Here is a 576,716-nt window from a genome sequence, read left to right on the forward strand (position 1 = left end):
AAGGTATAAGTAACCTGGGTAGATAGACAGTAGTGCTAACAATTTACATTCACTTCCCAGTGTTCCTTCTCTGGGTGTAGCTGCCTCTGTCCATCATTCATCAACTGGAAGTGAGTTGGATCTTTTTTTTTTTTTTTTTTTTTTTTTTTTATTTATTTATTTATTTATTTATTTATTTAATTATATATATATATATTTTTTATAATATTATCCCTTGTATTCATTTTTCCAAATTACCCCCCCTCCCTCTATTCCCTCCCCCCGACGACAGGCAATACCATACATTTTACATGTGTTACAATATAGTCTAGGTACAATACATGTGTGCGAATATCATTTTCTTGTTGCACAATAAACAATAGAATCCGAAGGTACATGTAACCTGGGCAGACAGATATTAGTGCTAACAATTTTGATTCCCCTCCCAGTGTTTCTTCTCTGGGTGCAGCTACCCCTGTCCATCATTGATCAACTGGAAGTGAGTTGGATCTTCTTTATGTTGAAGATTTCCACTTCCATCAGAATACATCCCCATACAGTATTGTTGTTGAAGTGTACAGAGATCTTCTGGTTCTGCTCATTTCACTCAGCATCAGTTGATTTAAGTCTCTCCAGGCCTCTCTATATTCCTCCTGCTGGTCATTTCTTACCGAGCAATAATATTCCATAAACTTCATATACCACAATTTACCCAACCATTCTCCAACTGATGGACATCCATTCATCTTCCAGTTTCTAGCTACAACAAAAAGAGCTGCCACAAACATTTTGGCACATATATGTCTCTTTCCGCTCTTTAGTATTTCTTTGGGATATAATCCCAGTAGTAGCGCTGCTGGGTCAAAGGGTATGCACAGTTTGATAACTTTTGGGGCATAATTCCAGATTGCTCTCCAGAATGGCTGGATTCTTTCACAACTCCACCAGCAATGTATTAGTGTCCCAATTTCCCCACATCCCCTCCAACATTTGTCATTATTTGTTCCTGTCATCTTAGCCAATCTGACAGGTGTGTAGTGGTATCTCAGAGTGGTCTTAATTTGCATTTCTCTGATCAGTAGTGATTTGGAACACTCTTTCATGTGAGTGGATATAGTTTCAATTTCTTCCTCTGAGAATTGTCTGTTCATATCCTTTGACCATTTATCAATTGGAGAATGGTTTGGTTTCTTATAAATTATGGTCAGTTCTCTATATATTTTGGAAATGAGACCTTTGTCAGAACCTTTGTTTTTAAAAATATTTTCCCAATTTGTTACTTCCCTTCTAATCTTGTTTGCATTAGTATTATTTGTACAGAAACTTTTTAGTTTGATGTAATCAAAATCTTCTATTTTGTGATCAATAATGATCTCTAGTTCTCCTCTGGTCATAAATTCCTTCCTCCTCCACAAGTCTGAGAGGTAGATTATCCTCTGTTCCTCTAATCTATTTATTATCTCCCTCTTTATGCCTAAATCATGGACCCATTTTGATCTTATCTTGGTATATGGTGTTAAGTGTGGATCCATATCTAATTTCTGCCATACTAATTTCCAGTTTTCCCAACAGTTTTTTCCGAATAATGAATTTTTATCCCTAATGTTGGAATCTTTGGGTTTGTCAAAGATTAGATTGCTATACATGTACCCTTTTTTGTCCTTTGTATCTAATCTGTTCCACTGATCTACCGGTCTATTTCGTAGCCAATACCAAATGGTTTTGGTGACTGCTGCTATATAATATAGCTTCAGATCAGGTACACTTAGACCACCTTCCTCTTAGTTTTTTTTCATTAGTTCCCTTGCAATTCTTGACCTTTTATTCTTCCATATGAATTTTGTTGTTATTTTTTCTAGGTCATTAAAATAGTTTCTTGGGAGTCTGATTGGTATAGCACTAAATAAATAGATTAGTTTGGGGAGTATTGTCATCTTTATTATATTCGCTCGGCCTATCCAAGAGCACTGAATGTCTTTCCAATTATTTAAATCTGATTTTATTTTTGTGGCAAGTGTTTTGTAATTTTTCTCATATAATTCCTGACTTTTCTTTGGTAGATGGATTCCCAAATATTTTATACTCTCAACATTTGTTTGGAATGGAATTTCTCTTTGTATCTCTTGCTGTTGCATTTTGTTAGTGATATATAAAAATGCCGAGGATTTATGTGGATTTATTTTGTATCCTGCCACGTTGCTGAAATTTTGAATTATTTCTAGTAGCTTTTTAGCAGAGTCTTTGGGGTTCTCTAAGTATACCATCATGTCATCTGCAAAAAGTGATAGTTTAATTTCCTCATTTCCTACTCTAATTCCTTGAATCTCTTTCTCGGCTCTTATTGCCGAGGCTAGCGTTTCTAGTACTATATTGAATAGTAATGGTGATAGTGGGGCAACCTTGTTTCACTCCTGATCTTACTGGGAATGGTTGCAGTTTATTTCTATTGCATATTATGCTTACTGACGGTATTAAATATATGTTCCTGATTATTCTAAGGAATAATCCATTTATTCCTATACTCTCAAGAGTTTTTAGTAGGAATGGATGTTGGATTTTGTCAAATGCTTTTTCTGCATCTATTGAGATGATCATATGGTTCTTATTAATTTGATTATTAATATGGTCAATTATATTAATAGTTTTCCTAATATTAAACCAGCCCTGCATTCCTGGAATAAATCCTACTTGATCATAGTGTATTATCTTGGAGATGATTTTCTGAAGTCTTTTTGCTAATATCTTATTTAAGATTTTAGCATCAATATTCATTAAGGAGATTGGTCTATAATTTTCTTTCTCAGTTTTCGATCTACCAGGTTTAGGTATCAGTACCATGTCTGTGTCATAAAAGGAGTTTGGTAGGACTCCTTCATCCCCTATTTTTTCAAATAATTTATATAACATTGGGGCTAATTGTTCTTTAAATGTTTGGTAGAATTCACATGTGAATCCATCTGGCCCTGGGGATTTTTTCCTGGGGAGTTGATTAATAGCTTGTTCTATTTCTTTTTCTGAAATGGGACTATTTAAGCAATTTATCTCCTCCTCTGTTAATCTAGGGAGCCTATATTTTTGGAGAAAGTCATCCATTTCACTTAAGTTATCAAATTTATTGGCATAAAGTTGGGCAAAGTAACTCCTTATTATTTCTCTAATTTCCTCTTCATTGGTGGAAAGATCCCCCTTTTCATTTGTAAGACTATCAATTTGATTTTCCTCTTTCTTTTTTTTTGATCAAATTTACCAAAGGTTTATCTATTTTATTGGCTTTTTCATAAAACCAACTCTTGGTTTTATTTATTAATTCAATAGTTTTTTTACTTTCAATTTTATTGATTTCTCCTTTTAATTTTTGTATTTCGAGTTTAATTTTTGGTTGGGGGTTTATAATTTGGTCTTTTTCTAGCCTTTTAAGTTGTAAGCCCAATTCGTTGATCTTCTCTTTCTCAATTTTCTTCAAATAAGCCTCTAAAGATATAAAATTTCCCCTTATTACTGCTTTAGCTGCATCCCAAAGATTTTGATATGATGTCTCATCATTATCATTATCTTGGGTGAAATTGTTAATTGTTTCTATAATTTGCTCTTTCACCCAGTCATTCTTTAAGATGAGATTATTCAGTTTCCAATTACTTTTTGGTCTATTTACCCCCTAACTTTTTACTGAATGTAGCTTTTATTGCATTGTGATCTGAGAAGAAGGCATTTATTATTTCTGCCTTCCTACATTTAATTTTGAGATCTTTATGTCCTAATATATGGTCAATTTTTGTATAGGATCCATGAACTGCTGAGAAGAAAGTATATTCCTTCCTATTGCCATTCAGTTTTCTGCAAAGGTCTATCATACCTAGTTTTTCTAATGTTCTATTTACTTTTTTAATTTCTTTCTTGTTTGTTTTGTGGTTTGATTTGTCTAAATCTGAGAGTGCAAGGTTGAGATCTCCCACTATTATAGTTTTACTGTCTATTTCTTCTTGCAGTTCTCTTAACTTTTCCTTTAGAAAGTTAGATGCTATACCACTTGGTGCATATATGTTTAGTATTGATATGGCTTCATTATTTATGCTACCTTTCAGCAGGATATAGTTTCCTTCCTTATCTTTTTTAACGAGATCTACTTCTGCTTTTGCTTGATCTGAGATAAGGATAACTACCCCTGCTTTTTTGGCTTTACCTGAAGCATAATAGGCTCTGTTCCAACCTTTTACCTTTACTCTGTATGTATCTCCCTGCTTTAAGTGTGTTTCCTGTAGACAACATATTGTAGGGTTCTGCTTTTTGATCCAATCTACTATCCGTCTCCGTTTGATGGGATCATTCATCCCATTTACATTTACAGTTAAAATTACTAATTCTGTGTTTCCTGCCATCGTATTATCCCCAGATTATACTTTTTTCCATTGACCCCCCTGATCCCCCTCCCCAATATTTAATTTACAGACCCCCCTTGTGACGCGCAACCCTCCCTCTTTTTTTTTTTTTTTTAGGATCCCTCCCCCCTCCCTCCCAGTCCCTTCACTTATTCTCCTTTTCCTTTCCCCTTTTCCTCTCCCCCCTTTTAATGAGGTGAGAGAAAATTCTCTGAAAAACAAATATGTTAATTATTTACTCTTTGAGCCTCTTCTGATGAGAGTAAGATTCACACAATGATTCTCCCCCTCACTAAGTTCCCTCAGATATGGTGTATTTTCTATGTCTCTTCCTGGGATGTAGTTTCCCTCTTTTTATCACTCCTTCCCCTTTTTCTGAACCGACCTCCTTCCCTTTACCACACCCCCCTTTTTTTCTTTTATATAAGTAAAATCAAATTATCCTTGAGTACTTTTTATATACCCACAACAGAGTTACAGTTCTCAAGGGTTCTGTGTACCTTTTTCTGTTTCTCTTCAGTCTTGTGGATGTAGATCAAATTTTTTGTTTAAGTCTGGTTTTTTTCTTAGAAACATATAGAATTCCTCTGTTTCATTGAATGACCATCTTCTTCCATGGAAAAAGATGCTAAACTTAGCTGGGTAGTTCATTCGTGGTTGGAGTCCTTGATCTTTTGCCTTTCGGAATATCAGGTTCCAGGCCCTTCTATCTTTTAATGTGGAGGCAGCCAGATCTTGGGTGACCCTTATTGTGGCACCTTGGTATTTAAATTGTTTTTTTCTAGCTGCTTGCAGGATTTTCTCCTTTGTGTGGTAATTCTGCAACTTAGCCACAATATTCCGTGGTGTTCTTTTTTTAGGGTCTATTTCAGAAGGAGTTCGATGAATTCTTTCCACATCTACTTTCCCTTCTGTTTCTATTATCTCTGGACAGTTCTCTTTGATAATTTCCTGTAAAATAGAATCTAGGCTCTTTTTTTGGTCATAGTTTTCTGGAAGTCCAATAATCCGCAGATTATCTCTCCTAGATCTATTTTCCAGGTCTATAGATTTTCCCAGTAAGTATTTGACGTTGTTCTCCAGCTTCTCATTTTTTTTGTTTTGTTTGACTGATTCTTGGGTTCTCAGTGAATCATTCATTTCTATTTGTTCCATCCTGACTTTTAAGGAGTTATTTTCTTCTTTCACAGTTTTTAGTTCTTTTTGTAAATGCCCAATTTCGTTTTTAAAAGAATTATTTTGCTCTATTGAATTTTTTTCCATTTCCCTAATTTTTTTTTTTTGAGAATTATTTTCTTTTTCCAATTCAGAAATTCTATTTTCTTGAGACTTTTTTATCTTTTCCAATTCAGAAATCCTACTTTCCTGTGTTTTTTTAACCTTTTCTAATTCACTAATTTTGTTTCCCTGCATCTCCTGTGAATTCTTTATTTTTTCCAACTCCAATTTCAGGACGTTGTTATTCTCTATCATAACTTCCCTTTCTTTTCCCCATTTTTCTTCGATCTCCCTCAATTTTTTAAGAGCTTCTTCTAGGAGAGAGTTATGTGATGGGGGGCAGGAATCGTTCCCCTTTAGGTTCTTATCTGATTCTCTGCTGTCAACTTCCTCGGGGTTGGATACCCGCTCTTTCTCTGTATAGAAGGAATCTACGGTTTTTCTAGCTTTCTTGCTCATACTTAAAAAAAATCTTTTGGGGTCTGTCCCTGGCGTAGGAAATTATTTACTTCTTTACCAGCTTCCTCCCAGACCAGATGGATGCAGCGGCTCCTGAGCCTGAGCTAAGAGAGAGCTCTGGGAGAGAGTTCCCCACCCCCTCCCTGGAAGTGCCTCAGAGGTGATTAGCACTACTGTGCTTCGAGGGCGTAGAATAGTGAAGACAGCAAGAAGCCCAGCCTATGTGTCCGGGTGGGGAGTGGATGTCTGCAGCAGGTGACGTGAGAAGCCCCTGCACTCAAACTGGAAGTGTCTGCCAGAAACCGCGGTCCCTAGTTCAAAGGTTCCGCTTCTCTGGGACTTCCTGGAGCTGAGTTCCACTCCCTCCAGCTAAGCTAGGCAGTGTGTGTTGCCTTGGGCCGTATCCACCCACTTGTTAATCTCTTAACTATTCTCAGGTGGTAGCTGAGGCCACACCCCCTGGTGCTGAGTCTGTTGAGTCACCCCCAGGGTCCGGGGAAAATCTAATCTGAGTTTTAAAATATTTTGGCTTTCTCTTCTGAACTGCTAAATAATTAGCAGAGAAGAGCTAACAGCCTGTGCCAGATTCCTTTACCTCATTGGCTTCTCTGATCCCAGAGCCCTTCCCAGCGCAATGGGCGCAGTGTGCCCCTACCCCACCGTCTGTGCTGGTCTTTCTTATTCCTCCCCTGAGAACTGACCTTTCCTGTTGAAACTCCAGATTCTCTTCAGCTGGTAAGTCGTGCTTCCAGTCCTTGTGGTATCTATCAGTCCTGAGCTAATTTTGAGACTTAATTTATCTAATTGGTTGTGAGGGAGTGAGGACGTTCACTGAGTCGTGTGTTTCTTCTCCGACATCTTGGCTCCGCCCCTTGGATCTTCTTTATGTTGAAGATTTCCACTTCCATCAGAATACATCCTCATACAGTATTGTTGTTGAAGTGTATAGTGATCTTCTGGTTCTACTCATTTCACTCAGCAACAGTTGATTTAAGTCACTCCAAGCCTCTCTGTATTCCTCCTGCTGGTCATTTCTTACAGAGCAATAATATCCCATAACCTTCATATACCCCAATTTACCCAACCATTCTCCAATTGATGGACATCCATTCAACTTCCAGTTTCTAGCTACAACAAAAAGAGCTACCACAAACATTTTGGCACATACAGGTCCCTTTCCACTCTTTAGTATTTCTTTGGGATATAATCCCAATAACAGCAAAGGGTATGCACAGTTTGACAAATTTTTGGGCATAGTTCCAAATTGCTCTCCAGAATGGCTGGATTCTTTCACAACTCCACCAACAATGTATCAGTGTCCCAGTTTTCCCACATCCCCTCCAACATTCATCATTATTTGTTCCTGTCATCTTAGCCAATCTGACAGGTGTGTAGTGGTATCTCAGAGTTGTCTTAATTTGCATTTCTCTGCTCAGTAGTGATTTAGAACACTCTTTCATATGAGTGGAAATAGTTTCAATTTCATCATCTGAGAATTGTCTGTTCAAATCCCTTGACCATTTATCAACTGGAGAATGGTTTGGTTTCCTATAAATCAGGGTCAGTTCTCTATATATTTTGGAAATGAGACCTTTGTCAGAACCTTTCCTTTTAAAAATATTTTTGTGGCAAGTGTTTTGTAATTTTTCTCATATAATTCCTGATTATTCTTTGGTAGATGGATTCCCAAATACTTTATACTCTCAACATTTGTTTGGAATGGAATTTCTCTTTGTATCTCTTGCTGTTGCATTTTGTTAGTGATATATAAAAATGCCGAGGATTTATGTGGATTTATTTTGTATCCTTCCAATTTGCTAAAATTCTGAATTATTTCTAATAGCTTTTTAGGAGAGTGTTTGGGGTTCTCTAAGTATACCATCATGTCATCAGCAAAGAGTGATAGTTTGATTTCCTCATTTCCTACTCTAATTCCTTGAATCTCTTTCTCGGCTCTTATTGCCGAGGCTAGTGTTTCTAGTACTATATTGAATAGTAATGGTGATAGTGGGCAAACTTGTTTCACTCCTGATCTTACTGGCAAAGGTTGCAGTTTATTTCTATTGCATATTATGGTTACTGACGGTATTAAATATATGTTCCTGATTATTCTAAGGAATAATCCATTTATTCCTATACTCTCAAGAGTTTTTAGTAGGAATGGATGTTGGATTTTGTCAAATGCTTTTTCTGCATCTATTGAGATGATCATATGGTTTTTATTAATTTTATTATTAATATGGTCAATTATACTAATAGTTTTCCTAATATTAAACCAGCCCTGCATTCCTGGTATGAATCCTACTTGATCATAGTGTATTATCCTGGGGATGATTTTCTGAAGTCTTTTTGCTAATATCTTATTTAAGATTTTAGCATCAATATTCATTAAGGAAATTGGTCTATAATTTTCTTTCTTAGTTTTTGATCGACCTGGTTTAGGTATCAGTACCAAGTCTGTGTCATAAAAGGAGTTTGGTAGGACTCCTTCATTCCCTATTTTTTCAAATAGTTTATATAACATTGGGGCTTATTGTTCTTTAAATGTTTGGTAGAATTCACATGTAAATCCATCTGGTCTAGGGGATTTTTTCCTGGGGAGTTGTTCTATTTCTTTTTCTGAAATGGGACTATTTAAGCAATTTATTTCCTCCTCTGTTAATCTAGGAAGCCTATATTTTTGGAGGAAGTCATCCTTTCCACTTAAGTTATCAAATTTATTGGCATAAAGTTGGGCAAATTAACTCCTTATTATTTCTCTAATTTCCTCTTCATTGATGGAAAGATCCCCCTTTTCATTTGTAAGACTAACAATTTGATTTTCCTCTTTCTTTTTTCTGATCAGATTTACCAAAGGTTTATCTATTTTATTGTTTTTTTTCATAAAACCAACTCTTGGTTTTATTTATTAATTCAATAGTTTTTTTAACTTTCAATATTATTGATTTCTCCTTTTAATTTTTGTATTTCAAGTTTAATTTTTGGTTGGGGGGTTATAATTTGGTCTTTTTCTAGCCTTTTAAGTTGTAAGCCCAATTCGTTAATCTTCTCTTTCTCAATTTTCTTCAAATAAGCCTCTAAAGATATAAAATTTCCCCTTATTACTGCTTCAGCTGCATGCCACAGATTTTGGTATGATGTCTCATCATTGTCATTATCTTGGGTGATATTATTAATTGTTTCTATAATTTGCTCTTTCACCAGTCATTCTTTAAGATGAGATTATTCAGTTTCCAATTACTTTTTGGTCTATTTATCCCTAACTTTTTACTGAATGTAGCTTTTATTGCATTGTAGTCTGAGAAAAAGGCATTTAATATTTCTGCCTTCCTACATTTAATTTTGAGATCTTTATGTCCTAATATATGGTCAGTTTTTTTACAGGATCCATGAACTGCTGAGAAGAAAGTATATTCCTTTCTATTGCCATTCAGTTTTCTCCAGAGGTTTTTCATACCTAGTTTTTCTAATATTCTATTTACATTTTTAATTTCTTTCTTGTTTGTTTTGTGGTTTGATTTGTCTAAATCTGAGAGTGCAAGATTGAGATCTCACACTATTATAGTTTTACTGTCTATTTCTTCTTGCAACTCTCTTAACTTTTCCTTTAGAAAGTTAGATGCTATACCACTTGGTGAATATATGTTTAGTATCGATATGGCTTCATTATTTATGTTACCTTTCAGCAGGATATAGTTTCCTTCCTTTTCTCTTTTAATTAGATCAACTACTGCTTTTGCTTGATTTGAGATAAGGATAGCTACCCCTGCTTTTTTGACTTTATCTGAAGCATAATAGATTCTGCTCCAACCTTTTACCTTTACTCTATATGTATCTCCCTGCCTTAAGTGTGTTTCCTGTAAACAACATATTGTAGGGTTCTGATTTTTGATCCAGTCTGCTATCCGTCTCCGTTTGATGGGAGTGTTCATCCCATTCACATTTACAGTTAAAATTAATAATTCTGTATTTCCTGCCATCATATTATCCCCCGATTATGCTTTTTCCCTTGACCCCCCTGAACCCCTTCCCCAATATTTAATTAATAGCCCCCTCTTGTGATGCGCAGCCCTCCATTTTTTTTTTTAGTATCCCTCCCCCCTACCTCCAAGTCCCTTCCCTTATTCTCCTTTTCCTTTCCCTTTTCCTCTCCCCCCTTTTAATGAAGTGAGAGAGAATTCTCTGAAAAATAAATATGACAATTATTTACTCTTTGAGCCTCTTCTGATGAGAGTAAGATTTAAACAATGACTCTCCCCCTCTCTAAATTCCCTCAGATATGGTGTATTGTCTATGCCTCTTCCTGGGATGTAGTTTTCCTCTTTTTATCACTCCCTCCCCTTTTTATGATACTACCCCCTGCCCTTTACTACACCCCCACCTTTTTTTTTTCTTTTATATCAGTAAAATCAAATTATCCATGAGTACTTTCTATATACCCACAACAGAGATATAGTTCTCAAGGGTTCTGTGTACCTTTTTCTGTTTCTCTTCAGTCTTGTGGATGTAGATCAAATTTTTTGTTGAAGTCTGGTTTTTTTCTTAGAAACATATGGAATTCCTCTATTTCATTGAATGACCATCTTCTTCCATGGAAAAAGATGCTAAACTTAGCTGGGTAGTTCATTCTTGGTTGCAGTCCTTGATCTTTTGCATTATGGAATATCAGGTTCCAGGCCCTTCTATCTTTTAATGTGGAGGCAGCCAGATCTTGGGTGACCCTTATTGTGGCACCTTGGTATTTAAATTGTTTTTTTTTAGCTCCTTGCAGGATTTTCTCCTTTGTGTGGTAATTCTGCAGCTTAGTCACAATTTTCCGTGATGTTCTTTTTTTAGGGTCTATTTCAGAAGGAGTTCGATGAATTCTTTCAACATCTACTTTCCCCTCTGTTTCTATTATCTCTGGACAATTCTCTTTGATAATTTCCTGTAAAATAGTATCTAGGTTCTTTTTTTGGCCATAGTGTTCGGGAAGTCCAATGATCCGCAGATTATCTCTCCTAGATCTATTTTCCAGGTCTATAGATTTTCCCAGTAAGTATTTGACGTTATTCTCCAGCTTTTCATTTTTTTTTTTTTTTGTTTTGTTTTGACTGATTCTTGGGTTCTCTGTGAATCATTCATTTCTATTTGTTCCATTCTGACTTTTAAGGAGTTATTTTCTTCATTCACAGTTTGTAGTTCTTTTTGTAAATGCCCAATTTCATTTTTAAATGAGTTATTTTGCTTTATTGAATTTTTTTCCATTTCCCTAATTTTTTTTTTTTTTTGAGAATTATTTTCTTTTTCCAATTCAGAAATTCTATTTTCTTGGGACTTTTTTATCTTCTCCAATTCAGAAATCCTATTTTCTTGAGACTTTTTTATCTTTTCCGATTCAGAAATCCTACTTTCCTGTGATTTTTTTTTTACCTTTTCTAATTCACTAATTTTGTTTCCCTGCATCTCCTGTGAATTCTTTATTTTTTCCAACTCCAATTTCATAGCTTCTCTTTCCTTTCCCCATTTTTCTTCAAACTCTCTTAACTTTTTAATAGGCTCTTCAAGGAGAGAGTTATGTGATGGGGGGCAGGAATCATTCCCCTTTAGGTTGTTATCTGCTGACTCTCTCCTGTTAACTTCCTAGGGGTTGGATACCCGCTCTTTCTCTGTGTAGAAGGAATCTATGGTTTTTTTTGGCTTTTAGCTCATACTTAAAAAATCTTTTGGGGTCTGTCCCTGGGGTAGGAAATTATTTATTTATTTCTTTACCAGATTCCTCCCAGACTGGATGGATGAAGTGGCCCCTGCGCCTGGGCTAAGAGACAGCTCTGGGAGAGAGTTCCCCACCCCCTCCCTGGAAGTGCCTCAGAGGTGACCAGCACTGCTGTGCCCTGAGGGCGCTGTGTTTTAGCGGCTTCCCTGAGGTTTGAGACTGAACAGTAAAGGCGACTCAAAGCCTAGCCTATGCGTCCCAGTGGGGCGTGGATGTCTGCAGCAGGTGATGTGAAAAGCCCCTGCACTCATACTGGGAAGTGTCTGCCAGAAACGGCGGTCCCTAGTTCAAAGGTTCTGCTTCTCTGGGAATTCCGTTCCACAGCCTCCAGCTGAGCCAGGCACTATGAGTTACCGCCCCGCCCACTCTTCAATCTCTTAACTACCCTGAGATGAAAGCCTGGATTGCCTATGTCGGCCACACCCACAGTGCTGAGATCTGCTGAGTCACCCCTGGGATCAGGGAAGATCCAATCTGGTTTTAAATTTTAAAGTGGCTTCGATTTCTCTTCTGAACTGCTGTTTTATAAGCAGAGAAGAGCTAACAGCCTGTGCCAGATTCTTTTATGTCAGTGGCTTCTCAGAACCCAGAGCCCTCCCCAGTGCGACCGGCGCAGTGTGCCACTACCCCACCGTCTGCACTGGCCTCTCTTCTTCCTCCCCTGGGAGCTGACCTTTCCTGTTGAAACTCCAGATTCTCTTCAGCTGGTAAGTCTTGCTTCCAGTCCTTGTGGATTTTATCAGTCCAGCGCTATTTCTGAGGCTGATTAAATCTAGTTGGTTGTGAGGGAAGAAAGGAGTTTACACAGTGGCGTGTATCTTCTCTGCCATCTCGGCTCCGCCCCTTGCAAAATTAATTTTTTAAGAGTAGAGTTTGTTTAGACTAAGTTTTTGAAGATATGTAGCCTCAACAAGTAATAGAAAAATATCTGTAGATGAAACTTCACACTACTTTAAAAGTAAGCTTGAAAATTTCACTCCCATTTTGTGTAAAAAATCTTAATTTGTATCTCATTTAATCAGCATTTAATCTTGTGTAATATTGATAAGAATTTATGACTAGATGACTTTAAGAATTTTTCAGAGTTTACAAAGAGGATTTTAGGATGTCTTTCTCGGTATACCTTTTTCCCCTTTTAGAATACTTATGTAATTTTTTTTATTAAAACAGTAAAAACAAATAACTTATAAATCTCATAATTTTAATAAATTATATAAATAATATTAGGTGAAACTTCCTCTTAAATGCAGAAAAAAACTTAGAAATTTGTAAGTTCTTAATTACATTACTTCTTAATAGTACATACAGAATGTGGTCAGCAGAACTGATAGAATGACCAGTTTCCCAACCCACTCATCATTATTTATTTATTTTTAAATAATAGTTTATTTTTTTTTTTCAAAATACATGCAGAGATAGTGTTCAACATTCACTCTTGCAAAACTTTGTATTCCAGTATTTTTCTATCTCCCTTCTCTCCAACTCTTCCCCTAGATAGCAAGTGATCCAATACATGTTAAATATGTACAATTTCTCTCTCTATATATATATATTTCCACAAATATCATGCTGCACAAGAAAGAAAAATCACATCAAAAAGAAAAAAAAATGATAAAGAAAACAAAAAGAAAGCAAACAACAACAAAAAAGATGACAAAACTTTGTCGTGATCCACATTTATTCCCTATGGTCCTCTCTCTGGATACAGATGGCTCTCTTCATCTCATTGGAATTGGCCTGAATCATCTAAATGTTGAAAAGAGCCAAATCCATTGTAATTGATTGTTGTATAATCTTGTTGCTGGGTACAATGTTCTTTTGCCTCTCCTGAATTCACATCGCATCAGTTCATATAAATCTCTCCAGGCTAATAATTTCTTATAGAAAAAAATATATTCCATTATATTGTCATAGTATAAGTTATTCAGCCATTTTCCAACTGATGGACATCCACTCAGTTTTAAGTTTCTTGCCACTACAAAAGGGATGCTACAAACATTTTTGTACTTGTGGGTCCTTTTCTCTTTTTTATGATCTCTTTGGGATGCAAGCCCAGTAGAGACACTGCTGGATCAAAGGATATGTGCACAGTTTGATAGCCCTTTGTACATAGGTCCAAATTGTTCTCTAAAATGGTTGGATCTGTTCACAACTCCACCAACAATATATTAGTATTAGTAGCAGTTTTCCCACATTGCCTATATTTCCTATCATTTTAGCCAATCTAAAAGGTGTATATTGATATTTCAGAGTTATCTCAATTTACATTTCTCTGATCAATAGTGATTTAGAGCATTTTTCCATACTACTAGAAATGATTTTAATTTCTTTATGTGAAAATTGTCTATTCATATCATTTGACCATTTATCAATTGGAGATCTATTGATTTTTTGAAACAGTATAAACCTTAATTTAACAACATCTCAGGATAGAGGCAAGATGGCAGAGAATAGACAGTACAATACCTGAGTTCTCTACAGTTTCCCTCTAAATCAAAATTAGATCAAACCTCTGAATGGATTTTGGAGTGACAGAACCCACAAGCATTCAGAGTGTAATAACTTTCCAAGTTAAGATATATTGGAAGGACTTTCTAAATATTTTATAAACAAAATATTTAGAAAACTGAGTCAGATTTTTAAGGATATTGATAAATGGTCAAAGGATATGAACATATACTTTTCAGATGAAGAAATTAAAGCCATTTGTAGTCATATGAAAAATGTTTTAAATTACTATTGATCAAAATGCAAATTAAGACAACTCTGAGGAACCATTTACCACCTCTCATATTGGCTAATATGGGAGTGGGAGGGGATATGGGAAAATTGGGACACTAGTGAATTGTTCATTGGGTTGTGAAATAATTCAACCACTCTGAAGAACAATTTGGAACTATACCTAAACGGCTATTTCATATACGTTTGTACATATCCTTTGATCCATCAGTGTTTCCACTGAGTCTGTGTCTCAAAAATACCATAAAAGAAAGCAAAGAAACCACATGTGTAAAAAAAATGTTTGTAGTACTCGTTTTTGTAGTAGCCCATCACTTGTGTTTTTATTCTATTTATCATATTTCTTGGTCTGCCCCCCCCCCACCTCTTCTCCTTATTTAATTTTATCCTAGCCTCCTTCTCTGTCAGGTAAGATAGATTCCTGTATACACCTAATTATGTAATATTATTTTCTCTTTGAAACAATACTGATTATATTCATCACCCATCTTGCCCTCCAGAGTAATAAAAATGCCCTCTTCACCTAATATAATTTATACAATTCTACATTTTCCTTCTTTCTACACCCAATATACTCCTCTTTTCCTTCCCTTTATTATGTTGACCCAATCTGCGGGTCTCGAACTAAGGGAGTCTGAAGCCGCGTGTCAACCTGTAAGCAAAGCTAGTAAGGCTACAACCTGGGAATGGGTGAAGAAAGTTGGCAGAGACAACTCTGTGCAAAGCAGAATAGCTCATTTATTGAAGGAAAGTACAAGGCTTATATATGTTTCCAGAGTATAGGTTTGAAAAAACAGTTCTGTGACTATGTGACTAGGGGAACGTTTGATGATTAAGGAACATCTGGTGTTAGATATGTGTGACCTTGTGATATTTTATGGCAGGATGCTCTCAGGCTAAGAAAGAATGCTTTATTGCTAACACCTGGGCTTAATGACCTTCAAGGCAGGATGTTCTCATGCTTCACTGTATTGCTTATCAGTTCTTTGGTATTTGGGGTGTGGGGCAAAGGCTCCAGCATGTCCCCCTTCTTCAATTAGAAAATAGGAGGGAAGGCATTTTGACTCAGAAGAATCACGTCTAGCCAATTTGAAATTTTAATTATTATAATCCTGTTGTTATGGTTTTTCTCAATTCTATGCATAGGGAGGAGAGCACTGAACAGAGTGGAGAATTAGCAGAGGCTTCTATCCCTAGGGTCAGATGGTCCACTGCGACCAACAGCTATGGGGAACACCAATTTTTGTTGAGTTTGTCTGTCTTTGTTAGGCCGTTGAGTCATAGGTGGTCCTGTCTATTCTATGGTAGGCAGAATTCCTAATGACCATAGGTATTGCAGGCCGATTTGAGACGGGTATCAAGCAGACAGTCCTGATGATCTTCCGGTGCTCGTGTGTTGCTGAGGTCAGTACCTTTCTGCCTTTCAGGGAACAGCCAGTGCATTATGAGTTTTACATCTCCATCTCCGTATTTCTCTCCCCTAGCAAGAGTATGAGAAAGCCTGGCCTTTTATAAAGGCTTATCAGCCAATTAGAGGTTAGAATTTGAGGGACTAATTCTTATGAATATCATTTTGCCTTCTCTCTTATCAAAGGTGGGAAAAAAGATTTTTGTGAGAGTAAAGGCCAATGCCTATTGATGTACAACAATTTGCATTACATCAGATAACTGTGAGATTTTATTTAACATTATCCGATCCAAACTTTCTTGATGACGCCAAGCAGCATTGTTTTTTTATCATAAATTGTGGTAGACTCGCAGCTAAAAAATCTACCTCCTGTTGTATTTTATATATTTGCATTTCCTCTATCACATTAAGAGCCAAATTAACCTATGATATAGCTGTATCAAAAGAACTGTCTCGTTTCATTCTAGTTAATTTTCTTATCATGTCTATAGACAAAGAAGGATTTTTACCAAAAAATTATATAAGGGTTTGGCACATACATCTGTGCAGGTGCGGGGTACGGAAGGGCTTCACTAGTTGACTCGTTCCGTATCGTCTGTATCTTGACAGTTCTTTATTAATTGTCTATGCCCAGGGAGGGAGCCACTCTTCTCTGGAGCACAAACATCTCTAGGAATGGCTAGTTCCTATCATCTAGTGTCAAAAATATACAGAGTTCATGGAACGGTCAAGTTCCCATAATTTGGAAGCTGAGGCCTGTTAGATTTGAGTGAGCTTATAATCCTAATATGAAATTTTAAATTTCTTAATCATTTGGCCTTAAGATCACAAAAATAATAAGAGGACTGAGCTAAGGGAGTAAAATTAGAATAAATTGTTTTCATCTTCCGATATATATAGCAATTACCTATACAGTATTACAAAAAGAACAACAAAAATAATATGGGTATGGCTAAACTATTAAAATAAATGGTAGCGCTACCTGATCTAAATAAGAAATCATACCAATGGTGGTTAGTATCCGATGTTACTAAATGTGAAGCCTCGATAAGTTGTCCTGCAGCTATAAGAGTCTGTATTTGATGTTCATTTAATGCGCGCTGATTAGACTCTAATAGTTTCTTTATAACTAAAGATCTGTTTAGGATATCCATATATATGAAGTAAAGCAAAGTAATTAGGTAAGACAAAAGGTAACACATGAAATTAACACATAACAGCCCATATCTTAACTTGACAATACACAATAGTTCCAGTACACCAAAAAAAAAAGTACACATAGCATTTTCAGGTCATTGTTTTTCCATGCTTCTGGTAAATTAAACATATAATCCCACATTGCAACAATCTCTGAGCATTTTCTTTTTGTATCTAGGTATACATATTTTGTAAAGAGCATTTGGTCCACTTAAATAATTTACTAATATTTCCAGTAAAACCCTAACTAGTAATAATACTATCATTAAAAAACTTGTAAGAATTGGCCTTGACATTTTAACGTATTTTGGTGGAGTAGGATCGTCGTGGGCAACTATTGAGCATTTACAGTCAAAGCTTGAGAAACATCTTGTCCAGCACTGCGCAGTCTGCTGGCCAAGTTCCCAAGGTCTATTGGATTAACTATATCCAAACCAGTTCCAGCACCACCAAATAAAGTGTCATACCAGGTTCTTTTCTTTCTAACACAATTCATCAGAGGAGGAAAAGTTACATTATTGGTACAAGTTTTAGGAACTCTTATGATTGATGGAGGATGTTTTGTAAGAAGGGGAGGTGTCAGTAATAGATATTTTATCTAATAGTGAGGTTTCAATACTGCCATCAAGATTTTACATGCACAGTTCATCAGTTGCTTTTCAATGTTGGTCTCAGTTTGTTCTCTGTATTCAGTTGGGAAGTCCACACTCTCGGAGTCCACCAGTCCTTTAATTCTGATGTGCTGAGTCCACTCTCTTTCCTGTGTAGCACTGCTGTATCTGATGTCAAGAGGATCTGGAACAGTCCTTTCCAGCTCAGGGTCAGCTTGTCCTCCTTCCATGTCCCAACCAGGACCCCGTCTTCAAGCTAGAACTCATGCACTGTTGAAATCCTAAGGGAGGAGTCTGAGCAATAAGCCTGTTTAGTTGTAAAGTTTTCAGATGTTACAGTAAAGACATAATATATTTCCTTAAAAACAAATCTTTGGTTTCAAATATTGGATACAAGGAAGAATTTTGAATCCCTTTTGGATAAGGGTGACCATACAACAATTCATAAGGTGACAATTCCACATCTTTTCAGGGGTTTTGTTTTAATTCTTAATAAGGCAAGGGGAAGGCACTTGGTCCAGGGCAATTGTGTCTCTAATGCCAATTCACTCAATTGTTGTTCAATTTCCTTATCCATCCTTTCCACTTTACATGATGAGGGAGGATGCTATGGGGCGTGTAAATCCCATCATATTTCCAGAGCTTGGGCCACAGATTGGAGGATCTTAGCTGTGAAACAGGTGCCTTGGCCTAAATCTACCTGCTCCACCGTCCCATACCCTGGAATGATATGCTCAAGAAGTACTTTTACAACTACTGAGTCTGTTGCCCAGGCCAGGGGAATGGCCTCCACCCATAAGGTCAGATGGTCCACTACGACCAACAACTATTTGAGACACCCCACTGACAGCAGCTCGGTAAAGTCCACCTGTATGCTTTGGAAAGGCCTGATACCAGGAGGCCTTCTTCCTTTTAGGCTTGTCATTGGGCCGTCCTATTCATCCTCTGACAAACAGGACACCCGCTGACCAGTTGCCTGCTAATGTGTACAAGCCAGTGCCACAGACCTAGTCAGCACCACATCATACAGGTCTCAGACACCCCAATGACTGCCCTGATGTAAATGGTGGGGTACATGTCTCATACCTGCTGTGGTCAGTACCTCTCTGCCATTAGGGAGGAGCCAGTGCCCCTCTTTTATCCTTCTGAGCACCAAGACTTTTAGATTTCCTGCTTCTCTTCTGGGGTAAGGGAAGGTGGAGGCACTGGAGGCAGAAATGCCAGAATTAGCACCATCATCTCCTCTGTACTTACAGATTCCTCTTTTCCAGGCCGCTTTGCCTCCTCATCTGCAAAGCAGTTTCTCCTTATCTCAAATGAATCTCCTCTTTTGTGCCCCTGCACATGAATCACTGCAGCATTCTTAGGTAACATAAGATTAGTCAAAATTTCAGTGACCAATGCCCTGTGTGCCAATCCCTTTCCTTTACTGTTTACCATTCCCCTTTCTTCCCATATTTCCCAAATATATGAACAATTCCCCAAGCATATTTTGAATCAGTCCTTCAAGCAATTTTAGGGCTTGATTTATTGCATATAATTCACAAATTTTGAGCTGACCACTCTTTTGGCAAGAATCCAGCTTGAACCAGAGTCAAATCTTCCCCATCAACAATAGCATAACCATTTTTTTTTTATTAACTATTTGTGAAGAACCATCTATGAACTATTCAGTGCCTTTTAACAAAGGGATTTCCTACAAATCTTCCCTAATCAATCACATTTGGACAATCATGTTCAAGGGACACATGTTCCCCAGGGGAAGCAGATAAGAATATGGCTGGATTAAAGTTATGGGTCTGGTGAGAGTGCCAAATCATCTCTTTCCAATAATATTGTTTCATATTTTAAAATCCTTGAATCAGTTAGCCACCTCCTGGCCTCTTTGATTCAGAATTGATTGAACCTGGTGCAGGACATTCACTATTAAACTATTCCCAAAGGTTAATTTCTGACTTTTCTTGTACCAAAAGTGCTGTGGCTGGCCTCGCTTTAATTGTGATAATACTCCTAAAGCCACATTGTTTACTGTATTTACATATTGAACTATATCAGGCTTCTCTTCCAACAAATGAGTTAATAAAGGCTTAGTTAATAATGCATATTCATCAATCCAGGTTCTACAATACTCCACCAATCCTAGAGATCTCTGCAGACTCTTTTTCGTTCTAGGCTTAGTAATTTGAAGAATCCCCTCCACCTATACAGGATCTAGTTTCTTTTTTTTTTTTTTAAGCTTATAAAATGGCCTAAATATTTTACCTCATGTTTCACAAATTGAAATTTGTCTTAAGAAATTCTCAGTCCCTGTGCTCCTAAATAATTTAACAAACTGATAGTGACTTGGACAAGGTCACTCTTTTTCTTCCTGTCACAAAAAGATCATCTACATTTTGTAAGACTTTTAACAATAAGAAATTTATCCCAGAATGTTCACACAATTCTTATATACCCAAGTAGATGTTTATAAGTTGAACATTATACCAATTATTTTGTTTTTAAAATACCCAATACACAGAAAAATCCCAAATTACATATTGCCATAACAAAAACATTTTCAAAAGGACTATTATACTTGGAGACCCTTTAAATAATTGGAATCAATACAATTAATTAAAACTTCTATTTTCACATAAAAGTATCTGAAAAGTTCTTAAAAATATCAATTAAAATTTTTTAATAACCCTTTCAAACTATATATCACATTTCTGATCATATTCTTTAAACACAAAAACAATTATATATCTAAGGAAACAAATGTTCAATAAATTAACATCTTGTAAGAACAGCTTGACCCCTTTATCAGTTTGCTTTCTTCAACCAAAAACAGCTGCAGCTTCCTACTGCTGTTCTCCCCCTGTAAAAACACATCCTGTCTCACAGTCATCTCTTCGTGACTCCCTTTTCCAACTAGTTCCTTCTTTTCCCCACTGATTTCTTCTTGAAATCTTTTGCTCCCACTAATCAATCCTTCTTAAATCACCTTCATTCTCCTGTCCCATCTCTCTGTCTTTCTCTTCCCAATGCTTACTTACTTAAACCTAACACTTCCAAACCAATAACTCTTCTGACTTCATTTAAACTATTAATTGCAAATCAATCTCCCTTGTCCCTTTTCTTTAATCACCTTTTTTTTAAAACTTTAAACTTTAAGATTCATAACTCATAATGATAACAAATTACCCAATGTTTCAGAAGCAAACCAAATAGTTTTTCTTTTTTTTTTTTTTTTTTTTTTTCTGCCTGAGTGCTTCAAGGCCACTAGTAAGAAGCTTCCCAGGCGGTATTAAGCAGATAAGATTGTAATGCCGTTACTCCCCTTTAGCAGGCTTTGAAAATCTGCTTTTCAGGGAAAACTTTCCCACCAGTTTAAAATAGTCAAGTTTTTTCTTTTGTTTTACTTACAAATTGGTACAACAGGTTAAAAAGTTTAAAATCACAAACAATTTTTATATTAAGTAACATTAAAATAATCAATTCCCAAATTTCTTAATCATTGTTTTTTTTTTTTTTTTTTTTTTAACTTAACAAAGCTCTTAAATCACTAAAACAAACTAGAGGCTTTTCCTAGGACTCCCGCTGCCAGAGAGAAGTTTGTTTCACCTTGAACATTCTTCCCTCCCAGAATTCAAACAGAGCTTCTCTAAACTTCCAAGCCCATTTTAATGCACTTCTCTGCCTTCACAGGGAATGCCTAGATATTCCATGATTTAAGACCACTCTGAAAGAATTACTATTCTGAATGAATTCCAATTTCCACAATTCAGCCTGTTATTTTTCTAAGCCTGTAACACAGAGGCTGAATTCTTATCTCTTATCAGCTTGCTAACTTTTAACACAGAACAAAAAATTCAAAGCAGACAAACATACACAGACAGACACAGAGCTCTATTTTTCTTAACTTTTAAGCCTCTTTCTCTAAAGCTTTCTTTTAAGATCTTTTATAAAAGCTTATTCTTTAGAGAGTTGGGAACCCATGAATGCGGCAGATGGCATACTCACCTTTCGCAGTCTTTTGATTGCTGAAGTAGGGGGGTCTGGCCAGACGGGTACGTTCCTTCTCCTCGCCGATCTGCCGGGCTGCCGCAAATTTTCAGGTCCCTCTTCGAGGGCACCAATTGACCCGACCTGCGGGTCTCGAACTAAGGGGGTCTGAAGCCGCGTGTCAACCTATAAGCAAAGCTAGTAAGGCTACAACCTGGGAATGGGTGAAGAAAGCAAGAGGCAGAGACAACTCTGTGCAAAGCAGAATAGCTCATTTATTGAAGGAAAGTACAAAGTTTATATATGTTTCCAGAGTATAGCTTTGAAAAAACAGTTCTGTGACTATGTGACTAGGGGAACGTTTGATGATTAAGGAACATCTGGTGTTAGATATGTGTAACCTTGTGATATTTTATGGCAGGATGCTCTCAGGCTAAGAAAGAATGCTTTATTGCTAACACCTGGGCTTAATGACCTTCAAGGCAGGATGTTCTCATGCTTCACTGTATTGCTTATCAGTTCTTTGGTATTTGGGGTGTGGGGCAGGGGCTCCGGCATTATGTATACATCAATCCATTGAAATCACCCAATTCTCATATCCTTCTAACTATATAATTAGTGACAGATTTTATTTTTTTTATATAAATACAAGTATGGGGGAGGATTCTGGGAAGACAGTGGAGGATGTTACTGAATTTCGAGGTTTGCAGATTTCCCCCATAAATTTTGCCTCAAAGTTTTACTAGTGAAAAATCAAAAAGATTTGAGACAGAACAGGGGTCCTCCTAATAAAACCCAAGAAAATCCGAAGAAAGGTCCCTGGCTGAGGATCAAGCCAAGTGAAGAACAAACACCTTTCATCTAGCTCCACAGAAACATCAAGTGGGGATCCTTTTAATAATATGGTTGTGGCTAGAGTCTTAGCAAAAACCACAGAGATTTTCACCTCCCATACTATTTGTAGAATTGGAGGTTGAGTTTGGGAGGACTGAGTGAATCAGGCACTGCTCTGTGACAGCAGAGGCCCTGGCTGAGAAGAAAACAATGAATGTAGAAGTAGTGGGAAAGTGATACCACTGTCTGTGGCCACTTACAGGTAGGGGAGCTATTGGTTTGGGGTTTCTGGTCAGAGTGGAGAGTTGAAAGACAACCTGAAGCACCATCCCCAAACCCATGATTAGAACTATTTACACTAATACCTCTTATTTAAAAAATGGACCTGCAAAGACAAAAGGTTCCCACCATTGAAACATATTATTGAAACAAGGAAGACTGAGATTCATTTTTAGAAGAGGATACCTCAGTAAAAGTAGCTTCTATCCTAAATAATTATGGGAAGTGGCTCCTGTCCAGAGAGAATTTATAGAAGAATTCAAAAAAAAAAGAATTTAAAAATCAAATGAAAGACTGAGGAAAAACTAAATAAAATAAAATAAAAAACTATCCAAGAAAAACAAAATGATTATTTTAAAAAAAGTTACAGTCTCAAAGATGAAAATAGAATTGGGCAAGGGGAAGCCAGTGAAACTATGAGAGACCAAGAAATAACAAAACATATTAAATAATGTGAAAAATAGAACAGAATGAGAAACATGTTATAAGAAAAATGACAGATAAGGTGAACAATAAAGAAGAGAAAATGTAAGAATAATTGGACTGTCAGAAAGTTATGACCAAAAAGATAACTTTGACACAATAATGCAGGAAATAATCCAATAAAATTGTCTTGAAGTGATAGATCATGACGGAAAATTAGAAATAGAAAAAAAAAAAAATCCACCAATCATGACCTCAAAGAGATCCTTTGTGGAGAAAACACAGAAATATTATTGCCAAATTTTGATACTCCCAGATCAAATCAAAGAGAAAATTTTGCAAGAAAAAAGAAAAAAAAATCAAGTACACTAGAGCCACAATTAAAATTGTACAAGACAAAGCAGTAGCTACAATAAAAATCTTGGAATCATTTCTACTGACAATCAAAATAACTAGGCCAAATATAACTATGGCCACAAATAACATATCTACCCAAATTAACTATAATTTGGAATGAGCAAAAATGGACATTTAACAAACTTGCAAATTTTCATGATTTTCTGTCAATCAAACCTGAATTTAACAGAAAATTTAATATATAAGAGCCCATCAGTTTTAAGAAACTCAACATGGACAAACTATTTAAAAACAGACAAATTGTCTATGCTTTTTTTCACATGGGAAATATATATTATATATTTAAGATTCACATCAATAACAGGGTATCTCAAAAGAAAGACTGTCAGTTAAGATACAAATAGAAATCATATTACACAAATGAAGTGAAGAGAAAGAATAGACACAGAGGTATTAGAGGGGGATGGAGGGCTTTATGATTCTCATGGAAAATATAGCACCCTCTAAAAGTTATAAGGAAATAAAGCGGAAAGAATGGATAAATGGGGAATCAAAAGGTGAGAGAAGACAAGGGAGGCATCCTTGGAAGGAGGGAGGTTAAGTAATAGCAAGACAAATTTTGGAGCAGAAATTAAACAGAGTCAACAGGAATAGGTAAGATGCATGTGAATGTGTGTGTGTGTATGTGTGTGTGTGTGTATATATATATATATATATATATATATATATATTTTTTTTTTTTTTTTTCTTAACTGTACCTTGCTTGGGGGTGGGGAATGAGAGGGGATATAATAATAAAGTAAATAAGGTGAACAGCAGAGAACTAAAGAGCAATTTACAAGGAAGTAAAGAAAAAAATGGAAATGCATGAATATAATTTCTTCTACATATATATATATGTGTGTGTATATATATATGTATATATGTATATATATACATATATATATTTATGTATGTACATATATTTTCTTGATATTGTAATTTGTTATATATTTTGAATCCTCCCTGATGTTCTGCTGGGTATATAATGATGTTCTCTTTTCTTTCATTTTATTTTGTTTTATACTCCTTTTCTGTTTTTCTTTTTTTCTTATTCTATTTTTCCAAATAAATAAGAAAAAAATAAAATAGACAAAAAATAAATAAATACAAGTATCATCTCCCCATGTATTCATGTAAACAATTCAGCACTATTGAATGCCTTATGTTTTCTTTTCCCTTCTATTTTTTTTTTTTACATGTTAATGTTTTTCTTGGGTCTTCATATTGAAGATCACATTTTTAATTTAATTCTGGTCTTCTTCATTTTAAAGCTTGAAATCTATTTCATTGAATTACTAATTTTCCTTTTATATGTTATTCTTAATTTTGCCAGGTAAGTGATTCGTGTTTGTAATCCTATCTTTCTTGCTTTCTAGAATATCATGTTCTATTATCTCCTATACTTTAATGTTGCAGCTAACAGGCTTTGAAATCCTGATTGTGACTCTTAGATATATTCTTAGATATTTGAATTTTTTTTCTGGCCATTTGAGTATGTTTTCCTTGAGATGGTAATTCTGAAATTTGTCTATAATATTTCTCTAAAGTTTTATTTTGGGATCTTTATTCTGAAATAATCAGTGGATTCTTTCAATGCCTATTATGCTCTCTGGTTGCAATACATTAGAACAGTTTTTCTTGATTATTTCTTAGAGGATGCTGTCCAAGTCCTCCTTTGATTATGGCTTTCAGGAAGTCCAATGGTTCTGATTTATTTCTCTCCTGGATGTATTTTTCAGGTCAGTTTTTATGAGGTATTTTATATCATCTTCCTTTTTTCATTCTTTTAAATTTATTTGATTGATTCTTGATGGCTTTAGAGTCATTGGCTTCTACTTGCCTAATTTTAACTTTTAAGTTGTTGCTTTCCTCAGTTAATTTTTGTTCTTCCTTTTCTATTTTGCCAGTTGTACTTTTAAAGGAGTTTTCTTCAGTGGATTTTTGTATCTCCTTTTTTATTAGTCAGTTTTACTTTATGAACAATTTTCAAAGCTGTTGACCCTTTGTGTTTTTGTAATACTTTTCAATTACTTTCTTTTCTTTTCACAATTTTTCTTCTACCTCTGTCATATGATTTTTAAGCTCCTTATTGAGCTCTACCATGAGTTCTTCTTGTTGAGACCATTTCCCATTTTTCTTTTGTGATTTATAGCTGTTTTGACATTTTTGTCCTCTTTAGAGTTTGTGACTTGACTTTTCCTGTCACCATAATAACTGTATGGTCAGATTCTTCTTTTGTTGTTCTTTACTCATGATTTTTAATAGCTTTTTTTTTCTTCCTTTTAAATTTGAGCTCTCTTCCCAGGGTGAAAGGAATACTACCTCAAGCTTCCTGTGCCACTGGCTATTTACCTGATGCCACAGTGATGTTGTTCTAAGGCCCATGAGGTACTGTAATGTATGCTGCTAAGCTGTGGATGTGATACAGTAGAGATGGCTGTCACTGATGGAGTCTGTAGGATTCTGGAAGCTTTCCTATTGCCAAGGTGACATCTTAGTAGTAGTGACTGGTATGTTTTGAGGTATAATGGAGGCTATACCAAGGAACATTAGGGGAGGACTAGTGTTGGCATTCAAACACTCCACCAAACTAGAATTTAGGACTCCTGTTGGTTTGCTATGATGAGACTTTCTGGCCAATCACTGAGAGGCTTCATATTCTGGGCAAGGTGATATGTCCCATTCCTGGGTTGCTAAGTTTCTTGGGCTAACAGGTTTTTACATCTTATCCGCTTACTGGCTCCATCTCTCCAAGACCTAACTAGTGGTGCTGTTTTATGTTTGGCCAAAAGTAAACACAAGAGAGTAATATATATTCACTATTTCCTTCACTATCTTGGCTCCTAGAAGTATATCCTTTAATGATTATTTAATTGGCATATTTATCTTTCAGCTAAATATTAATAAGCTATTTACATGTTTGAACTCTTGTTAAATTCTGTTTCACAAGAAAATTTAGGATGCTCATATATGCCAAAAGTATAACAAGAAATTAATAACGATGGCAATATTTAAAAACATCCTAGGTTTATATATAAGACCAACTAATCAAAGAGATTTTTAAAAAGAATCTTTTCAGAAGATGAGAAAAATAAATTCAGAGGAAAAACACATCCTCATATAGGAATATAATTAGAATTAGCAGTGTCTCCATGTCTGAGTATAGCAATTTGTAAAAGAAGTCAACTTTAAAGAATCTCAAAAAGAAATTGTTAAATTTTCCTTAATAGTTATTCCTTTTTCTTATTGTCAATATTTCATTTTAGATAGAAAACATATTTCATTTTTATTTTAATTGTAAGCACAGTACCATGTTTGGAAGTTTAGCCAAAAACAATCATGAAGATTCCTTAAGTTAGTAACATATATTATTTGATAGAAATTTAATTTTTATGCATTGTTTATGTTTCAGTTACTATATGAAATCTATTTATTCAGCTTTATGTGATTAAAATATGAAGTTAATGAGTGTGAAATCAATCACTAAAAGCAGATAAGAAAGAATGCTAATATCAGACAATGGAAGATAAATTTAAGTTATAAAAGCTGTAAAAGAGCTTTTATGCAACTGGAAGCTTCCCTCAAATAAAAATGCTTAATATATTAACATTATTGTTTTGTAATTATGGCTTGATTGCTTAAAGTTTTGAAAATTATGAGTTGAAGAATGCTGTAAGAGACAATAATGAATCTAATTTCAGTACCAAAAAAAAATCTGATTGGATTGACTTGAGAATTGAATAATGTTTTCCCATCTTTCTAACTTCTCAACTTCTTTCTTTCTAACTCCTTAACCTCTTTTTAATATGTGATAGAATGTTGTCATTCTCCTTTAAACAAATACTTCCTGGTAAACTGTTGTGTGGAAAGAATCAAGAAACTCTGTGTGCTTAAAAAATGAAAGAAAGAAAGGCAGAAAGCAAGAAGTCAGGAAAGTAGGAAGGAAGGAAAGTAGGAAGGAAGGAAAGAAGGAAGGAAGGAAGGAAGGAAGGAAGGAAGGAAGGAAGGAAGGAAGGAAGGAAGGAAGGAAGGAAGGAAGGAAGAAAGGAAGGAAGGAAGGAAGGAAAAAATTCCTTTTTAAGTAACACATAAATCATTTTAAGTATTTTTGACATGCTATTTTAACTAAATCATATCAGCTGAATTAAATGTTATATGTAAAAATGATTTTTCAAGAATTAAAATTAGTTATACAAATGTAAATTACTTTATAATCAGTTGAACATATATTTTTTAAATCTACTGAAATTACATGGGGCATATATTTCTCTTTTCTGCCAGTGATCTCTTTTTTAAATAGGAATGCATTTCTTCTGTGATCAAATGATGAGCATCTAATGAGCATCAAAAAAGATGTTTGACCTTAATTTTCCCACTTTCTTTCCAGAGTATTTTCTTACTCTGAATTATAGTTTTTGCCTCAGATCATCTCTCCTCCTAAAAATCTTTTTTTAACTTTTTTTTTAACATTTTCATTATTCAGATTATCCTTTATAAATGCAGTGAATTATTATTACATTTGAAGAAAAGCAAAATTTTGTTTACATAAAACTATTTTTTCTATTTTCTCATTTTGGGAGTATGGGTAAAGATTCTTCTATTTTGGGTCCTAAACTGAAATTTCCATACCATGCAAACCTCTGAGTTTTACTGAGTAGCACTGAGTTCCAACTTCTTTTTATATCAGAATACTAGGCTAAAAATAAAGGCAACATGAATGAGCAGAGACTGCAGCAGGAAGGAGATTCCTGAGAAAGTACTAAAGAATCAGCTTTCTGATTATTTCTGAAAATTATAAGATTCTAGCTCATGGTACTTACAACACTTGAAACAGAGAGATACACATTGAATTAAAATAAAAGTCTGAAGCTGAATCTGTTATAATTAAGCTGAAGAAAACAATAAGCAGGGGCAATAATAATGGTAAACCAAACAAAGGAAAAATGGACCTAATTAAAAAATATAAGCAGAGCAAAATCAAATCTTGGTAAAAAAGATCTATATACAATAAAGTAATATTAATACTAAACATATATGCACCATGTAGTATAGTATCCAACTTCTTAAAAGAAAAAAAAAAGCATTATAGACAGAAATAGATAGCAAAATATACTAGTTAGGGACCACAATTTTCTCACTTAGGAGATAGATAAATCTAGTTATAAAAAAGAAAGAATTCAATGCATTGGATAGAAGCTTATAGGAATTAGATATGATAGAATTCTGGGTAAAATTGAAAGAGATTAGAAAAGTGTATAGCTTTTTATTAGGAAAAAATGACAGTTTATCAAAATGGACCATGTGTTACATCATAAAAAACCCACAATCAAATGAAGAAAAGCAATAATGTTAAATAAAGCCTTTACATAAAATCACAATAAAATTAAACTTAATAAAGGGGTATGGAAGTTTAGATAAAATCAGTTGAAAACTATATAATTTAATCACAAACAGATGAGTAGATAAAAGAACAAGTCACAGAAAACAGTATTAATTTTATTAAAATGAATGACAATGAGACGTAATGCCAAATTTTGTGGGATGCAGCCAAAGCAGTGCTCAGGAAAAAATGTATATTACTACATGCATATTTAAATAAAAGCCAAAAAAAGAGCATATCAATGAATTAGTCATGGAACTTAAAAAAAACAACCCTAAAAATTGATTAAATTAAAAACCACCAAGTAAACACCAAAATGGAAAATTTAAAAACCAAATTAATAATAATTTGTGTGGAATTTTTAATGAAATTTATTTGAAATTAAATAATTAAAATTAAAATTAATTCATTAAAAATTTAATGAAATTTAAAAAGATAATGATTAGTATGAAAAACACTATAAAATAAAAATTGATAAATCTAATTTTAAAATTATAAATTATTAGTTTCAAAAATGAAATGTGAAAGCACCCAAAATGAGGATAAATTTAAAGCAAGTAATAGGAGTTATTATATTCTATAACATGCCAGTAAGTCTTACAATATAATTTAAATGAATCCATATTTATAAAAGTACAAAATTCTCAGAGAAACATAAAATTAAATAGAATTATTAAGTAATTCTATAAATTGAATAAGTCATCAATGAGCTCCGTAAGATAAAAATCACCATGACTTTCACAAGTCAATTCTACCAAACATTTAAGAAACAATTACAATGCTATTTGGGGGAAAAAATAGGTAAAAGAGAATTTCTATTATACCTATTATAACCTAAAAAAGGAAAAACAACAGAGAAAGAAAACTATAGAACAATATGAATACTGATGATACTGAACATCCTTAAATTATATTAATGCACAAATTTTAAATAAAATATGAGCAAAGAGACACAACAATATATTATAATAATCACACCACAGAATACATTGAGATTTATGCTATCACTGTAGAGCTAATTAATATTAGGAAAGCCATCAATATAACTGATCATATCAATAAAAAGCAAGAGAAATCTCAAGTCACATATAAATAGATGATATTAATAGATGCTGAATAATTCTTTCACAAAAAAGCAACACCCATTCCTATTAAAATCACTAGAAAGCACGAAATCAATAGAATCACTTTGAAAATAATAAATAATTATCTATCTAAAAGCTAATGCAAGTATTCTCTCTCATAGTGATAAAACTGTGAACTTCCCAATATGATCAGGAGTGAAGAAAAGATATTTATTATCCTCACTATTATTAAATGTACACTGTGGCAGCAAGATTATGTGATGACCAACTATGAAAGACTTTTCAGTGGCTCACTGATTCAAGACAATTCCAATAAACTTTGGATAGAATATGTCATCTGCATCCAGAAAAAGAACTATGGAGATTGAATGTAAATCAACATATTATGTGTTCACTTCTTTTTTCTGTGTTTTTGTCCCCCCTCCCATTGTTTTTCCCTCTTATTCTGATTTTTTTGCTCCCAATATGATTCATAAAGCAGTGTGAATTTTAAAAATTCAAATAATTAAATAAATAAAGAAATGGTTGTTTTAATAAGAAAATGAAATAATTTTCAGGAATAGGAAATGCATAATAGAAAGAAAATCCAAAGACATAAATTCCTACCTTCTCCAAAGATCTACTAGGTAAATTATCTCTTACTTGTCTAATTGTGTTATAGTATCACTTCTATGTCTAAATTATGGTCGCCTTTTGAACTTATGGTACAAATGAACATATAGTATATGACTTATAGTAGGTCTTTGTCCAGTTTTTGATATAATATTTTCCAGTGTTCCCAGCAATTTTTGTCAAAAAGTGAGTTTTTAATCCCAGAAACAGGAGTTTGGGGGTTTATCATTAAGTACATTACTATAATTGTTGATTATTGTGTCATGTATATCTAAATTATTTCACTTATTTATTTATTCACTTATTACTATTTCATAGTAACAGAAGATTTTGATACTACTGCTTTTTAAGAGAATTTAAAGTCTATTATTACAAGGCAACTGTTCTTTGTTTTTTTCATAAATTGCCTTGATATTCTAGATCTTTTCTTTCTTCAGATGAATTTTGTTATTTTTTCCAGCTCTACAAAACAATTTTGGCAGTTTTTTATGGAAATGTATAAATAGGCTGAAATATACTTTTTTTTTATTATATTAGCTTGGTTTATCTAACACTGGGAAATTGATATTTTTCCAGTTGTTTAGATCTTCTGTATTTGTGTGACAAGTATTTTGTAATTGTGTTCATATAATCCAGTCTTGTCTTGGCAGGAAAACACCCAAATATTTTATTTTTTCTAGTTTATTTTAATTGGATTTTTTTCTCATTGCTAAGCTTTGTTAGAAAAAATATGCTGATGATTTGTGTGACATATCTTGCAACTTCACTGAAGATGTTGTTTTCAATAGTTTTTTTCTTTGATTATCTAGGATTATCTAAGTATGCCATCATATCATCTGCAAAAAATGATACTTTTATTTGCTCATTGCCTGCTCTAATTTCTTCATTTTTTTTACTTATTGCTAGAGCCAACATTTCTAGTAAAACATTGAATGATAGTGGAGATAATGGACATCTATCTTTATTTCACCCTTGATTTATTGGGAATGCATCTAGTTTTCCTCATTATACATAATGCTTGCTGATGATTTTAGATAAATGTTACCTATTATTTTAAAGAAAACTCCATTGATTTCTATGTTCTCTAGTGTTTTTAATAGAAATGAGAGTTGCACTTTTCGCAAGTTTTATCCTATAACTTCTGTTCCCTTTGTTGTTGATATAATAAATTATACCAATAATTTTCCTTATACTAAACCAGCCCTCCATTCCTGGTATAAACACTGCTTAGTGATAATATATTATCCTTTAAGAATATTTTATTTAATTTTTTGTAGTAATATTCATTAAGGAACTTAGTCTATATTTTTTCTCTGTTTTGTCACTTTCTGGTTTATGTATCAGAACAATATTTGTATCATAGAATGACTTTTTGACTGTTTTTTCAAGTAGTTTACATATTAATGAAATTAATCATTTTTGAAATGTTTGAAAGAAATTAGCTTTCCTATTTAATTCTGGTCTTTTCAATAGGAATGATTAAGAGTCCTATACTTCCTCCCCTGAAAGGTGATGCTCAATCTCATCGGACTGTCTTGCATTCTTGGTTGTAATCCAAGGTCCTTTGGCTTCCACAATGTGGTATGCCAGTCCCTCCAAATCCTTTATCTGCAAATCTGGACTTCTGGCCAAGATGGCTGCATGGAGGCAGACAGCTGCTTGAGCTCCACGTTTTCTCTCAGGACTTACTTCATGACAAGCCTCGGAATTCATGCTTGACCAGAAAAAGAAACCCACAAATAATCACAACAGAAGACATCCTTGAAATTTGCCAGAGAAGGTGTGTTTTTGCTCGGGGGAGGGTCAAACAGACTGGGCACAGACTGAGGGCAGGCAGCCAGAGTGAGACACGCAGCTCACAAAGCTCAGACCGGAGGGGGGAGGTGTACAATCTCTTCCATTTCTGCAAAAAGACTTTTACCCCAGTGTGGATGTTCTATCTTGGCAGCAAGCCAGGACCAGGGGAGAGGGTGTAAACACCTGAGGTGAACAATACAATCTGGGAAAGCCAGCCGGGGGCCCAGCCACCCCCACCCCCACCCGGAGTGACTCAGCACATTCTCAGAGTCTCAGAGAGCAGACACAGCACAGCCATTGCTGTCCTGTTATTGCCTCACTGCTGTCTCCCCCATTCTGTAGAGTAAGCTTGGTAACAACAACCAGCCCCCCCCCCCCCAGAAACAGACCAATTGTTACTCTTGTCAATTTTTTTTTTTCTTTGAGTCTTTCTCTGACAAAATGTACAAAAAATTCAAAATGGGTCTAAGCATTGACAGCTTCTGTATGGAGAGAGAACAGACTTCAAATACTGAGGACACTAAATGCAGACTATCTACAGAGGAATCCACTAAGGGGATATGAGCTGCTCTTCAATACAAAAGAATCTCATAGAGGAAATCAAAAAGGCTCTCACAAGAGAGCTAGAAGAGAAATGGGAAAAGGAAAGGGAAGCTTGGCAAAAGAGCCTGGAGAAATCATTTCATGTATTTAAAGACAGAGTGGATAAAGAAAACAAATCAATGAGAAATAAAATTAGTGAGCTAGAAAAAGAAAACAGCTCTCTAAAAAATAAAATGGGTGAAATGGAAAAAAAAAAAGTCTATAGAGGAAAAAAAAATCTCACTTAAAAACTCAATTGAACAATTCCAAAAAGATTTTTTAAAAAGTGAGTGAAGAAAATACATCATTGAAAATTAGACTTGAACAAGTAGAAATGAATGACTCAAGGAGAAACCAAGAACTAGTCAAGCAAAACCAGAAAAACGAAACAATAGAAAAGAATGTCAAGTACCTTATTGGAAAGACAACAAACCAGGAAAACAGATCCAGGAGAGAAAATTAGAGAATAGTTGGACTCCCTGAAAAAATGTAAGAAAAAAAAGAGCCTGGACACTTTTTTCCAAAAAATTATCAAAGAGAACTGCCCAGGCGTTTTGGAAACAGAGGGTAAAATAGACATTGAAAAAATTCATTGATCACCTACTGAAAGGGACCCTAATATTAGCCAAGTTCAAGAACCATCAGATGAAGGAAAAAATACTGGAAGCTGCTTGAAAAAAAAAAAAAAAAACAATTCATATATGGAGGAGCCACAATAATGATAACCCAGGATCTAGCAGAATCCACATTAAAAGAACTTAGGGCCTGGAACGTGATACTCCGAAAAGCTAAGGAACTTGGTATGCAGCCAAGAATAACTTACCCAGCAAAAATGAGTATTATTTTCCAGGGAAGAAGATGGACATTTAATGAAATAAATGAATTCCTTCTATTCTTGATGAAAAAACCAGACCTACGCAAAATGTTTGATCTTCAAATACAGAAATCAAGAGATTTCTAAAAAAGTAAAAAGAAGTCTTGAGAACTATATTTCTGCCATAAAGATATGTAAAGAACCATGTATAATTTGTCCTAGAAACTAGAGGTGGAAAGGAAATTATATCATAAAAAAAGGGTAAAGTGGTGGTACTACATCTCATGAAGAGGCAAAGGTAACCTATTATATCTGAGAGAAAGAAAGGAGGTAGATGAATATAGTGTGTATCAATAGACATAATCGATTTATGGTAAAACTTCTTCCACTTCATTGAAAAGTGAGAGGGAAGGAGCAAGCTAAGGGGAAGGCAATACAGAAACTATGAGAAAAAGAGGTAAAATAGGAAGAGGAACTTTAAGGTGGGGGAGGAATACTAAAAAGGGAGGGCTATGAAAAGCATGTGGTGTTCACAAGTTTAATACTGGGTAGGGGGGTAAGAGGGAAGGAAAAGAGAAAAGCATAAGCAAAGGTTAACAGGATGGCAAGCAATATAGAATTAGTCATTCTAACCATAAATGTGAATGGGGTAAACTCCCTCATAAAGAGGAAGCAGTTAGCAGACTGGATTAAAAGTAAGAATCCAACAATATGTTGTTTACAGGAAACATCTGAAATTTGATGATACATTCAAATTAAAAGTAAAAGAGTGGAGCAGAATCTGCTATGCTTCAGGTGAAGCCAAATAAGCAGGGGTAGTAGCCATCTCTCATCTCAGATAAAGAAACAAAAATTGATCTAATTAAAAGAGATAAGGAAGGGCATTATATCCTGCTAAAGGGTAGCATCAGTAACGAAGCAGTATCAATATTAAACATATACCCACCAAGTGGTGCAGCACCTAAATTCTTAAAAAAGAAATTGGGAGAGCTGCAAAAAGAAATAGACAGCAAAACTATAATAGTGGGAGATCTCAACCTTGCACTCTCAGAATTAGATCAATCAAACCACAAAATAAATAAGAAAGAAGTCAAAGAGCTAAATAGTATACTAGAAAAGTTTGATATGATAGATCTTTGGCAAGAGCTAAATGGAGAGAGAAAAGAGTATACTATGTTCTCAGCAGTTCATGAAACCTATACAAAAATTAATCATATACTAGGACATAAAAACTTCAAAATCAAATGCAGTAAGGCAGAAATAGTAACTGCATCTTTTTCAGACCACAATGCAATTAAAATTACATTTAATAAAAAGCCAGGGGAAAATAGACCAAAAAATAATTGGAAACTAAATAATCTTATATAAAAGAATGATTGATTAAACAGCAAATCATAGACATAATTAATAACTTCACCCAAGAAAATGACAATAATGAGACATTATATCAAAATATGTGGGACACATCCAAAGCAGTTGTAAGGGGAAGTTTTATATCTCTAGAGGCCTACTTGCATAAAATAGAGAAAGCGAGGGTCAACACATTGGGCTTATGACTAAAATTTCTAGAAAAGGAACAAATTAAAAACCCCCAGACAAACACGAAACTTTAAAATTCTAAAAATAAAAGGTGAGATTAATAAAATTGAAAGTAAAAAAACTATTGAATTAATAAAACTAAGAATTGGTTCTATGAAAAAACCAACAAAATAGACAAACCCTAAGTAAACCTGATTAAAAAAAAGGAAAGAGAAAAAGCAAATTGTTAGTCTTGAAAATGAAAAGGGAGAACTCACCACTAATGAAGAGGAAATTAGAACAATAATTAGGAGCTACTTTGCTCAACTTTATGTCAATAAATAAAATAATAAGGAGCATATATTTAAAACCGTCAGTAAACATCATATATAATGGCGATAAAGTGGAACCTTTCCCTGTAAGATCAGGAGTGAAACAAGGTTGCCCACTATCAGCATTACTATTCAATATAGTACTAGAAACTCTAGGCTCGGCAATAAGAGCCAAGAAAGAAATTCAAGGAATTAGAGTAGGAAATGAGGAAATCAAACTATCACTCTTTGCAGATGACATGATGGTATACTTAGAGAACCCCAAAGACTCTCCTAAAAAGCTATTAGAAATAATTCAGAACTTTAGCAAAGTTGCAGGATACAAAATAAATCACATAAATCCTCAACATTCTTATACATTACCAACACAATCCAAGAGCAAGAGATACAAAGGGAAATTCCATTCAAAATAACCGTCGATAGTATAAAATATTTGGGAATATATCTACTAAAGGAAAGTCAAGAATTATATGAGCAAAATTATGAAATGCCACAAAAATAAAGTCAGATTTAAATAATTGGAAAGACATTGAGTGCTCTTGGATAGGCTAAGCAAATATAATTAAGGTCACAATACTCCCTCAGACTCCCAAGAAACTATTTTAATGACCTAGAAAAAATAACAACAGAATTCATATGGAACAACAAAAGGTTGAGAATTTCAAGGGAAGTAATGAAAAAAAAAATTAAATGAAGGTGGTCTAGCTGTACCTGATCTAAAACTATATAATAAAGCAACAGTAACTGAAACCATTTGTTATTGGCTAAGAAATAGACTAGTTGATCAGTGGAATAGGTTAGGTTTACAGGGCAAGATAGTGAATAAAAATAGCAATCTAGTGTTTGACAAACCCAAAGATTCCAACTTTTGGGATAAGAATTCATTATCTGACAAAAACTGCTGGGAAAACTGGAAATTAGTATGACAGAAACTAGGCATGGACCCACATTTAACACCACATACTAAGATAAGATCAAATTGGGTCCAAGATTTAGGCATAAAGAATGAGATCATAAATAAATTAGAGGAACATAGGATAGTTTACCTCTCAGACTTGTGGAGGAGGAAGGAATTTGTGTCCAAAGGAGAACTAGAGATCATTATTGATCACAAAATAGAAAATTTTGATTACATCAAATTAAAAAGTTTCTGCACAAACAACACTAATGCACACAAGATTAGAAGGGAAGTAACAAATTGGGAAAACATTTTTACAGTTAAAGGTTCTGATAAAGGTCTCATCTCCAAAATATACAGAGAATTGACTTTAATTTATGAGAAATCAAGCCATTATCCAATTGATCAATGGTCAAAGGATCAGAAAATTTTCAGATGATGAAATTAAAACTATTTCGACTCATATGAAAGAGTGTTCCAAATTACTATTGATCGGAGAAATGCAAATTAAGACAACTCTGACATTCCACTATACACCTGTCAGATTGGCTAAGATGACAGGAACAAATAATGATGAATGTTGGAGGGGCTTTGGGAAAACTGGGACACTGATGCATTGTTGGTGGAGTTGTGAAAGTATCCAACCATTCTGGAGAGCAATCTGGAATTATGCACCAAAAGTTATCAAAATGTGCATATCCTTTGACCCAGCAGTGCTACTACTGGGCTTATATCCCAAGGAAATACTAAGGAAGGGAAAGGGACCTGTATGTGCCAGAAAGTTTGTGGCAGCCCTTTTTGTAGTTGCTAGAAACTGGAAAATGAATGGATGTCCATCAATTGGAAAATGGGTAAATTATGGTATATGAATGTTATGCAATATTATTGTTTCTGTAAGAAATGACTCAACAGGATGAATACAGAGAGGCTTGAGAGAGACTTACATCAACTGATGCTAAGTGAAATGAGCAGAACTAGGAGATCATTATACACTGTCAACAATGATACTATATGAGGATATATTTCTGATGGAATTGGATATCTTCAACATAGAGAAGAGTTTATTTAATTCCAATTGATCAATGGTGGACAGAATAAGCTATACCCAGAAAAGGAACACTGGGAAATTAGTATAAAATGTGAGCATTTTTGTTGTTGTTGTTGTTTTGTTTTTCTTCCCAGATTATTTTTACCTTCCAAATACAATTCTTCCTTTGCAACAACAACAACAGCAAAATTCAGTTCTGCACATATATATTGTACCTAGTATATACACTATAATATATTAATATGTATGGTAATACTTGCCATTTAGAGGAGGGGGTGGAGGGAAGGAGGGGAAAAATCAGAACAGAGGGGAATACAGGGTATAATGTTGTAAAAAAATCAGTTACCTATGCATATGTACTGTAAAAAAAAACTGTTATAATTATAAAATTAATAATAAAAAAACCCCTGCAAATCTTGGGTAATCCTGACTGAGGTTGCTTGATAAATGAATTGTTTTTTGTTTTTGCTCTTGCTGTTTTTTGTTTGATTTTTTTTTTGTTTGTTTGTTTGCTTCCTTTTACAAGCTATTGACTTTCACCTGCATCTCTCATCTTTTCTTATATTTTCTTCTATCTTTCTTATTTCCCTTTTAAAGCCATTGATGGGAACTTCCAATAAGCCTTTTTGGGTTTGTGACCAATCACACTATTCTTTGAGATTTCCTCTGTGGACATTTTGCCATTGTCTGAGTTGGTATTTTGGTCTTCTGTCACCATGGCAGCTTTCTGTGGTCAAGGTTCTTTTCTGTTTCATGCTCATTCTCTTTCCTTTTCTTTTTGTATATCTTGTTTTTTAAATGTTCATACTCAAACTCTTCTCCTTGGATAAAATGGGAGTTTCCTTATGCTTTCTGGGTAGCTCTGAGACTTGTCTTTGAGCACAGGGGGTCCTTTGTGTTTTCAGGAAATAGCTTTATTTACTCTTTCCAGGAAACAGCATGGTTTTCCAGAATTTGCCTTCTGAGCTAGGACTGGATATTGACCAACTTGTGATGGGATTAAGACTTTCTCACTTGCTTTTGCTGAACATGCCAGAGCTTCTTTGAATACCATTTTTACTCCAGTGATCCTGATCTTTCTTGAAATTTTTCCTCTATCTTGAGCTGGAGAGTGCTTTCCTTTTGTCAGATTCTGTTCAGAGATTTGCTTTCATTTAAGCTTTTGAGGGAAACTGGAACAGCCTGAGCAACTTCCTGGCTCTCTCTCTCTCTCTCTCTCTCTCTCTCTCTCTCTCTCTCTCTCGCTCTCTCTCTCTCTCTCTCGCTCTCGCTCTCGCTCTCGCTCTCCCTCCCCCTTTTCCTTTCTATCTATTATCTATTCAATATTATATTAGACATAATAGCTATCTATTTACATGACTCTGAGTATATAGATATATTAAATAGTTATTCAAATAAAAATCTTATTGATTAAAAATCTTAATTTTGTGAACTCCATGAGATGCTATATAGGATTGTAACATACAATTTAAGAAGTTGGAGCATAATTTATGCAAATAATTAATCATGTATTTTTATTTTTCCAAAATATGTTTGTATATGACTAAGAACTAAGTTGGAGGAGCCAGAATTTCTTTATTAATTTCCTGAGTTTGTCATTCTATTCTTAATTTTGCTTTACTCACACAAGTTTCCCTAATTTTAAAATATATTCTATTTTAAAATGGATACATGATTTAAAAATAAAGGGTGATATTATAAGGAAATTAGGAAAACAAGTGATAGTTTACCTACTAGATCTTTGGTGAAGGGCGGAATATATAACCATACCAGAAAGAGAGTATATTATAAAATGCAAAATTGATCATTTTGATTAAATTAAATTTAAAAAGTTTTGCAAAAACAAAATCAATGGTCAAGACTAGACGGGAAGCAGAAAGCTCAGAAACAATTTTTACAACCTATGTTTCTCACAAAAACCTTATTTCTTAAATATATAGGAAAGTGACTCAAATTTATAAGAATATGTCATTCCCCAATTAATAAATGCTCAGAAGATATGAACAGACAATTTTCAAATGAAGAAATTCAAACTATCTCATCATATAAAATGTTCTATATCACTATTGATTAGAAAAATGCAAATTAAAACATTCTGAGGCACCACACCACCTCATACCTATGAGATTGGCTAAGATGGCAGAAAAATACAATGATAAATGTTGGAGAGGATGTGAAGAAACTGTGAAATTAATGCCTAAAACCTATGAACTGATCCAACCACTCTGAAGAACAATTTGGAAATGTGCTCAAAGGGCTATAAAAATGTGCCCTTTGATCAGATAGGGCCACTCTTGGGTCCTTATCCCAGAGATATAAAAGAGGGAAAGAATCATGGATGCAAAAATGTTTGTAGCAGGTTTTTTTTTTTGTTTGTTTGTTTTGTGGTAGCAAGGAATTAAAAAAACAAATGAATGCCCATTAATTGGTAAATGACTGAATGTTGTGGATTATGAATATAATGGAATATTCTTGTTCCCTAAGAAATGATGAACAGGCTGATTTTTAAAAAACTTAGAAATATTTACATGAACTAATGATAACTGAAGAATTCAAAATCAGTAAAGCATTACATGCAATAACAGCAAAACAACAATCAACCATGATAGACATAGTTCTTCCCAGCAGTACAGTATTCTTAGGTAATTGCAATAAATTTTGGATAGAAAATAACACCTGCATGCACAGAATAAACTATGGACACTGATCAAAGCATAGTATTTTTATTTTTTGTTTTGTTTTATTTTGTTTTTCTAGCTCATGGATTTTCCTTTTTTTTATGATTTTTCTTTCCTTACATGACTTATATGAAAATATGTTAAAAATGAATATACACATATAATCTATATGAGATTACTTACTAGTTTGGAAAGGGGTGAAGTAAGGAAGAAAAAAATTATAATGAAAATCTTACAAAAAGGATTGTTGAATACCATATTTACATACATTGGGAAAATAATATAGTATTAAAATTAAAGTAATAAAATTAATTACATTGTTTAAAATAAAGGATATATATTTAAGAAGAATAAGCCAATAAGGCAGAACTCAAATCAACAAGGCTTAACACTACTAGAAGAAAATTTCCCTGGATATATCCTTCTCTTACCTAGTGATAGGCCCATTATATATTCTCTGCTGTTGTCTGTTAGAATTTATCACATACTTGTATAATATGATATGAATCAAATACAATGTAAGTTATGCTGATTAATATAAATATCTCACTTTGATTTCAATAAGCAAATGAATGCATAGAATATTTGAAATTTTGTTCTAAATTGACTTGATTTTACATTCTCTTTTTGGAGATGTAGCCACAGTAGACATAATAGTTGGGATTGTGAGTTATAGGATGCCAAATAGAAGTAGAAAGTTGTTTGATAATAATGGAAAAGACCCATATTGAATTGTATAACTTCAGGATTCAGTCAAAGCATTAATTTGAAAATATTTTACCTGATAATGTCTTCAAGAGTTTTAGTTGCACCTGTCTTACACAGACAAATAAAAGACTCATCTCTGATAGTGATCTATTTGACATGAGCCAGATATAAAGGAAATTTCCCATAAATAATAGCTTTCCTAACCAAAATGTAGGAAATTCTTGAGATACTAAAAGGATTTTAGAATTATTATTTGATAAACTATGACTCATATTTCATTCATACTTTGAAAAGGCTAAAATGCAATCTCGGCAGAAAATGACATTATAATTTGAAATGTTCAAATTTTCATTTGAATTACCTTTTAGTATTTCATAGATTAGAAATGATGTCCTTTTAGTATCTCAAGAATTTCCTACAACAGTACATGAAAGACATCAATCTTTACTGTAGAGTACACAGAGAATTTCACAAAAGGCCAAAACGAGCTTCCTATGGTTACTGTCTTGAAACTCAGTAAGCTCTATTGTACAGAAAAAGAACAAATATACAAATTAATATTAAGATTACAGATTCCTATTAGATATTTCTACTTTAACAAACATTGAATGCATATTTACAGTGTTTGAAAGCAGTAAAAAAAAAAAAGCCCACAATAATTTATATTACTAGAAAACTTTACACGTTGAAAAGACACTCTTTGTAGTGAAAAGCTCTCTTTGTGGTGAGACAACAATAAGTTAAAAAGGAAGCATAAAACAGTATGATTGTTATAAAATACAATGATTTTGAGTCTTTCTGATTAATTTTGGAACCCACCTCCAAAATTATCAAAGAATATTAGAAAGCATAAAAAGGAAAATTATGTCATATGATATATAGATCACAATATTCAGTTAAAGGAGCTGTGATCAAAAGAAAAGTCAATCATTTTTAATTTCATGATAGCTAGCAGGGCATGAAAGTCTTTAACACATTTTTCCTCAATAGTTTCAGCAACAGATCATTTCCTTTAACTTTAAGAAACCTGAGGTGGGAAGGAATTTTGCTTTACAGAATAGATCCAGGGAAGTTAACTCTAGAGAGAACTTTTCTACATTGAATTAATTTTTCCCGTATTTTCAATTGCAAAATAATGTTTTAGATTCAATAAGTAAAATAATGAAATGAAGCAAATAAATTTAAAGTTCATATTCAAAAGAAAATTTCAGATTTAACAATACTGAAATCATTGAAAGCCAACTGAAATGTTTTCTGTTTTGTTTTGACTGGTTTCATAAAATTGATCATATATTTAATTGAAGTAAAAATCTCATGTCACCAGTCCCAAAAAACTCAAAGAATAAATAGTGAAAGACTTTGCAGACATGAGTTTTAATAATGATTGTTATATTTGAAGAACTTTAGAAAAGTGGAATAGTATCGCAGAACTGGGAATATGTTAATGTCCTTATTTTTATAAAATATTTTAGTAAAGAAAACATGTAATTATGGAAATTATAATCTCATCAACTTTATGTAAATTACTGAAAAAAATGCTGAAACAGAATATCAAATGGATGGATCATAGGTTTAGAGCCCAACGGGACCTTACTGATTATCATGTTCTACTTCCCCAGCTTCCTGATAAGGAAACTGACATTCAAAGCTAAAAAAAATGATTTGTCTAAGATGATACTTGTAGTAAGCAGTATACCTGAAATTTGAATCAAAGTCTAACCTCTCAAAATTCAGAACTTTTTGAATAAAACATACTGCTCTCTTGATGAATAGATTAATAGTCACTTAAAAAGGAAATTATATTTCAGAGGATTTTGAAGTGGAATGAAAGTTTGATTTAATCAATCTAAGCTACTTACTCTTATTTTGAGAAACCTAAAGGAAAGATAAGTTGTGCTATTCAGGGACATAACTCTAGATAGAAACATTGGTAGGACAAAAACAGAGTTCTCCTGATATGTAACTGAATATACTTTCTATAATACCATTTAAAGTTAAACTTAAGGTTAAGTTTAAGTTTCACAAGTAGAGTTGTCAGAACAACTTGGAATATAGAGGCACAATGTATAGAGCCCAAAAGTGCTAAGTTGAAATTGTTGAGGACTACATAGTGCCATGATGGTAATCTCACACTGGAAATTTTCCCAAATGCTGAAGCAATACCTTATTTGATTATGAAACATAGCCAGTACCACGTAGGTCAAACTTCTAAAGTTTCTGGTATAGAAATTACCTATTACTGTTACTTTCTTTAAAACACAACAATTATTGTGAATCTATAGTTTAATTGTCATTTGTGAATAATTTGTATGAAGATTGAACAATTCACTATTATTTTTTTGTATAGCAAAACCATTAGCTTTTGTAGATATAAATGTATATTTTGAACACACAAAGAAAGGAGTAAATTTTTAGTTTTTCCCTGGAAGACAAAGTGATTTAATTGTTACAAAAGAAAAACTTTAAAGATGCATTTCCTGAGAGAAATGGACATAACTTTTATCTTGTGAACAAATATAATGAAAAAAAAATTATTGAAAAATGACTTTAACTACCTTCTTAAGAGATTAATTACTGGAATTTAACCTGTGGAGCTGCAACTTATTATTAAAATTTATTTTTCTCAAATCTCATTATTTTTTAAAATTATTTGACACAATGTTATAGCCAATAACATTACCTTGATATTTATGCAGGGCAAGACATTAAGGTATGACAACATATATGTATATTTACATATGTAATAGCATATATGCATGTGTGTATATAGAGTAGATAATTATTTTCCTTTTATAGATATTATGATTCATAGATCACAATATTTAGCTCAGTGAGACTTCTCTTGACTTTAAAGAATAAACAAATTATATCATTTTTAATTTCATGGCAGATAGAAGGGAATGGGAGTCTTTAATTCATACTTTCTCTAAATGTTTCCAACAATGGATAATTTTCTTTCATTTAATTATGGGAAATTATTTTGCTTTAGAGAATAGAATTTTTTTTTAACTAAAGAGGAAGAAAGAAGACTCTGAGTCAGAGTAACAGATATAAATGAAATTTTATAAGACATTTTATCTGACATATTTCATAAATAATGCCTGACAAATGAGGATAAATTATAAATAAATTTGAGTAAGAAAAGTTAGATCTAACTATTGATTTTTAAGGAAATGTTAGCATATTCTTCTCAATTTACTTAAAAATGGATTGAGAATAAATAACATTTAATTAACTATCAGTATGAGTAGAGGATACTGTACTACAATCCTACAAACTGCACCTAGGTTATAGATCAGATACTCACCTCAAATTATTATGGTATTTTTAAAGTATTTTTTTCATGGCTATGGTTTAATTTTATATGCAAATACTTTTCTCATGTAAAAACTTCTCAATCCATAACTGCAATTCTTCTGCCAGATAGAGTCTTAGTTGTCTGGGTAATTTATGGTTCATGATTGTATGAATGTTATGCTATCAGAAGTAAGATTTGAATACAAATATTATTTTTAGGATAGAAGTCCAGCTACTATATCAGGCTACTTCTTAGACAATACAATTTGATAAATATAATATTTATAAATATATATCCTTTGGGTAATAAATACAAATAAAATCAAATTTCTGGTCATGGTCTATAATTTTCTCTGGTTCAGTTTTCTTGGAGTCTCTGAGTTCTTGGGAGCAGCCTTCATTTCAGTTCAGTAATCACCACAAAAACAGCCAGGGATTAAAGTCCAAATCCTTTATTATCTCTTTCAAAGTCTTGTCTCCTTTCCTGGGGCCCAGCTAACTTTCTTAGTTTCTCTTTTTTCTCCTTGGTTTTGAGAGCTTGAGCTCCCACCTGCCTTCTCGGGCCTCTGAATCTCTCCAAATCAATCCTGTCTGAGGCTCCTGACTTATATGCTCTACACTGAGTATAAACCAATCATTATATCACAAGGAAACCACTAATTGTTGTAAGATTAAATCAATCATACTGAATTTAGAGAACATCATGCTAAACTAGATAACCATTGTCTCATCAATTCCACTTAGTAACTTATTTCAGAGTTCTAGCCCATAGCAATGATCTTATACTAAGCTCAGCTAATTGACTTCAGATATTTCCTCAGATTTTCCCCACAAGATCTTTTCCATTTTATAAACAAAATTTTAATTACATAATTACAACCCTTAAAGCTGACTATTTTAGATTTTTGAAGTACATAATATTTCACAGGCATTAAAAAAAACATACAAATTATTTTAACTCTGTCTCTTCCTTTTGAAAAAAAAAAGTCACATTCTATACAGCTTACTTAAAAGACTTTATAATCCAGTTATTGGCTTTGCTTCTTTAAGTTATTTTAATTTCATACTTTGTACAAACTATTACTATTCTAGTTGCAAAACTCAGTAATTTTCAACTTGTCAGATCAACAAAAGTAATTTCACTTTCTTCAGATTTCCCAGCATCTGTTTTTCAATCAAATAAATTTGATGCTGCTGCTGCTGATTCATTTATAAGCTTATGCATAGTAAAAATCAAAAATATAATTGACAATATCTGATTATAAACTATTTTAAAATCACAACAAAAGACAAAATCCCATTCCTATTAAAAAGACTAGAGAGCATACTAATAAATGGAGTTTTCCTTAAAATCATCAGTAGCATCTATTTAAAACCATCAGTAGGTATCATATGTAATGGGGATAAACTAGAACCATGACCAATAAGATAAGGAGTGAAACAAATTTGCCCACTTGCATCATTACTATTCAATATTATATTAGACATAATAGCTTTAGCAATAAGGAAAGAAAAACATTAAAGAAATAAGAGTATGTAATAAGGAAACAAAATTATCACTCTTTGCAAATGATATGATGGTACACTTGAGAATCCTAGAGAATCTCAAAAAAACATCTACTATAAACACTTAACAACTTTAGCAAAGTTGCAGAATACAAAACAAATCCACATATATCTTTTACACATTTATATATTGCCAACAAAGTCCAGTAGCAAGAGATACAAAAGAAATTCAATTTAAAATAACTGAAGATAACATAAAATATTTGAGAGTATACCTGACAAGGGAAAGTCAGGGACTATATGTACACAATTACAAAAACACTTTTTCACACGAACACAGTCAAATCTAATCTTCTGTGAAAATATCAAGTGCTCATCAGTAGACTGATCTAATAAAATAAAAATGACAAAACTTCCTAATTTAATCTACTATTCAGGACCATACCAATGAAATTTCCAAGAAATTATTGCACAGAGCTAGAAAAAAATTTTTTTAAATTCATCTGGAGGAACAAATGGTCAAGTATTTCAAGGGAATTAGTGAGACAAAATGCAAATGGAGGTCATGTAGCTGTACTAGATCTAAAATTATTATAAATCAGAGGTGATCCAAACCATTTGATACTGGTTAAGAAATTAAGTGGATGATCAGTGGAATAGGTTAAGTTCACAAGACACAATACTCAATGATTATAGTAACCTATTGTTTGACATACTCAAAGACCTCAGCTTTTGGGATAAGAACTCATTATTTGACAAATTAAACAAAATTAAACAGAAAATTTAATATTCAAACAAATACACATCTTATTTAATAAAGGGCCAAGGAAAGATAATCTAAAAAGTAATTGCAAATTAAATAATCTAATTCTAAAAACTCAGTGAGTCAAAAAAAAATCTTTGCCTCCTGCCTTTCTTGGCTTTTTTAAATTTTCAGCTAAAATCTCTGCTTATTTGGGAAGTTTGTCTTAATTTCCCTTAATTTTTATGGCTTCCCTCTATTTATTGTTTCCAATTTATCTTACATATAAATTTATACATAATTATTTAAATTGTGGGATCTTCAAGAACAGGGGTTATTTTATACATTTCTTTGCATTATCTATACTAAACAAAATACCTACAGCATAGTATAACTTAATAAATTTTTATTTACTATTGACCAGTTGGAGTTAGTAACATGTACAAAAAATATGCTCAGTCTAACGCTTTTCCCAATAAACCCAATTATTATATTTGTGTGTATTTGGTCTTTTGTCACAAATCATGTGACTGTTTATTCATTTCCTTCTCAATCAAAAAGAAGTTTCTTCTATTCAAAATATTTAATCAATTAAAAATAGGTAAACTATTGATTTGAGTACTTGATTATTTACTTTTTTATTTACTTGATTTATTTACTTGAATCTGCTCAAACATACCTCTTTTTAAAATTTATTTGTAAAAATAAGAATATTGACTATTACACAAATGCTAATTTAATATGCAAAAGCAGATGAAATTACAGCTAATTTATTATAGTAAACTTCAAGCCCAGGCCTTGTATATGTTTCTGTTTCTGCTAATTTCAAAGCAGTATAGGTTTGCTATGAAGAGAAAAGATTTTTCTTCCCCTTTTTAAAAGCTTAGAAAAACTAAAAAACGTTTGGCTTCTCCTTATCAAGAAAATGCCACTGTGTTTCTCTGAATATATACCTTGCAGTTGCTTGTAATCATGCAACAACTCTTTCCTCATTTCATCAATTACATTGCACTCCAGGCTTTGCTGATTGCAGATCTTGCTGTCATCAGCCAAGTCACCTGTGGACAGAAGTAACACAAGCTTTCACCGGGTGCTTTTATTCATGAAAAGGCTGCAGAGCACTTCAGTTCTGGAGAAGCATTGTTTATAGACAAAATAATTCCACTTCTTCCTACCCTGACATTATCAGCTTTTAACAGGCAATGAATTTTCAACCCGATGTTTTTAGAGGTAATTAGCCAATTCAGTAATCTACCAGAAGCAGGAGAGATTTTAGAAGCTGAGTGTTAGTAGCCAGTACATTTTGGATCCTAAGCATTTCCATTTTCAAAATACAAAAATTTTATTGAATATGGGAATTTAAAATAGCAGCTGGCTAGTTCAATGGAAAGAGGTAAAATGACTCATGAATAAAAGAAAAAAATAGATTAACAGAGACTTAATCTTTGAATGAGTCCAATGCTATTTATATGATTCAAATAAACTATTTCATGGTATCCTAAATATAAAAAATATGATTACAGCTTCAAGCTTTTTTATGTACATATATATACATATTTATATAAAATCTATATATGTGTATATGTATATACTGTAAATTCTATAAGTCTAAAGTATACCATTTAGAGTCACATATAAGTGTAAATTTGTTAATATTTTAAGAATGAAAACAATATTTTGAATTTAATTAAATATAACTTATTCTTATTTATTTTTAATAAATTTTCAAATATTCATGTTTAATGAACTAACTTTTAGATTGAGGAAAATACTAAAAAAAAAAAAAAATAGGAAGGGATGGTGGCAAGTAATATAGCCATAAATACTTTTGGACTAATTTAAAATTGTCTCTGCCCAAAGTGTTCTCAATCAGTTTGCAAGGCAATTTATAAATTTTAATCTGATTCATTCCAGCTCAGAAAAGACCTTACGTTCTCAAAGGATATAGCAGTAGAACCTAAACTCTTATGTGTCCTCCCAAAAAAGAAAGATATCTTACTCGGATCAAAAATAAATTTGTGTGACTTTTGAGGATCGGCTTCAGTAAATGCAAATAGGCTCATTATCATAAAGTTGACAAATATTTTAAAATCAATTGTCTATGACTGTTTTTCTAAAAAAAAAAATAAAGAAACAAAACAAAATCTATTGTTGCCAGCATCAATGTAGGGGATTCCTACACTGATGGATCAGGTAGGCTTGAAAGAGAAACTATATGTACAATATAGAACCAGTGCTAGCATGGGGGTAACTGGGAATTTGACTCAGGTTAGAACATGAGATTATGTTTCCAATAAACAAAGTACCTGATAGTAATGAAGTAGGCAGGATTCTTTCCAACCTAGACTAAGATTCCATTTTAATGCCCAAAATAAGAACAAAATCTATAGCAAAGACTGAATTATTATCTGCTCATGGACCTACTACCTTACATATCTCAGACAATTATACATCAAAATTGTTTGATATACTTATCTATCAAAGAGCTCTTTGGGCATAATTCTAAATTCTGTTACAGAACAGCTGAATCACAAATTCACCAACAATGCATTAATATCTCTTTTTTCCCATATTCCTTCCAATAATTATTATTTTCCTTTCCTGTCCTATTAGCCAATCTGATAGTTATGAATTGGTACTCCTAATTGCCTTAATTTACATTTTTCTAATCAATAGTTGTTTAGAGCATTTTTTAAATTTGGCTTTAGATAGCTTTGATTTATTCTGAAAGTTCATTGTTATTTGACCATTTAGCAACTGAGGAATGACATCTATTCCTATAAATTTGTCTCAGTTTTCTTTGTGTTTGAGAAATAAGGCCTTCATCAGAGATATCCACTGTAAATCCCATTCTCCCCAGTTTTCTGCTTTTCTTCTAATTTTTTTTTTTGCCTTGTAATTGATAAGTGGTCAAGGAATATGAGCAATTATCAAAAAAGTAGCAAGTTTCACAATGACAGAATAGTTGCAAAATATTAATAATAAGAGAAATGAAGATGAATCAGCCACATTCTTCTTCTGTTATAATCAGCTGGGAGAACTGTTACTCACTCTTAGGTTCTATAAAAGCATTAATAAATCATTGCAACTGAAAATCTTGGAGCCTTTCTGTACTTGGCAAATTTCCATCTCAAGCAGAACAGTAGAAATCGAAGAACTAAGAACAGCCTTCCTTAGAAGATATTTCAAAATAACTCATTCATTTTAGGTATTTTTTCAAGAGATTAAATGCTAAAATGGGTTGATTATGATTCCCCTTTCAGTATCTCAATTTTGGAGTTTTAGCTTTGACTACGATGATTCCATCCTGACACTTTTAGCTAGATTTTATTTTAAGAATTTTGAATTTTTGTTGATATTTTTTGAGGTTGAGGCACAAAACTTCTGGCAAAAGGAAGTAAAAGGCATGTTTTAAGGAAATTTCCTTTGTTTACAGGATATATATTCTCATATGGAAACACTAATAATGATAAAATAAAAAAGTTATAAAATTTCTAGAAAGTGTTAAGAATCTCTTACTCCATGGTTAATTTACCTCAATAACTTGGAACTGTATGAGGATATATTCTGATGGAAGTGGATATCTTCAACACAGAGAAGATTTAATCCAGTTCCAATTGATCAATGATGGACAAAATCAGCTACACCCAGAGAAGGAACACTGGGAAACGAGTGTAAACTGTTTGCATTTTTTGTTTTTCTTCCCAGGTTATTTTTACCTTCTGAATCCAATTCTTCCTTTGCAACAACAATAACAACAACAACAACAACAACAACAACAACAACAACAACAACAACAACAACAACAACAACAAAATTCAGTTCTGCACATATATATATAGTATCTAGGATATACTATAACATACTTAATATGTATGGGAATGCCTGCCATCTAAGGGAGGAGGTGGAGAGAAGGAGGGGAAAATTCGGAACAGAAGGGAGTACATGGGATAATGTTGTAAAAAGAAAAGGCTTGGCAATTGTCAGTGCTGTAAAATTACCTATGCATATGACTTGTACAATAAAAAGCTACAAAAAAGAACTGGAAATTAAGTGGATGACATCAGTTGGGGAATGTTTAAAGAAGTTATGGTATATGAATGTAATGTAAGAAATGATTAGCAGGCTGAATTCAGAAAAGCCTGGAGAGACTGCTATGAATTGATGCTGAACCAAAAGAGCATTGTACACAGAAACAGTAAGATTATGTGATAGATTTGGCTCTTTTCAACAATAAGAGGATTCAGGTTACTTCCAATAGACTTGCGATGAAGAGAGCCATCTGCATCCAAAAGAGGACTATGGGGACAGTGTGCATCACAACATTGTATTTTCACCTTTTTTTATTGTTGCTTGCTTGCTTTTTTTCTTTCTCATTCTTTTCCTTTTTGATGTGATTTTTATTGTGTAGCATGACAAATATGGTAATGTTTAAAAAAATTGCGCACATTTAACTTATATTGGATTATTTGTTGTATAGGGGAGGGGAATAAGATGAAGGGAGAGAGAAAATTTTGGAATATAAAGTTTTGCAAGAATGAATGTTGAAAATTATCTTTGCGTGTATTTGGAAAATAAAAAGCTATTATTAAAAAAAATCCTCTTTCTATTTCAGGGATCATAATAAAATGCATAATTATTGTTAGTTAAAAAGAAAGGTAACCCTATTTTTCCATTCATCTATTCAATATCTTTGTAAATTTCCAAACAACTATTTCATTTGTTACCCTCTACCTATACAAATGACTACCAAACTACTCTTTGTATTTTCCTTAGAAGCAGCAAGGCAAACAATAGATTGAACACACTAGACTTGGAGTCAAAAAGACCTATTTTAAATCAATTTTAGCAACATTTCAGCTATGTGACACCAAGCAAGTCAATTAATCTCTGCCTTCTTTAATTTTCTCAACTGTAAATTGAGGATAATATCACTTTCATTACAGAGTTGTTAGTTATAAGGATCAATTGAGAAGTTTATTTATTTATTTTTTTCCCTGAGGCTGGGGTTAAGTGACTTGCCCAGGGTCACACAGCTAGGAAGTGTTAAGTGTCTGAGACCACATTTGAACTCCGGTCCTCCTGAATTCGGTTGGTGCTCTATCCATTGCGCCACCTAGCTGCCCCTATTGAGAAGTTTATTAAGCACCTATTATAGTACCTGGTACATAGTAGGTGTTTAATAAATGCTTCACACACACACACACACACACACACACACACACACACACACACACATACATACACACAAATTCTAAGTTACTTAAAGACAGGTTCTGTCTTCAATTTTATATTTATATTCCCAGTGCTTAGCACAAAATAATTACTTAATGTTTAAGTGAATAAAAAACTTAGGTGTTATTTCATCCATCCATCCATCAATTCATCCATCTGTCTATCTGTTCATCTAAAGCTTCTTTTTTAAAAGGCTCCCTTGTATTCTCTAGAAGAAATTATTTCTTTTCAACTATAAGATATTTCTTGAAGGTTGCTTAGGGCGAATTTTGTTTAGAGACTTTAAAGCTTCCTGGGACTTTTCAAATTTATTATCTTACCATGCAGTGAAAGTAACTGGATGGATAAAGTTTTAAGAAGTTTTAAAAGAATGGATTTTCTTGTTTATTTCTAAGTTATGTCAGGAGTTGGGTGATCTGTCCGTAAAAACATATCTTCAGTCAAGTAATAAAAAAAAAAAAAAAATGAAATGCAGAGATGGAAGAACAATCTCATTCTTTATATTTCCTTTTTGTTTCAGAAGTTCAAAAAGACTGTTGAGAATTACTGCTAGCAAAGAGAATATCTCTCTCTCTCTCTCTCTCTCTCTCTCTCTCTCTCTCTCTCTCTCTCTCTCTCTCTCTCTCTCTTTCGTTTAAATAATATGGATTATTCAACACATTCAATTCCCTCATTCACACAATAGATGAGGAGGAGGATAGGGTACCTATCTTAGAAAAAGTTTACATTTGCATTTCCAACATTTATTAGATAGGAAGTAGCAAATGAGCCTCTGGAATGGTTTTACTCTATAGAATATTTATTATGAGGACAAGTTGTAAGGTACATTGTCCCACAAAATCTGCTTGTATAGAGTTTTCTGGGACATTATTGGTTGGCCCAAAATTGTTTGCATAAGCTTTATACTATAGTTAGAAAATCTGAAGCCCTTCCTTTAGGCACAAATATGCAGCAGATCCCAGGGGACATGAACCACTTCTTTCCTTTATGCTTATGCTTTTCTTCACCCATGTCAGGGAAATTTGCAATTTTTAGTACAAAAGAGGAAACTGAACTCATCATTTCATTTAAAATGTAAGATTTTTTTACAGTTAGCAAATCTTGGATATACATCTGATAGGATGTAGTAAAAGTAACAAAAGTAATTTATTTGTTAGAAATGTTTTAAAGCAATAACACCATCCAACAAAATATTAAAATATTTAATAGTAATACTAGGGTAATTGTAAAAAAGATTAACATAAACATTTACAACTGGGAAATTGTAAAATAAATAATGACTCTCTAATTTAATAAGATTTCATAAAGACATTAAGGTAAACAAGTATGAAGACTGCATAGAAAGATGGAAAGTCCTAAATTAAATAATACAAATGGGAAAATACCTAATAGAATTAAGAACAATTTAATTAGCATCATGCAAAGAAAATGGAATGAGAATGAAAGGAAAAAGAATAATCTCATGAAACATTTATTAGACACTTACTTTGTGCCAAACAATGTGCTAAGTTTGGCAATAAAAGAATATAAGGAAAAAAGCAAAAACAAAAAACAAAAACAAAACAAAACAAAAGAAAAAAACTTGCCCCTACCCTCAAGGAGCTTATTTGAATACAGAAGAGAATTTATATATATCTATATATCTATCTACATAGATATATAGATATATATACACACACACACATATATATATACACACACACACACACACACATATATATATATATATATATATATTTGTGTGTATACATAAGTTATAATGTATACATATTAAAGAGCATACAGACACACACACTCATACAAATATCTACAATTTATACATTCTTGCACAGACATTTGTATGTTTATGCAAAACAGAGAGTGAATAAGTGGAAGAGAGAGAAAACTCTAGCAACTGGTGATGACTGGCAAAAGTCTTTTAGTAAAGATGGTAATAAGTCTCAGATATGAATGATGCTAGGGTTCTTAAGAGACAGAGATGAGGGAGAACATGATACTTTTAGAGAAAACTGGTGCACACTCAGTAAAAAAGGAGAGGGTGCCTGGACCTTTGAATTTTTGGAGAAAAGTAAAAATATTCAAAAAAACCCTAAAGATTAGATGTACCCAGTTTATAAAGAGCTTTAAAGGGCAAATGACTTTATATTTGATTTGAAAAGTAATTGGGAGCCATTTAAAAACTACTTACACAGAGACTTATAGAGAGGGATTGAAAAAATTAATTATTCATATGTAATGCTAAATTTCTTTTAAAAGTGATTTATTTAACATATTTGAAGAAGATGAAAATAATTAATTGATTACCCTAGGACAACAGCACTGAGGAATGCAATTTATCTAGACAGATAATGAACATCAGGGAAGTTTCTATAAGGAGGAGATTTGAATTCTAAAATTTTAATATAAAAATTGCATATAAAATCAAGATGAAATACCCATTCTTACATACTAAGAGAAATGAAAAATGAAGCAAGGCATTTCTGAAAGTAGTGTAAGGCTCGCATGTAGTGTCCTTCTAGAATCCCTACACTGGTCACCAAAACGTAGAGTACAGAATAGCTTTCTGGAGGACCTTGGGACCAGCTTTAATCTTCCTGGAGGAATGAAGGAGGCAAAAGAATCACCAGGATGGTAGGCAAAGATGGAGCCCCTCATTTCCAGTCCTCTCAGCCCTTAAATACCTCGCTATGATTACATCATTATAGCATGCTAAGTATGTGCAAAGTTGAGAACCATTATCTGATCAATAACACCGATTAAGTGATAACTATAAGTAACCTGCTGTATGTATTCCTTGCTTCAAGTAGAACACAGGTGGTCACACCCTCCCTGAATTCTGAGGAAGGGAGGTGCAAACACCAAAGGGAAATGGAGAGGCAAACCAGCTATTGTCAGCAGGTTTCTTCTGGACTAAAGGGTCTTATACCTTACCCAGAGTTCCCTCACTATCTGTGGCCCTCCATATCTGCACAAAGTTGAGTATATTCTTTTAATAGGTTTTATAAGGTAAAATATCTTTCATTGGTTAACTTAAAAGTATAATGGAAATGAAGATGTGTGCTTTCTTTCATAAAGTATTCAAGATAACTTCTGGAAATACTGAGATGAAAGAGGAAGGTCAGCATGTCTGAGGAAGTCAGAAAAAACAAACAACAACAACAACAACAACAACAAAAGAAAGACAAGAAAAAAGAATGAAAGTAGAATAGTTTGCTAGAAAAAATGTAGGCTCATCAAGCCTAAACAACTAGTCAAGAGTTTCAAAGGTTATGAGGTTATGAGGTCATTAAGTTCTGTCATAATGATAGTAATTAAAATGAAAAAAACAACACATGGAAATATTATATAGGAACAATATAATTTTAAAGATAATTCTACTTATTAATATAAATATTTCATAAAAGGGTTTGAATAAAATAAATAAATTCTTAAAAATTAAAAAGTGAATTAAATTATGTTAAATAAGACTTAATTTAATGATCTTTGCTTAATTAAAATTTTCTAAACTCTGTCTAGCTTATTTCAAGTAGCAGTGCTTTTCTTTTAAAAATATGATTTCCAAGAATTTAATTGGCAAAGGAATTTTACAAATGCAAATAGACTCAAAATCTATTGATTTAGAGGTATCATGATAGACATCAATCATCTCAAATGTGAAAATGATTGTTTGAAAATTCATCACCAGTGCAAATTTTTCTACTTAATAGAAATGTATCTAAAATTTTAAAGCTGATTTTAACTTCAATAGCTTTTTTTTTTTTTTTTTTTTAACTTGAAGGCTTACTTTTAACAGCATGATGATGGTCATGGTCATGTCTTTAATTCATCCTTTTTTTGTCAAAAAATGTTGTGTTCTTGACATGATTAATTAACTATATGATACAGTGAAATGCCTCAAAATATTAAATCACTAAATGAATGCTAAATTGCCACATGCTTCCATAATAAAAAAAAGAAGTGATGTCTGGAGGAAAAATGTATGCGGTCTCATGAAATATTCTATATTTCATCAAAATATCTTTTTTTCCCTATTAGATATCTCTTTAACTCCTGTAGGATTATCTGCACTATTCTTTTTAATTACAGTGTTCATGTGCATTACTGTGTTATTTTCCTTCTAATTAGGTTTATTTAAAAGAGCTAATTACATGCTACTTGTTTTCTTCTATTTACTATGCAATTACCACTGATCCTAAGCAAACTGGGAGGCAGAATACACTGGTTAATGAAGACAGCAGAAAATATATAGTTTATTCTTTGGCAACTACAAGTAGAAGGCATTATTCAGTAAATACATAGAATTTTACAGTATTCCACTGTTCTCAAAATCATAAAACAAAAACCACCTTAAAAATCCTATTTCTCCTGTGGTTCATAAAGTGAAGGCCAATGTATATTACCAATTTCTTTCCTATTAAACTCATCTTGTTACACTGTAGGAATAAGGCAATGAGACATGCTTAATGCTGTATAAGCAATGAAAAAGCATTAAGCATCTTCATAATAACAGGAAAACAATAATATATTAAGCTTCTATTTGCATATAATATCCTGTTGGGCACTTTCTAAATCAAGTTAAATAGATATGATATCTTTTCCCAAGAAGCTTATTACTAAACACAAACAACATGCCTTATAATTTGACAAACAAACATGAAAAGAAATTTGAGAAGTTTGACAACCCAAACACCAACTTAATCTTCCACAAATCTGAACACACTAAAAAGAAGAGTTAAATATTTTAGAATGCTTCTTTTTGGTGATCTTAAAAGAAAAAAAAATATTAATGTTATTCCCCAACTAATTCTACTAGTAACTCAGAAAAGGAATGAAATGAAAAACATTATGTTAGTATAATGGACATAAAGTTTTGTGTCTTTTGGGTCTTTTCATCAGATAAAATGTGATTCATAAAGAAACAAAAATAACCAAGAATCCTGCACCTAAGCAAAGCTTTTAACAATTTTCTTTTTTCTTTTTCCATTCAGTTCTAAAATGGAGAGAAGAAAAGCTACCCTCATATATGTGAGTGAGGAATAGGAGATTTGTTTAGCTTGTCAAATACTTCCAGAAAGTTTGCTCTTAGAAAGGTAAAAATTGAATCATTCATGCAAACCTGGAGTATCTTGATAAGTTGAAATGTTTGTTGACTAATGCAATTCCTGTGGGGAGATAAGTATATGAAACACATGTACTACTTTATAATTATGAACGTGAGACAAAACAAGATTTCTGGTGACATGATGGTGGAATAAGAAAAAAACTCTCTAATGTAGTCCCTATGGAAACAACTGAGAATGGTCTCACAATTGGTTAAGGAGCAGGAAAGTAGCTTATCAGCATAGAATGTCTGTGCCACTGGGAAGAGAGAGGAGTAAGATCCAAGTTCAACAGCAGTAGCAGTAGCAGCAGTCATTCTCACAATGGGAGGCCTCCAAGTCCAGGACAATATACCAGTGAGAGATTACCCTTCTGCATATGGATAACTCCTTAGGCAAGAGAGCAATTTGAGCAGCACAGCAAAATCCCACCGCAGAGAACTCATTCCCTGAGCAGGCCAGCAATAAAATCTTGACCCCATTGCTGACCAATAATTGAAGTTCTACCCTGGGTACCCAGCAGCAAGATCCCAACCATGGAGCAGGTCCACAGCTAACCCCCATACCCAGGGGAGCCCAACAGAAAGCCTCCATCTGCAACTAATAAATACCAGAAGGGAAGCCTACTCTCAAGAAAAAGCAAGCATTCAGGAGCCCAACAAAAGTGAGCATCAAAAACCATATTCCCAGAATAAAAAGCTTGGAACAATGAAGGACTAGAACCCAGCTGTCATATAAAAACACCAAATCACAAAAAAAAAAGGAAGAAAAAAATAAGCAAGAACCAACAACAACAAAAGAGCTTGCTTATTGAAAGTTACTATGGTTATAAGAAGATTCAAGGCATAAACTTAGAAGAGAACAAGCCTATCAAAATGACTACATAAGAAGACTCAAAGCAAAAAAAGATAATTTGATCTCAGATCCAAAAAGAATTCCTGGACAAGCTTATAAAGGTTCTTCAAAAGAAAATGACTAAAGTAGAAGAAAAATTGGTAAAAGAAATGAGAGTAATGCAAGAAACTCATGGGAAAAATGTCAATGGTATGGAAAACAATAAATACAATTTTACCATAAAAATGCAATTGGTCAAATACAAAAAGATATTAAAAAACTCACTTAAGAAAATAATTGTAGAGCAGAACCAGGAGATCACTATAAACTTCAACAATGATATTGTATGAAGATATATTCTAATTGAAGTGGATATCTTCAACATAGAGAAGATCCAATTCAGTTGCAGTTGATCAATGATGGACAGAAATAGCTGCACCTAGAGAAGGTACGTGGGAAAGGAGTGCAAAAATTTTGCACTATTGTCTTTTTACCCAGGTTACTTATAACTTTGGAATCCAATTCTTACCGTGCAACAAGAAATTTGGTTTAACACACATATATTGTATCTAGGATATACTGTAACACATTTAATATATATGGGACTGCCTGTCATCTAGGGGAGGGAATAGAGATAGGGAGGGGAAAATTTGGAAAAGTGAATACAAGGTATAATGTTGTAAAAAAAAAATACCCATGCATATGTACTGTCAAAAATTATAATTATAAAATTAATAAATTATATAAAAAAGAAAATAATTGTTTAAATTAGAATTAAACAATTAGAAACAAATGACTGTATAAAACATAAGATACATTAATACAAGAAGAAGTAAAAATGAAAATAGAAGAACATGTGAAATTTCTTGTTGGAAAAATAATTGATCTCAAAAATAAATACCGGAAACAATATAAAATTATTAGAAAGGAAAAATTCTGAGAATATGGTGGAATAGGTGGGTAAATTTCAAGTTATCCAGATTTCTTCCACAAACAGAAAAAAAATTACTTCAGGGTGAAAATAGACTGGTGAAAAATCAAGAAGACATGGTACAGAACAAGCGTCCTCCTATTAGAACCCAAGAAGATCTAAAGAAAGATCTAAAGAAAGACCTGAGTTTGGGGATTAATCAGTGTGAAGGGAAAACACCTCCAGCCTAATTGCAGAAACACCAAGTGGGAATCCCTAGGCTGAGCAGGGTTTGACAGTAGGTTCAGTAGAAAACATTGACTCTTTTACCTCCTGGACTTTATGTGGAGGGAGTCTTATTCCAGAAAGATTGAAGGAACTTCAGCTGATTAAGATTATCAAGCCAAGCTATGCTGCAGAGATGCAACCCTGGGTGAGAAGGAACCAGTACCCACAAAAGCAGTGGGGGCAGGAATGCTGGGGCCTGTGGGCACTTACAGGAAGGGGCAGCTCTTGGTTTGAAGTTACAGGTCAGAAAGAAGAGCTAAAGTGAAACCAGAGGCACCATGCCCCTACCTCACAATTAGAGGTGCTTACACTAAAACATCTCAATTAAAAAAAAAAAATGAGTTGGCAAAGAAGAAAAAAACTCATTCATAGAAATCTATTATGAGAACACAGAAGCCCAGGGGTGCTCTTGTAAAGAGGACACTGAAGTAAAAAAAAAAATACCTTCTACTTCATAGGATAATGATAAATAGCTCTCTACTCAGAGAGAATTTATAGAAAAAAACTCAAAAAAATTAAAAATCAAATGAGAAAGATTATGTAAAAACTAAAGAATTGAAAATTAAAGGAAAAAAACATTCAAGAAAAACAAGAAGTTTATGGAGAAAAAAAAAAGTTAACCAACTAGAAAAGAAGACATGGAGTCTCAAAGATGAAAATAACTCTGAAAATCACTTTGGGTAAGGGGAAGCCAGTGACATTTTAAGATTAAGAAATTACAAAACAAAATATAAAGAAGGAATAATTGAACAGAATCTGAAATATGTTATAAAAGAAAAAAAAAAACTACAGGTCTGGAAAATAAATCAAGAAAAGAAAATATAAGAATAATTAGATTACCTGAAAGCTGTGCCCAAAAAAAAGAATCTTGACACAATAATCTGAATAATAATCCAAGAAAATTTTCCTGGAGTGATAAAATATAAGGGGAAAGTAAAAACAGAAAAAAATTCCATCAATTACCACCTCAAAGAGAGCCTTTGTGGAAAACAATAAATAACTTGAATAGTGTTTTAAAAGTGCACAGCAAAGAACAACAACAACAAAGAACCTACAAAGAAGCAAAGAAAAGATGACTGCTCATGAAATCTATTTTCTTCTACCATTACATATCTTTTCTTGAACTGGTAATTTATTGTTATATATTTTGAATCTGCCTTGAGGTGTTAGGCAGATGACAATGTTCAGTTTAATTTTGTTTCTTCCCCCCCTTATCTTTCTTCTTATTTTTATTCTTTTTTAAATAAAATGCATTTTAAAATATTTGTTGAAGTACCTGATAGCCATAATCAGAAATTTTTTTAAAAGCCTGAACAATATCTCTCAATAAATTTTCAAAGATAATTGCCCTAATATATTAAAAACAGAGGAAAAAATAGAAATTGACAGAATTACCACCTATAAAGGTCTTCAAAATGAAAACTCCCAGGAACATCACAGCCAAATTCCAGAGTGTACAGATCAAAGATAACTAAGTAGGATGTTTTATATGATTTTAATGGAATATTATTGTGATATAAGAAATGACAAATAGGATGATTTCAAAAAGAAATGTTTTACATGAACTGATACATATTGAAGTGAAGAGGATCAGGAATGATTGTATACAATAAAGCAATAATATTTCATGAAGAACTGTGAATGATTAATGTAGTCCTACTAATAAAAAGAGCTAGAGAGTTCCAAATGACTAATGATAAAGCTTTGCCCACAGAGAAAGAACTGATATTGATTGAATACAAACTGATGCATGTTAACTTTCATTTTCTCCCCTTATTTTTCTATTTATTTAGGTCTTACAAAAAAACTAATTAAAATCTATATATAAAAATTTAATTGCTTACTGTCTCAGGGAAGGGTAAGATAGGACAGAAAATAGAATTTGGAACTCAAAACTTTAAAGATAAATGTTAAGAGAAAATATGAAAATGCATATTGGAAATAGGTTACAAAGTAAAATCAAGTTTATTATCTTTTCTGAAAAAGAATATGATGTATGCATTAGTTTAGAACAATTTTACATTAAATGTCTGCACATTTTATAGAATTCAAATTTTTAAGAAGTGAAATTCTAAAAGTTTGAAACAAACAGAATAAGAAAGGACATAGCAAATATCCTGCCAAGTTTATCAGAAGGCATGTTACCAACCTCTAGGAGAAAGAAATACCATTCATGGCATAAGAATTTAAATTGTTTCAAAGCACTATGTGTCACTTAAAAGTGACCTCTTTCTAGTTTACTGGACTAATGTTTTAGATTCATGCAGCTTTCTTAGGTGAACAATTTACTCACCTCAGTTACAGTACAAAGACTGTGATTTGATTTTCAACAGATTTGATTAAAGGCATAGCAAACAGAACAGCTGGAATACCCATTTGTCTACCAACATCAGAGATGTGTACTTTAAACTTTTAATTCATTAAAGACAAGATCTGAACCTTTTTATTTAACCTGATCTCATCCTATTACAGTAACATGATTTCAGATAAAATATGTTTCTTAAATGATCTTTATAGTAGGTCAATAGTAACACAGAATTACATGTACTTAAAGTGTTGATTAGAAGTGATTTTCTACTTTGATCATATTGTTTACAAAAGGATTGTAGTGAGCTTTTATCTTTTTTTTTTTCTTTCTTTTTCTGAGACTGGGATTAAGTGACTTGCCCAGGGCCACACAGCTAGGAAGTGTTAAGTGTCTGAGACCAAATTTGAACTCTGGTCCTCCTAAATTCAGGGCTGGTGCTCTATCCACTGCACCATCCAACTGTCCCTACCTTGTTTTAACCAATGAACAAGGGAAATTGAAATTTCTAGGAATTTGTATGATCATCACAAAGCATTTAAACATCAAAAAAAAAAAAAAAAGATATATTTATTGATTTGTTTTTTTTTAAAGCTTTGCTTTGATAAAAGAAATAGAATAAACTGAAGATGCAATCCATATATGTTGATATATGTGTGGAAAAAGATATTTGTTCTACCATTTGATAGTTCCTGTTTTTCTTTTTTACCATTTTGTTGAAGGTAGAGGAAACATTATTCAAAATTACCTGCTATTTCTAATATGGAATTCAAAATTTAACTTTAGCCAATAAATTAAAACTAAGTACAAGTTGAAAACTGGAGCTATTAAAATAATAGATAATGATATTTTTAATAATTTAGCTTTCTAAATATTCTAAACATATAAATATACTGAACTTTTACTTAATATTTATAGTTAGTTGGGAATAAAAAGGCTTTAAAAGTCACTAAGAAACATCTTATAATTAAATTATTTTAAGTTTCAGTTAAATATTTAAGATAATAGACTATGTAAAAGCAATTTCAATTATATTTTATTATTGTTATTTTTAAAATTTATTTTAAACATAAATAGAAAATAAGAATTTTTTTTAATTGCTATATGCACATGGGAGCGGTTTCAAAATATAAAGCAATACATTTCAAGAAAGCCTACATAATAAATACAGCACATTATGTTCTGAGTTGTCCATATTTTTTATTTGTTTGTTTGCTTTTGCTTCTTTTTAGGTTTTCTTATGTTCTGGATTTTAAATAATCTAAAATATTGATTAATATGAGTGACATTAATTTTCCCTCTTTTTCTATTTTGATTAAATGTTTTAGCTCTAATTTTGACTAAGATAATGATTACTACTTTTGCTATCTTTTAACATAATAAATTCTACTCCTGATCTTTATTTTATGTTTCTGTATGTCTCTTATTTTTTATTCTTTATAACTTCTTTAATTAATTTTTACCTGCTAACTTGTCCGCCTTTTACTTAACCTACACCCTTCCATACATCCTTAAGGATCCCTCCCTTATTCTCACATCTCACTCTTTCCCCTTGTTCTCTTGTTTCAATCTCAATTTAGCAGACATTCTTACCCTTTCAAATATATGTGATATTGCCTCTTTATCCTATTCCCATCAAATTATATATCCCTCCATACCTTATTCCTGCCTTGTGCTATTCCCTCATTCTCTTGTCTGTTCATAAATTTAGAAGACTTTTATGTCCTTTTATATGTTTATATTGATGTATCTTTAGCTCAGATCTAATATGAATAAATTGACATGAAAAAATTCCTTCCTTATTCTGTTTCCCCCCTCTATGCCTTTAAATTTTTATTGCTTTCTGAATTTAGAATATTTTATATCCATATGTATATATATATATATATATATATATATATATATATTATTCTCTCTAATCCATTCTTAATGAAAATACTATTCTAGAACTACCAATTCTTCCTCATTTAATTCCTTCCTCTGGATCAATTATTCCTCTTCTACCTCATTTGTATAAGATTAATCGTTTAACATTTTTCTTTATGGTTTTGTCTTTTTATAGTCATATCCTACTCAGCTTTACCCTGATCTTTCTTTCAAACTGCTGAATTACTAATGCCAATCTTAGACATACGTTTCCATGTGTTAAAAATAAAAGTGTGTCCTTATTGAGACTTGTAATTAGTCTTTGATGTTTACCTTATAATTTTCTTGGATCTTATATGTCAAATTTTCTGGTAAGTTTAGGTCTATTGCAGTAAAACACTGAGAATAGGACAATTCTCTCTCTTTCTCTCTCTCTCTCTCTCTCTCTGTATATATATATATATATATATATATATATATATATATATATATATATATATATATATGTGTGTGTGTGTGTGTGTGTGTGTGTATATATATATATATATATATATATATATGTGTGTGTGTGTGTGTGTGTGTGTGTATATATATATATATATATATATATATATATATATATATATATATATATATATATATATATATATATATATATATATATATATATACAGAGATATTATAAAATTCAGGATTATACTTAACTTTCCTGAGTATGATACTTTCAACCACAGTTCTGCTCTTTTGTTCTTCAATATTCAGTATTTCAAGATCTTTTAATGCCACTGATAAGTCTTGGATAACTCTAATTGTGGCTCCACTGAATTAATTTTTTTTATTGTTCATAATTTTCTTCTTGAATTGGGGGTTTTAGAATTTGATTATGATACTTCTGTAGGTTTTCCTCATAGGTTCTTTTTCAGATGGTGATTGATGGATTTCTTCTTTTTCTATTTGTACTTTCCCCTGATGTTCTGACACTTCAGGACAATTTTCTTTAATTATTTCTTGCATTTCTTAACTTTCATGTAGTGCAATTATTTTTATCTTCTCCCTTCTTGATCTGTTCTCCAGCTCAGTTGGTTTTATTATGTTTCATTCCTTTTCATTATTTTTTGTTTTATTATTCCTCTGTAACTTATAGCTTCAGTGGTTTCCCCTTGCCTAATTCTAATTTTCAATGAGTTATTTCATTCTTTAAGACTCTAGATCTCCATTTCCAATTGGTTGATTTTCTTTTCATAATATTGTTTTTTTTTCTTAAATTGTTCTTAATTTTAATTGTTTTCCTCCATCTCTCTCATTTCACTTTTAAAATCTTTTAAAAATTCTTCTCTGAATTCTTTTGGGGCAGCTGATCATGTGAAATTCATCTTTGGGATAAGAATTTTGCTCTTTTTCTTTTTGTTCATTATTTTTCTCTGAAAATAAATGGTATTTTTCTATTTTCCCACAGTAACTTTCTATGGTAGGGTTTTTCCTCCTTTATTTGCTCATTAAAAATCACTTTTGGCATATAATATGTAAAATATAGGCTTATAAATAATAGTGCTTGTGTAATTATTTCTAACACTGAGGTATGGGGAATGGTGCATCTAGCCTCAAGTTCTCCTTCAGTTTTCCCCTTTGGTCTGAAATGAAACTAAAACCTTTCCTATCCTGAAATGCCCATAGCCAACAGCATCCCTCCTCCACTGCTTCTGCACTCATGTAATGTTTGCTAGATTCTTCTAACCCAGGGCTAAATCTAGACAATACAAGTGTGACTATTAGCAGAGGTTCCTTCGATCTTTCCTGACTCAGATACCTAACTCCCCATACTGTCTGGGAGATGAAAATGTTTGTGCTAGGGACAATGGTTACTTTCCAACTCAGCCAGACCTAGGGTTCACTGCTTGCAATGTGGACATTTTTATCTCTCATACAAACTTCCATCCTGGTAATTTTCATTAAGTTTTCTTCAGTTGTCCTAGGAAACCTGCAAATCTACTCCAATCCTTGTTTATTTATTTCTTTATTTTTACAATTCTTTGTTTGCCTTAATGTGCTACTTTTTTTCTTGTTTTGGGGAGAAATTTGAAGAGCTTAGAATTTTCTCACATAGCCTCCATCTTCCCAGAATGGTCTCTTCAATTATGTTTTCCTTGGCCTTTCATCAGTTTATGCTAAAATTAATAGAGTTGTACTTATTTGTGTAAAATATTTTATGCTGAGAGCTAGTTTTGCATTTCATTCAAAGACAATACCTAATTTATTATTTAAATTTTATTCATTTGGTTTTCTGAATTAAAAACAACTTTTACCATAACCAAGAGTCTCAGGACTCTTGGATACTTAGTACATCACCTATATGTGGACAAATAACTTCTTTGTAATTTTGTGTGCTCAATTTATTTGAATATTAAGTCAGGAAAGAATGAACTATAAGACATTCAGTAAACAATATTATATTATTAAATTCATTTTCATTATAGTATTAAATTAATTTCACTCATTATATTATTAAATTCATAATTTAAAATTATTGCAGTTAATGAAATCTGCCTCATTCTATATCTTCTCAGAATTTGGGAAGAAGATACCTATTCTGTGGAAGAATTAGCCAGACAACATTCATAGTCAGAATGTGGTATTTAAAGCATTGGGGTAATTGCTATTGTTTAGAAAATGTTTTTAAGATCAAAGATCTAATGCTGTAAGAGTTTTCAGATTTATCTATTTCAGTCTTCTCATTACATAGATCAGGAAATTAAGGGACAGAGAAGTTTTGACTTGTCAAACATCTAAAAGCTAGAGATTTCCTAACATAGCAATGAACACAACCAGGTCTTTTATTGTACACAGGATTAGTCTATTTTAAAATAATTTTAACTTTAAAACATGAATAAATGTTTCAAAACACATAACAGAAAAAGAAGATTCTATTTGAAATCATTAATTTACATTTAACATCCCTTTTTAATATATATAATTTTAAATTTTATCTAAATTTCCATGTTAGAATCAAAACAGTCTCATTTATTTGTACTCTTTTATTAATTTATTTGAATTTGGTGAAAACTGGTAAGTTGGTAAAATTAGCATAAAATGTTAATCCATTTTTGCATCATTGTTGCTATTCCTGATACCACAGAAAATTAGCAAAAAAAAAAAAAAAAAAGAAAAAGAAAAGAAAAGAAAAGAAAATGGTGAAGGTGCAGAAAATGTAACAAATAAGCAAAGTCAACCAAAATATTTATCCATTGGCCATGTCAGAAATGCATTTTTTTCTTTCTGTACCTTTTTCTGGTACTTCTCTATCATGAATTGATAAACTTTTTTTTTTTTTTTTTTTTTTTTTTTTTAACCATAGATTCTTTGGAGTGACTGTTCACTGTTTTAACCAGAATTCTAATTTATAAAAGTTTTTTTATTTACTTATCTTAGTTCATTCGATTTTATTTTTGTTTTGACCTTATTTTGGTATGGAGTGTAATATGCCAGTGTATGCTCAGTTTCTGACATATTAATTTCCAGTTTTCCCAGCAATTTTTGTCAAATAGTGTAATGTGCTGTCGTCTCCAGAAGCTGCTGATCGCTCTCTGGGAGGAGATCTGCTGTGTCAACTCAAATCTCTCAGGACAGATTCTTCTTCCTGTAGAGAACCCTAGTCTCCAGACAGTTGCTGTTAACTCTTGTCCAGAGAAGTGACTTCCCTTCCTGCAGAGAGCCGTGTCAAGCCTGGTCTAAAGCAGAGACACTCTCTATCTCTGGAGTGCTGCCCTCTTTATCCTCCTAGAGAATGGGTGTGGGATAATGCAAGGGCTTCTGGGAAGAACCACTTCAAACAATGAGCTTGCTCCTCCCAAGCACGCTAGCTCTTCCCTAGGAATTCACAAGTCAAACTACCAGGAAAGGCCGGAACTAGAAAAATGTCAAGTACCGACTTAGCACTTAGTAAGAACCTAACAAAATAGTGACTTCTAATTCAAGAAGATAGATTTTGGGGTTTATCAAATAGTAGATTGCTAAAAACCTTGATTACTGTGTCATGTGTGTTTAAAGTATTCCACTGATCCACCACTCTAATTTTTAGCCACTACCAAATGGTTTTGATGAATGCTGCTTTATAATATAGTTTTAGGTGTGATAATGCTAAGCTACTATCCTTTGTAATTTTTTTCCCCATTAATTCCTTTGATATTATTGGTCGTTTGTTCTTCCAGATGAATTTTGTTAAATTTTTCTAGTTCTGTGAAATATTTTTTGTCATTTTTATTGGTATGACACTGACCAAGTAGATCAATTTGGGAAGAATTGTCATTTTTTATATTTGCTCAGCCTAGTGATGCAAAATTAATATTTTCCCAGTTGTTTAGCACTAACTTTATTTGTATGAGAAGTAGTTTTGTAATTGTGTTCATATAGTTCTTAAGTTTGTCTTGGCATGTAGACCTCCACATATTTTATTTTGTCTACAGTAATTTTAAGTGGAATTTATCTTTCTGTCTCTTGTTGATGGGCTTTGTCAGTAAAATATTAAAATGCTTATGATTTATGTGGATTTATTTTATATCCTGAAACTTTACTAAAACTGTGAATTTTTATTAGTGGATAATCTGATCATCATCATATCATCTGCAAAGATTGGTGGGTTTATTTCCTTATTGTCTATTCTAATTCCTTTAATTTATTTATTTTTCATATTATTAAAGCTAGCATTTCTAGTACAATTTTAAATAGTAGTGGTGATAATGGACATCCTTGTTTCAACTCTAATCCTATTGGGAATTCATCCAGTTTCTCTCCATTGCAAAATACAAGTAGAATTCAGATAGGTACTGCTTATTATTTTAAGGAATGCTTCCTTTATTCTTATACTCTCTAGTGTTTTTAATAGGAATGTGTCCTGTATATTGTCAAAAGCATATCCATCATTTGTTGGTTTTGTTGGCATAATTGATTATGGTAATAGTTTTCCTGATGCTGAACCAACCCTACAGATATCTGGCATAAATCCTATTTATTCACAGTGCGTTATCTTGCTGATAAGTTGCTATAATCTCTTTGCTAATATTTTATTTATTTATTTATTTTTGCATCAGCATTCATTAGGGAGATTGGTCTATAATTTTCCTTGTCTGTTTTGACTCATCTTGGTTTAGATATAAGTAATATATTTATGTTATATTTATGTTATACAAGGAATTTGACAGTACTCTTTACTTATTTTTCCAAATAATTTACATAGTATTGGAATAAATTGTTCTTTAAATGTTTGGTAGAATTCACTTGTGAATCCATATGGCCCCAGGGATTTTTTTCTTAGGGAGTTCATTAATGGCTTTTAATTTTTTTTCCCCCTTAAATGGGACTATTTAATTATTTTATTTCTGTAAATATTTATCAATTTCTGTTAGATTATCAGACTTATTGCCATAGAGTTGGGCAAAATAGCTTCTAATTATTGCTTTAATTTCTTTTTCATTAATGGTAAGTTTCATTTTTAATGGTGGTGATTTGTTTTGTTTTGTTTTGTTTCTTTCCTGTTTCTTATAAAATTAACCAAAGGTTTATCTATTTTGTGAGTTTTTTTTCCCATAAAACCAATTCTTAGTGTTATTTATTAGTTCAATAGTTTTAATAATTTCTACTTTATTAACTTCCCCATTCCCCATTGAGTTACAGATATTTCCAATGTGATATGTATTGGGAACTTTTAAATTTGTTCTTTTTCTACCTTTGTTAATTGTGTGCCCAATTCATTGATTTCCTTTTTCTCTATTTTATTCATCTAGCTATTTAGAGATATAAAATTTCCCAAGAATTGCTTTGTGTGCATTTCATAGGTCTTGGTATGTTGTCTCATTATTTTCTATCTCTTGCATGAAATTATTGTTTCTGTGATTTGTTGTCTGACCCACTCATCTTTTAGAATTAGATTATTTAATTTCCCATTATTTTTAGTGTCCTTTCCTTTGTCCATTATTGAATATAATTTTTATTGCATTGTGGTCTAAAAAATGAAGCATTTACTATTTCTGCCTTTTTTGCATTTAATTGTGAGGCTTTTATGTCCTAATATATGGTCATTTTTTATGTAGGTGCCATGTATTTCTGAGGAAAAGATGTATTCCTTTCTGTCCCTATTAAATTTTCTCCAGAGATTTATTATGTCTATTGTTTTCAGAATCATATTAACCTCCTTAGATTTTTTTTTGTTTATTTTGTGATTATATTTGTCTGATTCTGGGAGAGGAAGGTTGAGATTTCCCACTAGAATAGTTTTTTTTTGTCTACTTCTTCCTGTAACAGGGTTAAAATCTTCTGTAGGAATTTCTGTTCTACTACTTGCTACATACACATTTAGTATCATTACTACTCATATGGTACCTTTTATCAAGATGCTCTTTTAATAAGATCTATTTTTACTTTTGCTTTATCTCAGATTAAAATTTCTACCCCTGATTTTTTTTTACTTCAGCTGAAACATAATAAATTTGGTTCCAGCTTTTTACATTTACTCTATATGTGTCTCTCTATGTCAAATGTATTTCTGTAAATAACATATTGTAGGATTCTGTTTTTTAATCCACTCCGCTATTTCCTTCCATTTCATGGGAGAGTTCATCCCATTCATATGAACATTTATGATTTCTAGATCTGTATTTCCCTATTTTCTCTGCTTTACATATTTTTTTGTTCTTTCCTTCCATTCTGTCCTTAGTTGTGCACTTTTTTACCCAACCCACCCACTACCTTATCTTCTATCAACCCTTCCCTCCTTCTCTCCCACTTTTTCCCTAGTGTTCAAAAACTCTCTTTTCTATCTTTCCCCTCCCTTTTCTTTTCCTCTTTCTTCTCCTACTCTTTTATAGAATTAGATAACTTTCTATGTCCAACTGAATGATTAAATTATTCCCTCTTAGAGTCAAAACTGATGAGATCAAACTTCGGATAATGCTCTCCCTTCTACCTTCTTTCCCTAGTTTGTATCAAGTCTTTTTGCATCTCTTAATGTAAACTAATTGTCACATAATATTGTCCCTTCTCTTTTTTTTAGTATAGTACTTTTCCTACCCCTTATTGTCTTTATCTTTGATGTCATTGCATCAAAGTCCATTCAAAACCATACTCTCAGTACATGTGATGCCCCTTTTTATTTCCCTAGTGACAGACAGATACAGTTTTTCAGAGTTATATATATTGTTTTCCTATCTATGGATATAAACAGTTTAATCTTTAAATACATATTTTCCCCTCATTTACCTTTCTATGCTTCTCTAGTATCCAGTGTTTGTAGATTAAATTTTCAGTCTAGTTCTGTTTTTTTTTTTTTTTTCAATAGAAATAATTGAATGTCACTTACTTTATTGAATTTCCATCTCTTCCCCTGAAAGATCATGATCAGGCTCATTGGGTGGTAAATTCCTGGGTTTAACTTCAGATGCTTTGCCTTTTGGAATATGGTATTCCAGGCCTTCTGATTCTATATTATAGAAGCTGCCAGATTCTGAATAATCCTTACTGTTGCTCCTTGATATTTAAATCATTTTTGTCTAGCAGCATGTAGTATTTTTTTTCCCTTGAGATTGTAATTCTAGAGTTTCTTTCAAAGACTATTTCCCCTGTGTTTCTAGAATATTGAGGTAGTTTTCCTTACTGACCTCTTGTAGAATGCTATCCAGTATCTTTTACTTTTTTTTTTTTTTTTTTTTTTTTTTGCCAATGGGACATTTATTTCACATTTTCTTCCATTTTTAATTTTTTTTTAGGTTGTTTAACTAATTCTTCCTGTCTCACAAAGGCATTAGCTTTCATTTGTTGTGCTCTAGTTTTAATGTTTGATTTTCTTTATTTATCTTTTCTGTCTCTTTTTTTCCATTTGTTTTTTTTTCTTCTGTTTAAATAGTTGTTTTCTTCAGAGAATTTTTTCCTTCCTTTTCCAAACTGTTAAATTTCTCATGCATAGCTCTCATTTCTTTTCTCATTTTTTTTCTACATCTCTTTTTCCCTTTTGAAGTCTTTTATGCCCACTTCCAAGAAGATTTTTTGAGCTTGAGACCAATTTACCTCACTCTTTAAGATTTCTTCTTTGCTCATTCTGTCCTTGTCTGAGTTTTTGTTTTTACCATAGTAGCTTTCTATGGTCAAAGATCTTTTCTGTTTCTTGCTCATTTGATTTCCTTTTCTTTTGGTAGTTCCTCTTTTTTTTTTTTTTTTTTTTGCTTATAAAATGGAACTCTACTTCTAGAGAGGGTGCTACTCTAAGTTTCCTGGGCACCTCTGAACCTTAGCTTTGAGCACACAGGGCCCTTATGTCTGTAGGGGTAGCTTTGCCTGCTCTTTACAATAACAACTTGTTTTCCCAAAGTTTGCCTTCTGAGCTGGGACTTGAAGCTGCCCTACTGATCTGCTTCTCTACTGAGCCAGGACTGAGGGTCTTACTTGCTGATTTGCTATGATTAAGACCCTCTCATCAGCTTTCCCAGATTCTATCTGACCTAGGATGCACACCCTTTTCACCCCAGTGAGACTGACCTTTCTTAACCTTTTTTCAGTCTGTCTTAACCAGAAGGTTTGGCTTCATTTGGTTTTTGAGAAAAACTGGGAAAGTTTGCACAGCTTCTTGGCTTTACTCTTCCATCTTGGCTCCAACTCCCAGAACATTCTCTATATGATGGTCTTACTTAATCTTAAATTCCTTGTTCCTTAATGATTGAACTGCCTCTATCTGATTTATTATAGTATGTTGTTTTTTTTTTTTTTTTTAATTAGAAAATATGGTTTTTACCTGGTTCTCGATAATAGTAAGTATTCCATTCTATATGTGAATATGTGATTTTACAACTCAAAGTAACTATGATTATTTCTTTGAAGACATGTATATGTTAGAGTTTACTTTTATAATTTTCTTCTTGGCTATTTCATTTGTAAGTTATTTATTTTTCTCATAATTAGCTTTTGATGTTTTTTTTTCTTTTTATTCATAAAATCCTTATTTTAAAAATTTATCCTTTTTGAGTTTTACTTGCAAATGCTATTCAATTTTTCTTAGTTTGTTTTAGGATTGCATTAAGCTATTTTATTTATTTTTTTCCAGATTTAGTTCCTGAATTGGAACCTTTTGGTAGGATTAGGCTCCGCCCTGATTTGTACTTTTACACATGGTTGTAGGTACTATTTGGTCTCACATTTGTTCCTCTGTATTCTTGCTGTGACCTCTATCTCTGTTTCAGGTTTGACAGATATCTTGAAGTTCAGAATTTTAGGTTCCCCTGAATGCCTTGGTATAAGATTGTCAGATCTGAGTACTGCTGAGTCATTTTGGTCAAAATTCTACTGATAGTGTTGTCATATACTATCTGAGGCTTCCAAAGTTTCATCCCTTTTACTTTCAGCCACTTTTCTGCTTTCTCAGGTAAAACTTCTATACTTGCTACTTCTGGACACTGAGTCTTACAATCTGAAAGTATTCTCTTTCTCATCAAGTTAGTACTCAGTTTGAGGAACTTGCTTTTCTATTTTACATGATTTTTTAATCAAAATTTTAGGCCACTTTGGAGTGGTATGTACAACTTGCTATAGTTTTATCTTTGAATCTCTTGGTTCTTATTTAGTTGAGACACTAAATAAAGATAGATTTTATTGAAGGAAATATGAGGCACTTTGGTGGTTTATGTCACTTTTAAAAGGCAATCTTCTTTGCTGGAAATTCTTGAAAATTATACAAAAGCATGGCTTTATGGTTTTTAAGTTCATAATAAATCAGAACTCACCTATAATTTTCATATGAACCAAATAAGGCAAATACTGAGAAAAATATCCATATAAATAAAAATATTTGAACAACCTTTAGGATGTTATATATTCTATTGTTATATATGTTATTATACTATAAAATGTCTATTGGTGAAAGAAACCCATAATGACATCTAAATTAACATGATAAAGACAAGAAAAGTTCTCAGAAGATTAGGTTATGTTGCTTCTTGCAACTGCTGTTATTTGTAAAGGAGACAAACTCAATTGCAGAATGGCTAAATAAATTGTGGTTTTAACATTATAATTGAATATGAATACATCACAGGAAATAATGAAATTCTAAAGAAACCTGGAAATACTCAAATGAAGTAATAGAATATAAGAAAATATTTATAAAGTACCTATGATAATTTTTAAAAATAACTTTGAAGACTCAAGATTTTGGTAAATTCAGTGACCAATCATGATTGCAGAATATATATATATATATATATATATATATATATATATATATATATATATATATATATATATATATATATATATATATATATATATATATATATATATACATATATATATATAAAGATAGATATATATATATATATATTTATATAAATATATATATATATACACACACACACATATAAATATATATATATAAATATATATATATATATATATATGGGATAAGAAAACAGTGAAGAAGATCACGGAAACTTGAAATATTTCCTCCTATTAGTAGACTTTCAGGGTTTCATCTATAATATGTCTTTTTTTTCTTTTCATATTAAAGTACTTGTGTTTATATTTTTCATAATTTAAAAAAATGAAATTATTGGATTCTAGAGAAAGGAACATTGATCACATTATGAAGTGACATTTGGCAACCTGACAGTGGAAAAGAGAAACGATAACTATTAAAAACACTCTCAATAACTTTAAAAATTTGCTGAGATTACTTGTTACATGATTAAATGACTTTACAAATTTAAATATTCCCTGAGCATATAAGAGCAGCCTAAACAAACAAGAAAGTGGTAAATTTTCTTTAGTGTGGTCTTTTTAGAAGCATATATATATATATATATATATATATATATATATATATATATATATATATGTTTGAAAGATGTCTACATAAAATGCTTCAAATAAAACAAAAACCATTTTGCTGTTTAAAAGGGCAAATCATTTATTCATTGAAAAAACTCAGCTTTCTAGAATGGCTCAACCCTAAAGGTTTTAGGCTACTTCAGATTTCACTTTTTAGCTCTATACCATTTGAGATTAAGGCTTCACACTATCTTAATACATTCACTTTCCTGTAATGGTTAACAATATTTCTTTTTTTCCCTTATTTGCTGTTGAAAAATGAGTATTCAGCCATCCTTGGAAAAAATCATTTCTATTATAACATAAAATGCCTGCTGGGCAAAGAAACCCATAAAGAAAGATATCTAAGTTATCTTGATACAAACAAAAGAAAGCCTCAGAAGACTGGTTTGTATTATCATCAATTTCTGGAAGTCAAGTATCAAAAAAAAAAAAAAAAAAAAAAAAAAAAAAAAAAAAAAGGATGGGGATTCTTCAGCACAATACATATTAGGATCACAATTGTCTTCATTTTGAACATGTATGGAATTTTAGATTACAGCAGTCATGAGTAAGTTATTGATATGAAGGAATGCCAAAATTCAGGATATGACCAGAGCTGTTAGTCCATAGGACACATCAGGCAATATAAAATATTGCTAAATCAATAATTATTGATTACTGAGTAGATTGATTATTGAGTAGTTTTATTAGTAAAGAAAACTTGTCATCTGAGTGCCCTATTTTATGATATGATACATCTTAAAACAAAATAACAAAAACAAAAACAAAAAGAAAACAAGGTTATTAAACCAGTTAATATAATGAAATGATACAATTTGCAAATAAGAAGCCATTAAATGATTGTAAATGGAGTATAGAGAGGAATACTTATGCATAGTCACATGACATTGTATTTATATCCTTATAGCCCTTTAAAAAAAAAAACAGTCTTTTTCTCTTCCCTTTGACAAAGAATGCATATTGTTTCTAACTGATGGTGGTTTCTTCCTATCCTTTTATATCTCATAATTTAAAATATCTCTATTTATGGCTTCTTATTCTTTTTTCCTTTATGACTGAGTTTTTATTTTAATTTTTAATATTTTACATATTAAAATAAAGATAAATGAAATGAAAAATACAGAAAGCTATAAATGTAAAACTTTCCTTTACCCTGTATTGGCAAATTTGAACTTTTGTAATCCTTGGAGTTCTTCTTTATTTGATTTTTTAAATTTCTATCTTAATCACATTGTGAAAGAAAATACAAGGAAAAAACCAATAAAGAAAAAATCCACTATGTTTCAATCTACATTTAGATTTCATCCTTTTTTTTTTTATTTTGTTTTGTTTTGTTTTGCAGATGAATAGTATTTTTCATCAGAGGTACTTCAGAATTGTCCTGGATCTTTGTGATTTGGGTAATAGTAATCTATTTACAATTGATCATTTTACTATATTGTTGCTATTGTATTTGCTATTCTTCTCATTCTGCTCTTTCATTTTGCATTGTCAGGCAAATCTTTCCATGATTTTCTAAAAGCATCTTGCTTATGATTTCTTACAGTAAATTAATGTTCAATCACAATTATATAACGTCAACTTGTTCAGCTATTGCCCAATTGTTGGGGATCCCCATATTTTCAATTCTTAGCTACCACAAAAATTGGTGCCATAAATGTTTTTGTAAATATAAGGACTTTGTCTTTTTTTAAAAAAAAGAATCTTTTGGGGATACAGACTGAATAGTGATATTTCTGGGTCAAAGGATATGGACAGTTTGGTTGTCCTTTGGACATAGTTCCAAATTGCTTTCCAGAATGGTTGTATTGGTTCACAACTCTGCCAACAGAGAATTAGTGTCCTAATTTTTCCATATCTCCTCCAACAATTATAATTTTCCTTTTCTCTCACATATAGCCAATTAGAAAAATGTGAAGTTGTACCTCAAAGTTGTTTTAATTTGTGGTTCTTAAGTCAATAGTTAGAGTATTTTTTATTAATATAGATATCTTGATTTCTTTAACTAAAAATTGTGTGTTTATATCCTTTCATCACTTAGCAATTGGGGAATAATTCATATTCTTATAAATTTGAATCAGTACTCTATATATTCAATAGATAAAGCCTTTTTCAGAAAACCTGCAAATTCCCTTTCCCTCCCAGCTTTCTGTTTTCCTTCCAATCTTGGTTGCATTGTACAAAATCTTTTTTTAATTTCTAGAAACCAAAATTAACAATTTATATCCCACAATCCTTCCAGTGTCTTTCTTGGTAATATATTCTTATTCATAGTTTCAAATGGTAAGTGATTTCATACTCCCCTAATTTGCTTATGGCATCATCTTTAATATCTAATCTTGTTCTATTAATATGAGATTCATTTTCTGTTTTTATAAAAGAGAGAATGGAAAGAAGGAAGGGGAATGAATGAAAGGAGGAATGATAGAAGGAAGACAGATGGGAAGGTGTAAAAGAGAAAAGGAATAAAGGAAAGAAAAAAGAAAGATAGGGGAGGAAAAAAGTAAAAGAAAAGAAGAAAGCAGGGAGACAAAGGAAAAAGAAAGGAAAGGAGAAAAAAGAAGAAAGGAAAAATCAAGGTGGGAATGGGCAAAGGAAGAAAAAAAAAGAAAAGGATGAAGGAATGAAGAGAAAAAAAATGGTAAGGGAGAGAGAAATGGAGGAATGCAGGGAAAGAGAAGACAAAGATGGAAGGAGGGGAAAAATACTTCATTTTTTTAGGCCAGCAAAGTTTTTAATATGACATTAAAACACATGCATGACTTCTTCATATTATTTGCGACTTAAAATCATACATTTTATACAAATACATATAAACTTTACTTTGCTTCTATATGTATAGCCATATCGAATACTTTACCTGAAAGAAAAACTACTCGAATCTCAACATTTTTCAAAGGTGGACAGTGAAAATCAGAGAAGTATAAAAATTACTCAAGATTATATAAGCAAATAATGATAGTTATCATAACCTTTGATACTATATAAAATACTTTCTAAAAAGACTTATGCAGTAGATAGTACAGATAATATTATTTCCATTTTAAGAGAAAAATGATACTGTTATGTGTCTATTTTCATAGGTCTACTAGGAAGATAAGGTAAGTGCATAAACACAGGCTTTCTCCAGAACTCCATAGGAAGCTATATTACCCCATTTTTCCTAATTGTGTTTTCAACAGCAATTTTAAAGCTTTCCATCAAATATTTCCAAGTTTATAGTGAAGAATTTTATATAAAAATCTATTGTGCTAAATATACATTTCCACAAAGAAATGATCTATTGATTCAATAAATGATAATGGATAGCATCTAAAAATTAATCATATTCCATTAAGCCTTTCCTATTCTCCTTTCATAAATATCTTTCAAAATTTTGAAGTTAATGAAAGGTCACATTAATTTTTGAAGTCATTGTGCCTACCCATATTGCAAGAAGGCAACACAATGGGTGGTGGAAAAATATGTTGTGAAAACAGATTCAGGTTAAATTAGTTGTAATGTTTAGAAGAATGGTTTTGCTTTAATTTGATTGTGTGTGGAGTTTTTTGTCTTTTTTTTAAAGACTTAATACTTGTGCTGATTGCCTGCTTTTTCAGAGTAATTACAAAGTAATTTTCTTTGAAAAGTTTCTGTTTATATCACAAGTAGCAGCAGGTACTGTGTAATTCATACTTAACGTTTTTTCCCTCTCAGAGATGCCTCTGGAAAATGTTAACTAAATATTTTTTAAAAGAAAAAAGCCAACCAATCCATATAAAAACTTCACCAAAACCAAAATTTGAATATTAATAGATTGAATTATAATTCTTCCTATTCCTCCTCCCCCAATATTCCTTGTAAAAGTGAAGCACATTCATTAGACTTATCTGAAGAACTACTTTATTCCTACGATTATATTTTCAAAAAATGGATTAATATAAAATATTTCTTTTTTTTTTCTTACTTTTTCTTCCTGTCTTCTTTTTGAGAGGGAAAAAAACCTCTAAATCTCAAGAACAATTTCATATTAAGTATATGGATTATAGTAATATAGAACCTAATGTATAACTTTTATGATTTCATACCCTCTTACCCCACCTATTACTGTTGCACAAATTTCAAGAGAATATGGTTTGATTTGGCTATATTTGTGATTTAAAATTTTAGCCTTTTCCAATGCTTATCTCAAGCATTGCTTCCTACAAGAATCTTTGAGGATTCAATCAAGTGCTCTGGAAATATTTGTATCTACTTTGTATTTATTTGAATCTCCTTTTTTCACATATTTGCCACAAGAGAATATTTTATTTTAATTTTAATATTTTAAACAACATACCTAGCATATCAGATGATGGGAAAAATTAAGTAGTTTCTCAACCTAAACCTGATCAACAACAAATATTTTTTGCTGATAAAACAGCCTTTCACTGTATTTGTAGCTGGTTCTGTTCTTATTCTATCTCAGTAATTATCATATACACTAATGCAGTTCCTAAATAGCAACTGCTTGTCATTCCCAATACACTTATTCCTTAATAAATTCATACAACTTATATTCATATGTTGCATAATGTTTCAAGAGGATTTCAAGGTGATACTATATGTAATTTAATCCAACAAAGAATGTTATTTTAACCAATTACCCCACAAAGTTAGTGATAATTGAGCATATTTTTTGGTTATTATTTGCATGGTCAATATAACCTTGATTAACAAGGGAATTTGTCATTATGCATATTTGTAATCAGCATTTTAGAAAGAGAAGTTTCAGCAACAGTGGAACATCTAATAATTCTCTTTTTATGATACTTTATATTTTACAACTTACCTTTGTTTGGTTGGTTGATCTTTCTTCTCAAAGAAGACCAAAATTACATCTCTATGTTAGAATCAAGTTATAGTGTATCCCATTGTTCCTGATAAAAACCAAGAGGAATTCAGAATGATCTGCAACAGGTCCTCATAAAGATTTGGAAGGGATTCTCTAAATGTGTGCATCTCACATTTATTTTGAGCTGCCATAGTTCTATTTTACTCACAGAGCCCAGCACCCTTTGATGTGGGTACACAATGCTGGGTGTTCTTTTATCAGGGTCACCATGTCAATCAATCAATTCCAAGGTTCTTCAAAGAGATCTTGAAATGTTCTAATTTTACTCTTTTTGATTACCATGTGAACACCTTTCTTGCATGAACTGTTTGGAAAATAGTTTTTTAGGCAAGGTCACTTTTGGCACATAAATAATATGGCTAGTCAATCAGAGTTACACTCTGCAAAAATATCTCAAGAGGGATTCACGATGACATTACATATAACTGACTCCAAGAAGCAATGTAATCTTTCCTCCAAAGTTAGCAATAATTAAGCATATTTTTGGTTTTTATCTGTATGAGCATTATGAAAGTTTGAATTCTTGACAGTTTGACTTAAGAAATGACCTCAGTATATAGTACTTTATCTTGCTAGGTGATCTTCAGAATCTTCCTAAGACAATTCAGGTGGAAGCAATTCAGTTTTCTGCTGTGGCCTGTTATATTGCCCAGGGTTCACATGTATAAAACAATGAAATCAGCACAATAGTTCTGTTAGATCTTCAGTTTGGTAGGGTCAGAATCTTTCAGAGGCACCCAAATATTTGGCTGTCATTGGCAATACATCGTCAACATGTACATCCCTAGAAAGTGTGCTGCTAAAGTAAGTGAACTTATTCATAATATTCAAAATTTCTTCATTTGCTATAACCAAAGGATGGCATGATCCTGACTGGTGGAGCACTAGGTTTTCTTGATGTTAATTGTTAGACCAAAATTAGCACAAGCAGTAGAAAATTGATTCATATGGTGATACAAATTTTGTCAGATCCCTGTGTAGAGCTCACTGAATGAACAGATGAATATGAGGGTCTCTGACAATAACATAAAATTATTTAAATTGATATATCAGAGAATTTCTGTTGGGTTCTTACTAAGTGCTAAGTGGGTACTTAACAATTCTCTAGTTCACACCCTTGGTTCCAGCCTTTAAGGGGAGTTTACCCCTTTGAACTTCTGAGGAGTTTACATATGAAAAGGAGTTTACACAACCTTTAAAAGGAGCAAGTTCAGAGGCAGCTAGGTGGCACAGTGGATAGAGCACCAGTCTTGAATTCAGGAGGACCTGAGTTCAAATCTGATCTCAGACACTTAACACATCCTAGCTGTGTGACCCTGGGCAAGTCACTTAACCCCAGCCTCAGGGAAAAAAAAAAATAAATAAATAAAATAAAAGAAGCAAGTTCATTGATAGAAGTATTTTTCCCACAAGGCTCTGAGTTATCCCACGCCCATTTTCTGGGAGGATAAAAGAAGACAACATTGAGCCTGGTGAGTGAGTCTACTCTAGGTCAGAGTTGGGATGACTCTCTACAGGAAGAAAAATCTGGCTGGGAGATTGAGTTGAGATAGCAGATCTCCTCCCAGAGAGTAATTGGCAGTTTCTGGAGACAACAGAACATTACAATTTGGCACCCACAACGTGGGGCAAGGACTTTTGCTTATCCTGACCAGGACTTATTCTGAACCCTTCAGAGAAACTAGCCAGGACCTTCACATACAACAATAATCTTAATGTAATCTTAAAGGTTGAGATAATGGTGGCATATATGACAAAAGAGAACCTAATCTAACCTGACCATTATATAGACTAATAATGCAATGCCAATCTTTTTATTGGTGAGAAATAGACCGCCAATCTATGATGCAATCTAATCATACTGTATGAAGCTTTCATTTTACATGAATTGATAATGTGCTATAACTTACTAAGAGAATTCAGTATTAAGTGGATCCTTGTTTATATCATAAACAATGAAAGGTATCTTCTATAGTAATCTCAAGGCAGTCATTAATGTCAGAATTATAAAAATAAACAAAATAGAAAACTAAAGTGGAGTTGTTTAATTAATTCTCATTCACATAAATGAGAATTTATTTGATCTGTGGTATATCAAAATGTCTTAACAGTAAAAAAAAATCTCTTAAAATGATTTTATTATTCAAAAAATAGAGAAATAATTTATGGTTTGGAAAAACATTAATGAACCATTTCACCAATATTGTATTAAATTAATCCTTTTCTGGAACAGAATATTGTAATGTTCTTCTCTATAATATAATTTTCTCTGAGAGCAGGTTTCTTAGGGGTCTTCTGGAAGTAGCCTTCATTTCAGTTCAGTGTAAGCACCCTAAATACAGACAGGAGTTAAAGTCAAAATCCTTTATTGTCTCTTCCCAAGTCTTGTCTCCTTCCTTTGGCCCAGTTAACTTTCTTAGAGGACTTCTGTAATCTTGGTCCCAAGAGCTGCTGTTGCTAGTCCTTTGCCTCTGCCACTTTCTTCCGCTAGCTCCCTCTGAATGACCTTCTAGTGGGCTTCTGTGTCTGGCCCTGAGAACTTCTTGCTTACATGCTGTACACTGAGTACACACCAATCATTATATCACTAAGAAACCATTAATTTGTTTTTGTTTTTGTTTTTGTTTTTTTTAATTTTATTTATAAAATTTTTGACAGTATATATGCATGAGTAATTTGTTTTTATAACATTATCCCTTGTATTCATTTTTCCAAAATATTCCCTCCCTCCCTGTACTCCCTCCCCTTGATGACAGGCAATCCCATACATTTTACATGTGTTAGAATATAACCTAGATAAAATATATGTGTGTAAATACCATTTTCTTGTTGCACGTTAAGTATTAGATTCCAAAGGTATAAGTAACCTGGGTAGATAGACAGTAGTGCTAACAATTTACATTCACTTCCCAGTGTTCTTTCTCTGAGTGTAGATGTTTCTGCCCATCATTGATCAACTGGAAGTGAGTTGGATCTTCTTTATGTTGAAGATATCCACTTCCATCAGAATACATCCTCATACAGTATTGTTGTTGAAGTGTATAGTGATCTTCTGGTTCTGCTCATTTCACTCAGCAACAGTTGATTTAAGTCTCTCCAAGCCTCTCTGTATTCCTCCTGCTGGTCATTTCTTACAGAGCAATAATATTCCATAACATTCATATATGATAATTTACCCAACCATGCTCCAATTGATGGACATCCATTCATCTTCCAGTTTCTAGCCACTACGAAAAGAGTTGCCACAAACATTTTGGCACATACAGGTCCCTTTCCCCTCTTTATTATTTCTTTGGGATATAAGCCCAATAGAAGCAATGCTGGATCAAAGGGTATGCACAGTTTGATAACTTTTTGGGCATACTTGCAAATTGCTCTCCAGAATGGTTGGATTTTTTCACAACTCCACCAACAATGTATTAGTGTCTCAGTTTCCCCACATCCCCTCCAAAATTCATCATTATTTGTTCCTGTCATCTTAGACAATACAACAGGTGTGTAGTGGTATCTCAGAGTTGTCTTAATTTGCATTTCTCTGATCAGTAGTGATTTGGAACACTCTTTCATATGAGTGGATATAGTTTCAATTTCATCATCTGAGAATTATCTGTTCATATCCTTTGACCATTTATCAATTGGAGAATGGTTTGATTTCTTATAAATTAGGGTCAGTTCTCTATATATTTTGGAAATGAGACTTTATCAGAACCTTTAACTTTAAAAATATTTTCCCAATTTGTTACTTCCCTTCTAATCTTGTTTGCATTAGTATTATTTGTACATAAACTTTTTAGTTTGATGTAATCAAAATCTTCTATTTTGTGATCAATAATGACCTGTAGTTCTCCTCGGGTCATGAATTCCTTCCTCTTCCACAGGTCCTAGAGGTAGACTCTTCTCTGTTCCACTAATCTATGGTGTTAAGTATGGATCCATATCTAATTTCTGCCATACTAATTTCCAGTTTTCCCAACAGTTTTTTTTCCAAATAATGAATTTTATCCCTAATGTTGGTATCTTTGGGTTTGTCAAAGACTAGTTTGCTATAGATGTACCCTTTTTGTCCTTTGTATCTAATATGTTCCACTGATCAACTGGTCTATTTCTTAGCTAATACCAAATGGTTTTGGTGCCTGCTGCTATATAATATAGCTTTAGATCAGGTACACCTAGACCACCTTCATCTGACTTTTTTTTTTTTTTTCATTAGTTCCCTTGCAAATCTCGACCTTTAATTCTTCCATATGATTTTTGTTGTTATTTTTTTTTTTCTAGGTCATTGAAATAGTTTCTTGGGAGTCTGATTGGTATAGCACTAAATAAATAGATTAGTTTGGGGAGTATTGTCATCTTTATTATATTCGCTCGGCCTATCCAAGAGCACTGAATGTCTTTCCAATTATTTAAATCTGACTTTACTTTTGTGGCAAGTGTTTCATAATTTTTCTTATATAATTCCTGACTATTCTTTGGTAGATGGATTCCCAAATATTTTATACTCTCAACATTTGTTTGGAATGGGATTTCTCTTTGTATCTCTTGCTGTTGCATTTTGTTGGTGATATATAAGAATGCTGAGGATTTATGTGGATTTATTTTGTATCCTGCCACTTTGCTAAAATTCTGAATTATTTCTAATAGCTTTTTAGCAGAGTCTTTGGGATTCTCTAAGTATACCATCATGTCATCTGCAAAGAGTGATAGTTTGATTTCCTCATTTCCTACTCTAATTCCTTGAATCTCTTTCTCAGCTCTTATTGTCGAGGCTAGCGTTTCTAGTACTATATTGAATAATAATGGTGATAGTGTGCAATCTTGTTTCACTCCTGATCTTCCTGGGAAAGGTTCCAGTTTATCTCTATTGCATAGTATGCTTACTGATGGTCGTAAATATATGCGCCTGATCATTCTAAGGAATAGTCCATTTATTCCTATACTCTCAAGCGTTTTTAGTAGGAATGGATGTTGGATTTTATAAAATGCTTTTTCTGCATCTAATGAGATGATCATATGGTTTTTATTAATTTGATTATTAATATGGTCAATTATACTAATAGTTTCCCTAATATTAAACCAGCCCTGCATTCCTGGTATAAATCCTACTTGATCATAGTGTATTATCCCAGGGATGATTTTCTGAAATCTTTTCGCTAATATCTTATTTAAGATTTTAGCATCAATATTCATTAAGGAAATTGGTCTATAATTTTCTTTCTCAGTTTTTGATCTACATGGTTTAGGTATCAGTACCATGTCTGTATCATAAAATGAGTCTGGTAGGACTCCTTCATCCCTTATTTTTTCAAATAGTTTATATAACATTGGAGCTAATTGTTCTTTAAATGTTTGGTAGAATTCACAAGTAAATCCATCTGGTCCTGGGGATTTTTTTCTGGGGAGTTGATTAATAGCTTGTTCTATTTCTTTTTCTGAATTGGGATTATTTAAGCAATTTATCTCCTTCTCTGTTAATCTAGGAAACCTATATTTTTGGAGGAAGTCATCCCTTTCTCTTAAGTTATCAAATTTATTGGCATAAAGTTGGGCAAAGTAACTCCTTATTATTTCTCTAATTTCCTCTTCATTGGTGGAAAGATCCCCCTTTTCATTTGTAAGACTAGCAATTTGATTTTCCTCTTTCCTTTTTCTGATCAGATTTACCAAAGATTTATCTATTTTATTGGCTTTTTCATAAAACCAACTCTTGGTTTTATTTATTAATTTAATAGTTTTTTTTTCTTTTACTATTATTCATTTCGTCTTTTAATTTTTGTATTTCAAGTTTGATTTCTGGTTCGGGTTTTTAATTTGGTCTTTTTCTAGCTTTTTAAGTTGCAGGCCCAATTTGCTAATCTTCTCTTTCTCTATTTTGTTCAAATAAGCCTCTAAAGATATAAAATTTCCCCTTATTACCACTTTAGCTGCATCCCACAGTTTTTGCTATGATGTCTCATCATTGTTATCATCTTGGATGAAATTATTAATTGTTTCTATAATTTGCTGTTTCACCCAGTAATTCTTTAAGATGAGATTATTCATTTTCCAATTACTTTTTGGTCTATTCACCCCTAACTTCTTACTGAATGTAGTTTTTATTGCATTGTGATCGGAGAAGAAGGCATTTATTATTTCTGCCTTCCTACATTTAATTTTGATATCTTTATGTCCTAATATATGAACAAATTTTGTATAGGATCCATGAACCGCTGAGAAGAAAGTATATTCCTTTCTATCGCCATTCAGTTTTCTCCAAAGGTCTATCATACCTAATTTTTCTAATGTTTTATTTACTTTTTAAAATTTCTTTCTTATTTGTTTTGTGGTTTGATTTGTCTAAATCTGAGAGTGCAAGGTTGAGATGTCCCACTATTACAGTTTTACTGTCTATTTCTTCTTGCAACTCTCTTAACTTTTACTTTAGAAAGTTATATGCTATACCACTTGGTGCATATATGTTTAGTATTGATATGGCTTCATTTTTTATGCTACCTTTTAGCAGGATATATAGTTTCCTTCCTTATCTCTTTTAATTAGATCCACTTCTGCTTTTGCTTGATCTGAGATAAGGATGGCTACCCCTTCTTTTTTGGCTTTACCTAAAGCTTAATAGATTCTGCTCCAACCTTTTACCTTTATTCTGTATGTATCTCCCTGCTTTAAGTGTGTTTCTTGTAAACAACATATTGCAGGGTTCTGACTTTTGATCCAGTCTGCTATCTGTCTCCGTTTGATGGGAGCGTTCATCCCATTCACATTTACAGTTAAAATTAATAATTCTGTATTTCCTGCCATCATATTATCTCCAGATTATGCTTTTTCCCTTGACCCCCCTGAACCTCTTCCCCAATATTTAATTTATAGACCCCACTTGTGACACACAGCCCTCTCTTTTTTAGTATCCCTCCCCCCTCCTTCCAAGTCCCTTCCCTTATTCCCCTTTTCCTTGTCCCTTTCCCTCACCCCCCTTTTAATGAGGTGAGAGAGAATTCTCTGAAAAATAAATATGTCAATTATTTGCTCTTTGAGCCTCTTCTGATGAGAGTAAGATTCACACAATGTTTCTCCCCCTCTCTAAATTCCCTCAGATATGGTATATTTTCTATGCCTCTTCCTGGGATGTAGTTTCCCTCTTTTTAAAACTCCTTCTCCTTTTTCTGATACTACCCCTTCCCTTTACTACTTCCTCCTTTTTTTTTTTTTTTTAATATCAGTAAAATCTAATTATCCATGCGGACTTTCTATATATCCACAACAGAGATACAGTTCTCAAGAGTTCTGTTTACCTTTTTCTGTTTCTCTTCAGTCTTGTGGATATAGATCAAAATTTTTGTTTAAGTCTGGTTTTTTTCTTAGAAACAAATGGAATTCCTCTGTTTCATTGAATGGCCATCTTCTTCCATAGAAGAAAATGCTAAATTTAACTGAGTAGTTTATTCTTGGTTGCAATCCTTGATCTTTTGCCTTTTTGGAATATCAGGTTCCAGGCCCTCGATCTTTTAATGTGGAGGCAACCAGATCTTGAGTGACTATTATTGTGGCCCCTTGATATTTGAATTGCTTTTATTTAGCTGCTTGTAATATTCTTTCCTTTGTGTGGTAATTCTGCAGCTTAGCCACAATATTCCGTGGAGTTCTTTTTCTCAATGAATCATTCATTTCTATTTGTTCCATCCTGATTTTTAATGAGTTATTTTCTTCACTCACAGTTTTTAGTTCTTTTTGTATATGCCAAGTTGAGTTTTTAAATGAATTATTTTTCTCTATTGAATTTTTTCCATTTCCCTAATTTTTTTTGAGAATTATTTTCTTTTTCCAATTCAGAAATCCTACTTTCTTGAGACTTTTTTATCTTTTCCATTTCAGAAATCCTACTTTCCTGTGATTTTTTAACCTTTTCTAAATCACAAATTTTGTTTCTCTGAATCTCCTGTGAATTCTTTATTTTTTCCAACTCCAATTTCAGAATGTTGTTATTCTCTATAATAGCTTCTCTTTCCTTTCCCCATTTTCTTCAAACTCTCATAATTTTTTAATAGTCTCTTCTAGGAGAGAGTTATCTGATTGGGGGCAGGTATCGTTCCCCTTTAGGTTGTTCTCTTGCTGACTCTCTGCTATTAACTTCCTCGGGGTTGGATACCCACTCTTTCTCTGTGTAGAAGGAATCAATGGTTCTTTTAAGCTTTTTACTCATATTTAAAAAATCTTTTGGGGTCAGTTCTTGGAGTAAGAAAGTATTTATTTATTTCTTTACCAGCTTCCTCCCAGACCAGATGGATGCAGAGTCTCCTGTGCCTGAGCTAATAGAGAGCTCTGGGAGAGAGTTCCCCTCCCCTCCCTGGAAGTGCCTCAGAGGTGATTAATACAGCTGAGCTGTGAGGGTTGCCCAGTGAAGGACCCTGCTGTGTTTCCTAGATACTTCCCTGAGGTTTAAGACTAAACAGTAAAGGTGACACAAAGCCCAGCCAATTTGTCCCATGGGGCGTGGATGTCAGTAGCTGAAGTGAAAAGCCCCTGTGCTCAAACTGGAAGTGTCTGCTCAGAAACTTCCGTCCCTATTTCAAAGGTTCTTCTTCTCTTGGACTTCTGAGGCTGAGTTCCACAGCCTCCAGCTGAGCCAGGCACTATGTCAATTATATGTTGCTTTGGGCTGTGTCCCCGCTTTTCAAGCTCTTAACTACCCCAAGGTGAAGCCCTGAGCAGCAGAAGTTGGCTGCACAACCTTGCTGAGATCTGTTAGGTCACTTCCAGATTGGGGTGGTTCTAGTACCTGGCTTTATATTTTAAAGTGGCTTGATTTCTCTTCTGGACTGCTGTTTTATAAGCAGAGAAGACCTAACAGCCTGTGCCAGATTCTTCTATCTCAGTGGCTTCTCTGATCCCAGAGTTCTCTCAAGCTCGAGCAGCGCGGTGTGCTAGCACCTGACCCTGTCTGTGCTGGCCTTTTTTCTTCCTCCCCTGGGAACTGACCCTTTCTGTTGAAACTCCAGATTCTCTTCAACTGATAAGTCGTGCTTCCGGTCCTTGTGGTTTCTATCAGTCCAGTGTTATTTTTGAGGCTGATTTAACTAATTGGTATTGAGGGAAGAAGGGAGCTCACAAAATCGAGTGTATCTTCTCTGCCATCTTGGCTCCGCCCCAGAAACTATTAATTTGTTGTAGGACTAAAGTAATGCTAAACTAGACTTAACCATTGTCCCCTCAATTCCACTTACTTAGCACCTTCTAAGAATCCTAACAGAATATATCTAGTACAAAAGAAATAAAAAAGACAGTTACTGAAAAAATCAGCCAGTGTCTAAAATTATTGAATTTTATTAATTTTTAAAAATATTAGGCAGTGTTCACAGTCTGTATGTATTTGTATTTTAGGAACTAGAATTTCCATGAGAATATTGTTCATGTAATGACTTGATTTAAATTATTCTAAGTGTGTTATCAGAAATATTGTACCTAATAAAGTCATGACATAATTGATTTGATATGGTAGTGAATTGAGAAATCATATAATTGATGTTACTTAAGAATCATATAAAACATAAACCTGTAACCAAATGGTTTCCAACACTAACTCTTCTAGTTATCCAAAGGGTAGATATAAGTAGGCTGAAATAGGTTACTGATGACATGTTATGTGAGAAGTTCAAAGTACATCAACTACAGTTAGAAAAAGAGAAGGAAGTGACCAAGCCAAGAAGAAAAAATCAGAGATATCAAATATACTACACTTTGAGAGGTAGGTATATTGGGGTCCTCAAATAGCAAGCTGAAAAACTCTCTCAATTGAATCAATTACATAAAAAGAATTTGTTACACAGAAATGAAAATGCATATATTCTTTGTGTGTGTATATATATATATATATATATATATGTGTGTGTGTGTGTGTATTTGTTTATGGTTATATATATACATATATGTTTGTATACGTATATGTATACATACATACAAACATCCAGGTTTAACTAAAGTACTGAGTTCCACCCCTGACTTCTATTAAGAAGATATTATCTATCCTGATATATATTTCTAAACAACAATGTCAATTTAAGTTATAAAACTAATCAATCAACAAACATGATGTATAAACAGAATTGTTGACATCCTGATGGGCAAATATATTTGATTTGATTAAGTAAGGGGAAAAACATGATTGACTAAGCAATTATAGTAGTTATGTTTCTTATATTCTTATATTTTAATAAGTTCATCAATTTTCCAGAATGTCCACACCATTGGTGGAATATTTAATTTTGGCATAAAGGAATCAAGTTCTAGCCAAGTAATTGACAGAGAGAATTACTCTTTGGGGAGGAAGAAAATTAAGTCTATGTGTCTCTACCTGTCTTTCTATCTCTCTTTCTCTCCCTCTTTCTGTCCCCCTCCATCTGTCTCCCTGTTCCTCTGCTGTCTCTTTTTCTCTTTCTCCCCCCTCTGTTTTTCTCCCCCTCTCTGTCTCTGTCTCTCTTTGTTTCTCTCTGTCTCTGTCTTTCTCTGTGTCTCTTTCCCCATTCACCATTTTGCTATATTTGTTACTTCTCCCTCTCTCCACCTCTTTCTCTTTTCTTCCTGCTTTACTTACATTTTATTGAAGATATTGGAACAATAACAGGCACAATACTTAGGAACAGACAAAAACTATTCTGAGTACAAACATTGGTTCACATGTATCCTGATGATTAGGAAAGCTATCTGAGAGGATGACTGAATAAAGAAAGAATATTTGCATCTCCTGATTAGTCTGTCACTGTGTTATCCATGTTGGAGCCTGAAGGCAGGTGAGCTGGCCTAGTTGTAGCCACTGAAGGGTGGGCATATAGATCAGGCAGTGGGCTGGGACAAAGAACATAATGAACAAGAGCAACAGCAACACAACAAAGAAGGTTATCACATTGACAATTTCATATTATACTAGAAATATATAGATCAGGGATTGTGACAGAGAGTTCAGGTTATGTAGTTTAAAATAGTTATTATTTAAAACCATCAGAGCTAAAATTAAAGGTAACTTCATGAACACATACGGGCTTCTTGATTTCACTTGGGGAAGCAGGACAGTATTAAAGAAAGTGAGGCTGAAGAATGTAAAGGAGTATCATTGTTAAGATTTGCAATTTACTCTTGTGTTTTATGTGTTCACTACAATTGTGCTGTACAATTTTTGACTTAAAGATGTAGCTCAGTACTCCTAGAAACTTTATTTCTATAGAGGAAGTTGATTTGCTTGATTGAGGACTGGGATAAGGGGGAAGAGAGGAAGAGGATATAATTTTATACTGACAATTTTTACTATACTACCTTAGTAAATAATTTCACTAAAAACTAATTAATGTTACTGATTGTTAATGTTACTAGGAATGTTAAAATTACTAGAAACATAGCTCCTCCAGAAATACTCCTGATTAAGGGGAGCAATTAATTTTATCAATACAAATGGGATTTGAGGAAGTAGCTTCAGAAGGATGTTAAAAGAAACAATATATTTTCTTTTTGCAATTTCATAGGAGGAAGCCTTACTCAAATTTATTTTTGTTAATGAGCATGACCTTACTGGATTAACAGGACCTTATTAAAACAAAAAATGTAGTAAACCGAGTGTTAAAATTTGGATTTCTTCATAGGAACCTACTTATAGGATTATGGGCAAATCACACAACTATTTTAGCTTTAGTACCTCACATGTGGCCCCAGGAGGTAAAAAGGGGCTTTGCCTCTGAGGCAAGAAGTTGTTTCTGGTAGGAGTTAAAAAAAAAAATAAAAAATAAAAAACTGCTATAAGTTTTTTGAGATGTTAAGGGATGTGTTCTTTTGCTAGATCTCCTCTTCAGATGCAATGCTAACTCCAGAAATCTCCCTTCTGGGGCTCCACCTATGTATTTCTGAATGAACTGGGCACCAGGCAATCCCAGAAGAGAAGCACATAAATAGACAGCCTTGAGCAGAACTCACTCTTTTGTGCTCTTGCTTCCTGCTACTCCCATTGAGAGGATGACTGAATAAAGACAGAATGTTTGCACTTCCTGGTCAGTCTGTCTCTGTGTGATCTAGGTTGGAGCATGAAGGCTGGTGAGCTGGCCTAGTTGTGGCCACTGAAGGGTGGGCATATAGATCAGGCAGTGGGCTAGGACAAAGAACATCAAGAACAAGAACAACAGCAACAACAACACAGAAGGTTATCATAATGACAATTTAATATTATAGTAGAAATAGCAGTCACAGAATAAGAAGTAAGTTGGAGTCCCAATTCTGTCCCTAACCAGTTTTGTGCTATTAGCAAAATAATATGTGAAATTTAGCCCTAAACTTCTTCATCAGACTTTATCAAAATACATTACATTTTTTATGACAATGAATTTACTTTGCACTTTTGAAAGTTAAATATGGGTGATGTTTCATAAAAGTGTTTTGAGAAACAGATTTTATTATTATATAACTTTCCCAATATATATTCTGAAATATTTTTCTTAGCCAATCCCTAATGTATTAAATTTTTGGTTGCTACAAAACTGTAATTGATTTTCATCATTCCTCATAGTTCAATATAAATAATTTGTTATATGGAGTTTAAGACAATAAAATTGATGACTTCAATAGTGTTGTTCCCCCCAGTTTATAACATGTCAACTTTAATAACTGATATCACATACTTGATAACACATACATGTATGACATAGCCAACAACTGAAGATTAGTATAAGGGACCCCATGGGAGAAATAAGGCAAAATAAGAGATTCTTACTATTTTTGGATTGTCTAAAATATAATTTTGCTTGTTTGATTTTTGAATTTATATTTAGTTAGATCCACTATCATTTTCCCTCATGAAATTTGTTGTGATAGTATTCTAGGAAGCATTAGGGAAAATGTTCAAGAGTGACTTTTATTCACACATAAAGGGGAAACATGAAGCTGGAGCCACAGGCCAACATTCTTCCTTTCTGAGATAGGAATATGAGGCTAGAGTTATATTGTCTATTCTGTTAAATATTATTAGTCTAGGGAATATTATTGGGTTCAAGCCAACTTTTGTTGATGCAATTTGTGGGAAAGTAGGAATCCAAATTTTATATCCAGGATTTGATCCATTTCCCACCAATTAGTAAAGTTAAAATGAATACACATAACAAATAGAAAGTAAAATCCATTTACCCAAATTGGTAGTGTGAGGGATGTAGAAGACCCTTACCCAAAATGACTACTCAGAGATCACTCAAAATAGAAAGCAGAAAGGTTGTTTATTAATAAATAAGAATGAGAATGAGAAATTCCACTACAAGGAGGGAACGAGAGAAAGCTCGTGGTAAGGGCTAAAGAATTAGTAAAGATACACAGCTTTTATAGGTTATGTTACAAAGGATTATATCATAAGTTGGGGAGCATTGAGAAATAGATGCCCTCTCCCCTAATTGAATGTTAAACATTGGTGCCAAAGGCAGATTAGAACAGAATGGGAATGGTTTGTTTCTCTGGCTCCAGGAGGAGAATCATCAATCAGGCCTTCAAACTTCAGATTCCTGAGCTGACATCATTTAAACTAATAGTCTAAATATTGATAACATTGAATAATGATAAATGTCATCATTTCTGGTTAAGTAAATATATCTAAAGTTTTAAGTAAATATTGGCTTGCACACACAGCATTTATGCAGATCACAGAGGCATAGAAATAAAAAATAAAATACAAAAAAAAAAAAAATTAAACATTCCTGTAAGGTTTTCATCTTATCTCTCCATTCCACATAGTAGCAAAAGAGAAATCAAAGCAGATATGAGAAAATATAGCAGATAATATGAGTAAACCTTTCATATCTTCTCAGAGACTTTTCTTTTTCCTAGCAAAATGAAGTGGGTTGATCTCTTCCATGTTATTCGTCAAATTTAGAAGTCAGAAGCACCTAAAGCAGCCCACAGGTTGAAGAGCACTGAAGACACCTTGAAGCTTGAATAATTTCAAAGGAGCCTGAAGAAGACTTGGGAATCTTCTGTTCTCTTGCCAACTCAGCTCCACTCTTCATACCAAATGATTTTTTTTTTTTTTATCCTGAACTGTGAACTATGATTCTGTCACTCTAAAGCTTCCATTAAAGGGCTCCTGTAGAACACAAGCCCCAAGAATATTTCCCTGAACCAAAGAGAAATAGTGACTACTCGCACAAGTGAAATAGAACACAAGGCCTGTCCTAGAAGAGTCTCTGATTTGTTGCTTTTTGTGTTGGATTTTCATGTTTCATTAAACTTAGGAGAGCAGAATCAATAGCTTTAGTACCCATAATGCTCCATCTAAGCACAAAGAAGAGGTAGCAGTTCAGATCCACAGCAAATTTCTTCAAATATGTGTAGTATCAAAACTATCATATAGAGGGAATAATTCAGCCCTTAGCAGTAGCAGCCACAAAGTGAAGTAAATCCACTGTTAGGATATAAGGGACAGTGGGGACAAAGAAGTTCATTAATTCTGGAGTGAATGGAAGGATGAAATAACAGGAAATAAAGATTAGGCCTCCGTGATAGTAGGCAGTACTGGCCATGGATGCAGATGAAGGCTTCTTTAGCAGTAGAGAGTAAAATATCAGTCTTCCACTGGATGTGGAAGACAAATGACAGAAGAGTAGATATCAGTATGTGCAAAGCCAAAAGAAAAGCCTTTTATATCTTATTCCTTATAGTTGTGTAAAACCAGTTGGCCCTATCACACTGGAGCTAGTTTAGTACTTAGTAATTATTTATAATTCTACAAACATGTATTTTCAAAACCTTTTAGAGAAGGTTAGCAATTTTCCATAGAATTCTCATGATTTTGTACTGCTTCTTCTCTGGATCTTTAAGGGAAGGTATGATCCTGGCTAGTAAGTTTTTTCCAAGTTATTTTTTCAGTCATATTCTACTCTTTGTGACCTCATTTGGGCTTTCGTTGGCAAAGATATTGGAGTGGTGTGACATTTCCTTCTCCAGCTCATGAGGGGAACTGATGCAAACAGGGTTAAGTGACATTCCTAGCATCTTATAGAATTAATTTTATGCTAATTATCTTATACCAGATGTAAACTCAAGAAAACAAGTCTTCCTGATTCTAAGCCTGGTGCTGAGACTAGTCTCATGGACTAAGAAATAAGACCTGTGTAATTGTTCAGGGTAAATGTTCCAGACATGATTTCAGGAATTATTATCTTTAGTTGTGATGCTGCTTTTTACTGTTACCTTTTTAGATTGAAAAAGCTAATAAGAATAGAAAGATTTAACATCATCTACCAAATGAAACTATTTGGGTAGAAGTGGAAGACTAGAAAGACTTAACATCACCTACCAAATGAAAGTATTGGGGTAGATTCTTCCTGAGATTCCTTTAAGTTCAGACATGTCTTCAGGAAAATGCTCTATTTTTTTTTTTTTTTTTGTTTTGTTTTTGTTTTTGTTATTATTGATATTGTTACTTTTATTTTTATCTTTAGTGCAACCTGTATTAAGCCAAGGATGACCACTATTAAATCTGAAATAATTTAAGTGCTTAAGATTTCAGAGAATATCTTAAAGGCCATAAAAGTGAAGTTTAGTTAGGTTTATATAACCCATTTCCTGTTCAAGATAGGCTAATTTACTTTACTACTTAAAAGGTACTTAATATATCTTCCTTGGAATCTTGATAGGTAAAGTAATTAGGACTTTGCTTCCTGAGGGCAAAAGAGCCTATAGTATATCTTGATTGATGGAACAAGATACTCAAATTAGACTAGCAATGTATGTTTAGTGAGTTAACTCAAACTGTCCTAAATAAATATCCTAGTTGAATGACCTTCTTTTATTAGGGCTAAGTAGTACTTTGACTTACAAATGGCCCATTTTGTACTAGTATTGTACCTAAGCTTCAGAAAGGCAGGGCAGGGCAAGTAAGAAAAAGAAAAGGAAAGAATATAAAGGAAGAGGAATTTCTTTGTGTTTTCTTATCTAAAGAATATAGACCTATAGGAGTAACAACCATTGCACTTGTGAAACTGTGCTTCCTCCTTTTACTTTACATGTTGTGCTTATCCAGTACTTTTTAGATATTATATTTTCAGTGACACAGTTCTGCTTGTCTTCTTGCTTAAGGTTCATTTTAATGTTCTTCAGATGGATCAGCCTATGTTATTTTGGTCAACAATATTCTGACAAGTGATGTGTCAAACTCCTTATTTAAATTATGATATGTCATTTTGCCTCCCCCTGAAAAATTGTTTTCAGTTCAATCTTACTAAATGAGCATAGTGCAGATGGCAATATCTACCATACTTTGAAACTTGGAGAATGGTACCTAAGCAAGCAAAGATATTCCAATTAGATAGTGAAATATATTTCAAGGAAACTAACAGAAAGATCATAATTTTAAATCTAGCCTGGACAAAATACTAAAAGGAATATTGTAATGAGAGCATTGAATTGGCAAGAGAATGTGGTTGACAACTTAATAAGTCCTATCATCTCCAATTTAGCAATTCTGTACAGGAGACAACTTCATCTACAGAATAGGAAAAAAGATGAATAAATAAATAAATAAATAAATAATAGGCTAAGCCATGCTATGCACTTAGAAACCAGCCTGGAGGTAAGACTAATTCACAGATTTGGACTGTAAAAATACTAGAATAAGGAAAATATATTTGAAGATACTGCTTTTTTACGTTTTTATCCTTGAAACTTAATTTATTCTATCTATTTCAAGTATAATCTCCTCTTCTCCTATTCTGACATTTTCTTTTGTTTGGGACATTCAAAGTAGAGAAAAGAAGTCTAGTGGATAGAAGAGCCACTATTCCTTAGTAATTCAAGGTGTTACTCAACTGAGTATTGGGAAAAAATATATTAGCTCCTAAGTACAGTTAGCTGCCATAGTGTATAGAATTCTGGGTGGGGAGTCAAAAAGATTACTCTTCCTGAATTCAAATCTGGCCTCTGATATTACATGTGTGACACTAGCAAAGTCACTTAAGCCTGTTTGTTTCCAATTCCCCCATCTGTAAAATGAGCTAGAGAAGAAATGGCAAACCATTCCAGGATCTTTGCAAAGAAAACCTCAGGTGGGAACACAGAGTCTTATATAACTAAATAATAATAATAATAATAATAATAATAATAACAACAACAACAACAATAACAAATGACAAACAGCTTCCTGCTTCTTCTGCTAACCAGTACTTAGGGGAAGTTTGTAGAGAAGTGTATAGAAATTGTTTCGTGGGCAAGACAGATACATTTTGGAATTCTCTCAACTTTACTATTTTGTACAGCAGAGAAAGTTCCAAGAATAAGTTTTCTTATTCTATCCTTTCTTCACTCTTCACATAATGGCAGACATGCATAAATGGAAAACTTTTTCTATCTTTCAGACATTGATATGTATTTACTAATCTTTTGTCATATTTACTAATCTTTTGCCATATCATAGTAAATAGTATGAAGATGAATGTTAATAATAAAATAACTAGCATTGCTATAGTGCTTTAAGGTTTTCAAGGCACTTTACATATATTACATCATTTGATCTTCACACTAACTCTGTGGTTTAGATGCTGTTATCTTTATTTTACAGGTGAGAAAATTGTGACTGATAGAGGTTAAATAAATTGTCCAGGATCACACAGCTAATAAGTATCTGGGGCTGGATTTGACCTCTAATATTCCTAGGTCCAGATCTATTTTTTCACTCACTGTAATTCCTAAATGTTCATTTCTCTGCTATCTTAACTGTCTTTGGAATTGTGGAAAAGGAAAAATAAAAGTGGGAGTATCATATTTGTGGATGTTGGAGGGGGAATAATAAGATATAATATGCAAAATACTTTATAAGTACTAAAGAGAATCATATGAACCTGTGAACTATTAAGAGTAACTTCTCTGTCATTATGAAAGTACTGTTTTAATATAGCTAGGGAACACAAGTGACTATTATTAATAATAATCAAATAAGTGGTAACATTTTTGATGAGAGTAATACTTTAAAAGTATTTTTAAAACATTTTACAATTAACTAGTCATTTGACTCTGCACATTTGCTTGGAGAGATTTCTCATTGGGATATATTTCCAGGTTGTATTCCTGTCTAAGCAGAGAGTCTGCCATAGGAGCTGCTTATTATAGTTACATACTGATTTCAAATTCTATTTCAGTGCTTGCATTGCTTGACACTTGTTAAATGTGTAATCAATGGAGGAAAAAAAAATCTTAAGCTGGAATTAACATTGATTGTAGTGATGGTTATTTCTAAATAGAATCCTAGATTTTGAGATGGAAAACATCCTGTATCATAAATTAATTTGATATAAAAAAAAAAAAAAAGTAGCATGGAACCCAACAGATCTAGTATTTGAACTTTGGCCCTATTTGTTGAGAATTAATCTTTACTTTTTTTCTTAATCTTTCTCTCTGATATAAAATGAAAAGATTAAATGTTTAATTTAATAGGTTCAATTCAGTGGAATAGAAAAAAATGAAGATTTATTTTTCAAATATAATTTCCACATATATGTAGATTAAAATTATAAACCTAGAGGTGACTTGATAAGTAAGACTAACTTATTGAAGCAAGTTAAGAAAACCAAAGCAAACTCATTTTTCAAACCACCCCCCCAAGCAAGATAATTTTCTAATATGCTCTAATGTTTCTAATATCCAATTTCTTTATGCAACTCAAACGAGTACCTATGGGAAAAAGACAAACATCTCCATAAATAATTAGACAGGGCCTTTTACTTTAATTTAAGGAAATAAATCTTTTCCCCAAACAAACAAAGTGACAAAAATATTAACACATAAATTGTGCTGGATTTAAGCTACCTGATTAATGTGAAGATATTAAAGAGTGGATAGACTCCATGTCTTAGTAATCATGGGCAAAATAATACAAAGAGTATAAAGAATAATATGAAATGAAAAAAACTGAATTTTCAGAAGTTCATGATTAGCCTTCCTTCCTTCCTTCCTTCCTTCCTTCCTTCCTTCCTTCCTTCCTTCCTTCCTTCCTTCCTTCCTTCCTTCCTTCTTTTTTTATTTACTCATTCTCCACTTGAAAATTGTTTTATCATCCTGACTTCTTCCCTCAGATATTACAAAATTGTAAAATATATAGAAAATGTTGGAATGTTCATCAGAAGATTGATTCATTAAAAAAATGAACAATGGGAAATTTTATTTAATTTATATTCATGTCAGTCTGATGGCATGCAATTCTTAGAAGAAAACCTGTTGCCATGATAACTTGTATTAAAATGTTCTGCATTTTATTCAATAAGGGTTGGTGTATACAAATTAAAGATAAAACACAAATTAGATAAGTGATATTTCTCAGCTGAATGTTCATGTGTTCATTGAGAATAATTCACTGAATTGCATATTGATTAGAAGAATGATAATATTCTAAACTAGAGTTAACAAAAATTACAGTGATACCCCCCAAAATCTTTTAAATGATTAAAGCACCATTGTGCAAGAAAAAAAAAAAATGTCATTTTTTTTGGGTGGTAATGCAGGAGTGGAAAAGAAGAAACTGTTAATCTTTCATAAATTATGGTATCTAGAAACATCATAAAACTTAAATCGAAGATAATGTCTCCTTTTCTAAACTTCTAATAAACTATACTGATGAATAATCTGCATTATGAGACATGGACATGTCTATGTTTTCAATAATTTTAGAATTAAAAAAGGATGCACAAAACTCTATTATTAAAGGGGGGAAAGGTATGTTAAGTTTTTATATTTTGGTTATGTATATTGATTTCCTAAAATTACTATCCATGTATATACAAATGCAATAAAGTAGTTATAAAAGTTCTAGCCCATTTCTTTTAAAAGACAAAGAGAATTATATTATATGACTGGATTGTTAAACCCATTTCAATGGTCTATCAGCTCATTTGATTTTTTAGCATCTCTCTAAAATCCTGCTTTGAATGTTTACAAGTAGCTTTTCTAAAACTGGAATTAGTGAATTGTCACCCATACTTTGTATGTACATTTTAACATTACCCATATATTTTTTAGTCTCTGAAATACATGACTTATAGTGTGGAAAAAAAAAAAAAAAACAACATTAATTTATATGTCTGGCCATCAAGCATGCTATATTCCTAAGCAGGATTCTCAGTGAACTCTGGGTATTATTGAGAAATCCTGAAGCTGTTTTGAGATTCATTAGTGATAGAGTAATATGGTAGTATATCAACATATTTATTCATAGTAACAGGGTTACTAAAATACATTTATAAATATTTTAAGAAATTTATAAGCAATAGGAAGAGAAGAAAATTAGACATGCGATTCATGCAAAAGTATATTTGTTTCCACATAATCAATTTGAAGATGATAAAAATGTATAATTAGACAATTCAAGTTAAAGGCAACTTTTCAAAGTATAAGGTGATGAGTATTGAATAGAAATTTAGAAACACATGTAACAAAATAATAAAATGTATTTTTAAATTAGTCTTAACCTCTTTGCTTTAATAAGGATCATTTATTAAAATATCTACTTAAATAATACAGAATTGTATGCATCTGTATACATAAGCACACACACATATGAACATACATAGATTATATATGTGAGGGATGTAGAAAACCCTTACCCAAAATGACTTCTCAGAGATCATTCAGTAAAAAGCAGAAAGATTTTTTTTAAAAACTTCTGGAGGTTGAGCCATCCCATCAGATAAGAAAGAGAAAGCTTGTGGTAGGAGGGCTAAAGAAGTAGTACAGATACATAGCTTTTATACAAGAGATTACCTCACAAGTAAGAGAGCATTAGGAAAGGGGAGAGGGAGGCATCTAATGGGTTGTTGCTATTTGGAGAGACTGGAATGGAAGGTTTCTATTTCCCCCAAATCTCCTGATTTCTAGGAAACAGAAAAATCAGGCCTTCAGGCTTAATCAAGCAGATAGTGATCCAGCTAATAGACTAAATATCGATAAATGTCACCATCTCAGCTTAAGTAAATATGGTTATAGCTGGCCAAGCCTCAAGTAAATATGAGCCTGCACATATTATACAAGTCATAGGGGAAACACAGAAATAATGAAAATAAAATACAGAAAAATAATTTATACATTTCTGTAAGTTCTTCACCTTATCTCTCTCTATTCCACATATTTGTGTGTGTATATATGTAATGCTGAAGAAACCGAGCAAGACAGAGATTAGAGAGTATTTAATACAGAATTTATTAAATGGAGAGATTTACTGGAACCAGTGGATCCATGGTTGGTGCCAGGGCTGAATGAGACTATCATCTCAAAGAAGCCAGCACTGAATATAGGATACAGCATTCTTTTATGGGGTAACAAGAGCAATGACATAATGGGGGAGGTACCGGATAACATGATGGAGGGAGGTACTAGAGAGGCTCCTGATATTTTAATGATGTCTAAAATGGATAAAGACTTTTATCCCATCAAACATTAAGAGGGAATTATTATAGACTAAAGTCTAAGATATAAGATGTTTATACTAACATTAAGAGGGAATGGTTATAACCTGAGGCAGCATAACTGAATAGGACAATTAGGGAAACTGGATCAGGACATTAAAAGAGAACTGTGGCACAACATATACATACATACATATCTACATATCTATGTTGCATATATATATATATATATATATATATATATATATATATATATATGTGAATATATTTGTATAAAATCGAAGGAAACAAACAAAATACATAAGCTTAGCATATGAGGACACTTCAAAGTTCTTTGATTAAATTTTTTAACCTGACCCACATTCTCATGCTGCTTTCACATTAACATATTCAAATTTAAGTGTTAGGTAGTAATAAATAGAAAGCTATACTGGTTTTCAATAACTATGTAGTTGTCTTTCTGATATAGTATGTGTGTTCAAATAAATGGGAATTATTCGTTACTTATCTAAAGATTAAACTTAGGCTAAAGGCATTCATTAAAGTGCTAAGAAACAAATTCAAATCTTTCTAGACAAACATAAGTCAATTTGGAAGTCATACATTAGATTTCTACATTATACTTACAAATTTGAGTCAAAAGCACAATCCTTATTTGTAGTTAGAATTCTAAAATAAATGTTATACAAAATACTCATTCTTATACATTCAATAAATACTGCTTAAATTATTATGAAAGAAAATCTATTCTAGGTCTCTACAAATTTTTAAACACTTTGCAAGCATTATCTTATTAGATCCTCAAATTCTGTATTATCTACTACATTTATTTTATCCTTTTCATAAGAGACAATGATACTGAGAGGTTGTATTATAGCCAAGGCCATGTAGCTAGTCACTGCCTCAGGCAGCATGGAATCCAGATTTCTAAATTTAAATCTTTCATATTTTTTCTCTTCCCTTCCCACCCATGAAAGGTGGAATTTTGAACCCAGTCTTTTGACTGACTGTTCAGCAGGTTTGTACTATTCCACACTACCTTATCATGTTTATCATCAAGAATTTTAAAATTTAGAAGGGTAAGAAAGGCATGTACAAAAAAATACACATACTCATATATACATACATATATATATGTGTATATACCACATAATATACTCTTCATGTGTGTAAGTATATATATATATATATATATATATATATATATATATATACACACATATATATATATATATATATATATATATATATATATATATATATATATATATATATGTGTGTGTGTGTGTGTGTGTGTGTGTGTGTGTGTGTATATATTATTTAGTATATATCATAATGTCACAAGTGAATAAGGGCCATATAAAATAGGTGTAAACTGCCTTTCTACTGTTAGGTTATTCAGGAAATGTTTGAGGTTGCACTGGAATTGACTCAACACTGACAAAATAATAGGATTTTGATAAGAAGTTATGGGCATTGGAACAAATAAGAAATGTACATATTAAAAATAAAATTAACTTATGTAATGAAAGGAAAGGATTGCTAATGAACCACTAATCAGAGTGAAGATTAAATTTATAAGCATAGAGCAGAAAATTTTAAAAGTCATATTTGAGATAAAAAGCTCTTTAATGAGAACAAAGAAAAAAAAGTTTTAGGCATATGGTCTAATTCTACCATATGGTCATGAGGAAACTCAGTGAAATATAAGGACAACTAATAAGTACTATTCTTAAACCTCTTTTTTACTGAAGAAATAATCACATTATATTTATTTCAAACAGAGATAATTTCATTTTCCTGGAGAACTCCTATTGACTTCAAACAGAGCATCAAACATGAAGAGGGAGTAATGATATTACTTTTTTTTTTTTTAATTATTTTTTAATTTATTACTTATTTATTTATTTATTTATTTATTTATTTATTTATTTATTTATTTATTTATTTATTTATTTGTTTGCAGACACTGTGGAATAGGTAAGAGTGTTGATTTAGGATTTAGAAGTATCAGAATTTGACTCCCACCTCATATGCTTGCTATCTAAATAGGTAAATTTCTATCCTTAGCTTTTCTTAGCTTCAATTTTCTTATCTATAATGGGCATTAATAATACTCATAGTATAGACCTTATGGAGTTTTTCTGAAGGTGAAATGAAATAAATTATGTAAAATATTACCAATTAGTAAACATGTAATTTTCAAAGGTTATTAATATTATAGAGCACCTAAAATATGTCGTTGACACTAATCATGCAGACTATAGTATACATAAAAGTGAATATTTTATAATGGAATTCTCTAAAAGCACTCTTCTCAACTCTAAGGTGTAGCACACATTTGGAGCTATATGTAGGGTGTAATCACTAGGCAGGTAATTTTTTTCAGGGTAAGGAATGACCAAAAAACCAAACACACAAACAAACTGAAAGGACCTTTTCTAGAGGGCCAGAACTCTGAAAATGTGTACTTGAATCAAGCACAACTTATAGTTAAGCATCTACTCAGTGTGAGATAATGGTTCTCTGAACATACACTTAATGTGATATGGTGATGTAATGGTTACACTTGCTCAGTGTGTTGTAGTGATATAATCATACTGAAGTATTTAATGGAGTCTCAGATGAGAAGAAGGATCTCAGCCACAGATACAGAGAAAACTCAATACTTCAGTTTCCAGACTCCAAACTCCATCTTTGACCAGCCTCCCAGTAGCCCTCCTGCTTCCTTCACTCCTCCAGTAAGACCAAGGATTTGGGCTGATCCTAAAGTCCTCCAGAGAGCTAGTCCAGACATTACATTTGAGACACTGAAAGAAGCACATTATATTTTGAGGCTCTGGACTTAAGAACCTACACTGAGCAGTTTGATTGATGCAATCATTAACTCATTGGAGAAATCCCTGTGATCTGAAAATAGGGTGATTATAAAAATAGACAAGCAGGAAACTTTGGTAAAGGTTAAACTAGTCATTTTCATTTTTCAGATGAAATGGGGCAAATTCTAACAAAAGACCCTTCCCTACCCCAAGGGAAGGATTTAGAGTGCATAGTTAAATTAATAAAGAAGCAAGATTTGTTGGTAACTTGCAAGCAGATCACTGGACTCTTAAATATATTAGTTCACATTTCCTTGGCTAAGGAAGAAAAATAAGAGTCAGATATGTGGAGACTAGTAGGAGAACAACTAATTGAATATTATGAAGCTATGGGTCCTGATTCAATTCCTGAGGAAACATTCCTTATGAACAATATAATACAATTAGCTTTTAAAAATCCCACAAGTTGGAAAAAAAAAATTAAGGTGGACAGCCAGACAAGGAAATGTGAAGAGAAAGAGTAGGAGGGGGATGATGGTACTGACAACACAGCTGGAGGGCACAGCAAGTTAGACCAAATTGAGTGTCTTAAGTACCATGCTAATAAGCTTAAAGAGTGTGGTGATTCTCACTTTCACAGCTCAGGTTGGTGCTCTTAGGGTATTCCCCTATTCTGATCCTGCCCCCTTAATTTTGCCTTCTTGGGTGGAGGGAGGATAAAGAGGGGGAAGGGAGTGATACCATTACCACCCAGATGTAGCAGCTTTGCCCATCCCCTCTGACACTATGTACATACAGGAAAGGAATTAGAGGTGGAAGGTGATTGTACAAAGAAGGAAATCATATCCAACAAAGAGGCAAAAGAAACCTATTGTAACTGAGGGAAAGAAGGGAGGGAGATGAATATTGTGTGAACCTTATTCTCATCAGACTTGGCTCAAAGGGAAAATATTAGACATATTTGGTTTACAGAGAAACTTCTCTCACTTTATTGAAAAGTGGGAGGGGAAAAGGGAAAAGGAAAGGGGTAGGATAACTAGAAGAGAATACAGAAATAGCAGGGGAAAAGTATAAGAGGACTGCTTGAGGCAAGTGGTGCCATAAGTTAAATACTGGACAGGAAGGTAAAGGGAAAGAGAAGAGAAAAGTGTAATCTGGGGATAATAAAATGGCAGAAAATGCAGAATTAGTAGTTTTAACTGTAAATGTGAATGGGGTGAACTCTCCCATAAAATATAAGCAGATAGCAGACTGGATTAAAAGCCAGAATTCTACAATATGTTGTTTACAGGAAATACATTTAAAGCAGACTGATAACAAACAGAGAAAGGTAAAAGGCTGGACAGAATCTATTGTTTCAGTTGAATTGAAAAAAGCAGGAGTAGCCATCCTGATCTCAAATCAAGCAAAAGCAAAAATTGATCTAATTAAAAGAGATAAGCAACAAAACTATATCTTGCTAAAGGGTAGCATAGACAATGAAGCAATATCAATACTGAACATATATGTACAAAGTGGTATATCACCTAACTTCCTAAGGAGAAATTAAGAGAGCCATAAAAAGAAATAGACAGCAATATGATAATAGTGGGAGATCTCAAACTTGCACTTCCAAAATTAGATAAATCAAACCATAAAATAAATAAGAAAGAAGTAAAAGATGTAAACAGAATCCTAGAAAAGTTAGCTATGTTTGATCTTTGGAAAAAAACTGAATGGAGACAGAAAGGAGTACATTTTTTTTTCTCAGCAGTTCATAAAACCTATACAAAAATTGACCATATATTAGGACATAAAGACCTCAAAATAAATTAAAGGCAGAAATAGTACATGCCTTCTTTTCAGATAATGGGGCAATAAAAACTACATTCAACAAAAAGCCAGGGGAAATTGATTTAAAAAAAAGTTGAAAACTAAATAATCTCATTTTAAAGAATGAATGGGTGAAACAGCAAATTATAGGCACAATTTATAATTCCATCCAAGAGAATAACATAAATGAGACAACATATCAAAATTTGTTAGATGCAGGCAAAGCCATAATAAGGAGAAATTTTATATCTCTAGAGGTTTATGTGCATAAAATGGAGAAACCCAATAGAATTTAGCTTGCAACTAAAAAAGCTAGAAGAAGAGCAAATTAAAAATATCAAAACAATCAAATACTAAGCTTGAAATTCTAAAATTGATAAAATTGAAAGAAACAAAACAAAACTATTGAATTAATAAATAAAATTAAGAATTGGTTCTATGAAAAAAAAAAAAAAAAAAGTAAACCTTTGGTAAATTTGATTAATTCTACTTTATCTTCCTAATCTCACTTTTACCTTCCATAGAATTTATGGTCCAAATTAAAGTAGTAGTTCTCCCCAATTTCAACCTTCACTATCATATAGTTTACTCTAAGTTATCCATCTTGCCAGCAATATATATGTTTGCTAATTAATCAAATGTTTTCATTGCCCTTATCTGAAGCTCTCCTTTGACAAATCATTTTTATTTGTATGCATACCAAGTCTTTTTATCAGATTATCCAACCTTTGTGGGCATAAACTAAATAATAGTTTATCAGAATATCCATATTGTATAGGTTTAAGTGTAGCCTCTGACATATAATGAATTTGTGATTCTCTGCAGCTTAAAAACTTTCACTCCCTTTTCTCCAAACCTAACCCCTCTAAAATTATAATTTACAGATTCTTGCCATTTTGCACACTTGCTGAAGGAATTTCCACAGTGGTGTAAAGTGAAATGAGAATCAAAATCAAATTTATTATTTTTTTCAAATCAAGAGCCTAGCATAGTATCTCTACAAATTAGATGCATAGCAAATGTTGTCTTCTTAAGATTTTGAAAAAGGCTTCAAGGTCCAGGAATAGATTTGGTGCTTGTTAAATGGACCATGGCAAACATTCTAATGACAAGAATTTTTGGCAAAATAACATTAATTATATTGACCATAGAGACTCATGAAGATTTTTTATTATGATATTGAGGGATAACAATCTGTGTCAGTGGAGGGAATGAAAAATGGAATTACAAATTTCTGAATTACTAAAACACTAAAATAAATTCACTGGGCCTTGATTTGGTATAAAAATGCATAATGAAAGACAATTAGCTCTGTGGAATAGAATTTTAATCTTCGCAGTACCTTAAGCTAACAGAATGGGAAAAACTTAGAAATGCTGAAGGACATGTTTTGAAATAAGACAGAAATAGAGAAGTGATGATTAAATAGCAATGAATGCCTTTTGGCATAATTGCAAGAACAAAAAGGTGGATTACTTAATAAAGGGGGGGCAACCCCCAAACATTACAACTGATAAGCCTTCAGCAAAATGTACATCTGCAGGGGCAATGAAATTTAGAATTCAATATGTTATAATGCAAAAGCAATGACATTATTACTGGAGGAAAAATTAATTCACATTCACCAAAAATTACTGTAACTACCAATAGTACCTTAACTTAAGTAGATGTAAAATGAGTTTTAAAATAGTATATCTCAGAGCTACCAAAAGGAAGCAAATATTAAATCATTAATTTATTATATGAAGAACAATTGAGAAAATTGGGAATTGGCTTTTTAGAAGAAAGAACAGAAATCTATTTCACAGCTTTTAAGATTATTGTAGATGTTTTATGTATTTCACTCATTTTTTTGCTGACTTTTCATCTGTTTCATTCATCAAGACTGTAGAGCTTTCTCCCTTTTCTTTGTTTGTTTGATGCCTCATTGAAGCACTTAAAAACGTCAAGCAAAAAGGAAATAGGAAAGATATGGCATTGAAAGGCATCTGGGCTTCATTCTATCCTCACATTTTTTACCAGATGCAGTTGAAAAGCAAGTGATAATTTCCCATTTCATATCAGATTAAGTAGCCACTAGATATTTTTTAAAATCTCCCAGTCAAAAGGAATTAGGAAAAAAGGGGGTAAGGGTTGGGAGTTTTTAGCATTCTTCATCTGTATATTCCCTATTGTCCTTGATTGTTTTTATAAAGCATGATCTTAAGTTGAACAGATGTCTCCAAACTTCTCTAAATGTCAAGCACTTAATATAGTCCTATGCATCCTGCATAAGCACTTAGAGGTAAAAAAAAACTTCCTAATACTGAATACTATTTTGTAAGGATTACTTCATAGACATTTGCACTTTCTAAGGGTAAATCAATATCATGTAATCAAAATTTGTCTAATTTTCTGGCAGTTGCATAGTGAACAAAAACTCATTTTTGAAGCAGTGTGGAAATGAAGTCCCTAATTTCAAATTCTACTTTTCCTACTATCTATATTATATTGAACAAGTCAGTAACTATGCCTCAATCTCAGTGTTTTCATTTATAAATAAGGGAATTGCATTTAATGACATATGAAGTCCTTTCCAACCAAATTCCTTTATATTTTGACCTCAAAGGCATTTTAAAAACAGTTACTTCTATTTATCTTTATTACAAATACCCATGTAATGGAAAGTGAGAGGTTTTCACATTGCTAGGAACTTTAATTTTTATTTCTTAATTAATATTATAAATGTAAATGCAAATATGCATACCCAGATATATGCACAGTGAGGGGAAAATGATGACATTAGAAAAGATAGAGTAAAGAAGGATGTTTAAATTAACAAATGGGATAAAGTATGTAGATTAATGGGAATGGGATGAAAAGGGAAAGAAATAGTTGGGAAATAAAATGAGGGAGAAAGCCATGGGTAGCTGGAGGTTATGTAATAGAACGACAAGTTAAAGAGCATATTTAGATGAATTATTAGGAATAGGAAATGAGATTATCCACAAATACTATAATAAAGATCAGGAATACAATTTATTAATAAATAATTAGGGCTAGAAATCATTGATCTTAAAGTCAAAGATACAGTCAAGAAAGAATCTACCTTATGTGTGATCCATATTTTTGTGTAACTGGCATATAATGTAGATTTCTCTCTTGATTTTGTTAACTGTGAAAGTGAATGGGATGAACTCTCCATAAAACAGAATCAAATAACAGAACAGATTAAAAAATGAATCCTATGATATATTGTTGAAATTTTCATATTAGAAGTAGTGAGATACACAGAGGAAAGCTAAAAGACTGGAACTAAATATATTACATTTCATTTAAAGTTTCAAAAGAAAAAGCAGGAGTAGCAATTCATATCTCAGCCAAAGCAAAAACAAAAATTGATCTAATTAAAACAGATAAGGGAAGATACTATATTTTGCTACAGATACTATAGAAAATGAAGTAATATCAATATGAAATAAAATGAAATATATGCAACAAGTGATATAGCATTCAGATTCTTATTAGAAAAGTTCAGTGAGTTACAGGAAGGAATAGAAAGCAAAAAAATATGACTGGAGGACTTCAAAATCTTCTCAGAACTGAATAAATACAACCATGAAATAAGCAATAAAAATGTGAATAGAATTTTAGAAAAGTTATAAGTGATAAATATCTGGAGAAAACTGAATGGGGAGAAAATGAATGCCTTTTTTTCCCCTCAGTGTTACATGGTACCTACAAAAAAATGTATATGTATTATTAAAGCATAAAAACCACAATCAAATTAATAAAGGTAGAATATTAAGTTTTAAATACATCATTTTCAGGTTATAATGCAATAAAAATTACATGTAATAAAAGGTCATGGAAAGACTGACAAAAATTAATTGAAAACTAAATAATGTAATTCTTTCTTTAAAATGTATTTATTTTTAATACAAATTGCTTTATGAATCATGTTGGGAAAGAAAAATCAAAGCAAAAGGGAAAAAAAAAAAAACAGAAAAAAGAAGTATACATGTGTTGATTTACATTTAGTCTCCTTAGTTCTTCATCTGGATGCAAACAACATTTTCTGTCCAAAGGGATTGCTTTGGATCATTGAACTACTGAAAAGCAACAAGACTTTCATAGTTGATCAATGCATATTCTTTTCTTTTTATTAAAGTTTTTTTATTTATAAAACATATTCATGGATAATTTTTCAACACTGATCCTTGGAAAACCTTCTGTTTCAAATTCCCCTCTCCTTCCCCCCACCCTCTCTGCTAGGTTGCAGGTAGTTCAATGTATTTTAAATATGTTAAAATACATGTTAAATCACATATATATATATATGTATATATGTATATATATGCATATATATACATACATACATACATATTTATACACTTATCTTGTTGCACAAGAAAAATTAGATCAAGAAGAAAAAAAAAACTGAGAAAGAAAACAAAATGCAAGCAAACAAAAACAACAGAAAGAGTGAAAATGTTATGTTGTATTCCATATTCAGTTCCCACAGTCTTCTTTCTGGGTGTACATGTCTCTATTCATCACTGAACAATTGTAACTGAATTGAATTATTGTGGCAATCACATTAGCCCCCTGGTACCTTAGAATTAGTCAGAGTCAAGATAAGCAAAAGGCTTTATTTTAGATCTTTAGCGGTAGAATTGAAGAGAGTGGACGCATAGGATCTTTGTGACCTCACCACCTCTTCTCTCTCACAGAAGTAACCCTGGCTAGTTTCCCTGCACCTCCTAGTACCTCCCTCCATTCTCTGTATACATCAAATGATTGGGCCAGCACAGGATAGTGGGAAGAGCCATTTTCCAAGCATATTCTTAGAGTATTGTCCAATCAGTAATTAGCCTCAAGTGCCTGATTATCTGACCTCAGTGCATTGACTCAAGATTTTCAGCCCCTTACAAATAATCTCCTTGTTAAAGAGGGCCATGTCCAGTGGAAGTGTTCATTGTATAGTCTTATTGTTGCCATATATAATGATCTCCTGGTTCTGCTCATTTCACTTAGCATGAATTCATGTAAGTCTCTTCAGGCTTCTCTGAAATCATTCTGTTGGTTGTTTCTTCCAGAATAATAATATTCCATAACATTCATATACTACAATTTATTCAGCTATTCTCCAATTGATGGGCATCCATTCAGTTTCCAGTTTCTAGCCACTATAAAAAGGGCTGCCACAAACATTTTTGCACATGTGGGTTTCCTTTTCCCTTCTTTAAGATCTCTTCGGAATATAAGCCCAGTACAAACACTTTGGGTAAAAGAGCATATCACAGTTTGATAACTTTTTGAGCATATTTCCAAATTGTTCTCTAGAATGGTTGGATCTGTTCTCAGTTCCACGAACAATGTATCAGTTTTCCCTATTTCCTCCAACATGTGTCATTTTCTTTTCCTGTCATTTTAGCCAAACTGAGAGGTATGTAGTGGCATCTCAGAGAAGTCTTAATTTATATTTCTTTGATCAATAGTATTTTAGAGCACTTTTTATCTGACTAGAAATAGTTTCAATTTCTTTGTCTGAAAATTATCTGTGCATGTCCTTTGACCAATCAATTCACAATCTTGCTGTTATTGTATACATAATATTCCTGTTTCTGTATATTTTACCCAGCATCAGTCTGTGTACATATTTCCAGGATTTTCTAAAATCAGCTTTTTCTTCAATTTTTATAGAACAATAATATCCCATTATCTCTGTATATCACAGCTTATTTAGTCATTCTCCAATTGATGGGCATTTTCCAATATTTTGCTACCACCAAAAGAGTTTTACAAATATTTTTGCATATATGGATCATTTTCATTCCTTTATGATTTTCTTGGGATATAAAATCCAGTAATAGCAGTCCTGAGTGAAAGGGTATGGACAGTTTTATAGCCCTTTGGGCTATTCCCCAGTATTTTTGGGTCAATTCACAATTATATCAACAATGCATTAGTGTACCAGCTTTCCCACATTGCCTCCACCATTTGATATTAACTTTCCTATCATTTAGTAAATCTGAGCTAATATATCAGAGTTGTTTTAATTTGAATTTCTCTAATCGATAATGATTTAAGCATTTTTATATGCCTATAGATGGCTTTAATTTTGTAATCCGAAAATTATCTGTTCATATTCTCTGTCCATTTATCAATTGTGGAATGGATGTATTGTCATAAATTTGGCACAGTTGTTTATACATTTTAGAAATATGACCTTTATCAGAAACACTGGATATAAAGATTCTTTCCCAGCTTTGTACCTCCCTTTTAATCTTGGTTCTGTTGGTTTTATTTGTGCAAAAAACTATTTACTTTAATGTAATCAAATTTGTCTATTTTGCCTTTATAATGTACTCTAGTAGTTTGTTTATCATAATATCTGATAAAGTATCCCTTGATCTCCCAAATTTTTTTATGGTTTTATTTTTTATGCTTAAATCATGTATCAATTTTTATATTATTTTGGTATGGGATGTGAGATGTAGGTCTATGGTGAGTCTCTGGCATTATTTTACAGTTTTTAAAACAATTTGTGTTAGATACTGAAATTCTTATTCCAGAAGCTGGAGTTTGGAACTTAAGAAAAAAATAGATTATTATAAGCCTTGATTATTGGATTCTGAATATCATTTAAATTTTTAAATTAATTTTATAATTATAACATTTTTGACAGTACATATAAATAGGTAATTTTTTTTACAACATTATCCCTTGTACTCCCTTCTGTTCTGAATTTTCCCCTCCTTCCCTCCTCCCCCTCCCCTAGATGGCAGGCATTAACATACATATTAAATATGTTATAGTATATCCTAGATACAATATATATGTGCAGAAGCGAATTTTGTTGTTGTTGTTGTTGTTGCTGTTGTTTCTGATGCAAAGGAAGAATTGGATTCAGAAGGTAAAAATAACCAGGGGAGAAAAACAAAAAATGCAAACAGTTTACACTCATTTCCCAATGTTCCTTCTCTGGGTGTAGCTGATTCTGTCTATCATTGATCAATTGGAATTGGAATAGATCTTCTCTATGTGGAAGATATCCACTTCCATCAGAATACATCCTCATACAGTATTGTTGTTGAAGTGTATAATGATCTCCTAGTTCTATTCATTTCACTCAGCATCACTTGATGTAAATCTCCCTAAGCCTCTCTGTATTCGTCCTGCTGGTCATTTCTTACAGAACAATAATATTCCATAACCTTCATATACCATAATTTACCCAACCATTCTCCAATTGATGGGCATCCATTCATTTTCCAGTTTCTAGCCACTATGAAAATGGCTGCCACAAAAATTTGGCACATACAGGTCCCTTTCCCTTTTTTAGTATTTCCTTGGGATATAAGCCCAATAAAAAGGGTATGCACAGTTTGATAATTTTTGGGCATAATTCCAGATTGCTCTCCAGAATGGTTGGATTCTTTCACAATTCCACCAACAATGCATCAGTGTCCTAGTTTTCCCATATCCCTTCCAACCTTCATCATTATCTTTCCCTGTCATTCTAGCCAATCTGACAGGTGTGTAGTGGTATCTCAGAGTTGTCTTAATTTGCATTTCTCTGATCAATAGTGATTTGAAACACTCTTTCATATAAATGGAAATAGTTTCAATTTCATCAACTGAAAATTGTCTGTTGATATCCTTTGACCACTGATCAATTGGAAAATGGCTTGATTTCCTGTAAATTAGAGTTAGTTCTCTGTATATTTTGGAGATGAGGCCTTTATCAGAAACTTTAACTGTAAAACTGTTTTCCCAATTTGTTACTTCCCTTCTAATGTTTTTGTATTAGTTTTGTTTATACAATTTTCAGGGATTCTGTTTATTCTCATATTATCTCTCCTGGATCTGTTGTCCAGGTCTGTTGTCTTCCTAATAAGCTACTTGGCATTCTTTTCTATTGTTTTGTTTTTCTGGTTTTGCTTGATTACTTCTTGGTGTCTTTCAGTCATTCAATTCTATTTGTTTGATTCTGATTTTCAATGATGTATTTTCTTCACTCACTTTTTAAATATCTTTTTGTAATTGTCCAATTGAATTTTAAGTGAGTTTTTTTCTTCTATGCAATTTTTTTCCATTTCATCAATTTTATTTTTTAGTGAGCTGTTTTCTTTTTTCCAAATCACTAATTTTGTTTTTCAAGGATTTGGTTTCTTTATCCACTCTGTCTTTAAATTCTTGGGATGACTTCTCCAGACTCTCTTGTCAAGCTTCCCTTTCCCTTCCCATTTCTCTTCTAGCTCTCTTGTGAGAGCCTTTTTGATTTCCTCTATGAGAGTCTTGTGTATTGTGGAGCAGATCACATCCATCTTAGGGGATTCCTCTGGAGACAGTCTACTTTTAGTCTCCTCAGGGTTTGAAATGTGCTCTCTATGCTTACAGAAGCTGTCAATGGTTAGAGCCCTTTTAAATTTTTTGTTCATTTTGTCAGAACAGAATCAAATAAAACAGACTGACAAGACAAACAATTGGTCTGTTTCTGGAGGGGGGATCTGCCTGGATGGTGTTACTGGGCTTCCTCTACAGACTGCATGAGACAGCAGCGAGGCACTAACAGGAAAGCAAAGGCTGCACTGAGTCTGTGCTCTGAGGCTCTAAGAATGCACTGAATCACTCCTGGTGGGGTGGGTATAGCCAGGTCGGAGAGATGATTTCCAGGGTTTTATTCGTTACCTCCTGTGTTAACACCTTCTCTGCTGATCCTGGCTTGCTGCCAAGACAGAATATCCACACTGGAGTAAAGGTTGTTCCACCAAAACAGCAGAGATTGAGCCCCTCCCCACTCTGGTCTGAGCAGTGTGAGCTTCCTGCCTTGCTCTTGCTGCTTGCCCTCAGCCTGCACCCAGTCTGTTTCTCCCTCCCCCAGCAAAAGCAGATATTTTCTGGTGAATTTCAAGGATGTTTTCTGTTGGTAATTGTTTGTGGGTTTTTTTTTTTTTTTTTGGTCAAACATTAATTTTGAGGCTTGTCATGAAGTAAATACTAAGAGAAAATGCAGAGCTTAAGCAGATGTGTGAGTTCTCTCCGCTATTTTAGCCGGAAGCAAGTTCTGCATATCTAATATATTTCACTAATCAACCACTTTATTTCTTAGTCAGTACCAAATGTTTTTGGATGACTGCTGCTTTATAGTATATTTTTGATTTGGTTTGGTAATACTAAGACACCATCCTTTTTATTTGGTCATTAATTTTTTGATATTCTTGGCCTTTTCTTCTTCCATGTAAATGTGGTTATTTTTTCTAGTTCTATAAAATATTCTTAGCAGTTTGATTGGTAGGCACAGAACTGAACAAGTAGATCAATTTAGATAGATTTCTCATTCTGATTATATTAGCTCAGAATACCCATGAGCAATTCATATTTTTCTAGTTGTTTAGATATGAATTTTTGTGAGATGTTTTTAATAATTGTGTTCATATATTTCTCAAGTTTATCTTGATAGGTACACTCCCAAGTAGTTTATTTAATCTATAGTTATTTTAAATAGAATTTCTCTATTTCTCTTTGATGGGCTTTATCAAGAACATATATAAATGCTAATGATTTGTGTGGGTTTATTTTATAAATCTACAACTTTGCTAAATCTGTCACTTATTTCAAGTAGATTTTTGGATGATTTTCTAGGATTCTATAAGTATATTATCATATCATCTGGAAAATGTAGTGGTTTTTATTTCCTTATTGCCTATGTGAATTCCTTTAATTTCCTTTTCTTTTTTTATTACTATTGCCAACATTTCTAATACAATGTTGAATAATAGTATTTTAGCTTCTTTCACACCTGATCTTATTGGGAATTCTTCCATGTTCTATTAAAAACAATGCTTGTTAGTTTTAGGTAAATAATTTTTATTATTTTTAGGAAAACTTCCTTTATTTCTATGCTATCTAGCATTTTAAATAGGAATAGAGTCTGTATTTTGTTAAAAGCTTTTTCTACATCTATTAAAATTATTATATAATTTCTTTTGGTTTTGTTATTGATATAGTTCACTATGGTAATAGTTTTCCAGATATTGAACCCAGCCCTGAATTTCTGATATAAAATCCACTTGGTTATAGTGTAATTAGCTTGCTGGTGAGTTGCTGTCATACCTTTGCTAATATTTTATTTAAAATATTCACATAAATATTGATTAGAAAGATTAGCCTGTGATTTTCTTTCTCTGATTTGACTTTTTTTCTAATTTAGGTATCTGTACCATATTTGTGTTACAGAAGAAATTTGTCAGGACTTCTTTAGCTAATTTAAAAAATATTTCCATATTTATCATGCTGCACAAAAAAAAAAAAATCAGATAAAAAGAGGAAAACTTAAAAAGAAAGAAAAAAAAAGGTTTAGAAATAAAAAAGCAAGCAAACAACAAAAAGGTGAAAAATGTTATCTACATTCAGTCCTATCTCTGAATTTCAAATGCATTTCTTTTAAACAACATATTATAGGATTATATTTTTAAATCTATTCTGCTATTTGCTTCTGTTTTATGAGAGAATTCATCCATCCCTTCACATTCACAGTGATGATTACCACCTCTGTCTTTTCCTCCATCCTATTTTCTCTCCTGTGTATTCTTTTTTTTCCCTCCTTTACCATTCTGTCCTTAGTATTGTGTTTTTTTTTTTCACCCACCCTATCTACTATCTCATCTTCTTTCACCTCTCCCCACTTTTCTTACCATTTCCCCCCAGGATTTCATCCTTTTCCAAGTCTTCCATTTTCTTTCTTCTTTCTTCTTTTACTTCTATGAGAGTTAGATAAATTTCTATACTCAAATAAGTAATTAAATTATTCCCTAAAATATATAAGATCAAGCTGAAGACATTGCTCATCCCCCCTTTCTTCTTTTTCTGATCTTTTAATAGGTGTTTTATTCCTCTTCCTGTGATCTAATTTGTCCCATTAAAGCCCTGCTGTTTTCTCATCTTCCAGGAAAAACCTTTTCCAACATTAATATAGTTTCCTTTGAAATCATCACAGCGGAGTCTATTCACAACACCACCCTTAATGCATGTAATGCTTCCTTCTGTTTTGCCCTAGTAACAGATACTGTTCTCAAGAGTTGCAGATTTAATTTTCCTATCTAAAAATGTAAACAATTTAGACTTTAACTAATACATATATATATTTTTTTTCTCCCCTGTTTACCTTTCTATGCTTCTCTTGAGTGTTGTTTGTAGATCAAATTTTCTTTTTAGTTCTAGTTTTTTTTCAATAAAAATAATTGAAAGTTTTTTACTTCATTGATGCTCAGTCTGTTCCATTGAGAGATGATGATCAGTCTTCTTGTATAGTTAATTATTGATTGTAACCCTAGTTCTTTGTTTTCCAGAATATAGTATTCATGGTCCTCCAATGCTTTATTGTAGAAGATGCCACATCCTAGGTAATCCTGATTGTTGGTCCTTGATTTTTTAATTGCTTTTTTCTGGTAGCTTGAAGTTTGCAATTCTGGAGTTTTGCAATTCTGGAGTTTTGCAATCATGTTCCTTGGGGTTTTCCTTGTGGGATCTCTTTGTGAAGGTGATCAATGGATTCTTTCAATGAGTATTTTCCCCTCTGTTTCTAGAATATCAGGGCAGTTCCCTTTGATGATCTCTTGAAGAATACAGTTTAGGCAATTTATTTTTGTTTGATTTTTTACCTTCAGGTAGTCAATTAAATTTTAAATTGTCTCTTCTGGATGTATTTTCCAGCTTGACTATTTTTCCAATGAGGTATTTCACATTTTCTTTCTTCTTTTTTTTATTCATTTTGGTTTGTTTGAATTATTCTTTATGTCTTATAGAGTAATTAGCTTCCATTTTCCTCATTCTAGTATTTAACATATGATTTCTTCATTTACTTTTGTATCTATACATTTTTTTCATTTGGTTCATTTTATTTTCTGAAGATATTGCTTTTTTCAGTAGATTTTTTTTTTTATTTCTTTTTTTGCATTTGGCCAATTGTATTTTTTTAAGGAAGGCAATTCCTTCTCTTTGACTCTTGACTTTCTCCTGAATAACTCTCATTCATTTTCTCATTTTTTCCTCTACCTCTCTTTTCTGCCTTTTACATTTTTTATGGTCACTTCCAAGAAGCCTATATGGACTTGAGACCAATTCATATCCCTCTGAGATTTCCTCTATGGACATTTTATTCATGTCTGAGTTGGTGCTTTGGTCTTCAAGGCACCATAGTAGCTTTCTCTGATTAAGATTCTCTTCTGTTTCTTATTCATTTTCTTTTGGTATTTCCTATTTATTTATTTATTTATTTATTTATTTATTTATTTATTTTATTTTTTACTTTTATGGTGGAGCTTTACTCCTGAAGCAAAGGGGGCACTATCCCAAGTTTCTTCTATGTGTCTCAAGCTTCAGAGCTTGGCTTTGAGCACAGAAGCTCTTTGTTTTTTTTTTTTTTTTTTTTTTTTTTTTAATATATATATATATATATATATATATTTATAATATTATCCCTTGTATTCATTTTTACAAATTATCCCCCCCTCCCTCTACCCCCTCCCCCTGATGACAGGCAATCCCATACACTTTACATGTGTTACAATATAACCTAAATACAATACATGTGTGTAAATTCCATTTTCTTGTTGCACAATAAGCATTAGATTCCGAAGGTACATGTAACCTGGACAGACAGATATTAGTGCTAACAATTTACATTCACTTCCCAGTGTTTCTTCTCTGGGTGTAGCTACCTCTGTCCATCATTGATCAACTGGAAGTGAGTTGGATCTTCTTTATGTTGAAGATTTCCACTTCCATCAGAATACATCCTCATACAGTATTGTTGTTGCAGTCTATAGTGATCTTCTGGTTCTGCTCATTTCACTCAGCAACAGTTGATGTAAGTCTCTCCAAGCCTCTCTGTATTCCTCCTGCTGGTCATTTCTTACAGACCAATAATATTCCATAACCTTCATATACCATAATTTACCCAACCATTCTCCAACTGAAAGTGTCTGCCAGAAACCGCGGTCCCTAGTTCAAAGGTTCTGCTTCTCTGGGACTTCCAGGGCTGAGTTCCACAGCCTTCAGCTGAGCCAGTTAGTGTGTGTTGCCTTGGGCCGTATCTGCCCACTTCTCAATCTCTTAACTAGTCACAGGTGAGATCTAGGGGCCACACCCACAGTGCTGAGATCTGCTGAGTCAGCCCCAGGATCAGGGAAGATCTAATCTATCTTTGAATTTTTAAAGTAGTTTAGATTTCTCTTCTGAACTGCTGTATTATAAGCAGAGAAGAACTAACAGCCTGTGCCAGATTCCTTTATCTCAGTGGCTTCTCTGATCCCAGAACCCTTCCCAGTGCGATCAGCCCAGTGTGCTAGCACCCAACCGTCTGTTCTGGCCTCTCTTCTTCTTCCCCTGGGAACTGATCTTTCCTGTTGAAACTCCAGATTCTCTTCAGCTGGTAAGTCGTGCTTCCAGTCCTTGTGGTATCTATCAGTCCAGCGCTATTTTTGAGGCTGATTTATCTAATTGGTTGTGAGGGAGTAAAGACGTTCCCAGAGTCGTGTGTATCTTCTCCGCCATCTTGGCTAGCCCTTTGTGTTTTTAGGCAGTAACTTTGCCTGCTCTTTTTCAGTAAGCAACCTACTTTCCCAGAATTTTCCTTCTGAGTTGGGACTAGAGGCTGTCCCCAAAGAGATGGGCTTCTCTTAAGACTAAGGGTCTTAGTTAATGACTTGCTGTGATTAAGACTCTCTCACTGGCTTTCCCAGAGTCTATTTGAGCTTGTTTGAACAACTTTTTTACCTTAGTGATTCTGACCTTTCTTGAATTATTTTCAGCCTGTCTTGAACTGGAAAATGGTTTCATTCTATCAGACTCTATTCAGAGGCTTGGTTTCATGTGATTTTTATGAAAAATACAAATTTAAAACCAACATTTTCCATCATTTGCAATGGAAAAGTAAAGGTAATTGGAGAGTATGGACAGAGCAGCTTTGGGTTCAGTAGCAAGACTTCAAGTGGCTGAGAAATGTGTGGGTGATAAACTTGTAGAGGCAACAGCCAAAAAGCTGTTTTTTTTTTTATAGTATAATAGTGAAAAAGATAAATAATTTTCCAGATGGTAGCAAGATAAACATCAATTTTTGTATAAATTGGAAATTTCCTTATTGATATTTTTCTACTTTGGGGGCAGATAGGTGACATAGTGGATAGAGCTCTTGGATTCTCGTCAGAAGATTCAAATCTAGAAATTTGCTACCTGTGTGACATTGGGACAGTACTTAATCATGTTTATCTCAATTTCCTCACCTGTGAAAAGTTTTAGAGGAGGAAATGACAAAGCATTCTAGGATTTTTACTAAAAACAAAAAAAACAAAAAAACAAATGGGATCAAGAAGTGTTGGAATTGACTGAAACAAGTAAACAAATTCTTTTTTTTTTTTTTTTTTTTGAGGCTGGGGTTAAGTGACTTGCCCAGGGTCACACAGCTAGGAAGTGTTAAGTGTTTGAGACCAGATTTGAACTCAGGTCCTCTTGAATTCAGGGCTGATGCTCTATCCACTGCGCCATCTAGCTGCCCCCAACAAATTCTTCTTGACTTACCTTCTTTATAATTATAGTTCATGAACTACCAGGCACTTTTTTCTCTGATATTAAATACAACATTTTTCATATTTAAAGTACGCATACATCTGATATATGGCTCCTTACTTATTATGAACTGTCAGGTAACTTGGACACACTTAACAATTCTTCTGATTTCTACTTTACTCCTTCTTACTTGTGCCTCTCATAATTCTTATTGTTCCCTAATGGTCCAGCAGAACAAAAGCCTTTCTCATTTACACCAACTTTTGAAAAGTCACAAGACAAGTCAAGAATTAATTTACTTGGATGTTTTAAGAAACATTGTAAGTGAGGTTCATTCAGCTATTTAAGTCCTTCCTCAAAACTAAAGTCTTACTATGTATTTTTATTATTTTCATTTGAAAATTATCATCCAAGCAGAAGAAATTTTAATATTAGTAATAATAATAATTAATATAGATAAAATATTTAATGGACTTTAAGTATATAAAGTAATTTGCATATAATCTTATGTGATTCTCATGACAACCTCTAGAAGGCTGTCTTATTATTCACATTTAACAAACAAGAAAATTGAGATCTTATTATTAAGTAACTTTCCCTGTGACATATAAAACATGTCTGAGACAGAATTTTAAATGAATTGTTAATGACTCTATGTCCTATAACACCTGAATATGTAAGAATATAGAATTATGATCTCAGTCAAAAGACCAGGATTTTAGATATTCCACTTATTAGTTATGACAATTGAAGTCACTTCATTTCTCTCAGCTTGTTTCCTTGAAAAGTTGTAATAAAAGCATGTGCAATGCCAAACTTTCACATAGTTCTCACAGGAAAGAGCTTAGTGTATCTCAAAAGGAAAGAATGTGATTTAGTGCCTTTCTTTCTCACTCTTACACAAACTCCCAAAACAAGCACATCTTATCCAGTAAACTTTTGATTCTCTCTGTTTTTCTTCAGAGAAACAAAGAATCCTTTACATTTTCCCCCATATTTTCACAACTATCTCAGATAAACAATCAAATCTTTTTTGCTGCAACTTCCAAGTGCTTTAGCAGCTTGGTAAAGGACTTGGGTTGTACTCTAAGTCCTCTTGTTCCTGATTCTCAAAGAATACTATGTAATTTAAAGAAACTACATTTAAAGGACCACTAGTCCTTGAAGATGTCTGTCAAGAAAACTTTCGAAAAAGTTCATCTTATAACAATTCAAGGAAACAGTGTTAGAATTTTTAATTCTAATAGGTGATTTGCCTTGTCTCGATGAAAAAAGTATCTAAAGCAAGGGCAGTTTTGTTATGACAAATAGTGTGTTCTCCTTTCATCAATACTGGTCTCCTGACTGGTCTTTAGAAACATCTTTCTACTGTATACCAATCTTTGTCTCCTATCTTTGTGGTATGCAGAGAAAATAGCATTCCATTACACCTGGTTTCAAGCATACCCTCCTGTATCTTGTGACTTCAAAGAAAAAAAAAATATTCTACAATACGCTATTCTTCTGCCTTTGGTATAATGGAAATAATACTCATTCCATTATACCAGGTCTCCTTAAGTTCTCTGGTTCCTATGGGAAGAAGAAAAAGATCATTCCATTGAGGACCAGATCTCTTCTCTCTACAAAAGACAAAAAAAGCCATTCCATCACAGTTCATTATAGTCTCCTGCTTTAGGGGAAGAAGAATAAAACAATTTCTTCAGCTTTTAGAATTTGACCCTCACTTCAATGTCCTAACATGAGGAGAAAACTCCAACATGAGGTCAAATTCATATGGACAATGACAACCTACTACAATTATTAACAAAGTTTTACTTGGTTAAATAGCCTTTCTATTTCAATTATTCTGAATCCCAAATTTTCATCATTCAAACAATATTGTCCATCTTCCATGACAATCCTTTATTTCTACTTGCATCAACCCAACACTTTTCCTTCCCGATGTTCCACTCTAAAGTTGTCCATGTCTTCTTCTGTCCTCTCTTAAATACTTATAACACCACAGGTAACTTTTTGTTATCTTCTTTTTATTTATTTATTTATTTATTTATTTTTGCTTTCCTATTCCTTCCATCATATGAATTTCACTGAAATATGATTGATGACACAGACTCTCTGATCTTCCTTTCTATTTCTGGCTGAATTTTAATTTATTCCTACTCACCTAGAAAGGAAACAAAGAGAATTGGAATACTCCTCACTCCTCATTGCCATGCTTTATTCTCTCTCTATGACCTTAGCTCAATAATCTCTCTTCCTTTGAGATTCACTCAATTTATATCTACTGTCAAATCAAAATTCTGGAAGCCACTATCTATTGATTTACAGGAACTCCCCTACATTACTTAATGAGTTTAGTATCTGGCTTAGAGTCTTTTTTCCTTAACTCCTGCTCTCATTTTAAAGCCTTCAGCATAAAGATTAAATAGGGCAATTAGGCAGCACAGTACTTAAAGCACCAGGGTTAAGTCAGAGAGTCCTAAATTCAAATCAGAGAGTTACTAGCTGTGCAACTTGAAGCAAGTCACTTACCTTTGCTTGCCTAAGTTTCCTCTTCAATAAAAATGAACCAGAGAAAAAAATGGCAAATCATTTCAGTTTTTTCCAAGAAACCCCCAAATGTGGCCACAAAGAGTTAAACATGACTGAACAACAATACTATATTTATATTTGCTCAAATAGCCTATTCTTATATTCTTAACTCTACTCCTTTTACATGTGTGCCTCTACCCCATTTTACATAGGTGGCTATATTAATGATTTTTAATCTTATACAAATATGCTTCTTCCATATTCATGAATTCTGAAATTCCTTTATCAGATCTCCTCAAACAACTCATGTCCCCTCTAAGTTTACTTTCTCTTTTTATTGTAGTAAGTTTATTTAATTCTACTACACATTGCTTTATGAATCATTTTGAGAGAGAAAATTCAAAACAAAAGGGAAAAACCACAAGAAAGATAAAAAAACAAACAAACAAAAAACAACAACCAAAAACAAACAAACAAACAAACAAACAAACAAACAAAAAAAAAAAAACAGGAAAAAGAAGTAAACATAGCATGTGTTGGTTTACATTTAGTCCCTTACTTCTTTTTCTGGAGGCAGATGGCATTTCCTGTCCAAAGTCTATCGGCATTGCTTCGGATCACTGAATTACTGAGAAAAACCAATTCTTTTATAGTAGGTCATCATACATTCTTGCTGTTATTGTGTACAATGTATTCTTGGTTCTGTTTGTTTCAGCAATAGTTCATGTAAATCTTTTCAGGCCTTTCAGCTTGTTCATCATTTATGTCTCCTTTATGAATTCATTTGGATACAGATCAGTAATAGCACTGTGGGGTCAAAGATATACATAGTTTCATAGCTTTTGAGGCATAATTTCAGATTGCTCTCCAGAATGGTTGGATCATTTCACAATTCTACCAGTCAATTTTCCCACATTCCCTACAACATTTATCATTATCTTTTTTTTTTTTTTTTGGTCACCTTATTCAATTTGAGAGGAATGAGGTGGTACCTCAGAATTGTTTTAATTTACATTTCTCTAGTCAAAAGTGATTTAGAGCACTTTTTCATATAACTAAAAATGGATTTATTGATGAAAATTAATTTCATCAAACAAAAATTTTCTGTTCATATCTTTGTTCATATCCAAGTGCATTGCTCAGTTCTAGCCCTTTACATCTCCCGCTTTCTTTTGTTTTAGACCACAGGAGGTCGCGCCATCCCTGACTTTTCAGGGAGATGAGAACCCCAAAAAGGAGGTGATCACGCCCCCCCTGACTTCTCAGGAGGGGAGATGAAAGCACTAAAAAGGAGATTAATCACGCCCCCCCTGACATCTCAGGAAGGGAGATGAGAAGCACCAAAGAGAAGTGGGGATTTGCTAGCGGGTTTCTGGATTGAAGGGCCTTATTAGAGACAAGTATGCACAAACCCATCAGCATGGGAGTTATTACACAAGCACATAGCAATAACGCAGAGGCTATTAGTGGTGACTCTCCCCACAATCAGTGCAGACTCGATGTGGTGTAACAAACAGGAATTATACATGCAAATAGTGATATAACAAACAATATAAATTAACATGGTATTGTAAGAGATTTCCAGAAGTCCTAGAAGGAGGGTATGTAGACACCAGACACACATACCCCTTCAAATGGGAAATGACTTTTGTTTTTATAAAATTGACACAATTCTTTATATATTTTATAAATGAGAACTTTGTCAGAAATACTGTCTGTAAAGATCTTTTCCCAGCTTTGTACTTCCCTTTTAATCTTGTTTCTGCTGGTTGTGTTTATAAAAAGAATGTTTTAATTGAATGCAATCAAAGTGGTATATTTTGCCTTTCATAATGTTCTCTAGTTCTTCTTTAATTATAAAATCCTCTCTTCTTTAAAAATCTGATGATTAAATTATTCTTTGTCCTCCTAATTTGTTTATAGTATCATCCTTTATGTTCAAATCATTTACCAAATTTGATCTTATTTTTGTATGGTGTGTAAGATGTACTATTATGATGAGTTTCTGACATTATTTTCCAGTTTGCCCAGCAATTTTTGTCAAATAGTGAGTTCTAATCTTTGGGGGTCCTACCTTTATTTTGAGTTCTTGTCTTATATTTCACTAAAAATCTGTGAATCTTGACTTATATTTCACTTAAAAAAAAAGAAAAAAAAGAAAAAAAAAAAAAAAAAAGGTCATTTCCAGAGAGCTTCCTCTTCTTGCCTCCTTTTTATCAACTCATTATCCAGATAGCTTCTACCATGAATTTTTCCTTTGTTCTATGCCATTTGAAGACATCAGTTTTCTCTTTAACATTGAAAATTCCACTACTTTTTTTTTTCCTTTTAGGCAATTGGACTTAAATTGCTTTAGCTCACATGAGTAATAAGTGTCAACTCTGTAAAGCCAGATTTAAACTTAAATCCTTCTTACTCCAGGGCCTATGCTCTATCCACTGTACAACCTATGTGTCCCTAAATCCATCTACTTATAAAAATCATGCTATTCTACCCTAACTTTTCCTGGAAAACGTTCCCCCTTAACCTTCAATCTCTCCCCATGTATTGTTTGTTTGCTTCATTCCACAAACATACTGATGTCTCCCTCATCCTCAAAAAAAAATCATAATCACTATCATTAATTTCCTCAGGTTCTTATTGCATATCTTTTGGTCATTTTGTAACTAAACTTCTAGAAAAAAGACTTTTATAGTCATTATGTCACTTGTTTTTCTATTTGCTCTCTTTTAAATTACAGCATAGCTTCTAATTTCATTATTCAACCACAATATTTTCATTCTTCAGATTTACTAATTATCTTTTAATTTCTAAATGTAATGGTTTAAGAAAAAACAAACTTATCCTTCTTAATTTTTTTCTAACTTTTGACACTGTCAATTACTCTTTTCTTCCTGACATTCTCTTCTCCATAGGTTTCCTTAACATTGTCTATGCTATTGCTCTTACGATATGTTAGATTATCCCTTCTTGTTTTACTTTTGTTGTTATTGCTTACATCTTTTCTTATAATCTTCCTTCAGGTCATGCTAACTAAAAGTTGTCCACTCCAAATGTGATCTGGGCCCTCTTTTTTTATTTTTTTCCTCTCCACTTGGTGTAGATGTTGGTGGTTTCACAAACTCTCAGATATTGAACCGATATTTCTGTGTTATTTTCAGCTTGACTTCTTCAGTCCCGTCTGACTCTCAAGGTTTGAATCACCAACTATGAATTAGATGTCTAAGAGAGGATTTCCTGCAAAAAATCTTAGACTTAATATGTCCAAAAGTGAAACTTTGCTTAAGCCCTACACCCTGTCCCTTTCTGAATTTTCTTTATACCCTTGAGGGCATAATTATCCTCTTAACTTAATAAGTCTATAACTTGTCTCTATTCTTCACACCATATCCAATCTGGTGAAAAAACATCAATAAATTTTACCTTCTTACTATGTCTCTATACTTTCACCCTTTGCTTCTTTGGTCCTACTATAACCACAATATAGGCTCTTTTCAGTCCATACCTTAATAATAAAATCATCTGATCTGGTTGACATAAATCACTATTCTAGGCCATCCCTGCTTTGTTTTCAAAATTATCTCTTTAAAGTGTACATCTGTACTATTAACCCCTTAATCAAAAAATTAGTGGCTCTCCATCATCTCTATGTCCAAATATAAAATACTGTTTAGCATTCAGAGTCCTTCATAACTTAACACATTTCTCTCTTTCTTGGTGGTTTACAGAATATTTCATTTTCTTCCATCCCTACATTCTATGATCCAGAAATAGTGGCCTCCTTGCTATTCCTGACATAAAATACCCTATCTCAGATTGTTAATACTGTGATTGGCTTTCCTCCATTGTTAAAATACTCTTATTCCTCATTTCTGCCTCTTAGTTTCCTTATCTTACTTCAAGTCCCAGATAAAATTCTCTTTTACAAGAAACATTTCTTGATCCTTGCTTCTCTTCTAAATGCCAGGTCATCCATTCTAATTAATCTTGTATATATATTGTATAATCTTGTGTGTGTGTGTATATATATATATATATATTTTTTTTTTTTCTTATTGTTTCTCCTATTAGCTCCTTGTGATCTTTGTCATTCAAGTTACCTTTTGTATTTCTATGCATTGTGTTCTATGTGTTTCCATGCTTGTTATTCTCACATGTGCTTAGTCAATGCAAATGTTGGTACCGAATGCTGCTCTCTTGTTGCTGGTGTTTCAAAATATCGGATAGGCATGATGTTTTACTTCTAAAAAGAAAAGAAAATGCAAGATTTCAGTTACTAAATATGCCACGAATATATAGATAAAAATATACCTATCTATTGATGGAGAAAAAGCAAGAGAGAAACAGAGAGAAAGAGAGAGAGAGAGAGACAGAGAGAGAGAGAGAGGGGGGGGGGAAGAAAGGAAGTGAGAGAGGGGGAAAAAGGAAGAAGACAGGGAAGGAAAGAGGGAAGAAAAGAGGAAGAAAGGGAAGGAAGGAGAGAGGGAAGAAAGGAGAGAGAAAGGGACATAGTCAGAAAGAGATTCTTTTATTCACCATTCTTTTTTATTATTATAGCTTTTTATTTACCAAACATATGCATGGGCAATTTTTCAACATTGACCCATGCAAAACATTCTGTTCCAAATTTTCCCCTCCTTTCCTCCACTTACCCTAGATGGCACATAATCCAATACATGTTAAATATATAAAAGTACATGTTAAATCCAATGTATACATATTTATACAGTTATCTTGCTTCACAAGATCTGGAAAGAAAAAACATGCAAGCAAACTAACAAAAAGAGTGAAAATGTTGTGTTATGGTCCACACTCATTTCCCATAGTTCTCTCTATGGGTGTTGATGATTCTTTTCATTACTGAATAACTGGAACTGGTTTGGATCATCTCATTGTTGAAGAGAGCCATGAAAATGAGAACTGGCCTTTGTATATTCTAGTTGTTGCTATGTACAATGATCTGGTTCTGCTCATTTCACTCAGCATCAATTCATGTAAATCTTTCCAGGCCTCTCTAAAATCATCCTGTTGGTTATTTCTTAGAAAATAATGATATTCCATAATATTCATAAACAACAATTTATTCAGCCATTCACCAATTAATGGGTATACATTTAGTTTCCAGTTTCTAGCCACTCCAAAAAGGGCTGCCACAAACATTTTTGCACATGTGGGTCCCTTTCTCTTCTTTAAGATCATTTTGGGATATAAGCCTCATAGTAACATTACTGGGTCAAAAGATATGCACAGTTTGATAACTTTATGAGCATAGTTCCAAATTATTCTCCAGAATGGTTGGATAGTTCATGGTTCCACCAACAATGTATGAGTGGCCAAGTTTTCTCATGCCCTCCAACATTGGTCATTATGTTTTCCTGTTATTTTAGTCAATCTTCTAGGTGTGTAGTGCTATCTCAGAGTTGTCTTAATTTGCTTTTCTCTGATTAATACTGCTTTCAGAACCTTTTCATATGACTAGAAATAATTTCAGTTTTTTAATCTGAAAATTATTTTTTTTCATATACTTTGACCATTTATCATTGGAAAATGGTTTGATTTCTTATACATTTATAAAATTCTCTATATATTTTGGAAATGAGATTTTTTTTCAGAATCTTTCAATGTAAAAAACAAACAAAACAAAAACCAAGTTTATTGTTTCCCTTCTCATCTTGTCTGTATTAGTTTTGTTTGAACAAAAAACTTTTTAACTTAACATAATCAAAATTATCTATTTTGTTATTTATAATGATCTTTAGTTCTTCTTTGGTCACAAATTACTTTCTCTTCCACAGGTCTAAGGGGTAAACTGTTCTTTGTTCTTCTAATTTATTTATAATATCATTCTTTATCTCTAGATCATGAACCCATTTTGACTTTATCTTGGTATATAGTCTTAAGTGTAGGTAGGTCAATACCTAGTTTCTGCCACACTAATTCCCAAATTTTCCAGCAGTTTTTGTCAAATAGTGAATTAATATCCCAAAAATCGGGTCTTTGGTTTTGTCAGGTACTGGATTTCTATAGTTATTGACTATTTTGCCCTGTAAATCTTACCTATTCCACTGAACAATTACTCATTTTCTTAGACAATAAGAAATGATTTTAATGATTCCTGCTTTTTAATATAGTTTTTGATCTGGTACAGCTAGGCCACCTACATTTGATTTTTTTTTTTCATTAGTTCCCTTGAAATTTTTGACCTTTTGTTCTTCCAGATGAATTTTGTTGTTCTTGGTTCTATGTCAGTAAAATAGTTCCTTGGGATTTTGATTGGTATAGCACTAAATAAATATATTAGTTTAGATTGTATTATCATTACTATATTATCTCGACCTATCCAAGAGTACTTGATATTTTCCCAGTTGCTTAGATTTGACTTTATTTGTGGAAAGTGTTTTGTAGTTTTCCTCATATTAATCCTAACTTTGCCCTGGCAGATAGATTCCCAAATATTTTATATTATCAAGAGTTATTTTAAGTGGAATTTCTCTTTGTATCTCTTGCTTTTGGATTTTCTTAGTGCTGTATAAAAATGCAGATAATCTATGTGGATGTATTTTTGATCTCGCAACTTTACTAAAGTTGTGAATTAATTCTAATATCATTTTAGTTGATTCTCTGGTTTTCTCTACGTATACCATCATATCATCTGCAAAGAATGATAATTTGGTTTCCTCTTCACCTACTCCAGTTCCTTTAATTTCTTTTTCATCTCATTGCCAAAACTCTCATTTTTAATACATTATTGAATAGTAATGCTGATAGTGGACAACCTTGTTTCACTCCTGATCTTATTGGAAATGGTCCAGTTTATTCCCATTACATATGATGCTTACTGATGGTTTTATTTATTTTTTATTTTTTTTACTTTATTTTATTTTATTTGTTTTATTTTGTTATTTTATTAATTTTTATAATTATAACATTTTCTTTGACAGTACATATGCATAGGTATTTTTTTTTTTACAACATTATCCCTTGTACTCCCTTATGTTCCGATTTTTTCCCCTCCTTCCCTCCATCCCCTTCCCTAGATGGCAGGCATTCCCATACATATTAAATATCTTATAGTATATCCTAGGTACAACATATATGTGCAGAACCAAATTTTGTTGTTGTTGTTGTTGCAAAGGAAGAATTGTATTCAGAAGCTAAAAATAATCTGGGAAGAAAAACAAAACAAAACAAAATAGTGCTCACAGTTTATACTCATTTCCCAGCGTTCCTTTCCTGGATGTAGTTGATTCTGTCCATCATCAATCAATTGGAATTGGATTAGCTCTTCTCTATGTTGAAGATATCCACTTCCATCAGAATACATCCTCACACAGTATCATTGTTGAAGTGTATAATGATATACTGGTTCTGTTCGTTTCACTTAGCATCAGTTGATGCAAGTCTCTCCAAGCCTCTTTGTATTCCTCCTGTTGGTCATTTCTTACAGAACAATAATATTCCATAACATTCATATACCATAATTTATCCAACCATTCTCCAATTGATGGGCATCCATTCATTTTCCAGTTTCTAGCCATTATGAAAAGGGCTGCCACAAACATTTTGGCACATACAGGTCCCTTTCCCTTTAATATTTCCTTGGGATATAAGCCCAGGAGTAGCACTGCTGGGTCAAAGAGTATGCACATTTTGATAACTTTTTGGGCATAATTCCAGACTGCTCTCCAGAATGGTTGGATTCTTTCACAACTCCACCAACAATGCTTCAGTGTCCCAGTTTTCCCACATCCCCTCCAACATTCATTGATATTTGTTCTTTTCATCTTAGCCAATTTGACAGGTGTGTAATGATATCTCAGAGTTGTCTTAATTTGCATTTCTCTGATCAATAGTGATTTGGAACAGTCTTTCATATGAGTGGAAATAGTTTTAATTTCATCTTCTGAAAATTGTCTATTCATATCCTTTGACCGCTGCTGACTTTTTAAAGGAAAAGTCCATTTATTCCTATTTCCACTCTCTAGTGTTTTTAATAGGAATGGGTGTTGGATTTTAACAAATGCTTTTTATGCATCTATTTAGATGATCATATCAGTTTTGTTACATTCTCTTGGATGAAATTGTTAATTGTGTCTATGATTTGCTGTTTCACCCATTTATTCTTTAGGATGAGATGATTTAGTTCCCAATTACTTTTTGGTCTATTTCCCCCTGTGTTTTATTGAATGCAATTTTTATTGTCTCTTGATCTGGAAAAAAATATGCATTTATTATTTCTGCCTTTCTGCATTTGATTTTTGAGGTTTTTATGTTCTAATATAAGGTCAATTTTTGCATAGGTTCCACAAACTCTAGAGAAAAAAAGAGTACTCCTTTCAGTCTCCATTTAGTTTTCTTCAAAGATCTATCATACATAACTTTCTAGTATTCTATTTATCTCTTTAACTTATTTTTTATTTATTTTATGGTATGGTTTATGGTTTATTTTATGATTGATCTAGTTCTGAGAAAGCAAGATTGAAGTCTCCCACTATTATAATTGTTGCATCCATTTTCTTTCTTTTTTTTTTTTTTTTTTTTGCACCCCTCTTAACTTCTCATTTAGGCATTTCCATGCTATACCACTTGATGCATATATATTTAGTATTGATATTGCCTCATTATCTATGGTACCCTTTAGCAATATTTTCCTTCCTTATGTCTTTTAATTAGATTGATTTTTCCTTTTGCTTGTTCTGAGATTGGGATGGCTACCCCTACTTTTATTTCTCACTTGAAGCATAATAGATTTTCATCCACCCTGACACTTTGGAATACACATAAGTTTATGTGTATCACTCTGCTTTAATTGTGTTTCTTGTAAACAACATATTGTGATTTTCGCTTTTAATACAGTCTGCTATCTGATTACATTTTATGGGAGAGTTCACCCTATTCACATTTACAATTAAAACTAATACTTCTGTATTTCCTGCCATTTTATTATCCCCTAATTATACTTTTTCTTTACTTTTTTTCTCTTACCCCCTCTCCAGTATTTAACTTATGAGCACCACTTGCCTCAAGTAGCCCTACCCCATTATAATCCCTCCCCATTTAGATAACCTTCCCCTTTCTTATACCTTTCCTTTACTGTTTCTCTATCCCCTTCTATTTAGCCCACCCTTCCCCTTTTTGCTTTTCCCCTCCCACTTTCCAATAAGGTGAAAGAAGTTTCTCTGTAAACCAAATATGTCCAATATTTTCTCTCTGAGCCAAATCTGAGAGTAAGATTTACACAATGTCCATCCCCCTCCTTTTTTCCCCTCATACATAATAGTTTTCCTTTATCTCTTCATGAGATATAATTTCCCTCTTTTTAGCTCCAATTTTCCCTTTATCTGGTACAATCCCCTTTCCACCTCTAGTTCCTTTTTTATAACAATAAAATCAAATTATATATGTACTCTGTATTCATGCCAACAGAAATACAGTTCTCAAGAATTCTTTTTACCTGTTTATGCTTCTCTTGAGTCCTGTATTTGGAAGTCAAATTTTTTGTTCATCTCTCTTTTTTTTTCATCAAAAATGAATGGAATTCATCTGTTTCATTGTATGTCCATCTTTTTCCTTGGCAGAAAATGCTCATTTTAGCTGGGTAGTTTATTCTTGGCTACATTCCAAGTTCCTTTGACTTTCTAGGCCTTTTAATCCTTTAATGTGGAAGGTGCTAGATTCTAAGTAATCCTTATTGTGGCTCCTTGGTATTTGATTTTTTTTTTTTTTCTGGCTGCTTGTAATATTTTTTTCTTGGTGTGATTATTCTGAAATTTAGCCACAACATTCCTTGGAGTTTTAATTTTGGGGTCTCTTTCAGGAGGTGTTGGAGTAATTTTTTCAATTTCTATTTTTTCTTCTGATTCTATGACATTTGGGCAGTTCTCTTTGAAGATTTCCTAAAAAAGTAGGGTCTAGGCTCTTTTTTAAATTATTTTTTTTTTTTAAATCATGATTTTCAGGGAGTCCAATATTACTTAGAGTATTTTTCCTAGATCTGTTTTCCAGGTCTGTTGTTTTCCCAAGTAGGTATTTAACATTTTCCCTATTTTTTCTTTTCTTTTCTTTTCTTTTTAAATTTATTTTGCTTAACTGATTCTTGATGTCTCCTTGAGTCATTCATTTCCATTTATTTAGTTCTGATTTTTAATGACTTGTTTTCTTCATTTACTATTTTATTTCTTTTTGTCCAATTGAGTTTTTTAAATGAGTTGTTTTGTTCTGTGGATTTTTTTTTCCATTTCACAAATTATTTTTAAAGACTTTTTTCTTTTTATTTTCCTGGGAGTTCTTTACCTTTTTCCAATTCATAAATTTTGTTTTCCTTGGAGTTATTTACCTTTTCCATTTCACATTTCAAAGAGTTGTTTTCTTTTTATACGTTATCAAATTCTTTTTTAATGAGTTATATGACTTTTCTAAAACCTCTTATAGATTTTTCTTTTCCTTACCCCATTTTTCTTTTTGCTCTCTTTTAAGATCCCTTTTAATTTCTTCTAGGAGAGCCTTGTGTGGTGTGGACCAGGTTATATCACCCTTTGGGGATTCATGTGGAGACAATCTGCTTTTAGTCTCCTCAGGATTTGAAATCTGTTCAACAGCAACATCAGCTTCGCTGGGATCTTACTGAGTTACTCTGAGTGCTTAGTGGGTGTGGCCAGATCCTGTGATACCCTGACCGTTTGGGATATACTCTTTACTTTTTGCATTTGTGTTGGATGTTTTATAACTTCTCTATTGATGTACTGGCTTTCAATCAAGCAGAGTAACCTACACTGTTATAGAGTCCTTTTGATAACTCACCCATCCCATGATGACCCCACCCTGTCTGCTTAGCATGCACTGGCCTCCATGTTCTGCCTCTCAATATGCACTTGGCCTCCTTCAGTGCTCATGCCAAATCAAAACAGACCTTTTCTTGTGATCTTTGAAATTATCTTCTGTTACTAATTTATTGCACTCCCAATATTCATGGATTCTACCAGTCCAACACTATTTCAGAGGCTGAATTTTGAAATTAATATGAGGGTAGTGGGAGATCTCAGGGAAGTAGTGTGTCCTCACCACCATCTTGGCTCAGCCCTCTATAATATAGTTTTTGTTTTGTCACACCTAAGGCACCATTCTTTGTTTGTCTGTTTGTTTGTTTCATTGATTCTCTTGATATTCTTGACCTTTTGTTCTTTCAAATGAATTTTGTTATTATTTATTATTTTTAGTTTTATAAAATGGATATTTTCGCAGTTTGATTGACATGGCACTGAACAAATAGATCAATTTAGGCAGAATTGTCATTCTATTATATTTGCTAGGCCTATCCATGAGTAATTGATATTTTTCCAATTGTTTACCTCTGATTTTATTTGTGTGAGAAGTGTTTAGTAATTGTGTTCATATAATTCTTGGTTTTGTCTTGGCATGTAGACCTCTAAGTATTTTATTTTTTCTACAGTAATTTTTAATGGAATTTCTCTTTCTCCCCTTGATGTTGGGCTTTATCAGTAATATATAGAAATGTGGATGATTTGTGTGGGTTTATAATCCATTATTTCTTGATCTTTTAATTGGAGTTACACAGATCAAGTTTATTCCATTTTCAGCATAATAGATTTTGAAATATTTTAAAACAGCTATCATGCTTATGACAGGTTTTTTTTTTTCTATGCCAGTTTAAATATTTCCAGTTTTGTTGTTTTTTTTTTTTTTTTCAGTGAAATGATATGTCATTTAGACCCTTAAAGTTTTAGATTTACTTTTGAATACAATCAAGCTAGGGGGAAAACAGTAAGAATTTATTAAGTACTTAATAACAAATATCTAAAGCAATAAGGATACACATTTTCCAGTCATATTCTCAGGGGACTTTCATTCTGCTGAAGAAAACAATATTTATTTATCTATCTATCTACTTATCTGTCTATCTATCTATATCTGTCTGTCTGTCTATCTCTCCATCTACCTGTGTGTATAAACTAAATATACCAAATAAATATAACCTTTTTTGGGGGGAAAGCATTAGTGTGGAAATGGGTATTCAATCATAATCTTAAAGGAAATGAGGAATATAAAAGGTAAAGATAAAGAAGAAATGCATTTGAAATATATGGAAGTTATCATAAGGACTTGAAGAAAAGAAATATTTTGATGGACATAAGGAATAGAAAGAAGACTAGTTGGGCTGAAACATATAGTACAAAAAAGAAACATATATAGTCAGGAAAGTCAGGTCAGAACCAATTTATGAAAGCTTTAATGACAATTAAAAAGCTATTATTTTATTGTAGTGAGAAGTGGAAGCCTTGGAAATTCATAGATTAGACCAATTATATTGTAATAAAATCAATTTATCAGGTTTTAAAGATTGTATTGAAGGAGAGACTTGAGGAAGATAGACCAATTAGAAGGCTATTATAATAGGTTAAGTGAGAGGTGATAAGTACCTGAATGAGCATGGTGGTTCTGTGAATATAAATAGGAAATGATTTGAGGTAAAATTGACAAGAATAAATGATTGACTGGATATATGGCTTTAGGGAGAGTGAGAAATAAAGCATAATATTGAACTTTGAACTTAGGTGCCTGGAAATCTTACAGTCTACTTGACAGAAATAAGTAAGTTAGAAAGAGAGTTTGAGGGGAAATTTAATGAGATGAATTAAAGATATCTCTGGTATATCTAATTTGAAATGTCTAATACATAATTAGAGATGTAGAAATGAAATTCAGGAGGACTGGGACTAGAGATAAATATTTTTGTGTCATTTGAATGCAGTTGGAGAAGAAATCACAGATCTTTGAAGTATTTCAGTAAGTTAAATACACACACACACACACACATATATATGTTATATATAATCAACCTCCACTCCAATAAGCACCCATTATGTACCCCATCCTGCTAAAAACTAGAGATAAAAGACAATACATCTTTTCAATGAGTTTAAAATCTAATGGGAGAGAAAGAAGAAAGACAACTATGCATGATTGCATATATTTTGCGTGTATATGTAAAGGGCTAGAACTGAGCAATGCACTTGGATGATGAAGCACGTGAGACTAATTGCCAATTGGACGGTTCCCTATTAACTTGTTTAAGGTTGACCCTCCCCAGCTGTTATGTGCTGACTTGATTGGTGAGACAAAGAGAGGGAAGTGACTTGTGTGGGAGGAGCAAGAGAAACTTGGGTGGTGGAACTCATGCTCACTTGCACTCGTGACCTGGCGTTGGGGGCGACGGTAAAGATCTAGAATAAAGACGTTTAGTGATCCTGACTCCTGCTGATTTCTGGAAAGATAGAGTTCCAGCATTTGGCGTCCAACGTGTGGCTGGCACCCTACTTCCACCGAAGTCCTCCTGTGACCAGGAGATTAGGTGAGTATTCTAATAGAAATAAGGAACTTACCTTGTTAAGGACTAAATCAGCAATCTCTAGTAACTGAGATGGGGCAGATGTTAGGTAAATCCTGGGCCTCAGCTGACCCTGCTCCAACCCCAGCCCCTGCCTCATCTAGCAATGCTATAGAGGATATAATTAAGATAATTGATGAGAAAAGTTTACTTGTTCCCATCCCACAAATGAATAATCTCTTACACTCATTGATTCGCACGTCCCCTTGGTTCTTAAATGAAGAAAAACTACGTATAGATAAATGGAAGCTAGTGGGACTTGAAATGAAAGAATTTTACTCAAAAAATGGGAATTGACAAATTTTCCCAGAGGTATTTTATCTATACAACTTGATTCTATTAGACTTAAGCTATCAGGAAGAGTTTAGAAGAAGGAAGAGTTCTAAAAAGGCACAGAGAAGGAAGCCTGAGGAACAAAAGATAGAAGATAGGCAAACTCAGGACATTGCCAGAGGGCAAGGGGATTTGAATGAGGAATCTGAGGGTGTAGACTCTGATTGTCCTGAAGAAATTTCAACCCCACCTAGAGAGCAGATTATTGATCAGCCCACATCCACTCCACCTTCAGGGATGGAGGAAGGAGGAGTAGTGGGAGGGGCGGTGACCTCATCAGCGCCCCCCCCTCCTCCCACACAGAGCCCCCCCTCCCAACAACTGCCCACTCCTGTAACTAGATTAGAAAGAGGGCTTATTGAAGCAATTGAAAATGGAAAAGAAGTAGATAATGATTTCAAACTTCAAATTTTTCCTGTGATTCAACAACGTAATTCTGCAGGTCAAGAGAGTAGAAGATATGCTCCTTTTAATATGGATGTCCTTAAAAACCTGAAAAAATCTTGCACTGTCTTTGGGGCTACATCAGATTATGTTAAAATGTTAATACACAATTTGGCTTATGAAACCTTAACCCCTAGTGACTGGAAAGTCATTGCAAAAGTGTGCTTAGAACCTGGACAAAACTTGTTGTGGTTTTCTGAATTTACTGAGCTCTGTAGAATTCAAGCCCAACAAAATAGTCAAAGTGCAGCTAATACTTCCATCACCTATGACCTACTAATAGGTGTAGGTTCTTATGCAGACGCTTTGGTACAGATTAATTACTCCATAACAGCATTTGAACAAATTTCTGCTGCTGCTATCAAAGCATGGGCTTCTCTCCCCAGTAAAAACTACAAGGGTGAGACCTACACAAAAATTGTACAGGGACCAAATGAACCTTTTGCTGATTTTGTGGCACGTTTGCAGACAGCTGTCATACAGGCCAATGGTGAAAATGAAGTAACAGACACTTTGGTGAGGCAACTTGCTAGAGACAATGCCAATGAGGTTTGTAGAAGGATTATACTAGGACTACGTAAGGATGCTCCTTTAGAGGAGATCATAAGACGCTGTGCCACAATGGGCACAAATACCTTTTATAGCCAGGCTATGGTGCAGACTTCCCAAGATCCCAACATGGGGAGACAGGATCCCTTTTGGCAAGGGGTTTCCCGAGAGACTTGTCAATGCTTTCAATGCGGTGAAGTAGGCCATTTGAAAGCTCAATGTTGGCATAGAGACAGAGTGAGAAGACAGGCTGGGAGAACAAGACCCAAAACCCCATGTCCAAAATGCAACAGAGGACTCCATTGGGCCTCAGAGTGTAGACTGATTCAGGGAAACGGGATGAGGGGCCCAGCTCCAGGGCCCCAAGCAAAAAACACTTGGGGCATGATGGCAGCCAATGCCACACCCAGAGAGTGCCTCCAAGTCCAATACCCAGACATGACCAATCAGCCAGGAAGCAACATGATGGGAGAAAGGGACTACAATTAGGGAGGATAGAGTTGTATGCAGCTGGGACAATTGAGATACCCCCTGGAGAGGTGAAATCTGTTCCTCTCCAACCTATGGATCCCTTGCCTCCAGGCACAGTAGGCTTGACCATTTCACCTCCTGAGAGTACTTACAAGACAGTGTTCATTCATACACTGATGTGGGAAACTGGGGAATGTGTAGATAATATCCCAGTCACTAACACAGGGAGACAATGTGTGACTTATCAACCAGGGGAAGTAGTAGCATCAGGTTTATTGATACAGACTCCTAATAAGCAACCTGGTGACAGTCACCCATGTTCGGACTCCAAGTAGAAAAACCCAGGAATATACTGGACAGCAGCTGTGACAGCTGACCGACCTATGCTCACCATCTATATAAATGGCATAGCATTAGAAGGACTGGTGGACACAGGTGCAGATCGCACAGTCATTAGAGGTGCCAACTGGCCCAGTCACTGGCCAAAGACTAAGGCAGACACCTACATGTCTGGGGTAGGAGGATCAATAACAGCTGAAGTTAGCGCTACCCCTTTAAGATGGGTATTTGAAGGTGAAACAGCAGTTTTTACTCCTTTTATAATAAAAAAAATCCCCATCAATCTGTGGGGAAGAGACATTTTACAACAATTAGGGTTAAAAATGAGTACTTCGATTTTTTAGGCAGGGCTGCTGTTGAAGGCCTGCCAACACTTTCACTTGTTCCTATCCAGTGGAAAATTGATACACCAGTGTGCATAGAACAGTGGCCCTTAGATAACAATAAAATTCAGGCCTTACTAGATATAGTACAGGAACAACTTGATCAAGGACACTTACAACCTTCTCTAAGTCCTTGGAATTCCCCAGTATTTGTTGTAAAAAATAAATCTGGAAAATGGAGAATGTTGACTGATTTAAGAAAGGTAAATGAACAGATGGAAACTATGGGAACTCTTCAACCTGGACTTCCATCTCCTACTCAGTTGCCTAGAGAATGGCCTCTGTGGGTTATAGACATTAAGGATTGTTTCTATTCTATCCCTCTAGATAAGGAGGATATGAAAAGATTTGCCTTTTCAGTGCCCAGCGTTAACTTAGCTGAGCCTTATAAAAGATATGAATGGACAGTTTTGCCACAGGGAATGAAAAACAGCCCTACTATGTGTCAAATGTATGTTGCTGCTGCTCTTAGTCCAGTAAGAAAAGCATTTCCAAAAGTAATGTTATTACATTACATGGATGATATATTGGGATGTGCACCTGAGGAACAAATGTTAGAAGCATGTCTACAAAAAACCATAGAAACACTAAGGAATTATAAATTGCACATAGCTCCAGAAAAGATTCAAAGACATGCTCCTTTCCAATATTTAGGATATGAAGTATATCCTAAGGTGCTTACAGTACAAAAACTCTCCTTAAGAACAGAGAAGCTAAACACCTTAAATGACTTCCAGAAATTGATAGGAGATATCCAATGGATGCGTCCCGTGCTAGGCTTGACTACCTGTCAATTGCAACCATTATATGACATTTTAAGGGGAGACAGTGCTTTAAATTCACCACGCCAGCTTACAAAAGAAGCTCAAGAGGCTTTGAGACAAGTTGAACTGGCTTTATCCAATGTGGTTGAAAGAGTCACTCAAAAACCCTTGGAAATATCAGTTTTTGCTACACAAGAGGCCCCCACAGCAGTCCTTTATCAAGGAGACAGTGTGATAGAGTGGGTGAACCTCCCAGCACAACCAGAACAAAGCCTTATTCCTTACCCAGTGCTTGTGGCTAGAATTTTATTAAAGGCCATTAAACGAGCAGTACAATTATCTGGGACAAGACCTGACAAGATATATACCTTTTATACTAATGCACAAGTTAATGTGTGCTGCGAAACCATCCCAGAGTGGCAAATTTTATTAACCATGGCTCCAAATTTTGCACACGGGTCTCCATTAAAGATAACCAGACTGCTACATAATTGGCAATGGATTCTTGAAGAAAAGGTTTCTAAAGTTCCTCTTAAAGGACCAACTATCTTTACAAATGCATCCAAACATAATATGTGTGCTGTGTATTCTCGTGACTTAACTATAAGGAAAGTAATCAGAACTCCTTTTCAGTCCACTCAGCAGAATGAATTGTATGCAATCATTCTAGCTCTTGCTTATTATCCGGGAGACATAAATATAATATCTGATTCAGCCTATTCAGTAGGTGTGGTACAAAGAATTGCCACAGCCCAAATAAAATTTGTAGCCTCCAATATATATCAGCTCTTTAAAGAGCTTCAAGAGCAAGTGAGAAAGCATCCAGGTAAGATTTATATTTTGCATGTCCATTCCCATAGTGGACTTCCAGGTCCTATTTTTGATGGTAATTCAAAGGCAGATAGCCTTCTAACCATGTTGGCCAGTACTCCTTTATTTCAAGAAGCACAAGAATCTCATTCCAAATATCATCAGGCTGCCCGAGCTTTACGTTTGCAGTTTGGAATAACAAGAGAAGAAGCTAGGAGCATAGTAAAAGCCTGTACAGCTTGCCTTCCTTTCCATGCTCCTACACTCCCTCCAGGGAAGAACCCTCGTGGTTTGAGACCTAATGAAATTTGGCAAATGGATGTGACCCATTATAAATCTTTTGGTCGTCTATCTTTTATCCATGTCGTGGTAGACACCTTTTCAGGATTCACATTTGCAATGCCAGCAGCAAAAGAGACAGCCCGAGTGGTCACTGAATTCCTTATACAAGCATTTGCAATTATGGGTGTGCCACAAGCAATAAAAACAGACAATGGACCTGCATATACATCTAAACATTTTGCACACTTTTGTGCACAGTATAAGATTTTACACACCACGGGCATACCCTTTAATCCTCAAGGGCAGGCAATAGTAGAGAGAAGAAACAGAGATATTAAGACACTCATCCAAAAACAAAAGAAAGGGGGAGCCACGGGTAACCCTAGAGAACTTCTAAATTTAGTTCTCTATACCATTATTTTTTTAATTTTTGACAAAGATGCACTGGCTCCAGCAGACAGGTTTTATAACTCACCGGAAGGGCAGTGTCCAGTGCGAGCAGCTCCACTGTCTTTAGATAATCGCCAAGTGATGTGGAGAGACCCAGAAAGTGGTGAATTGAAGGGACCAGATAGGTTAACTGCTTGGGGGAGAGGGTTTGCTTGTATCTCTACAGATGGAGAAGGAATCAGATGGGTGCCAACAAGCCGTATTCGCCTTGTCCATCGGAGAGAGACAGAGCAGACCCTTGAAATGAAGGAGAAGGCCCAAGAAACATCGGGTGGTTCCGTTGCTGACTGTGCCCACCACTGAAAGAACCTGGCAGTTATGGCGTTTGACCCATGGACATCAAAAACTGTTGGACTTGAAAATCCTCAGAAATCATTGGATTCTCTGAGACATCATAAGACTATTGTAGGACTTGAAAGTCTCAGGAATCATTGGATTCTCTGAGACATCATAAGACTATTGTAGGACTGAAATCCTCAGGAATCATTGGATTCTCTGAGACATCATAAGACTATTGTAGGACTGAAAGTCCTCAGGAATCATTGGATTCTCTGAGGCATCATAAGACTGTTGCTGGACTTCAAAATCTTGTGGGGATCATTGGATTCCCTAACATATAAAAAGACTGATGTGGGATTTCAAAACCTTGTGGGGATCATTGGATTCCCTAACATATAAAAAGACCGATGTGGGATTTCAAAAACTTGTGGGGATCATTGGATTCCCTAACAGTGAAGCAATGGACAATAGATTGGTTTTGGACTATTTCTTGGTTGCTGAAGAAGGGGTATGTGTGTCTGGTGTTTACATACCCTCCTTCTAGGACTTCTGGAAATCTCTTACAATACCATGTTGATTTATATTGTTTGTTATGTCACTATTTGCATGTACAATTCCTGTTTGTTACACCACATTGAGTCTGCACTGATTGTGGGGAGAGTCACCACTAATAGCCTCTGCGTTATTGCTATGTGCTTGTGTAATAACTCCCATGCTGATGGGTTTGTGCATACTTGTCTCTAATAAGGCCCTTCAATCCAGAAACCCGCTAGCAAATCCCCACTTCTCTTTGGTGCTTCTCATCTCCCCTCCTGAGAAGTCAGGGGGGGCGTGATCACCTCCTTTTTGGGTTTCTCATCTCCCTGAAAAGTCAGGGGATGGCGCGACCTCCTGTGGTCTAAAACAAAAGAAAGCGGGAGATGTAAAGGGCTAGAACTGAGCAATGCACTTGGATGATGAAGCACGTGAGACTAATTGCCAATTGGACGGTTCCCTATTAACTTGTTTAAGGTTGACCCTCCCCAGCTGTTATGTGCTGACTTGATTGGTGAGACAAAGAGAGGGAAGTGACTTGTGTGGGAGGAGCAAGAGAAACTTGGGTGGTGGAACTCATGCTCACTTGCACTCGTGACCTGGCGTTGGGGGCGACGGTAAAGATCTAGAATAAAGACGTTTAGTGATCCTGACTCCTGCTGATTTCTGGAAAGATAGAGTTCCAGCATGTATATATATATATATATATATATATATATATATATATATATATATATATACACACACACATATATGTATATACATGATAAATTGAAAAATAATTTATGTGTCTAACTAATTAGATAAAAAACAATACAGAAAGTGTTGGATAAAGAGAAGGAATTAAACTAACACTTGAAAGAAGCCAGGAAAACCAGGAGGCAGAAATGAAGAGAGAGAGCAGTCTAGGCATGGAGAATACTTGTAACATATTCAGAGTGGGAAACAGAATATGCTGTATGAGGAAAAGTAAGGCCAGTGTCACTGGAGGACAAAGTATTTGGAGGAGAGTATGGTATAAGAAAATTGAGTACTATGGTCAGACCCAGAATAAAAGAAGATTGCTTTAGCAATTAAAATATGTATTGGATTATCCATATGAAGGGAATGAATTATACCTGCTTTGGCTATGTCCTATTATTTTCCCACTCTACATATATGTACTTAGGTTTCAAATGACACAGTTAAACCCCAAATCAGTGTAATTAAAGATATGTTTTGACTAAATTCATTTTAGGGCCAATTCTTTTTTGTAACCAACAAAGAAAGCCTATATAACTCTATGATTTAGTAGGCATTTTCACCATACTGCACAGTCAAGATGAATACTAACATACTGAATTTATTGCCTATAGGATTGTTTTGTAGGGAGTTCCACATTCATGAAGAAAGCAATAAAAAAATAAAACTTTTTTTGCAATGAAAAGTGCATGTTTATTCTGTGTCCTTATATCCAAGACAAAAAATATTTTTAAAGTTAAATCTTTAAATGAATATATTGCTCTTGCTGTTTATATCTTAACTACTGGGAATAAACTTTTGCTCACTTTGAGTTTGTTCTGCCCTAAAAAAAAAAAAAAAAAAAAAAAAAAAAAAAACCTGGATTTATTCTGTCATCTTCCATTCCAATAGTCTGAATAGAAACAATTGATATATGTCAGGACCTTAATTCCATAAGGCTGTAAGTGAAAGAAAAGTAGAATATGGTGTAGAAAAAATATGAAGAAACTTGAACTGAAAATTCTGTGTAGCTATTACTACTAAATCATTTAAATGATCTGGATATCAGCTTGTTTTTCTTTTTGTAATTTTTTTTCTAAATATTTGGAAGTTGTGTACTCTCTTTGATACCTTCTCTCCTATAATTACTTTATCATTTACTGAGGTAATTGGGTACCCCAATCAATTACTGGGATACAGAAGAAGCATTGGGGGAATCTCATAAAAATCATATAATTGAACAGCAATTTTCAATAATGTATATCTAAGTGATATAGTGGTTCAAGTGTTGGGTCTAGAGTGGAGAAGATCTTTTGAGTTAAAATTGGGCCCCAGACACTTATTAGCTATGTCACCCTAGGCAAGTCTCTTACTTAACCCAATTTGCTCCAGTTTCTTTGTCTGTCAAATGAACTGGAGAAGAGAATGGTATATCACTCCAGTATCTTTGTCAGAAAAATTCCAAACGGGATCACAGAAGAATTGGACATAACTGAAAAGTGACCCCCCAAAAAAAATATTTTGCAAAGATATTGACAAATTTCATCACATTGTAGCAGGCAGTTACTACATCTTACTTGAAGTAAATTGAATTGAACTGAGAAGGTTGAAAGAAAAATATATAATTTAAATTCCATAAATTCTTTATTCATTACAACAAGCTATCATCTTTGGCTTAAGTAACTACATTGTTTTTATATTTCACCAGATGCCAGTAATCTCCTGAAAGCAAGAATTTCCATGGTCTTCATCTATGAAAACTGAAAAGTCAATAACTACTGAAAATAATAAAATATATTAAAACTATTAGTAGAAGTGGGAAATGGAGGAATTTTAAACAATACAATCAACTCATTATAACTTTAGCATAGTTTCCTTTAAAATGAGACTCTATAGATAGATTTACCTGTTTTCCTTTACACAATGATTACTGAAACAATAGCTAGACCTTAAACATAGGCAAACTAGCCTTCTAAATTGCTTCAAAAGCTTCAGTGGCAAATTAACATTCTAAGTAGATAGTCTCCCTTCTGACAAGAACCCAGGTAATGACTAAATGGAAATTTATTTTTCAAGATATATATGAATGACTTTGATGGGGAAGGGGGGGAAATTAAAAAAAAAAAAGAAACCCCTTTGGTATATTTGACCTTTCACTTTCTGAAACTATTAAAAACAATTTTAATGAACTACTATAATGCTGTTGATTGGGATAGGCAGATAAGGAATAGCAAACTTTCTGGTTGACCAGTGCTTCTAATCTATATTGTAATTGTTGATAGTTAACTACAGTTATTCTGTATAACTATAATAGAATATATACTACATAATAAGACTAATAAGAACTACAGTTATTCTGTATAACTATAATATATAATAAGAATAGAATTTATAATATAGAATAACTATAGTTATTCTAACCCATATTGTATTCAGAAAATAGTAATTTTGTTTAAAAAATAAAACAAAACAGAACAGTGACAAACTAATATGGAACATTTTATTTGTTCATCATTTTCTATTATCCCTCCTGGTTAAATCTTAATTATTAAATTCAGATCAAATGAAATTCATGCTTGAGTATTGGTCCATAGGTTCCTTTGAAATGGTAACTAAAATCCATAATAATGATCATATGTCTTACATGTGGTCTAAGCTCTGTATTTTTAAAATTTACTTATGTTTTCCAATTTGTTAAATATATATATATACATATAGATATATCATTGAGTCCACATTGGGAGCTCCTATTGATCACTAATTTTGGCTTACCTATTATTTAAAGGATTTGGTAATAAATGAAAACATTTTTCTAAAGCATGCTAAAAAAATTTGTTTCCCTTATTTTTTGATAGATTTTAATTTCAAAATGTAAACACAATACATAAATGTATGACTTTTGGCATGCTTGATACACACATAAATATTCATATATACATTTATATGTATGTGTGTATTTATATATAATATATAGAATGTATGTATTCATGTATATGTATAAATATATGTGTGTGTGTGTATATATATATTATATGTGTGTGTGTGTGTGTGTGTGTGTGTGTGTGTGTGTGTGTGTGTTTGTGTCTCATTCCCATCTCAGTGCTCCAATCCTGGTAATAAAAAAGAGAGAGACACACACAGAGAGAAACAGACAGAGACAGACAGAGAAAGAGAGACAGACAGAAAGAGAATGAAATTTTAGAAATTTCATCAACATATGAAAATATTGGAAATGGTCCTCCTCATCTTCAAAATATCCCTTCTTTGATAATAATTTTGATCATTTTAATTTCAAAGCATTCTTTTTATTGTTTTGTTGATATCATTTCCAATTGCAATATTGTAGCCATATTTGATATTGTATTTGTTTTTTTGTTTGTTTGTTTGTTTTTGTTTTGTTTTTGTTTTTGTTTTTTGTTTTTTTTCCAATTTGGTTGTTTTCTTTTTTTGTAATTTATTTCACTTTCTATTAGTTCATATAAGAATGGTCAAGCTTTCTTGCATTTGTTGTATTCATCCTTTCTTATAGTCCAGGAATAATTCATTGCATTCTTGTACCAAGATTTCTCAAAGATTCCTAAATTATTGAACATATACCTAAAATTTTAGCATGCTTTAAAAAATAAGGCGACTATAAATATTTTGTTCCACATGAAGTTTTTTGTTTTGTTTTGTTTTGTTTTGTTTTGATGTTCATATGCTATGTGCTCAATTGTGGTATATTATTATTCTAAATATACTTTCCAAATGGCTGTACCCATCCATAGTTTTACTAATTTGCTAATTCACATTAGTATACTTATCTTTATATAAATCTGACATTTTCAGCTTTTGCTTTATCTAACAATTTGGTTTTCATAAGGTAAATTGTCAAAGGGTTTTTTAAAATTTTATTTTTCTTATTATCATAATTCCTTCATTCTATCACTTATATAGGTAACACAGAATTATACAAATCATTGTGGATAATATTTAGGATCTATATTATACCCACTTGTCACCTTTACTTTGTCTTTTGTGTCACTGAAATATTCATTGTTCTTAGTTATTAAAACCCTCTTTTTTTTTTTACTATATATCATTAAGAGAAACATTCATATTTTTAAACATGGGATTTTATGTAAATAGATAAATTGGAATAATTGAAAATACTACATAATGTTCTAGATGCAATCTAAAAGGATAGTCTACTGTAGTTGTTATTAAATCATGAGATAATCGTATTTTTTCAGTGAGAGTGTCTATCAAAACTATATATGTTAAATCAATAGGTTTCATTGATTTGAAATTTGTCATATGCATCAAATGTTTTATTATTTTGATGGATAAAATGGATTTTTATAATATCTATAGACATCATACATGACGCATTTTTATGTTTTGTGATTGGAAACAATTACTTCAAGAGTTTCTGTGAGTAAAAGAGTATCTTACCATTTCCTCAGAATTCTCTTTTGATTATGCATGCAAAATTGGCAAAAAAAATTCATAAGAAAAATCTGTTTCCTCTTTGTTAAAAATTTCTGATATCGCCCTTTAGTGGATCTTTGAATGAAAAAGGATAATAGTTTAGTTACTTTTGTAACTAAAATTGTATCAATGCAATATGTATAAAAGCTAAAGAAATACAGCATTTTCTTCATTTACAAAAGTAAAACTATCCTTTGTGAGACTAAGATATTTCCATTCCTTATGTGTTGGATTAAAAACTTTAAAAGTTTATAGGAGAAGAATGGCAGACTAAGTATGCACAGAGGTATATAATTAAGCTTCTTGAAGGCAAGGAATTTTTTTTTGTTTGTTTATAACTTTTTAAATCTTCAGAACAGCAGACTGCTGAGCACATAGTAGATTCTTAACAAATGTTTATTTATTGACTGATATGATTATGAGATAGTGAAGAACCAATTCCCTAGATATTAAAAAGAAGGCAAAATGTGGGTCAACGTTTTGGGGATAGCATGAGATGAGTTAAAGAAAAGGAATCACAATTCTCTTTTCCCCTGTACTTTGTAAACTTCTTTATCTCCTTCAAAATTCAGGTCAAATAATTACTGAACTCTATGTTTGGTAGTGCTGTCTTTGCCAAAATCACTTTATTTTTATTCTGTTTTAAAAGTGTAGACAGTGTCTCCTCCAATTCCATGTAAGCTTCATGAAGGCAGAAACAGATTCATTATCTTCAGTGCCTAGAACATATTAGGCATTTTATAGAAACTTATTGATTCATTGATTGATTGATGGTTATGTAAACCTCAGTAATTATATAATACAACAATATCAAAATAAGCAATGTTACAGATCACCACAAGACAAGAATAGTCTTCTGGTTATTAACACAAAGAGATAAACTATCATAAAAATAAATTATTGCAGAATTTATTGATGAAAACAAAATGTTAACACCATGAATAAGAGCACAGTATCATCAGTGGCAAGCTTCCTATTATACTAGTGCTCATAAAACATCTAGAAGTACAGATGTTTTCAAAGAATGGTCCCAGTGGACATTTTTCCATTAGTCCTAGTTTTATCACATAGATATATAAAGTTTTAAAAGTCTTATGTGATCCGAATTATCCAACTAGTTTTCTGTGATTACCTTTATTCTTTGTTTCATCAAAAACTGTTTCTGTTATTCATAGATTTGATAGGAAATTGGCCACCACATTTTTAAATTTTATAATAATGAGTAGCAATATGGAAGATATTGGATTTAGGTAAACACATCACACCTTATATGAATATAACCTCTAAATGGATATATGACCTAGATAAAAAAGGTACCAATCCCAATAATATTCTCTTTGATTTGTTTTGCCTTCATCCAAAATTTACCTTGAAAAGATTATATTTTGTTTGAAGTCTTTCCCAAAGGAATCCATTAGCATTTCTGCAAATATTCAAGCTACAAAAACAGTGGATCTAAGACAGATTTTATTTATCACAGCAAAAAATATGCACCATAGGCTTATACATAAAACCTTGGAAGTCAGGAAAAAAAATATTTCTATTAGGAGGAGACATTAGGGATGCATCTCCCTTCTAGCATATATTCCCCTGACTCTCTACTCAGTCCCCAATGCATGAATAAAGGAGTTATTCCTGAATACAAAAAAAAAAAAGAAAAGAAAAAAAAAAGTCCTTACTGTGGTGAGGTTTGTTATTGTTTTCTGCTAGAGAATGAGTGGCATACCTTACAAGTTTCTCTTCAAGCCCAGTCTTGGTATCTTATACTCATTTCTCCTTTCTCATCTATTTTTACATAGACAAGATATACCTTTACTATCTGATTCGTTAATTGATGAGTGGAATTATTCAATAAAGCAGGAATGCTCTGTTCTTTATATATCGCCAGAAAAAACTACAATGACACTGGAAAGTAGATCTGGAAGAGACAAACCAGGATCATTTCACTTCCTACAAACCATACTCAAGTATCAAGGGAGGACGTAGAAAGAATTTTTCAAGAAATTTTTCAAGAAATTAAGGAAAATTGTCCTTAAAACAGTCAAATAAGTATTGAAAAAATCCACCAAATAAGTATTGAAAAAATATGTTCAGTAAAAAGAGATCACATCATGAAAACTCCAAGGAACATTATAGCTAAATTTCAGGACTATCAGATAAGGGAAAATAATTCAAATTTCCTGAAAGGAACAATTCAAACACCAAAAAGTCATCATCAGGATTACACATAACTTGTCTGCTACAATATTAAAAGATCCAAAGTCATGGAATATGATATTCTTTTTTTAATTTTTTTTATTAATTTTTATAATTGTAACATTTTCTTTGACAGTACATATTCATAGGTAATTTTTTTTTTTTATAACATTATCCGTTGTACTCCCTTCTGTTCCAAATTTTTCCCCTCCTTCCCTCCATCCCCTCCCCTAGATGGCAGGCATTCCCATTCATATTAAATATCTTATAGTATGTCTTATATATGTGTGCATAACCGAATTTTGTTGTTGTTGTTGCAAAGGAAGAATTGTATTCGAAAGCTAAAAATAATCTGGGAAGAAAAACAAAACAAAACAGTGCTCACAGTTTATACTCATTTCCCAGTGTTCCTTTTCTGGATGTAGCTGATTCTGTCCATCATTGATCAATTGGAATTGGATTAGCTCTTCTCTATGTTGAAGATATCCAATTCCATCAGAATACATCCTCATACAGTATCATTGTTGAAGTGTATAATGATATCCTGGTTCTGCTTGTTTCACTTAGTATCAGTTGATGCAAGTCTCTCCAAGACTCTTTGTATTCCTCCTGTTGGCCATTTCTTACAGAACAATAATATTCCATAACATTCATATACCATAATTTATCCAACCATTCTCCAATTGATGGGCATCCATTCATTTTCCAGTTTCTAGCCAAAATGAAAAGGGCTGCCACAAACATTTTGGCACATACAAGTCCATTTCCCTTTTTTAGTATTTCCTTGGGATATTATAAGCCCAGGAGTAGCACTGCTGAGTCAAAGGGTATGCACATTTTGATAACTTTTTGGGCATAATTCCACATTGCTCTCCAAAATGGTTGGATTCTTTCACAACTCAACCAACAATACATCAGTGTCCCAGTTTTCCCACATCCCCTCCATTCATCATTATTTGTTCCTGTCATCTTAGCCAATCTGACAGGTGTGTAATGATATCTCAGAGTTGTCTTAATTTGCATTTCTCTGATCAATAGTGATTTAGAACACTCCTTCATATGAGTGGAAATAGTTTCAATTTCATCATCTGAAAATTGTCTGTTCATATCCTTTGACCATTTATCAATTGGAGAATGGCTTGATTTCTTATAAATTAAAGTCAATTCTCTGTATATTTTGGAGATGAGACCTTTATCAGAACCTTAAACTGTAAAAATGTTTTCCCAATTTGTTACTTCCCTTCTAATCTTGTTTGCATTAGTTTTGTTTGTGCAGAAACTTTTTTAATTTGATGTAATTAAAATGTTCTATTTTGTGATCAATAATGGTCTCTAGTTCTCCCTTGGACACAAACTCCTTCCTCCTCCACAAGTCCGAGAGGTATACCATGCCATGTTCCTACAATTTATTTATGATTTCCTTCTTTATGCCTAAATCTTGGACCAATTTTGATCTTATATTAGTATGTGTTGTTAAATGTGGGTCCATGCCTAGTTTCTGCCATACTAATTTACAATTTTCACAGCAGTTTTTGTCAAATAATGAATTCTTATCCCAAAATTTGGGATGTTTGGGTTTGTCAAACACTAGATTGCTATTTTAATTCACTATCTTGCTCTGTGAACCTAACCTATGCCACTGATCAACTAGTCTATTTCTTAGCCAATATCAAATGGTTTTGGTGACTGTTGCTTTATAATATAGTTCTAGATCAGGTACAGCTAGACCACCTTCATTTAATTTTTTTTTTTCATTACTTCCCTTGAAATTCTTGACCTTTTGTTGTTCCATGTGAATTCTGTTGTTATTTTTTCTAGGTCATTAAAATAGTTTCTTGGGAGTCTGATTGGTATAGCACTAAATAAATAGATTAGTTTAGGGAGTATTGTCATCTTAAATATATTCGCTCAGCCTATCCAAGAGCAATTAATGGCTTTCCAATTATTTAAATCTGACTTTATTTTTGTGGCAAGTGTTTTGTAGTTTTGCTAATATAATTCCTGAGTTCCCTTTGGTAGATATATTTTTAAATATTTTATACTATCAACCGTTATTTTGAATGGAATTTCTCTTTGTATCTATTGCTCTTGGATTGTGTTGGTAATGTATAAAAATGCTGAGGATTTATGTGGATTTATTTTGTATCCTGCAACTTTGCTAAAGTTATGAATTATTACTAATAGCTTTTTAGCAGAGTCTTTGGGGTTCTCTAAGTATACCATCATATCATATGCAAACAGTAATACTTTGATTTCCTCATTTCCTACTCTAATTCCTTGAATCTCTTTCTCGGCTCTTATTGCCGAGGCTAGTGTTTCTAATACTATGTTGAATAATAATGGTGATAGTGGGCAACCTTGTTTCACTCCTGATCTTACAGTGAAAGTTTCTAGTTTATCGCCATAACATATGATGTTTACTGAGGGTTTTAAATATATGCTCATTATTATTTTAAAGAATAGTCCATTTATTCCTATACTCTCAAGCGTTTTTAGTAGGAATGGATGTTGGATTTTATCAAATGCTTTTTCTGCATCTATTGAGATGATCATATGGTTTTTATTAATTTGATTATTAAGAGGGTCAATTGTACTAATAGTTTTCCTAATATTAAACCAGCCCTCTATTCCTGGTATAAATCCTACTTGATCATAGTGTATTATCCTGGGGATGATTTTCTGAAGTCTTTTTGTTAATATCTTATTTAAGATTTTAGCATCAATATTCATTAAGGAAATTGGTCTATAGTTTTCTTTCTCAATTTTCAATCTACCTGATTTAGTTATCAGTACCATGTCTGTGTCATAAAAGGAATTTGGTAGGATTCCTTCAATCCCTATTTTTTCAAATAGTTTATATGGCATTGGAGTTAGTTGTTCTTTAAATGTTTGATAGAATTCACATGTAAATCCATCTGGTCCAGGGGATTTTTTCTTAGGGAGTTGGTTAATAGCTTGTTCTATTTCTTTTTCTGAGATGGGACTATTTAGACTACTTACTTTTTCCTCTGTTAATCTGGGCAAGCTATATTTTTGAAGGTATTCTTCCATTTCATTTAAGTTATCAAATTTATTGGCATAGAGTTGAGCAAAGTAGCTCCTAAGTATTGTTCTAATTTCCTCTTCATTAGTGGTGAGTTCTCCCTTTTCATTTTCAAGACTAACAATTTGCTTTCTATCTTTCCTATTTTTAATCAGGTTTACTAAGGGTTTGTCTATTTTTTTTAATAGAACTAACTCTTAGTTTTATTAATTAATTCAATAGTTTTTTATTTTCAATTTGATTAATCTCACCTTTTAATTTTAGAATTTCAAGTTTTGCGTTTGTCTGGGGGCTTTTAATTTGTTCCTTTTCTAGCAATTTTAGTTGTAAGCCCAAATCATTGGCTCTCTCTTTCTCTATTTTATGGAAGTAGGCCTGTAGAGATATAAAGCTACCCCTTGTTGCTGCTTTGGCTGAATCCCACACATTTTGGTATGATGTCTCATTATTGTCATTTTCTTGGGTGAAGTTATTAATTATGTCTATGATTTGCTGTTTTACCCAATCATTCTTTAGTATAAGATTATTTAGTTTCTAATTATTTTTTGGTCTATTTTCACCTCGCTTTTTATTAAATGTAATTTTAATTGCATTGTGGTCTGAAAAGGATGCATTTAGTATTTCTGCCTTAGTCCATTTGATTTTGAGTTTTTTATGTCCTAGTGTATGGTCAATTTTTGGATAGGTTCCATGAACTGCTGAGAAGAAAATATACTCCTTTCTGTGTCTATTTAGCTTTTGCCAAAGATCTATCATATCAAACTTTTCTAGTATTCTATTTACCTCTTTGACTTCTTTCTTATTTATTTTGTGGTTTTATTTATCTAATTCTGAGAGTGCAAGGTTGAGCTCTCCCATTATTATAATTTTACTGTCTATTTCTTCTTGCAGCTCACTTAATTTCTCTTTTAAGTATTTAGATGCTGCACCACTTGGTGCCTATATGTTTAATATTGATACTGCTTCATTATTGATGCTACCCTTTAGCAGGATATAATGCCCTTCCTTATCTCTTTCAATTAGATCAGTTTTTGTTTTGCTTGATCTGAGATGAGGATGGCTACCCCTGCTTTTTTGGCTTTGCCTGAAGCATAGTAGATTCTGCTCCACCCTTTTACTTTTAGTTTGAATGTATCAACCTGTTTCAGGTGTTTCCTGTAAACAACATATAATAGGATTCTGACTTTTAATCCAGTCTGCTAACTGTTTCCTCTTTATGAGGCAGTTTACCCCATTCACATTTATGGTTACAATGACTAATTCTATATTGCTTGCCATCCTATTAATCCCTGCTTATGCTTTTCCCCTTTCTTTCCCTCTTACCCCTCTACCCAGTATTAAACTTGTGAACACCACTTGCTTTTCACAGCCCTCACTTTTTAGGATCTCTCCCCCACCTTAAAGTTCCTCCCCTTATTTTACCCCTTTTCCTCACAATTTCTGTATTCCCTTCCCCTTAGCTTACACCTTCCGTTTAACTTTTCAATGAAGTGGAAGAAGTTTCACCATAAATCGAATATGTCTAGGGATACACCCTATGTTCATCTCCCTCCTTTCTTTCTCTCAGATATAATAGGTTACCTTTGCTTCTTCATGAGATATAGTACCATCACTTTACCCTTTTTTATGATATAATTTCCTTTCCACCTCTAGGTTCCAGGATAAATTATATACATGTTCTTTACATATTTTTATAACAGAAGTATAGTTCTCAAAATTTCTTTTTACCTTTTTAGAAATCTCTTGAGTTCTGTATTTAAAGATCAAACATTTTATGTAGGTCTGTTTTTTTCATCAAGAATAGATGGAATTCATTTATTTCATTAAATGTCCATTTTCTTCCCTGGAAAATGATGCTCATTTTTGCTGGGTAAGTTATTCTTGGCTGCATACCAAGTTCTTAGCCTTTTGGAATATCATGTTCCAGGCCCTTCGTTCTTTTAATGTGGATGCTGCTAGATCCTGGGTTATCCTTATTGTGGCTCCTCCATATCTGAATTGCTTTTTTCTGGCAGCTTTCAGTATTTTATCCTTTGTCTGATGGTCCTTGAACTTGGCCACTATATTTCTTGGTGTTTTGATTTTAGGGTCCCTTTCAGTAGGTGATCAATGTATTTTTTCAATGTCTATTTTACCCTCTGTTTCCAAAACGTCTGGGCAGTTCTCTTTGATAATTTCCTTGAAAATAGTGTCCAATCTCTTTTTTTCCTTACATTTTTCAGGGAGTCAGATTATTCTCAAATTGTCTCTCCTGGATCTGTTTTCAAGATTTGTTGTCTTTCTAATAAGGTACTTGACATTCTTTTCAATTATTTCATTTCTCTGGTTTTGCTTGACTACCTCTTGTTTTCTCCTTGAGTCATTCATTTCTACTTGTTCGAGTCTAATTTTCAATGATTTATTTTCTTCACTCATTTTTTTAATAACTTTTTGTAATTGTCCAATTGAGTTTTTATCTTCTATGGAATTTTTTTTCTTTTCATCCCTTTTATTTTTTAGAGAGCTGTTTACTTTTTCCAGCTCACTAATCCTGTTTTCCTTGGAGTTGTTTACCTTTTCCAGCTCATTAATCCTGTTTTCCTTGGAGGTTTTTACCTTTTCCAATTCACTAATTTTGTTTCTCAATGATTTGATTTCTTTCTCCATTCTGACCTTAAATGCATGGGACGACTTCTCCAGGCTCTCTTGCCAACCTTCCCATTTCTCTTCTAGCTCTTGTGAGAGCCTTTTTGATTTCCTCTGTGAGATTCTTTTGTATTGAGAAGCAGCTCATATCCCCCTTAGAGGATTCCTCTGAGGACAGTCTGTTTTTAGTCTCCTCAGTGTTTGAAGTCTGCTCTCTCTCCATACAGAAGCTGTCAATGGTTAGAGCCCTTTTGAATTTTTTGTTAATTTTGTCAGAGCAAGACTCAAAGAAAAAAAATTGACAAGAGAAACAATTGGTCTCTTTTGGGGGGGATGGTGCTGGGTGGTATTAATGGGCTTCCTCTACAGACTGGGGGGAGGGCAGCAGTGAGGCACTAACAGGACAGAGATGGCTACCCTGAGTCTGCACTCTGAGGCTCTGAGAACATGCTGTGTCAGTCCAGGTGGGGGTTGGGGGTGGCTGGGTCCCAAGAGACACTAGCACTCCGGAGTTTTATTCTTCACCTCTGGTGTTTACACCCTCTCTACTACTACTGGCTTGCTGCTGAGATGGAGTATCCACACTGGGGTAAAAGCCTTTTCGCAGAAAGAGCAGAGATTGTACCCCTTCCCCTGAGGTCTGAGCTGAGTGAGCTGCCTGTCTCCCTCTGGCTTGCCTGCCCTCAGTCTGCGCCCAGTCTGATTGACCCTCCCCTGAGCAAACACAGACCTTTTCTGGTGAATTTCAAGGATGTAGTCTCTTGGTGATTATTTGTAGATTTCTTTCTTGGTCAAGCATTAACTCTGAGGCTTGTCAGGAAGTAAGTTCTGAGAGAAAACGCGGAGCTCAAGCAGCTGTCTGCCTCCACGCCGCCATCTTGGCTGGAAGTCCCCTGGAATATGATATTCTAAAAGTCAAGGGAGCTAAGAATACAACCATGAATCATAAACCTGGCAAAAATTAAACACAATCATCAAGGGAAAATAATAATTTAATGAAATAATTGGATTTAAGCTTCAAAAAAGATAGGACCAAAACTAAAAACAAATTTTTACCTCTAAGCCAATTTGGCAAAGTAAAAGCAGGAACTTGCCCAACCTCTCTCCCACACTGCTCCAAATTTCTTTAAATAATGACTCCAAACAAATTTTAGACGATCAAAACACCCCAAAAGATGGGATAGAACATTTTCTAGCCAAAGGCAACTTTGGAGCTCAGCAGAAAATATCTATGAAACCTGGGTGGGAGAGATTAGTTTTCAGTCCTAATATAGAGCACAGCTCCAGCTCTTGTTCAAATTCTTTTAATTTAATTTAATTTAATTTTTTTTTATTTTTACAAAAATTTTATGCATAGGTAATTTTCCAGGATTGACAATTGCAAAACCCTTTGTTCCAACATTTCCCCTCCTTTCCCCTACCCCTTTCCCCAGATGGCAGGTTAGCCAATACATGTTAAATATATGAAAGTATAAGTTAAATACAATATATATATATATATATATATATATATATATATATATATATATATATATATACATGTTCAGACAGTTATTTTGCTGTACAAAAAGAATCAGACTTTGAAAGTGTACAATTAGCTTGTAAAGGAAGTCAAAAATGTAGGCAGAAAAAAATATAGGGATTGGGCATTCTATGTAGTGGTTCATAGTCCACTCCCAGAGTTCTTTCACTGGATATAGCTGGTCCAGTTCATTACTGCTCTCTTGGAACAGATTAAGCTCATCTCATTGTTGGAGAGGGCCTCATAAAATAGGAATTGATCATCATATAGTATTGTTGTTGAAGTATATAATGATCTCCTGGTCCTGCTAATTTCACTCAGTTCATGTAAGACTCTCCAGGCCATTTTGAAATTATCCTTTTGGCCATTTCTTACAGAACAATAATATTCCATAATATTCATATACCACAATTTATTCAGCCATTCTCCAACTGATGGGCATCCACTCAGTTTCCAGTTTCTGGCCACTACAAATAGGGCTGCCACAAACCTTCTTACACATACAGGTCCCTTTCCCTTCTTTAAAATCTCTTTGTGATATAAGCTCAGTAGTAATACTGCTGGATCAAAGGGTATGCACACTTTTATAACTCTTTGACCAAATTGCTCTCCAGAATGGCTGGATATATTCACAATTCCATGAACAATGTATCAGTGTCCCAATTTTTCCACATCCCCTCCAATATTGCACCTTATCTTTCCTGTCATTCTAGCCAATCTGTAGTGGTATCTCAGAGTTGTTTTAAATTGCATTTCTCTGATTAATAATTACTTGGAGCATCTTTTCATATGGCTAAAAATAGTTTCAATTTCTTCATCTGAAAATTGCCAGTTCATATCCTTTGACCATTTACCAATTGGAGAATGGCTTGATTTCTTATTAATTAGAGTCAATTCTTTATATATTTTGGAAATGAGGCCTTTATTGGAACCTTTGACTGTAAAAATGTTTTCCCAGTTTATTTTTCCCTTCTAATTTTATCTGCATTAGTTTTGTTTGTACAATTTTTTTTCAATTTTATATAATCAAATTTTTCTATTTTATGATCAATAAGGACCTCTAGGTTTTTTTTTTGGTCATAAATTCCTTCCTTTTCCACAGGTCTGAGAGATGAACTATCCTATGCTCTTCTAATTTATTTATAATCTCATTCTTTATGCCTAGGTCATGAACCCATTTTGACCTGAGATTGGTGTATGGTGTTAAGTGTGGGTCAATGGCTAATTTCTGCCATACTAATTTCCAATTTTTCAAGCAATTTTATGAAACACTGAGTTCTTATCCCAAAATCTTGCGTCTTTGGGTTTGTCAACCACTAGATTATTGAAGTTATTGGCTATTTTTTTTTTCCCTTTGAACCTAACCTATTCCACTGAAAAGGCAAGTAGTCTATTTCTTAGCCAATATCAAATGGTTTTGGTAACCGCTGCTTTATAATATAATTTTAAATCTGTTACAGCTAGGCTACAATCATTTGATTTTTTTTTCATTAATTCTCTTGAAATTCTTGACCTTTTGTTTTTCCATAAGAACTATGTTGTTATTTTTTCTAGGTCATTAAAATAGTTTTTGGGAGTCTGATTGGTATAGCGCTAAATAAATAGATTAGTTTAGATAGTATTGTCATCTTTATTATATTTTCTCACCCAATCCAAGAGCATTTAATATTTTTCCAATTGGTTAGATCTGACTTTATTTGTGTGGAAAGGGTTTTGTAGTTTTGGTCACATAGTTTCTGATTTTCCCTTGGCAAATAGATTCCTAAATATTTTGTACTATCAGTAGTTACTTTAAATTGAATTTGTCTTTGTAGCTCTAATGGTTCGATTTTGTTAGTGATATAAGAGAACACTGATGATTTATGTGGGTTGATTTTGTTTACTGCAACTTTGCTAAGATGTGGATTATTTCTAAAAGCTTTTAAATAGAATCCCTGGGGTTCTCTAAGTATACCATCATATTATCTGCAAAGAGTGATAGTTTGGTTTCCTCATTACATATTCTAATTCTTTTAATTTCTTTCTCATCTCTTATTGCCAAAGCTAGCATTTCTAATACAATATTTAATAGTAATGGTGATAGTGGGCAACTTTGTTTCATTCCTGATCTTACTGGGAATGGTTCAAGTTTATCCCCATTACATATGATGCTTACTGATGGTTTTAAATAGATGTTACTAATTATTTTAAGGAAAAGTCCATTTATTCCTATACTCTCAAGTATTTTTAATAGGAATGGATGTTGGACTTTATCAAATGCTTTTTCTGCAACTATTGATATGATTTTGTTAATTTAGTTGTTAATATGGCCAATTATCTACCAATGAAGAGTAAATTAGAGCAATAATAAGGAGTTACTTTGCCCAACTTTATGCCAATAAATTTGATACCTAAGTGAAATGGATGACCTCTTCCAAAAATATTGGCTTCTCAGATTAACAGAAGAGGAAGTAAATTGCTTAACTTATCCCATTTCAGAAAAAGAAATAGAACTAGCTATTAATCATTCCCTAAGAAAAAAGTCCCCAGGACCAGATGGATTTACATATGAATTCTACCAAACATTTAAAGAACAATTAGCCTCAATTTTATATAAACTATTTGAAAATATAGGGAATGAATGAGTACTACCAAATTCCTTTTATGACACAGACATGGTCCTTATACCTAAAACTAGTAGTTTGAAAACTGAGGAAGAAACCTATAGATCAATCTCCTTAATGAATATTGATGCTAAAATCTTAAATAAGATATTAGCAAAAAGACTACAGAAAATCATTCCCAGGATAATACACCATGATCAAGTAAGATTTATACCAGGAATGGAGGGCTGGTTCAATGTTAGGAAAACTCTCAGTACTTCCTCCTTTTCATTTTTAAGACTAACAATTTGATTTTCCTATTTCCTTTTTCTGATCAGATTTACCAAAGGTTTATCTATTTTATTGGTTTTTTCATAAAACCAACTCTTAGTTTTATTCATTAATTCAATAGTTTTTACTTTCAATATTATTCATTTGTCCTTTTAATTTTAGAACTTCAAGTTTGGTATTTAATTGGGGTTTTTAATTTGCAAGCCCAATTATCTTCTCTTTCTCTATTTTATTCAAGTAAGCCTCTAAAGATATAAAATTTCCCCTTATTATTGCTTTGGCTGCATCCCACAGATTTTGGTATGATGTCTCATCTTTGTCATTATCTTCAGTAAAATTATTAATTGTGTCTATAATTTGCTGTTTCACTTAATCATTCTTTAAGATGAGATTATTTAGTTCCCTCACTTTTTGTTGAATATAGTTTTTATTGCATTGCATCGTGATCTGAAAAGAAAGCATTCACTATTTCTGCTTTCCTGCATTTAATTTTGAGGTTTTTATGTTTTAATGTATGGTCAATTTTTGTATAGGTTCCATGAACTTCTGAGAAGAAATTATACTCCTTTCTATCACCATTCAGTTTTCTCCAAAGATCTATCATACCTAGTTTTTCTAATATTCTATTTATCTCTTTAATTTATTTCTTGTTTTGTGTTTTGATTTATCTAATTCTTAGAGTGCAAGGTTGAGATCTCCCACTATAATAATTTTGCTATTTCTTCTTGCAACTCTCTTAACTTCTCTTTTAGGAAGTTAGATGCTATACCACTTGGTGCATATATGTTTAGTATTGATATGGCTTCCTTGTCTATGCTACCTTTTAGCAGGATATAGTTTCCTTCCTTATCTCTTTTAATTAGATCAATTTGCTTGATCTGAGATAAGGATGGCTACCACTGCTCATTTTTTTACTTCACCTGAAGCATAATAGATTCTGCTCCAGCCTTTTACCTTTATTCTGTATGTATCTCCCTGCTTGAAACATGTTTCCTGTAAACAACATATTCTATAGTTCTGACTTTTGATCTAGTCTGCTATCTCCCTCCACTTAATGGGAGAGTTCATCCCATTCACATTTACAGTTAAAAGTACTAATTCTGTATTTTCTGCCATCATATTATCCCCAGATTATGCTTTTTTTCCTTGACCCCCGAACCTGTTTCCCAGTATTAAACTCATGGGCCCCACATGTGTCACGCAGCCCTCCCTCTTTAGTATTCCTCCCTCCTCCCTTTAAATCCCTTTCCCTTTCTTGTACCCTTCCCTTATTACTCTTTTTCTTTTCATTTTTCTTCTCCCACTTTTTAATGAGGTGAGAGAAAATACTCTATGAAACAAAAATGTCAATTATTTTCTCTTTGAGCCAACTCTGATTAGAGTAAGATTCATACAATTTTCCTCCCCCTCTCTAAATTCGCTCAGATATGATAGGTTTTCTTTGTCTCTTTGTGGGATGTATTTTCCTTCTTTTTATGTTCCCTTTTCCCTTATTGTGACACTGTCCCCTTTCCATTTCTACTTCCCTTTTTTATATCAGCAAAATCAAATTATACATGTGGTATTTATGTATATCCACAACAGAAATACAATTCTTAAGAGTTCCTTTTACCGTTTTCTGCTTCTCTTGATTTCTATGGTTGGAGATCAATTTTTTTGTTTGGATCTGTTTTTTGTTTTCCTTAGAAATAAATGGAATTCATCTGTTTCATTAAATGTCCATCTTCTTCCATGGAAGAAAATGCTCAGATTAGCTATGTAGTTCATTCTTGTCTGCATTCCAAGTTATTTTGCCTTTTGGAATATCAGATTCCAGTCCCTTTGATCCTTTAATGTAGAAGCAACCAGATCTTGAGTGACCCTTATTGTGGCACCTCAGTATTTGAATTGTTTTTTCCTGGCTGCTTGTAATATTTTTTCCTTAGTCTGATAGTTCTGAAATTTGGCCACAATATTTCCTGGAGTTTTTTTTTTTTTTTTTTTTTTTGTTTTTTACTCATTTTTAAAAGCCTTTACAGTCAGCCTTCAGGGCCAGGGGATTACCAAAAATCCTCTGCAGAACAGGGATAGGTATATGGACTGCCTGCCAACTGGTTACAAAGAGTGGCCATGTACAGGAGTGCTCTGGGAAATAGTTCCCCAGTGAAAGTGACTCTGGCTTGCAAGGTGGAGGTGCAGGTGTTACCCACTGTGTGAATTAATGACTGCCAAGGCAAGAGGCTGAGCAGTGTAAGTTTTACTATCCCAAGCCAAAGCTGATTGTAGGGTTGTGGGTATTAGCAGTTGCCCAACAAATAGTCCCACAATGCACTGGAAGTGGCTCTGCCCAAGGAAGCACGGTTGTACTGGGGAAGTTCTATTGCCCTAGGCTGAGCCCTCTACTGTGCATATTAGAGGCTGCCCCAGGCTGTGCCTAGCTGCCATGCAGATTTGCACCTGCCCTGGCTGTGCTACAGAATGCAGCTGCACAGTTGGGTTGATCTATGCTGAATCATTTCCGGATTGAGGGAGGGTATAGGCATATCCCATTAGGTTCTGTTGTTTTTAGAGTTCCCTGTAGCTCTGGCCCTAATCTCTCTGCTTGTCTACTGTTTTACAATCAAGGCAAAGTAGTCAGCCTATGGCAAAGTCATTTCCACTATTTTTCTAGCCACAGAGGCTACCTAGGTCCCTGGTCCCCTCAGGATGCCAGTCTTTCTTCCTGCTGCTGGTTCCCACCCCTCAGGACAAACCTGCTCTGATGGTCCACCAGATTATCTTTAGCTGGTAAGTTGTTGTACCTTTAATCTTCATGAATTTTGCCAGTCAAGCGCTATTTTTGAGGGCTGAATTTAAATACTGGTGGTGTGGGCATGAGAGGAGCTTAAAAATCGTGTGTGCCTTCTCCACCATTTTGGTTCCGACTCAAATTATTTTTATAAAATGGTACTATTTAAGTTTTTTTTATTTCCCTTTCTGTTAACCTGGAAAATTTATAATTTTGTAAATGTTCTTAACATTTAGTTAGATTGTTATAGTTGATTGCCATAGTTGGGCAAATTAGCTCCTAATTGTTGCTTTTTTTTTTTTTTTTTTCATTTAAAAGTGTGGCTAGTTCACCCTTTTAATTTTTCATGCCGGTGATGTGTTTTTTCCTTTTTCTGATCAAATTCCAAAGGTTTGTCCATTTTGTTGTTGTTGTTGTTGTTGTTGTTGTTGTTTTCCCATAAAACTAGCTCTTAATTTTGTTTATTAATTCAATAGTTTTCTTACTTTCTATTTTATTAATCTCTCCTTTGAGTTTCAGATTTCTAATTTGGCATTTAATTGGAGTTTTAAATTTGTTATTTTTTTAGCTTTTTTAATTACATGCCTAATTCATTGATCTTTTCTTTTTCTAATTATCTATGTATCATTAGTGATATAAAATTTCTCCTAAAAACTGCTTTGGCTGCATCACATGGGTTTTGGTATGTTGTCTCATTATTGTCAATTTCTTGGATGAAATTATGTATTGTTTCTGTGATTCATTTTTTGATCCACTCATTCTTCAGAATTAGATTATTTAATTTCCAATTACTTTTTAGTTTATCTTTCTTTGTTCCTTTATTGAATATAATTTTATTGCATTGTGGTCTGAAAAGGAAGCATTTATTATTTCTCTCTTTTTACATTTGATTTTGAGGTTTTATGCCCTAAACTGTGGTCAATTTTTGTGTAGGTGTCATGTGCTGCCGTGAAAAAGGTACATTTCTTTCTGTCCTTATTCAATTTTGTTTCCTGAGGTCTACTATATTCAGATTTTCTGGGGTCCTATTAACCTCCATAGTTTATTTCTTGTTTATTTTGTTGTTATATTTTTTCTAATTCTGAAAGGGGAAGCTTGAGGTTCTTCCCTTGGCATCATTTTGCTGTCTATATCTTCCAGTAATTGTCTTACAATTTTCTCTAGGAATTTGTCTGCTCTACCACTACTTGGTGCATACAAATTTAGTGTCATCATTAGTTTATTATTTATGATACCTTTTATTAAGATATTCTTTCTCTCATTTCTTTTAACAGGATCTATTTTTTTTTTTCTTTTGTTTTACCTGAGATGAGAATTGTCATTCCTGCTTTTTTTTTTTTTTTACTTCAACTGAAGCATAATAAATTCTATTCAAATCTTTTACCTTTACTCAATATATGTCTCTCTGTGTCATGTGTTTGTAATTTCAAATATTGTTTTTGTTAATCCACTCCGCTATTTGCTTGCATTTTATGGGACAATTCATCCCATTCATATTAATTCTCTATTTTTCTCTATTATTCCCTCTATTCTATTTTCTTCCCTGTATGTACTTTTGTTATTTTTTTTTTAACCTTGTCATTACTAACATGTATTTTTACCCACATCACCCATTACCATATCTCCTATCACACTTAACCCTTCTTACTAGTGCTTGTGTTACATACCCCATCCACTACTTTATCTTCCATCTCCCCTTCCTTCCTACTTTTACGTTTTTTTCCTAGTGTTTCTGCCTTCCTTTCTACTCTGTTCCTCCCTTTTCTTTCCTCTTTTTCCTCTTATTTCTTTATAGGGTTAGATAATCTTTATACCCAACTGAATCATTAAATTATTCTGTCTTAAAGACAAAACTGATGAGATTAAGCTTCAGACAATGCTTATCCCACTCTCTTCTTTCCTGGATTGCAATAGTTTTTTTTGTTGTTTGTTTGTTTGTTTTTTTGTTTTGTTTTGTTTTGTTTAGCTTTGTTTTGTTTTGTTTTGTTTTGTTTGTTTTTGCACTTCTTCATATGAAATAATTGTCTTGTTATATCTCCTCTTTCCTCTTTTTCTAGTATAAACCCTTTCCCACCTATTAATGTCATTTTCATTGATGTTGTCATATCATATCTAATTAGATAGATACATATAGATATTCTTCCCCTGTCCATCTATATATGGTTCTTTTGTCTTCTATGTTTGTAGATTAAATTTTGTGTTTAGTTCTGTCTTTTGCAGTACAAATGACTGATAGTCTCTTACTTCATGGAAACTCCATCTCCTTTCCTGAAAGATAATGCTGAGTCTTACTGGCAATTAATTCTCGGTTGTGAGCCCAGGTCTTTTGCCTTCCAAAGTATAGTGTCTCAGGCCTCCGATCCTTTATGGTAGAAGCTGCCAGATCTTGGGTAATCCTGACTGTTGCTCCTTGATAGTTGATTTTTTTTTTCCTGATAGCTTGCACTATTTTTCTTTTTGATTATAGTTTTGGAGTTTTGCAACAATCTTCCTTGAGGTTTTTTCTTCTGGCATCTTTCCCAAGATGATCCATGGATTCTTTAAATGATTATTTCATCCTCTTTTTTTAGAATACTGGAGCAAGTTTCTTTAATTATTTCTTGTAGAAAACTATACAGACTCTATCTCTTTTTTTTTTTTTTTTTTTTTTTGGTCATGGCATTCATTTAGAGCAATAATCTCTAAATTTTCTCTTCTCAATCTGTTCTCAAGATCAGATATTTTGCCAATGAAGTACTTCACATTTCCTTACATTTTTTCATTCTTTTTAGTTTCTTTGATTCTTGCTGCCTCATAAAGTCATTAGCTTCCATTTGCCTGGTTCTAGTTTTTAATGTATGATTTTATTCAATTAACTTTTGTATCTCACTCTTTTTTTAAAATTTGGTTTATTCTACTATTGAAGGAATTTATTTTTTTAAACAACTTGTTCCCTCCTTTTCCAAACTATTGACTCTCATACACACCTATCATTTCTTATCTCATTTTTTGCTTCTACCTCTCTTATTTGCCTTTTGAAGTCTTTTCTGAGCTTTTCCAAGAAGTCTCTTTGGCCTTGAGACCAATTTATATCACTTTGAAATTTATTCTGTGGACATTTTGTTCTCCTCTGAGTTTTTGTCTTGGTCTTTCCAAAACTGTACAGTCCTCCATGAACAAAGTGAAATATACAAAGTAATACCAATATTCTGTATGATTGACTGTACATGAATTTGTTATTCTCACTAATGCCATCATGCACAACTATTCTAAAGTACTTTAAAAATCCTATTCATACCTAAAGAAGGAACTGATAGTCACTATAGTAGCTTTCAATGGTCAAGGTTCTTTTATGTTTCTTGCTCATTTTCTTTCCTTTTTTTTTTTTTTTTTTTTTTACTTTTTAAAATGGAGCCCTGCTCCTGAGGTAAAGGTGACACTGTCTAAGCTTCCTGTGCATCTCTGAATCTTGGCTTTGAGCACAGAAGTTCCTTGTGTTTGTAGGGGGTATCTTTTCCTGTTCTATTCAGGAGACCACCTAGTTTCCCAAGTTTGCCTTCAGAGCTGGAATTGGAAACTGTCCCATTGATTGCTCCTCTACTCAGCCAGGACTGAGGATCTTAGTTGTTGATTGACTATGATGAAGACCCTCTCACCAGCATTCCCAGAATCTATTTGATCTAGACTGACTACACTTTTCACCCAGTGAGACTGAACTTTCTTGAAGTTTTTTCAGTCTGTCTTAAACTGCAGAGTGGTTTCATTTTGTCAGCATTTGTTTGGAGGCTTGGCTTCATGTGGTTTTAAAGGGATATTCTGAAAATGAAGAGAAACAGAGGAAAAATTAGGGAAAAAATTGAGGGAGGTGTAAAAGGAAATATAAAAAGCTAATGAGGAATGTCCATCAGTTGGAGAATGGTTGGGTAAATTGTGGTATATGAAGGTTATGGAATATTATTGCTCTGTAAGAAATGACCAGCAGGAGGAATACAGAGAGGCCTGGAGAGACTTAAATCAACTGATGCTGAGTGAAATGAGCAGAACCAGAAGATCACTGTACATTTCAACAACAATACTGTATGAGGATGTATTCTGATGGAAGTGGAAATCTTCAACATAAAGAAGATCCAACTCACTTCCAGTTGATTAATGATGGACAGAGGTAGCTACACCCAGAGAAGAAACACTGGGAAGTGAATGTAAATTGTTAGCACTAATATCTGTCTGCCCAGGTTGCATGTACCTTCAGATTCTAATGTTTATTGTGTAACAAGAAAATGATATTCACACACATGTATTGTACCTAGACTATATTGTAACACATGTAAAATGTATGGGATTGCCTGTCATCGGGGGGAGGGAATAGAGGGAGGGGGGGTAATTTGGAAAAATGAATACAAGGGATAATATTATAAAATATATATATATATTAAAAAAAAAAAAAAAAGCTAATGAGGAGAAGAAAGCCTTAAAGAATAAAATTGGCCAATTGGGAAAGGAGATGCAAAAGCTCTGTGAGGAAAATAATTACTAAAAAATAGAATTGAAGAAATGGAAGCTTATGACTTTATGAGAAATCAAGATACAATAAAGCAGAGGTAAAAATAGGAAAAACTAGGAACAATGTGAAATATCTCATTAGAAAAGAACATGACCTGGGAAATATACCTAGGAGAAACAGTTTTAAAATGATTGGTCTACCTGAAAGTCATGATCAAAAAAAAAGAATCTGGACATCACGTTTCAAGAAATTGTTAAGAAAAACAGTCTTGATATTCTAAAACCAGAGGGTAAATAGAAATTCAAAGAATCCACTAGTCATTTCTTGATAGGGTTCAAAATGAAAACTTCAGGAATATTATAGCTAACTTCCAGAACTCCCAGATTAAGGACAAAATATTGCAAGCATCCAGAAAGAAAAAATTCAAGCATAGTAGAGCAACAGCGAGGATAACAAAGAATTTAACAGCTTCTACATTAAAGGAATGGAAGGTTCTGAATGTGAAATTCTGGAGAGCAAGGGAGCTAAGATTGCCTCCAAGAATGACCTACCCAGCAAAACTGCATATAAGTGTTCTGAGAAAAAAAAAAAAAAACTGGTCATTCAATGAAATAGAGGATTTTTAAGAATTATTGATGCAAAGACCAGAGCTCAATGAAAAAATTGATTTTCAGATACAGGAGTCTGGATAAACATTGGGAGGTATTTAGAAAAATGATATCATAAGAGACTTAATTAGGTATGTTTTTTTTTTTTTAACTTCCTACTTGGGAGGATGATAATTGTAACTCAGAATATTCTCATTATTATGGCAATTATATGGTACACATATAGACAGAAGATACAGGTGTGAATTGAATATGAAGGGATAACATTTTTTATATATGGTGAAATTAAGGGATAAAAGAGGCATATATTTGGAGAAAGGAAAAGGGAGAAATGGAATTTTGCAAAATTGCAATAAAATTAGGCAAGAAAAAACTTTTACAGTGGAAAAGTAGAGGGGGAGAGAAGGGAGAGTGAGTGAACCTTATACTCATCAAAATTAGCTCAAATAAGAAATAACATATTACTCAATACAGGTATAGAAATCTATCTTACCGTGGAGGAAAATAGGAGATGAATGGGATATGGGAAATGGGAGAAGGTGATAAAAGACAGGGTATTTTGGAGGAGGGAAAAATTTTTATTTATTTTTTTAATTAATTTTTATAATTATAACATTTTCTTTGACAGTACATACATAATAAGTAATTTTTGTTTACCCCTTGTACTCCCTTCTGTTCCAAGTTTTTCCCCTCCTTCCCTCCACCCCCTCCCCTAGATGGCAGGCATTCCCATACATATTAAATATCTTATAGTATATGCTAGGGATGTGCAGAACTGAATTTTGTTCTTGTTGTTGTTGCAAAGAAAGGATTTTATTCGGAAGATTAAAAATAATCTGGGAAGAGAAACAACACAAAACAAAGAAAAGAAAAAAAAAAAAAAAAAAACAATGCTCACAGTTTACACTCATTTCCCAGTGTTCCTTTTCTGGATGTAGCTGATTCTGTCTATGATTGATCAATTGGAATTGGATTAGCTCTTCTCTGTGTTGAAGATATCCACTTCCATCAGAATACATCCTCATACAGTATCATTGTTGAAGTGTATAATGATCTCCTGGTTCTGCTCATTTCACTCAGCATCAGTTGATGTAAGTCTCTCCAAGCCTCTCTGTATTCATCCTGTTGGTCATTTCTTACAGAACAATAATATTCCATAACATTCATATACCATAATTTACCCAACCATTCTCCAATTGATGGGCATCCATTCATTTTCCAGTTTCTAGCCACTATGAAAAGAGCTGCCACAAACATTTTGGCACATACAGGTCCCTTTCCCATCTTTAGTATTTCCTTCGGATATTACCTCAGTAGTAGCACTGCTAGATCAAAGGGTATGCACATTTTGATAACTTTTTGAGCATAATTCCAGATTGCTCTCCAGAATGGTTGGATTCTTTCACAACTCAACCAACAATGCATCAGTGTCCCAGTTTTCCCACCGCCCCTCCAACATTCATCATTATTTATTCCTGTCATCTTAGCCAATCTGACAGGTGTGTAATGATATCTCAGAGTTGTCTTAATTTGCATTTCTCTGATCAATAGTGATTTGGAACACTCTTTTTTATGCCTAAATCATAGACCCATTTTGATCTTATCTTAGTATATGGTGTTAAATGTGTGTCCATGCCTAGTTTCTGCTATACTAATTTCCAGTTTTCACAGCAGTCAAATAATGAATTCTTATCCCAAAAGTTGGGATCTTTGGGTTTGTCAAACACTAGATTGCTATTTTTATTCACTGTCTTGCCCTGTCAACCTAACCTATCCCACTGATCAATTAGTCTATTTCTTAGCCAATACCAAATGGTTTTGGTGACTGTTGCTTTATAAAACAGTTCTAGATCAGGTACAGCTAGACCACCTTCATTTATTTTTTTTTTTTTTCATTACTTCCCTTGAAATTCTCGACCTTTTGTTGTTCCATGTGAATTCTGTTGTTATTTTTTCTAGGTCATTAAAATAGTTTCTTGGGAGTCTGATTGGTATAGCACTAAATAAATAGATTAGTTTAGGGAGTATTGTCATCTTAATTATATCCGCTCTGCCTATCCAAGAGCACTCAATGTCTTTCCAATTATTTAAATCTGATTTTATTTTTGTGGCAAGTGTTTCATAATTTTGCTCATATAATTCCTGACTTTCCTTTGGTAGATATATTCCCAAATATTTTATACTATAGACAGTTATTTTGAATGGAATTTCTCTTTGTATCTCTTGCTCTTGGATTGTATTGGTAATATATAAAAATGCTGAGGATTTATGTGGATTTATTTTGTATCCTGCAACTTTGCTAAAGTTCTGAATTATTTCTAATAGCTTTGTAGCAGAGTCTTTGGGGTTCTCTAAGTATACCATCATGTCATCTGCAAAGAGTGATAATTTGATTTCCTCATTTCTTACTCTAATTCCTTGAATCTCTTTCTCAGCTCTTATTACCGAGGCTATCATTTCTAGTACTGTATTGAATAGTAATGGTGATAGTGGGCAACCTTGTTTCACTCCTGATCTTACAGTGAAAGGTTCTAGTTTATCGCCATTACATATGATGTTTACTGATGGTTTTAAATATATGCTCCTTATTATTATAGTCCATTGGGAGGGAAGTATTTCGTCAGTAACAAAATACTTTTAAAAGACAGGGATTAAGAGAGAGAATAAAGGGGGGGAAATGCAATTAGCAATAGTAATTGTAAAAAAAAAAAAAAAAAAAAAAAAAAAAAAGCAATTTCTCTGATAAGATCTTATTTCTCACACTCAGTAGGACTTTTATCAAATTTATAAAAAGCAATAGACATCCCTCAATTGATAAATGATTAAAAGTTATGACTTGTGACTAAAGAGCTACAAATTCATGCTTATCCTTTGATCTAACACCACCACTAGGTATGAATAACAAAAGAGATTCAGGAAAAAAAAAAAAAAGTAGAAAAGAGGAAAATGACCTATATGTACAAACAAACAAACAAACAACAACAACAACAACAACAACAAAACATCCTAACAGATCTTTTCTCAGACAACAACAACAACAACAACCAAAAAAAAAAAAAAAAAAAAAAAACATAAATTGAGGGGATGCCCAACAATTGGAGAATGTCTCAATATATTGTAGTATATGTTCATATTGCATTGCAATGTTATTTTTCTCCAGGAAATGTGTTGAGCAGGATGTTGTCAGAAAAGCAACAACAACAACAACAACAACAACAACAACAACAAAAACTGGAAAGTCCTCCATGAACAAAGTGATATATACAAAGTAATACCAATGTTCTGGATGACTGACTGTACATGACTTTGTTATTCTAATACAATCTGCACAACTACTCTAATGCTCTAAAGGACTTATGATGAAAAATCCTATCCATACCCAGAGAAGGAACTGATAGTAGTAGAATACAGATTGAAACATTATCTTTTCTTCTATCTCTTGTTTTCTTTTTTAATTTAATTTTTCTTGAAACTTTTTATTTTCATTGGGGGGGAAATCTATGTTTTCTTTCATCACCTGACTTTTATAAAACAATATTTTGCCGAACTTCACATATGGTTTCTTAATTATGCGTGGGGATAAGGGAGAGAACTTAGAATTCAAAAATATTAAGAACAAAGATAAAATTTTTTATAATTTAATTGGGAAAATATTAACTAAATAAATTTGACCTTCAATATCAAGACCCAAGAAAAGCATAAACAAGTAAAAATGGAAAAGAAAATATATGGAATTCAATAGTGCTAAAGTGTTTACAAACTTACCTGGCGGAGAGTAGACAGCATGTTTCACTTGAACCTTAGTCTTGTGAATATTGGATCAAAGAATGGATAATATACACAATCAGTTGAATATAGAAATCTATCTCAATCAACAGGAAAACATGAGAGGAGAAGTAAAGGGGGAAGAGTGTTGGGGACTGACAGAAAGAATTGTAGATCAGGGTAAGTGATAGAAACAAAACATTGGTGAGGAGGGAAAAGGTGAAAGAAGAAAGAAAGGATAAGCAGGAAAAAAATAGGATGTAGAGAAATGCACAGGAAGTAACAAAAACTGTGAAAATACAAATTAGAAGAGCAAAGGAGAGTCTACAGGGAGATCTATGAGAAATAGATTCATAATCAATATACACCTAGAGAGTATTAAGAAAAAAATATTTTGATACATTCAATTTAAAAGCTTTTCTACAAATAAAACAATACATCCAAGAATAGAAGGAAAATAGAAAGCTGAGAGACAATCTTTACATCCAGTGTTTTTGATAAAGGCATCATTTCTCAAATGTATAGAAAAAAAAATTAGTCAAATTTAAAAGAATACAAACTATTCCCCAATTAGTAAATGGTCAAAAGACATGAAAAAGAAGTTTTCAAAATGAAGTGAGAATATATATAGGCATATGAAGAACTGCTCTAAAACACTTTAATTAGAAAAATGAAAATTAAAATGACTTTGAGATACTACTGCAAACAACCTATCAGATTGGTCAAAATTACAAAAAAAAAAAAAAAAAAAAAAAAAAAGGAAAGTAATAAACATTATAAACATTAGAGAGGATTAGTACATTTATCCATCAGAGGTGGAACTGTAAATCAATTCATCCATTCTGGAGAACTAACTGGAACTATGCCTAAAGGATAATGAAACTCTTGTAGACTTTTGATATAGCAATACCACTGCTATGTACCAAAGTACCATAAAATAGGGGAAAAGGCCTACATAAACAAAAACAAATTGTAGCTTTTTATATGGTAGCAAAATATTGGAAAATGATGTGATGACTCAATTGAAGAGTGGCTGAACAAGCTGTGGCATATAAAGGTAATGAAATACTATAGTGCAAAAAGAAATGATGAACAGGCAGATTTCAGAAAAAAAAAAAAAAAAAAAAACCTGAAAAGATTTGTACAAGCTCATTATAAAGTGAAATAAGGAGCAAGAAATCAATTTATACCATATCAGCAATATTATGGGATGATCAATTATGAATGATTCAGCTCTTCTTAGCAACACAATAACATGCAAAGATGAAGGAAAATGCTATCTATATCCAGATAAAGAGCTGATGGACTCTGAATGAAGATTGAAGCATACTTTTCATTTACTTTATTCTTTCTCATGACTTTTTTTTTTCTTTTGATTTTGTGCTATGCCCACATTAGTACCCTGGATATCTTAGAATCAGCTGGAGTCAAGATAAGCAAGTCTTTATTCTTGGTTTTTGCCGGTCAGCATCAGGGGATTAGATCTAGAAATCTACACACCTCCTTCCTCTCTCTCTACTGATCAAGAATGATCTTGCTTCTCCTACTCCACCCTCTGATCTCCCCTTCCCTTTCTTGTGCACACCCACAGATCAAGCCAGCACAGAGTTGAGTAGGGTCATCCTCCAAGCATATGTTAATAGAGAGTTGTCCAATAGGTAATTAGCCTCAAGTACTAGGTTACCTTATGTTAAGTGCATCTGCTCAGGTCTAGCCCTTTACAATTTTGATCTATTTCTTCTTTTATAACTGTGACTAATATGGAAATGTTTTTATACCTTAGCACATGTATAAACTAAACCAAATTGCTCATCACCTTAGGAAGAAGAGAGATGAAGGAAGGAAGGAGAAAAATTTACAGCTCAAAATCTTGTAAAAGAGAATGATAAAAAAAATTTCTTCACATGTATCTGGAGGAAAAAGAAAATAGAATAAAGATCAAAAGAAAACCCAAATGGGATCACAAAGACTCATTTATAAATGAAACATTAAACAAAAAGAAATATTAATTGGTGTGAGGGAAAAGGATAAGAATAAGGTAAATTTTTAATACCCTCTCTCTCCCACCAATCAGTTAGAAATATGATGAGAACCAGGAGAAGCAAAATTCATTCTTTAACCAAGGAATCCACATTTTTTTTGGTAGATAAAGAAAGAGGCATATTTAACTCCTTTGAGCAAATATCTGCACAACTGCCATAATTCTTCAGATTAAATCAAAGACTTAAGAATTTTCTTATTTGATCAAAGGTAAAAATGTTTCCTACTTTCATTTCACGCTATCTAATTTATTTTTAAACACACATGCAAGCACACACAATATATTACTAATATTGACCTTGAAGGAAAGATCTGTGGCACCAAAAGTAACTGTGCATTTTCTCTTGCTATATACAATCTTTTAATCAGCCAGTGGTCTCTACCCCGCCTTTTCTTACTATTCTCCTCATCATCCCCTTTCTCCAGGGCTGGAGGGCACTCAAAAGCTGCCCTTCATTTTCTGAGAATAGAATCACCTCTTGGTAGGGGCAAAAGCCTGTCTGTGTCTTTCTCATGTGGTACTTTATACAATATCCACTATTTCAAGTGCTTTAATATGATTTTTAAATTATTTAAATTTAAAATTAATTTAAATTAAAAATATTTCCATTCATTTAAAAGTATTTCAATCTGTGACAATAGCTATATTACATATATAATTTAATATATATTAAATTCTTTGAGACGTAACCAATTTCAAAATTGAAGTTGCTTTTGGCAAACATGTTTCTTGTGCATATTCTAACATCAAATCCTTATATGTCTTCCAGTTCTAGGAGGCTCTATCATACATATTATCTTATCTTTCTACTGGTTTCACTATTACAATAAAACATCTCTGATCTACAAAAGTAAAAACTGTCAAATAGGTAAAAAATAAAAGAAAAATAAAGAATGTCAGATATTTGTATCTTTCAACATTATGCTTTTAAATTTAGTGTCATTCCAAAATATCTTTAGAAACTTTTTATTAATCACAATTAGAAACAAGTGTCTGGATGTTATGCAATTTTAATTTATAATTTTCAGTATTTTAGCTGTATCAAAAGTTCTACATAAAGATAAACTTCGATCATCCTGAATTATAATAAAATGGTATACCTCGTTTTTTCTGCATTATCTTTTATTCCTACAGAGATTTGCATTCAATATAAAAGAGAATTCCTAAAGATTAAATTCTGATCTCTTCCAGTGACATGTGCTTATAATAGCATTATGAGAGAGAGATTTAATGGTTCTAGGAAGCTTAAATTGTATTAAACTTTTATTAACTAAGGATTTTCTCTGTGTAATTGAATATGTCAAAACACTCAAAGCTTATGCGAATTAACAAAAATTAAATCTGTATAACAAGTTAAAAAATAAGCCTTTTTTTCTGTAATATAACTTGAAATAAAATTTGGGGGAAATGAATCCATTTAAGCATTACTGTTTGGAGATATATTTATATTTGCCTAATTAATTCATAGCAAGTTTTATTTATTTAAATATTTCTACTCTTAATAGGTGTTTTAATTAATAAATACTGAGGACTTTATTTAAGGAAAGTCTGAGCTATTTATATTTAACATTAAAAAATGGTTATGAAAAAACTGAACTCATGCACCAATTGTTTTTATATATTTATGGAGAAATCAAATCATCATATCCAAAATGTTACTTTGTTTCTAAATAGTATAAAAAAAAGAAAGGGGGCAATAAGCTTGAGTTAATAATAGGCTTTATTCAAGTTCATTATCCATACAGCTGGGGCAGCTAAGTGCATAAAATATCAGGCTTGGCATTAGAAAGACACATCTTCCAAAATTAAAATCTAATCTCAGAATCTTATTAGTGGTGTCATCCTGGGCAAATCAGTTAAACCACTTTGCCTCAGTTTTCTCATCTTCAAAATTAGCTGGAGAAGGAACTCCATATCTTTGCCAAAAAAAAAAAAAAAAAAAAACAAAAAACCCCAAATGAAGTCATGAAGAGTTGGACATAACTGAAAATTGAAAACTGAATGACAACAATATGCATTATACTTATATGTTTATATCTCTATCTATGTTATCTATATCTTTCATTTATCAATCATCACTATAAGTTGAGCCATTCCAAGGTTAATTGATTTAAAGTTTTCTAAATTACTGGAAGAGTTTACAAAAATGAAATACTACTAAAAGGTTTTAAAAATTCTGAAATTTCAAGGTGAAAGCCTCTCATAAGATATAAGATTTGGCATTTTATTTATACAGACTTTTCTTCCTGATATTACTAATGTAAAAACATATTAGAAGCTAATAATATATAATGTAACAGAAATATTAAACTAAAAAGACTTTATAAAAATTATACTGATGGGGGTTGAGGTCCCTTTAAGATTCCTTCCTAATTGCCCAACCCCCATGGTTGACCTTGATTCACAAATCCTGGTCAAAAGCACCCTTTGAATATCCAGGACCAGCCCCCACTATCAGCTCAGCTTCCCCCAGGCCTCACCTGATCTGAGCTAACTGAAAAGCCCGCCAAGAACTTGGGGCACGGCCCACAATCTTTTAGGTATAAAAGAGCCAAGCCAAAGCACTCTCTTTGCAGGAGCCCTCCCTACAAACACATGGTATCCTTCCAACCATGTAAGGGTCCCTGCCCACCCAGTTGCCACCTTTGGCCCTGGCATCTTTTTTTTTTTTTTTTTTAATTAATTTTATAATTATAACATTTTTTTTCACAGTACATAAGCATAAGTAATTTTTTTTTTTTTATAAACATTATCCCTTGTATTCCCTTCTGTTCCAATTTTTTCCCCTCCTTCCCTCCACCCCCTCCCCTAGATGGCAGGCATTCCCATACATATTAAATATCTTATAGTATATGCTAGGTACAATATATATGTGCAAAACCAAATTTTGTTGTTGTTGTTGCAAAGGAAGAATTGTATTTGGAAAGATAAAAATGATCTGGGAAGAAAAACAAACAAACAAAAAATGCTCACAGTTTACACTCATTTCCCAAGTGTTCCTTTTCTGGGTGTAGCTGATTCTGGCCATCATCGATCAAACTGGAATTGGATTAGCTCTTCTCTAAGATATCCACTTCCATCAGAATACATCCTCACACAGTATCATTGTTGAAGTATATAGTGATCTCCTGGTTCTGCTCCTTTCACTTAGCATCAGTTGATGTAAGTCTCTCCAAGCCTCTCTGTATTCCTCCGGTTGGTCATTTCTTACAGAACAATAAAATTCTATAACATTCATATAACAATTTACCCAAGCATTCTCCAATTGATGGACATCCATTCATTTTCCAGTTTCTAGCCACTACAAAAAGGGGTGCCACAAACATTTTGGCATATACAAGTCCGTTTCCCTTCTTTAGTATTTCCTTGGGATATTATAAGCCCAGGAGTAGCACTGCGGAGTCAAAAGGTATGCACATTTTGATAATTTTGTGGGCATAATTCCAGACTGCTCTCCAGAATGGTTGGATTCTTTCACAACTCAACCAACAAAGCATCAGTGTCCCAGTTTTTCCACAGCCCCTCCAACATTCATCAATATTTGTTCCTGTCATCTTAGCCAATCTGACAGGTGTGTAGTGGTATCTCAGAGTTGTCTTAATTTGCATTTCTCTGATCAATAGTGTTTTGGAACACTTTCATATGAGTGAAAATAGTTTCAATTTTGTCATCTGAAAATTGTTCATATCCTTTGACCATTTATCAATTGGAGAATGGCTTGATTTCTTATAGATTAAAATCAATTCTCTGTATATTTTGGAGATGAGGCCTTTATTAGAACTTTTAACTGTAAAAATGTTTTTCCAATTTGTTACTTCCCTTCTAATCTTGTTTGCATTAGTTTTGTTTGTGCAAAACCTTTTAATTTGATGTAATCAAAATTTTCTATTTTGTGATCTATAATGATCTCTAGTTCTCCTTTGGACACAAATTTCTTCCTCCTCCACAAGTCTGAGAGATAATCTATCCTATGTTCCTCCAATTTATTTATGATTTCCTTTTTTATGACTAAATCTTGGACCCATTTTGATCTTATATTAGTATGTGGTATTAAATGTGGGTCCATGCCTAGTTTCTGCCATACTAATTTCCAGTTTTCCCAGCAGTTTTTGTCAAATAATGAATTCTTATCCCAAAAGGTGGGATCTTTGGGTTTGTCAAACACTAGATTGCTATTTTCATTCACTATCTTGCCCTATGAACCTAACCTATTGTACTGACCAACTAGTCTATTTCCTAGCTAATACCAAATGGTTTTGGTGACTGTTGCTTTATAATATAGTTCTAGATCAGGTACAGCTAGATCACCTTCATTTAATTTTTTTTTTCCTTACTTCCCTTCAAATTCTCGACCTTTTGTTGTTCCATATGAATTCTCTTGTTATTTTTTCTGTCATTAAAATAGTTTCTTGGGCCTGGCGTCTAACTGAACTTTCATTCCAAATTTTTACAATAAACCTTTTATTCATCAATCTAGGTTTTCAGGCCTGTAAACTCATTTACAGGTGACACTGCACCTCATGGGATTATCTTACTATCTATGCGCCAACAAATGGGGTTCCCCCTTTCCTTTCCCTCATTATTTGGTGCCCCTCCCAGGGATCCCAAAAACTAACCTTAACCTTTTCAGGTCTCTCAGAACCAATCTTCATCCTTAGCAGTTCGAGCAGCTTCCTGGAAGAATATCTATATCCCTACCCTTGTCTTACTCTTTCTCTAAAACCTAGGGCACCCAGACCAGGTTTGGGCTGCAAGCAAAAGTCTCCCTTGTAGATTACTTGTATTTCAGGCAAAAAAGCTCTCCCTTTGTCTAACTCTGTCTCTAGAGACAAAAGAACTTCTTTTCCAAGGCATTTCTAAACACTTTATCTCACCAGAAAAGCCTGCCCTCAGGCCAGTACTCTGACAAAGGGGAGAGTGTCTCTTCACCCCTCCCCCTACCATGTGGCAGTTCATTCTGAGGACCCCTCTCAGGTCCCAGGATAGCAGTCTCCTTGATCTCTTCTGGGAGAGAAATCTGTGTTTGAGCCCCTGTCACACTCCACCATAGTGGTCAGGCTTTATCCACAAGGAGAAGGTCAATGGATCAGGTGAACTTGGAGATGTTTCTCTACCCAACTGTGTGAGCCTTCACTTTCACCACTGGAGAACCACTGGGTAAGATAACATCTCTCCCTTCCCCCATCTTTTCCAACCTCTCCCATGTGGCTTGGCAACCTGCCATTTAATGCTCCCATCCTGTCCCCTTCTTGAGGTACAGTGGGGAGATTTGGGGATTCTTCAAGATCTCTAGGAATGCCCCTCCCATAGCTTCTACCTATCTCTTAAAGGCTTCTAACGCTCAGAGAATTAGCTTGTCCCATACATTTTAAAACGGGACTCAGTTTCCTCATTTATTCATCCTGCATTAGAACATGCTCTCTAGGCTGGATATAGTATTTTAAAATTGCCCATTTTTTTTTTCTAAGCCTCAGAGTATACTTACCTGCTCTCTAAAGCCTAGATAGAGAATTTAAACTGCTCAAGCCTTTCTCTGTCTCTGCTCCTAGCACACTCTGTTTCTCTTGATTGGCATTCTATGTCCCATATGCCGACAATTAAAAGATGTCCTTTCTAATTCTGGTTCCGGCCAGTCTAGAACTACAGAAAGGAGATCTTTGCAATTTTAGCTGGAGAACAAAATTCTGAATACATGCAAATTGATTCTTAAGAGAATGAGAATAGTTTCTTTTAATTTCTCCTTTTTTTCCCCCCTATCCTGATTGAAGGCAGGCAGGAAAGAATTAAAAAGAGATGGAAACTATTAAAAAAAAAATTACTCTGTAACTACTTTTATTTTGGCTCCTCTCTAGAACCTTTCTCTGTTCTGACAGTTCTTTTTTACTGCCTCAGTTTCCTTAAGCTGATCTCTTTCTCTGGCATTTCGGCCCAGGAAGTCAAGGAAGTCCAGGGATATAGAATAAGAATAGAATCTCCCTCAAGTTGCCTTTTAGAGAATGGCTAAATTAACACCTGAATTCTATGTAGAGTTCTAATCTCTCTACTTGCCCAACCCCCAACTTTCTTTTCAAGATTTGAGTATCTCTAATTATGGTCTGACTTTTCTAAATATACCAAATGCCCCACACCCTACTCACTAAAGGGATGGGTGGGTCTTTTGTCTTTGACTCAACCACTATTCTCTGCATTAAGTACCTGTAGCCTCAGGTAAATGCTAGCTGCCTTCCCCTCCCCCTGCCTCTTCTAACAGAGGGCACACCTCGGATTTCTTCACACCCACCTTCCATGGAGAAGGTTCTGAGTGAGATAGGCTTGCTTTCAAATTAATCCATTTATTTTTTTAAGACTCGTTAAAATTGGGGGACTTGCTAAAACTGTTTGACTATTGCTCTGTATGAGAAAAACTTTAACTATTGCTGCATAAAACTGTTTACTATTGCTGTTTCAGGAAATTTACTAGTCTGTTATGCATGATCTGATAATTTCTGTAAACAGGGGAGGAAGGAAACTGAGATTTCAGCTGGTCAGAAAATTGGGAAAAACTGACATCTTATTTCATTAAGTTTAGACTGAATTGGAAACTATTTTATTCCTTGCTTAAAATTTACTAGACTATGATTTGCCGGGTTATTTTTTAACTTTGAAATCCTTTATTCAGTCTTTGAGATTATTCTTTAGAAATAACCAAAAATCAAACACCTGTCCTAGGACTGGCAGCCTCTGTGATCTGTTTCTCCACCCCTGGTACCCCACTTCCTTAATTATTATTTCAGCATTTTGATATCAGGACTCTAATGGTTTAGGATGGCCTGTCTTAGTCTAATTGCATAATTTACTCAGAAATCTGTCCTGCCCTGGGAGGAAAGAGAATGAAGCTCTCAACTTCATTTTCTCTCTTTTGGAGCCCCTGACAGACTTGGGGTGCCCTCTTAGGGCAACAGGACTGCCTTGAGCACTGCTACTGAGCAGAGGCTGAATTAAATGCACAAATGACCACAAATCTAAAGACTGTCCATCTCTGGCTAAGATACCCCCCAACTGCAGAGATTCAAACAGAGAGGCATGTGTCTCTCTGAATAAGGAGTGCCGTTCTGTGTTAATAATTCTGGGGTCATCAGGGAGAAACTGGTCCTTGCTACAAGTCTTTGCATTTTTCTAGTTTTAGTCTGGTTTGTTTATTATTGTCCTGACTCAGTTTTCCTAGTTATCCTGACTCAGTCCTGACTCAGTTTCCCTGACTCTTAGTTCTGCAAAACCTAACCTCCCCCTGCCTCTTTATCAGAATACTTGATAAGATCTTATGTTTCAGAATAGCAGAATGCCTTTCCCATCCTAAGCTATGGGAATCTCTTATCAAGATGCTGTATCCACTGATTATGTCATCTCTCTAGAGACCTACTGCCATATTGCTCTTGCCTCTATTTCAGTCTTCCTGTTCATGAGGAAGACAAACCCCCACACTCTATCAGTGAGGTGTGATAGCTCAATTTCCCAGGACTTGATTGATGCCGTCTGGAGCTCTACACTTAAGCCAGGCATTGCTTATTGAGACATCATGGCACAGCTCTGGTGAAATAAAAGTTTTTGTTCTATCTCTCTCTATCTATCTCTTAGGGACGCCTATAGGGAACGAAGGCTATAGAGTTGGGGTCCAGTTACTGCCTCTCAATAAACTCCACGAACAAATTAACTAATCTATCTTCACCCACCTTGACAAGGCTTCCCTGTTGTTAGGACACAGCCAGCAAAGCTAACCCCTTTGAAGCGAAAAGATTGGGAAAGAGCAATATTCAAACTTAGCCTGAGTTTCTTGAATGTCAGAGCAATAGTCAATAGAAATTGTTAATGCAATTCAAATATGCCATATCTTGCTGTTTCCAGCCTGATTATATATAAATCGTTGTATCCTAAATGCTTGGGCAAATAAGTATTTAGCCTGGTCATCTGTCTGCTACTGGACAACTAATAGATATCTGTAAGACCAAAACTGATTTCTAACACCTGTTGGTTTCCCTTTATCTAGTTAACCTGAGACTCTCAGTTCTCTTCTTAGGTCAACTCCTGACTCCAGACACTCAGAAAGAAGCAGAGGTACCCTTTTAATGCAAATCTCTTCTAGACTTAAGCCTTAGAAGACCCAGTCTCTGCCCTGAATTCAAGCAAGAAGAACTGCCTTCTCACCACCACAGCAACCACCACAAGGGTTGACCTGGCCCCCCAAGGTCCTGCTCCCTGGTAGGAATTTGAGGTCTGGCCTTGTTTCCCTTTTATCTCAGGACAGCCCGAACACCTCAGGGGCCAGTAAGCTGGGTAGGCTATGCTGATGCTTTTCACTTCTCCCCCATAAAGAGAGGGGAAACTAGGAAGGAAAAGATTCAGGATCTTTGCTTATTGAATAACCAACTCTCTTCAAGAACAGCACAGTTTTTCCAACATTTCCAAGAGCTTAAACTGCATTCTTATCTTGATCTGCAGCTCTGACAACTGGGGATATACCCATCCCTAGACCCTATCTTACAAAAGAGCAGTGGTTCATTAAATCTACTAGATATCAAGGCCTCTTGCCTCCCCTGACTTCTGAGTCGACATCCTTTAATCCCAACAAATAATATTTTCTCAGCATTTTCTCCTATTTCTCTTTGATAAATAGATGGGCCATCAGACAAGCAGCCTACAGAAGGGACCTGATGCATTTCTTGCTAACTGCCCCATTCTCCTGAATGTCACCCTGGATGACACCCCACTTTTAATCTGTTCCCGAGATCTATTTTCTCTAGGCTTCATACTTTGAATTCTCAGCTGGCCTTTCAGCCTAGAGAACATTAACTGGGGACAACTGACTGGGACACCTCCTCAATGCCCTGCTGCCATCCCCCACACCTCACGCCTCACCTCCTAACATGAAACCCCAAATCTCTATGACCCTTGTCAGCTTGAAGCAGTTAAGAGGAGATTGATGCCCCTTTTCCCACATGCATCTGAAGGTGATGGTTTGAGGGGGGAACAAGACAAGGGGACCCCGTTAACTCTGAAGATTTTTGGAGAAAATCTTCAACCTTGCCTTAAATGATGGACACTGCCCCATGTTTTTTCCTTAAATGAATTTAAGTTTCCACTGTTTAAGGGGGGAAATGATGGCGTCCCTTTAAAATTCCTTCCTAATTGCCCAACCCCCATGGCTGATCTTGATTCACAAATCCTGGTCAAAAGCACCTTTTTGAAAATACAGCACCATCTCCACTATCTGCTCAGCTTCCCCCAGCCCTCACCTGATCTAAGCTAACTGAAAAGCCCACCAAGAGCTTGGGGCACTGCCCACAATCTTTTAGGAATAAAAGAGCCAAGCCGGAGCACTCTCTTTGCAGGAACCCTCCCCACCAACACATGGTATCCTTGCAACCATGTTAGGGTTCCTGCCTGCCCAGTGGCCACCTTCAGCCCTGGCATCTTTCTAACTGAACTTTACTTCCAAATTTCTACAATAAACCTTTTATTTATCAATCTAGGTTTTCGGACGTGTAAATGCATTTACAGGGGACACTGCACCTCATGAGATTATCTTACTATCTATGCACTGAGAAATGGGGGTCCCCCTTTCCTTTCCCTCATTAATACTACATATTCAAGGACTGATTTATTATTTTTTATTATAGTTTTTTACTTACAAGAAATATGCATGGATAATTTTTCAGTATTGACTTTTGCAAAACCTTCTGTTCCAACTTTTCCCCTCCTTGCCCCCACCCTCTGCCCTGGATGGCAGGCAGTTCAATGCACGATAAATATGTTAAAGTATATGTTAAATACAATATGTATATACATATTTATATAGTTATCTTGCTGCAGAAGAAAAATTAGATTTAGAAAGAAGGTGAAAATTATCTGAGAAGAAAAATAAAAATGCAAGCAGATAATAACGGAAAGAGTGGAAAGTCTATGTTGTATTCCACACTTATTTCACATAGTTCTTTTGATGGGTGTAGCTGGTTCTCTTCATTACTGAACAATTTGAACTGGTTTGAATCATCTCATTGTTGAACAGTCATGTCCATCAGAATTGATCATCATGTAGTATTGTTGTTGAAGTGTATAATAGTCTCCTGGTCCTGCTCATTTCACTTAGCATCAATTCATATAAGTCTCTCCAGGCCTCTCTGAAATCTTTTTGCTGGTCATTTCTTACAGAACAATAATATTCCATAACATTCATATACCACAATTTATTGAGGTATTCTCCAATTGATGGGCTTCCATTCAATTTCCAGTTTCTAGCCACTACAAAAAAGGGCTGCCACAAACATTTTTGCACATATGGATCCTTTTCCCTTCTTTAAGATCTCTTTGGGATACAAGCCCAGTAGTAACACGGCTGGATCAAAGGGTATGCACAGATTGAAAACTTTTTGAGCACAGTTCCAAATTGATTTCCAAAATGGTTAGATTTGTTCACAATTCCACCAACAATGTATTGGTGTCCCAATTTTCCCACATCCTCTCCAACATTCAGAGGATTGATTTATTCTTAAGAGATCTTCCGTCTTTATAAGAAAACTGATTGTCAAAGAATATTACATGTTAAATTACATGTTAAAATTATCCTGTCTATAAATGAATACAAAAATTGTGGAAAGAATGTTCTATCAGTAAATAGGAGTCACTGAGAAATAAATGGCTATATATATATATATATATATATATATATATATATATATATATATATATATGTGTGTGTGTGTGTGTGTGTGTGTGTGTGTGTGTGTGTGTGTGTGTGTGTAAAAGGCCCTTTGGAAAAATTGTGGAAGTAGCCAAACCTTTTCTATATACCATTTGTCCACAAATATTACAATTTAGCCAAGAAGATAGGTCATCAGCTGAATAATATTTGTAAAGTAGGATATTAAAATCTAAATTGAAACTATGGAGAAAAGTCTTCTAAGTTAGATGAATTAATAGATAAATTAAAGGCTAGTTCCTCTTCTTTACCTAAAAACATTAAAAAAATGTGCTAAAATCTTATAACATTAAACTATATGTGCTTTTCCTGAGATTTATCTCAAAGTAATTTATAGTACTTTTGCATAAAATTAATGTAACTGGGATAAAAAAGAAACTTGATTGGTTGCATAATATATGTAACAAGGAACAAAATATCCAAAACAGTTAAGAATCTAATACAAACATTAAAAGCAAAATGAATTATGATGGTTATGAATAAAAAATTCCTAAAATAATTTTTAAAAAAACTTAAAAATAATTTGAGATTTTTATCCACATCATTAATAACAAGAACATATACATTTTTAAAAGTCTGATATTTCACCAAAAATCTACCAAATTTATAATGACAACAAAAGATAAAATAATGTTGAAGTAAATGTAAAAAAAAAAAAAAATACAATATTGTGGGGACATTGGATTGATTCATACATTCAAAAAAGTAATTTGAAATTAAAGAAAATATTAAATTCTTATACCTTTTGACACAAAGAGCTAGTTTCTAAGCTTATACCTCATGGAAGACAAAAATAGAAAAGTAACCAATTTCATCAAAATATTTATAGCAATACTTTTGTGTTACTATAAAATCTTAGTATACCAATATCTTAGTAACAAAAATCATAGTATAAAACAAATTCTAATGATTGGAATATAACTAAACAAATCAGCCAGAATATCACTGCAACCAAATGAATGATTAGATTTATATAACCAAATGTAAAGTGAATTAAAAAGAATAATTAGATAATACACTAAATGATAAAAAATGTGTATACAAAAATAAGAAACAACAAAATAAAATACAGAAGGCCTCAGATAATGGGGACCTTGATGATGTATAAAATCCTTTAATCTACTAAAAGGAATCCTGCTGAAGTGTCTGGTTTAGCACCCCATCTTCCCTAGGGATATTTCAGCTTTCCTGAAAAGTCAGGGGACATTATCTGTGTTGTAATTACAACCTTTGTCATAATTAAAGCAGAATTATACAAGGAAACATCTGCACACCATACTAACTTGTTTATATAGTCCCATATGCACAGTATTCTATAGTTAGTGCATACACAGTGAGCTATAATTATAATATATTATAATATATTATAATATATAAGGCTGAAAAATTTTTGAATAAATGGACATATTTTTGACTATCTTTGTGAGTTCTTCCCCTTCACTTCTCAACCATGATCAGGATTCAGACTGGTACCAACATCCTCTAATAAGCAAGTCCAGAAAATAAAGTAAACATGGTAGCGCTATATTCACCAACCTCGTTCCTAAAGAATATATGAGAAAATTCAGCTCATTCCATACTTTGTAAGACAAAGAATTACAGGAATAAAATATCATATATATTATTTTCAAATATGTTTTAATTTATTTTTCAAGTTTTATTTTGTTGTTACATATAGGATGTTTCATTTGGAAGTGATATGATACAGAGATGACATATATAAATATGGGTTTCCTATAAAAATACTTCATAGAAGAAAAAAATGAACTAAAAATAATGTGCATATTTATCATTTCTTATTACATAATAGTGGTCCATTATATTAATTTATCATAAATGATTCAACAATTTGTCTATTGAGGAACATCCCATGATTTTCTAGTATTTTGCCACCATGACAAAGGTTGCTAAGATTTATTTTTGTATGTGTAAGTCTTTTCTCTTTTTTCATAATCTGTTTGGAATAGAGACACACAAATGGCATTTCTGGATCAAAGTGTCTGCACAAAGGGTATGCCTTTTGTGTATAATTCCAAATTGTTCTTCAGAATGGTTACATCAGTTTACAATTCCACCAACAATCCATTACTGTCCTATTTCCACCTCCCTCCTCTCTAATATTTATTACTTTCCCTTTAAATCATTTTGGCCAGTTTCATAGATGTGTAGGCATATATATTTTTCATATGAGTAAGATAGTTTTGATATCTTCATCTGAAAACTGCATGTTCATATTCTTTGATCATTTACAAAATAGGGAATGATGGGTATTCTTCTACATCTGACTCAGTTCTCTACATATTTAAGAAATGAGGCCTTTATCAGAGACACTAAATGTAAAAATTATTTCCCAGCTTTCTGCTTTCTTTCTAATCTTTATTGCCTTTGTTTTGTTTGTACAAAAGAATTTTAAATTTAACATATTCAAAATCATTTGTCTTGTAATAATGATCCTCTCTAATTCTTGTTTGGCCTGTCTCACAGATAGATGATGCCTTGCTCTTCTAATTCGCTTATATCACCCTTTATGTCTAAATTATGCACGCATTTTGGTGTTATGTTGGTAAACAGTGTGAGTTCTTATCCAAAAAGACATAGCCATTGGGTTTATCAAACACTGAATATTTATGACCATTGCCTTATGTGTCTTGTCTGCTAAATCAGTTCCCTTCACTTATTCTCTATTTTTCCTTTAGTATCAGATAGGTTTAATGATTATTGATTTATAATATAGTTGAGAATTGATATTTCTAGGCTACCTTTTTTGTATTTCTTCATTAATTCCCTTTTTGTTTCTCTAGATGATTTTTTTTTTAATTCTATAAGATAATTTTTGGTAGTTTGTGTGGTTTGCTAATGAATTTATAAGATAGTTTAGGTACAATCATAATTTTATTATATGTGTTTGAACCAGCAATGAGCAACTAATATTTTTCCCTTTTTTTTTTTTTTTCAATTTTCCAATTCAAGATAGATTGGAAAGGTTTCAAGAAAGGTTAGTCTCTCTGAAGAGTATTGAGGCACTTTCTACTTTTTAAGAGGGAGAAAAGGATGTTCAGCTCCACTAAGACAGAATCTGAGAAATCCAATGAGAGGATCTCAATCTCAGCAAATAAGCAACTGGGACCATAGGTCCTGGCTCAGTAGAGGGGCAGATTAGTGGGGCAGCCTCCAGTCTCAACTCAAAAGGTAAATTCTGGGAATCAGGCTGTTCCATAAAAAGATAAAGCAATGCTAAGCCCAACAATAAAAGTTTAAAAAATAGGGGAGGGTGAATATGAAAAAAAAAGGAAAGAAAATGAGCAAGAAACAGAAAGTAGCAGAAAGTTCCTATGGTGACAGAGAAGATCAAAACACCAACTCAGATAAGGACAAAATGTTCAAAGAGGAAATCTCTGTCTCAAGTCCAAAGAGGCTTCTTGGAAGTACTCATGAATTTCTTTAAAAGTACAATAAGAGAGGTAGAAGAAAAAAAATGAGAACAGAAATGAGAGCTATGCAAGACTGAATCAATAGCTTGAAAAAGGAAAGCAATTCTTTAAAAAAATTAATTGGCCAAAGCAAAAAATGCCAATAAAGAAAATAGCACATTCAAAACACATTTGGAAAAAAAGATACAAAAGCTAACTGAAGAAAATCACATATCAAAAACTGGAATGAGGCAAATGAAAGTCAATAATTATAAGAGACATGAAGAATCAGTAAAAAAAATTAAAAAAAATAAAATAAATTGAAGAAAATGTGAAATATCTCATTAGAAAAATAATTGACCTGGAAAATAGAAATAAATAGGCAATTTAAAAATTATTGGTTTATTTGAAGGTCATAAACAACAACAAAAATGCCTGGAAAGCATTCTTCAAGAGAAGATCAAGGAAAACTGTCTTTATAGTCTAGAAACAAAGGGGAAAATAATCAATGAAAAAATCTACTGATCACTTTTGGAAAATAATCCCACAAAGAAAATCCTCCCAAGGAACACTCTAAATGCTTTGTTTTTTTAATTTTTTTCTTTCTTTTTTAATTAAATATTTTTTTGTTGTTGTTGTTTTTGTTTGTTTTTCAAAACATATGGATGAATAAATCCTTTACATTAACCCTTTCAAAACCTGGCATTCCAATTTCTCCTCTCTTCTCTTTCCCCCTCCCTTAGATGACAAGCAGTCCAATATATATTAAATATAGTAGAAATGTATGTTAAATTCAATAGATTCATACATATTTATGCAATTATCTTGCTGTACAAGAAAAAAATCAAATAAAACCAGAAAAAAAAATTAGAAAGATAATAAAATGCAGGCAAACAATAACAAAAAGAATGAAAATGCTTAGTTCTGCTCCATTCTCAGTTCCCATAGTCCTCTCTCTGGTTGTAGATGGCTCTTCATCACAATCATTGGAACTTGTCTGAATCATCTCATTGCTGAAAAGAACCAATTACATCAAGACTTGTTGCTGTTGCCATGTATAATGATCTTCTGGTCTTGCTCATTTCACTTAGCACCAGTTCATGTAAGTCTCTCCAGGGTACTCTGCAATCATCCTCCTGATCATTTATTACAGATCCCATAGCATTCATATACCATAAGTTATTAAGCCATTCTCCAACAGATGGGTATCCAATCACTTTCCACTTTTTTGCCACTATAAAAAGGTTTACACATGTGCATCCCTTTCCCTCCTTTAAGATCTCTTTGGTATATAAACCCAGTAGAAACATTGCTGGATCAAAGGGTATGCACAGTTTGATAACTCTTTGGTCATAGTTCCAAAGTGCTCATAAGAATGCTTGGATATGTCCACAATTCCACTAACAATATATTAGAGTCTCAGTTTTCCCACACCCCATCCAACATTTGTTATTATCTTTTCCTGTCATTTTAGCCAATCTGGGAGGTATATAGTGGTACCTCAGAGTTGTTTTAATTTCCATTTTTCTGATCAATAACTATTTAGAGCACCTTTTAATATGACTAGAAATGGTTTCAATTTCATCATCCAAAATTTTTTTTTTGTTCATACCCTTTACCCATATATCAATTGGAGAATGGCTTGAATTCTTAGAAATTTGAATCAATTCTCTAAATATATTTTAGCAATGAGGTCTTTATCACAACCTTTTATTGTAAAAGTGGTTCCCAGTTTATTGCTGTTCTTCTAATCTTGCCTGCATTAATTTTGTTTGTACAAAAATGTTTAAACTTATATATAATCAAAATTATTTTGTAATCAACAATGATCTCTAGTTCTTCTATGGTCAAAAATTCCTTTCTTCTCCAAAAATTTAAGAAGGACAGTATTTAATGTTCTTCTAATTTACTTGTAATATCACTTTATATGTCTAGATTGGGAATCCATTGAGACTTTATCTTGGTATGTGGTATTAGGTGTGGATCAATGCCTAGTTTCTGTCATTATAGTTTCCAATTTTCCCAGCAGTTTTTGTAAAATAGTGAGATTTTATCCTAGATGCTGGGGTCTTTGGATTTGCCAAACACAAGATGACTATAATCATTGAATATTTTGTCCTGTAAATCTAATCTATTTCACTGATCGACTATTCTGTTTCTTAGCCAGTACCAAATGGTTTTGATATTTGCTGTTTATAATATAGTTTTACATCTGGTATAGCTAGGCCACCTGCCTTGGCACTTTTTTTTGTAATCTGTAAAATAATTTATTGGCAGTTTGATTGGTAAAACATTAAATAAATAGATTGATTTATATAGTATTAATTAAGTAGTATTAAGTTATATTTGCTTGGCCTATCCAAAAGAACTTGATAATTTTCCAATTTTTTAGGTCTGACTTTATTTGTGTGACAAGTGCAAGTGTCTCGTAATTGTGTTCATATAGTTTCTGACTTTGCCTTGGCAGAGAGAATCTCACATATTTTATTCTTCATAGTTATTTAAAATATATTTTTTCCTTGGGTCTCTTGCTGTTGGACTTTGTTGGTAAAATATAAAAATGCTGATTATTTCTGTGGATTTATTTTGTATCCTGCAACTTTGCTAAAGTTATAAATTGTTTTTAGTAGTTCCTTAGTTGGTTATCTAAGGTTCTCTAAGTATACCCTCATATCATCTGCAAAGAGTGATAATTTGGTTTCCTCATTATTTACTCTAATTTCTTTAATCTCTTCTTCTTCTCATTGCCAAAGGTAACATTTCTAATACTATATTGAATAGTAATGATGATTCTAGGCAACCTTGTTTCACCCTTATCTAACTGGGAACAGTCCTAGTTTGTCCCCATTACATATAATTGCTGATGCTCTTAAATAGATACTACTGATTATTTTAAGGAAAAGTCTATTTATTCCTACACTCTGTAGTGTTTTTAATAGGAATGGGTGTTAGACTTTATTAAATGCTTTTTCTGCATCTATTAAAATGATCATATTTTTTGCTAGTTTGGTTACTGATATGATCAATTATGTTAATAGTTTTCCTAATATTGAACCAGTCTTGCATTCCTGGTATAAATATTCCCTGGTTATGGTGCATTATCCTGGGGATGAATTTCTACAATCCCTTTGCTAATATTCTATTTAAGATTTTTGCATCAATATTCATTAGAGATATTGGTCTATAATTTTCTTTCTCTTTTTTCATACTACCTGATTTAGGCATAAGAATCATAAAAGGAATTTAGGACTCCTTCATTCCCTATTTTTTTCAAATAGATTACATAATATTTGGTTTTAATTTTTCTTTAAAGGTTTGGTAGAATTCACTTGCAAATCCATCTGGCCTGGAGATCATTTCTTAGGGAGTTGATTAATAACTTATTCTATTTCTTTTTTTAGAATGGGACTGCTTAAGTAATCTATTTTCTCTTCTGTTAATCTGAGAATTCTATATTTTTGTAACTATTACTCCATTTCACTTAGGTTATCAAATTTATTGTCATAAAGTTGTGACAAATAACTCCTGATTATTGCTATAATTTCCTCTTCATTGGTGCAAAATTGTTCTTTTTCATTTTTAAGACTAACAATTTGATTTTCCTCTTTTTCTAATCAAATTATTTAAAGCTTAATCTATTTTGTTGTTATTTTTTTCACAAAACCAACTCTTAGTTTTATTTAATTCAATAATTTTCTCACATTTGATTTCTCTTTTAATTTTCAGAATTTCAAATTTTGTATTTATATGGAGGCTTTTAATTTTTAATTTGTTCTTTTTTCTAGCTATTTTTTATTTGCAAGCCCAATTAATTTATCTTATATTTCTCTATTTTATGCAAGTTAGCATCTAGAAATATAATTTTCTCCTTATTACCACTTTGGCTGCATCCCACACATTTTTGTATTTTGTCTCATTATTGTCATTCTCTTGAATGAAATTATTGCATCTATGATTTGCTGTCTCAACCATTCATTCCATATGGTTAGATTATTAATTTCCAGAGGATAAGTTAAGAGAGATGTAAAAATAAATAAATAGCAAAACAATGCTAGTAGGGGATCTCAAAATTGCTCTCTCAAAAGTAGATAAATTGAATCATAAATTAAATAAGAAAGAAGTTAAGAAGGTAAACAGAATGTTAGAAAACATAGGTATGATAGATCTTTGGAGAAAATTGAATGGAGACTGAAAGTTTATTTTTTCTTGGTGTTTCATGGAACCTATACAACAATTGACTATATATTAGGGCATAAAATTAAGTGAAGAAAGACAGAAATAGTAAATGTATTTGTTCAGATCATGATGCAATAAAAATCACGTGCAATATAAGACCAGGAGAAAATAGACCAAAATATAATTGAAATTACATAATCTAATCCTAAAGAATAAATGGGTGAAACAACAGGGTGAAAATGGAAAAACAAAATCATAGACAAAATTCCCTAATGAATATTGATGCAAAAAGAGATTAAAGGAATTAGGGTAGATAATGAGGAAACCAAGTTATCACTATTTGGAAATGATATGATTGTGGAAAGAACCCTAGAGAATCAACCTGGAATCAAAGAAGTACTAAAAACAATTCATAACTTTAGCAAAGTTGCAGGGTACAAAAAAATCCACACATCATCATTTTTATATATTACCAGCAAAGTCCAGCAGTAAGAGATACAAATATATATATATTCAAAATAACTGTCAATTTTTGGGAATCTATCTGGCAAGGAAAAGTCAGGAACCATATGAACCCAACTACAAAATACATTGCACACAAATAATCTAGCTGCTTGCAATTTTGTTCCTTGGTCTAATAGTTCTGAAATTTAGTCACTATTTTACTTGAAGTTTTCCTTTTTGAGGTCTCTTTCTGGAGGTGATTGGTGAATTCTTTAAATGTCTATTTTACCTTCTGATTCTAAAACATCAGGGAAGATTTCCTTGATGATTTACTAAAAAGTAATGTCTAGTTTTTTTGTTTGTTTGTTTGTTTGTGTTTTTTTTTTTTTTTTTTTTTTTTTTCTATCAGACTTTTCAGGAAATTCAATAACCCTTAGTTTGTCTTTCCTAGATCTGTTTACCAGGTGAATTGTTTTTCAAGGAGGTATTTTACATTTTCTTTTCTTTTTCATTTTTTGGTTTTATTTGATTCTTTTTTTTTTTCCTGATGTTATTAGGCTTATGTGACTTGCCCAAGGTCACAACAGCTAAGAAGTGCTAAAGTGTCTGAGACCAAATTTGAACTCAGGTCCTCCGGATTTCAGGGGTGGCTCTCTATCTATTGCTCCACCAAGCTGCCCCTTTTTGACTGACTCTTAATATTCCATTGAGTCATTTATTTCTATTTGTTCACTTAATTTATCTTCCATATGTTCTCTCTATGTCTATTCTTTCTAGTTATATTATTATTGATACAAATTTTAAGAATTTCAGGAATATCATATTCTATGAGAAATGATTAGCAGGATGCTCCAGTAAAAATCTGGAAAGTCATCCATGAACTCGTGTAAAGTGAAATGTACTGTGTATAAAATAATAGCAATGTTATGATATGATTTGATACAATGTTGTGTATGACTTTGCTATTCTCTATTATACAATGATCCAAGATTATTCTGAAGGAACTATGATGAAAAATTCTACCTGTATTCAGAGAAAAAACTATCTGAATATAGATCAAAGCATTTTTATTTACTTTATTAAGGGGTAGGGATAGCTTTGTTTCTTTGCAACATGACTTTTATGGAAATATTTTACATCATTTTACATGTGTCTTCCCAATGTGGGGGTAGGAAAAGTGAGAGAAAATCTAGAATCCAAAGGTTTACAACAATTGTTTAATTACAAGTAATTGGGAAAATAAACTATCAAAAAATGGAAAAAACTTTTAAAATATAAGAATTTAAAGAAATGGTAATAAGGAATTACAACTACCATATTCCTATGTAAGGTATGTAAGGATGTACACAATTTTACTCTATTGAATCCATTCTGGTTTTTACCCCTCTTTTTATCCATTTATGCTTCTCTTGAGTGTTGATATAGGTCATATTTTTGTAAAAGCTTTTCCCTGTGCCCTTTTTATGCACAATAATTTTTCTTTTCATTTCTCTCCTTTCCTTTTTCTACCATTGATGAATACCTATTTTACCCATCAATTTTTTTTTTTTAAGATTGTCCCCCTATGACTGACTTTCAATTACAGTGCTAATCACTTACATTTCAAAAACTTGCAGAAAGAAGGACACATTTCAATTGGGTAATATACATAAAAAAGAAAACTAAAAAGTGTAGTGGGATGAGAAGTCATACACCTATTTGGCAGGCACAGTGGAATAATATGAACATTCAGAAGGAAAACATAAAATGAAAATAGATTAGTCTGGTCGAAAATGGAGCTCCTAAAATAAACTTATTGATGGTCTGTTATGATAGAAATATATTTAATTACCTACGGGGTAGATAGATTCTTCATAGTAAGGATGCTATAAGTATTGAGGGAAATTCCAGGTTGAAATTGTCATTGAAGCATTGTGCCAAAGTTTAGAATGACAGAGGAAGAGCCATATGCCAAATGGCATTTGATCAGCCTTTATCCCTCCACAAAATGGAAGACAGAATAAATTCATCAGTAGGATATAGGCAAGGGCATTTAGAAGGACATTTTTGAATGGGAAAGCTAGCCTATAAGAAGAATAATGGTGTTTCTGGGTAATGAGGCCCTAGACATTCCTGGGTATTCCAGGAATAAGGAATTATTCTAGAAATTCCAGGATAGAATAAAATTGAAACATGATGAAAACATATCAATCATAGAAATAGATCCAAGAAAGGAAGTGTAAAAGTTAGATTTGATAGAATTATAAAAATTATAGAAGGAAATTATTTCATCATCATATGTACTATTAAAACTGTTAACACTTTATATAACAAAAATTAATAAATACATAAATACATGTAAAAAGTCAGAGATATTGGACACTTTCTTATAGACCACAAGGAAATTGGATTAAAACCATTGGGTGAAAGGCAAATCATAGACAACAAAAAAATTAAATGAACAAATTAACAAAAAAGAAAGTAAATACAAACAAAAAAACCTGTTAAATTGAAAAATATAACTTTTTAAAAGACTGAAACTGGATAAATTATTATCTGCTCTAATTAATTTTAAAAGGAAGTCTGAAAAGTGAAAATTAATTCATCAAGATTTATCAGATGGCACAAATTACAATGAAGGGACATGGAATAGCAAAACTACAATGCCAAAGTGCATAAAATCAAAACCAAAAAGTAAATGAAATGAAGATTTTAGTTAAAATTTTATAAATGTAATATTCAAATTAAAAATTGAAAACTAATGTGATCTTCAATACTAAATATATTTGGGTTCTTATAGATGTGAATATCCCTTCCAAAGATGTTAATAATAGCACATTCATACCTTCCCATTGTTTTGATTATTTTCTATGTCAATCTTAAAATTTGCCACAGTGGGCTTACTCACAATTTTGATAGATTTGATAAAATTCTTGTGACATTCTCATAAAAAGAAACTGTCTAAAAACTAGATAGAAACTAGTTGGTAAGATGAAAATTCTCATACTATCTATCTTCCTAACCTTCAATGAATTAATCTTCACAACTAATGGCCACTACGATTTATTATTCTGAGGGAAACAGAAAGGGAATGCACAGGTCTGGAAAACATCATGCAGAAGGGCATTTTTCTGGAACTCCAGACACAAGATGCTGCTACAACAGAACAATAAGTATAATATCTTGATTACTGGAGGCAAATCTTGTCAGCTTTGGAGACTAAGCAGTTTCTAACTATGAGCTTTGCCTGGGAAGGGAGCAAAAGAGTATAGGAAAACAATATTGCTACTTTTGCTTCTCTTCATTCTGCTGCTCATCTTTCCATCTCTGTTGATACTCAGTCAATAGTAAATGTTGCAAATCAGCTATGCCTCTTCTTATTTACTGAGAATTCAAGACAATGATACATCTTTGTCCAAGTTTATGCTGCTCTAGCTTCTTTTTTAATGAACCTACATGTCATTTCTTATTACTTAGAAAATGTTTTAAAATATTTATTATCTTTCAGTATTTGTCATCTTGCAAAAGAAATTTGTTTTTCTCAGATATCAGTCATTTTGTATGCTTTTGGGAAAATTAATAACTGAATGAAGATTAAGAAGACCTAAGTGACCTGCTGAGAATATACAATAGGGGATAGAAACAAAATAAATAATTTTAATCAATGTTAGATTGTGTAGAAGATACATCCAGAAATATTCATGTGTTATCAAGTATAAATGAATTTGACTATATCATCTTTACACAAATAAGTCAATCATGTGATAATGGGAAGAAGAGTAGTAGGTAGATGGTAAAAGAAGACCAACTTTTGCATATTTAACTCAGACAAATTTCTCTCTATTGTTTCCCCCCCAATGCTTCATCAAAAAAAAAAAAAAAAAAAAAAAAAAAAGTTCCTTTTCACCACCAAAAGCGGTATAGAGAATATGTTAAGAGAAAAGTGATATCTATATGAACATTTTGTGGGAAGAGCTAGAAAACAGAAGATTCACCCATATGAAAGTCAGAGTCAGAGAAAGGGAGTAATTAGCATTTTTCTCTAGTCCAGGAGTCACCAGACCTTATGATTTCTAATTTCAGTTTTATCATCAACTTTACTTATCACCTTGTACAAATCACTTAATCTGTCATGGCCAGAAGTACTTCCAATATGAAAACATGGCTCATTGATGTCATGATTAGTTGGTGAATTATAACCATTTAAATAAAATAAAACTTGTTTTTATTTTGATTGAATTAGCTGTCATAAGATTATTGTTAGTTTTCTTGTATTTTTTCTATTCAAAGTTCTTTTGCCTGACCTAATCAAACATTAGCCAGCTTCATGGTAATGTCTTCATAGGCTTTTATTCAGAAGTTCTGCTTTTTTTCCTCCACTTTCCAAATTTGTTACACTGAATTCATGTGAGAAGTAAATCATCAGTAAACATCGAAATTTTACTTATTAACTAACTTTTCTTGAAATACTAATTTTGCAAGAATAAAGTTTTTAATTTTTAATTTATTGATTGATAATAAGAATGTCATTTAATTCCTCCCTAAACTAATAGCATTTGTACTACTAAGGAGGTTGTGTGTCATTGTAATATCCAGAAGAAGATTATTTATAATTGATTTATTTTTTAATGTATAAAATCTTTTTATTAGTTTTTTTTTTATTTTCAAAATATATGCATAGATAATTTTCAACATTCACCCCTTAAAAATCTTGTGTTCAAATTTTTTTTCACTCCCTTTCCTCCATTCCTTCCCCTAGACAGCAAGTAATCCAATATATGTTAAACATGCAATTTTCCACAATTATCATGCTGCACAAGAGAAATCAGATGAGAATGGAAAACAATGTGAAAGAAAACAAAATGCAAGCAAACAACAATAAAAAGAGGGAAAATATTATGCTGTGATCCACACTGTACTCAGAGTTCTCTCTCTCCCTCACAAGACCATTGAAAGTAACCTAAATCATCTTGCTGTTGAAAAAGCTAGGTCCATCATTATATAATCTTGTTGTTGCTGTGTACAGTGATCTCCTGGTTCTACTTACTTTACTTGGCATCATTTCATGTAAGTCTCTCCAGGTCTCTCTGAAATCATCCTGCTGATTGTTTTTTATAGAACAATAATATTCCATAACATTCATATTCCATAACTTATTCAGCCATTCTCCATCTGATGGGCATCCACTCAGTTTCCAGTTTCTTCCCCTAAAAAAAAGTGCTGTAACAAACATTTTTGCACATAGTTGGCCCTTTACCCTCCTACAAGATCTCTTTGGAATACAAGTCAAATAGAAACAGTTTGATCAAAGTATATGCATAGTTTGATAATCCTGTAGGCATAGTTTCATATTACTCTGCAGAATGTTTGGATCAGTTCACAATTCCACCACCAATATATTAGTGTCCCAGTTTTCCCACATTCCCCCCCCCCCAACATTCATCATTTCTTTTCCTGTCATCTTAGACAATCTGAGAGGTGTTACTGGTAACTCAGAATTGTTTTACATTTCTCTGATCAATAGTGATTTAGAGTATTTTTTTTCACATATACCTAGAAATGGTTTTAATTTCTTTGCTGAAAATTGGCTGCTCATATATTTTGACCATTTGCATGGCTGAATTCTTTAACAAATCTGTTGACCCATTCATTTTTTCACATGTTGGTTCTGAATTATACACACATATATGTAAAAACATATGCAAATATACACATATGTGTGCATACACATGTGGCTCTTTTTTGGATGCCTAGTATATTTGTGTAAGATATGAAAATTTAGAGGCTTTCAAATAAAACTTTTATATTAGCTAGTAAATTTGTGAAATGTGTGTGGGTATACATGGATAAAGCTAGAGACACTATATATTATATATAGTATGCATCTATATCTATACACATACTCACATATAAGGAAAACACTACCTGTATCCCTAATTCCTTTATTCTTTTCCCTAAAGTTCCTTTAATTTGGTAAAGTATGTGATCTTGCTATATCATTAGTACCTGCATATATAAGCAGAATAAGGTCTAAAGGTGTCTTTTCATTCATATTTTATAGCAATGACCCAGTTGGACATTTTTTTTTAATTTTATGGAAATAAAATTCTGAAGTGTTTGCGACATTCCAATACTGTCTTACTGAAACACAAAATTGAATTAATTCATGAAGACAATATAAGACATTTGTGGAGTCACTCTAATTTTTCTGATATTCTGAAAAGGCATATGCATGCCTTTTAATCAAGGTCTTTTAAAATACATTCATTAGTTACTTCAAGTTTTGAGAAAGGAGAGCATAGATTTTATTATATGGCTTTATTCTTAGTTTAGGGAAAGAAGAATCTAAGGCCTTGCCTTCTTCTTCAAAATGATTCTTGAGAGGTATATGCTTCAATCTGCAGCTGGATTTTGAAGCTTAAATTGAGGGCAAAAAGATTTATACTTTTATATGCTACTCTCAGAATATATATATTTTTTTTAAGTATATGGCCTTTAATCTAAAAGATCTCTGAAGTTGAAAATATTGTCCCTTTTCTCTCATGTTTTAAGGCTTCCTTCACTGGGTGAACTTTTCTCCCCCAGACAGATCTAATCACAATCTTCATTGGACAGCAGTAATGAACTCTGACATGCAAGCAAAGTTTGGCAATTCAGAAGATTCATATATATCTATGAATCTTATTTATTTTTTTATTTTTTTTAATTTTAACTTTAATTTTAATTTTTTAAAATAAATTTTTATAATTATAACATTTTCTTTGACAGTACATATGCATAGGTAATTTTTTTTTTTTTTTTTTTACAACATTATCCGTTGTACTCCCTTCTGTTCCAAGTTTTTCCCCTCCTTCCCTCCACCCCCTCTCCTAGATGGCAGGCATTCCCATACATATTAAATATCTTACAGTATATCCTAGGTACAATATATATGTGCAGAACCGAATTTTGTTGTTGTTGTTGTTGTTGCAAAGGAAGGATTGTATTCCCAAGGTAAAAATAATCTGGGAAGAGAAACAAAACAAAACAAACAAACAAACAAAAAAAAAAACAATGCTCACAGTTTACACTCTTTTCCCAGTGTTCCTTTTCTGGATGTAGCTGATTCTGTCCATTATCAATCAATTGGAATTGGATTAGCTCTTCTCTATGTTGAATATCCACTTCCATCAGAATACATCCTCATACAGTATCATTGTTGAAGTGTATAATGATCCCCTAGTTCTGCTCCTTTCACTCAGCATCAGTTGATGTAAGTCTCTTCAAGCCTCTCTGTATTCATCCTGTTGGTCATTTCTTACAGAACAATAATATTCCATAACATTCATAATACCATAATTTACCCAACCATTCTCCAATTGATGGACATCCATTCATCTTCCAGCTTCTAGCCACTACAAAAAGGGCTACCACAAACATTTTGGCACATACAGGTCCCTTTCCCTTCTTTAGTATTTCCTTGGGATATAAGCCCAGGGTAGCACTGCTGGGTCAAAGGGTATGCACATTTTGATAACTTTTTGGGCATAATTCCAGATTGTTCTCCAGAATGTTTGGATTCTTTCTCAACTCCACCAACAATGCATCAGTGTCCCAGTTTTCCCACAGCCCCTCCAACATTCATCATTATTTGTTCCTGTCACCTTAGCCAATCTGACAGGTTTGTAGTGGTATCTCAGAGTTGTCTTAATTTGCATTTCTCTGAACAATAGTGATTTGGAACACTCTTTCATATGAGTGGAAATAGTTTTAATTTCATCATCTGAAAATTGTCTGTTCACATCCTTTGACCATTTATCAATTGGAGAATGGCTTGATTTCTTATAAATTAAAGTCAATTCTCTGTATATTTTGGAGATGAGGCCTTTATCAGAAACTTTAACTGTAAAAATGTTTTCCCAATTTGTTACTTCCTTTCTAATCTTGTTTACATTGGTTTTGTTTGTGCAGAAACTTTTTAATTTGGTGTAATCAAAATTTTCTATTTTGTGATCAATAATGGTCTCTAGTACTCCCTTGGACACAAGTCCTTCCTCTTCTACAAGTCCGAGAGGTAAACCATCCCATATTCCTCCAATTTATTTATGATCTCGTTCTTTATGCCTAAATCTTGGACCCATTTTGATCTTATCTTAGTATGTGGTGTTAAATGTGGGTCCATGAATCTTTTTTCTTAAAAAAAAAAAAAAAAAAAAAAATTGAATAGTGTGGAGAATTTTATTTTGATTAAAGGAAATCAATTTTTCTTTATGTTTCATTTTAGCCCCAGTTTTTAGAATTTTGATTTATTAAGCTTGCATCTTTAAATAAATCTCATTAGTATTTGGAATAGTTTGTTTCAAATTTCATCTATGTAGCTATGTCTATACACATGCACATGAGTATTTAATATGTTAACTATAACATATACCTTAACTTACTGTGGAAAAACAAATATGAATATCATTATTCACAACTACAAATTTAATTTCCTCAATATTTTTGAAAAAAATGTAAGAATAGTGATTTTAAAAATTTAAAAAAGATGAATATTTTGGTCAGAAATTTTAACTAGGAAAATTGGTGGTTAGCAAAATTATTTTGGCTTCTATGGTTGATCATAATTAACATACTATTTGTTTTAACTTATTTTATCATTATATCTTATGTTAAAATTTCACTGAGAAATTCTTTTGATGTTTAATTCAATTGTTTTTGGCATCTCCTAAAGTTTTCTTGGTGTATTTTAGTAAAGAGCTGCATGTTATTTGATAGATGATTAATAATCTAAGGAAAACTTCCAAACCTAGTCTATATTTCATTTATTAATTTTCTCAGAGCATTAAGTTTTAAAGCTTTAAAATTCTGAAGTGAGATGACACATGATACTGAATCTAGCTATGACAATACGTATTTATTATTAAAGAGGTTAAAAACTCTAGAGACTAAAATATTGAACTTTTGATAATGATCATCCTATATTCATAGTGAAGATAAGAAAGTATTTAAGCTTTAGAAAACAAATGGAATTCTCTTGGAGGGCTTAACATAAATGCTACTTTATTTTTGTAAAAGGCAATCTAATTTCAGGTGTCACTTTGCTTTTCCAGTGCAATTTCCTCAGCCTACTCCCATGTGTTTACCAAACCTGAAAAGTTTCACCTATAGCCTTAATATGTCCTGTTAAGGTAGTAATATATTTTGACAAGATGATAGAAAACAGTTCATAAAAATAAAATATAATCCCATGATACCTGAAATGTAAAGATTTCACTTTGTGAAAAATCTCACAGTGCTTTTTATAGCAAAGTGAACATAATGAACATGCAATCATATTCAACCAAACAGTGTTTGGAAGACTAGAGGGAAAAATATTTAGAAATTTTAGAAAAGGATATGAAAAATGCCACTGTGGGCTAAGCCAAAGATCTAGAAGTTCTCAGTATTAATTCTTGTTACTTATTTTTTGGGTAACTTCTAGACAAGGCATTTTATCATATCATGTAGAAATCTGTCTCTCATTTCAGTCATATCTTATCTACTTATCTATCTATATTAATAAGTAACATTTTTAAAATTTCACAACTTTTTTTTAAAATAACAGAAAAATATAAGTAAAATATGGTAAATTTCTTGGCAAATATAAGTGGTAAGCTGGTTTAGGTACTAGGATGGATTTTGTTTTGCACTTAAGGCTCCCACCATTAATTGGATGGTCTTGGAAAAATTTGCGTCTACCTCAATGGGTAACTCATTTCTTCCCCTCTCCCCACTTCTTAAAAGTAAGTAGAGTACCAAAGAAGATAAATTAAAATTATTACTTAAGTTTTCCTACAGGGGAAATGTCTTCATTTGAATTAATTTCAGCATAAGTAAGAAGTTCAAAAGAAACTAATGTAAATTGTTAAATATCACTAACATTGAAATTTATTTTCCAGTCATGTATTACTCTGATAAAATCAAATATAAGCTTGTTTTTAAGTAGTAACATATGCATCAAGACTAAAGTTGTTTTTCACTTTTCAAGCATTCTGTATTACCCATATGGATGACCATTACTCTTAGGGGTCAGAAAACACATACAAAAAGACCTTAACCCAACATTTATTGACCATGTAGGGCCTGATGTTTCTCAAAAGTCTTTGTTATAGTGGATAAGAATGAATTAAAAGGATTTGAATAATTGGAGCTATTGGAAGCAAAAAGCTTGAATAGCTATTGGAAGGCTAAAGGTAAGTTATTCCAACATAAATATAATGACACAAATAACAAAATAATTAGGAAAAATCATATTTCCTAAAAAATCTGTATATAAATATACCCATTATTGGTAGGGAGAGTAAAGCCAGAGAGAGATCAAAAGCCAAGGGTCACGTATTGTATAGCAGACAAATATGGTCAAAGAATATGTGGAAAGGAATGCATCCACAAACAAATAAACAAACAACAACAACAACAAAACACAAAAACATTTTTGGCCCGAGAACAAGATGCAAGAAAGTGTTAACTCACATATACCTTGCTGCAGGACCTCAAATGTCTTCACAATTCTTCCACTTATGCAAACATTACTTAGCATGTCATATCTCTATACTGATCATTGAAAAATGCCAGATCCTGCTTCTCTGGATGCTCCAAGATGATCTTTTTTATGGCCTCTGTTTATTGCTTGGTTGAAGTCACTATTGCTTTGTCTTTAGTAAAGCTTTGTTATGTTGAAAGGAACCATAATATTTATGCTAGAACCAGCAGGTACTTGATCTGGGCATGCCATTTCTGAAGTATTTTTGCTATTCTTAATCAAAAAACATCTGTGTTAAAGAGCATATTTGGGAAAAGAAAATAAATAAACATTTTCTACCCTTGTTATTTTCTTTAAGAGCTATTAAAAAGAGTTGAAGTGACCTCTCTCCTATCAAGACTCTCTACCAGGATTAGATGGACCTCTCAAAAATCTCACTTTTCTCATATGAGGCAGCCAAATAGCACAGGTATGTCTGGTTTCAAGACTCAGGTACATGTCCTATAAGACATTTGTTAGCTCTGTGAGCCTGGGCAAATCACTCAGTGTCTTAGCTTTAGTTTCCTCATCTATAAAGTGAAAAGAAAAACACCACCTCTATCATAATGTTCTTGTGAAAATCAAATGACATGACATATATAAAGTGTTTTGTGATCTCTGAAGAGCTATATACATGCTATTTGAGGATTTTAATCATTCTTTTCTTCAGGTAGATTAAGGGACTGAATTCATCATCAGGATTTCACTTAAATGACATTTCTAGTAACATGTTAGAATCTTTCACTCTCCATAACTAGGATAATGACATACATTTTTTCAAAAAAAAAAACAACAAAAAAAAAACAACAAAAAAACAGAATTTCATTCAAAGACCAGCAAGAGTCTCAGGTTCAGAAAGATGCAGGAAATCAGAAATCAGTTACCTTGAGCTTAATCCTATCTAGATCTAGAAGCCAATCCCACCTCTGTTAAGTACCACTAATTAACCTTTCTATAGAGTTCAGCTGACACTAACCAAGTTTTCCATAGAGCTGAACTAAAGCTAAGTACTCCTACTTAACTTTCAAAAGAACTGAATTCATGTTAAGTACCACCACTTAAGCTTTCTATAGATTTGAACTATCACCAATCAAACTTTATATAACTTTACTGAAGCCTATTCTAACCCAAACTTCTCTATTGTCTCAAAAGCCCCCAAGACCTAACTAACTCAGATCATATAACTAAGTACTCTAACTGTACCAAGACACAGAACTCTCTAATCCCATCTGGAAATTTTTTTCCACTGAGATCTCTCAGTGATTTAAAACAACATTCAAATGGGCCTCTCAAAAAATCTCACTTTTCTCATATGAGGCAGCTAAATAGCACAGGTATGTCTGGTTTCAAGACTCAGGGGCATGTCCTACAAGACATTTGTTATCTCTGTAAGTCTGGGCAAATCACTCAGTGTCTTAGCTTTAGTTTCCTCATCTATAAAGTGGAAAGAAAAGCACCACCTCTATCATAATGCTCTTGTGAAAATCAAATGACATGACATATATAAAGTGTTTTGTGATCTCTGAAGAGCTATATACATGCTAGTTGAGGATTTTTATCATTCTTTTCTTCAGGTAGATTAAGGGACTGAATTCATCATCAGGATTTCACTTATATGACATTTCTAGTAACATGTTAGAATCTTCCACTTTTACTTTTTATTTTAGAAATTGAGTAAATTCTTTTACTTCGCCCGAGCCTTGTCTCACACACCAGAAGCCTGGAAATCCCCAACAAGAAGAGTAATCTTCATATCAGCATCCAAGAAACCAAATGTCAAATTCTTAATTCTGAATTTTAATTGATTCACCTGGACATCCTTCTATAGCTATATTGATTTGCTAAGGCCTGTCATATACTTTATCTGCAAATGTCTATAAGGAAAACATGAGCAAAGATGGAAAGAACCAAATAAATGAATCATTAATGATTTTAATGACTCTTGCTTTTTAAATTTCAGTGGTACTAGAATAAAATATTCAAGTTAGTCACATAATTAAAAGTGCCCTATAAACTAGAATTGACTAGCCAGTGCCCTATACTTCCATTGAGTCAATTAAGAAAATTTAGAAAATAAAATTCACATTTTATCATAAATGGTTTACTTAGGAAAATTCCATACATATAATGCCTTTATAGAGACATTTGTGAGAACACAATCCAGGTATTTTGGGAGAAAAGTGATGATTCTTAGTCTTTCAGTGTAGTATTGAAATTGTATTAAATGAATCTGAAATGACAGACATGAGATAGACAGCTCTGACCAAATTATTCAATTTAAAGCATCATTTATTAGCCAGCTGGTGACTGACCCCACTAGACAGGTTAGTAGAGATCAGCCCTGAACCTTTAGTGAGGTACACTTTTAAGCCCGTTTACCACTTCCTGGTACAGCCTTGCGGTTACAAATTTTGGGAATCACTGACACAGTTTCTCATTTACAATGGGGAAGTGTCTGGACCAGAGTGTTGGCATGTTTTGCAATGTTGTGACTTTGTTAGACGCACACTTCTCAGAAAGTCTAGAATCTCATGAACCGGGAGATAGGGCCCAGTCTGAACATAACACTTCCCTTAATTTAGTTTAAGCAACATTTTCCTATAAGCCTGAGGCCCCTTGACCCAGGGATGAGGGGACCAGTCTTTTGTCCATTTCAAATCATAATGGGGGGCTGATATTTTGTTTTGGATGTTAACTATTTGATAATCTTCCTTCTTTTCCCTCAAGCTAGGATCCATAATGCCAATACAAAGACCTATTAACATCAATGAAATTTTCCAGAACCTAAATCAGATGTACATTCTCTTCCCTCTCATTTTCAGAATATATCTTTTCTAGGTTACTTTATATCCCATCTAAAATCCCTTCTGATATAAAAAGGCATTCTCCAGGTCCTTAATTTTAATATATTTTCTTTATTGATTGCTTCCCTTTATTTTGTATATAGTGTGTTTGTGCATAGTTTTTTTTTTTTTTTTTTTTTTTTTTAATTTATTTATTTTTTATGTTGTCTTTCTATTTCATTATTAGGTTCAAAAGAAAAGGGACTAGATCTTTATTGCTACTGACTATATTTCTTTTAGCCATCTTAGTATATGGCATGGAGTCTGGTGAAATGTAAACATTTCAATTAAGCCTTATCCATCAAAAATAATTAAAACATTCTAAACTTAGTATTAAATATTTTTTTAGTACATCTTACTAAAATGAAATTTTGTTCTTTGAACAGTCTGGTTGTATAAGATGTAGTGCTTGCTTCTTTTCTATTTTTTCCTTCCTTCACCTATGTTGTCTTCATTATGTCACCTTATTCGTACATATATTCATGACAGCATCATCTTAGTCTTAATTTTTTATGCATTCCTTACATTTAGCAGCTGTCATTCCAATAAGATGTATATAAGCCATGTACTAATCCTAAGGTATGCCCCAAAGCCAACAGTAACAGTTGTTTTTACTGTCATTAATTCACCATTTTGGTAAGAAATCTCATTTTTTCTCATTCTGTCATTAAGGAATATTGTTCATTTATTTAGATAACATTCTATTGTCTGCTTTACCCTTATATTTTGATTCAATCTGCATTGTTATGATTTATAATGTAGAAAATAATTTTTTAAAAAGATAACTAAGGACCAATTTATTTTCTGTTCCAAAGACATTTACTGAGGTATCAGTCTTATCAATTTCTCTGGATTTCATATTTTGACATCTCCTCTCTCTCTCTCTCCATTTGATTTTTACAACCCATTAAAATAATTTTCTCCTTTCATTTCTCCATGAGTTACTATTATCATTTTTCTTCTCCTTTTCAGACTGGCTATTTTTGTCTTTTTCCCTTATAGATCTTACTCTTCCCATGATTTTCTTCTCCACTTTCTGTTTTTTTTTTTTTCCTTTCTAATCTCTCTCTGAATATTTCTTGATTGCTCATAAGCTTTTCAGCTGTCTATGGGTAAACTTCCCAGGCACTGTTCTTCTTTAAAGGGCCATGTGGTGATCAAACAGATAAGTATAAGTACTTTGTAAATAATAAACTACTTAAAATATTAGCTTCTACTATTATTTTCTTTCTGATCATTATACTATAGGGCACTTGTTTTCCATTCTGCTTTAAAAAAGCAAATCTGATTGATATCCAGAAATGACCATTTTCAGTTTTTCTAGTTCTGCTCAAGAAGCTAAATAGAACAAGAAAATTCTTTCCTTTTTAATTTATGAGCCCTCTTCTCTAAAATAAATGAATGTGTTAATGAATAAAAACTTTGAAAGAATGCTAAAACACATTCCATTTTTTCTATTTTTCTAGGTTAAGTTTTCTCAGTGTTCTCATAATTGTTATGATTTCTGGTCCTTGAACTATGCTTGCATCTCTACTCAAATCCTATCTTCTGTCACAAGTAAGCAAAAAAAAAAAGTTCTTTCGGAAGCATCCCAGTCATTATTACTTGGTTTGCCCTTGAGTCAAGATAAACAAATACAAGAATTCCTTAACATGAAAGATTCTCAAATATTAGAAGAATTAGTATGTTCCCAAACTTTTCCCTTCTGTATCTAAATACATTTATGTAGTTTCTTCAACTTAATTCTCATATAGAATGAAGTTAGGCCCCTTAATCATTTTCAATGATCTTCCCTGGGGAAAAACAAAACAAAAACACCAACTTACCAAAATTTTTCTCTAAAATATGGTGCATAGACCAAGACCCTTCAGTACTTGAGATTTACTCTACATCAAGGCAGAAATCCAGACAATTAAATACAACATTTATTTAGATCCAACGGTATTTCCCAGATTGTAAGAATGCAATAGCTTATTGTTTTTGTTAGTGATGATGGGATGGTGATTATCTAACTTTGTTCTTATTTTTCTATGGGCACAGAAAGTTAGTAAAGGTATCCCTATTGGAAGTCCATAAGCTGCATATGTAGTTCACACTCTTCCCCATTCCCAGAGCATTCTTGTGCTATGAAAAGGATGTATCAAATAGCATAGTCCAACAAATTAGCCTCAATGTATTATACCAAAAATTTTACTATTATAAATACGTTACATTAAAAAACTGTGTGCTACATGATTTTTAAAATGGTGATAATGATCACTATAAAAGAGAACTGATGAACATTAATCTCATATATTATAGTACAAAAGATAGATACATTTTAAGCAGTTGTCTGGTTTGCTGTTCTTCAGTCATATCAAACATATCTTGACTCTGTGCATTTCAATTTTCTTGAGAAATGAGTGGTTTGTCATTTTCTTCTCCAGCTCACTTAACTGATAAAGAAAATAACACAGACATGGCTACATAGCTTGCAAGTGTAAAGTCCAGATTTAAATTCACATCTCCCTGACTCCTGATCTAACACTGTCTACTTCAACATCTAGCTCTCCCTCTGCTGTCTATTAAAATATTCAAAAAATTCACTTAAGCAATACTAATCATTATTTTTATTCATTCAAAATAGTTCACTTCACTGTACATTTCAAATAACTATCACATATGAGTCAAAAGAGAATTAGGAATAAATTTGTTGAACCAATGAATTGACCAATGGCTCAGTGAAGAAAACAGAGACAAAGGAGAACATTGTGAAAAGTTACAGACATTAAATATTTTCATCCTCGTTTTAGGTCTTGTGGCTTTATCAAGTATTAGTTGCAGATTTATATTTCTAAATATGCTTATATGTAAAAGTACTCTTCAGTTGTTTTGTAATCTATGTATGTTACAACATTTTGTTTACAATATAACCTTTATATATGCTGGCCTGCAAGGGTTAGGTTTAAAAAAGAATAAATTTTGATTATTTGCTGTGGCTTCCTTTTCATTCCTTGAAGTTTGCTCCTTAATGACTGTGATTAACATTTAATCCTTTTTTTTTTTTCTTTGATCCGAAGGTTTCCAAGAATTAGCTTTAATATAAATCTCTGTATATCTTCTAGGACAATGTTTCCATCCTTTAGTTTTTGACCACATCCTTTCCACTTTGGAACGGTTAATTGGATACTTTTGCTATTTGCTTAAATTTATTATTTCCAGAGTGGATACATTTTAAAATAGTTGAACATTTATAAATTGCTTAATAAAAATAATAGCTCATATTGACACTTATTTTAAGATCTTAGGTTATTTAGGCTATCTAGTACCAGATTGACTTAGATAATAATCATCATCAGGTTAGACTTATGAAGTGGATTCTTTTTTTTTTCCGAGGCTGGGGTTAAGTGACTTGCCCAGGGTCACATAGCTAGGAAGTGTTAAATGTCTGAGAACAGATTTGAACTCGGGTCCTCCTGAATTCAAGGCTGGTGCTCTATCCACTGCACCACCTAGCTGCCCCTGAAGTGGATTCTTGATAACTAAAAGTTTATACTATGGTAAGATATGTAGAAATTGTAGTAGGTGTGGAAATAAGGAATTCACTAATATGTGGAAGTAAATATTAAAGATTTTGAAAGCATTTCATTTCTATAATATTCAATAATCAAATTATTATTTTCTCCATTGTATAGATAAGGAACCTTAGATTAATTAGAAAATTAATAATTTATTCTGATTTAATGGAGCAGGGGAGAGGGAGAAGAACCTAAATTTTATTGCAGAAATCTTGATCCTATTAAATTTGTGGAAAACCTTATAGAAATAACAAGTAAGTACTATAGTCAAATGAAAAGTCTCTAAACTGATGGTCCTAAATTTCATTTTGAAAAAAAAGAGTGATTCAGGATTATCTCCTCTCTCTTTCACAAAATATATTGCTTTGTGCAAAACTTAATATGTTTGGAAAACTTTTGGATCTTCAAAGTCCCCTAGTCTATTGGACCTGGAGGGATTTAAAATTCCAAAGTAAGGAAATGGGGATTTCTTATGACAATAACAGATTCCAATTAATTTACAAGTCTCTTTCCAAATAATGCACTTATAGTTTTATTTTTAATAGGCATGCTTGCAGAAGCTACCAAGACATGATTAGTTTCTACTATACTAGAAACATGGTACATTTAAGTTCATCTAAAAATTCCATAATGCATCATTTGTATGTGTGTACATATGTGTCAGTGTGAATGAGAGTGTTATTTATATATCTTAAACTTGTTTTTTGATGTGTCCATATATTAGACATCATAATATCACCAATCTCACAGAATAATAATGAAAATTAATGAGAAAAATACATGGAAATTATTTTATGAAATATTAAAACTCTGTATAAAAACTTGCTTTTATTTTTATTATTAAAAGTAACTTTTATCAGGTGAAAAAACTGGATAGTACTAAAATCCTAAGCAAAGCTCATATAAATTAGGAGCACTGGATTGGAAAATTGACCCAAGGAATACAGAATTAATATGTGAGTGGAAGCATTGCATACATATAAATTTAGTCGATAATCTAATTTTATTGCTTCCCAGTCATCCCCATTTTTCATTTAATTCATCAAAAATTATGAATATCTTTTAAAAACAAATAAATGGTGGAAGAAACAGAACATAACCTTCTGCAATGATAATTGTAAGGAAAACCAAGGGAATGTAATGTCTCATACTTAATTCTTATTATTCCAGATTTGTGGCACTGATTCATGTGCAGTTCTTTGTGTGACAGTTACAATGAAGAAAAGAAAGGCTCTTCATATCTGTAATGAAGTTTTGAAGCAGGAAAGTTTAAGTGATTTGTGCTGCATTTTAAAATGAGCAAAACTGAGAGTTAAATGACGACTTATATTAGAAGGACACTATTTTTATTTTTTTATAATTATAATTTTTTTTGAAAGTATACATGCATGAATAATTTTTTATGACATTATCCCTTGTTTTCATTTTTCCAAATTTTCCCCTCCCTCCCTCTACTCCCTCCCCTATATGACAGGCCATCCCATACATTTTACATGTGTTACAGTATAACCTAGATGCAATATATGTGTGTAAATCCAATTTTCTTGTTGCATGTTAAGTATTAGATTCCAAAGGTATAAATAACCTGGGTAGATGGACAGTAGTGCTAATAATTTACATTCACTTCCCAGTGTTCCTTCTCTGGGTGTAGTTGTTTCTGCCCATCATTGATCAACTGGAAGTGAGTTGGATCTTCTTTATGTTGAAGATATCCACTTCCATCAGAATACACCTTGATACAGCATTGTTGTTGAAGTGTACAGCGATCTTCTGGTTCTGTTCATTTCACTCAGCATCAGTTCATGTAAGTCTTTCCAAACCTTTCTGAATTCATCCTGCTGGTCATTTCTTATAGAGCAATAATATTCCATAACCTTCATATACCATAATTTACCCAACCATCCTCCAATTGAAGTATATCCATTCATCTTCCAGTTTCTAGCCACTACGAAAAGGGCTGCCACAAACATTTTGGCACATACAGGTCCCTTTCCCCTCTTTATTATTTCTTTGGGATATAAGTCCAATAGCAGCACTGCTCAATCAAAGGGTATGCGCAGTTTGATAACTTTTTGGTCATAGTTCCAAATTGCTCTTCAGAATGGCCAGATTCTTTCAGAGCTCCACCAACAATGTATTAGTGTCCCAGTTTTCCCACATCCCAGAAGGACACTTTAAATGCCATTTTGTCATAGGTGAACATATTATTTTAAACTAAATTAGTTTAAAGTTAATGTGGATATTTCTCAAACAAACTATTATCTTTGAAATAATATAATTCCTCTCTAGCACAAGTATAACCTTAACAATATTAAAATACAATTTATTGATATTGACAAAAAATCAGCCAAATTTCAATTAGAATTCCAGTAAAAACAGAGTTCAAATCTATTCTCAGACACTTTTGTGCTTATATGAACCTAGTCAAATCACTTAACCTGTGATTGTCTCAGTTTCCTCATCTTCAAAATAAGGGTGATAATAGCATCTTTCTCCAAGTGTTTTTTTTTTTTTTTTTTTTTTTTTAATGAAGATAAATGAAATAATAACTGTAAAGCACTTAGCAAAGTGACTGGTGCAGAGTGAGTGCTATATGTTAACCATCTATTTCATTCATTTCATTCATCTATTTCATGAATCATCATCATCTATATTAATAACTTCCCTGATGTCTAGCAGTCTGGCACATATCAATCAATAACTTATTTAAATACCTAAAATGCTCCAGCATTTTTCTATGTAAGTGGAATACAATTATGAAATGTAAAGTGATTTCTACTTTCAAGGAGCTATTAATTTAATTGCAAAAGTACAAGTACTATGTAGGTCTCTCTCTCTCTCTCTCTCTCTCTCTCTCTCTCTCTTTCTCTCTCTCTCTCTCTCTCTCTCTCTCTCTCTCTCTCTCTATATATATATATATATATATATATATATATATATATATATATATATATATATATATATATATATATATAAACAAGAATTGCAAAATGAGCAGAATCAGGAGATCACTATACACTTCAACAACAATACTGTATGAAGATATATTCTGATGGAAGTGGATATCTTCAACATAAAGAAGAACCAACTTACTTCCAGTTGATCAATGATGGACAGAAACAGCTACACCCAGAGAAGGAACACTGGGAATTGAATGTAAACTGTTTGCACTACTGTCTTTCTGCCCAGGTTACTTGTACTTTCAGAATCCAATTCTTATCATGCAACAAGAAAATCGGATTTACACACATTATTGTATCTAGGTTACACTGTAACACATTTAATATGTATAGGATTGCATGTCATCTAGGAGAGGGAAATTTTGAAAAAATGAATACAAGGGATAATGTTGTTAAAAATATTCATGCATATGTACTGACAAAAAATTTACAATTATAAAATTAATAAAAAAAAAACAAGAATTGCACAAAATGAAGTAGTTAAATACAAAATAGTTTAAGAGAGGGTATTACCTGCAGAAGGAAGAGAAGGAATATATAGAAATGAATGTAGTACATCTCAAAAGAATTGAGGGATTCCACAAGACAGAAGTTAGAATAAAATATGAAGTTGTAGGAGGTATATGTATAGAAAGTCATTTTGAAAGTAGTTTGAAGGTAGAAATAGTAAGCAATAGTAACTGACTGGATATGTGGAAGAGTGAGGAGACTATTAAAATGTCAAGGGTACAAACTACATAAAACGGAATATTAGTAGTACCTTTGACAAACTATGCAGGTCTAGAATTGGGGAGGATTTTTGAGTAAAGATAAGTCCAGTATTGGAAGTGTGGAGGGAAAGATACCTCTAAGACATACAGTTTGAAACATTCAGTATATAATTGGCATATATGTATATACCTTATGGGCAACCATATATAAGTAGATATAAATTCATGTACAGTGTTGAAAGTTATTTTCACATATTGGAAATTCTCAACAGCCTATAGATTTTCTAATTGATTCCTTTAAAAACATACTAAAATTAATGGATAGAATAAAGATTAGATTATATATTTTGTATTATTATGTGCCATTTAAAAGGATTTGGCACAGGGATTTGTCACCAAATATATATGTAATCATATGCAATTTTATTCTAATTTTAAAGAAACACATCTAATGCATATATATATATATATATATATATATATATATATATATACATATGATATTTGATTAGACCCAGGGATTTGTAGTAAGGAGAGAATTACCCTCATTATTTGTTTTATTAATTTAACAGGTATGTTCCTGGCTAGGGTAAAAGAACAGTAAAATATAGTGATAGAAAATTTAGGAGCTAATATCCTCCTCAAATATAAGAGAATACAAAGCAAAAATGAAACAGACACTTTCCTCATGAAGTTTACAGAATAATTAGGAAATATTTTGAGGAAAAATTAAAGAAATGAATATTTTAGGAATCAAAATTAAGAAGGGAATGCATTCTAGAAAAAAATTATATTGATGGCAAGCTCAAAAAGACTTTTCTTATATTTGGGTGTTTTGAAACAGTCTCTGAATACTACAATTGAAGTGTGAGAAGGGAAATGTAATTGTGTTTGTCATTTTTATACAGTTGCTGAATCAGGATTTGCTTTGTAATATATGTGCTCTAATTATTATATTTTGGAGAATTTTTTTTAATCTTATCCAAAGTGAGTGGGTTAAGTTGGAAGTAGACATTATTTCCTAGCACTCATTCATTTGGCCAGATAAACATATAGAGCTAACTTTAGTTTAGTCTAAATTTGCTATAGTTTCTCCATGTACCTCTTAGTAGCACAAAACACCTTGGAATATATCATTGCATGAAGTTTGGGTCTTCTCAAGCACTAGATCTAGCACCAAGATCTTATGTCATAGGCTTAGAATTAAAAATGCCCACGTGATACAATGAATGAAGTCCTGGGCTTGGAGTCAGAAAGTGTTGAATGACTATTTAAATGACTATGAAAGTCATTTATTGATATAACTATATACTTGTTATCATTGATATCTAGATAGATATATAGATATGATGGTTTACAGATGTAGATGTCACCCATTGTTGTACAGGAAAAGCTAAAGAATATTTTTAGGACATGGAAGTATCTACATTAAGACATTTTTTCTTCATTTCTCTCTTTCTGGTCTTCCTTCCTCTCTCCCTCTCTTCCTTTTTTTTCTCTCTCTATTCCTTCCTTCTTTCCTTCCTTCCTTCTTTCCTTGTTTTTTCCTTCCTTCCTTCCTTCCTTCCTTCCTTCCTTCCTTCCTTCCTTCCTTCCTTCCTTCCTTCATTCCTTCCTTCCTTCCTTCGTTCCTTCCTTCCTTCCTACTTATCTTTCTTCCTTCCTTCTTTCCTTCTTTCCTTCCTAATTTAGGAGAAATACAACCACAGGTAGGCATGAGGGAAGAAATCATTAGAAAGGATAAAAATAGATCCCAGAGGAAAAGATATCCTTCCCTTAAGAGTCCAAAATATTATTATTATTAAATATTGAAAGGGTCATCACCATTCTCCTGAAATAAAGGAGAAGGTGAATAAAAATATTGAGGCATTGAGATATGGAAGATCAGATATTAAAAATTATTATGGATGGCCTTAAAATCTTCTGTAAATCTGGTTATGACTTTTATTCTTAAAAAGCTACTAGAAGTGCAGGGTTAAAGAAAGTAGACAAGTTCTGCAACAATCAATATGGTTAGTGTAATAAAAAGTTAATCAATAATGAATAAAAGGGATTATTGGAATTAGATATGGGGCCACTTTGGATAACTTGAATGTGTAGTGAATAAATATGCTAGTCTTCTCCTTTAGTTTTCAGAAAATTTGATATAAAAGCAAAAATAGAATGGTTATTGTAGTAAAAAGCTTCATGTTAGAGGATAGTACCTAATAAAAAAGAAACATTCTATAGTAACTTCAATTCTATAGTATTGTGGAAGGGAAGTATAGGCAGAATTCTGGGACTGGAGTTTATGTTCATGTCACCTTTGATCACATTAAAAATAAAATATTGATCCACTAGGAATTAGGATTATCTACCTTTCTGCCTTTTTTTTTTTTCCATTGGTCCATTTTTAAGCATTCTGAAAGTCATATTTGCTCATTCCAACATTTTTTTTTTTCAGTAGATGAGAATGTCATTAAAAGATTCCTCTCCCCCCCCCAGTGGATACATTTTGTGAAACAGGCTATGATTAATTAAAACTGTAATATATATGGGGTCAATAATGCCTAAATGATAAGCATTTGTTTGGTTGTTATGTGGATCAAATAATATTCTATGTTAAAGCATTTTCTAAACTCTAAAATAAAATATAAAATATCCATAATCAATAAAATCAAGATATATCAATACAATGGTCAAAAGTGAAACTTGATTCTTCATGTTTCATCATCTTTTGATATAAGTTGAAGAAAATGCCTTAGAATGAATAAAGAAACTATATTTCTCAATGTCAGAGGGAAAAAATCAAGTAAAATAAGAGTATATAAGCCATTAAGAATTTTCACACTAAATATGGAATCATAATCTAATATTCATTACAATGCTTTAAAAAAAAAACTTTCATAACTAGATAAGCTTGTCTAATTTGCTTGAGTGAACAATGAAGTTTAGTTGTCTGTTCTTAATTTTTTGTGGTAATAGGAGAGGTATAAAAAGGCCTGGAGGATACTATTTATGTAACTGAAGCAAATCTAGCATATTTTATCCCCAAATGAACAAATTAATTTTTAATTAAATAACAGGAATTATTGAAACCTATACAATAGATCCTGCAATGGACATTATATTTTGCAATAGCTTAAAAAAACCTATGTAAATATGTCACATATTTATCACATTTCAGATGTTAAAATCCAGTATATTTTGGAAAATTGAATGTGGTGAATTTAACATTTGAATTTTATTTTTTCATGAGCAGTACTAGTATTACAAACTTAAGTGCTAAATTTTGATAGAAAATATCACAAATAATGAATGATTATATCATATTGTTAGGGTAAGAAAATATATTAAAAAAGTATAAAGTTAATTATTTTCTATTTCCGTGACTTAGTAAGTTTAATTTGTACCATTATTTGTAAATATAAGAGATGCAAGCAGAGACCTGGAGGGTGGAAGATTAGGTAAGAAAATCATTATCAATTCACTCCAGTTGAATCCAATAATAATTTAGCAAGTGCCTTATATGTGCAAGACCCTCTTTATGCTAGAGGGGAAAGTCTCCAGTAGGAAAAAAAAAAACAACAACAGCAACAACTATGCATGAATATACATTTTTCTAGCAGCACATTTACATATGTGCTTCTGTGTTATATATATATACATATATATATACACATATATATACATACATATATATGAATATATACATACCTTTACAAATATCTAGTCATTTTATATAAATATTACTTAGTATACATTATATGCATGTTGACATTCCATTATCTGTTTTGATTTTTACCCTATGATACTGATTTATATGAACTTTTATATGAACATTTTGTTTTGAAACAAGTTATATTTCATCAAATATAAACAATTCATCTGTAAAACTAAAATAAAAAAATCTAATAAGGCATTTAAATCAAGATATGTAAATGCATTTTTTTCATTAACTATTCATGATATAAATTCATTGCAATATAGTTACTTTTCAAATCTATATTTATGCATGCATGTATGTATACATATGTGTGTGCAGCATTTAAATTTTTTCTGAGGAAATTTCACAAGGTTGCTAAATAACACTAAGAAACAACAACAACAACAATTTAAGAATCCATTTACTAAAAGGATGACTGAGAATAAAATTATATTTCACTTTTGAGGTTTTTAAAATTTTACCAATTATCAGAAATAATTTTTGATACTTTTGATTTTATTACTTCATTATTGTTCTTGCCAACAACATTTAAGTAATAAGTCCCCAATATGTTTTGCTTATTTTTTTTCTCAAATGATGTAGAGTATTGGTTGCATTTTTAAAATATATAAAAAAGAAAGTAAATATTCTTTGACTTTTATAGGAAAAAAGGAAAGATACTCTTCAGAAAACCATTGCTAGGCAACATATATTTAACTGTAGATAACAGTGGAAGGCAACTCAGAATAAGTAAGGACAACCAATATGGTTTAACTAATTTAAACTGTCAAAGAATGCATTTCCCAGTGGGTGTCTCTTCAAGTGAATGTCTACTTTCAAGAAATGATGTTTTTTTCTTCAAAAGTCAGGTTGGGGGTGAGAAGCTCATGGATTGAAATATATATATATTTTATTTTAAATATTATTTTATCTGAAATTTCACTGAATATTGCTTTTCTTTTCATTCCCTTAAGTACTGTAATATTTAATACTTTCATAATTCTTTTTGAATTATAGTTTGAATCACAGCCCTCTTCTTCTTTTCTCACCTTGACATATCCATGTTAATGTATTTCTATAAATCTTCCATAGAGACTGCCTCATAGTTAGTAAATAGATCCATAGATACATATCTATGTTAGATATATAATCTATATATTTAGATGCATACCTATATCTCCATAGATAAAGATATAATTATGTTAATCTAGCACTCACAATATCTAGATGTTTTTCTTATTCTTTCAAAATTATTATAAAAGCCCTAAAACTCTTTCTTGTCATACATAAGCTTGTAATATATTTTATCTATGTTTGGGAAGGAGGGTAATTATTTACAGGGCTAGCTTGTACACATTATATAATTTTTTAGTTCTTTATAGGTTGGTTCTAATTTCAATTATTACAAAATTGTGATTTACTATAACTTAAATGTGTAAAGCAGCACAAGGAGAATATTTGTGGTAATATTTTTTTTTTTTTTGTAATGGTGGGAAATTTAACACTGCTGAAAACATTGCACCAATTTTGAAAGTACAATTTATCAATTTCTTCTTACTACCTAATTCTGGATCAATTGCATTGCTCATTTTCAAAAACTATTCAAAATATATTTACTAATGGAATAAGTGAGAAGGCTTCTGGTTTACATGAATGCCAAAATCTTGGTGACACATTTTTTTTTTTTCATGCAACTTCATCTTTTGCTTCAAATAAATAGATTGGTCTCAATCTCATTATTATGGATTTCCTACACAATGTTATTTGAGGTTATTGTGTATTTGAAAAGCCTCATCATCCTCCCCAAAAAAGTCTTGCACCAACTCTAAAAATGGATAGAAACACAAAAATCACTATCAAACATGTTGTGAGAGCAAATGATTCATTGCAAACAACTCAATTATGACAATACCTAGAAGGTGAACAGAAGGAAAGAGAATAGGTATTTATTAAGTGCCTACAACTTGTCAGACAGTATCTTTTTTTTTTTTTTTTGGCACAGTATATATGCATGAGTAATTTTTTTAAATAATATTATCCCTTGTATTCATTTTTCCAAATTATCCCTCCCTTCCCTCCACTCCCTCCCCCCAATGACAGGCAATCCCATACATTTTACATGTGTTACAATATAACCTAGATATAATATATGTGTGTAAATACCATTTTCTTGTTGCACATTAAGTATCAGATTCCGAAGGTATAAGTAACCTGGGTAGATAGACAGTAGTGCTAACAATTTACATTCACTTCTTAGTGTTCCTTCTCTGGGTGTAGTTGTTTCTGTCCATCATTGATCAACTGGAAGTAAGTTGGATCTTCTTTATGTTGAAGATATCCACTTCCATCAGAATACATCTTCATACAACATTGAAGTGTACAGCAATCTTCTGGTTCTATTCATTTCACACAGCATCAGTTGATGTAAGTCTCTCCAAGCCTCTCTGTATTCCTCCTGCTGGTCATTTCTTACAGAGCAATAATATTCCATAACCTTCATATATCATAATTTACCCAACCATTCTCCAATTGATGGGCATCCATTCAACTTCCAGTTTCTAGCTACAACAAAAAGAGCTGCCACAAACATTTTGGCACATACAGGTCCCTTTCCGCTCTTTAGTATTTCTTTGGGATATAAGCCCAATAGCAGCAATGCTGGGTCAAAGGGTATGCACAGTTTGACAACTTTTTGGGCATAGTTCCAAATTGCTCTCCAGAATGGCTGGATTCTTTTACAACTCCACCAATAATGTATCAGTGTCCCAGTTTTCCCACATCCTCTCCAACATTCATCATTATTTGTTCCTATCATCTTAGCCAATCTGACAGGTGTGTAGTGGTATCTCAGAGTTGTGTCAAACAGTATCTTAAGCAGCATTAGAATATTTTATTTTTTGATTTTCACAACAATCCTGCATTAGTTGGTATTATGATTGCTATTTTAAAGTTGAAGGAACTAAAGCAGATAGAAGTTGTCACTTGCTTGGGGACACAAAGTTTCTGTATGAGGCCAGCTTTCAACTTAAATCTTCTCACTCAAGGACTAATTCTTTATCTACCATGCCAGCTGGCAGAGATCAACAAAATATGCTCTTTCCTTAGTCTCCCGATATACAGACATCCTCTCTATTCTGACTCCTGCCATCAATATTAGTGATCATGTTTTAACATTAAAAAGTCTCTTCCCCAAATAATTAGTTTATTTAGGCTCAAGAAATGTGTTTTTCCATTAGTAAAGAGGTAAAACACATGAGGAAAGCCTTGCAGCTGTCCAACTTAATATGGAGAATTACAATGTCCTTAAATTTATTCAAAGAACTTTTAAAAAAGAAAACCAAGAAGAAAGGGAATATAAAATGAATTACACATGACAGAAATAGACTAACAAATATTTGGAGCAACATAACAGAAATTAGGTTATATTCAACATGTAAAACCTAGCCCCACTAATGAAGAAGTTATATATCTTTTGTGAAGAAGTAATGTAATTAAATAGGTTATGTTCAATTATAACCTCAATCAATAAGAGACAAAGAAAGACTACGTGGATAATAACATTTGGTGACTTCATGCTGAGGAATAATGAGGTAGGTATATGTTTACTTGGATTGAAAGGAGAAACCCATGATGAGTTGGGGGAAATTTAGGCATCTTAGTAATTAGATAATTCATGAATCCATGTATTTATGAGAACCTTCTCTGTGTGCAAAACAGTGTAGCTAATAATTTCTTAACATTTTAAAAATTATAATTTTATCATTCAATGGGAGAAAAAAGAATTTATACAGAAATACTATTTTTCATTTAATTCCCATTAATAAAAAAACTAACATATTAGGTGAATATGTAATCTAAAGGCAATGTAATTAACAAAAGAAAAGATTGAAACACCCTCCATATAAGTACAAGCTCTGGGAAAGAGAACAACATGTTTGGAATATAGAGTATGGAGATGAAAGGAAATATTTCAGAAAATAAGCAAAAGTAAATAACATTTTACTAAAAAGAAAGAATTCCTAAAATCATATTTTACTTTTAAATTCTCTCCCAAGAAAAAATATTTATAGAATGGCATTGCCTAAAATATAAAAGGTTATAATAATGAATCATTTCCATTCTTTATAAAATACATTCTATGGTGCTAAAATAATTTGAAAATATAATTTATAAATTACTATAAGTGATTCTGAAATATGACAGAGAATTTGTGACATATTATATAATAGAGGAAACATCTCAAAAAGAGCAGAAAGACTGAGACATAGACAGAGATACAGAGAAACAGAGAGAGACAGAGACAGAAACAGATACAGAGAGAGAGAGAGAGAGAGAGAGAGAGAGAGAGAGAGAGAGAGAGAGAGAGAGAGAGAGAGAGAGAGAGAGAGAGTGAAGGATGGAGGAAGAGGAGGGAGAGATGGAAGAAAGGAGGGAGAGAGAAACTCTATAAAGTAATTTTAAAACAAGGCTTGGAAATTTACTTTTATTTTGTGGAGAACTCTATAAATTATTAAAGAGGTAGGTAGTAAGCAACTAAAAAAAGTGAAACTACAATGACAAGGAGACAGTCATGACTTCATTAAGAGGTGGTCATACCAGACCTAAATACCTTTTAGATAATGCTTCTGCATTGATTGATAAAGCAATGTTACATGTATAGTTTACCTACACTTTAGCAAGCTTTTCACAAAATCTGTCCCTCCAGCTATTCTTGTGGAGATGATATGTAGTTGCTTGCATGCATGCATTTATGCATTTGTGTTCGATGTATAAATTATATTTGGGATTAGTTGAATAATATGGATAAAGAAGGAATCACAAATTCTTTAATATTACTTTGGAAGGAGTTTAAGGACTCAGAAATATATGCTTGGCCTGATTTAGTTCAAACTTTCCATTAATAATTTGGATAAAAACATACCATTGCATACTTTTCTAAATTACAACTCTAATTGAACTAATACATAAAGCTAATACAATAAATATCAGTATCAGGAACCAACATAACTGACAAGCTTGAATTTAAGAGTGAATCTAATAATTTATTTTTATTTCCTTTGGAAAATACATAAAACTTTATACTTGAATACAAACAAAATATTCACAAGCATAAGGAAAAAATTAGATAGTAAATGCATTGTTGGACAAAAGTTCTAAAAATAATCTGAACCTTACTATGGATTTAAATTCTACATGAATCAACAATATCATATAATACCAAAACAATTAATGTTGTTTTAGATTTCATTTAAGTAGAACTAATTGGCACAGCGTTTAGAGTATCAGACTTTGAGTCAAGAAGACATCTTCCGGAGTTCAAATTAGGCCTCAGAGACACTAGCTATGTGATGGCAAGGCTTTATGCCTTTATGCCTGTTTTCCAGAAAAATGAGCTAGAAAAGAAAATAACAAACCACTCTATAATTTTGCCATGAAAATTCCAAAAGGCATCAGAAGGAGTCAAAGATGATTCAAAATGACTAAATAACAAAGACTTCATAAAGTGATTCTCAATATACAGAAAAAGGGAAGCATCAGTGAATCTTTACTCCACTCTAGTCAGACCACCTATGGACATTTTGGCTAAACTATTTATACCCAAAGATCATTCAGAATGGGGAAGGCCCTGGTGAGTTGGTTGTATACAACTAAACTGAGAGAATAGTAAAGTATAAGAATAGAAACTTTTCCTTATTTGTTTTTGTAGGCTTAGTAACTAGTACCATATCTTACTCATAGAAGATACTTAGTAAAAGTTTCCTCAACTATATTATATTTAGACTTATGGAGAAATGTTGAAGCAGAATAACGATTATCTTCAATTATTTCAAGTTTTTATGTAATCAAAGCAGCACAGATTCCTAAATTCTAAATTAGAAGGGACCTCATAGATAAGATGATTTATTTTGCATGAATAATTAGATGGCTAGGGCACAAGTCAAACTGAAAACATGAATTGTTTCTTTTCTCTCATCTCTTATACCCTTTCAAATGTACCTTTACTTTATATCTTATCATCCATGAATTCCTCTATAGTCCCATTATTTTTAAACTAGTTGAGATGTTTAATCACTTTTTACCTGGGCATTTATAATAGCCTTGTGACTGGTGTTCCAAACAAATATCTTCATTCTTTCCAAACCAACATGACAATTTTTGCAAGATAATCTTCCTAATAATTTTTCTCTTCATACAATGTTTAATTGTCATTCCCTATTGTCAATAGTATATAGTATACAAGTTGCTTGGCCTGGCATTTAAAGTCCTGGACAATTAATGTTTAATCTACTTTTATATCCAATTTAAATGGCTTTTCTTCATTCATTGTTCTCTAAACTTATTTTGCACTACTCTACTTTCAGTCTTTCTCATCATACTGAAAATCATATTATTTCTAACTTCAATTATGGAAATTATCTTATTTAATTCCAATGTCAGGTACATTTTTTTCTATGAAGAATTATCTGATTTTTTCCATCTTATTACACCCTGATTAAGTTGAAAGTAATTATCTCATATTGTCTATATTTTCCTGAATGTTTCTTTTACATCTATCTCATTTTATCATCAAACTTTTTTGTGCACATGATATATGCTACTTTTTAGATTTTTGTGTATGAAAGGTAGTAATTTTATCATTTTCTATCTTTATGATAATGTGTTTATCCCAGTGCCTTGCATGGTATTTAAAAGTGCATTATAAAGATCCATTGAATTGAATTGTATTCATCCTGGGTGCTTTCAAGCAAGCTAACCAAGTGTCCTTTGATATGACTTTTCTTGATCTCTTTTATCAAACAGTGACACTAACTCATAACATTATTTATTTACTTTAAGAAGAATCTTAAGAAGAGTCATTTTTCTATTTTAGTGCAAATTCTTTTGAATTTATGATTTGATTTATAGAGTTAACATTAATGCTACTATTGTTAACTTCCACAAAATGCATTCTAACTCATTGATCAAATAACAAAGAAATCATGGTAAGACTTCCAATAAGCCATGACTTGAGGAAATAATTCATTTTTAGATAACCATTGAATGGTATGTTTCTTCATTCCCTATTGGAGATAGCATTAATACCAGCACTCTCATTTCAATTTCCATGCTTAAGTGAAATGATGTACTGGTAAGACATTAAAGAGGTTTCAGAGTGTGTGTGTATTATTTTTTATGTTTATACTAATATAATGTCAGAGAAACTGAGGCAAGATAGAGATTACAGAATATTTAATATTTTATTTGAAAGGGAGAGATTTACTGGGACCAAATGGATCCATGGTTTGGTCTCAGGGTTGAATGAGACTATCTTCTCCAAGACTCCAGTAAACAATGCAAGGAATCAATCACACACACACACACACACACACACACACACACACACACACACACATTTATATATATATATATATATATATATATATACATACATACATATATACATGTGGCCCAGATGCAAGAGTAGACAAAGGCAGGGTCAGAGTCAGAGTGATAAGAGCTGGAATGGGACTCTGATAGGGTAGGGGAAAGCACTAGGGATGACATAATGGGGTGAGGTCCCTGAGAGGCATCTTGATAAGATGGTATCTGATATTCTTGATAGATTGGGATGGGAAAAGGCATTCTGATATTCTAAAATATAAAAAATCTTTTATCCTTATCAAATATTGTGATAATTAAGAGGGAGGGGTGGTTTTGCAGGATTAACCAGAACAATTGAGGCAGAATAATTCAGGGACCATTTAGGAAAACTGAGTTAGGATAGTTAGGGAAACTGAGTCAGAATAATTAAAAAGAACTATAGCATAACACTAATATAGCAAGAATTTTCAATATGTATACATTTTTACTTAGTTTTTTCTAGACATCTCTATCTGAGATTGTTTGGTCATCAAAGCAGCATATAGTGAAAGAATTATTGACTCACATGGTATTTAGAAATTTATGAAGTTAGAAAGGGCCATATTGCCTGAAAGTGGCACTTTTTATTATTTTGGTGACCAAGAAATTTGTGTCAGGCAAACAGGCCAATTAGGTTCCTGGTATCACTTTGCATACTTTTAGGAAAAAAAAAAAGTCCTGTCTTGGAGTGATAATTGAGACATAGATGATATTAGTCCTATCATTTTCTCCTTGAAAGCTTTCTGTCACAGCCATAAAGGAAAGGGCCTACACAGAGACCTTAATTTATTTTTTTTCATTCCCTTGTTTAACAAAGCCTAGAAATTTCAGCATCTTCTTGCCAACTACATGGTAATGATCCCTTTATTTAATATGTATAGTCCTTGAACAGCAGAAACATAGGATGTCAATGGGCACTGGACTTTAATATGAAATACTCATATTCTTTTTGATTTATGCCTCCGTATTTATTGACATATAGATTCAAAGATGCAAAGGCCTTCAGATGTCATCTCATCTGACTCCTTCATTTTATATAAAAAAAACAACAAAGTCTGTGACCAATATGACATAATTTGAAATATGTGGAGAAGACTTAGTGAATATATGATGTTCATTTTAGAACTCTATTTGCATTCATAATTTACCTTGAATGTATATTTTAAGTTCTTTTGATTAAATGTCATTATTTAGTTATTGTTTAACTTACCTCTCCAAATTCCTTGAAGGGTTATTAGAGAATTCTTTGCCAGAAATAACATAATTGTCAATAATTTCATATATAGCCTGACTTTACTGGAGCACAGAATCAACACAATTACCACTTGATACATTGCTGTTTTTACAAATAAGTTGAATAAGGAAAAAGTAAATTTTTCTTTTAAAAAAAGTAACATTTGATTATTATGAAATGGTTAGTAATTTAAGCAGAATTCAAAACTGTATCATTTTGATGTTATTTTAAAATATTGGCCAATTTGGTGTTAAAAATTTCAAATATATGCAAGTTAGAGTTTAGACCTCTTAAAATTGTCTTTTGGAGTAAATATATGGAAAAATACTATGAAAGTCAAATTTATTGTGATTTACCTTATCTTAATATTATATTTAAGCTCTCAGACTTCTACCTTATATAGATGAATTAATAATGATAGTGATTCATTGATTTTCTTATCTGAGTTATGTTGTCAGAGATAATTTGGCAAAGGAAAATAGCCTTCCCTTTTTATCCATTTTTCCCCCTATCAGTTAAATATCATGAACATAAGCGAACTATAATCATGGATGATAAAAAAGAAAATAGTCATCATGAAGGACATGTATAACTGGGGAAAATATGAAAATGTTATCGAGAAACAACAAAGTATAACCAATAATTCAAATTCTGTATAATACTTGACCAAACTTAAATGAACTAGAGAAAGCCCTCCAGTTATCAGAAGTTACATGGAAAGGCAAAGAAAAATAAATAAAAAGTCACATATTAAAAAGGGATAGAAAGGCTGAAATGATATACAATACTCATGGTTAATTAAACTACATTTCATTGTGTTTAATTATCATATGCATCATTACTAAAGCTTATTATAGTTTGAGTAGAAACATTCAAGGTTATAGTAAATGCCTTTCAGGAGCTGATCTGTGTATATTTATAATATCTATTATGAATTGGTTTTGGGTTTTTGTTTTTTTTTGCAATGCTCTGCTGGACAATTTCTAACCATTTCTGAATGTCCCTGAAAAATAATGTCATCTTTCTTTGAATTTTAATATTCAAGGATATCATAGTTCATTTTTATATATGAAACATTACAAAATACTACATACATGTGTAATGTATATACATGTATAAATATCAATATATCTTTAAAATGTATGTATGTATCATTAAGAACTCTTGTGGAATAGATATAGTTTGCTGGATATAGCTTCCTATGAAGAATATATAAAAGGATTTGGAAGAGGCCCATGGAATGAAAAAATTCAAATGGTTGCAATCAACTATTATTAGAAATAATTTTTTTTGTGAAAAGAGCTAGTCAAAATTGGAATTGTCTGCCTGGAATTCTAGTGTGCTCCCTGTGTTAGAAATATTTGAAATAATAAATATAGAATTACAAAAATAAATAACAATATGTTGTACATGGCATATTGTATGTAGAATATATTGGAGCTTGACTGAAGATTTTAGAAAACTTCAAAATAGATCATAGAGGAATAGGTCAAAATGCAAAAGAAGTCCCATATTTATTGACAAATTGAAGGAAATGAAAATGCATAGCTAAATGGGCTTATAGATTCTAAAAATATACATTTTATGTATATATAATTTTGTGTATAATATGTATATACTATTGAATAACATGAGGCTTCTTCTAGTCCTAATCATGTAAGATCCTTGTAGGTGGGAGCTATTTCCCCCTCTTCAATCATTTTTTCAGTCTTTCTTTCCTCCTTTCTCTAAATGCTTATTGAATTGAATATTTTCTCATTATTGTTCAGAAGTTTACTTACTATGAGGATGCCATGTTTGAATCAATATACAGCAAGAATAAGAAGAATAAATGAGTTATAAATTTAAATAATATGAAATACTTTTCCTTTAAATAATTATTATATAACACTTTTACCCTTAGGAAAAGAATCTATATTTATTTTAAAGCATTTACATAAAATATTTGAAACATATGAGATATTAATTTACCTTACTAAGTATTTCTTTATTGAAAATTTTGTCTCTTCACTATCAATGCTTTGATGTAAAACACTAATAAATCATCACCATGACAATCCCCTGATGTTGTCTTACAATAATACATCATCAGAACAACTGTGATAAGAGTTGTCAGTATAGTGATGTATTAGTCTGACCCATCATAAGAACACATTGGTTTTAACTCACTAAAATATAAGGGGAACTATTTTAAGAATTGAAACAAAATGAAAGGTACATATCTGACAAGTTGCACTATCAAAATAGAAGTCTACAATTCAAGAATTAAAAGAAGTTGAAAAGGTCTGCCAGTCTAATCGCCTTGATAGAGAACCCAGTAAGTATACAACTAGCCCTATTTCAACCTCTTCTGTTGCAAGCAACCGATTTCTTTTAGAGACAACACATTCCATTACAGTAAATCTTATGTTTGGGCAAGTTCTGTCATATGTTCACCCCCAAATCTTCATCTTTCTAAATTCCATCCACTGGTCCTAATTGTTTCTGTGGTAATATACTGAATAAGTAGAATCCACTTTCCATAGGACAGTGTTTCAAATACTTTAATAATCTCAGTGCTACAGTATTTTTTCTGTAGCCTAACATTTCCAATCCTTTCAATATATAATTCTATTTTGATTGTCTCAGCAGCCTGTTGTAGTGTCCAGAATTGAAAGTAAAGTCTGCTGCTAACCTCTACATATGTCTAAGGATAAAACAGATAAAGAGAAGGACAGTGGTTTAAAGGGGCCATGTAGTCTTTTGCATTGCTTTAAGAGAGAGTGATGCTTTGTCCTATATCCCTTATGGCCCCACCCTCACCAAGTAAGTCATAGGAAATTTCATTTCATTTATAAAATGTCACTGTGAGGAGAGTCGTCACCTAATATCTTTATCAATAAAACAGTTTTCCTTAGCTACAAGCTAAGGTTATTGGGATGCATTTTAAAAACTCAATTTCATAGATAGATAATTCATTAAATATGATATTTAAAAGTATCTTCTGGGGAAAATTAAATTGTCCCATTATTTAAAATTAATCTATTTTCACCTATATTTTGGGACACCAAAACATATGACACTCCTTGAAGTACACTGATATGAAGGTCCTTAAGATCAAAAATATCCTAGTTCAGAGTATTTTTGGCTTTCTTTTATGGGTAACAAACCCCTTTGGCCTGTGACTTTCTAGTAATAATAATTTAAATTAATATAATAAATGCATGAAATTACAAAGAAGCAAATTATATTGAAATATTATCTCTCTTTATCTCTTGTTTACCTACTAGGTTAAAAATGCCTATTCTAGAGGGTCACTATTCAATAACGTATGTATTTCATTTTTCCCTTTTAGTTTTAACAATTGTTGTTTTTTTTTTTTTTTTTTTTTTTTTTTTTTCCGGGGAAGCTAGGTGGTGCAGTGGATAGAGCACCAGTCTTGAATTCAGGAGCACCTGTATTCAAATCTGGTCTCAGATACTTAACACTTCCTAGCTGTGTGACCCTGGGCAAGTCACTTAACCCCAGCCTCAGGGGGAAAAAAAAATGTTTTTTTCATTATTGATTCTGAGAAAGAAGGCTTCAAGACACCAGTGTGATTTTTACAAACAGGAAGAATTGTGTATGATTTAAAGAATCCAGCAAAATATATGTGATGGTACTTCTAAGAATACATTTTGTTTATGCATTTGCAACATGTTATGCTATTATAATGTAATACTATATAAGAAGAAACAGATATAGTTTATAGAAGCATGGCCTTAGCATCAGAACACTTACCTCTGACTTAAACACTGCCTATTGAAAACTAAGCAATCCTTAAATTTTTGTTCTTCCAAACAATTTTGTTAGAGTTTAAGCTGTTTAGTATTTAAAGATATTTGCTTGAAGAAATCTTCTCATCAGGAGTTCCTCATACAAACACACTCCTAATGAAATGACAGATTTAGATCTATTTCCCAAAGAAAGCAAAATAATACTATAAGAACCTGGTCAAAACCTGTCTTTTACCAAATTATTTTCTAGTTTCGAATGGTGATTCTCCTAATAGTTTACAGTCTTTTCTATATCAAACACAAGATTTCTGTTTTCAATGGCTTGTGAGTTTTTCTCATATAATGTAATTAAAACTGTAAGAAAATTTATGGATTTAGAGTTTGAATCTTAGATATGCTCTTTATTATCTATATGTCTTTGAACAAGTCATTGAAGTTAACTAAGTATTGGTTTCTTTATCTGGAAAATTATTGTAAAGGGCTAGAACTGAGCAATGCACTTGGTTAGCACATGAGACTAATTGCCAATTAGACAGTTCCCTATTAACTTGTTTGAAGGTTGACCCTCCCCAGCTATTCTGTGCTGACTTGATTGGTGGGACAAAGAGGGGGAAGTGATGTGTGTGGGAGGAGTAGGAGGAAGAAGAGGAATTGAGATGAGAGGCTGACTCGGTCTCTCTGTGGTGTTTGAGGGAGGAAGGTGTGTGTGAGATTGCTAGACCTAACCCCCTGACCTTGACCATAAAAGATCAAGAATAAAGATGTTTAGTGATCCTGACTCCAGCTGATTTCTGGGAATACAGAGTTCCAGCAAATTATGAAGTTTAATTAGATGTGACAAAGATTTGGCTAAAGTGCCTTGCAGAACAATACTTTTTTCTCCCATTATCTATTCCCCTGTTTTACTTATTTACTTTATCTAAAATATAATATCATATAACCCACAGTTGGATCATGTAGAGATTTTTTTCTCCAATCCATAATGCCTGTTCAGGAATTTTCAATTCTGTAACCCTGGATAATATCCCCTAATTGCCTTATCTGCTCTTTTTCATCACAATGGCTGGCACATAATAGTATTTACTAAATTCTCATTTCCTTCCTTTCTGACTAACAAGCTTCAGTACTTCTTCCTCACAACACCTATGAGGCAGGTACTACCATTATCTTTATTATACAGTTAAGAATGCAGGCTGAAAAACAGATTAAGTGACCTCCTAAGAGCCACACAGCTAGGAATAATATCCTTTTAGACATTAGAGAGTATAAAATCATGGAGAAATTAAATCAAGACATGTATGAGTAACAATAAAAAGTGCAGTTTGACATCAGCCACCCTGTAGATAGCAATATATATAATAAAGTAGAAAAATTACTGCAGACATATTGCGGCAGAGTAGGTAGAGGTGGTTTCTAAATATCAAAGAAAACAGTTGCTAATTGATTCTAGAGGTAATTTATTAAAGCACTGAGGACCATAATATCTACAGACCCTCACTTTAGGAAAATCACTTTACAATGAAGTAGGGAAAGATCTGAGGCAAGGGGACTAACATAGAGGTCATTTTAATAATCTAGGGTAAAGAAAAAATATTGCTGTAACAAGGACAGCCAGTGATTGTGAGTTGGAAAGAAGAAAATGAATTCCAGAGATATTCACAACTACTAGCAACAACATGATTTGATAACTGAATACATGGGGATAGTGTATGCATGGAATCAAGGTTTGCATTGAGTTTATGAAGCTATGTTAATAGAAAGATATTCAAACTGACAGAAACAGGAAAATTCAGCAGAAATCTTTTAGAGGAAAGACATGTTCTATTTTGGTCATATTAAGTTTGGAATATATTTAAGATGTTTTCTTTGAAAGTCCAAGAAATAATTGAAGATGAAATTAGAGCTTGAAAAAAGATACTAAACATAGAAATGACAATTAAAAGCATAAAATTTTCTGAAAAATGTAAGCTTTGAAAAATATGGTGCATTAAGTACCTAGAAATTCACTAATATAAATATCTATTTTCCCAGTGAGAAACTGGGTATAATATTCTGAATTATACTAGTATTGATGGGCATTAATATCTTGCTTTAAATAGTACAGAGAAATTTCAACTTTTGGTCAGGTTGGGACATACAGAATAGTCTCACAGAGTTGCCTGAAGCTAGGATGCTAATCCATTGTTACAGGTCTCCAGGGGCAATTGGTGTTACAGGCAAAAATTAAAAGCAGGTCTTCTATCCTTCCTATAATCTGTCCATTTTCAAGATTCCATACTCCAATTATGATTAAGAACTCTGAAGTACAAAGTCAAGCAAGATTGCTTCATTAATAGAGGAAACTATGTGATTTCTTAATGTAGAGAATTTTAGATAAAATTTATCTTGAAAAAAATAAACATGATGATAATAAAAAGAGAAGACATACTAAATTAGAAATAACTCAGTCTTTGTTCGTTGTTAAAAAATGTCATCGCTACCTGATATAAAAAATCTTAATGTAACTTAAATTTCTCATTTTGTTATATTTCATCAGGAGATATCAATATCGAAGGAATTTTCAAGTAGCAAAGTTTTTCCCTATCATTAGAGAACTGCAATAATAGTATAATCAAACTCTGTGTTATAAAACAAATAATTCAAAGGAAATTCTTCAGAGACCAACATTTTAATGGCTTTTGGAAACTAAGGGTTATCCAAATATTTTTCTCATTGAAACTTCCAGGAGACTGAAAAGACCAAACAGTTACCATATTGAGCACTATTCTCTAGTTTCTCTTTTTTTTTTTTTTTCTAGTTTCTCTTTAAATTAACTAGCTAATTAATTTCATTTTCCCCTTAAACTGGCCTCACATAGAGACATACTTCTTATTTCTATTTTTTGTTATATCCTGTCCTTCATAGAGACCTTTTCCCCAATAAGAGTGGTGAATTTCTGGAACTTAGTGATATCTTATATTTCATCTTTCTCATTCTTTTCACATTTCACAATAAGTTGATAGCTATTGAGGACCTCACTCTTTTTCAAATTAAATTACCTTAATGGCTACCAAATGTCTCCTTTTTGATCCAATTCTGTGGTTGTGGTTTGTCCCTATAAAAGCTGTAATTACTCTATTCCTTTTATTCAGGACATATCCTGTCCATAGATCCATATGTATATGTTGTTGCTATTGTTGCCTAAATCATCATGATAATTGTCCTAAATGTCATTATTATAGTCATCCTAGTTTAGTTTTTTTTGCTATTCTCTTCCTTCATCTCTTCAAAATGTGTAATCCAAATTCTGACAGTCCCAATTCTAAGAAATACTAGCTCCTGGAAGAGGAAAATGATCAAGAAAATAAGATATACTGCATGAAAATTGGCCTGCATGTATTTGAATAGAGTATTAAGAATAAAGCTTCCTTGAGGAAACCCTACTTATGATAAAAGCAAGATTGTTTCAATCGCTAGGAGTGGATCTAAAAAAGGAGAAAATAGACAAAAAGTTGGAAAATAATTAATAAAGAATAATTATTAATGGTTTGCTTCTAACATGATAAAGATACAGAGCCAGAAGAATCTATACTTAATTAACCATACCCTACTTGATAATTTTATCACTTATTTTGGTAAAGACATAGATAGTATATTTATCAAGCTTTGAAATGACATAGACCTGTAAGCATTATCAAATAATTGAATTACAAAGTAAATATTTCAAAATATTATCAAACCTTGGGAAAAAAATCTAGGGTGGAATCCAATAAGATGGACTCTAATAAAAGAAATATAAAGCCTTACATTTGAGGTATAAATCATAGTAAATTTGTAGTTTCATACACAATATTTTTTTCTTATATTATATTATGGGAATGCCTTTTTCATTCCATAAACTAAAAATTGAATACATTTTTTAAATCTATTTCATAAGCCAAAAAAAAAAAAAAAAGGGACATAATGGATTGATTTTTTTTTTTTTTTCTGAAATGGATTTTCATGGATTGTATGTGAAATATAAAGGGCAGCTAGGTGCCATAGTGGCTGATCAGTGGATAAAGCACTAGATCTGTTGTCAGGAAGACCTGAGTTCAAATCTAGTCTCAAAAACTAGTTGTTAGACCTGGGATAAGTTACTTAATTCTATTTGCCTCAGTTTTCTCATCTAGGGAATGAACTGGAGAAAAAAATGATAAACCACTATAATAATTACATATGATTAAAATGATCTGACAACAAAAAGAACTTGATAAATATGAGTCAACAAATGTTGTGACATAAAGAAAAGTAACATAAAATAGAAATATAATGGAATGAATTTAGAGAAGTTTAGTGTTGTGCAGTAAGGAAGAGAAAGGAATGCTTATATAATCACAAAATTTGAAAGAGAGAAGTGATCTAACTGGCTAAAAAGTCCAATCTATATCATATACAGAAGACAGTTAACATACTTAGGAAGAGGTTGCCTGTAATTTTCTTGAAAACCTCCCAAAAAAGAGAATGTACTACCTTTCTTGGCAGCCAAATCCATTTGTGGACACATCTAATTATCTTCCTATTATCAACTTTAATCCTATTTTCCTTGCAATGCTCACTAATCTATATTGGTTCTGTCCTTTAGGACAACTCAAAATAAATATAATTTCTCTCTACATATTCCTCAAAATACTTGAAGCTTTTCTATCCATCTTAATATCCTTTTCTCCAGTCTTAATTGAAGTTCTCTCAATCAATCCCCATATTTCAGGATCATCACAAGGTCCATCAACATTCTTATTGCCCCTTTCTTAAGACTTTCCAGGTTATAATTGTTCTTTCTTTTCTTTTCTTTTTTTTTTTTTTTTTTGAGGCTGGGGTTAAGTGACTTGCCCAGGGTCACACAGCTAGGAAGTGTTAAGTGTCTGAGACCAGATTTGATCTTGGGTCCTCCTGAATTCAAGGCTGGTGATCTATCCACTGCACCACCTAGCTGCCCCCATAATTGTTCTTTCTAAAAATTTAGAGACCATAACTTCAAATAAGGTTTGAAAAAAAGTGAAAAAAAAAAAAAAAGAGAGACTATGACCTTCTTATTCCTATAAATTGTGGCATATTTAAATACCAAGATAACTTTGGGGGAGAAAACACCTCACATCATATTTTGTATCTATATTCATCTTAACTTCAAGAAATATCTTTAAAATAACTGCTTATACCCATGCAAAATGAAATCCTGAATAAATTTTGTTAGGAGTATTACTAGGTAGTAAGATGGTACTTAACAATTCTCTAACTCAGAGTTCACACCTTTAGTTCACACCATTAAAGGGAGTTTACACCTTTAAAGGAGCTAGCTCATTGGTTATGTAAGGAGTTCCTACAAGCCCATGGAGTACCCACAAGCCAATTCTCTGGGAGGACATATGGAGCCAACATTGAGTCTGAAAGGAGTCAGTCTGGATTGGGTCAAGGAGAAGACTTTCCAAACTGTCAGAGGCAGAGTCTGATTCTCATACTATAAGAGATTCAGAGTCAAGATTTCATTCCCACATCTACCTTCTTGCTGGCTGGAGGCTTTGGATTCAGAGGGAGTTAGAGACTGAAGCTGGCTGGAGACATTCTATTTTTTTTTTTTTTTTTTTATATTTATAACATTTTTTTTTGACAGTACATATGCATAGGTAATTCTTTTTTACAGCATTATTCCTTGTACTCCTTTCTGTTCCTAATTTTTACCTTCCTTCCCTCCACCCCATCCCCTAGATGTCAGGTATTCCCATACATATTAAATGCCTTATAGTATATCCTAGGTACAATATATATGTGCAGAACCGAATTTTGTTGTTGTTGTGGCAAAGGAAGAATTATATTTGGAAGGTAAAAATAATCTGGGAAGAAAAACAACAACAACAAAAAAATGCTCACAGTTTACACTCATTTCGCAGTGTTCATTTTCTGGGTGTAGCTGATTCTGTCCATCATTGATCAATTGGAATTTGATTAGCTCTTCTCTATTTTGAAGATATCCACTTCTATCAGAATAAATCCTCATACAGTATCATTATTGAAGTGTATAATGATCTCCAAGTTCTGCTCATTTCACTCAGCATCAGCTGATGTAAGTCTCCCCAAGCCTCTCTGTATTCCTCCTGTTGGTCATTTCTTACAGAATAATAATATACCATAACATTCATATACCACAATTTACCCAACCATTCTGCAATTGATGGACATCCATTCATTTTCCAGTTTCTAGCCACTACAAAAAGGGCTGCCACAACATTTTGGCAAATACAAGTCCTTTTCCCTTCTTTAGTATTTCACTGGAATATAAGCCCAGTAGCAACACTGCTGGGTCAAAGGGTATGCACATTTTGATAACTTTTTGAGCATAATTCCAGACTGCTCTCCAGAATGGTTGGATTCTTTCACAACTCAAACAACAATGCATCAGTGTCCCAGTTTTAACACAGTACCTCCAACATTCATTATTATTTGTTCCTGTCATCTTAGCCAATCTGACAGTGGATTCGCAGAGTTGTTTTAATTTGCATTTCTCTGATCAATAGTGATTTGGAACACTCTTTCATATGAGTGGAAATAGTTTTAATTTTATCATCTGAAAATTGTCTGCTCATATCCTTTAACCATTTATCAATGGAAGAATGGCATGATTTCTTATAAAATTAAAGTCAATTCTCTGTATATTTCAGAGATGAGGCCTTTATCAAAAATGTTAACTATAAAAATGTTTGTTACTTCCCTTCTAATCTTATTTGTATTAGTTTGGTATGTGCAAAAGGTTTTTAATTTGATGTAATCCAAATTTTCTATTTTGTAATCAATAATGATCTCTAGTTCTTCTTTTGTCACAAATTCCTTCCTCCTCCACAAGTCTAAGAGATAAACTATCCTATGTTCCTCTAATTTATTTATGATCTCATTCCTTATGCCTAAATCTTGAATACATTTTGATCTTATCGTAGTATGTGGTGTTAAATATGGGTCCATGCCTAGTTTCTGCCATACTAATTTCCAGTTTTCCCAGCAGTTTTTGTCAAATAATGAATTCTTATCCCAAAAGTTGGGATCTTTGGGTTTGTCAAACACTATATTGCTATTTTTATTCACTATCTTGCCCTGTAAACCTAACCTATTCCACTGATCAACTAGTCTATTTCTTAGCCAATACCAAATGGTTTCAGTGACTGTTGCTTTATAATATAGTTTTAGATCAGGTACAGCTAGACCACGTTCATTTAATTTTTTTTCCCCTTGCTTCCCTTGAAATTCTTGACCTTTTGTTGTTCCATATGAATTCTGTTGTTATTTTTTCTTGGTCATTAAAATACTTTCTTGGGAGTCTGACTGGTATAGCACTAAATAAATACATTAGTTTAGGGAGTATTATCATCTTAATTATATTTGCTCGGCCTATCCAACAGCACTCAATGTCTTTCCAATTATTTAAATCTGATTTTATTTTTGTGGCAAGTGTTTTGTAATTTTGCTCATATAATTCCTGACTTTCCTTTGGTAGATATATTGCCAAATATTTTATATTATTGACAGTTATTTTGAATGGACTTTCTCTTTGTATCTCTTGCTCTTGGATTTTGTTGGTGATGTATAAAAATGCTGAGGATTTATGTGGATTTATTTTGTATCCTGTAACTTTGCAAAAGTTCTGACTTATTTCTAATAGCTTTTTAGCAGAGTCTTTGGGGTTCTCTAAGTATACTATCATGTCCTCTGTAAAGAGTTATAGTTAGATTTCCTCATTTCCTATTCTAATTCCTTGAATCTCTTTCTCGGCTCTTATTGCCGAGGCTAGTGTTTCTAGTACTATATTGAATAGTAATGGTGATAGTGGGCAACCTTGTTTCATTCCTCATCTTACAGGGAAAGGTTCCAGTTTATCGCTATTACATATGATGTTTACTGACGGTTTTAAATATATGCTCCTGATTATTTTAAGGAATAGTCCATTTATTCCTGTACTCTCACGCATTTTTAATAGGAATGGATGTTGGATTTCATCAAATGCTTTTTCTGCATCTATTGAGATGATCATATGGTTTTTATTAATTTAATTATTAATATGGTCAATTATACTAATAGTTTTCCTAATATTAAACCAGCCCTGCATTTCTGGTATAAATCCTACTTGATCAAAATGTATTATCCTGGGGATGATTTTCTGAAGTATTTTTGCTAATATTTTATTTAAGATTTTAGCATCAATATTCATTAAGGAGACTGGTCTATAGTTTTCTTTCTCAGTTTTCAATCTACCTTGTTTAGGTATCAGTACCATGTCTGTGTTATAAAAGGAATTTGGTAGGATTCCTTCTAACCCTATTTTTTTTCAAATAGTTTATATAGTATTGGAGATAGTTGTTTTTTAAATGTTTGGTAGAATTCACATGTAAATCCATCTAGTCCTGGGGATTTTTTCTTAGGGAGTTGGTTAATACCTTGTTCTATTTCTTTTTCTGAAATGGGACTATTTAGACTACTTCTTCCTCATTAATTTGAGCAAACTATATTTTTGAAGGTATTCTTCTATTTCATTTAAGTTATCAAATTTATTTGCATAAAGTTGAGCAAAGTAGCTCCTAACTATTGTTATAAATTCCTCTTCATTAGTGGTGAGTTCTCCCTTTTCATTTTCAAGACTAAGAATTTGCTTTTTCTCTTTCCTTTTTTTAATCAGGTTTACTAAGGGTTTGTCTCTTTTGTTGGTTTTTTTCATAGAACCAACTCTTAGTTTTATTAATTAATTCAATAGTTTTTTTTTTTTTTTTTTACTTTCAATTTTATTAATCTCACATTTTATTTTTAGAATTTCAAGTTTCGTGTTTTTCTGGGGGTTTTAAATTTGTTAATTTTCTATCAATTTCAGTTGTAAACCCAATTCGTTGAACCTCTCTTTCTCTATTTTATGCAAGTAGGCCTCTAAAGATATAAAATTTCTCCTTATTACTGCTTTAGCTGTATCCCACACATTTTGATATGATGTGTCATTATTGTCATTTTCTTGGGTAAAGTTATTAATTGTGTCTATGATTTGCTGTTTTACCCAATCATTCTTTAGTTCTATTTTCCCTTGGCTTTTTATTAAATGTAATTTTCATTGTGGTATAAAAAGGATGCATTTACTATTTCTGCCTTACTGAATTTGATTTTGAGGTTTTTAATTCCTAGTATATGATCAATTTTTGTATAGGTTCCATGAACTGCTGAGAAGAAAGTATATTCCTTTCTGTCTCCATTTAGCTTTCGCCAAAGATCTATCATATTATTTTCTAGTATTCTATTTACCTCTTTGATTTCTTCCTTATTTATTTTGTGGTTTACTTTATCTAATTCTGAGAGTGCAAGGTTGAGATCTCCCACTATTATAGTTTTGCTGTCTATTTCTTTTTGCAGCTCTCTTAATTTCTCTTTTAAGAATTTAGATGCTGCACCACTTGGTGCATATATGTTTAATATTGATATTGCTTCATTATTGATGCTACCCTTTAGCAGGATATAATGCCCTTCCTTATCTCTTTTGATTAGATCATTTACTGTTTTTGCTTGATCTGAGATGAGGATGGCTACCCCTGCTTCTTTGACTTTACATGAATCATAGTAGATTCTGCTCCACCCTTTTATATTTATTTTGAATGTATCACCCTGTTTCAGGTGTGTTTCCTGTAAACAACATAAAGTAGGATTCTGACTTTTAATCCAGTCTGCTAACTGCTTCCTCTTTTTTTTTCTTTTCTTTTCTTTTCTTTTATTATTTTTTATTATTATATATATATTTTTTATAATATTATCCCTTGTATTCATTTTTCCAGATTATCCCCCCCCCGTCCCTCTACTCCCTCCCCCCGATGACAGGCAATCCCATACATTTTACATGTGTTACAATATAACCTAGATACAATACATGTGTGTAAATACCATTTTCTTGTTGCATAATAAGTATTAGATTCCGAAGGTACATGTAACCTGGGCAGACAGACATTAGTGCTAACAATTTACATTCACTTCTCAGTGTTCCTTCTCTGGGTGTAGCTACCTCTATCCATCATTGATCAACTGGAAGTGAGTTGGATCTTCTTTTTGTTGAAGATTTCCACTTCCATCAGAATATATCCTCATACAGTATTGTTGCTGAAGTGTATAGTGATCTTCTGGTTCTGCTCATTTCACTCAGCATCAGTTGATGTAAGTCTCTCCAAGCCTCTCTGTATACCTCCTGCTGGTCATTTCTTACAGAGAAATAATATTCCATAACCTTCATATACCATAATTTACCCAACCATTCTCAAATTGATGGGCATCCATTCAACTTCCTGTTTCTAGCTACAACAAAAAGAGCTGCCACAAACATTTTGGCACATACAGGTCTCTTTCCACTCTTTAGTATTTCTTTGGGATATAAGCACAGTAGTAGTACTGCTGGGTCAAAGGGTTTGATAACTTTTTGGTCATAGTTCCAAATTGCTCTCCAGAATGGCTGGATTCTTTCTCAACTCCACCAGCAATGTATTAGTGTCCCAGTTTTCCCACATCCCCTCCAACATTCATCATTTTTTGTTCCTGTCATCTTAGCCAAACTTACAGGTGTGTAGTGGTATCAGAGTTGTCTTAATTTGCATTTCTCTGATCAGTAGTGATTTAGAACACTCTTTCATATGAGTGGATATAGTTTCAATTTCATCATCTGAGAATTGTCTGTTCATATCCTTTGACCATTTATCAATTGGAGAATGTTTTGGTTTCTTATAAATTAGGGTCAGTTCTCTATATATTTTGGAAATGAGACCTTTGTCAGAACCTTTACTTTTAAAAATATTTTCCCAATTTGTTACTTCCCTTCTAATCTTGTTTGCATTAGTATTGTTTGTACAGAAACTTTTTAGTTTGATGTAATCAAAATCTTCTATTTTGTGATCAATAATGATCTCTAGTTCTCCTCTGGTCATAAATTCCTTCCTCCTCCACAAGTCTGAGAGGTAGACTATCCTCTGTTCCCCTAATCTGTTTATGATTTCATTCTTTATGCCTAAATCATGGACCCATTTTGATCTTATCTTGGTATATGGTGTTAAGTGTGGATCCATATCTAATTTCTGCCATATTAATTTGCAGTTTTCCCAACAGTTTTTTCCAAATAATGAATTTTTATCCCTCATTTTGGTATCTTTGGGTTTGTCAAAGATTAGATTGCTATAGATGTACCCTTTTTTGTCCTTTGTATCTAATCTGTTCCACTGATCTACGGTCTATTTCTTAGCCAATACCAAATGGTTTTGGTGACTGCTGCTATATAATATAGCTTTAGATCAGGTACACTTAGACCACCTTCCTCTGAGTTTTTTTTTTTTTTTTTTTTTTCATTAGTTCCCTTGCAATTCTCGACCTTTTATTCTTCCATATGAATTTTGTTGTTATTTTTTCTAGGTCATTAAAATAGTTTCTTGGGAGTCTGATTGTTATAGCACTACATAAATAGATTAGTTTGGGGAGTATTGTCATCTTTATTATATTTGCTCGGCCTATCCAAGAGCACTGAATGTCTTTCCAATTATTTAAATCTGACTTTATTTTTGTGGCAAGTGTTTTGTAATTTTTCTCATATAATTCCTGACTTTTCTTTGGTAGATGGATTCCCAAATACTTTATCCTCTCAACATTTGTTTGGAATGGAATTTCTCTTTGTATCTCTTGCTGTTGCATTTTGTTGGTGATATATAAAAATGCTGAGGATTTATGTGGATTTATTTTTTATCCTGCCACTTTGCTGAAATTTAGAATTATTTCTAGTAGCTTTTTAGCAGAGTCTTTGGGGTTCTCTAAGTATACCATCATGTCATCTGCAAAGAGTGATAGTTTGATTTCCTCATTTCCTACTCTAATTCCTTGAATCTCTTTCTCGGCTCTTATTCCCAAGGCTAGCGTTTCTAGTACTATATTGAATAGTAATGGTGATAGTGGGCAACCTTGTTTCACTCCTGATCTTACTGGGAAAGGTTGCAGTTTATTTCTATTGCATATTATGCTTACTGACGGTCTTAAATATATGTTCCTGATTGTTCTAAGGAATAGTCTATTTATTCCTATACTCTCAAGAGTTTTTAGTAGGAATGGATGTTGGATTTTGTCAAATGCTTTTTCTGTATCTATTGAGATGATCATATTTTTTTTTATTAATTTGATTATTAATATGGTCAATTATATTAATAGTTTTCCTAATATTAAACCAGCCCTGCATTCCTGGAATAAGTCCTACTTGATCATAGTGTATTATCCTAGAGATGATTTTCTGAAGTCTTTTTGCTAATATCTTATTTAAGATTTTAGCATCAGTATTCATTAAGGAAATTGGGTCTATAATTTTCTTTCTCAGTTTTCGTTCTACCTGGTTTAGGTATCAGTATCATGTCTGCATCATAAAAGGAGTTTGGTAGGACTCCTTCATCCCCTATTTTTTCAAATAATTTATATAATATTGGGGCTAATTGTTCTTTAAATATTTGGTAGAATTCACCTGTGAATCCATCTGGTCCTGGGGATTTTTTCCTGTGGAGTGGATTAATAGCTTGTTTTATTTCTTTTTCTTTAATGCGACTATTTAAGCAATTTATCTCCTCCTCTGTTCATCTAGGGAGCGTATATTTTTGGAGGAAGTCATCCATTTCACTTAAGTTATCAAATTTATTGGCATAAAGTTGGGCAAAGTAATTCCTTATTATTTCTCTAATTTCCTCTTCATTGGTGGAAAGATCCCCCTTCCATTTGTAAGACTAGCAGTTTGATTTTCCTCTTTCTTTTTTCTGATCAAATTTACCAAAGGTTTATCTATTTTATTGGCTTTTTCATAAAACCAACTCTTGGTTTTATTTATTAATTCAAAAAAATTTTTTTTTACTTTCAATATTATTAATTTCTCCTTTTAATTTTTTTATTTCAAGTTTAGTTTTTGGTTGGGGGGTTTTAACTTGGTCTTTTTCTAGCTTTTTAAGTTGCAAGCCTAATTCGTTAATCTTGTCTTTCTCTATTTTCTTCAAATAAGCCTCTAAAGATATAAAATTTCCCCTTATTACTGCTTTAGCTCCATCCCACAGATTTTGGTATGATGTCTCATCATTGTCATTATCTTGGGTGAAATTATTAATTGTTTCTATAATTTGCTGTTTCACCCAGTCATTCTTTAAGATGAGATTGTTCATTTTCCAATTACTTTTTGGTCTATTTACCCCTAACTTTTTACTTAATGTAGCTTTTATTGCATTGTGATCTGAGAAGAAGGCATTTATTATTTCAGCCTTCTTACATTTAATTTTGAGATCTTTATGTCCTAATATATGGTCAATTTTTGTATAGGATCCATGAACTGCTGAGAAGAAAGTATATTCCTTTCTATTGCCATTCAGTTTTCTCCAAAGGTCTATCATACCTAGTTTTTCTAATGTTCTATTTACTTTTTTAATTTCTGTCTTATTTGTTTTGTGGTTTGATTTGTCTAAATCTGAGAGTGCAAGGTTGAGATCTCCCACTATTATAGTTTTACTGTCTATTTCTTCTTGCAATTCTCTTAGCTTTTCCTTTAGAAAGTTAGATGCTATACCACTTGGTGCATATATATTGAGTATCGATATGGCTTCATTATTTATGCTACCTTTCAGTAGGATATAGTTTCCTTTCTTATCTTTTTTAACTAGATCAACTTCTGCCTTTGCTTGATCTGAGATAAGGACAGCTACCCCTGTTTTTTTGGCTTTACCTGAAGCACAATGGATTCTGCTCCAACCTTTTACCTTTACCCTGTATGTATCTCCCTGCTTTAATTGTGTTTCCTGTAGACAACATATTGTAGGATTCTGATTTTTGATCCAGTCTGCTATCAGTCTCCGTTTGATGGGAGCGTTCATCCCATTCACATTTACAGTTAAAATTACTAATTCTGTATTTCCTACCATCATATTATACCCAGATTATGCTTTTTCCCTTGACCTCCCTGATCCCCCTTCCCTTTTGACGCGCAGCCCTCCCTTTTTTTTTTAGTATCCCTCCCACCCTCCCTCCAAGTCCCTTCACTTATTCTCCTTTTCCTTTTCCCTTTTCCTCTCCCCCCTTTCAATGAGGTGAGAGAAAATTCTCTGAAAAACAAATATGTCAATTATTTACTCTTTGAGCCTCTTCTGATGAGAGTAAGATTCACACAATGATTCTCCCCCTCTCTAAATTCCCTCAGATATGGGGTATTTTCTATGCCTCTTCCTGGGATGTAGTTAACCTCTTTTTATCACTCCTTCCCCTTTTTCTGGAACAACTTCCTTCCCTTTTCTACAGCCCCCCTTTTTTTCTTTTATATCAGTAAAATCAAATTATCCATGAGTACTTTTTATATACCCACAACAGAGTTACAGTTCTCAAGGGTTCTGTGTACCTTTTTCTTTTTCTCTTCAGTCTTGTGGATGTAGATCAAATTTTTTGTTTAAGTCTGGTTTTTTTCTTAGAAACATATGGAATTCCTCTATTTCATTGAATAACCATCTTCTTCCATGGAAAAAGATGCTAAACTTATCTGGGTAGCTTATTCTTGGTTGCAATCCTTGATCTTTTGCCTTTAGGAATATCAGGTTCCAGGCCCTTCTATCTTTTAATATGGAGGCAGCCAGATCTTGAGTGACCCTTATTGTGGCACCTTGGTATTTAAATTGTTTTTTTCTAGCTGCTTGCAAGATTTTCTCCTTTGTGTGGTAATTCTGCAGCTTAGCCATAATATTCCATGGTGTTCTTTTTTTAGGGTCTATTTCAGAAGGAGTTTGATGAATTCTTTCGACATCTACTTTCTCTTCTGTTTCTATTATCCCTGGACAGTTCTCTTTGATAATTTCCTGTAAAATAGAATCTAGGCTCTCTTTTTGGTCCTAGTTTTCGGGAAGTCAACTGCTTCCTATTTATGCGGGATTTTACCCCATTCATTTATGGTTAGAATGATTAATTCTATATTGCTTGCCATCCTGTTAACCCCTGCTTATGCTTTTCTCCTTTACTTCCCTCTTACCCCCCTACCTAGTATTAAATTTGGAATACCACTTGCTTTTCACAGCCCTCCCTTTTTAGTATCTTTCCTCCCCCTTAAAGTTCCTCCCCTTATTTTACCCCTTTTTCTCACAATTTCTGTATTGTCTTCCCCTTAGCTTACTCCTTACCTCTCACTTTTCAATGAAATGGAAGGAGTTTCACCATAAATCAGATATGTCTATTGATACACACTATGTTCATCCCCTTCCTTTCTCTCAGATATACTAGGTTACCTTTGCCTCTTCACGAGATGTAGTACCACCACTTTACCCTTTTTTATGATATAATTTCCTTTCCACCTCTAGTTTCTAAGACAAATTATACATGTGTTCTTTACATATCTTTATGGCAGAAATATAGTTCTCAAGATTTCTTTTTACTTTTTTAGAAATCTCTTGAATTCTATATTTGAAGATCAAACATTTTGTGTAGGTCTGCTTTTTTCATCAAGAATAGATGGAATTCATTTATTTTGCTAAACATCCATCTTCTTCCCTGGAAAATGATGTTCATTTTTGCTGGGTAAGTTATTCTTGGCTTCATACCAAGTTCCTTAGCCTTTTGGAATATCTTGTTCCAGGCGCTTTGTTCTTTTAATGTGGACACTGCTAGATCCTTGGTTATCCTTATTGTGGCTCCTACATATCTGAATTGATTTTTTTAGCAGCTTCCAATATTTTTTCCTTCATCTGATGGTTCTTGAACTTGGCCACTATATTTCTTGGTGTTTTGATTTTAGGGTCCTTCAGTAGGTGATCAATGAATTTTTTCAATGTCTATTTTACCCTCTTTTTCTAAAACATCTGGGCAGTTCTCTTTGATAATTTCCTGGAAAATGGTGTCCAGGCTCTTTTTTTCCTCACATTTTTCAGGAAGTTCGATTATTCTCAAATTGTCTCTCCTGGATCTGGTTTCCAGTTCTGTTGTCTTTCCAATAAGGTACTCGACATTCTTTTCAATTGTTTCATTTTTATGGTTTTGCTTGACAACTTCTTGGTTTCTTGAACTTGAGTCATTCATTTCTACTTGTTCGAGTTCAATTTTCAATGATGCATTTTCTTCACTCACTTTTTAATATATTTTTTAATTGTCCAATTGAGTTTTTAAGTGAGTTTTTTTCTTCTATGGAATTTTTTTTCCATTTCATGCATTTTATTTTTTAGAGAGCTGTTTTCTTTTTCCAGCTCACTAATTTTATTTCTCAATGTTTTGATCTCTTTATCCACTCTGGATGACTTCTCCAGACTCTCTTGCCAAGCTTCCCTTTCCTTTTCCCATTTTTCTTCTTGCTCTCTTGTGAGAGCCTTTTTGATTTCCTCTATGATATGCTTTTTTTATTGAGGAGCATTTCCTATACCTCTTAGGGGATTCCTCTGGAGACAATCTGCTTTTCGTTTTCTCAGTATTTGAAGTCTGTTCTCTCTCCATACAGAAGCTGTCAATGGTTAGAACACTTTTAAATTTTTTGTTCATTTTGTCAGAGCATAAATCAAAGAAAACAAATTGACAAGAGAAACAATTGGTCTGTTTTTTGGAGGGGATGGGGCTGGATAATGTTACCGAGCTTTCTCTACTGACTGAGGGAGACATTAGCGAGACACTAACAGGACAGCAATGGCTGCACTGAGTCTGCACTCTGAGGTTCTGAGAACACAGTGAGTCACTCTGGGTGGGAGTGGGGGTGGCCAGGTCTCGATTAGATTCTAGCTTTCCAAGGTTTTATTCTTCACCTCCTTTGTACCCTCTCCACTGCTCCTGGCTTGCTGTAAAGATGGACATCCGCACTGGGGAAAAAGTCTTTTCACAGAAATGGCAGAGATCACACCCCTCCCCCCTCTGGTCTGAACTGTGTAAGCTGCCTGTCTCTCTCTTGCTGCCTGCCCTCGGTCTTCGCCAAATCTGTTTGACCCTCCCCGAGCAAACACAGACCTTCTCTGGTGAATTTCAAGGATGTCTTCTGTTGGTGATCATTTGTGGGTTTCTTTTCCAGTCAAGCATTAACTCTGAGGCTTGTCATGTAGTAAGTCCTGAGAGAAAACATGGAGCTCAAGCAGCTGTCTGCCTCCACATTGCCATCTTGGCTGGAAGTCCGGCTGGAGACATTCTGACAGGAAAAGATTCAAGACTTTGAAGGACACAATACAGAACTGAAAGTAAGGCTGCCTCCTTAGAAGCGCCCCAAGAAATCCTGCTCCCAGAGAAAGATCACAATCTAGAGACAACAGAACTTTACATTGTGGTGCCCAATGTAGGGCAAGGACTTTTGCTTATCCTGACTCTGGCTGATTCTGAGGCCTTCAGGAAGCTAGCCAGGACTTCATAAAATTTCATTTATTATTGTTTTTTTGTTTTGTTTTGTTTTGTTCCGTTTTTAACATAACCTTCTATTCTCTTTACAACCTTTTAGATCCTGACTCAGTTCATCTAGTAATTTATACTCACTTTAGTTCTGAAAAGTATGCAAATTTCATGAGTTTGTCTTCCATATGTTTTTATCTAAGCCTTTGATATAAATGTTAAAAAGCTAGAGGGCTAAGAGCAGATCACAGAGATATTCCAATGTAAGCTTTCTGTCACATTAACATTGCATAAATAATTGCTTTGACTTCAATCATGCAAATAGCTCTAAATCCTGATAATTGTAACATATCCCCATGATTTTTAGTTCCTTCCTTAAGTAAAGTGTACCCACTACACATAGCATATTTGTATCAACTTTTAGGGAGGATTGACAAACTGGATGGTATCAAAAGGGTTTGATTATAGAACATTGTATTAAGTGGTTCCTTAAAAATAAAATATCATAACCAAATTGTTTTCTTTTTTTATTATTATAACTTTTTAATTACAAGATATATGCATGGGTAATTTTATATCACTGACATTTTCCAAGCCTTTTGTTCGAATATTCCCCTCCTTTCCCCCACTTTTCTCCTCCAGATGGCAAGTTGACCAATACATGTTACATATGTTAAAGTATAAATTAAATACTATATATATATATATATATATATATATATATATATATATATATATATACCCAAATAATTATATTGCTGTACAAAAAGAATCAGACTTTGAAATAATGTAAAATTAGCCTGTGAAGGAAATAAAAAATGCAGGTGTACAAAAATAAGGGTATTGGGAATTCTATGTAGTGGTTCATAGTCATCTCCCAGAGTTCTTTTACTGGACATTAACTGGTTCAGTTCTTTATTGCTCTATTGGAACTGATTTGATTCATTTCATTGCTAAAGATGGCTACATCCATCAGAATTGATCATCATATAGTATTGTTGTTGAAGTATATAATGATCTCCTGGTCCTGCTCATTTCACTCAGTATCAGTTCATGTAAGTCTCTCCAGATAATTTCTGAAATCATCCTGTTGGTCGTTACTTATACAACAATAATAGTCCATAATATTCATATACCACAATTTCTTGAGCCATTCTCCAATTGATGGGCATCCACTCAGTTTCTAGTTTCTGGCCACTACAAAGAGAGCTGCCATAAACATTCTTGTACATACAGGTCCTTTTCCCTTCATTAAGATCTCTTCGGGATATAAGCCAGTAGCAATACTGCTGGATCAAAGGGTATACACAGTTTGATAACTTTTTGAACATAGTTCCAAATCATTCTCCAGAATGGCTGGATGTATTCACAATTCCACCAACAATGTATCAGTGTCCTGTTTTCCCACATCCCATCCAACATTCTGCATTATCATTCCCTGTCATTCTAGCCAATCTGCCAGGTGTGTAGTAGTATCTCAGAGTTGTCTTAATTTGCATTTCTCTGATTAATAATGATTTGGAGCATCTTTTCATATGAATAGAAATAGTTTCATTTTCTTTATCTGAAAATTGTCTGCTCATATCCTTTGGCCTTTTATCAATTGGAGAATGGCTTGATTTCTTATAAATTAGAGTCAATTCTCTACATATTTTTAAAATGAGGCCTTTATCAGAACCTTTGACTGCAAAAAATATTTTTTATTGCTTCCCTTCTAATCTTATCTGCAATAGTTTTGTTTATACAAAATCTTTTCAATTTCATATAATCAAAATTTTCTATTTTGTGATCAATAATAATCTCTAGTTCTTCTTTGGTCATAAATTCCTTCCTCTTCCATGGTCTGAGAGATAAACTATCCTATGTTCTTCTAATTTATTTATAATCTCATTCTTTATGCCTAGATCATGAACCCATTTTGACCTTTTCTTGGTGTATGGTGTTAAGTGTGGGTCAGTGCCTAGTTTCTGCCAAACTAATTTCCAATTTTCCCAGCAATTTTTGTCAAACAGTGAGTTCTTATCCCAAAATCTGGGGTCTTTGGGTTTGTTAAATACTAGATTATTAAAGTTATTGACTGTTTTATCCTTTGAACCTAACCTATTCCACTGATCAACTAGGCTATTTCTTAGCCAATACCAAATGGTCTTTGGTAACTGCTATTTTGTAATATAATTTTAGATCAGGTACAGCTAGACCACCTTCATTTGATTTTTTTTTCATTAATTTCCTTGAAATTCTTGACTTTTGTTTTTCCATATGAACTTTGTTGTTATTTTTTCTAAGTCATTAAACTAGTTTTTTGGGAGTCTGATTGGTATACAACTAAATAAATAGTTTAGTTTTGGTAGAATTGTCATTTTTATTATATTTGCTCACCCTATCCAAGAGCTTTTAATATTTTTCTAATTGGTTAGATCAGACTTAATTTGTGTGGAAAGTGTTTTGTAGTTTTGCTCATATAGTTTCTGATTTTCCCATAGTACAAAAAAAAAAACAAACAAAAAAAAAACATCCTAAATATTTTATAATATTGGTAGTTACTTTAAATGGAATTTCTCTTTGTAACTCTAACTGTTGGATTTTTTTGGTGATATATAAAAATGCTAATGGATTATGTGAGTTTATTTTTTATCCTGCAACTTTGCTGAAGATGTGAATTATTTCTAATAGCTTTTTAGTAGAATCTCTGGGGTTCTTTAAATATGCCATAATATCAGCAAAGAGTGATAATTTGGTTTCTTCATTACCTACTCTAATTTCTTTAATCTCTTTCTCAACTCTTATTGCTAAAGCTAGTATATTTAATACAATATTTAATAGTAATGGTGATACTGGGCAACCTTGCTTCACTCCTGATTTTATTGGGAATGGTTGCAGTTTATCCCCAATTACATATGTTGCTTACTGGTGGTCTAGACTCTAAAACTATCTGTTTAACTCTGAGCAGGTGAGCAATCTTTGCCTGCCTTTATTTCCTCAGGTTCTTAGCTCTTTTCTTCAGGGTTGTTGTGATGATAAAATGAGATATTTTATGTGAATCACTTTGTAAATTTAAAGTACTTAATAATGGTAGCTATTATTATTGTTACCATTAAAATTATTAAAATTCAAAGTAAATCTGACAACCAGTGGAAAAGAAATAAAAGTAGGTCTCCTATTGATAGGAATCCAACAATACTTCCTTCATATTAGAGAATGACTGGAGAAAATTGCATAGTTTAAGATGATATTATGATTTCAAATTAATTTATTTTTATCTTATTTTTTTGGTATAGTGCATTTCTTTCTCTGAACAAAATGTGCCTTAGGAAACACTCATGTGAGCCAAATGAGAAAAAGTAGAGATCATATAATCATAATAAAGATGTAATCCTCTTATAAGAGAAAAAAATACTTTTCAGTAGCCATCTTTGAAAAAATCTCATTAAATTCCTTTCAGATAAGTCATTCAGAGAGATGCTTGCCAGATCACCCCATATTTCTTCCTTGATGTCTTGCCTTTATCTTTCACCTTTGTAACATTACAAGAGCCAAAACATTGAACTATGCTGTGTTTTTAGGCTAACACTTTGTAGATGCCACATGGTTCAATGGATAAAGTGATGAATTTGTTAATAGCAAGCCAGAAACAAAATGGTTCATCAGATAATTAGTAACCATGGTAAATCACATAAACTCTCTGAGCCTTGGCTTCCTCATTTGTAACACAGGAATAACATCATCTTCAACGTCAGAGTTAATGGTAAAATCATATGTGCTAATGTATATACAATATTTTGTAATCTGTAATGAACTAAATAAATGTGTATTTTTTTTTCCTTTGATTTGCATCATCTGTAACTGTGAAAGCCTTTGTTTAGAAAAGATTTCCACTGACAAGAGAATGCTACTGTTTGTCAAATTGCATCATTATATGATGTGAATCCAGCCTTTTGTGGAGTACTGAAACATCCTTTTCATAGAGAACTTCCTTCCATTTGTAAAATATACAGTTTTTCATTTTACACCCATAAGACAGCTCAAAAAATTCTAAGTCACTATGACACTAAATATGAAAAATATTGTGATAACTGATTTGAGCAGAGAATAAGGAGAACTGGGTCCTTAGTGCTATTCCACTAATGGCAATTTGACATTAGAATAGGTCCTTCATTTTGGGGGCTTTAAGTGTTTTGTTTTTTCCCCCTCTAAAAATGGTAAAATTGGACCAAATAATCCTTATAATTCTAACCAGCTTTGAGAGACTAGAGTAATGAAAATAAATTTTTTTTTTTTGGAAATGAAGTTATAAATAAAAAATAATTTATATATATTTATTTACATATATGTGTGTGTTTCTATATACATATATAGTTGTGTGTGTGATTTTATATTTATATATATACATATAAAGATTGACATATATTTACATGTGTGTAAGTATATGCAAATATATATATATATGTATATATGTATATATACATATATGTATATATACATATATATATATATATATATATATATATATAAATTTAATATAAGTAATTCCAGTTTTGTTACTCTGTAAGGGGGGAAAAGCAATTGTTAACTATGCCATTACTTTTTTTTTTTCTATTCATTGTCAATTTTACTTTTTCTTTTCCTTTGAAACCCAACCATATATATGGCAGAAATTATTGAGATATATACAATTTGCTCTGCTTTCCTCACTGCAGTAGGCTGTCTTTTAATAACTGCAATTATCACTTTACATTCTGCCAATTATTCTAACAGCACATTGAATGGTAGGCTTGACTATTGCTCTCCTTGAATTCAGTGATGGTTATAGCTTCTGCTCTCATTTCTGTACCTCTTGCAGTAACCTATTCATTAATCAGATTTAATTAGGGAGAGCACTTCATAACTGTTTTCTTATGTAGGTGCCAAAAGAAAGCTGTCAAGAGAGAAGTTGAATACAGTTGTGACACTAGAATGTTAATTTCCAGCTAAAGTTAGTATCTTAAAAAACAAAACAAAAAAAAACAAATTATACCACATTGAATTTAGGGCAAATAAAAAAAAAATAAAACTTTTAAAAAGCTACAAAATTGTCCATCCAGTTGTTTAAGAATTAGAAAACAGTTGTTCAGCTGGAAAATTAATTAGATTTGAATCTGGAAGTTCTAAATTTGTAGTCTGGCTTTATAGTATTTAGTCATATGAAAGCTTGAGTGAATTATTTAATATTTCTTTTGTTTTATTTGTAAATTAGTGAGAACCAATAAAGCATGTAGTGTGCTTCCTAGAGCACCCAAATTGGGGTGCTAATATGTGCTATGCTTTGTAGAGTTCCCACGCTGGGGTGTCAAAATATGCCATCCAGACTAGCTCTCTAGAGGATCTTAGGGTCAGCCTGAATCATTGGTTTTAGTGAAGGAGTGGTTGGTTTTAGTGGAGGAGTGAGGAAGGCCGAAGACCAACAAGGATGGTCAAAGATGGAGTCTATTTCCAGTCCTCTCAGTCCTTAAATACCTTAGTACAATTACATCACTACAGCACATTGAGCATGTGCCAACTATACAACCATTACATCACCACATCACCATAGCACATTGTGCAAATGTTAACTAAAGGACTTTGCTATTGATATGTAAATTCCTTTTTACTGTAAGTATCTCTTTCTTCAAGTAGAACACAGGTGGTCAAGCCTTCCTTGAAAGGGTGAGAGCACCAAACATTGACATCAAACCAGACATTGTCAGCAGGTTCTCTCTGGGATCAAGGGTCTTATACTTTACCCAGAGCTCTCCTACTATCTGCGGCTGTCTACATCTCCTGACTTCTTTTGTTTTAGTTGAAATAGGTATACATAAATCCATCAGCATGGGAAGTATTATACAAGCAAGTAGTAATATAAAACAGGATAGTAGTGATGTCATATACAACATGAATCAACATGAGGAATCACACATGCAAGTAGTGATGTAACAATATGAATCAGCATGATATTATAATAAGATTTCCATAAGTCCTTGAAGGGGGGTATATAAATAACAATCACACATATACCATCTTCAGCATCCAAGAGGTAGTCCAAAAACAATCTATTGTCCATCACTTCATGTGTCAAAAAATCCAATGATTCCTTCTGAAGTCCTGCAAAATCTCATCATGTGTCAGGGAACCTAATGATTTTGAAGTACTGCATCAGTCTTATCATTAGCAAATTTTGATGTTCTATAAGTCCATGGCCAAAAACATAGGGTTAACTGCCAGGCTCTTTCAGTGGTGGACACAGTCAATGATGGAACCATCTGATGTTTCTTGGGTCTTCTTTGTTTCAAGGGTCTTCTCTTTTTACATCTCTCTACAATGGAGCACATAAAGCTCATTGGCACCAATCAGGTTGCTTTTCCATCTGTAAAGATACAAGCAAACCCTCTCCCCCAAGCTCCTCCAAGCTATCTGACCCCTTCCATTCACCACTTTCTGGATCTCTCCACATCATCTGGTGATTATTTAAAGGTTGGCCATTTCCATGTTAGCATTTTTTTTCTTTTAATTACAGTGCTTTTTAGCGTTAGAGCCAACTTTCTTTCATTCCTTGTCTCTAATTTTATTTTCCCTTTCTGTTTGCACTTTGACATACACTTTTGAGGGGATTTAACTTATTGCCCTCTATAGTACTTTGTATCCCTTGATATATTAAGTGATGTTTGGGAATTTCCCCAGGGTTTTTCTTTTCATAAGAAGCCAAATGATGCCCTACTGTGCTCCATCAGTTGAAATCGAGACCATTATATTGTATCCACAGGCAACATAATTTTATGGTGTTTACAAACTCCTGTGAAGTTTTTTTGGTCTATCTCTATACCTGCTTTCTTAATGGTCTTGTACACCTCTCTTCCCAAAAACTCCCATTATAAGACTTTCACTATAGATTGTCCCATACCGAACATTCCATTTACAAGAGCAGAATTCTCTCTTCCTTGTCACCCTGCAGACCTGCTACAGGGTAAATTCCCTAGAGCCTAGGAACCAGAGGATCTGGGTCATCTAAGGATTTGTCCATGGAGAAGAAGGAGAATTGCAAAGCTTTCTGAGCACTAATAAGGGAGGCATGTCATTTGCAGTGGCAAGTGTCACTTCTTAGGACTACACCCCACCTCCACATAGCACTTGCCTGTGCCTCTACATTTCAGTACCTAGTCCCACTCTTGTGTCCTGTTCTGCATTTAGCTCCTCAGGACCTACCCCAAGATATCATCTATGTAATGTATTACATAACTTTTGAAAATGCTTTTCTTGCAGGAGTAAGAGCAGCAGCCATATACATTTGACACATAGTAGGTATATTTTTCATTCCCTGTGGCAAAACTGTCCATTCAAATCATTTATAAGGCTCAGCTAAATTAACGTTGGGCACTGAAAAGGCAAATCTTTTCATATCCTCCTTATCCAAATGGATAGAATATATATATTTTTTTTTCATTTGTTAAAGGCTACTGTTCCACCCACACTGGTGTAATCAGTTTTCCATTGCATGGGAATAGGTGAGAGTGCTGGCAGGCCTGCAACAGCAGCCCTGACGAAAAAGCCAAAGTACTCAAGTGCAATCCTTACTGTTGTAAGATGTCTCTTCCCCATACTTTGATGGGGATTTTTTTTTTTTTTTTTTACTGTCTTATCTTCAAATTTCCATCTCAAAGGGGTAACCTTAATTTCAGCTACTATTGATCCCCCTATGCCAGACATATGGGTGTTTGCCATAATCTTTGGCCAGTGACTAGGCCAATTGGCACCTCTAATGACTATACAATCTGCACCAGTGTCTACCAGCCCTTTCAATGGTATGTTATTTACATAGATAGTGAGCATAGGACTGTCAGCTGTGACAGCTGCAGTCTAGAATATTCCTTGATTCTGTTGTTAGGAGTCAAACTCTGGGTAAATATCACCAACTTGCCATGGTATTTAAGATACTTAACTCTTTTCCCACCCAACTGGCTATGCAAATTTCCTAGAGCAATAATGAGTTATATAAATCAGTAAAATACTAAAAAAGATTTCCTCAACTGTGTTCTACATGCTGTACTCTCTGAGATCATAGCCATCATTCCTTTGCTTCTTTCTCTGCTGATACTTCCTTGTTTGGCCATCCAAGTTAAAATCTTTCCTAGTTTTAAAACTTGTGGGATTCCTTAAAACCAATTTTAACCCATTGTATTCAGTTAGTTCTTCCACTAACTTCCACATCTCTGGCTCTAATCTCTCTTCCATAACATCTGAGAAATCAGTTATCTGCTTCTGAGTTACTAACAAACTTTGCTTTAACCTAACTACACATGTTTCAAACTTACCTTGGGAGGTATAGTGTCCTTTTTAGTTTTCTGGAGTTCTTGGGAGCAGCTTTCTTTCCAGTCCAGTAATCTCCATAAGAATAGCCAGGTGTTAAAGTCCAAATCCTTTATTAACTCCTTCACAGTCTAGTTTCCTTGACTAGACCCTGGGCCAGCTTTCTGAAGAGCCTTCCAGAGTCTTGGTTTCAGTGGAAAAGTGCAGAAGGCCAGGCCAACCACCATGAGGCTGATGAAGATGGAATGAATCTTTTCCCTTGGCTCTGAGAGTTTGAGCTCCCAGCTCCCAGCTCCCAGTTCTGTGTTCTCTGGATTTGAATGAATCTGGCTCTGTTCAGAGTCCCAGTTTATATGCTCTACACTGAATATAAACTGGTCATTATATCATTGGGAAACCATTATTTATTGTAAGATTAACTAAATCATACTGAATTTAGAGAAATATTAATCATCATGATAAACTAGATAATCATTGTATTTATCAATTCCACTGACTTAAAACCTTGTAAGAATCCTTGTTATAGAGTTCTGGCTCATAACAAGGAGGGAGGCAGATTTCTTACTATCTGCCTCATTTCAGCTGAAAAACAAAGGTGAATAATTTAGTCCTTACTAAATATTCCCGGTTGCCTATTTTTATATTAACCTTCTAAGGTCATGGGCAGTCCTCTGCTGAACTCACTAATCATGTCAAGCAGGCTGCTGTGTGTAGGGCCTTAATTAAGCCTCACATCTGGAGCCCCACTTTGGGCATCAAAATATAGTGTGCTTTCTAGAGCCCCCAAATTGGGGTGCCAAAATATACTATGCTTTACAAAGCACCCATGCTGGGGTGCCAAAATGCTCTCTGGAGCATCTCAGAAGCAGCCCAAATCCTTGGTTTTAGTGGAAGAGTGAAGAAGGCAGGAAATTCACAAGGATGGTCAAAGATGGAGTCCATTTATTTCTAGTCCTCTCAGCCCTTAAATATCTTAGTATGATTACATCACTATAGCACACTGAGCATGTCCCATCTATAGAACCATTACATCACTACATCACCATAGCCCACTTAAAAGTGTTAACTATAAGCACTATATATATATATTCCTCCTTACTGCAAGTATCCCTTGCTTCAAGTAGAACATAGATGGTCATGCCCTCCTGGACTTCTCAGGAAGGGTGAAATGCACCAAAGGTAGATGGGGAAACTGAAGCAGGTATTATCACCAGGATTCCTCTGGGCTGAAGGGTCTCATACCAGAATTCCCTCACTATCTGTGGCCTTCTACAAAAACATACTAGAACTCATTATTGTCCCAGCTCACAGTTTGATCTATATGCCCACCCGTTGGTGGTCACAACTAGGCCAGCTCACCTGCCTTTGGGCTACAACCTGGATAATACAGAGACAAACTGATCAGGAGAAAGAGGTGAAGTCAGAGAGTTTAGTTTTAGCACAGTCTTGCTTATATCTCCTGTTAGTAGGGAGGTCCTCTAGGAGCAGCAGGGTTGGTCATCAAAGGATTGTGGATGGAGAAGGAGGCAGGCATGCAAAGCTTCCTGAGTACTAAGAAGGATGGCGTGGCACTTGCAGTGGTGAGTGCCACTTTTTTAGGGCTAGCTGTACCTTCACATAACACTCCTCTGCACCTCTACATAACATCCCTGTGCCCTGTTTCACATTCTGCTACCATTACATCTCCCCTTTTTTAATTAATAAGACAGAGTATTTTCATGTTGATGAATGAGAAGCTCTTCCTTAAACACTTCTAAAGAACTTTTAAGAATACATATAAAACATCTTAGCAAAGTAAGCAAAAGCAAAAGAAGCACTAATACAAAAATGTGTACATAGAGCTCATGGGATACAATAGAAAGAGGTGAGAAAAGAAGTATGTTGGATCCAATAACTAAGCCAGTCCAACAAGAGTGATCATCTCCCATGATGTCACTCTCTTGGGCATTTCCTGGGTCATATCCTTCTCTTCTTCTTCAGGCCCTGTTTTAATAGGAACAAATTTTCTTGTTCTTTCTGGAATCCAGCACCCTTACCCATCAGGATCTGCAAGACATAAATATCCCAGTCCTCTCCAAAGTACTAAGGATGGATCTTGCCAATATTCTTTCTCTTCCTTCCAAAGGACCTTTAGTGCATTCTCCAGTTTTTGAAGCACTGTTTAAATGGGGCCTAGTTTTCTGTCCTGTCTATAAGATTGTGCCAAATATATCATTCTTGGATAGAAGCCAGTATCCCTGTCTAGGCACAAAAAATTGTACATATATAAGGCCTTATCCACATCCACTTGTGTGGGCCATTGGAAATTTTGTTTACTTCCTCTCCCTTTCCATTTAACAAGGATGGCCTTCAAAGTATGATGGGCCTGTTCCACTAGGGTCTGACATAGGACATGCCTGTAACATGTTTAATGTCAAATGGGGTGAGGAAAGTGGCCATTTGCTTAGAGGTATAAGCTGGACCATTGTCAGTTCTTACGGTACTCCATGAGAAGAGAAACAATTATACAAATGTTCACTGACCAAAGGCATGTTTTCACAGGAAGTCACCATGGCCCAAAGTAATTTAGAAAAGGTGTCAATACAAACATGGATGGCCACATGGACAACATGTGTCACATCTATTTACCACAAATCATTGGTGAATAAATCCCAGGGGTTTAACTCCTTTACTAGATAGAGGAGGGAGAAATGGAACACACTGAATACACTGCTTATTATCTGTTGGGTTTGTTTCCAGGTGAGGCCATAAAGGCAAAGTAGATAATTAGTGGGTAAGTGGAGAAATTCATGGGCACATCAAGGGGTAAGGAAACTGTGGGAATGGAACATTGTAAAGCATGGTCTGCCACCTCATTGCCTGCAAATATGACTCCTGCATAGCACTGATGAGAGTATACCTGCAGGATATAAATAAGTTGTTTCCTAGACTGTAAAATCAACTGAAATTCAGCAGGAAGGTTAGCAATTAAAGAATTCTGAGATTGTAGGAAAGCATTCTCAATGCCTCTGAGCACTCATATAAGCTATCTGATCTGATGTTAATGGGCTAAGGGTATCTTTTACAGGGCTGGAAGATAGCAAAAAGCTCATTTTTCTGAGTGGAATCAAAAGAAGTCTCTAATACCAGAATCTCTTTGGAGAGCTTATGATAAATTGAGGCCTTGCAGCTCTTAATGGCATCAGTAAAGACATTTGCACCTTGCACAGGGTCATCAACAATCTTATTACAAGGGGGCTGTACCAGAATATGGGATAGCAAGGGAAGAGTAAGTATGTAGAATGGGGGCTTATACACTTATGGCCAATACACTCATGGCCAATAAGTTTGCATCATGACTTCTGTAGTTCTCAGTTCAAAGGTTAAATACAGTAAGGATCTTTTCTCTGTTACGTGAGAAACTCTTTTTTACTACCTCAAGGACAGGTTCTTGGAGCATTTCAATATAGTTCAGTAATATTTTCTGTTGTCTTATCATGTACAAATATTCAAAAATTTTACTACCTTCAAGTTGGCCTTTTTTTGGTCTACTAAAGAGACCTCTATAGGATATGTGGGGTCCCACTTTGCTGTTCCAGATTTAGAAGCAAAAGTAGAGATCTTATAAATTGTATTCTTCCTGGAGGAAATCCATTTAAAAGGGGAGTTTAGATCAGACTCTTCTTTTAAGATGTCATATAAAGGCTGCATCAAAGAAATAGGAATAGGGGCACAAGCCCTTAACCATTTGATATATATATATATATATAAGTTACATATATATATATATATAAACACTATGGACACTAGATTAGAAGATGCATGCCAAGTAGTAGGGCTCCCATAGGTTAAATAGTAGCATTAACAATCCTAAGGCCCACTAGCATTCTAAATTGTTCAGATTTTTTTCTTTATAATAAGTACAGGGCTATTCCATAGGCTGGATGTTGGCAATATATTTCTGGCCTTCAACTGTTGTTGCACAATTTCACATAAGTCTTGGGCTTCTCCTTTACCCACAGACCTCTCAACAGTGCCTGTAGGTGAGCCACAAAATCAGGGAAAAGGTTCACCTAAGCCCTGTTTAATTTTTGTCCTTGAGGGCCACTGCTTTCCAGAAGCCTGAATTTTGCTAGATGCTTGTTGGGCACATTGGGACACAATTGCATATACTGCTGCCTCATATTGCATTTGATATTCATTTCTTTCTTACCTTCCAACTCCTACTATTTTTAAAAAATCATCTTGAGGATGTGGTTCTGCATATCCCTCACAAAATATTTTGCCAAGTGTACAAACAGAGTTATCCACTGCAGAGTCCCCAGATTTAAGGCAGATTTTAGCAATAGCCTTCCAATCATTCAGGGATAATATATTGCTAGGGGATAATAGAGCCAATGGCTCCTTAACATATAGAGAGTCAATCCCGTAAGAATTCACTGCTTCTTTCAGTTCCTTAAATTCCCCTGTCCTTCCCTGTGGTCCTTCAAACAGAGGGCAAGCTTCTAGCCAAGTTTTTGCTTCCACATCTTCTTTCTCCACTGTTTTCTGTATCATTTGTCCTAAACTTGCTTGAGAATCTCTAAAGCCACCAAAAGGGGGTGCAGAGGGTGTGGATGAGAGATATATTTCCTCAAGAAAGGTAGAGAATTGTGAAGAAGGCCATGCCTTGGAGACAGAGGTGACCTTCCTTCTGTTCCCTTTCTCCTCCCTCATCTTATCTTCTTTTTTTGTCAAGGTCATATGTCCCTCTGTTTACTTCCTCATTACTCATCTTATCCAGGTCTCCTATTTTATTGTGTCTACTTCCTGCTTCTAACTCACTACCTCTCCCTTTCATCACATCCACCTCCTCCATCTTTTATTTACTTTATTATTCTTTTCCACATATACCTTCCACTGGGTCCATTTTATGGGCAGGACTGGCCCTGATGAGTGTCTGTTTATGACCCTCATTTGTTTTATGACCCTCATTGGTTTTATGACTCTCCTTTTGCACTTCATCTTCTTTTACTGGATTCTAGTTTGCACCTCTTAAAGTGCTTCTGATCACTTCATAAATGAGCTGATGCCATTCTGGGATGGCTCCTGGCATTTCCTTATCATGGAAAGTCATCTGATTATCTACTACCTCCCACTTTTTAAAAATCAGTTTCCAATCCTGCTTGCTTTACTATGCTATAAACTTCTTTCCCTAGCACCTGCCAGTATGAGACCTTCACTATAGTTTGTCCCATACCGAACATTCCACTCACTAAACAGACTTCTGTTTCCTGTAGACCTGCACACAGTGAGGTCATAATCATGTGGTCCCTGTTTGGGCACCATTTGTCATGGCTCATGGCCTGATCTATATGCCCACTGTCATTGACCATGACTAAGCCAACTCACCTGCCTTCATGCTTCAACCCAGATCACATAGAGACAGACTGACCAGGAGGTAGAGATGAAGTCAGAGAGTTTATTTTCGGTACATTCCCTGTTACTAGGGAGGTCCTCTAGGAGCCAGAAGGGTTGGTCATCTAAGGTTGGATGATATGGAGAACAATGGAGGAGTGCAAGACTTGCTGAGTACTAAGGAGAGAGGTATGGCACTTGCAGTGTTGAGTTTTTTAGGGCTAGCCTTACCTCCATATAATATTCACCTGATCCTCTGACTCTCAGCTCTCACATACCATCCCTGTGCCGTGTTCCACATTCTGCTCCTGTTACAATCATTATCACAGATAAAGTTGTTGCCTATCCATCAAAACAAAATAAACAACAAAAAACTTAAACATATTTTTTATTGTATGCTACCAGGTAAAATTCTCATAATCCTTGACTATGGGGAATACAGTATTTTCAATACATTGATATACTGAATAATGAAGAAAAACCCAAGTGGGAACAGGATGGGATATGTATATCATTCCTCCTGTATTGTTTGATTCTGGAGTTGAATTGAAAGTGATTATAATGAGCCTTTATAAATTTTTTGTTTAGTCATATTATATTCTTCACCAGTACAATATTCCTTTCTCTGCCTTCTACATTGCAAAATAACATACTATATTTATATAGGATAGTGTCCAAAAAATAATAAATTGTGGGCAGCAAGAAACAATGGGATGTCATTAAAAGCAATTTGGATAGAATATTGAGGGTATGACATAATAGTAGCTAATAACAATAGCTTGCACAGCCCTTTACAGATATGAAGAAAAATGAACAATAAACTAAGAAAACTAGGTTTTGAAAAGATGAAAGATAGATTTAAATGTCATATGAAATATATGTGATCATAGCAGAAATAATAGATTAACTCATTTAATCCTAACAAGAATCCTGGGAAATGAACATAATTATTTAACTTTTCACATAATAGAAATTAAAAGCAGATGGGGTGGGGTAAGTAACTTGCCATGGATAGAACTTGTAAATTTCTAAGACTATTTCAAAACCAATGCTCAATGCACTCAATGTACCACCACATAGCTGCTTCTGAATAGGGAGTTACTGAAGATGCTTAAAGAGATTAATTTGGTGCTCTAAATAGGGTAAGGTTTAAAAACTATATATTAGAGGGGAGAAAGGGTGGAGAAAAGAAAGATTAATTAGGCTATTCTAGTAGGGTGGGGAAAGAGATAAGGAAGGCCTGAATTAGGAGAGAGCATAAAGGGAAAGAGAAGAAAGGCAATGAATGTGAAATGTTTGCAAAAATAAATGACAAAACATGGCAGTTGATAAGTTATGTATGGTGAAGAAAAATGGAATTTTGAGGATGACTACAAGAATGTGAAACTGAGTGATTAGTTGGATAGTAAAGTTTTCAAAATAAATAACAAAATTGGGGAGAAAAGTAAATTTGGGGGAGGAAATGTGAGGGATGTGGGCTCAAAATAGAACTGTGAATCAGAGATGGAAATTCAGGAATCACTTACATAAATGGAAATTGTACCCCTGGTAGCTGAAAAGAAAAATCCCTAAGAAGAAAATGAAGAGGGAGGGGGAGAGGAAGGAATATTACTTTCTCATATAAGGGTAAAGTCATTCATGGTATTGTTGTGAATACCTTTGGTAGCAAGAATATTCTTTTGAGAGGGAAAAAAAATGAATTATGTAAACTATTATAATAGTCTAATAGAATTTCCAATATGGTCATATGTTCCATACTAGAATAGGAATATAATCCAGAAAAGCAATTAAGTACTAATTTTTCAAAATATATCTGATCATTTACATCTGTATAAGAATGAAGATATGTACCTTCTAAAGGAGATGATTGTTTTCTGTGCTATAACTAGAAACAAACTAATGTACAAGCTTTTGTCTGTCACTCAATACTATTAGCCACACCAATTCTTAGACCTCACTATCTCAGGTTTTACTTTCTTCAAACCATGATGATTTATAAGGAGTGTAGACTATTGTATACATTTGAAAAGAAAAGCCTATTATTTTAAGATTATCCTATTAATAAAATAAAAAATAGCCAGTGTATTTCAAATTACAGAGACTACAGAAGTATGGGCTTACAAACATACATATTTTTCCTTTAGCATATTTGATAAATTATTATGGGAAAATGGAATTTCACTGCATTCATGGCAATATACATTTCTGTGATATATAAAAGCCTCTTTTGAACATTTACAACGTTCATCTAAGAGGTTATTAACATCATGACACTGCAGAAATTACCTTTCACAATCAATGGGCCTGTGCAACAGGACTGACAAGGACCTTTGAATAATTCTGTTAGGAATAGCACTTTTTGATGTGTTAAATCTCCAAGATAAAAAATCAGTGAGGAAAAAGACTTGAAGAAAATTTAATGAATTTTCAACAATAACTAAGTTTTGGAGGATATGGTTAAAAGAAGTTATTAGAAATTAAAAGCAAATAAAATTGGCATCTTAAAATGATTAAGGGCAAGACTGTTTTTCTAAAGAAATAATTATTCCTTAAATTGTATTTCTTTAAACAGAACTTTTTCAGGAGTTTGGGGATTTGTTATTATTATTATTATTATTATTAAATTAACTTTAATGAAATCATCTTCTCCATCTTACAAGAACAGTCAGAAGAACCATATGTATACACACAAATATATATGGCATTAAATAAAATATTCATTTGGGAATAAAGAAAAAATAAAATAATGGGTTGTTTATTCCCATTTTGTATTATCTCAAAATATAATTTAATTAAAATTCATATCACCTGTTGATATATATGTATATGTATATTTTTATGTACATATAATTTTTAGTATTAATAATTTATTTTAATTTGTTGAGAAGCCAGCACACTTAGGTTTTTACTGAAGCCAGAACCTCTCAAAATGAAGAATGTTATTTCAAAGCAGACCAAAAATTATTCTCTAGTTTATAGCCTAAGATAGATTTCCAGGAAATTCATAATTTATGTAATTTACCCAGGGTCACATGGATTGAATTATATATCTCAAAAAAAGGTAATTGACCTAATGACTCCCTTACTCCAAGTCCTAATTTTTATTCATTATATCATTTTTTTTTTTTCACGTTGGAAAGGGCTTAATTTTTTTCCAGTAAATTTATTTATATTTAATATACACTATGAAAAATGTTGGGAGAGAAAAATCAGAACAAAAGGGAAAAACCATGGGAGAGATAAAAAAAAAAAAAAAAAAAAAAAAAAAAGAAGTGAACATAGCATGTGCTCATTTATTTTGTTTCCTTAATTCCTTTTCTGGATACAGATGACATTTTCTGTTGAAATTTTATTGGGGTTTCTTTGAATCACTGAACCACTAAGAAGAACCAAGTCTTTCATAGTTGATCATAGCACATTCTTGCTCTTAATGTATACAATGTTTTCCTGGTTCTGCTTGTTTCTATCAGCATCAATTCATGTAAATCATCACATGTCTTTCTAAAATCAGGTTGTTCATCATTTTTATAGGACAATAATATTTCATTATTTTCATATACCAAAACTTATTCATTCATTTCCCAACTGACTGGCATATAGAAATATTTTTTTCCCCCCAATTGACTGGCATCTACTACTTTTTTCAATTTTTTGCTACCATAAAAAGAGATACTAGAAACATTTTTGCCCAAGAACACGGGCCTTTCCCATCCTTTAAAATTTCCTTGGGATACAGATTCAGTATCAAGACACAGACTGCTGAGTCAAAGGGATGCACAGTTTCATATTCTTTTGGCTATAGTTCCAGATTTCTCTTTAGAATGGTTGGATAATTTCACAATTCCACCAATAATGCATTAATGTCCCAGTTTTCCCACATCCTCTCCAATATTTATCATTAACTTTTCCTGTCATCTTAGCCAATCTGAGAAGTGTGAGGTGGTACATCAGAGTTGTTTAAATTTGCATTTTTCTAAGCAATAGTGATTTAGAGCAATTTTTTTTTCATATAAGTATAGATAATTTTAATTTCTTTATCTGAAAATTGTCTCTTCATATCTGTTGACCATATAGATCGGGAAATGACTTGTATTCTTAAATAATTGACTCAGTTCCTCATATATTTCAGAAATGAGACTTTTATCAGAGATACAGTTTGTAAAGATTTTTCCCCAGCTTTGTACTTCCCTTACAATCTTGTCTCTGTCAGTTTTGTTAGTGCAAAACCTTTTTAATTTTATGTAATCAAAGTTTTCAATTTTGCTTTTCACAATGTTCTCTAATCCTTCTTTGGCCACACATTTCTCCCTTCTTCACAGATCTAATAGGTAAATTATCTCTTCCCCTCCTAATTTGTTTATGATATTATCCTTTATGCCCAAATCATGTACCCATTTTGACCTTATTTTAATATGGATTGTGAAATATAGGTTTATGCTGAATTCCTGACATTTTTCCAGTTTTCCCAGAACTTTTTTTTTTTTTTTTTTTTTTTCAAATAGTGAGTCCTAGCTGAAGCTGGAATTTGAGGGCTTATCAAATACTAGATTAGTATAGTCTTGATTATTGTATCATATATATTTAATCTATTCAAATATTCCCCCACTCTATTTTTTAGCCAGTACCAAATGGTTTTGATGACTGATGTTTTATAATATAGTTTTAGGTTTAGTACTGATAAACCCTCATAATTTGTATTTTTTTCATTAATTCTTTTGATATTCTTGAATTTTGTTCTTCAAGATCAATTTTGTTATTATTTTTTCTACTTCTATAAATTAATTTTAGGCAATTTGATTTGTATGGGACAGAACAAGTAGATAAATTTAGGTAGAATTATCATTTTTATCATATTAGCCCAGCCAACCTCAAGCAATTGATATTTTCCCAATTGTTTAAATCTGACTTTATTTGGATGAGAAGTGTTTTGCAATTACATTCATATAGTTTTTGGGTTTGTTTTGGCATGTAGATCCCCAAGTATTTTATTTTGTACACAGTTATTTTTAATAGAATTTCTCTTCCTATATCTTGCTGGTGGGTTTATTTTTTATCCTGCAAATTTGCTAAACTGTGAATGGTTTTAAATAGGTTTTTGGATGACTTTCTAGGATTTTGTAAGTATATTATCATATCTTCTGAAAAAGAGTGATAGTTTTATTTCCTCATTATCTGTGGTAATTCCTTTACTTTTCTTACTGCTAAAGTAATATTTCTAGTACAATGTTGAATAATACTAGTGATAATGGGCATCCTTCTTTTACCTCTGATCTTATTGGGAACGTGTCCATTTCTTTCCATTACAAATAATGCTTGCTGTTGGTTTTAGATAGATACTTTTTTTTAATGAAAGTTCCCTCTATCCCTATGCTCTCTAGTGTTTTTAATAGGAATGGAACTATATTTTGTCAAGAACTTTTTCTGTATCTATTGAAATTATCATATAATTTTTGTTTGCTTTGGAATTGATATGGTTGATTGTGGTAATAGTTCAGCTGATATTGAACTAGCTCTGCATTCCTGGCATAAATCCCATTTGATCATAGTGCATTATGTTCTGATAAGTTGCTGCAATCTCTTTGTTGATATGTTATTTAAAATGTTTGCATCAATATTCATTAGTGATATTGGTTTGTAATTTTCTTTCACTGTTTTGGCTATTCCTAGTTTAAATATCTCTACCCTATTTATGTCATAGAAGGAACTTCCCAGTACTCCTTCTCTACCTAATTTTTCAAAATATTTTGCATAGCATTGGAAATATTATTATTATTTTTTTAATATTTGGTAACATTCACTAATGAAGCCATCTGGCCCTGGAAATTTTTTTTCCTTAGGGACTTCATTAATAACTTGTTAATTTCTTTTTCTAAAATGGTATTACTTAAGCATTCTCTTCTGTTAACCTGGACAATTTATATTTTTGTAAATAATCATCCGTTGTCAGACTTGCTCCTATACAATTGGGAAGCTCCTAATTACTGTGTTAATTTATTTGTCTTTATTGGTAGGTTCGCCTTTTTCATTTTTGATGCTGGTAATTTTTCTTTTCTTTTTTTTTTTTTTTTTTTTTTTTTTGGTTAATCAAATTAACCAGAAGTTTATCTATTTTTTAAAATAAAACTAACTCTTAGTTTTACTTATTAGCTCAATAATTTTCTTAGTTTCAAATTTCTTAATCCCTTCTTTGATTTTCAGAATTTTTAATTTGGGTTTTAACATGTTATTTTTCTAGCTTTTTTTAGTTGCATACCTAATTCATTAATCTTCTCTTTCTTTATTATATTCATGTACCTATCTAGAGATATAAAATGTCCCCTAAGAACTGCTTTGGTAGCATCCCATAGGTTATGATATGCTATCTCATTATTGTCATTCTCTTGGATGAAATTATGGATTGTTTCTATGATTTGTTGTTTGATCCACTCATTTTTAAGAATTGGATGATTTAGCCAAGATGGCAGAGAAGAAACACACGACTCTGTGAACGTCCTCACTCCCTCACAATCAATTAGATAAATCAGCCTCACAAATAGCCCTGGACTGATAGATACCACAAGGACTGGAAGCACGACTTACCAGCTGAAGAGAATCTGGAGTTTCAACAGAAAAGGTCAGTTCCCAGGGGAGGAAGAAGAGAGGCCAGCACAGATGGCTGGGTGCTAGCATACTGCGCCGATCGAGCTGGGAAGGGCTCTGGGATCAGAGAAGCCACTGAGATAAAGGAATCTGGCACAGGCCTGTTAGCTCTTCTCTGCTTATAATATAGTAGTTCAGAAGAGAAAGCTAAAATACTTTAAAGAAACTCAGATAGATTAGATTTTCCAGGACCCTGGGGGTGACTCAGCAGATCTCGGCACCAGGGGGTGTGGCCTCAGCTACCACCTGAGAATAGTTAAGAGATTGACAAGTGGGTGGATACGGCCCAAGGCAACACACATTGCCTAGCTTAGCTGGAGGGAGTGGAACTCAGATCTGGAAGTACCAGATAAGTGGAACATTTGAACTAGGGACCACGGTTTCTGGCAGACACTTCCAGTTTGAGCACAGGGGCTTCTCACATCACCTGCTGCAGACATCCACGCCCCACCGGGACTCATAGGCTAGGCTTTGTGCCATATTTACTGTTCAATCTCAACATCAGGGAAGCCACTAAAACACAGCGCCCTCGGGGCACAGCAGTGCTAGTCACCTCTGAGGCACTTCCAGGGAGGGGGTGGGGAACTCTCTCCCAGAGCTCTATCTTAGCTCAGGCACAAGAGCCGCTGCATCCATCCGGTCTGGGAGGAAGCTGGTAAAGAAGTAAATAAATAATTTCCTACCCCAGGGACAGCCCCCAAAAGATTTTTTAAATATGAACAAAAAAGCCAGAAAAACCATAGATTCCTTCTACACAGAGAAAGAGTGGGTATCCAACCCCGAGGAAGTTAACAGCAGAGAGACAGCAGATAACAACCTAAAGGGGAACGATTCCTGCCCCCCATCACATAACTCTCTCCTAGATGAGACTATTAAAAAGTTAAGAAAGCTTGAAGAAAAATGGGGAAAAGAAAGGGAAGCTATGATAGAGAATAACAACATCCTGAAATTGGAGTTGGAAAAAATAAAGAATTCACAGGAGATGCAGGGAAACAAAATTTGTGAATTAGAAAAGGTTAAAAAATCACAGGAAAGTAGGATTTCTGAATGGGAGAAGATAAAAAAGTCTCAAGGAAATAGAATTTCTGAATTGGAAAAAGAAAATAATTCTCAAAAAAAAATTAGGGAAATGGAAAAAAATTCAATAGAGCAAAATAATTCATTTAAAAATGAAATTGGACATTTACAAAAAGAACTAAAAACTGTGAAAGAAGAAAATAACTCCTTAAAAGTCAGAATGGAACAAATAGAAATGAATGATTCCCAGAGAACCCAAGAATCAGTCAAACAAAACAAAAAAAACAAAAAAAAAAAATGAGAAGTTGGAGAACAACATCAAATACTTACTGGGAAAATCTATAGACCTGGAAAATAGATCTAGGAGAGATAATCTGCGGATCATTGGACTTCCCGAAAACTATGACCAAAAAAAGAGCCTAGATTCTATTTTACAGGAAATTATCAAAGAAAACTGTCCAGAGATAAATGAAACAGAGGGGAAAGTAGATGTGGAAAGAATTCATCGAACTCCTTCTGAAATAGACCCTAAAAAAAGAACACCACGGAATATTGTGGCTAAGCTGCAGAATTACCACACAAAGGAGAAAATCCTGCAAGCAGCTAGGAAAAAAAACAATTTAAATACCAAGGTGCCACGATAAGGGTCACACAAGATCTGGCTGCCTCCACATTAAAAGATAGAAGGGCCTGGAACCTGATATTCCTAAAGGCAAAAGATCAAGGATTGCAACCAAGAATAAACTACCCAGCTAAGTTTAGCATCTTTTTCCATGGAAGAAGATGGTCATTCAATGAAATAGAGGAAATCCATATGTTTCTAAGAAAAAAACCAGACTTAAACAAAAAAATTGATCTACATCCACAAGACTGAAGAGAAACAGAAAAAGGTACACCGAACCCTTGAGAACTGTAACTCTATTGTGGGTATATAGAAAGTACACATGGATAATTTGATTTTACTGATATAAAAGAAAAAAAAAAGGAGGGGGTGTATTAAAGGGAAGGGGGTAGTATCAGAAAAAGGGGAGGGTGTGATAAAAAGAGGGAAACTACATCCCAGGAAGAGGCATAGAAAATACACCATATCTGAGGGAATTTAGAGAGGGGGAGAATCATTGTGTAAATCTTACTCTCATCAGAAGAGGCTCAAAGAGTAAATAATTGTCATATTTGTTTTTCAGAGAATTTTCTCTCACCTCATTAAAAGGGGGGAGAGGAAAAGGGAAAAGGAAAAGGAGAATAAGGGAAGGGACGTGGAGGGAGGGGGGAGGGATACTAAAAAAAAGGGAGGGCTGTGCGTCACAAGGGGGGTCTATAAATTAAATATTGGGGAGGGGGTTCAGGGGGGTCAAGAGAAAAAGCATAATCTGGGGATAATATGATGGCAGGAAATACAGAATTAGTAATTTTAACTGTAAATGTGAATGGGATGAACACTCCCATCAAGCGGAAACTGATAGCAGACTGGATCAAAAATCAGAATCCTACAATATGTTGTTTACAGGAAACACACTTAAAGCAGGGAGATACATATAGAGTAAAGGTAAAGGGTTGGAGCAGAAACTTTTATGCTTCAGGTAAAGCCAAAAAAGCAGGGGTAGCTATCCTTATCTCAGATCAAGCAAAAGCAGAAGTTGATCTAATTAAAAGAGATAAGGAAGGAAACTATATACTGCTGAAAGGTAGCATAAATAATGAATCCATATCAATACTAAACATATATACACCAAGTGGTATAGCATCTAACTTTCTAAAGGAAAAGTTAAGAGAGCTGCAAGAAGAAATAGACAGTAAAACTATAATAGTGGGAGATCTCAACCTTGCACTCTCAGATTTAGACAAATCAAACCACAAAGTAAACAAGAAAGAAATTTAAAAAGTAAATAGAACATTAGAAAAACTAGGTATGATAGAACTTTGGAGAAAAGTGTATGGCAATAGAAAGGAATATACTTTCTTCTCAGCAGTTCATGGATCCTATACAAAAATTGACCATATATTAGGACATAAAGATCTCAAAATTAAATGTAGGAAGGCAGAAATAATAAATGCCTTCTTCTCAGACCACAATGAAATAAAAGCTACATTCAGTAAAAAGTTAGGGATAAATAGACCACAAAGAAATTGGAAACTGAATAATCTCATCTTAAAGAATGACTGGGTGAAAGAGCAAATTATAGAAACAATTAATAATTTCACCCAAGATAACGACAATGATGAGACATCATACCAAAATCTGTGGGATGCAGCTAAAGCAGTAATAAGGGGAAATTTTATATCTTTAGAGGCTTATTTGAAGAAAATAGAGAAAGAGAAGATTAACGAATTGGGCTTGCAACTTAAAAGACTAGAAAAAGACCAAATTAAAAACCCCCAACCAAATATTAAACTTCAAATAAAAAATTAAAAGGATAAATCAATAATATTTAAAGTAAAAAAACTATTGAATTAATAAATAAAACCAAGAGTTGGTTTTATGAAAAAGCCAATAAAATAGATAAACCTTTGGTAAATCTGATCAGAAAAAAGAAAGAGGAAAATCAAATTGTTAGTCTTACAAATGAAAAGGGGGATCTTTCCACCAAGGAAGAGGAAATTAGAGAAATAATGAGTTACTTTGCCCAAATTTATGCCAATAAATTTGATAACTTAAGTGAAATGGATGACTTCCTCCAAAAATATAGGCTCCCTAGATTAACAGAGGAGAAGACAAATTGCTTAAATAGTCCCATTTCAGAAAAAAGAAATAGAACAAGCTATTAATCAACTCCCCAGGAAAAAATCCCCAGGACCAGATGGATTCACATGTGAATTCTACCAAACATTTAAAGAACAATTAGCCCCAATGCTATATAAACTATTTGAAAAAATAGGGAATGAAGGAGTCCTACCAAACTCCTTTTATGACACAGACATGTTACTGATACCTAAACCAGGTCGATCGAAAACTGAGAAAGAAAATTATAGACCAATCTCTTTAATGAATATTGATGCTAAAATCTTAAATAAGATATTAGCAAAAAGACTTCAGAAAATCATCTCCAAGATAATACACTATGATCAAGTAGGATTTATTCCAGGAATGCAGGGCTGGTTTAATATTAGGAAAACTATTAATATAATTGACCATATTAATAATCAAATTAATAAGAACCATATGATCATCTCAATAGATGCAGAAAAAGCATTTGACAAAATACAACATCCATTCCTACTAAAAATGCTTGTGAATATAGGAATAAATGGACTATTCCTTAGAATAATCAGGAGCATATATTTAAGACTGTCAGTAAGCATAATATGCAATAGAAATAAATTACAACCTTTCCCAGTAAGATCAGGAGTGAAACAAGGTTGCCCACTATCACCATTACTATTCAATATAGTTAGTACTAGAAACGCTAGCCTTGGCAATAAGAGCCAAGAAAGAGATTCAAGGCATTAGAGTAGAAAATGAGGAAATCAAACTATCACTCTCTGCAGATGACATGATGGTATACTTAGAGAACCCCAAAGACTCTGCTAAAAAGCTACTAGAAATAATTGAAAATTTCAGCAAAGTGGCAGGATACAAAATAAATCCACATAAATCCTCAGCATTTTTATATATCACTGACAAAATGCAACAGCAAGAGATACAAAGAGAAATTCTATTCCAAACAAATGTTGAGAGTATAAAGTATTTGGGAATCCATCTACCAAAGAAAAGTCAGGAATTATAAGAGAAAAATTACAAAACACTTGCCACAAAAATAAAGTCAGATTTAAATAATTGGAAAGACATCCAGTGCTCTTGGATAGGCCGAGCGAATATAATAAAGATGACAATACTCCCCAAACTAATCTATTTATTTAGTGCTATACCAATCAGACTCCCAAGAAACTATTTTAATGACCTAGAAAAAATAACAACAAAATTCATATGGAAGAATAAAAGGTCGAGAATTGCAAGGGAACTAATGAAAAAAAAAGTCAGAGGAAGGTGGTCTAAGTGTACCTGATCTAAAGCCATATTATATAACAGCAGTCACCAAAACCATTTGGTACTGGCTAAGAAATAGAAGGATGAATTTTTTTAATATCTATTTTACCCTCTGTTTCTAAAATGTCTGGGCAGTTCTCTTTGATAATTTCCTGGAAAATAGTGTCCCGGCTCTTTTTTTTCCTCATATTTTCAGGGACTCCTATTATTCTCAAATTGTCTTTCCTGGTGTTTTTTTGTTTTTTCCAGTTCTATTGTCTTCCCAATAAGGTACTTAATATTAATTTCCATTGTTTCATTTTTCTGGTTTTTCTTGACTACTTCTTGGTTTCTCCTTGAGTCATTCAATTCTACTTATTCGATTCTCATTTTCAATGATGTATTTTCTTCACTCACTTTTTTATATCTATTTGTAATTGTCCATTTCAGTTTTTAGGTGAGTTTTTTCTTCTAAGGAATTTTTTTCCATTTCATCGATTTTATTTTTTAGAATGCTGTTTTCTTCTTTCAACTAACTAATTTTATTTCTCAGTGCTTTGATTTCTTTATCTATTCTATCTTTAGATGTGTGTGATGACTTCTTGCCAAGCTTCCCTTCCCTTTTCACATTTCTCTTCTACTCTCTTGTGAGAGCCTATTTGATTTCCTCTACGAGAGTCTTGTGTATTGAAGATCAGATCATATCCCCCTGAGGGGATTCCTCTGGAGACAGTCTGCTTTTAGTCTCCTCAGGGTTTGAAGTCTGCTCTCTATCCATACAGAAACTGTCAATGGTTAGAGCCCTTTTAGATTTTTTGTTCATTTTATCAGAGTGGAAATGAACGGTATATCAGTGGAACAGATTAGATACAAAGGACAAAAAAGGATACATCTATAGCAATCTAATCTTTGACAAACCCAAAGATACCAACATTAGGGACAAAAATTCATTATTCGGAAGAAACTATTGGGAAAACTGGAAATTAGTATGGCAGAAATTAGATATGGACCCACACTTAACACGATATACCAAGATAAGATCAAAATGGGTCCATGATTTAGGCATAAAGAATGAGATCATAAATAGATTAGAGGAACAGAGAATAGTCTACCTCTCAGACCTGTGGAGGAGGAAGGAATTTATGACCAGAGGAGAACTAGAGATCATTATTGATCACAAAATAGAAGATTTTGATTACATCAAACTAAAAAGTTTCTGTACAAACAATACTAATGCAAACAAGATTAGAAGGGAAGTAACAAATTGGGAAAATATTTTTAAAAGGAAAGGTTCTGACAAAGGTCTCATTTCCAAAATATATAGAGAACTGACCCTGATTTATAGGAAACCAAACCATTCTCCAATTGATACATGGTCAAGGGATATGAACAGACAATTCTCAGATGATGAAGTTGAAACTATTTCCACTCATATGAAAGAGTGTTCCAAATCACTACTGATCAGAGAAATGCAAATTAAGACAACTCTGAGATACCACTACACACCTGTCAGATTGGCTAAGATGACAGGAACAAATAATGATGAATGTTGGAGAGGATGTGGGGAAACTGGGACACTAATACATTGTTGGTGGAGTTGTGAAAGAATCCAGCCATTCTGGAGAGCAATTTGGAACTATGCCCAAAAAGTTGTCAAACTGTGCATACCCTTTGACCCAGCATTGCTGTTATTGGGATTATATCCCAAAGAAATACTAAAGAGTGGAAAGGGACCTGTATGTGCCAAAATGTTTGTGGCAGCTCTTTTTGTTGTAGCTAGAAAGTGGAAGTTCAATGGATTTCCATCAATTGGAGAATGGTTGCGTAAATTGTGGTATATAAAGGTTATAGAATATTATTGCTCTGTAAGAAATGACCAGCAGGAGGAATACAGAGAGGCTTGGAGAGACTTAAATCAACTGTTGCTGAGTGAAATGAGCAGAACCAGAAGATCACTATACACTTCAACAACAATACTGTATGAGGATGTATTCTGATGGAAGTGGAAATCTTCAACATAAGGAAGATCCAACTCACTTCCAGTTGATCAATGATGGACAGAAATAACTATACCCACAGAAGGAACACTGGGAAGCGAATGTAAATTGTTAGCACTACTGTCTATCTACCCAGGTTACTTATACCTTCAGAAGCTAATAATTAATGTGCAACAAGAAAATGGTATTTACACACATATATTGTATCTAGGATATATTGTAACACATGTAAAATCTATGGGATTACCTGCCATCGGGGGGAGGGAGTGGAGGGAGGGAGGGGATAATCTGGAAAAACGAATTAAAAAAAAAAAAAAGAAGAAGAAGAAGAAGCTTGCCAAGTAATTGGAATAAAGAAGTGAGGTTGGGGCAAAACATGCTGGATACAGTGATGGTTCAGAAAAAAAAAAAAAAAAAAAAAAAACAAACAAACAAACAAACAAACAAAAAACAGGAGAGGTAAGCTAAGATTACAGAAGCAATTAAAAAAAAGAAACTGGAAAGGCTATGGATCACTTACTGAAAGGGACTTTAAAATCAAAATACCAAGAAATATTGTTGCCAAATTCAAGAACCATCAGACAAATGAAAAAAATATTGGAAACTGCCAGAAAAAAATCAATTCAGATATGGAGGAGCCACAATAAGGATAACCCAGGATCTAGCAGCGTCCACATTAAAGGAACGAAACGGCCTGGAATATGATATTCTGAAAGGATAAGGAACTTGGTATGTAGCCAAGACAACTTACCCAATAAAAATGAGCATCTTTTTCCAGGGAGGAAGATGGACATTTAATGAAATAAATGAAATCCATCTATTCTTGATGAAAAAAAAAAAAAAAAAAAAAAAAAAACAGATCTACAAATACAAAACTCAAGAGATTTCTAAAAAGGTAAAAAGAAAGAAATCTTGAGAAATATATTTCTGCCATAAAGATATCTAAAGAACACATGTATAACTTGTCCTAGAAACTAGAAGTGGAAAGGAAATTATATCAAAAAAAGGGTAAAGTGGTGGTACTTCATCTCATGAAGAGGCAAAGTTAACCTATTATATCTGAGAGAAAGAAAGGAAGGGGATGAACATAGTGTGTATCAATAGACATATTTGATTTATGGTGAAACTCCTTCCACTTCATTGAAAAATGGGAGGGAAGGACTAAGCTAAGGGGAAGGGAATACAGAAATTGTTAGGAAAAGGGGTAAAATAAGGGAAGTAACTTTAAGGTGGGGGAGGGATACTAAAAAGGGAGGGCTATGAAAAGCAAGTGGTGTTCACAAGTTTAATACTGGGTAGAGGGTAAAGAGGATAGGAAAGGAAAAAAAGCATAAGCAGGGGCTAACAGGATGGCAAGCAATATAGAATTAGTCATTCTAACCATAAATGTGAATGGGGTAAACTCCCTTATAAAGAGGAAGCAGTTAGAAGACTGGATTAAAAGTCAGAATCTACTATATGTTGTTTACAGGAAATACACCTGAAACTGGGTGATACATTCAAACTAAAAGTCAAAGGGTGGAGCAGAATCTACCATGCTCCAGGCAAAGCCAGAAAATAAGGGGTAGCCATCCTCATATCAGATCAAGCAAAAACAAAAATTGATCTAATTAAAAGAGATAAGGAAGGGCATTATATCCTGCTAAAGGGTAGCATAAATCATGAAGCAATATCAATATTAAACATATATGCACCAAGTGGTGCAGCATCTAAATTCTTAAAAGAGAAATTAAGACAGCTGCAAAAAGAAATAGACAGCAAAACTATAATAGTGGGAGATCTTAACCTTGCACTCTCAGAATTAGATAAATCAAACGACAAAATAAATAAGAAAGAAGTCAAAGAGGTAAATAAAATACTAGTTTGATATGATAGATCTTTGGGAAAAGCTAAATGGAGACAGCAAGGAGTACACTTTCTTCTCAGCAGTTCGTGGAACCTATACAAAAATTAATCATATACTAGGGCATAAAAACTTCAAAATCAAATGCAGTTAGACAGAAATAGGAAATGCATTCTTTTCATATAACAATGTAATCAAAATTACATTTAATAAAAAGCCAGGGGAAAATAGACCAAAAAATAATTGGAAACTAAATAATCTCATACTAAAGAATGATTGGGTGAAACAGAAAATCATAGACATAATTAATAACTTCACCCAAGAAGATGACATTAATGAGACATCATACCAAAATGTGTGGGATACAGCCAAAACAGTATAAGGGGGAATTTCGTATCTCTAGAGGCCTAGTTGCACAAAATAGAGAAAAAGAAGGTCAACCAATTTGGCTTACAACGAAAAATGCTAGAAAAGGAACACATTAAAGACCCCCAGACAAACTTGAAACTTGATACTCTAAAAATAAAAGGAGAGATTAATAAAATTGAAAGTAATATATATATATATATATATATTGAATTAATTAATAAAACTAAGAGTTAGTTCTATGAAAAAAACAACAAAATAGACAAACCCTTGGTAAATCTGATAAAAAAAGTAAAGAGGAAAATCAAATTGTTAGTCTTAAAAATGAAAAGGTAGAATTCACCACTAATGAAGAAGAAATTAGAACAATAGTTAGGAATTACTTTGCCCAACTTTATGCCAATAAATTGGATAACTTAAATGAAATGGAAGAATACCTTCAAAAATATAGCTTGCCCAGATTAACAGAGGAAAAGTAAATAGTCTAAATAATCCCATTTCAGAAAAATAAATAGAATAAGCTATTAAACAACTTCCTAAGAAAAAATCCCCCAGACCAGATGGAATTGTATCAAACATTTAAAGAACAATGAACTCCAATGATATATAAATGATTTGAAAAAATAGGGAATGAAGGAGTCCTACCAAATTCCTTTTATGACACAGACATGGTACTGATACCTAAACCAGGTAGGCTGAAAACAGAGAAAGAAAATTATAGACCAATCTCCCTAATGAATATTGATGCTAAAATCTTAAAAAAAATTTAGCAAAAAGACTTCAGAAAATCATCCCCAGAGCACTATGATCAAGTAGGATGTATATGAGGAATGCAGGGCTGATTTAATATTAGGAAAAGTATTAGTATAATTGAACATATGATCATCTCAAGAGATGCAGAAAAACATTTGATAAAATCCAACATCCATTCCCACTAAAAACACTTGAGATTATAGGAATAAATGGACTATTCCTTAAAATAACCAGGAGCATATATTTAAAACCATCAGTAAAAATCATATGTAATGGTGATAAACTGGAACCTTTCGCAGTAAGATCAGGAGTGAAACAAGGTTGCCCACTATCACCATTACTGTTCGATATTGTGCTAGAAACGCTAGACTCGGCAATAAGAGCTGAGAAAGAGATGAAAGGAATTAGATAAGGTAATGAGGAAATCAACCTATCACTATTTGCAGATGATATGATGGTATATTTAGAGAACCCCAAAGGCTCTGCTAAAAAGCTATTAGAAATAATTAATAACTTAAGCAAAGTTGCAGGATACAAAATAAATCTACATAAATCCTCAGCATTTTTATACATTACCAACACAATACAACAGCAAGAGATAAAAAGAGAAATTCCATTCAAAATAAATGTCCATAATATAAAATATTTGGGAACATATTTACCAAAGAATAGTCAGGAATTATATGAGCAAAATTACAAAACACTTGCCACAAAAATAAAGTCAGATTTAAATAATTGGAAAGACATTAAGTGCTCTTGGATAAGCAAAGTGAATATAATCAAGATGACAACACTCCCTAAACTAATCTATTTATTTAGTGCTATACCAGTCAGACTCCCAAGAAACTATTTTAATGACCTAGAAAAAATAACAACAAAATTCATATGGAAGAACAAAATTTCAAGGGAAGTAATGAAAAAAAAAATTAAATGAAGGTGGTCTAGCTGTACCTGATCTAGAATTATATTATAAAGCAAAAGTCAGCAAAACCATTTGGTATTGGCTAAGAAATAGACTAGTTGATCTGTGGCATAGGTTAGGTTCACAGGGCAAGATAGTGAATAAAAATAGCAATCTAGTGTTTGACAAACCCAAAGATCCCAACTTTTGGGATAAGAATTCATTATTGGACAAAAGCTGCTGGGAAAACTGGAAATTAGTATGGCAGAAACTAGGCATTGACCCACACTTAACACCACATACTAAGATAAGATCAAAATGGGTCCATGATTTAGCCATAAAGAATGAGAACATAAATAAATTGAGGAACATAGGATAAGTTATCTAACAGACTTGTGGAATAGGAAGGAATTTGTGATCAAAGGGGAACCAGAGATCATTATTGATCACAAAATAGAAAATTTTGATTAAATCAAATTAAAAGCTTTTGTAGAAACAAAACTAATGCAAACAAAATTAGAAGGGAAGCAACAAATTGGAAAAACATTTTTTACAGTTAAAGGTTCTGATAAAGGCCTCATCTCCAAAATATAAAGAGAATTGACTTTACTTTATAAGAAATCAAGCCATTCTCCAATTGATCAATGGTCAAAGGACATGAACAATTTTCAGATGATGAAATTGAAACTATTCCTACTCATATGAAAGAGTGTTCCAAATCACTATTGATCAGAGAAATGCAAATTAGTACAACTCTGAGATACCATTACACACTTGTCAGATTGGCTAAGATGACAGGCACAAATAATGATGAATGTTGGAGGGGATGTGGGAAAACTGGGACACTGATGCATTGTTGTCGGAGTTGTGAAAGAATCCAACCATTCTGGAGAACAATCTGGAATTATGCCCCAAAAGTTATCAAACTGTGCATACCCTTTGACCCAGCATTGCTGTTATTGGGATTATATGAGACATCATATCAAAATCTTTGGGATGCAGCTAAAGCAGTAATAAGGGGAAATTTTATATCTTTAGAGGCTTATTTGAAGAAAATTGAGAAAGAAAAGATTAACGAATTGGGCTTACAACTTAAAAGGCTAGAAAAAGACCAAATTATAAACCCCCAACCAAAAATTAAACTTGAAATACAAAAATTAAAAGGAGAAATCAATAAAATTGAAAGTAAAAAAACTATTGAATTAATAAATAAAACCAAGAGTTGGTTTTATGAAAAAGCCAATAAAATAGATAAACCTTTGGTAAATTTGATCAAAAAAAAAGAAAGAGGAAAATCAAATTGATAGTCTTAGAAATGAAAAGGGGGATCTTTCCACCAATGAAGAGGAAAGTAGAGAAATAATGAGTTACTTTGCCCAACTTTATGCCAATAAATTTGATAACTTAAGTGAAATGGATGACTTCCTCCAAAAATATAGGCTCCCTAGATTAACAGAGGAGGAGACAAATTGCTTAAATAGTCCCATTTCAGAAAAAGAAATAGAACAAGCTATTAATCAACTCCCCAGGAAAAAATCCCCAGGGCCAGATGGATTCACATGTGAATTCTACCAAACATTTAAAGAACAATTAGCCCCAATGTTATATAAATTATTTGAAAAAATAGGGGATGAAGGAGTCCTACCAAACTCCTTTTATGACACAGACATGGTACTGATACCTAAACCAGGTAGATCGAAAACTGAGAAAGAAAATTATAGACCAATCTCTTTAATGAATATTGATGCTAAAATCTTAAATAAGATATTAGCAAAAAGACTTCAGAAAATCATCTCCAAGATAATACACTATGATCAAGTAGGATTTATTCCAGGAATGCAGGGCTGGTTTAATATTAGGAAAACTATTAATATAATTGACCATATTAATAATCAAATTAATAAGAACCATATGATCATCTCAATAGATGCAGAAAAAGCATTTGACAAAATCCAACATCCATTCCTACTAAAAACTCTTGAGAGTATAGGAATAAATGGACTATTCCTTAGAATAATCAGGAGCATATATTTAAGACCTTCAGTAAGCATAATATGCAATAGAAATAAACTGCAACCTTTCCCAGTAAGATCAGGAGTGAAACAAGGTTGCCCACTATCACCATTACTATTCAATATAGTACTAGAAACGCTAGCCTCAGCAATAAGAGCCGAGAAAGAGATTCAAGGAATTAGAGTAGGAAATGAGGAAATTAAACTATCACTTTTTGCAGATGACATGATGGTATACTTAGAGAACCCCAAAGACTCTGCTAAAAAGCTACTAGAAATAATTCAAAATTTCAGCAAAGTGGCAGGATACAAAATAAATCCACATAAATCCTGGGCATTTTTATATATCACTAACAACAGCAAGAGATACAAAGAGAAATTCCATTCCAAACAAATGTTGAGAGTATAAAATATTTGGGAATCCATCTACCAAAGAAAAGTCAGGAATTATATGAGAAAAATTACAAAACACTTCCCACAAAAATAAAATCAGATTTAAATAATTGGAAAGACATTCAATGCTCTTGGATAGGCCGAGCGAATATAATAAAGATGACAATACTCCCCAAACTAATCTATTTATTTATTTATTTTTTTTTAAATTTTTTATTTTATTTTATAATTATAACATTTTTTGAAAGTACATATGCATGGGTAATTTTTTACAACATTATCCCTTGCACTTACTTCTATTCAGATTTTTTCCCTTCCTCCCCCAACCCCCTCCCCCTGATGGCAAGCAGTCTTATATATGTTAAATATATTACAGTATAATTTAGATACAATATATGTGTGTAGAACCGAATTTTTTGTTGCACAGGAAGAATTGGATTCAGAAGGTAAAAATAACAGTTTACATTCATTTCCCAGTCCTTTTCTGGATGTAGCTGGTTCTGTCCATCATTAATCAATTGGAATTGGATTAGCTCTTCTCTATGTTAAAGAAATCCACTTCCATCAGCATACATCCTCGTACAGTATCATTGTTGAAGTGTATAATGATCTTCTGGTTCTGCTCGTTTCACTCAGCATCAGTTGATGTAAGTCTCTCCAAGCCTCTCTGTATTTCTCCTGTTGGTCATTTCTTATAGAACAGTAATATTCCATAACATTCATATACCATAGTTTACCCAACCATTCTCCAATTGATGGACATCCATTCATCTTCCAGCTTCTAGCCACTATGAAAAGGGCTGCCACAAACATTTTGGCACATACAGGACCCTTTCCCTTCTCTAGTAGTTCCTTGGGGTATAAGCCCAGTAGTAGTATGGCTGGGTCAAAGGGTATGCACATTTTGATAAATTTTTGGGCATAATTCCAGATTGCTCTCCAGAATGGTTGGATTCTTTCACAACTCCACCAACAATGCATCAGTGTCCCAGTTTTCCCACAGCCCCTCCAACATTCATCGTTAGTTGTTCCTGTCATTTTAGTCAATCTGACAGGTGTGTAATGATACCTCAGAGTTGTCTTAATTTGCATTTCTCTGATCAATAGTGATTTGGAACACTCTTTCATATGAGTGGAAATAGTTTTAATTTCATCATCTGAAAATTGTCTGTTCATATCCTTTGACCATTTATCAATTGGAGAATGGCTTGATTTCTTATAAATTAAAGTCAATTCTCTGTATATTTTGGAGATGAGGCCTTTATTAGAACCTTTAACTGTAAAAATTTTTTCCCAATTTGTTACTTCCCTTCTAATCTTGTTTGCATTAGTTTTGTTTGTGCAGAAACTTTTTAATTTGGTGTAATCAAAATGTTCTATTTTGTGATCAATAATGGTCTCTAGTTCTCCCTTGGACACAAACTCCTTCCTCCTCCACAAGTCTGAGAGGTAAACCATCCCATGTTCCTCCAATTTATTTATGATTTCATTCCTTATGCCTAAATCTTGGACCCATTTTGATCTAATCTTAGTATGTGGTGTTAAATGTGGGTCCATGCCTAGTTTCTGCCATACTAATTTCCAGTTTTCCCAGCAGTTTTTGTTAAATAATGAATTCTTATCCCAAAATTTGGGATCTTTGGGTTTGTCAAAGATTAGATTGCTATTTTTATTCACTATCTTGTCCTGTGAACCTAACCTATGCCACTGATCAACTAGTCTATTTCTTAGCCAATACCAAATGGTTTTGGTGACTGTTGCTTTATAATATAGCTTTAAATCAGGTACACTTAGACCACCTTCCTCTGACTTTTTTTTCATTAGTTCCCTTGCAATTCTCGACCTTTTATTCTTCCATATGAATTTTGTTGTTATTTTTTCTAGGTCATTAAAATAGTTTCTTGGGAGTCTGATTGGTATAGCACTAAATAAATAGATTAGTTTGGGGAGTATTGTCATCTTTATTATATTCGCTCGGCCTATCCAAGAACATTGAATGTCTTTCCAATTATTTAAATCTGACTTTATTTTTGTGGCAAGTGTTTTGTAATTTTGCTCATATAATTCCTGACTCTCCTTTGGTAGATATATTCCCAAATATTTGATACTATCGACTCTTATTTTGAATGGAATTTCTCTTTGTATCTCTTGCTGTTGGATTGTGTTGGTAATGTATAAAAATCCTGAGGATTTATGTGGATTTATTTTGTATCCTGCGACTTTGCTAAAATTCTGAATTATTTCTAATAGCTTTTTAGCAGAGTCTTTGGGGTTCTCTAAGTATACCATCATGTCATCTGCGAAAAGTGACAATTTGATTTCTTCATTTCCTACTCTAATTCCTTGGATCTCTTTCTCGGCTCTTATTGCCAAGGCTAGCGTTTCTAGTACTATATTGAATAGTAATGGTGATAGTGGGCAACCTTGTTTCACTCCTGATCTTACAGGGAAAGGTTCTAGTTTATCACCATTACATATGATGTTTACTGAAGGTTTTAAATATATGCTCCTTATTATTTTAAGGAATAGTCCATTTATTCCTATACTCTCAAGCGTTTTTAGTAGGAATGGATGTTGGATTTTATCAAATGCCTTTTCTGCATCTATTGAGATGATCATATGGTTTTTATTAATTTGATTATTAATATGGTCAATTATACTAATAGTTTTCCTAATATTAAACCATCCCTGCATTCCTGGTATAAATCCCACTTGGTCATAGTGTATTATCCTGGGGATGATTTTCTGAAGTCTATTTGCTAATATCTTATTTAAGATTTTAGCATCAATATTCATTAAGGAAATTGGTCTATAGTTTTCTTTCTCAGTTTTCGATCTACCTGGTTTAGGTATCAGTACCATGTCTGTGTCATAGAAGGAATTTGGTAGGACTCCTTCAATCCCTATTTTTTCAAATAGTTTACATAGCATTGGAGTTAGTTGTTCTTTAAATGTTTGGTAGAATTCACCTGTAAATCCATCTGGTCCTGGGGACTTTTTCTTAGGAAGTTGGTTAATAGCTTGGTCTATTTCTTTTTCTGAGATGGGACTATTTAAACTACTTACTTCTTCCTCTGTTAATCTGGGCAAGCTATATTTTTGAAGGTATTCTTCCATTTCATTTAAGTTATCGAATTTATCGGCATAAAGTTGAGCAAAGTAGTTCCTAACTATTGTTCTAATTTCCTCTTCATTAGTGGTGAGTTCACCCTTTTCATTTTCAAGACTATCAATTTGCTTTTTCTCTTTCCTTTTTTTAATCAGGTTTACTAAGGGTTTGTCTATTTTGTTGGTTTTTTCATAAAACCAACTCTTAGTTTTATTAATTAATTCAATAGTTTTTTTACTTTCAATTTTATTAATCTCACCTTTTATTTTTTGAATTTCAAGTTTTGTGTTTGTCTGGGGGTTTTTAATTTGTTCCTTTTCTAGCAATTTTAGTTGTAAACCCAATTCGTTGGCCCTCTCTTTCTCTATTTTATGCAGGTAGGCCTGTAGAGATATAAAACTTCCCCTAATTACTGCTTTGGCTGTATCCCACACATTTTGGTATGATGTCTCATTATTGTCATTTTCTTGGGTGAAGTTATTAATTATGTCTATGATTTGCTGTTTTACCCAATCATTCTTTAGTATAAGATTATTTAGTTTCCAATTATTTTTTGGTCTATTTTCCCCTGGCTTTTTATTAAATGTTATTTTGATTGCATTATGGTCTGAAAAGGATGCATTTACTATTTCTGCCTTACTGCATTTGATTTTGAGGTTTTTATGCCCTAGTATATGATCAATTTTTGTATAGGTTCCATGAACTGCTGAGAAGAAAGTATATTCCTTTCTGTCTCCATTTAGCTTTCGCCAAAGATCTATCATATCAAACTTTTCTAGTATTCTATTTACCTCTTTGACTTCTTTCTTATTTATTTTGTGGTTTGATTTGTCTAATTCTGAGAGTGCAAGGTTGAGATCTCCCGCTATTATAGTTTTGCTATCTATTTCCTCTTGCAGCTCTCTTAATTTCTCTTTTAAGAATTTAGATGCTGCACCACTTGGTGCATACATGTTTAATATTGATACTGCTTCACTATTGATGCTTCCCTTTAGCAGGATATAATGCCCTTCCTTATCTCTTTTAATTAGATCAATTTTTGTTTTTGCTTGATCTGAGATGAGGATGGCTACTCCTGCTTTTTTGGTTTTGCCTGAAGCATAATAGATTCTGCTCCACCCTTTTACTTTTAGTTTGAATGTCTCATCCTGTTTCAGGTGTGTTTCCTGTAAACAACATATAGTAGGATTCTGACTTTTAATCCAGTCTGCTAACTGCTTCCTCTTTATGAGGCAGTTTGCCCCATTCACATTTATGGTTAGAAGGACTAATTCTATATTGCTTGCCATCCTATTAACCCCTGCTTATGCTTTTCCCCTTTCCTTCCCTTTTACCCTCTTATCCAGTATTTAACTGGTAAACACCACTTGCTTTTCACAGCCCTCCCTTTTTAGGATCCCTCCCCCACCTTAAAGATCCTCCCCTTATTTTACCCCTTTTCCTCGAAATTACTGTATTCCCTTCCCCTTAGCTTACTCCTTCCCTTTCACTTTTCAATGAAGTGGAAGAAGTTTCACCATAAATCGAATATGTCTATTGATACACGCTATGTTCATCTCCCTCCTTTCTTTCTCTCAGATATAATAGGTTACCTTTGCCTCTTCATGAGATGTAGTACCACCACTTTGTACTTTTTTATGATATAATCTCCTTTCCACCTCTATTTTCTAAGACAAATTGTACATATGTTCTTTACATATTTTTTTGACAGAAGTATAGTTCTCAAGATTTCTTTTTACCTTTTTTAGAAGTCTCTTGAGTTCTGTATTTGAAGATCAAACCTCTTATGTAGGTCTGGTTTTTTCATCAAAAATAGATGGAATTCATTTATTTCGTTAAATGTCCATCTTCTTCCCTCGAAAACGATGCTCATTCTTGCTGGGTAAGTTATTCTTGGCTGCATACCAAGTTCCTTAGCCTTTTGGAATATCATGTTCCAGGCCCTGCGTTCTTTTAATGTGGATGCTGCTAGATCCTGTGTTATCCTTATTGTGGATCCTCCATATCTGAATTGTTTTTTTCTAGCAGCTTCCAATATCTTTTCCTTTGTCTGATGGTTCTTGAACTTGGCCACTATATTTCTTGGCGTTTTGATTTTAGGGTCTCTTTCAGTAGGTGATCGATGAATTTTCTCAATGTCTATTTTACCCTCTGTTTCCAAAACGTCTGGGCAGTTCTCTTTGATAATTTCCTCGAAAATGGTGTCCAATCTCTTTTTTTCCTCCCATTTTTCAGGGAGTCCGATTATTCTCAAATTGTCTCTCCTGGATCTGTTTTCCAGGTCTGTTGTCTTTCTGGTAAGGTACTTGACAGTCTTTTCAATTGTTTCATTTCTCTGGTTTTGCTTGACTCCCTCTTGGTTTCTCCTTGAGTCATTCATTTCTACTTGTTCCAGTCTAATTTTCAATGATGTATTTTCTTCACTCACTTTTTTTATATCTCTTTGTAATTGTCCAATTGAGTTTTTATCTTCTATGGAATTTTTTTCCATTTTATCCATTTTATTTTTTAGAGAGCTGATTTCTTTTTCCAGCTCACTAATCCTGTTTTCCTTGGAGTTGTTTACCTTTTCCAGCTCACTAATCTTGTTTCTCAATGATTTGATTTCTTTATCCATTCTGTCTTTGAATGCATGGGATGACTTCTCCAGGCTCTCTTGCCAAGCTTCCCTTTCCTTTTCCCATTTCTCTTCCAGCTCTCTTGTGAGAGCCTTTTTGATTTCCTCTATGAGGTTCTTTTGTATTGAGGAGCAGCTTATATCCCTCCCAGGGGATACATCTGGGGACATTCTGTTCCTAGTCTCCTCAGCATTTGAAGTCTGCTCCCTCTCCACACAAAAGCTGTCAATGGTTAGAGCCCTTTTGAATTTTTTATTCATTTTGTCAGAATCAAAGAAAACAAACTGACAAGAGAAGCAATTGGTCTGTTTTGCGGGGGATAGGGCTGGATGTTATTAATGGGCTTCCTCTACAGACTGGGGATAGGGCAGCAGAGAGCCACTAACAGAACAGCAATGACTGTACTGAGTCTGCGCTCTGAGGCTCCGAGAACTCACCGAGTCAGTCCAGGTGGGGGTTGGGGGTGGCCGGGCTCTGAGAGACGCTGGCTTTCTGGGGTTTTAATCTTCACCTCCGGTGTTTACACCCTCTCTGCTGCTCCTGGATTGCTGCCAAGACGGAGCATCCACATTGGGGCAAAAGCCCTTTCGCAGAAACTGCAGAGATCACACCCCTCCCCCTCCGGTCTGAGCTGTGTGAGCTGCCTGTCTTGCTCTGGCTGTCTGCCCTCAGTCTGCGCCCAGTCTGATTGACCCTCCCCCGAACAAACACAGACCTTTTCTGGCGACTTTCAAGGATGTCTTCTCTTGGTGATAATTTGTGGATTTCTTTCTGGGTCAAGCATTAAGTCAGAGGCTTGTCATGAAGTAAGTTCTGAGAGAAAGCGAGGAGCTCAAGCAGCTGTCTGCCTCCACGTCGCCATCTTAGCCGGAAGTCCTAATCTATTTATTTAGTGCTATACCAATCAGACTCCCAAGAAACTATTTCAATGACCTAGAAAAAATAACAACAAAATTCATATGGAAGAATAAAAGGTCGAGAATTGCAAGGGAACTAATGAAAAAAAACTCAGAGGAAGGTGGTCGAAGTGTACCTGATCTAAAGCTATATTATATAGCAGCAGTCACCAAAACCATTTGGTATTGGCTAAGAAATAGACCGGTAGATCAGTGGAACAGATTAGATACAAAGGACAAAAAAGGGTACATCTATAGCAATCTAATCTTTGAAAAACCCAAAGATTCCAACATTAGGGATAAAAATTCATTATTCGGAAAAAACTGTTGGGAAAACTGGAAATTAGTATGGCAGAAATTAGATATGGATCCACACTTAACACCATATACCAAGATAAGATCAAAATGGATCCATGATTTAGGCATAAAGAGGGAGATAATAAATAGATTAGAGGAACAGAGGATAATCTACCTCTCAGACTTGTGGAGGAGGAAGGAATTTATGACCAGAGGAGAACTAGAGATCATTATTGATCACAAAATAGAAGATTTTGATTACATCAAACTAAAAAGTTTCTGTACAAATAATACTAATGCAAACAAGATTAGAAGGGAAGCAACAAATTGGGAAAATATTTTTAAAAGCAAAGGTTCTGACAAAGGTCTCATTTCCAAAATATATAGAGAACTGACCATAATTTATAGGAAACCGAACCATTCTCCAATTGATAAATGGTCAAAGGATATGAACAGACAATTCTCAGAGCAAGAAATTGAAACTATATCCACTCACATGAAAGAGTGTTCCAAATCACTACTGATCAGAGAAATGCAAATTAAGACCACTCTGAGATACCATTACACACCTGTCAGATTGGCTAAGATGACAGGAACAAATAATGATAAATGTTGGAGGGGATGTGGGGAAATTGGGACACTAATATATTGCTGGTGGAGTTGCGAAAGAATCCAGCCATTCTGGAGAGCAATTTGGAACTATGCCCAAAAAGTTATCAAACTGTGCATACCCTTTGACCCAGCAGCGCTACTACTGGGATTATATCCCAAAGAAATACTAAAGAGCGGAAAGAGACATATATGTGCCAAAATGTTTGTGGCAGCTCTTTTTGTTGTAGCTAGAAACTGGAAGATGAATGGATGTCCATCGGTTGGAGAATGGTTGGGTAAATTGTGGTATATGAAGGTTATGGAATATTATTGCTCTGTAAGAAATGACCAGCAGGAGGAATACAGAGAGGCCTGGAGAGACTTAAATCAACTGATGCTGAGTGAAATGAGCAGAACCAGAAGATCACTGTACATTTCAACAACAATACTGTATGAGGATGTATTCTGATGGAAGTGGAAATCTTCAACATAAAGAACATCCAACTCACTTCCAGTTGATCAATGATGGACAGAGGTAGCTACACCCAGAGAAGAAACACTGGGAGGGGAATGTAAATTGTTAGCACTAATATCTGTCTGCCCAGGTTGCATGTACCTTCGGATTCTAATGTTTATTGTGCAACAAGAAAATGATATTCACACACATGTATTGTACCTAGACTATATTGTAACACATGTAAAATGTATGGGATTGCCTGTCATCGGGGGGAGGGAATAGAGGGAGGGGGGTAATTTGGAAAAATGAATACAAGGGATAATATTATAAAAAAAATATATATATATATAATAAAAAAAATTAAAAAAAAAAAAAAAAGAAAATACTAAAGAAGGGAAAGGGACCTGTATGTTCCAAAATGTTTGCGGCAGCCCTTTTTATAGTGGCTAGAAATTGGAAAATGAATGGGTGCCTATTAATTGGAGAATGTTTGAGTAAATTATGGTATATGAATGTTATGGAATATTAGTGTTCTGTAACAAATGACCAGCAGGATGAATACAGAGAGGTTTGGAGAGACTTACTTCAACTGATGGTTAGTGAAATGAGCAGAACCAGGAGATCATTATACACTTCAACAATGATTCTGTATGAGGATGTATAATATTGGAAGTGGATATCTTCAGCATAGAGAAGATCTAATCCAATTCCAAGTGATCAATGATGGACAGAATCACCTACACTGGGAAAAGGAACACTGGGAAATGAGTGTAAACTGTTTGCATTTTTTGTTTTTCTTCCCAGGTTATTTTTACCTTCCAAATCCAATTCTTCCTTTGCAAGAACAACAACAACAACAAAATTCAGTTATGCACATATATATTGTATCTAGGATATACTATAACATATTTAATATGTATGGTAATGTCTGCCATCTAGGGGAGAGGGTGGAGGGAAGGAGGGGACAACTTGGAACAGAAGGGAGTACAAGGGATAATGTTGTAAAAAAAATACCTATTCATATGTACTGTCAAAAATGTTATAAGTATCAAATTAATTAAAAAAATAACTTGCCCAAACTCTCTATCCAATTTAGTTTGAAAACACTTGAACCAAAATTTTCTTGGCTCCAAAGCCAATTCTTCATCTACTTTATTAGACTGCATCTCATCAACAATAATTTATCAGGAAACTGCTTTTTAACAGGTCTGTGCTAAGCTCTGGGTTGCAAAGAAATGCAAATAAAATAAAACAGACAAAAACTCAGTCCCTACTTTCCAGAAGATCACAGACTAGTGACAGAGAGGGTATACAAGCAACTCTGCAAAAAAAAAAAAAAAAAAAAAAGATAAATCTCCGGTAAATCTGATATTATCTAGAAAGAAGATACTAAGTTTAAGGAATACTGGAAAAATTTTTTTTTCTAGAAATTGAAACATTATTTGTGTTTTGAAGCTAGGGAAACCAGAAGGCAGAAATAAGCAGGAGAGAGTTCTGCATATGGGAGACAGTCATAAAAATATCTGGAGTTGGGGGATGGAGTCCTATATCAGAGTAGCAGCAAGGATGTCAGTATCATTGGATTTCAGTATGTGAGTGTAAATAAATTTCAAGATGATTTTAAAAAATAGAAAGCAGCTAGGCTATAAATGATTTTAAAAGCCAGAGCATTTTATTTCTGATCCATGGGGAAATGTAAAGCCACTGAAATTTATTGAACAAATTTAGGGGGCAGCATAAGGTGATGAAAAAAATATACAATAGTCAATGGGAAAAAAATTAGTCTTTCTCACAAGACAAGTACATATTTTTTATTAAGGCTTTTTATTTTCAAAACATATGCATGGACATTTTTTTCACATTGATCCTTGCAAAACATTGTTTTCAAAATTTACCCTTCCTTACCCTCATGCCTTTTCCTAGATAGCAAGCAATCCGATATCTATTAAATATATTAAATTCTTATATGTATATTATATATATATATGTATATATATATATTTATTTATTTAGATAATTATCATGCTGCATAAGAAAAAAAAATCAGATCAAAAAGAAAAAAAAAAAAAACATGAGAAAGAAAACAAAATGTGAGAGAAACAACAACAAAAAGAGCAAAGATACTATACCCTCAGTTCTCACAGTCTTCTCTCCGGAAGTAGATGACTTTCTTTATCACAAGATCATTGGAACTGGACTGAATAATCTTATTGTTGAGAAGATCCACATGCATCAGAATACATCATCATATAATCTTGCCATTGCTACATACAATGAAATCCTGATTCTGCTCATTTTTCTTAGGATCAGTTCATGTAACTCCCTCTAGGTCATTCTAAAATCATCCTACAGATTTTTCTAATAGAACAATAATATTCCATAACATTCATATACCATAACTTATTTAGCCATTCTCCAATTGATGTGCATCAACCAGATTCAAGTTTCTTGGCACTACAAAAAATGCTGGCACAAACATTTTTTCACAAGTGGGTCCCTTTCCCTCCTTTATGATCTTTCTGGGATGATCTCAGTAGAAATACTGCTGTATCAAAACATATGCACAGTTTGATAAACTTTTTGTCGTAATTTGAAATAGTTCTCCAGAATAGTAGAATCAGTTCACAATTTCACCAACAATATATTAGATTCCCAGTTTTCCCACATCCCTTCCAACATTCATCATTATCTTTTCCTGTCATTTTAGCCAATCTTAAAGATATGTAATGGCACCTCAGAATTGTTTTAATTTGCATTTCTCTGATCCATAGTGGTTTAGAGCAACTTTTCATGTAAGTAGTAATGGTTTCATTTTCTTCATCTGAAAATTGTCTGTTAATATCCTTTGACCATTTATAAATTGGAGAATTGATTTTTATTTTTATATTTGAGTCAATTCTCTATATATTTTAGAAACCCTTTAGCAGAACCCTTGAATGCAAAAATGCTTTCCCAGTTTATTCCTTTCCATCTAATCTTGTCTGCATCGATTTTGTTTGTACAAAAACTTTTTAGCTTAATATAAACAAAATTATATATTTTGTATTTAATAATATATTCCAGTGCTTCTCTGGCCACAAATTCCTTCCTTCTTGATAGAACTGCTTATGTCTTTTGTCTAAAACATGAACCCATTTTTATCTTATCTTGGTATGTGATGTTAGGTGTGGGTCAATATCTAGTTTCAGCCATATTAATTTCCAATTTTCCCAGCAAATTTTGTCAAATAGTGAGTTCTTATCCTAAAAACTAGAGTCTTTGTGTTTGTCAAACAGTAGATTACTGTAGATATTGACTATTTTGTCCTGTGAACCTAACCTATTTCACTGAACAACTACTTTATTTGCCAGTACCAAATGAGTTTGATGAGTGCTGCTTTATAATATAGTTTTAGGTCTGAAACAGGCCACTTTCATTTTCATTTTTTCATTAATTGCCATGAAATTCTTGACATTTTTATTTTTCCAGAAAAACTTTATTATTTTTTCTAGATCTGTAAAAATAATTTCTTGGGAGATTGATTGGTATGATGTGGAATAAGTAGGTTAATTTAGGTAATATTGTCATTTTTATTATATGTACCTATCCATGAGCACTTGGTATTTTTTCTAATTGATTGAATCTGACTTTATTTGTGTGAAAAGTGTTTTGTAATCGTGTTCTTTTAATACCTGACTTTTCCTTGGCAGGTAGACTTCCATTTAAAATAACTACAATTATTTAAAATGGAATGTCTCTTTGTATCTCTTGCTGCTGGACTTTCTTGATAAAATATAAAAATGCTTATGATTTAGTGAATTTATTTTGTGTCCTGCCACTTTGCTAACATTGTGAATTGTTTCTAGTAGAATTTTTAGTTGATTGTCTAAGTATAACATCATATCATGTGCAAAGAGTGATAATTTGATTTCCTCATTATGTACTTTAATTCACTTAATCTCTTTGTCTTCTCTTATTAACAAAGCTAATATTTCTAATATAATCTTGAATAGTAATGGTCATAGTGGGCTTTCTTGGTTCACCCCTCATCTTCTTAGTAATGGTTCTAGTTTCTCTCCATTACAGATGCTGCTTTGTGATGGTTTTAATAGATGCTATTGATCATTTTAAGGATAATTATGTTTATTTGTATATTTTTAAATGTTTAATAGGTGTTAGATTTTATTAAATGCTTTTTCTGCATCTATTGAGATGATAATATGTTTTTTGTTAGATTGGTGTTGACATAGTTAATTATGCTAATAGTTTTCCTCATATTGAACCTACCCTTCATTCCTGGCATAAATCCTACTTAGTCATATTGTATTATCCTATGGATGACTTCCTATAATCTCTTTGCTATTTTATTTAAGATTTTTGGTCAACATTTATTATGGAACTTGGTATATATATTTTTTTCTTTGTTTTGACCCTACCTGGTCATGGTATCAGCAGTATATGTTTCATAAAAAGAATTCGGTAGAACACTTGCTTTCCCTATTTTTAAAAATAATTTTCATAGTATTGGAATTAATAATTCTTTAAATTTTTGGTAGAATTCACATGCAAATCCATCTGTCCCTGGGAGTTGATTACTAATTTTTCCAATTTCTTTTTTCTAAATTGGCACTATTTAAGTAATTTATTTTCTCTTCTGTTAATCTATTGAATTTATATTTTTGTAACTATTTTTCCACTTCACTTAGATTATCCGATTTATTGCCATATAGTTGGGCAAACTAACTCCTAATTATTGCTCTAATTTCCTCTTCATTGGCGAAAAGTAGTACATTTTTCTTGATACTAACAATTTGATTTTATTCTTTCTTTTTGGTAATAAAATTAGTTAAAGGTTCATCTATTTTGTTGGTTTTATCATGAAACCAACTTTCAGATTTCTTTATTAGTTCAATAGTTTTCTTACTTTCAATTTTATTAATCTCCCCTTTTAGTTTTAGAATTTCATATTTGATATTTAATTGGAGGCTTTTTTTATTTGTTCTTTTTCTAACTTTTTTTAGTTCCAAGCCCAATTCATTGATCTTTACTTTCTTTTATGCAGGTAATTATCTAGAGATATAAATGTTCCCCTAATAATTGTTTTGGTTGAAACCTATAAATTTGGATCTATTGTTTCATTATTATCATTCTCTTGGATGAAACTATTGATTGTGTCAATTATTTATTGTTTCAATCACTCATTCTTTAGTATTAAATCATTTAGTTTCCCATTTATTTTCCCCTAGACTTTTATTGCATGTAATTTTTCTTGTGTCATGATCTAAAAAAAATTCATTCACTATTTCTGCCTTTCTATATTTGATTTTGAAGTTTTTATGTTCTAATACATGGTCAGTTTTGGTGTAGCTTCCAAGTATGGCCAAGAAAAATGTACATTTCTTTCTGTCTCCCTTTAATTTTCTTCAAATATCTCTCATGACTAACTTTTCTAGAATTGTATTTATCTCCTTAACTTCGTTCTCATTTATTTTGTAGTTTGATGTACCTAATTATGAGAGAGCAAAGTTAATATCTCCCATTGTATTGTACTGCTGTCTAATTCTTCTTGCAGCTTTCCTAAGTTCTTCTCTAAGAATCTGGATGCTACACTGTTTGGTGCATATATGTTTCATTTTGATATCTCCTTATTATACATGGTACCCTCAAGCAAAATATCATTTCCTTCCTTCATTCTTTTAATTACATCTGTTTTTGCTTTTGCTTTATATGAGAGCAAGATTGCTACACATGCTTTTTTTTTCTTTTTTTTTTTTTTTTTTTTTTTTACTTTAACTAAAGCATAATAGATTCTGCTCTAACCTTTTTCTTTGAATGTGTAATGTTCCTTTAAATGTTTTTCTTGTAAACAACAAACTGTATAATTCAGGCTTTTAATCTATTCTGCTATTTGCTTCCATTTTATGGGAAAGTTCATACCATTCACACTTACAGTTGAAATTGTTTCCCACCAGTTATATTTTTCTCTTTCCTTTCCCCCTTTCCCTCTTCCTCAGTATTTTGCTTCTGACCATTCCCTCTCTCAAACAGCCCTCCATCTTCCAGTAACACCCTTTTCTTATACCTTTCCCCTTCTATTTTGGTTCTCCTTCCTATTAGCTTCAGCCTTTCTTTCCCCTTTCCCCTTTTCCTTCCCAATGGGGTGAGACAACCTTCTATGCGAAGCTAAATGTCTGATAGTCTTTCTTTGACGCAAATCTGATGAAAGTAAGATTCACCCAATCCTCATCCTACTCCCTTCTTTCCCTTAATTGTGTAAAATTATTTAACAATCAGTTATTAGTTATGTAGACACAGCCATGGCATTCAATCTAAACTTGTTACTACATCAGTATAGATTAAAAATAAAATAAAATAATGAGGACAAAACTGTAACAAAAGGAACAAATCATTCTACTGTATACCTCATGACTTTGTGAGAGTGAAAAAAAAGCTTTGCAATTTTAAAGCATTGTTAAAATATGAGCTAAAGTATTAATATTCTGAATATGGTTTTGATAACTTCATTATAAATCTATTGTTTATAGTGCAGAAATATATTTCAGAAATTAGTTACTTTCCTTCAACATCACACTAAATGATAATTAATGCTTTTTAAAAAGAAAATAATTTGGGGAAAGGAGATATTAACCCAAGTAACTTCAAATCAAATATAAAAATAGAAATTTGCTGAGATAGTGATTTATCAATTTTTTAATCTTTTTTTTTTTTTTTCTTTTTTGGATTGTTTACTAGAATAGTTGGTAGTAACATTATTATAATTTAAATGATAACATAAATTAAAGGAAACCAACCAAACAAAAGAGTATATAATTTGACTAGGAATGTTCTGATTCTAACCACAAATTAAGATAGTGATTGGATTTTTAAACTACCATAGGAAAGAGGAATAGCAAATTTGCTTAGCCGCATGTTATTTTGTCCTGATTAAATAGAGCCTTGACATTAAATTTTCAAGCTTCATTCAAATTGTCCCTCAGGATCTGCTCATCCACATTTCAAGGAACAATCAAGAAAGATTATTATAATAATCTTCAATGCAAACCATTACCTGTATTGAAGTGAGACTTTAAAAACTAAATATAGGCACTATTAAGAAACATTTTCCCTATTTTGTTTACTTACCTCATTTTAGCAAATAATACAATTTAAGTATAAAGCAGATTTGAATGCTAACTTTGTAGAGGTCCTTATTCTTCCAAATCTGGTTAATTTGGATGATATTGTTCTCTTCTAGTCTACAAGGAAAAAATTCCTTTCCAAAGCAGATCAGCAGTTTTTTGCAATTTATAATCTTATAATCTTTCCTGAGCACTAATAGATATAGTGACTTGCTGCAGATTATAATTATATAGGAAGTAGAATATAAACTTGTAGTATATAGCAATATTCTTACCTTCCTCTCCCATGCAGATGAGGTTAGATTACCTCTCTTTAAAGAATACATTGAAATTTAATTGCAACTTAATGAGTTCAAAGAATGAAAAAGCTCAGGACTTTTACATCACAACCTGGTAACCTGAATACAAGGCAACTATAAGGAACTAAAGACACAAGGCAGCTAGGTGACACAGTGAATAGAGCTCTAGTTCTGAGTCCAATGCAACATCAGACATGTACTAACTGTGTAACTTTGGACAAGTCACTTAACCTCTATTCTTCTTTCTCCCTTCCAACCTCTACCCCCCAAAAAGAAAAACTCAAAGCTTCTTAGATGCTTGATTCAAAGAATGCTATTCTTAATCCAGAAGCAAGGAAGTTTACTTGGATCAGCTGAATCAATTCAGAGTATTATCTAAATATCTATCTATCTATCTATCTATATCTATATCTATATATAGATATAGATAGATAGATAGATGGATAGATGGATAGATAGATAGGTAGATAGATAGATAGATAGATAGATAGATAGATAGATAGATTGTGTGCTTATAAACTTTGATGCTTTTGATTATATAAATATTGATAGTGATATAGATATAAATAACAATCTCCTATATATATATATAAATTAGTTTAGATGTGATATAGATTATAAATACATTTGTATAAATATATTATTTATGTATACATATTATAAATATATTATTTATGTATACATATTATATATATATATATATATATATACTTATACATTTACTAAAATATCTCTCTTTTTCTTGCTCTCCCCTTCCTTCCCCATTCCTCCCTTCCTCTCTCTCTCTTCCTTTATTCTTTCTTCTTTCTCTCATCCTCCTTTTTTCTCCCTCCCTTTCTCCTTTATTCTTCCATATCTCTCTTCTTCCATCCCTCCCTCCCTTCCTCTGTCTCTCTCTGTTTCTTTCTTGCTCTCTCTTTCTCTTTCTATCTCTCTGTCTCTGTCTCTGTCTCTGTCTCTGTCTCTGTCTCTGTCTCTCTCTCTCTCTCTCTCTCTCTCTCTCTCTCTCTCTCTCTCTCTCGCATACACAAACACACACACACACACACACACACACACACACACACACTCACACACACGTTATTATCTTCTTTTTTTTAACTGTTGAAAGACCTAACAGTATTCCCTTTCATTCTAATATCAGACTTGAACAGCCAGGGGCTTGGGCTTGGTCCTAGACACAGTATATCAATTCTTCAAGTCTTTCTGAATTCAAAGTTAGTCTTCATTCTACGTCTATCCCTTGTCTCTCACCAAAAAAAACAACAAAAAAAAAAAAAAAAAAAAAAAAAAAACACCAACATTACTAATATAATCAAAGTAAACTTTGTGTAGGAATGGAAGGGTGGGGGTGTAGGGTATTATGTGATGCAAGTCATCAAGTAACTTAACCTACAAAGAATGTGGGACTTATTAGCCTGAAATATTGACATTGAATGGAAACTGTGTTAAAAATATCATTGAATGGATAGATGGTTAGAAAAGGAGATGAGCTGATTGTGTCATTCAGGTAAGAGGAAATAGATGGATGATTTATGACTTATACTGGTACTCTATTCTGCAACCTAAAGGAAGGCTCCCAGCACAATGAGCTGGCTTCTATCAGATTTATGGTAATATATAATCAAGTTTCACAGTATTAGATGGCTGGAACAGCTGAACTCTATACCTTTAAAAGGAATAGGAACATGAATGAGATCAGATTAAGTGAAACTTTAAAGTAACTTTTATGACAATAATAATACACCATTTCAAATGATATTTCTCAACTTTTATTTTGAAGCTGGCATTCTGGGGAAAGAGAATAGTATAAATAACAGCAAAATTGTTGGAGTTCTGAATATACCAGATTAAAAATTAACTGTCTTTATTTGTCATTTAGTTTGTTTTTGAGTTTTATTTCCTCATCTATAAAATGGGGAAAACTATATTGGTTCTCTGATTTTTAAAAAGGTTACTGTAATGATGGGAACAAATAATACAAGTAAAACAATTAGTAAAATATAACAGGTTATATTGAAGATTTTATTATGTTATAATCTGCTAGTACAATTTCATTTATCCATTGTTTAAAAATGTATGTATTTTTAATATTTTCTCTCCAATAAAAATGCTGTCACAATTGCTTCATTGAAAACTAATTAACAAGAAAAAAGTCAAACTCTCTTCCTTAACAAAACATTATAATCAAATAACAGAAATTTCTAATAAGAAACATAGGAGTGATTATACCCTCCTCCTCTCCCCCACCCTCATGTAATTTCCTTACTCAGTTAGGAGCAGTTGTTTTAGTTTCAAAGGCTTTTCTTCCCACAGACTAGATGAATGACAAAAGACAGCTCTTTAAAAACAAAATACCATCAAGAAAATAAGCAGTCAGCCTGGAACCAGGTACAAACATTTCCCAAAGTGACAAAGTTCAGAAAAATATTATCTAATAAAGTAAAGTACAGGTTGCAAGCAGTCAGGAGAAGTTGGGCCTGGAGATACTTCCCAAAGGACTTCCTGCAGAAACTTCACAATATTTTAAAGCCCAGAGTTGTTGCCATTTAACTCAGATTTCCCAAAGGGACCATGAAAGAGTAGAAAATAACAGAAGAGCAAAAATCTACAAAAAGGGTCCTAATCCTTACACTTAAACTTGGAAAATAATGAGCAGTAATTTGGTTCTGATTATTGTTCTGTACAAATAAATTAGCAAGAATTTTATTTTTATTTTTATTTTTTATTTTTTTTTACAATTTCAGTATGAAGCTATACATAAAGTACAGGTTCTAGAAATAGGTACTCTGGTAAAATAAAATTTTACACTTTACTTAAAGATACTTTAGCATGTTATATAACAAAAGGCTTCTTAAGAACTATAGGGAAGTCTTAAATGTTCTCTAGTATACAGTACAAAGTAGAAATATAAAATCTTCAGGGACTCCCTGTAAACCTAAAGGATAAAATACCAACTCTTCAATTTGACATTAAAAATTATTCACAGGCTATTTTCCTAGGTTTATTTCATGTGAGTCCCCTTTGTAATATCCATTATCTATTGAGCTACTTGTTCTCTCTTCATTATCCATCTCTACTACTTTGCATAGATTCCCTCAATGTCAACAGTACCACTAACATCCAACAAACATTTAGAATTCCTCTATTCCTTTAAGATTCATGTTCTATTTGCTATAAGAAACTGTTCCTTATCTTTCTAGTTATTGCTTTTCTCCTCCTCACATTGTCATCTAGTTAATTACCTGTTTTAATGGTAAAATTTTACCTGTCCCCTATGAAGAATATTAATTCTTTGATTCCAAGAAGGGTTTTTACCCATGTTTTCATAATAGTTACTAAAAATCTTTATCATTTATATTGCATTGTTATAGACCATTTATATATGAAATATTTACTTTATTACACAAATACATTTTGCTTAATAGAAAACTAATATATCTGTTGTAGGAAAATAATTGAAAGACAAATAAGGCAATATAAAATGATACTACACAAAATTATTTAATTCATTGAAAGCATTTGAAAGCACCTCTTACTCCTTCAAAAAAGTTTATCTTCAGAAGGGTCAATTTAGGTAGAGGGATAAGTACATTCAGATAAATTCAAGGAAAATATTACTTTCATAATTCTGTCATATCATATTGTATTATCATAAAACTGTTCCCTGACTAGTAAATCTGCCAGAATATATTATTGAATATATGAATGAGAAGATTGCAACTTTAAGAAATGTTGACACATAGATATTTTAAATTATGTCTTGCTTTTTCTATCCATGTGAATAAATTAATTTGTGTGTTGATTCTAAACATTTTTTCTCAATTGTAGCCAGAGAATATATTCATATATTGAATTTGGAATGTTGAGTTAAATGCTAGTATCATTAGCTACAGTAAAATAGAAATGTATTCACTCAGAAAAAAAAGCAAGGAAAATGGATTAAAGAATCATTCTGCTCTCTCAAGTTTTACATTAATAATGTATATCTTCATTTATCCATGGAAAGAAGGATTAATCCAATAATTTATTCTGGTGTTAAAAGATAAATTTAATGAGCTGCTGTTATAACAAGCCAAATAGTAAACCTAATTATGAAATAGAAACAAATAAAATCTATAGGGAAAAATTCTTCAAGACAAAAATATCTTTCATCATCCTTGTACTGTAAAGCTGAATTTTAAAGCAATCTTATTCTGACACAGAACAGAACAAACAAAATATCCAAAATATGTGGGTTTGAGAATCTCACCATAATTACATGAGACACAAACTGTGATTCAAAATATACTCATAATTTTGTAATGTTATTTATATAGCCTAAATTATGCCTCAACCATTTCAGATGTGGGATTGATTTTGACTTTATCTACATACAAACCATGTCCTTTTTCACAAGAAATCATTAATATTCCCATATATATTATTTTAATTATCATTTCCCTTACAAGTAGTCAATTTAAAGCTTATAAAATATCTCAAATTTTATAATATTGAATTCTCATGATCAAATCATGGAGATAATAATGTTGAACATTATCTTCGTATGTTTATCTTATATTTGAGACTTTTTTGAACTCTCAGTTATTAAACTTATTTTGTATTTATAAATTAGTATTTATTTATTTATCTATTAACACATGTAATATGTAAGAAAAATATATTAATATATGGGTATAAATATTATTTTTCCCAATAGAATTTAAGCTCCATGAAGGTGGAACCTGTTTCATTTTAGTCATAGTTTCAGAACCTAGCATTGGTATTTAGCTCTTTGTAGGCATGTAATAGAAGCTTGATAAATTGAAATTCATAAAAGGTATAAAAATGATTACTCTTTAAAAATGTAATCTTCTCAACTTTCCAGTTATAATAATATTGATTAAAACTCATTCCAGACATGTCTATACAGTGAGCACCTGAGGTGATTAATTCATAGGACTTCATCTCTAAGGATAGTTTAGAAAATACTATTGATAACCAAATGTCTACACTCTCCTCCCTTTTTCCTTTTTGTCCTTTTGTTCTTTCTTTCTGCCCTCCCTTCACAACCCTGATGCAAATTTTGGATTTTTGAGGGATTCTCATGATAATTTTAATGTACACTGTATCTCCATTTCTAAAACTAGAGTTCATTATCATATTTCAATGCATTTGTCACTAATAGTTATTAAAAGAACATAATTTATTAACTAAATTTAATAAATATTAAATAAAAGTGTACAATGAAAGAGAATTAGAAGAAGGGAAGCATTAAACCTATTATTTCATTACACCTGATGTACTCTCTCAACTAATACAAACAACAACTTTGGGAAAAGTAGTCATATATATTCACAGCATACATTAGCAGAAATTTCACACTTTAAAAAAAAATCATGTATTAACTCATATCTCCAGCACTTTCAGGAAGGGATATGCTTTCTTTTCTCAAGAAGAAATATCTTTAATTGAACTGAGCCCAACACACACACACACATACACACACACGCACAGAGTCATTGTTGAGTAATCTGGTTATATGGGATCCCTAAGCCAATTTCTCTACACAATTTAACCCTTAATACACAAGAATAACTCATTATCCATTCTTTAGTTAAATGTTAAACTTCCTGGTCTTGATTATGTAAAAAAAGCAGTCTATTGGGAAGCAAATATATTTTAACATACTGTACTATTACTTATGGGGTAACTATATATATATATATATATATATATATATATATATATGTATATATACATATACATATTTTGTAAATTAACATTTATAAATCTGGATTAGTCATTCTCAGAATATAATCTGGGGACTACTGAATTCTGCATGGGGATTTGCAAGGTAAAACTATTTTCATAATGTTACTTTGTAAATACAGATAGAAATGGACCACACCAAAAAAAAAAAGTTCTTTGGAAGAATAATTAACATTTTTAAATACACTAAAGGGACCTATGGTGGGGAAAACAACATTTGATATATATATATATATATGTGTGTGTGTGTGTGTGTGTGTGTGTATACATACACATACACACACACACACATATATATATGTATATATATACATATATATATATACACATACACATACACACACACATATATATGTATTTGAAAATCTTTGATATATATATATATGTATATATGTATGTATATATGTATATACTTGATTCAATTTTATTTAAACTTTAAATTGGTTTTTGCCTTCTACATACAAATTAGCCATATCCAAGTAGCATAAATTATGTATGGTAGAAAGCCAGAACTCTGGAGAAGTATATTTAAAACAAGGTGTTAACTCAGTGGAATTGATAAGACAATGGTTATCTAGTTTTAACATATGAGTCTTTAGTTCAGTATGATTGATTTAATCTTACAACAAGGTTTTAACTCAGCGGAATTGATAAAAAATTGGTTATCTAGTTTACATAAACTTAGTATGGTGATGTAACAGTTCTACAACTGATGTAATTATAATAGGATATTTAAATTGAGGACAAAATAAGCCACAGAGATTTCATCTTTGATCAGCCTCATGGTGGCTCTCCTGCCTCCTGTATTTTAGAAGAGACTGGTTCAGACTGAAGGAGACAATAAAGAATTTGGACTCTGTCCCTGAACATTCTCGTTATTATTCTACTGAGACCAAGGCTTATCCCAAGCCCTTCCAGAAAGCTAACCAAGTCGTTACAATGTACATCTACATGCACATCTCTATGTATACATACATAGGGGTGTCTTTGAATACATATAAGTATATTTAATATATATACATATAAATTTTTATAATTGAGCTTTTAATTTTTCTTTTATTTTGAAAATTCAAATGGCTATAATCATACACTCAAAAATGTCACTGAATCCTATGTAAGACTATAGTTCTTGGAGGATTCTGGGAAGATAGCAATCTTCCCAGATACGTCAATAAATTTCAAAATCTTCAGATTTCTCGCACAAACAGAACAAATTTGCACAAAGTGAACATAGACTGGTGAAACACAAAGAAGACTTTAGGGAGAATAAGGGTCATCCCAAGAAGTAAAAGAAAGATCCCAGACTGAAAATTAACCAGTGTGAAATGCAAATACCTCAAGATTAGCTCCACAGAAACAGCAAGGGGGTCTCCTGGGGCAAGCTGTGTTTGCTTCAAGCCTCAGTCAAACCAAAGGAATTTTCACCTCCTGGACAGCATGAGTATGGGGGAAGAAGGGTGTTTAAATCCTGGAAGACTGAGTAAACTTTATCTGATTAGAAATAACAGGACAATTGACCTACACCTAACAACAAATACCAAGTTAGGGTGGAAGACCATGGTTTAGACATAAAGAGTGATATTATAAACAAATTAGAAGAACATAGGATATTTTACCTCTCAGATCTATGGAGAAGGAAGGAATCTGTGAACCTCAGAAGTACTAGAACTCATTATTGAACATAAAATACATGATTTTGATAATATTAAGTTGAAAAGTTTTTGTATCAATAAACCTAATGCAGACAAAATCAGAAGGGAAGCAATAAATTGAGAAAATATTTTTACATTTAATGGTTCTGATAAAAACCTCATTTCTAAAATATAGAGAATTGTCTCAAAGCAATTTTCCAATTGATAAATGGTGATAGGATATGAACAATTTTCAGATGAAGAAACTCAATCCATTTCTAGTCATATGAAAAGGTGCTCTAAATCACTATTAATCAGAGAAATTCAAATTAAGACAACTCTGAGGTACAACTACACACTTCTTATATTGGCTAAAATGACAGGAAAAGAAAATGATGAATGTTGGAGGGGATGTGGGAAAACTAGGACACTGATACATTGTTTATGGCACTGCAAACTGATCCAACCATTCTGGAGATCAATTTGGAACTATACTCAAAAAGTTATCAAACTATGCATACTCTTTGACTCAGCAGTGTTGCTACTGGGCTTATATCCCAGAAAAATCTTAAAGGAAGGAAAGAGATCCACATGTGGCAAGAAAGTGGAAAATAAGTGGAGAATGGCTGAATAAGTTATGGTATGTGAATTTTATGGAATATTATCATTTTATAAGACATAATCAGAAAGATGATATTAGAGAAGCCTAGGAAGAGTTACATGAATTGATGCTAAGTGAAATGACTATAAACAGATCATTACATGTTAACAAGATTATACAATGATAAATTCTGATGGATGTGGCTTTTTCCAACAATGAGATGATTCAGATGAATTCCAATAATCTCTTAATGAAGAGAGTCATCTATGCCCAGAGAAAAGACTGTGGGAACTGAGTGTGTGACCACAACATGGTGATTTTACTCTTTTTATTGTTGTTTTCTTGCATTTTGTTTTCCTTCTAAGTTTTTTTTCTCCTTCTTGAAAAGGAGATTTTTCTTGTGCAGTAAGATAACTGTATGAATATATATATATATATATATATATATATATATATATATATATATATATATTCATACACGTATATATATATATACACATGTATACATATATACACACATATATATGTATATATATAAATATATATATACATATATGTGTATATATATACGTATACACACACACACACACATATATACATATATTGGATTTAACATATATCATAACATTTAACATCTTATCTGTCATCTAGGGGAGGGGGTGGGGAGGAGGAGAAGAAAATTTGGAACAGGGTTTTGCAAAGGTCAATGTTGCATGAATTGTTTTGTAAATAAAAATAAAAACTTTAATAAAAATAAATAAATAAGTAAACAAATAAGCAAACAAATAAATAAGTGAATGAATAGACCAGAAAACAAACAAATAAACAAAAACAAATAAGTGAATGAACAAACTAGCAAACAAACAAATACATAAATAAAAGGAATGCCAGACTAAATTATGCTGAAGAGACAAGGCCCTGGGCAAGAAGATACAGTACAGCTGGTGGGTGCAAAGAGTGGAGCAGGGATACTTCTTGCTTTGGACATTTGCTTTAGAATTCCAGTTTTGAAGGGAGAGCTGATGTGAAGCTAGAGGCACCATTCCCCACTCTCGCCAAAACCATGATTAGATGCACTTATACAAATACTTCTCATTAAAATAGAAAAAGAAAATGAACCCACAAAAGAAAGAACCCAGTCACAAAAACTTATGGGAATAGAGAAGACTGGGTTTCCTCTTCAGAGGAGGTCAATGAAGTAAAAACAAAAAACAAAACAAAACAAACAAACAAAAAACCTTTATCTGTACCAGGTAGTAATGTTATATGGCTCTCTGCCCAGACAGAATTTATAGAACATATAGAAATATATTTAAAAATCCAAATGAAAGAAATTTACAAAAAAAATTAAAACAAAATCAAACAAAAAATCTGTCTAAGAAAAACAAGAAGATTATGAAAAAAACTTAACCATTAGAAAAGCAGACACAGAGTTTTAAAGAAGAAAATTATTTGAAAATTAGAATTGGACAAGGGGAAGCCAGTGAAAATACAAGAATCCAAGAAATAACAAAACAAAACATAAATAGTGAAAATAATGGAATAGAATGTGAAATATCTTATAAGAAAAAAACAAATCTGGAATATATCAAGATGAGAAAATGTGAGAATTTGACTATCTGAAAGTCAAAAAAAAAAAAAAAAAGAACCTTGACACAATAATGCAAGAAAAAATATTTTAAAAATTGTTCTAGAAAAATCCATTAATTACTACTTCAAAGAGATCTTTTGTGGAAAACCCATAGGACTATTGTTGCCAAATTTTGTAATCTCTAAATCAGAGAGAAAGTTTTGCAAGAAACAAGAAGAAAACAAATCAAATATTCTGAAGCTACAATAAGAATTGTACAAGAATTAACAGCAGCCACAATCATATATACAGGCAATGAAAAGAATGAGGCCTGTGATTAGAAATTGCACATCCAGCAAAATTATCCATAATAATGAATGAAAAAAATTGATATTAAGTGAAATTGCATCTTTTCAGAAGCAAATATGCCTTAATACAAAATTTAATATATAATAGCCAATATCAAAGATTAACTTCAAGGAACTCAACATGGAGCAATATTTTATGTTGTTTCTACATGAAAATGTATACTATATCCTTAAGCTGAAAAAAAGCTTAAAAAAAAAAAAAAAAGATTGTACCAGTCTTTAGCATTATCTGGATCTAAAAAGCAAACTTTTCTTAGAAAAGTTAAAAATAGTAATTATGAAATGCACAGCTAAAATAGACATAGATGCATGAGAGGTAATTTTGGAATGGGTTAATAGACAATATTACACACACACACATGTATATGTATATATATATAAATGGAAATGGGATAAAGTGGCAAGGAAAGGGTGGGGGTGAAGATAAGGGAGAGATCTGTGGGTGGAGGTGAAGTTAAGTTAAGGGACATAGCTAAAGTAAAAGAGAAGAGTTAAGAAATATGAGATATGCAGAAATAATATAAGAAAGATCAGTAATAGAATTTACTAAAAAAAAAAACAGTCAGAGCTAGTAATCACTGATCTTAGACAAAGTCAAACTTAAGATTAAATCAAGAGAGAAATCTGGATTATATGTCAGCCATATTTTTATTATTTTAGATGCATGTTTACATACAGTAAATAAATACATGTATGTGTTTATGTATATAGGTCCATATATGTGTGTATATAAATATATGTATATGTGTGGGGGTCTGTATGGGGTGGGACTGATTGTGCATGTGCACCTGTGTGTATTATAAGTATAATATATCTGTGCTACACTCTAGCCAGCTTGGGGAAAGTAGTGGAAATGAAAGAGGGAAAAAAAGATAAAATAAAAAGTGCTCAGCAGAGAACAAAATAGTAACCTATGAGGAAGTAAAGATGGGCACTAATATGTATAATAAATTCTATCACTATAAATGTTTTCTTGAAATGGAAATATATTGTTACATATTTTTAATCCACTCTATTGTTCTTTCACATGAGTGTTTTGTTTTATTTTTTATTTTGCTTTTCTTTCTTTTTCTATTTTGCTTTTCTTATTTTATATTGTTTAATTTTTTTCAAAAAGAATATAATTCTGACTGTACTCTTGCAATAGGGTTTGGTTGTTCATAACTAGTTTGCATTCTAGAAACAAAAGTCTATTATTTATAGACTTCTAGCAAGAACAGTTCCAGGGGAAGAAAAAAAAAAATTAGATTTGGGCAAACACATCACATTTGAAAGGCAATTTTACTCATTCACTCAATGTGTACTATTTCAATTCTTTAAGTCACATCAGAAGCTTATTCTTTGCTTTCTGTGCATTACTTTAGCAGTTGATGCTTAGGTATAATTCCTACCTATATGTTATACAGTAATGTTATTTGGTAAGAGTATGAATTTATGAGAGATTTCAAAATGAGTATTTCACTTTATTGACTTTATAGTGTCTATGGGATTGTGCCTGACATATATAACATGTTATCTTCCTTGAGGCTGTGTTTTGAGTCTATCTTAATATATATTTCATTCTCCATAATATTAGCTTTGTATTTTGACTTATCCATTTATTGTTGTGATGTAGACATCTTGTGCACAGTATAATAATACAAGACGTCATGGATTTTCTTCTATTGTAACAAATGCTGATGCTTTACAAAATGACACAGTGTACTCTATAATATTCAGTAGATATTGAGAAAAAATAATCTTTTATCTCAATATGTTTGGCTTTAAAATCCAAATAATAGTCAATTTAAATTATAGGTTTTTGCTACTTCAGTAACCTTAATGAAAAATAAACTCTTCGTTACAAAGACAATTCACATTTCTCAATTTTGGAGAAGTATTCATTCTTGTAAGCAAAGCAGTAATCATGGAATGGTTTTCGTATTGAATGAACACAGGGAACTAAGCAGTAATTTTGAGCCAATAAGGTTATTAAAGGGAAATGAGAATTTTAACAGAGTGAGAAGAGATTATGATGAGAGAGTAGGATTAAAGGACAACTATGTAGGACAGGGAATGATGGTACCCTTCAAGAAACAGGTTCCAAGTTTTTTGTTTTTTTTTCCTAGAAGAGGAGTGTGATATTTTATAAAGTTCATAAACACTTTTGATTACTATTTGTCAGTGATATTGAAAAGAAAGAAGATTATATTTCAGGTAAAGTTTAGACTACTTGGCCTAGGTACATTTGTTGCAAATTGATTATAATAAAGGTTTCATTTTGATGATTTATGGGTATCTCTAAAGTAAATTTTTCTATATGTACAAATTAACCCTCCTGGTTCTTTTTCTCTCTCTCTGTTCCCCCCTCTCCCTCCCTCTCCTTCTCTCCCTCCCCTTCTCCCTTTCCTTCCACCTCCTCCCTCTCTCCTTTCCCCTTCCTCTCTCCTCTTCTTCCTCTCCCTCTCCCTCTGCTTTCCTCTCCTTCTACTTCCTCCTCTCTCTCTTGCATGCACATGCATACACAAACAGTAAAACCGAAGGAAATAACTTTAAATTGTGTGCTTTGATTTTGTCATTTATCTCCAGCAAAAAAAAGACAAAAAAAGAAAGAAGAAAGGAGAGAAAAAAGAATTGAAGAAAGAAAAAAGAAGACAGGAAAGAAAGAGTATGTGATGCAATTTAACAAAGAATATTGTGGTTAGATTTTAAACTAAAATAACCTTCAATATCAATTATAAATACAATGGGAGTAGCAAAGATTTAAGCATGAAAAGAAATTTAATTTGAAAAAGAAATGCACATGTAACCTCTTAAAGAAAACCAATAATATATTTCTTGCTCCTAAAAGAAAAAAAAAAAAAAGACAAACCATTAAAAAAAAAACAAACAAAATCACATTTATTAAGTTTTCATTTTCTGTTTCATGTGATATACATGTAAGACTAAATTTTTATTTTTATCAGGTAAATATAAAATGGTGGCTCAACTGTCTGATGAAATACATCCAAAGAATAAACCAATGGCTTGATTAAGTCTGCTGTTCCTTGTGTGTCAGATTTATGGTCACAGAGTTAATTACACTGATATTAGATCAGATATGATTGAAAAGGCACATACTTTAAAAATATATTGTCTGTCAAATATATTATCCTAAATTGGTATGTGAGCTGTGTTTTGAAAGAAACTAGGGATTCTAAGAAATAGTGGTGAGGGAAGACTACATTCTAAGCATGAAGGAGAAAATGTTTAAAAGTGAAAAGTTGAGAGATGAAATTTCTTAAGTAAAGAACTGTAGGAAAGCCAATTTTGTTTGACATTAAACTTTTGAAGAGATAGCATTTTATAATATTAAAATATATATTGGAGGCAGGTTATAAAATATTTTAAATGACAAAGAAAGGTTATGTTTCTTTCTGCCAGTCAGTCAGCAGGACTTTTAAATGAAAGGCAAAAATTTTTCCTGTCTGTAAGTAGTTAACAAACAAATGTAGGAGAAACAAGAAACAAGCAAATAACTTTCAAACAAAGAATACATCACATATATAGATACATGCACAAATACACATTTACGTATGTGTATATGTATATAAACATTGTATATCTGCGTGTACATGTGTGTGTCACTCTTTCCTCTTGTAGACAGGATTCTTGCAGATTCAGTCTAAAAAAAATATTGAAACTTAAAGGAAGCTAGAGAAGCCAAGAGGCAGAGTTGAGAATAGAAAGCATTATAGACAATTAAAATACAGATTTGGGAGAGGTTATGTCTTTTGTGAGGATGGGCAAGGAGGCCAGGGAAGGCAGACCATATTTCTAGTGGATAGGAGTAAAGTGTACAAAACCTGAGTAGACAGGAAAAGCTAGATTATGAAGTACTACAAAAGTCAAATAGAAGTGTGTGTTGTTTTTTTTCTTTTTAAAATTATTTTTAATACACATTGCTTTATGAATCATGTTAAGAAAGAAAAATCAGAGCAATGTGGAAAAAAATCATGGGAGAGATTAAAAAAAAAACATAAAAAAGAAGTAAACATAGCATGTGTTTTATATTCAGTCTCCCTAGTTCTTTTTCTGGATCCAGATGACATTTTCTGTCCAAAGTATATTGGGATTGCTTTGGATCACTGAATGACTGAGAAGAACCAAGTCTTTCTTGGTTGATCATTGCACATCCTTGCTGTTACCAGTAGATTATGGTAACATTACATGAAATATATGATGAAAATCACAGTGTTAAAAGACAGGAAGTCTCATATATAAGAGATATTGTGAAAATAGAAACTGTAAGACTTGGTAACAGATTGGATACAGGAAATGAAAGTAAGGAATCTATGATGACAACTAGATTATCATTTTGTTTGATTATGAGAATGTTTATGCCTTTGCCAGTAAAAGGAATATTTGGAAGAGAGGATTACAGGGGAAAAAGCCTGAAGTGTACTGAGTTTGAGATCCTATGGCAATAAGGAGTAATAATTCTTTATTAAACAGGAGGGTGACAATCATATATCAGTTTTAGGATAATGACTTTTATAGTTATATGGATGATGGCTTGCAGAGGGGAAAAAATTTGGGGCAGAAAGGACAATTAAAATATTTTTGTATTAGTTTGTGTTAGTGCAATTGAAAAATTGAACTAAGTTGATGGTCTTTTTTATTTTTTTAATAATGGTAACAGTGTTAAGGAAAGAGAATTTTAATTTGATTTAAAATTTGGCAACTTACTGAATGAATGTTCTAAAGGAAAATGAAGAGATAATGATGATTGATAAATTGCAAATCTACAGATTGTAGTCTTCTAGAAAGAAATTGGGAAGCTCAAACATTACCATTATTGTTTCACTTTGACAGTGTTGAATATAAGATATATGACATCTAACTCAAATAAACGTCTTATAGATTGCATATTCAAAATATTCTACCAAACATTTAAAAAACAACTAACTCCAATGCTATATAAACAATTTGAAAAAAATTAGGATTGAAGGAGTCCTACCAAACTCCTTTTATGACCCAGACATGATACTGAGACCTAAACCAGGTAGATCGAAAACTGAGAAAGAAAACTATAGACCAATTTCCTTAATGAGTATTGATGCTAAAATCTTAAATAAGATATTAGCAAAAAGACTTCAGAAAATCATCCCCAGGATAATACACAATGACTAAGTAGGATTTACACCAGCAATGCAGGGCTTGTTTAATATTAGGAAAACTATTAGTATAATTGACCATATTAATAATCAAATTAATAAAAAAACATATGATCATCTCAATAGACGTAGAAAAAAGCATTTGATAAAATCCAACATCCATTCCTACTAAAAACGTTTGAGAGTATAGTAATAAATGGACTATTTTTTTTATTATATATATATATATATTTTATAATATTATCCCTTGTATTCATTTTTCCAAATTACCCCCCCTCCCTCTATTCCCTCCCCCCGACAACAGGCAATCCCATACATTTTACATGTGTTACAATATAGTCTAGGTACAATACATGTGTGTGAATATCATTTTCTTGTTGCACAATAAACATTAGAATCCGAAGGTACATGCAACCTGGGCAGACAGATATTAGTGCTAACAATTTACATTCCCCTCCCTGTGTTTCTTCTCTGGGTGTAGCTACCTCTGTCCATCATTGATCAACTGGAAGTGAGTTGGATGTTCTTTATGTTGAAGATTTCCACTTCCATCAGAATACATCCTCATACAGTATTGTTGTTGAAGTGTACAGTGATCTTCTGGTTCTGTTCATTTCACTCAGCATCAGTTGATTTAAGTCTCTCCAGGCCTCTCTGTATTCCTCCTGCTGGTCATTTCTTACAGAGCAATAATATTCCATAAACTTCATATACCACAATTTACCCAACCATTCTCCAATTGATGGACATCCATTCATCTTCCAGTTTCTAGCTACAACAAAAAGAGCTGCCACAAACATTTTGGCACATATATGTTTCTTTCCGCTCTTTAGTATTTCTTTGGGATATAATCCCAGTAGTAGCGCTGCTGGGTCAAAGGGTATGCACAGTTTGATAACTTTTTGGGCATAATTCCAGATTGCTCTCCAGAATGGCTGGATTCTTTCGCAACTCCACCAGCAATGTATTAGTGTCCCAATTTCCCCACATCCCCTCCAACATTTGTCATTATTTTTCCCGTCATCTTAGCCGATCTGACAGGTGTGTAGTGGTATCTCAGAGTGGTCTTAATTTGCATTTCTCTGATCAGTAGTGATTTGGAACACTCTTTCATGTGAGTGGATATAGTTTCAATTTCTTCCTCTGAGAATTGTCTGTTCATATCCTTTGACCATTTATCAATTGGAGAATGGTTCGGTTTCTTACAAATTAGGGTCAGTTCTCTATATATTTTGGAAATGAGACCTTTGTCAGAACCTTTGTTTTTAAAAATATTTTCCCAATTTGTTACTTCCCTTCTAATCTTGTTTGCATTAGTATTATTTGTACAGAAACTTTTTAGTTTGATGTAATCAAAATCTTCTATTTTGTGATCAATAATGATCTCTAGTTCTCCTCTGGTCATAAATTCCTTCCTCCTCCACAAGTCTGAGAGGTAGATTATCCTCTGTTCCTCTAATCTATTTATTATCTCCCTCTTTATGCCTAAATCATGGACCCATTTTGATCTTATCTTGGTATATGGTGTTAAGTGTGGATCCATATCTAATTTCTGCCATACTAATTTCCAGTTTTCCCAACAGTTTTTTCCGAATAATGAATTTTTATCCCTAATGTTGGAATCTTTGGGTTTGTCAAAGATTAGATTGCTATAGATGTACCCTTTTTTGTCCTTTGTATCTAATCTGTTCCACTGATCTACCGGTCTATTTCTTAGCCAATACCAAATGGTTTTGGTGACTGCTGCTATATAATATAGTTTTAGATCAGGTACACTTAGACCACCTTCCTCTGAGTTTTTTTTCATTAGTTCCCTTGCAATTCTCGACCTTTTATTCTTCCATATGAATTTTGTTGTTATTTTTTCTAGGTCATTAAAATAGTTTCTTGGGAGTCTGATTGGTATAGCACTAAATAAATAGATTAGTTTGGGGAGTATTGTCATCTTTATTATATTCGTTCGGCCTATCCAAGAACACTGAATGTCTTTCCAATTATTTAAATCTGATTTTATTTTTGTGGCAAGTGTTTTGTAATTTTTCTCATATAATTCCTGACTTTTCTTTGGTAGATGGATTCCCAAATATTTTATACTCTCAACATTTGTTTGGAATGGAATTTCTTTTTGTATCTCTTGCTGTTGCATTTTGTTAGTGATATATAAAAATGCCGAGGATTTATGTGGATTTATTTTGTATCCTGCCACTTTGCTGAAATTTTGAATTATTTCTAGTAGCTTTTTAGCAGAGTCTTTGGGGTTCTCTAAGTATACCATCATGTCATCTGCAAAAAGTGATAGTTTAATTTCCTCATTTCCTACTCTAATTCCTTGAATCTCTTTCTCGGCTCTTATTGCCGAGGCTAGCGTTTCTAGTACTATATTGAATAGTAATGGTGATAGTGGGCAACCTTGTTTCACTCCTGATCTTACTGGGAAAGGTTGCAGTTTATTTCTATTGCATATTATGCTTACTGAAGGTCTTAAATATATGCTCCTGATTATTCTAAGGAATAGTCCATTTATTCCTACACTCTCAAGAGTTTTTAGTAGGAATGGATGTTGGATTTTGTCAAATGCTTTTTCTGCAATCTATTGAGATGATCATATGGTTCTTATTAATTTGATTATTAATATGGTCAATTATATTAATAGTTTTCCTAATATTAAACCAGCCCTGCATTCCTGGAATAAATCCTACTTGATCATAGTGTATTATCTTGGAGATGATTTTCTGAAGTCTTTTTGCTAATATCTTATTTAAGATTTTAGCATCAATATTCATTAAAGAGATTGGTCTATAATTTTCTTTCTCAGTTTTCGATCTACGAGGTTTAGGTATCAGTACCATGTCTGTGTCATAAAAGGAGTTTGGTAGGACTCCTTCATCCCCTATTTTTTCAAATAATTTATATAACATTGGGGCTAATTGTTCTTTAAATGTTTGATAGAATTCACATGTGAATCCATCTGGCCCTGGGGATTTTTTCCTGGGGAGTTGATTAATAGCTTGTTCTATTTCTTTTTCTGAAATGGGACTATTTAAGCAATTTATCTCCTCCTCTGTTAATCTAGGGAGCCTATATTTTTGGAGGAAGTCATCCATTTCACTTAAGTTATCAAATTTATTGGCATAAAGTTGGGCAAAGTAACTCCTTATTATTTCTCTAATTTCCTCTTCATTGGTGGAAAGATCCCCCTTTTCATTTGTAAGACTATCAATTTGATTTTCCTCTTTCTTTTTTTTTTTATCAAATTTACCAAAGGTTTATCTATTTTATTGGCTTTTTCATAAAACCAACTCTTGGTTTTATTTATTAATTCAATAGTTTTTTTACTTTCAATTTTATTGATTTCTCCTTTTAATTTTTGTATTTCAAGTTTAATTTTTGGTTGGGGGTTTATAATTTGGTCTTTTTCTAGCCTTTTAAGTTGTAAGCCCAATTCGTTAATCTTTTCTTTCTCAATTTTCTTCAAATAAGCCTCTAAAGATATAAAATTTCCCCTTATTACTGCTTTAGCTGCATCCCAAAGATTTTGATATGATGTCTCATCATTATCATTATCTTGGGTGAAATTGTTAATTGTTTCTATAATTTGCTCTTTCACCCAGTCATTCTTTAAGATGAGATTATTCAGTTTCCAATTACTTTTTGGTCTATTTACCCCTAACTTTTTACTGAATGTAGCTTTTATTGCATTGTGATCTGAGAAGAAGGCATTTATTATTTCTGCCTTCCTACATTTAATTTTGAGATCTTTATGTCCTAATATATGGTCAATTTTTGTATAGGATCCATGAACTGCTGAGAAGAAAGTATATTCCTTCCTATTGCCATTCAGTTTTCTCCAAAGGTCTATCATACCTACTTTTTCTAATGTTCTATTTACTTTTTTAATTTCTTTCTTGTTTGTTTTGTGGTTTGATTTGTCTAAATCTGAGAGTGCAAGGTTGAGATCTCCCACTATTATAGTTTTACTGTCTATTTCTTCTTGCAGTTCTCTTAACTTTTCCTTTAGAAAGTTAGATGCTATACCACTTGGTGCATATATGTTTAGTATTGATATGGCTTCATTATTTATGCTACCTTTCAGCAGGATATAGTTTCCTTCCTTATCTTTTTTAAAGAGATCTACTTCTGCTTTTGCTTGATCTGAGATAAGGATAGCTACCCCTGCTTTTTTGGCTTTACCTGAAGCATAATAGGCTCTGTTCCAACCTTTTACCTTTACTCTGTATGTATCTCCCTGCTTTAAGTGTGTTTCCTGTAGGCAACATATTGTAGGGTTCTGCTTTTTGATCCAATCTGCTATCTGTCTCCGTTTGATGGGATCGTTCATCCCATTTACATTTACAGTTAAAATTACTAATTCTGTATTTCCTGCCATCGTATTATCCCCAGATTATGCTTTTTTCCCTTGACCCCCCTGATTCCCCTCCCCGATATTTAATTTACAGACCCCCCTTGTGACGCACAACCCTCCCTCTTTTTTTTTTTTTTTTTTAGGATCCCTCCCCCCTCCTTCCAAGTCCCTTCACTTATTCTCCTTTTCCTTTTCCCTTTTCCTCTCCCCCCTTTTAATGAGGTGAGAGAAAATTCTCTGAAAAACAAATATGTTAATTATTTACTCTTTGAGCCTCTCCTGATGAGAGTAAGATTCACACAATGATTCTCCCCCTCACTAAGTTCCCTCAGATATGGTGTATTTTCTATGTCTCTTCCTGGGATGTAGTTTCCCTCTTTTTATCACTCCTTCCCCTTTTTCTGAACCGACCTCCTTCCCTTTACTACACCCCCCTTTTTTTCTTTTATATCAGTAAAATCAAATTATCCTTGAGTATTTTTTTATATACCCACAACAGAGTTATAGTTCTCAAGGGTTCTGTGTACCTTTTTCTATTTCTCTTTAGTCTTGTGGATGTAGATCAAATTTTTTATTTAAGTCTGGTTTTTTTCTTAGAAACATATAGAATTCCTCTGTTTCATTGAATGACCATTTTCTTCCATGGAAAAAGATGCTAAACTTAGCTGGGTAGTTCATTCTTGGTTGCAGTCCTTGATCTTTTGCCTTACGGAATATCAGGTTCCAGGCCCTTCTATCTTTTAATGTGGAGGCAGCCAGATCTTGGGTGACCCTTACTGTGGCACCTTGGTATTTAAATTGTTTTTTTTCTAGCTGCTTGCAGGATTTTCTCCTTTGTGTGGTAATTCTGCAGCTTAGCCACTATATTCCGTGGTGTTCTTTTTTTAGGGTCTATTTCAGAAGGAGTTCGATGAATTCTTTCCACATCTACTTTCCCTTCTGTTTCTATTATCTCTGGACAGTTCTCTTTGATAATTTCCTGTAAAATAGAATCTAGGCTCTTTTTTTGGTCATAGTTTTCTGGAAGTCCAATAATCCTCAGATTATCTCTCCTAGATATATTTTCCAGGTCTATAGATTTTCCCCGTAAGTATTTGACGTTGTTCTCAAGCTTCTCATTTTTTTTGTTTTGTTTGACTGATTCTTGGGTTCTCTGTGAATCATTCATTTCTATTTGTTCCATCCTGACTTTTAAGGAGTTATTTTCTTCTTTCACAGTTTTTAGCTCTTTTTGTAAATGCCCAATTTCGTTTTGAAATGAATTATTTTGCTCTATTGAATTTTTTTCCATTTCCCTAATTTTTTTTTTTTGAGAATTATTTTCTTTTTCCAATTCAGAAATTCTATTTTCTTGAGACTTTTTTATCTTTTCCAATTCAGAAATCCTACTTTCCTGTGTTTTTTTAACCTTTTCTAATTCATAAATTTTGTTTCCCTGCATCTCCTGTGAATTCTTTATTTTTTCCAACTCCAATTTCAGGACGTTGTTATTCTCTATCATAGCTTCCCTTTCCTTTCCCCATTTTTCTTCAAACTCCCTTAATTTTTTAAGAGCTTCTTCTAGGAGAGAGTTATGTGATGGGGGGCAGGAATCGTTCCCCTTTGGGTTGTTATCTGCTGACTCTGCTGTTAACTTCCTCGGGGTTGGATACCCGCTCTTTCTCTGTATAAAAGGAATCTATGGTTTTTCTAGCTTTTTTGATCATATTTTAAAAAATCTTTTGGGGTCTGTCCCTGGGGTAGGAAATTATTTACTTCTTTACCAGCTTCCTCCCAGACCTGATGGATGCAGTGGCCCAGCGCCTGAGCTAAGATAGAGCTCTGGGAGAGAGTTCCCCACCCCCTCCCTGGAAGTGCCTCAGAGGTGATTAGCACTACTGTGCTTCGAGGGTGTAGAATAGTAAAGACAGCACGAAGCCCAGCCTATGTGTCCGGGTGGGGAGTGGATGTCTGCAGCAGGTGACGTGAGAAGCCCCTGTGCTCAAACTGGAAGTGTCTGCCAGAAACCGAGGTCCCTAGTTCAAAGGTTCCACTTCTCTGGGACTTCCTGGAGCTGAGTTCCACTCCCTCCAGCTAAGCTAGGCAGTGTGTGTTGCCTTGGGCCGTATCCACCCACTTGTCAATCTCTTAACTATTCTCAGGAGGTAGCTGAGGCCACACCCCCTGGTGCCCAGATCTGCTGAGTCACTCCCAGGATCCTGGGAAAATCTAATCTGAGTTTTAAAATATTTTGGCTTTCTCTTCTGAACTGCTAAATAATTAGCAGAGAAGAGCTAACAGCCTGTGCCAGATTCCTTTACCTCAGTGGCTTCTCTGATCCCAGAGCCCTTCCCAGCGCAATGGGCGCAGTGTGCCACTACCCCACCATCTGTGCTGGTCTCTCTTCTTCCTCCCCTGAGAATTGACCTTTCCTGTTGAAACTCCAGATTCTCTTCAGCTGGTAAGTCGTGCTTCCAGTCCTTGTGGTATCTGTCAGTCTTGAGCTAATTCTGAGACTTAATTTATCTAATTGGTTGTGAGGGAGTGAGGACGTTCACAGAGACGTGTGTTTCTTCTCTGCCATCTTGGCTCCCTGGACTATTCTTTAGAATAATCAGGAGCATAAATTTACAATCGTCAGTAAGCATAATATGCAATGGAGATAAACTGGAAATTTTCCCAGTAAGATCAGGAGTAAAACAAGTTTGCCCACTATCACCATTACTATTCAATATTGTATTAGAAATGCTAGCCTTAACAATAAGAGTCAAGAAAGAGATTAAAGGAATAAGAGTAGGTAATGAGGATATCAAACTGTCCAACTCTTTGCAGATGATATGATTGTATACTTAGAAAACCCCAGAGATTCTAATAAAAAGTTATTAGAAATAATTCACAACTTTAGCAAAGTTGCTGGATACAAAATAAATCCACATAAATCCTCAGCATTTTTATATATCATCAATAAAATGCAACAGCAAGAGATACAAAGAAAAATTCCATTCCAAACAAATGTTTAGAGTATAAAATATTTAGGAATCCATCTACCAAAGAAAAGTCAGAAATTATATGGGCAGAATTACGAAACACTTGCCACAAAAATAAAGTCAGATTTAAATAATTGGAAAGACATTCAGTGCTCATGGATAGGCTGAGCGAATATAATAAAGATTACAATACTCCCCAAACTAATCTATTTCTTTAGTTCTATACCAATCAGACTCCCAAGAAACTATTTTAATGACCTAGAAAAAATAACAACATAATTCATATGGAAGAATAGAAGGTTGAGAATTTAAGGGAACTAATGAAAAAAAAATCAGATGAATGTGGGCTAGGTGTATCTGATCTAAAGCTATATTATATAGCAACAGTCACCAAAACCATTTGGTATTGGCTATGAAATAGATCAGTTGATCAGTGGAACAGATTAGGTACAAAGCACAAAAAAGGGTACATCTATAGCAATCTAGTGTTTGACAAACCCAAAGATACAAACATTTGGGATAAAAATTCATTATTTGAAAAAAAACTGTTGGGATAACTGGAAATTAGTATGGCAGAAATTAGATATGGAGCCACACTTAACACCATATACCAAGATAAGATCAAAATGGGTCCATGATTTAGGCATAAAGAATGAGATCATAAATAGATTGGAGGAACAGAGAATAGTCTACCTCTTAGATCTGTGGAGGAGGAAGGATTTTATGACTAGAGGAGAACTGGAGAACATTATTGATCACAAAATAAAAGATTTTGATTATATCAAACTAAAAAGTTTCTGTACAAACAATATTAATGCAAACAAGATTAGAAGGGAAGTAACAAACTGGGAAAATATTTTTAAAAGCAAAGGTTCTGACAAAGGTCTCATTTCCAAAATATATAGAGAACTGACCCTAATTTGTAAGAAATCAAACCATTCTTTAATTGATAAATGGTCAAAGGATATGAACAGACAATTCTCAGATGATGAAATTGAAATTATATCCAATCATATGAAAGAGTGCTCCAAATCACTACTGATCAGAGAAATGCAAATTAAGACCACTCTGAGATACCACTACACACCTATCAGATTGGCTAAGATAACAGGGACAAATAATGGTGAATGTTGGAGGGGATGTGAGAAAACTGGGACACTAATACATTGCTGGTGGAGCTGTGAAAGAATCCGGCCATTCTGGAGAGCAGTTTGGAACTATGCCCAAAAAGTTGTCAAACTGTGCATACCCTTTGATCCAGCAGTGCTGCTATTGGGTTTATATCCCAAAGAAATACTAAAGAGGGGAACGGGACCTGCATGTGCCAAAATGTTTGTGGCAGCTCTTTTCATAATGGCTAGAACCTGGAAGAAGAATGGATGTTCATCAATTGGAGAATGGTTGGGTAAATTATGGTATATGAAGGTTATGAAATATTATTGCTCTGTAAGACATGACCAGCAGGATGAATTCAGAAAGGTTTGGAAAGACTTACATGAACTGCTGCTGATTGAAATGAACAGAACCAGAAGATCGCTGTACACTTCAACAATGCTGTATGAAGATGTATTCTGATGGAAGTGGATATCTTCAACATAAAGAAGATCCAACTCACTTTCAGTTGATCAGTGATCGACAGAAACAACTACACCCAGAGAAGGAACACTGGGAAGTGAATGTAAATTGTTATCACTACTGTCTATCTACCCAGGTTACTTATACCTTCGGAATCTAATACTTAACGTGCAACAAGAAAATTGGATTTACACACATATATTGTATCTATGTTATACTGTAACACATGTAAAATATATGGCATTGTCTGTCATCTGGGGGGGGAGTAGAGGGAGGGAGGCGAAATTTTGGAAACATAAATAAAAGGGATAATGTTATAAAAATTACTCATTCATGTATACCGTCAAAAATTTTATAATTATATAATTAAAAATTAAATTAAAAAAACAGCAAAAAATATCTCTTGTATATGTTCCCTTTTCTCTAATAACAAACTTAATTTGAGCTTTCATTTTCCATCTGGACAATTAAGATAGCTTTCTACCTTGTTTCCCTGCTTCCAGATTCTCCGCATTCAAATTCATCCTCTATTTAAATGTCAAGATGATTTTTTTTTCCTAAATCTGAATTTCAGTATGCTATTTACCTTGTCTAATGAGCTTCACTATATACTCTTTTCTTTGGCATTTACAATTTTTCATAACACTCATAATCTGGCTCCTTATTATAACCCATATCTTTTTACATTGTACTTCTTTCTACAAATTGTACAGTTTAGTAACACTTATATATTTAGAGTTTTTGAACATGATGCTCCATATGCTCTCATATTCTTTGTACTGACTCTCCATCATGCAAGTAATGTGGTAGCTATCTCATCAGAATCTCATTTTCTCTGGAAAATTTCAAAATTCTGTTTCATAAAGTTTTCTCATATGATTCCAGCTGCTCAGATTACCTTTCATTCTATATACATCCTTTAAAAATATAAAAAACAAAAAAAAACTTCATTTTGTGTATCCCATTAGAATGTCATCTTCATAAGGGCAGAAACTGTTTCTCTATCTTTACATTATTATGACTTCGTAAAATATGCAGCACATTTTTCTTCACTCACTTCAGATCCTTTGTGATTCCATCTAAGGTTTTCTTGTCAAGACACTAGAGTATTTTACCATTTCCTTCTCTTGCTCATTTTTTAGAAGAAACTAAGGAAAACATGGTTAAATGACTTGTAGCGATTTAGACATCTAGTAAAAATAGAAAACAGAGTACACCTATTGCCGTGAAGCAGGACATAGATGAACATTCAACAAGAGTTTGAAGAGCAATAGTCAGACAAGTAGTCAGCCAAGAAAGAGAAGTGTTACAAAAAAGCCAAACTGAAAATTCGCACACTGACAGGCTAAGAATAAAATTAAGAAAGAAAAATAACAAGAATGACAACTGTTTCCTTATATAGAGCCTATATTATCACAAACAATTTTACACATATTTCTTCTTTTGATCTTTCCAAGAATGTCATGAAAATGGTATCTTTCTCCTTTCCCAAATAAAAATTTCTGAGAGGTTAAAACTCAAAAAATTATAAATTTTAAGGTGAAATAAACTGCTTTATCTAAGCTGTTTGGGAATAAAATGTCTTAAAGGTATCTTAGACTCTGAGAAATTAATCTGAACAGATCATTGGGAGATTTTGTTTAGCAATAACTTTTATAAATGTACTGCCTCTTTTGAATCTTGCCTCTCCTTTGAAAAAATTTTCAATTTACTTATCTGTAATATGAACGTAATCATATTTATTTTACCTACTGATTCCTCACCTGAACCCTCTTTAGTACTAATCATCTAGGGATAAAAAGTTATTTAGGTTTCTAGAAACTCTATCAGTGAAGGTTTTAGAGGGCCTGGATTATATAACCTAGTACCAATTTATCTTACATCTCAGACCCAAACATCTCACAGATTCTTTACTAAGTAACTGTACTTTTTGCATCTCAACCAAAAAAAAAAAAAAAAAAAACTATCTCTCAAGGTTGTTATTGTTGATCTGTGACACTCCCTTGATCATCAGCTCTCTCCCTTCTCACCACTTATTTACAGAGAAACTGCTGAATTTTCTGTAACCAGCACACTTTGCCAACTGCATCAGTTTTTTTTTTTTTTTTTTTTTTTTCAGGACAATCTGACCCTTACAGGATTTCCTCACTCCTTATTTAGAATAGCCACCCCTTATAACTGTTCTTATGTAGATTAGCCACCCCTTAAAACTGCTGGCTTTTGGCTTTTGTATCTTCCTGCTTGTCTAAGTAACATCCTCTAACTTGTGGTTTTGGCCTTTATAAACCATTACCTCTCACTGTTCAGAGCTGTCTGATTTGGGTTTTACCACTCCACTTGCAGCTACTAGAAAATTAAATTGCTCTTGAAATTTTACCAACTCTCACTTGCTATTTGTCTTGGCACAATATTTTGGAGCTCCCAGCAAGATGGTTGGTGTTCCCTTGTTGCTGAGACTTAAGGACCTCAGCCTTGGACACTGGAGAAACTGACCCTGCCTAGATTCTGAGGGGAGCCAACCCCTGACATATTTCAGGGCCTCCAGGCTCAAGCAGAATCATTCAAGAATCAATCGTCCCTAAAGGCCTCATTTCCAAAATATAGAGAGAATTGATTCTTATATATAAGAAATCAAGCCAATCTCCAATTGATAAATGGTCAAAGGATATGAACAGACAATTCTCAGATAAAGAAATTGAAACTATTTCTAGTCATATGAAAAGATGCTCCAAATCATTATTAATCAGAGAAATGCAAATTAAGACAGCTCTGAGATACTACTACACATGTATCAGATTGGCTAGAATGACAGGGAAAGGTAATGAAGAATATTGCCGGGGATGTGGGAAAATAGGGGAACTGATACATTATTGGTGGAACTGTGAATACATCCAGCCATTCTGGAGAGCAATTTGGAACTATGCTCATAAAGTTATCAAACTGTGCATACCCTTTGACCCAGGAATGTTACTACTGTGCTTGTATCCTAAAGAGATCTTAAAGAAGGGAAAGGGACATGTATGTGCAAGAATTTTTGTGGCAGCCCTCTTTGTGGTTGCCAGAAACTGGAAACGACATGGATGCCCATCAATTGGAGATTGGCTGAATAAATTATGATATATGAATATTATAGAATATTATTGTTCTGTAAGAAATGGCCAACAGGATGATTTCAGAAAGGCCTGGAAAGACTTACATGAACTGATGCTGAGTGAAATGAGCAGGACCAGGAAATCATTATATACTTCATCAACAATACTATAAATAAGATGATCAATTCTGATGGATGTGGCCATTTTCAACAATGAGATGAACCAAATCAGTTCCAATAAAGCAGTAATGAACTGAATGAGCTACACCCAGCGAAAGAACTCTGGGAGATGACTATGAATCACTATATAAAATTCCCATATAGAGTATAAATTAAATGCAATATATGTATATATGTCCAAACAGTTGTTTTGCTGTACAAAAAGAATCAGACTTTGAAATAGTGTGCAATTAGTCTGTGAAGGAAATAAAAAATGCAGACGGACAAAAATAGAGGGATTGGGAATTTTATGTAGTGATTCATAGTCATCTCCCAGAGTTCTTTCACTGGGGCTAGGCTTTTTACTTTTATTTTGAGAGCTACTCATTTTGAGTTAAGGTCTTTGTTCCCTACACAGTGTTGAACATCATATTGGGAGGGGTATCTAACAAATGCAGAGTAAGAGTCCATAAGTAATGAAGCATTAAATCACATGTTCATCACATAATTCTAGATGTGTCTCTTTTCAATTTGTTAAAACTTATTAGTATATGACATTATTTCAATTGTTGTTACTACTATTTTCTATTTGACAAAGTTGAATTCCAGAAAGATCAAATAACATGTTTAAGCTTACTTAGGGCTCATTCCTAGGTGTTTTTGTTTTTGTTTTTGTTTTTGTTTTTTTTTTTGTTTTTTTTTTGCATGAGGCAATTATAAAGAAAATCCTGCTGTATTAAAGAGGAGGGGAAAATCTTGATCTCAAGAGAAGAAAAAAATGACAATATTCTTTCTTCCTTTTGTCCCTTTAACTTTTTCACCTCTCTTAGTGTTAACTTTTCACTATTGAGACGACCTGCCTTAAAAATGCATACTTTTCTTGGCAGTTATTTTGAACAGACTGCTACTTTGATGAAACTGAACAAATCAAAAGAATAAAACTGCTTGATCAATGTGCATTTGGGAGACATTCACAGTGGCAAACTTCAACATTAAACCAGGTATTTCAGACTCTTGCAAATGAAACTTCAATAGCATTCAATTTATTGAAAAGAAAAATCAATAAAATATGTTTAATCTGGAAGTATGTGCCTCTTTTATTTTAACACTTCAAAAGGTGTTAAGATTATGCAGAAGCAACAACTCCATACATTTTAAGCTATTGATGCTTTGGGATTCTTTGTGGGTTGTTTCAGATTTTTTTATTCTTTTAGCCAAGATGTTTTGCTGTGTTCATCTTGTGTGCTGGTGTCAAAAGTTAACTTTTCAAAATGGCAAATCCTTAGCACTAGAAAGCAATTTTCTTATGTATGTTGTCAAATTATCTATATGATAGTCCCTAAATAGTGCCAAGAAAGCCACCTCCCCAAACAATTTGTGCTTTGACATACTGCTGATGCTAGAAAGAGATTAATAAGAGAAATCATTCCTCTAGCTTAATTTTCCCCTATTTCTCTCGGCTTTGGGAATAAAAGAATGTTTAAAAGAATATCTAGTAATTTGGATGAGAAATTTTACATTGGAAAATTTTAAACAGACAAGTAAATGTGGAGCCAAATAAGTTGTGAAAACAAAATGTCCATTCAAGTTGAAAAAATTATGTGCAAATGATTCATGGTTCTCTAACAATGTAACAAGATTAAAAAAAAACACAAAATAACAAAACAAACAAACAAACAAAACAAGATACACCAACGAAAACAAACAAATGAAAATGCATTCTAAAATGAGAAAATGATAATAGAATAGTGTTTAAATGATTTGTGAAATGCTTTCAGACAACTGAATCAACAAAAATAACAAGCACAAGAGATAGGTACAAAAACAAATGGAAAATTAAATTCTTCTGATTTCCTTAAGTACACATATGACAATATATTTTAAAAAGGTGAAATGGTAATGCTAAGACTATCACAAGATAAAAATACCAATTACTTCAAAAGAAATTTGCAGGGGTTCAGCCTCTGCAGGGGGCCCAGGGAGCTGAGCAGGAGGAAGAAAGACAGGAGTCTTGGGGTAGTTTGAGTGAGGAACTGGTAGAAGTGATGCTCCCACTTCTCTCAGGCTCCTTCAGGCTTTATTTTTATACTATATCATAATCATATACTTTTCTTTAGGTCAACATAGTCTTCAGACATATGTACGACTTACTGACCTTTATATGTTGCTACATTTGACATTTAATAGTTGAGTAAGTTTTTTTATGGTTAAGTGTTAATTATTGATTACATTGCATGAAACTAGTAATGAAAAGGTAAATGTTATACAAGGTTAAATGTCAGTGCATTTTGTTAATTTACTTAGGTCTTTTTTGTCAATTCTATGGATTGTTTGATTCCTGTATTTCCCTGACTTGGAACCATGTACATATGCATTTAGGACAATTTCTAGTTATACTTTACCCATCTTTTGGTTCCTAACTGATGTTTGCTGAGTCTAAATCAGTAAACACCATTATTGCCTAGACCTCTGAATTCTCTCCCATAATGACAATGCTTTCCATGGTGTTCTCTCCTTGATCATTTGTTTCAGTAAGACATTAGTTTTATTAGGACAGAATATGCATGTGGAATCATTTCTAGGTAACTTGCCCAAATTCCCCTTATCACCAGTTTTTTTTTTTTTTTAGATAATGTTTAGTGCTATAATCAAGCCAATTATAAATAATATAGGAAATAGTAGTCCACTAATGAAAATCATAGAACGAAATGTTGTTCCTGCATGAGTGCTATGCACATTTAATCTCAGAGCTGGGCTTTGCCAATCAATTTAGAGATTGCAGCTCCCAACAGAAATTAGATAAATGAAATAGGAGAAATTCCAAGGAGAGAATAAAATAAATTCCTAACATAGTACACACAAAAAAGTGCCCAATAATGTAACAAAGTAATAAAGTATATAAAAAGTAATAAAATATATAACAAAGTAATAAAGTAATGTAGCACTAATATGAAAAAGACACAGGAAAGAATTCTCTGGAGGATAATTCTTACAGAAAAATAATAGATTATTAATGCTGCAGTTCTTATCTAATAACCCTATATGTTGGCTGATGTGCCTTATACACCTTGTTGCAGGTTGTTTTTGAAATTTTATCTTTTTTTTTTTTAATAAAATCATGCTTTATTAATTACAACAACATTTGATACATTTGTAGCAGCTAGTTAGCTAGATTCATATATAAAACATAGAATTAATTTTCTCTTTCTTCTGAAGGCACACAAATCCTCCAGTCTCCTAGGTCAGTAACTTTGACATTAGCCTTATCTTTTCACACTTCCTCACCCCATACATGCAATCAGTTCCTAGATATTTCCTATTCTAACCTTCCACAACATTTCTTCTATCATATTTCTGCCTTTTATTCACACAGACATCACCTCATTGCGTGCACTTGTGCCCCGTCCCCTAGAGTATTGTCATAGAATCTAATTTACCATATAGGGACCAAAATGATTTTCCTTAAGTGTTGATGTGAACACACATAATATAATATGATATAATATAATATAATATAATAAATATAATATAATATAATATAATATAATATAATATAATATAATATAATATAATATAATATAATATAAATATATATATATACATACATATATATATATTTTTTTTTTTGAGCTTCAGTTTGCTTAGTACATTGATTAATTCATCTATTCATGATATGAAATTTGTGGCTATTTCCTATTCTAGATAAAAATAAAGAATTTAACTAATGATTTCGATATATTTTTATTTGTGTATTCTAGTGTAATAATATGGCATCTTTGATTTTATGTGATACCCACTATGCAAGTTGAATACTTATACCCATCTTTTCAAATCTCCTGCTTGACTGTCTAGCCTTTCTAAATCAGCACATTGATTCCCAATCATAATTAGTTATATAGCCAGGAATAAAAAATTGAAATAAGAAAGTATCTTGTCCCATTTATTCTTGGAGCTAGAAAAATATCAGTTTGCAGAGAGAATCCAAAATAGAGAGAGACAAAGGCAGAGAGTGATTCTTTCCTTCTTTCCTTCCTTCCTCCCTCCCTCCTTCTCTTCCTCCTTTCCTCCCTCCTTTCCTCCCTTCTTTCCTTCCTTCCTTCCTTCCTTCCTTCCTTCCTTCCTTCCTTCCTTCCTTCCTTCCTTCCTTCCTTCCTTCCTTCCTTCCTTCCTTCCTTCCTTCCTTCCTTCCTTCCTTCCTTCCTTCTCTCCCTCCTTCCTTCCTGTTTTCTTCCCCAGTAAGTTTATTTATTTTTTTAACTTTATTTATTTATTTATTTTCTGAGGGAATTGTGGTTAAGTGACTTGCTCAGTGTCACACAGCTAGGAAGTATCAAGTGTTTGAATCCAGATTTGAACTCAGTTCCTCCTGACTTTAGGGCTGATGCTTTATCCACTGTGCCACCGAGCTGCCCCAAATTTATTTATTTATATTTTTAATACACACTCCATTATGAATCATGCTGGGAGAGAAAAATCAGAGCAAAAGTGAAAAACCCATGGCAGAAGTAAAAAAAAAAAAAAAAAAATTAGAAATAAGAAGTGAACATAGCATGTATTGATATACATTCATTGTCCTTAGTTCTTTTTTCTGGATGCAGATGACATTTTCTTTCCAAAGTTTATTGGGATTTCTTTGGATGAATGAACCACTGAGAGAACAAGTCTTTCATAGTGGATCAATGAAGATTCTTGGTGTTATTGTGTACAATATATTCCTGATTCTGCTTGTTTCTATCAATATCAGTTCATGCAACTCTTTCCAAAACTTTCCATTATCATTTTTATAGAACAATAGTATTTTGTTACCTTCATGTACCACAGTTTGTTTAGCCACTTTCCAACTGATGAGTATCTACTCATTTTCCAATTCTTTGCTAACACAAAACAAATCGCTGCAAACATTTTTGCACATTTGGGTCCTTTTCCCTACTTTATGATTTTCTTGGGATACAGACCCAGTAATTCCCTGCTGGGTGAAAGGATACACACAGTTTATAGCCCTTTGGACATAGTTCCATATTGTTTTCCAGAAAGTTGGATTATTTCACAAGTCCACCAGCATGTGTTAGTGTCCCAGTGTTCCCACATCCTCTCCAACATTTATCATTATATTTTCTTGCAATCTTAGCCAATTTAAGAGGTGTGAGGAGATACCTCAGAGTTGTTTTAATTCACATTCTTTCCTTTTCTCATTCTATGGCAGCAAGTCTGACAATATAATCAAAATGGAAAAATATTTACAAAAATGTAAATTGCCCAGGTTTAACAGAAGAGGAAATAAATTACATAAATAGTCCAATTAAAAAAAAAGATATTGAACAATCATTAATAAACTCATTAAGAAAAGCATTCAGTGCCAGTTATAATTCACAAATTAATTCTACCAAACATTTAAAGAAAAATTAATTGCAATAATATGTAAACTATTTGCAAAAATAGTTAATGAAGTAGTTCTGCCAAATTCCTTTTTTGACAAAAAATATGGTATTGCTACCTGAACCAGAAAGAGCAAAAACAGGAAAATAAAATTACAGTCCAATCTCCCTAATGAATATTGATGTAAATATTTTAAATAAAATATTATAAAGAACTTACAGAAACTTATGAGCAGGATAATATAGTATCCGGAATAACTTTCTGGAGGATGTCTGAATGATCCTTGGTTTTAGATGGAGGAATGATGAAGTCAGGAGAGTCACACGAGGATGGTCAAAAATTGAGTCTGCCCATTTCAAGTCCTCTCAGCCCTTAAATACCTTAGTACTTAGGTAGTACCATTTCATCACAATATCACACTAAGTATATGCCAACTAGAATGATTACATCATTACATCATCCTAAGTATATATGAACTAGAGAACCATTATCTAATTAATCATACTGAGTAAGTGATTAACTATAAGCATCCAATTGTAAGTATCCTTGTTTCAAGTATACCTTTCCCAGAGTTCTCCCACTGTCTGTGGTCCTCTACAAGATAATGCACTATGACCGAGAGGATTTTATGCCAGATATGTAGAACTGGTTCAATATCAGGAAAATTATTACCATAATCAACTATATCAATAACTAAACCTACAAATCATATGATAATCTCCTTAGATTAAAAAAAAAAAAGCATTTTGCAAAATACAACACCCTATATAACATAGGGATAATGAAAGCTTTCCTAAAAATAAAAAGCGATACTGATTTAAAACCCATACCAAGCATTATTTTTAATAGAGAGAATCTGGACCCATTCCTAATAGGATCATGGATAAAAAAATATGCCCATTATCATTACTATTATTTACATTGTACTAGAAATGTTAGCTTTAGCAATAAGAAAATAAAATGAAATTAAGGGAGTTAGAATAGGAAATGAGGAAATAAAACTATTCCTCTTTGCAGATGATATATTTAGAGAATCCTAGGAAATCATCCAAAAACCTACTAAAAACAATTCACAGCTGTAGCCATTTTGCAGGATATAAAATATGCCCAAAGAAATAATCAGGATTTCTATATGTTACTGACAAATCCCATCAGCAAGAGATAGAAAGAGAAATTCCATTTAAACTAACATAGACAAAATAAAATATTTGGTTATGTGCTAAAATATACATAAGAACTATTTGAACACAATTTCAAAACACTTCTCACACAAATAAACTCAGATCAAACAAATGGAAAAATATCAGTTGCTCATGGATAAGCTGAGTTAATATAATAAAAATGACAATTTTGCCTAAATTGATCTATGTATTCAGTGCAATGGCAAATGGCCAAAACATTATTTTATAGTACTAGAAAAATACTAACAAAATTAATCTGAAAGATAAAAGGTCAAAATCAAGGGAATTCATGAAAAAAAGAATACAAAGGATGGTGGCTTAGCAGTACCAAACCTGAAACTATATTGTAAAGGAGCAGCTGTCAAAAACATTTGTTACTGGCTAAGAAATAGAGTGATGGATCAATTGCATAGATTAGATGCCCACTACACAATAATCAAGTCCTATTGCAATCTAGTATTTGCTGGATCCACAAACTCTAGCTTCTTTTATTTTTTTTTTCACTTTGCCAAATTAGTTTTTATTGTAGCTTTTTTATTTACAAAACATATGCATGAGTAATTTTTCAACACTGACCCTTGTAAAATCTTCTGTTCCAAAACCTTCTCTTCCCATTTTTCCCCCAACATCATCCCCTAGATGGCAGGTAGTTCAATACATGATAAATATGTTAAAGTATATGTTAAATACAATATATGTATACATATTTATATAGTTATCTTGCTACACAAGAACAACCTGATTTAAAAAGAAGGTGAAAATTACCTGAGAAGGAAAACAAAATGCAAGCAGACAATATCAGAAAGTGTGGAAATATGATGTTGTGGTACACATTCATTTCCCATAGTTCTTTCACTGGTTGTAGCTAGTTTTCTTCATTACTGAACAATTGAAACTGATTTTTATTATCTCAATATTGAAGAGAGCCACGTCCATCAGAATTACTTATCATATAGTATTGTTGTTGAAGTATATAATGATTTCCTGGTTCTGCTCTCCAGGCCTCTCTGAAATCATCATGCTGGTCATTCCTTATATAACAATAATATTCCATAATATTCATATGCAACAATTTATTCATCCATTCTCCAACAGATGGGCATCCATTAAATTTCCTATTTCTAGCCACTACAAAGAAGGGCTGCCACAGAAATTTATTCACATACTGGTCCCTTTCCCTTCTTTAAGATCTCCAGCAGTAACACTAATGGATCAAAGGGTATGCACAGTTTGATAACTTTTTGAGCATAGTTCCAAATTGCTCTCCAGATGATTGGATTTGTTCACAATTTTAGCAACAATGTATCAGTGTCCCAGTTTTCCCATATCCTCTCCAACATTCATCCTTATCTTTTCCTATCATCTTAGGCAATCTGAGAGGTATGTAGAAGTATCTCAGAGTTGTCTTAATTTCCATTTCTATGATCAATAATGATTTGGAACACCTTTTGACTTAGACTAGAAATAGTTTCACTTTGTCCATCTGAAAATTGTCTGTTCATATCCTTTAATCATTTACCAATTGGAGAATAGTTTGATTTCTTATAGATTAGACTCAATTCTCTATATATTTTGGAAATGAGGCCTTTATTAGAATCTTTCATTTTAAAAAGGTTTCTCCAGTTTATAGTTTCCCTTCTAATCTTGTCTGCATTAGTTTTGTTTGTACAAAACCTTTTTAACAATATAATCAATTTTTTTTTCTATTTTGTGATCAATAATGAACTCTAGTTCTTCTTTGGTCACCAATTCCTTCCTCTTTCACATGTCTGATATATAAACTATCCTATGTTCTTCTAATTTATTTATAATGTTATTTTTAATACCTCGATCTTGAACCCATTTGACCTTATCTTGGTATATGGTGCTAAGTTTGGATCAGTGATTAGTTTCTGCCACATTAGTTTCCACTTTTTCCCAGCAGTTTTTGTCAAACAGTGAATTCTTACCATAAAATCTGGGGTCTTTGTGTTTTTCAAACATTAGACTGCTATAGTTATTGATTATTTTATCTTGTGAACCTAACCTGTTCCACTGATCAACTGGTCTATTTCTTAGCCAATACCAAATGGTTTTGGTGACTGCTGTTTTATGATATAGTTTTAGCTCTGATACAGCTAGGACACATTCATTATATATATATAATTTTTTTTTTCATTATTTATCTTGAAATTTTTGACCGTTTGTTCTTCCAGATGAATTTTGTTGTTATTTTTTCTAGGTCATTAAAATAGCTTCTTGGGAATCTGATTGGTATAGCGTTAAATAAATAGATTCGTTTAAGTAGTATTGTCATCTTTATTATATTCACTCAACCTATCCAAGAGCACTTAATGATTTTCCAATTGTTTAAACATGACTTTATTTATATGGAAAATGTTTTGGAGTTTTACACATATAATTCCTGACTTTCCCTTGGCAGGTAATTCCCAAATATTTTATGTTATCAGCAGTTATTTTAAATGGAATTTCTCTTTGTATCTCTAGCTGTTGAATTTTGTTAGTGATGTATAAAACTGCTGATGATTTATGTGGATTTATTTTGTATCCTGAAACTTTGCTAAAGTTATGGATTATTTCTAGCGGCTTTTTAGTAGAATCTCTGGGATTCTTTAAGTATACCATCATATCATCTACAAAGAGTGATAGTTTGGTTTCCTCATTACCTACTCTAACTCTTTTAATCTCTTTTTCATCTCTTATAGCCGAAAATAGCATTTCTAATACAATATTGAATAGTAATGATGATAAGTAGGCAACCTTGTTTTATTCCTGCTCTTATTGGGAATGGTTCCAGTTCATCCCCATTACATATGATGCTCACTAATGGTTTTAAATAGATGCTACTGATTATTGTAAGGAAAAGTCCATTTATTGCTATACTCTCAAGTATTTTAATAGGAATGGGTGCTGGGTTTTATCATTTTTTTCCTGCATCTATTGAGATATGTTTTTGTTTTTTGTTTTCATTTTGTTTTGTTTTGTTAATTTGGTTGTTCATATAGTAAATTATGCTAATAGTTTTACTAATTTTGAAGTAGCCCTGCATTCCTCATATAAATCCTACTTAGTCATGGTGTATTATCCTGGGGATGATTTTCTGTAATCTTTTTGCTAATATTCTTATTTAAGATTTTTGCATCAATATTTATTAGGGAGATTGGTGTATAATTTTCTTTCTCTGTTTTTGTCCTACATGTGTTAGTTATCAGTACCATGTCAGTGCCATAAAAGGAATTTGGTAGTACTCCTTCCTTCTCTATTTTTTCAGATAGTTTATATAGCATTGGGCAAACTCCAGCTTCTTGCAGAAAAACTCCCTATTTGACAAAAAAATTGCTAGGAAAATTGGAAAATAATAACCCAGAAACTCTGAAAATATCTACATCTCACAATACATAGCACAACAAGGTCAAAATGGGTACATAATTTGGGCACAAAGGATTATACCATAAACAAATTAGGAGAACAAGAGATAATATTCCTTTTATATCTTTGGAGAAGGCAGAATTTATGATTAAAGAACTAGTGAACATTATAAAAGGCAAATGGATAGATTTGATTACATTAAATTTTAAAAGTTTTCACACAAAGAAAACCAATAAAACCAAGAATGAAAGGGAAGCACAAAGCTGTGAAAAAAATCTTTATAGTCATTGTTTTTGATAAAGGTCTCCTCTCTAAAATATGTAAAGATCTGTTTCAAATTTTTAGGAATACATGTCATTTCCCAATTGATAAATGGTCAAAGGATATGAACAGACAATTTCTGATAATGAAATTAAAACCATCCATGATCATATGAAAAAATGTTTTGAATTACTATAAATTAAAGAAACATGAAATAGTCCCATATAATAGAGGAATACCTACCAAGATGATTCACTACAGCTATATATTGCCCATGGGAGATTTACTTGAACTTTCGCCTGAGTAGGTGGAGAGAAATAATGGATATTCATCTCCAAAAAGACTTTGAAAAACAGACTGTTCAACAAGTTTACAAAAAATTTCTGACTCATGTATGGGTACTGAAAATTATGGGTCTAGTGTAGCCAAAAGTGTGTATTATTTCAGAGCAGGAGAATTGACCACAGAGACAACTTCTATCATGCCCCATACTACTATACATATACACAGATTCAAACTCTTGGAGGTTGAACATACTGATAGTCAATATGATGTGGCTGCCATCACAGATATAAAACCCATTTACAAGCATCCTCATGTCAGCCTTTATCAACCACTAAGTTATAGGAGCTGAATAATCAGTCAGTGACAGGAAAACTAGATTAAGTTATCATATTCCAAGTAAATCTGTTCATATAGTTATATGTATCTCTAGGTGCCAATACTAGACATTGAACATGTGAATAGTTTCTAGCATATAAGTGCACATGTTCACTCTTTCACATTTAAATTATTGCAAGTTTAAAAAAGCATTTTTTTATTTTCCTATTGTGTTTATTTGTTAGTTTTGCATTATCTTTTATGTCTTATGAAAATTTTCTTCTATCCACTTCTCTTAGTTTCTCTTAATTAGAACATAGAACATAACAATAGATGACAAAGTATGCAGAGCAATCTCTTATTACACATATATCCTTGTTCACATTTTCATATGGTTCCTAAAAAGAAATATAAAGGGGCATAATTTACCTTTTAAAACATTTTGCAATGTTCTGATTCTTATATTTCTTAACAAACTGACCCTTTAAAATTAATACCAATGCTGTTTTTTCTTTCACAACATGAAACATATGGAAATATTTTAAAATGCTTGCATATATTTAACCTCTCTTAGATTGATTGCTGTCTTAGGGAGAGGGCAGGTAAGGGAGGAACAAAGAAAATTTTAGAACACAGTTTTACAAAGATGAAGGTTGCAGAATTCACAGGAGATGCAGGGAAACAAAATTTATGAATTAGAAAAGGTTAAAAAAACACAGGAAAGTAGGATTTCTGAATTGGAAAAGATAAAAAAGTCTCAAGAAAATAGAATTTCTGAATTGGAAAAAGAAAATAATTCTCAAAAAAAATTAGGGAAATGGAAAAAAATTCAATAGAGCAAAATAATTCATTTAAAAACGAAATTGGGCATTTACAAAAAGAAGTAAAAACTGTGAAAGAAGAAAATAACTCCTTAAAAGTCAGGATGGAACAAATAGAAATGAATGATTCACAGAGAACCCAAGAATCAGTCAAACAAAACAAAAAAAAAAAAAATGAGAAGCTGGAGAACAACGTCAAATACTTACGGGGAAAATCTATAGACCTGGAAAATAGATCTAGGAGAGATAATCTGAGGATTATTGGACTTCCAGAAAACTATGACCAAAAAAAGAGCCTAGATTCTATTTTACAGGAAATTATCAAAGAGAACTGTCCAGAGATAATAGAAACAGAAGGGAAAGTAGATGTGGAAAGAATTCATCGAACTCCTTCTGAAATAGACCCTAAAAAAAGAACACCACGGAATATAGTGGCTAAGCTGCAGAATTACCACACAAAGGAGAAAATCCTGCAAGCAGCAAGAAAAAAACAATTTAAATACCAAGGTGCCACAATAAGGGTCACCCAAGATCTGGCTGCCTCCACATTAAAAGACAGAAGGGCCTGGAACCTGATATTCCGTAAGGCAAAAAATCAAGGACTACAACCAAGAATGAACTACCCAGCTAAGTTTAGCATCTTTTTCCATGGAAGAAGATGGTCATTCAATGAAACAGAGGAATTCTATATGTTTCTAAGAAAAAAACCAGACTTAAACAAAAAATTTAATCTACATCCACAAGACTGAAGAGAAACAGAAAAAGGTACACAGAACCCTTGAAAACTGTAACTCTGTTGTGGGTATATAAAAAATACTCAAGGATAATTTGATTTTACTGATATAAAAGAAAAAAAGGGGGGTGTAGTAAAGGGAAGGAGGTCGGTTCAGAAAAAGGGGAAGGAATGATAAAAAGAGGGAAACTACATCCCAGGAAGAGGCATAGAAAATACACCATATCTGAGGGAACTTAGTGAGGGGGAGAATCATTGTGTGAATCTTACTCTCATCAGGAGAGGTTCAAAGAGTAAATAATTAACATATTTGTTTTTCAAAGAATTTTCTCTCACCTCATTAAAAGGGGGGAGAGGAAAAGGGAAAAGGAAAAGGAGAATAAGTGAAGGGACTTGGAGGGAGGGGGGAGGGATACTAAAAAAAAAAAAAAAAGGGAGGGTTGCGCATCACAAGGGGGGTCTGTAAATTAACTATCGGGGAGGGGGATCAAGGGGGGTCAAGGGAAAAAGCATAATCTGGGGATAATATGATGGCAGGAAATACAGAATTAGTAATTTTAACTGTAAATGTAAATGGGATGAACGATCCCATCAAACAGAGACGGATAGCAGATTGGATCAAAAAGCAGAACCCTACAATATGTTGTCTACAGGAAACACACTTAAAGCAGGGAGATACATACAGAGTAAAGGTAAAAGGTTGGAACAGAGCCTATTATGCTTCAGGTAAAGCCAAAAAAGCAGGGGTAGCTATCCTTATCTCAGATCAAGCAAAAGCAGAAGTAGATCTCTTTAAAAAAGATAAGGAAGGAAACTATATCCTGCTGAAAGGTAGCATAAATAATGAAGCCATATCAATACTAAACATATATGCACCAAGTGGTATAGCATCTAACTTTCTAAAGGAAAAGTTAAGAGAATTGCAAGAAGAAATAGACAGTAAAACTATAATAGTGGGAGAGCTCAACCTTGCACTCTCAGATTTAGACAAATCAAACCACAAAACAAACAAGAAAGAAATTAAAAAAGTAAATAGAACATTAGAAAAACTAGGTATGATAGACCTTTGGAGAAAACTGAATGGCAATAGAAAGGAATATACTTTCTTCTCAGCAGTTCATGGATCCTATACAAAAATAGACCATATATTAGGACATAAAGATCTCAAAATTAAATGTAGGAAGGCAGAAATAATAAATGCCTTCTTCTCAGATCACAATGCAATAAAAGCTACATTCAGTAAAAAGTTAGGGGTAAATAGACCAAAAAGTAATTGGAAACTGATAATCTCATCTTAAAGAATGACTGGGTGAAAGAGCAAATTATAGAAACAATTAACAATTTCACCCAAGATAATGACAATGATGAGACATCATATCAAAATATTTGGGATGCAGCTAAAGCAGTAATAAGGGGAAATATTATATCTTTAGAGGCTTATTTGAAGAAAATAGAGAAAGAGAAGATTAACGAATTGGGCTTACAACTTAAAAGGCTAGAAAAAGACCAAATTATAAACCCCCAACTAAAAATTAAACTTGAAATACAAAAATTAAAAGGAGAAATCAATAATATTGAAAGTAAAAAAAACTATTGAATTAATAAATAAAACCAAGAGTTGGTTTTATGAAAAAGCCAATAAAATAGATAAACCTTTGGTAAATTTGATCAAAAAAAAGAAAGAGGAAAATCAAATTGATAGTCTTACAAATGAAAAGGGGGATCTTTCCACCAATGAAGAGGAAATTAGAGAAATAATAAGGAATTACTTTGCCCAACTTTATGCCAATAAATTTGATAACTTAAGTGAAATGGATGACTTCCTCCAAAAATATAGGCTCCCTAGATAAACAGAGGAGGAGATAAATTGCTTAAATAGTCCCATTTCAGAAAAAGAAATAGAACAAGCTATTAATCAACTCCCCAGGAAAAAATCCCCAGGGCCAGATGGATTCACATGTGAATTCTATCCAACATTTAAAGAACAATTAGCCCCAATGTTATATAAATTATTTGAAAAAATAGGGGATGAAGGAGTCCTACCAAACTCCTTTTATGACACAGACATGGTACTGATACCTAAACCAGGTAGATCAAAAACTGAGAAAGAAAATTATAGACCAATCTCCTTAATGAATATGGATGCTAAAATCTTAAATAAGATATTAGCAAAAAGACTTCAGAAAATCATCTCCAGGATAATACACTATGATCAAGTAGGATTTATTCCAGGAATGCAGGGCTGGTTTAATATTAGAAAAACCATTAATATAATTGACCATATTAATAATCAAATTAATAAGAACAATATGATCATCTCAATAGATACAGAAAAAGCATTTGACAAAATCCAACATCCATTCCTACTAAAAACTCTTGAGAGTATAGGAATAAATGGACTAATCCTTAGAATAATCAGGAGCATATATTTAAGACCTTCAGTAAGCATAATATGCAATAGAAATAAACTGCAACCTTTCCCAGTAAGATCAGGAGTGAAACAAGGTTGCCCACTATCACCATTACTATTCAATATAGTACTAGAAACAATAGCCTCGGCAATAAGAGCCGAGAAAGAGATTCAAGGAATTAGAGTAGGAAATGAGGAAATTAAACTATCACTTTTTGCAGATGACATGATGGTATACTTAGAGAACCCCAAAGACTCTGCTAAAAAGCTACTAGAAATAATTCAAAATTTCAGCAAAGTGGCAGGATACAAAATAAATCCACAAAAATGCTCAGCATTTTTATATATCACTAACAAATCCATTCCAAAAAAATGTTGAGAGTATAAAGTATTTGGGAATCCATCTACCAAAGAAAAGTCAAGAACTATATGAGAAAAACTACAAAACACTTGCCACAAAAATAAAATCAGATTTAAATAATTGGAAAGACATTCAGTGCTCTTGGATAGGCCAAGCGAATATAATAAAGATGACAATACTCCCCAAACTAATCTATTTATTTAGTGCTATACCAATCAGACTCCCAAGAAACTATTTCAATCACCTAGAAAAAATAACAACAAAATTCATATGGAAGAATAAAAGGTCGAGAATTGCAAGGGAACTAATGAAAAAAAACTCAGAGGAAGGTGGTCTAAGTGTACCTGATCTAAAGCTATATTATATAGCAGCAGTCACCAAAACCATTTGGTATTGGCTTAGATATAGACCGGTAGATCAGTGGAACAGATTAGATACAAAGGACAAAAAAGGGTACATATATAGCAACCTAATCTTCGACAAACCCAAAGATACCAACATTAGGGATAAAAATTCATTATTTGGAAAAAACTGTTGGGAAAACTGGAAATTAGTATGGCAGAAATTAGATATGGATCCACACTTAACACCATATACCAAGATAAGATCAAAATGGGTCCATGATTTAGGAATAAAGAGGGAGATAATAAATTGATTAGAGGAACAGAGGATAATCTACCTCTCAGACTTGTGGAGGAGGAAGGAATTTATGACCAGAGGAGAACTAGAGATCATTATTGATCACAAAATAGAAGATTTTGATTACATCAAACTAAAAAGTTTCTGTACAAATAATACTAATGCAAACAAGATTAGAAGGGAGGTAACAAATTGGGAAAATATTTTTAAAAACAAAGGTTCTCACAAAGATCTCATTTCCAAAATATATAGAGAACTGACCCTAATTTATAAGAAATTGAACCATTCTCCAATTGATAAATGGTCAAAGGATATGAACAGACAATTCTTAGAGGAAGAAATTGAAACTATATCCACTCACATGAAAGAGTGTTCCAAATCACTACTGATCAGAGAAATGCAAATTAAGACCACTCTGTGATACCACTACACACCTGTCAGGTTGGCTAAGATGACAGGAACAAATAATGATGAATGTTGGAGGGGATGTGGGGAAACCGGGACACTAATACATTGCTGGTGGAGTTGCGAAAGAATCCAGCCATTCTGGAGAGCAATCTGGAATTATGCCCAAAAAGTTATCAAACTGTGCATACCCTTTGACCCAGCAGCACTACTACTGGGATTATATCCCAAAGAAATACTAAAGAGCGGAAAGAGACATATATGTGCCAAAATGTTTGTGGCAGCTCTTTTTGTTGTAGCTATAAACTGGAAGATGAATGGATATCCCTGATATCAGTTGGAGAATGGTTGGGTAAATTATGGTATATGAAGGTTATGGAATATTATTGTTCTGTAAGAAATGACCAGCAGACGGAATACAGAGAGGCCTGGAGAGACTTAAATCAACTGATGCTGAGTGAAATGAGCAGAACCAGAAGATCACTGTACACTTCAACAACAATACTGTATGAGGATGTATTCTGATGGAAGTGGAAATCTTCAACATAAAGAAAAACCAACTCACTTCCAGTTGATCAATGATGGACAGAGGTAGCTACACCCAGAAAAGAAACACTGGGAAGTGAATGTAAATTGTTAGCACTAATATGTGTCTGCCCAGGTTGCATGTACCTTCGGAATCTAATGTTTATTGTGCAACAAGAAAATGATATTCACACACATGTATTGTACCTAGACTATATTGTAACACATGTAAAATGTATGGGATTGCCTGTCATCGGGGGGAGGGAATAGAGGGAGAGGGGGATAATTTGGAAAAATTAATACAAGGGATAATATTATAAAAAATATATATATAATAAAAAAAATGAATGTTGCAAACTGTTTCCCTTTATTTGGAAAAAAAACATTATGGAAAAAACAAAACAAATCTCTAACTCACTAGTAAGTGTAAACATGCAAATATAAACCATTCTCAGGTACAATCTCATACTTTTTCGATTAATGAATAAAACAGAAGAAAAATAATAAGTAGTGGAAAAGATATAGGGAAAATGCTCTGAGTGGTGGAAGTATGAACTGATTCAACTATTCTGTTTGGAATTATTTGGAACCAACTTGGAACTATGCCTAAATAATTATAAAACCATTTAACCAAAGAATAACAATACTAACCAGACATGTCTCAAAAGGGATAAAAAAGGAAGGAGTTTTATGTATAAAAATATTCATAGAAATTCTTTTCTAAGAGGGAAATTTCAATTTGGAAATTGCGTGGATGTCCATCAATTGGGAAGTAGCCAAACAAATTGCAGTATTGAATTGTCATGTAATACTACAGTGCTGTAAAAAAAGAAGAGTGAGATACTACCAGGAAAAAAAAAAAAAAAAAACTGTGGACAGACATGAATTTTTCATGGACAGTGAAATGTTCTGTATACAAATTAACAGCAATGGTATAAGATGGTCATCTCTGAATGACCTAACTATTCTTATCAATACATTGATCCATGACACTTGTGAAGGACTTATGATGAAAAATGCTTTCCATCTCCAAAAACTGATAGTGTATGAATCCCAATTGAAACATATTCTTTTGAGACTTCTGCCCAAGATGTCAGCGTAGAAGCAGACAGCTGCTTGAGCTCCCTGTTTTCTCTTAGGACTTACTTCATGACAAGCCTCGGAATTTATGCTTGACTGGAAAAGAAACCCACAAATAATCACCAACAGAAGACATCCTTGAAATTTGCCAGAGAAGGTCTGTGTTAGCTCAGGGGAGGGTCTAACAGACTGGGTGCAGACTGAGGGCAGGCAGCCAGAGTGAGACAGACAGCTCACACTGCAGACCACAGGGGAGAGGGGAACAATTACTTCTGTTTCTGTGAAAAGACTTTTACCCCAGTGTGGATACTCTGTCTTGGCAGCAAGCCAGGAGCAGTAGAGAGGGTGTAAACACCAAAGGTAAAGAATAAAACCCCGGAAACCAAGCTTCTCTCAGAACATGGACACCCCCACCCCCACCCAGAGTGACTCAGACTGTTCTTAGAGCCTCAGAGCTCAGACACAGCACAATGCTGTCCTGTTAGTACCTCGCCTCTGTCTCCCTCAATCTGTAAAGGAAGTCCAGTAAAACCATCCAGCCCCATCCCCCCAGAAACAGACCAATTATTCCTCTTGTCAATTTGGTTTTTTGATTCCCGCTTTGACAAAATAAACAAAAAAATTTAAAGCTTCTGTATGGAGAGAGAGCAGACTTCAAATACTGAGGACACTAAAAGCAGATTGTCCCCAGAGGAATACCCTAAGGGGGATATGAGCTGTTCCTCAATACATAAGACTCTTATAGAGGAAATCAAAAAGACTCTCACAAGAGAGCTAGAAGAGAAATGGGAAAAAGAAAGGGAAGCTTGACAAGAGAGTCTGGAGAAGTAATCCAGAGTGGATAAAGAGATCAAATAATTGAGAAATAAAATTAGTGAATTAGAAAAAGTACACACCTCCAAGGAAAACAGGATTAGTGAGCTGAAAAAAGAAAACAGCTCTCTAAAAAATAAAATTGATGAAATGGAAAAAAAAAATTGCATAGAAGAAAAAAACTCACTTAAAAACTAAATAGGACAATTACAAAAAGATATAAAAAATGTCCGTGAAGAAAATACATCATTGAAAATCAGAATCAAACAAGCAGAATTGAATGACTCAAGGAGAAACCAAGAAGTAGTCAAGCAAAACCAGAAAAATGAAACAATTGAAAAGAATGTCAAGTACCTTATTAGAAAGACAACAGACCTGGAAAACAGATCCAAGAGAGACAATCTGAGAATAATCAGACTCCCTGAAAAATGTGAGGAAAAAAAGAGACTGGACACTATTTCCCAGGAAATTCAGTGAGGATATTAAATAGAGTTGTTATGCTGAGATAATTAAATAATAAAACTTCATTAATTACAGGTTTAAAAAGTGGATAAAAGAGTAGGATTCTTACCCTTCCTTCCTGAGAAAAGAAAATGATGGGAAGAAATTGCAAAAGGATAAAGAGGAATCAATGACTTCAAATTACTTACCAACCTATATCCTTTATTATCATTGTTTATTGGACAAATATCCCCACTGATTCTTCTAACATGTTCATTTTTTAATATCATCTCAAATAAATATTTTCAAAGAATAATCTTTATTTTATTGTCATGTTTTATTGACTTTACTTTCATAGATATTTTAAATATTCCACCTGCTGTTCACTTCTTACTATACTCTATACGTCTATACTATACTGGTATACTCTATACTATCATCTATATTCTTATCACCTCTGAACTCATCTCCTTATTCAATACTTTATTTTTTCTCCCCTTTTCAAATTATTCCCCATCCTATTGATAATACAATCTTTGCAATGGACATATCTGAACATCTCATTACGCTGTGCAACAACCTTCATTGTTTCCTTATTTCTTCTCAATTAAAATATAAATTCCTCACTTAATGTTTCCATAATCTGGTTTCAATCTTTCATTTCAATGTTCTCTCACACATATGTATATGTATATACTATGTATATGTCTATGTATATGCTATGCAATAACCTGTCTGAATTAGTATTATCTCTCTCTCTGCCTTCTATTATCAAACCCAACTCTTCATCCACATCATGTCCAATAATTTCTCAACATCTCAGTTTTCTCACAGGTAATTACTTTTCTATTGGCCATTATATACATGTTTTTTCTTCATCTTGATTCCTTGGTTAACCTGTTCAATCCTCCATGAGCTTTGTCTCTTCTGTCCCAATCCTCCTTCTTAACCCTTCAAAGCTTCAGCCTTGGATCATTTCCACTAACAACACCAACATGATTGCTGCTTAAAGTAGATGCAGAAAACTATGGAAATTATTATTCTAACTTGGCCTTCACTGCTTCAAGAATATCCCATTTCACCTGCTTTCTGAATTTATAATGCCACTCTTCATGGAACTTTTTCACACCTTTTAGTGCTTCCTAAAACCACAAAGCTTCCATCAAAGGCATTTTCCAACATTTTAAAAAATTATAGTTCTTTCCTTCTGTTGATTATTTTCTAATTTTTCTGCATGTAGGTTATTTGTCATATTTATTTATTTCTTATCTCTCTCAGAAAGCATGCACTTCCTTTTTTGTATTTTTGTATCTTTGTATTTTTGTTGATGGACACCATGCTTGGTATTTAGTAAAATTTTAAGAATTTTTAAAAAATTAATAATTACTGACTAATCTCTTCTCAAAATACTTATTATTTCTGCAGTAAAGAATTCTCTTTTCTCACTTTCTCTCAAAGGACTTTGAGGGAAGCTTCAAGTTTGTCTGAATGTTTGAAAAAAAGAAAAAGATCTCTTTCTCCTCATAGCTTTTCTTATTTCCATCAAGTGTCAAATAGTTCAGCATGTTCATAAGCCTTTTCCAGTTTTCTAAATTTGTTTTTTATTTTTATGCTAGAGTACCTCTAAATAATATATCTTGTTTGTACACAGTTATTTGCATATTATACCCATTTTATTGGACGTTACCTAAGAGAAAAAATCATTTTTTTACATTTATTTATATCCCCTTTGTAACCCAGGGCTTGGTACATTGTACTTACTTAATAAATGCAAAACATTAATTTTATTTGACTTGAGTATATCTATATCTAGTACCTTTAACTAGTATAAAACTGGAAATATCAAGAAAACCCTTCCTTCAGTTCTTCATACACTTTAAAGTTTAATTTTGCAACCAAAGTTATATCATTCTTCCCCAATCTCCCAAATATGGACAGCAGAAGTAAACAGTCAAAGATTGATATATCCAACTATTTCTTCAAACACAAAAGGCATAATTTCTTACTGTATCATCTATCTTCAGGGGACTTGTCCAATTTTGTTGCCTCCAAACATAATCATCAGTATCTCCTTTCCCCTATCTCCTTTTATACTAGTTATCATGTCAGTTTATTTTATTAGATTAATATCCTTATCTTTTTCAATATGAATGTTAAAACTCTATGCTTTTATCACTGTAAAAAAATTCCTGGTGCACAAAATACATTCATCATTGCAACTTGGCACCTGCTCTGCTACACTGTTAGATAGTTGTTTGATAGTTGCTTAACGATCCCTGAGATGTTGAGTAATTAGCTAGTTTCACACAATATGTGTCAGAGAAATGACTTGAACTCATATCTTTCTTATATCAATCCAGGTCTCTCTTTATTATGCCAATACTATCTCAATTTGAAAATAAGAAGTAAATATCAAAAACAGAATTGCATGGCATAATTTGAGAATTTTAATTTAAGCTTTATAGTTGCATGTGTACAATAACTGAAGATCCATTAAACTTTCAAACTTATCATTCATTATATAAGGATTTTTTTTCCCCTCTAGGAAATTGAAGACTGACAGCCTTGTTTCAATCTGGAAACATCTCACATCTGTGGTTGTAAACATCATAACACAGCTGTTGCAGCTCTGAGTAAGTACTCCAATTTATTTGTTTTTGACTTTAAAAAATCTTTCATTTTCATTAAACATGAAAGCAGTTAATTTTTTTTTTACAGCAACTGGAAAGAAAAACAAAACAAACAACATAAACTATCTCCTACATAAAGGACAAATAGTGATCTTTAGATATAATTTACAGGGTATAAAAGCCTCTTATAAATAAAAATCTGTTTTGTGCTATCTTAGAAACCATAGTAATTAGAAATGAAAGAGACTTTAAAGATAATCTAATGTGATTCTCTTAATTACGAGATGGAAGAGATAGTACTTAGAAAAGTTAGGTGGTTTTCTAAGGTTGCATAACTAGTGAATAGAACTTGAATTAGAAGTCATGATTGCATACCCTACAGTATTCTACCAAGCACATCATACATATGTTTCCAAATTAAATCAAATCCAAATGATTTAGTTCAAAAATATTTACTCATAAAGGAAACAATGTATATAAACTAAGCAAATATCAACTGTTTGTAGAAATTTAAAAAATAATTTTTATTTATATATAAAATATAAAGCTATGAATATAAACTCATCATAAATCAAAATTTTAGTGACTATCCTTAGAGAGACTGAAACAACTCATCTTCTATAATCTCAATGTCAATCTTCAGGATAGAAAAATTAATAGTGAAAATGATCCCAATCTATGGTAAATATTAAAAGCAAAGATGTCAGCTTTTTTTTTTTTTACATTTTTTTAATTTTAATAGTTTTTATTTACGATATATATGCATGAATAATTTTACAACATTGACAATTGCCAAAACTTTTGTTCTAATTTTTCCCATCCTTGTCTCCCCCCCCCAAGATGGCAGGTTGACCAATACATGTTAAATATGTTAGAGTATAAATTAAATATAATATATGTATACATGTCCAAACAGTTGTTTTGCTATACAAAAAGAATCGGATTTTGAAATAGTGTACAATTAGCTTGTGAAGGAAATCCAAAATGCAGGCGGACAAAATTAGAGGGATTGGGAATCCTATGGAGTGGTTCATAATCATCTCCTAGAGTTCTTTTGCTGGGTGTAGTTGGTTCATTTCACAATTGTTCTATTGCAACTGATTTGGTTCATCTCATTGATGAAAATGGCCATATCCATCAGAATTGATCATCATATAGTATTGTTGTTGAAGTATATAATGATCTCCTGGTCCTGCTCAATTCACTCAGCATCAGTTCATGTAAGTGTCTCCAGGCCTTTCTGAAATCATCCTGTTGGTCATTTCTTACACAACAATAATATTCCATAATATTCATATACCACAATTTATTCAGCCAATCTGCAATTGATGGGCATCCACATACTTTCCAGTTTCTGGCCAAGACAAAGAGGGCTGCCACAAACATTTTTGCATATACAGGTCCCTGGGAAACTTCTTTAAGATCTCTTTGGGATACAAGCCCAGTAGCAACACTGCTGGGTCAAAGGGTACCCACAGTTTGATAACTTTTTGAGCATAGTTCCAAATTGCTCTCCAGAATGGCTGGATATATTCACAATTGCACCAACAATGTATCAGTGTCCTTGTTTTTCCACATCCCCGGTAACATTCTGCATTACCTTTTCCTGTCATTCTAGCCAATCTGACTGTTGTGTAGTAGTATCACAGAGTTGTCTTAATTTGCATTTCTCTGATTAATAATGACTTGGAGCATCTTTTCATATGATTAGAAAGAGTTTCAATTTCTTCATCTGAGAATTGTCTGTTCATATCTTTTGAACATTTATCAATTGGAGATTGACTTGATTTCTTATAAATTAGACTCAGTTCTCTATATATTTTGGAAATGAGGCCTTTGTCTGAATCTTTGACTGTAAAAATGTTTTTCCAGTTTATTGTTTCACTTCTAATTTTAGATGCATTAGTTTTATTTGTACAAAACTTTTCAATTTGATATAATCAAAGTTTTCTACTTTGTGATCAATAATGACTCTAGTTCTTCTTTGGACATAAATTCATTCCTCTTCCACAAGTCTGACAGGTAAACTATCCCATGTTCCTCTAATTTATTTAAATCTCATTCTTTATTCTTAGGTCATGAACCCATTTTGACCTGACCTTGGGAATAATGTTAAGTGTGGGTCAATGCCTAGTTTCTGCCATATTAATTTCCAAGTTTCCCAGCAATTTTTGTCAGACACTGAATTTTTAACCCAAAGGCTGGGATCCTTGGGTTTATCAAACACTAGGTTATTAGAGTTATTGATTATTTTTTCCTTTGGACCTAACCTATTGCACTGATCAACTAGTGTATTTCTTAGCCAATACCAAATGGTTTTGGTAATCACTGCTTTATAATATAATTTTAGATCTGATACAGCTAGGCCACCTTTATTTCATTTTCTTTTTTTTTATTAATTCCCTTGAAATTCTTGACTTTTTGTTTTTTCATATGAACTTTGTTGTTATTTTTTCTAGGTCATTAAAATAGGTTTTTGGAAGTCTGATTGGTGTAGCACTAAATAAATAGATTAGTTAAGGTGGTATTGTCATCTGTATTATATTTACTTGCCCTATCCAGAGCATTTAATATTTTTCCAATTGGTTAGATCAGACTTAATTTGTGTAGAAAGTGTTTTGTATTTTTGCTCATATAGTTTCTGTTTTTCCCTTGGCAGATAGATTCCTAAATATTTCATATTATAGGTAGTTACATTAAATGGAATTTCTCTTTGTAACTCTGTTGGATTTTGTTAGTAACATATAAGAAGGCTCATGATTTATGTGGGTTTATTTTATATCCTGCAACTTTGCTAAAGGTGTGATTATTTCTAATAGTTTTTTAGTAGAATCCCTGAGGTTCTCTAACTATACTATATCATCTACAAAGGGTGATAATTTGGTTTCCTCATTACCTACTCTAATTTCTTTAATCTCTTTCTCCACTCTTATTGCCAAAACTAGCATTTCTAATACAATATTAAATAGTAATGGTGACAGTGGACAACCTTGTTTCACCCTGGTCTTAATGGCAGTAGTTACAATCTTTCCCCATTACATATGATGCTTGTTGATGGTTTTAAGTAGATGCTACTGAATATTTTAAGGAAAAGTCCATTTATTCCTATACTCTCAAGTGTTTTTAATAGAAATGGATATTGGATTTTATCAAATGCTTTTTCTGCATCTATTGAGATGATCATATGGCTTTTGTGACTTTATCAATTTGTTATTAATATGGCCAATTATACTGATAGTTTTAGGTTGTTTTTTTTTTTTTTTTTTTTTTTTTTAGTATGTTAGCATCAGTATTCATTAGGGTAATTGGTCTATAGTGTTTTTTTTTTTTTTTTTTTTTTTCTCAGTTTTCAACCTATCTTGTTTAGGTATCAGTACCATGTCTGTGTCATAAAGGGAATATTTGGTATGACTCCTTCATTTCCTATTTTTTCAAATAGTTTAGATAACATTGGAGCTAATTGTTCTTTGAATGTTTGGTCGAATTCACCTATAACTCTATCTGGTCCAGGAAATTTTTTCTTAGGGAGTTGATTAATAGCTTGCTCTATTTCTTTTTCTGAAATGGGAATATTTAAGCAATTTACTTCCTCCTCTGTTAATCTGAGAAGCCTATATTTTTGGAGGTAGTCCACCATTTCACTTACTTTATCAAATTTATTGACATAAAGTTGGGCAAAGTAACTCATTATTTCTCTAATTTCCTCCTCGTTGGTGGACAGTTCCTTGTTTTCATTTTTAAGACTAATAATTTGATTTTCCTCTCTCCTTTTTGTAATCATTTACCAAAGGTTTATCTATTTTATTGGTCTTTTTCTTAAATCCAACTCTTAGTTTTATGTATTAGTTTAATAGTATTTTTCCTTTCAATATTACTAATTTCTCCTTTTAATTTTGTGGTTTGCTTTATCTAATTCTGAGAGTGGAAGGATGAGATCTCCCACTATTATAGTTTTGTTGTCTATTTCTTCTTGCAACTCTCTTAACTTCCCCTTTAGGAAGTTAGATGCTATACCACTTGGTACATATATATATATATATATATATATATATATATATATATATACATATATATATATATTCAGTATTGAAATTACTTCATTGTCTATGCTACCCTTTAGCAAGATATAGTTGCCTTCCTCATCTCTTTTGATTAGATCAATTTTTGCTTTTGCTTGATCTGAGATAAGGATGGCTACCCCTGTTTTTTTTTTTTGTTGTTGTTATTGTTTGTTTGTTTGTTTTTTTACACTTCACTTGAAGCATAATAGATTCTGCTCCAGCCTTTTACCTTTACTCTGTATGTCCCAGCTTTAAATGTGTTTCCTGTAAACAACATATTGTAGGGTTCTGACTTTTGATCCAGTCTGCTATCTACCTCTGCTTAATGAGAGAGTTTACCCCATTCACATTTACAGTTAAAATTACTAATTCTGTATTTCCTGTCATCATATTATCCTGAGATTATGCTTTTTTTTTGTTTGTCCCCCCGAACCCCTTCCCCAGTATTAAATTTATGAGCTCTCCTTATGTTATGCAGCCCTCCCTCTTTAGTATCCCTTCCTCTTCCCTTCAAATTCATTTCTCTTTCTTGTTCCCTTTCCTTATTACTCTTTCCTTTTCCCTTTTCCTTTCTCCCTTTTTAATGAGGTGAGAGAGAATTTTCTGTAAAGCTATATGTCAATTATTTTCTCTTTGAGCCAATTCTGATGACAGTAAGGTTCACACAATGTTCTTCCCCCCTGTCTACCTTCCCCCTTTGCCTCTTTGTGGGATGTAGTTTACCTCTTTTTATCTTCCCTTTTCCCTTTTTCTGACACTATCCCCTTTCCATTTCTACTTCCTTTTTTTTCTTATTAATCATTAAAATCAAATTATATATGTAGTGTTAATGTATATCCACAACAGAAATACAGTTCTCAAGAGTTCCTTTTATCTTTTTCTGCTTCTCTTGAGTCCTATGATTGGAGATCAAATCTTTTGTTTAGATCTGTTTTTTTCCTTAGAAACATATGGCATTCTTCTGTTTCATTACATATCCTTTTTCTTCCATGGAAGAAAATGCTCAACTTAGCTGGATAGTTTATTCTTGGCTGCATTCCATGTTCTTTTGCCTTTCAGAATATCCAGTTCCAGGCCCTTTGATCCTTTAATGTAGAGGTAGCCAGATCTTGAGTGACCCTTATTGTGGCATTTCAGTATTTGAATTGTTTTATCCTGGCTGCTTGTAACATTTTTTCCTTAGTCTGATAGTTATGAAATTTGTCCACAATGTTCCATGGAGTTTTTGTTTTTATTTTTGTTTTAGGGTCTTTTTCAGAAGGTGTTTGATGGATTTGGTGTTTGATGTATTCTTTCAATGCCTATTTAACCTTCTGGTTCTATTATTTCTGGGCAGTTATCTTTGATGATTTCCTGTAAAATAGTATGTAGGCTCTTTTTTTTCATCATAACTTTGAGGAAGTCAAATAATCCTCAGATTATCTCTCTTGATTTATTTTCCAGGTCTATCGTTTTGGCAAGTAGATAGTTGACATTTATCTCCAGATTTTCAATTTTTTGGTTTTGCTTGACTGATTCTTGGTGTCTCAATGAATCATTCATTTCTGTTTGTTCAGCTCTGATTTTTAATGAGTTATTTTCTTCATTAGCTTTCTTTACTTCTTTTTTGTATGTGTCCAATTGAGTTTTTAAATAAGTTGTTTTGCTCTATGGAATTTTTTTCCATTTCATTAAATTTGTTTTTTAGTGATTTATTTTCTTTTTCCAATCCACAGAGCCTACTTTCCTATGATTTCTTTACCTTTTCCAATTCACATTTCAGAAGTTGTTTTCCTTTTATAATTCACATTTCAGGACATTGTTATTCTCTTGCATAGCTTCTTTTTCCTTTCCCCATTTTTCTTCCAATTCTCTTTTGAGATTTTTAATAGTGTCTTCTAGAGAGCATTATTTGCTGTATTGTCTGGAGAATGTTTTCTGTTAATCTCCTCCGGGTTGGAAAACTGCTCTTTTTCTGCATAGGAGCTATCAATTATTTTCTTCATTTTTTAACTCATTTTTTTTTTTAAGCCTTCAGGGTCTGCCTTCAACATAAGGAGGTTACCAGCTTCCTCTGCAGAGCAAGGATGGGTATATGAGCAGTATCTATCCTCTCAATTCTCAAGAAGGGCTCTGGGAAAAACAGAAGTGAGTATGCCTGGGTATCACCATCTGGGCTGTGTAAGTGCCCTGCAAGGAACCCCCATTGTGAGGATTACTGACCTTCTTAGGGCTAGAGTTTAAGGAGCAAAGGTATCACTCCCCCCCGCCCCCAAATTAGTATTAGCAGTAGTCCTATCCCTCACTGCACTAGAAGTATCTCTGCCTTGGCAGTGCAGTCAAGCTGGGGAAATTCCACTATCCCAGGCTGTGCCTCGCACTGTGCAGATGAGAGGGCCCCAGACTGTGTCCCTGCTGTGTATGATTGCCACCCAACAAGAGCTCCTTGCTGCAGAATGCCCTGAAGACCTGTGTTATGGTCTTTGCTGAGTCATTTCTGTTCCTGGGTGGGCATAGCCAGATCCTCTCAGACTCTGGCGTCTCTCAGAGTACGCACTACCCTAGGCTCCAACTTCTCTGCTGGTCCATTACTCCCCACCAAAGCAAAGCAGTCAGGCTATGGCAGAGAGCTCTATGTAAACCTTCCAACTATGGAGGCCGCCCCACTCCCATTTCTATCCCTGCTCTGCACTGGTCTAGTCCTGCCACCTCAGGTCAAACCTTTTCTGGCAATATTCCAGATTCTCTTCAGGTGGTGAGTTGTTGTACTTCCAAACTTTGTGGGTTTTACCAGTCAAGCGCTATTTTTGAGGCTGAATTAAATAGTTGGTAGAAAGCTAATGAAAGAGCTTAAAAAATTCCATCTGGCTTCTCCACCATCTTGGCTCCGCCCTGAAGATGTCCGTTTTTGATGCTTAGGAACTTACATTTAGTCAACAACAAATACAGACAAATCAGTAACAAGTAAGAGAAAGAGAAATACCCTCTTGAGTATTTATCTTTTGTTTGTTTTTTTCATATTTTATTAAAACTTTTTATTTTCAAAAAGATATGCATGGATAATTTTCAACATTCACCTTGCAAAGCCTTTTGTTCCAAATTTTCTCCCTCCCTTCTCTCTACCCCCTTTTCTAGATGGCAAGTAATCCAATATATGTTCAACTGTTGTAATTTTTTTATACATATTTCCAAAATTACCCTGCTTACTTAAGAAAAATAGAACAGGAAAAAAATAGAGAAGGAAAACAAAAATGAAAGCAAACAACAACAAACGTAGTTACAATACTATGTTGTGATACACACTTTGTTCCAACAATCCTTTCTGAGGGTGCTGATGTCTCTTTTCATCACAAAACCATTGAAACTGTCCTGAATCATCTCATTGTTAAGAGTCATGTCCATCAGAATTGATCATCATATAATTTTGTTGTTGCTGTGTATAATGATCTCTTGGTTCTGCTCACTTCACTTGACAACAATTTATGTAAGTCTCTCCAGGCCTCTCTAAAATCATCAAAATGATCATTTCTTATAAAATAATAATATTCCATAACATTCATATACCATAAATTTTCAACCATTCTCCAACTAGTAGGTATCCACTTGGTTTCCAGTTTCTTGTTGCTACAAAAAAAGAGCTGCCACAAACAATTTTTGCATATGTGAGTATCTTACTCATTTATAATCTGTTTGGGATACAAACCCAGTAAAAAACATTTTTGGGCCTAGTTCAAAATTTCTCTCCAGATTGGTTAAATCAGCACACAACTCCACCAACAATCACATATTTGTTTAAATATAAGAATCATTCTTATCTATGGCATGAAAAGTGACTGAGCTAATTTATTTTTAAAATAAAATACAGTCAATGAATAATCCTTATATCATAACAAAATTTCTGCACTAAACAAGAAATATCTTCTGTTACCTTGCATAGTTATAGTTATTAAGATCATAAAGCTAGAAAAGACTCCAGAAATTATTTTATTCAATCCATTCATTTTATACATAAAAGAATAGATAATAAGGAAAATGATTTCTTAGGTTCACAAAGGTAGCATGAAGCAAAGCTAAGATTTGAACCCAGACATTATTTATACCATACCTTATATTTATCATCTCCACATTCCTTCTCAAATTAATGGCACTATTCTTTTTATATCTGTGAAAATCTGGCAATCAAAACAGTTCAAAAGTTATGTTTTTCATTAGGAATCTTAACATAACAAATAACCAGTTAAGATAGTAGTTGCCATTTATATTGCACTACTTGGTTTATTAAATTTTACATACATTATCTAATTTAAACAGTGAAAAATTGCTAAGAAATAGACACTTTAGACATTATTATCCTTATAAAACACACTAAAGAAAAAAATCCACTAAGGATAAATACCTTATATATTTATGCGTAGAATGCATATTAGAGGTCTTCTATTGTTATCTTCTCATTTTACAAAAGAACAAAACTAAGGCTCAGAAATTTTAAATGACTTCTTCGTAGATGTCAAAACTTTTTTAAATCCTTGTCCTGTTGTCTCAAAGATCTTTATACACTGTGACTAAGTTTCCTACACAAGGTATCAGTTCCAGCAAACATCAGGAACAAGTGCTCTTCAACAATATCCCAATTACCTACATATATAAAAAATGTTTGTTTCAATCTTTTTTGTACTGGCAAAAAACTGGAACCTGAGTGGATGCCCATAAGTTGGAGAATGGCTGAATATGGAATGTTATGCTATGGAATACTATTGTTCTGTAATAAATGATCAAGAGGATGATTTCATAGAAGCCTGGAGAGACTTACATGAAGTGATGCTAAGTGAAATGAGCAGAACCAGGAGATCCTTGTACATGGCAACAAGATGATTATAGGACAATCAATTCTGATGGACATGAATCTTTCCAACAAACAGATAATTGAGGCCAGTTTCAATTATCTTGTAATGAAGAGAGCCACACACACACACACACACACACACACACACACACATACATGTATATACACTCAGAGAGAGGACTGCAGGAACCAATTATGGAATATAACACTCTCACTCTTTTTGTTGTTATTTGCTTGCATTTTGATTTTGCTGTCATTAATTTTCTTTTTTGATCTAATTTTTCTTGTGTAGAAAGATAATTGTATAAATATATTTACATATATTGGATTTAATATATATTTTAACATTTATAACATATATTGGATTTTCTTTGAGGAAATGAATTCCAGTTTTGACAGTTGTTATTACTGAAATTAACTAGTTGATTGATATATTCATGTGTATCAAAATCTTTAAATAAAGTGGTATTGCTTATTCATATTTCACTTATAGCTCACAATATTTCTGTACTTTCCAACATATTCAGTTCTTCTCCATTTTCAATCACTTCCCTGCAATTATATTAAAATCCAATTCTAATTCTTCACCATAATGTAGGTAGGAGCAAACTACGAATTTTCATGCTAGAATGTTAGAATATTGAATAGGTATTATTCTATTATTTATATTTTTATGCAATCAATCAAAAACATGCATTAAGTGCCTGATAGGTGCCATAGACTGTGCCAAGCATTAGGAATACAAAAGAGGCAAAAATACCCTCAAAAAAACTTACATTCTAATGGAAGAAACAGCACACAAACATAAATTTTTGTGTATTTATATATATACATACAATTTTACGTGTGTTCATGTCATGAATAGGAAATAATTAAATGAGAGAAAACAATGAAAGTAAGAAGTGTTGAGGAAGGTTTTATCTAGAAGATAGGGTTTTAATTAATATCTAAATCGGGATGTTAGGAAGATTAGTAGTTGAAGTAGAGAAGAGAGAGCATGTTTGTCATGAGAGACAGCCAGAAAAAAAAATGCCAATGAGCAAGAGATGGTGTTTCTTGTTCATGGAATAGTCAGGAGGTAATTGTCACTGGTTTAAGGAATATGGTCCTTGGGATAATATATAAGGGAACTCGGTGGCTAGGTGGCGCAGTGGATAGAGCATCAGCCTTGAATTCAGGAGAACCTGAGTTCAAATCTGATCTCAGACAATTAACATTTCCTAGCTGTGTGACCCTGAGCAAGTCACTTAACCCCAGAATCGGGGGGGGGGAATATATATGTATATATATATATATATATATATATATATATATATATATATATATATATATATATATATATATATATATATATATATATATATATATACATATAAATATACATATAAAAGGGAACTGGAAAGGTAGAAGACAACTCAGTTTTAAAGGGTTTTGACACCAAATAGAGTATTTTGTATTTGGTTTTAGACATAATAAGAAGTCACTGAATTTTATTGAGTTAGGTGAAGAAGGAGGAAAGGAGGAAATAATATGATCAGATCTGTTTTAGGGAAATCATTTTAGTGACTGAATATAGAATGGTTTGAAGTGAGGAGAGTTTTGAGTCAGTCAGACTCACTATCAGGTATTGCTAAAGTCCAGACTGGAGATCTGAACTAGAGAGCTGGCAGTGCAGAGGAGAACAGGAGACACATTCAAGAAATATTGACGAAGTTTTGAAGATAACCAAGTGTATTATCTAATATGCGGGAGAAGAGAAAAGGACATAGGACAGAACTCTGAGGTACACCAGACCATTTTTGAAGATAACCAAGTGTATTACTATAGCGGGAGAAGAGAAAAGGACATAGGACAGAACTCTGAGGTACACCAACCATTAGAGGACATGATCTGGAGGAGGATACAGCAAAGGAAATTGAGATATAAGGATGGTTCCAGACAAATAGTACATAATACATTATTTATAAAATGATCAACAATACAGTATAGATTTTCTTGTTATGATTGGTCCCAATGACTGAAATCAGGACATTTTTAGATGATATTTTAATGTGAAATGACATTTAAAATTTGCACATGGTGGGGGGGGGCAGAGCCAAGATGGCGGAGAAGATACACACGAATTTGTAAGCTCCCTTCTTCCCTCAATACCATTTAGTTAAATCAGCCTAAAAAATAATGCTGGACTGATAAAAACCACAAGGATTAGAAGCACAACTTACCAGTTGAAAAGAATCTGGAATTTCAACAGAAAAGGTTGGTTCCGAGGGGAGGAAAAAAAAAAAAAAAAAGATCAGCAAAGACAGGGTTAGGTGCTAGCACACTGTGCCAATGGGGCTGGGGATAACTCTGGGATCAGAGAAGCCACTAAGGTAGAGGAATCTGGCACAGGCTGTTAGCTTTTCTCTTCTTATAAAACAGCAGTTTACAGAAGAAAACAAGCCACTTTAAAATATAAAGCTAGATCCTAAATCCACCCCAATCTGGAAGTGACCTAACAGATCTCGGCATGGCTATGCAGCCACCTCTAGCAGCAGCAGAATTCCCAGAGAAGCAGAATTCTGAGAGAAGCAGAACTTTTGAAGTAGGGACCACAATTTCTGGGCAAACACTTCCAGTTTGAACATCAGTTGCTAATATCCACGGCCCCACAGGGGGCATTGGTTGGGGTTTGTGGAGCTTTCAATGTTTAGCCTTAAACACCAGGGCAGTCGCTAGGCCACACAGCGGAGTCCTTCACTGGGCACTCATCGAAGCTGCAGCGGTGCTAACCACCTCTGAGTCATTTCCAGGGAGAGGGAAGGGGAACTCTCCCCCAGAGCTCTCTCTTAGCTCAGGCACAGGACTCACTGCATCCATCCCATCTGGGAGGATGCTGGTAAATAAATAAACTTCTTACCACAAGGGCAAACCCTTTTTAACAATGAGTAAGAAGCTGAAGAGAATGATTGACACCTTCTACAAAGAGAAATAGCAGGTATCCAACCCTGAGAAAGCTAACAACAGACAGTCTCCAGATAACCCTCTAAAGGGCAATGATACCTGCCCCCCTTCACATAACTCTCTCCTAGATGAGACTATTAAAAAGTTAAGAGAGTTTGAAGAAAAATGGGGAAAGGAAAGAGAAGCTATGATATAGAATAACAACGTCCTGAAATTTGAGTTGGAAAAAATAAAGAATTCACAGGAGGTGCAGGGAAACCGAATTTGTGAATTAGAAAAGGTTAAAAAAATCACAGGAAAGTAGGATTTCTGAATTGGAAAAAGAAAATAACTCACTAAAAAAATACTGAAATGGAAAAAAAAATTCAACAGAACAAAATAATTCATTTAAAAACTCAATTGGGCATATGCAAAAAGAACTAAAAAATGTGAATGAAGAAAATAACTCATATAAAATCAGGACAGAAAAAATATACATGAATGATTCATTGAGAAACCAAGAATAAGTCAAACAAAACAAAAACAAAAAAAAAAGAAAGAAAAAGAAAGAAAGAAAGAAAAGAAAAGCTGGAGAATAATGTCAAATACTCCTGGGAAAATCTATAGACCTGGAAAATAGATCTAGGAAAGATAACCTGAGGATCATTCGACTTCCTGAAAATTATGATCAAAAAAAGAGGCTAGATTCTATTTTACAGGAAATCATCAAAGAGAACTGTTCATAGATAATAAAAACAGAAGGGAAAATAGGCATTGAAAGTATTCATTGAACACCTTCTGAAAAAGACCCTACAAAAAGAACTCCACAGAACATAGTGGCTGAGCTACAGAACTACCAAACTAAGGAAGAAATATTGCAAGCAGCTAGGAAAAAAAAATAAAAACAATTCAAATATCAAGGTGCCACAATAAGTGTCACTCAAGATCAGTCTGCCTCCACATTAAAGGATCGAAGGGCATGGAACCTGATATTCTGAAAGGCAAAAGAACAAGGATTGCAACCAAGAATAAATTACTCAGCTAAGTTAAGCATTTTTTTTTCCCATGGAAGAAGATGATCATCTAATGAAAGAGAGGAATTCCATTTATTTCTAAGAAAAAATCCAGACTTAAACAAAACAAACAAACAAAAAAAAATTGATCTGCATCTACAAGACTGAAAAGAAGCAGAAAAAGGTAAAAAGAACTCTTGACAACTATATCTCTATTGTGGATATACAGAAAGTCCACGTGGATAATTTGATTTTACTGATATAATAAAAAAATAAATAAATAAAATTTTTAAAAAAAGGGAAATAGTAAAGGGAAGGGGATAGTATCAGAAAAAGGGGAAGGAGAGATAAAAAGAGGGAAATTACGTCCTAGGAAGAGGCATAGAAAATCTACCACATCTGAGGGAATTCAGAGAGGGGGAGAAACATTGTGTGAATCTTACTCTCATCAGAGTAGGCTCAAAGAGTATGTAATAGACATATTTGTTTTTCAGAAAATTCTCTCTCACCACATTAAAAGGGGGGAGAGGCACAGGGAAAAGGAAAAGGGGAATAAAGGAAGGGTAGAAGAAAGGGGAAGGGACTCAAAAGGAGGGGGAGGTATACTAAAAAGAGAGGGCTGCGCATCACAAGTGGGTCTATAAATTAAATATTGGGGAAGGGGTTCAGGGGGGACAAGGGATAAAAAAAGCATAATTAGGGTATAATATGATGGGAAGAAATACAGAATTAGTAATTTTAACTGTAAATGTGAATGGAATTAACTCTCCCATTAAAAGGAGGCAGATAGCAGACTGGATCAAAAGCCAGAACCCTATAATATGTTGTTTACAGGAAACACACTTAAAGCAGGGAGATACATACAGAGTAAAGATAAAAGGTTGGAGCAGAATCCATTGTGCTTCAGGTAAAGCCAAAAAAACAGAGGATGCCATACATATCTCAGATCAAGCAAAAGCTGAAATTGATCTAATTAAAAGAGATAAGGAAGGAAACTGTATCCTGCTAAAAGGTAGCATAGACAATGAAGCTATATCAATACTAAACATATATACACCAAGTGGTATAGCATCTAACTTCCTAAAGGAAAAATAAAGAGAGTTGCAAGAAGTAGACAGCAAAACTTTAATAGTGGGAGATCTCAAACTTGCACTCTCAGAATTAGAGAAATCAAGCCACAAAACAAATAAAAAAGAAATTAAAGAGGTAAATAGAACATTAGAAAAACTAGGTATGATAGACCTTTGGAGAAAACTGAATGGTGATAGAAAAGAGTAAACTTTCTTCGCAGCAATTCATGGAACCTATACAAAAATTGACCATATATTAGGACATAAATATCTCAAAATTAAATGCAGGAGGGCAGAAATAGTAAATGCCTTCTTCTCAGATCACAAAAAGTTAGGGGTAAATAGACCAAAAAGTAATTGGAAACTGAATAATCAAATCTTAAAGAATGACTGGGTGAAACAGCAAATTATAGAAGCAATTAATAATTTCACCCAAGATAATGACAATGATGAGACATTATACCAAAATTTGTGGGATGCAGCTAAAGAGGTAATAAGGGGAAATTTTATATCTTTAGAGGCTTATTTGAACAAAATACAGAAAGAGAAGAATAATGAATTGGGCCTGCAAATTAAAAAGCTAGAAAAAGAACAAATTAAAATTCCCCAACCAAAAACTAAACTTGACATACTAAAATTAAAAGGAGAAATCAATAATATTGAAAGTAAAAAAAAAATGATTGAATTAATAAATAAAACTAAGAGTTGGTTTTATGAAAAAGTCAATAAAATAGATAAACCTTTGGTAAATCTGATCAGAAAAAGGAAAGAGGAAAATCAAATTGTTAGTACTACAAATGAAAAGGGGGATCTTTCCACCAATGAAGAGGAAATTAGAGAAATAATAAGGAGTTACTTTGCCCAACTTTATGCCAATAAATTTGATAACTTAAGTGAAATGTATGACTACCTCTAAAAATATAGGCTTCCTAGATTAACAGAGGAGGAGATAAATTGCTTAAACAGTCCCATTTCAGAAAAAGAAACAGAAAAAGCTATTAATCCCCAGGAAAAAATTCCCAGGACCGGATGGATTTACATATGAATTCTACCAAACATTTAAAGAACAATTAGCCCCAATGTTAATTAAACTATTTATAAAAATATGGGATGAAGGAGTCCTAACAAACTCCTTTTCTGACACAGATATGGTACTGACACCAAAACAGCTATATCGAAAACTGAGAAAGAAAACTATAGACCGATTTACTTAATGAATATTGATGCTAAAATCTTAAATCAGATATTAGCAAAAAGACTTCAGAAAATCATCCCCAGGATAATACACTATGATCAAGTAGGATTTATACCAGGAATGCAGGGCTGGTTTAATATTAGGAAAACTATTAGTATAATTGACTATATTAATAATCAAATTAATAAAATCCATATGATCATCTTAATAGATGCAGAAAAAGTATTTGATAAAATACAACATCCATTCCTACTAAAAATGCTTGAGAATATAGGAATAAATGGACTATTCTTTAGAATAATCAGGAGCATAAATTTACAACCGTCAGTAAGCATAATATGCAATGGAGATAAACTGGAAATTTTCCCAGTAAGATCAGGAGTAAAACAAGTTTGCCCACTATCACCATTACTATTCAGTGTTGTATTAGAAATGCTAACCTCAGCAATAAGAGTCGAGAAAGAGATTAAAGAAATAAAAGTAGGTAATGAGGAAATCAAACTTTCACTCTTTTCAGATGATATGATGGTATACTTAGAGAACCCCAGAGATTCTAATAAAGTTATTAGAAATAATTCACAACTTTAGTAAAGTTGTTGGATACAAAATAAATCCACAAAAATGCTCAGCATTTTTATACATCACCAACAAAATGCAACAGCAAGAGATACAAAGAGAAATTCCATTCCAAACAAATGTTTAGAGTATAAAATATTTGGGAATCCATCTACCAAAGAAAAGTCAGGAATTATATGAGCAAAATTACAAAACACATGCCACAAAAATAAAGTCAGATTTAAATAATTGGAAAGACATTCAGTGCTCATGGATAGGCCAAGCAAATATAATAAAGATGACAATACTCCCCAAACTAATCTGTCTATTTAGTGCTATACCAAAGGGACTCCCAAGAAACTATTTTAATGACCTAGAAAAAATAACATCGAAATTCATATGGAATTCATATGAAAGAATAAAAGGTCGAGAATTTCAAGGGAATTAATAAAAAAAGAAGTCAGATGAAGCTAGTCTAGGTGTACTTGATCTAAAGCTGTATTATATAGCAGCAGTCACCAAAACCATTTGGTATTGGCTAAGAAATAGACCATTCAATCAGTGGAACAGATTAGGTACAAAGGACAAAAAAGGGTACAACTATAGCAATGTAGTGATTGACAAACCAAAAGATACCAACATTGGGATAAAAATTCATTATTTGAAAAAAAACTTTTGGGAAAACTTGAAATTAGTATGGTAGAAATTAGATATGGATCCACACTTAACACCATATACCAAGATAAGATCAAAATGGGTCCATGATTTAGGCATAAAGAATGAGACCATAAATAGATTATAGGAACAGAGGATAGTCTACATTTCAGACCTGTGGAGGAGGAATGATTTTATGACCAGAGGAGAACTAGATATCATTATTCATGACAAAATAGAAGATTTTGATTATATCAAACTAAAAAGTTTCTGTACAAACAGAACTAATTAATGCAAACAAGATTAGAAGGAAAGTAACAAATTGGGAAAATATTTTTACAGTTAAAGGTTCTGATAAAGGCCTCATTTCCAAAATATATAGAGAACTGACCCTAATTTATTAGAAATCAAACCATTTTCCAATTGATAAATGGTCAAAGGATATGAATAGACAATTCTCAGATGATGAAATTGAAATTATATCCACTCATATGAAACAGTGTTCCAAATCACTACTGATCAGAGAGATGCAAATTAAGAGAACTCTGAGATACTACTACACAGCTCTCAGATTGGCTAAGATGACAGGAACAAATAATGGTGAATGTTGGAGGGGATTTGGGAAAACTGGGACACTAATACATTGTTGGCGGAGTTGTGAAAGAATCTGTCCATTCTGGAGAACCATTTGGAACTATGCCCAAAAAGTTATCAAACTGTGCATACCCTTTGTTCCAACAGTGCTGCTACTGGGCTTATATCCAAAAGAAATACTAAAGAGTGGAAAGTGACCTGTATGTGCTAAAATTTTTGTTGCAGCTGTTTTCGTAGTGGCTAGAAACTGGAAAATGATTGGATGTCCTTCAATTGGAGAATAGTTGAGTAAATTATAGTATATGAAGGTTATGGAATATTATTGCTCTGTAAGAAATGACCAGCAGGAGGAATACAGAGAGTGACTTACATCAACTGATGCTGAGTGAAAGTAGCAGAACCAGAAGATCACTATACATTTCACCAACAATACTGTATGATGATATATTCTGATGGAAGTGGATATCTTCAACATAAAGAAAATCCAACTCACTTCCAGTTGATCAATGATGGATAGAAACAACTACATTCAGAGAAGGAACACTGGGAATTGAATATAAACTGTTAGCACTTCTGTATCTACCCAGGTTACTTATACCTCCAGAATCATATTCTTAAAGTGCAACAAGAAAATTGGATTTACACACATATATTGTATCCATGTTATACTGTAACACATGTAGATTGTATGGGATTGCCTGTCATCTAGAGGAGGGAATAGAGGGAGGAAGGGGAAAATTTGGAAAAATGAATACAAGGGACAATGTTATTTAAAAAAAAATTCTCATGCATATGTACTGTCAAAAAATTTATAATTATAAAATTAATAAAAAAAATAAAAGAAAGATAGACTTCTGGCCAAGATGGTGGTATAGAGACAGACAGCTGCTTGAGCTCCGCACTTTCTCTCAGAACTTACTTCATGATAAGCCTCAGAGTTAATGCTTGCCTGAGCAAGAAACCCACAAATAATCACCAAGAGAAGACATCCTTGAAATTCGCCAGAAAAAGTCTGTGTTTGCTTGGGGGAGGGTCAATCAGACTAGGTGCAGACTCAGGGCAGGTAAGCCAGATTGAGACAGGCTGCTCAGACCAGAGGGGGAGGGGTATGATCTCTGCCATTTCTGTGAAAAGGCTTTTACCCCAGTGTGGATACTCTGTCTTGGCAGCAAGCCAGGAGCAGCAGAGAGGGTGTAAATACCGGAGGTGAAGAATAAAACCCTGGAAAGCTAGCGTCTCTTGGGACCCGGCCACCCCCAACCCCCACCTGGACTCACTCAGCACGTTCTCAGAGCCTCAGAGTGCAGACTCAGAGCAGTTATCACTGTCCTATTAGTGCCTTCCTGCTGCCCTGCCCCCCCAATCTGTAGAGGAAGCCCATTAATACCATCCAGCTCCATCCCCCCAAAAAACTGACCAATTGTTTCTCTTATCAATTTGTTTTCTTTGATTTCTGCTCTGACAAAATGAACAAAAAATTCAAAAGGCTCTAACCATTTACAGCTTCTGTATGGAGAGAGAGCAGACTTCAAATACTGAGGAGACTATAAACAGAATGTCCCCAGAGGAATCCCCTAAGGGGATATGAGCTGCTCCTCAATACAAAAGAATCTCATAGAGGAAATCAAAAAGGCTCTCACAAGAGAGCTAGAAGAAATATGGGAAAAGGAAAGGGAAGTTTGGCAAGAGAGCCTGGAGAAGTCATCCCACGCATTTAAAGACAGAGTGGATAAAGAAATCAAATCATTGAGAAACAAAATTAGTGAATTGGAAAAGGTTAACAACTCAGAGGAAAACAGGATTAGTGAGCTGGAAAAAGAAAACAGCTCTCTAAAAAATAAAATGGATGAAATGGAAAAAAAAAATTCCATAGAAGATAAAAACTCAATTGGAAAATTAAAAAAAAGATTAAAAAAAAAGTGGAGAAAATACATCATTGAAAATTAGACTTGAACAAATAGAAATGAATGACTCAAGGAGAAACCAAGAAGGAATCAAGCAAAACCAGAGAAATGAAACAATTGAAAAGAATGTCAAGTAACTTATTAGAAAGACAACAGACCTGGAAAACAGATCCAGGAGAGACAATTTGAGAATAATCTGACTCCCTGAAAAATGTGAGGAAAAAAACAACTTGGACACTATTTTTGAGGAAATTATCAAAGAAAATTGCGCAGACATTTTGGAAACAAACGGTAAAATAGACATTGAAAAAATTCATCAGTCACCTACTGAAAGGGACCGTAAAATCAAAACACCAAGAAATATAGTGGCCAAGTTCAAGAACCATCAGACAAAGGAAAAAATAATGGAAGCTGCTAGAAAAAAGCAATTCAGATATGGAGGAGTCACAATAAGGATTACCCAGGATGTAACTGCGTCCACATTGAAAGAACAAAGGGCCCAGGAACATGATATTCCGAAAGACTAAGGAACTTGGTATGCAACAAAGAATAACTTACCCAGAAAAAAAAGAACATCGTTTTCCAGGGAAGAAGATGGACATTTAACGAAATAAATGAATTCCATCTATTCTTGATGAAAAAACCAGACCTACATAAAATGTTTGACCTTTAAATACAGAACTAGAGAGATTTCTAAAAAGGTAAAAAGAAATCTTGAGAACTATACTTCTGTTATAAAAATATGTAAAGAACATGTGTATAATTTGTCCTGGAAACTAGAGGTGGAAAGGAAATTATATCATAAAAAAGTGTAAAGTGGTGGCACTACATCTCATGAAGAGGCAAAGGTAACCTATTATATCTGAGAGAAAGAAAGGAGGGAGATGAACATAGGGTATATCCATAGACATATTCGATTTATGGTGAAACTTCTTCCACTTCATTGAAAAGTGAGAGGGAAGGAGTAAGCAAAGGGGAAGGGAATACACAAATTGTGAGGAAAAGGGGTAAAATAAGGGAAGTAACTTTAAGGTGAGGGAGGGATGATAAAAAGGGAGGGCTGTGAAAAGCAAGTGGTGTTCACAAGTTTAATACTGGGTAGAGGGGTAAGAGGGAAGGAAAGGAGAAAAGCATAAGCAGGAGTTAACAGGATGGCAAGCAATATACAATTAGTCATTCTAACCATAAATGTGAATGGCGTAAACTCCCTCATAAAGAGGAAGCAGTTACCAGATTTGATTAAACGTCAGAATCCTACTATATGTTGTTTACAGGAAACACACCTGAAACAGGGTGATACATTCAAACTAAAAGGAAAAGGGTGGAGAAGAATTTACTGTGCTTCAGGTGAAGCCAAAAAAGCAGAGGGAGCCATCCTCATATCAGATCAAGCAAAAACAAAAATTGATCTAATTAAAAGAGATAAGGAAGGGCATTATATCCTGCTAAAGGGTAGCATAAATCATGAAGCAATATCAATATTAAACATATACCCACCATGTGGTGCAGCATCTAAATTCTTAAAAGAGAAATTAACACAGCTGCAAAAAGAAATAGACAGCAAAACTATAATAGTGGGAGATCTCAACCTTGCACTCTCAGAATTAGATAAATCAAATGACAAAATAAATAAGAAAGAAGTCAAAGAGGTAAATAGAATACTAGAAAAGTTTGATATGATATATCTTTGCAAAAGCCAAATGGAGACAGAAAGGAATATCCTTTCTTCTCAGCAGTTCATGGAACCTATACAAAAACTGATCATATACTAGGACATAAAAACCTCAAAATCAAATGCAGTAAGGCAGAAATTGTAAATGAATCCTTTTCAGAGCACAATGCAATTAAAATTACATTTAATAAAAAGCCAGGTGAAAATAGACCAAAAAATAATTGGAAGCTAAATAATCTTATCCTAAAGAATGATTGGGTAAAACAGCAAATCATAGACATAATTAATAACTTCACCCAAGAAAATGACAATAATGAGACACTATACCAAAATGTGTGGGATACAGCCAAAGCAGTAATAAGGGGAAGTTTGATATTTCTACAAGCCTACTTGCATAAAGCAGAGAAAGAGAGAGCCAACAAATTGGGCTTACAACTAAAATTGCTAGAAAAGGAACAAATTTAAAATCCCCAGACAAACACAAAACTTGGAATTCTAAAAATAAAAAGTAAGATTAATAAAATTGAAAGTAAAAAAAAAAAAAAAAAAAAAAAAAAAAAAACTATTGAATTAATTAATAAAACTAAGAGTTGGTTCTATGAAAAAACCAACAAAATAGACAAACACTTAATAAACCTAATTAAAAAAAGGAAAGAGAAAAAGCAAATTGTTAGTCTTGAAAATGAAAAGGGAGAACTCACCACTAATGAAGAGGAAATTAGAACAATAGTTAGGAGCTACTTTGCTCAACTTTATGCCAATAAATTCGATAACTTAAATGAAATGGAACAATACCTTCAAAAATATAGCTTGCCCAGATTAACAGAGGAAGAAATAAGTAGTCTAAATAGTCCCATCTCAGAAAAAGAAATAGAACAAGCTATTAACCAACTCCCTAAGAAAAAATCCCCAGGACCAGATGGATTTACATGTAAATTCTACCAAACATTTAAAGAACAACTAACTCCAATGCTACATAAACTATTTGAAAAAATAGGGATTGAAGGAGTCCTACCAAATTCCTTTTGTGACACATATATGGTACTGATACCTAAAACAGATATATCAAAAACTGAGAAAGAAAACTATAAACTGATTTCCTTAATGAATATTGATGCTAAAATCTTAAATCAGATATTAGCAAAAAGACTTCAGAAAATCATCCCCAGGATTATACACTATGATCAAGTAGGATTTATACCAGGAATTCAGGGCTGGTTTAATATTAGGAAAACTATTAATATAATTGACCCTATTAATAATCAAATTAATAAAAAAACATGATCATCTCAATAGATGAAGATAAAGCATTTGATAAAATCCAACATCCATTCCTACTAAAAACGCTTGAGAGTATAGGAATAAATGGACTATTCCTTAAAATAATAATGAGCATATATTTAAAACCGTCAGTAAACATCATATTTAATGGCGATAAACTAGAACCTTTCCTTGTAAGATCAGGAGTGAAACAACGTTGCCCACTATCACCATTACTATTCAATATAGTACTGGAAACTCTAGTCTCAGCAATAAAAGCCGAGAAACAGATTCAAGGAATTAGAGTAGGAAATGAGGAAATCAAACTATCACTCTTTGCAGATGACATGATGGTATACTTAGAGAACCCCAAAGACTCTGCTAAAAAGCTATTAGAAATAATTCAGAATTTTAGCAAAGTTGCAGGATACAAATATCCACATAAATCCTCAGCATTTTTATACATTACCAACACAATCCAACAGCAAGAGATACAAATAGAAATTCCATTCAAAATAACTGTCGATAGTATCAAATATTTGGGAATATATCTACCAAAGAAAAGTCAGGAATTATATGAGCAAAATTACAAAACACTTGCCACAAAAATAAAGTCAGATTTTAAAAATTGGAAAGACATTAAGTGCTCTTGGATAGGCCGAGTGAATATAATTAAGATGACAATACTCCCTAAACTAATCATTTTATTTAGTGCTATACCAATTAGACTCCCAAGAAACTATTTTAATGACCTAGAAAAAAATAACAACAGAATTCATATGGAACAACAAAAGGTCGAGAATTTCAAGGGAAATAATGAAAAAAAAATAAATGAAGGTGGTCTAGCTGTATCTGATCTAGAACTATATTATAAAGTAACAGTCACCAAAACCATTTGGTATTGGCTAAGAAATAGACTAATTGATCAGTGGAATAGTTTAGGTTCACAGGGCAAGATAGTGAATAAAAATAACAATCTAGTATTTGACAAACCCAAAGATCCCAACTTTTGGGATAAGAATTCATTATTGGACAAAAAGTGCTGGGAAAACTGGAAATTAGTATGGCAGAAACTAGGCATGGTCCCACATTTAACACCACATACTAAGATAAGATCAAAATGGGTGCAAGATTTGGGCATAAAGAACGAAATCATAAATAAATTGGAGAAACATGGCATGGTTTACCTCTCAGACTTGTGGAGAAGGAAGGAGTTTGTGTCCAAGGGAGAACTAGAGAGACTATTATTGATCACAAAATAGAACATTTTGATTACACCAAATTAAAAAGTTTCTGCACAAACAAAACTAATGCAAACAAGATTAAAAGGGAAGTAACACAGTGGGAAAACATTTTCACAGGTAGTGGTTCTGATAAAGGCCTTATCTCCAAAATATACAGAAAATTGACTTTATAAGAAATCAAGCCTTTCTTTAATTGATAAATGGTTAAAGGATATGAAGAATTTTAAGATGATTAAATTGAAACTATTTCCACTCATATGAAAGAGTGTTCCAAATCACTATTGATCAGAGAAATGCAAATTAAGATAACTCTGAGATATCATTACACACCTGTCAGATTGGCTAAGATGACAAGAACAAATAATGATGAATGTTGGATGGTTTGTGGGAAAATAGGGACACTGATGGATTGTTGGTGGAGTTGTGAAAGAATCCAACCATTCTGGAGAGCAATCTGGAATTATGCCCAAAAAGTTATCAAAATGTGCATACCCTCTGACCCAGCATTGCTACTCCTGGGCTTATATCCCAAGGAAATACTAAAAAAGGGAAAGGTACCTGTATGTACCAAAATGTTTGTGGCAGCCCTTTTCACAGTGCTAGAAACTCTGGAAAATTAGTGGATGTCCATCAATTGGAGAATGGTTGGGTAAATTATGGTATATGATGTTTATGGAATATTATTGTTCTGTAAGAAATGACCAACAGGAGGAATACAGAGAGGCTTGAAGAGACTTTCATCAACTGATGCTGAGTGAAATGAGCAGAACTAGGGGATCATTATACACTTCAACAATGATACTGAATGAGGATGTATTCTGATGAAATTGGATATCTTCAACATAGAGAAGAGCTAATCTAATTCCAATTGATCAATGATGGACAGAATCAGCTACATCCAGAAATGGAACACTTGGGAAATGAGTATAAACTGTGAGCACTGTTTTGTTCTGTTTTTCTTCCCAGATTATTTTTAGCTTCTGAATACAATCCTTTCTTTGCAACAATAACAACAACAAAATTCAGTTCTGCACATATATATTGTACCTAGGATATACTATAAGTTATTTAATATGTATGGGAATGCCTGCCATCTAGGGGAGGTGGTGGAGCGACGGAAGGGAAAAATTTAGAACAGAAGGGAGTACAAATGATAATGTTGTAAAAAAAATATTACCTATGAATATGTACTGTAAAAGAAAATGCTATAATTATAAAAATAATTTTAAAAAATTAATTTTAAAAAATTGCACATGTAATTGAGCAGCTAATCCATGTCAATCCATGTTCCAGAAATAGGACTTGAATGTCTTTATGACCTTACAGTGATTTTCCATTCATTATGTCTCTTTTGAAATCTGTAGTCTATTTGGATTACAGAAAAAAATTAATATTACAGTGAAATGATTTTATTAAATAACTTTAGATAAAGAGCCTAATTAAAAAATATAAGTGATTTTCTCTTTAATCTTAGTCAACATTTAGGCTAATATCATGGGTTACCTTTGGGAAAACATTTTTACTTTAAAAAAATGCTGCTATATTTGGCAAAAAAAATAGATTCTTTAGAAATAAAGGACCCTTTCTTATTTCAAATATTTTTTTTCTTATATTTCCTAGGTTTTGTATCATAAAAAGGAAGTTTATGTGATATTTTTATCTGTGTGTTTTTGGGTAGGTGCTTTATCTTTGAGAATAACCTCACTTATTTTAAATATGAATAACTGTTTCATGCTCCATGATTTCTGAGATCTCTATATAATATAATTCTCTAAATCTAGATAGATTCCCTTCTACACCTCATTCATTTGAATCTATAGGTAAATCCTTTTCTAACTTTGTAATACTTCATCAAAAAGAAATACACATTTTTGGTCAAATAATCTAGAAGCAATCCATAATGCAAATGGTCCCAGGGAGATGCTTTTTACACCAAGGATTTTGACCTATATGTTCACCTTGGAAGTGCAGGCATAGTAATAGTGTTTAAAGATGATATATACATAGGTTTATATATCAATTAGCACATATATCATTGTAGGACAATTTGACTGCTAAAAGAACATGATTCATGACTAAATTTTTTTCTGCCTGAGAAACCAGATGTGACTTTATCATGAATAATTGTTCCAAAGGAAGGGGAAAATGCATAGCACTGTGTGCCTTGCTGTAATCATGCTATTAAAAATACATTCTAAGGCACAGACATGTATTTACATTGAAATATAAAAAAATTGAATTTGTTTATATTACAATATGTCAAATATAAATAGTGGTATAGAATATCTAATATAACTTACTTCAATTATAATCACACAAATATATATCCATCTTGATCTTTTTTAGTCTAATTTTCAAGTGCTGCGAACCAGAGTAACCAAATACATATTTTCACATTTCTTTTTGTTCTTAAATCATGCATAGATTTCATTTGTATAAGGAAGAGAATCAATATAGATTAGCAGTTAGAAACATTCAAGCGTAAGTGTCTTGCCAGAAATTATATATCCAAAATATGTCAGAAACCAAACTTCAATACAACTCTTATTTATGAAACTAGCTCTCTATTTATGATGTTATTCTGACTCTCACATTCTCATATTTCTTTACAGAATATTCTTGAGTTACTTAAGGGAATCAGGTTGGGTGGGTAGAATTAAGGTTTCACCATAGGGGGAGATTTCTATTATTAAAAGTGCCTACCTCCATATAAGTATTCCATATCAAAATTATACTTGGAGATAATTTCCTGAAGTATGGGGCTATTTTTCAAATAAATGCATATTTTAGCAATGTTAAATTTTGGCCACTTTTTTCATATATATTCTTTTTCCTCTTAAGCCCTCAAAATAAATTATTATTAACTTTGAACTATAAAGATTAATAATACTTAAATAGAAATTAATTAATCCTTAATTGTCTTTGAAACTCTTTCTATTTATCCACAGCTTATCATCCTATATTATCAATAAAGATTGTATTAATTTATGTTATTTAATAATAATATATAAGAGTGTGTAATGTTCTTATTTGGCTTTCTTGAGGTCTTAGGAGCAGCCTTCATTTCAGTTGAGTAATCACCACAAGAGTAGCCAGGTGGTAAAGTCCAAATACTTTTTTATTTTCTTCACAATCTTTTCTCCTTTCCTGGGACCCTGGCTAGCTTTTTAAAAGGCATTCTGGAATCTTGGTTTCAGTCGAGAAGCTAAGTAGGCCAGGCATGCAACCATGGTGGTGTGAGATGGAGTGAATGCATCTGGTTCTGAGTCCCTTCTGAGTCTGTGTCTGGCCCTTCTGAGTCTGTGTTTGGCTCTCACAGATCTTGGTCTCAATGGGGTTAGTGCAGGAGGCCAAGGCAGCCATGATGCTGTGAGATGAAGTGAATGAATCTGGCTCTGAGTCTGAGTCCCAGTTTATATGTTCTCCACTGAATATAAACCAATCATTATATCACTAAGAAACCATTATTTGCAGTAAGATTGAATCAATCATACTGAACTTAGAGAACTATTAAGCACCATGCTAAACTAGATAACCATTGTCTTTATCAATTCCACTGACAATACTTTGTAAGAATTCTTGTTTCAGAGTTCTGGCCCATGCCATCTCCCAGTTTTTTTGTTTTAGGACCTAAGGTGTGCACATTCTCCTTGACATCTCAAAAAGGGGTGAAAACACAAAAAAAGGAGGTAATCACCCCCTCCCTGATGTCTCAAGAAGGAAGATGAAAACAATAAAAAAAAAAAATAATAATAATAATAAAATAAAATGGGGAATCAAACCAGATTAGCGGGTTTCTGAAGAGTCTCACTTGAAAGAGGTATACATAAATCCATCATCATGGGAGTTATTACATAAACATGTAGCGATATAGCACAGGATAGTAGTGATATAATAGACAACATGAATCAAGTTGGCCACATGGCCATAAGTCCTAGAAATTGTCCAAAATCAATCTATTATCCGTAACTTCACATGTGTAGGGAATCCAATAAACCCTTCAAGTTTTGAAGTCCTGCATCAATCTTATTATATGTAAGGGAGTTCAATGATTCCTGAAAGTTTTGAAATCCTGCAATTGTCTCATCAATAATTTTTTTTTTTTTATCTCTGGCAATCCAATGTTTTCTGCTGGATTTGAAGTTCTGTAACAATCTTTTCATGTCACAGAAAATCCAATGATTCCTAATGGTTTTCAAGTCCTGCAACATGCTTATGTCTCAAAGAATCCAATTATTCTGTAACAATCTTATTATTAGCCATGCTCTTTCAGTGTCAGATGTTTTTCTGTTTTTTTGTCTCTCCAATGAACAAGGCAAATATGGCTTGTTGCCACCCATCTGATTCTTTCTCCAGCTGTAGAGATACAAGCAGACCCTTTCTCCCAAGCATTAACATATCTAGTCCCTTCCATTCACCGCTTTCTTGTTAGGATTATTACAAGGTACTAAGTCAGTAGAATTGATAAAGACAATAATTATCTAATTTAGCATGGTTCAGTATGATTGATCTGATCCTACAAGGAGATGTTATGGGCCAGAATTTGAAACAAGGTACTAAGTGGAATTGAGGAGACAATGGTGAAATTTAGTTTAGCATTGATTTAATCCTACAACAAATAATGATTTTCTAGTGATATAATGACTGGTATATACTCAGTGTGGGGTATAAGGAAAAGCTCTCAGGTCCAGAAAAACAAGCACACTAGAAGCTCTCTGAGGCTGAGATAGATTCATTCCATCTTCAACCTTTGTTGTGGCTGGAGGCTGAAGCAGCAACCTGTTCCCAGAGAACATTACATTTTAGAGAAAAATATTATACTTTCTTGAGCTCTCCTCATCACCTGGCAATTACATTGGAGCTGTTTGCACTGGATACATCCCTTTTGTTGAGTTAAAAAGCCTATATTCTCCCCAATTATAATAATTTTCTCCCATTTGATTGCTTCTCTGCTGATTGAGTATATAAGAGCCCTGAACTTCTAAAGACTCTATGCATGTAACCTCAGCTGACATCATCTCCCACTTATTGAAGTCTTGGAGCTGGGCCCCACCCCTCATTTTCCTGGGTCAATCTACAATCTGAGGCCCAGTGGAAGCACTTGTTGCATGGGGTTTGAGGTCTTGTTCTCTCACCCTGTCTTCTCACTCTATCTCTATGCCAACATTGAGCTTTCAGATGCCCTACTTTACCACACTGAAAGCATCGACAAATCTCTCTGGGAGTTTCCTTTCCAAGAGGGACTTTGTCTTCCCATGTTCTGCATCATAGCCTGGGTTTAAAAGGCATCTGTGTCTACTGTAGCACAGTGTCTTATGATCTCCTCTAAAGGAGCATTTTTGTGTAGTCCCCATATAATTCTTCTACAAATCTCATTAGATTTTTCTTTAGCAAGTTGTTTAATGATTATTCCTGTAGCTGCATTTTCTCCAATCTTTTGTATGAAAGATGTTTACAGACGTCCCACAAAATCAGCAAAAGATTCATTGGGACATTGCTCTATTTTCATGAAGGCTTCCCCTATATCTTTTCCTGGGAGGGAGCCCCATGCTTTGATAGCAACAGCAGCAATTTGCTCATATGCTATCAAAGGGTAATTTAATCTGTACTGAAGAATCTGCATACTAACCTTTACCTGATAGTTGGTCAAAGATGATTTGTATATTAACTCCACTTTGCCTATTTTGTTGGACTTGTATCTTACATAGTTCCCTGTATTCCAAAAGCCACAAGTTTTGTCCAGGTTCTAAACATGCCCTTGTTATAGATTTCCAATTACTAGGACTTAAAATTTCATAAGCCAAATTCTCTAATACCATCTTAACATAAGACAATGTAGCCCCATAAAGAGTGCAACCATTTTTTAAATCATTGATAATTTCCAGATCAAAAGCAGTGTATCTTCTCCTGGCTAGATCTGAAAAACCAAATTCTTCAGTCACAGGGTATGCATTTATCAAAGCTTTTTGAGCTTTAACTAGTACCTTTTGTAATCTTGTCATAGGTTGTTTCATAGGTGGTGCTGATTGTATCACTACCCCTACCTCTCCTCCTTCTCCCTCCACCCATAAAGGGTTAATCACCACACTCCTTAATTTCATCAGAATTGCACTTAACTCCATTCTTTTCTAATTTTTCATTCTTTTCACCTAGTTTGTCAGTATCCTCCCCTTCTTGCACTTTCTTATTTTTCCTTATTCTAATATTTATATAATTCCTTAAAACCAATTGTATTAAGTTATATATATAGGGGGTTCCTTTAGAAATCAAATTGGTAACATTATCATGATAATATTCACATAGTTGTTCTTCTACTAATTTCCACTCAAGTGGATCTAATTTTTTTTTTCCTTTAAGAACCAAAATGTGTATTGTAATGTTTCTAAAAGTTCAATGGTCTGCTCCCAAGTTACAATCAAACCTTGTTTTTTATGAGTCTAACTGTGCTCTCTACACATTTTCCTTGCAGTAGAAAGGGCTACTTTCTAAAAATGTGTCTTATTTCAGCTGAAGTACTAGTTAGTCCTTTACAAAGTTTCTGTCTTGTCTGTTTTTGTACTTATCCTCATTTCTGGATCACTGATGTAGGTTCCTAGCCCCATGTTCGGATGCCAAAATGTAATGTTCTTGTTTGATGTTCTGGACGTCTGGGAAGCAGCCTTTGTTCCAGCTCAGTAATCACCATAAGAATAGCCAGTTGTTAAAATCCAAAGTCAGGATTCTTTATTGATACCTTTGCTGGGGTCTGGGCTTCTAGAGTCTTAATTTCAGTGGAAAAGTGCAGGAGGCCAGGCCAGCCACCACCAGTCTGATGAAGATGGAATGAATCTGTCTCTTCTGAGTTCCAAGAGTTTGAGCTCCTCTTTCCAGTCCATTTGTCTTCACTGGCTCTGGATGTAATTCTTTTTACTGATTAATCTTGTGGTGATTACTCAACTGAAAGGAAGGTGGCTGCCAATGTCTCCAGAAAACCAAACAAAAAAATCAAGAGCGGAAGCAAAGATGGTGAGGAGTGGGCAGGTCTTTGTCTAAGCTTTTCCTAGCATACCTTAGATCAATATCAGATGGAAACTGTGAATGGGTTTTAGAGTAACAGAACTCATAAATATTTGAAGTGCAACAAATTTCCAGCAGAAGATAATTTGGAGGAACTTCAGGAAAGGCTGTCTTAATTAGGCAGTAATTGTTTGGGAGGAAAGTATTAGGCCAGCAACTGTGCAGCACAGTGCAGTGCAGAGAGACTTATGGCAAAGCAGCTTCCACATGCTGGGGGATTTAGTGGAAAATTTGAAGCAAAAAGCATAATAGCATTTGCTGCTATGTTCTGGTTCAGAATTCAGTGGATCAGCAAACTCACTGTGAGAACTCCAACACAACTACAAACATCAAATAATCAAGCTGCTGAAACCCAGCACAATGCAGGACATGACCATACATTCCCAGTATGGAAAGGAAGTCAGCAGCACTGGCCCCAGAGCAGTGTGAAAGGGAACAATCTCCCCATTGCCCAAAAAAACAGATCTCACTCTTTAAAAATGAACAAAAAAGGGAACAGCTAGATGGCACAGTGGATAGAGTACTGTTTCTTAAGTCAGGAAGACCTGAGTTCAAATCCAGTCTCAGACACTTAACATCTCCTAGCTGTGTGATCATTGGCAAGTCACTTAACCAACTTAACCCACTTAAACCCAATTGCCTCAGCAAACAAACAAACAAACAAACAAACAAACAAAAGCCTCTAAAATCCTTTCCTCTTTGGGGCAGCTAGGTGGTACACTGAATAAAAGACTAACCCTGAAGTCAGGAGGACCTGAATTCAAATTTGGGCAAAGACACTTAACACTTTCTAGCTGTGTTACCCTATGTAAGTCACTTAACCCCAATTACCTCAGAAAAAAAAAAAAAAAAAAAAAGCAAAAAGAGCTTTGATCATAGATACCTTTTATGGAGACAGGGAATAACAGATCTCAAACACTGAGGATATTAAAAGCAAAAATTTCTAGATAAAGCCTCAAAGAGTAATAATATATTAGTCTCCATCTCACAGGGTTCTCTGCAAAGAATTCAAAAGGATCTTAAAAGTGATTTAAAAGAAAAACGGGGAAGGTAAATGAGAAATCTTCAAAAGAAAACACAGAAATTTTCTGAAAAAATCACTCCTTGCAGGATAGTTTTACTAAAATAGAAAACAAAACAAAACAAAACAAACAACAAAGAACAACAACAACAAAAACTCCTTGAAAACCAGAATTTCTGAAATGAAAAAAAAAAATGAAAAAAACAACTCATTTAACAGTTCAATTGTCCAAATAGAAGAGCAGATAAAAAAGCTAACTGAAGAAAATAACTCACTAAAAATTAAAATTGAACAAATGGAAGGAAAGGACTCAATTAGACAAGAATCTGTCAAACAAAACAAAACAAAACAAAAAATAGGAGAAAAGGTAAACATACTTCATGAGAAATCAATTGGCCTAGAAAATAGGATACATAATCTAAGAATTATCAGACTACTTGAAAACCATGATTAAAAAAAAAAAAAAAAAAAAAAAAAAAAGGACCTCTTTCCTTTTTCTGATCAGATTTACCTAAGGCTTATCTATTTTATTGGCTTTTTCATAAATCCAAATCTAAGTTTTATTTATTACTTCAATAGTTTTTTTTTGTTTTGTTTGTTTTGTTTTTACTTTCAATATTATTAATTTCTCCTTTTAATTTTAGAATTTCAAGTTTAGTATTTGATTAGAAGTTTTCTAGCTTTTTAAGTTACAGGCCCAATTCATTGATGTTCTCTTTCTTTATTTAATTCAAGTATTCCTCTAAAGATAAAAAAAAAATTCCCCTTATTACCACTTTAGCTGCATCCCACAAATTTTGGTATGATGTCTCATCATTGTCATTATCTTGGGTGAAATTATTAATTGTTTCTATAATTTGATGTTTCACCCAGTGATTCTTTAAGATGAGATTATTTAGTTTCCAATTAATTTTTGGTCTATTTACTCCTAACTTCTTGTTGAATGTAGTTTTTCTTGCATTGTGATCTGAGTAGAAAGCATTTACTATTTCTGCCTTCCTGCATTTAATTTTGAGATCTTTATGTCCAAATATATGGTCAATTTTTGTATAGGTTCCATGAACTTCTGAGAAGAAAGTGTACTCCTTTCTATCACCATTAAGTTTTCTCCAAAGATATATTATACCTAGTTTTTCTAATGTTCTATTTATCTCTTTAATTTCTTTCTTACTTATTTTGTGGTTTGATTTTTCTAATTCTGAGAGTGCCAGATTGAGATCTCCCACTATTATAGTTTTGCTGTCTATTTCTTCTTGCAACTTTCTTAACTTCTACTTTAAGAAGTTAAATGCTATACCAATTGGTGCATAAATGTTTAGTATTGATATAACTTCATTGTCTATGCTACCTTTTACCCAGATATAGTTTCCTTAATTAGATCAATTTCTGCTTTTGCTTGATCTGAGATAAGGATGGCTACCCTTGCTTTTTTGGCTTCACCTGAAGCACAATAGATTAGGCTCCAGCCTTTTACCTTTACTCTGTATGTATCTCCCTGCTTTAAATGTATTTCCTGTAAAAAACATATTGTAGGGTTCTGATTTTGATCCAGTCTGCTATCTGCCTCCGTTTCATGGGAGAGTTCATCCCATTCACATTAACAATTAAAATTATTAATTCTGTATTTCCTGCCATCATATTATCCTCTGATTATATATTTTTCCTCTTGTTCCCCCTTAACCCCTTCCCTAATATTGAATTTATGGACCCTACTTGTGACGTGCAGCCCTCTATTTTTAGTATCCCTCCCCCCTCCTTTTAAGTCCCTTCCCCTTTCTTGTACACTTCCCTCATTCCTCTTTTACTTTTCCCTTTTCCTCTGTCACCTTTTAATGAGGTGAGAGAGAATTCTCTGAAAAACAAATATGTCAATTATTTACTCTGAGTCTACTCTGAGGAGAGCAAGATTCACATAATGTTTCTCCCCCTCTCTAAATTCCCTGAGATGTGGTAGATGTTCTATGCCTCTTCCTGTGATGTAGTTTCCTTCTTTTTTATCTCTCCTTTCCCATTTTCTGATACTATTCCCTTCCCTTTACTACTTCCCTTTTTTATGTTATATCAATAAAATCAAATTATCCATGCGGACTTTCTGTATATCCACAACAGAACTACAGTTCTCAAGAGTTGTTTTTACCTTTTTCTGCTTCTCTTCAGTCTTGTGGATGTAGATCAAATTTTTTGTTTAAGTCTGGTTTTTTTCTTAGAAACAAATGGAATTCCTCTGTTTCATTAAATGTCCATCTTCTTCCATGGAAGAAAATGCTAAACTTAGCTGGGTAATTTATTCTTGGATGCCTTCCTAGTTCTTTTGCCTTTCTGAATATCATGTTCCAGCCCTTCTATCCTTTAATGTGGAGGCAGCCAGATCTTGAGTGACCCTTATTGTGGCACCTTGATATTTGAATTGTTTTTTTCCTAACTGCTTGCAATATTTTTTCCTTAGTTTGGTAGTTCTGCAGCTTAGCCACTATGTTCTGTGGAGTACTTTTTTTAGGGTCTTTTTCAGAAGGCATTCGATGAATTCTTTCAAAGCCTATTTTCCCTTCTGTTTCTATTATCTCTGGACAGTTTTCTTTGAGGATTTTCCGTAAAATAGAATCTAGACTCTTTTTTTCATCATCCTTTTGGGAAGTCCAATGATCCTCAGATTATCTCTCCTAGATATATTTTCCACGTCTATAGATTTTTCCTAGTAATTATTTGATATTATTTTCCAGCTTTTCATTTTTTTTTGTTTGTTTTTTTTTTTTTTTGTTTTGTTTTGTTTTGTTTGACTGATTCTATTTCTATTTGTTCAGTACTGATTTTTAATGAGTTATTTTCTTCATTCACGTTTTTTTAGTTCTTTTTGCATTTGTCCAATTGAGTTATTAAATGAATTATTTTGCTCTGTTAAGTTTTTTTCCATTTCATTAATTTTCTTTTTTAGTGAGTTATTTTCTCTTTCCAAATCACAGATCCTATTTTCTTAATATTTTTTTATCTTTTCCAAATCAGAAATCCTACTTTCTTGTGATTTTTTAATCTTTTCTAATGCACAAATTTTGTTTCCCTCCTGTGAATTTTTTTATTTTTTCCAACTCAAATCTCAGAACAATGTTATTCTCTATCATTGCTTCTCTTTCCTTTCCCCATTTTCCTTCAAACTCTCTTAACTTTTTAATAATCTCTTCTAAGAGAATGTTATGTGATGGGGGAAGGTATCATTCCCCTTGAAAGTGTTATATGGAGACTGTCTGCTGTTAGCCTCCTTGGGATTGGATAACTGCTCTTTGTCTGTATAGAAGGTGTCAATCATTCTCTTCAATTTATTACTCTTTGTTAAAACTCTGTGGGAGTCTGCCCTTTGTGTAGGAAATTTACCAGCTTCCTGCCAGATAGGGTGGAAAGGAGCAAAATTGTGACTGGGCTATGGGAGAGCTCTGGGACAGTGTTCCCCTTCCCCGCAGAAATGACTAAGAGGTTGTTAGCACTGCTGCATTACAAGAGGTGCCCAGTGAAGGATCCATGCTGTTTGGCCTAGCAACTGCCCTGAGGCTATAGGTTTAATAATAAAAGGGTCACAAACCCCAGCCAAAGCCTTCTGTGGGACTGTTGATATTAACAGCTGATGTGGAAAAGCCCCTGTGCTCAAACAGGAAGTCTCTGCCTGGGAAGCACAGTTGTTGCTGCAGTGGTTCCACTGCTGCTAGAGTTTTGCTACTGTGAGAAATCCACTGCCTCAGGCTGAGCCCCACACTATGTGGATTAGAGGCTGCCCCGGCTGTGTCCCCCATTGTTCAGGTTCTTAACTGCCCCAAGGAAAATCCCCGGACAGCAGAAGGTGGTTGCATAGCTGTGCCGAGATTGTGTTGGGTCACTTCCAGTTTGGGGTGTTTATATTTTCTAGCTTTTTATTTCAAAGTGGTTTTTATTTCTCTTCTGATCTGCTGTTTTACAAGCAGAGTAGAGCTATCAGCCTATGCCAGATTCCTCTATCTCAGTGGCTTCTCTGATCCCAGAATTCTCCTTAGCTCATTTGGAACAATGTGCTAGCCTCTAGTCCAACACTGTCTGTGCCAGTCTTTTTTTTTTTTTTTTTCCTCCCCTCAGGACCGACCTTTTCTGTCAAAATTCCAGATTCTCTTCAGCTGTTAAGTTTTGCTTCTAATCCTTATGGTTTTTATCAGTCCATCATTATTTTTGAGGCTGATTTAATTAGTTGCAGAAAGGAGCTTAGAAACTGGTGTGTATCTTCTCCACCCTCTTGGCTCTGCTCCCCTGTTCTCCTTTGTTTCAAGTGTCTGCTCCATCTCTCTCCAATGGAGAAGTTGAATATGGCTCATTGGCACCCATCTAATTCTTTCTCCATCTGTAGAGATACAAGCAAACCCTTTTCCCCAAGCAGTTAACCTATCTGGTCCCTTCAATTCACCACTTTCTGGATATCTCCACATCACCAGGCAATTTTCTAAACCTAGTGGAGCTACTTGCACTGGACACTGCCTTTTCAATGGATTATAAAACCTGTCTACTGGGGCTAGTGCATTTTTGTCAAAAATCAAGAAGTTTATTGTATAAAGAATTAAATTTAGTAGTTCACTAGGGTTACCTGTGGATACCCCTTTCTTTTGCTTTTGGAGGAGTGTCTTGATATCTCTGTTTCTTTTCTCTATTATTGCCTGTCCTTGAGGACTAAAAGATATTCCAGTGGTTTGTAAAATCTGATACTGTGCACAAAAGTGTGCAAAATGTTTAGAAGGATATGCAGGTCCATTATCTAATTTTGTTGCTTGTGGCACATCCATAACTTCAAATGCTTATATAAGAAATTTAGTGACTACTTGGGCTATCTCTTTTGCTGCTGCTATTGCAAAAGTGTATCCTCAAAACTATGTACAAGAACATGGATAAAAGACAGATGACCAAAAGATTTATAATGTGTCACATCCATTTCCCAAATTTCATTGGGTCTCAAACCATGAGGGCTCTTCCCTGGAGGAAGCATAGGAACATGAAAAGGAAGGCAGGCTGTACAAGCTTTTACTATGCTCCTAGCTTCCTCTCTTGTTATTCCAAATTCCAAACATAAAGCTCGAGCAGCCTGGTTATATTTAGAATGAGATTCTTGAGCTGTCTGAAATAAAGGAGTATTAGTCAACATGGTTAGAAGGCTATCTGTCTTTGAATTAACATCAAAAATAGGACCTAGAAGTCCACTATGAGAGTGTACATGCAAGATATAAATCTTATCTGGATGCTTTCTCACTTCCTCTTGAAGTTCTTTAAAGAGCTGATATATATTAGAAGGTACAAATTTTATTTGGGCTGTGTCAATTCTTTGTACCCCACCTACTGAATAGGTTGAATCACATATTATATTTATATTACCTGGATAATAAGTAAGAGCTAGAATGATTGCCTACAATTCATTCTGCTGAGTGGACTGAAAAGGAATTCTGACTACTCTCTTTATAGTTAGGTCACAAGAGTACACAACACAAATATTATGTTTGGATGCATCTGTAAAGATAGTTGGTCCTTTAAGAGGAATTTTAGAAAAGCTTTTTTTCAAGAATACCACCAATTATGTAATAGGCTGGTTATCTTTAATGGAACCCCATATTTAAAATTTGGAGCCGTAAATAATAAAATTTGCTACTCTGGGATGGTTTCATAGCATGCATTAATTTGTGCATTGGGAAAAAAAGTGGTATATCTTGTCAGATCTTATCCCAGATAATTAAACTACTCACTTAATGCCCTTTAATAAAATTCTATCCACAAGCACTCGGTAAGTAGTAAGGCTTTGTTTCGGTTGTGCTGGGAGGTTCACCCACTCTATCACACTGTCTCCTTGATGAAGGACTGCTGTGTATGCCTCTTGTGTAGTAAAAACTGATATTTCCAACGGTTTTTGAGTGACTCTTTCAACCAAATTGGGTAAAGCCAGTTCAACTTCTCTCAGCAGCAACGTATATTTGGCACAGAATAGGGCTATTTTTCATTCCCTGTGGTAAAACTGTCCATTTATATCTTTTATAAGGCTCAGCTAAGTTAATGCTGTGCACTGAAAAGGCAAATGTTTTCATATCCTCCTTATCTAGAAGGATAGAATAGAAACAATTCTTAATGTCTGTTACCCAGAGAGGCCATTCTCTAGTCAACTGAGTAGTAGATGGAAGTCCAGGCTGAAGAGTTCTCATAATTTCCATCTGTTCATTTACTTTTCTTAAATCAGTCAACTTCCTCCATTTTCCATATTTCTTTCTTGCAACAAATACAGGGGAATCACAAGGACTTAGAGAAGGTTGTAAGTGTCCTTGGTCAAGATGCTCCTGTACTATGTCTAATAAGGCCTGAAGTTTTTCACTTGGTAAGAATCACTGTTCCATCTACACTGGTGTATTAGTTTTCCATTTAATAGGAACAGTTGAGAGGGTTGGCAGGCCTTCAACAGTAGCCCTGCCTAAAAAAAACAAAGTACTCATTTGTTATACTAACTGTTGTAAAATGTCTCTTCCCCAAAGATTGATGGGAATGTTTTCAACTATAAAAGGAGTAAAAACTCCTATTTCACCCTCAAGCATCCATCTCAAAAGGGTAGCACTAACTTCAGCTGCTATTTTTCCTCCTTCTCCAGACATATAGGTGTCTGCCTTAATTTTTGTCCAGTGACTGAGCCAGTTGGCACTTATAATGTCTCTATGTTCTTCACCTGTGTCTACCAACCCTTCTAATGGTATGTCATTTATATAGATAGTGAGCATAGGATGGTCAGCTATCACAGCTGCTGTCCAGAATATTTTTGGATTCTGTTGCTTAGAGTCAGAATCTGGGCAACCAGATTGCCTATTAGAAGTCTGTATCAGTAAACCTGATGTTACTACTTCTCCTTGTTGATAAGTCACACTTTGTCTACCTGTATTAGTGACTGGGATATTATCTACACATTTCCCAGTTTCCCACATCAGTGCATGGATGGACACTGTTCTGCAAGTACTCTCAGGAGATGAAATAGTCAAGCCTTCTATGCTTGGAGGCAAGGGGTCCATAGGCTGGAGAGGAACAGATTTCATCTCTCCAGGGGATATCTCAATAGTCCCAGCTGCATACAACTCTATTCTCCCTGATTGTAATCTTTTTCTCCCATCAGGTTGCTTCTTGGGTGATTAGTCATGTCTGAGAACTGAACTTCTAAATGCTCTCTGGGTGTAGCATTAGCTGCCTTCATGCTCCAAGTATTTCTTGTTTTGGTCCCTGGAACTGGGCCCCTTTCCCTGAATTAATCTACATTCTGATGCCCAATGGATGCCTCTGTTACATTTTGAACATGAGAGTTTTGGGTCTTTTTTTCCCACCCTGTTTTCTTACTCTGTCTCTATACCAACATTGAGTTTTCAGATGCCCTACCAAATTGAAAGCATTGGCTAGTCTCTCTGGAAGTTGCCAAAAGGGACCCTGTCTTCTCATGTTCAGGTCTTGGGAATTCTGCATCATAGCCTGGGTTTAAAATATATTTGTGCCCACTGTAGTATAACATCTTTTGATCTCCTCTAAAGGAGCATCCTTGTGTAGTCCTATAATATATCACTGATATTTATCAGTATCATCCCTCTTCTCTTCCTCTTTCTCCTCATGCTTCCTTGTTTGGCTGTTCTCCTTATAGCCTTTCTTTTTTTCTAGAACTGGTGGGATTCTTTAATGGCAATTGTATTATTTTGTATATATAGAATGTTTCCTTTGAAATTGAATTAGGTCCTTTATCATTGTAATATTCACAGTTAATCTACTAATTTCCAATTTCTTCTTTCTTGAAGAACCAAGGAGACACACATTCTAATGTTTCTAAGAGTCCACCAATCTGCTCCGAAGTTACAAGCAAACCTTGGCTCTTAGTCTAAGCATGCTTTCTATAGAGCTCCTTCAGGGTGGGGGTGAGGGTAAGGGTGGATTAGAAATCTTTTCCTAATATCTGTCCTATTTCAGCTAGAAAATGAAAGTTACTAGTTTAGCTCTTAACAAAGTACATTCCCTGTTTGTCTATTTTAATACTCACCCTGTTTGCTGGCCACAGAGATTTCTTCAGTGAAATAAGGGCTCTAAATGTAGAGTATGGGCTAGCTCCCTGGAAGGCTTCAGGGTTAGCCAGAACCTGGATAAGTTAAAGTCCTTGGTTTTTAGCATCAAAAGTGAAGAAGGCAGACAAACTGCCATAAGGCTTGCCAAAGATCTATCCTGGATTCTGAAGTCCAGAGTCTACAGCTTCTCTCCTCCTCATCCTGCCACCAACTGAGTTTCCCTTCTCTCATTCAGCCCCCTAATTCTTGCCTATAATTAGCTTGCTAAAACATTCAACAAGCAGAAAAGGTGAGGAGAGCCATGATACAAATATATTCTAATAAATTGTCTCACATCGAATAGATATTAGCCTTATGTGCTTTGCATTCTCAGATTTAAGTATACCTTTTCAGAGTTTCAGCCCTCTACATAAATGTCAAGGACTAAATGAATAATATAATTTGAGTTGTTATTTTTTCTGTCAACTAATCAAAATAATGAAAGGATATTACTTTAAGGCCCAATTATTGCAAGGCATGAGTTTTCAGAAAGTATTAAACTCACAATTTGTTACTACCTTCCTATGTTTACCTTAATTTCATACTATCACTTAATTATCAATAATGAGTAGAAAATGTTCCCTGAATAATTTCATGATTTATACAGTACCACAATGTAAGAAAATAATATACTTTGGAGTCATAAACTGTTAGATGGCATTTAAACATAATTTCATCCTCATTAATTCAATTTTGTTTATGTATAAATTTTAATTTTCTTGGAATAAAGGTATGTATTCCTTTCAAGGGAAATCCAGGCTATTTCATAGGCTTCCTTTATAACATTCAAATGTTACAGAAAACTTACAAATATACTGAGTAGTTGAACACATAAAATATAATAGGCATCATCAAATTTCACTGAAAACAATAACCCATAATGAACAGACTTCTCCATCATAGTGAAAGTACTACTGCCTAAGTTGCTAAGAAACCAAAATCAAGTTTTATCATTCACAATCAAACTGAAGCATAATTGAATGCAGGGATAAATAGCAAGCTTTTTAGCATATTCCATTCTGGCAGAACTATTGATTCTAAAAATAGTATATATCCTTTCCATTTTCATGAAAATCTCTTCAATAGATGTAGATTTGATTTAGATTTCTGAGAACAGGAGTTGTCCAAGGCTATCTGTATATGTGTGAAAAGCCCTCTGAATTCCATTCTAAGGGGAATTTACTATTATTAAAAGTGCCCCCCCAACATATACACATAGAACACACACACAAACAAAATCTACTACAGCAGCATTCTGTTTTCCTCCTATCATTTGGAATGAAATGTTCTACATAAATGGATTTTTAAAATAACTTATAACTTCTAAAAGCAATATTTTGATTTTATCTCATTTTTTTTTGTTTGTTTTTTTGTTTTGTTTTGTTTTGCTGAGGCAATTGGAATCAGGTCCTCCTGACTTCAGGGCTGATATTCTATCCATTGCAACATCTAGCTGCCCCAATCTAAGCAGTTTATTAAAACAAACCTTTTGAAAATATGTTGAATATTTTCACACTCATGGTGGGGATATATGTGTTTTTAGAGGCATGAAATTAGGACCTGTGGGGTTTTTTATAGGCAATTCTCTCCACCAATGGAGATTGACAATTAATATAAGTTAGAGTTTTAGATTATTTGGAGTACTGAGAAGTCAAATGCTGATAGTTTATTATATTCTAGAGGGAGGATCTGAATCCAGCCACTTTGTTCTCCCTAGCTAAACTTATATGTTCTACATCATCATGCCAGTTTAATCTTTTCCTTACAAGTGAAGTCATAATTATTACTATCACTTATCTAAGGTGGTTACACAAAAGGATAGTGAGGTGGTAATTTAAGAGTCAGAGAGATGTAAGTTCAAGTCCTTATTCTGGAACTTACTATGTGATCTTGAGCAAATTACTTATTCTCTCTCAGACTCATTTTAGTCATTTGTAACATAGGGATAATAATAGTACCTACCTCTTGGCATTGCTGTGAAGATAAAATTAGCAAACATATAAAGTACTTTGTTAACCTTAACATTCTATAGAAGTGATAACTTTTTACCAATTGTTTATCCCTTTCAAATAATTCAAGAAACATTTATTAGACGCTCAAACCCAATAGTGAGTTAGAAGGATGTTATCTCTGTGCCAGTGAAAAAGGAAGATGGGAACAATTTGTTCCAGTGACCAAAAAGTAGCTGAAGCAGGCACTGTGAAGAAGTTAGAGCTTATTTGCTAAGATAGAAACCAAGGCCATCCATTATATCATCCGCCATTGCCAGTCATCCTGAAATTTTCCTTGCCACTGAGCTTTGATGACTCTGAAAGAGACAGCAAAACTTATGACTTTGTACTACTCTGCCTCATTTAAATCTAATTTCCCATGTAATATCATCAGTCCTCTTCAAAAACAAAGTATGTACAATAACAACAACACTAATAGGCAAAACAACTTATTAGGTATTTGGGAATAGAACAGCAAAGAAATACCTGCCTTTAGGAAGCTTATAGTCTACTAAGAGATACAACAGGTAAATGTGTAAGTTAAGTAGAAGGTAATTGGAAGAGGGAAAAAAAAACTACTAATAATTGAGGAGATCAGTATAAGCATCTCTCTCCCAAATGTTTCCATTATCCTAAAGGATATACATTAAGTCCTAACATACCCTGGCCTTCATGTTTCCTTTTTTTCTTTAGCTTCATCATTCCACTTTCACCATAAATAAGGGTCCACTGCTCTTATCATCACTCATAATTGTTCTTCTTCCATTACAATGAATTTTAAAGGTCTTCAATCCTATACGTCTATCTTATGAAAAACTATATTCATATCACATCATATTATTCATTCTTACTATGATTTCAGTTCTCTCCACCCTACAGTATTGTTTCAGGCTCCCTTCTGACTTTACTTTTTTTTCATCACAATCATGACCATATAGTTCTCAAATTCAACAATGCACTATCTTCTACAATCAATCCCCCTTTATCCTTTTCCCTTCAATACCTTGCAAACTTCAATACTATTTTCTTTCCATTATTCACCTTATCTTCTCCCATTCACATGTGCTTAATTGTGTTGAGAATGTCACCCAAAAATGCTTTAAAAGAGATATTCAAAATCATTACTCTGCTTTCACTTCAGTAAGGAAATATGTGAATACATATCTTGTGATCAATGGTAGCTGTTCCAAAAATTCTCTTCTCAAGCTTTTCACACTATGGCTCTTGACTATCCTCTCAGAAAAGACTCCTTATGCATTAATGAGAAAATACAAATCTCTCTGCCTTTCCTCTCTTTTCTCCCTCATTCTACATGTTAAAATACTGGATGACATCTTGTGTTTTCTCTTTCTTAATTATTTCTTTGTTCAGTATAGATTTAAAAGATCACTCATCTATCTAACTTTCTGTCTTCTTTTTAATTGTGGCCCAGTATTTTCTTGATTTTTCACTTATTCCCCTTTTCCCTTATTTCCCCTTTTCCACAAAGGGAATTATTTCTAGAATCTCTTCCTGGATTCAGTTGCCCACTTTACTTAAATTGATATTTTTCTCCCTTGGCCTAGGTGGTCTTCTAGAGGTTTGGAAAACCATATGGATTTTTAGTCAGGGTTTTAGGCAGAAGCACATTGCTTATCAACTAGTTAGGCAAAAAGAGCTCTAGAAAAAAAGTACATAATACACTTTTACATTTAATCTGTATCATAAACATGTTTTCATTATTTCTTAAGACAATAACCAGCAAAATAAAAAATGAAGTCCAGATGTGTAACATTTGACTGATTTCTATGTGCAAATGCTCATACTGAAAATTTAACAATCATTTCTTACATAGGTATAGGTCGTTCCATAAACCCCTTGTCCTTGCCATAATCCAGAGATTTAGAAGGAAAAACAAACATGTCTCAGGAATGTAGTTCCCCCATGTGCCTATCTATCTTTTTTACAAAGCTATCCTCTAAAATCAATAATAATCCAAATATTTATTCAATAGAATGCAAAAGCAGTAACAAAAAATAATAAAAACAAACAGTCTATTGATATATCTGAGCTGCTATCTCTCACTGAAAAAAATAGTATCCATTTGGGTACCACTTGTTATGGGCCAGGACTTGAAATAAGGTACTAAGTGGAATTGAAGAAACAATGGTTAAATCTAGTTTAGCATTGACTTAATCCTACAACAAATAATAGTTTCTTAGTGATATAATGATTGGTGTATACTCAGTGTGGAGCATATAAGCTAGGAGCCTTAGCCAGGATGGACATTTGAAGAGAAGGCAAATGATTGGTGGCAGGAGCGGTGGCAGGAGTTTAAGCTTTTGGAACCAAGGAGATACATAGGCCTCTAAGAAAGCTAACTGGGCCCCAAGAAAAGAGACAAGACTTTGAAGGAGACAATAAAGTATTTGGACTTTAACCTCTGGCTACTCATGTGGTGATTACTGAGCTAAAATGAAGGCTGCCTCCAGAGACCCCAAGAAAATCTCAACAGAGAACATTACATTTTAGAGAGAACATTACAAAACTGATATGTAGGAAACTTGGCAGCGAACCATATCAATAGAAAAGCTCATGTGGTTTCAGAAATTTAGGAAACTGGAGTTAAAATCTGAATACCAGTGAGATTTTTCTTAAGCTTATAATCAATAACACTTCCACTACACTACTTTGACTCTTTACCTTTCTGCTAGATAAAGCTGATTCCCTGCTACTCTCAAGCCACTAAAGTCATATTGAGCACCTTTAGTAAAGCCACAGAATTAAACTCCCATTAAAGTTAGTAGCTTCCTTGACTCTAGAGTCCACTAGGCTAATTAAATCTCTTTTCTATGGAATATGAATTTTTTTCTATTCATGGCATAGATTTCATTAAAAAGTTATATAAATACCTGAATGTTTTGTTTTTTTTTTTCTCTCTCCAATTATAAATAGGGTTTGGGTAATTCAGTCTTTCACCACTCATATTTTTTTAATACAGAAAGATTATATTCTGTCCAAATATTTCTCCTGAAGATAATATATTTTTCTTTCATCAGCCCAAATTATATATAAAACAAATTTAAAATCTGTCTTTTCCCCTCTATTCCTTCTCACACCATGGGGCAATATAAAAAGTCTCTGATAGGTTCTCTCTTTCTCTGGCTATAAATGATGCTTAAAAGCAATAAGACCAGACAGCTCTTAAGAAGGGAAACTGATGTTTTCCTGCAACCAAATTCTGGAAGTTAAAGATCCCTCCTCCAGTGAACTACTATAAATTGTAGACACACGGTGACTTTATTTGATTCTCTTAATTGACACAGGACTAAATGGCTATCTTTTTTTCTGATTCACTTAGATTATTTTAGTCATAAATGAATTTTATATTCAATCTACTAATCTTCTTTTCTGATACATATACGTATTTTATATATATATATATATGTATACACATACACATATATATATATGTGTACATATATATATGTATATATATATATATATATATATATATATATATATATATATATATATATATATATATATACACATATACTAAATGGCTATATATATATGTATATAAATTTAGTTACCCAAAACTTCTATACTTCAAAACTTCTAAATCAGTAGTCCTCAAACTTTTTAAAATAGGGGGCCAGTTCACTGTCCCTCACACTGTTGGAGGGCCAGACTATAGTACAAACAAAAACTCACACTCTGTCTCCGCCCCTCAGCCCATTTGCCATTACCTGGCAGGCTACATAAAGGTCCTCAGCAGGCCGCATCTGGCCCGAGGGCCATAGTTTGAGAGTCCCTGTTAAATACTTTTAAAACTTCAAAACATAATTTGCAAAACTTCATAATCTCAAAATCTCCTTATATGAATAGTGACAGGAAGATAAACTAGAAATCCATGATTCTATCAGCTTTAACAATATTCTATTTCCTCAAAGCCTCCAAACAATTCTATGATTTATTTTTAAGTATTATTTTCAAAGTTTTGAAAACATTTCTATGCACATGGATTGATGAAACTCCATGCCTTGTAGCAGTCCCCTAACTTCACTCAGTGCCTATGCCTTTGAAATATTTTCAAATGGATTCTCTTGGTACATTTACTGCAATGGAAGTTTACACTTATGTTCTCAGAACTATCTGAAGATGCTTTTAAGAATTTCCTTTTTTTTGGGGGGGAGGGAATCCTATCAACAAATAAAATGTCCATATGAAAATAATAATACTTTACATAATCAAGTAGGGAAAATAGGAAAATTATTTCAGTAAAACATAAACTGAAATAGCTGGGAAGGCATAGAGTACATGAGAGTTCAGATAAAAGAATCCTTTAATGTGACATAATAGAGAAGATTTTATGAAAGTGGTAATATTTGACCTAGGCCTTGAACAACAGGCAAATATTCAATAAATAAATATTCTATATCAAAGTATTTTAGGTATATGAATAGTTTAAAGCCTTTTTCTTCAGGATCTAATGATTCTTGAAAAATGTTTTTTCATTGTTTGCTTAGGACAATGGATCACAGGATGAGATGACATCTCATCCATATGTTATGCCAAGAAATCCTAATCTCTTCTCAGATATCATTTTCTTTATTCAGATATATCACAAATAAATCTGTCTATCCTTCAGATGCTTTTTACTTCAATCAGTAGAAATTATATACAATGTCTTTGAAGAGTTTGATTTTATGTTCTAGAGCTCATAAACTCTAGCAATGCTGTTTAGGTTACAAATGACAATATTATTCATCCCCAAAAGAATCACCTTGAATGAATTCTTGTTATCGGGTATGAATAATATATCTATGACTGCTTTTATGTTCTAGATATATGCCCTTTGAAAACAATTCATGATATTCCAAAAGTCTTAGTATATTTATAAGATTTTCCTGTTTTTTAAAAATTTTAAGTTAGGATTTTGTAAAGTCCTGTGTACTTTTTTATTGAAAATGTCTAGTTAAAAAATAGGCACCATGTTACCATGTTCAACATCAACCAGCACTACTTATAAGTTATTTTTCTGGTCATTACTGAATGATATTGCTTGATGTCACCTGTGAATCAAAAACATTGTTATTTAGAATAAGGTAAACTATCTCTTTTTTTCTCATGTCTAGCTCATGTCACTCAAAACTGAATTTAGTGATTCTTCTAACACTAGATCATGTGACATAGCTATATTTTTTTTTTTTTGTCACAGGTTTACATTCTTTTGCACTTTGCTAAATTTTTTTCTTTGTTATCTTTGAATCACTTCTTCCATGGGACACATATTTTTCAGTAATAAGATGGAGAGAAATTATCAACTAACACAATAAAAGATCAATTTTCTCTCACTAATAAATTAGAGTCTTAGTATCTAATGAATTTGGGGTGAGATTTTATTAATTATAATAAAAGTCTTTTTTGAAATATTATGAGTTTGTTAAGATATCTTTGATAACAAAGTAACAGGTTTCTATCCAATTCCTTAAGTGTAGAAAACCAAAGCTTCCCTAAACTATATATTCTATCTATAGGAGAAATACAAGTAGAAATCTAGTTAATAATTTCCCTTTATTTCTTTATATTTTATTATCTACCTCTTTGTTCCATTTCCTGTTGATAGATTTTAGATGATATTACTACTATTTGGCAATGAAATTATTTACATACTACTTCTTAGACAAGGCATGTATGTGTATACCTGTGTTTGAGTGTTTTAACTTTTAGAGATTTCTGCTTTTAGTCAGATCACTCTTTTGTCAAGTAGCTTCATGCTTGATAAAATTGGTATGAGGTAACAACCTATTTAGATCCTTTGTAGAGACTAGCATTATTTTTCTGATATAATACTCCATTACAAATTAAAGTATACAAGTCCAGAAAATCCACATAATAATGGGCATAAAATTGATCCTAAAATCACTCATAGTCATTCTACTCTGAGGTTAATGAACATTACAAATTATTTACCTGATCATTACTCTTATATGTCATTTCATTTTCCCTCTTCAACTATGACTGCACTATTCAATGGCCTCAAAATTACCAAAATGTTAGCATTGTAAATTATGCTCCTTCTCCCTTCTCTTTCCTTTAAATTTTCATTACACTGCTTTATCTTGCTTTTTCATCAAGCTATCAATGTTTCTCATCAGTGTACATTACTAGAATTTTTACAAGATCACATTTACTAACCATAGATGTTCCCAGCTCTCTCTGCATGATCTTCTCTCATTTTATTTCCTTTGGTGATCTCATCAGAGTATATAGTTTCAAATACAATCTTAACCTGATATATATATATATATATATATATATATATATATATATATATACATATATATATTTATGTTTTAATGTGGTATTTTATTTTCATTAGTTACATATAAAAATCTATGTCATTCACAAGTTATCATCTAATAATATTGCTGGTATTTGGTACACAGTGTATTAGCTTTGTATTAGCTCTTGGTAATTTTTCCATTTTTTTTTGTTTGTTTTTTTGTTTTGTTTTGTTTTGTTTTGTTTTTGAGAGATTCTGTTGATCATATCTTGTTGCACAATGGTATTCTATCATAATCAGGTAACACAATTTATTCAGAAATTCCCCAATTGCTGGGTATTCTTTTTTTGTACTTTTGTTTATTTTTATTTTTTAGTTATTTTATTATTCATAAAAACTTTTTTTTTATTTTCAAAACACATACATTGATAAATTTTCATCATTGACACTTGAAAAACTTTGCATTGCAAATTATGTCCTCTTCCCCAACCCCTTGTCTAGATAGTAAGTGATCCAATATATATTAAACATGTTAAAATATATGTTAAATATATATATATATATATAAAACTATATTTATATAGTTATATAGTTATATATATATATATATATATATATATAAAACTGTATCTATATAGTTATACAATTATCTTGCTGAACAAGAAATATGAGATGAAAAAGGGAAAAATGAGAAAGAAAACAAAATGCAAGCAAAACAACAATACAAAGTGTGAAAATGCTATTATTTTTGTTTTTTGTTTTGATCCAACCTTAGTTCCCACAACTATGGCTTCTCTTTGGGTGTATATGGTTCCTTCATCACAAGATCATTGGAAATGGCTTTAGTCATGTCACTGTTGAAAAGAGCCACATCCATTAGAATTGATCATCATATAATTTTGTTATTGTTTTGTACAATGATCTCCTCGTTCTGGTCATTTCACTTAGCACCAGTTTTTGTAAGTTTTTACAAGCTTCTCTGAAATCATCCTGCTGATTGTTATATAACAGGGATATTCCATAACATTCATATACCATTATTTATTCAGCCATTCTCCAACAGGTGGCTATCCACTCTGTTTCCAGTTCCTTGCCACAACAAAAAGGCTGACCCATCTAAATCCCTTTCCCTCCTTTAAGATCTCTTTGGGATACAAACCCAGTAGAAACTAGTAGATCAAAGGGTATGTACAGATTGATAACCTTTTGGGCATAGTTCCAAATTGTTCTCCAGAATGGTAGTATCCATTCACAATTGTACTAACAATATATTAGTGTTCCAGTTTTCGCACATCCCCTCCAACATTCATCATTATCTTTTCCTGTCACCTTAACTAATTTAAGAGGTGTATACTGGTATCTCAGAGTTGTTTAAATTTGCATTTATCTGATGAATAGTGATTTAGAACACCTTTTCATATGCCTAGAAATGGTTTCAGTTTCTTCATCTGAAATCTTTCTGTTCATATTCTTTGACAATTTATCAATTGGAGAATGGTTTGAATTTTTATAAATTTCAGTCAATTCTCTATTTTATAAATGAGGACTTTTTTTTTTTTTTTTTTTTTTTTTGCAAGGGAAGGATTGTATTCACAAGGTAAAAATAATCTGGGAAAGACTTTTATCAGAACCTTTAACTGTAAAAATGTCTTCCCAATTTGTTACTTCCCTTCTAATCTTGTTTGCATTAGTTTTTTTTTGTGCAGAAACTTTTTAATTTGGTGTAATCAAAATTTTCTATTTTGTGATCAATAATGGTCTCTAGTTCTCCCAGGACACAAACTCCTTCCTCCTCCCCAAGTCCGAGAGGTAAACCATGCCATGTTCCTCCAATTTATTTATGATTTCGTTCTTCATGACTAAATCTTGGACCCATTTTGATCTAATCTTAGTATGTGGTGTTAAATGTGAGTCCATGCTTAGTTTCTGCCATACTAATTTCCACTTTTCCCAGCAGTTTTTGTTAAATAATGAATTCTTATCCCAAAAGTTGGGATCTTTGTGTTTGTCAAACACTAGATTGCTATTTTTATTCACTATCTTGCCCTATGAACCTAACCTATCCCACTGATCAACTAGTCTATTTCTTAGCCAATACCAAATGGTTTTGGTGACTGTTGCTTTATATTACAGTTCTAGATCAGCTAGACCACCTTCATTTATTTTTTTTTTCATTACTTCCCTTGAAATTCTCGACCTTTTGTTGTTCCATATGAATTCTGTTGTTATTTTTTCTAGGTCATTAAAATAGTTTCTTGAGAGTCTGATTGGTATAGCACTAAATAAATAGATTAGTTTAGGGAGTATTGTCATCTTAATTATATTCCCTCGGCCTATCCAAAAGCACTGAATGTCTTTCCAATTATTTAAATCTGACTTTATTTTTTTTGTGGCAAGTGTTTTTTAATTTTGCTCATATAATTCCTGACTCTCCTTTGGTAGATATATTCCCAAATATTTTATACTATCAACTGTTATTTGGAATGGAATTTTTCTTTGTATCTCTTGCTGTTGGATTGTGTTGGTAATGTATAAAAATGCTGAGGATTTATGTGGATTTATTTTGTATCCTGCAACTTTGCTAAAATTCTGAATTATTTCTAATAGCTTTTTAGCAGAGTCTTTGGGGTTCTCTAAGTATACCATCATGTCATCTGCAAAGAGTGATGATTTGATTTCCTCATTTCCTACTCTAATTCCTTGAATCTCTTTCTCAGCTCTTATTGCAGAGGCTAGAGTTTCTAGTACTATATTGAATAATAGTAATGGTGATAGTGGGCAACCTTGTTTCACTCTACATGAGGACTTTATCAGAACTTTTTATGTCAAAATTTTTCCCAATTTATTGCTTTCTTCTAATTATGTCTGCATTAGTTTTTTGCACAAAAAACTTTTTAATGTAATGTAATCACAATTATCAATTTTGTGTTCAATAATGATCTGAATTTTTTTGTTGTTGTTGTTCACAAATTCCTTCCTCTTCCACAGATCTAAAGGTAAATTATCCTTTGGTCTGGTGGTGGCAAGGTGGCAGAAAGTAGTCATGTTTGTCTCTAAATTTCTCCATGCTTCCCTCAAATCAATAGCAGATTATATCTTTTACCTAGTTCTGCTGTGAAAGAACTCACAAATATTTTGAGTACAACAAATTTCCAAAAGAAGATACTTTGGACGAACTTCAGAAAAAGTCTGTTTCAATCGGGCAGGGTGAGAGGCTGAAGCACAGAAAGCCAGGACATTGAGGAATCCAAGCATCTTTTAGGCTCTCATGTCCTGATTGCAAGCTGATATTTTAGCAGATTTGCTATGAGATACCCAAAAGCAAAAACAAAAAGCAAATTGTCAGCCAATGATCCCTGGAAGAGTAGGGGGACTTGGCCATGCCTACATAGTCCATAAATGCAGTCAAAAACACCAGCCCCAGGGCAAACTAAAGCAGCTGTTGACTCTTTGCCTTAAAAGCATATCTCAATCCTCAAAAATGAGGGAAAAAGCAAAAAGTCTGAACATAGACAGCTTTTATGTAGATAGAGCAGAATATACCTCAAACCCTGGGGTCCCTAAAGGCAAATCAACTCCAAATGAAGCTCCAAAGAGTGATAAGAATTGGTGTCCATTTCACAAGGCTCTCTTGGAAGAATTCTAAAAACTCTTAAAAGAGTTAGAAGAAAAATGGGGAAAGGAAATGAGATGTTTGCAAGAGGGTACTTAAAAGGAAAAACAGAACTTACCTGAAGCAAATTACTTTTAAAATAGACATGATGAAATGGGAAAATCATATACTCCTTGCAAAATAGATATGAAAAAGAAACCAATAAGTTGAAAAATGGAATTTGTGAAATGGAAAAAAAAAATAATGGACAAAACAACTCATTTAAAAATTAAATTGGTCAAATACAATAGGAGTGTAAAAGGTAACTGAAGAATATAATTCACTAAAATTTAGAAATGAACAAATGGAAATGAATGACTCAATAAGACATCAAGAATCAGTAAAAAAAAATCAAAAAAAAAAAAAAAAAAAAAAAGAAATGCAAAATCCCTCATTGGGAAAAAAAAAAATGACCTAAGAAATAGATCTAGGAAAGACAATCTCAGGAGATTATTGAACTTCCTGAAAACCATGATGAAAAAAAAAATCCTAGAATTTATCTTTCTGAAAAATAGATCTAATTAAAAGAGACAAGGATAGAAACTACATATTTCCAAAGGGTACCATAGATACTGAAGTAGTGTCACTAATAAGCATGTATGCACCAAGTGGTATAGCATCCAAATTCCCAAAAGGTAAGTTAAGAGAGCTACAAGAAGAAATAGACAGCAAAACTATACAAGTAGGGGATTCCCACCTTGCTCTTTCAGAAATAGATATATTGAGCAATAGAATAAATAAGAAAGAAGTTAAGGAGATAAACAGAATTTTAGAAATGTTAGGCATGATAGATCTTTGGAGAAAACTGAATGGAGACAGAAAGGGGTATACCTTTTTCTTGGTAGTACATGGAACCTATACAAAAGTTGAAAATGTATTAGGGCATAAAAATATCAAACTCAAATTCAGAAAGTCAGAAATAGTAAATACATATTTTCCAGATCAGGATGCAATAAAATTATATGCAATAAATAGCCAGGGGGAAATCCAGCAAAAATTACTTTGAAACTTAATAATTTAATCCTAAAGAATGAATGGGTGAAACAACAAATATATCAATAATCAAACTAACAAAAAGTTATGATATTTCTATAGATGCAGAAAAATCAGTCAATAAAATCCAACATCCATTCCTATTAAAACACTAGAGAATACAGGAATAAATGGACTTTTCCTTAAAATGATCAGTAACATCTAATAAAAACCCTCAGCTAGCATTATATGTAATGGGTACATACTGAAACCATTCCCAGCAAGATCAGGGGTGAAACAAAGTTGTCCTCTATCACCATTACTATGCAACGTTGTATTAGAAATGTTAGCTTTGGCAATAAGAGAAAAAAAAGAGATTAAAGGAATTAGAGTAGGTAGTGATAAAAACAAATTATCACTCTTGGCAAATGACATGATGTCATACTTAGAAAACCCTAGATTATGAATTAAAAAAAAAAACACTAGAAAAAATTCACAATTTTACCAAAGTTGCAGAATACAAAATAAATCTACATAAAGCATCAGCATTTTTATACATTACCAAGAAAGTCCAGCAGCAAGTGACACTAAGAGAAATTCCATTTAAAATAAATTTTGATAATATAAAATATTTGGGAGTCTATCTGCCAATGCAAAGTCAGGAACTTTATGAACCCAATTACAGAACACTTTCCACTCAAATAGAGTCAGATATAATCTAAAATCAAGAAAAATATAAAATGCTCATAGGTAGGATGAGAAAATGAAATAAAAATGACAAAACTACCTAAATTAATCTACTTTTTATTACAATACTTATCAAACTCTCAAGAAATTATTTTATTGATCTAGAAAATAATAACCAACTACTTCTGGAAGAAGAAAAGGTCAAGAATTTCATGGGAATTGATGAATACAATTTCAATGAAGGTGGTCTAGCTGTGCCAGACCTAAAACTATATTACAAAGCTGCATCCATCAAAACCATTTGATACTGGCTAAGAAATAGAATAATTGATCAGTGAAATAGGTTAGATTTACAGGAAAAAATAATCAATGACTATAGTAATCTTGTATTTGGCAAACCTCCATCTTTTGGGATAAGAACTCTGTATTTTACAAAAACTGCTGGGAAAATTAGAAATTAATAAGGCATAAACCAGGCATTGATCCACACCTAACACCATATATATAAGTTCAAACTGGGTTCATGAGTTAGACATAAACAGTGATGTTACAAGCAAATTAGGAGAACATAGGAAAATTTACTTCTCAGATCTGTGGAGAAGGAAGGAATTTGTGAACAAAGAAGGAGATAATTTTTGAACAAAATTTAATAATTTTATTATATTTAGTTAAAAAAGTTTTTGTACAAAGAAAACCAATTCAGACAAGATTAGAAGGAAAGCAATAAAGTGGGAAAACATTTTTACTTTCAAGGCATCTGAGAAAAGTCTCATTTCTAAAATATATAGAGTATTGAATCAAATTTAAAAGAAATCAAGCCATATTCCAAATGATAAATGAACAGACAATTTTCAGATAAGGAAATTAAAAACCATTACTAGTCACATGAAAAGATGCTCTAAATTAATATTGATCAGAGAAATACAAATTAAAACTACTCTGAGGTACCACTACACACCTCTCAGAGGATAAATTGATAGTAAAAGATAATCAGGAACACTGGAGAAGGTGTGGGAGAACTGTAACACAAATATATTGTTGGTGGAATTGTGAATGGATCCAACTATTCTGGAGAATGATTTGGAACTATGCGCAAAGGGTTATCAAATTGTTCATATCTTTTGATTTATCAGTGTTTCTACTGTGCTTATATGCCAGAGATCTTAAAGGAGGGAAAGGGACCCACAGTGCAAAAAAAATTTTGGCAGCCTTTTGTAGTGATAAGAAACTGGAAACTGAATAGATGCCCATCAGTTAGAGAATGTCTGGAAAAGTCATTATATGGGAATGTTATGGAATATTATTGTTCTATAAGAAATGATTAGCAGGATGATTTCAGAGAATCCTGAATAGAGATCAGAGAAACTGATGCTAAGTGAAATGGGCAGAACCAGGAAATCATTGTATACATCAACAGCATTATATGATGATCAATTCTGAAGGCTCTGGCTCTTTTCAATAATGAGATGATTCAGGCCAGTACCAATGATCTTGTGTAGAAAAGAGCCATCTACACCCAGAGAGAGAACTGTGGGAAATGAGGATGGCTCACAATATAGCATTTTCACTCTTTTTGTTGTGCTTTGTTTAACATTTTTTCTTTCTCATTTATTTAAACTTTTTGATCTGATTTTTCTTTTTCCACAGCAAGATAATTATATAAATATGTATGCCTATATTGGATTTAACATATATATTTTACCATTTTAATATATATGGATTATATGCCATGTGGACAGGAGACATTACACAAGGTTTTTTCAAGGGTCAATGTTGAAAAGTTATCCTTATATATCTTCTGAAAATTAAAAAAATAACTTCATTAAAACATTGAAAAACACATGAAAAATAAAAAAAAATATTTCATATGATTATTTATACATTTAGATATTCTGCTCTAATATAAAGTTTCCCTTATCACACGTCTTAACAGTTTGCTTAAACTGGAGTCGGGGGTCTACTGTTCACAGATCCCATAAAGATACATAGTACTCTTACCTTTCTACTCCTTGACAACCTTGCATTGGGCAAAAAACGTTACTCACACCACCAGTTTCTGCACTTCTGTTTCTTCACACACACACACACACACATACACACACACGAATAAGTTTGGGACATATTTATCTTTATTCTTCCTGGTATGTAGGAGCTTATTTATCCTAGCCACTTCACAATGGACGTTGGGATTTCACTGTAATTTACAATCTGACCAAGATATAAGTGTCCCATAAAGGGTGGAGAAAGCTCCCTCTCTTTCACTAGGTAGCCATTCTAAAGACTTTTCTGTCTGATGCTCTAAAACTATTGAAATCTAGTGACACCTGAATCAAATAAAACAAACTCAGGAAACAAGATGAATTGTGACACTCTAGGCTCACTTCTAAAAACATTAAGGGCCCATATTCTAAGCAGTTGTCTTTAAAGACAGGAGTTAGTAACTTGTATAGAGGGGTAAAGGCATTTTGATTGGACATACAAATATGAGTAGAAGGGATTAATACCATTTCAGTTCCTCCCTATGTGATTTTATTTATTTATGAATAAGAAGGAGAAGGGAATAAAGAGCATATGCACTCTCTCCACTCATTTTATGGTGCACATTCTCAGAAAACATTTTTAAAATGGAATCACTAGAGTTCAATATTTTATGGGATCTCCTAAATATATTGGAGTCCCAGACCAGAGCCATTAATGTCCCAAAAATAATTTGGAAGCTGAAATAATTTATAAGTCAAGAAGCAAAGTTGTATCATATTTATAGTACCAATTAAAGCAGTCTAAATTCCAAGAAGGAAAATAGCAAAGAACAAGGAACAAGCATGCAAATTTATAAGGACTTGAGGAGGACAAAACAAAGAATACAGCAGGTGAAATGACAACATGGGATTTGGTGTCACATAATTGGTGGAAAGTTTGGTAATGGGAGTTAACAACAAACCACTTTCTATGAAACTGAGAAATACTCATTATTTAACTGTAGGTACAAGACAACATCCCAGACTTTGGGAAGACAAACCAAGAATCCTTGAACTATATGGGAATAAATATATCAGGCCCAACTTCCTGTTTTCCACTCACAATCTCCAAGGTTGTGTCATATAACTTCCAATAACTACATTTATAAAGTAACTATATCACTCCCAAGGCAAAGTAGCCTGTGCTTCCTTGAAAAGTATTACAGTCTCTACTAATTTTGGAGTCTCTACAACATATTCCCAAGAGCAGGTAGCCTGGAGGTCATTAATACAATGTTCCTAAGGGTTACATCCAGGCATAAATAGATGACATATTTTTTGCAAAGTCTATAGACAGCAAGTATATGAAAATGCTGGGAAAGACCAAAAACATAACAGAGTCATGTGAAATTGGCAAACATGGATAATTTGTGACCTGAATCATTGCAAGAAAGTTCCAAAATGATAAATTCTAAGATATCTTTGATCATTTGAGAGGTGTCAACCTCAAGAAATGAACAAATCAAAAGCAAAGACAAATGAATCCATATTTTTTTTGTGTTTTGATGACTTATTCATTAAATTTAGTTTTAATACAACAAGATTTCAAAAAAAGCCATGCTTTAACTCTGTTACTAGCTGGGCTTCCTTCTCTTCCTCCAGTTTTCCTTCCCCTTTTTATTTCTGTCCACATAGGGTATCATACCCAAACCTGCAGGTACTCTGCCCAAAGAATATAAATTTTTATCACCACAACCTCACAAATAATCTTAGATTTATGAGTAAGATTTCTTTTTTATGGATCATTTCTTAAACCCATTAATTTGGTGAACAATAGGTCCTAGCCCAAATCCCAATTTGTCATTGTTTGGGTATTGCTGACTCTTGAATGACTAAATAATAATTGTTTCTCAACAATACTATATGATGATCAATTCTGATAGATGTGGCCATTTTCAACAATAAGATGAACCCAATCAGTTCCAATAGAGCAGTGATGAACTGAACCAGCTACATCCAGCAAAAGAATTCTGGGAGATGACTATGAACCACTACATAGAATTCCCAGTCCCTCTATTTTTGTCTGTCTGCATTTTGGATTTCCTTCACAGGCTAATTGTACACTATTTCAAAGTCTGATTCTTTTTGTACAGCAAAACAACTGTTTGGACAGGTATACGTATATTATATTTAATTTATACTTTAACATATTTATCATGTAATGGTCAACCTGCCATCTTGGGGGGGGAGGAGGGAAAAATAGAACAAAAGGTTTGGCAATTGTCAAAATTACCCATACATATATCTGATAAATAAAAACTATTATTAAAAAAAAAAAAAAGATATCTCCAACCAATCATTGTGTGAATCAAGGAACTTGCTAGGTAAAAGTTTGTCCCTAACAAAGAGACTCAGGCCTAAATCAGGTCAAGCAGACTATGGTCAATGACAGCGCACAAGCCTTTTGACATATGGAATAGGCAAATAAAGATGATTGTAAGTCCAACTAAAAAAAATAATAATTATTTCTGTTTTGGTCAGTAGCACTAAGGGTCTTCCCCTCTCAGATACTAGTTTCATTTCTTACCAATCCTTAATTACTAAATGAGCTTTTTCTTGGTAAAACTATCATCAGGGAAAGACCTTAAGTTAAAAGGTCAATGTCTATATGTGGATGTCTATAAATCTCTATCTACACAGCTATATGCATATGCATGTATGTATATATATATATATATATATATATATATATATATATATATATAAAGATAATCATATATATGTGTATATGCATATGTGTATGGTGTGTATATATATATATGCATGTATATATATGTTTATATATATATGTTTATATGTCAATATGTGTATATAATTGTATGTATATTTATATTGTATATGCAACCTATATGTGTAGGTATGTATATTTGTCATGGACAATTCTCTTTACTTGTTTTATGTTTAAAGAAAATGGAAAACAAACAAGTAAAGGGAATTGTCCTTGATCATTAGGGCAGTAAGAGGTAGATAAAATATATTGATCCCTTAAGATGGTGGAAAAAATTCAAGGACTTCCCTGATCTCTCCCAACTGTAACAATTTTAATTAACACCTCAAAATGAAATTGACAATGGCAAAAGCCACAAAAATATAGGGGGGAAAACAATTTTCCAAATTAATATAATTTAGAAGGATAGCTATGAAGACTTGAAAAAAAAACAGGTCAAACAAGAGCACAGCTGATTGCAGGCAATGGAAATTTAAGAGTCCTAAGAGCAGGCCAAGGGGGCAATTGAATAGGCAGCAGCAAATTCAGGAGTTTTTAGCTCAGAAATGATGAGACAACTGATCAGAAAATTAAAGGGGTTCCTTTGCTGGTACTAGATGAAGGACTCAATTGCATTGTCTGTTCATAGATCTGGATTGCAGGCTTAACACACAGAACTAGCTCCAGGAAGAGCACCAGATACTAGAGTGTGTGGCTGATGGAGTTGAAATCCTGGTCACAGGTATAGGACACAGTTGGTTGTAATTATTCACAGAATAGAGAATATGCCAAAAGAGTGGTAAACATGTTTTTTCAAAGATCATGCCATTTAGGAAAAATTGAAAACTTATAGACTGAAAAAACTACTTCTGAAAACAAATGCCCCAAAACCCTGAAGTTGTGACTGTATTCCATCTATGCAAGGAAAAGATTCCAACTTTAATATAAAGTGAAAATCAAGAAAAAGGCTGGGGAAATTAGGAAAGAATAGTAAAAAAGAACCTGATGATAGATAGTTCTATGGTGAGAAGAAAGAGAAAAGCATGAACTCAAAAGAAGACAAGAAAGTAAAAACTGGTATATCCACAGACAAAAACAAAAATTTTAACTGTTTTCAGCTCCCACAAAACAATTTTTTGAAGAGCTTAAAAAGAACTTTAAAAATTAAATAAGAAAGGTAAAGGAAAAATATAAAAGAAAGTAAGAATTATAGGGAAAAAATCTGAATAAAGAGAATAGTTTGGCAAAAGAGACAAAACAAATCCTAAAGAAAATAGCACCTTGAAAACAGAATAGGTCAAATGGTGACACACATAAGCCATCCATTGAGAAGAACTCTTTAAGAGGGATAATTGTCCAAAAGAGGGAAAAAAAGAGATGTAAATGTTCATTGAAGAAAATAATTCCTTAAATATTAGAATTAGACAATTGGAAAAATATATACAAAAAATCAGTAAAGAAAAAAAAATCCTTAGAAATTAGAATTGGTGAATAAGAAATTAAAATTTCATATTAGAATTGTAAGCTCACTCAAATCTAACAGGCCTGAGCTTCTAAATTATGGGAATTTGACCATTTCATGAACTCTATACATCCTTGACAATAGGTACCAGGAACTAGCCATCTCTGGGAATGTCTATGCTTAGGACTGGGTGGCTTCCTCCCCAAGCATATACAATTGATAAGGAAATGCATCAAGGTATAGACAATATGGAATGGGTCAAAACACCAGATGGTCACGTATTTTTATATATGTCAAGATAATATATGGAGTGAGTCAAAACACTAGATGGTCACATATTTTTACACATGTATACGTGCCAGACTTCTTGGCTGAAAGCCCTCTTTGTCTAAGAGGGGTATATAAGATTAAGAGTCCTACATCTCCACTGAGTCTCATCCGTGGGGAGGACGCTTCGCCCGGAAAAAAATCTTTACACAATTCAAGTTGATTGAGGCTGAAATGGGACTCCCAGCCATTTGAGTTTTTGAGGTTCCCTTAAATTGGTGATGTATTCTCTTCCTCTATCTGGTATAATTGTCATGTTGTTAATTGTTCTTGTTTCTATTTATTTTGTTGTGTAAATCTAAATTGTTTGTACCTTGTCTTATTTGATTAAAACTTTTTTTTTTTCACTTTTTAATTGAGCTAGAGAGCGTCATTTATAGGAGCGAATCAGAACTTTCCTTTAAAACCATAATACAATTGGCAAAAGAAAAAAGGAATACAAAAACTCCCTATAATAAATAATTTATTAAAAATTAGAAATTGGATAAGGGGAAGCCTATGACTTTACCTTTACAAAACATCAAGAAACAAACATAAATAAATGAGAAAATGAAGAACAAATTAAACAAATGATATATGAAATATCTCAATGGAAAAGGTACTGGGTTGAAATGAAAAGATTAAGGAGAGATCATTTAAAAATTATTGCACTTACTGAAAGTAATGATAAAGAAGAGAGTCTATATATCATCTTTCAAACAATTATCAAGGAAATGATTTCAACATTTTGGAATTAGAGGATAATAATAGAAGAGGAAAGATTCTACTAATCACTTGCTGATAGAATTCTTTTTTTTTTTTATTTTTATTATATATATTTTTTATAATATTATCCCTTGTATTCATTTTTTCCAAATTATCCCCCCCTCCCTCTACTCTCTCCCCCTGATGACAGGCAATCCCATACATTTTACATGTGTTACAATATAACCTAGATACAACACATGTGTGTAAATACCATTTTCTTTTTGCACAATAAGCATTAGATTCCGAAGGTACATGTAACCTGGGCAGACAGACATTAGTGCTAACAATTTACATTCACTTCCCAGTATTCCTTCTCTGGGTGTAGTTATTTCTGTCCATCATTGATCAACTGAAAGTGAGTTGGATCTTCTTTATGTTGAAGATTTCCACTTCCATCAGAATACATCCTCATACAGTATTGTTGTTAAAGTGTATAGTGATCTTCTGGTTCTGCTCATTTCACTCAGCAACAGTTGATGTAAGTCTCTCCAAGCCTCTCTGTATTCCTCCTGCTGGTCATTTCTAACAGAGCAATAATATTCCATAACCTTCATATACCACAATTTACCCAACCATTCTCCAACTGATGGACATCCATTCATCTTCCAGTTTCTAGCTACAACAAAAAGAGCTGCCACAGACATTTTGGCACATACAGGTCCCTTTCTGCTCTTTAGTATTTCTTTGGGATATAATCCCAGTAGTAGTACTGCTGGGTCAAAGGGTATGCACAGTTTGATAACTTTTTGGACATAGTTCCAAATTGCTCTCCAGAATGGCTGGATTCTTTCACAACTCCACCAACAATGTATCAGTGTCCCAGTTTTCCCACATCCCCTCCAACATTCATCATTATTTGTTCCTCTCACCTTAGCCAATCTGACAAGTGTGTAGTGATATCTCAGAGTTGTCTTAATTTGCATTTCTCTGATCAGTAGTGATTTGGAACACTCTTTCATATGAGTGGAAATAGTTTCAATTTCATCATCTGAGAATTGTCTGTTCATATCCTTTGACCATTTATCAATTGAAGAATGGTTTGATTCGGAAACAACAACTAAAAAAACTTACCACTTTTTTTTTTTTCCAGAGGAGAGGATTTTGCAAATTGAGCTAATTTTGGCAAGTATTTTGCTAATTTCCTCCTTATTATATTTTTATTATTTCTTTGACATTAATCAACACATTAGAAGTGGCAACCTCTTGGAAATTTACCATTTTTATGTGATGAAATAATATTATTCTGTGAGAAATGAGGAAATAAATGGTTTGAAGGAGACATTGAAAGACATGCATGAACTGATAAAGAAAAAAGAACTAGAAGAAAAAGTATACAATAATATAAATATTACAACAATGAACAATTGTGAATACTTTTATATAAACAAAGCAAATGTGATTTGAGTAAAATTATGAAAACTTTTTTTACAATTTAAATTATATGATAAGGATAAGTAACATTAATAATCTAATAAATATGAACAATGATCATTTTTAAACCAGAGGTCTAAGAATGAAATAGAACATCCAGAGTAAAGGTATAGAATGACAAAAATTTTGTATAAAGCTAGGGAGTGATATATTTTTCCTTAACTATGTATTTTTATTATAAGGTATTCTTTTTCTTTTCTTTTTATCTCTCCCCAATCAGACATGAGGTAAGAGGAAGAAAATATATATTTTTTTATTTTTAAAAGTAAGATAATAAATAAGGCAGGAAACTTCAGGTGTGGATTTTATATAAACTTTCATACATATCCTATATGTTCACTGTATTATTGGTTTTATCATTTCAGAAATATACATAGAGGTGGAGTCAAAATGACAGAGTAAATTAAGGCAGGGGCCTCCCCTAATCCATGCAAATACTTTTAAATTATGATTCTAAACAAATTTTAGGGGAAAAGAATCCACCAAAAAACAAAGTAGAAAAATTTCTAGACAACTGAGGTCATTAGGGAAAGACTGGTTGCAGTATGGTGGGAGTGCAGAGCAGTTCCAGTACAGGATGAGCCAGCACAATCCTCATCCTAGAAAACTTGGAGTAAAACTTGGGGTCTCTGAATCAATGACAATAGACCTCTCAGGCCACCAATACCAATGACAACTTGAACAGTCCACAGGAAAGATTGTCACCCTAGTTGAAAGGGAAGCACCAAATAGAGCAGGCCACTGAATTAACAGCAATAGGAAGAGCGGTAGCAGCAACTTCTGGAGGTCTCAACCCACAGCCATTTAAGGCATCAAAAAAATTGGTCAGAAGAAGATTAAAGAGTTTCTTTAATAGCACAGAGACAGAACTCTGTTTCTTTGTCCATACTCAGATCCAAGATGCAGTACTGGCTCCCAGTATCTCAGTGAGAAGGAGTATTAGCCTGTAGAACTAAGAGCAAGAGTGGATCATGAATTCTCTTCACAGTACCAGGACAGAAAAGAGTGGTTGTAGTTATTCATAGATCAGAGAATCAAGTAGGAGATTAGGAAACACACTTCTCCATGGATGGAAGAACTAAAAACTTACAGCTTTCTAGAAGGATTTTTGACAAAAGTTGCACAAAACCTCTGAAGTTTAAGACATTGCATACTCCACCCTTGAAACAAAGCCATACTTTAACAAACTGTTAAAAGTAGAATAAAGGCTGGGAAAATGAGTAAATGACAGAAAAATATTCTGATCATAGAAAGTTACTAAAAACACACACTCAGAAGAAGACAACAAAATGAAAGCTCCTACATTCTTACAGGATTTCTCTAAGAAAAATTTAAAAATTGTTCTCAAGTCATGGAAGAGCTCAAAAGGGATTTTAAAAATAAATTAAGAGATATAGAAGAGAATTTGTGAAAAGAAAATATAGTGATGCAAAATTTAGCACAAAAAGATATGTCTTAAAAATGCAAAATTGGGGGCAGCTAGGTGGCGCAGTGGATAGAGCACCAGCCTTGAATTCAGGAGGACCTGAGTTCAAATCTGGTATCAGACACTTAACACTTCCTAGTTGTGTGACCCTGGGCAAGTCACTTAACCCCAGCCTCAGAAAAAAAAAGGCAAAATTGGCCAAATGGAAAAGGAGATAGAAAAGCTCATGAATGAAAATAATTTCTTACAAATTATAATTTAGTAAATGCAAGCTAATCACTTTATGAGAAATCCACAAAACAAAACCAAAAGAAGGAAAAACAAAATGAACAAATAGACCAACTAAACAACAATGTGAAATATGCATTGGACAAACAATTGATCTGCTGAGGAAAGAATATTTAAACATATTTATCTATCTGAAAGCCATGATTAAAAAAAAAAAAAAGATCCTAGTCATTATCTTTCTTTTTTTAAATTAATTTTATATTTATACATTTTTGACAGTATATATGCATCAGTAATTTTTTTTTTATAACATTATCCCTTGTATTCATTTTTCCAGATTTTCCCCTCCCTCTACTCCCTCCCCTAGATGACAGGCAATCTCATACATTTTACATGTGTTACAGTATAACCTAGATATAATATATGTGTGTAAATCCAATTTTCTTGTTGCACATTAAGTATTGGATTCCGAAGGTATAAGTAACCTGGGTAGATAGACAGTAGTGCAAACAGTTTACATTCAATTCCCAGTGTTCCTTCTCTGGATGTAGTTGATTCTGTCCATCATTGATCAGCTGGAAGTGAGTTGTATTTTCTTTACGTTGAAGGTATTCACTTCCATCAGAATATGTCCTCATACATTATTGTTGTTGAAGTGTATAGTGATCTTCTGCTTCTGCTCATTTCACTCAACATCAGTTCATGCAAGTCTCTCCAAGCCTTTCTGAATTTATCCTGTTGGTCTTTTCTTACAGAGCAATAATATTCCATAGCCTTCATATGCCATAATTTACCCAACCATTCTCCAATTGATGGACATCCATTCATCTTCCAGTTTCTAGGCACTCTGAAAAGAGCTGCTACAAACATTTTGGCACACACAGGTCCCTTTCCCCTCTTTAGTCTTTCTTTGGGGTATAAGCCCAGTAGTAGCATTGCTGGATCAAAGGGTATTATGCACAGTTTGATAACTTTTGGGGCATAGTTCCAGATTGCTCTCCAGAATGGCTGGATTCTTTCACAACTCCACCAACAATGTATTAGTGTCCCTATTTTCCCACATCCCCTCCAACATTCATCATTATTTGTTCCTGTCACCTTAGCAAATCTGACAAGTGTGTAGTGATATCTCAGAGTTGTCTTAATTTGCATTTCTCTGATCAGTAGTGATTTGGAACACTCTTTCATATGAGTGGATATAGTTTCAATTTCATCATCTGAGAATTGTCTGTTCATATCCTTTGACCATTTATCAATTGGAGAATGGTTTGATTTCTTATAAATTAGAATCAATTCTCTATATATTTTGGAAATGAGACCTTTATCAGAACCTTTAACTGTAAAAATATTTTCACAATTTGTTACTTCCCTTCTAATCTTGTTTGAATTAGTATTGTTTGTACAGAAACTTTTTATTTTGATAATCAAAATCTTCTATTTTGTGATCAATAATGATCTCTAGTTCTTCTCTAGTCACAAATTCCTTCCTCCTCCACAGGTCTGAGAGGTAGACTATTTTCTGTTTCTCTAATCTTTTTATTATCTCATTCTTTATGCCTAAATCATGGACCCATTTTGATCTTATCTTGGCATATGGTGTTAGGTGTGGATCCATATCTAATTTCTGCCATACTAATTTCCAGTTTTCCCAACAGTTTTTTTCAAATAATGAATTTTTATCCCCAATGTTGGTATCTTTGGTTTTATCAAACACTAGATTGCTATAGTTGTACCCTTTTTTTGTCCTTTGTACCTAATCTGCTCCACTGATCGACTGGTCTATTTCTTAGCCAATACCAAATAGTTTTGGTGACTGTTGCTATATAATATAGCTTTAGATCAAGTATACCTAGACCACCTTCATTTAATTTTTTTTTCATTAGTTCCCTTGAAATTCTCGACCTTTTGTTCTTCCATATGAACTTTGTTGTTATTTTTTCTAGGTCACTAAAATAATTTCTTGGGAGTCTGATTGGTATAGCACTAAATAAATAGGTTAGTTTGGGGAGTATTGTCATCTTTATTATATTCGCTTGGCCTATCCAAGAGCACTGAATGTCTTTCCAATTATTTAAATCTGCTAGTCATTATCTTTCAAGAAACTATCAAAGAGAATGGTCCTGATATTTTAGAAACAGAAAGTAAAATAGAAATTGAAACAATCCACCAAACATATCCTGAAAGAAATCGGAAAACCAAAACTCCCCATAATATTATAGCCAAATTTCAGAATACCATAATTAAGGCTAAAATATTCCATGCAATAAATATGAAACAATTCAAGTATATTGAAACCATCAGCAGAATAATACAAGACTATCAGCTTTTCCGTTAAAAAGATGAGAGGGCTTGGGATGTGATATTCCTGAAAGCAAAGGAGCTAAAGTAATAATCAAGAATCACCAGCAAAACTGATTATTAACATATAGAGGAAATAGTGGAAATTCAATAAAATAAAGGATTTTCAAGCATTTATGATGAAAAGATCCTGAATAGAAAAATTGACTTCCAATACAGAAATCAGAAAAAAGCATAAGGGGGCAATCAGAAAAGGGAAATCCTAAGGAATTTAATAAGGTTAATGCATTCATATTCCTGCATAAGAGAATGATATTTGTAACTCATAAGAGTGTTCTCATTATTAAGACAGAACGATTATACATAGAGCAAGGTGTAAGTTGAATACAAAGGGATAAGTTTAAAGAACAAATTTTTCTGGGGGAAATAGAAAGGGAGAGATGGAATGTGTAAATTATCTGCCATAAAAGAGGCAAGAAAAAAGTTTTTATAGTGGAGGGGTAAAGGGGAATAGGGAAGTGGAGGGAGAGTGAGTAAATGCTCTCAGAATTGGCTCAAAAAGGAAATAACATATACAGTCAATATGGCATAAAGATCTATCTTACCCTTCAGAAAACTAGGAAAGCAAAGGGATATGAGAATTGTGGTTATTGCTATTGGGGATGGAGTGGTTAGAAGCAAATCAACTTTGAGGACGGCAAGTGAAAGAAGAGACAATAGAACCGAGAGGGAGAAATACATTTAGTAACTGTAATTGTGAAAATAATTTGGAAGCAAATTTCTATGATGAAGACCTCATTTCTTTTTTTTTTTTATAATATTATCTCTTGTATTCATTTTTCCAAATTATCCCCCCCTCCCTCTACTCCCTCCCCCCATGACAGGTAATCCCATACATTTTACATATGTTACAATATAACCTAGATACAATATATGTGTGTAAATACCATTTTCTTGTTGCACATTAAGTATTAGATTCCGAAGGTATAAGTAACCTGGGTAGATAGACAGTAGTTCTAACAATTTACATTCATTTCCTAGTGTTCCTTCTCTGGGTGTAGTTATTTCTGTCCATCATTGATCAACTGGAAGTGAGTTGGATCTTCTTTATGCTGAAGATATCCACTTCCATCAGAATACCTCTTCATACAGCATTGAAGTGTACAGTGATTTTCTGGTGAAGACCTCATTTCTTAAATGTGTAGAGAAGAGAGTCAAATTTATTTAGGGAATTGGGGAATGTCTAAATAAATTGTGTAATGTAATAATGATGGAATGCTATTGTTCTACAAGAAATGATGAGCAAGGCACACTCAAAAGAAGAAGAAGAAAAAAAAAAAACCTGCCATAACTTCCATGAGCTTCTTCAAAATGAAATGTACTAAGTAAAAAATAATAGCAATATTATGGAATGATCAGCTGCAAATGACTTTGCTATTTTCAGAAATACAATGATCCAAGAATGCTCTGAAGAACTAAAGATAAAAAAAAAAATAAATGTTATCCATATGCAGAGAAAATGTTTATTTTCTTCCTTAAACTTCCTTAAATATTACATTATTGTTGAAGGTATTTTCTTGGGTTATGGGGGGGGGGAGAGACAACTATGTTTTCTTTCACAATGTGAATTTTATGGAAATGTTTTGTATAACTTCACATGTGCCTTCTTAATGGTCGTGGGGGACAACAGGAAAAATGTAAGAAAATCTGAAACTCAAAGTTTTAAAAACAAAAATTAAAAATTGGTTTGCAATTAAGTGGAGAAATTAAAATGCTAAATTTCCACAAAGTGAGCATGATATACAAATATTCTAATGTAAAAAATAAAACATATCAACAAGTTATCAAAAAAGTAAAAATCAGCATAATTAATGGTTACCAAAAGTAAGGCTTAAACATGATAAATATGCAAATGTGTTTGTTTTCTTAATTATATTTCCAAACAAAATCATTCAATACAAAGAAAGGCTGGATCCTTTCTAAGAAAGATCAAAACCTGTCAAGGTCCAGAAGAAAATCATTGAAATACATAAAAACTCTTGACTAACCTATCAGGAAATCTTAGAAATGCTGTGAATGGGAAAGACCTTTAAAACTATCAGGGAAGGAATGGATAAATATGTAAGTCACTAAATCTTTGTGAATATAATATACACATACATGTTTTTGATATGTTTAATAAAACCTGTTTCCAAGACATTCTATGCATAGATATATATCTATGATAGATGACAGCTAGCTAGATATATCGATGGCATAAATCATTCTTCTTTACTTCTTAAGTATTCATAATTCTATAGTCGTTGATATATATTGCATAGAAAAAGCAGTTGAGCCAGACCATGAAAGAAATTTTATTCTCAGACATCATTTTGGTTTTAGGCATTTTTATTCTTTCTGACTCTTTGTGACCTTGCTCATAGTTTTCTTGGCAAAGATATTTGAATCATTTGGCATTTCCTTCTCTAGCTCATTTTATAGATGAAAAAATAGAAATGAGCTGAGTTAAGTGAATTGTCTAGGGTCACAAAGGTAGTTACATATTGAAGAAGAGATTTGAATGCAGGAAAATGAGTCTTCCTGATCCAAACATGGCACACTATATTGCTGTCCTGCTCCAGGTGTGTTACTAATCCTATAATTACAAACATTTGAACTAACACCATATATATTTTCTCTCAAATATAATGCTAGATTTCATATCTTATCCTCATATCTTCATAATTTTCCCATGAAAATTCAAGTAGCAACAATTTAGTTTCCTGGCATGGTGAAGGTTTATTGTCCAAGTTTCACAGATATATAACAATGAGTTCAGTACAATGGCTCTATAGATCTTCAGTCTGATAGGTGGATTAATGTCTCTTTAGATATACACTTTCCTTCAAAGTCTCTGAAAACACTGAGATAACTCAAACTCAATATCAACATGAACATCCATATATATATATATATATATATATATATATATATATATATATATATATATATATATATATATATATATATATATGTACAAGGTAAGCAAACTTAACTACAGTATTCAAAAATTCTCTATTTGCTGTAACCCATGATTCCACATATGGATAATGTGGTACTAACTAATGAAGTACCTACATTTTTCTTGGTATTAATTCTTAAGCCAAAATTAGCACAAGTAGCAGAGAATTGATGCATACTTTGTTGTATCTTAGCTTCAGAGGCCGTGATAATTGTACAATCATCAGCAAGCAAATGAAAATATCATGTACTAATATATCCTCCACTTTAGTTTTGGCTTGTAGCTTTTTCAAGTTGAAGAATTTCCTATCAGTATAGCAGCTAAGTTTGATGCCATGTTTGTCTTCATTCAAGACATTTAACAACATGGCTGAAAACATAACTATGCTAAACAGCAGGGAAATAAGCACACTCCATTGTCACTGTGAAAGAGTGTTCCAAATCACTATTGATCAGAGAAATGCAAATTAAGACAACTCTGAGGTATCATTACACACCTGTCAGATTGGCTAAGATGACAGGAACAAATAACGATGAATGTTGGAGGGGCTGTGGGAAAACTGGGACACTGATGCATTGTTGGTGGAGTTGTGAAAGAATCCAACCATTCTGGAGAGCAATCTGGAATTATGCCCAAAAAGTTATCAAAATGTGCATACCCTTTGACCCAGCCATACTACTACTGGGCTTATACCCCAAGGAACTACTAGAGAAGGGAAAGGGTCCTGTATGTGCCAAAATGTTTGTGGCAGCCCTTTTCATAGTGGCTAGAAGCTGGAAGATGAATGGATGTCCATCAATTGGAGAATGGTTGGGTAAACTATGGTATATGAATGTTATGGAATATTATTGTTCTATAAGAAATGACCAACAGGAGAATACAGAGAGGCTTGGAGAGACTTACATCAACTGATGCTGAGTGAAACGAGCAGAACCAGAAGATCATTATACACTTCAACAATGATACTGTACGAGGATGTATGCTGATGGAAGTGGATTTCTTCAACATAGAGAAGAGCTAATCCAATTCCAATTGATTAATGATGGACAGAACCAGCTACATCCAGAAAAGGAACACTAGGAAATGAATGTAAACTGTTATTCTTCCTGTGCAACAAAAAATTCGGTTCTACACACATATATTGTATCTAAATTATACTGTAATATATTTAACATATATAAGACTGCTTGCCATCTGGGGGAGGGGGTTGGGGGAGGAAGGGAAAAAATCTGAATAGAAGTAAGTGCAAGGGATAATGTTGTAAAAAATTACCCATGCATATGTACTGTCAAAAAATGTTATAATTATAAAATAAAATAAAAAATTAAAAAAAAATATATAAGGATACTCTCAATGTTTCTCTTAAGAAGTTTAAAATTGATTGTATGGGATGGCAGAAACTAGGCACTGACCCACACTTAACACCATATACCAAGATAAGGTCAAAATGGGTTCATGATCTAGGCATAAAGAATGAGATTATAAATAAATTAGAAGAACATAGGATAGTTTTCCTCTCAGACTTATGAAGAAGCAAGGAATTTTTGACCAAAGAACAACTAGAGATCATTATTGATCACAAAATAGAAAATTTTAATTATATAAAATTAAAAAGCTTTTGTACAAACAAAACTTATGCAGACAAGATTAGAAGGGAAGCAATAAACTGGAAACTCATTTTTACAGTCATTTCCAAAATATATAGAGAATTGACTCAAATTTATGATAAATCAAACCATTCTCCAATTGATAAATGGTCAAAGGATATGAACAGACAATTTTCAGATGAAGAAATGGAAACTATTTCTCGCCATATGAAAAGATGATCCAAGTCATTATTATTAATCAGAGACATGCAAATTAAGACAACTCTGAGATACCACTACACACCTATCAGATTGGCTAGGATTATTGGAAAAGATAATGCTGAATGTGGAAGGGATGTGGAAAACTGGGACATTGATGCATTTTTGGTGGAATTGTGAATACATCCAACCATTATTTTGAGTGATTTGGAACTATGCTCAAAAAGTTATCAAACTTTGCATAACCTTTGATCCAGCAATGATATTACTGGGCTTATATCCCAAGGAGATCTTAAAGAAGGGAGAGGGACCTGTCTATGCAGGAATGTTTTTGGCAGCCCTCATTGTAGTGGCCAGAAACTGGAAACTGAATGGATGCCCATCAGTTTGAGAATGGCTGAATAAAATTGGTATATGAATGTTATGGAATATTATTGCTATGTAAGAAATGACCAGCAGGGTGATTTCAGAAAGGCCTGGAGAGACTTACATGAATTGATGCTGAGTGAAATGAGCAGGACGAGGAAGTCATTATATATTTCAACAACAATACTATATGATGATCAATTCTGAAGGACGTGACTCTCTTCAACAATGAGATGAACCAAATCAGCTCCATTTGTTCAATAATGAATAGAACCAACTATCCCCAGCAAAAGAACTCGTCTATAACCCACAGAGGCCATTCTCTAGGCAATTGAGTAGGAGATGGAAGTCCAAGTTGAAGTGTTCCCATAGTTTTCATCTGTTCATTTACCATTCTTAAATCAGTCAGCATCCTCCATTTTCCAGATTTCTTTTTTACAACAAATACTGGGGAATTCCAAGGACTTAGAGAAGGTTGTAAGTGTCCTTGGTCAAGTTGTTCCTGTACTATGTCTAATAAGGTTTGAATTTTATCACTACTTAAGAGCCACTGTTCTATTGACACTGGTGTATCAGTTTTCCATTGGATAGGAACAGGTGAAAACGGTGTTAGGCCTTCAACAGCAGCCCTGCCTAAAAAACCGAAGTACTCATTTTTAACCCTAATTGTTGTAAAATGTCTCTTCCCCACAGATTGATGGGGATGTTTTTTATTATAAAAGGAGTAAAAACTCCTGTTTCACCTTCAAATATCCATCTGAAAGGGGCAGCACTAACTTCAGCTGCTATTGATCCTCCTACCCCAGACATGTAGGTGTCTCCCTTAGTATTTGGCATAAAGTTGAGCAAAGTAGCTCCTAACTATTGTTCTAATTTCCTCTCCATTAGTGGTGAGTTCTCCCTTTTCATGTTCAAGACTAACAATTTGCTTTTTCTCTTACCTTTTTTTAATCAGGTTTACTAAGGGTTTGTCTATTTTGTTGGTTTTTTCATAGAACTAACTCTTAGTTTTATTAATTAATTCAATCATTTTTTTTTTTTTTACTTTCAATTTTATTAATCTCATCTTTTATTTTTAGAATTTCAAGTTTTGTGTTTGTCTGGGGGTTTTTAATTTGTTCCTTTTCTAGCAATTTTAGTTGTAAGCCCAATACGTTGGCACTCTCTTTCTTTATTTTATGCAAGTAGGCCTGTAGAGAAATAAAACTTCCCCTTATTACTGCTTTGGCTGTATCCCACACATTTTGGTATGATGTCTCATTGTTGTCATTTTCTTGGGTGAAGTTATTAATAATGTCTATGATTAGCTGTTTTACCCAATCATTCTTTAGGATAAGATTATTTAGTTTCCAATTGTTTTTTGGTATATTTTCACCTGGCTTTTTATTAAATGTAGTTTTGATTGCATTGTGATCTGAAAAGCGTGCATTTACTATTTCTGCCTGACTGTATTTGATTTTGAGGTTTTTATGCCCCAGTATATGATCAATTTTTGTATAGGTTACATGAACTGCTGAGAAGAAAGGATACACCTTTCTGTCTCCATTTAGCTTTCACCAAAAATCTATCATATCAAACTAGTATTTTATTTACCTCTTTGACTTCTTTCTTATTTATTTTGTCGTTTGATTTATCTAATTCTGAGAGTGCAAGGTGAGATCTCCCACTATTATAGTTTTGCTATTTCTTTTTGCAGCTGTCTTAATTTCTCTTTTAAGAATTTAGATGCTGCACCACTTGGTGCATATATGTTTAATATTGATACTGCTTCTTTACCTATGCTATCCTTTAGCAGGATACAATGTCCTTCCTTATCTCTTTTAATTAGAACAATTTTTGTTTTTGCTTGATCTGAGATGAGGATGGCTACCCCTGCTTTTTTGGCTTTGCCTGGTGCATAGTAGATTCTGCTCCACCCTTTTACTTTTAGTTTGAATGTATCACCCTGTTTCAGGTGTGTTTCCTGTAAACAACATATAGTAGATTCTGACTTTTAATTCAGTCTGCTAACTGCTTCCTTTTTATAAGGGAGTTCCAGTCTAATTTTCAATGATGTATTTTATTCACTCACTTTTTTCTATCTTTTTGTAATTGTCCAATTGTGTTTTTAAGTGAGTTTTTTTCTTCTATGGAATTTTTTTCCATTTTATCCTTTTCATTTTTTAGAGAACTGTAGAACTGTTTTTTTTTTGTTTTTGTTTTTGTTTTTTTTATTCAGCTCACTAATCCTGTTTTCCTTGGAATTGTTTACCTTTTCCAATTCACTAATTTTGTTTCTCAATGATTTGATCTCTTTATCCACTCTGGATAATTTCTCTAGGCTTTCTTGCCTAGCTTCCCTTTCCTTTTCCCATTTTCCCTCTAGCTCTCTTGTGAGAGCCTTTTTGATTTCCTTTATGAGATTCTTTTGTATTGAGGAGCAGATTATATCCCCCTTAGGGGATTCCTCTGGGGACAGTCTGTTTTTAATCTCCTTAGTATTTGAAGTCTGCTCTCTCTCCATACAGAAGCTGTCAATGGTTAGAGCCCTTTTGAATTTTTTGTTCTTTTTGTCAGAGAGGAATGGAAGAAAACAAATTGACAAGAGAAACAATTGGTCTGTTTTGGGAGGGATGGGGATGGATGATGTTAATGGGCTTTCTCTACAGACTTGGTGGGGGAGGGCAGTATCGAGCCACTAACAGGACAGTGATGGCTGTGCTACGTCTGTGCTCTGAGGCTCTGAGAACGTGCTGAATCACTCCAGGTGGCGGTTGGGGGTGGCCAGGTTCTGAGAGCCGCTAGCTTTCCAGGGTTTTATTTTTCACTTCCAGTGTTTACACCCGCTCCACTGCTCCTGGCTTGCTGCCAAGATGGAATATCCACACTGGGGTAAAAGTCTTTTTGCAGAAATGGCAGAGATTGTACCCCTCCCCCCTCTGGTGTGAGCTGTGTGAGCTGCCTATCTTGCTCTGGCTTGCCTGCCCTCAAACTGTGCCCAGTCTGTTTGACCTTCCCCCAAGCAAACCTTCTCTGGTGAATTTCAAGGATGTCATCTGTTAGTGATTATTTGTGGGTTTCTTTTCTGGTCAAGCATTAACTCTGAGGCTTGTCATGAAGTAAGTCCTGAGAGAAAGCGCGGAGCTCAAGCAGCTGTCTGCCTCCATGCTTCCATCTTGGCCGGAAGTTGGTTTCAAAATATTAAGCATGTTTCTCCCTCTCCTTTCTTGCTCTGTTCATCTTTCGATTGTGAAGCACAAAACATAAGGTTCTTTACAGCAATGGCAAAGTAAGACACAACTAACTTCCCTATAAACCTTTGCTGTAGTTGACAAAGTGGTCATATATAGAGAGGCATTCATATCTGACAAGCATGCAGCAAAGCTGCACAAGATTTGGGGAATTTTGCTCCTCTGAAAATGCTAAGTTATATTATAGCTATTTTTACTGCTCTCATTTACTTTATTTTTTATTGTCTTTACTCTTATCAGGTGTTGCTTCTGAAAGCTACTCTTCTGGATGTGTTCTTCAGAGATCTATTCTGATAGTTTAGCTGTGTTCTTTTAGGAAAGACAGACAGCTTTCCTCTACTCCAAGACCAGCAGAATTTCTCCTATCCCATTCCCTCTCCTTCAAACACACACACACACACACACACACACACACACACACACACACACACACACACACTCACATTTCACACACGTAGAGTCCACTTTTTTTCTCCCTAGAATTTTGGCTCAGAAAACTCACATCAGGCTCTTTAGAAAAACAAAAAAACAAAAACAAAAAACAAAAAACAAATGGTATTCTTAAAAGCCTTTGCTTTCATTATAGATGGTGTGTATACTTTATTAGTAAAGAACTAAGCTTTTTCAGAGAACCTAGCTTATGGAGGCTAACCAGTACATGTCCTAAATTTATACCACCATAGGTCAGTCAGTAACCTAATCAATAACTATTACCCAATAACCACAATCTCTCTTAATTCTGAGTTCTCTCATATTTTTAGAAATTTCTCCCAAGTTACTAAAATTACTAAAGTAGACTCTGCCAAGGAGGCTACTAAGTGATGTTCTAATATTTCCATATGTAAATGCTACAGAATCTTAAAAGGATTAAGTTTGAAAAAATTTAAACCTTCACCTTTAGATAAAGATGATTAATTAAATTGATAGATGATAAGTGAATAGAAAGATAGATGGATAGAGATACCTAGATGATAGATTAGGATGAGGGAAGGGAACTGACAGTAAAGAAAATAAAGTGCATGGGGCAGCTAGGTGGTGCAGTAAATAGAGCATCAGTCCTGAAGTCAGATGGACCTGAGATCAAATATGACTTCAGACATTGAACAGTTCCTAGCTGTGTGACCCTGGGCAAGTCATTTAGCCTCAAATGCCTCAACAAAAAATAAATAAATGCATAAAAGTGCAAAAATGTAGCTGAACTGGGGCAAGTAAAATAGGAGGCTAATATTAGAGGTAATAATGTATATATTGTCAAAGTAAAAAAAGGACAGTAGTTGTATAGAATCATAGTGTTTATCAAGAGAATGAGTATTTTGGATACAGAATACCCAGGGATAGTGAATTGGACCTAGAATAAAAGAATAGGAGATAATTTGGTTGGGTTGCCTATAGCATATTTCACAATCTTTTTATTAATGTTGCCATTTTTCCAGCAACATTTGCACTATTGCTTTGAAAACTTATTTATTTTTGTTTGGTTGCTGTTGTTGGTTTTGTTTTGTTTTGTTTTGTTTTGTTTTGTTTTTGCAAAGATATTGGACTGATTAGTCAATTCTTTTCCACAGTTCTTAAAGACCCACATTTTTTTTTACCCTGAAGCAAATACTGATATTTTTACCACTAATATGCTTCCAGTGCTTCCATCTTGCTATGATTCATGGAAATGTAGGATCATTGGGACACAGAATTACAAATAAAAGGGATCTTCAAGGATCATCTGTTTTTAAAAGACTGAATAACAAATGTAATAACCACTGAAAAATCTCTAGAGAAGCACATGTTAAGTGTGAAAAGATCTCAATATATTACTAAGAAAAAATATATAGGGAAAGTAGAGTAAAATGTCATCAAAAATATATTTAACTTGAAATAAATATGATTCACAGAAAGAAAGGATGAGCTAGGTCAAGTATTCTGTTGTCATTTATATAATGTTAAAAGATAATGAAAATATTACTAAAATATTACATTCATCCTCAAAAATAACCTAGAGAAGGAAATGGATAGATGTCACACAGGACAATAGAACATGGATAATTGCAATATCTATGAGTAGAGGAAGTATCCACAACTGTGAAGTTGAAATGAATCTGTAAACACATTAGAGTATTATTTGATATAAAAATATAACTAGTCTCTATATAACAGTGACATAGAAACTTGTGGAGGTCATATTAATAGTGAACGGTAGTGTCAGGAAACTTGGAATACAGCCAAAGAGCAAAAAATCCATAAAAGAGATACTGGATTAACCTAGTATTTCCCAAATTAATTCTACAATATAGCATTGTATTACTTTCATTATCAATCAGCAAGAACCTCTTATATATCTATGATACTATACGAAACATTTAAAAGATAAGAATAAGAATAAAATAATCCTTTTTGAATTTATATTCTCTCATTTATGAATGAAAACTTTCTTGTTATAGAATACTATTCAATATAAAACATTTTAGTTTTTAAAATTATACAATACAAATATTAAAGTTCTACATATTTAGCTAACATTTGTAATGATAAATAAAAATTGTAATAAAGATAATAGCAACTATTATTATTATGTAAATTTCAATACTAGGAATTACTTCAAAAATACATTTCAAAAATAAAAGAACTCAACTCTATTTTCATAGTAAAAAAATGATATTTGTGCTTCTTTTTATGTTTTATGGTTCAAGTGGTATACTACCACTAACAATGAAATTTTCTAGTGGAACTCATATTTCCACTCAAAGAACTAATTTTCCAGTTAACATAGTTTTAGAAATGCTTGTGTAACTTTCTTTCTACTTTTCATTTTGTAAAACTCTGTGAAAGTCTTTTACGTATTTCCATGTCATAATAGTCAATTCTATATTCAATTCATAGATGTCAAAATGGACATAATTTGTCTGCAGGAAGAATTTTCAAATTTAACAATTTTTGCTCCTTCAACTTTATAATTTTAAGCTTAAAAGAATTAAATTTGGCATCTAGTATTTTTAAAAAAAAATAATCTATTAAGATTTTTTTTAGATTTTAGTATATATTGATTTTGCTAAGCAAGTACATAGAATTTTCTTAAATTCATATTGGCAAACATTCCATTTGTAAACTAGTAAAATACATATGACTTGGATCTTATGAATTATATTGCCTTTGACAATTTTTGTTGATGGCTCATGTACAAAATGAAGATATATGATTTTATTTTAACAAAATTAACTCCTAGTATTTTCTGTTCTCTTTCAGATACTTTTTGGTATCTCAAGTTTTAAACCAGGGGTTAATAATTATAGAAAACTTTGATGAAACTAGATATTTCTAAGTATAATTTTGCTGTCACATCATCATCACATCACATCAATCATATCAATCACAATAATATTTCTTTACATATTTTAATTAGAATTTTGATAAAACAATATAAATTTTAAAATCAAATAAAACAAAGTAAGGTCCCTTGCAAAATGATTCATAGAATGAAGCACTACAGTGGAAACATTTTTGACTTGTCAAGCTAAAAGAATAGTTTTAAAGAGTCATAACTAAAATTGTAACTTCAATAAGTTTGTCATGACAATTTCTTTCAATTTTGTAGGAAAAAGAAAATTCTGCAATGCTATGAAAAAAAGCCTAGTATTTCAAGACTCCCAGTAGAATATTCTATTTACTAAGTTTTCTTTTTTAACTCATAAGACAGAAAGTGAGAGTAAAATATGAAAGCTTCTAATTCATTTGTATTTGTTACTGAAGTAAAAATGCATGTATTCACTGTCAACATATCCTCATTATCATCCTACCTGATCCTATGCGAAATAAATATTTGTGGGAAAACATAAAAAACAATGAAGAGGAGGTAACAGGAATGCTATTTATTTCTTTAAAGAGCACAATAAAATAAGCTTGAACAGCTGTGCATTTATACACAGGTTTTCTAGACTTATGCTGTGGAAAAACCATCTGGATTATAAATTGAAATTTTGCAGTTTAAATTTAAAATATGGAACTGATACCACATTTTAGACTAGTCTAATTTTCTAACAACCCATCACCCCATTAAAATGTAAACTACTAAGAGTCCACAGATTATCTTCCTGTTTTTGCTGGTTGCATAGTAAACTCTAGAGCTTAATATTATAGCATGATACACAGTAAGTGCTTTACAGATATCCTGCCTACTGTTTGTCTCTGTTGTCTTTTTCTTGTCTCTAACTATAAACTTTTGTCTCTTCATCTCTTTGGTCACCTATTATTTTTACCTTTTATTGTTTCCTTTCTATTTTATTCTATTGCTATTGTGATTCTTGGTCATAATCATGCCTTTTTTGTTAAATGGGATACTAATAGTTATATTGGCTTTATTTTAGATATGTAATCAGGTGAGGTGACTTTGATTTGCTCACATCTTTGGATGTGCAACCATAGGAAACTAATTAAACCTCACAGAGCTCATCTATGAATTAGGAGCAAAAACATTTCCTCCATATTTATGTCATAGAATAGATTTTAGGAAAAAACCCTGCAGAATTTTAAAAGCCAAATATATTTGACAATATTGCTGTTACTACAATTGTTATGATGATGATGACTGTCCATGTAATCTAAAGTAAATGTGAAAGAACATTGAAAAAGATCAGTTTTAGAAGAAATCAGAGCAAACTATAAAGCTTATTCATTTCATCCTTTCTCTGTCATCCCCACCCTCACCTATTTTCAATCTTTCCTTCCCTTCTGTCTCATTCCTTATTCCCTAAAATCAGGTATCTTCCTATAAACTGAAAAAAAAAATATCCTTCCTGCTAACTAAAGTTCTTTATCTTTGCCATCCTTAGTAGTTAATTTTTCTCAAAAGGATTGTTATGAAAACACATATCAACTTTTCTCTCATTCTCTTAAAATCTGGCCTTTGATCTTATTATTCCTCAATATTGCCTCAATAAAGTCATCAATTATGTTTTAATTGCCAAATTAATGGAATTTTTCTCAATCTTTATACTTGAGCTCTCTCTCTCTCTCTATGCAATCTTTGACACTGCTGATCACAAATTTCCTCCTTGATACTTTTCTTTCTAGGTATTCAGTAGATTAATTTCTACCGATTTCCCTGCTGCATATCTGATTTATCCTTAAAAAGAAATAAGCCTATCATAGGTGATCATCACACAGTTTTGATGTTGCTGTGTATAATGTTTTCCTGGTCCTGTTTGCTTTACTCAATATCAGTTCATGTAAATCTTTCCAGACCTTTCTAAAATCATCATTTTTAATACAGCAATAATATTTCATTGCTTCCATATAGCATGATCTATTGAAACATTTCCTAATTGAAACCCATCTACTCGTTTTCCAATTCTTTTTTAAGAAAAAAAAAAAAAACTCTTACAAATGAATATTTTTGTACATGTATATTCTTTCCCATCTTTTGTGATTTTTGGGGGGAAAGAGATATGGCAAAATTGTTGCTGGATTAAAGGGTATGCACATATTTATAGATTTTTTGGGCATAGTTTCAATTGTTGGATAATTTCACAACTCCACCAACAATTCATTTGTATCAGTTTTTCCCACATCCTCTCCAGCATTTATTATCTTTTCCTGTCATCTTAGCCAAACTGAGAGGTGAAGTGGCGTCTCAGAGTTGTGTTAATTTGCGTTTTTGTAATCAATAGTGATTTAAAACATTTTATATGACTACAGATGAGTTTAATTTCTTCATCTGAAATAATTTTGTTAATATTTTTTTAAATAAATTTTATCATTTGGGGAATGACTTGTATTCTTATGAATTTGACTCATTCTCTATAAATTTTAGAAATGAGGATTTTATTAGAAACATTGGCTCTAAGTTTTCCCCCACCTTTCTTCTTCCCTTCTAATTTTGGTTATGTTGGTTTTGTTTGTGTAAAATATTTTTAATTAAATGTAATCAAAATTATCTATTTTACATTTTATAATGCTTAATTTTAAACCTATCTTTTCTCCCCTTTCTTTTTATTGAGTTCCAATTTCGTATCTCTAACAATCTTTCTGACTTAACAATCTGAATAGCCAATGCCTATCTTCAATGCAATATGTAGAAAAGATAACTCATTATGTGTCCTTCTAAATATGTCCTTTCCTTGCTATTGATGGTGAATATAATACTATCCTGTAAGTACCTCAGCCTCACAAACTTAGAGTCATCCAGGCTATCTCACTATATACTGCACATCCAATTTGTTGACAAAATATTTTGAATTCATCTTTGCAACATTTCTTGAACATATTTCCTTTTTCTATTCTGACATTAGCACCACATTAATACAAAGATATCTTGATTATTTAATGCACTAGTTTCTGCCTTTTTTAGTCCCTGCTCCATTCAGCTAGTAAAGTGATTTTCTTAAAACACAGATAGGAGCAGGTCATCCTTCCCTGACAATTCAGTATATTCCAGTGGCTTCCTATTGCCTTCAGGAACAAATACAAGTATCCTATTTGGCATATTCCCCAAAACATACTCTTTGAAACAGTGACATTAGCCTCCTAACTATTCCAAGCATAAAATACTCCATCTTTCAGCTTTGGACATTTAGAATTTCTCCCTCCACTCTTAGCTTGCCCTGCTTCCTTCAAGTCCACCTTCTACAGAAAGTTTTTCACAATTCTTCTTAATTCCATGATTTTCCTTTTAAAATGTATTTATTTATCATACACACACACACAAACACACACATCTCTCTCTCTCTCTCTTTATAACATATATATATGTTATAAATATATAATATATATGTATATATATATATATATATATATATATGCATATATATATATATATATATATATATATATATATATATATATAATAGATTCTCTGGCATATAATAAGTACTTAATGTTTTTAAATGAATAGCAAAACTTTTCCACATTAATATAGAGGGAATTTATAATAATGGATAAATAAGTTGAAAATGCAATTCATACTCCAATTAGGTTCTCCTCTTAGAGAGGCAGTTAAATAGTAGAGTAGAGAGTGGAGAGAGTGCTGGCCCAAATTTAAGAAGACCAATCCTGAGATCAAATGGGTCTACATAAGACCCTGGGAAAATGACAGTCTTATTTGCATCATTTTCATCATCTCTAAATAAGCTAGAGAAGGAAATGGCAAACTATTCTAGTATCTTTGCCAAGAAAATCTCAAATGGCATCAGGAAGAGAGAAAAATGATGAATAAATAACAGAATAGCAACTCTATTCTGAGAAAGAAATATAGTTTATGTCATCTTCACACTAGTATAACTCTCTACTTTAGCATATTATCTGCCCCACAATGAGTTGTGATAATGAATACTTTGTATTTTTTAAAAAAAAATATTGTGGGCCTAAGTTCATACCACTATTTGCTTACATTTTTAATTGTAAATTATATATTTTGGTTGTATTACATTATGCTCTTATTAATGGAGTTTGTAAATTCTATTAGTAATCTCATCTACTTTTCTTTTTTCCTTCTATTTCTTAGAATTTTCAAATCAAAAAGTTTAGGGATACTTTTTAAAATTGTCATCTATTCTTCCATTATCAATAATAATTCTTTAATGGTCTAGAAAGTGCAAATCTTAGTCTCTCAATTGATTGCTTTGTATGATTTTTGTAAAATATTGTCAGAGGCATTCTGTAAAAATATATTAGACAGATTGTACTCTGCTGTACTGTTTTCTCAACAGATGTCTAGATAATTGAAATCTCTCATTATATCTAGGCCCAGCAATTTAAAGAATTGTTTTAGCTTCCCAGACAGCTATGTATTCTTCCTGAGACAGAATTTATATTACATCATGATAAGCTCTTTATTGACTTACAAAAATTGTATTTATTAATTCAGATTTATATATTTGTCATTCTTTGACTAATAATTTTAAAAAGTTAAATTAAAGATTTGCAAGCAATCAGACGTAAACCTCTAACTCAGTAAAGAATAGAAAAAATGAGGACAGAAGTAAGGGAGTCAATTCTTTGTTGTTTTTTTTTTTTCCTTTTCCTTTTTCTTTTTCTTCTTTCTTTTTTATTAATTTTATAATTATAATTTTTTGACAGTACATATACAGGAATAATTTTTATAACATTATCCCTTCCATTCATTTTTCCAAATTTTCCCCTCCCTCCCTCTACTCCCTCCCCTAAATAACAGGCAATCCCATATATATTAAATGTGTTGAAGTATAAACTAGTTATAATATATGTGTGTAAATCCAATTTTCTTGTTGCACATTAAGAATTGGATTCCGAAGTTATAAGTAACCAGGGTAGAAAGACAATAATGCTAATAGTTTACATTCAGTTCCCAGTGTTCCTTCTCTGGGGGTAGCTATTTCGGTCCATCATTGATCAACTGGAAATGAGTTGGATCTTCTTTATGTTGAAGATATCCAATTCCATCAGAATATATCTTCATACAGTATTGTTGTTGAAGTGTATAGTGATTTTCTGGTTCTGCTCATTTCACTCAGCATCAGTTCAAGTAAGTCTCTGCACACCTCTCTGTATTCATCCTGCTCATTTCTTACAGAGCAATAATATTGCATAATATTCATAAACCATAATTTACCCAACCATTCTCCAATTGATGGACATCCATTCATTTTCCAGTTTCTAGCCACTATAAAAAAGAGCTGCCACAAACATTTTGGCACATACAGGTCCCTTTCTCATCTTTAGTATTTCTTTGAGATAGAAGCCCAGTAGTAGCACTGCTGGATCAAAGGGTATGCACTGTTTGATAACTTTTTTGGAATAGATCCAAATTGCTCTCCAGAATAGCTGGATCCTTTCACAACTCCACCAACAATGCATTAGTGTCACAGTTTTATCACATCCCTTCCAACAGTCATCATTATTTCTTCCTGTCATCTTAGCCAATCTGACAGGTGTATAGTGGTATCCCAGAGTTGTCTTATTTTGCATTTCTCTGATCAGTAGAGATTTGGAACACTCTTTCATATGAGTGTATATAGTTTCAATTTCATCATCTGAAAATTGTCTGTTCATATCCTTTGACCATTTATCAACTGGAGAATGGTTTGATTTCTTATAAATTATGGTCAGTTGTCTATATATTTTGGAAAGGATGCCTTTATAAATACCTTTAACTGTAAAAATATTTTCCCAATTTGTTACTTCCCTTCTAAACTGGTGTGCATTAGTTTTGTTTGTACAAAAGCTTTTTAATTTGATTTATTCAAAATCTTCCGTTTTGTGATGAATAATGATCTCTAGTTCTCCTCTGGTCATAAATTCCTTCCTACTCCACAGGTCTGAGATTTAGACTATCCTCTGTTCCTCTAATCTATTTAAGATCTCATTCTTTATGCCTAAATCATGGAAATATTTTGATCTTATATTGTGTTGTGTGGGCATATCTAATTTCTGCCATAGCAATTTACAGTTATCCAAACAGTTTTTTTTTTCAAATAATGAATTCTTATCCAAAATGTTGGTATCTTTGGGTTTGTCAAAGACTAGTTTGCTATAGTTGTACCCTATTTTGTCCTGCGTACCTAATCTGTTCCACTGATTGACTAGTCTATTTCTTAGCCAATACCAAATGGTTTTGATTACTGCTGCTTTATAATATAACTTTAGTTTTAGTTTTTGTTTTTTCTTTTTCTTCTGAGGCTGAGGTTAAGTGACTTACCCAGGGTCACACAGCTAGGAAGTGTTAAGTGTCTGAGACCAGATTTAAACTCCAGTCCTCCTGAATTCAAGGCTGGTGCTCTATCCACTGCACCACCTAGCTGACCCTATAATATAAATTTATATGAGGTACAGCTAGACCATCTTCATCTGACTTTTTTTTTTGGTCATTAATTCCCTTGAAATTCTTGACCTTTTATTCTTCCATATGAATTTAGTTGGTTTTTTTTTTTCTAGGTCATTAAAATAGTTTCTTGGAGTCTGATTGAATAGATTAGTTTGGGGAGTAATGTCATCTTTATTATATTCACTCGGCCTATCCATGAGCACTGAATGTCTTTCCAATTATTAAAATCTGACTTTATTTTTGTGGTGTTTTGTAATTTTACTCATATAATTCCTGACTTTTCTTTGGTAGATGGATTCCCAAATATTTTATACTCTCAACATTTGTTCTGAATGGAATTTCTCTTTGTATCTCTTGCAGTTGCATTTTGTTGGTAATGTCTAAAAATGCTGAGGATTTTTGTGGATTTATTTTGTATCCAGCAGCTTTGCTAAAGTTGTGAATTATTCCTAATTCCTTTTTATTAGAATATCTGGGGTTCTCTAAGTATACTATCATATCATCTGCAAAGAGTGACAGTTTGATTTCCTCCTTACTGACTCTTATTCCTTTAATCTCTTTCTCAACTCTTATTACTGAGGCTAGCATTTCTAATACAATATTGAATAGTAATGGTGATAGTCCGCAACCTTGTTTCACTCCTGATCTTCCTGAGAAAGGTTCCAGTTTATCTCCATTATATATTATGCTTATTGATGGTCTTAAATATGTGCTCCTGACTATTTTAAGGAATAGTCCATTTATTCCTATACTCTCAAGAGTTTTTAGTAGGAATGGATGTTGTATTTTATCAATTTTTTTCTGCATCTATTGAGATGATCATATGGTTTTTTATTAATTTAATTATTAATATGGTCAATTATACTAATAGTTTTTCTAATATTAAAGCAGCCCTGCATTCCTGGTATAAATCCTACTTGATCATAATGTATTATCCTAGGAATGTTTTTCTGAAGTCTTTTTGCTAATATCTTATTTAAGATTTTAGCATCAATATTCATTAAGGAGATTGGTTTATAGTTTTCTTTCTCAGTTTGCAATCTACCTGGTTTAGGTATCAGTACCATGTCTGTGTCATAAAAGGAGTTTGGTAGGACTCCTTCAATCCCTATCTTTTCAAATAGTTTATATAACATTGGGGCTAATTGTTCTTTAAATGTTTGGTAGAATTCACATGTAAATCCATCTGGTCCTGGGAATTTTTTTCCTGGGGAGCTGATTAGTAGCTTGTTCTATTTCTTTTTCTGAAATGGGACTATTTTAGCAGTTTACTTCCTCCTCTGTTAATCTAGAAAGCCTATATTTTTGGAAGTAGTCATCCATTTCACTTGTTATCAAATTTGTTGGCATAAAATTGGGCAAAGTAACTCCTTTCTCTAATTTTCTCTTCCTTGGTGGAAAGATCCCCCTTTTCATTTTTAAGACTAACAATTTGATTTTCCTCTTTCCTATTTCTGATCAGATTTACCAAAGGTTTATCTATTTTATTGGTTTTTTTCATAAAACCAACTCTTGGTTTTATTTATTAATTCAATAGTTTTTTTGTTTTGTTTGTTTGTTTTGTTTTGTTTTGTTTTTTACTTTCAATAGTATTGATTTCTTCTTTTACTTTTAGAATTACAAGTTTAGTTTTTGGTTGGGGTTTTTAATTTTTTTTAATCATTTTAATTTGGTCTTTTTCTAGCTTTTTAAGTGGCAGGCCCAATTCATTAATAATTTCTTTTTCTAGTTTATTCGAATAAGCTTCTAAAGATATAAAATTTTCCCTTATTACCGCTTAAGCTGCATCCCACAAATTTTTATATGATGTCTCATCGCTGTCATTATCTTGGTTGAAATTATTAATTGTTTCTATAATTTGCTGTTTCACCCAGTCATTCTTTTAGATGAGATTATTTAGTTTCCAATTAAATTTTGGTCTATTATCCCTAACTTCTTATTCAATGTAGTTTTTATTACATTGTGATCTGAGAAGAAGGCATTTACTATTTCTGCGTTCCTGCATTTAATTTTGACATGTTTATGTCCCAATATATGGTCAATTTTTGTATAGGTTCCATGAACTGCTGAGAAGAAAGTATACTCCTTTCTATCACCATTCAGTTTACTCCAAAGATCTGCCATACCTAGTTTTTCTAATGCTCTATTTACCTCTTTAATTTCTTTCTTATTTGTTTTGTAGTTTAATTTATCTAATTCTGAGAGTGCAAGGTTGAGATCTCCCACTATCATTTTTTTGCTGTCTATTTCTTCTTGCAACTCTTTTTTATGTTTCTTGTTTTATTTATACATTATAACATAACATCATCAAATGATATAGCATAACATAGATAACTAATATCACTTAAGAGAAAACTTTAGATTAATTATATGAATAAACCATATCTATTATATGAAAATATCTCTCCATAGCTTCAGAACCTAACTGTACTCTTTTTTAAAATTAATTTTATAATTATAACATAGGTGATTTTTTTACAACATTATCCCTTTTACTCACTTCTGTTCTGAATTTTGCACCTCTTTCCCTCCATCCCCTCCCCTAGATGGAAGGCATTCCCATTTATATCAAATATCTTATAGTTTATCCTAGGTACAATATATATGTGCAGAACCACATTTTGTTGTTGTTGTTGTTACAAAGGAAGAATTGGATTCCGAAGGTAAAAATAAATTGGGGAGAAAAACAAAAAATGCTAACAATTTACACTCATTTCCCAGTGTTCCTTTTCTGGGTGTAGCAGATTCCGTCCATCATTTTTCAATTGGAGTTGGATTAGTTCTTCTCTATGTTGAAGATATCCACTTCCATCAGAATACATCCTCATACAGTATCATTGTTGAAGTGTAAAATGATTTCCTAGTTCTGCTTCTTTCACTAAGCATCAGTTGATATAAGTCTCTCCAAGCCTCTCTGTATTCATCCTGTTCCTTGTTTCTTACAGAAAAATAATATCCCATAACATTCATATACCATAAATTACTCAACCATTCTCCAATTGATGGGCATCCAGTTTACAGTTTCTAGCCACTACAAAAAGGGCTGCCACAAACATATTGGCACATACAGATCCCTTTCCCTTCTTTAGTATTTCCTTGGGATTTAACCCAGTAGTAGCACTGCTGGATCACAAGTATGCACAGTTTGATAAATTTTTGGGCAAAATTTCAGATTGCTCTCCAGAATGCTTGGATTCTTTTACAACCCCACCAACAATACATCAGTGTCCCAGTTTTTCCACATCCCTTCCAACATTAATCAATATTTGTTCCTGTCATCTTAGCCAATCTGACAGGTGTGTAGTGGTATCTCAGAGTTTTCTTAATTTGCATTTCTCTGATTAATAGTGATCTGGAACACTTTCATATGAGTAGAAATAGTTTCAAGTTCATCATCTGAAAATTGTTCATATCCTTTGACCATTTATCAATTGGAGAATGGCTTGATTTCTTATAAATTAAAGTCAGTACTCTGTATATTTTAAAGATGAGGCCTTTATCAGAACCTTTAACTGTACATTTTTTTCCCAATTTGTTACTTCCCTGTTTGCATTAGTTTTGTTTGTGCAGAATCTTTTCAATTTGACGTAATCAAAATTTTCTATTTTGTGATCAATAATGATCTCTAGTTCTCATTTGGTCACAAAGTCCTTCCTCCTCCACAAGTCTGAGAGGTAAACTATCCTAAGTTCCTCTAATTTATTTATTATCTCATTCTTTTTGCCTAAATCTTGGACCCATTTTGATCTTATCTTATTGTGTCATGTTAAATGTGGGTACATGCCTAGTTTCTGCCATACTAATTTCCAATTTTCCCAGCAGTTTTTGTCAAATAATGAATTCTTGTCCCAGAAGTTGGGCTCTTTGGGTTTGTCAAACACTAGATTGCTATTTTTGTTCACTATCTTGCCCTGTTAACCTAACCTATTCCACTGATCAACTAATCTATTTCTTAGCCAATACCAAGTGGTTTTGGTGACTGCTGCTTTATAAGATAGTTCTAGATCAGGTACAGCTAGACCACCTTCATTAGATTTTTTTTTTTCATTACTTCCCTTGAAATTCTTGACCTTTTGCTCTTCCATATGAATTTTGTTGTTATTTTTTTCTAGGTCAGTAAAATAGATTCTTGGGAGTCTGATTGATAAAGCACTAAATAAATATATTAGTTACGGACTATTGTCATCTTTAATATATTTGCTTGGACTATCTAAGAGCACTTAATATTTTTTCCCATTATTTAAATCTGGCTTTAATTATGTGGAAAGTGTTTTGTAGTTTTGCTCATATAATTTCTGATTATCCCTCAGTAGACAGATTCCCAAATATTTGATGCTATCAACAAGTATTTGGAATGGAATTTCTCTTTGTATCTCTTGCTGTTGGATTGTGTTGGTAATGTATACAAATGCTGAGGATTTATGTAGATTTATTTTGTATCCTGCAACTTTGCTTAAGTTATTAATTATTTCTAATAGCTTTTTAACAGAGTCTTTGGGGTTCTCTAATTATACCATCGTATCATCTGCAAATAGTGATAGGTTGATTTCCTCATTACCTTAACTAATTCATTTCATCTCTTTCTCGGCTCTTATTGCCGAGGCTAGCGTTTCTAGTACAATATCGACTAGTAATGGTGATAGTGGGCAACCTTGTTTCACTCCTGATCTTACTGTGAAAGGTTCCAGTTTATCACCATACCATATGATGCATATTGGTGGTTTTAAATATATGCTCATTATTTTAAGGAGTAGTTCATTTATTCCTATACTCTCAAGTGTTTTTAGTAGGAATGGATGGTGAATTTTATCAAATGCATTTTCTGCATCTATTGAGATGATCATATGGTTTTTGTTAATTTTGTTATTGATATAATCGATTATGCTAATAGTATTCCTCACATTGAACCAGCCCTGCATTATTGGTATAAATCCCACTTGGTCATATTGTATTATCCTGGGAAAGATTTTGTGTGGTCTTTTTGTTAATATTTTATTTAAGATTTTAGCATCAATATTCAATATTTAGCAGCAATATTCATTAGGATCTTGCAACTCTCTTAACTTTTCCTTTAGGAAGTTAGATGCTATATCACTTTTTGCATATATGTTTAGTATTGATATTGCTTCACTGTCTATGCTACCTTTTAGCAGGATATATTTTCCTTCCTTATCTTTTTTAATTAGTTCAATTTCTGCTTTTGCTTGATTGGAGTTAAGGATGGCTACCTCTGCTTTTTTGGCTTTACCTGAAGCATAATAGATTCTGCTCCAAACTTTTACCTTTACTCTGTATGTGTCTCCCTGCTTTAGGTGTGTTTCCTGTAAAGAACATATTGTAGAGTTCTAACTTTTGATGCAGGCTGCTCTCTGCCTCTTTTTAATGGGAGAGTTCATCCCATTCACATTTACAATTAAAATTACTAATTCTGTATTTCCTGCCATCATATTATCCCCTGATTGTGCTTTTTTTCCCCCTTATCCCCCTGAACCCCTTCCCCAATATTTAATTTATGGACCCCACTTGTGACGTGCAGCCCTCCCTTTTTAATATCCCTCTTTTCTCCTTTTAGGTCCCTTCCCCTTTCTTGTATCCTTCCCTTATTCTCCTTTTCCTTTTCCCTTTTCCTCTCCCACCTTATAATGAGGTGAGAGAGAATTCTCTGAAAAACAAATATGTCAATTATTTACTCTTTGAGCCTATGCTGATGAGAGTAAGATTCACACAATGTTTCTCCCCCTCTCTAAATTCCCTCAGATGTGGTAGATTTTCTGTGCCTCTTCCTGGGATGTCGTTTCCCTCTTTTTTACCTCGCCTTTTCCTTTTTCTGATACTGTCCCATTCCCTTTATGTTATAGCAGCAAAAGCAAATTATCCATGTGGACTTTCTGTATATCCACAACACAGATACAGTTCTCAAGAGTTATTTTTACCTTTTTCTGCTTCTCTTGAGTCTTGTGGATGTAGATCCAATTTTTTGTTTAAGTCTGGTTTTCTTCTTAGAAACAAATGGAATTCCTCTGTTTCATTAAATGACCATCTTCTTCCATGGAATAAAATGTTAAACTTTGCTGGGTAGTTATTCTTGTTTGCAATCCTTGTTCTTTTTCCTTTCGGAATATCAGGTTCCAAGCCCGTAGATCCTTTAATGAGGAGGCAGCCAGATCTTGAGTGACCCTTATTGTGGCACCTTGATATTTGATTTGTTTATTCCTAGCAGCTTGCAATTTTTTTTTCTCTTAGATTGGTAGTTCTGCACCTTAGCCACTATATTCTGTGGAGTTCTTTTTTCAGGGTCTTTTTCAGAAGATGTTTGATGAATTCTTTCAACACCTAATTTCCACTCTGTTTCTATTATCTCTGGACAGTTCTCTTTGATGATTTCCTGTAAAATAGAATCTAGGCTCTTTTTTCATGAAGTCCAATGATCCTCAGATTATCTCTCTTAGATCTATTTTCCAGGTCTATAGATTTTCCCAGTAAATATTTGACCTTATTCTCCAGCTTTTCATTTTCATTTTTTTTTTCTTTTGTTAGACTCATTTATGGTTTTTCAATGAATCATTCATTTCTATTTGTTCTGTCCTGATTTTTTATGAGTTATTTTCTTCATTCACATTTTTTAGTTCTTATGTCCAATTGAGTTTTTAAATGAATTATTTTGCTTTGTTGAATTTTTTTCCATTTCACTAATTTCTTTTTTTATTAATTTTATATTTATAAAAAAAAATCACAGTACATATGCATTTGTAATTTTTTTATAACATTATCCCTTGTATTCATTTTTTCCAAATTTTCTCCTTCCTCCCTCTACTCCCTCTCCTAGATGACAGGAAATCCTATAAATATTAAATGTGTTACAATAGAACCTAGATACAATATATTCAGAAGGTATAAGTAACTAGGGTAGAAAGCCAATAGTGCTAATAATTTACATTCAGTTCCTGTTGTTCCTTCTCTGGGTGTAGTTGTTTCTGTCCATTGCATCAGTGAGTTGCATCTTCGTTATGTTGAATATATCCACTTCCATCAGAATATATCTTCATACATTATTGTTGTTGAAGTGTATAGTGATCTTCTGGTTCTGATCATTTCACTCAGTATCAGTACATGTAAAACTTTGCACACCTCTCTGTAGTCATCCTGCTCATTTCTTACAGGGCAATAATATTCCATAACATTCATACACCATAATTTACGCAACCATTCTCCAATTGATGGACATCCATTCATTTTCCAGTTTCTTGCCACTACTAAAAGAGCTGCCACAACTGTTTTGGCACATACAGGTCCCTTTCCCTTCTTTAGTATTTCTTTGGAATATAAGCCCAATAATAGCACTGCTGTATCAAAGGGTACGCACAGTTTGATAACTTTTGGGGCATAGTTCCAAATTACTCTCCAGAATGGCTGGATTCTTTCACAACTCCACCAACAATGTATCAGTATCCCAGTTTTCCCACATCCCCTCCAACATTCATCATTATTTGTTCCTGTCATCTTAGCCAATCTGACAGGTGTGTAGTGGTATCACAGACTTGTCTTATTTTGCATTTCTCTGATCAGTAGAGATTTGGAACTCTCTTTCATTTGAGTGGATATAGTTTCAATTTCATCATCTGAAAATTGTCTGTTCATATCCTTTGACCATTTATTGATTGGAGAATGGCTTGATTTCTTATAAATTAATGTCAGTTCTCTATAGATTTTGGAAATGAGGCCTTTATCAGAAACTTTAACTGTAAAAATATTTTCTCAAATTGTTACTTCACTTCTAATAATTATTGATCACAAAATAGAAGATTTTGATTACATCAAATTAAAAAGCTTTTTTAAATTTTTTTTTAGTGATTTATTTTCTTTTTCTAAATCACAAATTATGTGATGGGGGGCAGGTATCATTCCCCTTTAGGGTGTTATCTGGAGACTCTCTGCTGTTAGCCTCCTCGTGGTTGGATACCTGCTCTTTCTCTATACAAAGTGTCATTTGTTCTCTTCAGCGTCTTACTCATTGTTAACACTCTGTGGGGAGTCTGCCCTTAGGGTAAGAAATTTATTTATCAGCTTCCTCCTAGCCTGGATGGATGCAGCAATCCTGTGACTGGGCTAAGAGAGAGCTCTGGGAGAGAGTCCCCCTTCTCCCCTCCCCAGAAATGCCTCAGAGGTGGTTAGCCCTGCTGCAGTGTGAGGAGTGCCCAATGAGGTACCCCACTGTGTGGCCTAGTGACTGCCCTGAGATTTAAGGCTGAACAGTGAAAGGATCACAAACTCCAGACAAAGCCTCCTGTGGGGCCATGGATATTAGCAGCTGACGCAAAAAGCCCCTGAGCTCAAACCGGAAGTGTCTGCCCTGAATCCCTGGTCCCTGCTTTGGAGGTACTGTTGCTCTGGTAGTTCTGCCGCTGTTGTGCTTTCGCTATTGCCAGAATTCCACTGAGCCCCGCACTATGTGGATTAGAGGGAAGCTCCAGACAGCAGATGGCGGCTGCACAATCATGCTGAGATTGGTGCTAGGCCACTTCCAGATTGAGGTGGCTCTAGGATCTGGCTTCATATTTTAAAGAGGCTTGATTTCTCTTCTGATCTGCTGTTTTATAAGCAGAGTAGAGCTATCAGCCTGTGCCAGATTCCTCTATCTCAGTGGCTTCTCTGATTCCAGAATTCTCCCCAGCCAGTTTGGCACAGTGTGCTAGCTCCTAACCCTGTCTGTGCTGACCTTTTTTTCCTCCCCTCAGAACCGACCTTTTCTGTTGAAATTCCAGATTCTCTTCAGCTGGTAACTTGTGTTTCTAATCCTTGCGGGTTTTTTTCAGTCCAGTGTTATTTTTGAGGCTAATTTAAGTAGTTGGTATTGAGGGAAGATGGGAGTTTACAAATTCACGTGTATCTTCTCCACCATCTTGGCTATGCCCCTAAGGATTCAATTCTTAATAAATTATTTTTTGGCATTCTATTTTCCCCAATTTTATGTAAAAATCATTTCCAACATTTATTTTTAAAATTTTGAGATCCACATTTTCTCCTTTCCTTCCCATCCCCATAACTAAGAAGGCAAGAAAATTGTTATACGTCATGTAAGCATGGAAAACATTTCTGCATTAGTTATGCAATAAAGAAAAAACATAAATCTCCCCAAAACCAAACACATGAAAAATAAAGTATTTTGTATTTAATTTTATATATTTAAGGACTTCTTTATGTATTTATCAATTTCATCTTTCTCTCTCTTTTGTTCTTTTTTTCCTTTTTTAAATAAATATTTATTCAAACTTTTTAATTTCCACAAGATATGCATGGATAATTTTTCCAAATTGACCCAAATCCTTGCATTCCAATTTCACTTTCCCCTTCTTCACAGCTTCTCTCTGAGACAGCAAATAATCTAAAATATGTTAAACATGGTATTTGGATTTTAAATCCAATGTACACATACATATTTGTATAATTATCTTGCTGCAAAAGAAAAATCAAATCAAACAGGACAAATGAGAAAAAAACAAAATAAAAGCACACAACAAAAAGCGTGAGAATGTTATGTTGTAATCCACATTCAGTTCCCTCAGTGCTCTCTCTGGATGTAAATGGCTCTCATCATCACAAGATCATTGCAACTGGCTAGAATCATCTCATTGTTGATAAGAGCCAAATCCATCAGAATTGATCATCATATACTCTTCTTGTTGGTATGTAAAATCATTTCCTGGTTCTGCTCATTTCACTTAGCACTACTTTCCCTCTTATCTAGCTCCAGGCCTCTCTGAAAACACCCTGCTGATTTTTTCTTATAGAACAAAAATATCCCATAGCATGCATATACCATAACTTATTTAGCCATTCTTCAACTAATGGGCAGCCACTAAGTTTCCAGTTTTTTGCCACTCCAACAAGGGCTGCCATAAATATTTTTTTCACATGTGGAACCCTTTCCCTTCTTTCAGATCTCTTTGGGATATATATCTTGTAAAAAACATTGCTGGATCAAAGAGTATGCTTAGTTTGATAGTCCTTTGGGCATAATACCAAATTGCTCTACAGAATAGTTGGATCAAAAATGTACTATAACAATGTATTAGTGTCACATTTTTCCCACATCCCCTCCAATATGGTTTTAAGTAGATGTTTTTGACTATTTTAAAGAAAAGTCCATTTATTAACATACTCTCTAATATTTTTTTAATGGAAATAGATGTTGGATTTTATCAAATATTTTTCTCTATCTGTTTAGATAATAGGATTTTTGTTAGTTTGCTTATTTATTTAGTCAATTATTCCAATAGTTCCCTAGTAGTGTACCAGCTCTTATTCCTGGTATAAATTCCACTTGATCATAGAGTATTTATCCTAGAGATGATTTTCTGTAATCACTTTGCCAATATTTTATTTAAGATTTTTGCATCATTAGGAAATTTGGTTTATAATTTTCTTTCTTTTTTTTACCCTGATTTAGCATATCTGTGTCATAAAAGGACATTTGTAGAACTCCTTCTTTCCCCATATTTTTTCAAATGGCTTGTATAGAATTATGGAATTAATTGTACTTTAAATGTTTGGTAGAATTAACATGCAAATCCATCTGCTCTTGGAGATTTTTTCTTAGGGAGGTGATCAACAAGTTGTCTATTTCTTTTTCAAAACTGGGACTATTTAAATAATTTATTTCCTCTTCTGTTAATCTAGGCAATCTATATTTTTATAGGTATTCCTCCATTTCACTTAGATTATCATAATTATTGACATGTAGTTGGGCAAAATAACTCCTGAATTTTTACTTCATTATGTGAAAAGTTCTCCCTTTTCATTTTTCAGACTATCGCCTTCATTTTCTTCTTTCCTTTTTCTGATCAAACTAACTAAAGCTTTAACTAATTTGTTGTTTTTTCATAAAACCAACTCTCATATTTATTTACAAATTCAATATTTATTTTTACTTTCAATTTAGTTTATATACTAATTTTCAGGTTAGAGAACCAATCAGCAGAGAAGGTGGTATTCCAGCACATGGAGGGGTAAAGGAAGGGCTAAACTGCATCCTAGAAGGGAGACATTGAGGAAGGCCATTGGCTCTGTAGAGATCTTAGAGCTGAAGATTTAGGCTAAGGGAAGTTCCAAGAAAAGGTCAACTCTTTCCCCAACTTCCCCTGACCACCCACAAAGGTGATACTATTATATGATCTATTTTTTAATTATTTAAAAATTTTTGACGAGCTTGGCATTTGATTAGGAGGCTTTAATTTGTTCTTTTTCTACCTTTTTTTAATTGCAAGCCCAATTCATTAATCTTTTCTTTCTCTATTTTATTCAAGTAAGCATCTAGAGATATAAAATTTCTCCTAATAACTGCTTTGGCTGCATTCCACAAATTTTGATAAGGTTTCTCAACGTTGTCATATTCTTGGATGAAATTAGTGATTGTGTCTATGATTTGTTGTTTCATTCACTCATTCTTTAGGATTAGATTATTTAATTTCAAATTAATTTTTGGTCTATTTTCCCCTAGCCTTTTATTGCACGCAATTTGCATTGCATTATCACTCGAGAAAAATTGCATTTACTATTTCTGATTTCTGCATTAGATTTTGAGGATTTTATGTCATAATACATGGTCCATTTTTGTGTAGGTTCCAAGCACTGCCAAAAAAAGGTATATTCCTTTCCATCTCCATTCAATTTTCTCCAAAGATCTATCATCCCTAACTTTTCTATGATTCTTTTTACCTCATTAACTTCTTTCTTTTTAATTTTCAAAACTTATGCATGGATAATTTTTCAACGTTGACCTTTGAATAGCCTTTTATTCCAAATTTTTTCCTCCTTCCCTCAACCCCTCCCCCTAGATAGCAAGTAATCCAATATGTGTTATACATGTTAAAATATATGCTAAATCCAAAATGTATAAACATATTTATATAATTATCTTGTTGCAAAAGAACAATCAGATCAAAAAGGAAAAAACAAAACTGAGCAAGAAAACAAAATATAAGCAAACAGCATTAAAAAGAGTGAGAATGTTATGTTATGATACACATTCAGTTTCCACAATCCTCTCTCCAGGTAATACCAATTTTTTTATGGGTTATGGGTTTTATGGGTTTTTATGGGTTACTCCAGAGTCTTGCTTAGTGGCTTAATCTCATGTTTTTTCCATGAAAAATTGAGGAGAGTTCATGTAATTTCCTGGCTTCTTTCTGCCATCTTAGCTCTATCCTTAAGTCTCAGACTTTCTAAAAAATTTTTTTGGGGGAAATCTTTCTTTTTTTTCATTTGCTTTCTAACTTCTATTATTTATATTTGTGTACATGTCAAATAAGCTTTATTAGCATTGCTAATTGAAATTTGTATAGCACTGTACAAGTTCACAAAGCATTTTACATATATTTACATACATACATTTTACATGATCTACTTTCATCCATATAATGATACTGTGAGACAATTATAGAATTTATCACCCTTTCCATTTGATAAGTGAGGAAACTGTTAAGGAGAGATCTAAAGTATTTGCCTAAGGTAGGATTATTTTTTAATTAACAAAACATATGCATGGGTAATTTTTCAACATGGATCCTTGTAAAGCCTTCTGTTCCAAATTATTCCCTCCTTCCCTCTATCCTCTCCCCTAGATAGCAGGTATTTAATATATTAAAATATACATGTTTAATCCAATATATGTATACACATTTATATAGTTATCTTCCTGCACAAGAAAAATCAGATCAAGAAGGGAAAAAATACTGAGAAAGAAAACAAAATGCAATCAAATAACAGCAGAGATTGCTCTGTTCTTGTCCACACTCAGTTCCCACACTCCTCTCTCTGAATGTAGATGGCTCTTTTTATTACTGAACACTTGGAATTGGTTTGAATCATCTCATTGTTGAAAAGAGCCATATCCATGAGAGTTGATCATCATATAATCATGCTGTTGCCATGTATAATGATCTCCTGATTCTCCTCATTTCACTTTGCATCAGTTCACGAAGTTTCTCCAGGCCTCTGAAATCATCCTGCTGGTTGTTTCTTACAGAATTATAATATTCCATTACATTCATATACCATAACTGACTAAACCATTTTCCAATTAATGGGCATTGATTCAGTTTCCAGTTTCTTACCACTACAAAAAGTCTGCCACAAACAATTTTGTACATGTGGTTCCCTTTCTCCTTTAAGATCTCTTTGGGATATAAGCCTAGTAGAAACACTGCTGATTCAAAGGGTATGCACAATTTGATAACTTTTTGAGCATAGTTCCAAATTGCTCTCCAGAATGGTTGGATCCATTTACCATCCCACCAGCAATGTATCAGTGTCCCATTTTTCCCACATCCCCTCCAACATTTGTCATTGTCTTTTCCATTCATCATAGCCAACTAAGAGGTTTGTAGTAGTATCTCAGAGTTGTCTTAATTTGCATTGCTCTAATCAATAGTCATTTGGAGCACCTTTTTATATGACTATAAATAGTTTAAATTTCTTCATCTGAAAATTTTCTTTTCATATCATTTGACCATTTATCAGTTGGAGAATGGCTTGAATTATTATAAATTTGAGTCAATTCTTATATATTTTAGAAATGAGACCTTTATCAGTATCTTTGAATTGTAAAAATGTTTTGCCAATTTATTGCTTCCCTTCTAACCTTGTCTTCATTAGTTTTGTTTGTATAAAAACTTGTTAAACTTAATATAATCAAAATCATCTATTTTGTGATCAATATTAATCTCGTTGGTCACAAATTACTTCCTCCTCCTCAGATCTGAGAAATAAACTTTCCTATGTTCTTCTGATTTATTTATAATATCATTTAAAAATTTTTTTTTTTGCTAAGGTAATTGGAGTTAAGTGGGTTAAGTGACTTATACAAGGTCACACAGCTAAAACGTGTTAAGTGTCCGAGGCTACATTTGAAGTCAAGTCTTCCTGACTTCAAGGCTGGTACTATATCCGCTGTGCAACCTAGCTGCCACTATAATGTCATTCATTATTATAGATCATGAATCTATTATGACCTTATCTTGGTGTTATATATGGATCAATGCATAATTTCTGCCATACTAGTTTACAATTTTCCCAGTAGTTTTTTTTTTTTTTTTTTTTTTTTCAAATAGTGAATTGTTATTCTAAAAGATGGGATCTTTGGGTATCAAACACTAGGTTGCTATAGACATTGAATATTTTGTTCTGTGAACCTAATTTATTCCACTCATCAACTAGTCTATTTCTTAGCCAGTGCCAAATGGTTTTAGCCACTGGTTTATACTATAGTTCTAGATCTGGTTCAGCTAGGCCATCTTCATTTGCTTTTTTTTTTTTTTAATTCCCAAGAAATTCTTCATCTTTTTTTTCTTACAGATGAATTTTGTTATTATTTTTTCTAGGTCAGTAAAATAGTTTCTTGGGAGTCTGATTCGTATAGCACTAAATAAATAGTTTAGTTTAGGGAGTATTGTCTTCTTAATTATATTTGCTTGACCTATCCAAGAGCATTTGATATTTTCCCAATTGTTTACATCTGACTTTATTTGTGTGCAAAGTGTTTTGTGCTTTTGCTCACATATTTTGTGACTTTCCCTTGGTAGATAGATTCCCAACTATTTTATACTATCAACAGTTATTTTAAATGAAATTTCTCTGTGTACCTCTTGCTGTTGGATGTTGTTAGTTATGTATAAAAATGTTTATGGTTTATGTGCATTTATTTTGAATCCTGCAACTTTGCTAAAGCTATGGATTGTTTCTAATAGGTTTTAGTTGATTCTATTGGATTTTCTAAGTATACCACCATATCAACTGCAAAGAGTGATAATTCGGTTTCCTCATTACCTACTCTAATTGTTTTAGTCTATTTTTTCTTCTCTTATTACCAAACAAACATTTCTAATATAATATTGAATAGTAATCGTGGTAGTGGGCAATCTTGTTTCACCTTTGATCTTATTGGGAATGGTTTCAGTTTATTCCCATTACATGTAATGCTTGCTGATGATTTTAAATAGATGCTACTGATTATCTTAAGGAGAAGTTCATTTAGTCCTATACTTTCTAGTGTTTTGTAATAGTAATGGGTGTTGGATTTTGTAAAAAGCTTTTTCTGCACCTATTGAGATAATGCTGTGTTTTTGTTAATTTGGTTACTGATATAGTCAATTATAATAATTTTCCTAATGTTGAACCATCTCTGCATTCCTGGTATAAATCCTACTTGGTCATGGTGTATTATCCTGGAAATGATTTTCTGTAATCTCTTTGCTAATATTTTATTTAAGGTTTTTGCATCAATATTCAATGGGGAGATTGATCTATAATTTTATTTTTCTGTTTTTGTCGTACCTGTTTTAAGTATCAGTACCATGTCTATGACATAAAAGGAATTTGATAGGAGTCTTTCATTCTCTTTTTTTTCCAAATAATATATTTTAGCGTCTTTTTCAGAAGGTGTTCAATGAATTCTTTCACCATCTATCTTACCTTCTGATTCTATTACATCTGGGGAGTTCTCTTTGATGATTTCCTGTAAAATACTATGTAAGCTCTTTTTATCATGATAATTTTCAGGAAATCCAATAAGCCTTAGATTATCTCTCCTAGATCTATTTTATAGGTCTGTTGTTTTTTCAAGTACATATTTAATTTTTTTTGTAAGTTTTCTTTTTTTTTTTAGGGAGTTATTTTCTTTTTCCAATTCACAAATCCTATTTTCTTAAAAGTTCTTTATCTTTTCTAATTCACAAAAAAACTACTTTCCTGGGAGTCCTTTACCTTTTCCAATTCACAAATTCTGTTTCCCTGGACTTCTTGGGAATTTTTTACCTTTTCCAATTAACATTTCAGGAAGCTGTTACTCCCTTGCTTTGTTCTCGTTCTTTTCCCCAATTTTCTTCTAGTTCTCTTTTTAAGATTTTTAATAGTCTCTTCTAGGAAAGCCTTTTGTGTTGGGGACCAACAATTGTCTGGAGTCTTTCTGCTATCAGTGTCCTGGAAGTTGAAAATCTGCTGTCTCTCTGTATAGAAGTTATCAATCATCCTTTTGATTTTTTAACTCATTTTTAAAAAAACTATGGGGTCTTCCTTCAGGGCCAGGAGGTTACCAGTTTCCTCTGCAGAACAGGGATAGGTGTATGGATGGTAGCTATTATGGCAACAGGCTGCAAAGAGCTGCAAGGTATGGGAGTGAGCTGGGAAAAAGTTCCCCAGTGGAAGTTACTAGGCCTTGGTTGAGTTGTGGAAGTGCCCTGCTAAGAACTCTGCTGTGCAGATTAGCAACTGCCCTGAAAGTAGAGGCTGAGCAGTGAAAGTGTGACTACCCTAAGCCAAAGCCCACTGTGGGGCTGTGTGTATATTAGCAGTAGCCCAGTGAATACTCACCCACAGCACCAGAAGTGGCTCTACCCAGGGAAGCACAGTCGATTTGGGGAAGTTCTATTGCCAAGGTGAAGCCCCCAACTGTGCATCTACATTAGAGGCTGCCCCGGTCTGCGCGCCCCCCCCCCCCTCCCCCGCCATGCAGATTTGTGACTTCCCTGGCCTGTAATGCAGAATGTGGCTGTGCAGTTGTGCTGTGGTCTGTGCTAAGTCACTTCAGATTTTGGGTGGCTATAGCCAGATCTTGTTAGGTTCTGGCATTTTTAGAGTATCCTCTACCTTTGGCTTTAATTTTCTGCTGGTGTACTACTTTGTAATCAGGAAGAGCAGTCAGCCTATGACAGGGTCATCTCTATAATGTTTCTAGCCACAGAGGCTACTCCCGCCCTGGTCTGCTCTGGATGTTAGCCTCTCCTATCTCTCTGATTGCACTGATCTGCTCCACCCGGTCAGGACAAACCTATTCTGGCTATCTTCCAGATTATCTCTGGCTGGTAAATTGTACTTTTAATCTTCATGTATTTGACCAGCCAAGCACTATTTTTGAGGCTAAATTTAATAATTGGTTTTGAGAGTATGAGAGGAGCTAGAAAGTCACATTTGCCTTCTCCACCAACTTGGCTCCATCCCTAATCTAAATGTTCTAATGGAAAGCTTATGCAACATCATCTGTGGAAGTACCTTCCAAACATATTAGTCTGATCAGAAAAAAAAAAAAAAAAAGAAAAAAAAGAAAAAAAGTATCCTAACTCTTTTTGACACCTTCAAAATAAAGGACAAATTACAAAAAGTTTGCTGTCTTCATCTTCAAAAGATAAAATGATTTTCCTATTTAAGGATCTTCTTCTTCTTGGAGATGTAAGCAAAATAATTAGAAGTATTTGGTGATTTGTCCAAAGCAGACAAGAAATATTTTGTAGCACATTTAGCCATCTTACATTCTAATATCCATGATAAAAATGTCCTAACAGAGTAATCTGAACATAATTTAAAATTATGCATTACCATCTGTTTCAGATAATGAAACAATAGAGAAAATCTGCAAAGAGCCAGCCAAGACATTTTAAATTAAATTAACATATCATTTAATTATATAGAGACTTTAAGGCAAAGGTAGGAGTAGAGAATATTAGTAGAAACATGTTCTGGAATACAGTATAGGAATATACAATGAGGGAGGTCAAAAGCTTATTGACTATTCAGAAGCCTCAACCAAAAGAAACATCCTCCCAGGTGAGAGTTGTTACATTCTTGACATCCTGATAATAATTTAAAGCAAAATGTCTTTGATTTTATATGGAGAAAATTACAGCTTAATGAACAGAGAATAATTTGCTAATTAAATGTCATTCATAGTCAGACTAGTAACTTATGAGAAGAAAAAAAATAAAATTTTCATTAAACCAGAATAAATAAATAAATAAATAAATGTGTGTGTGTGTGTGTGTGTGTGTGTGTGTGTGTGTGTGTTTCTGTATGTGTTTAAATTGCATGTGGATCACAATGGAGGTAATTCCCATATGACTGATTTAAGTTAAAAGAAGAAAAGAGTTGAAAGATGGGGAAAAAATAAAAATAGATACATCAAAGCAGACTATTATGATTTTCTAAGGAATTTTGAATATCATAAAAACATCTTGATACCCAAAGTGTAGAAATTGCTTCAGCCAGGAATGCTTAATCATATTGTCAATATTAATACTACTGCTGCTGCTGCTTGCTGCTATTACTACCACTACATAACTAGCTTGTACTTACATAGAACTATAAGTTTTGTAAAACTTCACACATATTATCCATTTGAATCACAACACATTCTTAAGGGAAATATTACAAATAAAACAAGTTAGCAGAAAGTTTGATCAATAACGCAACATTCTCTCAAGAATATTTAAGTTTAATTTGGAAGGACAAAAATGAAAATGAAAATGAAAAATTCAGATAAACATATCTCTAATAAAACTTATTTTAACCAAAACTTGAGCAGGCCCAATATTTTATCTCTCCAGGCCTCTCCAAAATCATCCTTCTGATCATTATTTATATAAAAATAATATTCATAAATTTGTATACCATAATTATTCAGCCATTCTTCAAGTGATAAGCATCCCTATATTTAGTTTCCAGTATTCTGCTACTACAAAAAGGGCTGACACAAACATGTTTGCACATATGGGTCCCCCTCCCTCCTCTAAAATCTCCTTGGGATACAGGTATAGTAGATTCACTGTTGGATCAAAGGATATGCATAGTTTGATAACCTTTTAGGCATAACTCCACAACACTCTCCAGAATTGTTGGATCAGTTCACAACACCATCAATAATGTAACAGTATCCTAGTTTTCTCACATCCCCTTCATAATGATAAAGATATAATTATCTTTTCCTGTCATTTTAGCCAATCTGAGAAGTGTGTACTGATACCTAAAAGTTGTCTTTATTTGCATTTCTCTTATCAATAGTGATTTACAGAATTTTTTCTAAATGATAGAATTGGATTCACTCTCTTTATCTGAAAATTGACTGTCTATATCCTTTAAATATTCTTAATTTTAAGTAAAAGTTGGGGTTACTAAAATTATTTACCCTAACCTACATTTAGACAGTTCTATTTATTCATCAATAAAACGAAAACAGAATATTTGCTATGAGTTCTGATAAAGTTGTTATAATTTCTTGCAAATATGTTTCAACATATTGTTGATAAGTGTAAATTCAAAGCCTATACAATTTTGATTTTTAATTATGTAATTTCTGTAGCTGTGTGATTTTTGTATTATGAACTTTGTATCATACAACAGCAACTGACAATTATTATTATTTTTTTAATTTTGGTAAGCAATTGGTAAAGTAGCAAATATAAATACACAGAACTTTTATCTTTTGAGTATACTTAATTTTTCAAGATGGAGGCATATCAAATTCTCAATGGTGTGTATTGTAATATCTATAAATATTTAAGAGTTGTTTTTTTCCTGAGGAATTCAACAGCTTCCTAGAAAGCCTAATATGACTATATGTAGACTTATCTATACAAAGAATAAACAGCTCATATTAAAAACAAACTTTCTAGCCTTGTAATAGCTATCAAAGATGATTCCTGTTCATAAAATCTTAGAGAACTATCCAAGTAAAGGCTTATGAAAGTACGCATAATCCCTAAAATCATTAAATTTCTTTTTCTATCACTAAAATGCTATTACAACTTTCCAATACAAAGTTAGGATCATTTGTTCTGAGAATTAATGATACTATGCAATACCATCAGTGTTAATATTTGGACAGAGACTAGAAGTGGGATTTCATTATTAAGGAGAAATCTTAATTGAAGAAACTTCATGTATAAAAATAAACAATTCATCTAAAACTTATGGTTGTAATTTTATCTAAAACACTGAGAGATTAATTGACTTGCTCAGAAACCAATTGATGTCACAAGTGATATTTAAACCTGTCTTCTTTGATTTGAATTAGGCTATCTACTGTTTCTCATCATGAATATTATGGATATTACACTGACAAATTAAGCTACAAAAAGTGTTTAGAATTCTAAAGACAATTTTAAAATTAAAAAAAATTTATATTATAAGATTTTAAATCTAAGAAAAATAGATAAACAAATTTAAGGAAAACATATAACTTAATAATTAGACTCTTGGAAAAAAAAAAAAGTATAAATCATCCATGATGAACACATCTTATATTTTTCTTGGATAATATTTGAAGCTTTATTATCAGTGTAAGGCTTCTCAGAATTCATATTCAATGAATATAGTCTTTATAATTATAGCCTCTCTGCTGTGGCGTACATCAGACTAGATTTTAACTAGAATGCTTATGTCATTTTCCTCTATCTATCTATCTATCTAAACATTTTCTATAGAAAAGTCTATGCAAAAAAAAAAAAAATCTGGTATCTTGAAACTTCCTTCATTGTCTCCTTTCCCATCATTAGTGTTTCTCTCCTTAATTCAAATGCAAATATTCGATTAGGTTTTATGATATTGTCATTAAAAAAAAAAGTTTACTCCATGAATATCAAATAATATTTGCTAGCTAACTTCACCATTATAATAAATTAAATAATTACATATTCTTGAAATTTGAAATATTTTATAGTGTAGGAACATCAAATACGTATGTTATTGAAATATTTGATTTATTTGAATTACAGATCAAAATTCTTTCTTAAATCAACTTTGCTTAAATGTCTACTCAAAACAGGAACCTTACACAAACTTTTTTTACAATGCATACAAAATTTATGATGCTGATCTGAAATTTAAAACAAATAGCTTAGCATTTCTTGAAGGATAAAATATTGTACAGCCCACAAAATATTATTCTGTATATAATTTAAAATGTAGAAGGCAACTGGCACGAGTACTTATCAATTTAAGTAAGTATTATTTCTGAGGGCAATACTTTCATTATGTTAATTAATTAATGGGTCATAGTGTGGTTGATTCCTGAACCTAAGTCTATACTAATTTATGTTACTTTATTAATTTTTTTAATAAATGCCAAAGTTGCCTTTTCCACATCTAAAAATAAATAAATGCTTGCTATTGTATAAATTGCTTTCTTTTCAAAAGCTATTATTTAAAATAATATATCTGTCTGTATTTTTCTTCCATGACAAATATATTATATATAATTTATAGAGAATCAATCAATTAATAGTGACAAAACAGTCAAGTAACTGTCTTGAAAATAATGAAATAAAACTAATTTTTCTTTAGCTTTCTTAAAATGCATGGACTTTCTTTCTTTCTTTCTTTTTTTTTTTCTTTTTTCTTTTTTCTTGCTTTTGTTTGTTTGTTTAGACTTTTAATAATGTCTAAAATGAATGGAAATTAGCTAATCCAAAAAGGAATTGGAAAGATAGATGGGTCAAAGAAAAGGCTAGTTTTCTCCTATCCCAAAACAGTATATGTACACTGAAGATGCCTAATTGAGTTGTACATATTGAAATAACCTATGTCTCTGTGATGTTTGACTATGTACAAAACATAAATCCTTTGAGAATTATATTTATAGGTTTCAGTGGATAGAAAAGCAGAAAAAGTTATAAAAATAGAAAATCTTTTCATGAACTAAGAATAGCATTCAAATGCATTTAGCCAACATTAAGCAATTAATTATCAGAGCAGAGGCATGGGTCTAAAATCATGATAAGATCAAGCAGGTATTTCAAAGAATCAGTTCAAAACAGACATATCCTCTATATTATACTTGTCAAATATCAGTAGAAAGGAGTTAGCTTTTAAATAAATAGCAAGGGTAAATCAATCATAAATCCTTGCTTTCTGAAATGAACTAAAATATACATTTGAGAGTTAAAAGTAATTGAACCTAATGAAGACATTTAAAAGAAATTTTGAATCATTATTATGGATTTTCTTTTGGGAAAATCCCATTTTCTTATTACTGTTTCTGATTCTTTAATAATATGACTAATCTTTAAGCCATAAAAATGTTTTAAATTAAATAAGCATTCATAATTACAATATATTTAAGAAGTGTTAACGTTTATAGGTGTTTCCAGAACATATGTTACTCTTAAGCTATATATAAAAAGCAAAAAATTGAACATTTGAAATGGTATGAGAGGCTCTAATTAGTGTGCTTCTGGTGGTAGTTAAATTCACCATATACACTACAGTGGAATTCAAAGTCTAAACTGCAATTTTCTTATTAGTAGCTGGTCATAAACCAATCATAAAATACAAGGGAGAGAATATTTTGTCATTATTTTGTTCATAGAAAAATATCACAGATAATGTGATTTCAAAACCATTAGGTATAGATTTTTGGATACTAAGGCTTCCTATTTCTGGTCATTCCCAAAGTAATTTTATGACACTTTGAAAATAATATTTTCATTCAAAACATGAATCAATTGATTTATGTATCACAGATAAAATTTGTCTCTCTTTCCTCTATATTATACTGATGATAAACAGAGGAGTTCTGGTCTGGAAGTGTCAAGAGTTGTGAAAGTGTTGAGAAAAAAATTAAAAGATTTTTTTTTTCCATAAGGGAATAATACTAAACAAATTTAAGCAAATATTTTATTTAATTAATACCAGACATTTTAAATAAGAGAACATGAAATGCTGTTATTGTATGTTTAATCTCAATTTTATTAAGAAACATTTCTGCCTACGTGAGCTATATATACTTGAATATTCATATTTCTAGAAGTGAAATTTTGGACAAATGGAAAAGAAGGTACAAAAGATCATCAAAGAAAATGCTTTCTTAAAAGTTAGAATTAAACAAATGGAACATGATTAATCTGTAAGAGATTAAGAAACAATCAAAGAAAACTAAAACAATAAAAAAAAATTTAATATATGTCATTGAAAAAAAAAATAATTTACCTGGAAAATAGATCAGGAGAAATGATTTAAAATGTATTGGCCCACTTGAAAGACACAATAAAAAAATAACCTAGAAATAATTTTCTTTTTTTTTCTTTTCTTTTCTTTTCTTTTTTTTTTAATACACATTTTTGTGCATCATGTTGGAAGAGAAAAATAAAAACCCCAGGAGAGGAAAAAAAAAGCAAAAAAGAAGTGAATATAGCATGTATAGATTTACATTTAATATCCATAGCTCTTTTGCTTGAAGTCAATGGTGTTTTCTGTTGAAAGTTTATTGGTGTTCTTTGGATAAACATAACTTTTCAAGACACTAACTATGAAAATAGTCCTGATCTTTTAGAAAAAGACTATAAAATAGAAATTGAAAGAATCCACCAAACTCCTGAAAGAGATCCCAAGAAGAAAATTACAGGGAATATTAAATCCAATTCCCAGAATCCTTATGTCAAAAAAAATATTTCAATATTGGATCCAGAAAAAAAAAATGAAGTATCATGGAACTACAGTCAGGATAATACAAAAGTTAACAAATTCTAAAGTTTCAGAAGCCTTGGAATATGATATTCCAGAGAACAAAGGAGCTAGGATTGCAACCAAGAATCACTTACCTAGCAAATCCTTCAGGGAAAGAATAGCCATTCAATGAACTAAAGGACTTTTAAACATTCATGAAGACCAGAACTGAATAGAAAAAAATTGACTTTCAAATATAAAACTCAAGATAAGTTTAAGAGGGAAATCAGGAAAGGAATCATAAAAGATTTAATAAGGCTAATTTGTTCATTCATATTCCTCTATGGAGGGATGACACCTATAACTTATAAGAACCTTCTTTTCATTTGGAGAGTTAAAAGGAAAAATATATACACATATATATGGGTATATATGTATATACATATATTTATATACACACATATATATGTATATATGTATATATACATATATATGTGTGTATATGTATATGTGTGTATATGTGTATATATCTGTATACATACAAACACACACACACACACACACACACACACACACACACATTCCCCCAACTGATTTCCATGAACAGAATATTGGTGGAGTTGAGAAAAGATATAACCATTCTGGAGAGCAATTTGATATTATGGCCAAAGGGCAATCAAACTTTGATTATCCTTTGATCTAACAGTGATGCTACACTGTCTATATCCCTAAGAGATCATAAAAGAGGCAAAATGATCCATATGTGCAAAAATGTTTGCAGCAGCTCTTTTTGTGGTGGCTAGAAACTGAAATTCAGTGCATGGAAATCTGTTGGGGAATAGCTGATTAAGTTTTCTTATATGCATGTAATGGAATATTATTACCCTGTAATAAATTATGAGCAGAGTGATTTAAGAAAAGTCTGGAAAAACTTACATGATCTTATGCTTAATGAGGATAGCTGAACTTTGTACACAGATAAACCAAGATAACGTGGTGATCACTAATAGTAGTTACCTCTTCTCAGCATCACTGTGACTAGAATGCATTCCAATTTTGATGTAAAATGTTGTCGCCATTCAGAGAAAGAACTATGGAAACTGAATATCAATTGAAGAATTATATTTTCACCCTATTTTGTTTGCTTGTTTGCTTTTTCTTTCTAATTATTTTCTCCTGTTCAGATTTTTATTTTTTTAAATTTATTTAATAGTTTATTTTTGCCAATTTGCATGAAACCAATTTTTAATAACATTTGTTTTTGAAACTTCTGAGGTCCAGTTTCTTTCCCTTTCTTCCTCTGTCCACCCGAAAAAGGCAGACATGAAGTTACACAAAACATTTCCATAAAAAAATTATTGTGAAGAAAATATATATTTTGCCCCCTCCCTCTCCAAACAAAAAAAAGCTCAAGAAAAATAGAGTAAAAAATAAAAGTATGTTTCAATCTGTATTCAGACATAATCAGTCTGTTCTTTCTCTGGGTATATATAGTATTTTTTCATCATTAAGCTCTTAAGAGTTTTCTTGGTTCATTGTATTGCTAAGAATTCTAAAGTCATTTAGATTGATCATCCTGCAACAATGCTATTAGATTGTACACAGTACAATTCATTCTCTGAGATCCTGAAAAACCTTTCAAGTTTTTTTTTTTTTCTGAAACCATCCTGTTTATCATTTTCTATAGAACATTAGTATTCTATCCTAATCACATGTGACAATTTATTTAACTGCTCCTTAATTGATGGTCTTTTCTTCAATTACCAATTCTTTGCCCTGAGAAAAGGGCTACTATGAATATTTTTGTATACATTGATCATTTCCTTTCTTTATAATCTCTTTTTGGATACAAACTGAGGTACTGTTAGTTGTTCTTTTAATTTTCATTTCAAAATGAATGTTTAGGAACTTCCAGCCAAGATGGTGGAGAGGATGCACACATGTGGTTAAGTTCTGTGATTTCTCTCAGAATAATTTATCTCATGACAAGCCTTGAAATTAGTGCTTGACTGAAAAAAAAAAAAATAATTACCAAGAAAAATATCCTCAAAAGTTGCCAGAAAAGGTCTCTTTTTGCTTACGGGTGGGATGGTTTTAAATCAGGAACAAACTGAGGCCAAACTGTAGCAACTCAGCAGAGCAAGAGCAGGTAGCTCACAGCTAAGCAGATCTGAGGAGTGAGGGGTGTGATCTCAGCCATTTCTGTGGAGAGAGCTTTAAAACCTTGTTGGCTACTTTGCCCTGGCAGCAAGCCAGTAAACAATCAGAGAAGCTAAAAACACAGGGGGCAAAGTCTATAACCAGGAAAAGCTAGCATCTCTCAGGATATGGCCACACCCACCAACAGTGACTCAGCATGCTCTCAGAGTCTCAGAGTGCAGATGAAGCACAACCATTGCTGTCCTGCTAGTAACTTGCTGCTGTCCCCTACAGTCTGTAGAGGAAGCTTGGTAATACCTTCCACCTCCCCAACTACCCCTACCCTCCCGCCCCCAAAAAAGCAGATCATTTCATTTTTTGTTAATTTGTTTTCTTTGACTCTTCTTTCACAAAATGAGCAAAACATTAAAGTGAACTCTAACTATTGATAGCCTCTACATTGATAGAGAGCAGACTTTAAACCATGAGGAGACTAAAAACACTGTCTCCAGATGAATCCCAAAAGGAGGAAATCATATGGTCCTCAGTGCACAAGATTCTCATAGAAGAAATTTTAAAAAGGCCCTTATAAGAGAGCTAGAAAAAAAATGGTAAAAGGAAAGGGAAGTGTGGCAAGAGAGTCTGGATAAGTCCTCCCACTCATTTAAAGATAGCGTGGATAAAACATCAAATATTTGAAAAACAAAATTAGTGAGTTGGAAAAAGAAAATAGTTCTCCAAAAAATAAAATTGGCGCAATGGAAAAAAAAATTCCATAGAACAAAATAACTCACAAAAACTCAATTGGAAAATTAGAAAAAATATATTAAAAACGTGAGTGAAGAAAATACTTCATTGAAAATTAGAATTGAACTAATGGTATTGAATTGCTCAAGGAGACACCAAGAATCAGTCAAGCAAAACCAAAAAAATGAAACCATGGGGGGAAAAAATTGTCAAATACTTTCTTGGGAAGACATCAGACCTGGAAAATAGATCCAGGAGAGACAATCTGAGAATTATTGGATTCCCAGAAAAATATGATGAAAAACAGAACCTGGATACTATTTTCCACGAAATTATAAAAAAGAACTGCCCAGATGTTTTAGAAACAGAGGGTAATATAGAAATTGAAGAATTCATCAATCATCTATTGAAAGGGACCCTAAAATCAAAACTCCAAGAAATATACTGGAAAAATTCCAGAACCATCAGCTTACTCTTTCCCTTTTCCCTTTTTCTTTCCCACTTTTCAAAGAGGTGGGAGAATTTTCACCATAAATCAAATATTTCTAATATTTTTCTCTTTAAGCCAATTCTGAGTAAGCTAAACCGAAAAAAAAAATAAAGAAATTGTGAGGAAAAAGGATAAGATAAGGGGAGGAACTTTAAGGTGAGGGGAAGGATTCTAAAAAGGGAGGGCTGTGAGAAGCAAGTGATGTTCATAAGTTCAATACTGGGGAGCAAGATAAGGGGGAAGGAAAGGAGAAAAGCATAAGTAAGGGTTAACAAGAGAGTAAGTAATATAGAATTAGTCATTTTAACCATAAATGTGAATGGGGTAAACTCCTCCATAAAGTGGAAGTGGAGGGGGCAGCTAGGTGGCGCAGTGGATAGAGCACTAGCCTTGAATTCAGGAGAACCCCGAGTTCAAATCTGATCTCAGACACTTAACACTTCCTAGGTGTGTGATCCTGGGCAAGTCACTTAACCCCAGCCTCAAGAAAAAAAAAAAAGAAAAAGAAAAAAGAGGAAGTGGGTAGCAGACTAGAATAAAAGCCAGAATCCTACAATATATTGTTTGCAGGAAACACAACTAAAGCAGGAAGCTATTTAAGAGTAAAGGTAAAATGTTGGAGCAGAATCTACTATGCTTCAGGTGAAGCCAAAAAAAAAAAAAAGTGAAATGAAAAAAACAAACAAACAAACAAACAAACAGGCATAGCCTCAATCTCAATCTCAAATCAAGCAAAAGCAAAAATTGATATAATTAAAAGAGATAAGGGAGGGCACTCTATCTTGATAAAGGGTAGCATAGATAATGAAGCAATATCAATATTAAACATATATGCACCAGGTGGTGTAGCATTTAAATTCTTTTTTTTTTTTTTTTTTTTCTTTTGACTTTTTATATATATATATATATATATATATATATATATATATATATATATATATATATATATATATATATATATATTATAATATTATCCCTTGTATTCATTTTTCCAATTTACCCCCCCTCCCTCTATTCCCTACCCCCGACGACAGGCAATACCATACATTTTACATGTGTTACAATATAGTCTAGGTACAATACATGTGTGCGAATATCATTTTCTTGTTGCACAATAAACATTAGAATCCGAAGGTACATGCAACCTGGGCAGACAGATATTAGTGCTAACAATTTTCATTCCCCTCTCAGTGTTTCTTCTCTGGGTGCAGCTACCTCTGTCCATCATTGATCAACTGGAAGTGAGTTGGATCTTCTTTATGTTGAAGATTTCCACTTCCATCAGAATACATCCTCATACAGTATTGTTGTTGAAGTGTACAGTGATCTTCTGGTTCTACTCATTTCACTCAGCATCAGTTGATTTAAGTCTCTCCAGGCCTCTCTATATTCCTCCTGCTGGTCATTTCTTACCGAGCAATAATATTCCATAACCTTCATATACCACAATTTACCCAACCATTCTCCAACTGATGGACATCCATTCATCCTCCAGTTTCTAGCTACAACAAAAAGAGCTGCCACAAACATTTTGGCACATATATGTCTCTTTCCGCTCTTTAGTATTTCTTTGGGATATAATCCCAGTAGTAGCGCTGCTGGGTCAAAGGGTATGCACAGTTTGATAACTTTTTGGGCATAATTCCAGATTGCTCTCCAGAATGGCTGGATTCTTTCACAACTCCACCAGCAATGTATTAGTGTCCCAGTTTCCCCACATCCCCTCCAACATTTGTCATTATTTGTTCCTGTCATCTTAGCCAATCTGACAGGTGTGTAGTGGTATCTCAGAGTGGTCTTAATTTGCATTTCTCTGATCAGTAGTGATTTGGAACACTCTTTCATGTGAGTGGATATAGTTTCAATTTCTTCCTCTGAGAATTGTCTGTTCATATCCTTTGACCATTTATCAATTGGAGAATGGTTCGGTTTCTTATAAATTAGGGTCAGTTCTCTATATATTTTGGAAATGAGACCTTTGTCAGAACCTTTGTTTTTAAAAATATTTTCCCAATTTGTTACTTCCCTTCTAATCTTGTTTGCATTAGTATTATTTGTACAGAAACTTTTTAGTTTGATGTAATCAAAATCTTCTATTTTGTGATCAATAATGATCTCTAGTTCTCCTCTGGTCATAAATTCCTTCCTCCTCCACAGGTCTGAGAGGTAGATTATCCTCTGTTCCTCTAATCTATTTATTATCTCCCTCTTTATGCCTAAATCATGGACCCATTTTGATCTTATCTTGGTATATGGTGTTAAGTGTGGATCCATATCTAATTTCTGCCATACTAATTTCCAGTTTTCCCAACAGTTTTTTCCGAATAATGAATTTTTATCCCTAATGTTGGAATCTTTGGGTTTGTCAAAGATTAGATTGCTATAGATGTACCCTTTTTTGTCCTTTGTATCTAATCTGTTCCACTGATCTACCGGTCTATATCTAAGCCAATACCAAATGGTTTTGGTGACTGCTGCTATATAATATAGCTTTAGATCAGGTACACTTAGACCACCTTCCTCTGAGTTTTTTTTTCATTAGTTCCCTTGCAATTCTCGACCTTTTATTCTTCCATATGAATTTTGTTGTTATTTTTTCTAGGTCATTGAAATAGTTTCTTGGGAGTCTGATTGGTATAGCACTAAATAAATAGATTAGTTTGGGGAGTATTGTCATCTTTATTATATTCGCTCGGCCTATCCAAGAGCACTGAATGTCTTTCCAATTATTTAAATCTGATTTTATTTTTGTGGCAAGTGTTTTGTAATTTTTCTCATATAATTCCTGACTTTTCTTTGGTAGATGGCTTCCCAAATATTTTATACTCTCAACATTTGTTTGGAATGGAATTTCTCTTTGTATCTCTTGCTGTTGCATTTTGTTAGTGATATATAAAAATGCCGAGGATTTATGTGGATTTATTTTGTATCCTGCCACTTTGCTGAAATTTTGAATTATTTCTAGTAGCTTTTTAGCAGAGTCTTTGGGGTTCTCTAAGTATACCATCATGTCATCTGCAAAAAGTGATACTTTGATTTCCTCATTTCCTACTCTAATTCCTTGAATCTCTTTCTCGGCTATTATTGCCGAGGCTAGCGTTTCTAGTACTATATTGAATAGTAATGGTGATAGTGGGAAACCTTGTTTCACTCCTGATCTTACTGGGAAAGGTTGCAGTTTATTTCTATTGCATATTATGCTTACTGACGGTCTTAAATATATACTCCTGATTATTCTAAGGAATAATCCATTTATTCCTATACTCTCAAGAGTTTTTAGTAGGAATGGATGTTGGATTTTGTCAAATGCTTTTTCTGCATCTATTGAGATGATCATATGGTTCTTATTAATTTGATTATTAATATGGTCAATTATATTAATAGTTTTCCTAATATTAAACCAGCCCTGCATTCCTGGAATAAATCCTACTTGATCATAGTGTATTTTCTTGGAGATGATTTTCTGAAGTCTTTTTGCTAATATCTTATTTAAGATTTTAGCATCAATATTCATTAAGGAGATTGGTCTATAATTTTCTTTCTCAGTTTTCGATCTACCAGGTTTAGGTATCAGTACCATGTCTGTGTCATAAAAGGAGTTTGGTAGGACTCCTTCATCCCCTATTTTTTCAAATAATTTATATAACATTGGGGCTAATTGTTCTTTAAATGTTTGGTAGAATTCACATGTGAATCCATCTGGCCCTGGGGATTTTTTCCTGGGGAGTTGATTAATAGCTTGTTCTATTTCTTTTTCTGAAATGGGACTATTTAAGCAATTTATCTCCTCCTCTGTTAATCTAGGGAGCCTATATTTTTGGAGGAAGTCATCCATTTCACTTAAGTTATCAAATTTATTGGCATAAAGTTGGGCAAAGTAACTCCTTATTATTTCTCTAATTTCCTCTTCATTGGTGGAAAGATCCCCCTTTTCATTTGTAAGACTATCAATTTGATTTTCCTCTTTTTTTTTTTTGATCAAATTTACCAAAGGTTTATCTATTTTATTGGCTTTTTCATAAAACCAACTCTTGGTTTTATTTATTAATTCAATAGTTTTTTTACTTTCAATTTTATTGATTTCTCCTTTTAATTTTTGTATTTCGAGTTTAATTTTTGGTTGGGGGTTTATAATTTGGTCTTTTTCTAGCCTTTTAAGTTGTAAGCCCAATTCGTTGATCTTCTCTTTCTCAATTTTCTTCAAATAAGCCTCTAAAGATATAAAATTTCCCCTTATTACTGCTTTAGCTGCATCCCAAAGATTTTGATATGATGTCTCATCATTATCATTATCTTGGGTGAAATTGTTAATTGTTTCTATAATTTGCTCTTTCACCCAGTCATTTTTTAAGATGAGATTATTCAGTTTCCAATTACTTTTTGGTCTATTTACCCCTAACTTTTTACTGAATGTAGCTTTTATTGCATTGTGATCTGAGAAGAAGGCATTTATTATTTCTGCCTTCCTACATTTAATTTTGAGATCTTTATGTCCTAATATATGGTCAATTTTTGTATAGGATCCATGAACTGCTGAGAAGAAAGTATATTCCTTCCTATTGCCATTCAGTTTTCTCCAAAGGTCTATCATACCTAGTTTTTCTAATGTTCTATTTACTTTTTTAATTTCTTTCTTGTTTGTTTTGTGGTTTGATTTGTCTAAATCTGAGAGTGCAAGGTTGAGATCTCCCACTATTATAGTTTTACTGTCTATTTCTTCTTGCAGTTCTCTTAACTTTTCCTTTAGAAAGTTAGATGCTATACCACTTGGTGCATATATGTTTAGTATTGATATGGCTTCATTATTTATGCTACCTTTCAGCAGGATATAGTTTCCTTCCTTATCTTTTTTAACGAGATCTACTTCTGCTTTTGCTTGATCTGAGATAAGGATAGCTACCCCTGCTTTTTTGGCTTTACCTGAAGCATAATAGGCTCTGTTCCAACCTTTTACCTTTACTCTGTATGTATCTCCCTGCTTTAAGTGTGTTTCCTGTAGACAACATATTGTAGGGTTCTGCTTTTTGATCCAATCTGCTATCCGTCTCCGTTTGATGGGATCGTTCATCCCATTTACATTTACAGTTAAAATTACTAATTCTGTATTTCCTGCCATCATATTATCCCCAGATTATACTTTTTTCCCTTGACCCCCCTGATCCCCCTCCCCGATATTTAATTTACAGACCCCCCTTGTGACGTGCAACCCTCCCTCTTTTTTTTTTTTTTTTAGGATCCCTCCCCCCTCCCTCCAAGTCCTTTCACTTATTCTCCTTTTCCTTTCCCCTTTTCCTCTCCCCCCTTTTAATGAGGTGAGAGAAAATTCTCTGAAAAACATATATGTTAATTATTTACTCTTTGAGCCTCTTCTGATGAGAGTAAGATTCACACAATGATTCTCCCCCTCACTAAGTTCCCTCAGATATGGTGTATTTTCTATGTCTCTTCCTGGGATGTAGTTTCCCTCTTTTTATCACTCCTTCCCCTTTTTCTGAACCGACCTCCTTCCCTTTACTACACCCCCCTTTTTTTCTTTTATATCAGTAAAATCAAATTATCCTTGAGTATTTTTTATATACCCACAACAGACTTACAGTTCTCAAGGGTTCTGTGTACCTTTTTCTGTTTCTCTTCAGTCTTGTGGATGTAGATCTAATTTTTTGTTTAAGTCTGGTTTTTTTCTTAGAAACATATAGAATTCCTCTGTTTCATTGAATGACCATCTTCTTCCATGGAAAAAGATGCTAAACTTAGCTGGGTAGTTCATTCTTGGTTGCAGTCCTTGATCTTTTGCCTTACGGAATATCAGGTTCCAGGCCCTTCTATCTTTTAATGTGGAGGCAGCCAGATCTTGGGTGACCCTTATTGTGGCACCTTGGTATTTAAATTGTTTTTTTCTAGCTGCTTGCAGGATTTTCTCCTTTGTGTGGTAATTCTGCAGCTTAGCCACAATATTCCGTGGTGTTCTTTTTTTAGGGTCTATTTCAGAAGGAGTTCGATGAATTCTTTCCACATCTACTTTCCCTTCTGTTTCTATTATCTCTGGACAGTTCTCTTTGATAATTTCCTGTAAAATAGAATCTAGGCTCTTTTTTTGGTCATAGTTTTCTGGAAGTCCAATAATCCTCAGATTATCTCTCCTAGATCTATTTTCCAGGTCTATAGATTTTCCCAGTAAGTATTTGACGTTGTTCTCCAGCTTCTCATTTTTTTTGTTTTCTTTGACTGATTCTTGGGTTCTCTGTGAATCATTCATTTCTATTTGTTCCATCCTGACTTTTAAGGAGTTATTTTCTTCTTTCACAGTTTTTAGTTCTTTTTGTAAATGCCCAATTTCGTTTTTAAATGAATTATTTTGCTCTATTGAGTTATTTTCCATTTCCCTAATTTTTTTTTTTGAGAATTATTTTCTTTTTCCAATTCAGAAATTCTATTTTCTTGAGACTTTTTTATCTTTTCCAATTCAGAAATCCTACTTTCCTGTGTTTTTTTAACCTTTTCTAATTCACTAATTTTGTTTCCCTGCATGTCCTGTGAATTCTTTATTTTTTCCAACTCCAATTTCAGGACGTTGTTATTCTCTATCATAACTTCCCTTTCTTTTCCCCATTTTTCTTCGATCTCCCTCAATTTTTTAAGAGCTTCTTCTAGGAGAGAGTTATGTGATGGGGGGCAGGAATCGTTCCCCTTTAGGTTGTTATCTGATTCTCTGCTGTCAACTTCCTCGGGGTTGGACACCCGCTCTTTCTCTGTATAGAAGGAATCTATGGTTTTTCTAGCTTTTTTGCTCATACTTAAAAAAAATCTTTTGGGGTCTGTCTCTGGGGTAGGAAATTATTTACTTCTTTACCAGCTTCCTCCCAGACTGGATGGATGCAGCGGCTCCTGAGCCTGAGCTAAGAGAGAGCTCTGGGAGAGAGTTCCCCACCCCCTCCCTGGAAGTGCCTCAGAGGTGATTAGCACTACTGTGCTTCAAGGGCGTAGAATAGTGAAGACAGCAAGAAGCCCAGCCTATGTGTCCGGGTGGGGAGTGGATGTCTGCAGCAGGTGACGTGAGAAGCCCCTGCGCTCAAACTGGAAGTGTCTGCCAGAAACCGCGGTCCCTACTTCAAAGGTTCCGCTTCTCTGGGACTTCCTGGAGCTGAGTTCCACTCCCTTCAGCTAAGCTAGGCAGTGTGTGTTGCCTTGGGCCGTATCCACCCACTTGTCAGTCTCTTAACTATTCTCAGGAGGTAGCTGAGGCCACACCCCCTGGTGCTGAGATCTGTGCCTGAGTCACCCCCAGGGTCCGGGGAAAATCTAATCTGAGTTTTAAAATATTTTGGCTTTCTCTTCTGAACTGCTAAATAATTAGCAGAGAAGAGCTAACATCCTGTGCCAGATTCCTTTACCTCAGTGGCTTCTCTGATCCCAGAGCCCTTCCCAGCGCAATGGGCGCAGTGTGCCCCTACCCCACCGTCTGTGCTGGTCTTTCTTATTCCTCCCCTGAGAACTGACCTTTCCTGTTGAAACTCCAGATTCTCTTCAGCTGGTAAGTCGTGCTTCCAGTCCTTGTGGTATCTATCAGTCCTGAGCTAATTTTGAGACTTAATTTATCTAATTGGTTGTGAGGGAGTGAGGACGTTCACTGAGTCGTGTGTTTCTTCTCCGCCATCTTGGCTCCCCATCAGCATTTAAATTCTTAAAAGAGAAATTAAGAGAGCTGCAAGAAGAAATAAACAACAAAACTATAATAGTGGGAGATCTCAACCTTGTACTCTCAGAATTAGATAAATCAAACCACAAAATAAATAAGAAAGAAGTCAAAGAGGTAAATAGAATACTAGAAAATTAGATATAATAGATCTTTAGAGAAAACTAAATAGAGACAGGAAAGAGTACACTTTCTTCACAGCATTACATGGAACCTATACAAAAATTAACCATATATTAGAACATAAAAACCTCAAACTCAAATGCAATAAGACAGAAATAGTAAAAGCATAATTTTCAGACCACAATGAAATGAAAATTACATTCAGTAAAAAGCCAGGAAAAAATAGACCAAAAAATAATTGGAAACTAAATAATCTCATAATAAAGAATGATTGGGTAAATTTCATATCTCTAGAGGCCTACTTGCATAAAAGAGAAAAAGAGAAGATTAATGAATTGGGCTTGAAACTAAAAATGCTAGAAAAAAGAACAAATAAGCCCCCCCCAATCAAACACTAAACTTGAAATTCTAAAACTAAAAGAATAGATTAATAAAATTGAAAGTAAAAATCTATTGAATTAATTTATAAAACTAAGAGTTGGATCTATTAAAAAAATAGACAAACCATTAGTAAATCTGATTTTAAAAAAAAGGAAACAAGAAAATAAAATTGTTAGCCCTAAAAATGAAAAGGAGAACTTGCCAGTAATGAAGAGGAAATTAGAGCAATATTTAGGAGTTACTTTGCCCAACTTTATGTCAATAAATTCAATAACTTAAGTGAAATGGAAGAATGTCTTCAAAAATATAGATTGCCCAGATTAACAGCCTGAGAAGTAAATAGTCTAAATAGTCCCATTTTAGAAAAAGAAATAGAACAAGCTATTAACCAACTCCCCAAGAAAAAATCCCCAGGACCAGATGAATTAACAATTGAATTCTACCAAACATTTAAAGAACAATTAGCCCCAATGTTATATAAATTATTTGAAAAAATAGGGGATGAAGAAGTCCTACCAAATTCCTTTTATGACACAGACATGGTACTGATACCTAAAACAGGTAGGTTGAAAACAGAGGAAAACAATTATAGAACAATCTTCCTAATGAATATTGATGCTAAAATCTTAAATAAAATATTAGCAAAAAAGATTACAAAAATCATCCCCAGGATAATACACTATGACCAAGTAGGATTTATACCAGGAATGCAGGGCTGGTTCAATATTAGGAAAAGTATTAGCATAATTGAATATATCAATAACGAAATTAACAAAAATCATATGATCATCTCAACAGATGCAGAAAAAGCATTTGATAAAATCCAACATCCATTTCTAATAAACACTCTAGAGATAGGAATAAAGGGAGTTTTCTTAAAATAGTCAGGACCACTTATTAAAATCATCAGTAAGCATCATATGTAATGAGGAAAAACTGGAACCTTTCCCAGTAAGATCAGGAGTGACACAAGGTTGTCCACTATCAACATTATTATTGAATATTGTATTAGAAATGCTAGCCTCAGCAATAAGAGTTGAAAAAGAGATTAAAGGAATTAGAGTAAGTAATGAGGAAACCAAACTATCACTCTTTTCAGATGATATGATAGTATAATTAGACAACTCAAGAGATAATATAAGAAATAATTCATAACTTTAGCAAAGTTGCAGTATATAAAATAAAGCCACATAAATCCTCAGCATTTTTATATATCACCAACAAAATCAAATAGCAAGAAATACAAAGAGAAATTCCATTCAAAATAGCTGTCAATAGCATAAAATATTGGGGAATCTGTCTACCTAAGGAAAGCCAGAAATTATATGAGCAAAACTACAAAACACTTGCCACACAATTAAAGCCAGATTTAAATAATTGGAAAAATATTAAGTGCACTTAGAGAGGCCAAGCGAATATAATAAAGATGACAATAGTCCTCAAATTAATCTATTTATTTAGTGCTATACCAATCAGACTCCCAAGAATCTATTTTACTGATCTAGAAAAAATAACAACAAAATTCATATGGAAGAACAAAATGTTGAGAATTTCAAGTAAATTAATGAAAAAAAAAAATCAAATGAATGTGGCCTAGCTATAGGTGATCTAAAACTATATTATAAGGCAACATTCACCAATACCATTTGGTATTGGCTAAGAAATAGATTAGTTGACTAATGGAATAGGTTAGGTTTACAAAATGAAATAGTCAATATTGTTTGACAAACTAACTTTTGGAATAAGAATTCACTATTTTACAAAAACTGCTGGGAAAACTGGAAATTACTATGGCAGGTATTAGGCAAGGACCCACACTTAACACCATATACCAATATAAGATCAAAATGGGTCCATGATTTAGGCATGAAGAATGAGATCATAAATAAATTGGAGGAACATAGGATAGTTTACCTCTAAGACTTGAGGAGGAGGAAGGAATTTATGTCCAAAGGAGAATTAGAGACCATTATTGATCACAAAATAGAAAATTTTTATTACACCAAATTAAAAATTTTCTGCACAAACAAAACTAATGCATTTATATTTAAGAAAAAGTTATGGGATTTTTCAGTCAATTAGATACATCTAGATAATCCATTTTCAAATCCCTCTTTATCTTTGGTAGTATGAGTAGATTTTCAGATTTGTATTTTCCAAATAGTTGTTTTAATTTTCCCCTTAACTTTTCCTCCATGGCCAAAGCCAAAATATAAAATTATTAAATTTGCATGGTATTGCAGAAGGATATATTCAAGTTTAAAATGAATAATTATATTAAATAATTTTAATTGTTTTTAATATGATAGGCATAAGCTCATAATTTTATAACTGGAAAGAAATGGCATCAAGTCAAAATCTATTCTTTTGTTATTTTTATTTTTAAAATTATTTTATTACTCTGAATTTAGCTATATCAATAAACATCAACATTACTATAAACAAATGACAAAGAGGTTGTTACATGAAATCCAAAAATGACTATATGCACCTTATTTTAACTATATATACATACATACATACATACATACACACACACACTCAATTTTCAATTAATTACAAACATTTTTTTTTTTTACACTTTTTTGGTGATCCCTTAAGTTCCTTTTGATGTTTTCTATTTATTTTCTTCAAATTCTTCACTGAACCATTTCCTCCTTATATTTTTCTTTCTTTTTTTGCCATCCAAATCATTTTTATTTATCTATCTTTTATAAACCTAATTCCTAATTCTGGACCACAGAGTTATCTAGGTGTGATTCATCATCAGTCCTTTTGAGTAGTGGTTAGTCATTTTCATTGTCTTCCAAATATATGATCCTATATAATATATTTGGATAATTTTTTCTCACCTGATCATGTATCAGTACATACAATGTTTTCCCAGATTTCTCTGAATGTCTAGATTGCATCTTCCCCTATGGTGCAATGGTATTCGAAAAGAGTCATTTGTTCAGTCATTCCCTTATTAGTGTGTACATGTTTAGTGTCTACTAACTCTGTACAACAAAATAATTGCTACTATGAATATATGACATATCCTCTCTCCTAGGGCCAGGCACCCTACAACTTCTGTTATACTTCTAGGGTCGTAATCTGATCACTTATGGGTTGTTTTATCCACCCCCCCCACCATCTGACTGCACTTACACCACCTTTTATTCTCTGGTTTTTATTGTTCCTGCAATTAGCCATATTTTCATTTAACTACTTATGTTCATGTATGTTTTTAAAAAGAGAAACTTATCACCGATTCAGCACAAAAAATTCTACTTAACTCAAATGTCATACTATTCCAAATTATGAGGCCCAAACTGTTGACCTAAAACCTGAAAGACACTCCAAGGAAACATTCTTTGCTTCTCAGGGTATCACTAGTATGATGAGTACATAATGTAGCCTGTACTCCAAAATTCTCCCAACCAATTAAATTCTATTCTAATTCAATATGATATTTTATCATAAGCTGGGCTAACATATCATCAAATAACTTAAATAAAGACAATACAGAAAAGGAAATATAGAAACTGATAAACTAAGAAATTCTTTTAAATTTTATTTATAATTTTTTGACATTATATATGCATGAGTAATTTTTTATAACATTATTCCTTGTATGCATTTTTCCATATTATCCCCTCCCTCTCTCTACTCTCTCCCCTTGATGACACGCAATCCCATATATTTTACATGTGTTACAATATAACCTAGATACAATATATGTGTGTAGATACAATTTTCTTGTTGCACATTAAGTATTAGATTCCAAAGGTATAAGTAACCTGAGTAGATAGATAATAGTGCTAACAATTTATATTTAATTCCCAGTGTTCCTTCTCTGGATATAGTTGTTTCTGTCCATCATTGAATAACTGGAAGTAAGTTGGATCTTCCTTATGTTGAAGATATCCACTTCCATCAGAATACATCTTCATACAACATTGAAGTGTACAGCGATCTTCTGGTTCTATTCATTTGACTCAGCATCAGTTGATGTAAGTCTCTCCAAACATTTTGGCACAAACAGGTCCCATTCCCCTCCTCAGTATTTCTTTGAGATATAAGCCCAATAGCAGCAATACTGGAACAAAGGGCATGCACAGTTTGATAACTTTTTGGGCATAGTTCCAAATTGCTCTCCAGAATGGTTGGATTCTTTCACAACGCCACCAACAATGTATCAGTGTCCCAGTTTTCCCACATCTCCTCCAACATTCATCATTATTTGTTCCTGCCATCTTAGCCAATCTGACCGCCAATCTGTGTAGTGGTATCTCAGAGTTGTCTTAATTTGCATTTCTCTGATCAGTAGTGATTTGAAACACTCATATGAGTGGATATAATTTCAATTTCATCATCTGAGAATTGTCTGTTCATATCCTTTGACCATTTATCAATTGGAGAATGGTTTGATTTCTTATAAATTAGAATCAATTCTCTATATATTTTGGAAATGAGACCTTTATCAGAACCTTTAACTGTAAAAATATTTTCCCAATTTGTTACTTCCCTTCTAATTTTGTTTGCATTAGTATTGTTTGTACAGAAACTTTTTAGTTTGATGTAATCAAAATCTTCTATTTTGTGGTCAATAATGATCTCTATTTCTCCTTTGGTCATAAATTCCTTCCTCCTCCTGAGGAATCTGAGAGGTAGACTATTCTCTGTTCCTCTAATCTATTTATGATCTCATTCTTTATGCCTAAATCATGGACCCATTTTGATCTTGTCTTGGTATATGGTGTTGTGTGGATCCATATCTAATTTCTGCCATACTAATTTCCAGTTTTCCCAACAGTTTTTTTCCAAATAATAAATTTTTATCCCTAATGTTGGTATCTTTGGGTTTGTCAAAGACTAGATTGCTAAAGATGTACCCTTTTTTGTCCTTTGTACCTAATCTTTTCCACTGATCGACTGGTCTATTTCTTAGCCAATACCAAATGGTTTTTGTGACTGCTGCTATATAATAGAGCTTTAGATCAGGTACTCCTAGACCACCTTCATCTGACTTTTTTTTTCATTAGTTCCCTTGCAATTCTCGACCTTTTATTCTTCCATATGAATTTTGTTGTTCAAACTAAGAAATTCTTGAGGGGGGCAGAGCCAAGATGGCGGAGAAGATACATGTGACTGTGTAAGCTCTTTTCTTCCCTCAATACCAATTAGATAATTTCAGCCTCAGAAATAGCGGTGGACTGATAGAAACCATAAGGACTGGAAGCACGACTTACCAGCTGAAGAGAATCTGGAGTTTCAACAGGAAAGATCAGCTCCCAGGGGAGGAAGAAGAAAGGCCAGCAGAGACGGTTGGGTGCTGGCACGCTGTGCTGATTGTGCTGGGGAGGGCTCTGGGATCAGAGAAGCCACTGAGATAGAGGAATCTGGCATGGGCTGTTAGCTCTTCTCTGCTTATAATACAGCAGTTCAGAAGAGAAATCAAAGCCACTTTAAATTTAAAACCAGATTAGATCTTCCTGGATCCCGGGGGTAACTCAGCAGATCTCTGCACTGTGGGAACACAGGGAAGTGAATGTAAATTGTTAGCACTACTGTCTATCTACCCAGGTTACTTATACCTTCGGAAGCTAATACTTAATGTGCAACAAGAAAATGGTATTTACACACATATATTGTATCTAGGTTATATTGTAACACATGTAAAATGTATGGGATTACCTGTCATCGGGGGGAGGGAGTGGAGGGAGGGAGGGGATAATTTGGAAAAATGAATAAATTTTTTTTTATTATATATATATATATATATATATTTTTTTTTTTATAATATTATCCCTTGTATTCATTTTTCCAAATTACCCCCCCTCCCTCTATTCCCTCCCCCCGACGACAGGCAATACCATACATTTTACATGTGTTACAATATAGTCTAGGTACAATACATGTGTGTGAATATCATTTTCTTCTTGCACAATAAACATTAGAATCCGAAGGTACATGCAACCTGGGCAGACAGATATTAGTGCTAACAATTTTCATTCCCCTCCCAGTGTTTCTTCTCTGGGTGTAGCTACCTCTGTCCATCATTGATCAACTGGAAGTGAGTTGGATCTTCTTTATGTTGAAGATTTCCACTTCCATCAGAATACATCCTAATACAGTATTGTTGTTGAAGTGTACAGTGATCTTCTGGTTCTGCTCATTTCACTCAGCATCAGTTGATTTAAGTCTCTCCAGGCCTCTCTATATTCCTCCTGTTGGTCATTTCTTACCGAGCAATAATATTCCATAACCTTCATATACCACAATTTACCCAACCATTCTCCAACTGATGGACATCCATTCATCTTCCAGTTTCTAGCTACAACAAAAAGAGCTGCCACAAACATTTTGGCACATATATGTCTCTTTCCGCTCTTTAGTATTTCTTTGGGATATAATCCCAGTAGTAGCGCTGCTGGGTCAAAGGGTATGCACAGTTTGATAACTTTTTGGGCATAATTCCAGATTGCTCTCCAGAATGGCTGGATTCTTTCACAACTCCACCAGCAATGTATTAGTGTCCCAATTTCCCCACATCCCCTCCAACATTTGTCATTATTTGTTCCTGTCATCTTAGCCAATCTGACAGGGGTGTAGTGGTATCACAGAGTGGTCTTAATTTGCATTTCTCTGATCAGTAGTGATTTGGAACACTCTTTCATGTGAGTGGATATAGTCTCAATTTCTTCCTCTGAGAATTGTCTGTTCATATCCTTTGACCATTAATCAATTGGAGAATGGTTCGGTTTCTTATAAATTAGGGTCAGTTCTCTATATATTTTGGAAATGAGACCTTTGTCAGAACCTTTGTTTTTAAAAATATTTTCCCAATTTGTTACTTCCCTTCTAATCTTGTTTGCATTAGTATTGTTTGTACAGAAACTTTTTAGTTTGATGTAATCAAAATCTTCTATTTTGTGATCAATAATGATCTCTAGTTCTCCTCTGGTCATAAATTCCTTCCTCCTCCACAAGTCTGAGAGGTAGATTATCCTCTGTTCCTCTAATCTATTTATTATCTCCCTCTTTATGCCTAAATCATGGACCCATTTTGATCTTATCTTGGTATATGGTGTTAAGTGTGGATCCATATCTAATTTCTGCCATACTAATTTCCAGTTTTTCCAACACTTTTTTCCGAATAATGAATTTTTATCCCTAATGTTGGAATCTTTGGGTTTGTCAAAGATTAGATTGCTATAGATGTACCCTTTTTTGTCCTTTGTATCTAATCTGTTCCACTGATCTACCGGTCTATTTCGTAGCCAATACCAAATGGTTTTGGTGACTGCTGCTATATAATATAGCTTTAGATCAGGTACACTTAGACCACCTTCCTCTGAGTTTTTTTTCATTAGTTCCCTTGCAATTCTTGACCATTTATTCTTCCATATGAATTTTGTTGTTATTTTTTATAGGTCATTAAAATAGTTTCTTGGGAGTCTGATTGGTATAGCACTAAATAAATAGATTAGTTTGGGGAGTATTGTCATCTTTATTATATTCGCTCGGCCTATCCAAGAGCACTGAATGTCTTTCCAATTATTTAAATCTGATTTTATTTTTGTGGCAAGTGTTTTGTAATTTTTCTCATATAATTCCTGACTTTTCTTTGGTAGATGGCTTCCCAAATATTTTATACTCTCAACATTTGTTTGGAATGGAATTTCTCTTTGTATCTCTTGTTGTTGCATTTTGTTAGTGATATATAAAAATGCCGAGGATTTATGTGGATTTATTTTGTATCCTGCCACTTTGCTGAAATTTTGAATTATTTCTAGTAGCTTTTTAGCAGAGTCTTTGGGGTTCTCTAAGTATACCATCATGTCATCTGCAAAAAGTGATACTTTGATTTCCTCATTTCCTACTCTAATTCCTTGAATCTCTTTCTCGGCTCTTATTGCCGAGGCTAGCGTTTCTAGTACTATATTGAATAGTAATGGTGATAGTGGGCAACCTTGTTTCACTCCTGATCTTACTGGGAAAGGTTGCAGTTTATTTCTATTGCATATTATGCTTACTGACGGTCTTAAATATATACTCCTGATTATTCTAAGGAATAATCCATTTATTCCTATACTCTCAAGAGTTTTTAGTAGGAATGGATGTTGGATTTTGTCAAATGCTTTTTCTGCATCTATTGAGATGATCATATGGTTCTTATTAATTTGATTATTAATATGGTCAATTATATTAATAGTTTTCCTAATATTAAACCAGCCCTGCATTCCTGGAATAAATCCTACTTGATCATAGTGTATTATCTTGGAGATGATTTTCTGAAGTCTTTTTGCTAATATCTTATTTAAGATTTTAGTATCAATATTCATTAAGGAGATTGGTCTATAATTTTCTTTCTCAGTTTTCGATCTACCAGGTTTAGGTATCAGTACCATGTCTGTGTCATAAAAGGAGTTTGGTAGGACTCCTTCATCCCCTATTTTTTCAAATAATTTATATAACATTGGGGCTAATTGTTCTTTAAATGTTTGGTAGAATTCACATGTGAATCCATCTGGCCCTGGGGATTTTTTCCTGGGGAGTTGATTAATAGCTTGTTTTATTTCTTTTTCTGAAATGGGACTATTTAAGCAATTTATCTCCTCCTCTGTTAATCTAGGGAGCCTATATTTTTGGAGGAAGTCATCCATTTCACTTAAGTTATCAAATTTATTGGCATAAAGTTGGGCAAAATAACTCCTTATTATTTCTCTAATTTCCTCTTCATTGGTGGAAAGATCCCCCTTTTCATTTGTAAGATTATCAATTTGATTTTCCTCTTTCTTTTTTTTGATCAAATTTACCAAAGGTTTATCTATTTTATTGGCTTTTTCATAAAACCAACTCTTGGTTTTATTTATTAATTCAATAGTTTTTTTACTTTCAATTTTATTGATTTCTCCTTTTAATTTTTGTATTTCAAGTTTAATTTTTGGTTGGGGGTTTATAATTTGGTCTTTTTCTAGCCTTTTAAGTTGTAAGCCCAATTCGTTAATCTTCTCTTTCTCAATTTTCTTCAAATAAGCCTCTAAAGATATAAAATTTCCCCTTATTACTGCTTTAGCTGCATCCCAAAGATTTTGATATGATGTCTCATCATTATCATTATCTTGGGTGAAATTGTTAATTGTTTCTATAATTTGCTCTTTCACCCAGTCATTTTTTAAGATGAGATTATTCAGTTTCCAATTACTTTTTGGTCTATTTACCCCTAACTTTTTACTGAATGTAGCTTTTATTGCATTGTGATCTGAGAAGAAGGCATTTATTATTTCTGCCTTCCTACATTTAATTTTGAGATCTTTATGTCCTAATATATGGTCAATTTTTGTATAGGATCCATGAACTGCTGAGAAGAAAGTATATTCCTTCCTATTGCCATTCAGTTTTCTCCAAAGGTCTATCATACCTAGTTTTTCTAATGTTCTATTTACTTTTTTAATTTCTTTCTTGTTTGTTTTGTGGTTTGATTTGTCTAAATCTGAGAGTGCAAGGTTGAGATCTCCCACTATTATAGTTTTACTGTCTATTTCTTCTTGCAGTTCTCTTAACTTTTCCTTTAGAAAGTTAGATGCTATACCACTTGGTGCATATATGTTTAGTATTGATATGGCTTCATTATTTATGCTACCTTTCAGCAGGATATAGTTTCCTTCCTTATCTTTTTTAATGAGATCTACTTCTGCTTTTGCTTGATCTGAGATAAGGATAGCTACCCCTGCTTTTTTGGCTTTACCTGAAGCATAATAGGCTCTGTTCCAACCTTTTACCTTTACTCTGTATGTATCTCCCTGCTTTAAGTGTGTTTCCTGTAGGCAACATATTGTAGGGTTCTGCTTTTTGATCCAATCTGCTATCCGTCTCCGTTTGATGGGATCGTTCATCCCATTTACATTTACAGTTAAAATTACTAATTCTGTATTTCCTGCCATCGTATTATCCCCAGATTATGCTTTTTTCCCTTGACCCCCCTGATCCCCCTCCCCGATATTTAATTTACAGACCCCCCCTTGTGACGCGCAACCCTCCCTCTTTTTTTTTTTTTTTTAGGATCCCTCCCCCCTCCCTCCAAGTCCCTTCACTTATTCTCCTTTTCCTTTTCCCTTTTCCTCTCCCCCCTTTTAATGAGGTGAGAGAAAATTCTCTGAAAAACAAATATGTTAATTATTTACTCTTTGAGCCTCTTCTGATGAGAGTAAGATTCACACAATGATTCTCCCCCTCACTAAGTTCCCTCAGATATGGTGTATTTTCTGTCTCTTCCTGGGATGTAGTTTCCCTCTTTTTATCACTCCTTCCCCTTTTTCTGAACCGACCTCCTTCCCTTTACTACACCCCCCTTTTTTTCTTTTATATCAGTAAAATCAAATTATCCTTGAGTATTTTTTATATACCCACAACAGACTTACAGTTCTCAAGGGTTCTGTGTACCTTTTTCTGTTTCTCTTCAGTCTTGTGGATGTAGATCTAATTTTTTGTTTAAGTCTGGTTTTTTTCTTAGAAACATATAGAATTCCTCTGTTTCATTGAATGACCATCTTCTTCCATGGAAAAAGATGCTAAACTTAGCTGGGTAGTTCATTCTTGGTTGCAGTCCTTGATCTTTTGCCTTACGGAATATCAGGTTCCAGGCCCTTCTATCTTTTAATGTGGAGGCAGCCAGATCTTGGGTGACCCTTATTGTGGCACCTGGTATTTAAATTGTTTTTTTCTAGCTGCTTGCAGGATTTTCTCCTTTGTGTGGTAATTCTGCAGCTTAGCCACAATATTCCGTGGTGTTCTTTTTTTAGGGTCTATTTCAGAAGGAGTTCAATGAATTCTTTCCACATCTCCTTTCCTTCTGTTTCTATTATCTCTGGACAGTTCTCTTTGATAATTTCCTGTAAAATAGAATCTAGGCTCTTTTTTTGGTCATAGTTTTCTGGAAGTCCAATAATCCTCAGATTATCTCTCCTAGATCTATTTTCCAGGTCTATAGATTTTCCCAGTAAGTATTTGACGTTGTTCTCCAGCTTCTCAATTTTTTTTTTTTGTTTTGTTTGACTGATTCTTGGGTTCTCTGTGAATCATTCATTTCTATTTGTTCCATCCTGACTTTTAAGGAGTTATTTTCTTCTTTCACAGTTTTTAGTTCTTTTTGTAGATGCCCAATTTCGTTTTTAAATGAATTATTTTGCTCTATTGAATTTTTTTCCATTTCCCTAATTTTTTTTTTGAGAATTATTTTCTTTTTCCAATTCAGAAATTCTATTTTCTTGAGACTTTTTTATCTTTTCCAATTCAGAAATCCTACTTTCCTGTGTTTTTTTAACCTTTTCTAATTCACTAATTTTGTTTCCCTGCATCTCCTGTGAATTCTTTATTTTTTCCAACTCCAATTTCAGGACGTTGTTATTCTCTATCATAACTTCCCTTTCCTTTCCCCATTTTTCTTCGATCTCCCTCAATTTTTTAAAAGTTTCTTCTAGGAGAGAGTTATGTGATGGGGGGCAGGAATCGTTCCCCTTTAGGTTGTTGTCTGCTGATTCTCTGCTGTCAACTTCCTCGGGGTTGGATACCCGCTCTTTCTCTGTATAGAAGGAATCTATAGTTTTTCTAGCTTTTTTGCTCATATTTAAAAAAATGTTTTGGGGTCTGTCCCTGGGGTAGGAAATTATTTACTTCTTTACCAGCTTCCTCCCAGACCGGATGGATGCAGCGGCCCCTGAGCCTGAGCTAAGAGAGAACTTTGGGAGAGAGTTCCCCACCCCCTCCCTGGAAGTGCCTCAGAGGTGATTAGCACTACTGTGCTTCGAGGGCGTAGAATAGTGAAGACAGCACGAAGCCCAGCCTATGTGTCCGGGTGGGGAGTGGATGTCTGCAGCAGGTGACGTGAGGACCCCCTGTGCTCAAACTGGAAGTGTCTGCCAGAAACCGAGGTCCCTAGTTCAAAGGTTCTGCTTCTCTGGGACTTCCTGGAGCTGAGTTCCACTCCCTCCAGCTAAGCTAGGCAGTGTGTGTTGCCTTGGGCCGTATCCACCCACTTGTCAATCTCTTAACTATTCTCAGGAGGTAGCTGAGGCCACACCCCCTGGTGCCAAGAGTTCTGCTGAGTCACCCCCAGGATCGGGGAAAATCTAATTTGAGTTTTAAAATATTTTGGCTTTCCCTTCTGAACTGCTAAATAATTAGCAGAGAAGAGCTAACAGCCTGTGCCAGATTCCTTTACCTCAGTGGCTTCTCTGATCCCAGAGCCCTTCCCAGCGCAATGGGCGCAGTGTGCCCCTACCCCACCATCTGTGCTGGTCTCTCTTATTCCTCCCCTGAGAACTGATCTTTCCTGTTGAAACTCCAGATTCTCTTCAGCTGGTAAGTCGTGCTTCCAGTCCTTGTGGTATCTATCAGTCCTGAGCTAATTCTGAGACTTAATTTATCTAATTGGTTGTGAGGGAGTGAGGACGTTCACTGAGTCGTGTGTTTCCTCTTCGCCATCTTGGCTCCGCCCCATAAAAAATTAAAAAAAAAAAAAAAAAATATATATATATATATATATATATATATATATATATATATATATATATTTATATAGTTTGGTAAGTAGATTCTCATGTATTTTATACATTCTAGAGTAATTTTAAATGGAATATCTATTTCTATTTTTCCTCCTGAATTTTATTCATATTACATAGAAATCCTGATGATTTGTTGGGGATGTTATAATAGTCCCTTGCAAGGCTCTTTAAGATTATTGTTGTCTTGTTCTGTGGAGATAATTGTAATTGTTTTTTTTTTTTTTTTCTTTTTTTTTTTTTCTCCATTGCATGACTTTTATTATTGGGAAATTAAGATTTAATAAAATCTGGGAATTGCATATTACCATTATTATTATCATTATTATTATTATTATTATTATTATTATTATTATTATTATTATTATTATTATTATTAAATTGTTCACTTGTGTCTGACTCTTCATGATTCTGTATGTATTTTTTTTTGGTAAAGTTATTGATATCGTTTGTCTTTTCTTTTTTCTAGTGAATTAAAATGAAGGAATGATAAATGACTTGCCTAGATGACTCAGCTAGTAAATGACCTGAGGTCAGTTTTGAACCCAGGTCTTCCTGCCTTCAATCCTAGCATTCTGCCTACTGGGTTGTCCATTTAATTTTCTTGCTATATGTAAGAATCCCTTGACTATTCATATGCCATTATTAAGCATGTTTTAATACTTCACATTTTACAGAGATATCTCATTAAATCTACTGAATTTATTAATATCTTGAGAGAGGAAGTGATTTATACAATGTCTCACAAGTAATAACTGAGACATAGTTGAAACCCATATTTTCTGATTTCAAAGCTAGTGGTCTTGCCATTGCAAATATGATCTGTTCCTTTTGAGGAAACTTATCTTACTTTTTTCTTAAAGTTACTATATCATTCATTTGATATTAAATTACATCATTAATGGATGATAAACCTTAATTGTTGAAATACTAAAAACTTAATCTCCTCAAATTTTAACAATTTTATGATGATTTACAAACTATAGAGAGACAAAGTTGGAAAGAATATGCTGCAGTAGCAAAACAATATGAAATTCACATGAACCTTCCTCCAAACTCCTCTAGGGAACAAGCAGGAACTAAGAAAGGGGGTTAGATACAGCCTGCTTGCTAGGATAATTATATTACATAAAAACGATAAATTAAGAAGTTATACATGTGTTACACCATCTGTTTCTGTTTTTGTTATATTTGCCACATGCATCTGCTTCTGCTCAGCTATGGGTCAGCACTTTATCTTAATTTACCAAGCAAAATATCACAAAAAGTTCAAATTTGTTGATAGAAAAAAAAAAAAAAAAAAAAAAAAAAAAAACTTCCTTTCCTGAATGTGCACTAAAACAGACAATAATTTCTTTTCAAATTATAGTTAGGTTTACTCAAATGTAAAATTAAGTCTTCTCAAATTTAGTGGGCCTAATTCATATTTGCTTATAAAGATGTCATATGATTAAGAAAATTGGCTTTAACTTTTGTAGAAAAAAGAAATTTTATTGATTAACAAAAATGAATATACTAATTTAATTTTACTATTTTACATAGATTCCAAAAATATTTAGTATAATGGTGTATATGTAGTAAGTGCTTGATAAAGGTGGATAATTTCAGGAGAATTTATATTTAAATAGGTAATGTATATATTCAAAAATTCTATATTAAGTCAGGTTTACCTAAGGTTTCCCTTTGCATAAAGTAAATATCACTTGAAGGGCTTTGTTCTTAAAAACTGTAAAATAAATCATTTGGTTAATTCTATTTGATACAATACTTATTTACTAAGCACATATTATGTGCAAGTCACAGTCATTTTGCCATTCATATCAAGAAATAATGTACATATAGTTCAGATCCTCAAACAATTATATTTTGTTACTTTTAAAAAGTTAAAATTGATGCATAAGCTATATTTGTTGCTGTTATAAGTAACCAAAAATTTCCTCATGAATTTGTGTATTTCATAACTGTAAAATATGTATTAGAGATTTGTAAAATTGTGTAGATATATTATTCTCCACCCCTCCTAAAACAATAATATCATTCATAATTTTCTAACTAAAAATTAGGTTAAACATCTCATAAAACTGGATTGAGGCCCAATGGCTTTTCCATTTCTCTTGGCTGCCCACATATAGATGAACAGAGTAAAAATGTTGAAACAGAATACTAATAGGAAAATAGTATTAATTGATTTCTGTGTTTTCATTATATTTTATGTGCTATAGAGATTATTCTTTTGAATATGAATATAAAACTGCTAACATATTTCATAGAACAGTTTAAGTGTAATGAGACTTTCCATTCATAATTCTCATGCCTACTTTTAATTGATCTTATTAACATAGACAATAGTATTCAATGAAAAACAAAATAAAATATAACAGAAACCCAAAATATTGTTACCATTTTCTGGTACAAATTTACCCACTAACAAAAAAAATCTATCAACAAGCATTTATTAAATACTAAATGGCAGACTCTATCTCATGTCTTGTAGCAGTAATGAATTCAAGCTTATTATAATTTTGTTTTTCTGGGCTAATGTACATGACATTAAAATCTATATATCATTCTGTTTATACATGTATAGAACTGTTTATATATACACAAGCAAGTGTTGTATGGCATGAACTGTGAAAAAGTGCTAGCTGATAATGATCAGGACAATGACATTTTTTTCTGTTACTCTTCAGATTTAAAAATGCTTTAACACATATTTTACTATGTTTTCACAACACACTGACATAGATAAAGTAAGGATAATAATCATCTTACCAATGTATAAAGTATTGTTGATAGAGTTCAATTCACTTGTCTAACACAGTTTGTTTGTAAAAAAGATTAGTGTGGAAAGATAACAGGATGTCAGGATGTCAAATATATATATGTATATATATATACAGAGAGAGAGAGAGAGAGAGAGAGAGAGAGAGAGAGAGTATCAGTTATAAATTATTCCATCTCATCCGAAATTGGAAGAAAAAAAATCCAGAATCTATGCCAAGCTTTGAAAATTAAAAAAAAAAAAAAAAGCACCAAGATATTAAGATATTCTGTGGGAGAAACTGTGTAATTCAGTAGGCATAATATACATATACATATAGGTATATGTATATATATATATATATATATATACACACACACACACAACCATGCACACAGAAGAATGAGAGAATGAGAGCAAGAAAGAGAGAGATGGAAAATAAACTAAGAAGGAAAGGAAAGGGAAAGAAAGAAAAACATATCTTCAACTCAAACATGTATTTCAAGATAAGTTAACTGGTTGTAGTATATAGAACAATGAATATAAGGCAAATAAGCAGAGTGAAGAAGGGACCTCAAAACTATAAAACTCTGTGAACTTTGCCTCATTGAGGGACCCTGCCCAAGGGAAATAAGATAAACAGCTTCTTTCTGTTATCTAGGTGGGGTTGGTTCAGTCCTGTGCTAAAAGAATTCCAACCTTTTCAATTATAGAAACTCATTCAATTCTGTTAAAATTCAGCTCAAGCAGAAACCCAGTTTGTAGCCAAAACTCCTATTATAAAAGAGCCAATCTATAATCCTCTCTTTGGAGATGTTCTTTAATCATGCCAACTATGCCATGCTTGCTATGCCAATGAGACCCCTGTCCATTGGATAATATTTTTTTCCAGTGATATCCTCTCTTTACTGTCACCTATTTCCCTAATGAGACTTTATGCCTCTCTGTCAGGATTTCTAATCTTACTTCCTAATCCTATAAGAAACCTCTTTTATCAATCCTGGTTTTCTGATTTGCAAATTCCTTTACAGAGATTCCCTGCACCACCAGAAGGGGCTTCCCCGAAACTTATGCCGAATCCCAAGAGTGTGCAAGGGAGCCAAACCTCTGCATGTGGTTCTCTGCACCCTGAACCTGCCTCTAGACCTTATCATTTAACTACCTGACCACTAGAAATCTTAACCTTATCAAGAGTACCTATCTCTTATGAAAGAAGGGTAAGGGACCTGTATGTGCCAAAATGTTTGTGGCAGCCCTTTTTGAAGTGGCTAGAAACTGGAAAATGAACGGATGCCCATCAATTGGAGAATGGTTGGGTAAATTATGGTATATGAATGTTATGTAATATTATTGTTTTGTAAGAAATGACCAACAGGATGAATACAGAGAGGCTTGGAGAGACTTACATTAATCAACTGATGCTGAATGAAACAAGCAGAACTAGGAGATCATTATACACTTCAACAATGATACTGGATGAGGATGTATTCTGATGGAAGTGGATATCTTCAACGTAGAGAAGAGCTAATCCTATTCCAATTGATCAATGATGGACAGAATCAGCTACATCTAGAAAAGGAATACTGGGAAATGAATGTAAACTGTTAGCATTTTTTATTTTTCTCCCCATATTATTTTTACCTTCCGAATCCAATTCTTCCTTTGCAACAACAACAACAACAAAATTTGGTTATGCACACACACACACCCACACCCACCCCCCCCACACACACACATACATACATATATGTATTGTACATAGGATATACTATAAGATAATTAATATGTATGGGAATGGCTGCCATCTAGAAGAGGGGTTGGAGGGAAGGATGGAAAAAATTCAGAACAGAATGGAGTACAAGGGATAATGTTGTAAAAAATTACCTATGCATATGTACTGTCAAAAAATGTTATAATTATAAAATTAATAAAAAAAAAAAGAGTACCTATCTACTATTCTCAGATAATAACTAGGGGTGAGACCTTAAATAATTCACCCCATCTCTCTATAAAGGGATAGAGAAAAGTATTCCAGCTATAATTCTAATTTTGCTATAGATATTTCTTCCATATAAAAGTTCAGAGGAAGACAGATTACAGCAAAACAAGTACAATTTTGTTCATAAATATATTTACTTGTCAGGTAATACTATAGACTCTTCCACAAAAGGAATGGCTATTGTTAAATTCTGCAGACACTGAATGGCCTATCTGATGGTATCAACATAAACATCAAAATAAAGATAATTTAAATTAAAATTAAAAGTGGTTTTTAATTTCCTCCAAGTTTGTTGCATATTTTATTGATAAATGGAATATATCTATTTTATTATTTTTATAATTTTGATTTTCCAGATTTTTCCCCAACTATTTTTTAAAAGAATTGTACATATTTAACCTATGTCAGATTGCTTGCTATCATAAGGAGGAGGGAAGTGAGCGAGGAAACAAAATTGAGAACACAAAGTTTTACAAAAAATAATGTAGAAAACTATCTATGCCTATATTTGGAAAAAAATAAAATACTATTAGAGAGATAGAGTTAAATAGATGGATAAATAGATAGATTTATAGATAATATACTTGAATAAACTTCATTGTTATTTTAATATATCCAAGTTCAGTCTTTCTAAGGCTTTACCAAGCCATAATTTACTTCTGAATTATCTTATTTTGTCATTCAGTTTATATTATCTATTTTCAATTTATATTTCTTCAATCATTCTATAACACAGGAAAGAAACCAAATAGAGAGGGAATCTATTTTCCTCTATCAGGCTCTTAATTGCTAATAAATTGTTACTGCTCCCAATACCATGACTTTCTCACTTCTTCCATTTATTGAACTGAAAAATGTTTATGAAGCCTTAAATTTAATTATTTTAGACTTGATACACTTGATACCTCTTTATTTTAGAAAGAGTTCTAATAAATAATGAAATATCTTTAAGAATTGAAAATATAACAAATATTTTCTTTTAGAATTTCTTTGTATGTTTCAGTACTTAACTTTTGGACCCTAAAAATAAAAAAAGTGCCAAGATTTCTTCCAGTAACTAGTGTATGTAGTAAAAAGATTATAATAAGTACAAATGTATCATATATTTAAGATAATATTATTCTTAAAAAAAAAAAAAAAACTCTTTCATGAGAAGAATATATACTTTGTACTACATTTCTCCCTTATTTCCTTCTTTGGATATGTAACTTTTGGGAATGATGAAATGTACCACAACTTTAAGCTTTTAAGTTTCAGTAAAATGAAATATTGTCAAGAATGTTCCATTCAGAAATCAAATAATAGGATCTAAAAAGGTTATTAATTTTAAAATAATAAAAATAATATTGATGATATTTTATAATGCTTCAAGTTTTGCAAAGTGTTTACAGATATATGTGTGTGTGTGCATGTTTGTATGTAAATTTATATGTGTATATATACCTAATTTTTTTTCTTCACAATTTCATACCAACCATGGGAGATAGAGATAGATGGTATTATCCCCATTTTTAGATGAGAAAAATGAAACAAACAAAAGTTAAATGTTTTGCCCACACAAAAACAACTAGCAAGTGTCTGAAACTAGATTTAAACTCCTGTCTTCCTGAGTGAAGATCCAAACATTGTATCTATTGGGTCAACTAGGCAATTATATTGATTTTATGGTTTCACCACATTGTAGTCATATAAAATAATTAAAATATTTAGCAACTTTGTTTCAGCAAAATTATTTTGTACAAATGATACTTTGTGACCCCATTTGGTGTTTCCTTGGCAAAGATATGGGAATGGTTTACCATTTCCTTCTCCAGCCTATTATGCAAATGAGGAAACTGAGGCAAACAGGTAAAAGGTACTTGCACAGGGTCACATGGCTAGTCAGTTTCTGAGGTTAAATTTGAACTCAGGGAGATGAGACTTCTGACTCAGGGCCAGCATTCTATCCACTGAAATACCTAGTTGGTACATCATTTACATATAGGCATGTATTTCATACACACACACACACACACACACACACACACACACACAGTGTGTGGTGTGTATATGTATATGTTTATATATACATATATATATACATATATATATATATATATATATATATACATGTTTTATATACATATATGCATATACACATTAATAAATACTCATATACATATGCATCATATATATTACAGAAAATGTCAATGTTTTTAGGGTGTTTTATTTTGTTTTAAATGTTAGTAAAGAATATTTGTGTATATATAAAACTGTGATCTTACACTAGTCTAGGGCAAGAAACATTGATTGCCAATGTTAGTTCAAAAATGTTTGGGACTTGTTTTTATATATATATATATATATATATATATATATATATTTTTTTTAAACTCTTAAGATATTGTTCTTCTTATTAAATTCCATGTACTTCACTAAAGACCTTATCTCTGTATTTCATCATTGTTCACAATTAGTCTTGAGTTTCCAAAGCCTATTCTAACAATATATGAATTCTATCAGATATATCAAAGTTTGAAAGTTTTCAATACTGAATAATAATATTTAGCTAGGTACGGTTTGGACAATGTTATCATACATACCAGTAATTTACATACTAGGTAATGACATTTTTCATTTCCATAAACTCAGAAAGACCATCTAAGACTTGGAGGGTTTCTCATTTTCATTGCTGAATGAGAAAAAAGGATTAGGAAAAGGATTAGAAAGTAGAGGAACAGGAAGGGGAGGAGTTAGTAATCTATCACTTATCATTTGATTAAACATTTTTCTTAGTGAATAACAAAAATCTTGTTAATATCATGCAGATTAAAGGATATAATTAAAATCTTTTAATTCAGGATCTGATAATTCTTCTGTTTTTCAAGGATAACAATCCCCCTTTTCAAGAACTCATTTGGTTTGCCCTCCCTAACAATATTAATACCACAAACAATACCGATTTTGAATTTGAATAAATTCATTTGAATTCCAGATTTAAAGCAATGATCCACACTCAGTCAATATTTTAATGTGTTCTTCACTTTAACCCAGACATTGACAAACTACATCTATTCATCAAGTTTTGATGATCAAAGCACACTATTTAAATGTTAAAATGATAATAAAATATTTAATGAGTTAACAAATCTCTATGAATAGATGCTGAATGAGCTTCCTACTTCTAGTAATAGAATCGTTAGTGTATTAGACTATCATTGTACACATCTCAAAACTATTTGGAAATTAATCATTAATGTGAATAATAATATATTGCTTTTAATTCAGATTATAGATTTTTCTTTTTCAAAACTGAGCAAGGATCTCCCTTTAAATATAAATATAAATATAAAAATCTCTCTTTAAATATAATAATGAAACTACTCTGGAAAACATGCCTCAGTTAAATTTTAAGCTACATGTTTTATAAACTTGAATTTTATATCAGAGCAAAGGCAGAAAACAATCTGAAACAACGACAACAAAAATCTCCACCCCCCCCCAACAACATGCCCTCAATACACATTGGATTTCCCTGAAGATTTTGCTAAAGCTATTGGTTATTTTGATTTGTTTTCTAGCCTTGCTGCTGCTATTTTTCAGTCAAAAAGAAGAAGCAATATCCCAATAAATTTAACATTTCATGAACCATACATGTTTCTCCTTAGGATACTACCATTCAGGTTTAGATAAAGAATCTTCTTAAACATGGTGAAAAAGAAAATTGTACAGAAACCCTAAAATCTCTAATGGAGTTTATTTTACCCTGAAGACACTCTTTGATTTCTAAGGCTTCTTTATTCTCAGAGATCCTATGAATTTGACTGTTTAAATACAGAAATACATAAACAACAAATAATAATATCATGAAGAGAGTTTTGAAACATAAGGATTCTGCTTCTAATCATTTCATACACAATGCAACTATACCTTATATAGTTCCAAATTATTGTTTAAAAAGCCATATTTTAATAGGCCTTTTAAAATTTTTATTTAGTTATAACATACATTTAATGGAATCTCTAAGTAAATCAATATTTACTGAAGAAAAAAACTGCATCTCCAGGAATAACTGAAATCATGTTGTCATTTATCTCTCAAAGACCTATTATATTTAGCATGGAATCTAAATGGGATTAAGAGGACAAATATCATAACATAAAAATGTAATCTAAATATCAAGGGAAACTTCCAAAAGAAGTAGGAAAGTCATCACAGTTAGCAAGTAATCCTAGTATGATGAATAGAGGAATATTTGTTTTTCAAATCTTCTGAGACATTAAATAAGTTTTCATGGATTTGTTCATGAATTAATTATTTAGTTTCTGTCTCAGTTTCTCCATCTATAAAATGGGTATACTATATTTGTGTTACTTTCTTATAGGATTTCCATGATGTTTTTTTCAAACATTTACGCAGGTATAAATCTGAACAATTATAATTATCTTTGACTATAAATGTTGAACTCATGTAAGACCTACTATACAGATGAAATAGAACAACTTTAATTAAATTTGTTTATATCCTTTCATATAATTGTCAAAAGTGAAAAAAATATGATAAATGACTTTCTTGTGAAATAGGTACATATTTATATTCATGAATATTTTAACCATTTGTATGAATATTCATATGGGCCTTTTATGTAAATGGAAGATTGTATTAGAATCTGTCCAATGAATTTTGGAGCATTAGGAATAGATTCTGAAGAGTAATAAACAAATAACTAACTTGGTCACTTTCTTTAAAATAGAAGTTCTAGAATGTCTAAGCAAAATAAGGAGCAACAGAGAGTGTGACTATTTCTAATATAGAAGGCATGTGTTAAACTGAATTTCTAAGGGTGAAGAGAGCTTGGAGGTATAATGGAAAGAGTCTAGTCTGTCAGGAATAAAAAAGGATAGGACTGCAAAAACTACTTAATTCCTTCTACATAAAAAAAAAAAACTTACATAATCAGCATTTTCAAATATAAATGCAAAAATGGAATTCTGAAATTAAGTCTAAGCACTTGATGGACCATAGCTATGCACTGAAAGATCCATATTCCCACAGTTAGCACAGATAACTAGAGTTTAAATATTATCAATTCCCTGACCCGGTGTTTTACAGTGGATATATAACATTCAGAAAAATCATCTGAGAATTTCAATGAAGGAAGAAAATGTAAAATTAAATGTATTGCGTATCAAGAATTTTACAAAACAATGCTTAGATGCCAAAAGTACTGTTATCAATTATAAAATAATATTCTTCCATCTCTTGAAGAAATTATCTTTAGATTCACAACTAAATGATAGCTATAAATTAATTCCCACTTGAAATAATTCAAAGATACTCTTACTTTTAATATATCAATGATATTTAAGGTCCCAAGTACTTAGACTGTAGTTGATAGAAAACTTGGTTTTTGAATAGACAGAATACCTTTTAAAAGACTTTTGCGTGATAGGAAAGGGTTTCTTTCTCTGAACCATGGATATAAGTGGCTCTATAAATACTCATATCATCTTTTGGTCTCCAAAACTATATTGTGTGATTTGAAAGGATGACTTGAACCAAGGAAGTAAAGAAGCCAGGTTTACTATAATAAACTGTTTTTGATTTAGCCTTGGAAAAACCCAGCTCAATGGTAGAATATTCCTTCATTCTTTGTAGTTCTCAGTGCCCATAAGGGCATCACAGAAATATACCTGTATCTCAGCATATCCTAAAATCAATATGATCTATCCCATTTCTTTTACCTGAGTTGATTGCATACACTTGAAAGACCATGCTACTACTCTGTTATGAAATGAAGCCATTAAATTTCTTTGCTAAAAGATCAAAGATAATTAGGGACTTTTATCATGAGAAGAAAAGATGACAGAGAATAACATTTTTAAATGTACATCTCTGCCCAGAAAACTATAATATTTAACAATAAAACAAGAAAGTTTAAAAGAAATATCAGTAACAAGTGAAGTTCATTGTATGATATACATATATATATATATATATATATATGTGTGTGTGTGTGTGTGTGTGTGTGTGTGATCCAGGAGAGACAATTTGAGTAATAATCGGACTCCTCCCTGAAAAATGTGAGGAAAAAAAGAGCCTATTTTCCAGGAAATTATCAAAGAGAACCGCCCAGACGTTTTGGAAACAGAAGGTAAAATAGACATTGAAAAAATTCATCAATCACCTACTGAAAGGGACCCTAAAATCAAAACTCCAAGAAATATATTGGCCAAGTTTAAGAACCATCACATGAAGGAAAAAATACTGGAAGCTGCTAGGAAAAAGGAATCCAGATATGGAGGAGCCACAATAAGGATAACTCAGGATCTAGCAGTGTCCCCATTAAAAGAACAAAGAACCTGGAACATGATATTCTGAAAGGCTAAGGAACTTGGTATGCAGCCAAGAATAACTTACCCATCAAATATGAGCATCATTTTCCAGGGAAGAAGATGGACATTTAATGAAATAAATTAATTCCATATATTCTCGATGAAAAAATCAGACCTACACAAAAAAGTTTGATCTTCAAATACAGAACTCAAGAGATTTCTAAAAAGGTAAAAAGAAATCTTGAGAACTATATTTCTGCCATAAAGATATGTAAAGAACACATGTATAATTTGTCCTAGAAACTAGAGGTGGAAAGGAAACTATATCATAAAAAAGGGTAAAGTGGTGGTACTACATCTCATGAAGAGGCAAAGGTAACCTATTATATCTGAGAGAAAGAAAGGAGGGAGATGAACATAGTGTGTATCAATAAACATATTCGATTTATGGTGAAACTTCTTCCACTTTCATTGAAAAGTGAGAGGGAAGGAGTAAGCAAAGGGGAAGGGAATACAGAAATTGTGAGGAAAAGGGGTAAAATAAGAAGAGGAACTTTAAGGTGGGGGAAGGATACTAAAAAGGGAGGCCTGTGAAAAGCAAGTGGTATTCACAAGTTTAATACTGTGTAGGGGGGCTAAGAGGGAAGGAAAGGAGAAAAGCATAAGCAGGGGTTAACAGGATGGCAAGCAATATAGAATTAGTCATTCTAACCATAAATGTGAATGGGGTAAACTCCCTCATAAAGAGGAAGCAGTTTGTAGACTGGATTAAAAGTCAGAATCCTACTATATGTTGTTTACAGGAAACACACTTGAATCAGGGTGATACATTCAAACTAAAAGTAAAAGGGTGGAGCAGAATCTACTATGCTCCAGGCAAAGCCAAAAAAGCAGCGGTACCCTTCCTCATCTCAGATCAAGCAAAAACACAAATTGATCTAATTAAAAGAGATAAGGAAAGGCATTATATCCTGCTAAAGGGTAGCATCAATAATGAAGAAGTATCAATATTAAACATATATGCAGCATCTAAAGTGGTGCAGCATCTAAATTCTTAAAAGAGAAATTAAGAGAGGTGCAAAAATATATATATATATAGCAAAACTATAATAGTGGGAGATCTCAACCTTGCCCTCTCAGAATTAGATAAATCAAACCACAAAATAAATAAGAAAGAAGTCAAAGAGGTAAATGGAATACTAAAAAAGTTTGATATGACAGATCTTTGGCAAAAGCTAAATGGAGACAGAAAAGAGTATACTTTCTTCTCAGCAGTTCATGGAACCTGTACAAAAATGGATCATATACTAAGACATAAAAACCTCAAAATCAAATGCAGTTAGGCAGAAATAGTAAATGCATCCTTTTCAGACCACAATGCAATTAAAATTACATTTAATAAAAAGGCAGGGGAAAATAGACCAAAAAATAATTGGAAACTAAATAATCTTATACTAAAGAATGATTTGGTAAAACAGCAAATCATAGACATAATTAATAACTTCACCCAAGAAAATGACAATAATGAGGCATCATATCAAAATGTGTGGGATACAGCCAAAGCAGTAATAAGGGGAAGTTTTATTACTCTACAGGCCTACTTGCATAAAATAGAGAAAGACAGGGTCAACAAATTGGGCTTACAACTAAAACTGCTGGAAAAGGAACAAATTAAAAACCCCCAGACAAACATGAAACTTGAAATTCAAAAAATAAAAGGTGAGATTTATAAAATTGAAAGTAAAAAAAAAAAACAAAAAACTATTGAATTAATTAATAAAACTAAGAGTTGGTTCTATGAAAAAAAAAAAACAACAACAACAACAAAATAGACAAAACCTTAGTAAATCTGATTTAAAAAAAAGGAAAGAGAAAAAGCAAATTGTTAGTCTTGAAAATGAAAAGGGAGAACTCACCACTAATGAGGAGGAAATTAGAACAATAGTTAGGTGCTACTTTGACCAACTTTATGCCAATAAATTCGATAAGTTAAATGAAATGGAAGAATACCTTTAAAATATAGGCTTCCTAGATTAACAGAGGAGGAGATAAATTGTTTAAATAGTCCCATTTCAGAAAAAGAAATAGAACAAGCTAGTAATCCCCTCCCCAGGAAAAAATCCCCAGGATCACATGGATTTACATGTGAATTCTACCAAACATTTAAAGAACAATTAGTCCCAATTTGATATAAACTATTTGAAAAAATAGGGGATGAAGGAATCCTACCAAACTACTTTTATGACACAGACATGGTACTGATACCTAAACCAGGTAGATCAAAAACTGAGAATGAAAACTATAGACCAATTTCCTTAATGAATATTGATGCTAAAAACTTAAATAAGATATTAGCAAAAAGACTTCAGAAAGTCATCCCCAGGATAATACACTATGACCAAGTGGGATTTATACCAGGAATGCAGGTCTGGTTTAATATTAGGAAAACTATTAGTATAATTGACCATATTAATAATCAAATTAATAAACACCATATGATCATCTCAATAGATGCAGAAAAAGCATTTGATAAAATCCAACATCCATTCCTACTAAAAATGCTTGAGAGTATAGGAATAAAGGGACAATTCCATAAAATAATAAGGAGCATATATTTAAAATCGTCAGTAAACATCATATGCAATGGTGATAAACTAGAACCTTTCCCTGTAAGGTCAGGAGTGAAACAAGGTTGCCCACTAAAACCATTACTTTTCAATATACTACTAGAAACACTAGCCTCCACAATAAGAGCTGAGAAAGAGATTCAAAGAATTAGGGTAGGAAATGAGGAAACCATACTATCACTCTTTGCAGATGACATGATGGTATACTTAGAGAACCCCAAAGACTCTGCTAAAAAGCTATTTGAAATAATTAATAACTTAAGCAGAGTTGCAGGATACAAAATAAATCTACATAAATCCTCAGCATTTTTATACATTACCAACACAATACAACAGCAAGAGATAAAAAGAGAAATTCCCTTCAAAATAAATGTCCATAATATAAAATATTTGGGAACATATCTACCAAATGAAAGTCAGGAATTATATGAGCAAAATTACAAAACACTTGCCACAAAAATAAAGTCAGATTTAAATAATTGGAAAGACATTCAGTGCTCTTGGATAGGCCGAGCAAATATAATTAAGATGACAATACTCCCTAAACTAATCTATTTATTTAGTGCTATACCAATCAGATTCCCAAGAAACTATTTTAATGACTTAGAAAAAATAACAACAGAATTCATATGGAACAAGAAAAGATCGAGAATTTCAAGGGAAGTAATGAAAAAATAAATAAATGAAGTTGGTTTAGCTGTACTTGATCTATAACTATATTATAAGGCAACAGTCACCAAAACCATTTGCTACTGGCTAAGAAATAGACTAGTTGATCAGTGGCATAGGTTAGGTTCACAGGGCAAGATAGTGAATTAAAATAGCAATCTAGTGTTTGACAAACCCAAAGATCCCAAATTTTGGGATAAGAATTCATTATTTGACAAAAACTGCTGGGAAAACTGGAAATTAGTATGGCAGAAACTAGGCATGGACCCACATTTAACACAACATACTAAGATAAGATCAAAATGGGTCCAATATTCAGGCATAAAGAATGAGATCATAAATAATTTATAGGAACATAGGATAGTTTACCTCTCAGACTTGTGGAAGAGGAAGGAATTTGTGTCCAAAGGAAAACTAGAGATTATTATTGATCACGAAATAGAGAATTTTGATTACATCAAATTAAAACGTTTTTGCACAAACAAAACTAATGCAAACAAAATTAGAAGGGAAGTAACAAATTGGGAAAACATTTTTTACACTTAAAGGTTCTGATAAAGGTCTCATCTCCAAAATATACAGAGAATTGACTTTAATTTATGAGAAACCAAGCCATTCTCCAATTGATAAATAGTCAAAGGATATGAACAGACAACTTTCAGATGATGAAATTAAAACTATTTCCACTCATATGAAAGAGTGTTCCAAATCACTATTGATCAGAGAAATGCAAATTAAGACAACTCTGACATACAACTACACATCTGTCAGATTGGCTAAGATGACAGGAATAAATAATGATGAATGTTGGAGGGGCTGTGGGAGAACTGGGACATTGATGCATTGTTGGTGGGGTTGTGAAAGAATCCAGCCATTCTGGAGAGCTATCTGGAATTATGCACAAAAAGTTATCCAAATGTGCATACCCTTTGACCCAGCAGTACTTCTACTGGGCTTATATCCCAAGGAAATACTAAGGAAGGGAAAGGGACCTGTATGTGCTAAAATGTTTGTGGCAGCCCTTTTTATAGTGGCTAGAAACTGGAAAATGAATGGATGTCCATCAATTGGAGAATGGTTGGGGTAAATTATGGTATATGAATGTTATGGAATATTATTGTTCTGTAAGAAATGAGCAACAGGAGGAATACAGAAAGGCTTGGAGAGACTTACATCCACTGATGCTGAGTGAAACGAGCAGAACTAGGAGATCATTTTATACTTCAACAATGATACTGTATGAGGATGTATTCTGATGGAAGTGGATATCTTCAACATAGAGAAGAGCTAATTCAATTCCAGTTGATCAATGATGGACAGAATCAGCTACATCCAGAAAAGGAACACTGGGAAATGAGTGTAAACTGTTAGCATTTTTTATTTTTCTCTCCAGATCATTTTTACCTTCTGAATCCAATTCTTCTTTTGCAACAGCACCAACAACAAAATTCGCTTCTGCACATATATATTGTACCTAGGATATACTATAAGATAATTAATATATATGGGAATGCCTGCCATCTAGGGGAGGGGGTGGAGGGAAGGATGGGAAAGATTCAGAACAGAATGGAGTACAAGGGATAATGTTGTAAAAAAATATACCTATGCATATGTAGTGTCAAAAAAATGTTATAATTATAAAATTAATAAAAAAAAAAGAAACCATTTCTGGTATAATTGACATTATAGTTACTTGAGATCTCCACTTAAGAAAATAAAGAAAACAGTTCATTTCATGTCAGCAATAATACTCAATCTAGTTCTGAATATTCCAGGCAATTCAGAATAACATAATAGCTGATATTTTTATCCAAAAAAAATATTTCCATTATTATACTATTCTATTTTTTCTATGTTGTCCTTTTTAAAACTTATGTTGCACATCACATACTCATTTGATTCCATCATATGATAAAATGTATGTATGTATGTATTTATTATTATTTTTAGAAAACATATGCATGGGTGATTTTTCAACATTGGCCCTTGCAAAGCCTTCTGTTGCAAATTACCTCTTCTCCCCTCCCCTAGATAGCAGGTAGTCAAATACATGTTAAATATATTAAAATATATATTTAATCCAATTTATGTATACATATTTATATAGTTATCTTCCTGCACAATAAAAATCAGATCAAGAAGAAAAAAAAAACTGAGAAAGAAATGAAAATGAAACCAAACAACAATAGAGAAAGACCGATAATGCTATGTTCTGGTTCACTTTCAGTTCCTACAGTCCTCTCTTTGAGTGTAGATGGCTCTCTTCATTACTGAAAAACTGGAATTTGTTTGAATCATCTCACTGTTGAAGAGAGATACCTCCATCAGAATTGATAATTTTGTAATCTTTTTGATGCTATGTATAATGATCTCCTAGTTCTCCTCACTTCACTTAGCTTCAGTTCTTGTAAGTCTCTCCAGACCTCTTTGAAATCATCCTGATTGTTATCTCTTACAAAACAATTATATTGCATAACATTCATACACCATAATTTATTCAGCCATTCTCCAATTGAGGCATTGATTCAGTTTCCTGGCATGACAGAAAAGGGTTGCCTCAAATATTATTAGATATGTGTGTCCTTTTCTCCTTCCAGAGCAATTTGGGATATAAGCCCAGTAGAAACACTGCTGGGTCAAATGGTATACACTGTTTGATAACTTTTTGAGCATAATTCCAAATTACTCTCCAGAATGGTTGAATCCATTCACAATTCCACCAGCAATGTATCAGTTTCCCAGTTTTCCCACATCCCCTTCAACATTTATCACTTTTTTCCTTTCATCATAACCAATCTGAGAGATATGTAGTGGTATCTCAGAGTTGTCTTAATTTGTATTTTTCTAAACAATTGTGATTTGGAGGAACTTTTCATATGAGTAGAATTTGTTTATCTGTCTTTGACCATTTATCACTTGGAGAATGGCTTGAACTATTGTAAATTTGAGTAAGTTCTCTATATATTTTAGAAATGGTGTCTTTATCAGAACCTTTGAATATAAAAATGTTTTTCCAGGTTTTTTGTTTCCATTTTAATCTTGTCTGCATTAGTTTTGTTTGTACAATTTTTTTTAACTTGACATAATCAAAATTATCTATTTTGTGATTAATATTGATACCTAGTTCTTTGGTCACAAATTCCTTTCTCCTCCACAGATCTGAGAGGTAATCTATCCTATGTTTTTCTAATTTGTTTATTATATCATTCTTTATGTCTAGATAATGAACCCATTTCAACCTTGTCTTGGTATAAAGTGTTAGGTATGTGTGAATACTTAGTTTTTGCAATACTAGTTTCCAATTTTCCCAACAGTTTTTATCAAATAGTGAATTCTTATCACAAAAGGGGCCTTTTGGGTTTGTTAAATACTAGATTATTATAGACATTGGCTATTTTATTCTGTGAACATGACCTATTCAACGGATCAATTTCTCTATTTCTTAGCCAGTACCAAATAGTTTTGATGACTGCTGCTTTATGATATAGTTTTAGATCTGATATAGCTAGGCCATCTGAATTTGCTTTTTTGTTTTTATTAATTCCCTTGAAATTCTTGGCCTTTTGTTGTTCCAAATGGATTTTGTTGTTATTTTTTATTAAGTCAGTAAAATATTTTCTTGGAGGTTTGATTGGTATAGCACTAAATAAATATATTAATTTAGTATTATAATATTTATTATATTTGTTCGACCTATCCACAAGAGCACTTGATGTTTCTCCAATTATTTAGATGTTACTTTATTTATGATGAAAGTGTTTTGTAATTTTGATCATATAGTTTCTGACTTTCCCTAGGCAGGCAAATAGATTCCAAAATATTTTATACTATAGAGAGATAATCTTAAATGGAATTTCTCTTTCTATTTCTTGTTGTTAGATTTTGTTAGTGATGGATAAAAATGTTGAAAATTTATTTTGTGTCCTACAACTTTACTAAAGTTGTGGATTATTTCTTATAGGTTTTTGATTGTTTCTCTAGGATTCTCTAAGTATACCATCATATAATCTGCAAAGAGTGATAATTTGTTTTCCTCATTACCTACTCTAATTCCTTTAATTTTTTTTCATTTCTTATTGCCAAAGCTAGAATTTCCTATATAATATTAAATAGTAAATGGTGATAGTGGGCAACCTTGTTTCATTTGTTTGTATTAGGAATGATTTCAGTTTATTCACATTACATATGATGCTTGCTGATGGTTTGAAATATATGCTACTGACTATTTTAAGGAAAAGTCCATTTTTTCCCCTATGCTTCCTGGTGTTTGTAATAGGAATGGGTGTTGGATTTTATCAAATGCTTTTTCAGCATCTATTGAGATAATGTATTTTTAAATTTTTATTTTTTTATTTATTTAATTTTTATTTTATTTATTTTTATTGTTATAATTATACAAATTAATAAAAAAGAGATAATGTATTTTTTATTAATTTGATTATTGATAAAGCAAAGTATGCTAATAGTTTTCCTAATATTGAACCAGCCTGGTTCCTGTTATAAGTCCTATTTGGTTATAGTGTATTATCCTGGAGATGATTTTCTATAATCTCTTTGTTAATATTTTATTTAAGATTTTTGCATCAATATTCATTGGGGATATTGGTCTATAAATTTCTTTCTCTGTTTTCATCCTATCTGATTTAGGTATCTTTACCATATTTGTGTAATTAAAGGAATTTGGTAGGAGTCCTTTTTTCCTTTTTTTTTTTTTTTTTTTTTTTTTTCAAATTGTTTAGATAGTATTGGCGTTAATTGTTCTTTAAATGTTTATTAGAATTCACATGTAAATCCATCTGGTATTGGGGATTATTTCTTAAGGAGATGAATAATACCTTGCTCTATTTCTTTTTCAGACATGGGACAAATTTAGTAATTTATTTCCTTTTCTGTAAATCTGGGCAACCTATATTTTTGTAGGTATTCTTCAATATCACTTAGGTTATCAAATTTATTGATATAAATTTGAGCAGAATAACTTCTATTTATTGCATTAATTTCCTTTTCATTGGTGGAAAGTTATCTCTTTTTATTTTTGAGGCTAACAATTTGTTTTTCTTTTTTTTTTTTTCCTTTTTCTAATCAAATTAGCTAAAGGTTTATCTATTTTGTTTTACTTTTTCATAAAACTAGCTCTTACTTTTATTTATTAATGCAATAGTTTTTTAATGTTCAATTTTATTAATCTCTCCTTTTATTTTTAGAATTTCAAGTTTGGTATTTTATTGGGGATTTTCTTTTTCTAGATTTTTTTTTTTTTATTTGCAAGCCCAATTCACTGATTTTCTCTTTCTCTATTTTACTTAAGTAAGCATCTAGAGACATAAAATTCCCCTTATTACCACTTTGGCTTCATCTCACAAATTCTGGTATGTATTCTCATTATTTTCATTCTCTTGGATGAAATTATTAATTGGGTCTATGATTTGCTGTTTACCCATCCATTCTTTAGGATAAGACGATTTAGTTTCCAATTTATTTTTGGTCTATTTTCCCCTTGCCAATTATTGAATGCAATTTTCATTGTAGCATGATCTGAAAATGATGTATTTACTATTTCTGCGTTTGTGCATTTGAATTTGAAGTTCTTATATCCTAATATGTGATCATTTTTGCATAGGCTCCATGAACTGCCAAGAAGAAAGTATACTCCTTTCTCACTCCATTCAGTTTTCTCCAAAGACTTATCATACCTAACATTTCTAATATTCTATTTACCTCTTTAACTTTTTTATTATTTATCTTTGCTTTGCTTTGTCTAGTTCTAAGAGAGCAAGATTGAGATCCCCCACTATTATATTTTTTTTTTTTTTTTTTTTTTTTTTTTTATTTCTTCTTGTAGCTCTCTTAACTTCCCCTTTAGGAATTTTCATGCTATAGCACTTTGTGCATATATATTACCCTTTAGCAAAATATAGTTTCCTTCCTTATCTATTTTAATTAGATCAATTTTTGATTTTGTTTCATCTGAGATAAGGATGGCTACCCCTGTTTTTTTTTTTGTTTGTTTTTTTTAAACTTCACCTGAAGTGAAATAGATTTTGCTCCAGTCTTTTACCTTTACTCTGTATGTTTTCATGGCGCTTTAAATGTGTTTCTTGTCAACAATATATTGGAGAATTCTGGCTTTTGATCCTGTCTGCTGTATGCTTATACTTTATGGGAGAGTTCAGCCCCATTCACATTTTTTTTAATGTATTCATTTATTTATTTATTTATTTATTTATTTATTTTAAATTTAATTTTTATTTTATTTTATAATTATTACTTTTTTTTTTTAACAGTACATATGCATGGGCAATTTTTTATAACATTATCCCTTGCACTTACTTCTGTTCAGATTTTTTTCTCCTCCTTCCCCAAACCCCTCCCCCAGATGGCAGGCAGTCTTATACATGTTAAATATATTACAATATATTCTAGATACAATATATGTGTGTAGAACCAAATTAATTGTTGCACAGGAAGAATTGGATTCAGAAGGTAAAAATAACAGTTTACACTCATTTGCTAGTATTCCTTTTCTGGATGTAGCTGATTCTGTCCATCATTAATCAATTGGAATTGGATTAGCTCTTCTCTATGTTGAAGATATCCACTTCCATCAGAATACATCCTCGTACAGTATCATTGTTGAAGTGTATAATGATCTTATGATTCTGCTCGTTTCACTTAGCATCAGTTGATGTAAATCTCTCGAAGCCTCTCTGTATTCCTCCTGCTGGTCATTTCTTACAGAACAATAATATTCCATAACATTCATATACCATAATTTACCCAACCACTCTCCAATTGATAGACATCCATTCATCTTCCAGCTTCTAGCCACTATGAAAAGGGCTGCCACAAACATTTTGGCACATACAGGTCCCTTTCCCTCCTTTAGTATTTCCTTGGGATATAAGCCAAGTAGTAGTATGGCTGGGTCAAAGGGTATGCACAGTTTGATAACTTTTTGGGCATAATTCCAGATTGCTCTCCAGAATGGTTGGATTCTTTCACAACTCCACCAACAATACATCAGTGTCCAAGTTTTCCCACAGCCCCTCCAACATTCATCGTTATTTGTTCCTGTCATCTTAGCCAATCTGACAGGTGTGTAATGATATCTCAGAGTTGTCTTAATTTGCATTTCTCTGATCAATAGTGATTTGGAACACTCTTTCATATGAGTGGAAATAGTTTTAATTTAATCATCTGAAAGTTATCTGTTCATATCCTTTGACTATTTATCAATTGGAGAATGGCTTGATTTCTTATAAATTAAAGTCAATTCTCTGTTTATTTTGGAGATGAGGCCTTTATCAGAACCTTTAACTGTAAAAATGTTTTCCCAATTTGTTACTTCCCTTCTAATTTTGTTTGCATTAGTTTTGTTTGTGCAGAAACTTTTTAATTTGGTGTAATCAAAATTTTCTATTTTGTGATCAAGAATGGTCTCTATTTCTCCCTTGGACACAAACTCCTTCCTCCTCCCCAAGTCTGAGAGGTAAACCATCCCCTGTTCCTCCAATTTATTTAGGATTTCGTTCTTTATGCCTGAATCTTGGACCCATTTTGATCTAATCTTAGTACGTGGTGTTAAATATGGGTCCATGCCTAGTTTCTGCCATACTAATTTCCAGTTTTCCCAGCAGTTTTTGTCAAATAATGAATTCTTATCCCAAAATTTGGGATCTTTGGGTTTGTCAAACACTACATTGCTATTTTAATTCACTATCTTGCCCTGTGAACCTAACCTATGCCACTGATCAACTAGTCTATTTCTTAGCCAATACCAAATGGTTTTGGTGACTGTTGCTTTATAATACAGTTCTAGATCAGGTACCGATAGACCACCTTCACTTAATTTTTTTTTCATTACTTCCCTTGAAATTCTCGATCTTTTCTTGTTCCATATGAATTCTGTTGTTATTTTTTCTAGGTCATTAAAATAGTTTCTTGGGAGTCTGATTGGTATAGCACTAAATAAATAGATTAGTTTAGGGAGTATTGTCATCTTAATTATATTCGCTCGGCCTATCCAAGAGCATTGAATGTCTTTCCAATTATTTAAATCTGACTTTATTTTTGTGGCAAGTGTTTTGTAATTTTGCTCATATAATTCCTGACTCTCCTTTGGTAGATATATTCCCAAATATTTTATACTATCGACCGTAATTTTGAAGGGAATTTCTCTTTGTATCTCTTGCTGTTGGATTGTGTTGGTAATGTATAAAAATGCTGAGGATTTATGTGGATTTATTTTGTATCCTGCGACTTTGCTTAAGTTATTAATTATTTCAAATAGCTTTTTAGCAGAGTCTTTGGGGTTCTCTAAGTATACCATCATGTCATCTGCGAAAAGTGATAATTTGATTTCCTCATTTCCTACTCTAATTCCTGGAATCTCTTTCTCAGCTCTTATTGCTGAGGCTAGTGTTTCTAGTAGTATATTGAAAAGTAATGGTCAATCTGGAATTATGCCCAAAAAGTTATCAAAATGTGCATACCCTTTGACCCAGCCATACTACTACTGGGCTTATACCCCAAGGAACTACTAGAGAAGGGAAAGGGTCCTGTATGTGCCAAAATGTTTGTGGCAGCCCTTTTCATAGTGGCTAGAAGCTGGAAGATGAATGGATGTCCATCAATTGGAGAATGGTTGGGTAAACTATGGTATATGAATGTTATGGAATATTATTGTTCTATAAGAAATGACCAACAGGAGAAATACAGAGAGGCTTGGAGAGACTTACATCAACTGATGCTGAGTGAAACGAGCAGAACCAGATCATTATACACTTCAACAATGATACTGTACGAGGATGTATGCTGATGGAAGTGGATTTCTTCAACATAGAGAAGAGCTAATCCAATTCCAATTGATTAATGATGGACAGAACCAGCTACATCCAGAAAAGGAACACTGGGAAATGAATGTAAACTGTTATTTTTACCTTCTGAATCCAATTCTTCCTGTGCAACAAAAAATTCGGTTCTACACACATATATTGTATCTAAATTATACTGTAATATATTTAACATATATAAGACTGCTTGCCATCTGGGGGAGGGGGTTGGGGGAGGAAGGGAAAAAATCTGAATAGAAGTAAGTGCAAGGGATAATGTTGTAAAAAATTACCCATGCATATGTACTGTCAAAAAATGTTATAATTATAAAATAAAATTAAAAATTAAAAAAAAAAAAGAAAAGTAATGGTGATAGTGGGCAACCTTGTTTCACTCCTGATCTTACAGGAAAGGTTCTAGTTTATCGCCATTACATATGATGTTTACTGACGGTTTTAAATATATGCTCCTTATTATTTTAAGGAATAGTCCATTTATTCCTATACTCTCAAGCGTTTTTAGGAGGAATGGATGTTGGATTTTATCAAATGCTTTTTTTGCATCTATTGAGATGATCATATGGTTTTTTATTAATTTAATTATTAATATGGTCAATTATACTAATAGTTTTCCTAATATTAAACCAGCCCTGCATTCCTGGTATAAATCCCACTTGGTCATAGTGTATTATCCTGGGGATGATTTTCTGAAGTCTATTTGCTAATATCTTATTTAAGATTTTAGCATCAATATTCATTAAGGAAATTGGTCTATAGTTTTCTTTCTCAGTTTGCAATCTACCTGGTTTAGGTATCAGTACCATGTCTGTGTCATAGAAGGAATTTGGTAGGACTCCTTCAATCCCTATTTTTTCAAACAGTTTACATAGCATTGGAGTTAGTTGTTCTTTAAATGTTTGGTAGAATTCACATGTAAATCCATCTGGTCCTGGGGATTTTTCTTAGGAAGTTGGTTAATAGCTTGGTCTATTTCTTTTTCTGAGATGGGACTATTTAGACTACTTACTTCTTCCTCTGTTAATCTGGGCAAGCTATATTTTTGAAGGTATTCTTCCATTTCATTTAAGTTATCGAATTTATCGGCATAAAGTTGAGCACAGTAGCTCCTAACTATTGTTCTAATTTCCTCTTCATTAGTGGTGAGTTCACCCTTTTCATTTTCAAGACTAACAATTTGCTTTTTCTCTTTCCTTTTTTTATCAGGTTTACTAAGGGTTTGTCTATTTTGTTGGTTTTTTCATAGAACCAAGTCTTAGTTTTATTAATTAATTCAATAGTTTTTTTACTTTCAATTTTATTAATCCCACCTTTTGTTTTTTGAATTTCAAGTTTTGTGTTTGTCTGGGGGTTTTTAATTTGTTCCTTTTCTAGCAATTTGAGTTGTAAGCCCAATTCGTTGGCCCTCTCTTTCTCTATTTTATGCAAGTAGGCCTGTAGAGATATAAAATTTCCCCTTATTACTGCTTTGGCTGTATCCCACACATTTTGGTATGATGTCTCATTATTGTCATTCTCTTGGGTGAAGTTATTAATTATGTCTATGATTTGCTGTTTTACCCAATCATTCTTTAGGATAAGATTATTTAGTTTCCAATTATTTTTTGGTCTATTTTCCCCTGGCTTTTTATTAAATGTAATTTTGATTGCATTTTGGTCTGAAAAGAATGCATTTACTATTTCTGCCTTACTGCATTTGATTTTGAGGTTTTTATGCCCTACTATATGATCAATTTTTGTATAGGTTCCATGAACTGCTGAGAAGAAAGTATACTCCTGTCTCCATTTAGCTTTTGCTAAAGATCTATCTTATCAACTTTTTCTAGTATTCTATTTACCTCTTTGACTTCTTTCTTATTTATTTTGTGGTTTGATTTATCTAATTCTGAGAGTGCAAGGTTGAGATCTCCCACTATTATAGTTTTGCTGTCTATTTCTCCTTGTAGTTCTCTTAATTTCTCTTTTAAGAATTTAGATGCTGCACCACTTGGTGCATATATGTTTAATATTAATACTTCTTCATTATTGATGCTGATTAGCAGGATATAATGCCCTTCCTTATCTCTTTTAATTAGATCAATTTTTGTTTTTGCTTGATCTGAGATGAGGAAGGGTACCCCCTGCTTTTTTGGCTTTACCTGGAGCATAGTAGATTCTGCTCCACCCTTTTACTTTTAGTTTGAATGTATCACCCTGATTCAGGTGTGTTTCCTGTAAACAACATATAGTAGGGTTCTGACTTTTAATCCAGTCTGCTAACCCCTTACTCTTTATGAGGCAGTTTGCCCCATTTACATTTATGGTTAGAAGGGACTAATTCTGTATTGCTTGCCATCCTATTAACCCCTGCTTATGCTTTTCCTCTTTCCTTCCCTCTTACCCCCCTACCCAGTATTAAACTTGTGAACAGCCCTCCCTTTTTAGCATCACTCCCCCACCTTAAAGTTCCTCCCCTTATTTTACCCCTTTAACTCCAAATTTCTCTATTCCCTTCCCCTTAGTTTACTCCTTCCCTTTCACTTTTCAATGAAGTGGAAGAAGTTTCACCATAAATCGAATATGTGTATTGATACACACTATGTTCATCTCCCTCCTTTCTTTCTCTCAGATACAATAGGTTACCTTTGCCTCTTCATTAGATGTAGTACCACCACTTTACACTTTTTTATGATATAATTTCCTTTCCACCTCTAGTTTCTAAGACAAATTGTACATATGTCCTTTACATATTTTTTTGGCAGAAGTATAGTTCTCAAGATTTCTTTTTACCTTTTTAGAAATCTCTTGAGTTCTGTATTTGAAGATCAAACCTTTTATGTAGGTCTGGTTTTTTCATCAAAAATAGATGGAATTCATTTATTTAGTTAAATGTCTATCTTCTTCCCTGGAAAACGATGTTCATTCTTGCTGGGTAAGTTATTCTTGGCTGCATACCAAGTTCCTTAGCCTTTCAGAATATCATTTTCCAGGCCCTTCGTTCTTTTAATGTGGACGCTGCTAGATCCTGAGTTATCCTTATTGTGGATCCTCCATATCTGAAATGCTTTTTTCTAGCAGCTTCCAATATCTTTTCCTTTGTCTGATGGTTCTTGAACTTGGCCACTATATTTCTTGGCGTTTTGATTTTAGGGTCTCTCTCAGTAGGTGATTGACGAATTTTTTCAATGTGTATTTTACCCTCTGTTTCCAGAACGTCTGGGCAGTTCTCTTTGATAATTTCCTCGAAAATAGTGTCCAAGCTCTTTTTTTCCTCTCATTTTTCAGGGAGTCCGATTATTCTCAAATTGTCTCTCTTGGATCTGTTTTCCAGGTCTCTTGTCTTTCTGATAAGGTACTTGACATTCTTTTCAATTGTTTCATTTCTCTGGTTTTGCTTGACTACCTCTTGGTTTCTCCTTGAGTCATTCATTTCTACTTGTTCCAGTCTAATTTTCAATGATGTATTTTCTTCATTCACTTTTTTTATATCTCTTTGTAATTGTCCAATTGAGTTTTTATCTTCTATGGAATTTTTTTTTCCATTTTATCCATTTTATTTTTTAGAAAGCTGTTTTCTTTTTCCAGCTCACTAATCCTGTTTTCCTTGGAGTTGTTTACCTTTTCCAGCTCACTAATCTTGTTTCTCAATGATTTGATTTCTTTATCCACTCTGTCTTTGAATGCATGGGATGTCTTCTCCAGGCTCTCTTGCCAAGCTTCCCTTTCCTTTTCCCATTTCTCTTCCAGCTCTCTTGTGAGAGCCTTTTTGATTTCCTCTATGAGATTCTTTTGTATTGAGGAGCAGCTCATATCCCCCTTAGGGGATTCCTCTGGGGACAGTCTGTTTTTAGTCTCCTCAGTGTTTGAAGTCTGCTCTCTCTCCATACAAAACCTGTCAATGGTTAGAGCCCTTTTGAATTTTTTGTTCATTTTGTCAGAGTAGGAATTGAAGAAAACAAATTGACTAGAGAAACAATAGGTCTGTTTTGGGGGGGATGGGGCTGGGTGGTATTAATGGGCTTCCTCTATAGACTGGGTGTAGGGCAGCAGAGAGCCACTAACAGAACAGCAATGACTGTACTGAGTCTGTGTTCTGAGGCTCTGAGAACTCGCTGAGTCAGTCCAGGTGGGGGTTGGGGGTGGCCGGGTTCTGAGAGATGCTGGCTTTCTGGGGTTTTACTCTTCACCTCCGGTGTTTACACCCTCTCCACTGCTCCTGGCTTGCTGCCAAGATGGAGTATCCACACTGGGGAAAAAGTCTTTTAGCAGAAAGGGCAAAGATCGTACCCCTCCCCCTCCAATCTGAGCTGTGTGAGCTGCCTGCCTTGCTCTCACTGCCTGCCCTCAGTCTGTGCCCAGTGTGATTGACCCTCCCCCAAGCAAACACAGACATTTTCTGGTGACTTTCAAGGATGTTCTCTTGGTGATTATTTGTGGATTTCTTTCTGGGTCAAGCATTAAGTCTGAGGCTTGTCATGAAGTAAGTTTTGAGAGAAAACGAGGAGCTCAAGCAGCTGTCTGCCTCCACACCGCCATCTTGGCCAGAAGTCCCCCCATTCACATTTATGGTTAAGCCAACTAATTCTGTATTTCCTGACATCTTATTAATCCCAAATTTTAATTTTCCCTTTCCTTTCCCCCTTTTCCTCCTCCCCAGGATTTTACTTATGTGTATTACTTGTCTCAGGAAGCCTTCCCCTTTAAAGTCCCTCACCCTTTCTTATAACTTCCCCTCCTATTTCTCTTTTGCCTTCTACTTAACCGTTCCCTTTTTCCCTTTCCCCTCCCATTCTTTTAATAAAATAAGAAAAGTTTCTTGGGCCAGGTGCTGTGAGAATCTGACACTTTGGGGTTCACTATTTACCTTTTGTGTTTGTGTTGGATGTTTTATAACTTCTCTACTCATCTACTGGCTTACAAACAGGGCTGAGTAGCCCATAAAGCTGTAGACTTCTCCCTGTATAATCATCAGCACGCACTATCCTAGGACTCTCTGCCTGTGATCCCCAGCATCTGTGCTCAGAGTGCATGTGCTTGAACTGCCTCCCTCCTTGCTCAATTGAAACAGACCTTTTTTGGTGATCTTCAAAATTATCTTCTGTTGATAATTTGTTTAAGCCCATTATTCATGGATTCTTTCAGTCCAAAACTAATCAGAGGCTGGATTTGCTAATGAGTCTGAGGGTTTGGGGAGAAGGTCAGAAAGAAACATGTCTCCTCTCTGTCATCTTGGCTCCACTCCTCTATACTTTAAACATTTAATTATATATATATAAATTTCACTGTTCCTTTAGAACTGGGATTGTTTTATTGACTTTTTTTATGGGTATCTCCAGCTATGTATATAGTATCTGCAATGTGAAAGGTCTGTAGTGAATGGTAATTTTTTGACGGATTAAATAGAGGAAAAATCATAAAATGCCTGTAATGTAGTTTTTAGGCCATGTGAGAGTATGTTTGTTTTTTTTTTTTTCCCATTCTTTGTATTTCTTACAGCAATCATCAAACAACTATTGCTAACTTTGTACTATGAATAATGCTAAGTGCTGAGGATTTTTTTTAATTGCAAAAGTTCCTGCTCTCAAAGAGCATAACAAAGACTATTAAATTATGAGACATTAGGAAGGATTTAATAATTGTTTTTGATTGATAATTTTTCTCCCATTACAGAAGATATCAATTGATCATTAGTGAGGAAAGTTGCTTTATGGATTGTATGTGGATATGATCTTTATATATATATATATATATATATATATATATATATATATATATATATATATATAATTTTTTGACATTATATATGCATGAGTAAATTTTTTATACCATTATCCCTTGTATTCATTTTTCCAAATTATCCTCTCCCTCCCTCTACTCCCTTCCCTAGATGACAGGCAATCCAATACATTTTACATGTGTTACAATATAATCTAGATACAATACATGTGTGTAAATCCTTTTTTCTTGTTGCACTTTAAGTATTAGATTCCGAAGGTGTAAGTAACCTGGGTAGATATACAGTAGTGCTAACAAATTACATTCACTTCCCAGTGTCCCTTCTCTGGGTGTAGTTGTTTCTGTCCATCATTGATAAACTGGAAGTGAGTTGGATCTTCTTTATGTTGAAGATATCCACTTCCATATCTTCATACAACATTGAAGTGTACAGCGATCTTCTGGTTCTATTCATTTCACTCAGCAACAGTTGATGTAAGTCTCTCCAAGCCTCAATGTATTCTTCCTGCTGGTCATTTCTTACAGAGCAATAATATTCCATAACCTTCATATACCATAATTTACCCAACCATTCTCCAATTGATGGACATCCATTCATCTTCCAGCTTCTAGCCACTATGAATAGGGCTGCCAAAAACATTTTGGCACATACAGGTCCCTTTCCCTTCTTTAGTCTTTCTTTGGGATATAAGCCCAATAGCAGTAATGCTGGATCAAAGAGTATGCACAGTTTGATAACTTTTTGGGCATAGTTCCAAATTGCTTTCCAGAATGGTTGGATTCTTTCACAACTCTACCAACAATGTATTAGTGTCCCAGTTTTCCCACATCCCCTCCAACATTTATCATAATTTGTTCCTGTCATCTTAGCCAATCTGAGAGGTGTGTAGTAGTATCTCAGAGTTCTCTTAATTTGCATCTCTCTGATCAGTAGTGATTTGGAATACTCTTTCATATGAGTGGATATAATTTCAATTTCATCATCTAAGAATTGTCTGTTCATATCCTTTGACCATTTATCAATTGGAGAATGGTTCGGTTTCTTATAAATTAGGGTCAGTTCTCTATATATTTTGGAAATTACAGCTTTATCAGAACCTTTAACTGTGAAAATATTTTACCAATTTGTTACTTCCCTTCTAATCTTGTTTGCATTAGTATTGTTTGTACAGAAACTTTTTAGTTTGATGTAATCAAAATCTTCTATTTTGTGATCAATAATGACCTCTAGTTCCCCTCTGGTCAAAAATTCCTTCCTCCTCCATAGGTCTGAGAGGTAGACTATCCTCTGTTCCTCTAATCGATTTATGAGCTCATTCTTTATGCCTAAATCATGGACCCATTTTGATCTTATCTTGGTATATGGTGTTAAGTGTGGATCCATATCTAATTTCTGCCATATTAATTTCCAGCTTTCCCAACAGTTTTTTCAAATAATGAATTTTTATCCCTAATGTTGGTATCTTTGGATTTGTCAAAGATTAGATTGCTATAGATATACCCTTTTTTGTCCTTTGTACCTAATCTGCTTCACCGATCTACTGGTCTATTTCTTAGCCAATACCAAATGGTTTTGGTGACTGCTGCTATATAATATAGTTTTAGATCAGGTACAGCTAGACCACGTTCATCTGACTTTTTTTTCATTAGTTCCCTTGCAATTCTTGACCTTTTATTCTCCCATATGAATTTTGTTGTTATTTTTTCTAGGTCATTAAAATAGTTCCTTGGAGTCTGATTGGTATAGCACTAAATAAATAGATTAGTTTGGGGAGTATTATCATCTTTATTATATTCGCTCGGCCTATCCAAGAGCACTGAATGTCTTTCCAATTATTTAAATATGATTTTATTTTTGTGGCAAGTGTTTCATAATTTTGCTCATATAATTCCTGACTATTCTTTGGTAGATGGATTCCTAAATATTCAATACGCTCAACATTTGTTTGGAATGGAATTTCTCTTTGTATCTCTTACTGTTGCATTTTGTTGGTGATATATAAAAATGTTGAGGATTTATGTGGATTTATTTTGTATCCTCCATCTTTGCTAAAGTTCTGAATTATTTCTAGTAGCTTTTTAGCAGAGTCTTTGGGGTTCTCTAAGTATACCATCATGTCATCTGCAAAGAGTGATAGTTTGATCTCCTCATTTCCTACCCTAATTCCTTGAATCTCTTTCTTGGCTCTTAATGCCAAGGCTAGCGTTTGTAGTACTATATTGAATAGTAATGGTGATAATGTTTCACTCCTGATCTTACTAGGAAAGGTTTCAATTTATTTCTATTGCATATTATGCCTACTGACTGTCTTAAATATATGCTCCTGACTTATCAATAAAAATAAATTATTACTTTTTTATTAATAGATCTCAACTTTTCAAACTAACTCAGGAGTATTTTTTAGAAACATCTAATATGAAGGAATCTTATTAGAAGATTTCTAAAGTCTGATCCAGGAATTAAGCCTTAAGGGTTAGGATTCTTTGGTTTTTGGAGAGATCTCATGATCTATCAGTTAAAAAAGAGCAGAAATTATTACTTTTGTATTAATAATTTTCAACTTTTCAAATTAGATAAAAATATTTTCAGAATTCTCTAATATTTTACTAGATTTTATTGGAAGGTATCTTAAAGTCTGATCCAGGATTCTGGCTATGATCATAGAAAATATTGATTAATCATTGAGTTTGAAAAAAAAATCCCATTTATTTCACACCAATCTCAGCTGGTAATAGATCTTTTTTATATATAATGTTATTCTTTATTGATTCTAAGTGAAATGAGCAGAACCAGGAGATCATTGTACATAGCAACAAGAAGACTTTAAGATGACCAATTCAGATGGACATGGCTTTCTTCAATAATGAAATGATTCACACAGGTTCCAATGATCTTGTGATGAAGAAAGACATCTCTTCTCAGAGAGAGAAGTCTGGGAACTAAACATGGTTCACAACATAGCATTTTCACTCTTTTTGTTGTTGTTTGCTTGCCTTTTATTATTTTTCTGACTCTTTTTCCATAACAGAGATGACTGTTTTCTTCTTCTGAAAAAATACCTACGCATATAACTTGATCATTTATTAATTGGGAAATGACTTATATTCTTGACAATTTCACTCAGTTCTTTATGTAATTAAGAAATGAGACCTTTATCTAAGAATCTTACCAATATCCCCCCCAAGTTTCCTACTTTCCTTGTAATCTTGGTAACATTAGTGTTTGCAAATAATAACAATATTAATAATAATTAATAATAATAATAATAAAATTAAGAATAAAATATTTGTTCATTTCCTGTTTCAGAACTATTAATATGAATTTTGTGTGCCTGGAAGCACATTTTAAATGGAGTTCACTCACTCCCAGAGCTAAATACCAAGTAAGAGTAAAAGAAAATATATAGTTTATTAACTGTTACAGTTTATTTTATATTTATTGAAAGGGTTGTAAATTTTCCAATCACAAAATGCCTTCCAAAAATAACCAAACTAAAAAAATTCAAATTAAAACAATTCTATTTGACCACCTCACATATATCAGATTGACTAATATGACAGGGTATGAAAGTAGGACATTGTTATTCCTATTTGACAGATGTAAATATGCTGTCTCAACACTGTTAATTAGCTTATGCAGAATTCCAAGAGGAGTAAGAAGCACAAGTAGAAATCAAATGTAGGACATCTGACTCCAAATCTAGTGAATACTTTCGCTGATTTAATTATAAAATATGTATCCAATAATTACTTGGTAAATTGTTAAATTTCCAGCTCCAACAAAGTGTGAAAAGTAACAAAAGTTTTTAGTATTTTTATAAGTTAGTGGTTTTAACTTACCTCTCTCCATAGGGTGTGCATCAGTAGCATGAAGTTTGGTATTTCTGTCAGTAGTTGAACCTTTCTCATTTATACTCAATGACTTTCCTGAGATATAGAAAGATCAGATAACTTTTCTAGTGTCATAAAGCTTGTGAGTGTTGCAGGTAAAACCTGTATTTAGGTTTTTCTGACTTTTTTATATAATAATGTGTAAGAAGCCAGATGATTTTTGAAAACAGTAAATAATGCAGAAATATCTCAGAGTTGCCTTCTTGTTAAGATCATATCCACAGGGGGGTGGATCGAAGATGGTGGAGAAGATACATGCTCCATCCCAGGAAGAGGCATAGAAAATACACCATATCTGAGGGAATTTAGAGAGGGGGAGAAACATTGTGTGAATCTTACTCTCATCAAAAGAGGCTCAAAGAGTAAATAATTGACATATCTGCTTTTCAGAGAATTCTCTCTCACCTCATTAAAAGGGGGGAGAGGAAAAGGGAAAAGGAAAAGGAGAATAAGGGAAGGGACTTGGAGGGAGGGGGGAGGCATACTAAAAAAAAAAAAAGGAGGGCTACGCATCACAAGTTGGGTCTCTAAATTAAATATCGGAGAAGGGGCTCAGGGGGGTCAAGGGAAAAAGCATAATCTGGGGATAATATGATGGTAGGAAATGCAGAATTAGTAATTTTAACTGCAAATGTGAATGGGATGAACTCTCCCATTAAAAAGAGGCAGAGAGCAGCCTGGATCAAAAGTTAGAACTCTACAATATGTTCTTTACAGGAAACACACCTAAAGCAGGGAGACACATACAGAGTAAAGGTAAAAGTTTGGAGCAGAATCTATTATGCTTCAGGTAAAGCCAAAAAAGCAGGGGTAGCTATCCTTATCTCAGATCAAGCAAAAGCAGAAGTTGATCTAGTTAAAAGAGATAAGGAAGGAAACTATATCCTGCTGAAAGGTAGCATAGACAATGAAGCCATATCAATACTAAACATATATGCACTAAGTGGTATAGCATCTAACTTTTTAAAGGAAAAATTAAGAGAATTGCAAGAAGAAATAGACAGTAAAACTATAATAGTGGGGATCTCAACCTTGCACTCTCAGATTTAGACAAATCAAACCACAAAACAAATAAGAAAGAAATTAAAAAAGTAAATAAAACATTAGAAAAACTAGGTATGATAGACCTGTGGAGAAAAATGAATGGTGATAGAAAGGAATGTACTTTCTTCTCAGCAGTTCATGGATACTATACAAAAATTGACCATATAAGATTTATTGACATAAAGATCTCAAAATTAAATGTAGGAAGGCAGAAATAATAAATGCCTTCTTCTCAGATCACAATGAAATAAAAGCTACATTCAGTAAGAAGTTAGGGGTAAATAGACCAAAAAGTAATTGGAAACTGAATAATCTCATCTTAAAGAATGACTGGGTGAAAGAGAAAATTATAGAAACAATTAATAATTTCACCCAAGATAATAACAATGATGAGACATCATACCAAAATCTGTGGGATACAGCTAAAGCGGTAATAAGGGGAAATTTTATATCTTTAGAGGCTTATTTGAAGAAAATAGAGAAAGAGAAGATTAATGAATTGGGCCTGCAACTTATAAAGCTAGAAAAAAGACCAAATTAAAAACCCCTAACCAAAAATTAAACTGGAAATATAAAAATTAAAAGAAGAAATCAATAATATTGAAAGTAAAAGAACTATTGAATTAATAAATAAAACCAAGAGTTGGTTTTATGAAAAAGCTAATAAAATAGATAAACCTTTGGTAAATTTGATCAGAAAAAAGAAAGAGGAAAATCAAATTGTTATTCTTACAAATGAAAAGGGGGATCTTTCCACCAATGAAGAGGAAATTAGAGAAATAATAAGGAGTTACTTTGCCCAACTTTATGCCAAGAAATTTGATAACTTAAGTGAAATGGATGACTTCCTCCAAAAATATAGGCTTCCTAGATTAACAGAGGAGGAAATAAATTGCTTAAATAGTCCCATTTCAGAAAAAGAAATAGAACAAGCTATTAATCAACTCCCCAGGAAAAAATCCCCAGGGCCAGATGGATTCACATGTGAATTCTACCAAACATTTAAAGAACAATTAGCCCCAATGCTATATAAACTATTTGAAAAAATAGGGGATGAAGGAGTCCTACGAAACTCTTTTTATGACACAGACATGGTACTGATACCTAAACCAGGTAGATCGAAAACTGAGAAAGAAAATTATAGACCAATCTCCTTAATGAATAATGATGCTAAAATCTTAAATAAGATATTAGCAAAAAGACTTCAGAAAGTCATCCCCAGGATAATACACTATGACCAAGTGGGATTTATACCAGGAATGCAGGGCTGGATTAATATTAGGAAAACTATTAGTATAAATGACCATATTAATAATCAAATTAATAAAAAACATATGATCATCTCAATAGATGCAGAAAAATCATTTGACAAAATCCAACATCCATTCCTACTAAAAACTCTTGAGAGTATAGGAATAAATGGATTATTCCTTAGAATAATCAGGAGCATATATTTAAGACCGTCAGTAAGCATAATATGCAACAGAATTAAACTGCAACCTTTCCCAGTAAGATCAGGAGTGAAACAAGGTTGCCTACTATCACCATTACTATTCAATATAGTACTAGAAACACTAGCCTCAGCAATAAGAGCCGAGAAAGTGATTCAAGGAATTAGAGTAGGAAATGAGGAAATCAAACTCTCACTCATTGCACATGACATGATGCAGATGACGAAAGACTCTGCTTAAAAAACTACTAGAAATAAGTCAAAATTTTAGCAAAGTGGCAGGATACAAAATAAATCCACATAAATCCTCAGAATTTTTATATATCACCAACAAAATGCAACAGCAAGCGATACAAAGCGAAATTCCATTCCAAACAAATGTTGAGAGTATTGAATATTTGGGAATCCATCTACCAAAGAATAGTCAGGAATTATATGAGCAAAATTATGAAACACTTGCCACAAAAACAAAGTCAGATTTAGTGCTATACCAATCAGACTCCCAAGAAACTATTTTAATGACCTAGAAAAAATAAGAACAAAATTCATATGGAAGAATAAAAGGTCAAGAATTGCAAGGGAACTAATGAAAAAAAAAGTCAGATGAACGTGGTCTAGCTGTACCTGATCTAAAACTATATTATATAGCAGCAGTCACCAAAACCAATTGGTATTGGCTAAGAAATAGACCAGTAGATCGGTGAAGCAGATTAGGTACAAAGGACAAAAAAGGGTATATCTATAGCAATCTAATCTTTGACAAATCCAAAGATACCAACATTAGGGATAAAAATTCATTATTTGGAAAAAACTGTTGGAAAAACTGGAAATTAGTATGGCAGAAATTAGATATGGATCCACACTTAACACCATATACCAAGATAAGATCAAAATGGGTCCATGACTTAGGCATAAAGAATGAGCTCATAAATCGATTAGAGGAACAGAGGATAGTCTACCTCTCAGACCTATGGAGGAGGAAGGAATTTATGACCAGAGGAGAACTAGAGATCATTATTGATCACAAAATAGAAGATTTTGATTACATCAAACTAAAAAGTTTCTGTACAAACAATACTAATGCAAACAAGATTAGAAGGGAAGTAACAAATTGGGAAAATATTTTTAAAGTTAAAGGTTCTGACAAAGGTCTCATTTCCAAAATATATAGAGAACTGACCCTAATTTATAAGAAATCAAACCATTCTTCAATTGATAAATGGTCAAAGGATATGAACAGACAATTCTCAGATGATGAAATTGAAACTATATCCACTCATATGAAAGAGTGTTCCAAATCACTACTCATTAGAGAAATGCAAATTAAGACAAATCTGTGATACCACTATACACCTGTCAGATTGGCTAAGATGACAGGAACAAATAATGATGAATGTTGGAGGGGATGTTGGAAACTGGGACACTGATACATTGTTGGTGGAGTTGTGAAAGAATCCAGCCATCTGGAGAGCAATTTGGAACTATGCCCAAAAATTTATCAAACTGCGCATTCCCTTTGACACAGCCGTACTACTACTGGGCTTATATCCCAACGAAATACTAAAGAAGGGAAAGGGACCAGTATGTGACAAAATGTTTGTGGCAGCTCTTTTTGTTGTAGCTAGAAACAGGAAGTTTAATGGATGCCCATCAATTAGAGAATGGTTGGGTAAATTATGGTATATGAAGGTTATGGAATACTATTGTTCTGTAAGAAATGACCAGCAGGAGGAATACAGAGAGGCTTGGAGAGACTTACATCAACTGATGCTGAGTGAAATGAATAAATAGAACCAGAAAATCACTGTACACTTCAATGCTGTATGAAAATATATGATGATGTAAGTGGATATCTTCAACATAAAGAAGATCCAACTCACTTCCAGTTGATCAATGATGGACAGAAATAACTACACCCAGAGATGGAACACTGGGAAGTGAATGTAAATTGTTAGTACTATTGTCTATCTACCCAGGTTACTAAATACCTTCGGAATCTAATACTTAATGTGAAACAAGAAAATGATATTTACACACATATATTGTATCTAGGTTTTACTGTAACACATGTAAAATGTATGGGATTGCCTATCATAGGGGGGGGAGGGAATGGAGGGAGGGGAGGATAATTTGGAAAAATGAATACAAGGGATAATATTATTAAAAAAATTACTCATGCATATATACTGTGAAAAAAAATTCCAAATTAAAAAAAAATTTTCAACATCAGGAATTCCTTACTTGGAATGTCCATATGTTTTCTGGTCCTATTATTACTGGTAGGACGATGATCTTTAAGAAGTCTTTGAAAATGGTGTCGAATTGTTATGGGTCAGAACTCTGTACTTCAAACAAGGATTCTTATAAGATGCTGAGTTGAATTGATAAGACAATGGTTGTCTACTTTAGCATTAGTTCTCTAATTCAGTACATGTACTTAGTAGTTAATATAATTGTACAAGATCCACACCTATGATAATGTAATTAGAATAGAGCATATAAACTGGGACAAACTCTTCCAGACAGATTCATTCCATATCACACCACTGTAGTGGAAGGCCTCTCCTCCTTCCTTCTCTACAGAAACCAAGACTCTGGAATGCCTCCAAGAAAACTAGGAGGGCCTGAGGCATGGAAACTAGACTGTGAAGGAGATAATAAAGAATAAGGACTTAACACCTGGCTCTTTTCATGGTGATTACTCTACTGAAACAAAGGTTGCTCCAAGACCAACTGAAACATTACATTGAATAGCTCAGAATAATTCATTTGGGACAGAATTATGAACTCATTTGGTTCGAGTAAAGTGACTAATTTTGATGTGAAGAAAAAAAAAAAAAACTTGATTTATAAAACAGTTCTTAAAATTATGATTCAAGAGTTTCCTTTAAATTTCCTTTTCTAAAATAGAAAGTTCCTATTATCTTATGCCATTCACATGCCTATATTTACTAAGCCACCATTTGCAATAGAGACATTAGGACATCTCTGTATGTGTGTCATTGAAAAATTTCATAATTCTCATCCACTTCACTTGGTACTGAATAGTACAGGATTTAAGACCTTATGGTCCATTGATTTTATAGAAAAGAAAGATGAAGGTTAGGCATTCTCCATCTTCACTGACAAAGTAATATAGAGAAAATTGACTTAAATCATTTAAGGTGAAATTTAGGTTAGATATGAGTGAAAGTGGATAAAAGAGGATAAAACACCACTAGAATAGGTTATTGATGTAAGCTGTAGAATCTCCTTCCTGGAAATGTTTAACACTACATAGGTAATAATTTAACTGAAATTATTTATAGGCTTCTAAATGGCAAGAGATCTTACTTGGTGACCTCTAATAATCCTCTTTACTTATATGTCTTGAAAATTATATAATACCTAAATAATAAAACATTAAATTATTTTGTGGAATTATTATTTATGATTACTATTAACAAAAATAATATAATTCCTAGCACATATATCTTTTAGGTTTTCAAAGAACTTTGCATACTATTTTATCTTATTCTTACCCAAACCCTGTGAAATATGTATTAACAACTCCATTTTATTCCTATCACTTTTCTTGATCTATATTTTCCCCTTACTTCCTGTCTCTCATTATTTTTCCTTTTCCTGGTTCAAGTCAACTTTAAATTTCAGAGTAAAAAACTTTGTTTTTATATAATATGGATTGCCTATTTTCCAGCAATGTGTTGAATTTTTAATTTAAATACAAAATACTGTAATGCTATTAATTACCATATAGACAAATAATCTAACTTCCAATGGCTTAAGTGAAGTCAAGCAATAAAACACAATAATCTTTCAGTTAGATTATCCTACACATTTCACAGTGAAACTGTATTGTCAAATCTCAAATCTGGAGACATTAAATTTTGCAACATTACATTGACTAAACAATGTCTTCTATATTTAAGACTTTAGGGAAAAATACATAATAATACTTCAGAATTTAATATTTTCCTTCTAGTTTACATACAAACTGTCATGATCAGTCCAATTGAACAAATTATATAATGTAATTCAATAAATAGGTCCTTCCACATTGAGATGCTCTATATGCAGGCTAGCTAGATGTTATTAGGCTGAGCCTCTAATGACCAATGGCGATACTACAATTTTTGCAAAATAGATACTCATTCTGCTATTATATTATATTATATAGAACTAAATGATTGGCTAATTTAGATATTAAGATCATGTATACTTTCTTATTGGATTTTAACCCTGCTCTTTCCCATTATTCTAAAAGAAAGTAGAACAGGGTTTATAATTGCTTGCAAACATAGGGTCCAAAGATTTTATAGAAAATAAAGATGATAGTCAGGTATTCTCCATCTCCACTGACAAAGAAATAAGAGGAAATTAACTTAAATTATTTGAAATTAAATTTAGATTAGAGATAAGTGAAAATGAGAATGATGAGAAGATAATACACACTAGGATAGGTTATTGGTGCGATCCATAGAATCTCCTTTCTGGAAATTTTTAACACCAGCATAAGTAGCACTTCAGTCATTTAAAAAAAATCAACTTTATTTATCTTCTTCTTTCATGGCTTTCTCTTTGTATAAAATCTACTGTCTGCCTAACATTTCCTAAGTTGGTATTCCACTTTGAAAATATAAGTAAATAAACTTTTATGTAACTTAACCTAAGAAATATGAGTTGTGTATATGACATTTTATTTTAAATCAAAAAGATCATTTATGCATTTCTGAACTTTCATTCAACTTTAAGAAATAAGTTAGTAAATAGACGTAGTCACATAAACTTTATGAAGCTAAGACATATATATTTTGCAAGTTATAGTTGGAATTTGACAATTACATTTTCATATTTTAATTTAACATGGTATATAAGTCTCCAATAGAATTCTGTCACATCCCCAGGTGCAGAGTGAAAAAAAAAAAATCTCAGTTCCCCATTGGAACTTCTAAAATTAAATTAGTCTATTCACTCTCAAAGTATAGCTGCTCCCTCACCTTTCCAGGAAAAAAAACAATGAAAGAGATCTCTTTAAAACACAATGCAACCATAGATTCCTATTTTTCTTCTTATATTAAGTAGTGCCTTGAGCATTAGGTCCTTAATGTCCTGATCTATCTTCCAGGTTAGTGAAGAGATAGCATCATTCCAAAAGATTTTGGAATGCTGTTTCAGATATTATAAACCATGATAACTCTTATCCAGGTACCTCCTGAACATTTTATTCTTCTCTACTTTGAACTCCTGTCTCTCTGATCTTTCTCTACCATATCTGTTCATACAGGAACTTCAGTTTATTCCTGGACTTTTCAGACTGGGAATAATATCAGCCTTTGATGCCTTTTCTTTAGATTGGTTAAATATATATAAAATCTTCATTATACTAAGACACCTATGCTATCCATAACTTCCTTACGCTCTAGGCTACATTCTTGACATTCCTGAGTTTTTGATCCATGACTTCATGCATGAGTAGTCCCCCTTTTCTATACTCTTCCTCCTACTTCCTAAACACCTTTTCAACCTCTTTTATATATTCCCTTTCCTATTAGAATATAAGCTCATTGAGTAACCATACTCTAGTAAAGGAACACAGCCAGTTGATTCCTGCATACCTTACTACTCTTGTTCTTTCTTTCTTGTAGGCATTCTTTAATGTATCTTTTCTGGTGAAAAGACCACTGGCTACAGGAATAGAAAATCAAAGAAATGATCTTATAAAGTATAGAGTAAGAATCTCTAAATCCTAGTCTTTCTGGTTCCTTCCTGAAGGGGAGACCTCTGGCTCCTTGCCTTGTTGTTATTACTGCCTGAGGTCTCAAATATATTCTGACCTGTTGTAATAAAAGCAAGTTTCCACAAAAAAGGAGAAGCAGGTAAACGATGTAGTAGGTAGAATACCACTCCTGGAGTCAGGGGGACCTGAATTTGAATCTGGTCTTTAACACTTAATACTTACTACTATTTGTGTTACCCTGGACTGTAATATTCTCCTCTACATGTATTGTTCACTGGGAGCAGATTTCTTGTGGGGCTTTTGGAGGCAACCAATAATTACCACAAGTGCAGCCAGGGATTAAAGTGCAAATCATTTATTATCTCCTTCAAAGTATTGTCTCCTTCCTAGGCCTGGTTAGATTTCTTAGAGGCCTATCTCTCTCCTTGGTTCTGAGAGCTTTTGCTGCTAGTCCTTTACCTTTGCCTCTGCCAGCTTCAGCCTCCAGCTCCCTCCAAATGAGCTTCTAGTGGGCTTGTCCTTTAGTGAGCTTGTCCTTTAGTGGGCTTGTCCTTTAGTGGACTTGTCCTTTTTGGTCCTGAGAGCTCTCCTTATATATGCTCTCTTAAAGGTGTGAATCTTGTGGAATTATAGTAAGTACTAAATACATGTCAATTAGAGAATTATTATCTCATCAATTCCACTTAGTACCTTGTTTCAAGTTCTGGCCCATAACATTTCCTTCTAGGATAAGATCAATAATACTGAATCATGCTAAATTAGATAATTATGTCTCTATCAGTTCCACTGTCTTAGTACCTTATAAGAATCCTAATACTGGACAAATCACTTTACTCCAACAGCTTCTGAAAAAAAAAAAAAAAGGCAAAATAAGATTTTTTAAAAGTCTCCTTTTTTCATTACTTTGAATCTCACGTCACACATCCAATACATTGCTAAATTATATTTCTTTGTAAGATCTCAATATATATACTTTTCCCTCCATTAATACAGGTACAAACTTATTTCAACATTTCTTGCTTGCACTGTTGCAATAGCTTGTAATTGTTTTCCTTGTTTCAAGGTACAGTCCAGTTAAAATCAATCTTTACTAAGATGACAAAGTGATTTTCCTAAAGCATAGACCTAATCTTGCCATGCATCTTTATAGCTTCCAAGTCAATAAATTCACCAGGCCAGCTCCATTACCTTCACAATCCAAAACAAAATGTTTTCTATGTCATGTAAATCTCTTTCCAACTGGCCTAGGAGTCATAGCTGACCTCAGACACTTATTAGCTGTGGGACCTTCAGGAAGTCAATTAACCTTTATGTAACTCAGTTTTCTTATGAATAAAATGAGATTAAAGCACATCTAATATTCAAAGGTTGAATGAGATTTGTAAAGCACATAGTATAATATTTAGCATGTAATAGATACCAAATTGTTCTTTCTTTCTTTCTTTCTTTCTTTCTTCTTTCCTTCCTTTTTCTTCTTCCTTTCCTTCTTTTCCCATTTCTGCTCCTCCTCTATTTTCTCTTCCTCCTTCTTGTTCTTCATATCCTTCAAATTTCTTTTTTAATTCCAAATGTATAATTATCCTTTTCTTTCTGCTAATTCTTTTCATAGCATCTTTCTACACTTGAACCTCTTAATGAAAATCAAAGGCATTTTTTTTGCTACCCCAGATCATTCTTTCCCCTATCAAAACTATATTAGATTTTTTTTAAATTTTAATTTCATTTTTCTTAATAAACTTTAGAGTGCAGAATCATTTTTGAGTCCCTTGACCATTTCTTTTAGGTAGGACATGAAATCTATACTTCTGAGAATCTGTTTTTTGTTTGTTTGTTTGTTTTTTAAATCGCTGGCAGAATTATAATCTCTTAACCAATTAAAGTCACAGTAGAAAATGTGATCTACATATTCATTGAAAGTCTTACCCTTATTTTTTTTTTTTGATTTGCAAGTACATATTTACTCCCCATCACTTAAACCATTTAAATTCCTTCCAACTTTTAGCACCATGTCATTTGACTTCTATTTACAACTTTGTTTACTTTTTCAATAACAACTTTATAGCCATGCTCCATTTAATTTCTTTTCTCTGACAACTTTCTGGTTCAGTCATTTGCTTTACCTAATTGCTTTACTAACTTGTTTAAATTATCAAAATTTTGCATCTTCATGTTTTATTTACTTTCCCCTTTTATTAATTTTCCTATGTTCTTTAGTTATTTAATTCTTTTCATTCATTGCAACAAGTTTTATTTCAAACTAAATTTGTTTTTCCCTTTCAATTTTTATTATTAACTTTTATCTCATCCTTAAGTTGTCACAAATATCTTCTTCCTTTCTCTCAAAACTTTAGACTTTGTAACTCCAAATATCTCCAAATAATCTTTAAAATAGTTTTTCTGATGTCAGTTAATGTCCTTGTACTTCTCATATAGCAACTTCTTTTGAAATACTTTCACCTAGAAGTAAAAAAAAAATAGAATCTTAGCTTGTAAATTATTTTCTTTTTTAATTTTACCTAAATTTATGGGACACATAACCTCTTGGCTTCCTTTCTAATTCAAAATTCTGTGTTTCTTGCCAGACACTAGTTAACTAACTCTGTTTGTGTTTCTCTCTGTTCTTGTCTTTCTTTATGCACACACACACACACACACACACACACACACACACACACACACACACACTTACTGTATTCAAGTTCTGTGATTTTCAAAATGAAATTTATAAAGAAACTCCATTAAACTCTTTCTTATGATGTAGTTAGAAGGGTAAGTTGGACAATAAGAGAGCAAGGTCACTGCTAAAATTCCTATTGAAAATATCATCAAAAATATTTCCTAAAAGATTGTGTATAAAAAGTAGTGAAAACAAATGTACAGGGATGTTATTTATAATTTTTCAAACCTTTCAGTATTGCATAATCATAACCCAATATTATTGTTATTGTTCTTATTATTATGATCATATCTCCCATTGGTATTGCTGTAGGAAAGTGTTTTGCAGATAATTTTTTTTGTTGCCTAATTGAAACAGATGGAGAATAATAAATAAAAAGGAAATTTGATTTCCAAATGTTCAGTTTTCAAGTACTATTTAATAGAACTCAAAACAGCAATAGGACAAATGATGGAAAAGAAGGAGAAACAGGAAAATGCTGATAAATACAGGAAATTAATATGACACTTTGGTTTCTCAGGTTTTATAATCTGGACTGTTTTCCCAGGCTGTTAAAGCATTCAGGACATGTTATCATCAAAATGGATTATAAATAATTCTGAGTAAGTAAGACTATGGCAAATTTTTATCAGTTTTGAAAAGTAATACCATTTATCTAGACATAATTGTGAAAACATGAGTCTTTTTTAAAGCAAATAGTTGTTTCAAGTAAAAGAAAAAAAATTTACCTTGTTGAAGAGAAAAAGTAAAGAAAGAATAAGGCAAGCTTTTAGGTTAGCAATAATAGAGTTATTCATACATTCAGAAGATGGCATTGAATTTGTCTTTTAGGGTTCCATTTAGACTATAAAAATAGAACATTAGACAAAGCATTTTGACCATAAACATAGAAAAAAGAGATTACTTTGCAAAAAAAAAATAATAATGACTTCCCCTTGAGGCATTTGAATACAGAATTTAATTAAAAAGTATAACAATTAGGTAATCAATAGTCACTGCTGCAGAAATTATTACTCTGCAGAACAGAGGAAATACAAAAACTGTAACCACTAGAGTTTTTATCTTCTCAGGAGAAATAATCTAACTATACTACTTGTTTGTTTTTAGTCATCCTTTAAATGAGCAACAAAAGACTAGAAAGTAAATTAAATATTACTATTAATACCACTATTATTAATAATAAAGCATCACAACACTCTTTGAGATTCATTACAAAGGGACATTTATCTTTTTAAAAATTATATTGCCAGGTTTTAAAAAAAAGTAAAAAGAAATACTTGGGCTGCAATTACTTAAATTTTTTCACTTCTGACTCTAGAAAAAAAAAATGAAAGTATTTTGTTATAAAACTCTTGGAGAGTAAGCAACACTAATATTTTATAGGGCAGCAAATTAAAAAAAATGCTTTTTTAGAACATGATGATTACAAAAATTTGGAAAAATATGAAACACTTATTCTTTTGCACAGCTACATTTTTTAGAGTTGAAAACATCTATTGAAGGATTTTCAACTTTTCCCAAATTACCCAGAAAAAAAAGGGGGGGGAGTTATACAATTAGCTTTAGAAAAGTCATCTTGAATCACCTGGCTTTATATTCCTTCACAATAAAGTTAGTGATTATATTAAATAGTTTCTGAGGTTCCTTCCTATCTGGATTTCTTTTTTTAGGTATCTAAGTTGTGCAATGGATTTAAGTCAGAAAGATTTAACTTCAAATTTGGGCTCAGATAATTAGTGTAAAGACTTGCAGGTCTGAATCTAAGCTCTGATCATTCTAATAACATTAAAATTCACTTACCTTTGTTTTGAATTTTGTTGTGATAATTTGAAATATTCTAAAATTGAAGATATTGTCCCCAAATTTTTGTCCCTCAAGATCAATCCAATAATTATTTATTTGTTTGCTTAGTTTTGTTTTCATCTCCAGATAAATTGTTTTTTCTCTGACTTTGGGTATCAAACAGCTCAGTTTCTCATAGACTCTAATAATAAGGGAAGATAAGATGCTTATAATAATTATTATTTACTTACATTCTAATTCTGTCTCTCATCTGAATAAGGCTCTGATATCTCTTCATATATATTACCTTGGAAGAGGAATGGAATTCCTCATCAATTGCCATCATTATTTCAACATTTCTTCTGTATCTTTAGCATAGTTTCAAGGATCATCATGTTTTCAATAAATAAAAAGAAACAAAGAATTACAGCTTCCTTAAAATAATTGAGAAATAACCAAATCAAAAGAGATAATATTGAATGTTCATCTTTTTATCATTTTGGTGAATCTCCTGGTTGAATATGATCATGAGAAAATATAACTGTATTATAGTTTGATCAATCAATCAAAAGAATGTTCATAGTAAAGTCAATCTACCCTAATAAAACTCAGCACAGGGTGTGCATGCTATTTAAGAACAAAATAAGCAAGTTCACTATAATATCTAAGTCCTCCAAATCTTTTTTATTGCTATTGTAATATTCCTCTTAAAAATGACTTAAAACATTTGTTAAATTATAATAAGAACAACAACATTAGCTAACAATTATACAGTTCTTTAAGGATTATAAAGTACTTTCCAAATATTTCACATTTTTCCTCACACCAACCCAAGAAAATAAGTGTTATTATTATTGCCATTTTACAAATAAGTTATTTGATGTTAGGGAATATTATTTGTCTACAAGAAACAATCAACAGGTCTGGAGGGACTTATATGAACTGATGCTAAGTAACATGAGCAGAACAAGGAGATCATTGTACACAGCAACAGCAAGATTATATGATGATCAATTATATATATATATATATATATATATATATATATATATATATATATATATATACACACACACATATATATGTATATATGCATATATACATATGCGTACACATATATGTGCATATATTATATATACACATATATACGCAACACATATATGCATATATACATATATACATATATGTACACATATATGTGCATATATTATATATACATACATATATATATACATACATACATATATATATACTAACATCTGTTTTCACATATATTTTGAACACACATACATCATTTCTGATCTACATTGCCATCTTCTCAAATTTCTCTTGGATGATTCTTTTCTCATCTGTTTTTCTGGAATCTCATAATTCTCATTCTGTCTTACACACACACTCAAGATTATATCTTTTTTATGCAATGCAAATATTGCCAAATGTGTATTTTTCCCTTCCAGCAATGACCATTTGTCTTGGTAAATGATTATTAAGTTTGAGTGGTTAAGGCCCTCTCTTGTTGTTGTTTTCCTTGCCTCTTCTTGTTTTAACTATTTTGTATGATAAATTTGCACCTGCTTTTGCAAGAAGAAATAATTTTAGTCATGAATGAAGTTCTTTGTGTACTCATGCTAGAGCCACATGCTTTTATAGTTGTCTATTTTTCTGTTTATTTACTTGTTTGTTTATTTTTTAATTTTTTTTTTTTTGCTTTCCACACTCTGATCAAGAACTGAAAAAAGGACTTTGATGCTAAGTATCTTATAGATGTGAATATCAAGTTGGTTTGAAAGACACAGAAGAGATGAATTACTCAATATAAGTTAATTTTATCAGAGATGAACAGTGATTAAAAATGGTTAAGTGAATGCTGTTTTTAAAGGCTCAAACAGAGCAATATTCGCTGAAATGTAAAAGATTAAGAACACTAATTTTAATCCTGCACAATTTATAGTGAAGTTTAAAGAAACCTGAAAGTAATAACTGTGGATTATATTAATTTTGAATGATTACTAAATATGTCTCAAAAGTAAAGTGTGTTTTCTGCAAAAAAAAAATGTTGTTACACTATAGTGATACATATTCATATATATGTATGGATAAACAGTTGACCTTAAAATCAGGAAAAAATAGTTTACAAATATAACTGCAAAGACTTTGATATATATTCATTTTGTTTGACTCTGAAAAAATGTTCCTCGTACTTATAAGTTTGCAAAGAACTTACTAACCTACAGTGATAAGGGATTTTTTTTCCCTCATTTGAGGTTTCCAACATGAGTGAAATCACTAGTTTAATCTCTATTCCACAGATATTTGTATAGATATATAGATAGATTGATAAATACAGATAGATATAGATAGATGGATAGATAGATACATAGTTAGATAAAGATAGATAAAGATGCACTTCACACATTATTATTTATCTATATGTATATACATTTATATAAAAATACAAAGAAATATATTCTACACATACATACATATTCACATAGAAAGTTATATTATAGGTATATAGAAAAGACAGAGAAAGACAAGAAGGAGAAAAAAGGAAGAGGAGAAAAGGAAGGAAGGGGAGGGGAGGGGACAGAGACTTGGAGTGTCTGATATACATTTTCTAGTCACAGTCAGGTAAAGGCAATTAATCACTTAGCTTGTTCTACAGTAGGTAAGGTATAATAATATCTGTGACACTTATCTCAGAGGTTTGTTATGATGGTTAAATAAAACAATAGTATTTAGTAGAATTAAACATGATAAAAATAAGTTTTTATTATTGTTATATTAGAAATATATTTTTCTTTTTCAGTCAAAATGTATGCATAAGTATATATACATATGTGTGCATGCATGCACATGTTCATATATGTTATAAGCATGAACCATAAGGAATATTTGAATCTTATCAGTGATGCTTATCTACCAGTGTAACTTGGGATAAGTCATTAAACACCTGGTCAAACAGTCTAATCTGTAAAATGTTGCTATGGAAAACTCTGAAGTTCCCTGTAGCTCTAGTATTATGATTCTATGACTGATATAAGATAAACATGAATGATGATCCAGAAAAAAATTTCATCAATTGGAATAGTAGGAAGAGCAGTAAGAGAAAGAAGGGTTCTAAAAGTTGCACCATAAGATATTCTCTATAAGGAAGAAATCATTAAGAAAGGCAAAAAGCCCTTATGAGCTTATGAGCTTATGCAAGGTTGAGTTAGGGAAAGATTATCAATTTTACCAAATGAGATACTACTGGTTACCTTGAAGAGAGCAATTTTATTCCAGTGGCCCAATACTATCAGAAGTCAGATTATAAGATGAGAGTGGAAGTTGAATGAAAATAAAGAGTACATATATTTTATTATATGTTACCTCCTGAAGCAAAAAGAAATATGAGAGTTTTGGGGATTGAAAAGACAATTTTTCTTTGTCTTCAGCATAGTTATGGTAAGTAAGAAAAGAAGTATTAAACATAAAACAATTTAATGAAAAAGAGAAAAGGAAGAAATAGTTATAAATATACAAGAGAAAAAAAGCAACTTCGTTGTCAGAGAATGGAAGAATAGGTGATTTTAAGAGACAAGCATCTTAACAAGAATTTTATAGACTTGTTGATGACGCCAGGAAAATATTTTATTTTACTTTCTAGCAAGAGCTAAGCTAGTAGGCAAACCTAAAATCAATAAAAACATGTCTTTTTATGTTCTGTTCCTTAAAAGAAAGCCCCTTCCTTGATTCCCCATTGATTGGTAGTACAGAAGTTACAGCCTATGCAGAGCACCTAATTCTCCAATGTAAGTATGGATTCCCCCTTTTCCCCATTACCATCTCCCATTTGTTTTCTCCTTATTTTGATGAACTTCAGTGCCTCCCCTGATTCCCCAATGGTTGAGTGGTACAGAGATTACAGATTATACAGAATGCCTAATTCGTTCCTCCTTACATCTGATAGCACATTTGTTATTCTAATTTATGACATTCTTCTATAAATTTTATCCAATTCTCACAAAGATATGAAAGGATTTTTAGTTCTAAAATAATGTAGAAGTATAAGGTATTAATGGATGCCATCTCAGAAGAAACAATGCCCTTTGTGCAGTATTAGCAAACAGGAGTATTTTTGGAAGCTTGAGAAGAAAATATTAGGACTTCCTACTGAAAACAATATGCTAGAGAACAAAACAAAACAAAATCCATAAATATATGTGGTACAGCAAGGATGGAGTAGTTGGTATAACAGAGACTTCTAGGAAAAAAAGGAATTATAGTTATGTGTTACTCCAAACACATTCTCTAGTTTAATTACTTAACTATAGTGTTAAGTTTCTGAAGGGAGGAGAAGGAAGCCAGAGGTAAAGGGCATGAAGTAAAAAGTAACAGAGCTTCCTGACATGTCATTGAGGATGAAAAATAGGTCTATGAGTGAAATAGATGGAGAAATTGAAGGCAGGAAGAGTATAGAAGAATACCATAGTTCTGGTTCCTAGAAGTGCAATCTGGATCCATGTTTCTTTTTTTTTTTTTTTTTAGAATTTTTCCCCACAGTATATATGTATGAGCAATTTTTAAAATAACATTATCCCTTGTATTAACTTTTTCCAAATTATCCCCCCTCCCTTCACTCCCTCCCTGATGACAGGCAATCCCATACATTTTACATGTGTTACAATATAACCTAGATACAATATATGTGTGTAAATACCATTTTCTTGTTGCACATTAAGTATTAGATTCCAAAGGTATAAGTAACCTGGGTAGATAGACAGTAGTGCTAACAATTTACATTCACTTCCCAGTGTTCCTTCTCTGGGTGTAGTTATTTCTGTCCATCATTGATCAACTGGAAGTGAGTTGGATCTTCTTTATGTTGAAGATATCCACTTCCATCAGAATACATCTTCATACAACATTGATGTGTACAGAAATCTTCTGGTTCTATTCATTTCAGTCAGCATCAGTTGATGTAAGTCTCTCCAAGCCTCTCTGTATTCCTCCTGCTGGTCATTTCTTACAGAGCAATAATATTCCATAACCTTCATATACCATAATTTACCCAACCATTCTCCAATTGATGGACATCCATTCATCTTCCAGTTTTGGATCCATGTTTCAACAGTGAAGCAGAGTACTGAACCCAGGAGTAGCAAAAGAACCCCTGAAATCTCCTTCCAATTAATCATTAGATCTGTTTTTTTCTCTTTGAGTTGAGACTTCAAGAAATAACTGCTGTCAATTCAGTTGCTCTAGGGTCTCCTGGGGGTTTAGAGTCCCTCTGTCTGTTGTTGTCTTGCTAGGAGCTACCAGTGCCAGCATGCTTTTCATTCTCTCCCCAGCTTGACAGATCTCTCCTATCTAATGTAAAAGTTGTCAAGCTGGAAAATAGTTTCATCCTTTCTTTTGATGGATTCTGCCATTTCAGAATTTATTTTGTGGCACCATTTTATAGTCCTTTTGGAGGAGAATTTGGGAGAGCTTGGTTAAGCTCTAGAGTGTAGTCCCTGTCTTTTTTTATACCATTTTGATTCCACCTGCCATGCCCCCAGTAATTGACCTATGGATTTGTCATATATTTAAGAATCATTCACATGAGACATATGTGCTTGCATTTCATGGGGAATTCTACAGTGGGATGATTCCCAAATTTACCTTATTATTTCCTTTCTATGTTATTTGAAGTTAGCTTTCAGTAATGACCATTGGTTCAATTTGATTACTTATAAATAACTTAGAAACAAAATTTAAAGAAGAGGTTTTCATCTGAATTGAGAAAGAAAGGGAGAAGAAACAGAGAAAATATATTATAAATTAAAAGGCAGAAAATCCTATTACATTTTGACAAACAAATTTATGAATGATTCTTCTTAAAAGGAACTTATTATTTCAAAAATGTAAAAAAGTTATAATGAACCAAATGTAATAATAAACTCTACCTAGAAAAGAGGAAAGAAATCTCCCCAAATGAGGCTTGCATTTGTATTATAACAGTTGTGAAGGATAGAGATTATATTAATCCAGTTTAGGAACTTTATTAGTACTGAATAAGGAAATCCTGAATGAAGAATATCTTTCTATCAGTACAAGTCAGCTATTTCTCTGCAACTTACTCTTAAAGAACATCTAGAAGTAAAGCTTCTTACTTAAGATGATAAAAGCAGTTATGTGTAAGAGGCAAGAATTAAAACTATGTCATTCTAGCTCTGAGACCAATTGTGTATCTACTGCCTTATACCATTACTAGTATTGTAGTCATAATAGCAATGTCATAGGCTTGATTAATCACATCCTCATTCATACTGGTAGAAATTAATATTGCAGCAGATCAAAGATTGCAGTAAATCAAAAATGTCGAGTTAAAGTTCTGCTTAATATAAAGAACAATCATCCAGGATATAACATCCCTGAAAATTAAACAAGCATTCTTCCATGATACTATCTTTTAGTTCATGTTATAGATATATTTCTTAGTAATCTTCAAAGAGCTAGGCACATCACCCAGTGTAACAGTTTTGTTGTCCTCTTCCCCAAAGAACTGTTAATATTCATTGTCTACAAAGGCTCCAAAACATTGTGAAAATCATATTCACTATAGAATATACCTTGCAGCTCACAGACATCTGTCAAAGTCTTATCATATTTTAAGGATTATCGTACCTGAGCCTCTTGGTCTTAACCATAATTCTAAATACTAATATTTTCAGGATAAATACTTTATGGTATGAAGTTTTAGAGATTTCACTGTGTCTGAATAATCCCACAACTTGAGATATTGACAACAGCCTGCATTCATAAAATTTTCAATAATAGATACTTTATAAGTCATGTGCATTATTTTGTATTTGAGGTAAAAGTTGTTGTTATTATTACAAGAAGCAACTGTTTTGCCCTGTGATTTAAAATATATTTTATTCAAGTCACTAATTTCATGCTAAGGGAATTAAATATTGAAAATTCTTGTCAGAGCATAGAACAATTTAATGTTTTATTTAAGTAAAAAGTAATTGTTTGGTCCTTTTATATTTGAAGGTAAGAAAGTAGGATAGCAAAATATATAATGCCTTTTTCTACTGTACTATATTTCATTATCTGTAAATTTTAATGCCTATTGTTTATTTATTTAGCCTATGGCCTCTAGTCCTTAGCTGTGAGATTATACAAACCAATGTTAGAACTGCAGCCTCTCCAAATCACCTTCTCTATCATTTATGTTAGCTACAATCAAAATTGTTTCTAAAAATGTAACTTTAATATACTCATATCTGTTTCCAAAAAATGTGGATAAAAAGTTCTCCAGTTTCCATCTAATCACTCAAAGTAAAAATACTTATGTGGCTGCTGGGCAGGCTTTACTACAACTTAAGAATATTAAATTTGTGAAAATATCTTTCCTGGCATCACCAGGAGCCACACTGAATAACAGAAGAATTGTGAAAAGATGCTAGGCAATCAAAATAAAATTTTATTGCTTTGTTTTATTTCAACTGAGCAGGCAATCATTCCAAATAACTTTAGTGGTAATGATTTGAAGCTATAGCTGCTTTATTTTATAGTTTAATACATAAATCAATGAGATTTCATGAGACATATTTCAATGCAGTAGGTAAATTACCAATTTTTAATTTTCTTGTCCTTGAAATACCTTGTTTATGTTTTTCTGGCTCTTTGTAACATTACATATAATTATTATAATAAAAATTCATTTCATATAGAGCCTATTAGAAATAATACATGTTCATGTGGCTTTTGCAAGTTACTAAACTTCAAGGGTTATTTCCTTATTAAATACAAGGTCACAGCATTATTGCATCCTCTTGGTTTATGGCAGATTCTATCAACTCATCTCAGTAAAGATTGATCTGTATCCTCTGCATGCTATCTAGATTGTCAGATATATAGTTTTATTAGGATTGACCTGTCAACCATGAGATGTCAGAATTAAACTTAGGGGGAAAAATCATATTTATCCTGAGCTCTAAAAAGTGTTCAAGCAAAACTCTAAGCATCTGGGTTCCCAAATAAGGGATTACTCAATAACTCAATAGCTTTTCTTTCTTTCTTTCATTTTTTTTTTTTTTTTGGTTTGTTTGCTTTTTTAAGACCTGTAAAGAAGGTCACCAATTTGGGAGTTACATATTCATCTCTGCACATTTACTATATGACTTGTGGTTAAAGATAAAAAGGCTTATATTGAAATGCAAATTGAGATATTCCAGTGTATAGAACAGTAAAAAACAAATAGTATCTCAATTAAAATAATTATTCCAAACATCTAATTTTTTTTCAATTTTTACTAATTCAAAATTTAAGTGTTGCAAAAACAACATTTTTATATTAATTTGCAGGAGTGGCAGTGTGAAATCAATCTGACTTTTGTATGATTTGATTTCATTTTTCCTGTTATAACAGGAATATTGATTCAGATTCCTTCTTCAACTTCTTTCAGATGTCTTTTTAATTTCCATTTTCCAATTATCTTTTCAACTATTATTAAACCTCTAACATTATTAAACTAATTTTATTTCTTTCATCCACCTCTTTCCCACTAACCTGCCACAGTAAAATTCCAATCAAATAGGAAGCTAAACCCCACAATTGTGAGTATAATGTTAAAGATTAGCAATAGAGGGTTTGGAAGCTTAAGTGGGAACAGAGCCATGATGTCAGAGACAGTAATATTGTAAGTCAGTAATGCAAATCAAGCTTCCACTGCTAGAATTATTGAAGACCTGTTGGCTAGTCAGAAGCTTCAAAATATTTCTTTGAATGCAATAATTTAAGTTTTGAAGAGATATATTAATTCCTTGAAGAACTTAGTATTGAGTACAAGAGAAATTCAGACTGGCATCAAGAATCACCGCAGGGCTAGTTTTTAAAGCAAATTATTGCTATGTATTTATGAAACAATTTCACCTTTTAAAACATCAACTTCTAAGCAAATTAGTTTCTCCTTCATTAGTAAGGGTTATTATGGTAGTATCAGTCCATTAAATGAGTTATTATTGAAGTCACACATTGAGAATCTGGGATTGGCTTTTGCCTATATGACTGAATTGGATCAGTGACACTAAATGTTAAAGGCTGCATAAATAGTGACCTTTGGTATATAAATTAGATAATGACTGCACTATTAATTCCATATATGACTTTGGAAAAGTCTATAAACTTCCTTTTCAAAATATATCTCTGATTTTATGATTCAGTTATCAGAATTGAGCATAATTGTTAGGTTGATAAAATAAATAACCAAACTATCATTTTTCCTATGCAAGATCTGTTTAATTTTAATTCTTCTGTGTTCTTAATTTATTATACTCCCAATTGCTGATTTTCAGGTTTTACAAATGGGAAAATGTCAATATGATACCACAGTTCGGAGGAAGTGATTTTGAAGATAAGAGGAAAACCAGTATAAAAATAATAAAATTGAGATATTTTATGTTCCTTATTGAAGTATGCATCTGTAATATTGTTTAATATATAATGAAAATTTTTTAAAAAATGGAATAGAAGTTAAGCCATTTCTGAGAAAAATATTAAATACATTAACAGATATAAGATTTTATTTAGAGTTACAATTTCCTTTTAAATTCAAATCTGCTGTTTTGGACTTCCCAGTTTGTTCATAAAACTCTATTCTCATATATGAAGGTCAAGACCAGCTGTTTCAAAAGAAAAAAAACACTGAAGATGATCTTCAGTAACCATATAATAATTCTATGATTTGATTTCAATAAAGAAAAGTAGGATATGCAATTATTGTAAGTTAGATAGAAAGGTAAAAACATGCTAAATTTGCTATTCCTAACTCATTTTCCCACTAATAAGGAACATTTGTTCAATTATTTTCAGTTTTTTCCTAAAAAGAAAAATGAAATAAAAGTATTGAGGTATGCACGTGTAATATATACATGTGTATAATATAACATATATATAATTATATTTATATCTACATATATGTATATATCATTATATTCCCTTTGCCCTTACATATGTATGTGTTATTTATATATAGTGTGTGTGTGTGGTGTGTGTGTGTGTGTGTGTGTGATGTGTAGTCTGATACTTCAATGGATCTATGATGATATTAATGTGACTTCCTTGCTGATATCCAAAACACCATCCCTTCAAAATATTCCCATACTACATGAAGTTTGCTCATGTCCTCCCATAAGGATTCTGCTAGAAATCCATTTAATATATTGGAATCTTTCCTTTATTTCTTCTTACACTATAAGAATACCAATTATGTATATAATTTCTCTTCTGGTTATCTCTCACTCTAAATATAAGACCAATTTCTCTTTTTTTTAAATCATGTTAAACTTGATGAAAACCTGGATATTATTTCTTGACCTACTTATATCTAACATACACCTCTTCATAACATTTTGTGTGCAATTAGCCTCAATTCTTTGAAGTCACTAGTGTCCCATGAATTGTAGCTGTACAAAATTAATATGGTATTAAAATAATGGATCTTTCCTTGAAGGAGAAAATTTTGGGATATGAAAATAATGTTTCAATTATTCAATGCAAGTATTAGTCCATTTGCTCTTTTGTTGGGTTTGTCAACCTTTCTTCCTCTTCCCACTTCCTTCTATTTTTCTCTCTCCACCTCTTTTCCTCTCTCCTCTTCCTTCCTCTGTCTGTCTGCCATTCTAATTCTCTTTGTTTCTACACATCTCAGAATATAGAGGATGCCACCATTTATAGATTTTTTTTTACTTTACTTTAAGTATATGTATTTGTGTGTGTATATATATATATATATATATATATATATATATATATATATATATATATATATATATATGAGATATCCTTTGTTTCACTAAATATATTACCGAATATCCATAAGTATATCAAGGAATTTATGTGTGTGTGTGTGTGTGTGTATCAAATGTACCTTGTAACCTATCATCTCCTTAAGCATAAATAGTATGAATTATATGTAAAAGAATAGAATCTAAATCTTTTACTTAGATTCTGAATAGATCTCCATCATAAGATTTTTGATCACTTTTTATGAACATAGTTTCCTATTTTAAGCCTTTTAATATTATTTTAGAGGGGTTTTGGATCTTAATAATCAGGAAACAAAGGGACAGAAATCTGAAAGTTTGTGATTATATCACCAAATTACTAAGTTTCTGAGCTGAATTTGAACCCAGGTCTTTTGGCTCAGTGCCCAGTGCCTTATCTAATAGAATACAACTCCTTACTTGTATAATTATTTTTATTTTTTTAAAGTTCACATCATGAAAAGCAACATCAGTGTATTGATAGTTAATGTTGTTCTCTCCTTCAGTATTTGGGTATTAATAGGAACCATTTTTTCCAATGTCTTTGATAAGTTCCATTTCTCTAGATTCTTTAAGAACTGATCAATGATTTAAAAAAAATATTTCACATTGAGTACCAAATATATACTATGTGAATATATGCAAATAATATTTATACAAATGAAGTAAATATATATATACAATATTTCTTGAATACTGAAATCAGAATAACTGTTTTTAATCAAATATCATGATTCTAGAATCATTATCTAGGTAATTTATATATATATATATATATATATATATAATGCATTCATTTTCAGAGGTATGTACACATGCAAAAAGAAATTGAAATGTAACTCAGTTTATCACGAAAAAAACCTTAATGACAAAAATATCAAACTGACATTATTGTTTAAATTGATTATATGTGTATAAATATACTAAGATATATTATGTGGAACTGTCTAAATTTTGCTACAAATCTATTTTATTTAGCACATGCAACCTCTAATATCAATGCAAATGTGTAATTTTTGATGAAACATATAAAAATAAAAATAATTAGTTTTAATAAATGAATGCAGAATGCAAACTGTTAAAAATAGAAGTGTTTTACATTTTAATAATATCATAAAAATTGGGTCTAGGAAGAAACTATTTTTTAGGATGTTCTGAGTAATTGGAACAGGCCTTACATAATTTGAAATGTCTCTGAATGAAGCAATAGAGACTACTTAAAAAGGTAATTCAACAGTCTATGGTAGCTAAGGGATTGCAGAGCAATTTGGAATGAAATTGACTTGTGTTAAAATCTGTATGGGATGAAAGATATAAGGATGGATGCTTTTTTTTAAAAGACTTAAAATGTTAATAATGTAACAAAAATATTAAGCATAGCACAAACAAAAGCTAAGCTAACTAATGAGATAAGTATGACTTAAACTTTCTACCTCATCAACCTATCTTTCCTTATGCTAAGAGAATAATAAGGCAAAGAAATTAAAACCCCAACCAACGTCACATTTTACTCCACAATGTATTTAATGAAGTAAGTTAAATTTAACCCAAATGAAACTTTAAATTTGAAAAGTAGAAATATTTTTATAAAGATTGGGTAGTGTTTTTTTTCCTCCAAAAAGTGATTTTTATGAATGGAACTTATTACTTACTTTCTGAGGATGAAATTCTTACTAATGATTGTACTAAGAGAATACTTATATTCATACTCATCATTTGTGAAGAGTGGCAAATGTAGTTTAAAATATTCATGGATACCTAGTGATGAATGTAAATATAAATGCCATGGTACTAATGATATGATTGATTAAATAAGACAATAAAATACAATCAATTATTGTATAAACTGAGATGAAAGATATCTATACAGCTAATAGATCAACTTGGTTTGTGCTATGATATGAGAAGTTTACTGGTTTTTAATCCCTGTAAATATATGAAATGAATCTGTGTGAAAAGAGATGGGGTAATGGGCATTTTACTCAAATTTGAAAGTTTGATTGGATGCTGTTCATATCTAAATAAGGATGACTTATTTGATGAGGTATTATTAAATAGATTATTAAGGAAAAAGAAGAAAACTCTTCACTCTGTGGTTTCTAATCTAATTGTGAAGATTTATTTAAAGAGTCATTTAATGATAAAATAAAATCTGAACCAGTATATATGAGGATTAAGAAAATTTATAATAAAGAACAGAAAGATCAGTAAGGCTTTACTATTATTATTATTCCCTGAACTCCACATTTCCTTTCCCATCTACATGACTTTTCATATATTGGCTATAATTCTTTGACTGAATTGATAGGAAACCCTTATCACTTCTGATTCTTAAATTCTTTAGCTTCCTTCAATATTTCAATTACTAACCCTCAGAATTAAAAAATAATTCAAATTTTGATATTTTTTATTTGTGGTTAATTTTTTTCAATATAAAAGAGTTTTTAGTGAACTAAATTTCCCTTAAATTGTATTTATCTATATAAATATTGTAATACACATAAGTAATTAATAAATATTTGATATAAGTGAAATTGTTACACCTTTCTCAAACTGACCTCCCTTTATAGGTTTAGAATTGTGTTTTTGCTGCTTTTCCAAATCTCTGATCACTATACTTGTTCAGCATCCAACAATATTTTTTTAAAATAAAATCACTCAAGTGATTCTAACCTGATCCTAACCAATTAGCCATAGAAATTTGAGCAAAATGTATTACATTTGTGCACTAGAATTCATAGACTCTAGGTGAAAGGGTCAATCTCCATTATGGATGTATGCTTGAAATTTTTTATGGATTAATTGTTACAATGTGATAAATAACACTGGGCTCTATTTTCCAGTGGTCTGCCTGGATAGTTTATTTCCCTTTTGAATTTCTGTTACTATCCATTGCCTTCATGTTCAAGGAAGAGGCCTGAAGTATGAAGGTCACCTTTCTACAATATCTGGGAGCCTTGTCTCAGCAGCTGATTAAAATATTTTCAAAAACCATCACAACATATGAAACTGTAAATCATTATTGACAAAGACAAAAAGAGGGACATGTGTCTATTTTGAAGTAGAATCTGAAAAAAATCTATGATACCCCAACTATCCATGCACTTTTTAGAATGGCAGCTAAGCATACTTTCATTTGTTTTTTTTTTTTCTTTTCCTTTTTATTTTTAGTTACAACTTTTTTTTTATTTTCAAAATATATACGTGGGTAATTTTCAATATTCACTCTTACAAAATCTTGTGTTCTAATTTTTTTTTCCTTCTTTATCCCACACCTTCCCCTAGAGACCAAGTAATCCAATATATGTTAAACATATGCAATTCTTCTATACACATTTCTACAAATATCATAATCATGCTTTAAAAAGGACTCCTAAGGATGTGGTATACATAAGAAATTTACATTCTAAATTATTAATGCTATATTATAGGGTAGAGAAATATTAATAGTGTTCTGTTTTCATTATCTTATATATCCTCATGAACAAATGACTATACTGTTATTGCCATCATATTATTCTCATCATATTCAATATGGTAAAAAATGAAACTGTCCTGAGACAAACTCACCATCCTATCAGTCTTTTACATTTAATGCCTATTAATGAACAAAAAAAAGGTAGAAAAGGTAATTTTTTGCAATTTTAAAAAACTTTTAAACTATAAACATCTGCAATATACGACCTTAAAACCTGTTTATCTTAGTATAAAATATGATGGTCAAGAATAATATATGTCCCATCATATTGCCATCTGATTGTGATTTATTTTTCTAGAGCTCTAGGTTTTGAAAAATTTTGTTTTATGCAGTTTAAAGTTTGACTCTGATTAAAAAATACTGACTAAAACATATTTTTGGTGATGCATATAATGACCCAGTAATTGTAGGCAACAGTTTTATCTGTGATAAAGATCTGTTTCCAATTAGTTGGTTCACTACATCTTGAATATTTGTTTTTATTTGTATTGTTTGTATTTATTATATGTGGTAGTTTCTTGCCTGTCAAACAATGAAAAACACGTAGGTTTATTATGTAATTCTAGTCACCCACACATGACTTGCTATGTATTTTAAATTTTTTTTCCTAATTGTGACAGTCTCTTCCATATTTCTGCATAAATCAAATTACTTTCTAAGTTCATTCTCCTTAAGAATTAACCTTTGTAAACTCTTTATGCTTAAAACTGTATGCTTAAAACACTGTGTTGTTAAACAATGTGCTTATTATTTTCTTTTAAATTGTATATTTTTTCTTTAGTTACACATATAAATGTATAGCCATTTTTAAAAACATATTTTTTATGAATAATGTTGGGAGATAAAAATCAGAACAAAAGGCAAAAAACACAAAAAAAGTGAGCATAGCATGTGTGTAAATTTACATTCTGTCTAGAAAATTCTCTTTCTGGATGCAGATGGCAGATATCCAACGTTTATTGGGATTGCATTGGATCACCGAACCATTAAGAGGAACCAAGTTTTTTTTATAACTGATCATCACACAGTCTTGCTATTATTGTTTACAATATATTCTGTTAGTTTCATTCAGCATCAGTTCATATACAGCTTTTTAAGCTTTTATAAAATAAACTTGTTCATTATTTTATATAAGAATAATATTCCATTCCATAATTTATTCCACCATTCACCATTTGATGGATATCTACTCATTTTCAAGTTCGTTGCCACCACAAAAAGAGTTGTTACAAACATTTTTACACATATGGATCCTTTTCCCTCCCTTATGATTTCTTTGGGATACAGATCCAATAGTAACACCGTTGGGTCAAAGTGTATGCAGTTTTACAGATGTTTGGGCATTGTTCTAAATTGCTCTCCAGAATAGTTGAATCATTTTGCAATTCTAGCAACAATGTAGTAATGTCTCAGTTTTCCCTCAGCGTCTCCAACATTTATTATTATCTTTTCCTGTTATTTAACTACTCTGACAGATATAAGGTTGTTTTAATTTGCATTTCTCCAATCAATAGCATTTTCATATGATTAGAGATGATTTTAATTTCATCATTTGAAAATTTTCTGTTAATATCATTTGACCATTTATCAACTGGGGAATGCCTTGTATTTGTATAAATTTGACAGAGTTCTTAATATATTTTAGAAGGGAGGTCTTTATCAGAAACATTGGTTGTAATTTTCCCCCCAGCTTTGTACTTCCTTTTAAATTTTGTGTTGGTTTTGTTTGTACAAAATGTTTTTTTTTTTAAATTTAATGTAATCAAAATTGTTCATTTTGTATTTCATAAAGTTCTCTAGTTCTTCTTTGGTCATAAATTCCTCCCTTCTCCAAAAATCTGATAGTAAATTATCCCTTGCTCTCCTAATTGGCTTATGATGGTATCATCCTTTACATGTAAATCATGTCCCCATTTTGATTATATTCTAGTATGGAGTATGACATAGAGATCTATGCCAAGTTTCTGACATATTATCTTCTAGTTTCCCAACAATTTTTGTGAAATAATGAGTTCTTATCCCAGAAGCTGGAGTTTGGGAGTTTACCAAATACTAGACTATTATAGTCATTCATTATTGTATCATGTGTATCTAATCTATTCCACTGATCCATCTTTCTGTTTCTTAGTCTGTACAAAATAGTTTTTTTTTTTTTTTTTTTTTTTTTTTTTTTTTATGACTGCTGCTTTGTAATAGAGTTTTAGATCTGGTATTGTTAGGCTACAATAATTTTTTTTCATTAATTCATAAAGGAAGAGGAATGATTGATATTACATTTGCTTCTTTGCAACTCTAGGAGAAATGTCAGGAATAAAATGAAGACTTGTTTTGAGTTCTTGTGTAAAATTATATAAAAATTGCCCTGGAGAAGATCACTAATATTATATGTCAATTTCATGACAGAACTGACCAACAACAAGAGCAAGTTGCAAAATATTGGAAAAATAAGGGAAAAAACAAAAGGTCAATAATATCAATTTCCAGTTCCTTGACATAAAAAAAAGAGCTGCTACAAACACTTTTGCCCATGTGTGTCCTTTTTTCTCTTTTATAATCTCTTTGGGACACAGACCCAATAGCTAAGATTGCTGGACCAAAGATTATGTGCAGTTTTATAGCTCTTTGGGTATAATTCTAAATTGATGTCTAGAATGGTTGGATCAGTTCACAACTTCAACAACAATGTATTAGTGTCAGTTTTCCCATAACTCCTCCAACATTCATAATAATCTTTTCCTTTAATCTTAGCCAATTCGAGAGATGAGAAGTGGTTTCTCAGAGTTATCTTAATTTGTATTTCTCTAATCAATAGTGATTTAGAGTATTTTTCATATGACTAGAAATGGCTGTAGTTTCCTCATTTGAAAATTGTCTGTTCATATCCTTGAATCATTTATCAATTGGGGAAAAACTAGTATTCTTATAAATTTGAGACAGGTCTCTGTAACTTTTAGAAATGAACCTCCTATTAGAAACACTGTATGTAAACATTTGCACCCAGCTTTCTGCTTCCCTTCTACTCTTGCCTATTTTGGTTTTGTTTGTGCAAACTTGTTTAATTTAATGTAGTCAAAGTTATCCACTTTGTATAATGTTCTACTTTGGTTATGAATCATTTTTTCTCCATAGATCTCAGAGGCAAACTATCACTTGCTCTTCTAATATGCTTATAGTGTACCCTTTATGTCTAATTCATGAACCCATTTCAACCTTATCTTGGTATAGGATTCCCTTTCCTGGGGGCAGCTAGATGGCACAGTGGGTAGAACACCAACCTTGAATTCAGGAGCACCTGAGTTCAAATCTGATCTCAGACACTTAACACTTCCTAGCTGTGTGACCCTGGGCAAGTCACTTAATCCCAGCCTCAGGAGGAAAAAAAATTCCCTTTCCTTTATTAAGATGGACAATGGAGGGGTCTGTGAATTCTTGGTGGGTGAGTAATCTCTTGCCATATAAAATTGATGTTTTTTTTCAACTTTTATATGAACAGTAGATCTCCCCTCTTATAAATCTTTGCTAGAAAAAAATCTGCACCAGGTACTTCATCACATGAAAGGACCCTAATGGTATTCATAACCTCATAAGATTTCTTCATTTGGAAGTTCAGTTAGAAAGCACTTGACTTCAACTATAGGTATATAGTCAATGGATTTAGCATTAATTGATAATGATCTATTAAGAAGACTATGAAAGTATTGAGCCTATCTCTTCAGAATAATATCTTTATATTAAATCAAGGTGCTTCCATCAGCATTGAGTAGTTGAGATTTATCACAGGTCTTTAGTTCATAAGTAATCTTCAGGGCACAGAAAAGCACTTCAAATTCTTACTAACTGTGTAAAATTTTATTTTATTAGTCTTATAAGTAACAACAATAACAGCAAAATCCCATTTAAATACTTTGACACTACAATAACAATTGCACAGGATTTGTCAGCAGCTACATAAATGAACAGATGTCCTGAAATGCTATATAATAACAATAAAAAACTAGGATTGCAGCTGAAAATATTATTATTATATCTAGCCAAATTAAATATAATATTTGATGAAAAAAGAAACATGCACATTCAATTAATAATTTTCAGGCTTTAGTAACTCAAACCTGAATTCAGTAGAAACTTTAACATATAAAAGCTAATATCAAAGATTAGTTTCAAGGGATTCAATAGGAACAAAATATTTGTATTTTATACATAGAAATGTAAACCAGATTTCTAAGCCTGATATTAGTACATTAAATAAGGGAGGAGAAGAGTTAGTTCTGAAATCCCATTCATATTGGTAATGTCTTAAAGCACAATCAATATCCAGATGGATATAAAATCCCTACAAAATCTATAAGGAAATAAAAAGTGTAGGGAATCATTTTGAAATAGTATGTAGATTTACAGGAGTAGGAAAAGGTGTGCAGATTAATGAGAAAGGGATGAAGAGAGAGAGAAAGGCTGAGGTAAAGGAGATAAGAGAAGAATACTTGTAGGGACACAGCATGGAGTATTAAGCAATGACAAGGCAAGCTAATGGGCAGAAATAAAATAGAAAAGTTAAGGATAGGAAACCAGAGTTAAACAGAAACACAATTACAATGGTTAGGAGTTGAATTTATTAGAAAAAATAAGGGTAGTAATCATTGATCTCAAAGTCAAACTTTAAAAAAAAAAAAGTAAATCAAAAGAGAAATCTATATTGTATATCAGCTATATTAATACTGTTTTAGTTATATGTTTATGTATGTGTATTTGCATATGTACCATATATTTGGTAGTATATGGAGATGGATATGCGTATATGGTGGAAAAGAGCTTAGAAAAAAATTGATTTGGCTGCTTCATTTTTATCTTAAAATTAAGTAATTTTTCTAACATAAAACTGAATTTAGGATTTTATTTAGAAATAACAGAAAAGAGAATACTTGCTTATATGGAGTGCTCTTAAAAGGTCTTACCTATTAAATGGGATTTAAAATAATACTTGAGAGGAGATATAGATATAAAGCAAATGGGGTAAACAATGTAATCAGAACAAAAACAATTTTATGAGAAATAAGAGAAATAATTAGGAAAATAAAAGAATCTTCCTGTTATCCTCATCATCATTTTTTTTTGTGTTCCTATAGGAATAAATGATAGATTTCAAGAATGAAATTTTGGTTTAGCTAAATGAGATAGGTATAAGCCTTCTATTAAGAAATTTAGTCTAATGTGTATTAATGCACTCATTCATAAATTGGATTCGCTCTACTTTCAACAAAGAAGTTAGACTTTGTACCCTAAGTTCAAAGGAGCATCCAAAAGTATATAAAATTACATAAGAATAAAGAGTATGTTCAGAAGTATTGAAGGGAAGTCATAGGAGCACATTAACATAATGTATAATATGTATGTGTATATACATGCAAACACACACACACTCACTCATACACACCAATATTTGATTGGTATAAATAATATACATATTCACTCTGAAAAGTGGAGTTTTATGAAAAAATGATAAAACTACATGTCTAATTTTATGATATTATAAAAGACAAATTGGAGGAAGATAAAATAATTCTGAGAACATTGTTTTTTTTTTAAATAATAAACTACTCTCCTTGTAAACTATAATGAATATGACTTATAAGGTTTACTCCTCCCACTTTTTGACATTAATTAGCTAAAATTAATTGAAAACTTTGGCTATAAATAAAAGAGAAGAAAAAGTTAACATTTACTTTATATTAATATTAATTGAAGTGATTAATACTTTAATACATATTAATTTAAAGGAATTGTTGAATATAAAAGAGCAAATCAATAAAGAATTATTTATTCAGCCATATATGATATGTAAAACTTTTTTTGCAGATCTCAGGATATAAAGGTATGTACCTTGATGAAATAATATTGTTGAAAAGAGATTTAAAACCAAGTAAGGAAATGTCATCAGATTTGAGAGACGAAAAAACTGAAACAATTAGAGACCATGTTCAATTGTGGTAAGCTGATTCTGATATAAAGAAGATATGGATAAAGCCTCAATTTGGTTAAGTCAAGGTAGATAAAAAGTAGAATGGTGAAGTGGATAGTTTTTGAGTTTAAGATTGATATGTGTTAAAAATTCTGGATCTACCAACTCACTTCCAGTTGATCAATGATGGACAGAAATAACTACACCCAGAGAAGGAACACTGGGAAGTGAAAGTAAATGGTTAGCACTGCTGTCTATCTACCCAGGTTACTTATACCTTCGGAATCTAATACTTAATGTGCAACAAGAAAATGGTATTTACACACATATATTGTATTTGGGTTATATTTTAACATATGTAAAATGTATGGGATTGCCTGTCATCGGGGGGAGGGAGTTGAGGGGGGGGGATAATTTGGAAAAATGAATACAAGGGATAATATTATTAAAAAAAATTACTCATGCATATATACTGTAGAAAAAAAATCTAAATAAAAAAAATTCTGGATCTAAACTTTTTTTTTTTTTTAGTTGTGGTAATCTGAGGTTAAAAGAAATATATATATATATATATATATGTATATATATATATATATATATGTAGATATATGTATATAGATATATGTTTATTTACACAGATATTTTTACAAAGATACGTATTGCAAATGGAAGGAGTGAATCATCTGCTGCACTTATCATTTTTACTAAACAAACATTTAACATTATTTTTTTCAAAATGTTAAATAGTGATTTTTTTTAATCCTATCAAGATATCAAGGAAAGTTTTGTATTGAAATTCAGTTAATAAATGTTTACTTCCCTTAATAAGAAACAAGAATTCTTACAAAATAATAAAAATGTTTTAGAGTTTTTTTTTTTTTTTAGTTTCGAAAAGTAGATTAAAACTATTTTCTAAATTAAGATGAAGGCTTTGGAAAGCAATGATATAGTTGTATTTAGATTTTTTTTTTTAATCACACATATTATATTTAATAGTAACAGCTAAAAATTATATAATGGTTACCATGTGTTAGTCATGCAAAATGCTTCACAATAATTTAGATATTTGTTCATCAAAGTAACCCTGAATAAAAGAAAGATTAAACAGCTTGCCCAGAATGACAAAACTAGTGTTTGATACTGGATGTGAACACCAGTATGCCTGACTCCAGTCTCAGGACTCTATCCCAAACAAATAAAAAGATACTATAGATATTTTAAGCTTAGTTTTTCATTTTTGTCATTGTGATGGCTTCTTACTATCATTACCTCAAAAAATAACAACCAACCTCAAAAAAACAACTTAATCACTTGAGAGACAATATACCTCTAATTGAGAACACTATTTTGAAAAATAGTACATATAATGTGGTCCAAATAATTTTAAAATTTAATTTATAATTAAATTAAGATTTCTCATAAGAGCTGATTAAACAATCATTGATTTTTAAATCAAAAATGGCTTAAAAACCTTGTATAAGGATTATAGGAATTAGCTCTATCATTTTCTTCATTGGATTCATAATTTCTTAATAGCAATAATTTCATTTCCACTTTATGAATTTTAGTTTAGATAAAACTATATGGAAAAATCTATAATTCTATTCAATAATACTAATAAATTGCAGTACATATTTTAGCATAGTGCATAATATCTAATAATATAAGGAGTAATTTTTTTTTTTTTTAACAAATAGACAATAGTCTAAAACCAAATAAACAAGTGGCAGTTGGGGTACACATTGGATAAGGTTCTGAGTTAACAGTTAGGAAAGCCTGAGTTCAAAAACAGCTTCCAAAATTTAACAGAAGTGAGCATTACCCTCAATCTCTAATTGCCTCAGTTTCTTCATTTTAAGAATAAGAATTATTCTATATGCTATTATAAGAAAAAAAAAAAAACCTTAACTCACAAGAATCCAGTGAGTGTAAGTAAGATAATAATATTTCTGTTTGGGGGATTTTTATTTATTTAAAATTTTTATTTTTAATTGAAAATTTTTTAAACATATGCAAGGATACATTTTCAACACTGACCCTTGCAAAATTTTTTCTTTCAATTTTCCCCCTCTTTCCCTCACCTTCTCCCCTAATGACAAGTAATTCATTATATGTTAAACATGGCAAAAATATAAGTAAATGCAAATAGGCATATAGATTTATTCAATTTTCTTTCTTCACAAGAAAAATCAGATCAGAAAGGAAAACAATTAGAAATAAAATAAAATTGGAGACCACTGACCAGAAATAATACTTTTTTTTTAATTATAGATTTTTATTTTCAAAATACATAAATGGATAATAATTGACATTCACCCCTAAAAAACCCTTTGTTCTAATTTTTGCCTTCACTCTCCCTGTTCCCCAGTTAGCAAGTGATCCAATATATTTTAAACAAATGCAATTCCTCTATACACAGTTCCATAAATACCATGCTGCACAAAGGGAAATAAGATGAGAGAGAGAGAGAGAGAGAGAGAGAGAAGAGAGAGAGAGAGAGAGAGAGAGAGAGAGAGAGAGAGAGAGAGAGAGAGAGAATGAGAGAGAGAGAAAACAAAATGCGAGCAAACAACAACAAAAAAGTGAGAATATTTTAGCCTACATTAAGTTCTCACTGACCTCTCTTATTAAAGCTCATGGCTTTTTTCATCACAAGACCATTGGAACTAGTCTGTACCATCTCATTGTTGAAGACAGTCATGTTCATCACAATTAATCATCACATACTCATCTTGCCATGTACAATGTTTTCCTGGTTCTACTAACTACATTCAGCATTAGTCCATATAAGTCTTAAGTCTCTTCAGTCTTCTCTGATTCAGTCATCCCGCTGATTATTATTTTTTTAAAATTCTTTTTAAATTTTTTATTAATTTTATAATTATAACATTTTTTGACAGTACATATGCATGGGTAATTTTTTTACAACATTATCCCTTGTATTCCCTTCTGTTCCGAATTTTCTCCTCCTTCCCTCCACCCCCTCCCCTAGATGCTGTTGTCTCCAGAAACTGCCAATCACTCTCTGATCTAGAGGAGAGACTTCTTCCTCCAGAGAGCCGCCTCAACTGTGGCCTAGAGCAGAGAGCCCCATCTCTTGAATGACGCTCTCTTTTTATCTTCCCAGAGAATGGGCGTGGGATAATGCAAGGGCTTCTGGGAAAAATTACTTCAACCAATGAACTTGATCCTCCTAAGCATGCAAGCTCCACCCCTAGGAGTTCACAAGTAAAACTCCCAGTAAAGGCCGTAACTAGAGAATTGTTAAGTACCTACTTAGCACTTAGCACACATCTCCCCCTTTCTTTTAATTTAGAACATAGGATGGTCATGACCTTGAAACATAAATCCATCAATATGGGAGGCATTACACATAATTACATAGGTTACATAAACACATACTAACATAGTAACATAGTAACATAATACATGCTAGAAGTATGTAACAAATAACATGATCAAATAATCATAAATTGATAATTTATAAATGTCCATAAGTACATTGTCCATTAGTCTCATCTTGTGTTAGGAAATTCAATGATTCCTGCTGGTTTTAAAGTTCTTTAACAGTCTTCTTATTAGCCATGCTCTTTCAGTGTCAGATGTTTCTTAGATTTTCTCCTTTGTTTTGAGGTATTTCTCTTTTTCTGTCTCTCTCCAGGTGCTTGTTGCCACCTATCTGTTTCCTTCTTCATCTGTTTCCTTCTGTCTGTTAAAATACAAGCAAACCCTCTCTCCCAGGCAGTTAACCTATCTAATTTACTTCTATTTACCACTTTCTAAATCACTTCTCATCATCTGGCAATTACATTGGAGTTGTTTGAACCTGACTCAGCCCTGTTGGTTTAAAAGGCCTGTATTCTCCCCAAGTGTAATCTGTTTTTGCAATCTGATTGCCTTTTGGCTGATTTATCAGGTAATGCCTTTCTGCCATGTGATTGCTTTTCTGCTGGTTGATCAAGTCAGAATCCTGACCTTCTAAAGGCTCTTTGGGTGTAACATCAGCTGTCATCATGCCCCAAGTCTTTTTTGCCTGGGGCCCTGGACCTGGACCACTCATCCTGTTTCCCTGAATTATTCAATACTCTAATGCCCAATGGAGTCCTCTGTTGCATTTTGGACATGGGGTTTTAGGTCTTCTTTAACCCTGTCTTCTCACTCTATCTCCATATTTACACTGAGCTCTTAGATGTCCAATATTTCCACATTGAAAACATTGCTGAGTTTCCCTAGAAGTCCCTTGACTTCTTTCCACATTCATCATAGTTTGGGTATAAAAAGCATTTATTCCCACTGTAGCATAGAGTCTTATGATCTCCTCTAAAGGAGCATCTTTGCCTAATCCCCATATAATTCTTTTGCAAATCTCATTGGCATTTTCCTTAGCAACATGTCTGGTCATTATTTGTGTAGCTGCATTTTCTCCATACTGACCTTCACCAGCTAAGTGCTCAAAAATGAATTTTGTGTTAACTCCTATTTCCAAATTGCATCTGACTTGGATTTTACATAATTCATGAAACTCTGCAAGCCATACAAATTTTGTCCAGGTTCTAGACATATCCTTGCTATGGATTTCCAATCATTTGGGGTTAGGATTTCATAAGACAAACCATCTAGTAACATTTTAACATAAGCTGATGTAGCCCCATAAAGGGTACAACCTTTTTTCAAATCTTTAATTTTATTCAAATCTAAAGGTGCATATCTTCTTTTTTTGACCTACAGAGTCAATCTCTTAGATCACAGGATATGCATGTATAAAATCACTTATATCCTGTCCTTCTCTCTTAGCTTTAACTAATGCTTTTTCTAATCTTATCATAGGCTTAGGCTGCTTCACTGGAGATTCTGTTTGTGTTTCTGCCTCTTCCCCACCTCCTTCTTGCTCCACCTCTAAAGGGTTAATTGAGGAAGGAGATGGGAAATGCTCCTGTTGCTTAGAATTGTACTTAATTTCATCATTATCTGATTCATCCTTTTCACCTAGTTTAGTTGACACCCCCCTATTTTGATCCTTCTTCTCTTCCTTTAGAATAACAATTTTTTAAAGCCATTTGGATTAAATTATAGGTATGATATGTATCTTTGGAAATTGAGTTTGGTCTGGAATTGTAGTGTTCATCTAATTGCCTTCCTACTAATTCCCATTCATCTAATTTCGTTTTTAAATGAATTATTTTGTCCAATTTCGTTTTTAAATGAATTATTTTGCTCTATTGGATTTTTTTCCATTTCCCTAATTTTTTTTTTTTTTTTTTTTTTTTTTTTAGAGAATAGTGTATAAAGATATATTCTGATGGAAGTGGATATCTTCAACATAAAGAAGATCCAACTCATTTCCAGTTGATCAATGATGGACTGAAACAGCTATACCCAGAGAAGGAACACTGGGAATTGAATCTAAACTATTAGCACTATTGTCTTTCTACCCAGGTTCCTTATATCTTCAGATTCCAATTCTTTCATGTGCAGCAAGAAAATTGGATTTACACACACATATATTGTATCTAGATTATACTGTAACATATTTAATATGTATAGGATTGCCTATCATCTAGGGGAAGGAGTAGAGGAAGGGTGGGTAAAATTTGGAAAAATGAATACAAGGGAAAATGATATAAAAAGAAAATTACTCAAGCCTATGTACTGTCAAAAACAATTATAATTATAAAATTAATAAAAAAAATTAAAAAAAATCTCTGGAGGCTTGATTTTGTGTGGGTTTTGAGAGAAAGCTTGAGCAGTTTCCTGGCTTCCCTCTGCCTCTGGATTTTGGCTCTGCCTCTGGAATTCTGAGACAATTCCTAAGGGAATATATTAAATATCAGTTTTAAGGAAGATACTTTGCTAAATGTAGAAATGCAGCATCACACTTTATTCTTATCCTCCAGCTCTTGCTTTCTAGTAGAGATATAAATTATTTGCCTCTATACTTGATGTCTATTATGTGGAAGAGGAATATCAGTTCCATGGTGAAGAATCAAAAATATTTGGTAGATAGCACAATGGGAAGTATAGTGATAGAAGATATAAATTTCTTTATATTGATAAAGAAATACTTAACAATTTTAACTGCTTTCAAATGAATGTTTTGCCCCAAGAAATAGCAACTAATCTGTCTCTTAGAGTTGCTTAAATGAACACCAGATGATAATAAGTAAGAGATATGTTTACATGGACATTAAGATCTCTTTGAACTCTGAAAGTCTATTAAAGGATTTAACATGAAAGAAGAGAATTATGATATTAGACATTGAGAAACAATATTTATTTTGTGTGACAAGATTTAATGTTAGAAAGAAAAAATGATGGCTTTTGGTTTTAAACAAAACTTTCCTACACACATATTTATTTATTTGTTTGTGTTTTTAAATAAAGTTCTCAGTCTTACAAAAATAGTCTCTGTTCTTCAATGTAATAAACATTTTCTTCTCTTATTTGTAGAGGATAACAAATTGAAAAACAAATTTATAACCTGTATTTTAATGAAATTACTTCCATTCCAAAAAAAAAAATAACTGCTTTTAGGGAATATGTATTCTTTAGAGAAATATATTAATTTATTATTAATATAAAGCAACAAATAACTTTCAGTAGTCATTAATACAGGTCATTATTACTGTACAGAATGTTAAGTATATTGTTTTTATTAGGAAAAGCTTCATTTTCTTTCTTTTGATTTAGCTCCTAAATTTTATGGCATGTGTTTATCTGAGATATATTTTTCTCTAGTGCACTGTTTTAATTAGTTCAGCATGGTATGTTTTAATTAGTTATTGTGCACCACACATTTTGTTTTACAGAAAATTCTTTTGTTACTGTAAATTTGGTTTTGTATTTGATTGGGTTATAAGAGAGAGTCATCTGTTGGTATAACTACTAATATGCTTTTCCTTCTACCATTAGTTATTACAGTTATAAGTAGTAGCTTATTTGAATTGGGCTTTAGAACTAAGTAAAAAAGTAATTTCTTTATCTATTGGCAATATAATGTAAATATAAATATAATTACATAAGCATAAAGAAATATGATAGATAGACAGATAGATAGATAGATAGATAGATAGATAGATAGATAGATAGATAGATAGATGGATAGATAGATGGATAGATAGATTTCAAAATTTAAGATTAGCCTATATATTTGTATAATTCAAAGATAATATAGATAAATGACATAATGAAAATGAACATGATGATTTTCTGTCCAGGTTAGCACAAGAAAAGTTAGGAAAATCCTCCAATTCTTATACACTATGTTTTCACATGGAATATGAAGAGGAGAATTTGAAAAAAAAATATTTTACCACTTCATGGTAAAATATCTATTGCTTAGAGGTAAATAGCAAAAAACAAAAACAGATGAGCAAAAATGGAGACAACATAAAACTACATTTTTGACCCATTTCTAATTAAGATTTCAATTTATTTTATAACGTTCCTATTCACAACTCTATTGAGTTAACCTTAATAATTGTAATTGCTCCTTTACAAAGAAAGTAACATTTTTTTAATTTTAATACATAATGGTTGTTTTATATACTGATTTGCTGCATAGAATCATGATCAAAAAAGTGTTGAAAGTTAATATCAGCTACACTTGGCAGAATTCAATAGATAACATGCAACAATGCTAACTACCTACAATACAGGCAATTAGTAAATAAGCATCTAAATGCATATTATGTATCCAGACGGTATTGAGTACAGAGGGCACAAAAAAGGCAAAATTACTTATTCTTCTCTCAAGGAACGCACATTGTAAGGCCACGAACAGCAATGTGAAATATGTATTCCAAAGATGGAGAAAATACTTTCAGTGTGAATGCAGAAAAGGAGGGTGTGACAAAATAGAAATCTTGTAGAAAATGGAATTTTACCTGAAAATTGAAAGAAGCTATGGGAATTAAGAGAGAAAGGAGAAGGCTCAGAGTATTTAAGCCATGAAGAAATAGTAACCACAAAGACACATACAAGGTCTCAGGCTACAAGATTGGATCATAGAGCAAATTTAGGGGAATAAATTGTAAAAAAGATTGGAAATATAGCAAAGGGCCAATTTGCCAATGACAGTAAATGCAAAACAGAAACTTTATGTTTTAATCTGAAGGTAATAGGAAGCCAGTGGCATTTATTAAGTATATGATAATATTATCATATTTGAAATTTAGGAAAAATTACCTAACTTATTGATGAGCTGAATAACAAAGCAGATATACTGATAAAATACTCCTAAAACTATTGCAATGTTCCTCATCTGGAGTGATGAGGGTTTATACTGGCATGGGACTAAAGAGAAGGAAATGCATACAATGGATTTTGTAAAAGTAAAAATGAACACATATAAAAATGTTCATGCAGCCAGCCAACAGGCAAGTATTAAGCACTTACCATGTATCAGAGACTATGCTAAATTGAGGTAAAAAGAAAGACAATGATATATGGAAAGGGATAAATTGAAAGTTTATTTAGCACAATCTCTGATACATAGTAGGTGCTTAATACTTGCCTGTTGGCTGGCTGCATGAACATTTTTATATGTGTTCATTTTTACTTTTACAAAATCCATTGTATGCATTTTCTTCTCAATTTTTATGGAACACAATTGAATACAATAGAGGTATCTATGATGCTTGTTGAAAAAAAGAAAAACAAACAGGGTGAAAACTTTGCTTAAAGAACAATTTTATAAGGATATCATGGAGTCATAAAAAGCACAAGGCAGGAAATAAACTAAAAAAAATTATGTCAGATATTGCCATATCAGGATGACAATAATCTAGATATGCCAATATAAAGTTGTGACACTGTTGCAGGACAGAAAGGGTTATCTGTGAGAGAATATGGAAAATCAATAAGACTCTAGAATTGATCCTCATGCATCGTGAAAAGTTGAAGATAACACCTAGATCATGAACCTGACTAATTGAAAAGATGGTAATAGTCTGGAAATCATTATAAAATTTTACATTATACCAAATCTGATAAAATCATAATATGTCATATTATGCTATTGTAGTATGTAATAATTTAAATATAACATTGTGTAATGAGGAAGCATTAAATAGTGATTGGGGACCTGGACTTGAAGTGAGGAAAACTTGGTTTCAAGATCTTCTTTAAGACATATTTAAATTTTATGTTTCTAGGCATTTTTCTTTTTATTCTCTTTTCTCTGTATTTTGTATTTTCTTTTTTTTTTATTTTTTCACAATAGTATTCTATTTTTATAAATAAATATTAAAAATAGCTTGAAACATTCACTTTTGTGAAATTTTGTATTCAATAGGAATAAAGATTTGATAAAACTTTCTGGAAAAAAATGGAAAATGTTAGAAACTAGGCATAGACCTCCATCTCACATGCCATAGCAAAGTAAGGTCAAAATTGGTACATAATTTTTACATAAAGTGTGATACTCTAAGCAAATTAATACAGCATACAGCAAGTGATAATATAGCTATTAGATAATATAGCTATTCTAGAGAAGAATTTATGATAAAAGAAGAACCAGAGAACATTATAAAATTCAAAATGGACAACTGTGATTACATTAAATTAAATTAAATTTGCACAAACAAAACGAATGAAACTTACATGAATTGATGCTGAGTGAAACAAGCAGAGCCAGGATTGCCTAATGATAAAAATTTGATAGACTTGGTTTTTCTTAGCAGTTCATTGATCAAAGGCAATGCCAATAAAGTTTGGATGGAAAAAAACATCCACATCCAGAGAAAGAATTATGGAGACTGAATGTAATTCAACACATGTTGTGTTTGCTTTTTCCCTCTTATGCTTTACCCTTTCATTCTGATTTTTCTCTTTGAACATGATTCACATAAATAAGTAAAAATGAATGTTTAAATATATCAAATTTTTTGTTGTTATTTTACATGTAACTGTGGAAAGGATAAAAAAAAAAAAAAGAAAAAAGAAACAATAGTTCCAGTTTCTATTCTTGCAATTCATGTAATATTACAAAATTTTCACATAGACATACTTAACATATCAAGACCTAGTTTAAACATCTCCTTGTCTTTCCCATGGATGGCAACTAAGATTAACAATACAATATTTTTCTGTCTGCTTTAAGAGGAATTAATACAATTTTTTATTTGGGATTAGTTTATACTTTTATAATATACTTATGATAATTTTAACTTTAAGATATGAGCAAAGCCTGTGGGAAGATGGTGGAGTAGATTAAAAAAAAATTGCAAACTTTTTAGATTTCCTCCATAATTAAAAGAAAATTGTTACACAGAGAGAATATAAACTGATGAAAAACAAATAAGATTTTGGCAGAACAGTGGTCCTCCTGTGACAAGCTGAAAAGACCTGAAGAAAAACCCCAGGGTGAAAGTTTAACCATTATGAAATGTAAATACCTCTAGGATAATTCCCCTGAACTCTGTTGATATGGAATGCCATGTCCAGCTAAGCTGCTGAGATACAGCCTTAAGTGAATAGGAATCAGTACTCAATGTGAGTACAGAAGCTGTGGGGAAAAGAAGATGCTGGCTGCTGGTGGACTTTTTGCTTTTGGGTTCCTGGCCAGAGGGGAGAACTGAAGTGAAGAGAGAGGCAGTTCCCCTTCCTCCACCACCACTACTGTTGAAGGATTAGATGTGATTACCATATTAAGTTCTGATGAAAAAGAAAAATTAGCAGGCAGAGAAGAAAGAATCCAATCATAGAATATTATTAGTGGAATAGGGAATACTAGAGTTAATCTTCAGAGGAAGATACTAATGTAAAAAGAAAAGAAAAGAAAAAATAAGAAAAAAAAAAAGGTTAAAGACTCCCCTGTTTCAAAGAATAATATAAAATTGCTATCTACTTATCAAGAGTTTATCTAAGAACTTAAAAAAAGACTTTGAAAATCAAAGATATTGAAGGAAAACAGAAATAAATAGAAAGAACAACCCCAGAAAAAACAAGATTATGAAAAGAAAGTCTACCAACTAGAAAAGAAGATGCAGGGTCTTCAAGAAGAAAATGATTCTGAAAACTAAAACTGTGAAAGTAAAAGCCAGTGAAGTTATGATACCAATAAATGAAAAGTTATGAAACCAAGAAATGTGAAAACAAGGATATATTTAAGAATAATATTTATTATTATATAATTAATTTATTATTTATAATTATTTAAATAAGCAAAACAAATAAAATTATTTAAAAATAAAATAATAAATAAATGTTAATTATTTGAACATTAAATGTATTGTTATACTTTGCAAGTGCGCATATATATATATATATAAAGGAATAATAGTTATAAGAAAAACAAGAAATCTGTAGAACAAAGGAAGAAGATAAAACATTAGAATAAGTGGATGGACTAACTAACCAGCATCAGAAAGAGATCTTTGACACTATAAAACAAGAAATAATAAAACAATTGTCTTGAAGTGATAGAAGAGGAGAAAGTAGAAACAGAAAAAGAAGATACATCAATCACTACCTCAAAGAATTCCAATAAGAAAAACATATAGAAATATCATTGCTAAATTTCAAAACTACTAAATCAAAGAGTAAACCTTAGAAGCAACAAGAATAATAACACCCCAAATTATACAAATATGTTGGAGCTACAATAAGAATTATACAAGATTCATCAGCAACTATAATAAGCCACAAGCCCTGAACTATAACATAACAAACCCCCCAAAAAAAAATTAGGGTTAAAGCTGAAAATAGTATCTCCAGCCAAATTAAGTATACTATATCTCAAATCTGAACTCAATAGAAAATTTAATATATAAGAGGCAACATCAAAGACTAATTCCAAGAGACTCAATAAAGACAAACATATTTTATAGATGCAAATGTAAACAATATGTCGAAGACTGATGCTAGTGATTGAATAGTGCAAGAGAAAGATCAGAGTAGAGCTAAGTATGATGTAATTCTAAAAACCAAACCTGTCTAGAAAAAGATAAAAATAGTAATTATGCTATATGAATGAGGTGTGATAGCAATAACTAATACATGGGGAAAACAACTGGTAATTCTGAAATTTATAATATGAATATATCATATAAGGATATATCTATATCTATATCTATCTATCTATATTTATATCTATATCGATATCTATATATCTATATATACCTATCTATCTATCTATCTATCTATCTATCTATATAAGAGAATAACATAAATTATACAACAGGGAATACAATGTCTTCTATTATTATATGGGTTTTAGGTGAAAAGGTGAAAATGAATTTTATTGCTACATACTTTTAATCCTTTCTGATGTTCTGCTGGAAATATTACAATGATGTTTGTTTTCTTTTTCTGAAAGAAATCTGAAGGTGGCATTATGAATGGAATGGTATTCTTAGAATCATATGTGTGTCAATATATTTTCTTCAATACTTACTAGCCCATTTGACCCATTAACCCTCAAACTGCATATGAAATCAATTTTCATAACTGCATTTTGCTACGTTCACAAAATTTATTTCACTTATATCCAAACAGCCACCAATTTATCTAAGACATCATACCCTTCACCTCGAATATGGCAATAATATCCTTATTAGTTTTCCTTTTAGAAATCTTTTTTTTTTTAATTAAACTCTATTTTGCACTTGAGGACAATGATTTTTTTTTTATTTCAATTATCCCACATTACTTTTAAGTGTGTGTATGTAAATATATATATATATATATATATATATATATATATATATATATATATATATATATATGTATGTATACACGTAAGTATATATTTCTGTGTTTGGCATTTCAAGCTCTTTATAATCTGGTCCCATTATATCTTTTCAGGCTTTTTATAAATTACACATTTTCATATGATTTACATTGTACTTAAACTGACTTTATTATTCTTCCTACACCATACTCGTTCCATTTCTTTCATAAGACTATTCCTTATACATTAATTTTAAATTGCTGATTGTTTTCAATACTTGTATTTTAAACCCTGCTTTCAACAATATAAAGTAATATTTTCCTAACCACCCAAATACTAACCACTTCATTGCACATATTTTGTTTAATTATGTTTCCAGTATATATGTGTATAATGTCCTCCCCCTCCTCCCTTCAGCATTTAAGCAGGAATTACATTATTATTGTCTCTGTTTCTCCAGAAACAGAGTTATGGCACATATTATATATACATTTATGCAGGTATACTATACATAATAATGTATAATGTATAATGATAATGTGTGTAACATTATCTACAAAATCTCAAAAGGAAATGATTAATTAATTTATGGGCCTAACAAAATCTTCTTTCTGAAGGTGTACTTTTTATTCCACTTAATAGTATTTTTTTAAAGTACATGTAAAGTGAGCTTTCAATATTAACTTTTTAAGATTTCTGAATTCCAAGTTTTGTTCTCCCTATGCTCCTTCCCTTCTCTCCAAGTCAACAAGCAATCCAATATACATTGTAGATGTATAATCCTTCAATATCTTTTCATTCCATTCATGTTATGAAAAAAATCAAAACTAAAGAGAAAAAAAACATAAGAAAGAAAAATAAAAAGGTGAAAATAGTAAGCTTTGATATATATTCCATCTCCATAGTTCTTTCTCTGGATATGGATGTCATGTGTCATCACTAGTCTATTGGAATTGGCTTCAATCACTCTATTGCTGAGAAGACCTAAGTCCATATGATTAATCATCACACTATTTTGTGTTACTATAGACAATGTTGTCCTCGTTCTGCTTACTGCATTCAGCATTCATTTATATAAGTCATTCTAGTTGTATTTTTTATTCTTTTGAAATCTGCGTGTTCATCATTTCTTAAAGTTCAATAATATTCCACTCCATTCATGTACAACCATTGCCAATTGAAAGGCATCCTCACAATTTCAATTTTTATGAAAAGAGTTGACATAAGTAAAGTGTGAGTTCTTTTCTCTTTTCTATGATCTCTTTGAAATGTAGCCCCAAAGTGGTTTTGCTGTATCAAGTAGCAAATAGAGTTCTGCAGCCCTTTGGTCATAATTTCAAATTACTCTATGGGCAACTCCACTAATAATACATCAGTGTCCCAGTTTTCCCACATCTCTTCCCACATCATTTTTTCCTGTGATTTTAAATAATCTGATAGGTGTGAGTTGGTACCTAAAAGTTGTTTTAATTCAGATTTCTCTAATATTGATCTAGAGAATGCTTATATGAATTCACATGACGTTAACTTCATTGAAAAAGTACCTATTCATATCCTTTGACCATTTATCAACTGAGGAATGACTTGCATTATTATAAATCTGACTCCATTCTTTTTATGTTTTAAAAATTAAGCCTTCATTAGACTCTAAAAGTTGTTCTGATGACTGCCACTTTATTTTATACAGCGTTAGTTCTGGTAAACTTAGGAAACCTGAAAATAGTGTTTAATTGAGAGTTGAAGAAAGTTGAGATAAAGACAATGAATGAGAGCTTTGTATATATTGGCAATTAAAAGTCAGAATTGGGAAATGAAGCATTATGAGTAACATAACATCCAAAATACATATATGGCTAGATCATAACATTTGAGGTTATTCAAGGTAGTTAATATTGTCCTTATTTTTATGAGGGAAACAGAAGAAAATTTAAGTAACTACACTAAAATCATACAGGTGGTAAATATTCAGCCTTTGATTCATGTTCTACATGTTTCTGATTTGAATCCAGAGTTCAATCTACTAACTAAATTACAATATAATGCTCATATTTTGATGGGAAAATGAATTCTTTATCTTTTTTCCATATAATCAGAAGCTTTTGGGGGGATGTCATTGAATTTTAAAAGGTTGAATGGTCAGGGCATCTAGGTAATGTAGCTAATAGAGTGTCACATCTAGAGTCAGGAATTCTACCTAAATTCAAATTGTGTTTCAAACCATTACTAGTAATGTGATACTGAGCAAGTATCTTAACCCTGTTTGCTTTACTTTCCATTTCTGGAAAATGAGCTGGAAAATAATACTCTAATATTTCTTCCAATAAAGTCACAAATGGGGTGAGGAAGACTCCAACATGACTAAAAATTACTGAACAGCAGCAGCAGAGTATTTAAGTACCTAGCTCAGCATTTTGGTATTCTAGTTCTGCTTTTACGCACCCTAATCTAAAACTAGATTAAATTTTTCATAATGTCCTTAATGGAAAATCTCAGTGTGGCAGCTGTAGCATTCCATTGTTCTTATAGAAATATTTAACGGAATATAGTTAAGTATGGCAATAATACCATTTTTTTTACCATGAGTCTAAATATGCAGACATCTGCATCAATTATCTTTGCATACTTTAATTCTAATCACTTGGGCTTCTTATAATATAATATTATTTTCCTCAAAAAAGGGATATTGAATTATTTCTTAAATTTTATTTTGTTTTAGAAATCCCTAATGACATACATTTTTTCATTACTTTTACTGAAGTATGAAATGGGCTTACATTATTGATTTCCAATAGTCTATATTTGATTTTTTGTTAAACCTAAACTGAGAAATTTGGAGAAAGTAAAGAGAATATTGAGACGACCTTTTAAAAGATGTATTTAAATTCAATAAACAAAATCAATACCATCCTCAACTGTGTATAGATATCTCTCTCTCTCTCTCTCTCTCTCTCTCTCTCTCTCTCTCTCTCTCTCTCTCTCCATACACATACACATACACATACACATACACATACACACACATATATAAAACTTTAACAAATTGTTATTCATTCTACTTGCTATTGAAACAGTCTCTATCCAAGTGTTTTATGAGTAAAATTCATCTTATGTCTCCCTATCCTATCATGACTAGTGCAGCAGAACATAATACTAGCTTTAATTTTTTTCTTGCTCACACCTTTTTTTTTTAATTAGCTAATTTATTTTAATACACATTGATTTACAAATCATGTTGGGAGAAAAAATAAGGACAAAAGGAAAAAAAATAGAAAAAAGTAAACACAGCATGTATTAATTTATGTTCAATATCCACACTGCTTTTTTCTGGATGCAGATGACATATTCTGTCCACTCTATTGGAATTGCTTTGGATCACTGTACCAGTAAGAAGAACCAAGTCTTTCATAGTTGATCACTGCACATTCTTGTTATTGTATGCAATGTATTATTGATTCTGCTTGTTTAACTCAGCATAAGTTCCTATAAATCTTTCCAAGCTTTTCTAAAGTCAGCTTGTTAATCATTGTTTATAAAACAATAACATTCTACTACCTTCATATACAACAGTTTATTCAGCCATTCTCCAACTGATAGATATCAACTACCTATATTTATATTCAGTCAATAAACATATAACTATCACCTACTATGTGCCAAGGATTGTGCTAACCATAGAGATACAAAGAAAGATAAAAGACAATCTCTACTTTAAAGAAGTTGAAAACCTAATGAGGGAGAAAACATAAACACAACTATATACAAAAACTTATTGAAAGATAAAATGAAAAATCTTTAGAGTGGAAAAATAGAGTTCAAAGGAACAATTCATTATGGGTTTTTTGAGTTACTTGAGAATTCCCCTTCTTTATGTTATTTCTCTTGAATTTATCTAATTTGATTCTACACCTTACTCCCTTAACTAGATTCTGCCACTGTATTTCAAATCCTCATTTTCTTTCTAAGAAATATACACTTAGTTTTGTGAAACTTAGATTTTACACTTGTTAACATCTACTTGTTCCAAGTATGAACACTAAGTAGAGAGAGGAACTGAAAGATGAAGTAACATTTAAAACTTCCTTAAACATTTTTATAAACAAGCCATTTGCATCATCTCTAAGAACTGTTTTTTTTTTCCCCCTGTGGATTGCTTTACTTTGTTTTTAAGTCTAAATTTGTATGTACTTTTCCAATTCAATTTTAAAACAATTTTAGCATCTTTTTAAAAATTGAGTTCCAAATTCTCTCCGTCTCTTGTTCCCTTGAGAAGGAAAGCAATTTGATGTAGCTTTTACTTGTACAATCATACAAAACATATTTCTATATTAGTCATCTTGTCAAAGAGAATAAAGAAAAAAAAAGATGAAAAAATGGAGAAAGGAAAAAAATAATATTTTTTCATCTCAATTCAGGCTCCATATTTTTTATGAAAGTGGAAAGCATTTTTCAACATAAGTTCTTCAGAATTATCTTTGATCATTATATTGTTGAGCACAACTAGGTCATTCATAGTTAATCATTATACTTATTGCTTTTACTGGGCACAAAGTTCCCTTTGTTCTGCTAACTTCACTTAAGTTCAAATAAATCTTTAAGTTTGGCTGAAATATGCTGTTAATTATTTCTTATAGCACATTAATATGCCACACAATCATATAGCATGTGTACAGCTATCCCCAACTAATAGGTATCCCCTCACTTTCCAATTATTTGCTCCCACAAAAAGAAATGCTATTAACATATTTTGTACATGTAGGTCTTACTCTCCATTTTTATCTATTTGGAATAGAAATCTAGTAATGGTATTGATGTATCAAATTATATGCAAAATTTCAATTCTCTTTGCATAAATTCAAATTACTTTTTAGAATGGCTAAATCACTTAACAACTCCACCAATAGTACCTTAAGGATTATTAAAATATAAGGAGATAAAATTATTATTAATAGAATGTGCAGTTAATATTAATTTTAGTTAGTTTTTTGGATTTTTGCCCAAAGTTATAGTAGCATAGAACTGGGTCTTTTATAATTGTGGTATTGTTTGTTAGGATTTTTACAAGGAACTAAGACAGTGGAATTGATGGAGACAATAATTATCTAATTTAGCATGGTTCAGTATGATTGATCTGATCCTACAAGGGCATAGTATGGGCCAGAACTCGAAACAAGTTATTGAGTGGAATTGAGGAAATAGTGGTTAAATCTAGTTTAGTATTGATTTAATCCTACAACAAATAATGGTTTCCTAGTGATATATTGATTGATGTGTACTCAATGTATAGCATATAAGCAAGAAGCTTTCAGGGCCAGACACACAAGCTCACTCTTGGAGGAGGAGATGGATTCATCACAACTGCCATCTTTGTGCTGGCTGGGGATATTCGGAGGAAGCTAGAGGCAGAAGCTATCAGAGACAAAGGACTAGAGGTAAGAGCTCTTGGAACCAAGGAGAGAAAAAGACCTATAAGAAAGCTAACTGGGCCAAAGAAAGGAGACAATACTTGGAAAGAGAAAATAAAGTATTTTGACTTTAATACCTGGCTGCATTTGAGGTGATTTTTACTCTGAACTGAAATTAAGACTGCCCCCAGAAGCCTCCCAAGAAACCTGCTGTCAGATAAGATTATATTTTAGAGAAGAACATTACATTTTATAACAGTTGATATCTACACATATAAAATAAGGCTGACTTTTTGTAAGAAAAACCTGGGCTAAATTACAACCTATGCACTTATTAATTGGGATTAACTGGGAAAAAATCATTTAACCTTTGTTGCCTCAGGCAACTCAATAACAATCACATATTTAATCCCAGATCAGTAAGAATTATCTGTCAAAATATATGTTAAAGAAACTACCCTGAAAAAAATTGCTTATATTTATACATAATCCAGTATCTACTTTATGAAAAGAGATTTTCCTTTTAAAGTCAATGTGTTTGGTATACTTTTGCAGTTTTTTTTTTTTTTTTTTTTTTAATTTGGAACATAAAACGAACATTTCAATAGTTACAGAAGACTATGCAGTAACTTTTTAATGATATGGAGATAGTAAATATATTTTCTTTTTAATAAATTTCTGATCAAGAGAAATGCAATTGGCATTGTGTCTTTGGATGAAAAAAGTAAACCTTGATGTTCAATTATCTGCTTTCAGATTCAAAATACGTAAAGATTTTAAAATTTGTGACTTCTATAATGGTAATATTGCTAAAGGAGAGAAATTACTGTCATATGTCAAATTGTATAATCTCAAAAAAAATCACATACTGAAAAACATACAAGATGTTACATATTTAATTGTGGTATGATATTATTAGCTAAGAAAAATTATCTTCGAAATCTTTATTTAAAGTAAAAGAATTGGGGCAGCTATGTGGCACAGTGGTAGAGCATCAGCCTTGAAGTCAGGAGGACCTGAGTTCCAATCCGATCTTAGACACTTAACACTTCTTAGCTTTGTGACCCTAAGCAAGTCACTTACCCCCAAATACCTTAGCAAAAAAAAAATAAAATAAAAATAAAAAAAAGAAAAGAAAAAAATAAATAAAATAATTGCTTTCTAAAACACTATTAACATAAAAACAAAAGTGTAAGCCAAAAAAATATGGGGAAAAGAGCCCAGAGATGACTTGTTTATACTGAGTTGCAGATATGTGTATATGCATTAAATAAATATAGGAAGAAATAGAGTTCTATGTAATATGCAGGAAGAATGGTCCTGCTGCTTCTCAACTCAGTTTCAGAATGCCGATGTTTTCTCTCTCTCCTTTCTGATTCTCCTTTTTATTTTCTTTTAACTAAAAATAAAGCAACCAATTATTTCCTAATCCTGCTGTCCCTCTTGACAAGAATAGAAGTAGGGACAAACAGCCAGGAGGGATAACAAATGCAGCTACAAACATTGAAAAGTGAGAAGCAGCCTATGAAAAGGCAATACCAAACTGGGTAAATACTTAAAAGTAGGCCAGCTATCAGTGGTGTGCCTAAATGTGATTGAGTTGAAAACTAGCAGGGCCCTGTGCCCATATTTGGAGATCTCACACCTAATACTCCAAATGTGCATGAGTATGGGGAACTTCATATATCTATTGGACATCTTTGCAAAAAACAGGATTTATAAAACTCTTCAAAAATGATGACTCTCACTAACCCCCTCTTCACCCTGAAAGTGTTTTCATCACATTCTTCTGTGGTTAATAATATATATATATATATATATATATATATATATATATATATATATATATATATATATATATATATATATATATATATATATATATATATATATATACATACATATATATATATATATATATATATATACATACATACATATATATATATATATATATATATATATATACATATATATATATACATATATATGTATATGTCATACATAATGGAGGTTGTTTAAATATCTTAAAGATGATTGTAGGAATAGATATTAGATAGTGATAAATATTAGACCTGTATCAACAGGACTGTACTAAATATTTGGATTAGGCTAACATGATGATAGAAATCCAGATGACAATGGATGAGTTCATAAATTTTCTAGGTGATCCCAAATAGTTAGAAACTTCACTCCAAATGATTTCAATCGAGGTTTCTATAGATTTAGTATTACATATTAAAATATTTAGAACTAATGTTCTAATATGTGTTATAAAGAATGAAAAGGAAAATTATACAAAGTCTCTTCAAATTAAATCAAAATATGCTTTGATTCTCAGGATTTAATGCAAAACGGGAAATAATTGAGATTATATTTTAAAAATCTGAAGCAAGAGTCCTCAAATAAATGCAAAACAGAAGAGTTTTTATTGTAACCTGGAAGCAAAAGGCAATAACTGCATTTATTGAATACATTTGTGACATGCTCAGATCTATGCTTTAGGAATAGTAAATGGTGATTTCTTTGAAACAGAGTTTTCTAGATAAATTAATTCTACTAATACAATTCAACACTGAAAATGTATAATGTTAGAGAATTTTCTAGATTATTTTAAAAGTTAAATAACCTCCCCAGAGTTAGATGATATATGTTAGAGATGGGTCTTTCTGGTACCAAGACTAATAATACTCTATACAACATTCAATGAAATCTTTCTCAATTTCTCATGTATCTGGAATAAAATTGGGAAAGGGAATAGTTGGAGCCTGGAAGGTTAATGAGGATAATTTAAGTAGGAATATGAGACATGAAGTCAGGAAAAATAATATTTCATGTATTATCCATGTGACTCTAGGCAAGCCACTTAATTCTGTTTACCTCAGTTCCTCATCTGTAAAATTGAGCTGGAGAAAACCCTAAAAGGGATCCAGGATTCTACCTCTTTATAGGTAGAATGAGTAAAATGTGGTAACTACTTAGAATGGGATTGGAAATAGGGATAAAGGAGAGACAGAGTTGAGGATCACACCTACATTTATCATATAACCTGAAACTTGATAATTATAAAATGATGCAGCCCTTAATGAAAAGAAATTGAAAAGTTAAGAAGTAAGACTTATTTCATTTGGAAGGTAGTAAGTGTGCTTTTGCATATACTGAATTTGATATATATCCAGCAGACAGATGGTGATGCGAGCATAAGACTGAATGCTGATGATGAGTATTCAGAAATTTTCTTTCTTCTTTTTTTGCTTTTTCCTTTCTTTCCCCTTTTGTTTATTCCTTCTTTTTTTCTTTCTTTATGGATAAATGAATAATGAAAAACACATATAAAATACTAATTGTGTACAAAGCACTGATCTAAGTTCTTCCTAGAAACTTAGATTCCATGGAAGTGATAATACATCCAGGAGTTTTGAAATATGAATTAAATGAAAACTTCTCATATTCCTTAAGGTATCATAATGAATCAAACTGTAATGATCTTCATTAATGTTGTTTCAATGATAAAATCATATTTTTTGATAGAGAACTATTTTCTAGTGTCAAGGACTTTAGTATCATTAAGTTTCTTTATATGGTTGAATCACCTGTAGATAGTCTTGCCAACTTATATCACCATAGATGATTCCTCCTGGAATTGTGGCTGCAGGTATTGAGCTGGAAGCATAACAAGTATCTTGAAAGACTTTGGCATCCCTGTGGATATCAGTGGCAGTTGATAAATGTTTCACATGACATGAAATAAGGGACATAAGTTCCATATGTATAATAACTGGAAAGCCAAAAAACCCTTCAGCTAGTCTTAGAGGCACTGGTATTTTTAAGGTACTTGTGTTTGTGGCCTTTGACTCTCTATCAAGATCTGAGAGGATATGGTAATTACAAAAATTATGATGGTTTTACTCACTTGGCATATGCTGCATCCTGTCCCTCCTTCAGCATTTTTTGATGTTTCCTTGGAAACTTGTGAGATCATCTGTCAGTGTTTGTTCTGTGCTAGTATATCGTTTAAGAACACAGGATCACTTTTCTGTGCCATAATGATGCAACAGTATAGGAGCATTTCATTATAAAGTCAACATATAATCTAAAATACATAATCATTACTGTCCTTGCCATAGTCACAATAAATGATCAATATGCCATTTAAAATTTACATATATTATCAAATTAAAGTCATTGAAAATGTGATATCTGAGAAACTGGCACCATAACTATAGTTAGATACTGTTATCCTAATTTTAAAGATTATTAAAGACTTATCTACATTTATAGGCTTAAAATGTATCTCAAATATATTGAAGCTATTCTTTCAATAGCTTTGCAACTGAAAATTCATCTACCTGTATGTTATCCTTTAAAGCTGCACATGTGACAAAGAGTAATAATAAAATCTCAAATTCAAAAGTAGCATGAAAGTATTATAGCAAGAGAGAAAGAGACTGAGACAGATTCAGTAACAATCTCAGAGAAGCATTAAAAATTTTATATATACCCACATCCACATGTCCATATGTATTTCTATAAAGATAAATATATTTCTATACAAAGTTTAAATAAAATACCTTTTAATCAAACTTCCTCGGTCAATATCTTAAATCTTCAAAACAATTTACTTCTCAAAAAAAACCCCAAAAAAACAAAAAAAAATCCTTTGATATTCTACATCTGTACATTATTCATCTAGATATAGAAGATATGGATATATATGTAGGTAGGTAAGTCTCTCTCTCTCTCTCACTCTCTCTGTCTGTCTGTCTCTCTCTCTCTCAATACATACACACACATACACATACAGACACACACACACACACACACACACACACACACACACACACACACACACACACACATATATATATTTATACAAGCAACTCTATTTGAAGTATCTTTACTTACATTAGATATGTATTAGGAAATTTGTTTACTAGAGCTATAGACAGCAAAAAGGACATCATCCCCCAAAAAGCTTATGATTTAGTTGGGAAGATTAATAAAACAATCCCTAAATGATTGCACTTAAAAATAATTTATGCTGTATAGCAATGGAGAACAAGATCATGTTCAGCAGGAAAATCAACATGTAGCACTTTCATAGCAAAGGTCATTAAAAACAACAACAGAATAGTATAAATACTTTCCTGGTTAATATTCTTGATGACATTTACTTAGTTAAACAATATGTAATTGAATTTACTTCCTTTGAATGAATGAATTTGAATGTATTTCCAATACCAAGTCTTGCAAAGATTTTATTTTCCAAGAAGAATGTGAAAGAGAACATTTTTAACCTTGTTATCCAAATAATTAAAATGTTTTAGATGTACTCTTGTAAATGTGCAGAATATGGAATGATGAATGCATTATACTTTCATTGTATCCATATTTGTGGGAAACTATCTTACCATAATCAAAACCTAAAGGAGGGAGATCAACGCATTCTATACCAACCATGACATATGATATGACAACTTTATCACACAAAAGCCTGACCTCCTGAAATATTCCTGAACACAGAACAGATGTGTAAATTCAGCAAAAATTATTAAGCCATCCTCAAGTGGTAAGTTTAGAAGGGCAGCATTACTTGACAATGCTACAATTCTTTAGGAACTCAAGAAAAAAATCACCATATTCAGCCATTGAAGCAAAGTTTCAAAAACATTTACTCGAGATCTAGTGATGAAGCTGAGGTTATTGTAATCTCAGGCAAAGGGTAGGGGCTAGCTTAAAAATATTAACTTAAACTTTGACTAATAAAATGTCTCTCTCCTTTCACATGAATTTCTTTGCTTCTTCTTTCATAATAAGCAACTCCAGAGTTTAGAAATGGGATATTGATTTATGTTTAATTAAGGATTAATGATGGCTTTAATTGAAAAGCTTTAATTAATTAAATTAATTGTGAAATTTCATGGTCTGCTGAAAATCCCAAGGTTCACATTCCTGGTCTGGCAAAGTCAAAGAAAAAGGATTTTCCTGATAGTAAAAATGGCACTTTTGAGGTTCTTCTTTCCCTTGAGGTCCAAATAAATATATTCTTATTTTCCTTCAGGATATGACTTTAAAATAATAATAACAAAATTTTGTTCATTTAGATTTTTTTTTTCCTTTAGAGGAGATTTTATGGCTCTTATATCAACTTTAATATTGCAATATGTAGATGTGCTCAGAGGTCTCTTATGAGGCATTTCATATAAATCAAAATTGATGTAAAAACATATTATGGTATTCGCAATATATTTGCAATACTGAGTTCAGACAATTTTATGGGCTTAAAGAATACAGCCAAATCATTGTCAAGAGACATTATTTCTTCATTTTCTATCCTCATAAATTGCTGATTCCTCTAGCGGATATTTTTTTATGCTGCTTTATGGAAGCTTGAAATATCTTGTTTATGGAAAAAAAATAGTTTCTTAGTGAATCTCAATCTCTAAAAAAGTATTTTCCCTTTTTTCTCCCCAAATATAAGAAGCCATTATTGCAATGATTTAGCTACCACACATTATGTGTGTGTGTGTGTGTGTGTGTGTTTGTGTGTGTATGTGTGTGTGTGTGTATTTTCCTAACCACTGAAACAGAATAGATATCCTAAAAAAGAATTTGATATTAAAAGACCTTAGTTTGAATTTCAGGCCTTCTACTTGTGTGACTTTTAAGCTGGCATTCATTCCATTATACTATGTTGCTTCTTCAATTTTCTTTCTATTTTTAAATCTGTAGTGGGCACAAGAGAAGAGAACTGAACTGTGGGATCTTTATCCCACCTACTATCTCTAAAGTCTATGAGCTATTGATAGCACATCAGACCTTTTTGCCTAATATGAATATAAACAGACTCAATAGCTCAATATCCAGTTGGTCTATTGGTCTCAGTGATATCTCACTGTCTACTGCAGTTATATTTAGAATAAATTCTAAAAATGTTTCTACATGACTTAGCCTTGCCTTGTGCTCCACATCTGAAAACTGGATTTCTACTTTATGTTTTTGTCCCTAGTCTTGACATTTCAACAAATTCAATTTGCTAAAACCATAATGACAGTTAAAGAAAGAAGTTTTGACATACTGGCTAGAAAACTAATATAAAGTCCAGAATTTCTGAATCCAAGTCTTGTTGCTAATGCATAATGATTATATACCCCAGCAAGTATTATTTAATATGTTGTTAGTGCAGGCAATTTTTAAAAATGGAAATTTTGGAATAATCAAAATCTAGATCAGAATTCAAAATGAATATATAGCATATGAGTTTAGTGAGACAGAAAAATAGAATGATAATGATAATAATGCTGGTAATGATAATGAAGATCAGAAGGATGCAAACATTCCATGCTATCAAGTTTTGATTATTTGTGATGAAAAACCAAGTACAACAGAAAGAAAAAGGAAAAGGAGAAGGAGGAAGAGGAAGCAGAGGAGGAAGATGAGAAGAATAAAATAAGGAGGAAGAAAAAGAGGAGGAGGAGGAGGAGAACAAAATGAGGAAGAAGAGGAAGATATACAAAATGCATAGCATGAGAGCTTGGAAGGAGATTAATTAGTAAGATGTATGAAGTCTTATGGAAAATCTGACATTTGTACATATCAAGAGCAATGAGCCTCTGTGATAAAGAGGGAAAAATTGCTATCAGTGTTATCAGTTGATTTTGTTTTAATTCCTAGCTCTGCTATTTCCTACATATGTCTTAAGGGAAGTCACTTTAAAATTACAATCTCAACTGATTTATCTATTTAAAAAGGGATCAGGACTTGCAAAGACAGAGCCATGATGTCAGAGTAAAGCTCTGTTTCATTCAAAAACCACATGGAACCAAGCCTCCAAAACTGAGTCTGATGGAATAAAACCTCTCTTCAGTTCAAGATAAATTGAAAAAACTTCAAGATAGGTGAGACTCATTGGAATAAAAAGGGTCTTCAGCACAGCTCAGACAGAGTCTGGGAAAGCCAGTGAGAGGGGTTTATTCACAGCAAATCAGCAACCCTCAGTGCTGTCTCAAAAGGGTAGAGATCAGTGGGTCATCTTCTTCTAGTTCCATCTCAGAAGGCAAACTCTCAGAAACCTGGCTGTTTCCCTACAAACAAAAGGGGCCTCTGTGTTCAAAGCCAAGTCAGAGTTGCACAGGAAACTTCAGACAAGAACTTCTATAACCCAGGAACAGAGATAAATAAAAAAGGTAAAAAAGAGGAAATACCAAAAGAAAAGGAAAGAAAATGAACAAGAAGCACAAAAGAACAGTGACCATAGGATGACAAGGCACAGCAAAACACCAACTCAGATGAAAACAGGGTATCTACAAAGGAAATCCCAAAGATTGATATGAATTGCTCTTAAGCCTAAAGAGACTTCGTGGAAGGATTCATAAAAAACTTTAAAAGGTTAATAAGAGAAAAAACAAAAAAAAATATAAGAAAGAAAAAGAGAGGTTTGTAGGGGAGTCAAAAACTTGGAAAAGGAAAATAAATATTTTCTGAAGAAAGCAACTCCTTAAAAAATATAATTGGCAAAATTAAAAAAAAAAAAAAATCCACCGAAGAAAAGAAAAATGAGTTAGTCAAAAGAAAAAGAGATACAAAACCTACCTGAAGCAAATCACACATTAAAATTTAAAATGGAGCGAATGGAAGCCAATGACTTTGAGACAGCAAGAATCAGACCAAAATAAATTAAAAATAATTGAAAATGGAAGAAAATGTGAAATGCCTCATTAGAAAATTAGCTAACCTGGAAAATAGATCCAGAAGAGACAATTTTAAAATGATTGTCCTTTCTTTTTTTTTTTTTATTATATATATATATATATATATATATATATATATATTTTTTTTTTAAATAATATTATCCCTTGTATTCATTTTTCCAAATTACCCCCCCTCCCTCTATTCCCTCCCCCCGATGACAGGCAATCCCATACATTTTACATGTGTTACAATATAGTCTAGGTACAATACATGTGTGTCAATATCATTTTCTTGTTGCACAATAAACATTAGAATCCGAAGGTACATGCAACCTGGGCAGACAGATATTAGTGCTAACAATTTACATTCACTTCCCAGGGTTTCTTCTCTGGGTGTAGCTACCTCTGTCCATCATTGATCAACTGGAAGTGAGTTGGATCTTCTTTATGTTGAAGATTTCCACTTCCATCAGAATACATCCTCATACAGTATTGTTGTTGAAGTGTACAGTGATCTTCTGGTTCTGCTCATTTCACTCAGCATCAGTTGATTTAAGTCTCTCCAGGCCTCTCTGTATTCCTCCTGCTGGTCATTTCTTACAGAACAATAATATTCCATAACCTTCATATACCACAATTTACCCAACCATTCTCCAACTGATGGACATCCATTCATCTTCCAGTTTCTAGCTACAACAAAAAGAGCTGCCACAAACATTTTGGCACATATATGTCTCTTTCCGCTCTTTAGTATTTCTTTGGGATATAATCCCAGTAGTAGCGCTGCTGGGTCAAAGTGTATGCACAGTTTGATAACTTTTTGGGCATAATTCCAGATTGCTCTCCAGAATGGCTGGATTCTTTCTCAACTCCACCAGCAATGTATTAGTGTCCCAATTTCCCCACATCCCCTCCAACATTTATCATTATTTGTTCCTGTCATCTTAGCCAATCTGACAGGTGTGTAGTGGTATCTCAGAGTGGTCTTAATTTGCATTTCTCTGATCAGTAGCGATTTGGAACACTCTTTCATGTGAGTGGATATAGTTTCAATTTCTTCCTCTGAGAATTGTCTGTTCATATCCTTTGACCATTTATCAATTGGAGAATGGTTCGGTTTCTTATAAATTATGGTCAGTTCTCTATATATTTTGGAAATGAGACCTTTGTCAGAACCTTTGTTTTTAAAAATATTTTCCCAATTTGTTACTTCCCTTCTAATCTTGTTTGCATTAGTATTATTTGTACAGAAACTTTTTAGTTTGATGTAATCAAAATCTTCTATTTTGTGATCAATAATGATCTCTAGTTCTCCTCTGGTCATAAATTCCTTCCTCCTCCACAAGTCTGAGAGGTAGATTATCCTCTGTTCCTCTAATCTATTTATTATCTCCCTCTTTATGCCTAAATCATGGATCCATTTTGATCTTATCTTGGTATATGGTGTTAAGTGTGGATCCATATCTAATTTCTGCCATACTAATATCCAGTTTTCCCAACAGTTTTTTACAAATAATGAATTTTTATCCCTAATGTTGGAATCTTTGGGTTTGTCAAAGATTAGATTGCTATAGATGTACCCTTTTTTGTCCTTTTTATCTAATCTGTTCCACTGATCTACAGGTCTATTTCTTAGCCAGTACCAAATGGTTTTGGTGACTGCTGCTATATAATATAGCTTTAGATCAGGTACACTTAGACCACCTTCCTCTGAGTTTTTTTTCATTAGTTCCCTTGCAATTCTCGACCTTTTATTCTTCCATATGAATTTTGTTGTTATTTTTTCTACATCATTGAAATAGGTTCTTGGGAGTCTGATTGGTATAGCACTAAATAAATAGATTAGTTTGGGGAGTATTGTCATCTTTATTATATTCGCTCGGCCTATCCAAGAGAACTGAATGTCTTTCCAATTATTTAAATCTGACTTTATTTTTGTGGCAAGTGTTTTGTAATTTTTCTCATATAATTCCTGACTTTTCTTTAGTAGATGGATTCCCAAATATTTTATACTCTCAACATTTGTTTGGAATGGAATTTCTCTTTGTATCTCTTGCTGTTGCATTTTGTTAGTGATATATAAAAATGCCGAGGATTTATGTGGATTTATTTTGTATCCTGCCACTTTGCCGAAATTTTGAATTATTTCTAGTAGCTTTTTAGCAGAGTCTTTGGGGTTCTCTAAGTATACCATCATGTCATCTGCAAAAAGTGATAGTTTAATTTCCTCATTTCCTACTCTAATTCCGTGAATCTCTTTCTTGGCTCTTATTGCCGAGGCTAGCGTTTCTAGTACTATATTGAATAGTAATGGTGATAGTGGGCAACCTTGTTTCACTCCTGACCTTACTGGGAAAGGTTGCAGTTTATTTCTTTTGCATATTATGCTTACTGAAGGTCTTAAATATATGCTCCTGATTTTTCTAAGGAATAGTCCATTTATTCCTATACTCTCAAGAGTTTTTAGTAGGAATGGATGTTGGATTTTGTCAAATGCCTTTTCTGCATCTATTGAGATGATCATATGGTTCTTATTAATTTGATTATTAATATGGTCAATTATATTAATAGTTTTCCTAATATTAAACCAGCCCTACATTCCTGGAATAAATCCTACTTGATCATAGTGTATTATCTTGGAGATGATTTTCTGAAGTCTTTTTGCTAATATCTTATTTAAGATTTTAGCATCCATATTCATTAAGGAGATTGGTCTATAATTTTCTTTCTCAGTTTTCGATCTACCTGGTTTAGGTATCAGTACCATGTATGTGTCATAAAAGGAGTTTGGTAGGACTCCTTCATCCCCTATTTTTTCAAATAATTTATATAACATTGGGGCTAATTGTTCTTTAAATGTTTGGTAGAATTCACATGTGAATCCATCTGGCCCTGGGGATTTTTTCCTGGGGAGTTGATTAATAGCTTGTTCTATTTCTTTTTCTGAAATGGGACTATTTAAGCAATTTATCTCCTCCTCTGTTAATCTAGGGAGCCTATATTTTTGGAGGAAGTCATCCATTTCACTTAAGTTATCAAATTTATTGGCATAAAGTTGGGCAAAGTAACTCCTTATTATTTCTCTAATTTCCTCTTCATTGGTGGAAAGATCCCCCTTTTCATTTGTAAGACTATCAATTTGATTTTCCTCTTTCTTTTTTCTGATCAAATTTACCAAAGGTTTATCTATTTTATTGGCTTTTTCATAAAACCAACTCTTGGTTTTATTTATTAATTCAATAGTTTTTTTACTTTCAATTTTATTGATTTCTCCTTTTCATTTTTGTATTTCAAGTTTAATTTTTGGTTGGGGGTTTATAATTTTGTTTTTTCTAGCCTTTTAAGTTGTAAGCCCAATTCGTTAATCTTCTCTTTCTCAATTTTCTTCAAATAAGTCTTTAAAGATATAAAATTTCCCCTTATTACTGCTTTAGCTGCATCCCAAAGATTTTGATATGATGTCTCATCATTGTCATTATCTTGGGTGAAATTGTTAATTGTTTCTATAATTTGCTCTTTCACCCAGTCATTCTTTAAGATGAGATTATTCAGTTTCCAATTACTTTTTGGTCTATTTACCCCTACCTTTTTACTGAATGTAGCTTTTATTGCATTGTGATCTGAGAAGAAGGCATTTATTATTTCTGCCTTCCTACATTTAATTTTGAGATCTTTATGTCCTAATATATGGTCAATTTTTGTATAGGATCCATGAACTGCTGAGAAGAAAGTATATTCCTTTCTATTGCCATTCAGTTTTCTCCAAAGGTCTATCATACCCAGTTTTTCTAATATTCTATTTACTTTTTTAATTTCTTTCTTGTTTGTTTTGTGGTTTGATTTGTCTAAATCTGAGAGTGCAAGGTTGAGATCTCCCACTATTATAGTTTTACTGTCTATTTCTTCTTGCAGTTCTCTTAACTTTTCCTTTAGAAAGTTAGATGCTATACCACTTGGTGCATATATGTTTAGTATTGATATGGATTCATTATTTATGCTACCTTTCAGCAGGATATAGTTGCCTTCCTTATCTTTTTTAACGAGATCTACTTCTGCTTTTGCTTGATCTGAGATAAGGATAGCTACCCCTGCTTTTTTGGCTTTACCTGAAGCATAATAAGCTCTGTTCCAACCTTTTACCTTTATTCTGTATGTATCTCCCTACTTTAAGTGTGTTTCCTGTAGGCAACATATTGTAGGGTTCTGCTTTTTGATCCAATCTGCTATCCGTCTCAGTTTGATGGGATTGTTCATCCCATTTACATTTACAGTTAAAATTACTAATTCTGTATTTCCTGCCATCGTATTATCCCCAGATTATGCTTTTTTCCCTTGACCCCCCTGATCCCCCTCCCCGATATTTAATTTACAGACCCCCCTTGTGACGCGCAACCCTCGCTCTCTTTTTTTTTTCTTTTTTTTTTTTTTAGGATCCCTCCCCCCTCCCTCCAAGTCCCTTCACTTATTCTCCTTTTCCTTTTCCCTTTTCCTCTCCCCCCTTTTAATGAGGTGAGAGAAAATTCTCTGAAAAACAAATATGTTAATTATTTACTCTTTGAGCCTCTCCTGATGAGAGCAAGATTCACACAATGATTCTCCCCCTCACTAAGTTCCCTCAAATATGGTGTATTTTCTATGCCTCTTCCTGGGATGTAGTTTCCCTCTTTTTATCACTCCTTCCCCTTTTTCTGAACCGACCTCCTTCCCTTTACTACACCCCCCTTTTTTTCTTTTATATCAGTAAAATCAAATTATCCTTGAGTATTTTTTATATACCCACAACAGACTTACAGTTCTCAAGGGTTCTGTGTACCTTTTTCTGTTTCTCTTCAGTCTTGTGGATGTAGATCAAATTTTTTGTTTAAGTCTTGTTTTTTTCTTAGAAACATATAGAATTCCTCTGTTTCATTGAATGACCATCTTCTTCCATGGAAAAAGATGCTAAACTTAGCTGGGTAGTTCATTCTTCGTTGCAGTCCTTGATCTTTTGCCTTACAGAATATCAGGTTCCAGGCCCTTCTATCTTTTAATGTGGAGGCAGCCAGATCTTGGGTGACCCTTATTGTGGCACCTTGATATTTAAATTGTTTTTTTCTAGCTGCTTGCAGGATTTTCTCCTTTGTGTGGTAATTCTGCAGCTTAGCCACAATATTCCGTGGTGTTCTTTTTTTAGGGTCTATTTCAGAAGGAGTTCGATGAATTCTTTCCACATCTACTTTCCCTTCTGTTTCTATTATCTCTGGACAGTTCTCTTTGATAATTTCCTGTAAAATAGAATCTAGGCTCTTTTTTTGGTCATAGTTTTCTGGAAGTCCAATAATCCGCAGATTATCTCTCCTAGATCTATTTTCCAGGTCTATAGATTTTCCCAGTAAGTATTTGACGTTGTTCTCCAGCTTCTCATTTTTTTTGTTTTCTTTGACTGATTCTTGGGTTCTCTGTGAATCATTCATTTCTATTTGTTACATCCTGACTTTTAAGGAGTTATTTTCTTCTTTCACAGTTTTTAGTTCTTTTTGTAAATGCCCAATTTCGTTTTTAAATGAATTATTTTGCTCTATTGAATTTTTTTCCATTTCCCTAATTTTTTTTTTTGAGAATTATTTTCTTTTTCCAATTCAGAAATTCTATTTTCTTGAGACTTTTTTATCTTTTCCAATTCAGAAATCCTACTTTCCTGTGTTTTTTTAACCTTTTCTAATTCACTAATTTTGTTTCCCTGCATCTCCTGTGAATTCTTTATTTTTTCCAACTCCAATTTCAGGACGTTGTTATTCTCTATCATAGCTTCCCTTTCCTTTCCCCATTTTTCTTCAATCTCCCTCAATTTTTTAAGAGTTTCTTCTAGGAGAGAGTTATGTGATGGGGGGCAGGAATAGTTCCCCTTTGGGTTGTTATCTGCTGACTCTCTTCTGTTAACTTCCTCGGGGTTGGATACCCGCTCTTTCTCTGTATAGAAGGAATCTATGGTTTTTCTAGCTTTTTTGCTCATATGTAAAAAAATCTTTTGGGGTCTGTCCCTGGGGTAGGAAATTATTTATTTACTTCTTTACCAGCTTCCTCCCAGACCAGATGGATGCAGCGGCTCCTGCACCTGAGCTAAGATAGAGCTCTGGGAGAGAGTTCCCCACCCCCTCCCTGGAAGTGCCTCAGAGGTGATTAGCACTACTGTGCTTCGAGGGTGTAGAATAGTAAAGACAGTACAAATCCCAGCCTATGTGTCCGGGTGGGGAGTGGATGTCTGCAGCAGGTGACGTGAAAAGCCCCTGTGCTCAAACTGGAAGTGTCTGCCAGAAACCGCGGTCCCTAGTTCAAAGGTTCTGCTTCTCTGGGACTTCCTGGAGCTGAGTTCCACTCCCTCCAGCTAAGCTAGGCAGTGTGTGTTGCCTTGGGCCGTATCCACCCACTTGTCAATCTCTTAACTATTCTCAGGAGGTAGCTGAGGCCACACCCCCTGGTGCCCAGATCTGCTGAGTCACCTCCAGGGTCCGGGGAAAATCTAATCTGAGTTTTAAAATATTTTGGCTTTCTCTTCTGAACTGCTAAATAATTAGCAGAGAAGAGCTAACAGCCTGTGCCAGATTCCTTTACCTCAGTGGCTTCTCTGATCCCAGAGCCCTTCCCAGCGCAATGGGCGCAGTATGCCACTACCCCACCGTCTGTGCTGGTCTCTCTTATTCCTCCCCTGGGAACTGACCTTCTCTGTCGAAACTCCAGATTCTCTTCAGCTGGTAAGTCGTGCTTCCAGTCCTTATGGTATCTATCAGTCCTGAGCTAATTCTGAGACTTAATTTATCTAATTGGTTGTGAGGGAGTGAGGACGTTCACAGAGACGTGTGTTTCTTCTCCGCCATCTTGGCTCCGCCCCCTGATTGTCCTTTCTGAAGACCATGACCAAAAAAAAGATCTTAGATAGTATTCTTCAAGACATCAGGAAAACTGCCCCAATATTCTAGAAATCACCTCTGGAAAGAAATCTCATAAGGAAAACCCCAAGGAACTTTGTTGCCAAGAATGAATATATGATCGGTATATAAAGGATGATACCATAAAGAAATTAGGAGAACAAGGAAAATTTACTTCTCATATTTTAGAATAAGGAAAGAATTTATGAACAAAGTAGAATTAGAATGCATTATGAAAAGCAAAATAGATAACATATAAATATGTCAAATTAAAAATAGTAGTCATTCCCCAATTGATAAATGGTCAAACAATATGAACAGACACTTTTCAGATGATGAAATTAAAACCATGTATAGTCATATGAAAAATCTTCTAAATTATTGTTGATTAGAGAAGTGCAAATTAAAACAACTCTGAGGATTTGGCTCAGATTTCTCAGATTGGTTAAATGACAGGAGAAGATAATGATAATGTTTGGAGTGGATGTAAAAAAACCGGGGCTACTAATGCATTGATGGTGGAGTTGTGAAATGATCCAACCATATTAGTGAGTTATGGCAGTGCCATTACTGAGCCTGTGTCCCAAGGTAATCAAAAAAGAGGGAAAAGGACGCACATGTGCAAAAATATTCATAAGAGCTCTTTTTGTGGTATCAAAAATTGGAAAATGAGTAGATGCCCATCAATTGAGAAATTACTGAACAAATTGTAATATATGAAGGTAATGAAATATTGCTCTATAAAAATTATGAACAAGCTGATTTTAGAAAGGCTTGCAAAGATTTACTTGACCTGTTGTTGAATGAAACAAGCAAAACCAGAAATACAAAGTATACAATAACAGCAAGAATGTGTAATGAGGCAGAGCCAAGATGGAGGAGAAGCTAGACAGAACTTTCTAAGCTCTCTAATTCCCTTTCTACCAAGTATTTAATTCAGCCTCAAAAACAGGGCTTGACTGGTAAACCCACGAAGAATGTAAATAAAAAAACTTACCAGCAGAAGAGAATCTGGAATATCTCCATAAAAGGTTTGACCTGAGGTGGCAGGAGCAGACCAGCACAGAGCAGGGAGAGAAACAGGAGTGGGGTGGCATCTGCAGTTGGAAGGTTTACAAAGAGCTCTCTGTTGTAACCCGACTGCTTTGCTTTGGTGGCAGAGTAGGGGACCAGCAGAGAAGTTGGAACCTGCTGAGGGACACCAAAGCCCTATTGGACCCACCCAGGACTGGAAGTGACCTAGAGCAGATCATAACACAGCTCTTCCCGGCATTCGGCAGCGAGGGAGGGCAGTAACATACAGCAGGGGCACAGCCCCAGCCAGTCTTTCATCTGTATAGTGAGGGGCTTGCCAGGGATAGTGAAATTTGCCAGCCCAACTGTGCTCCCCCAGGCAGAGACACTTTTGGTAAGGTGAGGAACAGGATGATCTGTGAATAGGAAAAGATAAAGAATTCCCAAGAAAGTAGTATTTGTGAATTGGAAAAAGAAAATTACTCACTAAAAAACAAATAGAAACATATAGAAAAAGAAGCTTAAAAAGCTAATGAAGAAAATAACTCTTTAAAAATCAGAACTTAACAAATACAAATGAATGATTCATTAAGTCACCAAGAATCAGTCAAGCAAAGCCAAAAAAAATGGAAATCTTCAGAAAAATGTCTGCTATCTACTTGGCAAAACAACAGATCTGGAAAATAGATCTAGGAGAGACAATCTGAGGCTTATTGGACATTCCGAAAATTATGATGAAAAAAGAGCCTAGATACTATTTTATAGGAAATCATTAAAGAGAACTGCCCAGAAGTAATAGAACCAGAAGGTAAAATAGGAATTGAAAGAATTCATCAAACACCTTCTGAAAAAGACCCTAAAAAAAAAAAAACCTCCATGGAACATTGTGGGCAAATTTCAGAACTATCAGACTAAGGAAAATATATTACAAGCAGCAATGAAAAAACAATTCAAATACCAGTGTGCCACAATAAAGGTCACTCAAGATCTGGCTGCCTCTACATTAAAGGATTGAAAGGCCAGGAATCTGATTCTCCAAAAGGCAAAAGAACTTGGAATGCAGCCAAGAATAAACTACCCAGGTAAGTTGAGCATATCCTTCCATGGAAGAAGATGGACATTTAATGAAACAGATGAATTCTATTTGTTTCTAAGTAAAAGACCAGATCTAAAGAAAAATTTGATCTCCAATCATAGGACTCAAGAGAAGCAGAAAAAAGTCAAAGGGGCTCTTAAGTACTGTATTTCTGTTGTGGATATATATAAAGACTGCATGTATAATTGATTTTAAGGATACAACCAAAAAAAAGGGAAGTATAAATGGAAAGGGGATAGTGTAAGAAAAAGGGGAAAGGGGAGATAAAAAGAGGGAAACCACATCCCACAAAGAGGCAAAGAAAACCTATCATGTCTGAGGGAAATTAGAGATGGAGAGAAACATTGTGTGAACCTTACTCCCATCAGAATTGACTCAAAAAAATAATTAAAATATTGGTTTTACACTACATTCTTTCTCATCTCATTAAAAAGAGGGAAAGGAAAAGGGAAAAGGAAAAGAGCAATAAGGAAAGGGAATAAGAAAGGGAAAAGGATTTAAAGGGAGGAGAGAGGGATATTGAAGAGGGAGGTTGTGTGACGCAAGTGGGGCTCATAAGTATAATACTGGGGAAGTAGTTCAGTGGGGGTAAGGAAAAAAAGCATAATCAGGGGATATTATGATGGGAGGAAATACAGAATTAGTAATTTTAATTGTAAATGTGAATGGGATGAACTCTCCCATCAAACGGAGATGGATAGCTGACTGGATCAAAAGCCAGAATCCTACAATATGTTGTTTGCAGGAAAACCATTTAAAGCAGGGAGATACTTACAGAGTAAAGGTAAAAGGCTGGAGCAGAATCTATTATGCTTCAAGTGAAGTCAAAAAAGTAGTGGTAGCCATCCTTATCTCAGATCAAGCAAAAGCAATAATTGATCTAATTAAAAGAGATAAGGAAGGAAACTATATCTTGCTAAAGGGTAGCATGGATAATGAAGACATATCAATACTAAACATATATGCACCAAGTGGTAAAGCATCAAACTTCCTAAAGGAGAAGTTAAGAGTGTTGCAAGAAGAAATAGACAGCAAAACTATAATAGTGGGAGACCTCAACCTTGCACTCTCAGAATTAGATAAATCAAACCACAAAACAAATAAGAAAAAAAAAATTAAAGAGGTAAATTAAATATTAGGAAAATGAGGTATGATAGATCTTTGGAGAAAACTGAATGGTGACAGAAAGCAGTATACTTTCTTCTCAGCAGTTCATGGAATCTATGCAAAAAATTGACCATATATTAGAACATAAAGATCTCAAAATTAAATGCAGAAAGGCAGAAATAGTAAAGGCATCCTTTTCATATCATGAAGCAATAAAAACTACGTTCACCAAAAAGTTAGGGTTAAATAGATCAAAAAGTAATTGGAAACTAAATAATCTCATCTTAAAGAATGATTGGGTGAAATAGCAAATTATAGACGCAATTAATAATTCCATTCAAGATAATGACAATGATGACACATCATACCAAATTTTGTGGGATGCAGCTAAACTGGTAATAAGGGGAAATTTTATATATTTGGAGG

This window comes from Sminthopsis crassicaudata, chromosome 3 (genome assembly GCF_048593235.1).
Source record: "Sminthopsis crassicaudata isolate SCR6 chromosome 3, ASM4859323v1, whole genome shotgun sequence".
Classification (NCBI taxonomy): Eukaryota; Metazoa; Chordata; class Mammalia; order Dasyuromorphia; family Dasyuridae; genus Sminthopsis; species Sminthopsis crassicaudata.